The following is a 533,370-nucleotide window of genomic DNA, read 5'->3' on the forward strand; positions in this document are numbered from 1 at the left end:
GCACCCGCTCGTCAAAGGTGCGCTGCTAGCCTACTGGGGGGCGAGCACCGGGGACCCTGTGATAGTCGTGAGAGCTCCGTGTGGCAAGTGCCTTTCCCAGGGGTGCCCTGCCTGGTGACCCTGGAACCTCCCAGTGGAACTGGGTTGGGGATGAAAGAGCACAGTGGAAGAGACGTGAGGGGGCGTACCCTTGGGCTGTGGGCTCAGGTATGCCGGGTGTGGGTGGGAGACGTCCAGACCACGCGTCACCAGAACGCGAAGGGTTCTCGATGTTCTGCTGTTGCCAGGAAGCCTGATGCGGACGGTAGAGCAGGCTTTCCGCCTTTTGCCCACTACTGTATGCCAGGCACCCCGGCCAAGGCTTGCACACCGCAGGAACCTGCTGCAGAATTCGGGCGGTAGGGGAGGGAAGATGGGTTTTCTACTTCCCGACTAGGCGGCTCCTAGGTGCGTACCACCCCAGCAGCCAAGGACAGACGTAAGCAGTTGTGTCTGTACCCGACTTCACAAGCAATACAGGGAGAACTGTAAGAGGTGAAGGGGACAGGGGCCGGCTCTGGGCTACAGATGCAAACCTAGCGAGGGATTCAGGAAGATAGGAAGGTCGGGTGAGAAGACCGGGGGCTGAGGTGCATGGCTAAGAGGGTCAGCAAGAACATGAAGAGCAAACCGGTTCCTCCCAGCAACAGGCCTGCCTTAGCTGGGCTACTGCTCCTCCTGGCTTGGGCGCCGTCTTCAGAACTGGTCTCGTACCTAGGGGTGACTATTAGGTTAGATTTTAGTGGAACTCCACAGAGCCAAGAGCCAAGCATGCTGTGGGCTTGGCTTGACCTCTGTAGTTGCACAGCCCCTTCTGCTATGCTAATTTCACCTGAATCAACTAAGGACACATATTCAAAAACGATGCTACTTAGTAGCAGGTGCATACAATGTAGTTAGGCACAGGATGGATTTCTGTGAGCAGAATGAGAACAGGCGGTCCACCCCACCCCACCCACCATTCCCTGAAGACTACAGTGTAGCAATGATGACTTTCACAGTGTATTGAGTGTTATTTAAACCAGTCTAAAATGCACCGGAAGATGTGTATGTAGGGTCGTGCAAATACAATAAGTCTTTAGAAAAATTTTTTTATTTTAAAAAAAACTTTAAATACATCTTTTAAAATTTTTTTTTATTTTTTATTTTTTCTAAGGATTGGAGCATCCCTGAGGGATCCTGGAAATGACCCCCAGCAGAGACTGGCAGGCAGCTGTGTGAGCCTCATGGCATAGAGCAGGAAGTCAGGGCTCTACAGTTAGCAACCCAGTAAACCTGGCCAGCCTTTGGGTGCTAGATCGATCTTGCCTTGACCCAGGTGTGCCTTGGCCCAGGTGTGCCGCTCCATACCAGGTGTTGGCCTCCAAAGCCCTCTCTTGTCTGACTCTGTGTGTTGCTGCCTCCCAGTGCCGTTAATGAGAATCCTGGAACAGGGGCTCTGTGAGATGCTGGATTAGTTTTTATGTGGCTCATTCTTGGCCACACCTTCCCCCTCAGATGTCGGCTGGATTTGCTTCATCAGTAGAAGATAGTGGCAAATGGCCATGTCCAGAAACTGTTGAAACCGGGATGACAAATGCTTTGTGACTTCCGCCTGGGCCTCTTGGAAAGCCTGGCTTTGGAAGCCCCAAGCCAACGCTAAGACCACCACCCCAGAGTGTGGGAGAGAGCCCCGAGGAACAGTCAGAGTCTGTGGGGGAGAGATGCCTTCCCAGTCCCAGCTCCTCCCAACAACACACACAGCCTTTGGAATCATGGGCCCCAACATGAAGAGGTCCCCGCTGAGGCCTTGACAAAAGGATGTATTGCTGTGGTTTCCAGTCACTGAGCTTTGCTGTTCTGGGTGACTCGATGGCAGGTAACTGGAGCAGGGGCTGAGGGTAGACAAGGGCCAGGACACAGACAGTGACCATGCTGCCCACTCCTAGCTCCACTCAGCCTCAGCCCATTGAGCCGAAGCCCCAGGGAGCTAGTCCTGTGTGGCACTGGAACCTGGTGTGTTCCAGAACAATCCAAGTTCACTGGGGGGCCCCCATCCCAGGTGCCCCGCAGCAGCCTGCCATGTTAACACCTGTTATGTCACCAGCTCTGTTTTAGACTTCGGTTGTCAGCCTTGGCTCTGTGCCCCAGTGTGCACCAGTGAACATGCTGGTTCACTGACCCTTGCTTGCCACTGCCTGGGCCTGGGTTGGGGTCCTGCTGCAGTCTGGGGTGCCATTTCCTTCCCCCAGCTAGAAAGCGTGGGAAGCTTGGCTGCCTGAGGATGTGGCACATTCAGAGGGTTCTTGTTTGGATGGAAATCCCACCCCCAGCCCTGACACTAAAAGCTGCTGGCTCAAGGCTGCTGGGGGTCTCTGCCCCCTGCAGCCCTGCGCTACTAATCCTGTACTTCACTGGGATGTCTTCCTGTCCCTGCGCCAGTAGCAGAGCAACAGGCCTTGGGACATGGAGAGAGGGGCCGGACTGCTTGATGAACGGGTCGGAGTGGGGCTGTTTCCCAGCTGGGAAGCACTTGCAGCTCAGCTGCCCTTAGCACACCTTCATTTCCCCTTGAGGTCAGCCATTTGGTGGGCAGCTTCCCCTTTAAGAATTAGGCCAACCCAAACAAAAATCTCCTGCTCAACCAAACAAAAACCTCCTGCTCGGTTCCTCACAGCACTGGTGACCAGATGAGCATTTTTTTTTTTTAAGATTTATTTGCTTTAATTGAAAAGTTAGATATATAGCGAGGAGGAAAGACACAGAGAGAAAGATCTTCTATCCATTGATTCACTCCCCAAGTGGCCACAATGGCCAGAGCTATGGCAATCCAAAGCCAGGAGCCTGGAGTCTCTTCCGGGTCTCCCACACAGGTGCAGGGTCCCAAGATTTTGGGCCATCTTCAACTACTTTCCCAGGTCACAAGCAGAGAGCTGGATGGGATTAAAACTGGCACCAATATGGGATCCTGGTGCATGCAAGGCACTAACTTTAGCTGCTAGGTTACTGCGCCGGGCCTAAGACTAGCTTTATAAAAAAAATGGACTGCACAATAAGGATAAAAAGGAACTGATTATAGGGAAAGAACATGTCTTTTTGAAATGTGCATGTGCTCAAAATAGCAGTCTGTGGTCCCACAGCCATTTCTGTGTTATCATTGAGGCTAGCACAGGACCTGTTGTCTTTTGTTCAATTCTATCTCCTTGTTTTTAGGACAGCTCCTGTAAGGGAACCCAAAGCCACAAAACTCTGCTTTTATTTTTTTGTTTTTTTTTTTTGTCTTTATTGACAAGGCAGATTTACAGAGGAGAGACAAAGATCTTTTTTTTTTAAAGATTTATTTTTATTATTATTTTTTTAAAGATTTATTTTTATTTTTTTTATTGGAAAGGCGGATATACAGAGAGGAGAGACAGAGAGGAAGATCTTCCGTCCAATGATTCACTCCCCAAGTGAGCGCAACGGCCGATACTATGCCGATCTGAAGCCAGGAGCCTCTTCCGGGTCTCCCATGCGGCTGCAGGGTCCCAAAGCTTTGGGCCGTCCTCAACTGCTTTCCCGGGCCACAGGCAGGGAGCTGGAAGGGAAGCAGGGCTGCTGGGGATAGAACCGGCGCCTATATGGGATCCCGGGCGTGCAAGGTGAGGACCTTAACCACTGCGCCACCGCGCAGGGCCCGAGACAAAGATCTTTTGCTCACTGGTTCACTCCCCAAGTGGCCACCGCCAGAACTGAGTTGATCCAAAGCTAAGAGCCAGGGTTTTCTACATGGGTGGAGGGTCCCAAGGCTATTGGCCATCCTTGACTGGTTTCCCAGGCTACACGCAGGGAGCTGGATGGGAAGTGGAGCAGCTGGGACATGAACTGGTGCAGGCAAGATGAGGATTTAGCCACTGAGCCATAGCGCTGGGCCCAAAATTCTGTTCTAAGTATCTCCATGCCTGTTGGAAATCATTCCTCCCTCTGATCATAGATATGCCACCCTCCCCCGTACACACATATACAAACACAACTTTCATGGGGTTTTTTTAGATTCATTTATTTTTATTGGAAAGACAGATACACAGAGAGGAGAAACAGAGGAAGCTCTTTATCTGTTGGTTCACTCCCCAAGCAGCCGCAACTGCTGGAGCTGAGCCAATCCGAAGTTAGGAGCCAGGAGCTTCTTCCAGGTCTCCCACACAGGTGCAGGGTCCCAAGCCTTTGGGCCATCCTCAACTGCTTTCCCAGGCCACAGGCAGGGAGCTGGATGGGAAGTGGGGCTGCAGGGATCAGAACTGACACCCATATGGGATCCAGGAGCATAAGCGGCAAGGACTTCAGCTGCTAGGCTACTGCGCTGGGCCCTCATGGTTAATTTAATTACCATAGAATTAGCTGATCCTACAGATAAGACTCCACCCTCTGTGTGGAGGGAGTGGCCGTGCCAGGCAGGTGTACAGGCTAATGACCGCTAACACCAGCTGGAGAGTCAGAGACATGGGGAGGGTTACTGTTTGGAGTCAGATGCCCTGACAGGGAGGTTTCCTGGTCCATTCTCTCTCTGGAAAATTTGAGTGCTTTATCTAAGAGGAGCAAGTCTGCCGTGGAAGGAATGATGGTGCCTGTTGGTGCCTGTTTACCTGTTAAAATGTCAAGGTCAATCCTAAGCCTAACCTTGGCGAAGATGCCTTATAAGCAATCCGTGTTCCACGAGGCTGGCCTTAGGTCACCACCCGGCCCCAACTCCTGACTCCAGCTTCCTGCTTCTACAGACACTGAGAGGCAGTGCTGATGGCTCAGGAGACTGAGTTCCTACCACCAGACATGGGAGCCCTGCATTGAATTCCTCACTCACAGCTTTGGCAGGGCCCAGTTCCAACCACCATGTAGGCACTTAGGGCATGAGCCAGCAGAGGCAAACTCTGTCTCTAACTTGCTCACTGTCTTTTAAAAAATTATTAAATATATATATTTGGACCTGGCACCATAGCCTAGCAGCTGAAGTCCTCGCCTTGAATATGCTGCCAGGATCCGATATGGGCGCCGGTTCTAATTCTGGCGGCCCTACTTCCCATCCAGCTCCCTGCCTGTGGCCTGGGAAAATAGTTGAGGATGGTCCAAAACCTTGGGACCCAGCACCCGTGTGGGAGACCCGGAAGAGCTCCTGGCTCCTGGCTTTGGGTCGGCACAGCACCGGCTGGTGTGGTCACTTGGGGAGTGAATCATCAGACAGAAGATATTTCATTTCCATCCTGTGAGCCAGGGCTAGCACAAAGGAACAGGAGGGCTCTTTGGGCCTACCTTAAATTTTGAACGTTGACCTCAACAAGTGGATCATCATACATGTGGTCACTGTACACTCTTGTTTTTTAAGAGACACTGAGAGAGATTAGGATAGCCAATCAGACAAACACAGAGAGTGATCCCGGTTAAGAGGGAGAGTGTTAAGAGGAAAAGACAGTACCTCCATCTTCTAGTTCATTCCCCCACAGGGCCACAACAGCTAGGGTCAGGCCAGGCTCAAGCTCGGAGCCTGGAACCCCAGCTGGGTCTTCCACGTTGGTTGTAAGGGCCCAAGCACCTGGGCCATCCTCCACTGCCTTCCCGGGCACATTGGCAGGGAGCTGGTTCAGAAGCTGAGCAGCTGGGACAGGAGCTGGTGCGCAGGGAATACCTGTGCCTGTGCATTTTCTGTGACCTAAGAAGCAGGGTAGCACAAGCTGGGACCCAGGAGCTCCTGCCTTTCCTCTTGTCTGGGCCGGCTCTGGGACTGTAATCACATGCTCATCCAACAAGGCAGAAAAGCTACAGGTCTTAATGCAAGCCATCCTCCTTGGAAACGCTGTGTCCTAACCCAATATGGTTTGGCGTTCTCACTGGCAACCTCCAAGTGGCTGAGCCAAGCAGGTATAGTATGGTTGGCCTGAGAAAGCCTCTGGTGGACAAAATTATCTCCTATAACTACATCTTCAATGAATTTGGGATCATTTGCATGTTAGTGCCTGGCAACCTGGCCCTTATGTGAACTCATTTGGCCCAAAGTCTAACTTGGAGGAGAGTTGATAGAAACAACAACAAAAACAGGCTGGATACTGTTAGAAGAGATCAAAATGTTGTATGATCTGGAACTGGTGTGGTTTATCCCTCTCATCTCCAGCTGCTGCCCCCACACCCTGTGTTTTGGGGTGATGAGCCTGCTTCCTACTTCATTTCCTCCTTGCTGTGCCCACCACTCTCTTCCCCTCACCCCTTGCTACTTCAACACTGTGTCCATGAGGCAGGGCATTTACACCACTTGGAGCTTGTTAACAATAGAGAGGCTTAGCCCCTCCGGGTCCAACTGCACCAAAATTTACAGTTGAACAGGAACAGCCTGTGACCCACAGGCATAGTAATTATGGGAAACTGCTGGCCAGCCCTCATCCCTCCCCACTGCGTCACAGTCCTACACTCCTAGCCCTCTTTCAGTGGGCTCACATTTGGCCTCTGCACCTGACAGCTGGCTCCCAAGTGCTCCCAGTGCACTTGAACTTAAAAAAAAAAAAAAAAAAGCATGACCTTGGCCTCCTGCATACAAGTTCAGGGTCCCTAGTCTGCATTCCGTTCTTGTTGTCTCTAGACATGATTCATGGGTCCTGGAACATTCAGGCTTGATCTTTGGGCAATAGGGCCTGCCCCTGTGGGTGGGAGACTCAGTCATGTTCCGTCTTCCCACAGTCTGTGATGTCAGAGAAATGTAGCTACAACAAAGCCACCTGCCAACTCAGGAAACCTCACCACCAAGGGGGAAGAGAAACAAGTCTGTGATCAAGTTCTAAAAAGAAAAGACAGACAAACCCTGAACCACATTTTCTAAATGTGCTGCCTATCTCTGAAAATCTGCTAAACAGACTGCAGGAACAGAGGTGTTTTCTGTCTGCAGACAGACTCAAGCCATTGCAAACATGCTCTGCAAGAAGAAGACTCCAGGGCACTGCACGTGCGCGCGTATGCTGCAAAGTTCATCCTAAATCTCTTGGTAACTGGGCTGGCCATCGGTGTTAGCTAACTGCCTTTGTCCCACAGGAAATTGAAAGTTCTTCTTAGGACAGGAATTTGGTCTGTAATTTGGAGGTAGGCACCTGCCAAGTTAGCTTGTTTACTGGGGAGGGAGAGCTGTCTGTCCTTCTGGATGGCTGCTTCTCCGGTTCCAGCTCTCAGGGCCTGGGGAGAGCCATGCCCGGGTTGCAAAAGGAGTGAGAGGCGTTCTAAAGATGGACAGATACCTTAAGAGGGTTCTGAAAGGATTTACAACTAGGAGTAAGCCCTGTAAGTCAAGGCAGAGAGGGAGAATCAGCGGCTGCCATTGCTATTGCTTCTGGACTTGCCCTTAACCTTCCAATGACCATCCCTTTACCTCATTTCTGGCCATTGCCTTGTGGTTTGCCCAGCCTGCCACCCCGCAGCACATCACAGAGCCATGCGTTCCAAGCTAGCCCTCTGACCCCTGCATGCATTAAGCAGTGTTGGAGGCATGAATGAAATCCAAGGCAAGGCCCAGGAGGTGAAATTGGGAGAAAATCCGAAACAGACACAGCAGGTCACGGCAGGGAAGCCGGGCTGGTAACCCACCTGCCCCTGCCTGCCTCTGCCTGCCTACTTGGCTTTGACAACGTTCAGCTGCTAATCATGTCCTCTTTCAAAAAGCAGGCACAGCTGCCAGTAGATAATGAATTAACTAATTTAAATAAGATGTAAAAATGGGTGCAACTATAATGCCAATTATAGAAATCCTCTGAACAAAGCTGAGGTCCTTGCCAACAAGTTATGTGTATTTAGAAATAAGCCATCCTTTTTGTGATAAAGAAATGGCAGCGATAACAAAAATATATAATTACAGGTGAGGGATGGTCCCTTATGCAAGTAAATTCAGAGTGTGGTGGGGGATAGGGGAACACAGTAATCTTCATATAAAAATAATAAAATAGTAATTATAGGCAGAAATAGAAGAAGAACTAATGGTGTTATCATTATCAGCATTGGATCCCTTTTTCTTGACATTTCCCAAATTTATCTTTTTTTTTTTTTAAGATATACTTATTTTATTGGAAAGGCGGATTTACAGAGAGAAGGAGAGACAGAAAGACCTTCCTTCTGTCTTACTCTCCAAATGGCTGCAACAGCCTGAACCGAGCCAATCCAGGTTCCCAAGGCTTTGGGCCGTCCTCTGCTGCTTTCCCAGGCCATAAGCACGGAGCTGGATGGGAAGTGGAGCTGCCGGGATTAGAACCGGCACCCATATGGGATCCCAATGTGTTCAAGCTAAGGATTTAGCCATTGAACCATTGCACCAGCTCCCGAATTTATCTTAACTAAGAGATTTGTTAAAATTCCCTCAAAGGACATTGTAAAACTAACTGCCTGAACGGGGCATTTGTCATAGTGATTAAGGTAAGACCTGGGAGGCCCACATCTTGTATCAATGCTTGAGTTTGAGACCCACTTCCAGTTTCAGCTTCCAGGTAGTACATGACTTAAGAGACAGTGGTCAATGACTCAAGTCCTGAGTCGCTGACGCCCACATGGGAGACATGGTTGGAATTCCTGCCTCCTGGCTTTGGCCTGGCCGAGTTTTTGGCCATAACGGGCATTTGGGAAGCGAAACCAGTGGAAGGGAGCTCTGTTTCTCAAATAAGTAAGTTAGTAATTTTAATAAAAGAGAAGAAACAGTCATACATGCAGGAGCAATTGTAGGAAAAAATCTGACCAGAGGGGCCCAGTGCAATGGTATAGTGGCTCAATACTCACCTTGCAAACACCTGGATCCCATGTGGGCAATGGTTCATGTCCTGGCTGCTCCACTTCTCATCTGGCTCCCTAGTTGTGGCTTAGAAGGCAGTTGAGGATGGCACAAGGCCTTGGGACCCTGCACCTGCATGGGAACCTGGAAGAAGCTCCTGGCTCCTGGCTTTGGATTGGCTCAGCTCTGTCTGTTGCGGCCACTTAGGGAATAAGCCAGCAGATGGAAAATCTCTCTTCCTCTCTGTAAAATCTGCCTTTCCAATAAAAATAATCTTAAACAAAATTCCAAAAGAGTGCTTTTGTGTAAACCCTGTGAGAACAAGGTTTATAATAGGTAGGTCGTTGTTCATGGTAGCTACTCCAAAAATGTTGATTGCCAGTTTCATTCATTGATCTGACTGATCCATATGGAGAACGAGGATGTCTGACTGCCCTATGACCTATCCTTACTTCCCAGCTTCTCTAGCATCTGCCTTCTTCCTCTGTGCGAAACAATTCTGATGGATGTGAGAGAATGGATGGGTGGGATGTGAGTGGGCCACTCTTCCATTAGGACGGCCTTGACCTGTAGAGTATGCTCTGACCAGCTGAGGTTGGGATGCGGGGTGCGGAGGGGTCCTGCTCTTGGTGGATGGGTTTGTGATGGGAAGATAGGACACACCAGTTGGTTAAGAAGTTCACGCCACTCAGGGAACTGCCAACGAAGAACTGGGCTGGGGGCAGGTACTCCATAGAGAAAAGTGAGCAAGAGAGCCTTCAGGAACCATGAAGACAGCGCTCATCTGCTATAGGCCGGGAGGTCCTTGTCTGGCTGTGCCATTTGTACTTGAATCCTAGCTCCATCGCCTGGTAGCTATTATGTCCTTAGGCAAATTGCTTATCCTCTGTGTCTTGGTTTCTTCATGTTCACAATGGGAAGAAAAATAGTTTTCACCATGGAGAGCTGTTGAAGGATGAAATGAGGTGAGGATACAAAGCACTGTGGAAGTTCTCGGGTAGTGTTAGTATTATCCCAGATTATGCAGAACAGAACAGTGCCGTGACTGCCATGTTGGTCATCTGCTGAAAGCCTGATGGTGTTATGGAAGGCAGCTCTGGGAGGTGACTGAGTCAGGATGGTGACAAAGATGAGGATCCCATTACGAGAAGCCCCAGACCCCTCGCCTCCTCCAGGTGTGAAAGTCCAGCTAGATGGTCCGCCTGCGAACTGGAGAGTGGTCCTCAGCAGACACTGGATCTGCTGACAGCTTAATCTTGGACTTTCCAGAGCAATCAATTTCCAATTTTTAAAATAGGCACGCTTGATCTTTCTTCCTTCCTTTCTTTATCTTTTTCTTTTTGTTAAAGATTAAGTAATTAATTGAAAAGGCAGAGTTGCAGAAAGAGGTAACCACAGTGGTCAGAGCTGAGTCCTACCAAACAGGAAGCTTGGAGCTTCATCATGTTTTCCCACATGGAACACAGAGGACCAAGCACTTGGGTCACTTTTCACTGCATTTTCTAGGCCAGTAGCAGGGAGCTGGATCAGAAGTGGAGTAACTGGGACATGAACCAGTACCCACATGGGATGCCAACATTGTAGGCAGTAGCTTTACCAACTTTGCTACAATGCCAGCCCCTGGAAACATTTATAAATGTAACTCACAGCTATCTCTCCTTGCTAAGATTGATGAGGGGGTAAAAAGAGCATAGGAGAAGCCGGTGCTATAGGTCAGGGCCAGAGGGAGACAGTTTCTGTATTTTACTTCCTTTACAGCAATCTCAGAGGCAGGATTATTATTCTATTCTGCATTTTCTTTTTTTTTTTCCTTTCAAATAAATGTATGTTTGTTTTTAATGATTACATGGTTGATCAGAGTGGGAAGGATCAAGGTTTAGGGAAAATTGGGTGAACTCGTTGTTTCCAAATTTGCTATTTCTTCTTCTTGTTCCTGGGGGAAGGGGAGAGACAAAGGGGGAAGCCACTCACGATGTCCCAGTACCCAGGGATGAGGAACCGCCACCTCACATCAACCCAGAGTCTCAATGTGTACATATCCTGTGGGTTCTGTCCAAGTAGCTTGGATAGTTCTAAAATGCTGCCAATTTCACCAATCTGAGGATGATGTTACCCTCCCAATGTCCATTGGCTCCATTCACTGAGATTTTTTGCCATCATTGTTTGTTTGGGGCAGTTGTCCAGTTAGTTCTGTTCTTCTGCTATAGTACCAATGTGTTGCCATATTCTCCTTTTACAATAGGGCCTATGTCCACTGCTCCACCTTTTTCAGTAAGTAGGGCATGTTCTTGCAAGTGAGTCCTAGTACCTGGACTATGTGTCCCAAGCCCTGCCATATCCCCCACCCCTGGGGCTCATGAAACCAACACCCACCTAGAAGGCAGGCCCCAAGATCTGGGCCAATCGACCCACATCCCACCAGTTCCCCTGTCCTCAGGGCTCAGGAACCAATCACTCATCAGACAAGTGGGCCCTATAACCTGAGCCAAGCTACCCGAACCTTGTCAGATCCCCTGTCCCTGGAACTCACATACCCGGGCCCAGGCTGGCATGACTCACCTTACCTCAACATTTGCAGTCTTGCTGCACAGCCTGGCCTAGTCTAGTCTGTTCCCTGTTCCAGCTCCTGTTGGTGGGTGTTGTAGCCTATCCCAGCCCACCCTTGTGGGTCAAAAAACCTAACCTTCAGTATGGTCTAGGTGGTCCTGGAGGCCTGTCAAGTTTCACTCCCCCAAGGATCCAGTTATATGTACCTGTACCCAGTTTGAAAATCCTACATTTTCTTAAAAGTAAGGAAATATCAGAGAGATTAACTAACTTGCTTGGGATCATGTTATTCTATGTAACCAGCAGAGAGGTTTTCTAAAGATGAATAAATTTACGCAACTGGCTTTTCCATGGGAATATGCCAGCCATGAGAAATCATGTATATATTCAAGATGGAGGCAAAAGAAAGTTGAGATTAAAAAAAAAAGATTTTATTTATTTAAAAAGTAGAATTAGAGAGGAAATGAAAAAGGTCTTCCACCCCTACTTTTAATCCCCGAATAGCTACAAGGGCCAGGGCTGAGCTAGAACAAAGCCAGGAGGAGGAGCTTTTCTGGATCTCCCACTGGCATTCAGGGGCCCAAGCACTTGGGTCATCTTCCAGGTAGGTAGATAGGTAGAGTTCTCCCATCCGCTAGTTTAGTCTCCAGTGCTGACAATAGCCACTGTGGGTCCAGGCTAAAATGAGAGCCCAGGAAGTTATTGGATTTTTCATGTGAGTTGCAGGGACTCAACTACTTGAACAATTGCCGCTGCCTTCCCAGGGCGCACATGAACAGAAAGCCAGAATCAATAGCAGAGGCAGGATTGAGCCCCAGCCACACTGATATGGGATGTGTTCCTGTCCTGAGTGGTGTTGCCACAGCTGCGTCACACATGTGTTGTCTTCATGGATGAAGACAGTGAGGCACAGGGAGGTTAGATCACTTTCTCCAGGTGAACACCTGCTGGGTAGTAGAGGCAGGAGTCCCAGCCAGGCAATTCTGTGCCTCTGCCATGCTTTTACCACTCTTCCTTCTGTAAATGCTGACAGCCAAACAATGGGATAACCACTTTAAAATCTGTGCATATCTGAGGTGGCTTGGGGTAGATTAAAGAGTGGCTTAATTAGTTGCCCCAAAGCAACAGAATCCTGTTAGGCCAGCTGCTCAGGTCTAAGTCACTTGATAATTATCACAAGACTTTAAAGGAAAGTAATGGAAACAGACCTTAAATGATTCATCTAGGTTCCTTCACTTCTTATAATCACAATGTCTTTGGTCTTTGACCAAGTCTAGAACTTTTTCATATTATAGTTATTTTGTGTAGTGAGAGTTTCAATGACAGTGTGTGAAAAACATAAGTTAGAAACTGCAGCAGCTTGGTTGAGTGCACATTCATGAAAAGTTGGTTATGGATGGTAAGAAAACATTGAGGGTCTGAAGGACTCAGGGCTAAATTTAGTCCTTCAAGATGTCTGTCCTGTCCTGGTCCATAGATTAGCAGTATCTCAGAGGCTAATGGCCACTTTTTCTACAGGCAACTCCACGAATTGGAGTCCATGACCAATTTGGTATGTGTCCTCCAAGTCCATAGAAATTAAACATTAAGTCATCGTAGAGCTGCTTGCAGGTGCAGGATGGTCCGAATGCCTGGGTCCTCCACCCAAGTCACATGCTATAATCCAAAGGTTATGGGATTAGGAGGCAGGACCTTTGGGAAGTGCTAAGGTCATAGAGGAGGAGCCCTTATGAACACAATTAGCATCCTTGTAGAGGCCTGAGAGAGACCCTTTAGTTTTTTCACCACAGGAACACACAACACAAAGTGCCCATATGGCTAGAAGACAGGGTCCAATCAGAGGAGAAATCTACCTTGATCTTGGACTTCCCAGTCTTCTGAATAGTGAGAAATTTATGTTGTTTATAAGACCTCCAGTTTATGGTATTTTATCTAATATCCCAAATACATTATGACACATGGTAAAAACTGGGAATGGTGGTACTTCCTTGCTTTTCTGATGCCTTAGATCCAATGGTCAAGTCAATCATCTCAAATATGTTTGGTGATTGAAAGGATTCATCATAAATTATGTTGGCAAATACTATGGAAAGTATGGAAAAGGTGTTCTTGCCTGTTCCCTTGCCCAGTACCCACTGAACCTGAACTTTACCCCAGGTTACTGGATTTGTATTTGGCACTGGACCCATCTGAACCAGATCCCTCAGGGACTCTATGCATTGATTGGCAAGATCTGGGTGGCTGTCCATGCATTTGGAATAGAGTTGGTGTGGCTGGTTTCTACTCACCAGACTCAGTTCTTAGAGCTATATCCAGCCCTTCTCTCAAAATCAGCAACTGTTACTTTACAGGGAAAGAATAATACCAAATCACCGAAGCAGCATTTCTAGTGTTCACTAAAAATGCCAAATGTTTGATATTTAACGGAAGGCAGACTAAGAAGAGAGCTATAGTTGAGACAAAAGTGGGGGGTATAATCCTTCTAACTAGGGAAGAGTTGGAACTCCAAAGACAACAGTGAAGACTCATAATCAAAGACTTTTTTGTCAACATAAGTAGAATTAACAAGACAATTATTTGGAAATGATGAGGATAAAGTAGAATCATATGACTAGAGAGAAGAGAGGGTAGGAAGTAATGCAAAATACATGGAAGACCAGACTGAAGGGCTTTGAATGCCAGCCTGAGGAGTTTGGATTTATTCTTTGTATCAGGGGAAGCCATGGAAGGTTCTAAAGAAGCCATGGAAATATTGGGTCTCTGTCTTTTAAGACTCTAAATATTCTCTGTATCAGAGCAGACCCAAATCGGCCTGAGTATCTCCAGATGACCTTGGGTGAGGCCAGTACTTCCAAGATTGATTCAGTCTCCAGGGACTAGGGAAGACGAGGTCCTCTCACTGAAATACTCACTGTTGAATATTTCACATTCCATTTTTACTGTATCAAGGTAATTTCCTTCTATCCCTGGTTTGTTGATTTTTTTTTTTTTTTTTTTTTTTGGTCACGGGAAGGTGATGAGTTTTGTGCAATGTGTCTGCTTCAGTTGAGATGATCATGTGACTTTTGCCTCTTCCTCCTATTGGTGTATTTATTGCATTACACTACTCATACCTGGCTCTTGTAATCCTTTTTATTTCTGTGGAATTGGTACTTGCTATGATTTGAACATACTTTGACACATGAGCTCACAAAAATGTTTCAATCCCAAGGTCAAAGTTAATGGAACTAAGAGGGTAGAAATTGAACCAGAATATGATGTTTGGAAGGTGGACCCAGTGAGGGGTCCTTACATCATTGGGAGCATGCCCTCAGAAGACAGCACATGCAAGAAGGCAGACCTAACAGTGTGAAATGGACTGACTTCTCTACTTCCTGGCTGGTCATGTGATCCTCCCTCCACTCATGCTCAGTGCCCCTCCATGGACATCTTTTTTTTTTTTAAGATTTATTTTTATTGTTTTTTCATTGGAAAGGCGGATATACAGAGAGGAGAGACAGAGAGGAAGATCTTCCGTCCGATGATTCACTCCCCAAGTGAGCGCAACGGCCGACACCATGCCGATCCGAAGCCAGGAGTCAGGAGCCTCTTTCATGGGTCTCCCACGCGGGTGCAGGGTCCCAAAGCCCTGGGCCGTCCTCAACTGCTTTCCCAGGCCACAGGCAGGGAGCTGGATGGGAAGCAGGGCTGCCGGGATAGAACCGGTGCCTATATGGGATCCCGGGCGTGCAAGGTGAGGACCTTAACCACTGCGCCACCGCGCCGGGCCCCCTCCATGGCCATCTTGCTGAGAGATGAAACCAACAAGGCCAACCAAGCTCGGACACAAATGTCTGACCTGTAAGTTAAACGCATCTTTTTGTCTTCATCAAGTTATTTTTGTTTTCAAAGATTTTGTTGTTGTGATGAAGATCTAATACAACAATCATTTCTTTTTGTTCCTGTCTGATGTTACTAGTTTGAGTACTCTTTTTAAATCTTATTGTCCACCTAACAAAAGTTTTGTCAATTGTGTTGACCTTTTGGAAGGACCAACTTATACTCTTTACAAATTTTAATCTATCTCTCTTCTATTTCATCTATTTCTTCTTTAGTCTTTACTATTTTCTTCCTTAGCTAGTTTTAACTTTGGTTTCTCTCTATATATATCTATATGTATATTTCTTAATATACATATATTTAGTTTCTTAAATTGTAAAGTTAAGTTGTTGAGATCTTTCTTGTTTTTAAATGTAACAAAGATCTTTCTTATTTTTAAATGTGAAATCTTACTGTAAGAGGTAAGTCTGAGCAGCAGCACGGGTGTCTGGGTCCCATAGTCATGTGGCTGTGGCTGGGGCCACCCCTGCCAGGCCAGGCTTCCTGCTGGGGATCCTAGCTCCCCATCCACTGCCGCTAGGCGGGGTAGGGTTCTGGGCTTGTGAGAGGCCAGAGCACCAACCAGTGCCGGGCTCTGGGGTCTTGAGGGTATGGAATTACTGCCTCAGGGCATCCATGGTTAAGGCCACTGTACATGTAGGTGAGGAATAAATCCTGTCGGACACCCAGTGACAGGGCCACTGTACTTGTAGGTAAGTGAGGGGACTGAGACCTGGTGGTTTAGAGGGGAAAGACCTGAAGATCTTTTTGGGTCAGACTGATGCATCAGCCCACGTGGAAATCCTGTTAGCATGGAACATTGCTGACCACCAAACACCAGTGCACATACAAGCTATGACTGGGGGCTTGTCTGGCAGGGCTAAATCCCAATATCTGACAGTGAGTGTTAGATCAGGGGATGGGTCATACTAGAATGGACAATGATACCAACCAGCATGCAAGACAACCAGGTATAGGGGTGGATTCTGTGGGGGATTTGTGTGCCCAACCCTATGGAACTACAGGTCCTGCTAGTTAGCTTATGAGTTGGGATAGTGATGGGCTGAGCTAGGTGAGACCATGGAACTTAGTGATGCTCACAGGTGCTAGAGCTGGGAACAAGTGGGGCAGTTCAAGTTTGCAGCACCTGCATGAGCACCCTAAAACAGGATATGGGGCTGGCTGGACTGCACCAACTTGCACAAAGGCTGGGACAGATGGGGCAAGCCATGTCAGGAAAGGGCCAAGCACCTGCTGACATATGGGAGACCTGGGTCTAGGAGTGGGTCCAAGTGAGGGAACCTGGGAAACTCCTCTAGTGGGTCATAGCTCCCACCGATGAGCATGTTGTCCAGGCCTAGTTGTTGGGCATACTGGGTAGGGTAGCTCCATCCATTAGTAAGTGTGTGAGTTGGCTTTGGAGCGGGGAGCACTGGGCAGAGCCAAGCAAACCATAGCTCACTGGCAAGTGCAAAAACCAGCATGGAGTGCAAGTCATGCCAGGCTAGGCTGCCACACCTACTGGTTTGCAAGAGCCAGGGATGAGAGCAGACTGAGCAAGGCCAGATTCCAGCACCTGCCAGTGAGAGTTGGGACAGGGGGCTGGCTGGGCCAGGCTGCAGCATCCAAAGCAAAGGCCAAGACAGGGGAGGAGCTATGCTGAACTGGGTCAGAGCAACTACTGGCATGTGTGAGATATGTGGCTGGGATCAGGCCTGGTTGGGGAGCTAAAGGGTCACCCTGGCTGAATTGTGGATCCCACTGGTGAGCATGGGAGCCAGAGTGGGGGATACGGTTTGGTCTGGATATGGATGTAGTCTCCCTAGGCATGGGTGTGAACTGGGTCTGGGGCATGCAAGGCTGGGCTAGACTCCAGCAGGCATTGGAGCTCATAAGAACCAGGATAGGTATAGGATGGGCTGGGCTGTGTGTCTGCCCCTGCTAAGCCATGCATGAGCTGTGTCTGGGTATGGACAGGCTTGGCTGGGGTGTAGCACCCAACAGTAAAAACCAGAATGGGTGAAAGCTGGTCAGGACAGGCCACTGTTCCTGCTAAGACAGATGGTAGACTAAGTGGGACTGGCCCACGGACCCACCAGTGTACATTAGATCTGGCATTGGGAGAGGTTCTCATAGAGGAGCTTGGCAACTCCTTTGTTGGGACACAGTCCCTGCAGGTGAGTTCAAGAACCAAGAAAGAGAGAAGCCCAAACCAGGCCAGATAATGGTACCCATGGGCTTACCTTTGGCTCAGGTTGGGGCAAATCAACCAGGGCCAGTTCATATCACCTGCTGGCAAATCTGAAAGCCAGAATGCTGTGTGGGTCATGCCAGGTCAGGCTGCAATACCAGCCAGTTTACATTAGGGCCAGGACTAGAGGCTGGGCTGCGCTGGCTAGGCTGTAGTCCCAACGAGTGTGAGCTGGACCTGGCGGTGGGCCAGGCCGGGCAAGGCTACAGCACCCACTGGCAAATGCTGAGGTGAGACAGGCCATACCAGACTGGGCTGCAGCACCCAATCAGCACATGTGAGACCCCAGGGGAGAGTGAGTAACCTCGATAGGGGGCGCTGCAGGGAGATCCTCTGCTGGGACACTAATCCCACAGGTGAGTGTGAGAGCTGGGATGGGGGCAGACCAGTTCAGGAAGGGCTACAACACCTGTAGGCCTGCATGTGAGCTAATTGGGGTCAATCCAGGATGGGTGGACTGTACCTACTGGTACATGCACAAGCCAGAGTGGGTGTGGATTGGTTGAATTCTGCTGCAGCATCAGCTGACAGATGCTGGCACTGGGGCCAATTTTGTCAAGTTAATCTGCAGTACCATCTGGGGAGTGCAAGATCCAGGAGTGGGAGTGGGCCCAGTAGAAAAACAGTGGGTACCTCCCTCTTGGGTTGCCACTCTGACCAGCAAGCATGACAACCAGGACTGGGACAGACATGGCTAGACAGAGTAGCCTGCTGGTAGGTGTGTCAGCTGCATAGTAGGGATGGTTGGGTTTAACTAGGTTTCAATGGCCATTGACATGTATGAGAGCTGAATAAGGATGTGGGACAGACTACATTGGTCTGCTGTACATGCTGGCAAGCTGGGGAACCAAGGCAGGGGGTGGGCCTGGTGGGAGTTATTGCAGGTTGCTCCGACAAGGTTACAACTTTCACTGGTTTGTGTGAGGGGTGAGTGTGAAGTGGGCAGGATCAGGCTGGACTGCAACACCCATTTTAATTTGTCTAGAAGGCAGGGCTGGAGAACTGACCCAACAATTGCAATTAAGAGTGTGTACATGGGCCTTGCGCAGTGGCGCAAGTCCTCGCCTTGAACGCCTGGGATCCCATATGGGCGCCGGTTCTATCCTGGCAGCCCCGCTTCCCTTCCAGCTCCCTGCCTGTGGCCCGGGAAAGCAGTTGAGGACGGCCCAAAGCTTTGGGATCCTGCACCCGCGTGGGAGACCCGGAAGAGGCTCCTGGCTTCGGATTGGCATAGCATTGGCCATTGCGCTCACTTGGGGAGTGAATCATCGGACGGAAGATCTTCCTCTCTGTCTCTCCTCTCTGTATATCTGCTTTTCCAATAAAAAATAATAATAAAAATAAATCTTTAAAAAAAAAAGAGTGTGTGCATAAGCTGATTTATCAGGGTTATGAACGGTTCCAGACCCAGTACTGGCATGCACACACAAGAATCAAATCTGGGATCACCACACACAAAATTTCTTTGGGAGTCCCCCCAAGTGAATTGCTGGACTCCAACCATGGTGGAAATTGCAAGTTCCATGGTCTGAATGTAGAATGCATGTCAGAGCTGAGCCTCCTCAGTGGCTTAGATGGAGCAGTGGACAACATGTGCAGGTGCACAAGGAGGATATGGCAGTACACCGGAGCCTGCAGAGGACACCTGGTACCATAACAGAGGACAGAGGACAGAACAAATCGATCAAATACCACAGCCAAGTTCTGGCAGTGAATATCTGGGCAAGCAGAGTCTGTGAGATGGACTATGTCAGCCAGTGGAGTCTGGAGAGATTTCATCATGCTTGGAGTGGCAAGATCGGCAGCAATACAGGACTGTTGAACTATCAATACCACTTGAGCAGGACCCTCGGAGCATGCCCCACCCGGGGACCCTGGGATGGCTGGGAGGTTGGGTGTGACTTCTCCCCTTATCTCTCCCCCTCCCCCAGATACAGGAAGGAAAAAAGAGAATATCGAAGCAATGGTCTCATCCACTTTCCTGAAGTCTTTGCCCCTCCACACCCTAATCAAATATGTAAAAAGTATCAAAAATAAAATGTATACAATAAAAAGAAAAAAGAATTTACAGTAAGTTTCAGCACTGCTTTTGCTGTGTCCCGTAAGCTTTGGTTTTCATGTCTTTATTCTAATTTGTCTCCAGTTATTTTCTCATTTCTCTTGTGTTTTTTTTTTTTGTTGTTGTTGTTTTTGTTCCAAGTCTAAGATGTATCTTTTTTATTTTTCACAAATTTGTGAATTTTCTAGTTTTCTTTGTGTTATTGTTCCCTAACTTGACACTTTTATGGTCAGAGATGCTTCGTGTCTTTCACATCATGAAGACTTAATTTATGGCTTAATATATGATCTACCCTGGAGATTGTCCCAAGTACACTTAAAAACACGAATATTCTATTGTTGGGTACGGTGTTCTGTGCGTATCTTTTAGACCTGGTTGGCTAATTGTTAAAGTCTTCTGTTTACTTAACACACGTTCTTCTTGACTGTCCTGTCCATTATGGAAAGGAGGTGATGAGATCTCCACTCACTGCTGCAGAACTCCAGGAGCTTTTGCTTTATATATTTTGATGACTTGTCAGTAGATTATAAATGTGTATAAGCATTATATGTCTTCGTGCATTGAACATTATGCTGACATTTAGTGTTCTTTGTGTCTTCTACATTTTTTTTGACTTAGTTCATTTTGGTTCATATTGTACACCACTGCTCTCTTGATTATTTATTTCCATGGAATATCCTTCTCCATTTTTCACTTTCAATTTGCTTGCATTTTTGCTTTAAAGTGAGTCTCTTGACAATAGCCAAAAGTTGGATCTTTTTTCATATCAATTCTGTCAATCTCTGCTTTGATTGGCGAATTTAGTTCCTCTATCCCATTTGTACTTTTTTTTAAGATTTATTTATTTTTATTGGAAAGGTAGATAGACAGATAGAAGAAGAGACAGAGAGGAAGTTCTTCCGTCTGGTGATTCACTCCCCAAGAGACTGCAATGATTGGAGCTGCACTAGTCTGAAGTCAGGAGCCAGGAGTGTCTTCTGGGTTTCCCATGTGGGTACAGGGTCCCAAGGCTTTGGGCCATTCACATCTGCTTTCCCAGGCCACAAGCAGGAAGCTATATCAGAAACTGGATGCCAGGATTAGTACCGATGCCCATATGGGATCCTGGCAAATGCAAGGCAAGGACTTTAGCTGCTAGGCTACAGCTCTGGGCCCCAAACTATATTTCTTATGTGGCTTTTTAAACTCAATGGCATTGCTTCATTTTGAATTGCATCACTCCCTTTAGCATTTCTAGCAGAACAGGTCTAGTGGTAATGGAGCACCTCAGATTCTGTTTACCTGGAAATGTCTTAATTTCAGTCTAATATTTGAAACATAAACTTGCTAGATTTAGAAGTCTTAATTCAGTTTAAACTTTTGCCACTTTGGGAGCCTTTGGCTTCACACTTTCTGATGAGAAATCTGCTGACAATCTTAGTGAGTATTCATTACAGATGGTGAGACTGATTTACTGTTTTTAAAGTTCTCTTTGTGTTTGTCTCTTAGCTTGCTTGTGGGTCTCTGAGCTCATCCTATTTGGAATTCGTTGAGAGTCTTTAATGATATCTCTGGTAGAATTTAAGAAGTATCAGACTTTATTTATTTGAATAACATTTCTGTTCTTTCTCCTTCAAGAACCTCCTCAACAAGTATGTTTGTCTGATTAATGAAATCCATAGGTCTTGCAGCCTCTGTCAACTTCAGGCTATTTCTGTTTCCCAGGCCAGCTCATTCCCATTGTGTTATCTTGAAATTTCCTGATTTTTTATTTTGCCTGCTTAGTTTCAGACCATTTCTGAACATCTATTTTTTTTTTAAAGATTTATTTTATTTCTATTGGAAAGGCAGATATACAGAGAGCAGAGACAGAGAGGAAGATCTTCCGTCCAATGATTCACTCCCCATGTGGCTGCAACGGTCGATACTATGCCAATCCGAAGCCAGGAGCCTCTTCTGGGTCTCCCACACGGGTGCAGGGTCCTAAAGCTTTGGGCTGTCCTTGACTGCTTTCCCAGGCCATAGGCAGGGAGCTGGTTGGGAAGCAGGGCTGCTGGGATTAGAACCGGCGCCCATATGGGATCCCAGGCGTTCAAGGCGAGGACCTTAACCACTTGCGCCATTGCGCCGGGCCCTGCACATCTATTTTTTTTATTCTTTTCAGTGTTTTCATTTCCTTATTGATACTTCAATTTTGTTCCTACACTATTTTTCCTCTTTTTTTTTTTTAGGATTTATTTATTTATTGAAAAAGTTACAGAGAGAAGGAGAGAGAGAGATCTTCTATTTACTGATTCACTGCCCAACCGGCCACAATGGACAGGGCTAGTGCAGGCTGAAGCCAAGAACCAGGAGCTCCATAGGGTTACCCACATCAGTGGCAGGGGCCCAAGTACTTGGGCCATCTGCTGCAGTTGTTCCGGGCACAAAAGCAGAGTGCTGCATCAAAACTGAAACAGCCAGACCTTGAATTGGCACCCACAGAAGCTGCTCCTATGTTAATAACAGAGTAAGACACAGAACAAAGCTATAAAACCAGGGAATACTTCTGAGCCAATAGGCTTTGAATGATGTGTACCTAATATTTGTGTCATCATCTAATATGGTAGTCACTAGCACCATATAGATAATGTGAGTTTGAAATGTGACTGCTCCCAGGCCACACCTTTAGCACACCACTGCGCTTGTCTTAGAGCAGCAGGCTAGGGTTCTGATGGGTTCTAGATGGTGACACCCATGTGCACCACTGCACCAGGCCAGGGGCCTGAAGCTCGGTCTTATTTACAACCTTTGGCACTGCCAAGGAACTCTGGCTTTCTTGTCCAGTTGGTCTCAGATGTGACAGGATCCCAGGGACCAGAGACCAGGCTGTGTGTCTTGGCATTGGAGCACACGGTTCATGTTGTGCCACCTCCCGTACTGACTTCTGTGCAAGGGAGAGGATCGTGCCCAGGTGCACGTGGAGGATGAATCAGCCTGCTCTGTGAACCAGTCAAGGACTTTGAATGCTGCTTCAAATGACAAAATAAGACCAGTGACTCCTCAAAAGCAGTGATGACAATACAGGGGAAGCAGCCATTGACGCTGGCTGGAATTTCTTCAGACTGATTAGATGAGATACGAAGAGATTCCTGAACCTACTTGCAGGGCATATTCCTCTAATCAGAAGTAACAAGCTAAAGAAGATGTGATGAAGCTACAACCTTCAACAACTCTAGAGAATAAGGAAATCGGGACTAGTGTAGTAGCCTAGTGGACAAAGTCCTCACCTTGCATGCACCAAGATCCTATATGGGTGCAGGTTCTAATCCCAGCAGTCCCACTTCCCATCCAGCTCCCTGCCTGTAGCCTAGGAAAGCAGTCAAGGATGGCCAAAAGCCTTGGGGCCCTTCACCCACTTGGGAGACCTGGAAGAAGGTCCAGGCTCCTGGCTTCATAATATATATGGTGTGTCTATTTTATTTTAAAAAGAAATCGCTGAGGGATAAAACTGTGAATGACTTGCCCAGCCTTATTAAATAGTGAGCTGTGACTTAAGCTGCAGGAGATCTTAGCTACTGAATTACATTGACTTTCTGCATCAGTTTATGAGTCAACACTTCTTTGCATGAATCAAGTGTGAATTTCTGGGTAATGATGAGATTACCCCACTAACTGTTTTCATGAGCTTGGATAATTGTCTTAATCTCCTGGTGTTATTAGACATGAGCCTAGTAAGCCAGTGATAGATCATTTTTTTATTTGAATCATTTCTTTGGCGTCACAACCTGTGCAAACAAAGATTCAGCTAAACTTACACATTTCTTGAGCATCACTATGTACAGTTGTCAAGATCTTCAAGCATTATCAAGTATGTTTATTCCTGAGACAAACTTAATTATGTTTGTAGTAACACCAGAATTGATGAACAAATACAGTTTAAATCTTTACTTCTTCAATGAAAATAGCAACCTTCACAAAGCTTAATGAATGACCATTGATATGGTTTTAAATTAATATTCATCATACAAGGAACCCTAGACACAATTATTTCTCAAGTATTTTTTGAAGGGCTCTTATAAGCTCTTACACATTCTTCCAGAAGTTGAATTATTTTGGACTAAAAAGATTATACTGACTCTAAAAATAAAATCCAAGAGAGTAAAATCTAGTGCCTTGGTTAAATATTTCTCCCTATTATTTCTATTTAGGGAGGAGTTGGGAGGATTAAAAAGGAGTTAGGAAAGGCTTCTGGGGGAATAAGAAAACGTGTGTGTGTGTGTGTTTAAAGGTTTATTTATTTTTATTGGAAAGGCAGATCAGATTTACAGAGAGAAGGAGAAACAGAAATATCTTCCATCTAATGGTTCACTCCCCAAATGGCTGCAGTGGCCAGAGCTGAGCTGATCTGAATCCAGAAGTCAGAAATCCAAATCTCCAGGTCTCTCACGCAGGTGGAGGATCCCAAGACTTTGGGCCATCTCTTACTGCTTTCTCAGGTCACAGACAGGGAGCTGGATGGTCGGTGAAGCAGTCGGGACATGAACTAATGTCCGTATGGGATCCAGGCACTTGCAAGATGAGGTTTTAGCCATTGAGCCATCACACCGGGTCTTTAAGGAATTGGGTGTTTGTAGGGGATGTATCATCCACTGATTAAACACAAGACATTGCCTCAAGAAAATGAAAAGATTGTGTCTATTTTCATTTTTATATTTAGCAGCTTATAGTATTCAACCATGATTTTTACTGAACTTTGCAAATTTTAGTACCCTATAACTATTTTAAGGTGTATAGCAGCCAGTTGTGTACAAACTAAAATTGAAATGTCAATGAAGTAGTCACAGGATGTGGTTAAGAACTTGCATTTTCTAACATTGGTCTCTCAATACCATGTCAATTAACTTCATGATGTTGTAAGTTGTTGTTGAAGTTGTGTAGTGGCTTTTCATTGGAGGAGATGATATTCTTCCAGCTCTACTTTCAGACCAGGGATGGTCTCCCAATGAAACTGTTGAATTTATCAGAACAATAAGATGCTGGACTCTGCATGGTCCACACCCTCAATGAAGGAATCATGACTGGATATGAACTGTACTACTGTAACAATATGAAGGAACTCAACATGGGGGGAGGGCTTTTGGAGAGGCTGGGGGAATCCCAGAGCCTGTGAAACTGTGTCATAACATGAAATTAAAAAAAAAAAAAAGAAAGATAAAGAAAAGATTGATAGCTATGGACTACAATGGCAATGAACCTACAAGTAGGTTCTGGCTTGATCGTATCAGAGCATACCACAAAGCAGCATGTCCGTGCTGAGCAACTGGTCATGGAGGTCTAACCTGCCTTCAGTGGTCAGTGGACAGTGATTCTCAACTCTCCGTTCTGATCGTTCACATCTGAATCCTCACTCATCACAAAATCATGAGGCTGGAATCCTCTTCAAACTAGCTCATGTGAGATTCCCCTGGGACTCTAACAACACTCTTGCTTTATCTGGTACCTGTCGCCAGTTTGGCTCCTTGATTCCGTTCGACGATGAACCCTCCTTTGCCAGAGGTTACAACCCGAACCTTCTGCCTTTCCCCAGGCAGGCCCACCGCGCTGCGGGGCTCGGGCCGTGCGGGGCGGGCGCCTGGGCAGCCCAGGGACTGGACGAGGCAAGTCCGGGCCGCTCCCTGCGCTCCGGTCTCCCAGCGACGGGAGCCAAGGCGGCACAGACACCGGAGCCGGTGACTCCGCGGCGGAGCGCAGGCGGCCGGGGCCATGAGCTGCAGGTCCGGGTAAGCGCCCTGGGCCTGGTCTGGGGCACCACACCGGGGCCGTGCTGGGGCGTCCGGATCTCGCGCTTTGCCGGAGCTGGAAGCAGAGTGTCGTGCGGTGGAGAGATGATAAGGAATGTGCTCCGGGAGCCTAGCGAGTGTCCTGTAATCACCGGTCCTCTGTGCTCCTCGCATCCCGTGGGTACAGATAGGAAGGTCCCAGTTCCACAGGTGAAGCGGCCGGCCAAGTCCTCCGCCAGGTGCTCTGGGTCGCCAGGTACCCTGTGTCCGCCTGCCATCAGACACCTGCGGCACCAGCTGGCTGGGGAAGGACAACAGGTACCAATGCCCCCTGTCGTTCAGAGGCTTAACAACCCTCCAGCCTGCGGGGATCCAGCTGGCTGGGAGGCAGCGGCTCCTGTTGGTGTGAATTCTACAGTCTAGAGTCCGGAATTCTTGAGTTGAAGTTAGTGGTTCCTTCTGGGCGCACTTTTCTTTACTATGGGGAGAGTGAGAGGCATCCATTATGGGGTTACCGTGAGGACGAATGGGGATAGCATGGAGGCACTTGGCACGACCGGTAGTAGACACTGTCTACGTGTTGAGACTCTTACCCTCACGTACAACTTGAAATAACTGTAGATGGGGAAGGAATTGCAAACAGTCCAGAGGTCTCGCTTAAGGTTCTGTCAGTTGTTCCCCACAGTGCCTCTGACATCACCACAGTTCATGACCAAACTGAGAGATGGCGCAGTGTGTGCAGAGTCCTTCCGGTGTAGACCTTCCTTGGGTTTCCTTAGTTCTTGCTGCACGTGAGTGTGTGTGTGTGTATAGAATGTTGAGATATGCATAGGTCAAGATACAAAACTATTCCTCCTTCTCCAGCCCTTGGCTGTAACTCATCTATTCTCTGTTTCTCGTCTCTTGTTCCTTAGAGAGTGTGAACTAGCATGGCACGGTGGCTGACATTTTGAGACTGGTGGTTTTTCACTCATCCTGAAGCATCGCGATCCATCCATGTTGTGTGTGTCAGGTGTCCGGTTTGTTTGTATTACTGAGTCTGTTGCATGCAGCGGTGGTCCAGTGTTTCCCAGCCTTTGCCCATCACCTACAAGGTTGCTGGGAACGCTTGTGCATAGGTCTTTGTGAGAACCTAAGTTTTCCATCCTTTAGGACACATATCCAGTACTACACTCTTAAGGAAGGCTTTCTCCACCATGTGTGAGTGTCTGTGAAGACAGTAGACATTCAGAAATATGTTTTCTGCTTCCTTTTGTGGATCGAACAAGATTTTTGCTGAACGTCAGGAAGCGTGGGAGGTAGGCAGATTAGCAAAGGTCTCCCTTGGGACTGGCTGTCTTGATTCCCCGTTGGATCATTGGTTCCAGGTGAGGAAGGGGGTGCTAGCTGTTGTGTGTGGTGGGTGCCAGCTCAATGTTCCACAAGATGTGCGCTTGTTTCTGTCACGTTTCACCATCCTCGTCATGGGCTGTTTTGACTGTGCTTAGTGAAAGCTACGTCGGGACCAACTGTGGCATTGCAGGTTAAACTCTTCACACACACATGTTAGAATCTGGTGGCCTCTCCTATGGAGTCCTGTTTAAGTCCCAGCTTCTCCTCTTCTGCTCAAGCTCCCTGCTAATATGCCTGGGAAAGCAGCAGAAGATGGCCCAAGTCCTTGGGCCTCTGCCACCCATGTGGGAGACCTGGATGAAGCTCCTTCAGCCTGGCCCAAACTCAGCTATTGCAGCCATTTGAGGACAAAGCTAGCAGACAGAAGATCTCTGCCTCTGTAACTCAGTGTTGCAAAGAAATAAAATAAATATTAAAAAAAAGAAGAAGAAAACCTGTGAGCTATAAGATTTAACTTTCTGACGTTCTTGGTGTTCGTGTTGCAAATGAGCAGAAGACCAACTCTGTGATGATACTGTGGAGTCATACGGGCAGTTACTTACTCATAGGTCATGCCAAATGGGTCAGCTGTCTCTAGATTTCGACACCTTTCTGTCATTTAGCTGTGCATGAGTGAGAATAGTTTTTAGTTGACATGTTGTTTCACTTCTGTTTTCATGATCTAGCTGAGCTAGCCTTTATAACACACACACACACAGAGCAAGTAATAAATATCTAGGTCCCATTAGAGATCAAGCTTCTAAATGCTTTTGCCTCTGGGTGCAGAAAAGATTAAATTTGGTGCAAAACAAGCCTTGAGGAAGAAGCAGCTTCAGGGAAAGACCCCAGTGTTCTTGAATGATCTGCTTCTGGAACAGTGGTGAATTCTGTTTGCATGAGGATTCATGGATAAGTACCTGAAATATAGTGTTTGGCAAATAAGAGAGAATAATTGCCTTGATGTAAATTAGGAACACATGCACACAGAATGACTTTTCAGTGATTTCATGGCCACCTTCAAATTGTCGCAGAGTACAGGAGAGACACAAGTATAGGATGTTAGGCATCTTTAGAGAGCAACTCCTGCTACACTCCAGGAGCCACTGCACCCTCACAGCCCCAGCTGGATTTTTAAGCTCTCACCCTCTAATCAACTTGAGAGTCAAGCAGCACAAAGTTTCTAGTGAAGTACAAAACATTAAATTAATTGTGTGGCAGAGGGTAGGAAAGGAACTGCTGGAGCCCCAAGTTTCCTTGTTGTTAATTACCCTGAAGTAGTACAGTAAGAGGCCGGAGGCAATATTTCCTATTCATCACAATGATGTTTTGCCTGTGCAAGGAAGGGTAGTGAGAGTGGGCTGGGGGCATAAATTAGAATAAAGAAAATTAGGAAATGTGAAAACTTTAGCTCCTTCCTTGCCGATTCTCCTCCCAGTCCTTCCATAAAGCACAGTACAGCCTCCTGGTACTGCCAGGCTTGAAATGAGCGTGCTTTGCAAGATCTGGGCACATTGTCTTGTAGGTGCAAAGAGAAGCTACCTTTCAGGCACAAGACAGGGCTGGAGCGCCCCAACTTCCTGAATGGCCAGCGCTGGGTATTCCTGAGACCAGGTCCCAAGGGCAGCTTTCCGCCTGGGAGTCATCGCAAAGTCCCAGGGGCTCTGAAGGCACAGCCTGGAGAGGTGAAGGCCAGCCTGACCCCACACCCCTTGGCTCTCTACCCGGATCTCAGAGGAACCATGCCTGCAGAGGTGCTATGTCTCAGGGCTTGTGGAAGAACAGCTTCCCTGGGGTCCTGCAAGTTGGTGTCTTCCCCGGGGGCAGGAAGGGGGCAGTCCCAGGAGCCCCTGTGCACCAGCACTCACACAGTCATACAGCTGAAGTTTGCTCCAGAAATGCCTTTTTGCCAAGATAAAGCCAATAACGTGGTCATTCCCACCTTCATGGCTTAAGGGCTCAGCCTCTTGCCTGCCTCTCCCCTCCGCTCTGAGCTCCTGCTGTTCAGTACAAGCTTGTCTAATTCAGGTCTCTGTTCTTGTGCCTCCAGCACCAGCTCCCAGGTGGCTTGGCTGTGTCACATGTGTCCTTCCCTGCCCCTTAGCCATGCCCTCTTCCTCATCCCAGAACTAGCCACCCCTGGGCTCCTCAGCAGTGGTTCCAGCACCATTCAGTTGGTCTCTGGTGAGGATCCTTGGGCACAGGTGCACCTGGAGGGCCAAAGAGGAAGTAGGGTGCCAGCCCTTTCTTTCCTAACAGCTCAAATGTGGAGGTAAGCAAGTACAACCCATGGAGCTGTCTATACCTCCTCTGAGGGCAGCACCCCAATGACCAATCACTAGACCCTGGCTCCAAGGAGGTGCACCTCTTCCACACAACCCCCCCCCTCTGGGGAGCCAGGCAACCAACACACAGACAGGTGGGCTGCAAGCCACATCCAAACCTTGGCCTCCTCTCAGGCTATCTTCTGTCTGTAGCTCTTTGTACAGGTGCTGGAAGTACTGGATCCTGAGAGGAAGCTTGGGGACATGTGGGCTTCTTGTGAGGACACCAGCAAAAGAGCAGAGGAACCCAGAAAACTTCTAAAGAAACGCTGCACCAAAGTCCACCCAGGAGCGTGAGTATCTTTCTTGTAACCCCTGGTGCATGGCTGTCACTCGGTGGAACATTCCAGGAGTGACTTCTCGAAGGGACTCCTTGTTAGTCACTTTCTTAAGTTTCTGAGAAGGGGCCAGGCAAGTCCTGGGTTCTACATTGAGCAGCACTTTCATCTGAAAATGGGCTGATTCATTTAGCAGCTGCACACTCATGGGTGCTGTGTGACTTTTATTCAGCAAGGGGAGAATGACCAAGAACCTGATCAATTGGTCTTCATGGCTCCTTGAATGATCTATAGCAAAAGCTATTTTTTTTCAACATGATTTTGAGGCTACTAATGGGTTGAATTAAAAAAGAAAAAAAATGAAAGGAAGGCTAGAAGATTAATACAGGGACGTGGGAATTATAAGAGAATACACTGAATCCTGGCAACACTTGATTTTAAGCATCACTGTATATTTACTTGTTGGTCTTTGGAACTGAGAATTTGGTTTGAAATTCCCACTCACCTTTCTTGCCAAAACATATCAGAAATCGATTTTCCCAAAACATTTTAGTTCAGTAGGGATAGCTTTCTTTTGAGTCACATTCTTGCTTATGATGAACTTCTGTGTGAATGCCATGGTCAGTATACTTGACGAGAGATGTTTTGAGGTGCACATCAGACTTTTAAAATCCAGTGGTCTCCTTGTGGGTACTGCTGAATGAGATGCACCAAGCAAGCAGAAGCTGGTGTTGTGATGTAGCCGCTGCTTGCAGTGCTGGCGCCCCACATGCCCTTCTGATCCAGAGCTCAGCTGATGCACCTGGGAAAGCAGTAGAGCTTAGCCCAAGTATCTGGGCCCCTACATCCACGTGGGAGACCCATGTGGGAGACCCAGATGGAATTCCTCAATTCTGGCTTCAGCCTGGCCTACTCCTGGTCACTGAGATTTAGAGAACAAAACAGGAAATGAAAGATCTGCTCTCTTCTGAATAAGTCTTTTTTTAAAAAAAAATGAGGGGAGGACAGGGACTGGTGTGATAGCTTAATTGGCTAGTCCTCCACCTGTAAGTACAGGCATCCCATATCAGCATCTGTTCATATCCTGGCTGCTCCACTTCCAATCCTGCTCCTTATTTATGGCCTGGCAAAGCAGTGGAGGATGGCTCAGAGCCTTGGGACCCTGTATTCATATGGGAAACCTGGGGGAGTTTCCTAGCTTTGGATCAGTTCAGCTCTTACCATTGTGGCCATTTGGGGGAGTGAACCAGCAGGTGGAAGATTTTTCCCTCTCTCTCCTTCTCTCTGTAAATCTGTCTTTCCAATAAAAATAAATCTTTAGGGGAAAAAAAGAAGATGGTAAAAATATAAATGGAATTCACTGTACCTCTATGTTAATAAGTTTATCATTAGTGTGTGTGATTATGTGCCAGTTGAGTTTTCCTATCAGCAGATGTGCACCTAGTTTCCTGTGGTTTCCATGACAGTTGAGCACTCATTTGGTGGCTGAAAACATCAGGAATTCATTTCTTCCAGCTGTGGAAGCCAGGCATATGCCAGCAGGGCCCCTATGCTGGGTCCACAGTTTGCAGGGCCTCGCTCTTACCAGAGGTGCTGGGCAGATCCCTTCCTTGCCTCCTCCAGCTGTTGGGACGGTTGCCATCACTGGCCTGTGGTCACCTAAGCCCACCCTCTCAGCATCCTTAAACCTCTGCATTGTCTGCTTCATGTGATCTGATCTTCCTCTCTCTTCTCAGGTCATGTGTGAGGGCATTGGAGGCCCATCCAGATACCCTATCTCAGGTTCCCCGACTTAGTCACACTCACAGAGATTCTTTTCAGATGTTGGGGCGTTTCTGGGTCTCCTGGATTAGCACTGGTCTCCTCGCTGCCTATGTTATGTACCACAGCAGGTGGAGCTACCTCCCGTTTTGTACACCACACCCCTTACCTAGGCAGCCTCTGCTCTCCTTTGGGGCGGAACTCCTGGAGAGAGGTACTCATGCTCCCTGCTTCCTTTTTCCTTCTCTTGAACTCACAGGAGTCGGTCCCTCCAACATTCCATCAAACCTGCTCTCGATCAAGGGTACCGCTGCTCTCCAAGTTACTCAACACTTCTCAGTGACCACTGCACGTGATGTGTCAGTAGCCATCGATACAACTGGTGGTGGGAACTGGATTGAGTTCCAGGCATCAGGCTTTGGTCAGGCCCAGCCCCAGCTGTTGTGGGTATTTGGGGAGAGACCCAGCAGAGGGAAAATCCCTCTCTGTCTCTTTCTGTCTTTTTCTCTACTTCCAAATAAAATGAAAATAGTTGTTTGAAAAAAAGGATTTTACATAAAAAAAAGACTGTGTGATATTTCCGTAAACTTTAAGCTCAGTAATTTGGGTTTTTACCTGGCACATATTTTAATAAATGGTACTTAGGATTTTAAATATCAACTTACAATGGTAAAATGCTATACAAGTTTTGTTATAATTAATCATAATACATTTCTCTCTATGATATTGATGTTGATTGTAGGAATGTACTCTTTGAAAGATCAAAATGTAATTTCTGTAGCTTGCAATGAACTGTTAGAAATCTATTGTTCCTTCATTCCTTTGTTTTTTGTACACTTGTTTATTTTTATTTGAAAGATAGAATTACAGAGAGTGTAGGAGAGACAAATAGAGAGATCTTCCATCTACCGGTTCACACCCCAAATGGCTGTAACAGCTGGAGCTGGGCCAGGTCAAAGTAAGGAGACTGGAGGTTCTTCTGGGACTCCCACATGGATGTAGGGGCCCAATGACTTGGGCCGTCTTCTTCCCAGGTGCCTTAATAGGGAGCTGTACTGGAAGTGGAGCAGCCAGAACTCAAACCAGAGCCCATATGGGATGCTGATACCACAGATGAAAGTTTGACCTATACTACACATTGGCCTGCCTTCCTGCTCTCCTTCCTCCTCTCCTCTCCTCTCCACTCCTCTCCTCTCCTCTCCTCTCCTCTCCTCTCCTCTCCTCTCCTCTCCTCTCCTCTCCTCTCCTCTCCTCTCCTCTCCTCTCCTCTCCTCTCCTCTCCTCTCCTCTCCTCATCACTTCCAAAATGTATTTATTTAAAAGGTAAACTAACACAGAGACAAAGAGAAACAGAGAGCTCTTCCATTTGTTGGTTCACTTCCCAAGACTGTGCCAGGCTGAGAGAAGGAGCCTGGAACTCCTCTGGATCTTCCCTGTAGTAGCAGGGGCCCAAGCATTTGGGCATTCACTGCCTCCTAGATGGATTAGCAGGGGGCCAAGTCAGAAATAGAACCTCTGGGGCTTAAATCAGCACTGTTATGGGCTGCCAGGCCTGTAGGCAGCAGCTTAATTAGCTATTCCACAATGCCAGTCCCAGAACTATTGCTGGATGCTCTGCTTTCCCCACAATGCTGTTTGCAATCTACTTGGATTCACTGCACCTCATACAGTCACACTTGGATGATCTCATTATCCCCAGTCCCAAGAAGACTCCTGCATCACATTCAGGTCAGTGGTTCCCTGAAGAAAAATCAAGTGAGATGGAGACACTCCATGATGACAGACCTCTTCTTCAGGAAAGCGCCCGCCAAGCGGTCAGTGACTTCTGCAACTGGCTTGCTACTTTGGTAAGTTAGCAGCAATACCCTCCCCACCCTGATGTTTTTTTAAAAATGTATACATTTATTTACTTGAAAACTATGGAGAGAGAGAGAGAGAATATCTTCCGTTTATTGGTTCACTCCCCAAATGACTGCAACAGCTGGAGCAGTGCCAAGCTGAAGCCACGAGGTTGGACCTCTATCCAGGTTTCCCATGTGGGTGGCAGGGGCCCAAGCATCTGGGCCATCTTGTGTTGCTTTCCCAAGTATATTAGCAAGGAGCTGGATTAGAAGTACAGCTAGACCTGGCACTCATATAGGATGCCAACATCATAGTCTGTGACTCAACCTGCTTTTGTAAAATACTGGCCCCTTGGCCCTACATTTCAGAGTCATGTTCAAATTACTTTTATTAAAAATAGATTTGGAGTGGACGTTCACTCAAGTGGTTGTGCCAATGACTGGGGATGCCTCTAGGACCTGCGTTCCTTGAACGCTGGTGTTTTTAGTGTCTTAGTCAATATATCACTTAGGATTGTTTAGTTAGCAAGTGCCTGGAGTATAAGAGGGAAAAGAGAGTCATCCATAAATACTGGGTGCTTTGGGCACAGCTGGATCTAGTTGCTGGATTTTTAGGTGCTGTCTTGTCTCTTGCCTACTCTCCTGCATCTGACTTTATTTTTAGGCAGTCTTTCTCTGAGAGGCCAACAATACACACTTAATTCTCAAGCTTACATCCTTCCAGTATGAAATCTTAGCAGGAAGAGTGTAATTTTTTTCCAGTAGGAAAAAGACAGGACTATTCTCACTGGACTAATGTGGGTCATGTGTGTGTACCTGAATTAACAACTTTGATCAAGGAGGTAGAGTATGCCCATGATCTAATCTTAAAGCCCAGAGATGAGGATGTCCAGGAACAAGCTGATGAAGGGGAAGGGAGGAGGATCCCCAGTGGGCACTTGGAGGGAGCACCTGCTGGACAGGGCAGGTGGTACCTCCTGGACCTGTTGTCTGAACCACTGCTGGATTATCTTCCGGCTGCGTTGGGTGTCCCTGATTCCCAGCCCTTCTGAGTCTCCGTCCACATTCTGAAATTTCTGCCGCTACTAATCCGCTGCCCCATGGCTGACCTTATTTTCAGTCCCTCATGGCCGAGATCTTGTCTTTATCTCCATTCCACAGCCTCAATCCCTATCACACCACCCTGTGAGATGTTCATAACACTGGCTTCTCCTTTTCTTTCCATGCTATTGATTTACTTTTTTTTTAAAAAAACTTTTTCCATTTTTTATTATGTTTTTGACAATCTTTACATAGTTAATTAGGGTAAAAATGTTCAAGGGCTACAGGAAAGTGGGTAAGACTATCATTTCCATATTGTTTTGTTCATGTATCTGAGGTAAAGGGAGATATTGAGGGTGAAGCCCCACTGAGTCTCCCACCCACCCCAGGTCCTGGATGTGGAGCATGCACCGAGGGTTTTGCTCAAGTGGTTTTGATAGTTCGCCAGCCATGAATTGCTGCCATTCTCACCACTCCAAGCACAATAAGGTCGTTGAAGAATCTACTGATTGACACAGTCCATCATAGAGTCTCCATTTGCCCAGCTCTTCATTGCCAACATATAGCTGAGGTGGCTATATGACTGATTGACAACAAGCTGATTGACTTGTTCCGTCCTCTGTTTTTTCATGGTTAGGGTTCTGAGTCCGGCAGTTTGATTGGGGAGATCCCCAAAGAAACTTTGTCTGAGGTGTTCCCAGACCAGATTCTTGTATGTACTAGCAAGTACAGGGCCCGGCACAGTTCATTGCCCCAATCAGCTGGTGGTTGCAATTGCTGGGTTGGTTCTGTTTTCAGCCCTGACTTCCACTGGAACCAATGGGTGTTGCAGTCCAACCTGGTTCTGCCCAGCACATACTCGGCCCTCGCATAAACCAGTGGGAGCTGCAGCCTAGTCAGAGCAACCCACAATTACCTCCACCAGACCCGCCCCCTACCCTGGTTTACCAGTATGTGTACAGCAGACTAGTCCAGTCTGCCCACATCCCATTCTGCTCTCATACAGGTCAATGGGTATTGAAGCTTAGATCCATCTAACCAGCTCAACAATCAAGCCCTCATGGGTGTTGTTGAGTGCCTCTCTGTCTAGCCACCCCTGCCCCTGTCCTAGTTTTTGTGCCCTCAAATGGTAGTGGTAAACCAAGAGGGAGGAGCTCGCTATTTCCCTCCTAGGCCTCTCCCACTCCCGGAATATGCACTCTCTAGGTGGTTCTGTGGTTTGACTTGAGAGAATTAGCCCCTAGTGCCAGCTTCTGCCAGCTGATGCTGTGGCTAAGCCCAAACAACCCTCACCCACTCTAATTTTGTTTGCACAGGTTGAAATAATCAGCCCAGCCTGGCTTTTCTCTGATCTAGTTCATATGAGGCACACAGGTGTTATAGCCAGGCTTAGTCTGGTCCGCCCCAATCCCAGCTCACGCTCTCCAGTGGGAGTAGCTGTCCAGCAAAGGAACCCTCCCTTATTCCCCTGCCAGCTCCGCCCCTCCCTTCCTGGTTCTCACGCATGCTGGTTGTGCGCTGTGGTCACATTGATACAGGCAACCTCACCTTGGCATTCTGTATTGTGCACTGGTTTTTGTCATGACCAAACCTGGCTCGACCCATACTCTGTTCCAGTGCTCAGATTTGCCAGTGGATGACGTGAATTGATTCAGCCTGGTTTGCCCCCAACCCATGCCAAATGTATGCCAGTGGGAAACTTTCTATGGCCTGTTCTGGGCTGTTTCCTATCATGCTTCTTGTGCTTACCTGCAGGGTCTGTGCCCTGCCAGAGCAGCTGCCCAGGCTCCTCCATCAGAACCTCTCCCAGTGCCATATTTTGCACACACCAGTGGGTCCATGAGCCAGCCCTACTCAATTCACTTCCTGTCCTAGCAGGAACAATGATTTACTTTTTATGTCATTCATTCTGCTGGCTCTGTGTTTGCGTCCTTATTCTTTCAGCTTAGCTTTGACCCTGCTTGACCCCTTTATGCCCAGACTCTAATTCATGACTCTCCTCTATAAATCTCCCTCTGACTTCAGCTCCAGCTGACTGCATGTTTTTCTCTGTGTTCCTCAATTTCTAATGTTCCAAGTTAAGAGTCTGTCGAGTCCAATTTATCTTTTGCTGTTAAAATCATATCACAGGGCAACTGGCAGCCTATAAGAGTGGCCACAGTTAATGTGCCCAGCTCCACTCCACCCACCTGTGGCTGGGCGAGGAAGTGAGTTCACCAAAAGTGCTACCACCAACTTGAGCCCTAGCTAAGGTGGCTTTGCTTGAAGGACTGTGAGTAGAGCAAATGCCAACACGTCTAGCTGTGTCAGGAAATTACCCCTGGGTATGTCATTGCTATGAAGCACTGGTAAAGTTTGTTTTGATCAGACTGGTTTTCCCACAGGGACTCCCGACTTCCCGCAAGTCCTAACCTGTCTTTTAGCATACTGACTTGTCCCTGTGGACCCCAAAGCCTTCCTGCCTCCAGTGGATGCTGACTAAACATTTTCTACCCTTTGCTGCAAACAAGCCTTCCAGCAATGGTCCGTATCTCCCTTAGAGGAGAGAAGAAAGCAAGCAGCCTTTCACCATTTGTCCTTGATTCACATAATGGGTATTTTTCCAGGGAAATCTGAACATTGATGAAGAGTTTATCCTGAAACAGTTTGACGTTGACATTCTGAGCAGGCCAAATTCAGATGTCCTCCGTGTGATGAGTCCAAGCCAGGTTCCCCCGGAGCTGTGGTGTCGTGTCAGCTTGAGGAAGGGGCCACAGCCAGAACTCTTTCAGAAGCCAAATGAGAAGAGGAAACCCCCAAAGGCCCAGGTGATTATAGAAGAGGATTAGACTATCAAAGAAAACTAAAATGAAATAATGTCTTAAATGCTCTTATATTCTGGTTTCAGGGAGCACTGGCTTTTTAAGGTACAATTCTTGAGTTTTTTTTTTTTTTTCATTTGTTCAGTGAATGAATGTTTAAGACATAGGCCAAATTCAGCTATGCAAGCGAGTCAATGTCATTCAGATTTACTATGAGTGTCAGTCATTTCTTAGAGACCATCTTTTTATATGTTTCTTATGTTGAAACTAGCAGCTAGTGGAAATATACATGAATGCTTATGACTCATGAACAAGAGTAAAATTAATTAATTAATACAATAATTGAAAATGCTGCTGATTTTATGTCCAAAGAATTGCTAGCCTTGTTGACCATACGCAATTATTCCTGACCACATGACTTGCCTAACTGTTAACAAATTGCTCTGTTTCCTCGTGTGGGGTTGCTGTGAAGATAGCAAGACAAGGGAACAGAAAGGTAGCTCAGCTTGCTGGTTCCCAAGGGCAGCCGAGTGGTCTCCAAAGTGCTTCTGAATGATGCTGCGTCCGTGCATGTGTAAATATATGTTTGTAGACACACAGACTGCGGCGATCAGTAACACACTTTAGCACCCAAGTTAGGGGCAGAAAGGGGAATTCCTTTCTCTTTGGGAGCAAACCGCTGTATGATTTCTAATTATTATCCTCTGCCACTTGTATGTTATCTTTGATATTATGTTTCTAGTATTCTAGACACAGTCCATTTTGTCCTCTACAGCTGAACTCAGTTGACTGATCCATGTCCCCAAATGTTCTGCTCTCACTCTTGACTTGCTGTAGCAGGCTTGCGAAACTATGCCTCCCATCACTAGCACCGACATTTTGTTTTTTTCCAGTTGCCTTTCATCTTTGTAAGAAGTAAAAGTGCCAAACGACACTGGGCAGGCAATTATGTCCACCGTTCCTGAGGCCTAAACTCTTGCTTGTCCTGACGCTGAGTTAAGGCACATTGCTCAATTCTCTAGACTCACCAAGCGTTGCACAAATGCTGCTTTGTGAACCATAGTGGTTATTTCCAAAACTGAACTTCTGACTGGCAGGTGGAGGGTCACTGTGCAAAAGTTCAAACTGTAGCTCAACATGGTGATGTCTTCTGGTTGCACATCTCTCCAGCGTGGACTTGCTGGTGATGAAGTCCTCCAGCTCTTGTATGGCTGGAATCATCCTTAGTCCGCCTTCATCTTGGAAAGGTATTTAGGGATATTGCATTCTGGGTTTTTTGTACTCCAAGGATGTCTTCCACAGTCTTCTTGATTGTATTGTGTCTGATGAGACATCTTAGGTCATTACTAACTTTGTTTTTATGTTTTTTGGAGGAGTCCTGGATAATTTCAGCTGTTCTCTTAGCCACTGATTTTGAACAGCTTGATTATGAAACACTTTTGTGTATTCCTCATGTTGCTTATGCTTGGGATGAGCCTGTTTAACTGGTAGGCTTATACTTCTCACCAAACTGAAAACACTTTGATCATAATTTCTTCATAAATTTAGTTTTCCTTTCAGCCCCTTGCCAGGATTCAAATTACAGTGTAACTGGGCTGCCTAATGTTTTGTTACAACTCAGTTCAGTTCTGTAATAAATTTTTCTACACTATAGATTCTATTGTTAATCCCCCTTAGTTTGTGTATTAATCTCATACTTAATAATTTTCACTTCTAGAAATTTGATGTGGGTCTATATCTTGTGTCTCTACTTAATCTTTTGAACATAAAAAATATAGTTACAGTAATTGCTTTGATGCTCTCATCCGATAATCCTGTCAGTTTCCATTATTGGTTTATCTCATTGATGTAGATCATGTTTATCTGCATACAAGTGTGTGTGATGATCTTTGAGTGGATAGTAGGCATTGTGAATTTTACCTTACTGGTGTTGGGTATTTTCATATTCCTGTAAATACTCTTGAAATTACTTCTGGGATGAAATTGAGTTATTTGGAAAAGCTTGATCATTGGGGACCTTCCTAAAATTTGCTAGGAAGGACTAGAGTAATATACAGTGTAGGAGTGAAACTTCCATGTTTTCTTCTTAATGCCTTGTGAATATTTAGGTTTTCCAGGAGGAAGAAGGCACTGTTCCTGGCCCTGTGTGTGTCCAGACACATTTTCTTCTACTCTTTTGGTTTATTTTTTGTCTGACTTTGGATAATCTTCCTCTGCTCCCCAGACAGAGGCAACCCTCCATAAACCCCTGGAGTTCTCTCCCTGAGCAGTTGTTTCCTTGCTGTTACTTGGTGTATCAAACTCCTCTGTCTTGGCCTCCCTGGACTCTTAGTTCTGTCTTCTCATATTAGAGCCCAAGGCTCCTAGGTTCCTCCTCTTTGGATGTGACCTGGAAACTCAAGGCAGTAAGCTGGCACAGTTACGGAGCAAATCAACGACAATGGAAGACTCTTTCATATTTAAGGAGCTTACAGTGTGGCAGGAACAACTAAGTGGATAATTAACTATAGTAAGATGATGTTGTATTGTGTACAAAGTGTAGGAAGAAATATCAATTCTACCAGGCCTAAGTGGGGACAGTTCGTTATAGCCATCACAAAGGAGAGTTTGTTTGTACTGGATCTTGAAAGATGACTAGGAAAATGGAATGTTCTAGGACTCGACTTTTTCAGCGTGGCTTGGTGTGGACTCTATTCCTCCCTCCCAGTGCCTTTCCCTTCTGTTTCTTTTCTCCCTTCCTTTAATTCAGTGGTTCGCAACTGAGGATGATTTCATTCCCTCTTTCACAATGGGGGATATTTGGCAACATCTGGTGATGACGTCTAGTATTTAGAGGCCAGCGATGCTGCCAAAGATTCTACAACATGCAGGCCAACTACCCCTTTGCCCCCAAGAAAGTGTTACCACTCACTAATGTCAATGGTGCCAACATTATGTTAAGAAATATTTGTTGAACACCTATTAAGTGCTAAGAATTGTTCTAGATACAGGGAGATGTACCCAGGGGAAAAAAAATCTGTAATGCTTAACAATTTAAAGAATGGAAAGAGACAGAAAAACAAGCAGAAAACATACAGCAGATTAAATGGCAATAAGTGATGTTAAGAGAGTTAGGGCAAGAAGACAAAAAGTATTGTGAGGGAGTTACAATTTCTGTATCAGATGGTGGGGAAAGATACTACTGAAAAGATGATATACATTAAGAGAGGGGATTGAGCTGTGTGCAAGTCCTGGGAGAAGTGTTACAGCAAGGGGAACAATGGGTCAAAGGCCCTGGGGCAGAGGTGTGACAGGTGGCTCTGGAAATAGCAAGGGGGTCGGTGTGTTTGGCATAGAGGAACTGAACCAAGGCCTTGGAGGAACTTGCTCCTGTTCTGCTTTCTCTGTGGTCATTGGGCATCTGTGGCCTGAATCCAGAGTGTCCACGCATTCCGCTGCTTAGTTTAAACATTGAGTGAGGGGAGAAAGGGGCAGAATCGTTGTGAGTTCGTGTTTGTTTGTCCCACTCCATGATTAGATTACATTTTGTGATGAGACAGAGTTTAGATGTTGCGTCAGGTATGAACCAAAAAGAGGTTCTCTTTACATTCTTGATGCACTGCTGAGGAATGGGAGAAAGAAAGGAATGGGATCTGTTTCTTCCTTCCTCTTTCTGTCTTCCAATTAAAGAGACTGAGATTGTTTAATAATTTTAAAAAGTAGTGTAGCATTTATGAGGCTGAGTATCATATGGGGCCCTTACCATTTCACAAATGAGCATTTTAAGTAGCCTGCCCATTGGCTCACGACTGTAAAGGAAGAGAGAAGGCTGTGTTTGAACCAAGATCTGTCTGAATCCAAAGGCCATGTTCCTAATTATCTCCTCAACCATGAACAGTTCATGTTTCCTTTGTAGAAGTGAAGTATGATGAAGTCTCATAAAATACTTTGGTAAAAACCAACCACAAACTCACAGTAATGATACTTGTTTCTTTCCAAAGCTAAACCTTAGATTTATTGAGCTAAAGCAATGACTCTAGAAACTCTGTTGCTTTATGCAGAATCCTTGTAAGCTGAAGAGAGTGAAGATGAGGTATGGGGCATGGTACCTCAACACCAAGTTGTGGAAAAAGCATAAAGCAGATGAACCTTTGCTTGATCCCAAGGTCTCACAGCAAGCTCCAGATGAGAACCCGGAAAGGAAGCTGCAAGAGCAGGTATATGTAACAGCTGAGATCACCTGAATTCAAGATGATGCTATGCACCTGCCAGCCCATGCAAGTGCTAGAGTCCCTGGAGTAGTACAGAGGTTCCTGTAGGTACTTACACCATGGAGTCAGCAATGAGAAAGCCACATTTTGAGCTAGCTCTTGGCTTCAGGGTAGAGATCATGTTTCTAAGTGGGGCAGTGGTACTCCTCCCATGTGGATGCCAATTCAAGTCTTGGTTCTCCCACTCCTGATCCACTTGCCTATTAATGAGTCTGGGAAAGCAGCATAAGAAGGCCAAAGTGGTTGGGCCGCTATATGGGAGACCTCTCCCTCCTCAAACAGTTGTCTTTTGATGTGGTCCACCCTGGATGTTGCAGCCATCTGGGAAGTTATCCAGCAGATGGAAGATCTCTTTCTCTTTCCATCTCTCTATAAATCTGCCTTTCAAATAAATAAAACAAATCTTCTTTAAAAAGTAACCATGGTTCCTACACCTGGTATAGTAAAACCTGGTTATCAGAGGTTTTAGGCACAGGAAGGATCCACAACAGGGAATTGCTTGGTAGTGGTTTTGGATCCAGGTAGTGGTTATCACTTGGTGAATGGCTCCCCCTATGCGCAGCAGGTGGAACCTGGGGCCCTGGACCCCCAAGCAGTGAGCAAGGCACTGGTTCAAGGGGAGGCTGATAAGGCACAGACACTACAGTAACACTGCTTTCTTGCTGGGAACGTTCAAGCATTGACTCTTCTCGATTGACTTCATTTCGACTGTAAATAGTCTTAGAGTATTGAATTTCTTTTCTTTTTAAAAAAAGATGTATTTTATTTTTATTGGAAAGGCAGATTTCCAGAGAGGAGTAGATATAGAGAAAAAGATCTTCCCTCTCTAGTTCATTCCCCAAGTGACCGCAATGTTTGAAACCAAACCTATCTGAAACCAGAAGCCAGGAACTTCTTTGGGGTCTCCCATGCAGCCACTGGGTCCTAAGGCTTTGGGCCGTCCTCTACTGCTATCCCAGGCCACAAGCAGGAAGCTGGATGGGAACTGCAGGAGTGGGATATGAACCAGTGCCCATATGGGATCCTACTGTGTGCAAGGTGAATACTCAGCCACTGAGCCAGCGCATGGGGTCTAATATTGAATTTCAATTACAGAAATCGGGACCATATGGTGTTCAAACTGTTGCATCTCCAAAGGATGCATGAACAATGAGAAGATGTGATAAGATTAAGTCTTTTTTGACTGTCATGCCTCCTTCTGAGGTTAAGATTTGTAAATTGGCGGTGCGTTTTTAACCTGAAATAGCTCACCTTCCAGACATCCGTGCCAACAATTCATTAGCTGCTAAAATATGTTTCTTGTCCTTGATGCGAGGGTGAGAAAAAGGGGTAAAGGAGGGAGAGAAGGTTGGGCGTTTTAGGAAGCCATCCTATTCATCAATTTATGAGCAATATTTATGCACATCTTCCAAAGTGAGACGGAGGTGGTTTGAAATGAGGCGCTGTATAAAGGGCTAAATTGTTGGGTGGGTGTGAGTCCCACCTCCCGATGGCTGACCAGTTTCCCTGACTTCCTGTAGGAAGAGCGGCTTGCAGAGCTCCAGGGTACAGCTGCATTCCGGGACTTCATTCTCCGCCGGGGTTACAGGATGCCGAGCGTGAGTACAGGGTCGCTTCCGAAGCCAAGCCGGTTTGAGCGCCGCCTTAGTCTAATGCCCCGACAGGTGCACTACTCCTGCAGACTCGGGCCCTGGCAAGGAGGGGCATGTTTCTCCCCAGCAGAAGAGAGAGGATGTGGTTTTGCCCTTTCTTCTACCTTTTTAGTCTCTGCTGCTCTCAAAGGGCCATCTCCCCCCACCCCCAGGGACCCGCCCTTGGGCATGAACCGAAAGAGTGTGTGTCTTCAGCCCTTGACTAGGACTCTCAGGCAGGATTCCCTAGGAAATTCTTGTCCTTTACCTCCATGGCCAAGGACAAAGAGCACAAGGTGTAGACGGAGAATTAAAGGTCGCCATTAGAGAACTTGGATACAAGGAGACCTCCAAGTTTTGAACAATAGGCTCACTAGAGATACTTAATACATGCATAATAGCTGCCTGATTCTTATAGTGTATTTATATACAATATGCTACATAGGATTGCATAGTATAGTTTTATATTTTATATGCTTAATACGTAGCATATACTTACATGTTTTATGTTAATACATAGTTATATATATTACTCTGTTTTATATTATTGTGTGTTATGTGCGTATGTATGAGTTGTTCAAAAAATTTATGGAAAGGTATGTCATGAAAAAACTGTGCACAGATTTTAAAAATGTTTTTGTCTCCAACTAAGCTTACATTTTAATTGCATTTTTCCACAATCTTTCAAAGTGCTTTCATCCGTAGATAACAGGTCTGTTTACACGTGAAGATATTATGATCCTCTTCACATTTTGAGTGGCAGCGCATTTTTGTTATTCATTTTGGGTTGTTTCTTGTTGTTTGAGTTCAGTCTGTCTATGGACACATCATCGAGTTTTGGGCTGGAGGAAGCAAGCCAAACACCTTGGTGAGCCTGATGTTAGCTGTGTCCACTAGAGAGAGAGAACCCCTGGCCACAGCCAACTCCCCTGGGAGAGCTGTCACTTGAGACCTGCCAATGTATTGTCCCTGTATTCTTAGCTCCTGTCACCTCTGTTTTATCAATAAGATTTCAACTCAGAGAGAGGAATCCTCTATTGCGGTGAAATGCATATGCATACGCACACCTGCTCACAGTCATGACTTACGTGTAGCTGTGCATAGTCATTCTCTCTCTTAAAACCCCTGATGTAGGTGTGACTGTGCCTACCCGTGGGCAGACGTTCCATGAGATGTCCCACTTGGTCATCCACCCATGGCTTCCCTCCCCCTGCTCCTTGTGTGGGTCCCAGGCCGTCAGCCACAGTCATGATCAGGCTACACTGGGCTGCACAGGGTGGAGTTTGGGCACAAAGCAAGTGTGATTTCAACCTGAGTATTTCTGATCATTAGGATGTGCATGCCTCATGGCCAGCTCATCCACATAATTTTTGTGTTGTTGTACGAGGACGTGTGTCAAAGAGTGAAATTTTGAATCTGGGTACAGTGGTGATTTTTTTACAAGGACTGAACAATGTTTGCTTGTGTTTTTCAGTTCCTTGCGAAGATATATGCTGGGAAGAAAGGTAACTGTGGGACTCCCATAAAACCCAGTCAAGGCTAGAAGATTCTGAGCAAAATGATTAGGGCAAGTTTATTGACTGTGTACTTGAAGAGTGCTTTTGCTTGATTGAAAATGTAAATAGAATTTAGGATAAATGTCCTATTGTGGAGGGACAATGTTGATTTGGCGACATCTGTAAATGCAATAATATCTAATACTTAAAATAATTCCACATGGCTTTCTGTCTCATGTAATCAATATTTTATGTTTTTAGTAGCTAGAAAGTCAATATTTACATGTAACTGTGCATTTACATGTAACCTTGCATATCAATTTAAATATTACATAAGTATCAATTGCTTATAAAAATCAAATAAAAATTAAATCAAAGCAGTTACCTTATTCTGCTTCTCCGGACTGTTATTTTCACTGGTTTTGAGCGAGTACTGCTCTTCCTCTTTCTTTACAGTATCATATTCTTCCATTTCGAATTAAACTTACAGAGGTATTTTCTTCTTTGGGAGGGGCATGTCAATTTTAGTAATAAATGTGTACCTACGACATAAAGCCATAGGTTAGAAAGTTTAGTGAAGTCTCAAGATGACACACACTTATATATTACAGTATAAAGCTTTTTTGTTATTAAAAAGTGTTATATGTCACACATATAGTGATATATTATATTTATATATTTATATACAATATAGAGGGTTTTGTTATTAAAATGTGTTGTAATATATTTAAATGCATTTATATTATACTATATTATGATATAAAGTTTTTTATTATTAAAAAGTGTTGATGATCATGTTAGAAAAGTCACAAAATGTAGACTGGCAAAAGGAGTGTAGAAAATTCCAATAATTGGAGTCAGCAGTAATCACTCACGAGAATGAATCCTTCTGGGTCATTCTCTATATAAAGGACACTCCAGACAATATAATCTAAAGGAATTTATTATAGGGATATTGGGTCCCACACATTATCTTTATGGATGAAGGACCTGATTGGAGTTACCTTACCAAGAATAGTACTCAAACTCATGCCTCTTAACTGAGCTGGCACAAGCGTCTCCAGAGACAGCCTAGGCATGCACATGGTAACCACCATGGCAAGTGGTAGCCACTGGATGCTGGCTGCCGCCTCCCAGAGCCACTCCCTCTGCAGCCTCTGAAAGCAGGTGCAGCTGGGGGACCCAGGCTTGTGCTTGAGAGAAGGAGGCAGAGAACAGTGGTACATGGTGTTCTCAGCTTCTGTAGAATGATGAGCTCTTTGAATGCGCAAGGTCAATATAAATCATTTTAAATAAAATACACCCACACCCACAAAAAGACCTTTTCTGCAAGGAATGCCACTATTCCTCCTATTGTAGAAGGCACAATCATTTCAAAAGGACCCAGTTCAAAGGAATGGAGTCCATTGTTAGGCATGACTTCAAATACCAAATCTATAGAGGATGATCATTTTTCTTGGTCTGTCCTGATCCCATCTCAATCTTTTGTATGCTGAACTGGGTCCATTGTAATGTACTTAGTGGTAGTCCTGACCAGCCAGGATGTTGTTGGTCAATGCATGCACCTGGAGGGGGCGGCCCCAAGGGATCTCCTGGTTTCCAAGGCTCTGTTGTAGACCAGTTTTCACCTGTTAGTGATGATTTGTCACCCCCGTACCATATTGCTCTCTTGCTTTGGGATTCTTCAAGTGCCATGAGGAGTGACAAGGCAACAGTCTTAACTTCCAACTAAGTAAAACTACTACTGTTTCTATACTAGTCAAAGCTTTAAATTATCAGAGCCCAGTTATGGAGTTAAGAAGTAACCATTTTGGCCTGGCACAGTAGCCTAGCAGCTCAAAGTCCTCACCTTATATGCACCCAGATCCCATATGGGTGATGGTTCTAATCCCAGCTTCCCAGCTTCCCAGATCCCTGCTTGTGGCCTGGGAGAGCAGTCAAAGACAACCCAAAGCCTTGGGACCCCGCACCGAGTGGGAGACCCGAGAGAAGCTCCAAGCTCTTGGTTGTGGATCAGCTCAGCTCTGGCTGTTGGGGAGTGAATCATCGGATGGAAGATCTTCCTCTCTGTTTTTCCTCCTCTTTGTATATCTTACTTTCTAAAAAAAAAAAAAAAAAAAAAAAAGATCTTTTAAAAAAAGAAGTAACCATTTCTGGGGCCAGTATTGTGGTTGGTGTAATGAGTTAAGCTGCCATCCCCTAAGTCATCCCATATAGGCACACCAGTATCCCATATAGGCATTGGTTTGAGTCCCAGTTTTTTCATTTCCAATCCAGATCCCTGCTAATGCATGTGGGGAAGCGGCGGAGGACAGCCCAAATTCTTGGGCACCTGCATCCAAGTAGAGACCCAGAAGATGTTCCTGGCTGCTGCTTTGGCTGACCAAGCCCTGGTTGTCGTGTCCACCTAAGGAGTGAACCCTTGGATGAAATATCTGTTTCTCCCTATTTCCCTCTCTTCCTCTCCCTTTCAAATAAATAAAAATAAATATTTCTTTAATTAAATTTTTAAAGAAAAGAAGTAATATTTATGCAAGTGATTCTTTTTTTAAATTTATTTCATTTTGTGACACAGTTTCATAGGTTCTGGGATTCCCCCAGTCCCACCCCATGCCCACCTGCCATGTTGGATTCCTCCACATTGCTGCAGTTGTACAGTTCATATCCAGTCATGATTCCCTCATTGCGAGCATGTACCATGCATAGAGTCCAGCATCTTATTGTCCAGACAAGTTCAACAGTTTTCATTGGGAGACCATTCCTGGTCTGAAAATAGAACTGGCAGAATACCATCCCCTGCAATGAAAACTCACAAAACAACATCAACAACAATTTACAACATTATGGAGTTAATTGGTATGGCATTGAATGACTAATATGTTAGAAAATTATGCAAGTGATTCTTATAGAGCTGCCCCTCCCAGTGCTGTTGCCTGGTTCTTGACCCAAGTGTTCTGGCTCTGGGGGAAGAACATACATAGCTTGCTTGCTGACTCAGAGTAAACACTGCATATTGAAGGTCTTCAGTGTCAGTCAGCTTTTCATTACTATGACTACAGACCTGAGACAAGCTACCGTTGGAGGAAGGAATTTTAATTGGTGGACAATTTTGGAGATTCACAGCCCAACTGATACTATTGCCCAAGACCTGGCAATAGTGTCAGTTGAACATCTAAGGAGGGTTGCTAATGCTTGCTTGAGTACAGGGGAAGGATGAGAAGGGAAGCCAGGTGGCAGAGAGGGCAACTGAACCCAACTCAGGCCTCTTCTAAGAACCACTTTTCCAGATCACAGTGATCCAGCAGACCTTCCATGAAGCCCCAATCCTAAACTCCATAATTGGTTCAAGTTTCTAGCTTCCTGTACTACCCTTAACTCATGACTTGGGGGATTAAATGTTCACAGGAGTTGGGGACCACATTCTCTACAACTATTGTATCTCCCATGTGGTGTTATAAATAAAGCTTTCTGCACCTCCTATTAGGCCACTTTGGGGTAAATGGACACGGCAGAGTGTCAACTCATTGTCTCACCACTTTGGCTGTAAAATTCACTTTTAGAACTACAGCACCTGTGTTAGGCTGTGATTTTGTGGCCGGTGCTGTTGTAGTGTGTTGATTTTTCAATCAATTGGACTGGGGAAACATCCCATAAGGTCAGAGGTGTAGGCAAGGGAACCAATGGTACTACAAGGGCCAGTGCAGGGGCTCAGTAGACTCAATTTCTACCAGCAAATTCCAGCAACCCATATGGGCACCAGTTTGTGTCTTGATTGCTTCACTTTCCATCCAGCTCCCTGCTTATGGCCTAGGAAAGCAAGGCTTTGGGACCCTGCACCCATGTGGAAGATCCAGAAGAGGCTCCTGGCTTAAGATGGCTCAGCTCCATCCCTTCTGGCCACTTGAGGAATAAACCAGTGGGTGAAAGATCTTTCTTTCTGTTTCTCATTGTCTCTGTAAATCTGTCTTTTCAATAAAAATAATCAAATCTTTAAAAGAAAGAAAGGTGGTATGGTACAAATGGGTGTACCACAAATTCTGAGTATCTATTTGCTCATGTCGACTTCTATACAGACAACTGCCTCTTCATTGGAGGACACTGTACAACTGGGCAACTAGATGTGTTCTTTGGAGCCACAGAAACTGAGTTCTAGCCAAGTTCTGCCATGTATTAGCTATATGGTCATGGGCAAATGACTTATCCTGTGTCTGCTTCAGTCTTCTCGTCTGACATAGAGATGATGGCAAGAACAATAGTAGAATCTCTCAGAAATTCTATGTGAGGATAAAGGGAAATGTACAGGCAGAGTGTTTAGCATGGAGCCTCGCACACACAACTAAAGTCAGCTGACTTGGTAGCTTGGTGGATCAGATAACACCCGGTTACAGGCACTGGTCACATGGTTACCTAATGCCCCATGATCAGGCTGCTGCATTTACCGATGCCCAGCAACAAGCCGGAATGTGTTCATGGAGTTCACAGCTCAGCTGCGAAACCCCTGGGGCTGGTGCCAGGAGTCTCCTGTGTGCATGTGCCGTTCAGCAATGCTGGCTGCTGCAGGTGCTTCAAGCACTTGGAGCCAGTCACGGGGTAGGGCTTCCTGGATCAGCTAGAAAGCCTTCTCCTGCTTCTTGTTACACTCTAGCCTGGCAACCACTCATGTTGCTAAAGAAATGAGCTGAGACAGCATATTTAAAAGTGGCTGTGTAATCACTTCTCAGCCCTTTGGTTAAGATCGAGTGTAAGTCTGTCCCCTGAAATCCAACAAGAAGTGCATGCAGTACACCATTATATAGTGCCTCCAACAACCACAGGTAACAGATGCAAGTAACCTGAGAGACCAGATAATAATATAGTATTAGTTCTTACTTTTAGAATTTTTGTTAATATAAAGAGATGGGCCCAGTGCAGTAGCTTAGCAGCTGAAGTTCTTGCCTTGCATATGCTGGGATCCCATATGGGTACCAATTCGTGTCCTGGCAGCCCCACTTCCCATTCCAGCTCCTTGCCTGTGGCCTGGGAAAGCAGTCCAGGATGATCCAAAGCCTTGGAACCCTGCACCTGCATGGGAGACCTGGAAGAGATTCCTGGCTCCTGGCTTTGGATTGGCGCAGCTCTGGCCATTGCAGCCACTTGGAGAGTAAATCAAAGAACGAAAGATGTTTCTCTGTCTCTCCTCCTCTCTGTGTATCTGACTTTCCAATAAAAATGAATGAACTGTAAAAAAAAAAAAAAGTAACATGGAAAAAAGGAGGAGGATAAGAAGTAAGGTAGAAGACTCCCCACACCTGGCCCTCCTTGTGGTTTTACTTAGGCCTATCCTGGCCAATCTGGCTTATGCTCTCCAAGACTGTAGCTTCAAGCTCATAAACAAGAAAGGAAACCAAGAGTCTCTGGGCACGTCCCTGCTGCAGTTTTGGTCCTATATCCAGGGACATCATCACTCCTGAGTCATTAGGTTACTCACCTATTTATTCATAACTATGCATTTTGAAGCTACGCTGTGCTCGGCTCTGGGGCAGTTGGTAAGACACTCTCTCAGGAGCTTCTGTGTTAGGGGAGGGTGCGTGGCAGTAGTCACGGGCAATAACATGCTGAATGGGCTGCAAGTGCAGCGGATAACGGACCCGCTGGGAGCGGAAGCGAGAGCATGGTTGGGCTAGGGAGGATAATTCTGATCCCCTTCCCTCCAGGAACAGCGTGTCCCACATGGGAACGCTGCACTTGCCACCTCTAATACAGCGACTGGAATGGTCTCTCCTTCTGTGCAAGGTTGGCATGCTGGGGAGGGCCTGGCCTGACTTGGTCACAGTCGGTGTGTCAGGCAGTGTCTGCTAGCTCCCTGCCCTGGATGTTTCCCAACACTGCTCTAAAGTGACTCCTGCTTCTCCTCCCCTATCCCCCTGCATGTCCCTCCTTCCACTTTAAAGCTTAGTCCCCCTCAGAACCAATGACAACCTGCTTGGAAGTCAAAACTCTGGGCCCCGCTCCAGATCTACTCACTACTTCATTCTTCTTTCCTTTACCACTCATTCATTCATCTCCTCTTTATTCCTATTCCTATTTCTAGCCCGTTGTCTGTCAAAAATACTCCCTTTAATGTGTGGATATTTTGTAAGCTCAAGTAACTCCAAAGTCTATGCTAACTCAGCATTGGTATTCATTAGATGCAGTTCTTCACTAGCCTGAGATTTTTCTGGGTTTGGCACAACATGTGATTTTCATTGGGACATTTGGGGCAATATGCTATGAGAGACTGATTTTATTTAAGTTTTAAAAATATATTTATTTACTCATTTGAAAGGCCAAATGGTAGAGAGAAAGAGAGAGATCTTCAATCCCCAAGAGATGTTTCACTCCTCAAGTGACAGCAAGGGTCAGGGCTGGGTCAGACTCAAGCCAGGGGTCAGGAATTTCTTCTGGGTCTCCCACATGGGTGTAGGAGCCATTTTCTGCTGTTTTCTCAGGCACATTATTAGTTGGGAGCTGGATCAGAAGCAGAGCAGCTGAGGCATGAACCCATATGGGATGCCAGTGTGGCAGGTGTTGAATTAACCCAGTGTATCACGACAACTATACCTCTTTTTTCCCTTGGATTTGTTTATTTTTATTGGATACGCAGATATACAGAGTGAAGAAGCCACAGAGAGAAAGATCTTTCGTCTGCTGGTTCACTCCCCAAGCCGATCCTAAGATAGGAGCCAGGAGCTTCCTGCACATCTCCCACATGGGTGCAGGGTCCCGAGGCTTTGGGTAATCCTTGACTGCTTTCCCAGGTCACAAGCAGGAAGCTGGATGGGAAGCAGGGCCACTAGGATTAGAACCAGTGCCTATATGGGATCCTGGTGCATGCAAGGTGAGGACTTTAGACACTAGGCTACTGTGCTGGGTCCAAGGATTGTTCTTAAATATCCATGTTTCTTTGAAGACATAGTAGTGTTGTTCTGAGTGTGTACAGAATGATAGTTTACAAAAATGTTATTGTAGTATGCATTTTTTCTTTGTATCCACCATTATGTTTAAGGTTCAGTCACATTGCTGTGTGCATACCTGGCTCATTGTAAGCATGCCATCCCCCACAGTTTGCTTAGCTATTTCTCTACCATGGACAGTCAGGTGGCCTTGAACTTGCCATTTGTCCCAATAACCCTTCAGAGTTTTGTTCAGGGAAGTGGGATTGCTTGCCTCATAAAGCACATAAATTCTTCATTTCACCAAATTCTTTTGGATTATGCCTGTTCTTTCTCTCAATCATCATACCATCTTTACGTTCTGATAATCACTTCTATGGAGAACATAAAATGGAACATTACTGTTTGAAGGTGCAGTTGTCTGGTGACCAAGTGAGTTGCAACATTTCTGTATCCACTTGATTCAGCCAAAGGTTGCTGTGAGAGCCTGCTGTGTCCCTGGCATTACTCCAGTCACCAAAGAGAGAGCCTGCCTGGAACACTTTGATTTTCGGATCTAATGTCACTTTCTTGTTACTTTGTAAGACTTTGTTGCATAGCTAGATATTAGACCCATGGCACTTGTAGACAACATGGACGTTCTCCTGTCCCTTTGTGGTCCGGTCCTGCCTGGGAACACTGGGCACAGTCCCCTCCCTGGGTGACTTCTTATTAAAATAACCCTATTTTGATGAAATCAAACCCACTTCTTGCTCACAGTGTTAGACACTGCCACGGTGGTAATTCATTGAATTTTGTTTTGCTAGCACTGCAGCTTTTTTTCACATTTAGGATGTAGAGTCTGTCTGCAAACCACCTCTTATGTGATGCAAAACTGTAATATAACCTTATTTGTTTTTTTCTATATGATGAATTCATCTTTCCAATGCAGACTTTTCTAAAAGTTTCATCATTTAGCAAAACAGATGTCAGCTTGGAGTCTATTCTGGAACCAGGATGAGTCAGAGGTTTGCAAATAGTTGCAGTCAGAAAATGTCTCTGTGAAACCAGACCCAGGGCAGTTCCAATGTCACCACTCTACACAGTGCCAGAGCTGACGACTGGTTAATGCCATGAGGTGACCCAGGAACAGCAGCTGATGGCAATGGACAGGTGCTGGTGGCTAGCAGGACCTGGCCCCAGCAGGACGAATTACAAATTACAAATCAAGAGTATTCTGAAATTCACAGTAAATCTTGGAACTCTCTTGCAAGCACTCTCTAATAGTTGCACAATTTTAGAAAATTTAGCAAACACAAATTCAGAATGTATGCACTCTAAATTTTGCACAAATAGGCTTCAGTGTAGCTAAGCTGTCAGGGCATGGCTTATGGGATCGGGATTTGGAGTTCAAAGCGCAGCTCGGTCACTCAGTAGCTGCCTGACCTTGGGCAGATTACTTCTCTCAAAAAACACATACAGGAGATAATCCCACCAAACGCTCATCCTGGAGCGTTGGTACTCAACAAACACAAACAATGAAAAGAAGGCTAGCTAGATGACAGACTTGGTGTTCTGAGGAACACAGAGAGTGAACAAGCTCTGACTCTCAAAGGGAGGATGAAAATAATCACAGTGTAAGAGATAACCTTGATTTTCGTCTCTAAGAATGTCACATTATATATCCAGAGTTTAAAGGGAAGGATAGCCTGACAACCCAAGAAATGGGAGTTGGGGCATGGGGCAGGAAGTGGGATTGCAGAATGAGGACAAGTTTCATGGGATGAAGTGGCTTTAGGGAACATTTTGAAAAATAATGAAAGCTCTGGCAGGAAAATTCCACTTTAGCTGGAGTGCAGTGAACTGGTGTATTAGTCTGCTTTTGGCTATTATAACAAAATACCGAAGGCCAGGAAGCTTTATAAAGAAAAGAGGTTTGTCTTGGCTCCTGGTTGGGGAGTTGTGAGATCAAGGGGCCACATCTGGTTTTCTTGTTGACAGAGTTCCAGAGCTTCTGAAATCCAGATCCTGCACAACTGCCTCTTCCATGCTAACCTCACCATCAACTCAAAGCTGTGTAGAATCAGAAGTGAAAGATCCCTGGGTGTGTGATTGGCATCTCAAGGTGGGTAGTCTTGTGGAACGCAGCCCTTTAACTTGTAGGAACTGACCCTAACTCCAGGTCAACAACATCAGCACTGGCCTAAACTAAAGGACAACCAGACAAGGTCTGTGGAGAACTGTTGTGGAAACATTGCAGAGTTTCTCAAATCAGAGCATGCTCACCTGGTAAGCCAATTCTAGCAAGCCAGTCACAAACATCAGGCTTGTAAAGAGAGAGGGGTGAATGGAGATGAGACAAGAGTTGAACTTGCAATCATATGGAATTTATTCATGGAATAAGTTCGCAGTGGTGGCTAACTGCCGGCAAGCACACTGAGCAAGCAGGTGACAGAGAGCCCAGCCCTCCAGCAGGTTGGGTCTTAGGTAGCTTCAGGTAGTCCTGGGGATCCAGGAGGGAGAGCAGTGGGCAGAGCTGATCTGGTTTGCACAAGCTTTTTGCAGGCGGACCTTTCTCTCTGCATGCTAGAAAAGAAACCAGAGGGTGGGGTGTGGGAAGAATACAAGGTGTGGGACTGAATTTGTGGAGAAAGAATTCAGGGACTCAGGAGTCCCTAGGGGTTTGGGGTCTGCTCTCAGGCAAGGGGTCCAAATAGCTCTGAAGCTCCTGGCCTTGCTCTGTTGGGGCTGGTAGAAGAAAGTATGTTTTTATTGTGAAGTTCAGAGCCAAGAGCCAAGCAACATTGTTGACTGCATTAGGACAAAGATATTTATAGGTTGGAGATGGTTTTGAGAAGTACATGTTGAGGTCACATGAGGGTCTCAGGTTGGTCTGTGGTGCTTGTGGCCCTGCCTGGAGTGGTCCACATTAGCACATTGTGTTTTAGGAATTTTGATGATGACAAAGTGGGTGTTTGTCAGTCAGGTGGGAGATGCTTCTTGGCCAGGTTCTGGACCTCCAGGAGACACACTCAAAATAAGAACAAATGCTGAGCTGTTCTCTAAGGGGGAGGCCAATGCTGCACCATGCCCTCAGTGCAATGAGTAGCTCTTAGGAGAAGGTTGATTTGCAATCTCAGAAGTAGAGTAGGAAGCAAAGCTAAAGGAGGAAGCAAGGAGGGGGGCTATTAGGACTTGCTGGAGTCTAGTGTCCATATCAAAAGGCACCGTGGAAGGTTTTAAAACCTGCCCCTCTACAGATTTCAGTGGGCAGAAGTGGCATATTGAGAATAGCAACCCAAGTGCCTCTTGTCCCTTTCCTGGTCAGCCCGGAGCTCTGTGGCCTCATCTACCTGTGTCCAGATGCTTACAGCTGCTGCCACTTCACCTGGGCATCTCCACCTACAACCAGCCCAAAAACACAGCCTTGAATGGGGCAGCTCCTCTGTCTGCCAGGTTAAATTCAACCCTCAGCCATCAAAGTCTTCAGGACTGAATCCTAACTGTGAAGTATTAAGAGGGTGGAAATGTACCCTGGCTGTAGCGTTGAGGGGTATACTCACACGGTCAGAATAAGTCCACACCTCTAAAATCCATCTGCCAGGAGCATACGATTCTGGCGTATAAACAACCCTACAAGTGTAGGGACCCAAACCCTGCTGAATCCACAATAATGACAGTCTTTGGCTAAGTCATTCAGGTGAAGTCCCCATGACGGAATCCTGACAGTTTCAATGTAGACCCAGCAGTGGGAGAGACACACAGGCCGACACGTACACTCCCTGACTCTTGCCATGTGATGCCCTGGGCTGACCTGGGTCTCTGAGAGGAGGAAGCTATCAGCAGAGTCTCTGCCCAGTGCAGCTCCAGAATCATGAGCCCAGGTACACTTTGCTTTGTAAAATAAAACCTGTCGGGGCCCAGCACTATGGCTCAGTGGCTAAATCTTTGCATGTGCCGGCATCCCATATGGGCATCGGTTTGTGTCCCAGCTGCTCAATTTCCCATCCAAATCCTTGTTTATGGCCTAAGAAAGCAGTGGAGGACAGCCCAAAGCCTTAGGACTGAGTATCTGCATTGGGAGACCTGGAAGAAACTCCTGGCTTCAGATCTGCTCAGCTCTGGCCATTGTGGTCACTTGGGGAGTGAACCAGTGTACAGAAGCTCTTTATTTGTCTCTTCTCTGTACATCTGCCTCTTTAATTAAAGAAATATACATTTAAAATAAATAAATAAAAGCAATAGAAGATGGCCCAAGTGCTTGGGCCCCTGGAGTCCTGTGGGAGACACAGAAGAAGCTCCTAGCTTCAGCCTGGTCCAGCCCTGACCGGTGTGGCCATTTGGGGAGTGAACCAGTGGAGGACGGCCCAAGGCCTTGAGTCCCTACACCCACACAGGAACTCAGGAGAACCTCCAGGCTCCTGGCTTTGGACTGGCGCAGTTTCAGTCATTGGGGCCTTTAGGGAATGATCCAACAGATAAAAGTTCTCTCTTTTAGCCTCTCCTTTCATTCTGTAACTCTTTCAAATACAATATCTATAATAAATTTTGTAAAAGTAAAATAATTTTTTTTTACGATTTAAGCCCATCCTATGACCTCAAGTTTTACTGTGACAAAATAGAATAAAATTTTCATAGAATTCTGTTAAACATAAGATCTAAAAGTTTACTATTTAAGAAACAGTGGGTATTACAGTCTATAAGATAATGTTTCATAAGGTTATATGACTTTTTTAAAAGCATAGGTTTACTATCATTTCCATCCTTTCATTCAATCTGGATCTTCACTCTGTTGATATCAGGAGTTGGGGACATGAATTTGTGCTCACTCAGGGAGTAAAGGACAGCGGTCCTGGGTCTCAACAGCCTAATCTGCCACCCTGTGGAACAGACATATCATATGGGCACCAGTTTATGCCCTGGTTCCTCCACATCCAGCTCCCTGCTTGTGGCCTGGAAGGACAGTAGAGGACGGCCCAAGGCTTTGGGTCCCTGCACCCATGTGGGAGACCTGGAAGAAGCTCCTGGCTCTGGATTGACTAGCTCTGGCCAATGCGACCATTTGGGGAGTGAACCAATTCATGAAGGGTTTTCCTCTCTCTGCTTCTCTCTGTAAATCTGCCTTTCTAAATGAATGAATGAATGAATCAATCAATCAATTCTGTGCCAAGAGCTGCAGAGCAGAGGTGCCTGCATCAAGGAAGCTGACCTGCGGTAGGTGGGGAGCTGGAGATGGCATCCGAGAGGTGGCGAAGGTGGGTCCCACAGGGTGGGGAGAGTTTGGGCTGGGAGCCGTAGAGCAGCGGGCAGGCCTTGAGCACGGAGGCCCGTCGCAGCACTGGACTGTTGCTGTCAAGCTCGCTCTGGCTGCTGCTCTCAAGGCAGCCTGCAAGTACTCATTGTGTTTGGAGCAGCCAGAAAGATACACTCGCTGTTTCCTGAGCTGGGAAAGCCCAATAGCTAACAGGTTTAAGCACTGTAGGAGCCTCTCTGCCTTGAGACTGTAGGAGTTGCCACTTGCCTCCCACGCACAAGCCAGACCTCTCAGTAATCCACAGACCCAGCCATGCACCTTGCCAGGGGCCTCTGTCACCCTCCATTTCCAGCAAGGGACACACTGGGATGATTTATCCCACCAGAGGGAGACCTGTTGAAGATGACCCCAAGGTGTTTTTTGTTGTTGTTTTTGTTTTTTTGCCGAGGGGTGGCGTTTCGCAGTTGGATGTGGCGGGCGGATGGGCAGTCACGCTCCTGTTTTAGGGCTGGTCTGAAGGGGGACGATCACCTGCTAGGTTGAGGTGTGTGCTAACGAGGTATTCTAGGAAACCCAATCAGGAGTCAGCAATGCTTGACCATAGGGCGTTCAGTACAGAGCGTGATCCACCAGGTCCATGGCTGACAGGAGGTTGGGTTTACCACCTGGTCTTTTGGCTCTTCCTCGGGGCTCCAGAAGGGTTCCTTCCTGCACTTCCTTCCCGCTCTGTGGTCCCCGGGAGTATTTATTTATCAACACTGTTTTTATTCATCCCCTTCCTTGGAGCTTGAACCGGGTTATCAGCCCACTCAGCTCTCTGGGCGCAGGTGTATCAACATCCAAGAGGGCGAGGACAAGGAAGACCTGGATGGCCTCGGCCGGGTGCTTTGCAGCAGGTGGAAGCTGGGGAGGCCAGGCGCGGATGGGGATCACCCGCAGCCCGTGCCCCCAGGGCGGTGGCGGGGCGGGGCAGGGGCGGGACAGGGCTGCGTGCGTCCGCCCAGGAGCGGGCTGGGCGCGGGGCGGCTCCTCGCGGGCCGTAAAAGGCCCGGGCTGCCCGGGGAGGTGTGGCCCTTCCCGCGGGAGTCCCGCGCCGCCGCCCGCAGTCGTCTCCCACAGCCGCGGCCTCTCAGCAATGGGCGCCGTCTGGTCGGCCCTGCTGGTCGGAGGGAGTCTGGCCGGGGCCCTTTTCGTGTGGTTACTGCGGGGCGGCCCCGGGGACGCGGGGATCAGCAAGGGCGCGGAGCCGGATAAGGAGGCCCCTGCTAGGGAGGCTGCGACTCCCGGAGGCCGTCCGGGAGGCGGCGACGACAGCGGCGGCCTGAGCCCTGGCCCTGGCAAGCGGGAGCTGGACAGTAAAGCAGGTATTTCCCGGGTCTGCAGGGGTCCTTGAACTTTCCCGGGGAAGACGGGGTGGGGGTAGGAGAACGGGGAGGGAAAATAGGGGCGGACGAGGGAAGAGGACGGAGAGGAAGAACTGCACCTGGAGCTTTCCTGGCGACCCATCCCCGCGGGACCCTCTCCAAACCTCTGGTTGTTCCTGCAGCTGGCTGGGCTCAAGGCTTCCCAATGGGGTGCTTGGAGCGGGTGGGACGCATGGCTGATCCCCCTCCCCGCTGGCGCCATGCCACGCTGGCCTCTGCCTCCCTGGCCCTCCTGCCTCTCCTCTTGGAGGCGCTGGGCACAATGAGAGGGCCTCATCCCCTGCCTTGGGAAAGACAGGTTCAGCAGGATTATAAGGAGCCCCTACCCTCTTCAGCCTCCACCCAAGCGGAGACCTTTTCTCAGTCCCAGTCCTTCATCCTGGAGACCTCACCCCCACACCCCCGCACCCCTACGGGAGCAGCTGAGTCGGTGGCGGGGGTTGGGGGTGGGGGGTGGGACGACCGAGCTGTGTGCGTCCTGCTTGTCTGGGACAGACGAGAGTCAGGGTGGACTTTGGCTCTGGGTTGTTTCCGGGTGTCCCCTTCAGGAACCAGGGTACACTTGCAGCGCAGCCCCTCACCGAACCCAACCTTTAATGGCGCGCTGGGATTCTGTTCAGTAGAATTGACATTCATGGTGACACATGCATTTTGGAAGACTGCAGGGCAGGCCCGGAGGGATTCTTGGCAGGAAGCCTTGCCTGCCAACATGCTCCCTGGCCAGCTGCCCAGCCTTCCGGGGCGCTGGGCCTGCAGCCTCCTGGGGAAGTGACACCTGTGAGCTTCTTTCAGCCGGCTCGTGTGTCTCGCTCCCACGGTGGGGATGAAGAGACTTGATGTTATCTTTTCTGAAGGTGGCAGATTTGGGAATTCGGAGTTGCATTTGCTCACTTGTCACTTCCAGCCCCACCACTGAAGAGGGAGGAAATAAAAGAGGCCACCCTCTCCCTCTTCCTGATTGAGTGATTTGAGAGATTGCAACCTTGCAGGGAGCTCTTGGGACTGTGGATTCGGTGGCTGGAGGGAGCTGACTGTGTCCTGTTGAGAACATGGGCACTGTGTGCAATGGGAGGGGATGCACAAACTCCTAGGATGCACTGCTCGGGCACCAGATCTTACTGATCCGCCCTGGGTCTATGTGTGCCCACCCCTGCCCTGCCCACCTTGAAAAGAGCAGCTTCTTATCTTGAGAGGAGAGAGTGCTTGCATACCCTGGGTCACTCTCTAAATGCCCACAAGTCCCAGTGAGGGTGAGTAAAGCCGGGAAGGTGGAAACTCCATTCAGGCCTCCCTTATAGTGGCAAAGGACCCACACTGCCTGCTTCACAGTTTCTGTGAGGAAGCTGCTAGCCAGGGGTGTGAGCTGAGACTGACAAGAGAGGTAGGCGTCTTAACTGCGTGCCCAACACTTGCCTCTAGGTGATGTGTTTCAATGGTAGCAGCCAAGTAGTCTGACTTGGCCACTCACCCTCGTGGTCCTGACCATGGGAGACTGAGGACTGTGGCAGGCTGTGCCTTTACAGCTTGCCACTCTATTGATACTTTTGCACTGGTATGCTGACATCCCTGGCTGTGCACGTTAACAGTGCTTGTACATATGTATTCTTGGAGCAAAGAGTATACAAGGGCTTTAAGTTCTGCATATTAGTAGGGGGAAAACTGCCGGGAGCAGCAACGCCTTGGGCAACATGTCATCTCTGCCTGACTATATGTAAGCTGTTGCCTAATCCTGTTATATTTTGTTTGTTTCTTAGAGCAATATCAAGAAAGCAACGGAAGGTTGATTTCTGAAACCAAAGACCTTGGCCACCTGCAGGAGGCAGCATGGCGACAGCAGAACGCTAAAGGAGGTGTCCGCACTGGCTCCCGGGAGCCTGTTCCTTCTGCGAATGGCAGCTCCGGGAGCCATTCGGGAAGTCAAAGTCTGGAATCTCCTAGAGGAGAATGGCGATTTCAGCATGAACGAGAGGTGCTGGCTAAAGCCGGGCAGCAGCTGCCTTCTAGCAAGACACCTGTGGACAGCACAGAAGTGGGTGTTGCCCAGCTGGACAGTCAGGGTGCTGCTGACCAGGATTGGGAAATGGTGTCCAGGCACTCATCTTGGGGGGACATTGGTTTGGGAGGTAACCTAGAGCAGGGAACAGAGGGTGGCTGGAACTTTGTGGAAGCAGGAGGTCGAGAAACAGATGTGAAACCAGGCAGAGTGGTGGCCACATCAGCAGAGGCCCAGCAAGTTAGCATCAGGTTCCAGGTGCATTATGTGACGGGCACTGATGTCGAGTTCATTGCGGTGACTGGAGACCATGAGCATCTCGGCAGGTGGAACACTTACATCCCGCTCCGCTGTAACAAGGATGGCCTCTGGTCTCACTCTGTTCTCCTGCCGGCAGATACCGTGGTGCAGTGGAAGTTTGTGTTGGTGGAGAATGGGGGAGTCACTCGCTGGGAAGAATGCAGCAATAGGGTCCTAAAGACTGGCCGTGGGGATCAAGTGGTTCACGGGTGGTGGGGAATTCCCTGATGGAGTCTGCTGAGTGTGAGACACTTCAGCTGCTGCAGCTGGAGGTAAAGTTAAGACAGTGGACTGGGTAGCACACTGAAGATCCTAAAAGTGGCATGACTCCAGACTTAGCCAATGGAGCTGTTTCAGACTTGCTAGTGACTTGAGTCTAATGTTGTGGTGGTGGTGATGATGCTTCCGGTGAAGCTGGACTTTTCCCCAATGACAATGATGGATTTGTGCTGATCCATCATTACTTTGGGCCTTGATCCTATTTGGGGAGTGACCCCTTAAGCTTCTTGAACTGTGGAGCACAAAACCTGACCCATGGCAGAGTTCCAGTTTCGGCCGTAAGTGATTCTCAGACCACAGAGCCAAAGAATCACAGTCAGAAATAGCTGCCTTTCTATTGGTCCGACTGAGCAAGTGCTCCTTATGATGGGCACATTTCAGGTATAGTTACCGCCCCACTGTTAGCAGGACCAGGAGACATGACTAGGGAGGGGACAGGTGTGGCTGGGATGTACCCAGCTTTTCTGTTTGATTGTGCCGGGGCAGTTTTAATGACAGCGAGTGGGTCCTTAACTTACTGGTCTGTTGATGGCCTGGAGACGACAGTTACATCCATCATGGGAGCAGCCCACAGGAATGGGGACTTGAACGGGGTTAGGACATGGGCTGAGCAGATGGGGGTAGGCTAAGGGCCAGGTTATTGCAAGGAAGGCCTTACAAGACAGCCTCTGTCCACTGTGCCTCTCTCCCCCAAGGCCCTCCAGCAACTGTTTCACCAGTCACCGCCCTCCCTCTCCTTTTATAGCAGTAGTTATCTTAGCTAGTGCATTGATACAGGACAGAAATACAACCTGGCCTGGAGAAGAAATAAGCATATTTAAATTATTGTAAGTGAATAAATAATAAAGCCCAAGTTTAATATCTTTATTAAATGTCTTAATTATCTGTCTGAATCTTAGTAACACAAAGGCCTAAATGTAAAATATTTTCCTGCGTTTACAACAGACATGTAGAGAAAGGTAAACAACAAAAAGCATAGAAGACATGAAAGATGTATTTTTCTCTTCCCTTTGGAGAAAAAGTTTAGAATACTTAAATGTTTCCTTTACTTGGAAGGAAACTGAGCATGCTTGATTTCTTTTTATAATTTACTTGAAAGGCAAATTGACAGAGAATGGGAGTGAGAAACAGAGAGAAATCTTGCATCTGCTGGTTCACTCCCCAGATGGCCTCCATGGCTAGTTCTGGGATAGGCTGACACCAGGAGCTGAGTTCCATCCTAGACTCCAGTGTGTGCTTGAAGAGGCCCAGGCACTTGGCCATCTTGCACTGCTGGAGTGCATTAGCACCGAGCTAGATTAGAAGCAGAGTAAATCGGACTCAAACCTGGCACTCCAATAGGGATGCTGGAGTCATAGGTAGCAGCTTAACCCACTAAGCCACATTTTTTTTCTCTTTGAGTAAGAGAAAGAACACAGGAGGAGGTGGGGGCTAAGTGCTCCTATCTGCTGGCTAATATCCCAAATATTTCCAAAGGCCAGGAGCTGGCAGGAACCCAACATGAGCCACCATCACTGCCTCCTGGGGTCTACATTAGCAGGAAGCTAGAAGCCAAAGGTCAGCATCAGGCACAGACATTGGTACTGAATGCGGGTGTCTGATGCAGCATCTCAAGATGCTGGCCAGATGCTTGCCCTGCAGCAGATTCTAACATGTCAAAATAGCATTCAAATAACATCTGTTGGCAAAACAGTATTTATTCCTGATGAAAAGAATGATATGAAAAACAGCATTACAAAGTAAAAGAACTATGTCACCACCAGCCATTTTCTCACCTATATTTCAGTAAAGCAAACATGATTAAGATGTACTCTTAGCTTTATATTTTTAAAAATCATTACTCAGAATTTGTTGTGCTTGGAGTGCAGATTGACAGCATGCTGAGAGCGAGCCCATGAGGACTGCCTGGTGGGAGCACACACACCCTGGGGCTAGAAGTCTGCTTGCTTAGGCTCCAGCTGGCTGCACACACCATCTGGGCACCAGAGGCTGGCTTCTTATTCATGGGTCAGCACTGAATCTCCTTAGAGGAGGGCAGCTTTCATAAGTCCCTGTTCCCTTCTGCCCCCAAGGACCCTCTTGGCTTCCGTACCTAGAGCATGGAAGAGGAAATGGCAAAATCACAAATGTATATTAGCATGTGTGGCTGGAACTGGGCGTGACGTGCTCTGTCTACATCCTGCCAGTGGGAGCTGAGCAGATGGCCACACCCGGAGCTGTGGGGTGAGGTTGGGGCACAGTATCCAGATGGGCAACTGTTTATCAGTGATAATTCTGTGCTCATCTTTGGGAGGGGGATAGGTGGAGGGCAGGCAGACTTCTACATTATCACTAATATCTTGGCACCATTGAAACGTATTTGTACCTATTCTCGTCTCACCGTATTTGAGTCACATAATAAAACCTGCTAATTTATTTGAATCTGGCTGGTAGGAAGGATACTGGCTGGGATGCCTGCACCTCATACTGGAGTGCCTCAGTTCCAGTCTTGGCTCCAATCTTCATTCCAGCTTCCTGCTAACGTGACTCAGGGAGGCAGCAGGTGAAGGCTCAGGCGGCTGAGTCTCTGCCACCTCATGGGAGACCAGATTGTCAGGTTGTCCAGGCATTGTCAGTATTTGCAGTAAATCAGCAAATGGAACATCTCTGCCTGTCTTTGTGTCTCTCTGTGCTTTTCAAATTAATAAAAACTTTAGGAAAATCAAATGAAGATAACCAAGTCAATGTAGAAGTTACCTATTTGCTAAAGAGCAACAAGATTTTTTTCTTTATTAACCTAGACATCGAGAAACTTGGACGAGGTTTGAGTGGGAGCCCCATTGCTCAGTTGTCTGAGTGCCTCCAGTGATGTTGACAGAGCAAACAGCGAGTTCATGGTCACAGAGGAGTCATCGTTGTCATGCTGGAGTTTGCCCTCGTGTCCTAGGCATTATACCACAACTCTCTTGCCCCTCTGAAAGTAGTTTTCCTGCCAAGAATTTCTTTTTCTAAGGCAGAAAAAAATAGCTCTATTGTCTCAGGACCAGTAAACATAAGAAAACACACAATTATTTCATTCCACAGGAATAAACACAAATGAATGAATACCTTACAGTGTTTGAATACTTGCAAATCTAGCATTATTTGAAGTTTTGCTGTAACAGCATTCAAGAATGTTTTATTTCAGAATAGTTTACAGGACAGGATATCTTTTATTAAATTTTCACATAAAAAGCAAAAAAGTACATGGGTCACTAATTATAAACAACACCACAATTAATCAGGCATCATCCCTCCATAAAGAATAGGCAAGCAATGTGTCATTTTAGTAGCATTTTTTCCTGGTCTTTTACTTTTTGTATCCTCTTTTCTTGATTTCTGATCATTGAAGACATTGCTGAAAATATTGATAAAACAAAGTTAGAACAGTAAATTTACACAGGCTCTAGATTCTAAACTGTGTTCCTTAAAGGACTGGCATGGTAGTGATATAGGAGAGAGAAATTCTGGACTCCAGAAAGTCCTAACAACCGTAGAGGAGCATTGCTGCTTGGAACAGAAAGAATTCTACTCTCCTGGTTGTTTCAAATGAGTAGTATGGAAGACATACTAATTGTCAGAGGGGGGCCAAGAGATGAAGATCAGCCTGTCTACCCTCAGTCTGCTGCTGTGCCGCCCCCTCGTAGGGCACCCCTGAAAACTGGTGAATATCAGGGTACTTCAGAAAAGCCCACAGAAGATGGAATCAAAGATACTTTGTTCTGGGGCAAGCAATCTGAAGTTCATGTGTACAAAGTGTTCAGAAAGCTTATGGAAGGGACACGCATCTGGCCCAGGGACTCGGACCCTGCTTGGGATTACCCGCATCCCCAGCTGGAGTGCCTTGACTGGAGTACCAGTTTGACTCCCAATTCCAGTTTCCCACTCAGCTAGATGAATCCCTACAATGGGAAGACTAACTGAGTTCCAGGCTTCTGGCTTCATCCCAGCTGTGCTCTGGCTACCGAGGGTATCTGTGGAGTGAACCAGCAGATGGAGGATTTCTTCTTGTCTCTTCACCACTCATCTCTGTCTCTCTTACTTTCAGATAAGTAAACTTGAAAATTTTTAAATGTGCACTATGAAAAACTACACAGTTTTCACTATTTGCTCATATCTTGTAGTTCCATTTCTAGAATTTTGTGACTTTCTCCTCTATCTGCACACACATGCATTCCTCTTTTTATATGATAGGCGATATGCACATCTTGTAGTTTTCACTGAACAGTATCCCAACCTGCTTCTAGTTCAGCTCACATTTTGTTATGGCTGCATAGCACTTCATTATACAGAGGTAACAAAATGTCAGTAATTAAAGTGGCTTCCTTACTTTTCTTCATATAGAATGTTGGATGGATCAATACTTGTGACACAGACTTCTGTGCATCAGTGCAGTCATTTCTTGTAGAACAAATTGCTAATCTTGGTCAAAGGAATATGCACTTCAAATTAGGTAAATTCTTCCATAATTCTTTCCCAAAATACTTTTTTTCAATTAGCAATAATCACACCTCAACCGAACCTAATTAGCCACAATACTGTCAGTGTGCAAAGGTCCAAAAATAATTGTTTCATAATTTCCAAGGGACATTGTATACAATAAATGTCTTAATTTTCAAATAAAACAACACATCTTCCATTAAACAAAATAAAATCTTATAATAAATGCAAGACATTTTTTCCTGTTGCTTATATATACATAGGAGTCTGAATTACTCAAGGGATCTGGAATGTTCTTTTAAGGACAACCTGAAACAGCCTTGGCATAGTAAGACATATGAGGACTCTGGAGTCAGCAACTACTAAGATGGCATCTCAGCTCCACAGCAACTTCCTGTAGGGGCTGGTCCTGTCGCACAGCAGGTTGGGTTGTGGCCTGTAATACCAACTCCATTCTAACGGCCTGAGCAAGCAGCAGAAGATGGCCTACGTGTTTGGGCCCCTGTTCTCCATGTGGGGAACCTGGATAAAGCCCCTGGCCCCTGGCTTCAGATTGTCCCAGTCCTGGCTGTTGCAGCCATTTGGGAAGTGAAGCACTGGACTGAAGATCTCTCTCTCAAGAAGTGGATTTAAGATCTTTTTCTCTCTTTCTGTGACCCTGTAACTGTCTGTTTCTCAAATAAGTACATAAATCTTAGAAAACAAACTAGAAAAAAAAACTCACAATAAATTGCCTGGGGTTGTCGTTAAAAAAGAAAGAAAGAAAAAAGAAAAAGAAAGTCGCTATGTGACCCATAAGCGATGTGTGTGACCCAGCCAGTGACTGGCTCTGCTTTTGTGTTTCGTTTCCTTGTTTTCAAATGATGCCCATTCCCAGTGCTGGGATCACATCAAGAAACTGTTAAGGGCAGCACTAGCACATAGCTGGAATTGCCCAATAAATGCTAACAGCAATTGGTAGTATGTTTAAATTTCACAGATTTGTTTTTGGAAAAATTCTCTATCTTCCTTGATATAGCACTTGTATTTTCTAGGGATGGAAACAGAATAACAGATGCACTCCAACATGAATCTCTCGCCTGGATTCAGGAAGTTGTGTCACAAACGCAGATACCAAGGGCGACCCCACTGGCTCACGTTCTCTGGTCCTCCTCTGTCTGTGGTAGCTCTCATTCAAACAGCGCTTGTATTTTTAGAAGTGGCTTATCTTTTTATCTGGCATTTCACTGTGTGGCCAAGTCATTTACAGCACTACACTAATTTAAAGTCTAGGTAAACTAGATACCACTGTTGTTTTCTGGCTGTGGATGGAGATCGCACCCTGGTTACCAGGGGAAACATACAAAGGCTTGTCCACAGAATTAATGGGGACAAAGAAGAGTATGTGGGAAGCCTCAGGTGCAAAGCCCCTTGCAACAAGTGTGCTGCTAGCAGCTGGGCAGCAAGACTGTCACTTGTACTAGTGAAGGGGAGAGCAGGGCTAAGGTGACCCACTCCAGGTCACAGGATTAATCCAGGGCTTAGTCATGGTCAGAACCCTCATATTTTCACTAAAGGTTCTAAATTGCTAACGCCATCCCCATGGGGTGAGTCCATGGAGAGGGGGCTGAACTTGAAAACAAGAGAAAGCCTCTCCAGAAATGTGCACCATACCTTGGTTCTTGAGCTGTAAGTCTTCTACCAGTGTCTGCAAGCTTTCCAGTCTGTTCTGAAGCTTCCTGCACGTTTTTCCTGTTGTTTCTAATGGCGGAGACTGTGGATCTGTTAGAAAATTGCTTAGATGTGATATTAAAAGTGAATTAAATATTCATTTCTAGAAGCCTTCCAATTACAAATTAAACATTTCCCCCTTTGTAATAAAGGAATACACAAACATTTTTTTAAAATTTTTATTTGAAAGGCAGATTTACAAAGAGAAGGAAAGACAGAGAAAGATCTTCCATCCTCTGGTTTACTTTCCAAGAGGCTCCAGTGGCCAGAGCTGAGCCAATCCCAAGCCAGGAGACAGGAGCTTCTTTCAGGTCTCCCAGGTGGGTGCAGTGTCCCAAGGCATTGGGCCGTCCTTGACTGCTTTCCCAGGCCACAAGCAAGGAGCTGGATGGGAAATGGAGCAGCCAAGACACCAACTGGTATCCACATAGGATTCCAATGCTTACAAGACAAGGATTGAGCCACTGAACCATCACACCAGGGTCCAATAAAGGAAAATTTAAAGAACTATTTTAAAAACAAAAAAGGTTCTTACCTAAATGTTGCGATAGTAGGGCTTGTTTCTTGTTTCAAACTTATTTTATTTACTACTATGCAACTACATCATATTAAATCCTACCAGTGAGAAGAATACTTCCAGCATATGTAGCATCTTGTTGTACTAAATACAGCAATTCCATTAACTTAAGGCTTGGGGGAGCAAGACCTAGTTGGGACCATGGCTCCACTTCAGGATGTATGTAAGGCCAATGCCCACGTTAGCTGCTGCCATCCGAGTGGGGACGTGGAGGGCTGTGGATGTTGACAGGGCTGAGGCGTCTACAGCAGGTGCGGTGGCCGCAATGGCAGCAGTAGAACCGAAGAGGACCTCGAGCGTGTGAGCTGTTCTCTTCTAGGTGTGCTCAGTTCCCTTCTGACAGCACCTGATGGACAATCTGCAGATTTTAATTTTGATCTTGTTCCCTCACTAGCTGTATAACCTTTAGAGTATTTTCCTAGCAAGAAAACATTACACCTAGAAATGCACACAGGAGAGACTTTGAAAAAACTAAGGACTGATTCATCAGTGATATAATACTTACCCTGTAGTATTCCTGATCAAAGAGAATGGTGCTGGATGGCTGCTGTGGCAAGCAAGTTAAACTGCTGCTCAGGATGCCCAGATCCTGCATCAGAGCACCCACTTTGAGTCCAGCTCTCCTACATTTCAGATCCAGGTTCCTGCTCACACACCTGGGAGGAATGGATGGCGGCCTAGTGCTGGGCATCCCCAGCCGCGCGGGAGACCTGGATGGAGTTGTTTGTTTCTGGCTTTGCCTTGGCCCAAAGCTGGCTGCTGTGTCCATATGAGCAGAGACCCAGCAGATGGGACATTGTGTCTGTGTGTGTGTTTGAGTGTCTGTGTCTTTGTTACATGGTCTTTTAAATAAATCACTATACCTTTAAAAATGATGAGAGAGAACAACGCCATGAAGAAGCATGGCGGTCCTGGTCAGGGTCATACTAAGATGAGAATCATTCCAAACACAATTCAGCAACCTCCTCATTGTCAGGCATTTATTCTATATCAGAACACTTTTGTCATTGTCTTACCAAGTAAAAAACTAACTTAAAATCTAAAGAATGATACTGTTTTGACAACTTTGTATTATAGACCCTTGAACTTACAGAGACTTGAAGAGCCAAGATTTTAAAGAAGAGTTGCTGATAACATTTCAAAGACCCAATTTCTTACATAGAAGAGAGGAGAATTTCATCATTCATGGCAGAGAAAAAGAAAATATTTCTACACAATGTACATTTACTCAAGCTTGTGTGTATGTAATAGCTATGTGATTTAAATAAGATCATTGAAATTAGACAGTTATAGTGAGAGCTTGCATAATACTAATATTAGTTACTAATATTAACATTAGTAATATTATTAGTTCTGGCTGTTAAAAAGAATTTGCAAGTCCTAATAGTAAGAAAACAATCAGCTGCTTCGTTGGATTAGGTCAGCCTTACCTTTAACAGAATCAGGGGAGTGAATGGCTTTGGTGGGTCTGAATTGGGGCGTGGAGCTCACTGACTCTTCCGCTGAGCTTGTTAGCAGTGAGTGTACCGGGGACTTCTTTGGAGAAGAATTGAATGAACGGGAAGCTGAATTTTTCACAGATGGACTTACTAAAAGTTTGCAAAAACAAATGCAAAAAGAATGATTTTAAAATACTAAGTATTAATTTTATTATAATTATATATTATTATAACTTTTATTTACCAAATATCAATTAAAGTAATTTAAGCAAACATTAAATTACTTTAAAAGTTGGCACCTGTGCTGTGGCATAGCAAGTTGATTAGGTGCCTGTGATGCCAGCCTCCCATATGGGTACTGGTTTATGTCCTAGGTGATCCACTTTAAAAAAAAATACTTTTTTGGGGGCCAGCAGTGTGGCCTAGTGGCTAAAGTCCTCGCCTTGAACACGCTGGGATCCCATATGGGCTCTGGTTCTAATCCCGGCAGCTCCACTTCCCATCCAGCTCCCTGCTTGTGGCCTGGGAAAGCAGTCGAGGACGGCCCAAAGCCTTGGGACCCTGCACCCGTGTAGGATATCCGGAAGAAATTCCTGGATCCTGGCTTCAGATCGGCATACATCAGCCGTTGTGCTCACTTGGGTAGTGAATCATCGGATGGAAGATCTTCCTCTCTGTCTCTCCTCCTCTCTGTACATCTGACTTTCCAATAAATAAATGAATCATTTTTTAAAAATTACTTTTTTATTGAAAAGGCAGATTTACAAAGAAAAAGAGAGACAGAAAGTAGTATTTATCCTCTGGTTCACTCCCCAAATGACCACAATGACCAGAGCTGAACCAACCCAAAGCCAGGAGCCAGGAGCTTCTTCTGGGTCTCCCACATGGGTGCAGGGTTCCAAGGCTTTGGGCCATCCTCTACTGTTTTTCTAGGCCACAAGCAGGGAGTTGGATGGGAAGTGGAGTGTCCAGGACATGAACTGGCACCTATATGGAATCCCGGTGCATGCAAAGCAAGGATTTAGCCACTGAGCCATCATTTTGGACCCTAGATGATCAACTTTGAATTCAGTTCCTTGCTAATGGCCAGGGAAAAGCAGGCCCAAGCATCTGAGCCCTGCCACCCACATGGGAGACACAGATGAAGCTTCTAGCTTTAGCCTGGCTTGGCCCAGGCCATCACAGCGATCTGGAGCAAGGATCTCTCTTTTTCTCTGTCTCTCCTCTGTCACTCTGACACTCAAATAAAAAAAGTGAGCTTAAAATAGTACACCAAACCTCTGAAAAAGTCACACACTCATGAAAAAAACATTCCCCATGATGCAGCAAAAGGAATGGAGTATTCTGGCAAATACCCAATGCCTTATGTGAGAACAAAGGGCACACCCTGAAAAGACCTGTGCCTTGGGACTAAATGACTGGGAACTAGGCTTGCTATGGAGCAGCCGGGAGGCTACCAGCTTCACTCCTGATCTGATCCCTTCACCTGGGGCTGCCGATGCCCTTGGCTGTCTGCCAAATGCAGCAGGAATATTGTCTGGGGGAAGATAATCTCATTCTAGGCCTCATGTTACCTGTACAAGTTTTCATATAAAGAAGCAATAAAAATACAAGTATATGAGGATACAAAATAACACGCAAAAAATTATGAGAAAAAAAAAATTCTTGTTGATCTAGATCCACAGATACTATAAAGCACAGATTCAAGCAGCAGTGCCCCATCCCCAAATGTGTTCTTAAATAATAAAACCATCCTTGGACATGTTAATAAGAACTGAGAAAACAAAGACAGAAACAATCCTAGCATTACCAAAAGCAGGAAAAAGGCATACTACAATTAAATGAACTACTATTAAACCAAAGGCCAGCTTCTTAGTCAAATTAATGGAAGCCACAAACAATGGATTGATGTATTCAAAGGGAAGGAAAACATCTACTTAGGATTCCAGGCTCCACACAAATGTTCTCCAAAAACAATAACGGAAGAATTTTTCAGGAAACCAGAGACTCTATCACTATGAGACTTACATTAAATAAAACATCAAAGGCATAAGAAAAATCATAGAAGGCAAAGTGTAAATGTACAGGTTTCTCCAAATGAAGATCAACTCTGAAACAATGCAAGTAGTTCAGTGTAGTGTCCACATTTGCTTTATTTTTTAAATATATGACAACAATTTTCTGAGAGTTGCACGGATGGTGAATGGAGTAAAGTATGTGTCAGCTGGTTTGTCTTTTCAATCCGAATCTAAATATCCTTTTGTGTCATTTTATCTACAGCTATAATTTCAGTCAAGCCTATTATATTTTTTTTCACTTTTTAAGGCTTTTCATGTCTTTTTCTTTTCCATGTCTAATTTTTCTAATTCCATGCCAGTTTTCTTTTCGACAGAGTCCTTCTCTTCCTGCGTGACTCACTTTTACAGCGATCATCTAGTGAAGAGCTGCTTAGGAACCTCATGGAGCGCCTGCCGTGCCACGTCTCTCCAGCTCACTCAGTGGACACTGTTGGCTGCGTCACTGTGGCCGGGCATGAAAAGGCCCGAATGTGGGAGCCAGCTGGCGGGCCCAAGGAGAGTTGGAGGCTGCTGTGGCCAAATGCAGGAGGGAGTGGTAGGGAAAGAGGTTGTGGAGCTAATGGGGCTTACAGGCTGCTGTGACTTTGGCTTTACTCTCCTGTAAATGGGGAGCCACTGCAGGATTTGAGGTGGGCCCCATTTCTGTGCATTCACTGAAAACTCACCTGTGGAAGGGAAAGTGAAGCAACTAGAGGGGTCCTCCAGGTCACCTGCGTGCAAAGCGACCGGTTCCCTGGAAACGCAAGAACGGTCACACAAGTGTTAGGTTTAAACACAGCACTAAGATTTATGGTTGCAAGCAATCAAACACAGGCCAACATGAAGGTTAAAATACCAAGGCAAGCCTAGTCCTGACCGCAGAACCCTTAAAGAGGGAGAGTCAACACTGCATGGCTTTGCTTGCTCCCACTACCCACACTCATTTTGCAGACTGAAAGTAATATATAATGTCATTACTAGAAAATTGATTTTTCTGTAATAATAACTTCAAAACTGAAGTCACTTTTCTTACAGGTTCTCAGATGCAATTTTAATGACTCATTTAAGGGAGAAGAAATCCAGGACTAAAATGACAAAAAAAAACACCCTGTTAGCATTTGTAGTGTCTGTTTCCACACAGTCAGGCTGTGCGTCAGTCAGCGGGAATACTGCACACGGGTTCCCTGGGGCCACGTGTCCAGGGAGGAGTATCATGGCAGCAGTTCTTGAGGTGGTTCCTTTCCAAGTGCTTGTGAGGGCAAAACTATTTCACTATGAAACTAAAAGATTATTTGCTTCCTAACACTTAGTCTCATAGTATAGAGTAGAATTCCCCAGAGGTCATGCGAGCACTTAAAGCAAAACAGACAAAACACAGATAGGAAATCCGCCAGTCATTACACAGTAAGGCAAGGTCTTCTCAATGATTCTCCTGGAGAATACAGTCCTTTCCTTAAAATTTTATCTATTTGAAAGAGAAACTGACAGAGACGGAAAGAGATCTTGCATACTGGGGTCCCTCCCGAAACACCCAGGGCTTGGGCCATCTCTGCTGCTTTCCCGTGTGCATTAGCAGGAAGCAAGATGGGAAGAGGAACACCTGTAACTTGAACCTGCACTCCAGTATTACTGGCAAGATCTTAGCTCCCTGAGCCACCACCTTTCCACAGTCAGATGTACTGCCCTGGGAACTGCATTGCCAAGGTGAGCAGCGCTTTCTAGGCCTGCAGAAGCCCATGGCAGACTTTGGCCAGCTCCTCTCGGCGCCCTGCCTGGCCTTCGTCCCTGGCAGCTCGGTCTGGGTCCTCAGAGGCAGTTCCCAGTGGGGACCTACATGCCTGAGCTCAGGAGCCAGATGGACGCAAATTCACATCTGAGCTCTGCTGTACACAACTGTGCGAGGGTGACCAGCTGCTCACATAAGCAGAGTCCACATTTCATACATGAAAACAGGATGCCTACTTCATGCCTTTCAGTACCTTAGGCTAAAGGTGATAAGCTAAACCAATCAGAACACAGTAAGAATTCAAAACTATGTAGTAGGGTCAGGACTAGAGGTTAAGATGCCTGCATTCCATCTTAGAGTACAAGCAACCTGAAGGTGGTGCCCTTACCTGTCTGTCTTGATTACCATTGTGCCCAAGCACAGCATGTGACACATTATGGGCTGTTATTGGCAGAAGGGCCAAGGCTAGCATTTCTCACCTGCTAAGTGTTTCACTTGACTTGCTGCCTTCAGTGGAGTCCCTTAATGAATTGTTGCTTCTGTTGGCAGAGGAATGAGAGAAGTTAAAGTCTATATAATGTTTTTTTACTCATCAGTTTAATGAAAGTGTAGAGTAAAATGATCACATCTGATTATCTAAGAGCTAGTAAGCTGCATCAAAAGCATTAACAACACAAAATGTTTCCTCTGAATATTATTTAATCTAATTTAAAAAAATTATTTGAGGAACACATACATGAAGAGAGCGAGGGAGGGAGAGCAAGCCAGAGAGCCCCCATGCCCTGGTTTTACCACACAAAGTCTGGGCGAAACAGTGTGAAGAAAAGCTCCAAGACCAAAAGGGCTTGGGGAATCAGGATTAATGAGGTGTGATTATAGCACAGGACAAGTACCAGCCGACTGGTGACAGGTCAGATTCTTCACAGCCACACTGAGGGACACACTGATGGCAGTGGAGTGAGGAGCTGCCAGATGCTCTAGCTGTGGCCTCTGTGTCCCACAGGCGCACACGCTAACACTAGCCTCTCTCCTCTTTGGCTAAAGTCAGTTCTTGGAAGTTGTCCTCATTGAGATTCTTATTTGGCATTCAGACCTCACTTCTTGATACTTTTTATTTCACTGAGAAAATTTAACAATTCTATTAGTGGTAAAATGGAATTACTTTCAGTGAAGTCTGACCAAGCTGTTGTAAGGTTACTATACCTGGTCTCTGGAACACTCTGGAACACTCTTTCTCCACACACACATATATTCTTGTAAATAAGAGGGTACTTCCAAAGGTACATAGGAAAGTGGGATTAAAAGGTACATTTGCTTTGGTGAAAAGATTTTGGAAACCTGTGCACTTTTTTCACACTGGGCATCTACAGGAACTTTTTGAAGATCCTGCCCATGTGTAAATGTAAAAAGGATCTTGCAGTTTGAGTATGGCAAAGTTCTAAACTTTCATGTGGCTAAATATCAGTAAATGAGTACACAAAAGTGTACTACTATGATACCTGGCAAATATAGATATATATGTAAAAGATTTATTTATTTTTCTTGCAAAGTCAGATTTACAGAGAGAGAGACAGAGAGGAAGATCTTCCATCTGTTGATTCACTCCCCAAGCAGCTGCAACAGCTGGAGCTGCGCCTATCTGAAGCCAGGAGCTTCTTCCAGGTCTCCCACGCGAGTGCAGGGTCCCAAGGCTTTGGGCCATCCTCTACTGCTTTCCCAGGCCACAAGCAGGGAGTTGGATGGCAAGTGGGGCCGCCAGACATGAACTGGCACCCATATGGGATCCCGGGCGTTCAAGGCAAGGATTTTAGCCACTAGGCTACTGTGCCTAGTTCACATCACTGATGCTTTTTAGAGTCACATCATTTAAACTAAGCAGCTTTTCTTGAGTGAACTCAGTGTGCCCATTGAGTCCTATGTAAACTGTCCAAATAGACTTTCTCAAGTATCAGGCCACATAGAACTTTTTTCCTTTTTAATTGAAACAAATTGGACAGCTTATTTGAAATTAATTCCATTTCAATGCATTCTAAAATGATATACTAATTTGAACAATTTTAACCAACTATGGCTAATACATACAGTTTGGATAATTAATCCAGAATTTCACATTCTTCTTACCGATGGCATACGTCAATCCTCAGGCCTGACTCGGAGACACAGTCTCGCATTCTGCCACTTTCTCTGTTGAGACAATACAATTCTCAGTTACTTATATAAAGAATAATTTCCAGGTTCTGTATTTTTTAGAATATTCTTTGCTGATATGTAGTTTTCTGTAAGCAACACTGTACATTTTAGGTCTACAAACAGATTTTGCAAAGGGCTATTTCTGGAAGTCATCATTGAAAAAGTGCTTTCCCTCCACTTACCCTTACAAGCTTTCAGCTGAGTTTGGGCTTTAGCAACAAGGTTATTTGTAGGATCACAGCAAGCTAATGTAAGCTCTCTAAAATTAGGGACCAAATACATCCATGTTTGATATCGCCCAGTGTAGCTTATGTAATCATTTGTGGCAGGAGGGATGGAAATCTCATCAGGAAAGCCATGGAGTTCCTGGGGGATGAGTGCTACGGGGAGCCAGGGGCGCCGAGTTTCACTTGCAGCTTAGCCTTCTGGCTTTATGCAAGAAGACAATCATTCTGTACCTGAATTTACTCCTAGTAAACTAGTGTAATAATACTTCCCTAGCTTTTAAGTCATAAGACAGTTGTAGCAAGAATAAAAGTGCTCTGACAAATGAAAATGTCTTTGATGAAGTGAGCATGGGACAGTTCTGGCAATGTGTTACTCCAATAACTCAACATGATATTAGGTAACTGGGCTGGCACTAGTATTTTACTATTATTATTCATAACAGTGAGATAAATCCTGCTCATATTTTGGTACCTCTTGTTAATATATGCTAAATGAAAATCTTAAGGAACTGAAGGCTGACTATATATAGTATTATAAGAGATAGTACTGCTTTTAGATATTTGACAAATAATCAAAAAAGGAATATTATAACACTGGGCTACTATAATATTAAACTAAACATATATACATACATGTAATTTATATACATATACACATATTTGATATAAACATGTATATATTAAATATATACATATATAAATGCCATATAAAATGGTAACACACAAAATCTAAAAGTAGTGCTTGAAGAGAACATGAGAATATGCAAGTATGTACATGGCAGGCAGGGCTCACACTTTTTTGGATCTTTTTATTAATCTACTGTACCGCTGGCACGAATACCGCTTTTCAGTATTGCTGGAATATCAAGCTGTTCTCATGGATTCCAGTTGTAGTTTCATCACTAACCCATGTGCTGCACCAAAGTCAATCTCTTGACATTCTGTTTTTTTTTCATTTGTAAAATGGCATAAATGAACCCCACCTGCCTTGTCTCAGATGGTTCTTGTGACATTCAAGTAAACTTATGAACGTGAATCAGTTGGGAATTATAAATTACTTTATATTAATGCAACTTTGGGCACCAACTTGTACTGACTACCTTCTGAAGAGAGTGACTATTTTCTCTTGGTGGCAAGTTGTTTTATTTTTGCTTAGTGGCTCCACGTCCATATGGTTTTCCCTGGTGAGTAAAGCGTGGACACTCAGTGGTAGGCCGCTCCCGAGAGGGGCCTTCCCTCTGAGGGCCACAGTCTTACACAGCCATGCCCAGAGGGCCCAGGGATGGCGTCGGCGTTCCCACATCCTCCTCAGTCTTGCTCAGGGGCACGGCCGGCTCCTCGTTGATCACACTGCGCAGCTCTTGCAGAAGCTGCTTCAGGTCCCTGGTCGGGTCTTCCTTCAGTGCATTGGCTTTCAGAGAGTGCTGAGTGAAAAAACATACAAAACTAAGACATTGTGAGGGTTTTTGTGCTGGAAAATTAATGCAACTGGAAAATAGAAATGATGTGGCATCAACAGAGTATCACAGAAGGCATTCCACATTTCTCGATTTTTGCATCCCTGAATTCCCTTGAATACAAAATGTTGAGAAAACATAATCTCAGGGCGTTCCAAAAAGTAAAACTTGGGCTTTCTGTATGTTGAGCACCATGCTGAATCTCTGGGGCAAGGTGATGTGGAGGCATAGCCAGCTGCGGCCTCCGCCGCCTCACAGGTGCTCCCAGCCGGCACGGAGCACGTCTCACTCGGCTCTTGTTCAGATACCGTGTAGTTAGGCCTCCCATGCTTGTATCTGAACTGTACAAGTACAGACCTTCTTCTTATCATTAGTCCTTAATACAGTGTAACAATTTATTTGTATAACATTTACATTGTAGTAGGTATTAAAAGTAATAAAGAAATGACTTAAAGTATATTGGAAGATGGGCATAGGCTATCTGCAGATAAATAAGGGAGTTGAGCATCCATGGATTTTGCTACCCGGAAAGAATCTTGCGACAAATATCCTGAGAATACAGATGTACAAGTGTATATCTAATTTATATGTATATACATATATAATAAATACATAGACACCTGGAAGTGTTTTTAAAAGTTATAAGAATGGAATTGAAATATATTTATTTTCATGCAAAATTCTTGAGATCCATGTGTAGTTTTCGCCATAACATATACTTTCCATGAACTTTGTGAAGACCCCTTGTATACAGGATCAAACTAAGTTTATTTTTAAACTTTTTTAACTTTAACAGTGTATCGTAAACATCCCCATCATCATCATTTAATACTGGGTTACACAAAAGAAATGTGTCTGAGTGTGCACATGTCCTTGAGGTTAAAGGAGAGCTGCATTTCTTGCTCTGCAGCAGAAGTTTACAGATGACAAACACGTTGTATAAACAAGGACTGCAATTGAGGAATTCTTTTTCCAGTAAATGGCAAACCAACCCTTCCATTCAGAATTCATTAGAAAGTATGACACATTTATAGATACATATTCTATATATCCGTGTGCGTGTATGAATAAAGGTCTGCTTGACAGGAGAGCTACCAAAGCAGTGAAGATGTATTAATGCATCTAGAACAACGAAAAAAAAACCCAGAGCAATTATGTATTTGGGTCCACTTCACTCCAGAAGTTTTTGTCAACTCCAGAAGCAGCCAGCTAGCAGACTGAAAAAGTAAGATGAGCTTCTGGTAGCATAAAAATACTGAAAAGAGAAAAACTGGAAATCCACTAAAAAGCTGAAAGGTAACTGGCTAAGCGCTACGTCTTAGGAATAGAGTCTTAATTCAAATCACTTCAATCCGTGAGTGCAGTGAGGAAATGTGAGATTATTACAGTGCTCTTGGCTTAGCTGCCAGCCAGAAGAATATTCAAGTTTTTTTTTGAAGGAAAAAATGTTTGAAACCACAAATCAATCTATAAATCTTGTCTTATATACAATGTTCAGAACTCAACTATTTAAAAAACAGCAAGGCAAATGTTGGGTGCTAAGGTTAAGATGGTGCTTGAGGGGCCTGGTGCAGTAGCCTAGCAGCTAAAGTCCACACTCTGAACGCAACAGGATTCTATATGGATGTTGTTTTTTTTTAAGATTTATTTATATGACAGGCACAGCGTGAGATAAGGAGAGTGAGAATGAGGGACAGAGAAAGCCAGAGATCCCTGCTTCTGATGTCAGCTTCCAGCTAACACACACCCAGGGGGTGGTAAGTGATGCCTCAAAGGCTGGGATCCCTGCCACCCCTGCAGGGGCCAGGCCTGAGCACTCACTCTGGGCTCCTGACAGAAGAGAGGATCTCCAGACTGAAGCACAGAGAGGGAACGGAAGGGGCGGGAGGAAAGAGGGTACAGACACACAGCAGGCACATGGGACGTGAGTCCTAACAAAGGAAAACACACGGGGAAGAAAGAGAAGTAAGATTTCATAAAAGTGCTGACGATACTAATCCACACACTCAGCATAGCAGTGAAGCCAAGAAAACTAGACGTAAAGAAGACCACAGCTCGGCACACTGTAGGCTAACTGCCCTAAGCCCACACGGAAAGGAAACTTTCAACGCAGTCAGAGGGAAGAACAGTGAGACTTGTAATGGCCTTATTAGCAGACACAATAAAAACCTGAAGGCAGTGCTCTACAACAAACTGAGTAATCCATTAGACAAGTAGTTACTACACTTACTATATGTGAGAATTTCCTAGCTACTTACAGGACACACTGTGAACAAAACAAATAATGTGTAGTACTTTCATTGTGCAAACTATATATAATAAAATCACAGACTATTTGGAATATATTATTAATATCTTCTGTTAGAATGATTATTTAAAAACTTCCATGGATACATGACTGGTAGTTTTTTTAAGATGTTAATGAGACTCTCTTTATAGTCAAGTTCAATCTAGACATTAAACAGGGGCAAAATCTACCAGGCTATTTTTTGATATACGAAAAATTATGGAATTTCTAGATGACCTTAGAGTTCATCTCATTCCGATTCCTCGTTAGAGATCTAGGAGTAACCCTCAATATACTTAACTGACGCACCCAGGGTCACAAAAGAAATTACAAACACATTTAAGATCTCAGTGACTTCTTGTTGGATATTTTCCATTGTTGGTTGTCTCTTTTAATTTTGAGGGGTTAATTTAATTTTTGACAATATAATGTATATACTTTTAGGGTGCAATGATTTTATTATAAATAAAAATGAGCAGTTTCTGCTCATCTCTGAATTACAATGCATACAGAGAAACATTCCCAACATATTATTATTATCCTGTTGCTTGGCAGAATAGCCTATTCTTTGTTGTATGACAGCTTATTTTTTAAGTTTATTTTTTATTGGAAAGGCAGTTTAACAGAGAGAAGGAGAGTCAGAGGGAAAGATCTTCCATCTGCTGGTCATTCCCCAAGTGGACACAATGGCCAGAGTTGAGCTTATCTGAAGCCAGGAGCCTCTTCGGAGTATCTTATGCAGGTGTCCCAAGCCTGTGGGTCACCCTCTACTACTTTCCCAGATCACAAGCAGGAGAACTGGATGGAAAGTGAAGCAGCCAGGACATGGACCAGTGCCCATATGGGATGCTGGTGTTTGCAGACATGGGGTTAGCCAACTGGGCCACTGTGCTGGCCCCCACAGCTCATTTTTTTGTTCATACATCTTAAGTGTACAAGGATAGTCTTTTTCAACTGTTAGTCATTTAAAAAGTACATAATTTTCATTTTAAAAATAGGGGAGAAATAGTGGATTACTAATGATCTTGCTGTCATACCTAAGATAGGGCAGTTATCTGATGTAATAGATTTCAGAGTTTGATTTATGGGGAAAAAATGACTTCTTTAGTGTCAGAGCTGAACACTGAACTGCAAAGGATCACTGGCTCTATAAATATCTTTTTCCAGTAACAGCAAATCAATAGTCCTTCCCAGAATTCCTGACAAGAGTTTTACAAAGTGCTTTTTAAAAAGCTTTCTGACAGCACTGCAGAATAACCAAGGCAGTGAAGACTTATGGAGACAAAGTTCAGAATAAAGAAAACAAGGCAAATGAGGTATTTATGGCCAAATAACTCTTTAAAGGGGAAAAATCCTGAATTTTACAATGCACACACTTTTTTCCTGTGCTTAAAAGTATAAGATGTTAAAGTAAAAAATTTTAAATTGTGAACATTTTAATTAAAGGGAAGAAGATATTTTATGATTAATAAAAAATTTAAAATTCTTTTTGTTCACTTGAATTATACAGGGAGAAAGACCAACAACAAAAGAAAAACCTCCCATTTGGGGATTCACAACCCACATGGCTACGACAACCAGGAACTGGCCAGGCTGAACCCAGGAGCTTCATGTGGTCTCCATGTGGATACAGGGGCCCGAGCTCCCGGGCCATCCTCTGCTGCTGTCTGAAGTGCTTTAGCAGGGAGCTGGACCAAAAGAGGAGTAGTCAGGGCTTGAAACCACAATCATACAAGATGCTGGTGTCACAGGCAGTGGCTTCACCCTGTATCACAAAGGCAGCCCTGATTAAAACAATTTTTATGACTATAACCCAGTTTCCCAAGCAAATAATATACAACAGAAAACCACCAACTTGCTTTTTAACATTTGAAGTGATGCTTACTCAGCTATCTCAACATTCGCCTTGTGTTCCAGAAATACTTATGATGGAAATAACCGAAGAAGTGAATCTAAGGCTGTTAAAGAGCTCACTCTAATGATTACTGGTCACATTAATCCCATCAATATGCCTGTTCCTTTTCCCTAGATAAAATAACAAAAGTGAAGAAAAATATTTTCATTATCTGGGACACCACTGGCTATGAAGGAAAATGTATAAATGTAAAACCTAGTACTTGAAAATTCTGAAAGACACAATTTTTTGTGTGAAATTCCTCCCAATTTAAAATCACACATTGTATCATTTGCATCACGGATTGTGCAAGACAGGCTACTTACATGAGACAGGAAGCTGACCGTGGACTGTGAAGATGGAATGTTAGAATGGGAGCGGGTCACAGGTGATGGCTGCAGCCGTGGTTTCACGTTAGAATTTGAAGCGAATCCAGGGCCCTGGAGTTCCTGGAAAACAATATGGACGTGAGCAACTGCCAGTCCACAACCACAGAGAACAGGCAAATCAAACTGCATTTGCATTCACAAACAAAATTACCACTGAGAGTCTAAGGATGTCTGCAACTATAAAGCATACTTCTGAAAACAGATTGTATATGCACGTGTATAATACAAAGATATGTAAGTACTTCAGTGTAAAATATATTGTTTTTTAAAATGTGCTTTCTATTGTAGAACTTCCATTGCTTTTGCTACTCCTCAAACACATCCACATTTTCTTAGCACTCAATTTCCCTTTTTTATTTCCTAGTAGGAACTTAGGATACTGGTTTGTGTCTCACTTGTTGCCAACTAACAATAAAGCGTGGTGTTTCAAACTGCTACACCATGTAGGAGAGTGATTGGGATAGCATGTCATTGCATTTGTGCCAATTTATAATTGCTAGTATCAGACAATGTTGAAGCGACAGTAGCATGTAACAAGGGCACGAGGCTTTACACCTCTCCTGAGCAAGGAAAACGCCCTCACCTTTACATCCAGTGTGTGCTGCAGTTTGAGGCGCACAGATTCCTGCTCCTGCCGCTGGATTATGTCTTGACATTCTGCAAACTGCAAAGAGGCCTACAATCAAGCGACCACACTTGAGTTAGCCTTCATTCTTCACTCACGCTCCTTAACTCATAAATGCAAAGCTGCCGTGTTTTCAAGGAAGCATTCCCCAATCGCAGCACGCCAGGCTACTGCCATCTACTCAGTGAGCAGAACCCAAGGCTGCTGTCTCCACCCTCTGCGTCTCACTATACATGCGCAGGGCATTGGAAACAATGCGTGGTCAGAGGACGGAATGAGACCAGAGTTTCAGCACAGAATAAAGATGGATATAACAACAACACAAGTCAAAATACTGAGTCAATGCTGCATGTTCAGCAGACAAACGCGGTGTAGCATGGGCTGGCTTCCTGGGAAATGAGAACAGGCATGGTGGCTTCGGGTTCCAGGAAGTCTCATCCCTGGGTGTTGGATGGCACTCCCACCGGCAGAGCCGGCCCTGAGCCCTCTTGTCCTCTAAGCTGGGTTTGCCACCTGCACTTTCTGGACCCCACAGAGCACCAGGGAACCTGTTCATTTTACCGAGGCTGCCAAGAGACTCTTGTAAGTGGTTCCCCAGTCATTCTAGCACAGTAAGGGAAGTGCCTGCGCAGGCATCTGTACTCCTACAGGCCACTGGGGACAGCACAAGTATTGTAAGCCTGTATTGCACTGCTCCTCTGCTTATGCTGGCTTGAAAAATAACTCGGCAAAAGTTTGCATCGTAAGTGTTTTTAACAATCTGAACGTTCTGCCAGAGGTTTGCTCTGAGTGAAGTGGATGAGATACAACGCAAAGTGACAGAGTCCAGTTCCTGACATGCAGAGCTCTCCTTCAGAACCATCCCACCGGGGAGCAAGCATTTAGCTGATGATTCCTTTCTGGGTTTGGTTAGTGACTACCTTGTCTAGGGCCACTTCCATATTGGCCACCTTTTCCTTCAGCCGGCGCTCCTGAGACCTCAGAACTTCCAGCTCCCCCGCCATCTTGTTTTTTTCGGTCGCGACAGTGTTCAGCTCCTGGCTGAGCTTACTCTTTTCTTCCTTCAAGAAATGCTTCTCCTACAATTAGAGGAGGAAAACAGAAAAACAACCTGCTGATGCAGATGCTGAGAAATGGTGAAAAGCTAAACCTGTATGTAAGACTGCTGAACCAGATAACAGCAATTCTGCACTGGAGCTGCGAGTAGTCAGAACTGTCACTATTTACTCTATCTGGTTCCCGTCACTTCTTGTACTATTACTTCTTTCTAGGCTTAACATATCTTTGATGGAATCTGTAAAATTGAAATAACTGTGTTTGTGCTCCTAGAAGGTACCACGCTATGCAAAATTCTGGGTCACACTGTATATATATATGATATGTGTGTGTATATACATATGATTTATTTACCTTACTTGAAAGAACTACAGACAGAGAGAGATGAAGAGACACAAAGATAGATCTTCTATCTGCTGCTTCAATCCCAAACAGCTGTTATGGCCAGAACTAGGCTAGTCTGAAGTCAGGAGCCAGGAGTTTCTTCTGGGTCTCTCACATGGGTGCAGAGGCCCAAGGATTTCCCACACCATTAGCAGGGAGCTGAATCAGAAGTGGAACACGCAGGACCATATGGGTGCAGGTGCCAAAGGCAGAGGATTAGTGTGCCATGCCACTGCGCTGGCCCCTAAGTTACAACTGATTAAAATCCTGCTCATATGTCCTTCATGAACTCATCCTCATTCCCTCAGTAAGAAACAAACGCTCCTTAGTCTCCATTGCTCTGTGAATTTCTGCTTGGCGTGACTGTTACCAGGGAGCGTGTTGGTTCCCCGACTCTGAGGACAAACTCACCTTATTTGCGTTTGTCATAGCCTCTTCCAGAAACTGTATCTTGCTCTGCAGGGCGTCTATCTGACCTCTTTTGGCTGTGATTTGCTTTTGCATTCCCATGGCCACTTTCATAGCTGGGAAAAAAGGAATTAAAGAATTTTTTTTAAAAAATAGATAATTTTATGCATTTGTTTGTTTGACAGAGTTACAGAGACAGGGAAAGTCACAAAGAAATTCACTGGTTACTTCCCAAAGGGCCATAACAGGTGCGTTGGCAGAGCGCTGGATCAGACGTAGCATAGTCAGGTAGCCCTGAGGTAGCACAGCGATGCCTATGGGGATGCTGGCATCATCTGCACCATGATACCAACCAATGCTCTTGCTTTTAAAGTTCATAAATTCTGAGAAGCTACTGAAATTTGATGGTTAAACTTTTTGAGAAGGTGACAATTATAACACTCCAAGGTGGGGCTGGCATGGTGGTACAGTAGGCTCATCATCAGCCTGTGGCATTAGTATCTTATACGGGCAATGATATCCCACATGGGCACTGGCCTGTATCCCAGCTTCTGCACTTGCAGTTCAGTTCCCTGCTTATGGCCTGACAAAGCAGCAGAGGATGACTCAAGTCACTGGGTTCCTGTTCCCATGTAGGAGACCCAGAAGAATCTTTTTATATATAAAAAGATTTCCCAAGGCACCTGGCAGTTTTCAAAGGCAAGATAAAAAAAAAATCTTAAGATATCTCCAAGTTGGGATATAATAATTTCTAGCAACTATTCAGAGGTTTTGAGTTTGGCAATACAAATGAAGTCTCATGGTTGTTTTGCCACTGACCATGACATTGTGTCACATTTCCCATAGAAACAATATTAGAAAATTGGGCCTGGCCTGGTAGTCTAATGGCTAAAGTCCTCGCCTTGCATGAGCAAGGATCCCATATGGATGCCGGTTCTAACCCTGGCATCCCTGCTTTCCATCCAACTCCCTGCTTGTGGCCTGGGAAAGCAGATGAGGATGGCCCAAAGCCCTGGGGCCCTGCACCCACATGGGAGATCCAGAAGAGGCTCCTGGCTCCTGGCTTTGGATCAGCTCAGCTCCAGCCATTGTGGCCGCTTGGGGAATGAATCAACAGATGGAAGATCTTCCTCTTTGTCTCTCCTCCTCTCTGTATATCTGACTTTCAAATGAAAATAAAATAAGCCTTTTTTTAAAAAAGAAAATCATCTTCCAATTTTGTCAAATTCATACTTATATGAGAAATATGTACACTAAAATATAGTCACATAAAGAACAATGTATAGTATAATTTTACTAAGTTAATTTCAGAAATTAATGTAGAATAGCATATAAGACATCAACAATCAATGGGTTTTTTTTTAAGATTTATTTTTATTATTTTTTCATTGGAAAGGCGGATATACAGAGAGGAGAGACAGAGAGGAAGATCTTCCGTCCGATGATTCACTCCCCATGCAAGTGAGCGCAACAGGCCGATACTATGCCGATCCGAAGCCAGGAGCCTCTTTCATGGGTCTCCCACGCGGGTGCAGGTTCCCAAAGCTTTGGGCCGTCCTCGACTGCTTTCCCAGGCCACAGGCAGGGAGCTGGAAGGGAAGCGGGGCTGCCGGGATTAGAACCGGCGCCCATATGGGATCCTGGGCGTGCAAGGCGAGGACCTTTAACCACTTGCGCCATCGCGCCGGGCCCAATGGGTTTTTTTTTTTTTTTTAATTCTAGGTCCCAGCGCAGTAGCCTAGCAGCTAAAGTCGTTGCCTTGAACACGCTGGGATCCCATATGGGCACCAGCTCTAATCCTGGCAGCCCCGCTTCCATCCAACTCCATGCTTGTGGCCTGGGAAGGCAGTTGAGGATGGCCCAGTGCTTTGGGACTCTGCACTTACATGGAAGACCAGGAAGAAACTCCTGGCTCCTGACTTCAGATTGGCTCAGCTCCAGCCATTGTGGTCACTTGGGTAGTGAATCAACAGGCAGAAGAGCCTCATCTCTGTCTCTTCTCTTCTCTGTATATCTGACTTTGCAATAAAAATGAATAAATCTTTTTTAAAAATTCTGGTTGTATTGCAAACTAAACAATTTTCATTCTCATGATTAAATGTTTGGAACTCAGTATTGTTTCAGCAGCCAAACTGTTCAGCATAAGCATATATATATGATGATTTTAAACTAGTGATAGGATTAGAATGTTCCAGGTGAGCAGAAAGCACTGAATACTGAAGACATGGCAGGTCACTGTAAAAACATGATGGTTATCTTGCTTGGAAACTCAAAGTTAGAAGACGCTCTGATTTTTCTTAAATCAACTAAGACAGTTTGAAAATGCTACTGCTCTGAGTCAGGTCTGACAACTACCTAGAGGTTATGATGAAAACAGAAAGTGCAGCATTAGTTACAGATCAACTCCTAGAGGTGTGTGTCTGGCTCAGCAGTGAAGAGGCTGCTTGGGATGTCCATGGCCCATGGCCCAGACACTGTGCTTTGAGTGTGCTCTGCTTCTGACCGAGCGAATCCTAGCAAGAGCAGATTATGGCTTACGTAGCTGATCTCTGTTATCTCTATTAGACTTGAGCTCTGGGCTCCAAGTTTCAGCCCACCCCGGGCTTGGCTGTTGTGGCACCTAGGGAGCAAATTAGAAGATGGAAGATTTGTTTCACCTGCTCTCCTCCTCTCTCTCAACTTTCACATAAATACATTAAGGAACATCCTAAAAAAATTACAGAGAATAAAAGGTTTGATTTCTTACTAACAAGTTTAGTTCTTAACTTTTCCTTTTTATAATGATTTATTTATTCATTTTAAAGGCAAAGTTATATAGAGAGAGGGAAAAAGAGAAAGTGATCTTCCATCTGCTGGTTCACTTCCCAGATGGCTGAAATGACCGAAGCTGGGCTGGTCTGAAGCCAGGGGCTTCTTTCCGGTCTCCCACATGGCTGTGGGAGTCCAGGCACTTGGGTCTTCTTCTGCTGCTCTCCCACATTAGCAAGGAGCTGCACTGGAAGTGGAGTAGCCATGACAGGAACTGGCACCCACATAGAATGCAGGCCACCGGCAGGTGGTAGTTTAATTTACTATACCTCAGTACTGGCGCCCAAGGTATAATTCTTATATATAAAATGAAAATAAAGATCCTGATACATTAGGGATAGTATTAAGCACATGGCAATTCCCTTTTTTAAAAAAACTGAGAACTACTGTTACATTAAAACCCATCATTAACACTTGCTGCTGTACATTTCTCACACTATCTGGCACTGTGAAGAGAGGGTAGACAATGCATCTGGGTTTGTGTTTTAAAAATTCACATCAAATACGCATCACAAGGGTTGAGAACAGAATTCTACAAAGGTGTGACAGAGCATACCATGGCCATCGGACCCTTCCATAGTCTTCAGGGTATTCCGTGTTTGTTCAAGTTCAGACTGTGCAGATTTCAATTGCATTTTAAGTTTATTTGTAGTCGTTTCCATTTCTTCACTTTTGTTTCGAAAATTCCTTTTTAAGACTTCATAGTCCTCTACACAGATGATAAGAACAGATGGTTATTTTTTTCTATTCTATTGATATGATATCTACTTGATTTGTAAATAGTGATCAGAGGATTTCAGAGCTAGAAGAGAACCTAGTTACACCTCCATTTATTACACAAACTAGATTTTACACACATTTCCAGGGAGCTTGCAATCTGAGTGTAACTTCTTTCTTTATCTATTCATTATTCATTATCTTTCCCTAAACATTGTAATTGGTGCATGTCTGTGCCACCTTAAGCTTACTCCTCGGCTGCCCATATTCACTATTCTGTATTTCACTATCATCTGCAGGCCAACTTCTTTTCCCTCTTATAAATCTAGAACCCATGTCATTTCCTATAGGAGACTAATTCTCCATCCTTTGGTATCTGTACCAAGAAGACACACGGTATTCACCCTCTGTACTGTGACCCACTCCTTTTAATTTTTAAATATGTATTTTTATTGGAAAGGCAGATTTACAGAGAGAAGGAAAGGCATCTTCCATCTGCTGCTTAATTCCTGAAATGGTCTCAACAACTGTAGCCAACCTGATTTGAAGCCAGGAACCAGGAGCCTCTTCTCGGTCTCCCACATTCCAACAACTTGAGCCAGCCTGACTGCTTTCCCAGGCCATAGGCAGAGAGCTGGATGGGAACTGGAGCAGTCAGGACATGAACCAGTACCCATATGGGGTACTGATGCTTGCAGGCAGAGGATTAGCCTGTTGAGCCACTGCATTGGTGCCCTCTCACCCAATTCTAAGTGTGACTGCTTCTCCACTAGACTGTTGCTTCACTGTGGTGTCTCTAGGGCCTCTCCTGATATTTGGCATAATAATTGCTCAGCAATCACTGACAGTATATGTAAGGGGGATATTATATACTCATGGACATGTGTACATGGGAAGTATATAACATTGTATTACATCAGTCATGAGCCAGGGTGTTTCATATTGTACCGTAAGGACATACTATACTATCAGAATTTTCCCTTTCAATATTTTGTTAAGTCAATTTATATGTGATGCTTTACTATGCAACTTTTAATGAAGCTATGACTTAAAGGACTCCAGGTTTCAACTGTCATAAAAACACATGCTTTAGGGCCTGGTACAGTAGCCTAGTGGCTGAGGTCCTCGCCTTGTACACCCAGGATCCCATATGGCCACCACTTCTAATCCCAGCAGCCCCACTTTCCATCCAGCTCCTTGCTTCTGGTCTGGGAAAGCAGTCAGGAACAGCCCAAAGCCTTGGGACCCTTAACCCGCATGGGAGATCCAGAAGAAGCTCCTGGCTCTGAATTGGCTCATCTCTGGCTGTTGTGGCCATTTGGAGAATCAATCAATGGAGTTAATCCCCCTCTTTGCCTCTCCTTCTCTCTGTATATCTGACTTTCCAATAAAAAAAATAATAAATTTTAAAAACAAAACAAAGCAAAAAAAAAAAACACCATGATTTATGCTGAACACCTACTATCCTTCTGGGAACCTGGGATCTGGATAGCCTACCTTTCTGTTGGTAACTCAGTTTAAGATCTCCCAGGCTCTGAGGATTGGCTGATGCTCTCTGGGAGCCCATGCTAAAGTCACAGAGGAGGAGGAGGAGGATTTCAGACCCTGAGTCGCTGCTCCGGGCAGCCCAACTGTGTGTCCTTGCATGGCACACACAACACCTTTTGTAACTGCTAGAATCCACCCCGGACTTCACGGACAGCAAGTGCAATGGAGTAGACCCTGAACTGAAGCCACACACCTGAAAGGTTGTTTAACTCGCTCCTGCTGGTCTTCACTTCATTTAACAGCTGGTCTCGCTCCTGCTTGATGTCCTTCACGGCACGGAGCCGCTCCGAGCCTGCGTTCACCAGCTTCACCTTCTCCAGTTCCAGGTCACTCACTCTGGCCTCAAGCTCCCGGATCTTCGCATCTTTTTTATCTTTTAAAATCTAAGCACAGAGAAATACAAAAGACAGAGAAAGAAGGAAAAGATACAGACGTGTACTAGTTACAATTGCTCTATCAGTATTATAGAGACAATCTTATTATTTCTCAGGACACTAAATTTATATTTTATCATAAGGCAAACATACTAAATGGGGAGGGAAAAGGGAGTGTTTTTAGTATTTTTTTAATCTTGGGAGTCCCAGTATCATTTGCCACAACTCTTCTTTGTTCCTATTCTTCACTCACTCATTCATAACCTGCACATTGAGCATTGCTCTTGTGGAAGGCACAATAAGGACAGAGGTGCAGAGCTAGGACCAGGGCAGAGCCAGCAGGGACTAAGCTGAGCATCAGCAACCTCAGCACCACGCTTGCCTGACCCTGGATCCCAGTGCTTTTATCCTTATGTCTTCTAGGAATAGGAGACAGACAACAAACAGTTAATCTCTCGGATGAGAGAAGAGATGAGGAGTTAAAAACAGACAAAGAAAGTGAGCCTGCTTGCTACTTGAGATAAGCTGGTGTGCTGAAGGAAAGAGCTAACTTGAGTTTTTTAAGCTTTTCCCACCATGCTGGTCTTGGCTGGTCTCTGGGAACTTGGATCTTAGGAGCGCTCCCATCATAGTGAAGAGTGGCTCACTGTGCCACAAATGTTAGCATGAGCATGTGGTTTGCACCTGCTTTCTCCTGGCTGACTCTAAGCCAGGCAGAGGATGCCTACGTGTCCACCCCTCAGTGTAAGCACCCTGGGTATGTCGTCTTTAGTGTCTGGTTGGCAGCACTGGACAGGAGGCAGCATGGCTCCCTGCAAGGGGAATGAAGCGTGGCCTGAGCAGCTCTGCTGGGAGAGGACTCCTGAAAACTTGCGCCAGCTTGCTCGGGACAGTACTCCATGCGCTTTTTCTTTTGCCGATTTTGCCTCCTATCTGTTCACTGTGATGCATCACAGACACAAGTACAACTGCTGAGTCCTGGAGAGTCATCCACCTGGGTTGTCAGAAAAACCCTTCTGATGAGACTGCATTTGAGAAGAAACCTAACAAGGTGAAGAACAAGGCACAAGGAAAGCTGGAGGATGGGCAGGCTTCTGGAACAGGCCTCTGCGGGAGAACAGTGAGGCGGTAGGGAGGGCTGGGGCAGTGAGCTTGGGAAGCAATGGAAGATGGACTCAGAGAGGGAGCCACGGGGTCAAGCTGGGCTCAAGCTGGGCTCAAGATGTGAGGATGTGAGCGTTCACGCTGAACGGAACCGGGAATTAGTACTGCGTCAATGATTAAACATCCCAAATCAGAGTGATGGTTTGAGTCCCAGCTGTTGCGCTTCCAATCTTAGCTCCCTGCTTACGTGCTTGGAAAAGCCACAGAAGATGATCTAAGTGCTTGGGCCCCTATCACCCACACGGAACCTAGAGTTCCCGCTCCTGCCTTTGGCCCAGCTTCAGCTGTTGCAGCTATTTGGAGAGTGAACAAGCAGATAGAAGACCTCTTTCTCTGTCTCCTCTCACTGGCGCTCTGCCTTCCAAATAAATAGAACACATCTTTAAAAAGACAAATTTATAAAGGAAGTTACTGAACAGTTGTGATTATGGGAATGGTATAATAAAATGTTCTAAAAATATAGCCCTGACTCCTGCATGAAGAGTAAGTGGTGTGTGTAGGCACGAGTGCTGGTGAGCGTACACTGAGGTGCAGAATGGGGACAGAGATCCCTAGTGTGGCCTCTTTAGACTGGGGTGGTTCGCGGAGGCCAGGTTGGTCTGCTGGAAAGAGCAGGGCATATATGTGAATGCGGTCAATTCTAATTGGCATGCTTCTGCAGATTCACGGAGCAGCACCCCTCCCCGCTCCTTCTGCCCGGAGGCCTTTTGCCGCAGAGTTCTCCTGACCCTCCTTCTGTGACAGGCCCTGCTGTGTTGCCAGGCTCTCCCCAGCTCATTTCAGCCGGGCCTCACTGAGCCCCAGCCGGCCTCCCTTCCCAGCAGGATGATAGTTCTCCCTCTGCTGGATGCTCTTCTGGAAGGAGCCCTCTCTTCCCAGGGTCTGGATCTGCCTTGTCTAATACAGTAGCCTAGTGACTGCTGGGCACTTCCAATGGTGGCTAACCTTTTTTTTAAAAAAAAAAAAAAAGATTTATTTTTATTGCAAAGTCAGATATACAGAGAGGAGGAGAGACAGAGAGGAAGATCTTCCATCCATTGGTTCACTCCCCAAGTGACCACAACAGCCAGAGCTGAGCCAATCTGAAGCCAGGAACCGGAGCCTCTTCCAGATCTCACACGTGGGTGCAGGGTCCCAAGGCTTTGGACTGTCCTCAACTGTTTCCCAGGTCACAAGCAAGGAGCTGGATGAGAAGCAGGGATGGCAGGATTAGAACCAGCGCGATATGAGATCCTTGCGCATTCAAGGCAAGGACTTCAGCTGCTACGCTACTGCACTGGGACCCAGTCGCTAATCTTAACTGAGACATGCTATCAGTGTAAAATACCTGCCAGATTCCAAAGACTAAATAAAACAAGAATGTACACAATCTCTACAATTTGCTATATTGAGTATAATATAAAAAGCATATTTTAGTTATATTGAGTTCCACATATTAAAATTGTTTTTATATATAAGAAACATGAAAATGTGTCTACTAAAAAGATTAAAATTAAATAAGTGGCTCAAATCATACTTTTAGTGGACAGAACAGAACTAGATCCTTCCAACTAAATGCTATGTGGAAAGAAATTGGCTTTCTTTGGTCATCAGATCGCCCCCTCCAAATTAAGGCCTACTGACCTTAAATATAAAACCATCCAGCGCAATCTGACTCTTAGCAGTGATAAACACCTAACAAGCTTGTGGCTCATCAGCTGGGCCCCCAGGCTTGTCTCAGTACTATGATGGGCTTGGACATAGCAGGCCCTCAGCAACACTCTGGGCCCCGCTGAGCCCCTCCAGAACAGCCATGCTAACGGCTGCCAGCCTCAAGGCTGAGGAGCACAAGCACTCCCCTCGCCTCAGCCAGACATGTCACAGGCTTCGAGGCTGCCACAAAAAAGCTCCAGCAGCTTTAGACTCACCTTTGTTGTGGCTGTGAGGAACTAAAAAATGATGTTTTCCTTCTCTCGGCTCCTTTAATGTACTGATGCTAGACCATCTGCCTGCCGCACGGCCGGTCCCATGTTCCCTGTCTCACGACCCCGTCTCTAGGCTGGACTACGGACTGAGTTTCTGCCCCTTGTCGGGAGCCCTTCCTTTCCTCCTCTTTGCCCACACTGTGCCCATTTCTTTCCTTTTTTAAAATTAATATATTTTTATTGAAAAGGCAGATTTACAGAGAGAAGGAGAGATGGAGAAAATGATCTTCCATCCAGTGATTCACTCCCCAAGTGGTTGCAATGGTCAGAGCTAAGCCGATCCAAAGCCAGGAGCCAGAAACTTCCTCTGGGTCTGCCATGCAGGTGCAGGCCACAAACTGCACAAACAGGGAGCTGAATGGGGAGTGGAGCAGCTGGGACACAAAGAGGCATTCATATAAGATCCTGGTAAATACAAGGCGAAGATCTAACCAATAGGCTATTGTGCTGGCCCCTACTGCACCCGTTTCAAGCCCTCAGTAATCTCAGAAGCCTATGTCGGCCTCCCATCATGGGGACCCACACCCTGTGGCACTCTGACCCAGAACTTAATGTGCCATCTATGGGGATACAGGACCCATATCATCAGGGCACTTGTTAGAAGCCTCACTGTGGCCCTACTGAATGAGAAAACCTGGGGGTGGGGCTCAGCGGGATGTGCTTGACAAGCTTTCAGGTGATGTGGTTCTCTCTGGGAGCCACTGCATGGCCATAGCTGCTCACAGACTTCCAGGGCAAAACCCAGGCACTGCTGCTCGCAGGCAATTACACAGCCTCTGCTTTCCTTTTCTCATCTGTAAAAACCAAGATACACTACATATCTTATTTCGGCCAGGAATGAGATTAAGTCCTTGATAAATATGGTGTAAACCTAACAGTAACCCAACAAGGTTGTGAGGGGTTTAATTTAATTGTTCAGCAGATACACAAACAGAAAAGCCAAGTTCCAGGGAATATGCCAAAGCTCTACAGCTCCTGAGTGCTGAGAGCTGAGGTTCAAGCAGCAGCCTCTCAGGAAGGGAGGCAGTGCTGCCAACCAGGAGACCAGCAAGGCCATCTTGAAGCTGCATTTTCTTTTCTTTTACTTGTGATTGTGAACCATTTTTAGGCCATCCTTCTTTTTGGAATCTGGCCTGGGGTCCCTCACCTCAAAACACAAATATAAACAAAGACAAAAATAGCTTCAAATGCCATAGGGCTCACAGGCATTTCTAGTACATTAGGTCAGATTTGTTTATGGAAAAATAAATATTTCAGAAGCTTAACTACTGCAAAATTCTCCTGACCTTAAATTCCTGTAGCTCCAACCTACGGTCATTAATCTCTTTCTCCAGCTGAGCCTTTTCGACTTGCATCGCGCCGGCAGTCCGTCCGTGCTGGCCCACCAGCTGTGTCATGTTTTCAATCTGCTGTCGCAAGATCTCAATCACCTTGTCCTTCTCGGTCATCTGCAGCTTGAGGGCCTCACACTCCGTCTGCACGTTTCGGAGGTGATCCCCTTCATTCTTCAGGTGCTGCAGCTCCTGCAGCTTGAGGTCGACCCGGGAGCGGAGCTTGGTGATCTCGGCGTTGGTGGCCTCGATGGCCCGCTCCTTCTCCTGGAGGGACGTGGTCAGGTCCGACACGGTCCTCTCGGAGCTCTCCAGCGTCATCTTCTTGGCGGTCAGCTCCTCCACCACCTTGCGTAGCATCTCCTTGGTGGACTCCAGCTGTGCGGTCAAGGAGGACACTTTTTCTAGACTTTCGTTCTTCCCCTGAATGGCTGCCATCTGATTGTCAAAGGAAACAGAATTCATGGATTTCGGAGGGTAAATATAGTCAACCTTAAGAGTTGTATCAAGCTAACTCAAAAGTGTGAAGTCACAAATGGCATCACATCTAGCTGGAATAGCTCTAATTCTTTTTTAAAATAAAAAGATTGATTGATTTGGAAGACAGATTAACACCCAGAGTGGGAAAGACAAGGGTGGGGAGAGAGAGCATTTATCTGCTGGTTTACTCCCCAAGCAGCCACAACAGCCGGGCTGGCCAGGAGGAAGCCAGGGGCCTGGAACTCTATACTGTTCTCCTGCATGGATGGCACAGGTCCAGATACTTGTGCCTTTATGGGTGCATTAGTAAGGAGCCAGAGCAGGAGTGGAGACCCTGGGTTCAGACCTGCACTCTGATAAGGGATGCCTGTGTTGCAACTAGAGGCTTAACCTGCTGTAACACACCACCAGCACCTCAAATAGTCTGACTGCAGAATTCTACAGCAACATCATGTATAAGGCAGACAAATATTAACTGGGCCAAGGTGGCAGAGTCCTAAATAATGCTGCTCCATGATGGCTTCTAAGAGTCGGGCACTGGGGATATTTTTTCTGCGGATGTCTTCTCTGCTGCTTAAGACAAAGATAACTGTGGTAATGGAGGGAAACAGCCCTAGGAATCAAGATAACTGCTTTTACTTTCTGCTTCCCTCCTGCCTCTTCCTGAATTCCATCCTAGGATAAAATTAACAGTGGCTTTTCCCAACCCACATTCCTGCTCAATTGTGTTGCCTTAGCAGCAAGATTCAAACTTCTAGTTGGCTCCTTTCATTGTGTTTCCTTCATCTTGCTCAAATTAGACCAGCTAATAGGTTTTGCCTTGGGCAAAACCAAGACTGGTCCCTCTGATTTACTTTCACATTTGGGGTAACTTACAGTTATGTGGGATGCTTTTTGTTTCAGTGCTTGCATTCCATATCAGAGTGCCTCCTTCCAATTCAGCTTCATGATGATTTGTACCCTGGGAGGCAGCAGTGATGGCCCAAGTACTTGAGTCCCGGCCACCCACGTAGATGCAGTCCCTGCTTCAGCCTGGACTACCCTTAGCTATTGTGGACAATTGGTAAATGAACAAACAGATGCAAGATCTCTCTCTATTCTCTGTCAAGTAAACTTTAAAAAGAAGAAGAAAGCAGTCCATATTTGTCTTTTGATGCACTGGAACAGAGCACTCAATTTCTATCATCAAGGAGGGAAAGGGGGAAAGGTCTCCTTAGGAGGGAAAAGCAACACATTTAGAACCCTTCAACTGTACTGCCCATAGATTTCCTGATGTTGGAGACTTCTGCAGCAGAAACAAGCAATGATTATGTTACCAATTTCTAGATGAAGATGAAAAGTCATTGGATGGGAGTTAGTTTTTGGACACTACACAAATAAGACCTAGCATGCTTAGTTTCATGAATGGTCAAAAACATATGAAGAAAAACCATGTTTTTCACCAGTTGCTTACAGTCTGTAGCTCTAATTAGACCCCGTAAGTGTGTGGACTCTGACCTGGCGCTCCATCTGGCCCTGGCACTCGCTCTTCATGGCCTTGAGCAAGGCTTCCAGCCGCTGCACCTCCATGTTGCGGTCGTCCAGCTCCCGCCGCAGGTGGTCAATGGTGATGCTGTTGCCCGTGTCCCGGTCCCACAGGCGCTTGTTCTGCTCCTTCTCCAGACTCAGCTCCTTCTCTCTCTTGTGCAGATCTGCCTGAAAGAGGCCAAGAACGCTTTGTGCCCCTAGAGCTACATAACTATTGTAAAATTCTTGTTTTCCTTCTATCATCTTTGGATTTTTACATGATTGGAGAAGCCTTTGCATTTAGAAATTAAGTCCTTTATTAATGGTAGACTAACAGTGATTATTTCCTAGAAAAATAAGTTAACAGCCTGCATACTTAATATTCTGAGCATTATAAGTTAATCTCAAGGGACTAGACCTCAAATAATAAAGAGGGAAAAGGAAGATACAGCAGATGGTAGATACAAGGCCATCCTATTTTTGGACATTTTGTTTCACTTAAAATGTGCTTCTGCAATAAGGAAATGCTGAAAACTCTAAGTAAGTACAGGAATTCAATCTATGCTTCAAAAATAGCACAACAGTGGCCAGTGCTGGGACTGGAGTAGCAGTCGGCTTATGAAGAAAACTATTTCACAGTGAGGGTTCACTATGAGCCAAACTGCACAGTCTCAGGGTGGGACAAAGACACACTACCCTCCAAAGGACTTCTCAGGGCCAGAAGACACAGACCTGACACTGCAAGGGGCTTTTATTAGAGGAACAACTCTAAGGCAGAGCAGAGAGTCCAAGTTGAGGTATCAAAATGCCTCTGGAACGTGGAGATGCAGAGGTGAGGAAGGGACAGGCGTGGTCTGCTTGGGGCAGTGGGAAAGAAAGGGCTGGGAAGGAAAGCAGAAGCTAACTTGGGGGTCAGTCTTGAGGGGGAGGCAGTAGGGCTTGAGAGGGCAGGTCACTGGCGAGTAAGGGAAATTCTCGGTACTAGGTTTCGGAACGTTGAATGTAGCAGAGTTTATGGGCAGGACCAGGGAGAGGAGAAACTGGGAGTGCAGAACTAGGACGGAGAGGACATCCTGCTTCAGCGCAGCACGGGATGTCAGACACGCTCACCTTCAGCTTTCAGCATGCAGAGGCTGCTTCAGGAGCAGCCGTACATGCTTAATCTGAAAATCCTAAGTATTCCAAGAGCTGAACATTTTTAATCCTTTACTTGATACTTACAAGTGGAAAGCTCTACAACTGGCCTCATGTGATGTGTAAAAGCACCTTTAGCTATGTGAAGAAGGTATGTTGGCATCATCCAAGAATTTTGTGTTTACACTTGGATTTTCCCACTGTGGTAGCACATTATGTATATGCAATATTCTGGAACTTGAAACAATCCAAAGTCCAAGACTCTTCTGGCCCCAAGTTGTGGATAAGGAAAATGCTCAGCCTGTGTCACAATGCCATCCCCTAATCTTCCAATCCAATCCAATGTCCACATACACAATTTGCATGTGTTCTGAATGTGTCCTGGCTTTGCAATGACCATGTGACATGACTTCAGCACCTAACTGAAGCCATGTGGCAGTCTGAACAGCCCCTTCTTAAGCCTAACACCACAAAGGCACTGCTGAGACAAACGATGGAGTACACAGAACATCTTTATGTGCAAAACTTGGACAGTGGCTAGGACAGTCTGTTGTGTAATGCACAAATACTTTGTAAAGTCTGCCCTTTTGTAAATGAAACTACTTTTGTGAAAAGCTTCCCAGAATCAAGCTAGTCCGTTATCTCAGAGTGTAGTCTTACCAGCAGCTTTTGAAGTTGATCGTCCAGGTTTCCGGACTCCTGGCTAAACTGGTCGCGCTCGCTGCGTGCTTCAGTCAGCTCCGAGCTGGCGAGGACTAGCTGTTTCTCCAGCTCTTCTATCTAGAGGGGAAACACAGAGCAGCAGTGAGAGGAGGCCTGGCAGCACAGCAGACAGAATCTTTGTGAGACAACCGGCATTATTTGGGAACACAAGCTTAATGTGCTGTGTTTCACAAAGTACTCTAAAATTAAGATCTACATAGATTTTAGCCAGGGAAATTAGTCTAAATACTCAGTACTACTGAATTTGGACACTGTCTATACACAGCTCTTTCTTATTTTCACACTATTCAAGATTTATTTTCTGTGAACAAACGTGCTCAGATAATGTTTGATGGTCAGGGAATCTTGCCATAGCAAAAATAGCATGCTATTGAACTGCTCAGATGAACTGTATCAGACTATATTCAGATGAACTATATTGATTGTGAATATCATAAGGTTGATGATAAAAGGCAATGGTGTAAAAGAATAAAGGGTAAAAACAGTGGTAATTAACTATAATCCCTTTCATAGCCACTATATTTTGTGACACACACACCTGTGATTTTGCACAATATACATACCTGTACGATTTATTTTACAATCCTTATTTTCCTCAACTACAAAATAGGGATAATAGTTCCAATGTTAAAGAACCGTCTTATAAGTATATTTTTCGGGCCCGGCATGGTGGCTCAATGGTTAAGCTCCTCACCTTGCACACCCCAGGATCCCATATGGCCACCTGCTGTTATCCTGGCTGCCCTGCTTTCCATTCAGCTTCCTGCTTGTGGCCTGGACAGCAGTTAAGGACAGCCCAAATCCTTGGGACCCAGCACCTGCATGGGAGACCCAGAAGAGCTCCTGGCTCCTGGCTTTGGATTGGCTCAACTCCAGCGGTTGCACTCACTTGGGGAGTGAACCATTGGAAGGAGGATCTTCCTCTCTGTTTCTCCTCCTCTATGTATATCTGCCTTTCCAATAAAAATAAATTTTTTTAAAAAGTGTATTTTTCTCTCACAGACAGAAGCTGTTCAATTTGAGTGAGGAGAGAAACAATTTTTCTGCACCCACAGTGGCACCCAAGGGGACCCACACCTTTCCCTTGCTCCATGTCCCAAGCTGCAGAAGCCCCAGCAGTAGACAGGCTCTCACTGCTGCTGGTCATCCAGCCCTCACCCTCTAGGGACAAGCTGGATCTCACGGACAGCTGGGGCTGGGTTTTACCTGAGTCACATAATCGCACAACTCAGATAGTGAGGTACTGCAAGAAAGAGGACGTACTAGCAATTTATGTTATATGGTGACTGCTGATCTTTAACTGTGGTGTCAATAATACCCTATACTAAGAAATCTGCCATATCTGTATTAATGTAACACATTCGCTCTCACATCTAAGGCATTTGCTCAATAAGATTTTAAATCTATGTCAAAAACACAACTTGATTTAGATAATAAACTATGATTAACTATTTTAAACTAGAAATAGATAACCAAGACAAATGTTTTCTTCATGACTTTCCATTTTATTTTTAACTGAACTTTCCTTTAGGATTTTCATTATTATTTCAACACATATTCAGTAGCACTGTTAAAGAGTAGTTCAGGGCCCGGCGGCATGGCCTAGCATCTAAAGTCCTCGCCTTGAACATGCCAGGATCCCATATGGGTGCCGGTTTTAATCCCAGCAGCTCCACTTCCCATCCTGCCTGTAGCCTGGAAAAGCAGTCACGGACAGCCCAAAGCCTTGGGACTCTGCACCCGTGTGGGAGAGCTGGAGGAGGTTCCTGGTTCCTGACTTCGGATTGGCGCAGCACCAGCCGCTGTGGTCACTTGGGGAGTAAATCATTGGATGAAAGATCTTACACTCTGTCTCTCCTTCTCTCTGTATATCTGATTTTGTAATAAAAATAAATAAATATTAACAAAAAAAAACAGTAGTTCAAAAAGATAATGAATGATGGAATTAAAGTAAGTTTATTTTGGTGAAAAGAAAAGAATGAAATTCATGTATGGTATTTTCCATAACATGTATTTTCCAACTTTTTAAATCTCCTATATATACATATACACATATATACCCAACTATCTTTTTGATAAATAAATATATAATTGAACTACACACATATGTGACTTAGGAAAGTACTAATATAGCATTATCAGTTTTATGTTTACATGGTGTCATGACCTACAGGGATAATAAGAATAGACTACTGTCTATAGGAATATATTTTTAAACTGACTTTGTATTTCACTATGTGCTATACAAATAAAAAGTACTTTATAGAATTTAGATACATATAATATATGAGGTTACTAACAAAAATGTGTTCCTACAAAGAAAACATTAAAAATTCAGCCTTTGCAATGTAAATTACATCCTGAGGAAAATGAATAAATGATTCTGGTTGACATAGGCTCTTCCGTACTATTATTATCAGGAAAGACGAAGTCGATACACACTTAGTAAAGACATCACTAATACTTCAGGAAAGAACTAAGCTTCTACTGTTTGCCTTTACAGTGTCTGCCTGGCAAAGCAGAAGATAAATGGTGTCAGGGGGCAGAATGGTCAGGCCTAAAGAGTCGAGCACTTTAGGTTCCAGGCCAGGTTCTGTCACACAACCTGCTACTCTCAAAGTTTTTCATAAATCATATGCAATGAGTACCTCATGTGATTGTTCATATTCCTTTCAATTGTATGCAAAAAGAGCAATGTTGGTAAAACTTAAAATCTATATTTTCTATCACCTTTTGAGTTACAACTTTCACAGGGATACTTTCAACCTGAGTTAATCATTTAACATTTCCTAATAAACCAAAATATTTTCTATTCATGGCCTGGCGTAAGCTGTTTCTATCCTTAGGCATATATTTATATGTGTGCTATAAAAGCTTTTTTTGTGTGTGCCATAAAAGTTTAAAAAATGCTATTTTATGTCTGTTTTCACTTTTTAAAAAGTCTGCGCTAAGGAGAGAGTGGAGAGAAAGTGTAGATAGGAGAAATACGATTTGCTATTTCACTGCACAGTGGGTGACCATAAACACTAAAAATGTACTAATGTGTTTTTAAAAAGCTAAAAGAAGGGATTTAAAATATTTTAGTAACAGATGGTAAATGCTGGGTGAGACAGATATGCTTCTCTTAATGAAAACATTACACAATGAAGATACACGTACCCAAATATCCCAGAATACTCCTTAAAAAGTGGTAGGATCTAGAGCAATTCAAAGAGAGAGAGAGAGAGAAAGCAGAAGACAAGAGCCGCATCTTAGCTGTGCACGTGTTTATTAGGCCTCAGAAGCTCCTCCAGTCCCCATGGGAACACTGTTTGGCAGTTGTCAGTACTGACTCAGCTGCTATAGCTCTGCTTTTACCTTTCACTTTTTACAGGAAAAACATCTTTGTTAATCAATCAAAAAGATAGATGGAGAGTGAAAGGGAAAACCATTGCAGGAGCAGCTGAGCTGATACAAACAGATGTAATGAACACCATAAGGAAAAGCCTTTTTACAAGTCCAGAATAAATACTGACATCTGAGATGAAGTCAGGTTTTCTTTTTCTTTTTAGATAGCAGCACTGGTTTTCCCTTTCACCATCTATGAATCCACTTTTTGGTTTGGCTCGTTGGACAAGTGCGTACTGGGATCGCATTCTAATTTCACATTGATTTTAGAGATATCATCCATCACACCAAATCATGGAGTGTCAGGTGATTTGTTTTTGGTGGTGGTGTGTTTTGTTTTTTCTGTGCTCAGAAGGACACAGATGTGGGGTAATGAGGGGTGCTGCAGGTCAGAGAGGAGCAGTGGCAGAACCATGCAGAGCTTTGCACAGAATCTTCCAGCACCATATATGGCTCCAGCCAGTGCTATTAAGTCTTCACTTTTTTGAGTTTGAAGTTCAGCTCCAACTGCTCTTAAAGGAGAGTAAATAAACTCAGAATCAAAACTGTGAGATATTTTTGTTGTCAAAAAGCGAAAGTTAAGAGTAAAGCCAAATCTACAGAGCCAATAGTGACAGCTTCTACTGGTCCAAATTCGTAAAGGGGAATTCTGGAGGTTCTCCTAAAATAAAAGAGAAGAATAGAAAACAGCATTACAGGAAAACACTCTTGTCAATGACAAAAAGCTATATTTATAACTTTCTTTTAATAATTTCAACTTTCACCAATATGAAAATACTTCTGATAATGTGAGTAAATATTTCCCTCCTAACAAGCTTTCTCTTAATTTATTCATTCTAGTGGGAGAAGTTTCCTGCAGTTCTGTGGGACCATCAATGTTGAAATAAGCAGTTTTTCAAAGAAAGAATCCAACCTCTAGTGAAAATATTACTACTGTCCTTCATGAAACATGTTGACAGGTGGTATCAACACATCCTTTAAGCTTCTTTTCATGCAAATCTCACTTTTAATCATTTTAATAATGTATTATTTTGATACTTCCCCCCAATTATTATTTGGACAGTTTATGTCAATTTGTGCACTGAAGCATTGGGGAAAATAGATTTTAAGGTTTTAAAAATTAGGAATATAAACTCAAAGTATGTGAAAAGGGAAAAATTAAGGATTTCAATTCCTTAAAAACTTAAGACAATAGAATTCTTCATGACCATAAAATAAAATTCTTCCTGTTAATTTGTTTTATCTTCCCTGCTTGATTATGAAATATATTAATGCCCTTTTAAGCCCCGTGTGATCAAGGCATCTCCCAGTGTTTCCTGGATGGAGTTAACCATCAACTAGGAGTCAATTCTGTTAGGTTCGCTCTGCTGTAACATAAACCCCAGTGACCGAGATTCATTTCTATTAACTCTTTACCACTCAAGCTGTTAAAGTTTTAGGTGATCCACTTTTTAGATTAAAGTAAAATAAGAAAATGAGTTTAATATGTTTGTGTTTATATGACTCCAAAGCATTCACACAAAAACTTGTAGTCATTCACTGGGAGGCTTGTGCAGTTACAATGCCGAAGAGATAAATATTTATGAAAATTCAAAAAGTAGCTTTGTTTTTGCTACAGGAAATTTCAGTATATTTTCTACCATGCCCAAACAGAGCTGACAAGCATGATACTATCAGAACAAACACAAATCAGAAAACATTGGGTGAAATTTAAGAAGGGAGAATTTTTCCAAGCAGTAGAGTGGGATGTTACAATGACAAATCATCTAAGAAAGCACAGGTGCACTGAGCTTTAATTGGTGCTTTTTTCAATGGTTTGTCAGTAAACAATATATTCATGCTATTTAGTCTTTTCAAAGTGTCTGAATGGCTAGTCACGAACAATCGCTCTTATGTTAAACTATTACAGCTCTCCTATTTCACTGTCAGACTATACTCTCACATCTGGCAAAATGTATCCCCCTCCACTAAGCCCAAGAAATAAGGCATCCTCTCCTGCCGGGAAACCCTAATCACCTTGAGGATAAAGTCTTGACATTTCCTGTAGGCTTGCTCTGCCCAGACTGCAGCAACATTCCTGCTAAGGAATCGTCAGGGCAACAGTTCAGGCTGACGGAAGAAACTAGAACACAAAAAGGCAGGCCTCGGGCAGGAGAAAGCACATGACCTCCCCGGGCAGGAGAAAGCACACGTCCTCCTTGGGCTTGTGTTGAAGCAATCCAAGGCCCCACAGGGCTTCTTGGAGGAGGCTGTGGCCAAAAGGGTCTTGCTGCAAGGATTTAGGCTGGGAGCCCTCCCAGGAGGTGTACAGTGGAGGCAGAGTTATTGCAGCTGCAACCCACTGGTCAGTCTCGCCATCAATACAGTAAGCTTCCAATCAGCACCAGAAGACAACAAAACAGAGTCAAAATCATATGTGACAAGGTAAAAACAGTTTTGTGAAACTTGACTCCATTGCATGTGTGTCCTGGATTGTAAGGAGACCTTTACATGCTTCATACTATGGATAGTAATCAAAATGAAAGTCCCTGACAGAGAACTCAGCTCTAGTATTGAGGTGATAGCTTCATGTGATTCTCTACTGCTTACATGTTAACAAAGTCATGTATAAATTTCACAGCCTCACGTTAAAGGGGGAAAGGTAGAAGTCTAGTTTCTGTGATTGAAATGAAGACAGACAGCCCCCTCCTGTGGCAGCACCAAAATGTGGCAAATGTGAGTTACCAAAAGGATGGCAAGTGTCCAAGAATTCATGCTAAGAAATCGTGTTTCCCACAGAAAGCTATTTTGTTCCTTGTACTCTTTCCCAGTAAGAGTAATTTCACTTTATAAAGGGAATATTTCACTTTATAAAGGGAATATTCATATTTCACTTTTTATAAAGGGAATTGATTTCATTTTATACCTACAGATTCAATACAGCCAAGGTAGGAGAAACTGACTCCAAGTGGTGATCCGAACTGCCCCTAACTTCACTCTGCTTGAAAGGAAACATTCACGAAACAGGACACTGGGGCAGATGGAAACTAACACACACCCCAGATGAACAGAGAACAATGGGCACCCTTCTCCTGGGCAGCAGACACAAGCTCCCTGGAGCGACATCTCTATTCTTTGGAGTCTCTACTATTTTTTAAACAGTTAAAATTAGTAAAATCTAAGCTACATTTATCTACAGTAACTGGTATTGAGTGGTTTTTCTTTAGCTACTGGAAGTAAAAGAAGGAAAACAACAGGATGATAAATATCAGATCTGATATGAAGAGTACTCACATGCTGACAAATGAAGACTTATTTTCCTAAACAATTTTTTAAAAAAAGTATTTAGCTAATCTTAAAATTTCTTCAATTTGCTAGGCACATAATTATTAAAGATTAGGAGCTGGTGTAAAAGAGAAAGCAGGTTTCAGAAACGTGGTTGTGGGGAGAAGAGTTTCACTGATATGTAAGTATCTGTCACAACTAAATCTTACACAATTCACATGTCCCATTTTTGTTTTCAGCTTTTAGAACTTCAAGATGCAATTATGTCTTTTAAGAATGAATTAGTCTGACCACACAATTTAAACAAAAATTCTCTACCCACAATTTAGATAATTTAGTGTCTTCTTACTCTAGCTTATTAACTTTTTAAAATTTGAAATTATTGCTTTGATTCCTCTTTTCAAGGAGGTTGCTAAGAAATAAGATGCATTCGCATCCACAGCCTGTGGTAGGAGAGTGGAATCTATGAACGCACCTTATCTTCATACATCCTTTTGGCTTCCCTCAGCTCTGAACGCAGCTGAGACACTGTGGATTCCAGGTCACTGAGCTGACGCATGTACATGGAATTCTGGTTTCTTGCTTGTTCTCTAAGAAGGATTCAGAAGGGGAATCAAACACAAAGCAAACTAAGAATAAACGTGAAAACTAAAGGTACTCTAGTTTTTAGACACTAGCTATTTTATATGGCACTCCAAGGTTAACAGTCTTATTTTCAAAAACTGCTTCCCAACAACTTCAGCTCAAATACAATTAACTGTCAAATCTGATTGTTAGGTATTTAGGAATTCAATTACACATCAATTCAAATTATAAAACTTTTTACATGCACATTTTATTTTATTTATACATATATATATACATATTAGAGTATCTTAAGCTCATGAAATTAAAAGGTAAGTTTATTTTGATGGCAAAAAAAACAGAACCCATGCAGTTTTTCATAATAAATATTTTCCATGAACTTCATGAAAACTGTTCATATTATAGTGTTAGAGGCAACCAAGATGTTAAAAGGTCTATGTTAGAAGTGGGTTGAGTAAGTCAAAAGCAACTTGAATTTAAAGTAAAAAGAAGTTTCTACAAATAACTTGGGCCACACTCCCAGGCTTAGGCTATAAGGGTCAGTGGGTCTTTTGCAGACAAGAGCCCACTGTCCACCGCACCCAGGCTCAGGATGTAAGTAAGGGTCAGTGGCCCTGATAAGGGTAAAATAGCCCCATGGTCTGTATTTCATAGATATGTTACCTATTGCTTTGCATCTGTAACCCCTTAGCTTAGAATAGTTTTGTCTTGTCATGATGAATAGAGACTTGAGGCATTTCGCGGGCCTTTAGCTGATTGGAGTGTTTCATATTTGCTTTGAAATGATTGGAGTGTTTTTCCCTGGGCGCGGGCTTTGCTGTAACGGCCTAACTGGCCTATAAGAATCTGGCTTGTCCCTAGCTCGGGGTCTTGCTTCATCCACCGGTGCTGCATGTCCGTGTGAGGAGCTTGACCCTGGCTAGCCAGCTCAATAAACTCTGCTTGCTGATTGCATCCACGTCTGGTTCTTTGCTATTCAACGGAGAGGCGATTTTGGACCCTAACAATAGATGCAGCCTGTCACTTGAAATATGAATAACATTTAAAAGAGCCAATCCCAGAAGGTCTAGATACTTGCAACAACAGTTTCAATGTGGTTAGGAATATTAGCTACTATCTTTCAAAAGCAATAGTTTTTCTATTCATCTTAGTATCAGAAAAATTTTAGTTTCATTTATAGATTCTAAGATATTAGAACAGGAACTTAATTAAAATGATGTCTAAGATAAATGACTACCAATTTCAAACCACCAAGATGCACATACTGAATGATTTCCAGCTGGCTTTGGATACTATTGGCTTGGCTTCGAGCACTGCTAGCTTTCTCAGTAAGTCCTGTTATTTCAACTTCATGTTCACTTATTAGCTGCTCAATCCTACAAAAGGAATGTACTGTTTGTTACTTAGTAGGGAAGATATTACCTGACTATAAATTATTTTTAAAAATTACTAATTTACAACATTCTTAAATTTAGTATTTTGCTTTGGCAAATAAATCTAAACTACTATTTTTATAATAATTGTCTGCAAGTCCAGAATCTTTTATCTAAATTCTTTCAACACCTAGGTTTTAGATTCACAATTTTAAGATGTTTACAATAGTAATAAATTGCAAGTATTATATATTATATGATACATCCACTGAGATCTTGGAAAGTATCTATATGCCAAGTACATATGAAATAATGCAACAACAAATTTATAAATATCCCAAAACAAGACTTACAAAGATTTACACTAGCTTTTGCCATCAGCTCAGTGACAAGCAGTCTCCCCCACCCCTACTTTAGCCAGGTTTTACTTTGAACCAGCCTCTGTAGTCAGCTTCAGCCTGGCCTAGTCTTACCAAGAATCCTGCCAAACCAGTTTAGAAAGAATCCTCCCATCTTTGATATCTCATCAGATTCAACACCAGGATATCTAAGTCCTTAATTCTGCAAGAATCCTTCTATCCTTGAAGTCTCTTAGTAATTTTCCATACACTGATTCCTCTCAACCTGCACTTGACTAAAAATTCCCATTTGTCCTTAGTGTATTGGGAGCTAAGTTTAATCTCTCTATCCTGTTAACTCTCTGGAAAGACACGTGAGTAAAGTCTTCCTTACCACTTTAACAAGTGTCAGAAAACTTATTTTTCTTTAACATATGTTTTGAAGTGGTAAAAAAAAAATGTGTGCTTCAAAGGTCTTGAAATTGAGGCTGAGAGACTACAAATAATATATATGAGTTAGTGGACCTCAGTCAAAAACTTATTGTTACAGTTTGAACATAACTTAATCACCCAAACACAGACACTGTGGCCCAGACCAGTGGCACAAGTGGTTAAGGTCCTCGCCTTGCATGCCCGGGATCCCATATGGGTACCAGTTCTAATCCCAGCAGCCCCGCTTCCCATCCAGCTCCCTGCTTGTGGCCTGGGAAAGCAGTCGAGGATGGCCCAAGGCTTTGGGACCCTGCACCCGCGTGGGAGACCCATGAAAGAGGCTCCTGGCTTTGGATCTACATAGCATTGGCCATTGCGCTCACTTGGGGAGTGAATCCTCGGACGAAGATCTTCCTCTCTGTCTCTCCTCTCTGTATATCCGCCTTTCCAATAAAAATAAAAAATAAATCTTTAAAAAAAAAATAAACCCCAAAGTCATGGTAAAGACTAATGAGGCAGGAGATGTTGCACAGAGGATTAAGCCATGGTTTGTAGTATTAGCATCTCATATAAGCACCAGTTGGAGCCTGGACTACTCCACTTCTGATTCTACTAATGCTTCTGGGAAACGAGTGGAAGATGGTCCAAGTCCTGGGGCCCCTACCACTCACCTAGGAGACCCAGAGGAAGCTCCTGACTCCTGTCTTTGGCCTAACCCAGCCCTGGTTGTTTGAACCATTGGGGGAGTGAACCGGTGAGTGGAAAATCTGTCCATGTCTCTGCAACTCTGCCTATCAAATAAATTAACAGACCTTTAAAAAAAAAAGAGATGAATGATAATGATCAATGAACTAAAGATGGAGACTTAACCTAATGATGGCCCTTATGAAGTGGGCCCAGTGGGAAGTCTTTAGGTCTTGGGTTGGGAAGCTTGCCCTGGGGGATGAGGTTCTTAAGAAAGGTGTGGCTAGACAGGAAGGCAGTGCTCCCTGTGTAGGTTTCCTGGCTCACCACATGACTCCTTCTGCATGTTATTCTGTCCTCAGATGCCAGACTAATGGGGTTATCTAGTCTTGCAATGAGACACTCCAAAAAGTTAAGCCAAAATAAACCTCCTATCTTTCTAAGAAGCTCTGCCTGGGTTCTTTAGTTACAGTGATGAAAAGATGAATGAAACACTCACCTATCTTGATGTTGTTGAAGTAGTAGTTCTATTTTGTTCTGTGATTCAGATTTCAATGCTTCAAGCTGCTCCTCTACCTGGATTTTAAAGAGTTATTGATTTATATACTGGCAAATTTAAAGCTTGGAAATTTTCAACTTAAGAAATTCTTTTGAGAGATGCAAATGGACATAGTATAATCAAATAAGTTCTATCGATATGTTTTCTTAGCCCTTTTACTTTGAACATACACTCAATGAAGTTATGTAAGTGAATCCAGTTAGTAGTTATTGGGAGAGACTATTATGGAAGTAATTTCTATTACTTCAGAGAACAAAAGCAAGAGCTTGGCTTACTTTCAAGAACTTTAAAATTATATCCCTAATGGTAACCTTAATACTTTCTAAACACTTATTTATTTGAGACAGGCAGTGGAAGAGTGATAGGGAGAAAACAGAAAGGCAGGGGAGACACTGCAAGAGTAGGACAGGAAAGAAAAAGAGAAAGGGAGGAATGGAGGAGAGATGCACGACCACGATGGCTGGGACAACGCGGGGACTAGGAATTCTATCCAGGGTTCCCATGTGGGTGACAGGAATCCAACTACTTCAAACATCACCCAACTACTTGAGCAGGAAGCTAGAATCAGGAGTGAGACAGGAATTGAACACAGCTATTGTGATGTAGGACATTGGTATCCTAACCAGGCTAAACAACCACCCATCTTAACATGTTAATATAAAATTGGTGTTCTCACCACTTACTGGAAATATCCTCCCTTTAAGATAAGAAATCTCTGTGTCTAAATCTCTTAGGATTTTGCTAATAGTTGAGCCCAAGTTGCGGAAGTGTATGGTAGACAGGCTCTCATGTTCATGCAGTTTCTTGCCTGAGGCTTCTTCAAAGTCAACTAGGATGGATCGGATTTCTTGAAGCACTCCCTCATGACTAAGCATCATTTTTCTCAGCTGCTCTATCTGTGTGTTGCTGTCTTTTAGCATGTCATCCTTGAGGCATTTGGCAGCTTCAAGTTCATGAACTGTATTTTGAAGCTGATTTCTTAAATCCTCCTGGGATTGACTCTCCCTTCGCCTAAGAAATAAATGAAAAAAAGAAAGAAAGAACACTGATAAAGTTCACATTCACAAAGTAATTCAACCATAAACTGTAAAGTCTTAAAATAATTTTAGATAACAAATGCAAACCTGATGTCAGCCACTGCGTCTCTCTCCATCTGCATCTCTTGAAGTTTTGTTTGTAAGTCAATAACTGACTGTCTTAAATAAAACTTTTGTTTCTCATGCAGTTCATTACTCTTTAAAACAAAACAAAACAAAAAAAGACCATGCAAGTTAATCTTCATTGGAACAACACATTTCCTTATAGGTAATAAATTCCAGAAGGTTATTTGTTATTCGTTTAGTTTTATGTATATACCACTTCCTTCTTCTGCCACTGTAATTCAGAACCCAAGTAATCATTTATTTATTTATTTATTTGAAAGAGTTACAGAGAGAGAGAGAGAGACCATGCCACTCTACAGATGGCCACAGTGGCCAGGGCTTGGCCAGCCATCATGCCCGCAATGATGGACATATGACTGTGTATGAAGAACTATATGTCAGTAATGATATAGAGGAACTAGGTGGTTAAGGGAATAAGAAGAAAGGGGGTAGAAATGAACTCATGGTGGGGCAAAAAAAAAAAAAAAAAAGACTCCATGGGACAAGAAAGAACAAAGAACAAAGACCTCCCTGAGCTAGCCACAAATGCAGCCAGCTTCTGGCTCAGAGCCACCACCTTACCATGTCAGGGTAGGAAGAAATTGCTACATGCCCCATTGATCACCGTTTTATATTACAGGGAATTCTACTGACTTTCACTTTGGCCTAGAAAACTGACTGGGATCTGAACAGCTGCTGGACTCAGTAGAGAAACCCCCCCACTCCCTCACCACAGATTGCCACACTGTACAGTAAAAAGGCATGCAGTGTGCCTTCATTCCTCAGTGTCGCAGTCAGGGTCAAGGCAACGTGTGCAGTGGAGGACAGATGCCATGCAGCTTAAAACTGTGGGGGTTTTTGGACATTAGCCCCAGATACATGTTCTTTGAGCCAGGGGGCTCACCTTAGTTTCTGAGGACTAAAATGAGAAACAGACCATGAAATAATCTGCCCCCACACTGAGAAATCTGAGTTATAACACCCCCTGTTCCCTGCTACACCAGTCCTGTAGCAATTAGTTCAACAATCTCTGCTGTAATCAGCCAAGTGGATTTAGGGAAGACCCTACCTGCACTCCATCCCTATAGGCTCATACCCTCCAGAATAAAATCTGTAGGCCTTAATCAAAGTTCAGTTCACATCTTCTACTCCTAGGACTGTTGGTAGTATAATCCACATTACCAGTTAGACTGTCACAGCTAAGCCTAAGGAAGGATCCACCCATAATATTATATGGTCCTAAAGCAAATGTAGTCAGTGCCACAAGCTCCAACATCATTCAGGTTTACCAGTAGGACAAGGGGACACCACCCATTTCTCCCTCAATACCAAGTCTATACCACTTTAAAAAAAAAAAAAAAAAGATTTATTTGTTTTTATTGGAAGGGCAGATGTACAGAGGGAGGAAAGGCAGAAAGGAAGATCTTCCATCCGATGGTTCACTCCCCAGGTTGCTGCAATGGCTGAAGCTGAGCCAATCTGGAACTAGGTGCCAGGGGTTTCTTCCAGGTTTCCCACATGGGTGCAGGGTCCCAAGGCCTTGCTTGGGCTGTCCTCAACTGCTTTCCCAGGCCACAAGCAAGGAGCTGGATGGGAGGCAGTGCCGTCGGGATTAGAACTGGCGTCCATATGTGATCACGGCTCATGCAAGGCGAGGACTTTAACCACTACGCTATCATGCCGGGCCCCAATACCAAGTTTCTATCACTTTATCCAGCAAGACTGACACTGCACCAAAGATACACACCCAGGGAAATCTTTATTCATCTCCAAGCTGCATGTGTATCCCTACAAACCATAGCAGAGTAGACCAGTGAAACATACGAGCAGCAAAAATAAACAATTCCATTTAAGAAATAGAAAAAGGATGTTGACAGGCATTTTTCAAAGGATGAAAGTCAAATGGCTGATAAAAATATGAAAAAATTCTCAGATTCTCTAACTTTCAAGGAAATGCAAAAAAACAGCCAAACAAAAATCACAGTGAGGTTCCAGCTCACCCAATGAGAATGGCTGTCTTATTGAAATCGTACAACAAGAAATGCTAGTAAGAATATCGGAAAAAAAATATACTCTAACTCAATGCTGTGGACACCTAAGCTAATGCAACCATTACAGAATAGAGTATAGAGAGTTCTCAAATTTCTCAGAAAATGGATCTGCATGTGACCCAGCCATTCTACTCCTGGGAATATATCTAGACAAAATGAACTCTGCCATGAGGAAGTTTTCTCTACCTCCATGTTTAATAGCAGTGCAAACCACTAGAGCTAAAATGTGGAACCAGCTCAGATGCCTATCAGATGGTGATTGGATAAAGAATATGTGATAGTTATACATTTTGGAATGCTACTCAGTCATAAGAAGGAACAGAATCTTGTCTTCTGCAACAAAATGGTTCTACCTGGAAATCACTATGCTTAATTAAATAATCCAGTTCCAAAAATACAGATGTAATGGGCACATCATGATGGCTCAATTGGCTAAATCCTCCCCTTGCCAGTGCCAGCATCCCATAAGGGTTCATGTTCCGGATGCTACACTTCCTATCTAGTAGCTCCCTGATTGTTGCCTGGGGAAGCAGCAAAGGATGGGCCAAGGCCTTGGGACCCTGCACGCACATGGGAGGCCTGGAAGCAGCTCCTGGCTTGCTTTGGATTGACTCATCTCTGCTCTTTGTGGCCATTTGGGAAGTGAACCAACAGAGGGAATATCTTTGTTTCTCCGTCTTTCTACAGGTCTGTCTTTTCAGTGAGAATAAATAAATCTTTTTCTAAATAAACAAAGGCAAATATAAGTTATCTCTGATCTGCAACAACTAATACACAGAACACAAATGTAATGTTTGTGAGATTAACATAGTGGGAATTAACAGACGTTCATAACCTTTGTGCTCCAAAATAACAGTAAGATTTCGACATTTTTCTTTTTTTTTTTTTTAGTTTGATATGTCATGACATCTTTACATGTTGGAATGTTAAGTGTATTACTGTGAAGTAAATGAATTTGTAGCAAGTTGGAGGAAAAAAACAAACGAGTGGATATGAGGAATCTCCTAAATCCATTTTATACAAAATGTGAAATCTACAAATTTTATACAAATAAAAAAGATTGAACAACAGCAACAAAAAGATTTATTTATTTATTTGAAAGAGTTACAGAGAGAGAGAGACCATGCCACTCCTCAGATGGCCAAGGTGGCCAGGGCTTGGCCAGCCCAAAGCCAGTAGCTTCATTTGGGTACCCACACTGGGGGACAGGAACCAAGTTGGGCCATCTACAACTGCTTTTCCCAAGCCATAAGCAGGGAGCTCTATTAGGAGTGGAGCAGCTGAGCATTGAGCCGTCACGCGTATGGGATTCCACTGGGTCACGTGGCAGTTTCACCATTACCCTATAATGCCAGCCCCCCTCCAACTAATAATCTCTCACTAGGTTACTAGGATACACTATTAGTTTTCTTGTCTCAAGTCAGGCTCTTATTTTAATCCATTTCTGTATTTTACAACAAATATAAAATAATAAATCTATCTTCTGGGTCAAAATAAAAACTGCATAAATTTCATTCCTGGGGGCCGGCACGGTGGTGTAATGGTTAAAGTCCTCGCCTTGCATGCTCCAGGATCCCATATGGTCACTGGTTCTAATCCTGGCGGCCCTGCTTCCCATCCGGCTTCCTGCTTGTAGCCTGGGAAAGCAGTCAAGGATTACCCAAAGCCTTGGGACCCTGCACCCATGTAGGATATCCGGAAGAAATTCCTGGATCCTGGCTTCGGATTGGCATACATCGGCCGTTGTGCTCACTTGGGGAGTGAACCATCGAATGAAAGATCTTCCTCTCTGTCTCTCCTCCTCTCTGTATATCCGTCTTTCCATTAAAAATAAATAAATCAGGCCCAGTGGCGTGGTCTAGTGGCTAAAGTCCTCGCCTTGAATGCACTGGGATCCCATATGGGCACCGGTTCTAATCCCGGCTGTTCCACTTCCCATCCAATTCCCTGCTTGTGGCCTGGGAAAGCAGTACAGGACGCCCCAAAGCTTTAGGACCCTGCATTTGCATGGGAGACCTGGAGGAAGTTCCTGGCTCCTGGCTTCGGATCAGCACAGCACTGGCCATTGCACCCACTTGAGGAGTAAATCATCAGACGGAAGATCTTCCTCTCTATTTCTCCTCCTCACTGTATATCTGACTTTCCAATAAAAATAAAATTTTTTTAAAAAGATAGAAACATAAATTACATTGGCATAAATTTGGCAGTAGAAGCCACATGAACCTCAATGACTTTCTATAGAGGGTCTTCAATACAACAGCAGATTGAGAAAGAATCTCCAAAGTCAACACAGACAAACGTTATTCTAAGGACTTAATAAATTTGTAGAATTTTTCCTCTAAATGTCATTTAAAGTCTGAGGCAGTAGAAGTATGTGTTACTGAGTACAATACAATCTTCTAGTACAGAAGGCACGCTCAAATGGCAATGTCTGATGGGGAATACTTCTAACACTGTCTACATGAAATAATTCAGAAAAGAAAATGCTTGAAGTGAACTGTAATGGACAGGAAGTTTGTCAGGCACAGTGGGCAGAAAAGAGGAATTGGCTAGGAATGGCATGAAGGTCTAGATAAGCAAGGTACAATCAGGAAAGAGCAAGTGACTTGATATTGTTGGACCAGCAGGCTCATTTGGAGAACAGACTGCAGATGAGGCTACATGCGTCTAAGTTACACACATCCAAGTGACGTGCATCTATAGGCTATGTGCATTTAGATAACATGTATCAAGGCAGGTTAGATCTTGGAGCTCCTTACATTTGATGGTACAATATGTGAATTTTACAAAGAAGACTGGGATCCAATATGCAGTTGTAAAGCTAGTCTGGATCTAAATAACATTCACTTAAAATTTTTAGTAAATAACTTCTATATACTATTTAGCCCCCATGTATACACATATCTCTAAAAACTTATCCTACACCCTTATTTTTAAAAAAAGAAATCTGGTATCAAGATAGCAGAACTGAAGCAATTAATTATAGCTACAGATAAACATGTTTAATTATAACTTTTGAGCTACTGAAATTTCATTAAAATTGTAATAATTAAATCAAAGCACCATAAATAACTATTAAATGAAAACAAATCTTTAGACTTTTCATTAGCTTAATTTTAAATACCAAAATATGAGGTATATATCAAAGTAATAGATTTAACCAACAAATATACTGTTAATTTCTTCATCCAGGAGGTTTACTCTATTCCAAGACAATGTGCATCACACCATCAAAATGACATGGCAGGAGAGCCAAGAAGAAAAGAACACAACTCACTTCATTTAGTCTTTTCTGTAAATCTTTGACTTGATGTGAATATTCTTCCAAAACACGTTCAATGTGCTCTTTTCCAGGATAAGGAATGACTTTTCTACGAGAATCCAGTTCTGCTTCATATTTTGGAAAAAATGGAATTTGTGTCAAAGTCCCAGGTGAAGATGTGTTTTCAATTATTGTACCACGAAGAGAAGACACAAAAAACGAACTTGAAGGACCTAAATGTTAAATAGTTTATTAGTGAACATATTTGTAAAATAATTTGTCCCAAGAATTACACTAGGTGATTTCCTTATCAATTCTGGAGGAGCTTGAGGTCTCATGGGGAGAACGGGCCAGGGAAGAATAGTGAGAGCTCTGGGAGGGATGAGCCAAAGCATCAAAGAGCAAGCAACGGACAGGGAGGGTGAGGGAGCTCCAACTATTCTTGGCCTGAATGAGTAAGAATTAACCAGTCGGGCCCAGCACAATAGGCTAGTGGCTAAAGTCCTTGCCTTGAATGCGCCAGGATCCCATATGGACGCCAGTTCTAATCCCGACAGCCCCACTTCCCATCCAGCTCCCTGCTTGTGGCCTGGGAGGGCGTCAAGGATGACCCAAAGCCTTGGGACCCTGTACCCACGTGGGATGCCTGGATGCAGCTCTAGATTCCTGGCTTTAGATTGCCTCAGCTCCAGCCATTGTGGCCACTTGGGGAGTGAACCATTGGTGGAGGGTCTTCTTCACTGTCTCTCCTCTCTGTGTATCTGCCTTTCCAATAAAAATAAATAAAGCTAAAAAAAAAAATAATTAACCAGTCTGGAGATATGAGAAGGAGGACAACCAGGATTTGTGAGACAATCATTACAGGTGAGGGGACTTGAGGTAGCCTGGGGTATTCTGGTGGGAAGGAAAGTAGCAATCAGAATGAGAATGAAAACAAAGATCAAGCAGCCCCTTTGTGGTCATGCCAAGGAGTCCAGATTCTGTCTGAAGAGCCCTGGAGAATCATTAAAGGGCTTCAAAACAAGTTTGTTTTTCAAAAAGGCTTCTCTGACTTCAGTGCACAGAAATGACTAAAACTGAAGGCTTTCAACACCGTAAGCAAGAGATGGCAGCAGTCTGCCCTAACACAGAGGCAACTGTGGGAACAAAGCAAGGCACTGATTTAAGAAGTATACGGGGTAAGTAAGAGAGAGGGAGGCATCAAGGGGGGTTGGGGTTCTGCTTCAAAAATATCCATGTAGAGCTGATGGGTTTGTTATTAACATATTTTGGCTCAAAAAAGGATTTGGAAATTGTGGCATATGACTTCTAGTGTGTATCTGAAGTCAATGGGATGATCTTAGAACAGAGGAAGTAAAATTCAGTAGGAGTCAAAGGAAACCCAAACAGATTTTAGAGAACTGCATTTGCGAAACATTGCTGAGAGACAGACAATATGCTATAAATGGAGGTTTTGAACCTACAAAATTCCATTAGCAGGCTCAGCTAAAAAAACATGCTATTCCGCTCAGTTTGAAATATGCTCTTGTTATCCAAAAGGAAGGGTGACTCAAAATCAAATGTGAGTCCTAATGTGGCGTTCCTAATGGAGTGCTGCTTGAATCCTAGCTACTCCACTCCAATCTGTCTTCCTGCTAATGTGCCTTGGTAGCCACCCATAAGGAAGACCTCATTGGAGTTCCTGGTTCCTGGATTCAGCCTGACTTACCCAGGCTATTGCAGCCATTTAAGGAGTGAACTCCTTTCTCTCTTTCTCTCTCTCTCTCCCCCACCCGCTCCTCTGTTGTGCTATCTTTCAAATAAATAAATCATTCAAAGGAAAAAGTAAGAATAAATGGGGGAGTTCAGAGAACAAAAGCAAGAACTATGGAGAATTATTCCTGGGTTTTGAGTCAATCAAGGAACAGTCTACTTGTGTCCACTGTATTTCAGTATTGCAATGGTCTCAGGAGCTCATGTTAGCTCCTACTTGACTAGGAGCAGTGCTAGTGGCACTAGTGCTTATTCCTCCAGAATGAAAGGGCCTCTAATCAAGCAACCACATTTCATTACAGGGAAGGCCTTCATCCACACCTGAACTTCATTTACATGAAGCAGTTTGGGCCTTGAGCTAATTCTGTAATGGGACCAAACTCTTGGGAGCCTTCTCAGAAGAGTATTATGTATGTTAGAAATTTAAATAATTTGTGACTAGAGAGCACCTGGTAGTTTCAAGATATATCTAACAATTCTTGAATATTTCTCCATTTAGTTGGCAGAAGTTAATTCTCCTCTTCTTTGTAAGAAACAAGAGATAAGACTTTATGCATAAGTATATATCAACGAGCGCATTTCTGTACATAGTATTTTGCTAAATTGTAAAAAAAAAAGAATGAATCAGAAACTTGTGAAAACAGCTATCTATGGGGTACAGGGATAGCTGAAAATAGTAGAAAAGATATGGATGGGGCAGTAAGATTTTATCAAGTACACTGTGCTATAAAGTTTTTGGTTTTGAGTCATGTAAATATTGGAAAATTTTAATAACAAAACAAACATGAATAGCAAATGGATCATCTCACAGAGAAAATTGCAGTTCCTTCAAATAACTTGAGAACACTGTATCCTGCTTCTAGTCTTATGTTACCCAGTGGGAAACTTGTTAATTATGGTAGTGTTGGTACAATTATGAAACTATTTCACGTGTATTGTAAGAGAGAGAAAATCAACAATGCATTAAGCTTTTTGGATATTGGGATTTTTGCTGTAGGGGACATAAATTTGGACTGGAGAAGATGAGGAAGGACATTATGGTACTGGATTTAAATTCGAGTTACCAGTGTAAACCTACGATAAAAAGATCCATTTGCTAGGCTTTGCCACTAAGGATCGTAGCCGCAACGGCACCAGGAACATTATTCATGCAAGATTCTGATTTCTAAAACAATTCCTCCCTGCAAGGAACCAGGGCTTGTTAATAAAATGGCTGGCTTCAGGCCTACTGGAACAAGCTAAGTATGACGTGAGCCTGGAACATTTTGATATGTCAAAAAGCAATGAAGTAAAGCTCATGGATTTAAAAAAAATAAAGAAAGAATCATGTATTTAAAAAGGCACAGGAGCCAACACAATTCAGTATCAAAAAGAGTGACAGCATTGTATTACAGAATTTTGAATTTAAAACAATCTGTTATAATTAAGAATGCTTGTTGCCCAGGACTCCTCTGGGGTCTTCCACGTGGGTGGCAGGGCGCAAGCAGCTAGGCCATCCTCTGCTGCTTTCCCAGGAGCGTTCACAGGAAGTTGGATCAGAAGCTGAGTAGCTGGGTTTCAGACCAGTACTCTGACACAGGATGTCAGTGTCACAGGCTTAGCGTGCTATGTCACTTCACTAGCACCAATTGTAGGCAGTTTTGCTTTTGAAGAGCTAGGGAAGGGCAGAAGGCAGAGGACGGGAGAAGCCTAGGCCGTGCCTTCCCTCCCTCTGCCTCAATGGGCTTCTGACCACACCTCCCAGGCGGCTTCACTGCAGTTCCAGCTCCTGCCTCTAAGCCTTACCCAGCTCCCCTTCTCACTGTCTGGCTAAGGCCAAGGAGTGATTGCAACTTTCTACATTTGTCAGTCTGATTGTTTCATCCCTATAGCTCTTCTCATTCGATGAAACCTTTCCCCTGTATTACGAGCTACCTGTTCGCTCAAGCTGTGTTCATTTCCCCAAAGGCTGACTCAGAAAAATTTGAATCAAAAACAATGGCCTGAGCCAAAACAGAGGCTAAAATTGTGTTACAGAAACATTTTTCAGGGTGTGAGGAGATGATCTGGGGCCTGACTGGCTGCGGGAGTAGACGAATGAAAAGGAGTCAAAATATTGAAGAATCTGACACAGGGCAGACCAAGATCAATAGAAGGAAGAGAAGAACTTAGGGAAACACAGTGCAATACACTGAGGGTAAAGTACCTCAACACAGAAACAGTTTTAAACTAAAGAGGTAACATAAACATAGGCTAAGACATAGACATGCCCGCTGAAGACTGAGCAATTTCTCCCTCAAGAAAGGGAATTATAACCAACATGGCTCACACCCTCAGGGCAGGCTCTGTGCCTTGCACAACTGAAACATACTAAAAAACCCAGCAGCTTGAATGAGTATTATGCAGAGTGCTTAATTCTAATTCCTTCTCTACTGGTTTACTAAAGGGTACATACCTCCATTGGATGTGATGCCACTACTTGATAAAAGATCTTCACTGGCTGATTCACAAGCTTTTTGTTCCATGTTAACTGTTGCTACCTCTTCTGAAGAGATCTTGAAATATGGTTGCCTCCTTGTTTGATTCTTTAGTTCTTGTCTATGAAAAACAGGGATTTCATCTTTAGTAATAGGTACTTTATGAAAAAAGTCCACAGATGAACAGAAACTGTTAACAAATAAACTAGCAATAATTTTTCCTTCAGACCAGTCATTGCACAGAGGTATTTTATTACTACATAAGTTAATAAGTGAAAGAATCTTATTGTGAAAGATTACTGGTTTTAACAAGCATGTGAGTTATTAAAAATAATTATTGAAAAATAGGGAACTAGTGCAGTAGTGTACCACCAGCATCCTATATGGGCACTGGTTTGAGTCCTGGCTATTTCACTTTCAGTCCAGGTCTGGGCTGGTTGCCTGGAAAGGCAGCAGAGAATGGCCCAACACCTTGGGCTCCTGCACCCATGTGGGAGAAGGAGGAAGCTTCCTGGTAGTGATTTGAGCTTGTAGTGATTTGAGGAGTGAGTCAGTGGATGAAAGATCTTACTCTTTCTCTCCCTCTGTGTGTAACTTTTTTTAGTAAAATAAATAAATCTTTAAAGAAATCCATGAAGAAAATGGTAACAATAAAAGCAAAAAACAAGACAAAATAGAAAAAGAATAGATCAAGCTAATAAATTGAAATCCTGGTTGTTCAAAAAATAAAAAACTAAAAACAGATATAGCAAAAACTATCCAAGTGAAAAACATAGAAAGATCTTCCTATCCAAGAAAGATCACATATTACATACTTATTATTTTTTGTATTAATTAATCATTATAAGCATAGTGTTAAAAAAAAATCAAACACCAACCTGTGTGTTAAGTCTTTTTTAACAGACAAAATTCCGTTCTCTTCACTCAGAGTTTCCTCCTTTTGATTACGGAAGCGCCATCCGTCAAAACTATAATTAAAGTCAAATTCTACCTGAATATATTTCATGCCATCATCTTTAGGAAATAAGGAGTAGGTAGGGAGACGTTCCATGGAGAATTATAGCAAATGGAATTTTAGTCAAGATTGCTAGGCAATGTAAACATTCCAAACAGAGAAGACTGGCACTTGGTGGGGAACGGGGTGTACAATCTTACTTGAACAAATTTACCATGGATGTTCTTATATAATTTTACTTACACTTTAAAGTAGTGTGTTTAGAGGTTCTTTAGGAAGATGAATGACTCTTAGACAACTCAAATTACTGGGTAATGTTATTGTTAACTACAGACAGATCAAAACCATGAGGCATGAGCAGGGCCTGTAGAACAAAGTCCAATACTGGGAAGTGGTAAATTAGTCCACTCTGCTTGGAACCAGAATCTTTAGTACCAAGCAGTAAACAGGACCAAAGAACAGGTTAAGGAAAACAAACCAGAAGTTGGAGAAGAGAGATTAAAGGAGAAGGCCTGAGTTACTTGGTGGAAAAACCAGGCTTGGTTACTCTGACATATGATAGTAAACACAATATACTCATGAATTCAGTACCACTGATTAATAATAGCCCATTAGAAAGCAGCAGTCCTTTGGTGGGGACTTTTTTTCTTAAAAATTAGTAATTTAGAGGCCAGTATGGTGGCTCAACACGCTAATCCACCGCCAAACACCAGCATCCCAAATGGGCATGTGCTCCTGTTCCAGCTGTTTCACTTCTGATCCAGTGCCCTACTTATGGCTTTGAAAAATAGTGGAGGGTGGCTCAGGGCCTTAGGACCCTAGACTCATGTGGAAAACATGGAAGAGCCCCTGGCTTCGGATTGGCTCATCTTCAGCTATTGCAGCCACTTGGCAAGTGAACCAGAGAATGAAAGATTTTTCTGTCTCTTTCTTTCTGTAAATCTGATCTCCACTGGCTTACTCCCCAAATGGCAACGGTCAGAGCTGAGCTGATCTGAAGCTAGGACCTTCTTTTGGGTCTCCCACGTGGGTGCAGGGTTCTGAGGCTTTGGGTGTCCTTGACTGCTTTCCCAGGTCATAAGCAGGGAGCTGGACAGGAAGTAAAGCAGTGGTGACATGAACTGGCAGCCATATGGAATCCTGGAGCTTGCAAGATAAGGATTTAGTCATTGAGCCATTGCATTGGGCCTCCCTTGAAAATTTTTAAATGACCGCTTATTTGCAAAAAATGTGCATTTATTCCTTTATCTGCCAACACTAACTGTTATTTTACATGACTTAGAATAATAAAATCTGCATTTACAAAATATTTGTAATTCAGATTTTTCACTATTTTAGATTGACCATGTTCTCAGTTTAGTTAAGACACTCATTGGGCCCGGCGCGGTGGCGCAAGTGGTTAAGGTCCTCGCCTTGTACGCCCGGGATCCCATATGGGCGCCGGTTCTAATCCCGGCAGCCCCGCTTCCCTTCCAGCTCCCTGCCTGTGGCCTGGGAAAGCAGTCGAGGACGGCCCAAAGCTTTGGGACCCTGCACCCGCGTGGGAGACCCGGAAGAGGCTCCTGGCTTCGGGTCGGCACAGTATCGGCCCGTTGCGCTCACTTGGGGAGTGAATCATCGGATGGAAGATCTTCCTCTCTGTCTCTCCTCTCTGTATAGCCGCCTTTCCAATGAAAAAATAATAAAAATAAATCTTAAAAAAAAAAAAGACACTCATTGACATTGTAAGAATTATAGTATTATCCCTAGGGCCATGATTGTGGCATAATGAGTTGAGCTTCCACCTACAATTCTAATATCCCACGCAAGTAGTGGTTTAAGTCCTGACTACACCACTTCTGATCCAGCTTTCTGTTAACATGCCTGGGAAGTCAGTGGAAAATGGTCCAAGTACTTGGATCCCTGCCACCCACCTAAGAGAACTGACTGCTGTTCCAAGTTTCTGGGGTCAGCATGGCCCAGTCCTGACACTTGCAGCTATTTGGGGAGCCAACCATTGGACGGAAGATGTTTCCCTCTCTTCTCTGTTTCTCTGTCACTCCCTATCTCTCCTTAACTCTGCCTTTTAAATATAAAAAGAAAACTTTTTAAATATATTATTTGTATTATTAAGCACAAAGGTTAGGGAATTATTATTGATTTCTGAAAAAGAAGGGTGTTTGCCTTAATAAATCACAAAAACATTAAACTCTGCAGTTGGTTGATTTGGGGATAACACAAACTTACCTGTGTTTGCTTTAAATCTCAGAAAAACACAGGAAACTGTGTTGTGCCATCCATTACAGCAGGTGCCAAACTTTTCTTACCCTCAAGCCTCAATTTCCACCTTTATGAGCTTACATTTATAATTTTCAATCATTTGTGTATTTATTTAAAGATTTATTTATTTTTATTTGAAAGGCATATTTTATAGGGAGAGCAGGAAAGATATAAAGGATCTTCCATTCACTGGTTCACTCTTCCTCTCTGTCTTTCCTTCTTTCTGTATATCTAACTTTGCAATAAAAAATAAATTAAAAAAAAAAAAGGCAAGTTGCCTCTTGTCTCTGCCCTGCTCCATGTGGTTACCAGCTCTTCTGTTTTCCCATCGTGTTGCGATGCAGCATGAGGTCCCCACCAGATCAGCCACCCAATCTTGGACTTCCCGGTCTCCAGAATCACAGAGTAATAAATCTCTCTATTTCAAATGTAGTTACTCTAAGGGACTCTGTTAGAGCAATAGCAAATGGACTAAGACAGAGACCCGCTGGGGAAGTCCTGCCTAGGACTCAACCCAACTCTAAAACAGGCCAGTGACAGAAAGGGGATTTGCACTGCTGTGGGAAAAGGAATGAACTGCAAGTAGTTATAGAGGATCTTTTTTAGATGATGGAAATGTGCTAAAATTGAATTGCATAACTAATGTACTAACAATTACTGGATTGCACACTTAAAAGCAGGTGATTTTTACGGTATGTAAATTGTACCTAAGGAAAAAATGTCAAAAGAAGCAGACTGGGTGAGTATGGGAAGTATAACTCAGCTGCCTTAACCCTACAAGGCAATGAATTCAACCTGAACACAGCTCTCTCCTGCACTTTGAGAACTCCAGTGTCTCTGCATCCCAGGCAGCCACAGGATGCTGGCAACAAGATTTTGCCAAACCTTGAAAGGAAGCAGTTTTAGATTTCCTCTTCAACACAGATTTGGCCCTCCATCACCAATGGTCTGCTACTTTTATTTGATATACAAGCAGTAGATGCCAATCAAGGTTTAGCTAAGGGGCCAAGCCCAAGATTCCTTTTTACCAGGAATCTTGAACCAGGACAGAGTGATACATTACTGGGAATATTTTAAGTGCTTTTAAAAATTGTTTTAAGTGTTAAACTCCTTCCTTAAACACCACTTAGTTTCTTTTGTACAAATTTCCCCTTCAAATCCTTTCCTTGGTGAGATTTAAGGAAACATACAGTGAAAAAAGAACCAACCCAGCAATTGCAACCACCAGCTGATCAGGACGGTGGACTGTGCTGGGTCCTGTACTTGCTAGAACACACAAGAATCTGGTCTGGGAACACCACAAAGTTTCTTTGGGGATCTCCCCAACCGAACTGCCTGACTCAGAACCCTAACCAAGAAAAGACAGAAGACAGAACAAGTCAAGCAACCACCTCAACTATATGTTGGCAGTGAAATACTGGGCAAACGGAGACTCTATGATGGACTATGACAGTCAGTGGATTCTTCAAGGACCTCATCATGCTCAGAGTGGCGAGACTGGCAGCAATTCATGGCTGGTAAACTATCAAAACCACTTGAGCAAGAATCTCAGAGCATGCCCCACAATTGGGACCTGGAGTGGGTAGGAAACTGGGTGGGGCTTCTCCCTCAATATCCCCCCTTTACCTCAGATACATGAAGGAAACAGTATGGAAATGATAGTCTTACCCACTTTCCTGTAGCCCTTGAACCTTTTTACCCTAATTAACTATGTAAAGATTGTCAAAATAAAAAAAATTTTTAAAGAAAGGTAAAAATAAACAAATAAATTAAAAAAAGAAAACATACAGTGATCTCCACTGGTATACCAACTATTGCCCCAGCTATTAGTATTAGTTTCCTATAGTTGCCAGATCAAATAACAACAGGCTTGGCCTAAAACAGATATTTACTCCCTCCCAGCCCAAAGGTAGCTCACAGAGCTGAAATCAAGATGTTGATGCAGCTGAGCTCCCTCCGGAAGCTCCACAAGAGAAAAGCTCCTCTTTTGGCTGTCAGCTGAACAGTCACATGAATTCAGTTTCTGCTTCTATGGACACGCTGCCTTCTCTTCTGGGCCCATCATATCTGCACCTTGCCCTTAAAATCCCTGTGCTTGGGCCCTGTGTGATGGATGGCACAGTGGCTAAAGTCCTTGCCTTGCAGCCAGGTTCCCATATGGGCACTGGTTTGTGCCCCAGCTGTCCACTTCCCATCCAGCTCCCTGCTTGTGGCCTGAGAAAACAGCAGAGGATGGCCCAAAGCTCTGGGACCCTGCACCTGCATGGGAGACCCGAAAGAAGCCCTGGCTTGCCGTTGTGGCCACTTGGGGAGTTAACCAGCGGGTGGAAGCTCTTTCTGTCTCTCTTTCTCTGTAAATCTGCCTTTCAAAAAACAAACAAACAAAAAGAACCTTTAAGAAAAAAAAGAAAGAAAAGAAAATGTGTCTCCCAACAAACCAGAGGGCATTGGTGCTCCTTGGAAAAGCACAATAATAGTGGGGTTATTGACGCATTATCTTTCACACAAGATACTGATGTCATTCAAATTAGTACCTTCTGCAGGTAACTTGATGACCTGACTTAAGAAAAACTTTTTTTTAGCCTATCAAGAACATAACAGGTAATTTATAGACAGCAGACTCGAATCAGCAGACTCGAATCAGCATTAAACAATAGTAAAACTACAAAGACAGACAGGGGGAATCAAGAGCGATCCTGACAACTTCTTAACAGGAGTTCATATACACAGAGCAGGGGAGCGGACCCCAGAATGGAGCAGGTGGACAGGAGGAGGCTTGTATCCCAACCCTGGAGACTCCTGGATCCTCACAAAGGACTATCAGTAAGGGCACCAAGGACTACGTCCCAACCGCCAAGGAGACCAAGAGGGATTGGAGTGCCTTCGGAGGCCAAGAACTCTGAGGTCATCCACTCCCGTTTGGATCTCCCACATGAGATGGAAGAAGCCCAAATCCTTCCTTGCAGGATCAAATGTCATCGGAACAACAGTCAGGAGCTATGAGTGGTCTGCAGAAACAGAAGAACAGTAAACTTCCTTTGGGACTAGGGAGAGGAGTTTTCTCTGGTCCTTACTTAGTTCCAACTTTGGATCCCCACCCTCTCCTGCAATGTCCATCAGGGTAGCTCCGGTGCCCCCGCCCCCCCCCCCCCGCCAAAAGCAAAACAAAACAAAACAAAACAAAAAAAATAGAATAGATAAGCAGAGAACAACAAGGAAAGTTTAGAACCAGATGGAAAACCTTCAGCGTGGACTCACATATACCTTACTGGTAAGACACGAAAATAAGTTACTCCTCATTGGGGTATTGAAGATTTCTCTGCACACCCCTCCTAAAACTGTTCTGCACCTCAACTGTTGACATATGCCTTGTTAGAGTTATAAGCCAGTTTGGACTACCCTAAAATCCGCCAAGTTCAGTAAAAATTATGCTTCAACACTATAAACTGCTAAATAAAAAATGAAAAGACATGAGACAGCTGAATAGTACCCTATAGCCATTTTAAGGTGTATAGCAGCCAGTTGTGTATAAACTAAAATAGAAATGTCAGTGAGTAGTCACAGAACGTGATTAAGAACTTGCATTTTTTAACATATTGGTCACTCAATACCATGTCAATTAACTCCATAGTGTTGTAAACTGTTGTTGATGTTGTTATGGCTTTTAATTGGTCAGGATGATATTTTGCCAGCTTTGCCTTCAGATCAGAGATGGTCTCCCCAAGAAACTGTTGAATTTATCTGGACAATAAGATGCAGGACACTATGCAAAATACATGCTTGCAATGAAATAATTATGATTGGATTTGAACTGTAATACTGCAACAAGGTGGAGGAATCCACCATAAGAGGAGGGTATGGGGAGTGGTTGGAGGAATCCCAGAGCCTATGAAACGGTATCATAGAATGAAATGTAACAGCAACAAAAAAAGATTTATTTATTTTTATCCCTGCTGCCCCACTTTCCCACCCAGATCCCTGCTTGTGGCCTGGAAAGGCAGTCGAGGATGGCCTAAAGCCTTGGAACCCTGCAGCCGCGTGGGAGACCCGGAGAAGCTCTTGGCTCCTGGCTTCAGCTTGGCTCAGCTCCAGCCTTGCAGCCGCTTGGGGAATGAACCAGGAGAATCTTCCTCTGTCTCTCCTTTCTATATCCGCCTTTCCAATAAAAATAAATCAGAAAAAAAAAACCCTGCATTAATACTACCTGCTGGATCTGGATTTATCCCCCTTCCCCCCAAATCAGGGACTAGTTCTGGTTGTAAGGAATTATTAGAATATCCCACCCTGGACCCGGTGCCATTTCCTCTTCCTCACAGCTCTGGTCTAGCCATCTACCAATCAGGTGTAACCCGGCATTCTGCCTGAGAATCCCACCCTCAATCTTTCAGCCCCTTCCCCAATCCTGCCCACTCACCAATCATCCCCAGGCATTCACCTGCAGGCAGCAATCCCCTGGGTCCTGCCCTCAAACCCTCCCAATCCCGCCTCCCCACCTCCCCACCTCCCCACCTCCCCCCACACACACCTTGCAGACAAAAAGGCGCCCAGGTGCGGCTCTGTCTCTCCTCCTTCCGGCCTCTCTTTCCCCCTCCCCTTTTCCTCCTCGCCTCTCCTCCACTCCCACCCCCAATCCCTAAGATGCCTTGTTGTGTCTGGCGTTTTCAGCTCACAGTAAAGAACCAGGTTGCGGGAATTAGCTGCGCGTTAAATAACTAACACTGGTAACTACAAAAGCTCTCCCCCAGTTAGCTTCCCCTGGCCATTTATTTAGCTGGTGACTTTTAACCCCTTACTGCTTTCATTCCATATTTTGCTCTTAAAACTTCGCAACTATTGCCTGCCAATATCCTACATAAATCCTATTTCTATCAAAGGAATGGTGCCCCAGTCCTTTGAGATGACAGCCTTCCTGCCACTTAAGGATCCCAAAGCCGCTATTAACTTCTCAAAATTCTCCACATGTAAGGGTTGGCACAGTAACCCAGCAAAGTTAGCTTTGCACATGCAACATCAGGTTGCACGCGGGGATACAACGCTGCTGACGGTTCTTCCCTCAACTACATTACATCTGCACAACAACCACAGGAACAACAAATGGGAAATCTAAGTCTTTCTTTTGACAACAAATGTGAGCTTCGCTGGAAGCGAAGCCTCAAAAAATTGGATAAAGACTCAGATTTGTTCCTCTCCACGGAAATCTTTAGTAAAAGGCGAAAGATTTATACGATCTGAAGAGAAACCAGAGTATGATTACAAGGTGAGGTATCCACGCACCTGAAGAGCGATCATCCTTACACGCTTAGGGTGACTGACCGCTTCACTGAATGCACGTTATCCCCGTGGTATTTACTCATTCAACCATTTCTAACGCTGCAACGCCCTACAGTAGTGTAGAGGCACCCTCGGGCGTGGAAATTAAGTTTCGTGGAGCTGTCTTCCCCGAGGTGCAGTATGAATATGCAGATCGCAGCCGCGGGAGGCGAGGCGGGGACACCTCTAAGCCTCCGCCCCGCGCTCCGGTCCTCCCTACGGTTCCGCGCCCCGCCTGCCTTTTGGGCAGAACTGAATGATTCAGCCGGGCTTGCGGGTGTTTGGGGTTTGATCTCACTGTTAACCGGCAGCCTTGGCAGACTGTGACCCAAAGGGAGAATTTGGGGGCAGGTGGTTACTAGTTTACACTCCTGGATGCCCCTTCAATTTCAGCTTCCTGCTGGCTCAAGAAATTGGCTTCCTGACTTGACTGAGTTCCTGGCTCCTGCTTCGGCAGGCAACCCAGCTGCAGAGCAGTGTGGGCATTTGGGGAGTGAACCAGCAGCGGGCAGGCTTGCTCACCAGCACTCTGTCTTTCCTTCTTTTTGCCAAGCCAATAAACAAATAATAGTATTTATGTATCTAAATACAAGGCTGAGATGTTATGATGGAGGGAAATGGTGCATGCATGCCTGATCACAAAAAGATGGCTGTGACGAGAACCTTACACAAAAGCCACCGCCACGTCACCAACAGCACCTCTGCAAGGACACCTGGCTGCCTATGGTCTGCTCAGCCTGAGACAAGAACTATCCTTTCAAATTACATCATCTTCATCATTCTCATTTCGCCTTTGAAATTGTCCCCTTGGGGGTGCTTGCTGTGGTACATCTGGTTAAGCTGCAGCTTACCACAGCCACAATCCCCTATCAACAAGACATCCTATATTGGAGGGCTGGTTGAGTCCCTGCCCCTATGCCTCCAACACAGCTTCCTGCCGATGCATGCTGGGAAGCAGCGAACGACAGGTGGCTTTAAGTGCTTGGGCCCTGCCACCCACAGGGCAGACCCAGAGGGAGCTCCCAGCTTTGGCCTGGTCCAGCCCTGGCTGTAGCAGGTATCGGGAGTGAACTAGTGTATGGAAGATCTCTTTCTTTTCCTTGTTCTGTCTGTCAAGTTGAAGAAAATTAAGTTAATAAACATTTAAAATCCTCTCCTGGCAGTAACCTCTCTCAATACACTCATAGTTTGCTATGGTTTATGTATTCCTATTGCACCGTTCCATCCCCAAATGTATGTCATTATTCTTTGGAGACTTTCTGTGTTACTTAAGTTGGTAACAGTAAGGGCTTTGCATACAAACTGAATAAGTCATTGGCAACTACTGTGCTCAGTTTACTTCTGAAGTATAACATCTCCATGGCATGAAAACCACCTCACTCACAACCTGAATAGATAACTCTATGTAGACTAAACACAGAGGACAGGTGCACTGCCCGGGACCCCAGCGTCCCATATGAGCCCAGGCTGGAGTTCTGTTCCATTTCTGATCTGTGGTGATGCACTTGGGACGGCAGTGGAAGGTGGCCAGAGTACAAGGGTCCCTGCCACCCACACGGAGAGCTGCAAGTGGAGCGCCATGCATTTGCTGCAGGCACCTGGAGAGTGAACCAACCAATGCGAGATCTGATTCTCCCTCTCAAAATCTTCAACAATAAACGGGAGGCAAGCGGCACAGGTCGGAGAGCCAGAGTTCTCCACCCATTCCCTTACCCAGAACTTGTCACGCTGGCTGGGCTTTGGGACCCTAGATGCCCAGGCCCTTTCCTGCTGGATCTGCTGGTGACGACTGGCAGTCACAACTCCTGGCAATTAATCTGATGTTACAGCACTCTTACTCCGCCCTGGCCTTAAAGTGCACAGGGATACACTCACTAACTGTATAACAGCGGGACAGGGGCTTGCTGCAGACTTTGGCAGAAAAGGATGGGGACTTTCAAGCACGTATGATGTTTTTTGGTTGAGAGATGTAGGGCAAGGTTAGGTCCTGGTGTGCTGTCAGAACCTGCCGATGGGGATGCTGGCTGGACCCTCCCCTTCTCTGGCCCGGATCTGAGCTTGTTCCCGGCCCAGCATTAACCGCACAGGCCCCGAGGTCTTAGAAATCCGGGTTCAAGGCCACGGTCGTAGGGGTCGAAAGATCCCCGAAAGCAACAGCAGCCCGTTCCGTAAACAGCGTCCGGCGCATCCACAGTGCGCAAAACACACACGGGAGCTGGAACCTTCCAGAAATGAACGCGAATCGCTCCCAGCCCTGCGAAGAACGACCCTCCCGGCTGTCGTCTCCCTCCTCCAAGGTACCTGCTACTAACACCTCATCCTAAGACACCGGCCGCATCTTCGCGGGAGCGCCGGCCGCACCTGTGCGACCGGGCGGCGGGGGAACCGGCCGCTCCCCACTCTCCCCGCCCCGAGCCCCGCGGCCGTGGCGGGAGCGGCTCTGCGTGCCGGCGGCGGCGGGGGCGGAGGTTCCGGACGCTGGCCCCGTGCCCACTGCGCGCCCGCCTCACGGCGGTCAGCGTCGGAAGCCATCCGCTGGCCGCGCGCCGCCGGGCGACCGTTAGGAGGCGCCACGAGGGCTTCCGGGATGGGGCGGACGGCCCCGCCCCTGGAGCGAAGTCCCGCCCAAGTCCCCGGCCTCGTTCCACCCCTCCTAGAAACTCCGGCCTCGCCCCGCCCCTGGCGCAAGGCCCCGCCCCTGCCTCGCCCCGTCCGGTCCCGCCTCCAGAGTCCGGCCGCGCCCCGGTCCCGCCCCCTAAGTGTTCCGGCCGGGCTCCCGCGGCCCGCAGCCTTTGCTCCCTACTTGGTACAGCTAGAGGTCCGTGGGTACCTGTGCTGTCTCTAGGAACGCTGTGGTCCTTCAAGGCCTCACACTTTTTCTACTCTCTCCCAAGTACGTTCCTAGATACAAATCTGCGCCAGCCCTCTCGACTGCTTGGACTCCTGAATGAAGAGTCCTGACCTATGTGTGGAGTTGTCTGCTGTGTTCCTTACTGGTTTCAGCTCTGGACCAGACGTTGTGGCACTGTGGGGACACAGAGATGTTCCAGTTCTATCCTTCCATAGCTCGTCTGGGATAACGGCAGCTGGCCCTTCTGAAGAGATGGACATGATGGACCTTTCAGGATGGGCTAGGAGTAAGGAATAGGTTTAGTCTGCACTTAGGCGCTAGCTTAAGGTCAGCTACGTGACCTTTGGAAATGTTAATACTTTCATCTGCAAAATACGGGGTGTAGAAATTTCTGGAGTGCACAGCGAGTGGCACTATAGGGCAGTTGATTAAGTTCACAACCTACCTGTAAGTCAGTCCCAACTACTCTAATCCAACTCCCAGCTAATGCACTTGAGGAAGCAGCTAAGGTGACTCAAGCGCCTGGACCCAACTGTCCGTGTAGGAGCTCCAGGCTCTTGGCTTTGGTTTGACTCACGCTAGATCAAATTGGCAGATGGAAGTCTCTTTCTGTCTCTCTCTGGAACTCGACATTTCAAATAAATGAACACTTTTATTTTTATTTATTTTTTTTATTGGAAAGGCAAATATACATAAAGAAGGAGATACAAAGAGCAAGCGCTTCCTTCTGCTGATTCACTCCCTGAGCAGGCACAATGGCCAGAGCTAAGCCAATCTGAAGCCAGGAGCCAGGAGCTTCTTCTGGGTCTCCCATGTGAGTGCAGAATCCCAAGGCTCTGGGCCCTCCTCGTCTGCGTTCCCAGGCCACAAGCAGGGATCTGGGTGGGAAAGTGGAGCAGCTGGGATATGAACCAGTGACCATATGGGATCCTGGCGGCTGCAAAGCAAGGACTTAAGCCACTATGCTACCATACCTTGCCTGGCAGTTTGTTTCTTTAAAAAAAAAAATTATTTATTTGATAAAGTTACACAGAGAAGGGTAGAGGCAAAGAGAAAGAGCGAGAGAGATTCTCCATCCACTAGCTTTCTCCCCAGATGACTCCAATGGCTAGGGCTAGAGCAGGCTAAGCCAGAAGCTGCTTTAGGTCTCCCAAGTGGGTGGTGTTGTGGTCCTAAGGAACTAGTTCAGGGTGAGAAGCTTGAAAGTTACACCTCCCCTGCCTCTGTGGTCCTTCCTGCCCACCTGTGACACTTACCTATCCTCACCTGGAACCCGAGAGGAGATGGTATTGCTTTGTTGCGTAACCACTCCCCTAACGAACCGGTAAAAAGGCCCATTGGAGGGAGGGGCTGGCTGTCTTGGTCACCTGCTTTTGTTGCTCCGGCACTCTGACTCGCGGCCTCCCCAGGAGCTGCTTGCTGTCTGGCATCTTGCTGACCGACTCCGAGAACAAGTAATCCCTGGACCTGGCTCACGTATCTCTGTATTCCTCACCCTCTGTTCACTGCTTGCGTGAGTCAGTAAAGATATTAACGCTAAAATGCTTTTTGTATTTCTAATTTGTGTACTTTTGGGAGTTCCAGGTATGGTAAGGCCTGGCAGTAATGGAATGTGAGCAGAGAAGCCAGGAAAAAGTGAATGTCTGCAGCTTTGTAAGTGTGCCCAGGTTGTTCGCTGTACGTGTCTTAGGATAACTTAGATTGCTGGGGAAGCTGGGACACAGGTCTTCAGTTTAATGGAAAGACTTCAGGGTAGTGTTCCTCTCAGGATTTCAATTCAGATTGGATTGTCACTGAACTTGTTATTTGCTAATTTCTAGTGGGCCCTGCTATTCCCAAGCTTGGTTAATAAAGACTCCTTAATGTATCCTAGACTAGCCTGGCTTGATCTCTGTAGCACCCAGAAATGGTGGCAGGGACCCAGCCCTGAGCCGCCCTCTGCTGCCTTTCTAGCAGGGAGCTGGCTCAGAAGTGGAGCATCTAGAGTTAGAACAGAGGCTTCATCACACTGCCACCCCCGGGTTTTGTTTTTGTTTTGATGATAAACAAGTTATATTATAGATGCATGATTAAAAAAAAAAGGACAGAAGCCAACCAGTTCATAAAATAGAAGTAAGGATGTGTACTATGTTTGCAGTTGAGTTAAGCCATAGCTCAGGATACCTGCACTCGGCACAGAATGCCAGCTCCAGTTTTGGCTACTCTGTTTCCAACCCAACTTCCTGCATATATGTCTGCCAGCCAGCTGATGATGGCATAAGTCCTTGGGTTCCTGCCATCATGTGGAAGAGCCTGGTGGAGTTCTGGGCTCCTGGCTTAGCATGGCCCAGCCCTGGTTGTTGGAGCCATGTGGGGAATGAACCAGCAGATGGAAACCATCAGCATAAGGAGCAGTGGTATTTACATATTCACGTTGTTGTGCAACCATTGCTACCACCCATCTCTGCAAGGTTCAAACTCAAACTCTACAACCACCAAATAACCTTTGTTCCTTCTTCCCTCAACCCCTGAAACCACCATTCTGCTTCCTGTTCCTATGAATATTAATGACTCAGTGTTATTACACATAGAGTAGAACCATGCACTATTTGTTTTTTTGTGACTAGCTTATTTCACCTCCTGTGTTCAAGGTTTATTCATGTTACAGCGTATGTCAGAATTTCATTCTTTTTTTAAGGCTGAACAATATTATGTGGATGTACTGAATGTTGGTCATCTAGTCTTCTGTCACTGGAATCTGGAGTATTTTAAAAGCTGACTTTATTGAGACAGATCTTCCATTCAATAAAATGCGTGAATCATTTGGTGAGTTTAGACAGATACAAACACCTATCAACTGTTGCTGCAGTCAAGACATAAAACATTGTGATCAGGCTCAAAGGATCTGAATTGATTGTGTTTTGACAGTTTTGTGGCACTGCTCTACCACTTGGTGACACAATTTACAAGTGCTGTAAATTGCTACCTGGCATCCATGTCATCCTCTTCCTTTCTCACAGAACCCAGTTTAGGGGAAGTGTTCTGTGCCACATTCACAGGGCTCTGTGCTGCAGGGCAAGCCCCAATGGGAACTAGGGAAAGACTCACTGGGAAAGTGCTTCTTAATCTTTTTTTTTTTTTTTTTTTTTTGCAAAGCAAGATTTATTCAAGAGAAAGAGAGAGGTCTAAAGGAGGGAAGACCCCCAATGCTTCTCTATCTTAAGAGGGAGACACGTGATTCTTTTTTGCCACTGAAAGGTTGTTTAGAGAAGTTGTAAAAAAAAATCAAACTTTAAAAAGATTGCTACTTGACTGTGATGGTTCAGTATTCTAAGAAAAGCTTGATAATCTTGCCTACAGTAACTTTAATGATTCCTTCATGAGCCAGAAAAGCCACTAGGTGTCACTGTGGCTTTATTTTCAGAGGTTATCTAGTGCTTCAAAATCTCAGAAGTATCCGAGGGCATTAAGTGTTAATTTTAGAAGCATCCCAAAAAGTCTGGTTAAGTTGGAGATCCCATTTTAGAAAATGCTAGGATAAATAAATAAATAAATAAATAAATAGCAGGAAAAAACCATTAGGGGAATTTATAACACTTAAAATCAAGAAATGAGAAATTTTGAAACACTTTATCCTTAATACTACGGGCACCTGCTAGGAGCCCACGACCGCCCCTGTGTTACAGTTCAGTGGCAGCTTGGCTGCTAGTTGCAGAAGCGGCAAGCCGCCACAGCGGGGACAACTAGCCACGCAGCTGGGACGTGTCCCGGTTCTGCTGGGAGCAGTGTCAGCCACTGTTAAAGTGTCACAGCTCCGTTTGCAGCTTGGCAGCAGGCCTGGTAATGGCTCAGCCCAGGTTCGGCAACAGGCTCTGGTCTCTGAGCCTCGGGTCTTCCCCAAATGAACTAGCTGGAGTCGAACTTCCATGCAAGTGTACAAGGGCGGTTTATTCAAACTCAAGTTTGGGCCTCCAATTGTCACCGACGCAGTGGTCCTTGGTTGAGAGAGCCCCAAGTTATAAAATCACAGGATTCTTACACAGTTTAGGGGGATTCCACAGTCATACTTAGGATTGGTTAACTATATTTCAGCCAGTCAGGATTGTAACTATCAATCCTTTGATTACATAGTCTTATCTCTTCAGGGAGACCTTGCCTTAAGGTCACCTAGGCTGAGCAGATGGAGTCTCTTAATTGGATTCTAAGGTCTTTCATTGTTTTTCAGGTGCAATTTAAAACTGTATTTATTTTGGCGCATAAAGTAATTTCATGACTTCTAATATTACATATTGGTTCTGTAAAATTCAATTTATATTTTTTGCAAAGTATTCTAAGTGCCAAGCAGAGGAGTCACAGAAAATTATTTTTACAGAATAAAACTGTTAATTTATTTACACATTTTAATTCAAAGCTATTTATGTACTTTGAATAATGAGATGAAAGAGAAGCAGATGCTTTTCTTTATTATTTTTAAATTAAACTGAAACCATAGTAAAAAAAAAAAAAGTAAACTGCCTGGATCAGTCAATTTTTACTACATACTTTTCTTTGACACATATTTTTATAAAAATACTAACATTATGCAAATATGAAATCTTGCTTTGAAAAAAGATTTATTCATTTTTTAAAGATTTATTTTATTTTTATTGCAAAGTCAGATATACAGAGAAGAGGAGAGACAAAGAAGAAGATCTTTCATCCGATGATTCACTCCCCAAGTGACCACAATGGCCGGTGCTATGCCAGTCTGAAGCCAGGAGCCAGGAACCTCCTCCAGGTCTCCCACATGGGTGCAGGGTCCCAAGGCTTTGGCCATCCTTGACTGCTTTCCCAGACCACAAATAGGGAGCTGGATGGAAAATGGAGCAGTTGGGATTAGAACCAGCATCCATATGGGATCCTGGTGTGGTCAAGGTGAGGACTCTAGCCATTAGGCTACTGTGCCAGGTCCAAAATCTTGCTTTTTTGCTCTCTAGCCCTTCAAATGAAGTTACTACTGAAAATCAAATTGCATATGGCATATATATACATATACTCACACATACACTTGTGATATATACAAAATATTAAAATATTATTTGATAATTATATCTTTTCTGTACATAAACCTTTCATTAGGTACAAGTGCAAATACCAAAATCAAATTATTTTCAAATCCTGTAGTAGTTTCAAACTTCATTTTTCACACAATTCACTTTAATCACATACTTCTAAACAGGGAAAGTCTTGCAGGCATTCTGTGTGGGCACCAGTTGGATTCCTGGCTGTTCCACTTGTGGTCCAGCTCCCTGGTAATGTGCCTGGCAAAGGAGTGGAAGATGGATCAGGTCCTTGGATCCCGGCGCCCACATGGGAAAACTGGAAAAAAGCTCCTGCTTCGTGGCTTCCACCTGGCTCCGCGCAACTCTGACTTTCACATAAATAAATACCTTTAGGATAAAGAAAAAAAGTTTGGGTAAACATTTCTTGGGAGTTGATTCTAATTTGTTCCACTAACTTTACAATTGAGGCTTTACTGCAGAAACCGTGAATTACAAATAGTCGTGTTAGATTTTCTGTAATCTCATCACAATCTGACATTGATAGCCTGAAATGAGAACAGCCCTACTACTTTCAAGACTTTTGATTAGGAGACTGGATCACAATCTGGCAGTAGGAAAGACCGAGAACGTAGAAAGGAGAAAGGCTATCCTGGGTTTGCGTGGAGCCGAGTAAGCAGGAAATGGATTGGCGAGTCCTGCAAGCCAATAGTAAACTTGATCTTAGCGTCTAGGGAACCACGGGCCGCCCGGTGCCTCGACCTGGACACGTCCCTGTTAGCCCAAAGAGCGCAGGCGCGGCTTCTGAAACTCGGCTGTTGTAGTACCGCCTCCAGGTTTTTTTTTTTTTTTTTTTTTTTAATAACAATGCCCGTGTCTCCTTCCAGGCAGCTCCCCTTTAATTGCTATAAGGCGGGGTTATTCTAGCAGCCTTGTTCCAGGCCTTGATAATTAGCCACGTGTCTGTTAGTTTGAACTTTCTGCGTTTTACCTCAGCTCTAAGTCTGTTTTTAATTATTAGGTTGCTGTAATGAGCTAAATTGTGTCTAGCAAGGCTTAAGGTTGCGTTTCCTTCCCTTTCTCTCTTCTCATCCCAGAAAATATCAAAGAAAAATCCTGACCTGCCATCTAGATGGTTCCCCCGTCCCCCATTGAGGATTAGTATTTTTTTCATTTTCGCTATATTCTGCACCTCTCTCCTCCTCCTCCCCCGCTCCCACTAAACAAGCTGTGAACTTAACTCCTGGGGGAAAGAGAGAGAGAGAGAAGGAAAAGAAAACAGAAAAGAAAAGAAAAAATAGAAAGAAAAAGAAAAGAAAAAGAAAACCGGACCAAGTCGCAGAGCAGCGCCAGCCTCTTTGGGACAAGTTAGGGAATGCGACCTCAGGCTGAAGTCTGATGCTGGCTGGTTTAGAAAGCCGGGTTTGGGGAGGGAAGCGGCTATTGTAATGGTAAATTTTGCTCTGGGAGGAAGAAAGGTTGCTCATCAATCAAAAAGGAAAAAAAAAAAAAAAAAGGAGGTGTGCCTGGGAGTTGTCGCAGTTTTTTTTTCAACCTTCCTCAGCGGCGAGCGGCATTCCCCTTTCTCTGGAACTTACACAGAAACCTCTTTGACGTGTGCGTTCGTGAAACCGGAGCCGTGGTCGCGTCCGAGTGGCTGTGCGGGCGGCTGTAGCCCGCGGAGCGGAGAGCTGCAGACCCTCGGGGGCTGTGACGCGAACCCGGCATTCCTTCGGGAAGATCTCCCCAGTCAGAAGAGCGCCAGACGGAGACCCCCAGTTCCCCGCTTCCAGAAGCAGCCGCGGCGAAGCGCCGCGCGTCTGGGGCGTCCTTGTCCTGGGCCGGCGTGCCCCGCGCCAAGCATGGGGTAACCGGTGCTGGGGGCTGCGCCTGCCGAGCGTGCCCCGCGCACTTCTCCTTGCCGCCGGCCGGACCATGGTTTTGGCGTGATGAGGACCCCTGAGCACGTCGAGGAGGCCGGCGCCACGCTGGGCCGGGACCTGGCGCCCCAGGGAAGGTACATTTACCTGGAAGCCTTCCTGGAAGGAGGGGCTCCGTGGGGTTTCACGCTGAAAGGTGGCCTGGAGCACGGAGAGCCCCTGATCATCTCCAAGGTAGGTTTTTGGGCCCACTACCCACGTCACTCAGACTTTAAAGGGGAAACTTCTGTCATGTTCGTCAATAATAGAAAATATCGCCGAGTGTGGCTTGAATAGGACTGAATGTGATATTTTCCACCACTCTGTTTGCTGGAAATATTTGGGATAGCTTGATATTTGAGAAGAAAAATTGGTCTACCTCCTTTATGCTGTGAAATCCTCCCCGGGGGTTTGGGGCGGGATGTGCTCATTTGATGGATGTTCTTACGGATGAAACTGTGCTACTACAGCAATTTTTTGGTTACAAGTCAGATTAAAGATTAACTACAGGGTTAAAATAGTGGCATACTTATACCTGTGTGTCTAGAAAAATGCCTGCTCTTCCTTCCACTCACAAATATTTTAATGTTTGTATAATTGTCTAATTAATTGTGTAACTATCTTTTGTTGCTTTTAAATTCTCAGGATTAAGTCAGTCTTAAGTGCCATTCAAGAGCATCGCTGTACATTTTCTGTGTATTTCTATTCCTTTTTGAGGGCTTTGGCCATCCTGTCGTGTGCCTCAATTCATCTGTGTGACTGAATCCGGTTTGCGCGTTGGTCTTTCATATTTCTGCTTCCCAGTGTGTTACAGAGATAAACAGCATTTGTTAAAATATTTCTTTTGAAAATTTCAGAATATTAACAGCCTGGCACAGTGGGATATATGAGTGCTTTGCCCATACACCCCTTCCTCAGTGGACCCCTTTAATTGAAGGAGAAAAGTCCTTTCATTTGAGGATGGGGAAAGAAAAACATTTGCACTGCATTGGAGGTCTGTCTTCTGCTGGGATTATGTTTCACATCCTCCCCCCCCCCCCCCGTGTGTGTGTGTGTGTGTGTGTGTGTGTGTGTGTGAGTGAGTGAGAGAGAGAGAGCGAGCCTGTGAGAGTTGGGGTTTGTAGCAGTCAGTCAAGATTGTACAAGATTCCCCTGTAAGCTGCGTGACTTTCCCTTAGCTTTCTGAGGAGCTAGATGTGGATGTCTGTACATCAGCCAGTCCGCCTTAGAGTGGCCCTAAGTAACTAAGTAACTTCCAGTTTGGTCTTCTCCTAGTACAGGACCCTGAAGCTGCGTTAACCAGGAAAAGAGTAGCAGTTTGGTATTGTCAGGAAGGAGCCCACTTCCCTGTCTCTCATTCTTACGACACTGGCTTTTGTGTTCATGGCTGAATAACAGATGCCACATGTCCAGCATTGCATCTTCATTCCGAGCAGGGTTTTGGCTTCTGGTTTCTCCATCAGACTTTTGCTTACATCTCATTGATCAGAACTGTGCCACCTGCCTACCATTAGACCAATCACCGATGAAGGGGTTGGAATGGCCACGGTTTAGGATTTCTCTCATGGGTTCCACAATGGAGATTTACCTTTTCTGAATTCAAGGGATCTTTGCCAGTCTGGAGACAAGTTGAGGTTCATTTTCCAGGAAGAAAGGTTGGGAGGATGGCTGCTGGCAAGAATATGGGACCATCTGTGACCAATTTCTCTGAGTTTTAAACTTTAGCTGTGCAGGGCCTGGTGCAGTGGCCTAGCGGTTAAGGTCCTCGCCTTGAACATGCCAGGATCCCATGTGGGCACCAGTTCTAGTCCCGACAGCTCCACTTCCCATCCAGCTCCCTGCTTGGGGCCTAGGAAGGCAGTCGAGGATGGCCCAAAGTCTTGGGACCCTGCACCCGCCTGGGAGACCTGGAAGAAGTTCCTGGCTCCTGGCTTCAGACCGGCATAGCACCGGCCGTTGTGGTCACTTGGGGAGTGAATCATCGGATGAAAGATCTTCCTCTTTGTCTCTCCTCCTCTCTGTATATCTGCCTTTCCAATAAAAATAAATCTTAAAAAAAAAAAGATCAGATCAGGTTGCTGCTTTTTATTCTTCTAGGAGACAGGCTTTGTTGGCATACAAAATGTCCCAAACAACAAGAGTATAGGCAGTATGGGAATGCACATACCTGCAGTGCCGTGTGGTGTCAGAGCTGCCAACAATGGCTGTCAGGTGTTTAGGTCCGTGATATCCACCGGGAGACTCGGCTTGAGTCTCTTGCTTCAGCCTGGCCCAGGCCTGGCTGTTGCTGGCATTTGGAGAGTAAACTTGCACATGGGAGATCTGTCTTTCTGTCTTTCTGTCTTAAATAAACATGAACATGCAGGGATGACATGGCAGGACGATGGGCTCGTCATCTGTCCTGTGGCACTGGCATCCCATACAGGCACTGGCTCATGTCCCGGCTGTTCATGTCCATGGCCCCAAACCTTGGAACCCTGCATTCATGTTGGAGACCTGGAGGAAGCTACTGGTTCTTGTCTTTGAGTCAGCTGAGCTCTGGCTATCACAGCTGTTTGGGGAATGAACCAGTGAATGGAAGATCTTCTCCATCTGCCTTTCAAACAAAAATAAGTATTTTTTAAAAAAGTGAAAACGTGTATATATGTACACAAAGACAATACAAAGAGATGAGCAGTGAAGTGGGGAGGCTCAGGCTGCTGGCCAGGTGTTCAGAAATGGGAGGTGGGCTCAGATAAACCAGAAAGCAGTAGTTGGCAAGGACTCACATTCACTAACACACATTCTGAAGGTTCTGTGTTGACACATAGCTCACTGGGCTCACCTGAAATTGTCTGCAGGACTGTCTTCCACATTGGAAGCTCCTTGGGAGAGTCGATCTCCTTACCGTCTAGCTTCTAGAATCTTCCCAGGCTGAGTCCTCACATTGCATCCCTCCAAGTTCTGCCTCACTTCCCGTCTTCTACTTTTAAGGATATTTGTGATTTGGGCCTGCCAGAATAATCCAGAATAATCTTCCTATTTGAAAATCCGCTGATTATTTACCTTAATTCCATTTACAATCTTAGTTTCCTCTTTGTTGTATTAAACTAGGGTTTGTTTTTAAAGATTTGTTTTTATTGGAAAGGCAGATTTACAGAGAGAAGGAGAGACAAAGATCTTCTATCTGATGGTCCACTCCCCAAGTGGCCGCAGTGGCCAGCGCTGAACTGATCTGAAGCCAGTAGCCACTTCCAGGTATCCCACATGGGTGGAAGGTCTCAAGGCTTTGGGCCATTCTTGACTGCTCTCCCAAGCCACAAGCAGAAAGCTGGATGAGAAGTGGGGCTGTTGCGATACGAATTGGCACTCATAAGAGATCCCGGCACATGCGAGATGAGGACTTTAGCTGCAGGGCAACCACGCCAGGCCTAACCTAGTATTTTACAATGTTGTTGGGGGAGAGGACATTATTTTGTCTGTCACCAGGTATTTGAGCATTGGTGAAAGTCCATTTTATTGAGGCATACTTAGAACTGAGACTAAAATGAAATTTAATGACAAATCATGTACAAACTAGATCTTTAAAAACAAGTGCACGTTAGCTCATACAAAATGTCTATAATTTCTCCAAGGTGTGGTGACCCTGTTCATTTTAAAGGAAGACGCAAAACACAATAAGTCCTATGTAGATAGGGCGTGCTCACGTTATCCAGGGGGTTTATAAACTGCAGTTGGAGTGGCAGTTTAATGAACTATCGTCTTTCTTTAGGTGCAAATGAAGCAGGAGTATGAATGAAGAAAAGGAATTATAAAGGGAGTGGCAATAAAATAAATCATTTTCAAATCACCTTCTTTGGGGATTTCAAAGTTCCTGAAAAGGAAAGGCGGGGTTGAGGAAAGGGTCTATGGATTTCAGAAAGAAAGGGTCATGTTTTCGAGTGATTCTAAGTGGATGCTTGGGTAATTCAATCGTTCAGGAAGTTGGCAGCATGATTTTATTGTGACTCACTCTGCATTGTGGCTGGGAAAGCAGGTACACCTGCTGTGGGGATGCACCTGCTCGCAAGGGTTCACAAATGAAGCAGCAGCAATAACAACAGTCAACACAAACTTGTGGGACTGCTGGCTTGTGCTGGCTGCTGCTGCCCATGTTCTGGGCTCTACCCCCAGAGGACTACCTGTGTTAATTGATTAATTTCCCCAACCCTATAAGGAAGATGATACTGGTTCTTGTGGTGGGTAAGTGAGGCAGTTTGAAGCAGTGCCTGAGGCTCTCACAGCTGGTTCAAGGGAGAGTCAGTAATTCAACCCAGGCATTCTAGTTCCAGAGCCTGTGCATGTAACATGCTATGCCAAACAGCTGGCCCTGTCTAGCTCCTAGAACTGCTGTCTGGATGAAATCGGGGATTGACCTTCTGCTACACAGGTTTTTAAACCTATTAGAGGAAAACTTTTTTGTTTCCAAAATTCTTCATCCTGTACCATAGATGTGACTGCTCTTCAAGCACCCCATTAAATAGTTCAAGATGAACAATTGGATGACCATTTACTGTTCTGTGGAACTTATTTTCATGGTGTCTCCACCTAAACAGTACTTTTATGTGCTCTTTAAATGTAGGTTTTAGAATTTAAGGGAAATCCACTGCCCTGAGGGAAAAAAAATTTATATGAATTGTATATTATGTCATGGTTATAAGTATACAAAATTATAATAAATCAAACATATAATGTCTTATGCTAATAACCTCTTACACAATATGTTCTATAATATATAATTTTTATGGCATAATTATCTGTATTTATGATATACTATGTACAAATTATGGATTAAATATTAACTTTCAATATATATATTTATTTAAAAGGCACACAGAGAGAAAAAGGAATAGAAACACACACACATTTTCCAGCTACTGAATCATTCCCCAAATAATTCTGAAAGCTAGGCCTGGGCCACGCTGCAGCCAGGAGCCAGGAACTCCATCCAGGTCTCCCACCTGGGCAGCAGGGACTCAACTGCTTGAGCTGCCTCCCAGGACACAGGGTTGTCAGCAGGCTGGAGTTGAAAGTGGAGCTGGGATTGTCACACAGGCCCTCGGATGTGAGATGCAGGGTCAGTCTGTACACCAAGCAACTGTTCCCATGCTGTCTTCTAATGAGAAAGTTGCTTGCATTTAGCATCAACCTGTCAGTCAACCGTAACCTCTTTAAAACCAAATGGATTTTGCTTGCCTTGTTTCATATGTCTTAGAAGAGTATATCTCATTTCATGTACAACACTCTCGTAAGAATTAAGTGACTTGCTCAATTTTGAAGCTGAAAGGGAACTGAGCAACTATGTAACCCCACTTCATTAATACACAGAGGACAGAGGTCCAGAGTCTGGGAATCTTAACAGAACTTTGTACTCAGATACATTCAAACCATAATCACTAAAGGAAGAGGGAGATGATAATGAAGACACCTCACACCTTCCCAGGCATGCTGTGTCAGTCCGCAGACTCAGCAGAAAGTCTGCTTCTGCTACATTCTCAGTCTGCCCAGAACGTCTGAGATTCAGGTCCCTTGGGCATCTGGTGGTCTGGTTGGGGGGTAGATCTTCACAATTAATAAATCTCCACACTGGAGAACTCCTTTGTTTGCCAAGATGACTTCTGCCTTCAGAAACGTTCTCTCTCTCTCTCTCTCTCTCTCTCTCTCTCTCTCTCTGTCCCTCTCTCTGTAGGATAGCCAGTAGTAGCTTAATTGTTTTCCACTCACTTTAGTCTCTCATAAGAAACCTAATTCCTTTGTTAGATTATTAACGTCTAGAAGCTAAAAGGCCTTCCTTCCTAACTCCATTCTCTTTCTTTCTTCTGCCTTCTATTCCACCTTCTCATCTTATCGACAGTTTTCTCATGTAAGAATGAAGAAAATGGAAATAAGTTCATGAGTAGAGAGGGTCTTATTAAAATATCTTTGCTACAAGGCCATCTAGGGTAGTATACAGACAGGCTGCTAGAACAACTTATTTTGAAACTTTAGCAAGCAGGCTAAATTTCTCTCTCATTTTAATGGTGTCTTCAACTTGGAAAAAGTTACTTACACTTTGATTGAGGTGTTTTTAGCCAAGACTGAGCTGGTGGTCCTATCAGTGTTGTTTATTCAATCACATTTATTCAAGCGACAGGCTGCTGTGGTGTCCAAGGAAATCTTAGCATCCATAAGGATTATTCTTTTTTTTAATGCAAATGGGTTCCCAAGCCTCCTGCACATGCACATAGTTAATCCAAAAGCCAGGCACTTCGTTTTAGTGAACCGACTGTGCGATTGGCGACCCATAGTGAGCAGCTTTCTATCAATCTTGGAGGCAAACAAAACCTCAGAGGACATCCTGTATCTTCACTCTTGCACGGGCGGATTCTCCCACATCTCTCCTTTTTGATGTGGTTCCAGGCCATGAAGCTTGGATCCAAGAAGCTGCAAAACCCTTGCTCTTCTGCTCACTGCATCCCAGGAGTCCGCCCATCCATCTCCTGTGCTTGCAAGTCCCTGGGGGCTTCTCAGTGGAAACCACGCCAGGCTGAGCTGCTCCCACTGGATCTCAGCCCAGCCTCTTGGCCCTCCTAATAGCTTCCCCCCACTAAAGCTGTCCTGAGGACTGGCGGTCTGAGGGCCAGGAGTGAAAGATCCTCCCTGCTTTGTCTTCAGAGCACACTTTCCTGAGTGGGAAGCTGATACTCAGCACAAAACAGTCCTGGATGGCTGTTCCTCTTTGCTCTTACGTCACCTGCATTTCTCATTCTTCTGTATCTATTTGCAATATCCTTTTCTGTGTTGAACTGCATTTTTTGGTTGGAAATTTTTATGTGATTTTAGCAAATCTTGGGGAAAGATTTGTTTGTTTTTATTTAAAAGGCAGATTTACAGTAAAAGGGAGATACAGAGAAAAAGGTCTTGGGGGAAAGAGAGAATCTTCTATTAGCTTATTCACACCCTAACTGGCTTACATAGCTGGAGCTGAGCTGACCCAAGCTAGGAGCCAGGAGCTTCTTCCAGGTCTCCATGTGGGTGCCAACGCCCAAGAATTTACTTGGCTATCCTCCATTGCTTTCCCTGGCCATGAGAGGGAGCTGGACCAGAGATAGAGCAGCCAGGACACGAGTGACATTCATATGGAATGCTGGTGCTGCAGGCAGAGGCTTTGTCCAGTCTACCACGATGGTTGTCTGGGACATTTTTTTTCTAAGAAAGCTTACTTATTGTTTATCTATTTGAAAGGCAGAGAGATCTTCCTTCTGTTGATTCACCCCTAAAATGCATGCCACAGCCAGGGCTAGATCAGACCAAAGTCTGGATCCAGGACCTTCTTCCTGGTCACCCATGTGAATGGCAGGGACACACCTGCTGCATACCAGGGTGTGCAGCGGCAGGAAGCTGGATTGGAAGGGGGACTTGATCCTACACACTGTCATATGGGATGCGGGTGTTCTAAGTGACAGCATAACTCACTGCACCGTGGTTTCTGACCCGTTAAATGAAACATTCTCATCTATCGAAGTTGTTAGAATATCCAGTGGGCTAAGCTATACAGCAGTACTTTGAGATGAATCCAGATGTTATTTGTGATGCGACAGTGTGAACTGGAAGTGGAAGTGTAAGGATTGGGGGGTATGGGCCCGGCGCGGTGGCCTAGTGGTTAAGGTCCTCACCTTGAACACGCCGGGATCCCATATGGGCGCCGGTTCTATCCCGGCAGCCCAACTTCCCTTCCAGCTCCCTGCCTGTGGCCCGGGAGAGCAGTCGAGGACGGCCCAAAGCTTTGGGACCCTGCACCCGCGTGGGAGACCCGGAAGAGGCTCCTGGCTTCGGATCAGCATAGCATCGGCCATTGCGCTCACTTGGGGAGTGAATCATCAGACGGAAGATCTTCCTCTCTGTCTCTCCTCTCTGTATATCCGCCTTTCCAGTAAAAAAAAAAAAATAAAAATAAATCTTTAAAAAAAAAAGATATGGGGGTAACCAGCCACTCCTATAGCCAAGTTGATGCTTGCAGATTTTCTACATCACCATCAGCAGTGGTGGTTACGTCACTCTGAAACAATGAACGAAAGAGTCCTCTGCTCCTGAGGAGCTTATGTTCTGGAAGGAAGATTAGCCATCAACAGGTGTGTGACAATTTAGTTTCAGGGTGTGTTAAGTACTATTAAGGACCAAAAAAAAAAAAAAACCAGAAAAGCAGAAACACCTTGATATGATAAGTACCTGTCAGGTAGGAGCCGGGGAAGAGAGCTAACATCCATGAGGGCGATCATGAAAGAAGCTTCAGAGCCGATAACATCTGAGCTGAGACCTGATGGTGAGAAGGAAGAGATCGGACAGGTGAACAAATTTGTAAGTTGGGCCAAGGCAAGGTCTTGGCAATGAAAGTCATTGGCACGAGGAAGAGCTGGTTAAGACATCACGGAGTCAGGGGTCAGCTTACACGGAGTCTCGCAGGCTGTGGTGAGATGCAAGGGACGGGGTTATGTCGCTCCAGCTCTCCCTGCTCCTGCTGTGTACTCAAATTCTAGATTTTTAGTGTGGCTCTTAAAGCTGCCTTCTTCCACCCTAAACCTCCACTCTCCAATCCCCCGGCCCAAGTCATTGGCATTTTTGAGGCAGTTCCTGGGTCTATAATAGGACAAAGGTCTCCAAAAACCAATTGTGAACGTTCCTGGTAGTTGTTGGAATAAATAAAACATAATCTGTAAATATCCTTTTTTAAAAAATGACTGGGGAGAAAATATATGGCTTGACTCTCACTCTATCACTGTTCATTTGTTGGGTTATTTTCTACTCCAAGCAAACTCCAGGTAGCTTGTTTTTTTTTTTTTCCTTAAGGATTTAGTTAGTTGTTTGGAAGGTGGAGTTACAGAGAGTCAGAGCCAGCTCTGCCATACTCGATTCACTTCCCAAACAGCCACAATGGCTGGGACTGGACCAGGATGAGTCCAGGAGCCTGGTATTCCATCCTGATCTACCACATGGATTCAGGAGCCAAGGACTTACCCTCTGCCACTTTCTCAGGTGCATCAACAGGAAGCTGCACTGGAAGTGGAACAACCAGGACTCTATCTGAGATTCAAATGGTATGTTAGCATAGCAGGCGGTGGCTCAACCCACTGAACCACAACGATGTTCCAAGTTTTTGCTGCAACTGTCTGATTAGGTTTGTGGAGATTATGTTCTATAGCAGGCACACCAGCTCATGGAAACATCACAAAATGGGAACTCCTTCTATTATTTCCATTTTATAGAAACTTGGTAAAGGCCAGAAAACTCAGATGTAGTAAAGGCAGATCTAGGACTTTTTAAAATTTGAATCTGAAAAATATTGACAACTGGGTAAACATCTGGACTAGTAGCTATGGCACCCGTGTTCTTGAACCAGAAATCCAGTGTTGCATATCCAGCATATCCAGCATATCCAGCTCCTAATTCCACTTTCTATAATACAGACCCTGGGAAGCAGCAGTGATAGCACAGGTGGCTGGGTTCCTGCCACCCAAGAGAGAGAGTTAAACTGGGTTTCAAGCCCTGGCTACTGCAGGTGTCTGAAGGGTGAGCAAGTAGATGAGAATTCTCCCCATCTCTCTAATAATGATTTAAAAATTAAGTGAATAAAATTATTGAGAACTGTATGATCATTTTGTTGTTCCAAAGAGCTCTTCTATCTACAGTACCCCCGTGTCACCATCAGTTCAAAGAGCAGCATACCGTGTGAAGCAGGTGAAGCAATGCATGCGTAAGGTCTCCTGTGTGAAGAAACGGGGGTGGCTTTTCCTGTCATAAGGATTGAATCGGAGGGGCAGACACTGTGGTAAGCAGGCTAAGTCACTGCTTGCAAGGCTGACATTACACACCAGAGGGCTGGTTTGAGTCCTGCCTGCTCCTCTTCTGAGCTCCTTGCTAATGTGCTTGGTAAAACTGTAGAAGATGGATCAAGTACTCCTTGAAACTCAGATATGGCTGTTGCTGCCACTTGGAAAGTGAACCAGCAAATGGCTGATTTCTCATATTTCTCCCCCCTTCTCTTCCTTCCCTCTTGTGCCTTCAAATAATAAATCCTTACCCCACCCCCTACCAAAAAAATAATAAATAATAATAAGAGGAATTTGACTCCATATCCTTCTAGAACTTATTTTTCTGCTACTTTTTACTTTGGCTAGGTTCTAACTTTGGATTGGACTCATTCCATCACCTGCAAAGGCCAGGACAAAACCTTCATCCCCCAAATCAGACCTGGCAACCAAGGAGAAACCCTAAATGAGAAATAAACAGTTCTTAAACAGTTTTTTTTTTAAGTTTTTCTTTTTATTGGAAAGTCAGATATACAGAGAGGAAGATCTTCTGTCCAGTGATTCACTCCCCAAGTGAGCGCAATGGCCGATGCTAGGCTGATCCGAAGCCAGGATCCAGGAACTTCTTCTGGGTATCCCACATGGGTGTGGGCTCCCAAGGCTTTGGGCTATCCTCGACTACTTTCCCAGGCTACAGGCAGGGAGCTGGATGGGAAGTGGAGCTGCCAGGATTAGAATCGGTGCCCATATGGGATCCCGGGCGTGTTCAAGGCGAGGACCTTAACCACTAGGCCACACCACCGGGCCCTGAAATAAACAGTTCTAAGCCAACAAGGGACTAAATCCAGAGAATGTAGGAAGTCAGACACAAGGTGTGAACTGGTAGAGCCCTGACCAATGGTTCAGTGGATGTGTATGCTCAGAATCATGCCCACTGCTTGGTGAAGAGACCTGGTTATGAGACGGGCACCACAGTCTTTCATGGGAGTATTCATGATACCAAACCTTATCTCACTTTGTGTGTTCCTTCCTAGCCCTTACCTCATCACAGTGGAGTGCACCTGCTTTGTTCTTCAGCTGGCTCTGCTGCTCCATTGACTACCTTTCCACTCATTTGCATTCTACTCATTGGCATTCGCCTTCCCTGTAAGGTGCGCTTGTCTGGCTTTCCCAAGCAGACACTTGGCGTGATCTTGGGAACTCCACACCCAATGGGTACATCCTCAGCGCGTTTGCTGCTTGCTGAATCCTGGCTAGCTTGGACCCATCCCTCTCTTTTTGGTTCCTGGAAACCTGCTTAAGACAGATCCTGAGATTCTGAAGAAGATGTCAAAATCTAAAATGAACTGTGGTGTGAATTTGATATAAAAGCAGTCAAGTTAGTGCAAGGAAACATCCTTCAGATTAATCTAAGCACTTATCACTTATTCAGTTATATGCTGTAGCTACACATTTGCTAGGAGATAAGAAGAAAGAGCTTCTAGAATAAGCTGTCTTTCCATTTTCCTTTGAAAAGATGGACATTGGAGGAGTTGGGTGCATGTAATTGAAGGCTTTTATCATCTTATGTGTATCCTCTGAGAATTTCGCAGAGTGTAAGCCTTGTCTCATGGAAACTGGGAATTCAACTGCTGGAATTCAGACTGAGGGTCTGGCGGGGTTCCAGAAATAAGTACACATGTTGGGGGCTGAGACAAACAATGACAAGAAGAAGAGAGAAACTCACTCATGAGATGGGAAAGCAGAAAACAGCTGACACTTTCCTCTTAGGCCTTGCTTCTTTGTGTATGTTTTTCATATGTTGATCTTTGTTCATGGATAATAGGCCAAAAACAAGGCAGCCATTGACCTAAGGGTAAGACAGCAGCAGGAGGACGGTTAAAAAAATTTGTGTGATTCTTCAGGATTGCATTCACAGTTGCGTGGTGGGACTGTTGGCTCAAAGTCTATGATTCAGTGGCTGTTGGCACTCTCATGAAAGTTATCCCAACATATGTAAGTCCATGGATTTGAACTTGAAGGACAGTCTGTGAGGACTCCTTCCAGAGGGCCAAAATGTATGCAAAATACAAAACAAAACAAAAATCTCTGAACCCAGGTGCTGCGAAGTACTTCTACCACCTTGCTTATTTCATAGATAAGACAAAATGAGTAAGAAAGGATTGCATAATAGAAAAAGGGAAATTACTATATAATAACATTATTTATACTTACTGTCTTTGCTATGGGTCAGATACTATGCTAGCTTCTTTTGTTTATTATTTTGTTAGGATAAGTTTGAATTTTTTTTTAGATTTATTACTATTATTACTTTTTTTAATTGCAAAGTCAGATACACAGAGAGGAGGAGAGACAAAGAAGAAGATCTTCAGTCCAATGATTCACTCTCCAAGTGGTCACAATGGCCGGTGCTGTGCTGATCTGAATCCAGAAGCCAGGAGCCAGGAGCCAGGAACTTCCTCCAGTTTTCCCACATGGGTGCAGAATTTCAAGGCTTTGGGCTGTCCTCAGCTGCTTTCCCAGGTTCCAAGCCGGGAACTGAGTGGGAAGCAGGGCTGCCGGGATTAGCACTGGCACCTATATGGAATCCCAGCGCTTTCAAGGTGAGAACTTTAGCCACTAGGCTACCGTACTGGGCCCAAGTTTGATTTTTATTAAGAGGAAGAGATGTTGGGTTCAGTGCAGTAGCCTAGTGGCTAAAATCCTTGCCTTGCGCATGCCAGGATCCCATATGGGTGCTGATTTAAGTCCTGGCCACTCCACTTCCCATCCAGCTCCCTGCTTGTGGCCTGGAAAAGCAGTGGAGGACGGGCCAAACCCCTGGAACCCTGCACTTGAGTGAGAGACCCAGAAGAAACTCCTGGCTCTTGGCTTCAGATTAGCTCAGCTCTGGTCATTGCAGCCACTTAGGGAATGAACCAGTAGAGGGAAGATCTTTCTCTCTGTATATCTACCTTTCCAATAATAAATAAATAAATAAATAAATAAATAAATAAGGATTAGGTTTCTGATTCCAATGAGGGGGAATTTTCCTTTTCTCTTTCTCTCCAGTTGAAGCTGACCCGGCTGCTGCCATACTCACCCCTTCACTTCTCTGTACGTTAGCTCAACTTTCAACCATCCTAGCATTTACTCTACTTTGTTTCAGAGTTTACTCTTACCTCTCTTTGCCGCTAGGATTAATAACACCAGGACCAACTCTGCACCCAGTACTGACTACAAATCGTAGCAGGTCTACAAAGGGCCCAGTTCCCATTTCCCTGGGATGGGACCCGCCGAAGCTGTATGTGTTCCCCTAGCTCCCGGAGTTTTGCCTGTGGAGCTGTGCTTCTGTTGACTACAGTTGTATCCAGCTTGATTACAAGTGGGAGTTTTCAAAAGTTGATGGGAAAATTAGTAGCCAAAGTATGTATTTTGGGACACAGCAAATTCCACATGCAATGCTTGCATCCCATGTTGAAATGTTGACCAAGTCTTGCCTCTGCAAGTTCAGTTCAGCTTCCGGCTGTTGCACATGGTAGGAGGCAAAGGATGGCCCAAGTACTTGGGTTCCTGCCACCAAGGGAGAGAACTGGATGGAGTTCCTGGCTTCTGGCTCTAGCCTGACTCGGATCAGTATTTGTGATCATTTGGGAGTGCAACAGTAGATGAAAGATCTTTCCTTCTGTCTCTCTCTTTTATTCTACATTTCCAATGAATGCACAAATAAATCTTCAAAAAACAACAAAGAGATACATTTATTTTGGTAGTTACAATTTTGAAAACCCTGTATGTTTGTATGTTCTTGTTGACTGCCTTCTCTTCTTTACCTCATTTGCCTGCTTCCTTGCCAGCTATCTTTATTTGCAGATAAGCACTTTGCATTTGAAACGCATTAGCCAAAGTCTAGTGTAGATCTCTTTCCAAAGTTTCAGGCATTTGCAGGCAGAAGGAACTTCATTGGATCTTAGTCCCGATACTTTCTTTGGTGTTAAGAAAAATATAGCTTTATCCCCATCTATGGGAATCCCAAGTCCTCATTTAGCATCTTACAAGATGAGCTTGTTCTGTTTTCATCTACTGGATTGACTGATGAGCCCCATGTGGCTTGTACCATTACTTCATTTCAAGCCCCAAGATATTCTTCTTTGTCCCCTCTGAAAGTAGGATCCAGACTGTCTTTTATTCTAGGGGATGGCGCTTATGGAAGATGTGTTTCTCTAAGAAAAACAGAGAGAGAAAATTACCAATTTCTTGGCTGGAGTGGGGATTGGTGCTCTTCAAGGATAGTTTCTAGAATTGTCTATTTATGTTGCTTCCCACTCAATTCATACAACAAACCTAGCTCATAAAAGAAAGTAGAAAAAAATAAAGTAGACAGCAGACTGTTTTCCAGTCCAGAATATCTGATGGTGTCAGCCAGCAGTGGAGTGATGCATCCTACCTAAGTAGACCACAGAATAGAAAATAATTTCCAACCCATCCCAACCTTGAAATAACAAAATAATTTTAATCACGAAAATGCATTTTGCTTGAATAAGTGGGCCATTGCCAAGTACCATACAGAGCTTCTTTTCTTTGGGGGTTAGTGCCCCACAATATGAATATTTTCTGACTCACTATGATGTCCATTTCCAATTTCCTTGAGTGTTGGTTGAATTTGCTGAGGATGGACAAACAGTAGCTTCCCAGTCTGTGTTAAGCCTCAACTTGATCTTGAATGTGCAGAGAGATGAATAGATTGTGTGTCAACAATTCATGTTGTCAGTTATTTTAAATTGGCTGTTCATGAAAAGCATGCCTCCAGTTCTATATTTTCTGACTTTGTTATTTGAATATAATAATGGAAGAGGCATCATTCTTTCCTTCAGTTAAAGCGTGTCTGTAACAGTCTGAAGTCAGAGTAATAAAGCAGTGAGTAAATGTTCCATTTAAAACCAGAGAGAGTGATGAATGCTTGGTTCTTTGTATTCACCAGGACACAACAACTGTGTTTAAAATTTAGCTTTGTGAATGTGTTTGCGCACAGGGAGGGGTATTTCATCATAATGAGGGAGGTCTTGGCATGGGTTACTGAGCGTTTCGTGCCAAGAACTCTAGCTCTAGGGAGCTGTGTAGTTAGAATTTAGAGATTCAGAAAGTAGAAAGAGGAAATGCGTCTCCCATCCTGTATCTCCAGCCTGGGAGAAGCCACACGCTTCCTTGTCAAAATCCTTACTTCATTCCGTTTACGCTGCTGCTTTATGGAGGTGAGAATGTACCTTCCCATGTGTTACAGGCGGGAATCGTGGCATGATGCAGCCACACTGGGAAAACAGAAGGTGGCTTCTTAAAATGTTAAACAGGGACTGGCTACATCAGCCAGCCATTCTCCTCCCAACTATTGTATGCCCAGGAGAAATAAAAACACATGTCTATACAAAGACTTACATTCACGTCTTCAGAGCCTCATTATTTACATTGGCCATGAAGCAGAAAAAGACTCAAATGTCCATTAAACGAAATGTGAATAGTCACATAATGGAGTATTATTTGGCAATAAAAAGGAACTGAGTGCTGCTGCTGTATATGCTACAACATGGACGGACCTCAAATACATGCTCAGTGAAAGAAGAGTGGAAGAAACCAGGCCGAAGGGCACACCTGTTGAGTGGCCCTGTGTACAGTCCAGCAAAGGCAAATCCAAAGAAACAGAAAGTAGATTAATGGTTGTGTAAAGCTAGGGTAGCAATGGAGAATGAGTATAAATGGTGTTTGTTTTTGAAGTGATGGAGATTTTAATAAAAAATGGGTTGTGGCGATTATGTCCAATCTGGCAGACATATTAAAAATCAAGGAATTAGCCCCAGGAGTGGAGTTCTGGTGGGGCCCAGGTTGCCTTGCCAGGGTCCTTGGGCCCGCCTGCGTGGGGGGTGAGCCCCAGGTGGAGAGGGTGTGGCAGTTCCTGGGTCACCTGGCCCAGGCCCTTGGGTCTGCCTGTGAGAACTGGTTCTCAGTGGAAAAGATGGAACAGTGGATGAAAAGCCCTGATGCATATGGAGGATAAGGCAGCCGATTGGGGTCTATAGAGGACGTCTGGTACCACAGCAGCAAATGGAGAACAGAACAACTTGGACAACTACTTCAGCCAAACTATGACTGCAACTACATAGCAGTGATGTCTCGTCTCAGAATGTAGTGAATGAGGAAAGAAAGATGTTAGTTTCAATCAATGAGGGCCAAAAGGAATTTTTAAAAATAATACTAAGAGCAGGATATAGAAAACTGAATCTGTTTCATTCCTGAAACCAGAAGGAAACTGCATGAATGAGATTTGGACACGAAGATGAAGGAGTAGGTTTTTATTTTAAGGTTTATTTTATTTTTATTGGAAAGGCAGATTTACAAAGAACAGGAGAGACAGAGAGAAAGATCTTCCATCTGCGGATTCAATGCCCAAGTGGCCGCAATGGCTGGAACTGAGCCTATCCGAAGCCAGGAGCCAAGAGCCTCCTCCAGGTCTCCCATGTGGGTGCAGGGTCCCAAGAATTTAGGCCATCTTTGACTGCATTCCCAGGCCACAGCAGGGAGCTGGATGGGAAGTGGAACAGCTGAGATAGGAACCAGTACTCATATGTAATCCCAACACATGCAAAGTGAGGACTTTAGCCACTCGGCTATTGCGCTGGGCCCAAGGAGTAGATGCTTGTTGATAGTCGTTAAGATGCTGCTTGGGACGTGCACATCTCATCGCATGGGCTGGGCTTGAATTTGCCTCTGCTTCCTGTTGGCTTGCACCCTGGGAGGCAGCAGGTGAGGGCTCAAGGCCTGGCTCCCTGCCACCCTCGCAGGAAACCCAGAATCAGTCCCTGCCTCCTGGTTTTGGCCTAACCCAGGCTTGGCAGTTACAAGCATTTGGGAAGCAAAATGGTTGAAAGATTTCTCTCTGTGTCTGTGAGGTCTGTCACTCTGCCTTTCAAATAAGTAAGAAATTAAAAAAAAAAAGTGAAATAAGTTTCCTATGTTTTTGTATTGTTTGAATTCTTTTGTAGCAAATGCACTTTAAATAAAATTATGGCAAAATATCTAACATGAAATTTACCATTTGAACCATCTTCAAGTGCGCAGCTTCGAGGCACTAAGTTCATTCTCATTGTGCAGCTGTCACCACCATCTGTCTCTAGAATGTTTATGTTTTCCCAAAGTGAAAGCCTGTACCCTTTAAGGCCAACTCCCCTTTCCTCGAGCCCCTGCCCCCTACTCCCAACCCCGGGTAGTCACCATTGTACTGTCTTTGCAAATCAGACTACTCCTCTAAATATCAGCATATAGTTTTTGTGTACTTAGTATACTGTTTTCAAGGTTTGTCCACACCGCAGCAGGTGCCAGAATAGACCACTGTAGGCAGGTATCCCATTTGTTTGGGTCCCTGCTTTCAAACGTTTTGTATATTTACCCAGAAGCAGCATTACCAGCTCACGTGCAAGTTATATGTCTAGTTTTTGAGGGAGGGCCGTACTGTTTTCTCCAATGGCTGTACCATTTTACATTCCCACCAGCAATGCACAAGCGCTCCAGCTTCTCCGGATCCCTGCCAAGACTTGCTATTGTCTGTTGTTAAGTTTCTTTAATGGCATTCCTAATGGATATGCAGTAGAATCTGTGATTTGCATTCCCCTGATGATTAGTGGTGTTAAATATCTTTTCATATGCTTAGTGGCCATTTGTGTATTCTTTTTGAAAATATCTGTTCCAGCCTTTCATTTTTGTTTAATTGGAGTATTTGTTTTTGTGATTGAAGTGTTTTTCCTTTTATAGTCTGGGTGATTCCTTAGCAGATAAATGATTTGCAAATATTTTCTCTCACGCTGTATGTTACTTTCTTATCCTGTTGATAACGTCTTTTGATACTTGAAAGTTTAAAAATTTTAAAAGGCTTTTAAAATTTATATTTGAAAAGCAGATTTATATATAGAGAGAAGGAGAGCCAGAGAGAGATCTTCCATCTTCTGGTTCACTCGCTATGTGGTGACCACAGCCAAAGCTGGACCTTCAGAAGCCTGGAACCCGGAGCTTCATCTAGGTCTCCCACATGGATTCAAGGGCACAGGACTTTGGCCATCTTTTCCCAGGCACAATAACAGGTAGCTGAATCAGAAGTGTAGTGGCCAGGAAGCTAGCCAGTGCAGTGCTAATATGGGATCATGGCACCTCAGGCAGAAAATTAAGCTACTGTGCCACTACATTGGCCCTGCGCTTTTGGTATTGTTTACAAAAAATTTATTGCCAAATCCAAAAATGTTACAAGCTTCTGTGTTTTCCTAAGAGTTTCCTAAGAGTTTTATGTTTAGCTCCTATATTACAGACCATTCATCTATTTTGAGTTGATTTTTGTATGTAGTGTACTGTAAGGGGCTAAATTCATAAATTCATTATTTAGTATGAGCATATCCAGTGTTCACAATTTCTATTGGTAAAAGATGTTACGCCATTGTAATAATCAACTTGATCATATATGCAATGATTGATTTGTCATCTCTGTATTCTGTTCCAGTAGTCCATATGCCTATTGTTATTACCAGCACATTGTTTTGGTTATTGTAGCTCTGTAAGATGTTTTCAAAACAGGAAATATGAAACCTCAATTTTTTGTTTGTAAAGTTTTTTTGTTGTTGTTGTTATTTGGGATGAATTTCTGCTATTTCTGCAATAAGTTTGTTTGGAATTTTGGTAGAAATTATATTGAGTATGTGTTGTTTTGATGTATTAAGAATATTAAGCCTTCTAATCTGAATGTGCAATGTCTTCCATTTATGTGTGTCCTTTTTTCTTTGTTTCAGTAACGTTTTGTAGTTTCCAGTTAGTCATTTGCCTCCCTGATCAAGTTTATCCCCAAGTTTTTTTGGTCATGAATCTTAAAAGGAAATATTTTCTGAATTTCATTTTTAGGCTCTTCATTGTTGGTGTGTGGAAGTACAGTTAATATTTGTATCCTTGTTGAATATGTTAAACCTTGTCAAATATATTAGTTCTAATAAGTGTATATATGCATGTGTGTTAGATATTGTAGTCTGCAAACTGTAATCTAGCTTCAAATTAGCTCAGCTCCTGTTTTGGCCATTTGGGGAGTGAACCAGCTTATGGAAGATCTTTCTCTCTGTCTCTCCTTCTCTCTGTAAATTTACTTGTCCAGTAAAAATAAATAAATGTTTAAAGAATTTAAAATAAAAGGAGCTCCTACTTATAAATTAGGAAAAATGCATGCACAAAATAAAATTGGTAGAGGATATGCACAAACATTTTATCAAAAGGATTAGTGAGGGATCATAGAATAGGCCAAGTTTATACTCCTAGAAATTAAACAAATAAAAATGAAATTAGAATTGCTAATTCTACAAAACTGTCAAAGATGGGTGCAGTGGATGAATCAGGCTGTGTAATGCCAGCGTCCCCTATCAGCACCGATTGGATTCCTGGCTGCTCCTCTTATACCCAGCTCCCTGCTAATGCACCCGGGAGAGCAGCAGAAAATAGCCCAAGTATATGGGCTCCTGCCACCCACCTGGGAGACCCAGATGGAGTTTCTGGCTCCTAGCATTGGCTTGGTCTGACTTTGCCTATCATAGCCATTTGTGGATGTAGCTAGACGATCTCTCTCTTTCTTCTGCTCTTTCTCTGTTGCTTTATCAAAGAAGACTCTTGGGCCTAAGATGAAGGCTCAGTTGGTTAATACTCCACCTGTAAGCACTGGAATCCCAGTCCTGGCTGTTCTACTTTCTCGCTGTCTCTCCTCCTCTCCATAAATCTGCCTTTTCAGTAAGAATTTTAAAAATCTTTAAAAAAATGATCATACCAGCAATTGTGTGATGAATCTAAAAATTTCATAGATAATGTGTGTTTTGAAAGTGTGTGTGAGTTTCAGACTTCTTTTTTTAAAGAGAACAAGCTTCTTTTTCATTGAAGATTTATTTGAAAGGCAGAGTCACAGAAAAAAGAGGAAGGGATAGAGAAAGGTATTTTCCATCTGCTGGCTTACTTCCCAATTGGCCAGAACAGCTAGGGTTGAACCATGCTGAAGCTAGGTGCCTAGAACTTCATCCAGGACGCCCATGCGCATGTAGTGGCCCAAGGACTCCCTCCACTCCTGGGTGCAACGGCAGGGAACTGGACTGGAAATGGAGCAGCCATGGTTTGAACTGGTGTACATATGGGATGCCCATGTTGTAGGTGGTGGCTTAACTTGCTGTACCACAATGCCATTATGTCAAACTTGGTTTTTTTACCCAAGTAGACCTATCTTTTAATTCTATTTCTTCAGAAAGTTTCTAAGTATTCTCAAATACCTCTAGACTTATCACAACTAAATGATCATGCAAGTTGAAGTTGGGCTAGGCTGCACCAGGAACTCCATCTAAGTCTGCGTTGTGGGTTGTAGGACCCAAGTATTTGAGCCTCTACCTGCTGCCTCTCATGGTGTATCTCCACAGGAAGTTGGAATCAGAAGTGGAGCTGGAACTGAAATTCAAGCTTTCTTTTATGGAATGTGTGTGTCCTACGTGGAGTTTTAATTACTAGACTAAAGCCTACTCCAATTTTTCATACATTTTGGGTAAAATAGTTTGTTAAGTAATTTGTGTAGTACAATCCAGGTTTTATTTCTTTACATATTTAAATGTATATTTTTGTCAGAATTTGGCTGAATATGTGTGTGTATACACACACACAAATATTAAAAGTATTAAAATACTAAGTTAAAATTTAATATTAAAAGTGACTGATGGGCCTGGTGTGGTAACCTGGCGGCTAAGGTCCTCGCCTTGCACGTGCCGGGATCCCATATTGGTGCCAGTTCTAGTCCTGGTGGCCCTACTTCCCATCCAGCTCCTGCTTGTGGCTTGGGAAGGCAGTCAAGGACGGCCTAAGGCCTTGGTACCCTGCACCCGTGTGGGAGACCTGGAGGAGGCTCCTGGTGTTGGATCAGCTCGGCTCCAGCCATTGGGGCCACTTGGGGAGTGAATCATCGGATGGATGCTCTTCCTCTCTGTCAAATAATGTATTTTTCTATGTTATATTTTTCTCAAGTTTCAATAATAAATATGCAATCATGAAGTAATATTTTTTAAAAGATTTATTCTATTTTTATTGGAAAGGCAGATTTACAAACAACAGGAGAGACAGAGAGAAAGATCTTCCTGTCCATTGATTCACTTCCCAAGTGGCCACAATGGCCAGAGCTGCGCCGATCCAGAGCCAGGAGATTGGAGCCTCTTCTAGGTCTCCCACATGGGTGCAGGGTCCCAAGGCTTTAGGCTGTCCTTGACTGTTTTCCCTTGCCACAGCAGGGAGCTGGATGGGAATCAGGGCTGCCAGGATTACAACTGGCACCCATATGGGATCTCAGCATGCAAGGTGAGGACTTTAGCCACTAGGCTATCATGCTGGGCCCAGTAATAATTTTTGCTACTGAAATACTGGTGACTCTTGTGGTAATATTTACACCAGATAATTTTTATAATTTAAAAAAAGGATTTATTTCTTTCTATTGGAAAGGCAGATTTACAGAGAGAAGGAGAGACAAAGAGAAAGATCTTTCATCTTCTAGCTCAAATCCCAAATGGCTGCAATGGCAGGAGCTGAGTTGACCCAAGGCCAAGAACTAGGAGTGTCTTCCAAGTCTCCCACATGGGTTCAAGGTCCCAAGGCCTTGAGCCATCCTTCACTGCCCTCCCAGACCAGAAGCAGGGAGCTGGATGGGAAACTGACCAGCTGAGACATGAACTGGCATCCATATGTAATTCTGGCACATGCAAGTAGAGGATCAACCATTTGAGCCAGCTGCAGTTTTTATCCTTTTTACCATATAAAGTGTGCAATCCCTCAGCATCAAGTAGGTTGTTGGTTCAGCCATCACCATTGTCCATCTCCAGAACTTTTTCATCTTCCCAGTCTGAAACTCCCTTTCTGAAGCAATAACTTCTCATTACCACCAGCCCCTTTAAAATAAAAATCAGGAAAATTGGGCCCACCATTGTGGTACTGCAGGCTATGTTTTGCTTCTAAATCAGCTCCCTGCTAATGCAGTTTTGCAAGCCATGGAAGAGGCAAGTGCTTCGATCTCTACCACCCACTTGTGTGGGAGACCAGGACGGAAATCATGGCTGCCACGTTCAGCAAGACCCAGGCATCTGGGGGGTGGACTAGGACATGGAAGATCTTTCTCTTTCAGTCTCTCTGTCACTTTCTCTCATTGTCATTCTGCTGTTCAAATAAATACACCTTTGACATAAAACCACAACAATTTTACATTCAGTGGTCTTCATCTGTTGTTCATCCTTCCGAAATACACATATACTTTAAAAAAAATAACAGCGGCGTTCTGTGTGATCCATAATCTCTATGCCTTACTGCTCTTTCTTCACACATGCGCATTCCAGTGTTTGTGGTCTCACTCTGTTTCATGAGCAGCATTTTTCCGAGGTCCAAAGTAAAGTGTTGGGGGGAGGGGTGTGGGGCAAATGCTGTTCATTCTATGGTGAGAAAGCCCGGCAGGATCTTTGCATTTTGTCTACCTAAAATACCACATCTGGAAGGAGCTTTGCCTGATTTCCTAGATTGTTCAGGGTTGATTTTAGGTCCAGCTCCCTGTGAACGCTTGAGCTAAGCTCCTGAGCAGGAATCCATGAATAGGTCACCCGCGGGAGGGCAGAGGGCTGTGAGGGCTGGCGGCGGCTGTGGTGCCCTAGGTAGTCCCTTTTATGCTGTATTTCTGTAACCGCCTTTAGAAGTCACAAAGCACAGGGAATATTTTCTCGGACACGTTTTGTTGTAATAGCAGGCCAGGATCTCTTTGAACATGACCGGTAAAGCAAAGAAGCATCGGGGGCCATCAAATTGGGGAAAATAGTACCTAATCTCTAATGTCTTGCTCGAATCCCATTAATTCTAACTGTGTGGAACACACAGTGAGAAGCACTGGGGGCTTTTAATACTGGGGTTTTCAAAGCCCACATTCCTCATTAGACCTTCCCCATTAAGGCATGCTTGAGTGATGCTCCACAGCCGAATAGTTGGGATTTTTTCCTCCTCCTGTCATCATCTGAAGACAAAGGATTCTTCCGCTTGCCCAAGTTCCTGGGAGCCTAGGTTGAAAGGCTGTGACAGCGCTTCAGCAGGGAGCTTTTTGTTCAGTCTTCCATTTTGCCATCAGCCTCATTCACTAAACAGGATCAAGTTGAAGCGGGACACAGAGGAGAACCAAAAAAAAAATATATATATATATGAAGGAAAATCCTTGGCTGGTGCCAAGAACCCACTCCATCCTTTGGTGGGTGCTGGGTCACAGGGTACCACACACTTGAATCCTCCTTCTGCCGTTGTCTGGCCGCTGACCATGTTGGATCCTTTCTCTAAAAAGCTTTTCATCAGAACTGAGGTCTAAACTTTGTGTTACAAAGCCACACCACAAATGCTGGCCTCCGTACTGCAAGCTTGCTTGACCTCTGGGAGGAGCAGCCAGAGCCGGGAGCTGTTAGTTTTTAGATGCCCTTAAGTTCTTACGCGCAGCTAATTTCCCACAGCCAAGTCCTCTTTTCACGATAAGTTTACCGCAAGCCAAAATGCCAGTTGCAGCAAGGTGCTTAGTAGGTCCTTTATTCCAGCTGGATAGGAACAGGAGCGGGGTTGGGGTGGTTGGGGAGGTGGAGAGACCAAGAAGGGAAATGCTCCTGCCACGGTGGTTGGATGGAGGTTGCCAAGGCAGGGGAAGGGGGCAGGTAAAGGAGGACAGGGAAGAGCCAGGTAAAGAGGGAAGGGGGCACACGTGGAGGCTCATTTTATCCAACCCAGGTGAGCCTGGAAGGGGGGTGCGGCGTGGGGAATTGGTTGGCAGGGGTTGTGGGCAGGCCCCAGGCCTCAACCATTATCCACCAGTGAGATGTAACCTCATGGCGTCTTACCCAAGAACCCCACCCATCAATCCCTCTTAGTCCCTCTCCCTAATCCCTGCCCACCTACCAATCACCTGTGGCTCAGATAATCTCGGTCACCAATCCCTGTTTGCATCGTTTTTTCACAAAACTCTTTTTCCATGAAGCTTTGGAAGACTACTCATTCCTGCTCCTTTTCGCTGGATTCTTGTTAACTTGGACTAAGATGTTTATTACATTGTCAGGGTGTGATTCTGGATACTTTTTAAATTTGCATTTAGAAGTTGCACATATGTTAATTGCTTTTGGGTTGTATGTGCATGGACTTCAGCTATTACCAAAAGACTTGATTTTTAGATACTACTTTCCCAAGGAGGGAATGTGCAATTTTAAAAGTGACTTTAACATAGATAAAAAATAGAAGTCACTCTCTTTCTTCCCCTTCAATTCAGTAAAAACGAAACATTTGTGAGAGGATAATGCTATGGTTTGAATGAATGTGTCTGCCAAAAATTCTTATGCTGGAACCCAAGGCTGGTGGGGACTTAGGAGGTGGTTCAGCTATGGGGGTATGTTATGGGCTAGGTTGAGGCTAATATTTTTTTTTCATAGGTTCTTGCTTCCTACTTTAAAAACGTTCTACAGGCACAAGTATGGCTTACAAAGTGATACTGTTTATTTTTTAAAAGATTTATTTATTTTTATTATTACAAAGTCAGATATACACAGAGGAAGACCTTCCATCCGTTGATTCACTCCCCAAGCAGCCACAAAGGCTGGAGCCGTGCCGATCCAAAGCCAGAGGCCTGGAGCTTCATCAGGGTCTCCCATGTGGGTGCAGGGTTCCAAGACTTTGGGCCATCCTCGACTACTTTCCCAGGCCACAAGCAGGGAGCTGGATGGGAAGTGGAGCTGCCGGAATTAGAACCGGTGCCCATATGGGATCCCAGCATGTTCAAGGCGAGGACTTGTAGTTGCTAGGCTATTGCTCTGGGCCCCAAAATGATACTGTTTATTTTAAAAGTGAGGAAATCCCAGACATATGTGAACCATGTTCAGGGATAGAGTAGGCTGGGAAGGGAAGGGGAAGGGAGCCCCTCCTCATCACCAGGCTTATGAACTTGGAAAGTGGAGTAGTTACATGGTACCACTACCACCCGCCAAATTCCAGGTGGGGCAAGTACATCCTGGAGATGGGGTCATTTGAGTGACAGGTGAGCGGATAGGATCACGTGGGCTGGAGGATGTGTGGCTGACGACTTACCTATCCCGTATGAAGATCACTCTCTGTAACGGGATTAGCACCCTTGTAAGAGGACTCAGCAGAAGCAGCCGGGACCTTTTGTCCTTCCTCTGGGTGAGTCGCCAAACATGCCGAAGAGCCTTCACAGGACACTGAATCTCCCAACACCTTGAGTTTGGACTTCCTGATATAAGTTGTGAGAAACAAATTTCAGTCCTTATAAATTACCCAGTTTCAGCAACATAAGTGGACTGAGTCAGGTAAGTCTGAGGTCATCCCTTGCTTTTATGTAAAATTTAGTGTCCCACAGTGATAAAAAAGCATGCATTCTAGAACTCGGTCACTCCCTAGCAGTGTGCCTGAGGCAAGTTAGGTAACCTCTCTGCTCCTCTCTTTCCCCCTGTGTGAAACTGGGAAAATGTAATTCGTTAAGATCCTTGAGTGATATGTGGTATTATTGGCATCATACAGTTCATGGCAAGAAAGTTTAAGGGAAGGAAGGAGAAAAAGAGTCAAATTAAAAAGTAAAGCAGAAACTAGACAGTATCCTGAGAAGTAGAAAGCAGGGAATGCTGGGAGCCGGACAGACAGATGGAGCAGTGTGCCCCAGCAGACACGAGACGAGGCATCACCACCCTCTCTTGTGACCCTTATGTATCTGACTACTCAAGGCTTCTGATGACATGTCACATTTTTACATCATAGGCTAGGTGCTAGCTTTTTAGGGCTGGCATGACGAAACCACAGACTGGGTGGCTTAGACAAGATTTTTTTTCCCTCACAATTCTTGCCACTAAATTTCAACATCAAGGTGTCCACAGGTTGGGTTTCTCCCAAGTTCTCTCCTGGACTTGCAGATGAACACCTTATTGCTGTGTCCTCACATGGGCTTCGTGCAAACATTCCTGGAATCTCCCTGTGTCCACATTTCCTCCCTTCATAAGCTCACTAGTTGCACTGAGTTAGGTAGGGTCTACCCTGGTGACCTCACTTTAACTTCATCCCTTATTTATTTATTCATTCATTTATTTATTTCTATTTGGAAGGCAGACATACAGAGAGGAGGAGAGACAGAGAGGAAGATCTCCCATTGGCTGATATACTCCCCAAGCGGCCGCAATGGCCAGAGCTGAGCTGATCCAAAGCCAAAAGGCTGAAGCCTTTTCTGGGTCTCCCATGCAGGTGCAGGGTCCCAAGGTTTTGGACCATCCTCCATTCCCTTCCCAGGCCACAAGCAGGGAGCTGGAAGGGAAGTGGAACAGCTGGGACATGAACTGGTGTCCTTATGGGATCCTGGTGCTTGCAAAGTGAGGATTTAGCCACTGAGCCATCACGTGGGGTCTTTCATCTCTGTTTTGAAGGTTCAATTTTCAAATTTAGTCACATTGTGAGGTCCTGGAAGGTAGGGCTCCATAGTCCCTAACAGGCTTTGATAAATGCTTTCTGCATCATAGATAATGTGAAACCCAGCAGATTCATCATTGACTCTACTATGCACAGGAGTCCAAGGCAATGTGGGGATCCCATATGGGCACCGGTTCTAATCCCGGCAGCTCCACTTCCCATCCAACTCCTTGGTTGAGGCCTGGGAAAGCAGTCGATGATGGGACCCTGCACCCACATGGGAGTCCCAGAAGAAGTTCGTGGCTCCTGGCTTCTGATCAGCTCAGCACCTGCTGTAGTGGTCACTTGAGGTGTGAATCATCAGATGGAAAATCTTTCTCTTTGTCTCTACTCCTCTGTGTATATCTGACTTTGCAATGAAAATAAATAAATCTTTAAAAATTTGCTTGAGTCTCTCATGGACCACTTATATAGTTACATAAAAGGAGTTTGATTTCCTTTTATAGAGAAATTCAGTCTCATGGAAAATCATACACATTTGGTAATCATTTCTGGTTTAATCTACAAAGGATCCCAGACAGTACAGTGTGGGATTGTATCATGAGCAAAACAGAATCCACACAAGTTATCTTGGAACAGAATTTAATATAGGAATTATGTCTCAAGATATTCAGCATTTCAGCTCATCATATGTAAGCTAGTCTGATAGCATAAATGAAATGGGAACATGGAATGTCAAGGTGATCAAGGTCTGAGTACTGGAATATTCAACACTGAGGTTTGGTCATTAGTAAGAATATTGAATGTCCCCTAAAGGCCCCATATGGTTAAGATTTGGTCCCCAGTATCTTATTTCAATAGTGCTATGCAGGTGTGAATTTAATCCAATAAATAAAGACATATTCCAATCCAATAAAGACATATAGAGGTGTGGTCTATGGGAGGTAATTGGGTTGGGAATTCTGGTGACTTGCTAAGAGGCAGATCCAAGGACTTCCCCTTGCCATGTGATGCTCCCTCCGAGCCAGCTGGTAATTTTGCCAGTGGAAAAGCAGTCACCAGAGGTCAAAACAATGAAGTTAGTTCAGTCTTATACATAAACCTTTACACTTGTGAGCAAAAATAAAACTTTATCCTTCATAAGTACTTGTGCAGGAATTTCTTAGCAGTGAGGGAAGTTTGATGAATACAGAGAGCAAATGGCTGAAGTGGGCCCCAGGCAAGACTGAAGATGGAGTGTAGTACAATCAAAAGATGATGGTGAGCCTTGAGAATTTTTTGATGGATCTCCCCTCCACACCACCCTGTGTGGTTAGTCACTGTGTGCCATATGCCAGATGCTTGTGTGGATTTGCTCAACTTAGCACATCTAGAACAGGAGTTGGAGTTTGTTTTGCCTGGTTAAGCCAATAATAACCCATAATCATTACCCAAGATGAATTTGTCTTTCATACAAACCAAGCAGGCAAGAGAAGTGATGGTGGTTTAAGAATCAGCCCACTAGGGCCCGGCGCCATGGCATAGTGGTTAAGGTCCTTGCCTTGTATGCCCGGGATCCCATATGGGCGCTGGTTCTAATCCCAGCAGCCCCGCTTCCCATCCAGCTCCCTGCCTGTAGCCCGGGAAATCAGTCAAGGACGGCCCAAGGCTTTGGGACCCTGCACCCGTGTGGGAGACCCGGAAGAGGCTCCTGGCTTCGGATTGGCTCAGCTCCAGCCGTTGCAGCCACCTGGGGAGTGAATCATCGGACGGAAGATCTTCCTCTCTGTCTCTCCTCTCTGTATATTTGCCTTTCCAATAAAAATAAAAAATAAATCTTTAAAAAAAAAAAAAGAATCAGCCCACCTGCATCTCTTAAGGCATTGGTGGTGGCCTCACCCTTGACAATTCTCTCAACGCTGTGGGAAAATTGTTTTTAGTTTCGTATTTGGCGGGAATGGGAATTGCATTCCCATTTCGTGCATTCCCAATTCGTGGTGGGAATTGCAAGGGTTTCCATTTGTCTTTCTTACAAAGTTAGCCCCTTTTCTACATCCCATTGTGGAGACAGCCCCATTTTCAAGCACACCTGTTTCAATGAAATGTCGACAAACTCAGAAAATAACCTTAGGAGTGGACCTGAGCACCATGAGTATTTCCTATAACTATTGATTTCCAGTGGTTTGGGTCTGAGAATTAGCATCCATTCAGAATCAATACCTAATGTTCCTCAAAAATTTGTAGAAGCTTTAGTTTCTCCCAGTGAGCAGGTCAAGACTTCGTTTGAATCTTACTAGGAAAGTGGATCCATTGTCTGTTTAGCCAAAGAGCTAGTATGTGAGTATAAGTAGCTATGTATGTCCAAAAAATGACAAAGTAGCCACGTGATCTAAGAAGTTGTAAAAACCAAGGGATCCCACTTCTAATACCTTCCTTCAAGCAAAATTGCTACGAGGAAGAGAATTATCAGGCTGCCTCTGGGGACCTACTTTTGGACTTCTGCAGCATGAAGGTCAGGGCCAGGCTCCTGCATGCTGTGAATTGCTAAACACGGCTGGGTATAAAAACTAGACTGTCCTGTCTGATCCACGCTACAGTAGGGAGTCTGTGCTTATGGTTTCCCATCAGCCTGGGGGAGGCTTTCTCAGGCTCACACTGCTGGCTGAAGCACCTGCTTGGTCTTTCTTCACCTTTCTTGCTGGTGTAGGATCTGCACTGTGACTGAGAAGATTCCTCCTCGTCCTGATCCCCTGTCTTTTACCCTCTACACGTGCCTCCCCTGGTATGTTCCTTGCACTTCTATGTCCACCTTGGCATATATCTCACAGGGAACTGGAGCTGACAGAAATCAATCAATGGTGTAAAAAAGCTCAAAGCTCTTTGTTAAGGATGAGATCTATGTTTAGGAGAGCAGAGTTTTATTTATTTATTTTTTTCTAGAAACTGGAAATAGTTTTTGGAAAAGTAATTAATTATGCCAGGTCTAAGAGGTTTGAATGAAGTCGGTGGTTTCCCCTGGAGAAAATCTCTGTGCCCCATGTGGGAGGGCATTCTTTGGAATAGAAAATTGTAGAGGGGTACCCAGAGAAAAGGTCACATTCCGGGGACTGGGAGCAGGTGCCAGGAAACTGGACATCATTGGCATTTGGTGGCCTCCATTTCCTCTATCTTACTCTCTCTGATTTTGAGTTTATATCATAATGCACTGAAAATGGAACATGTGGCCTTCGTGGATACTCCTAACAAGTTTCTTGAAAATCTGTTGTTTTTTTTTTCCCCCCCTTCTTTCAAGCGTTAGCTAAATTTGTTTTTTGCATTGTTTGCTGTTTGTCACCCAGGCATTGAGGTCAGACACTTGTCTGACCTAAGGGAGGCAATGATGGACAGTTCTGTAGAGGGCATTATCACAGCTTAATCAGATAAACAGAAAGAAAAAAAAAGTTTTTTTTCTTCTCCATAGCATTGTCTCCTTCATTTATTATTATTATTGCTTTTATTGTTCTCTTCTAACTTGCCCTGTGAATTTGCAAGGCATGATGGCATTTAGCATTGTTGCTGAGATAGATTTTATACAACATGAACTAAGCATGGTATCTGTAAGACAGGTCTTCATACTTTTATGCCTAAAGCAGAAAGAGGGGCCCTGATGTTTCCTGGATGCTGTAGTCTTTTGTTCCATAAGATCAATGCCTTTGGTCATGGAAGAATCTGAAACTTTCACTTTGAAATGGTAGCCATATGTCCAAGCCCCACATCAGCAGGCATCTTGCAAAAATACTCAAAGTCAACAAAACTGGTAACAACAGTGATGAAGGTCAGAAAGTGAGTATTTTTGTTTGTTTGTTTCTTTAATTTTACATCTTACCAGTAATAAGAGACAAAAAAGGACAAGGCTGGTGCTCAGCGTAGGACATGCCACATTGAGTGTCTGAGTTTGTGTTCCAGCCCTACTCCCAATTCCAGCTTTCTATTAATGCACATCCTGGGAGGCAGCAGATGCTAGCAGGGAGGAGGAGACAGAGAGGAAGATCTTCCATCTGCTAGTTTACTCCCTAAGTGGCTGTAACAGGCCAGAACTGAGCCGATCTAAACCAGGAGCCAGGGCCTCTCTCGTGGGTACAGGGCCAAAGCTTTGAGTCGTCCTCTTCTGTTTTCCCAGGCCACAAGCAGGGAATTGGATGAGAAGTAGAGCAGCTGGGACATGAACCAGCACCCAAATGGGATCTCAATGCATTCAAGGTGAGGATTTAGTCACTGAGTCATGGTGCTGGGTCTGCTATCTGGTATCTTAAATGAGATTGAAGGGCTCAGACTGGATTTGAGTGAGTGGGTGAGTGCCCATGACTTGGACCATCCATTGCTGCATTGCCAAGAGCACTAGCAGGGAGCTGGGTTGAACGTGGAGCAGGCAGGTCTTCAGGCAATGCCCATATGGGATGCAGGCACCACAGGGCAGAAGATAAATCTGTTATGCCACACCAACTCCTGACCCATTCTTTTTTTTTAAGTTTATTATAATTTATAAAAGCCATTTAAAAATATATTAGTCCATTGGGCCATTTAGAAATGAGTATGTAAGGACCTGGCCTGGCAGCCTAGTGGCTAAAGTCCTCGCCTTGCATGCACTGGGATCCCATATGGGCGCCGGTTCTAATCTTGCAGGCCCCGCTTCCCATCCAGCCCTTTGTTTGTGACCTGGGAAAGTAGTTGAAGACGGCCCAAAGCCTTGGGACCCTAGACGCATGTGGGAGATCCAGAAGAGGCTCCGGGCTTCTGGCTTTGGATTGGTTCAGCTCCAAACGTTTTGCAGCTACTTGGGGGAGTGAATCAATGTACAGAAGATGATCTTTTCTGTATATCTGCCTTTCCAATAAAAATAAATAAATGTTTAAATAAAAAAAGAAATGAGTAGGTAAAAAGTCTGCAAAATGAAACATGCTTTAAGCACATTGAAGTAAATCAGTTTATCTGGAATTCCCAGTTGCTCAGTCCCTTCATTATTACGTTATGCCAGCAGGCAGTGTTTAACCTCAGTTGGAGTGAGCCTCCTACATCCAGCTTAACTTCAGTTTCTAACTTCGTATTACCTTCTATCATTTGTCCTTCAAAGCTCCGCTTTGGGGTTGAGATGGCTACACAAATGGTCTCTTCAAGCTGTAGATCTTCATTATATCTTTTTTTGTTTGTTTGTTTGTTTTCAAATTTATTTTTTTAAAATAATCTTACTTAGTTGATTAGGGTACAAAGGGTCAAGGGCTACAGGGTGAAAGTGGATAATACCATTGTTTCCACACTAATATTATCATTTTTTCCCCTGTATCTGGGGTCAGGGGAGAAACAAAGGGAGAAGCCCCACCCAGCCTCCCACCCATCCCAGATCCCCAACATGAGGCACTCTTCGAGGGTCCTGCTCAAGCAGTTTTGATAGTTCAATAGTTCTGGATTGCTGCCAATCTTGCCATTCCAATCGCAATGAAACCTCTTCAGAGTCCACTGGCTGACATAGTCTCTTCATGGTTGGGGTTCTGAGATCAGCAGTTTAGTTGGAGGGATCTCCAAACAAACTTCATCTGAGATGCTCCTAGACCTGATTCTTGCGTGAGTTTGCTAGTACAGGGTCCAACACTGTCTGATGCACCAATCAGTTTTTGCACATGCTGGTCGTTGCTATTGCTAGGTCAGTTCTGTTTCCAGCCCTGTCTTCCTCATGAACCAACGGGTGTTGTAGTCCAGTTTGATCCTATCCACTTCATACTCGGTCCCTATGCAAACCAGTGGGAGCTGCAGCCTAGTTGGGGCGACTCCCCATATCATTATATCTTTTATTTATCTTTTCTGTCTTCTCTGAAGGTTAGTTCCCCCATTCTCAGATTTCTTTTCCCACTGCTGTGCCTTTCCCAATGGAATAAACTCCAGATGGATCTAATTGAAATAAACATGGTCATTTCTCATTCTGGCCAGACTGAAGTCAAGAAACTGGTAATGGGTCTGGCATTGTGGTGTACAAGGGTAGAGGCCTGGGAAAGCAGTGGGAAGTGGGCCAAGGCTAGCGGCCCATGCTGCCATGTGGGAGATCCAGAGAAGACTCCAGACTCCTGGTTCCAGGCTGGACAAACTCTGGCTGTTGCAGCTATTGGGCAGTGAACCAGCTGATGGATGATCTCTCTCTCTCTAACTCTACCTTTCAAATAAAAATAAGTAAATCTTTGAAAATTTATAGTTAGCTTTTAATCTGTATTTGCTAGATGCCCAAATTTAATCCTTTCTATGCATTAACATGTTATTGGTGGCATCTCTATGAAGTAGGTCTTATTCTAATCCCTGTTTTACAGTTAAGGAGAGGTTTAAAGACAATGCAATATGACCCCATGCTCCTAGCTTCGTATTATACTATGTTTCACGATTTGCTCCTTAGGATTTCTGGGAAAATCAACCCAGCTTTGGTTTGGGAAAGGTTAAGCACAAAGTTCTAGACACTTCAAAGCCACTTTCCAAGTCACAGAAATGGTTACTTTCTTTTGCCTGAGAAACAACCCTTCAAGTGTGGTCCTTGGAAAGCAAAACGGAAGTAGAAAGCTAAGTCAAATAAACCTTCAGATGAGAGGAACATTTTTGGATGGCCAAATAAATGCAAAGGGGGAAAAAAGATAATAAATAGAAATATCACAAAAAAGGCAAAAAACAAAACGAAGACACCCAATCAACATGTGAGACTAATTGTAATTTTAAACAAGGGCATGTACCTTCAGCTGCTAATGAAGCCCTTGGAAAATATGTCCCCACTCAACAAATGAGGCTGGAGGGAGCCTTGTGCCAAGGAAGCATTCTGTTGAGCTATGCTGGGTCATTATTTTGCCAGAGACGAGCCACCAAGCCAATCACGGGCAATTTAGCTTGCCACATTTGAAGCAGAGTTTCATTCACGTTCTATGCTCACTTTGGTGTGGTGTGACTGAGACAGACACCCCACAACAGGTGACAGCAGTCAGCAATCCCATTAGTCGAAGGTGTTAATATCCCTGGTGAATTCTTGAGCACAACCATGGTTAAAAAAAAAAAAAAGTTTCCAACAATTTGCCAGGGAGGTGAGGATATCCACTCCCTATCAGATGCTAGGACTGTGCCTGAGTCAGGAGAAGATATAAGAGGTGAGTGTGTGTGTGTGTGTGTGTGAGAGAGAGACAGAGAAAGCGAGATTGTAAGAGAATGACAATAGAAAATGGTGAAATAGTCTGATTGCTTTATAACACTGAGTTCTACTTTTGGTATGAACCATCACTTATTTTTTAAAAATACTTATTTATTTTTATTGGAAAGTCAGATATACAGAGAGGAGGAGAGACAGAGAGGAACTTATTCCTTCCGATGATTTACATTCTGAGTGATCGCAACAGCTGGTGCTGCACTGATCCGAAGCCAGGAATCTGGAGCTTCTTCTGGGTTTTCCATGTGGGTGCAGGGTCCCAAGGCTTTGGGCCGTCCTTTACTGCTTTCCTAGCCCACAAGCAGGGAGCAGGATGGGAAGTTGGGCTGCCAGGATTAGAACGGGCGTGTGCAAAGCAAGGACCTGAGCTGCTAGGCTACTGTGCTGGGTACAAACCATTATTTATTTATTTATTTATTTATTTATCAGCACACTTTTTTATAAGTACCCTTATTTTTATCAATAAATTTTTCTTTTTTTTTGAGAGACAGAGCAAGGTAGTGTAGTGGCTAAAGTCCTTGCCTTGAACACACTGGGATGCCATATGGGCACCGGTTCTAATCCCGGCAGCCCTGCTTTCCGTCCAGCTCCCTGCTTGTGGCCTGGGAAAGCAGTCAAGGACAGCCCAAGGTGTTGGGACCCTGCACCCATGTGGGAGATCTGGAAGAAGCTCCTGGCTTCTGGCTTTGGATTGGCTCAGCTTTGGCCGAAGCGGTCACTTGGGGATTGAATCATCGGAAGGAAGAAGTTCCTCTCTGTCTCTGTCTCTTCTCCTCTCCAATAAAAATAAATAAATCTTTTAAAAAAGACAGAGAGAGCAACGAACAGAGCGAGACAAATACAGAGTTCCTATCTGTTTGATTTTCCTGGGCCAGTGAGATGGAAACTGGCAGCGCTCATCCATGGAGGTGTCCCTGGCCGGTGGCCAGGACCCGATTGTTTGAGCTATCACCTGGGCCTTCCAGGGGCCATGTTAGCAACAACCTGGAGTCAGGAGTCAAACCCACGTACTCTGAGGTGTGATACTGGCATCTTAGACTAAAGACCTGCCTCCTCCCTTATTTTCCACACCCTAAAGAGCTGGTAAAAGGAATGACAAAGCTAGCGCCTCTGAGTGACTCTTGGTGTGCGTTATGTGTCTGTATCTTTGTGTGGAATCATACAGCTCTTAGGGTTCCAAGTTTTACCTGTTTCTCAGGGAAGAACTGATTCTTCCTTTCTTTAAAGACACATGCTTTCCATTATGTCTCAAATTTCAAAGCAGGGTGGTGGGCTGTTAGCCACAGTACAAGGGATCCTACTGGGTCCTAATACCCGAGGAGCCACATGAATCTGTCAATATGCACCATGTAACAAGAGGAAAGGTGCCATGTAATAAACACCATTTACCCCAGGGACTCCTTGCAGCCGCTGTGCATCCGAAGGAGCATCAGAGAGACCGCAGGGATGAAGTGAGCATCCCTTTTCCTACACAGATGCCAGAGCAGCTCTTGCTTACTTGGACTGTCATAGTTCCATGGGCAGAGTTGGCAGTGGGGGTGCCTCATGCAAAATCTGGAGTCAGCTGCCTGGTTGTTCATCCAAATTCTGCCAGCTGTTAGCCTCAGGGCTTCTGTTTGTAGAAATAACAGGAAGTGGGGTGGGGTGGGGTGGGGTGGGATGAAAACAGACCTTTCTTACTAATGTGGATTGTAAAGATTGACCAATAGAATGCCTTGATAGCATTTCAGGTGTGTGTTAAATGTACAATAAATAAGTCTTAGCCATTTTATGACTAATACTATTTTCCTTCTACCTAGAGGGAATTGTTAATTAACGAAAATGTGCTGTATAGCTTAAATGAATTGGAATACAACCAACAAAAACAGATTGATAAATGAAGCTTTATGAAAACAAAATTTACTTATGATGATTTATTTATTTGAATTTACTTAAAATGCAGAGCAACAGAAAGAGAGGGAGAGATCTTCCATTTATTGGTTCACTCCCCAAGTGACTACAACAAGCAATACTGGGCCAGGCCAAAGCCAGGAGCCAGGAATTCCATCCTGATCTCCCGTATAGGTGGCTGGGGCCACATCAGTAGGAGGCGTATTGGATCAGAAGCAGAGCAACTGAGACTCAAACACTGTGGTTCCAGATGCTGTTGTTGTAAGCAGCAGCTTAATGTGCTATGTCACACTGCTGGCCCCTGTGCAAAAGTTTAAATCTTTATACAAATTAAGCATTTAAAGAAATTTCTATTAGAAAATTATTTACTTTTCATTAAAAAAATTCATTCAAGATTATTAACCGCTTGAGCCCAAAGATATGATTTGCGACTTGACTTCCGGAACCACTGGCCTGGAGCAGGCACTTGGTAGAGTAGTTAAGATGCTGTACCACTAGCATCCCTTACTAATATGCTTGGCTTGAGTCCTGGCTCCACTCCTGATTGTGGCTGCCTGCTAAGGCAAACTTTAGGAGATGATGGGTGATGGTTCAGGTAGCTGGGACCCTGCCACACATGTGGGAGACTTGAAAGAAGTTCCTGGCTCCTGACTTTGGCCTGGCACTACTCTTAGCTGTCATTAGCACTTGGGGGAGTGAACCCATAGACAGAAGAGCTGTGTCTCTCTGTCTGCCTGTCCCTCATAGCCTTTGAAACCAACCAATCCCAGGCTTGCATGGAGATGAGGGGGTGCTGTGATTGGGAGGGAGTGAGGATACCACAAGGTGCCTTCTTGGGATGAGCAAGACTGTATCAGGATCTGATTATGGCTCCATAGTAACTGAGTTGATGAGTTACACATTTATATACGATGTACTTTTTGTTGTATGTTATTTCCACAATAAAAAAAAATTTATCTGTTCTATCCCAAGTTTTAAAAATGTCATACAATATTCTTTTTTTTATTATTATTTTTATTGGAAAGGCGGATATACAGAGAGGAGAGACAGAGAGGAAGATCTTCCATCTGATGATTCACTCCCTAAGTGACCGCAACAGCTGATGCTATGCCGATCTGAAGCCAGGAGCCTCTTCCGGGTCTCCCACGCGGGTGCAGGGTCCCAAAGCTTTGGGCCATCCTTGATTGCTTTCCCGGGCTACAGGCAGGGAGCTGGAAGGGAAGCGGGGCTGCCGGGATCCGGCGCCTATATGGGATCCTGGGCATGCAAGGTGAGGACCTTAACCACTTGCGCCACCACGGTGGGCCCCATGCAATATTCTTGAATAGATTTTGGAGACTATTTCTTTGAGGTGGCACCAAAATCCTAAGCAACCAGCAGAAGCTCATAAGATTAATTTAGCCATTCCATGCTGTACACGTATTTCCAAACAACAGATGGTGCAAGATAAATGTATGTAAGTTTAATTTGCCAAAAGCAAACTCACTTGTAACCAATTGAAAAAGTACACAAATAAGACTTTATTGAAATTAAAACTTGTATTTCAAAGGACACTATTGAAAAAACAAAAGCACGCCTCACAGAATGGGAGGAAATATTTGCAAAGTATGTACCCGCCAATGGTTTAGTATTTATAAAATAAAAAGAATTATTGCAACTCAACAATGAAAGGACAGCCCCATTTTAAAACAAGCAAAAAGTCTGAATAGACATTTCTTTCAAAAAAACAAAAAGCTAAATAGACAATAAGCATATGAAAATATGTTTTACATTGTTACTCACAAGAGAAATGCAAATTTGATCCACAGTGGAGTCCAGCTTCATCTGCTGTACAGTGATATGATCAAATGATGAAAAAGATAATCAAAAATGCTGGGCAGGCCCAGTAAAATAGCTTAACGGGCTAATCCTCTGCCTTCAAGTGCCAGGCTCCTATATGGGCGTCTGTTTGTGTTCCAGCTGCCCCATTTCCCATGCACCTCCCTGCTTCTGGCCTAGAAAAGCAATGGAGAATGTCCCAAAGCCTTGTGACCCTGTACCCATGAGGGAGACTTGGAAGAAGCTCCTGGCTCCTGGCTTTGGAGTGGCTCAGCTCTGGCCATTGCGGTCACTTGGGGAGTGAACCAGCAAATGAAAGATTTTTCTCCCTGTCTCTCCTCTCTGTATATCTGCCTTTCCAATAAAATTTCATAAATGGCTGGAATAGACTGTTTGACATGAGTAGATTAGTGCTTGTTGGGGACTGAAGAGAGTGGGAAGTAACCACCAAAAATTACAGGGTTTATTTTTGCTGTGATTAAAAAACACTGTGAGATGGATTGTGGGAGAAATGAGTGAATGGAAGATCTCACTCTTTTCGCTCTAACTTCCTTTCAAATAAATGAAAATAAATAGCCTTAAATGTGGAGCTGGCACAGTGATTTATCAGGTTAAGCTTCTGTCTGTGACACCAGCATCCCAGAAGGTATGGTTTGAGTCCCAGCTGCTGCACTTTCTGTCCAGCCAGCCCCCTGCTTGTAGGTGGTGAAGGCAATGGAGGATGGCTCAAGTCCTTCGGACCCTGTACTGAAAAGAAGAGGGAGACCTGAAAGAAACTCCTGGCTTCTGGCTTCAGATTGGCTCAGCTCCGTCTGTTGTGGCCACTTAGGAATGAACCAGCAAGTGGAAAATCTCCTCTGTCTCTCCTACTCTATAAATCTGCCTTTCCAATGAAATATTACCCACGTCTTTGGGTCTCTGCACCAATGCAGGAGACCTGGGAAAAGTACCTGGCTCCTGACTGGCCCATCCCTGACTATTGTCATTTGGGAAGTGAATCCATGAATGGAAGATCTCTCCATCTCTCCCCTTCTCTCTCTCTACTTTGCCTTTTAAATACATAAAATAAATCCTTTTTTAGAAGTTGCAGATAAAATTTGAAAGTGAGATTTTGATCAGGTACACTAGTGTGTATTCCTGATTTAGAGAACTGGAAACAGAAAACATTATTATATTATATATCACATGCTATGCTATTGTATCGGTCCACATCCCATCAAGAAGGACACTCCTGAGGGTACTTTAGGAAATTTGTAGGGCTGGTGTGGTGGCATAGCAGCCCAACCCTATGCTTGCGGCAGCAACATCTTGTATGAGTGCCAATTCATGTCCTGGTTGCTCCACTTTTGATCTAACATTCTAGCAACCTCTAGTATTTTCTACAGTAGTCTCTGCGCTATAAAACCAATGCTAACAAGCATGTCCTACAAAGTGTTTCTAGAACTCCCCTGGCTAGAGCCTGCCTGTGGCCTCCATCGTGTGTTTATTTTATTTAAACCTGATGAACCACAGGAGCACGCAGGGCAGTGGGGCCGGTTGAGCATTCCTATGAGCTGTGCATTAGCAAGGGTGGTGGGAGGAGACTTGGCATTTGAATTTGGAGGCAGTGAGATTTTTAGAGGAATTTGAATACCCTTTGTTTTGAAGGAGTGAGGTTGCCTAATTAGCTTCAAAAAGCGTGTGTGTTCCCTACCCAGGGAGAGATGATCTGTGCAGTTTTCCTGGTCTCTCAAAGCCATGTGTTTCATGATCCGACCTCCTCTGAAGGCCCCTGCTCAGCACTAGGGGACATTTTCTATAGTCTTCTAAATGCAGATCCATCCATTATTAAGAGGCTTGGCCTGTAGGCATCAGATTACTGCTTTCTTGTAAACCGGCTTAGGGGCAACAAAATCCAATTCTTCTCTAGACATTGAGCATTTTTTTTAACTCAGCCCTTCTGTTTTTGTGTTTCTTGGTTAAAGCAGAGCTGCACATAGCTAACTCCGTGGACCTTTTAATGATCAATTTTGCTTTCTGTCAAGTGAACGGACCATGTACTCTTTCTTTTGCTCTGTATCAGATATGTACAATTGTATTATTTTATTTTATTTTTGTTTACTGTAATCTCTTCTTTTTTTTTCCTAAACAGAAAGAGCAGGAGATTAAGCATCAGGATATGTAGCCTCTCTTTTCATCTCTTAATCCTCCATGTATAACCTCTTGCATTAAGATAATGCTTCTGGGACTGTGCCATGGGTTTCCATGATGTGTGGTCCAGCTGGTGAGCTGCGGTGGGCTCGGCTACAGTTTCCTTGAGTCTGGGGCTCCCGTGAGTTTGGAGAAATAAGGAAGGATTCAAGATGTAAGAAAATATTCACGATCCCTATCTTAATGAGTTCTTCTGGTTGGCATAAGACAGACAGACTGGAAGCATTTCCTAAATGGATTAGGATCCGGTTTAACATGATACGTGATATGAAGTAAGAGGAAGAAAACAGCCCTCCCTGGGAACCTTGGGCTGCTCGGGGTCCCTGGCTTCAGGACAACTTGCAGACAGTTCTCGTGCAGTTTGTGTCTGAATTTCCGAGATGCTCAGAGCCAGCCTTTGTGTTCAGTTACTGTGACTGAATTCGTGTAAAAATTTTTTAAGTTAGGATTTTTTATTCTTTCTACCTTTTCATATAGATGTTGTTATGGTTTCTAACATAGGTATTACGTGTGTAGGTAAAAATAACATGTGTGAGTGTGTGTATTTGTGGATGAGGTCCTGTAAAAAAACTCATGGGAAGTGAAACGAAATGGTAAGTTTATTTTGACGCGAGAAAGTTAGAAATCCTCACGTGGTTTTCTCAAAATACAGCTTTTTCCATGGATTTCTTGAAGATCCCTGTAAATCAACTATTTTTATGTTTTTTCATGCCAAAATAAACTTGCCTTTTGATTTCATTTTGGGGAGCTTTTTGAAGTATCCTTTGTTTATGTCTGGGTGATGTACACATACATAAAGTTTTTCTTCGCTATAGAATGATCATAGTTTTTGAAAAGCAGTGACAAGCAAGTGCACAGTGAGGAACACAGCTGTGTGTTCACCACAGGTCCTGTTGTATCTGCAACTCCTAGACAGCATTTTCTATTCTGAAGAAGCAACAGTTGAAACTGGTTACAAAACTGGAAACATACCAGGCAGTGCAAACAAAAAGCAAGTCAAGCAGTGGGTTTCGAGGGTTGATTCCAGTCCTGCAGAAAGAGCCATTCAACTTCCCTGCTTTCCTAATAGGGATTTGACCCAGGTTGCAGGCGTGCGGGTGGATGAGCATAGGAGACCCAGACAGACCCTCTCCCAACCCCCTCCCTGCCTGCATTGGTCGACCTGACACTGGAGAAAACAGACAGGGTCAGTGGGCCCTTTTGTCTCCCTCTGCCCTCCTCCAGCTCTCTCCTCTCCCCACTGCTCCACAGCCACCCTGAAGGGCCCAAGCTCTGCTTGCACAGCCAGCCCCATCAACTGGAGAATGCACCAGTGCTGTGTAACCTTTCTGTTTACCTACCCAGCGAAATAACCCTTCTTTGGTGTTCCATCAGCAGGTGTGATAACCAAATGGATACTCATTGTCAGATGATAGAAGGACTCATTGACTGTTGTCAGATCTCATGGGAGGCACTCTGGAGACGTCTTCTGGTCCTGTCTCGGGGTCTTGGGTTTTCTCAACACTGAAGGGTTGTGCCATGTTGTGCATTCTGCCTGCCTCCTACCCCCACCAGCCTTAGGTCCCTCTCCTTCCTGTCTCTGACACCTGCCACCTGGCCACAGGGTTCTGGGTGTTCCATGGAAGAATTTAGAGCTACTTTGTGGCTACAGTTGGTAGAATGATGGAAAGTAGGTAAGTTCTCAGTGTTTTACCCTCTATGTTGAGGGTACATTGAGGAAACATTGGTGAGAGGAGTTCTGTGTTTGCTTGCCCAGGTATTTTTTGTTTCAGTAGCAGATATTTGAGGAAATAGCTGTGCATTGGTGTCTTCGTGGAATTGGTTCCTAAAGATGTGTGTTCTTTTCTCATGTTCCAGTGGCTTTGGCGTTTGGACATAAAGAAGGACCTGGAAGTGAGCTCCATCTGGGTCCTTGGAGTTGGCTTTGGCCAAGCACTCCCTTCCTATCAGACTGCAAAGGACAGGGTGTTAACAGAGTGTGGCCTTGTCTGTGATGAATGCTGGGCTCTGCACTCCGACAAGGCTATGTGCTGTATCCTTTTGTCCTTCCCCAAGTCAGCTGAAAATAGGTAGATAAGAATCAGGGCATCTGGCTGGTGTGGTAGCATAGGGGTTAAATCCTTACCTTGCACACTCTGGGATCCCATATGGGTGTCAGTTGTGTTCTGGCTGCTCCACTTTCCATCCAGCTTCTTGCTTATGGTCTGGGAAAGCAGTCAAGGATGGCCCAAACCTTGGGACCCTGCACCATCATGGGAGACCTGGAGGTGGCTCCTGGCTTTGGGTTGGCTCAGCTCTAGCCGTTGTGGACACTTGGGGAGTGAACCAGTGGATGGAGGATCTTTCTCTCTGTCTTTCCTTCACTCTGTAAATCTGACTTTCCAATAAAAATATATATATATAAAAAATCAGGGGTTAATGATTTGGCTTGCTTCCACAGGACAGCAGACCTGGGAGTGTTTCATTAATTGTTATGCCTCATCTGAAATGTACCGTAATTAAGCAGGACAGTGGTATTGCAAGCAAATCTTCCATCTGCAGTGCTGGTATCCCACACGGGTAACAGTTCCTGTCCCTGCTGCTCCAATTCTGATCCAACTCCCTGCTTTTGGCCTGGAAAAGCAGCAAAGGGTGGCCCAAAGCCTATTACCCCTGCACCCACATGTGAGACCCAGAAGAAGCCTGTGGCTCCCAGCTTTGGCCTGGTTCATCTCTGGCTGTGGCAGCCATTTGGGGCTTAAACCACAGATGGATGATCTCTGTGTCTCTCCCTCTGTGTCTCTGTAACTCTGACTTTCAAAGAAAAAAAAAATCTTAAAGCTGAATAGAATAAATGGTTTGGGGGAATTAGTCCTACATGGTCTTTTAATCAATTCTCTTTGATCCTAAATAGTCACAGTTTTGTCATTTTCACTTTTTTTTTCTATTTCCTCCTCCTGCAACAAGCACAAATGAAATTTTATGCACTCTCTCTTGCCTTTTGAAATCTGGAATAGGATTAGAGTCTTCCCATCTTCTCTGAGGTACAGAAGACGATGTGTATGGAGCCATTTGCTTAAATAAAGTTCAGCAGCTTCCATCTGCAGGAATTGGAATGGAAATGAACTCCAACATGTTGGGTCAGTCAGCACAGGGATTTGCATTGCTAACTACACCTGTTTCAGAAAGTCCAGAAGGTTGCCCAAGGACTCACAGAAAGTTCACAGGAAATGTATATTATGAACAATGCTACATGGATTTCAAAAGAAATTTTGCCACAGAATAAACTAATCTTTTAACTCCATTTTGTTCACACACTCCTTGAAATACCCTCATACAGTTAGATAGCTGTTAGATATGGATGGCAGTAAATATGTTTTGAAAAGAACATTTCAAGAGTATTTGCTTATAGGCAAGGTTGTCTGTTTATAGCCCTGTGATGGATTGAGCCTGTTGATAGACAAATATTTGCAAAAAGGGTCAAGGTGTTGGGTTGGTCATGGAGCTTAACCTTGCATATCCTCCTGAGTGCTAGCAATGCCTGTTAAGAATAAGTTTCTGCTTACCATTCCACTGGCATCTATTCAGTAATTCTTGTGTGTGTGTGTGAGCGAGCAAGTGAGTCTGTGGGTAGTGGTGGGAGGTGTTGGCAGGGATGCACGGGAGAAGTCACATGCAGGTGCCTCCATGGTAGCCGGCGGCTGTCCTGTGTGGCTGTGCAGGCTCTGCAGGCTCTGCACAGCTCTCAGGGTCACCAAAAACAATGACGTCCCCAACAGCATGCCGCATCTCAGCCCCGGTGGTGATGATGTAGTTGGCATGCCTTGTGAAGGACAGAAGTCTACTGTGTGTTTTATTAACCCTGTGCTGTGGGCGCTGCCTACGAAATGTCTGTTTAGTGGAGAAATGACAAAAAAGCAGCTTTGATAGGATGCTTCATTGAGATAATTCACATCCCATAAAATCCACCTGTTATGCAACTCATGGAATTAGTAATACAACCGTCACCAGCGTTGACTTTAAAACATTTTATTTCTTCTCTCCACCAAAACCCACCACTGCTTCTCAAGTCAGTCTCCTCTCGTCCCAGATCCCAGTTTACTGCTCATCCATCTGCCTTTTCTGGACATTCCATATGAATGGAACCATACAATGTGTGGTCTTTTGTGAATGCCTCCTGTCACTTGTGACAGTGACCTTCAAAGGCAATACACGTTGAAGCAGTATGTATCAGCATTTCATATCTTTTTATTGGCAAATTATGTCCCACCAGATGGATATACCACTTTAGATGTGCCTGTTCTCCAGTTAAGGGATATTTGGGATGTTCTCACTTTCTGACTGCTATGGATAATATTGCTGCGACTTATCATGTAGATGTAGTGTATGTGGACATATGCTTACAATTCTTTTCGCTACAAATGAGGACAACTTTGAATTTAGAAACTTCTAGACTGGTAGCTTGTGCATTAAAAGTCACCTTTAATGGTGTGTGTCTGGCTTGGCTGGTACGACTTAGTCCTGTGCCAACCTTCTCCCACCGCTCCAACCCATATTATGAACCAGTAAGTGAAGCACAGAAAATTGGATTGTACTAAATGTTTAGATTCTTTAAATAGGGTGTTACTTACATTGGAGTTGCTCTGATTTATTATTTTACCACTGCTCTGGGGACACAGGCAGCATTCACCAAGAACTGTAACTATAGACTGCAAACAGAGGTCCCCTATTTTCATTCGCCAACTCTCAATGGAGCGAGAGTGCCAGTGGAGGTTATTCTCGGGCCCTCTTCTCTTTGTTTCTTGCCATCCTTCTTTCTTTCAGCTTTTTTGCTTTTCGTTGGTGCCACTGAGCTAAGAGAACACAGATAATTCACCCCAAATGTCTGTTATTGTCTTTGGTGAGAAGTGCTTTGAATAGGTGTGTCATCTTGGTTTTGATGTCCCTTGTACATTGCATTATTTATCCTGAAACTATGAAAAAATTGTGGTCTGTTTCTTTTGATCTGATCTTAGCTTTCAATATTATGACTTTAGAGTTCTTATGAAGGACTCTAATAAGAAGAGTTTACAACATTGGAAGCAAATTTCTTAAGTTCAGAAGAGATAACATTTAGTTCCTTAGAAAGAAGATCATTAAGGAAAAATAAGGGCCACTATTAAAAGGTTTTTTTTTTTGAATGTAGGCCATGTTTGTATGATTGTCATTTCATAAATGGCCACTAGAGTTATGCCATTGTGAAGTTATGTTGGTGTCCTAGGATTGATGGGCTTGTCAAATGTCTGATTTTTAACGAGCTATTTAAACTGCACACACTGCCAGTGTTCTTTTTGGCACATCCACATGAGTAGGACATGATAGAGTAGACAGTGAGGGAGATGCTTGTTGATTCTTAAGGGGAACATATTGTTTCATTGGCCAGGAATAAAATATGGACTCCCCTTGAATCAAAGCTCTTTGCATCCCTATTGGCTACATCTGAACGGCCCATACAGCATTAGCCCCACTGCTTTCCAGCAGTGCCCATTTAATTCTGCTCAGACCCTTTTCCACAGAGTGAAATGCAGTGATTCATAGGCTGGCCTGCATTTTGAATAGAAAGCTCTGGGGTAATGCTTAGGAAGTGTTCCAGTGTTCCATCAAGACTGTTGACAGGTGGCCAAGCCCAGAAAAAAGAATATTCGTGACTACAACGGCTTGCTCTTGCATAGCCTTAAAAACACTAGGCTCAGTGTGGCCATGTGGGATGCCCACTACCGTCCTGTCAAGTTCCCTGGTTTTTGTCCTTTATCCAGATGAAAAGACCCAGGCATAAGCAGGCTAAAGAACTGGTTCAAGGTCAAACAGCGACAATACAAACTGTGGTGATGCAGTTGCAGCCAGCAGTCCTGACCCCTGAGTGTGGAGGCTGGAAGCCCTGATCTTGAAGGGAAGGCTGGGAGGGCAGGTCTGGGCTCCTAGCCGAAACTTTGCCCTAAGGACTGGTGAATTGAGACATTGTTCTGGCCGTTCACTGGCTGGGTGATTTCAGAGGGCAATAGAAGTCTTCCTTAAGTGGCATTCCTTTGTGACCAGAGGCTATTGGCAGGCACAGGCTTAGAGCATTTTTTGGTAATTTATATAATTTCTTTATTATTATTTTCCATGATACAGTTTTGTAAGTATAGGCATCCCTTCCTCACCTACCCTTTCCTCCTTTCCCATTTCCCCTGCTGCCTTTTCCCCCTATATTATCACAGTAGTACAGTCCTTTAGTAATAGTTACAGGTTTAACATTCTGCTTTTTAAGTGCGTGGCATTATAGATATAAGCAAAGGTTAAAAAATGTAGTATCATACTGTCAAGGTATATTTAACTATTTCATTGGAAGTTCTTCTTTAATTCAGGAGTAGAAGCATGTGATGCAGTGTATCTTCATTTCCTGAGATACTTGTCTCCATTATGCAGTTCATCTATGACAATATATGTAAATATTTGGTTAAATATATATCATTCTTGTACTACATGAATATTGTCTTATATCAAAGAGAACATATTATGATTTGTCCTTTGAGGACTGGCTTTTTTCACTCAGCATAATGATCTCCAGTTGGGATCATTTTGCTACAAATGGTAGGATTTTATTCTTGTTTATGGCTATGTAGTATCCCTTAGAGTATCTCCAGGTCATCTTTAAGATATCTGTTTTGCTTTTAGCAAAGAATGAATCCTCAAAGATACAGTGTTGGCCTTAATTTTGGCTGATTCACCAACTCTGGCCAGGAAGTCAAATGAAGAGCAGTCAAATCTTGAAGCTCGAAGAGCTACATCACACAGGCGCAGCCAAGTGAGAAGGATGCAGCTTGCGCATCTGTTTAATTCAGGGTGTGACTTTTGATACCTGGTGTGAGGCACAGTGAAGCAAAGATCCACATGATCTTTTAGGTCACGCACACATCCCATGGTGGGGAGTGGACACTCAGAGCTGGAATGGAGACTTGAGTCTGGTTCCGTGGCCTCAGAACAGCCAAAGTTCTCCCCGATGACCAGAGGACCCCTCCAGGCTTCAAGGAAGCATTCTTGAAGAGTAAGCACAACCAAACTCGGTGATGCAGCAGGCATTCTCCGCAGTTGAGTAGAGAAAGCCAAAGGATTGTGGAACAATTATTTATTTACCTCAGAAGCAAAGAGAATGAGATCTTCAGTCTGTTGGTTCACTTCCTATATGCCTGTAATGGCTAATAATGGGCCAGGACAAGGACAGCCAGGAGCTGGGAACTCAATGCGGATTACCTGTGTAGGTGGCAGGACCAAACTACTTGAGCCATCGTCTGCTACCTCCCAGGGTTTGCATGAGCAGGAAGCTGGAATTGTAAGTGGAGCTGGGACTCCAACCCAGGAACTCTGGCATAGGATGCAAGTGTTTCAAGCAGTGTGTTCCCCACTAGGTCAAATGCCCTCTCCAGGATTAGTTTATAAAATGATCACAAGCGGTGGATCAAGGGTATTTTCAGCCAGTGGAATACTTAGATTTTATTGCAGTAATTGAAATAAGCTTATCCAGGGCAGACACTGGGTGCATATCATGTACCCATATATCCCAATATTTATAGTAGAGTGTCTAGTACTTGATAATAAAACAAAACCAGCAATTCCACGTACTGACACCTTGTATGCCTTGTGTGATTATTATCACCTTTATGTTAAGGATGAAGAAACCACATCCTGGAAAGCTCATTCATGAACCAGATATCATACAAGTCCTCTAACTATAACACTCTCTTGCTTAAACAGCAGCCCATTGTGATGAATGTTGAAGATTAATAGAAAGTTCTGGAAGAGGAGTTTTCTGAACAAGAAGTATATGAAGAAGTGATGTTGGGATGGAGGGAAGAATGGATTGGCAGCTTTAGGTCCTTGGAAGTTCTTGAGTCTGGCCATGAAGTGGTAAGAGACTGAATTAATATATGAGGTGAGGGGCTAAGCTTGTGGCATTGCACTTTAAGCAGCCACCTGTGATACTGGCATCCCATATGGATATCAGTTTGAGTCCTGGCTGTTCCAGCTCCCTGCTAATGCACCTAGGAAAAGCAGCGGAAGATGGACCAAGTGCTTGGGCCCTTGCATTATGTGGGGGACCCAGATGAATTTTCTGGTGCCTGGCTTTGGTTTGGCCCAGATCTGACCATGTGGGCTATTTAGAGGGTGAACCAGTAGATGGAAAATCTCTGTCTCTCCTTCTCTTTCTGTAATTCTGCCTTTACAATAAAAATAAATAAATATTTTAAAATTCATTTAATTATTTATTTGAAGGAGTTTTGAAAGGAGAGGGGAAGAGAGAGACAGAGAAAGAGCAAGATCTTTCATCTGCTGATTCACATTCCAAATGGCAGCAACGTCAGGGCTGAACCAGCCAAAGCCAAGAGCTCCATTCACATCTCCCATGTGGTGGTAAATGCTTCCCCACTCGAGCCATCTTCACTGCTTTCCCAGGCTATTAGCACAGAACCTGATCAGACGTGACGCAGAGGGACATGAGCCAGAATCCACATATGATGCTAGCATCCTAAGCCAGTCCGCCACGGCACTGGCATCTTCACACAAGCCATTTTTAGATGGGCATTCCTCCACAGGCAGCCATAGCACCTAAGCTGATACTAATTTTTTTTTTTTAAGATTTATTTTATTTTCATTGGAAAGGCGGATATACAGAGAGGAGAGACAGAGAGGAAGATCTTCCGTCCGATAATTCACTCCCCAAGTGAGCACAATGGCTGATGCTATGCTGATCCGAAGCCAGGAGCCTCTTCCGGGTCTCCCACGCGGGTGCAGGGTCCCAAAGCTTTGGGCCGTCCTCGACTGCCTTCCCGGGCCACAGGCAGGGAGCTGGAAGGGAAGCAGGGGCTGCCGGGATTAGAACTGGTGCCCACATGGGATCCTGGGCGTGCAAGGCGAGGACCTTAACCACTGCGCCACCACGGCGGGCCCAGCTGATACTAATTTTATGCAGGTTTCAAATTGCCTTGATCCAAACCTGGCTATATTTTCTCTCTAGCTTGTAAATTTTGGAAAAGCACCACAGAAATCTCCAAATCAGGAATTCCCATTCAGTATGGAGGTGGGGGCAGGAACATGTGTTTTGTATGCTAGTGCTACCAAATGGGGACCTTTGATTGCAGAAAGCTTTCAGAGGTCAGACAACTTGGTCCAGAGCTTCTATGCTATCTGCTGCTAGGAGAGAGCCATAGGTTGGGTATGAGTATTGCAATCTGCTTCTCAGATGACACCATAATGCAGGAGGCATTTTCCTCTTTGCGAATTCAGGCTGCTCTTTTCCCTTGCTTTCTCCCACCTTGCCTGCATTGGCTGGTGTCTGCTGCGGGCAGGAAAGCACATTCAGCTTAATGATGGATGTCCCCTAATGAGAACCCATCTGCTTCATGGAGCATTTGAACTGGACCAAGGATGCTGCTCAGAATGTCTGTACGGCAGCTGAATTGAGAAGGGATTGATGGAAAGTTGCAAACCAAGACTCAGAAGGGGCATTACAAATTTGATAGCATGAAAGCCCACATTCGGGCCAGGTACAATAGTGTAGTGATTAAAATCCTCACCTTGAACGCATTGGGATCCCATATGAGCACCAGTTCTAATCCCAGAGGTTCCTCTTCCCATCCAGCTCCCTGCCTGTGGCCTGGGAAAGCAGTCAAGGGTGGTCCAAAGCTTTGGGACCTGGCACCTGCGTGGGAGACCCAGAAGAAGTTCCCGGCTCCTGGCTTCGGATTGGCTCAACTCTGGCCGTTACGGCTGTTAGGGGAGTGAACCATCAGACGGAATATCTTCTCTGCCTCTCCTCCTGTCTGTAGATCTGCCTTTCTAATAAAAATAAATAAATCTTTAAAAAAAATTTCAGCAGGAAAAATAGATGCACTTCATATTTTGAAAGGAAGAAAGAAAGAAAGAAAGAAAGAAGAAAGAAAAAGAAAGCCCACATTCTGTTTTGCTCTTTTCGTTGGACTCCTAGTCTAATTGTTTTACATTTATAAAGTTGTTTTTTTTTTTAAGATTTATTTTTTATTTTTATTGCAAAGTCAAATATACAGAGAAGAGGAGAGACATAGAGGAAGATCTTCCTTCCAATGATTCACTCCCCAAGTGAACGGTCAGGGATGAGCCAATCCGAAGCCAGGAACGTCTTCAGTGTCTCCCACATGAGTGCAGAATCCCAAGGCTTTGTGCCGTCCTCGACTGTTTTCCCAGGCCACAAGCAGGGAGCCGGATGGGAAGTGGAGCTGCCAGGGTCAGAGTCGGTGCTCATATGGGATCCTGGCACGTTCAAGGCAAGGACTTTAGCCGCTAGGCCACTGCACTGGGCCCGTTTTTAACGTTGTTTTAGGATTTAATATTGAATTCACTGCCTGGTGCCTAAGCTCTGTGTATGATATATGAAATTTGTCAAAAGACAATTCCTGGGAGAGAGGGAAAAAAGAAAACAAGTCCAAAGCATGCTCTACTAGATTCTATCCCTGACTCTGCACTGGTGGCTGCTTAACTTTTGCAAACTTTCAAGTTTTCCAGTGACATGGTTGGATTAAGCTGTGTGTAGGATCTGGTCCATAGCATTGCTGCACTAAGACACAGGTTCCTGTGTTCTCCATGGAGCTGGGTTTCAATGAGGTCTCCCCTGCCTTCCTCTCTCAGAGAAACCTCCTGCGAACAGATGAGCAGACCAGCAAGCCTCTTGCTAGAGGGAAAAAATTAAAGCATTCGGGTCAGAGAAAAGACAGGGCACCTCATTTAATTTTAATTGCAGAGAAACAAAAGTTGCTATTTTTAGTGTAGGCATCTCAAAAATGTTGCATGAGAATGCCAAAAAATGAAAACATTGAAATTCAAGTAGTTTGACGGGGGGATTGATTTAAGGTGATGGCAGTGGCCCAGGTGCTCAAGATGGAGTCCATGAGGACCCCCAAGGAGTTGGCAGTTTTGTTGATGTGCTGGCTGGGAAGGAGCCCAGGAGATTCCACAGACGACACAGGAAGTGAAAAGATTGAAATGAGAAACCTGGGCGAAAATCCAGTGTGGCAGCCTAGTGCCTGAATCCTCACCTTGCATGCACCGGAATCCCATATGGGCATCAGTTCATGTCTCAGCTGCTCTGTTTCCCTTCCAGCTCCTTGAATGTGGCCTGAGAAAGCAGTGGAGGATGACCCAGAGCTTGGGAACCCCATAGTGCTTGTGGCAGACCTGCAAGAAGCTCCTGGTTTCTGGCTTTGGATCAGCTCAATCCCAAATGCTGTGGTTACTTGAGGAGTGGGACCAGTAGATGGAAGATCTTTCTTTCTGTATCTCCTTCACTCTGTAAATCTGCCTTTCCAATAAAAACAGATCAATAAAATAAAAACAGATAATAAAAAAATCTTTATTGATCTGTTTTTATTGGAAAGGCAGATTTACAGAGTGAAGCCAGTCTCCAAATGGCTGCAATGGTCAGAGCTGAGCTGCTGTGAAGCCAGGAGCCAGAAGTTTCTTCCAGGTCTGTCTCCCACATGAATGCAGCAGTCCAAGGACCTTAGCCATCTTTTGCTGCCTTCCCACGCTGTAAGCAGGGAGTTGGTCTGAAAGTGGAACAGATGGGACACGAACCCACACCCATGTGGGATGCTGATGTTTAGTCAGAGGACCAGCTGGCTATGCCAGCATGCAGGTCCTGCTGCTGATTTTGAAATATATGGCTTGACCTTGATTTATTTTTCACACATTCTGAGTTTACCATGCTGCTCCCTCATTAAAATATGTGCCCCATGGATTAGCGATTACTCAATAGAAAAGTAATTGCTAAATTCTTTAAATCTTTTCCCAATTTTGGTGCCTCCCCTCCCCTTCTTATTGTAAAGTGATATATACAGAGAGGAGGAGGAGAGACAGAGAGGAAGATATTCTGTCTGTTGACCCACTCCCCAAGTGACTACAACTTCTGGAGCTGAGCCAATCCGAAGCCAGGAGCCAGGAACTTCTTCCGAGTCTCCCACACTGGTGTAGGGTCCCAAGGCCTTGGACCATCCTCGACAGCTTTCCCAGGCCACAAGCAGGGAGCTGGATGGGAAGAGGGGCCACCAAGATTGGAACCAGCACCTATATGAGATCCTGGCACATGCAAGGCAAGGACTTTAGCCACTAGGCTACCATGCCAGGCCCTCCCAGGTTGTATGAATGCTCGTCCTTCAGCCATTGATACCCTCTTCACCTGTGTTACATGTGTTGAGGAGGTCCTGGAAGGTCTCAGTCTGCACCACACACAGCGGGGCAGCTGCACCTGTGGCCTGAACCCTGGTCTTGAGCTGCCAATGGCACTCATTTGGAACATGATCAACACTGCGCCACTGCATGTGTTCTTGTTTGTCCAACAGAAGCATTTAACACCTCGGGATTGGGTAACAGCTGTGCTTTCCCAGGAAGTGAGGAGAGTGCCGAGTTTGAGAAATCCAGGAGGCCTCTCCCAGAGGGTACACATTGCAGGGCACAAGGTGCTTCAGTGAGAAGTGGCAGGAACCATGACCAGGAGATGACGATGCACACGTGACCTGAGGACTTGCTGAGGCAGCGGCCGGAGGAGTAGGGCTGGCCCTCTCCCAATGTGGGGGATTTGGGAGCAACCACGACCCCTGGCTCTTTAGGGTGAAGAGAAGGAAAGGTGTGGTGTTTTCATGGCCCTTCTGTTGTAGTCCTTGATGCCCAATTAGTGAGATACCAAATTTGGGCAACATCAGTCAAGGGCACTTGTTTGTGTTTGTGTTTTTGTTTTCATGACACAGTTCCCTAGGCACAAGGATTTCCCCTTCACATTTCCTTCCCCTTCACTGTTTTCCCCCATATTGTTACAATAGCATAGTCCTTCAACAGCAGTCATAACTCCAACATTATTCTATTTAAGTGTGTCATGACATTGTAGGTATCGACGATGGTAAAATCCAGCATCCTGTTGTCAAAATATATTTAACAGTTTCAGTGGGCGTCCTCTTTTATTCAGGAGAGATGAATATGTGTATATATCTATTGATCTTGTGTTTTGCATGAAGATTGCCTTATATCAGCGAGAACATCTGATAATTGTCTTTTTGGGATTGGCTTATTTCTCTGAGCATGATGGTCTCCAATTGAGACCATTTAGCTGCCAATGGTAGAACTTTTTAATGGCTGAGTAGTATTCCACAGAGTAGATGTACCACAGTTTCTTTATCTATTCCTCTTTTGATGGGCATCTGGGTTGTTTCCATTTCTTCAGTATTGTAGATTGTGCTGTGGTAAATATAGAATCACAGGTCGCTCTCTCATATTCAGATTTCACTTCCTTTGGATATATTCCCAAGGAATGGGACATCTGGGTCACACAGTAAGATCAACTTTCAGTTGCCCTCGTACTCTCCCTACTGACTTCCATTGTCAAGGCCAGTTTTAAAGGGTCTGTCCATGTGCCACTTGTGCCATCTGATTCTTGCCTCCCTGGCTTAAATTCCTGCAGCCAGAACCATGGCATCATCCTGAACAGCTTGGGAAGGCAGTGAGACCATGCTGCCTGGGAGCAGGTGGCTACAGGGCAGGGAGGTGAGCACCCCTGGGAGGGTTCAGGCTGGGTGAGGAGTGGTGCTTGGGTGGGGAGAGGAAGGTGAAGGTGTGGGCTTGGATGCCATCAGAGCTGTTGGTGGTGACACACCCAGGTCCAGCTAATGTCCCCAATCCAGTGCTGCCACGGGATGCCCAGCTTCACCGCTGTCGCCAGAAGGAGCAGAAAATACCTGGAGGCATCCACTCACTCTCCTCCTCTCAGGGTGGCTGAGAGCCAATGGCTGATGGATTTGAGAGTCTACAAGGCTGGCCGGCTGGCCTCTCAGTGGACACCTGTGCATCCTCCATGCTCCAGGGATCCTGCGGGATCAGGCTGGGAGAATCCGCAGCCTTCCCTGCAGCTAGAGCCTCAGCTTGACCTCCGTGCCCCACGCTGTCCTCTACAGGCTCCTCCCCAGGGCATCCCTCAGCAGCTCACTCCCAGGACTCCAGGTCCGCCTGCAAGCACAGGAGGAAGGCGCAGGAAGAGCAGAGCTGGCCCGGGTGCCAGGGCCCATGTTTTGTGATAGGGGAAGAAAGAACATAGGCAGGGTGCTGGGGTGGATGAGTGTTTGATGTGAAGGGTGTGGTACCCACTCAGCAGCATGGGAGCTGAGGGTGATTGTCAACTTAGGCAAGAGGCTGTGATGTTTTCGTGGTGCCTTTCTGTATTATGGAGTCATTTTCTCCAGTACACAGCAGCCTGGAGCAGAAACGTACAGGAGTAGGAGCCAACGCTGTGGCCAGCGCCAGGGCCTAGTCGGTTAAGCTGCCACCTATAAGCTGCGTCCCATATAGGTGCAGTTAGAGTCCTGGTTGCTCCACTTGCATTCCAACTCCCTGCTTGTAGCCTGGGAAAGCAGCAGAGGATGGTCTAAAGCTTACAACATATGGGAGACCTGAAAGAAGCTCGTGGCTTTAGCCTGGCCCTGCCCTTTCTGTGATGTCATTTGGGCCTTGGCAGCAGATGGAAGATCTCTCTCTCTCTTCTTGTAACTCTGCCTTTCAAATAAAGTAAAGGAAGAAAAAGAGAAACACAGCATTGTAGATAATCCAAGGTTGTAGTTCCCTCAGACAGGAACTAGGAACTAAGAGGTCAAGGATCATGTCATGATACAAGGACTTGAAGGAAGGAAAGGATGTGGATTTGGTGGGGTTGGGAATGGAGGTGTCAGTGAACCAAGTTGAAAAGATCACGAACTGGGCCCTGTGCCATAGCCTAGTGGCTAAAGTTCTTACCTTACATGTACTAGGATTCCATATGGGTGTCAGTTCAAGTCTTGGCTGCTCTACTTCCATCCAGCTTTTTGTTTGTGGTCTGGGAAGGCAGTCAAGAATGGGCCAAAGCCTTGGGACCCTGCACCTATGTGGGAGGCCAGGAGGAAGCTCCTAGCTCCTGGCTTCAGATCAGCTCAGCACTGGCCATTGTGGCCACATGGGGAGTGAACCAGTGGATGGAAGATCTTTGTATCTCCTTCTCTCTGTATATCTTCCTTTCTGATAAAAATAAATTACTCTTGGGCCTGACACAGTGGCCTAGTGGCTAAAGCTCTTTCCTTGAACATGCCAGTATCCCATATGGGCACCGGTTCTAATCCCGGCAGCTCTACTTCCCATCCAGCTCCCTGCTTGTGACCTGGGAAGGCAGTTGAGGACGGCCCAAAGCCTTGGGACCCTGCACCCGAGTCGGACCCATGAAAGAGGCTCCTGGCTTCAGATTGGCACAGCACCGGCCATTGCGGTCATTTGGGGAGTGAGTTATCGGATGGAAGATCTTCCTCTCTGTCTCTCCTCCTTTCTGGAAATCTGACTTTGCAACAAAAATAAATAAATCTTTTAAAAATTAAATAAGTAAATCTTTAAAAAGAGAGAGAGAAAAGAAAAAGAAATGATTACGAATCCTCTGTGGTGAGCCTGGTCTAGGGAACACGTGGCAAGGCGAGGAGGCGAGGAGGGCAGGTGTCAGGGTAGAGCTCATGTCTGTGTGATGACAGGTGTAGGATGTGCTGTGGGCACAGGTGCCTGAATCACGTGTAAGGGAAGTTTCTGGGGGTGGGAAGACCGCCATGCCCTGTGTGAAGGAATCAGGCAGGCCATCCTCATGCGCACTGACCGAGCAGTGTTGATAACTTGAGACATCATCCCTGAACTTGCAGCTCTTGTCAGCTGCGAGCCACCAAGGGGCCATCACTTCCTGTGTCGGAGACTGCGCAGTAGGGGTCCCGGTGAAGGCAGTGGGCCCCAAGGTCAGTGACTGGAGGGCCATAATTCCCAAATGAGATCCTTTTACTTGGTGGTTTAGCACCCAAGCCATGTGTTCAGTGCTGGACTGTGCACCTCTCTGAGTTTGTGGTGTCATGGGATCTATTAGCCAAGTTGAGCTTGCTGTTGAGTCGCCCCTAAGCTCCGAGGCGTGCTGGGGCAACTGCAGCTCCAGGCCATGTGTTCTGCTCTGCACAGCGAACTGGAAGAGAGGCCCTGGCAGGCGCCAATGACACAATCACAGAAATGCCAGTTATCCGATATTATCAGCTGACACTGTATGTGTGTGGGGAAATATTACACTGAACCCCATAAAAATATGCAGTTATTACATACTAACTTAATTTTTTAAACATGTAGTTTATTCATTTGAAATGCAGAGTTACACACAATTTGTCTTCATCTGCTGGCTCACTCTTCAAGTAGTTGCTAGAGCTGGGACTGGGTCAGGCTGAAGCCAGGAGCCAGAAGCTTCTTGTGGGTGTTCCATGTGAGTGGCAGAGGCCCAAGTGCTTGAGCCATCCTCCCCTGCTTTTCCCAGGGACGTTAACAGGGTGCTGGATTGGAAGCAGAGCAGCTGGGACTCACATGGCTTCCTAAATGGAACACTGGTACTGCAGTCAGAGGCTTAGCCCTCTATGCCATATTGCCAGCCTCATAAAAATCTTGTTTTTTTAAAAAAATATTTATTTATTTATTTTTATTGGAAAGGCAGATCTACAAAGGGAAGGAGTTACAGAGAGAAAGGTTTGTCTGCTGGTCCACTCCCCAAGTGGCCACAATGTCTGGAGCTGAGCTGATCTGAAGCCAGGAGCCAGAAGCTTCCCCCAGGCTCTAGGCTGTCCTCTGCTACTTTGCCAGGCCATAAGTAGGGAGCTGGACGGGAAGTGGAGCAACCAGGACATAAACTGGCACCCTTATGGGATGCCAGTGCATACAAGATCAGGGTTTAACCATAGGCTATCATGCCATGGCCCCGTTTGTTTTGTTTTGTTTTGTTTTTTAATTAAAAAAATCCCTGTACGTGGGCCCGGCGGTGTGGCCTAGCGGCTAAAGTCCTCACCTTGAATGTACCAGGATCCCATAGGAGCACCAATTCTAGTCCCAGCAGCTCCACTTCCCATCCAGCTCCCTGCTTGTGGCCTGGGAAAGCAGTCAAGGATGACCCAAAGCCTTGGGACCCTGCATCCGTGTGGGAGACCCGGAAGAAGTTCCTGGATCCTGGCTTCTGATTGGCATAGCATCGGCCATTGCTCTCACTTGGAGAGTGAATCATCGGACAGAAGATCTTCCTCTCTGTCTCTCCTCCTCTCTGTATGTCTGACTTTCCAATACGAAAAAATAAAATAAATCTTTAAAAAAAATCTCTGTATGGAGGTCACCCTGATTGGATCTCACTCCGTCTCCCCTGCCTCTCCTAGGCCTTGACATGATGGACGAGAAGCACCTGGAGACTCCTGCGAAGCGGCCTGAGGGAGTGGAAAGGGCCTGTTCCCTCCTCATTCAGGTCGCTCCAACTCATCCTGGGACTTGGCCTCCATGTCTCTTCTGTTCTCCCCAGACCATTCCAGATCCTTCTACCCCCATCACAATCTCTCAAAGCACTGTGTTCCCTTTCCTGGCCCTTGTCACAGCTTTTGTGACTCCACAAACAAAACATGAGGTAACGCATTGCTTCAGGCCCGCCTCACCTGGTGGAATGTGACCTCTGCAAGGACAAGGACCGCCTCGCTGTCCCGGCTGCTCGCCCGGCAGGAGGAATGCACTCGGTAAATATTTGCAGGACAAATAAATGAGCGCAGCATGGCCTGCTGGACCAGGAGTCCACTGCGATTTCTAGGTCTGTTCCTGCTTAGCTGAGTGACCTTGGGCAAGTCACTTCTGCTCTCTGAGCAAAATGAATTAATATTCCTTTTAGGATGGTGGACTGATTTCAGCCAAGCAACTTAACAAACAGCTCTAACTCTGAAAAGATGTGTGAATCATTCCCCATATGGCCACAATGGCTGGAGCTGAACTGGTCTGAAGCCAGGAGCCTGGAATTTCTTCTAGGTCTGCCACATGGGTGCAGGGGCCCAAGGACTTGGGCTGTCTTCCTCTGCTTTCCTAGGCCAGAAGCAGGAAGCTGAATTGGAAGTAGAATGGCCAGGACTTGAACCAGAGCCCATATGGGATGCCAATACTGTGGGTAGAGGCTTAAGCCACTATGCCGAGGCACTGGCTCCTTAAAAGTCATCTGTTTCCCTATATTTCTACTCTCTAACAAACTATGCTCACATGGAGTGTCTTGAACAGTACTTTTATCTCAAAGGAAACAGGGGAATGGTAATGATGGGGATCCTTGGAAATTAAACAGACAGAAACCAAGAAAGAGGCAGTGAACCATGCTGGGCTGGAGGGAAGAGGGGAAGCTAGTCCTGGGGCGGACCTGCCTGATGCTCACCACACAGCAAAAACATCCGAGACAGGACTGGACAGTTGGGTCCACCTGGACCATTGGCTGGCATGAAGACGTTGGCTTAGGCTGAGCGTGCGGGGGACAACTGGCGTTATGGGCGTGGGGCATTTGAATTCTCTAATCCTTCCCTTCTCTGTGAATTCCAGTTTGTTCTTTAACTTCTGCTTACACAGAAATATGTTTGCCTTGGTAGTGAGAGAAAAGAATCTAAGAATCTAATTTGATGTCACCAAAATATCTAGTTTGCTTTGGGGGGAAGTTTGTTTGTTTGTTTTTTAATTTCCTATTTGTTGAGTCAGAGTTTGTGCTTTGGGTTCCTGAGCACACAGAGACGGGTGGCTGCTTTCATTTTCCATGCTGTGCACTTTTGATCTGTGAGTCGGACTGAGTCTCCGATGGATAGCTCAACTAAGGCAGGCTGGGTGAACGGACAGGTCATCAGAAAAGCCCAGTGGGCTCTTTCTTCAGCTTAATATGGAAATAAAAGCCGGGAACCGGTTGCAGACAGACAAGTTTAATTGTAAAGGGACCGGGTGAGCAGGGAAAGTCCCTTCTGAGAGAAAGCCGGGAGGTGGGGCGCCTTGCAAAAGGAGAGGGAGAGACATCCGAGGAATTTTTGGAAGGGTCTTGGGGTTTGAAGCTTTCTCTGACCTCGAGCCTACAGGTAAGATGTTCCCCGCTGGTAGTTTCCTAACCAGTTAGGAAATGGGTGGGCAGTGCTTGTGCCGCCCACCTGAAGGTGATGGGTGATAAGGAAGGAGAGGAAGAGAGGGAGAGGTTTTCCTCTTCCAGATGGCGTTGAAGAGGACTAGTTGACTTTTTCTTTCTTCATGAATCACAAATGCAGAGTTCAGAATGTGTGTGCTTTATAGCGCTAGCCTCACTCACAAAATCTTCAAAGATGTCCTGGTGTAAGAACAAGAAGTCCTGCTTCTCTCCCTGATGCAGCGGGCAGAGCTGGTGCATCCTGTGTGGGTGAGAGGCAAGCTGGCTCCATAGCGAGAATGGGAAGCAAAACCTCCTTTCTCTCTTTCTTCCCCGAACATTTCGCAATTCCCAGATCTTTGCTTTCATGCTCCAGTTTTATGCAAACACCCATTACATTCTTGTTGACTTCAGTTGAAGCGCTGAAACGGAAGCAGAAGAAACGTGAGATCCAGGGAAGACAGTTTCAACAGACCCGCCTCTTGGATTCATGTGTTGGAAGCAGAAAACACCTGTGTTTTCTACCCAACCTGCCCAGGAAGATGTGTCCCTGGCAATAACCGGCACAGGCACGCGATAGGAACAGCCAAAGCTTCTCCTTTAAAATCCTGTCTTTTAGAACCAGAGGTGACCTAGGAAGAGGTCATCCAAGCCTGCGCCTGCTCACAAGAAAAAAGCAGTCAAGCTCAGAGGCACTTCCTCACACCGCCACCTGCTGACTGTGCGAAGTCACGTGGTCTAAAGAAGTGACACAGGCTCTGCGGAGGCCCGCTTAGTACTCACAGCTCTGCCACTCACCAGCTGCTGTGGTCCTGGGCTAATGACATCGTCTCTTCGAGCCTGCCTTCCCTCCTCGGTCTCTATAGGGTGAATTGGTTATCAGAATCACATGGCACAAAGTAGAAATCCCAGATGTAGAGTAGCTGCTCAAAAGTTATGAGACCTAATGCATTAGCCTAGTGGCTAAAGTCCTCATCTTGAATGTGCCTGGATCCCATATGGGCACCGGTTTGTGTCCTGGCTGCTCCACTTCCCTTCCAGCTCCCTGCTTGTGGCCTGGGAAAGCAATAGGGGAAAGCCTTGGGACCCTGCACCCACATGGGAGAACTAGAAAAAGCTCCAGGCTCCTGGCTTCAAATTGGCTCGGCTCCGGCCATTGTGGCCGCTTGGGGAGTGAATCAGCAGACAGAAATCTCTGTCTCTCCTTCTCTCTGTAGATCTGCCTTTCCAATCAAAATAAATAAATCTTTAAATAGATAGATAGATAGGCAGATAGAGGTCATGGCTGCAGAGTGTCCTATATTCCCAAACTGTTCTCCACATATCCTTCAGCCTGCACCTGTCTCAGTGAAGAATGGACGTTGGGAAGTTGTGGAATAACCATTCTAATCTTCCCACCTGCTTTCTGAGACCCCGCCAGATAGTTCTGCACAGCGCCGAGCACCAACTCCTGTTCCTGCTGACGGCAAGCCAGAGTCCCCGTGCTCCACCACGACCAGTTCTTGCTGCTTTCTGTCGTGTTCATTGTAGCCATCCTAGAGGGTATAGAATGGTATCTCATTTGCAGTTTCTTACTTGCAAGGAGTTTGGGCATTTTTTCTTGTGTTTATTGGCCATTTGGATGTCTCCCTTGGTGAAATATACCAGTGTTTTGTTCATTTTGAAATTGGATTGTCTCATTGTTCTGTGGAAGTTATTGGTTCATTGTGGGTGAAGTTCTTTGTCCTGGGTCTCCAAGGACATAATGTCAGAACTGATGGGATTATAGAGCTGCCAGCTGTGTCTGCTGGAAAATCCGCTGAGGAATTGCTTAGTATGTGGGAAACATCCCCCACGCCTCGAGTCTCTTAGGGACTGAGAGAGAGTAGAGTAGCAAAAATCTTAGACTAGCCTTACATTACTTTTAATGGTTTGCTAACAGGTTTGTCTGTTGATTTATTATCACAGGGATGTGTTCCTATCCACACCTTCATTCTCAAGGCTTTGGGGCAGGCATTTGCTGCACCTCTTGAGCCTCCACCTGGAATGTCTCCCTCCTGTAGCAGAGTGCTTGGCTTCAAATCCTACTTCCGCTTCTGATTCCAACTTCCTTCTAGTTCACACCTGGAGACTGTGGCTCAGGCAGCTGGATCCCTGACATACCGCAGACCACAGCTGCTGGCTTTGCCTGGACTCAGTCCATGCTGCTGTGGACATTTAGGGAGTGAACTCATGGGTGGGAAAATTCTATGTCCGCTTTCCGGTAAATGAATAAATTATGTTGAAAAAATACATTATGCCCTTTATGAACAGAGAAAACTTATAAAATAAATATAGATTTTATGATCTAACTTTTATTATTTTTAAAAGATTTATTTGTTCTTATTGAAAGGCAGATTTACAAAGAGAAGGAAAGACAGAGAGAAAGATCTTCCATCTGCTGGTTCACTCCCCAAATGGTCACAATGGCTGGAGTTGAGCTGATCCGAAGCCAGGAGCCAGAAGCTTCTTCCAGGTCTCCCACGTGCATGTAGGTTCCCGAGGCTTTGGGCTTTCCCAGTCATAAGCAGGGAGCTGGATGGGAAGCGGAACAGCTGGAACACAAACCTGTACCATATGGGATCCTGGCGCTTGTAAGAGGAGGATTAGCCAGTTAAGCCATTGTGCTGGGTCCATAACTTTTACATTTGAATCTGAATTCATCTGGAAAATTTTTATGTGTGGTGGGAGATTAAACTCATATGTTAAACTAGTGGATCATGCTGTTGGTTTTATTGCAATGTTCCATTCTTCATAAAATGTGAGGTTTCTCTTGGACCCTGTAGATAGTCTGTCTGCACAAGTGATCAGGTTAGCTATCTTTGTGCCAATATTGCACACTCTTGATTACTATAGCTTTTTAATGAGTCTTGGGTCTGCAAGTAGAAGTCTTTCAGCTTTGCTGTTTTTCATCTTTATGACTCATTTTTGTTTTCTTGGTTCTTTGCAATTTTGTATGTCTCTTAGACACAGATTGTCAATTTTACAGAAGCAAAGTGCTTAGATTTAATGGAGGTTGCAGTGAATCTATAGATTAATTCGTGGAAGAAGAGTTCAGGATTGCTGAGTCTTCCAATCCATGAACATGATATATCTTTTCAGTTATTTAAGGTTCTCTTTCATTTTTCCCAATAATATTCACAGTTACTGGTATAAATATTTACACTGTTATATTTGATTTATTCTTAGGTGTTTGACTTATTGTAGTAAATAGTGCTTTTACTTTAAAAAGTCTTCCATTTTTCTTTTAAAGGTATTAATTAATTACAAAAACCTCGCATTCACTGGCTCAACTTTCAGGTGTCCACAACAGCCAGGGCTGACCAGACTGAAGGCAGAAGCCAGCACTCTCATACACTTGGCAGAAAGCCAGTACTCGAGCCACCACCTGCTAATTCCCAGGGCACATGCCGACAGCAGGCTGGACTCGAGCAGAGCTGGAGTTCAAACCCAGGCCCTTGGCTAAAGGGTCAGGCATCCCAAGTGGAGTCTTCACAGCTGGGCCAAAGCTCCCCCTCTATTTTCTAGTTGTTTTTGCTTTTGGATAGAGAAGTAATTGATTTTTTTTTTTTAATATTGACCCTTTGCCCTTCGATCTTGCTAAGTACGTGATCAAATGTTAAGGATGATATTTGGAAAAGAAGTTTTGGGTAGATATCCTCTGTTAGTTTCAGAAAGTTCCCTGTGGGGAGGATGTTGTAGGAGAGTGGGTGGAGACATCTACAGCAGAGTCTACCATGACTCTGCCACTTCTGATCGCGCTCCCTGCTGATGTACCTGAGAAAGTAGCAGAAGATGACCAAAGCACTTGGTCTGTCACCCATGTGAGAGACCTGGGTGAAATCCCTGACTCTTGGCTCTGGGTGGGTCCTACTCTGGCTGTTGTGGCCACTTGGGGCAGTGAACCCCTACATGTAACATCTCTTATGTGCTCGCTCTCCCCTTCTGCCTTTCAAATAAACCTTCAAAAATGACTCCTTTGGGGACTGGCAAGTAGTTAGACGGCCACCCGTGACCCTGGCATCCCTTTGCATGCCTGTTCAAATCCCAGCTATTCCACTTCCATTCCAGCTCATTGCTGTTGCCTGGGAAAGCCATGGGAGATGACCCCAGTGTCTGAGTCTTGGCCACCCACACGGGAGACCCAGATAGAGTTCTAGGGTCCTGGCTTCGGGCTGACTGAGCTCCACTGACGTGGCCACTGGGGAGTAAATCAGCACATGGAAGATCTCTACTTTTCTTTCTCTTTCTCTCTCTCTCTCTCCCCTCTCACCCAACTCCTTAAAACTCTGTCTTTCAAATAAATAAATCATTACAAAAAAAGAGTTCCCTCCTATTGTTAATTTCCTAATATTTTGCTTAAAATAATGAATGGCTGCTAACTTTTATCGAATGCCTTTCTGCATCTCTTAAGATGTTCAGGTCTGTTGACTCAGCTCTGGGTCCCAACACCTCGGCCAGTTTCCTGGGGCTCACTCCATTTCCATAGTTGGAAAAAACTTATGGGGAAAAAAAATCTGGACAGACCAAGACTAGTGGTCAGTGAACACAGATCGGAGGGGAGACATGTGGAGACCTTGATGTTGTGTGATACATGTGTTTTTCACAATGTCAGTTGGATGGAAATGGGATCAAAGCAGAGTTCTCAGTAAACATTAACATCCCCCCTCATACCTTTGTTTACTCTCTGTATTATGGGAACAATACATTATTTACCAAGTATAAGATTTAATCTTCATTAAGCTGTTTTTTCAAATATGTGCTTTTCAAAAATATGCTATTTTCTGATCACACAATTTGATATATTCTCCCTAAAAGCCCCCTTCCCCCACCGCCCTGTTCTTGTTAAAAATGGTTGACAGAGCATCCATGTGGCCCCATTCTTGGTGAATGGGTGGAGAGCATGGCCGTAAGCGGGGTCTCTGGCACTGGGTGGGTGTGGTAGACTCACATGAAGACGATAAATGGCACTGAGATTTAATCCTCGAGAGGAGTGGAGTCGGTCAGCTCTGACTCAAGTCATAGGCAGGCTCTGTAGAATGCACGTTCAGTGTTTCCAGTCTTAACTGATAATTTATGCAGTTTGGTCTGGCACAATTACTGCAGCTTTTGGATCCTGGGCTTGAATTTCAGGAATCCTCGCGCCCTCTTGTGGACATGAAAGAAGGTACAAAGAATGTAGCATATTCTTTCCATTCTAAGGACTATTTGGTGGTGTATTTGTCTCTTTAAGCTAAGGTGACCCAGATGTGGAAAGACCTCGGATTGTGCAGCCAGGCATAGCATTACCACCTAAAAGCCCTGTGAACTATAATTACTCTTTACATAACATGCATGTGGTGAGAAAAGTATGCATAAATTTAAAAAATGTTTACACCAAATAAACTTGTCTTTAAATTCCATTTTCTAGGAACTTATTTTTTAAGCTTTGTTTATTTTTTTTTTATTAGAAAGTCAGTTACACAAAGAGGAGGAGAGAGAGAGGAAGCTCTTTCATCCACTGAATCACTCCCCAAGTGGCCACAATGGCTGGAATTGAGTAGATCCAGACCCAGGAGCCAGGAGATTCTTCTATGTCTCCCACATAGGCGCAGGGTCCCAAGGCTTTGGGCTGTCCTCGACTGCCTTCCCAGGACACAAGCAGGGAGCTGGGTGGGAAGTGGAGCTGCCAGGATTAGAACTGGTGCCCATATGGGATCCTGGCAATTGCAAAGTGAGGATTTTAGCCACTAGGCCACTGTGCCGGGCCTGATAATTTTATTTTAAAAAATGGTCTATTTATTTGAAAGGAGGCAAGACAGAGATTTTCCATCCTACTGGTTCACTCTACAAATCATCACAACAGCCAGGTCTAGGCCAAGCCAGAGCCAGGAGCCAGGAGCTCCACTGGGTCTCCCACGGAGCTGGCAGGCCCCAAGTGCTTGAGCCTGCATGAGCTACATTATACACGGTATTCATAGGGAGCTGGATCAGAAGGCTCAAACCTGTCCGCTGGCATGGGATGCCGGTGTCTCAAGCTGTGGCTTAGCCTCTGTGTCACAGTGCTTGCTGCTTGCTTGCAAACTCCAAAACGTTGTTCACAATGGTAAGGATAGATCAAACACTTAGCTGCTGTGGCAGTGTTATGATGGCAATGCAAAATTTGCGAGGTTTTCAACTTCAGCAAAATGCAGATAATGAAAACAACCAGGTGTGGATTCCAAACTTTCTGCACCCGAATCAACTGACCTTTCAGTTGCATTTATGTGAACCCTTTGAAGACTCTGTGTTAGAATGGGAGGTGACATTCTTCCCTTCTGTTGGATCCACCAGCAGTGACTGCTCTTGGTCTGGGTGAAATGGGGCAGGCTTTGTGCCTCAAAGTCACCTGCGATACAGAAGCAGCTGCTAAGATTCCAGCAGCCCAGTCCATTAGCTCGACCAGACTGGTGTTCGCTCTTCCCAAGTGGACTATATCGTCTCTGTTCGTGGTGTTGGACAGATCTCTGAACGGCTGGCTCCATCCTTGCTGTGTTTTAAACCACTGTCGAGATCCCTGGATGGTCTGCAATGGGTCCGGAGGGTGCCCTGAGGCCTTCTTAACAACACGGGGTTGGGAGAGTATGTGCTTTGAGGAATCTGACTCAGGAGAGCTGAGGTAAGAGCCAAGAGTGTGCATTTTGGCAATTCTGCGGGTCACTTTGACTCCACGGGTCTCAGGACTCCGGGGGCCCCAGGTGGTATGTTAGATTAGTGCAAGGGAGCCAAGGAAGGGGAAGTGGTGGGAAGCAGGCAGCGAAGGCAGCAAGTACGTGGGCCCTTCTGGTGAAATGATGCTAGCAGGTGTAGCTGGGGTGAAGAGTGGTGACCGGGTTATGAGCACAGATGTGCTGTATGGACTCAAGTATGAATTTATTCTTGACCAAATACAGCTGTGCAGCATGGGGCAAGTTAAGTTCTCAAAGTCACTGTTACTGCCTCATGGGGTGATTGGAAGAATTGAGATCTATATACCAAGTGCTTGATAGCACACCTCAGTCACAGCCTGTGCTGTGTCGTATAAGGTGATACAGTGCTTGGTTACCTGGGACATGCCTCGATTTGGATTGGGACCTGTCTTGTCGGTTACTTTGGTGGGCTTAGTTGATGACAACATTACTTTCTCCTCCTGACACTAGGGGGCAGCAGAAGACAAAGCTCTTGGCAGCCAACCGCTAAAAAGATTATATTAGAGATTGTCTTACAAAAGAACAGATTCCAGGAGATTAAGACTGCTTCCCACTCTTGATGGTTTCTAAAAGGCCACGATTTCATGTCCCTAGCATGATGCTGATAACACTTTGATCAGGATATTCCTAGTCTTACCATCTAGCCTGCTTTTCCCCTGAGAGCTTTTCCATCTCCATTCCTATGTCTTTAAAAAAATCCCTGGCTAGCTTTTGTCTGTGACAAGCTCAAACTCGGACGAGGAGGGCAGGGTAGCAGTTTTGTGTGTCACATACAAGGGGAAGACAATGTCTTTCTTCCAGGATCCGAGAGGAGAGTAACGCTCCCCGAAGGACATCAAATTCAGATGGGTATGCCCATGTGGGGCCAGTCCATTTAAGTGTGTTCCTGCTGTAGACAATGGTGGGACTCCTTGAAGGTGTGTGGTTGTATGGGCCAGGTCAGGCCGATGCTGGGCCAGGGCTGGTGAGTCCTGGCCAGGTGGGCTGGGAAGGCATGAAGGAAGGCAGTATAGGAATTGTCAGCCACTGAGGAGGGGGCTTTTAAGAGACCCTTGAAGACAGAGCCTGACCCTGACTGGGGTGCAGGTCAGCTGACTCTGCTCAAATTCAACCCGAATTTTGAAGGGTGTCAGTATGAGGCCTAAATGGGAAGATGCTCCTTCCCCAGAGACCTTGGGGACTTCCAGGCAGAAGGCGCCCAAGGGGTGGGGATGTGGGTGAGGGGGGCAAGTAGAGGCGGAAGGGGCTGGTTACAAAAGGAGGCTCAAGCATCACGTATCGAGTTGAAGGGTTGGCATGTAGACTAGAAGGAAGTTGACACATAATCCCCAGGGAGAAGTTGTTTAATGGCTTCAACGAACGCCTTGTGACATGAGCAATTTCAGCCTGACCTTGTAACCCTCCTCGATGGCATTTGGCTCATTTTCTGAGATGCCGATGTGAAGTAGAACCCGAGCAAGTAGGGCAAGAGGAGCAAAAGGAGCGCAAACCCCGAGCTCCATCTTGATGCTCAAAGAATATCCTTGTTTCTGTGCTGGGAGTGAGGGCAGAAAATAATCATGGAATGCAGCAACGGGAAGGTGCACCTAAAACCAAGGCCATTTTCTCTAAAATCCCTCACTCTCCCACGATGCCAGGGTGCTTGGCGATTGAGGGACAAAGAGGGGAAATGCTTACCCTTTGAATTTGGTGGACTTTTTGGGTAGTTACCACTCAAATTACCCCCAAAATGAGGAAGGGGTTTGGGAAGAAGATGCCCAAGCTAGCCACACACAGTGAGGAGGTAGCCGTGGGTGGCAGGGGATGGGGGGGTCTGTTATGGCAATGAACCTGACAGCTTGGGAAGGTGCCCAGGCTGGCATTTGAAGCAGCAGAGAAGTCACCACTTGGGACATGCATATCCCACATTGGGGTGCCCAGTTCCTGTTCTGGTTCCACTTCTTTTGCTGTTGTTGTTTACAGTTTTTTATTATTATCATTTTATGATACAGTTCCATAGGCCTTGGGATTTCCTTTACCTTTTTGTTTTGTTCTTGTTTACAATTTTTTTTATTATTTTTTTTTAAAGATTTATTTTTATTATTTTTTTCATTGGAAAGGTGGATATACAGAGAGGAGAGACAGAGAGGAAGATCTTCCATCCGATGATTCACTCCCCAAGTGAGCGCAACGGGCCGATACTATGCCGATCCGAAGCCAGGAGCCTCTTCCGGGTCTCCCACGCGGGTGCAGGTTCCCAAAGCTTTGGGCCGTCCTCGACTGCCTTCCCAGGCCACAGGCAGGGAGCTGGAAGGGAAGCGGGGCTGCCGGGATTAGAACCGGCGCCCATATGGGATCCTGGGCGTGCAAGGCGAGGACTTAACCACTTGTGCCACCGCCCCGGGCCCAATTTTTTTTTATTATTATCTGATTTCACCTTCCTGCAAATGCACCCTGTGGGATGGCTGCAGCAACGGCTCAAGTATTCCCATGGGAGACCCAAACTGAATGTCAGACTCCGATTTTGGTCTGCCACAGCTTGGCTGTTGGAGTCATTTTGGGGAGTGTACTGGTAGCTGAATAGTCTCTCCAATTAAAATGCAATGAAAATAAATTCTTTTAAAAAATGCATGAGCTGTCCTGTGAAGATACATGGTTTTAAAAAAAAACAAAATCAGTAAAGGCCTTATGCCAAAGCTGTCTGACCAGTCTCGGGAGAGAGGTCTGTGGGAGAGCCCAGGTGGAATAGAGCCGGTTAATGCTTTACTGAAAAATGGGGAAGAGAGTAGGTGGATTCAATACCTGACTTCCTTGGTCATGCCACAAAGGTACCCGAACTGTGGTTTGCACCCACGTCTGTGACAAAAAGTCCCATAAAATGCTTTTATGCTTGGAGTGTCCTGCCCATCTCAGACCTGCAGGGCTGTTGCCCCACCCGAGCCCAGGCTGGCCTCCCAGCTGCCAGCCAGATCAGTGGGTCCTTCTCTGTCCAAAGAGCCCATGCCCGTCCCGGCCCCTCCTCTGCTGTGTGTGACTCCCTGGCAACTTAGGCAACTGTGCTTTTTGACTCAGAGACTAGGAGTTCTGGCACAACTGTTCAGGCTGACTGGAGGATGAGGGGAGAAGGGTCCCTGAGTCTAATTCTCCTGTTTGGAAAGGAAATCATATTCCTATCTTGTTGATGCAATTTGCAGGTAGTCTGCCTCCAGAGGAAATAAGAGCTGGCTAATTGCTGAAGAAAAGGCTTTCATAGGAAAATAAGTTCATTGTCATGACGTAACACCCACAGAGATGAAATCTGTGTCCTTGCTGGGCAGGCACAGTGACAGTTCCCGGGATAATGGGGAAAATCCGCAAGACTTGGGACCTTGACTGTTCATATCTGGGTTGGGTGTCAATTTTTAAAACATCACATACACTGTATATTCATTAAGTAATTGTTTACAACAGCTCGCTGTTAGAGTTGCTGGTGTCAACTCGGAACCTGGAGTTTAATGGAGATTAATGCATGGTTTGCACTACAAATCAATTAATGGGAAACAAGAAACAACTTAGTTGACTTTTTTTTTTCCCCCAAGAAGTTATCCACTTCTTGGCTGAATATTGATGTGAAAAGTATAGAAGACTCCACAATAGCTAACTTTAGACAACAGTTTGAAAAGTCTTCAAAAAGCTAAAATACGGTTCTCTAAGCCCAGAATTCCTCTCCTAGCTGGATACACACATCTGAGGGAAATGTAGCATCCGTCCATCCGTCCCCGTGTCCACATGCATTTCACAGCAGCACTTACTCATCAGAATGAAAAGGCATGGGGAACCTGGATTTCTGTCAGCTGATCCTAGGGAGTTACACGTGGTGTATCCAGGTGATGGAGTGTTATCCAGCCATGAAGGAACAGGGTACTAATCGACATGACAGCCTGGAGCCGCCTGGAGAACACGGTCCTCATGAAGAACATGAAACATTCCATTTGTATGTGACACCCAGAATGGGCAAATCCATAGAGATGAGAAGTCTGTCAGTGGTTGTCGGGGATTAGGTGTTGGTGAGGGAGAGTGCCTGCTGTGAATGCGGGCTCTCTTTGGAATGATGAAATTATTCTGAAATTAAGTAGTGGTGACAGTTGTACAACGCCGAGGACATACTAAAAATCACTAAAAAAAAGTGCAACAAAAAATAGCGAGTTTATGTGAATGATACCTTGCCTCCATAAAATCTGTCATTGTCCAGCAGTGAAGGTGCTGCTTGGTACACCTGCATCCATAGAGGAGTGCCTACTTTTCCATCTCCGCTTCCAGTTCCAGTTTCCTGCTGGTATGCACTGTGTGTACTGTGGAGGCAACAGGTGTTGACTAAGCACTGTGGGTCCCTGTCAAACTCAAGGACTGAGTTCAGGTTCCTGGTTTTGGGTTGCCTCAGGCCTGGCTGTTGCAGGCGTTTGGGAACTAAACCAGTACATAGAAAATTCTCTCTCTCTGTCTTTCAAATAAATATAAACAAATATATATATATAAATAGGAAAATTTAAAACAGAAGTCTCTTAAGCACTTAAAATATAATGCAATTAGAATTGTAAGTGAAGTGTGGGAAAGAAGAAAGACAACCAGGCAAGATGGACAAGAAAACATATGGCACAGAGAGCAGATGAGGACCAACGAAGTGGAAGGGTGGGCCTGATGCATGACTCTTTACATAAGACTGTCATTTTTTCTGAGATTACCCAAGGCTGTGCTCTATTACTGTCTGTTGAACTTCTGATTAACATCTTGACCACTGTTTCCAGGTCTTTTTTCTCTTTAGGTTCATTTATTTCTCTCCTCCACCCCTCTTTTTCATGTTCGCTTTCTTTTAACATTTCCTTATGGTGTTGACAAGTTGGGATTTTTAAAAATTTATGTATGCATTTGAAAGGGAGACCAAGAGTGACAGAAAAACTTCCATGTCCTGGCCAACTCTCTAAATGCCTGCAAAGGCCAGCGCCAGGCTAGGCTGAGAAGCCCGAAGGTCCATTCCGTGGTTCCATGTGTGTAGAAGAAACCCAAGCACTTAGGCCATCTTCTGCTCCCTTCCGCGGAATATTAGCAGGAATCTAGATTGGAAGCAGAACAGGCAGCACTTAAACCTGAAATCCAATAGAGGATGTTGATGGTGATGTATTGTACCATAAAACTGGCCCCAGTTTTCATATTTTCTAATTGCCCTTTTCCTTAAATTGCTGAGTGGTTTAGAGTCAATGACCTGAGTTTGTGCAATATTTTTTTTTATCTATAATGTCAGACGGGGATCACCGTTGGATCTGCGCCTCTAAACCACATAAACTCCAAGTGAAACATGACTCAGTACAGTTCCCCCATTGCCAGACTCTGCCATTATCGAAAGTCATATTGAGAAGCCCGGGATAAACCTAACACTCCCATTCAACTCAATAATTTCAGGAGGCAAATAGTGAATTTGAGGTCTTGACTATGAGCTGGTCTTGACCTATTTTCTAGATGGCTAGAAAGCTCCTCTTGCTGGAGGCCTAAGTCCTGGCATGGAGTATGATTATGTGATAAGCTTCTTCTAATCATAAGAAATAATCGTTAGAATGAATGGGTATTAAATGGCAGTTAATGAATGGGTATTATGTGGCAATTAAGGGGATGGTTCTGATGCCTTGCATTCCACACTGCAGAGCTTGGATTGAAGCCCTGGCTCCAGCACGCCTGGCTCCAGCTTCCTGCTCCTGCGGATCCTGGGAGGCAGTGCGATGCGTTCCTGCCACCCATGTGGGAAGCCTGCGTTGATGTCCTTGTCCCCTGCTTCAGGCTTGGCCCAGCCCAGGCTGTCAGAGGCACTTGGATAATGAATTAGTGGCTGCGAGATTGCTCTGCCTTGCTCACATGCTTCTCTCTTTCTCTCGGTTTAAAAAAGAAGACATGGTAAACACCTCCTTAAAAAAAAAGAGTGACAGTGCTGAGCCCAGCGTGATGGCTAACTGGCTGGATCCTCACCTTGCAAGCACTGAGATTCCACATGGACTCTGATTTGTGTCCCAGCTGCTTCACTTCTCCAGCTCCCTGTTTGTGGCCTGGGAAAGCAGTTGAGGATGGCCTAAAGCCTTGGGACCCTGTACCCATGTGGGAGACCTGGAGGAGACTTCTGGCTCCTGGCTTCAGATTGACTCAGCTCCGATCATTGTGGCTACTTGGGGAGTGAACCAGTTAATGGTGGACCTTTCTCTCTGTCTTTTCTTCTCTCTGTAAAATCTGTCTTGCCAAAATAATAATGATAATGATGATAATAAACCTTTAAAGAATAAAAAAGTGACAATGCCTATCAAAACAAAAATAATGAGAGAGGCAGGGAAAGAGTCAGCATGAACCCAGTGCAGTGGCCTAGTAGCTAAAGCCCTTGCCTTGAATGTGCCAGGATCCCATATGGGTGTCGGTTCTAATCCTGGCTGTTCCACTTCCCATCTGGCTCCCTGCTTGTGGCCTGGGAAAGCAGTCCAGGATGGCCCAAGGCCTTGGGACCCTGCACCCGTGTGGGAGACCCAGAAAAAGCTCCTGGCTCCTGGCTTCTGATCGGTGCAGCACCAGCCATTGCAGTCACTTGGGGAGTGAATCATCAGACAGAAGATCTTCCTCTCTTTCTGCTTCTCTCTGTGTATCTGCCCTTGCAATAAAAGTAAATAAATCTTTAAAAAAAAAAAGAGCATGGTGTAACATTATAGAAACTAGCAGTAGACTAAGAGAGAACGTGGCTGCAGCTCTTTTTCAAAGTCACCATACTCTTCTTTCACCTGTCGCTGTTCAGACCCCAAGGCTGCTGATGCTCCATCCTCCTCTTGCTCAGATACGCAGCCAGTCCCCAGCCTCCTCCCAGCCTCCTTCATCTCTCACCTGGCCTGTTGCAATCACTTCCTACCAAATTTTTCAGATTCTAAATCTGCCCCTTCCTAAAAACCAATTCTTCAAACTGTGAAATGTTGTTACTTCTCTGTTGGGAACGGGAGGAAATGTAGGCAGAGGTGCCTATGGCACCAAGGGCTGGGCTCGCTTATAAGGACTCATGTAACCAGTCCCCATCCTGGAGCCCAGGGCAATGCCTACATCAGTTGATGTGCCACAGAAACAGCACTTTTCTTACAAAATATGATAAAAAGCAGGGTTTTAAAAACCGTTAGTGGCTATATCCTCACCTTGCACGTGCCAGAATCCCATATGGGACTGATTTGTGTTCCAGCTGCTCCACTTCCCATCCAGCTCCCTGCTTGTGGCCTGGGGAAGCAGTGGAGGATGGTCCGGAGCCTTGGTACCCTGTATCTGCTTGGGAGGCCTAGCTCCTGTCTTCAGATCAGCTGGATTGTGGCTGTTATGGCCACTTGGGGCGGGAACCAGCAGATGGAAGATCTTTCTCTTTGTCTTTCCTACTCTCTGTAAATCTGCCTTTCCAACAAAAATAACAAATTAATCTTTTTAAAAAAAAAATCATTGTCCAACAGCTTCATTCAGATGTTATTTTTATTTATTTATTATTTTTTGAATATTTATTTTATTTTTATTGCAAAGTCAGATATACAGAGAGGAGGAGAAACAGAGAGGAAGATCTTCCATCCGATGATTCACTCCCCAAGTGACTGCAATGGCTGGTGTGGGGCCAGGCTGACGGGATTAGAACCGGTACCCATACGGGATCCCGGCGCATTCAAGGCGAGGACTTTAGCCACTAGGCCACCGCACAGGGCCCCATTTATCTATTTTTGAGAGGCAGAAAGGGAGATAATTATACCATCTAGTGATTTGTTCCCCAAATGCCTTCCTGGATGAGTCTGGGACTGGCTGAAGTAAGGAGCCAGGTACTCAATTCCTGCCTCCCGCATGAGGACCCTCACAGTTTCCTAGGTAATCGCTGCTGGGGTCTGCATTAACAGGACGCTGGAGTCAGGTGGAGCTGAACATTGACTTCTGACACTCCAGTAAGGGACATGGGTGTCTTCACTGCCGTATTAACTGCTAAGCTAAAGGTTCACCCTGACGCATTTAAAAAATTGATATTTGAAAAAGAGAAACCCAAACCAGTAGCTAACAAATACAAGGCACTGGGCGCATTGAAGCAGCAGTCCACAGCCCCGGTGTCCCCAGCCAGCGCCTGATCGTGGGGAAAGCCCAGGACACCTGAGCTGTGTGTTGTGACTTTCTGATGTCCTGATCCTGAGTCCTTTATTGAGTTGCAGCTGTTCCTGCCAACTCCAGCCCTGAGGCCATGAGGAGAAATTTGCAGAAAGTGTACAATGTCTGCCCCAAGTGAGCCAGTGTGGAAAGTCTAGTTTGCAGTCAAACTCCTATCAGATCAGAACTCACGAGTTCTGTTCTCACTCAAGCCAAGTCCTTCCTCTTCTTTGGACTTTTATCCCCTGCATCATCACAACAATTGTCTTCAAATAGGTCTCCTAGGGAGACACAACTGACTGGGTGGCTTTCTCATGGTCCCGTCTTACAGTAGGACTAAGTACGTAGTGCCCAAGGGCCAAAGGCCATAGTGCCTTCCAAAAGTTCATAGAAAAAATGAACTCAAAAGTAAGTTGATTTCAGTGCAATTTTGAAACCCTTGCATAGTTTTTTCCCCTTGGTATGTGCATTTTCCATGAATTGTTTGAACATCCTTGATATAGATGCATCTCAAAAAAATTTTTTTTTGCACTGAAAACAGTTCATCTCTTAATTCCATTTTTCCATGAACTTTTTCAAGTAGACCCTTCAAGCAATAAAGGTTCTTCTAACAGATCATCTCTTAGTCTCTGCTGTGAAATGAGCTTTGATTAATCAAAAATGCCAGAGGTGGGCATGGGTGGAGAAGAATCGTGCATTTGCCACCCCTCCAGCTGTGTGTGATCCCCAGGAAGTGATGTCACCTGAATCGGGGCAGACAGGTTACCCAGACTGTGAAGGACAGAGTGCCCCAAGGATCCCACTCCCACCCTCCACCCAGGCAGTAAAACTCATCCCAATACAGAACGTTCCTCATTGTGTACGCCCGACAGCTCCACTGCTCTAATCCCTGACTGGGTAGTTTCTCAAGATTCCTGTCTGGCTAACTTGTAATTTCCTTGGATGATGGGCTAGACAGATAAGATTGAAGATTCTTGTCCATGCCAATGAAACCTAAAGAATGTCCCTTGTTTGAGTCACTGCTATAGAATTCTTAGGGGGAGGTTTTAGGCATAGAATGTGCAGTCCCATGGCTGCTGCTGGTCTCGGAGATCATCAGAAACATCAAGAATATGCTGATTCCCGAATCTGTGGGGGCCAAGGTGTGCTAGGAGGAAGCAAGCAGGTGTTTGCCGTGTGCGAGCTTGGGTGAGAATTGTAACCTGGGACCACTGTATGAACCAAAGATTTTCAGCCACTCCCTGGATAAGGTGAGGGCGACTGAGAGGTGGACATGGGCTGGACTTACTGGGAAAGTGACACAAGCTCTCTTTTCTTTCTAAAGTAAGCACTGGGAATTGATTGCATTCAATTTCCTTGGTGAGATTTTTTTTTAATCTAGCATTTAAAATGTCAGATTTATGTAAGTAAGAATGAAAGGGCTACTTAATGCTCAGGAATCCGAAGATAATCATGTTAGCGCTCTCTCTCTCTCTCTCTCTCTCTCTCTCTCTGTGTGTGTGTGTGTGTGTGTGTGTGTGTGTGTACTGGTAATGAGTGCAAGTAGGCCTAAGCGCCAAATGATCCTAGTCTCTGATAAACTGGGAAAAGGTAAATGCAGTCTTTAAGAAGTCAGAAGTCATTAGATGTCGAGCTTCCTGTTGGCAGAAACGACATTTATTAGTATGATCAATCTCCTCCACCTCATATTATTATCTGGTCCTGAATATGTGTCCAAAAGATGTTTACTGTGGTAGAGTAAGAGAGCCTTTGAAAGATAGACACACAAAGCAGAATGAGTTATCAAGGTCCGTGTTTTCTTTCACTTCTCCTTTTCCTTTGTGTGCTGAATCTGAGTGATTGGGAAGACTTAAAAACAGCTCTCCATGGGCTGGTGTGAAGCTCAGTGGCTACAGTTTTTGCCTTGCATGTGTCGGGATCCTATATGAGCACTGGTTTGTGTCCCAGCTGCTCCCCTTCCTATCCAGCTCCCTGCTTGTGGCCTGGGAAAGCAGTTGAGGATGGCCCAAAGCCTTGGGACCCTGCACCCATGCGGGAAACCTGGAAGAAGCTCCTGGCTCCTGGTTGTTGCAGCCACTTGGGAATGAATCATCAGACAAGATATTTCTCTCTGTCTCTCCTTCTCTCTGTAAATCTGCTGTTATAAATAAATAAATAAATAGTTTAAAAAATAAATGGAAAAAAACCCAGCTCTCTACATTGTCTAGGGTTTGGTGGGACCTGCCTGCAAGGGAACACTTGTTTTTCCAAACATGGGCTGTAAGGAGGATGGGCCCTGGCATCCCAGCCTGGGTAGCATGCTCTCTCACCTGCCAGAGAGAACACCAGAATTGGTACTGGTTGGGGAATCAATTCCTGAGGGCAGAATTAAAATTCTTTCTATTATCATTGTGTAAATGCAATGCAGCAAAAGGAAGGTGTCTGTTGGTTCATCCCAGGAAGGGCAGAGGCATCAAGATTTGGGTCCCTGGAGATTACTGAAACCTGCTCCAGAATGGAGTCAGGAACCTTCCCACCATCTACCCACGCATCCTCCCTTGCTTGATGTCTGCCTTCAGGCTGTGGCCTGGGCTGTGCCTGTGCAGGGGACCTGCTGGATGCAGCATGGTATTGCCCTGTGAAAATCTGTCTGGTACAAGGGCAGGTGTTTCTAGGTGGAGGCTCTGATTGATCTGCATGGGTCCTGCACCCACTTGTGGCCAGTGAAGTGCTACATTAGTGGCACTAGACAAGTCCAAGATGGGGTGGCTCCGTTGACCTTGGCTTCTGGTGAGGATGACAGTGGCAGAACAGGTGTAGAGGAAGGCTCTCATCGTGAGCCAGGAAGGAGAGTGTGAGGGACTGGACCTAACTCAGCCTTTTGAGAGCAACACAGAGGGCATACCCCCAGTGGCCTAGGAAACCCCTATAAGAACCATCTGCCAGAGGCTTCCCTGCCTCTCAGTAGTGCCACCCCCTGAATCAAGCCTTCACCACATCGGTCCTTGGGAAACAACCAAACTGATATCCAAATCCTAACAAGAAGATGCCTCTTGCAGAAGAACCGAGGCTTCTGGGTAAGCACAGCACGTCTCAAGTGCCACTACTAGACAGTGGGGACTGCTCTCCATGGTTGGCTTCCACATACGTGGAAATAAACACAATAGAAGAAATAAACACAATAGAAGAAATAAACACAATAGAAAAGTATCAGCAGGGCAGCCTCGTGCTACACTCATAGAACATGCAGCCTGAGGATCAGCGACAACTGGTCTCAGTTCCTCATAGGACAAAGACCTGTTCCTGCTGGTAAGTGTTGTTTGAACACACACACACACACACACACACACAGTTTTCCACTTAAATTCTAGCCAATCCCTTTATCAGTGCTGACTTGGAAAAGCGGGGGCTGTATAGACACTGGAGGGAATGGACCTGCAGGTGCCTCCATAGGAGACTCCTCTGGGAGGTTTTGGCTTGGTGTGATTTTTTTTTAAAGATTTATTTTTATTTGAAAGACAGATTTACAAAGAGAAGGAAAGAGAGGGAGATCTTCCATTTGCTGGTTCATTCCCCAGACGGCCACAATGGCCAAAGCTGAGCCAATCCAAAGCCAGGAGCCAAGAGTTTCTTCCAGGTCTCCCACATGGTTGCAGGGGCCCAAGGACTTGAGCCATCCTCTGCTGCTTTTGCAATCTATAAGCAGGGAACTGAGTCAGAAGTGAAGGACCCATGACATGAACCAGCGCCAATATAGGATACCAGTGTTGCAGGTGGAGAATTCATGTTGATATTCCACTGCACTGGTCCAGTTGACTTGGTGTGGTGTTTGCCCCATATGCTGAAGGATTTTAAAGTGTAATGCTCCCCCTGCCACCCCAAGGATGAGATGTTTCTGATACTGATTAGTATATCCTTCCAAATGATACATTCTGAATCCATTTCCTGTTTGTGGATATTGGGTGTAAGTAGGAAGGATGACTATTGAGTAGAGTGTGAAGTGTAAGGACATTGTAACACAAAAGTTTTTATTTTGAATTTTATATATTTGAAAATGAGAGAGAGAGAGCCTTCATCAAGTTTCACTCCCTAAAAGCATGCTACAGCCAGGGCTGGGCCAAGACCGAAGCCAGAGCAAGAACACAATGCAGCTGCCCCACACGGGTGGCAGGAAGCCAGTGACCTGCGCCATCACCATGACTCCCCAGGGCCTGCCTCAGCAGCAGCTGATGAGGGAGATGGAGTCAGGACTGAAACCCAGACACTCTGCAGGATGTCTTAGCCTGCTAGGGCACATGCGTGCCGCTGAGCTTCTCATATTTGACCCACTCCCTAAAATTCTAGTTAATGCTCTTATTGATGTCCCTTGTCGTAGTCTAGTTTCTTTTTGGTCATCACGTTCAATGTCCAGCTGTTTCTTAAATCCCAGAGGGGCATCCAGAGTGGGAAGGACTCTTCCTGTAATCTGGGACACCTCCCATTCAAAATGAGCCTTTGATCTTCAGATAACTTTGACCATGAAAACGACACATTCCCTATACATCAAGCTCGAATCTAAATTCCTGTAATTCAGACGCTTTGCTATTGTATCTGCTTCCAGTCAGATAGAAATCGGCTCATTGCTCTGCCTCTGGGCAGTGTTTCAGGACTTTGAAGAGACGAGGCAGGTTCCCACAGGTCTTTTTTATTTTTTCTGTTTCCCTACTTCGTTTTCACCAGCTGCTCCCAAAACTGATAGTGATAACATTCATATTAACGACCAACCCTATTGGGAATGCATGATGTGCCAGGTGTCGCTCTACACATCAAACGTGTCTATGCATGCTCCTAAACCTCCTAACCTGTGAAAGCTAAGTCGCATCTCCATGTCACGGGGCAGGAGAGCAAGATCCAGAAAGGTCGAGTGTGTGCTCGTGGTTGCCTGACAGATCACAGAGCTTTGAGGCCAAGACGGTTGGCTCCTGAGTCCTTTCTCTTCCTTGGAGAATGATTCGGTGCCCCATTTCTCTTTCCATTGCGTGGAGGACTGAAGAAGGTTCTCAAGAATTGCATTTTTCTAGTAGGCTGTTCACACTGCCTGTGTGTCTCTGTGTGCATATGTAAAAGATAAATAGAAACTTTTCAGAAATGGCTCTCTGACGTTGCTGTTACAAACGTTTTAGCTGGAAATTGGCCTAAATTACTTACACCTAAATAAGATATGTTGGATATAAACTATGACATTTAAGTCAGTAAGACACCAATTTGCTTTCTTTTCAGACATTCCCTATAACCATCCTGCTAAGCATGATTAGAAATTTCGAAGTTCCCCATGGAGTTTTGTATGTCAGTAACTCTGGTGGCATAGTGGTTTCACATTTTTCATTCGTGATACTTACACAGTAGAAGAAAGGGTGGTAAAGTTACTGGGTCCCAGTGATGCCCAAGGGAGTGTGTGGGTATTGTGGTCATTGCTTGGGATACCTTATCCCACATCTGAGTCCTGATTTGAATCCCGATTCCTCCTCTTCCAATCCAGCTTCCTGCCACTCCATCCTTGAAAGCAGTAGATTTTGGCCATAGTTCATAGTTCTCCCACTCAACAGGGAGACTCAAGTTGAGTTTATTTTTATTGGAAACACAGATATACAGAAAAGAGATACAGAAAGATCTATCCACTGGTTCACTCGCCAAGCAGCCGCACCAGCCAGAGCTGAGCTGATCCAAAGCCAGGAGCTTCTTGTAAGTCTCCCACACAGGTACAAGTCCCAAGGATTTGGGCTGTCCTTGACTGCTTTTCCCAGGCCACAAACAGGGAGCTGGATGGGAAATGGAGCTGCCAGGATTAGAACTGACACCCATATGGGATTCTGGCTGATGCAAGTTGAGGACTTTAGCTACTAGGCTACCATGTTGGGCCCTGTTGTAGCCTTTTAGAGAGTTGAACCAGCACCTCTTTCCTATCTCTTTCTCTCTGTCCCTCTCTCTGTGTCTTTCTTTTTTTTAAAGGAAGAAAATGTTCTTAATAGCCAAAATTAAAATTTCTACATCACCAAAGATGTTAGGGTTTAATAAGTTGCATATGTTGCCAAATTTGCCAATATTTGATTTCAGTAGAAACCACTGCATTTCATAAGTCTCTCGTTTCCTATTTGGGGACTGGCACTTGCAGCTTTCCATTCTTGCCTTCTGTAGTCACATGAACCATCCTCTTTTTGTCTGTGTCCCAACTGCCCTCCATAAAGGCACTGGTTCCTTGGTTAGGGCCTACCCAAACACTTCAGCCATCTTCAGCTGCTTTTCCCAGGCCATTAGCAGGGAGCTGGACGGCAAGTGGAGTATCCAGGACATGAACCGGTGTCCACGTGGGATGCCAGTATTGCAGGCAGTGGCTTGACTCACTCAACATACTACAACTCTAGCTCCAATATCATGCCTTTTAATTGCTGAGAAACAGTATTCTGTTACATGGATTGACAGCATGCAAGCCAACTCTCCATCTGAGGCACATTTTTTTATTTATTATTTTTTAAATTGATTACAATGCATTATGTGACACAGTTTTATAGGTACTGGGATTTCCGCCACCCCTACCCAAACTCTCCCCCCATGGTGGATTCCTCCACCTTGCTGCATTACCACAGTTCAAGTTCAGTTGAGATTCTTTCATCGCAAGCATATACCAAGCATAGAGTCCAGCATCTAATTGTCCAGATAAGTTCAACGGCTTCTTGGGGAGACCATCTCTGATCTGAAGGTAGAGCTGACAGAATATCATCCTGATCAATTAAAAGCCACATTTTGTTTACTTTCAGTTTGGGGCTATTATAAATAAAGGCTGTAACATTTTATATTCAATTATCAGCAGATCAAGTTTCTTCATTTCTTTTTTTCCTAAAATTTATTTATTTTTATTGGAAAGGCAGATATACAGAGAGGAGGAGAAACAAAGAGAAAGATCTTTTGTCCAATGAGTCACTCCCCAACGGACCACAATGACCGGTGCTGTGCTGATCCAAAGCCAGGAGCCAGGAGCCTCCTCCAGGTCTCCCACACAGGTACAGGGTCCAAAGAATTTGGGCTGTCCTCAACTGCTTTCCCAGGCCACAAGCAGGGAGCTGGATGGGAAGTGGAGCTGCCGGGACTAGAACTGACGACCATATGGGATCCTAGCATGTTCAAGGAGAGCTTTAACCACTAGGCCATGGTGCCAGGCCCAGTTTCTTCATATCTTACCAGCAATTGGAATGACTACTGTTTTCCTATTTTCATTATTCTAACAGATGTGTAATGGCATCATTGTTAAAAAGAGCTGAGAGGCAAGAAGAGAAGAGTATAGAGAGGGAAGAAGAGAGGGGGGAGAAAAGAAAAGGGGAGGCGAAGAGGGAGCCAGAATCTGGAAATACAATCCAGGTCTCCGTGTGATAGGATTCAACTCTATGAGTCATTACCACTACTTCCCAGGGTCTGCACTGGCAGGAAGCTGGAATCAGAAGCCAGAAGCACGAATTGGACCCAGGTGTTCTGATGTGAGGCATGAGTGTCCTAAACGCTAGGCTAATCCTCAGCTCCCTAAGGCAGCTTGATTTGCATTTTTCTGGTCAGGATTAGGTTTAAGCTGGTCATGCTGAGAGCATCTTTTCTTAGTCTTCTCTCTCTGTTATTGTATAACCTCTTAGATTGAGTGTTTCCTTATGTCTTTGGTCCATTTCCTTTCTTTTAAAAAAAAAATGCTCATGTATGTATTTTCCCCTACTTGAAAGGTAGATAGAATGACAGAGAAAGATAGAGATGGAGACAAAGAGATTTTCCATTTGCTGATTCACTCCCCAAATGCTTGCAATAGCCAAGTCCAAGTCAGGAGCCTGGCACTTTTTCCATGACTCCCATGTGGACACCAAAGACCAAGCACTTGGGCCAACACCTGCTGTCTCCGGGGAGCTAGAATGGAAGGGGAGAACCCAAAACTCCCTGATATTCCGACTAACTCCTGCTCCTTTGGCTCATTTTCTAGGTGGATTGTTTGGTTTTCCAGTGTAGAGTTTAAGAGTTCTTCCAATGAAGTCTTTTTTTTTAAATTATTTTTTAATAATCTTACTTAGTTGATTAGGGTACAAAGGGTCGAGGGTTACAGGGTGAAAGTGGATAATACCATTGTTTTCACACTAATATCATTTTTTCCCTGTATCTGGGGTCAGGGGAGAAACAAAGGGAAAAGCCCCACCCAGCCTCCCACTCATCCCAGGTGCCTGATGTGAGGCACACTCCAAGGGTCCTGCTCAAGCAGTTTTGATAGTTCTGGATTGCTGCCAATCTTGCCATTCTAATCGCAATGAAACCTATTCAGAGTCCACTGGCTGACATAGTCTCTTCATGGTTGGGGTTCTGAGATCAGCAGTTTAGTTGGAGGGATCTCCAAACAAACTTCATCTGAGATGTTCCCAGATCTGATTCTTGCGTGAGTTTGCTAGTACAGGGTCTGGCACACCGTCTGTTGTGCTAATCAGCTTTTGCACATGTTGGTCATTGATATTGCTGGGTCAGTTCTGTTTCCAGCCCTGTCTTCCTCGTGAATCAATGGGTGCTGTAGTCCAGCCCGATCCTATCCACTTCATTCTCGGTCCTCATGCAAACCAGTGGGAGCTGCAGCCTAGTTGGCGACTCCCCGTAACCCACACCAGGCCTGCTCTCTACCCTGGTTCCCTTCCATGCCAGTATGTACCGCAGGCTTGTCCAGTCTGTCCCACTTCCCATTTAGCTCTCCTACATGTTGATGGGCATTGAAGCCTAGTTCAACCCAACCAGCTCTACTATCCAGCCCACACACTTACTGGCAGGTGCCTTTCTGTCTAGCCATGCCTGCCCTTGTCCTGGTTTTCATGCTCTCCAGTGAGAGTGGTAACCCTGAGGGAGCTGCCCACTATCTCCCTACTAGGCCACTCCCACTCCCACTCCCAGATTAGGTACTCTCCAGGTCGTTCTGGCATTTGACTTGACAGAATTAGCTCCCAGTGCCAGTCTCTTCCAGCTGATGCTGCGGCTAAGCCCAACCAACCTTCACCCACTCTAACTTTTGCTTACACTGGTTGGGATAGTCAGCCCACTGTCTTCCAATGAAGTTTTAAGGGCTACTAAAAATTATTCTTCCAAGCACAGAATCCACTGTGATTTGGCTCTGATTAGATGAGGTGTTAACTCTAAACTTGTCCTTGCTCCAGCATGGATGCAAAAAGTCAATCCTTTATTATTCCATCTGGACAATTGTCTCCAATCACCTCTGAAATTAGACCACTCCTTCTTCCTCACCTTCCTAGCCAGTCCCTGAACTTTAATCCTGTGCCCAAGACCACAGTGTGGACTCTTGCCTCTAGACTTCCTCCTGGCCCACTGTCTGCTCTGGAAGATGTGATGGCAGTGTTCAATGCTTCTCAAGTCCTGTGGCCTGGTTCACTGTGGTCTGGCAGTTTAATCCCAAAAGGTAAACGGAATAAATTAAAAAGAGAGTAGAAACTTGGGAATGTTTCCCCATAAGGACAGCAGTCCCCTTCGAACAGCCCCACTTTGTAGCCATCGGGGAAGAAATGGAAGAATGTAGCAGGGAGGGCTTCAGGGAGGGATCCAGTGCCTCTTGTGGCCCCCTGCCTCCCACCCTAGGGGCTGACATCCTTCGTTGACACACTTAGGGTTCCTGGTAGGTTATTTTAACTGCCACATTTAAGTCAATATTTGCCCTTCTGGTCCACTGCCTTGCTCTAAACTCTGGGCTGGGCGTTCACCTGCAGAGTCTGAGACTAGTATGAACGGGAGAGAACCCAGGCGAATGAAATATGATCATCATTGGGCAGCCAGCGCTGGTATCCGTGACAGATCAGATGGTCTACCTGCGTAATTGCATAGTGACCACTGCCTGTGGCCCTGGTCATGAGTTGTTGGTGGAATTCATGGAATGGATTGTTCTCTCCAAGTCACCCAATATCCCCAAACAATGAGGCACACATTCTTGGTTTCATATGAGCTAATAAGGAATGTTCTGTCCACCTGATCAGAAGTAGGGAGCCGACACTTGCCTGCCTGTGTTTTTTTTCTTTCTCTTTCTCCTTTTCCCTGTCCTCCACCCCCAGCTCCTTAAAGAAGAGGAGGACAAAGAGAAGAAAGAGTGTGCGTTATGCAGATAGAGGTCCCTGGAAGAGTGACCCCATGACTGGAGGGAAGAACAGATATGATAGATGGAAAATGAAGGATACAATGGATTTTTCACATGCTAGAATTTGCTCTAGCTGCTGTTGGCTTTCCTCAGGGAACGTCTTTCTAGAAAACAGATGCTGACGGATAAGCCGGTGATTGTGAGGCATTATCTCTTTGATATTTGGGAACTGAGAAAATTTCTTCCTCGCCAAATGTGGCATTTCAGGGTTTGGGGGGGTTACATGTAATATAAAACCTAGCTTAAATACATAAAGTAGTGAAAGAGAGACAGTCACCTCCAAAAAGCTCAGAGGCAGTGATTTTGGTGTTAGTTTGATTTCATGATCTGCTGGATATTTTTTTTGACCTTTTGTAGTGTCAGTTTCAGGCTAAGGCTGGTTCCCTCTCTCAGTGCTTGTGGCCGGGTGTTCTGCACCACAACTCAGGAGCAGAACCACCCAGCCCTGTGGCAGATGGAGGTCTGGGGGATTGTCTGCTGCCGACTGGCTGAGCCCTGACTTGCCTGCAATCCCAGCTGTAGCTGTGATGGGATTTAGATACCAACAGGGCTGGTTCAAGGGTGAATGAATATGGAGCCACAGCCACAATGCTCACCACAGCATCGTTTCAAAACTTGACCTCATTTCCCACACCGATGATGAAGACTCCTTAAAGAGGGCATCAAACCTCTCATTCAGAGACTTGAGATAAAGTTGAAATAATAAGTCAATTAAACGACACTGTGAAATGGTTTGCAGGAGTAAATTTTTATACTTCACAAATGCTGGATGAGTTAAATCATTTTGCTTCTCTATAATTAAATTGGCAATAAGCCCCAACTTGTACCTGATGATAGAAAACCATATCTAATCCAAGATACATTCAACTACATCTTTTAAAAATTTTTTAAAGAGCTATTTGTTTTTATTGGAAAGCCAGATTTATATATAGAGAGAGGAAGATATTTCATCCATCCATTGGTTCACTTCCCAAATGGCTGCAGCAACCAAATTGAACTGATCCAAAGCCAGGAGCTTCTTCCAGGTCTCCAACGCTGGTACAGTCACAAGCTTTAAGCCATTCTGCACTGCTTTGTCAGGCTATAAGAAGGGAACTGGATTAGCAATGGAACATCTGGGACACAAACCGGCACCCATATGGGATGCTGGCATTGCAAGGCAGAGGATTAGCCAGGTGAGCCATCGTGGCACCACTCCCCCCACCCCTGCCCCACTTTTTTGAAAAATTAAACAACTGTTCATACTTCCGTAATGATTGATTTTTGAAAATATTATTTATTTGTAAAGCAGAGAGAGAAAGAGAGATCATCCAGGGCTGGGCCAGGCCAAAGCCAGGAGCCAGAGACTTTACCTGGGTCTCCCACATGATGGCAAAGGCTGAATCATGGGCCATCCTCTGCTGCTTTCCCGGGTGCATTAGCAGGGAGCTGGATTGAAAGCAGAGCAGCCAGGACTTGAACTGGCACTCTGATATGGGTTGCTGGCATTCCAAGTGGTTGCTTAACCTGCTACATCACAATCCAACCTCCTTAATTACTTCTTGTTTAGGCTTTATTCTTCTTAAAAAAAAAAAAAAAACTCTGGGCCAATTTTGTAAGATTTTTCTCCTCTTCACTCTTTAAAAAAAATTCTCCCCAAGGATAACCTTTATTCTAGGAATCTTTAATACTGATCCTGCCATTGAAGCAATAGGCAGCTGTGAGGGTCCTGCTAGTGAGGACGGTTTAGGCTCTGGGTTTCTGCCTCACTGCTACCCATAGCTGTTGTGCACAGTCTAACATTGCCCCCTCGGCTTCTGGGTCCACACAACCATCATGATGTTTCCAGGCCATTGCCTTTCTTCCAGTCAAACTCTAGCTGGAGCTTCTGGGAACGACGTGGGGCAACCACAGCCAACTTCAGCTGCTCTTCTGTACAGCCATGATGCTGCGAGAAGCCCAGAGGAGGGATGGGAGAGCAGCAGCGAATGCTTTCTCTGCCTGCACCTGCCTCATGGCCATTGCTATCCGGGGAGTCACTCATGCAGGTGTAGGGCTCCTCTGAGAATACTTGCTTGTGGGATCTCAGAAGGGGAGCAGAGGCTCGAATCCTTCTCTTCTGAGAGTCCCAAACCTACCTGAGGTGTCTGTACCTCTACCCACTCCAAGGTGTCTACACCCCTTCCTCAGGCTTTGCAATTTCCAGTGCCACTCTGACTTATTCTCTGCTCTTTCCAAATTCTCTTGCTTTCTTTCTAGTCCAAAAAACATATTGAAATGCACCCTGGGACCTGGCACAGTAGCCTAGTAGCTAAGGTCTTCGCATTGCACATGTTGGGATCCCATATGGGTATCACTTTGTCTCCCAGTGGCCCCTGTTCCCATCCAGTTCCCTGCTTGTGCCCTGAGAAAGCAGTCAAGGATGATCCAAAGCCTTGGGACCCTGCACCTGCATGGGAGAATTGGAAGAAATACCCAACTGCTGGCTTCGGATTGGTTTAGCTCTGGCCATTGTGGCCACTTGGGGAATGAATCACTGGACGGAAGATCTTCCTGTCTCTTTTCTCTGCTCTGTATATTTGACTTTAAAATTTTAAAAAATCTTTTAAAAAGTCTTCTGTTCAGACCAGAGAGGGACTTACCTAGCTTTGGCATTTTTCACATTTCATTTTTTAAAAGATTTATTTTATTTGTATTTGAAAAGCAAAGTTATGGACAAAAGAAATAGAAATAGAAGGTGAAATAGAGAGATCTTCCACCTGCTAATTCATTCCCCACAATGGCCACAATGGCCAGAACTGGGCCTGTCTGAAGCAGGGAACCTGGAGCTTGTTCCAGGTCTCCCACTAGGGTACAGGGGCCCAAGGACTTGGGTCATCCTAGGCTGCTTTCCTAGGCACATTAGCAGGGGGCTGGATCTGAAGTGGAGCAACTGAGACTTGAACTGATGCACATAAGGAATATTGACACCACAGACAGAAACTTAACTTACTGTGCCATAGTGCCAGCCAAGACTTCTCATTTTAAACTTTGAAAAAATATATGATGTTGTCTGAAAAGGCACCATGTTGCTTGCAAGGCAAATGGGAAGGTGCTGAGGGATGAGGATTGCTCCTTTTGTCTCTAACATGAGCTGCTTTTATGTGTGAGAGCTGAAAGATTCATGGGAAAGGTGCATTGCTTAAAAAACCATGCATGGCGGGCCCGGCGCGGTGGCGCAGTGGTTAAGGTCTTTGCCTTGCACGCCCGGGATCCCATATGGGCGCCGGTTCTATCCCAGCTCCCTGCCTGTGGCCCAGGAAAGCAGCAGAGGACGGTCCAAAGCTTTGGGACCCTGCACCCGTGCGGGAGACCTGGAAGAGGCTCCTGGCTTCGGATCAGCATAGCATCGGCCGTTGTGCTCACCTGGGGAGTGAATCATCGGATGGAAGATCTTCCTCTCTGTCTCTCCTCTCTGTATATCCGCCTTTCCAATAAAAAAAATAATAAAAATAAATCTTTAAAAAAAATTAAAAAAAAAACCATGCATGGGTTTCAAATTTTTTTTTTTGTGCCAAAATAAGCTCATGCCAATGTCTTATAACATACCTGGACAGGATCTAGTTGGAGGCTGTACAAAGGACAAGCTTTCAAGTGGAGTAGATGGGACATGAACTGGTACCCACATAATGGGATCCTGGTACTTGGAGGTGGAGGATTAGCAAATTGAACCATCATGTTGGGCTCCAGGTGGAAGTTCTTGATCTCTCACTCTCCTTTAGTCTTTCTATCTCTCTCTCTGCTTCCTCATCCCCTTTGTCACTGTGTCAAATAAATAAGTGAATCTTTTATCAAAAAGATGGTTAACGACTGGAAAGTGAGCATGTGGCACTTTAATCAAGATGCCCCACTTCCAGTCCAGCTCCCTGCTAAGGCATCTGGGCAAAGCTACAGAAAGTGCTTGGGCCCCTGTACCCGCATGGGAAACCTGGAAGAAGCTCTGGGTTTCTGGCTTCTGCCTGGCACAGCCCTGGGCACCATGCCTGTCTGGGGAGTGAATCAACAGATGAAATATCTCTATTTCTGTTCTCGCCTTCTCTCTGTTTCTGTCACTCTGCCTTTGAAATAAATAAATAAATCTTTATTAAATGTTGTAAAATGCCACTTGCAACACTTGCATCCCATATAGAATACCTAAGTTTGAATCCTACCTGTAATTCCAGTTCCAGCTTTCTGCTAATGCGCACCCTGAAACTTAAGCATTTAAGTCCCTGCTACCCATGTGGGACACCCAGATGGAGTGGCTCGGGGATTGGGCCTGGACCTGTTCAGGCTGTTGTGGACATTTTGAAACTGAACCAGAGGATGAAGAACTCTCTTTATCTCCTTCTGTCTTGTCTCTCTGCCTTTCAAATAAATGAAACTAAATAATAACAATAAAGTAAAAGAGACTCAAAAGGAGCCACTGTCACAATGACATTAATTCTGTTATAATTGGAACAAGACCGAATATCAAACTTATCATGAAGCTTGGATGGAAGAAGGGTGAAAATATTGATGTCTTACAAAAAATTTATGAGGAAATAGCCCAAAGACAGAAGCAGTTTAAAAATGGATAGCTCATTTTAAGAGATGAGAGGTAAGCATTTTGACCTAGCTGTTAAGCCACTGATTGGGATGCCCAAATCCTAAATTAGAATATCTACGGTCAAGTTCCAGCTCCTCTCCTGGTTTTAGCTTCCTGATAACTCAAGTACTCAGGTCCCTGCCACCTAATAAGTAAATTTAGTCCCCAGATGGCAACTTCGCCCTGGCCTACCCTGGCCACTGTGACCACTGGAGGAATAAACCAGCAGATAGGAACATACGTACTATCTCCCCCTCTTCTGTATTTCCCTGTCAAGTAAATATTTTTTTTAAAAAAATTAAAGAAAGGGGCCTGGCCTTGAACATGCCGGGATCCCAAATGGGTGCAAGTTCTAATCTTGGCAGCCCCATCCAGCTCCCTGTTAGTGGCCTGGGAAAGCAGTCGATGATGGCCCGAGGCCTTGGGACCCTGCACCCATGTGGGAGACACAGAGGAGGTTCCTGGATCCTGGCTTCTAATCGGCACAGCACTGGCTGTTGTGGTCACTTGGGGAATGAATCATCAGACGGAAAATATTTCTCTCTGTCTCTCCTCCTCTCTGTATATCTGACTTTGCAATAAAAATAAGTAAATCTTTAAAAATAAAAAGATTGCGGTCACATGGTTAATTGACCCTTCTCACTTATAAAAGTGTCTTGAACTTCATGTAGCTTAGTTGAGAAATTTGCTATCTCATATTTCTGTCACTTAATTCCATTTTTCATGAACATTAAAAAGATCATATAATATGGCATGGATTAAGAAGGTATTATGTAAACATTGAGTCAGGTTTGGCTGTATCCTTGGAGTGTGTAATACTGCAAATTCATGTCCGTATCACCTTCGCTGTGCGGAGTCTGCCTCATGAGGTGGCACCTACAAGTTCAGGGCTAAAAGAACAAGGGACAGCTGCTGTAAGGGCCATCTCTCACAGCTTGAGTTGTCCTTGTTTGAGTCTTGTTAAGAGACACACAGTTTTCAGTTCCTTCCTTGCTTAACTGAGAGCAATTCCAACGAAAAGGCTTGGGGGAGAGGCGGGTGGCGTTTACCTAAGATCAAAATATTACAGTGCTTGGGTTTAAGTCCAGGCCTCACTCCCTTTCCAGCTCCTTCTTATTACACACCCTGGGGAGTGGGGGGTGGGGCAGCAAGCAGGTCAGGATTCGGGTAGTTGGATCCCTGCCCTTACCTGGGAGGCTGAGTTGCTGGTTCGTGACTTCAGCCTGGTCTAGCCCTGCTACCTGCTTTCATGAGCATTTGGGAAATGAACCAGTGGAGGGAAGATTCTTTCTCCCCCTCCCCTCCTCCCCCTATTTATTTATTTTCTTTCTTTCTTTCTTTCAAGATTTGTTTCTTTTTATTAAAAGGTCAGATATAGAGAGAGGAGGAGGAGAGACAGAGGAAGATTTTCTGTCCCTAAGTGGCTGCAACAGCCTGAGCTGAGCCAATCTGAAGCCAGGAGCTTCTTCTGAGTCTTCCACCCAGGTGCAGGCTTCCAAAGCTTTGGGACGCACTCAACTGCTCTCCCATGCCACAATCAGGGAACTGGATGGGAAATGGAACATCTGGGATACTAACTGGCACCCACCCATATGGGATCCCAGTGGTTGCAAGGTGAGGACTTTAGCCACAAGGCTACCATGCTGGACCCTCAGGTTTTCTCTTAAAACATCAGTCAGATGGTGACCCTGAAAGCATTGAGCATTGAAAATCACTCTAATGGGATGATGCAGCGAAGGGTCTGTCCTGTGTTCCAGGATCAGCATGGTCGAGGGACTCAGCTATATTCATTCCCCAAATGAAAGTGAATAAAACTGATCCTGCTGAGAGATTTGTAAAAAATTTAACATCACAGAACCAGTGTACTGGTACCCACAGTGGGAAGAGCACAACTTTCGTAGGCATAGTCGTGGGTCTACATCTCACATTGGCTCTTTTCTGAATCCCAGCAGGATACACCTGCATCTGCCGTCTATCGTGGCATGAGTGTTCACGCACGTGCTGAGAGATTGGTGCCACATTGTGAAATAGACTGGAAGCATGGCCGTCAGCTCAGTATCCTTGTCTAGCGATCATGGGGTCATTGTTAGGATTACATGTGGGTCTTGCAGAGTTCTCTGTGTCTAGCAGTTTATAAGCAATTACCAAATGTGAGCATGTCCTGTGCACATAGTCCTTGGCCAGCATCTAGTATAACCAGCGTGTGGGGAATGTCTGAGAGCTAGTTACCCCCTACTCCAGCACACCAAGAGAATCCTGAAAGCCATGAGCAAGACCATCAGACAAGGCGTTCCTTTCCAGAAAGGCCACCGCATCCTAGACTTAATATGATGATGGGCTTTGGAACCACTTTCTCTCGGCCTACCAACTTGCTCTTGAAGGTTCCCTTCTTTTACAGTAAGTAGCTGGAAAATTAGGATTTCCTTCAGTCCCCTGTTCCCACTGGGAATAAAATTGTTTCCTCAAATACACTGTGGTTCATTTCCAGTGGACAAGAAGGATGTGGGCCAGTAGTGTTTTCCTTGTCAAGTAGGTCTGGACAAGCCATTGTTTTCTTTTGTTTGCAGCTGCCCTCACCATAGTGTATTTCCATTTTCTGGGCTTACAGTGGGGAAACATATTGTAGGGTCAGGGAGTTAACAAGGTAATCTGGGAAAGGCGGAGACCGGATGAAATTGAAATGGACATTTACACAACTTAAGGGTGGGGTGTTGACTTCCCAGGGGAACTCAATGGAGGCTGTTGCTAGAATTACCATGGAGGATGCTGTGATGGGAGAGCCAAGGCAGAGCTCCCAAAAGATGCAGAAACTTTAAAAGCAACTTGCAAATGAAAAGGTTTTGTATTTAAAAGAAAAATAAGCGTATAAAATACCACCTTCTCTCCTCAACCAACTCAGCTGTTTGTATTGGAAAAATAATAACTGGGGCAGACATGTGCGGTAGTAGTTAAGATAAAACTTGGAACACCCGCACCCTAAATCAGAACGCCTGTGTTAGATCCAGTTCTACTTCTGAGTCCAGCTTTCTTTCAGTGTGTACCCTGGGAGGTAGCAGATGATGGCTCAAATAGTGGGGTCCCTGTCACTCACTCAGGAGGAGACTCAGATTGGGTTCTGAGTTCCTGGCTTTGTCTGGGCCTAGCCCCAACTGTTAGGGGTTTTGGGGGATGGTCAGGGGGTAAAAGATCTCTCTCTGTTTTTTTCTCCCTTTTTCTTTCTAGTAAGTAAAATAAATAAGTCAACCATAACAGCCAGTATCACATGCACCCAAATCTTTGAAAGGAATTTGCACACCATCTGGTGTAGAAGCCTGAGATGCTTTACTTGAGCCAAGCTCTTCATCTGTGCCTGTAGAGCACATGCTTAAGCCTCGGGTGGCATATTTAACCACCAAGACAGGAATCTGGAGACCTGGCTTCCAGGGCCTGCTTTGCCACTGTGCAACTCTCTGGCCCTAACCAGGATAAAACATCTTAGTGCATCGTTTTCCACATGTCATTTTTTAAATTTATTTTTTTATTTTTAAAAGATTTATTTTATTTTTTATTGGAAAGTCAGATATACAGAGAGGAGGAGAGACAGAGAGAAAGATCTTCCATCTGATGATTTACTCTTCAAGTGATCACAACGGCTGGTGCTATGCCAATCCAAAGCCAGGATCCAGGAACTTCTTCCAGGTCTCCCACACGAGTGCAGAGTTCCAAGGCTTTGGGCTGTCCTCTACTGCTTTCCCAAGCCACAAGCAAGGAGCTGGATGGGAAGTGGGGCTGCCGGGATTAGAACCTGCACCCGTATGGGATCCCGGCACTTTCAAGGCGAGGACTTTAGGCACTAGGCCATGCCGCCGGGCCCCACATGTCGTATTATTACTTATGCACTAGCATCCCTTATGGGCACCCAGGTCTCCCACGCAGGTTCAGGGTCCCAAGGCTTTGGGCCATCCTCAACTGCTTTCCCAGGCCACAAGTAGAGAGCTGGATGGGAAGTGGAGCTGCAGGGATTAGAACTGGAGCCCATATGGGATCCTGGTGGTTGCAAGGTGAGGACTTTAGGCACTAGGCCACTGCACTGGGCCCATAAAGTAAAATCTTAAAAAAAAAAAAATATATATATATATATATATATATATACAGACCCTGGGAACTTATCCTGCCTGCAACATTTATTACTACTATTAATTACATGGCTAGAAAGAAGTGGCATTTTGTTTTTAAATCTCATCATGTCTCAATATCTTTGTTGATAGAATGTGAATACTAGTGACTATCGCTTAGTGTTACATGAAGATTAGCTAATATAATGGATGTAAAGAATTGATTGGAGTGCCTAGCTCATGGCAAGTACTTCAAAAATATAGCTGCTGTTCTGATTGTTGTTGCTTAAACAGTGGGGAAGTATAGGTGTTCAGTTTCTGACACTGTACCTGGCACCTGGTAGGGGCTAAATGGACTTGTTGACTTGACAAGTTACAGATTCAATGAATGAGTGAAAGAGATTACCAAGCAGAAGTTGAGAAGTCAGAAGATGGGTATTCCAGGCGTTAGACAAGTGACGGCTGAAAACATCATAAATCTGGTTAGTTTCTATATGTGTGTCGATAGCCTGTGAGTTTGATTCATGTGAGCCTTCCTTGTAAATACACCAATAGCCAACATAACTACATCAGCATCCTGATTTCCATGATAGAATTGTCTCCTTCCCTCTCTTAACCACTCTTCAAGTCAGTAAAAAATATTTAAGGATGATAATTCCAAGTGGGAGATTGGGATAATTAGTTTGGTAGATTTAACAAACAAAATACAAGTTCAATGTGAATTTCAGATTAACAACAAATAATGTCTAGACATTATGACTACTGCTTTTTGGCATTTCTTTCTGTTTTTCTCCCCTTTTTAAATTTTGAATTTCAAAAGCATACAGCCAACTAGGCAGCCAGAGATTTTCCATCCACTAGTTCACTGCCCAAATACCTGCACCTGACAGTGCTGGACCTGGAAAAGGCCAGGAGCTGGGAACTCCTGGGTCTCTTTCAAGGGTGGCAGGGCCTGGGCAGTGAGTCCTCATCTGCTGCCTCCCAGGGCACACATCAGCAGGAAGCCAGATCGGAAGCAGAGGAGCCAGGTCTAGGATATGAGATGTGTGCATCTCAAGTAGCAGTTAACTCCTGCACTGAATGCCTGCCCCAAGACCGTGTGCAGCCTGCGTGCAATGCACACACGAGCCGTGACACTTCGGGATTTTCCTTCCATTGTTCTTGTTTTAATTTCTTCTTTGGAGACTTGGAAAAGATGACTCTGTGAGTCAATTTCACAGCAAATGGCCTAAGGGATTTCTAGGTGTGGATCAATACCCCTTTCATCCCAGTCCTGCCTGGCCTCAGTGGTTATTCTCTGGTCTGAATATGCAGCAGTTCCAGCTTTCAACTCGTATTTGAAACTTGGAGAGTGCTCTCTTACAGTGCTATTGATTTGTTTTTTATCTTTTGTTTTCAACTTGAATTTAAGAAAGTCAAGTTTATTATCTAAATGCTTTTGTATCTTTTGGCTCCAGTACAATGGCAAGTGCTCAAAACATCAGCTTTTTCTTCCTCTTCTGCTTATAATTCTTTTTAAAAGATTTTGTTTGAAAATCAGCATTACCTAGAAAGGGAGAGATATTCCCTGGTTGGTTCACTCTCTAGGTAACTACAAAGGCCAGGACTAAGCCAAAGCCAAGAGACAGAAGCTTCATCTGGGTCTTCCATGTGGGTGAAGGAACCCAAGGTCTTGGGCCATCTTCTACTACTCTCCCAGATGCAAAAGCAGGGAGCTGGACTGGAAGAGGAGCAGCTGGGACTTGAACCAGTAGCCGAATAAGATGCTGGCATTGCAGGCGGCAGCCCAACCTATTACAACATAGTGCTAGCCCCCAAACATCAGCTTTTTATATTGGTACTTATAAAGGAAAAAATTCACATTCCCATTGGATGCCGTCAGCCACGGGGAAGTATATTACTCAATGGGGCTTTGGAATGTATCAGAGTCTGCATTTCAGTTTCTTCGTCATATTTGATATTTGCCTTTGGCAAGTTCTTCACTTTCCTTTTTGTCAACTGAGAGCAATAAATCACATTTATTAACTTAAGACCGATTAAGATCTGGGAAATATTTCTAGCCAAAAGGTCTGTTTATACTTGCAACAAGTGATAAATCCCAGGGGTTGCTCTATAATTTCCCAGCCATCATTTCATCACAAACTACACATTTTACATTAGCTGTTTTATTGATTTGACATAATGCTTATAGAAAAATCAGTGCACCCTGGAAAACAATCCCTTTCTGGTGTTATTTAATGAATCACAACCCATCTGAGCTTATGCCAGTGACACGGTTGTCACTATTGCCCCACCACTGTCTGCCTGGGATGTTGACTGATTGAAGAAGGTCTGGGCAAGGATTCCCAACAAGGAAAAGCAAATACATATGTCAAGAGGTCAGAAGAAAAGAATGGGCCAGACAAGGGGGAAGAAATGCCAAACTGATAATTGGAAGATAATGGATGCGAGGGTGGGGTACAGCAGCATAAATAGGGATGGGCAGATACCCTGAGGTTTCTCAGGCATCTGTGAAAGGACTGGGGTTCCAATTCATCTGAAAAAGAAGATGTATGGGACATGGACTTCAAAATATCTGGGCCACCCGGTGTGGAATTTTGAGAAACAGCACCATTGAGTAAAGCCATTGACAAATGACTTTCCTCTCATTGTCTTCCTTGTCATGACCTTCTGTTTATGCCTCCTCAGTAGCCAATGGAGGAAGTGAATCTGCTGACAAGTGTCTGTGTGCAGGGCCACCTGGTGGAATTTTTATTATGCACAAATGGCCCTGGATGATAAGGTGAGACACCACCAGGCATCCTTGGAATCTAATTACCCTTCAGTTAAATACATAAGGGTTTCACTTTAGGATACAGCTAAGGTGAAAAACTTAAAAAAAAAAAAGCCATATGGATTATGATGACAAATATTTGAATTTTGTCAGCATTCATTCCCACCATGCTCTAATCTAAACAGGAAGCTGACAATCTACTGTAACACCCCAAGAATACATGTAGTTAGTAGGTAGGTGTTTATTGGACATTCAGCTGCTGCACGTACCTCTGATCAGAGATTTATTTGAAATTATGATTTTAATATCTCTTAGGTTCCTGTTATGACTTCTGTGAAATGGGTATGATCATCCTCCTCCCATAGGTTATGAGAATTAAGACACTTAGAAAGCCAACTTTGTCTCTCTCTAGTCCAATCTTCCCCCAGCTGGACCATGGTAATTGTCTGTGGTCATTTTCTACGTGTCATTGGAATATAAGGCAGGTGACATAAAGGCTAAAGACATATTAAACAGGAGAATTGAAGGAGAGAGAGTGAGCTATATGGCTCCTGGAAAAAGGTGTTCCCACCAAATAGCCCACCAAATACAAAAATCATATCAGACGTGTACTTGGAGAGTTCAAAGACTTTCAGGGAAGGTAGGGTAGCTACCAAAGGGAGAGTGGTAGAAGAATTAAATCACCTCTTGGTGCCTGCATCCCATGTCACAGTGTCCAGTTGCTCCACTTCCTGTCCAGCTAATGTACTAGGAAGATGGCAGGTGACCCCTGCCCAAGTACTTGGGTCACTGCCACCAGTGTAGAAGACCTAGCGGAGTTCTGGCTTCTGTCTTCAGCTTGGTCCAGCACTTGCTGTTTGGGATATTTGGAGAAGGACTAGTAGGTATTTCAGTTCTCTTTTCTCTTTTCTGTCTCTGCCACCACTGTGCCTTTCAGATAAGTAAATGAACATTTAAATGCATGTCCACATACAAAGTGCTACACAGATGTTCGCTGCAGTATTATTCGTAACAGAACCAAAGCAAAAAGAGTTCACACATCCATTGACTGGGGCATGGGTACATCAAATATGACATAGCTGTGGAATAGAACATTATTGGCAATGAAACGGAATAATATTCTGAGACATGCTGCAAATTGCATGAACTTAAAAACATTATGCTAAACCAAAGAAGCCAGTCAGAAAAGACCATGTGTTATGTGAAATGGAATCTTTGGAATGGATTCATTTAAATATACAGGAAACTGGTTTCTTAACCAGGGATGGAAGCAATATAAGGATTAACAGGATGGTAATAAAGACTGATAGATATGGTATTGGGGTGGGTAAAATGTTCTCAATTTAATTGTGGTCCTGGTGGTATAACTCTGGACATAGGCCAACAGCCGTTGAACTGTATACCTTAAAAGTATAACCTTTATGGTATATAAGTGCTATCTCAAGAAGTCAATTTCCAAGAATAAAATTAAAAAGGAAGTGGTAGTCAGATGGGGCTGCCTTGCAGCAAGATCTTGGTAACTGTCCTTAGTGGACACCAGACTGGCCAGAAGGAGCAGGACAGAAAGACCATCAGAGGAACAGAGCAGTGTCTGTGAGGTTATGTCACCAGGAATAGGGGAAGGAGGTATGTTGCTCAGAAGTCTAACAGTAAGGGGGCTAGGATGGAATCTTAGGGACTGAGGGTTAGCCAGCAAGCACAGCAAATGGGAATCTGATAGCAGGAGGTTCAAAGCTGGCTTGGGGCTCATGAGAATGTTTTAGAATTTGAGTATTTGTATATGCTTAAAAAATATCCTTAAGTGCTATGGCTCTACTGTGCTCATGAATGTCTTCCCACAGTGTGTGTGTATGCTTTTCTGGCACAATGAGTTACTTGTGTGACTGCATGCACAGCGTGGTACACTAGAGCTGATTTCAGTGACCAGGGCATCCCAGCTGCAGATGAGTAATGCCCTGTCAACAAGTTCTCCAGGACCTGTTGCCCACCGATTCCTTTGTAGAGACAGGGAGTGGAGGGCTACCGTGATTACTGCGTAGCCTTTCCTTGGCCATTGAAGTCATCTTGGCTGTGTTGTTGAGTCACACTAGCACAGCATGCGGCTTGACCTGTTTTGAAGGGGTAATGTGCTACCTGTGTTAGAACTGGCCATAAGAAGGGATGCTGGGCCTTTGTCTTCTGACAGATCTGGGTTTGAGTTTTGCCTCTGTCATTTCTAACTTTGCAATCTTAGGCAGCTTATTAATCTTGCTGATCTCAGTTTTAACAAAACACCTGGAGTACACATGAGCTGATTAAACACAGTATCTGTGTTAAGCTCCTAATCGGTAGTAGGCACGACCAGAAATGTTAATTCTTTTTCCTTCTTTGTTCTGTTTCTTTACCTTTGCACTGATGTTACCTCTGCTGCTGTATTTCTATTTTCTAGCCTTTTCACGGTCTGGTTTCCAATCAGAAGCCTCTTCCCTCGATGGCTGAAGCAATCACACTGACTTCTTGGTTGCTTAGCATCAGCACTAATCATTTACTTTAATGTACCAGATAATACCTTTCAAAGTGTTTTATAAAATTTCTCTAATCTTTCTTTTAAGATAATTTTTTTGTTTTTATTGGAAAGTCAGATATACAGAGAGGAGAGATAAAGATCTTCCGTCTGCTGATTCATTCCTTAAGTGGCTGCAATGGCCCAGACCTGGCCCAATCTGAAGCCAGGAGCCTCTTCTTAGGTCTCCCACATGGGTGCAGGGACCCAAGGCTGTCCTCCACTGCTTGCCCAGGCCACAAGCAGGGAGCTGGATGGAAATCAGGGCAGTCGATATTAGAACTGGGAACCATATGGGATCCCAGCGCATTCAAAGCGAGGACTTCAGCTTCTAAGATACCACGTCAGGCCCTAAAGTTTCTCTAATCTTACCTTTAGAATATCACCGTGAAGTATTTGAAAGTAATGGGAGGGGTCCGGCGCAAGTGGTTAAGGTCCTCCCCTTGCACGCCCAGGATCCCATATGGGCGCAGGTTCTATCCCGGCAGCCCCGCTTCCCTTCCAGCTCCCTGCCTGTGGCCCGGGAAAGCAGCAGAGGACGGCCCAAAGCTTTGGGACCCTGCACCCGCGTGGGAGACCCGGAAGAGGCTCCTGGCTTTGGATCAGCATAGCATCGGCCGTTGTGCTCACTTAGGGAGTGAATCATTGGACGGAAGATCTTCCTCTCTGTCTCTCCTCTCTGTATATCTGCCTTTCCAATAAATAAATAAATAAATAAATAAATCTTTTAAAAAAAAAAAGCAAGTAATGGGAGTAGGGAGGGCCACCGTAGTGTAGTAAATTAAGCCTCCGCCTACAGTACCAGTATTTCATATGGGTGCCAGTTCAACTTTCAGCTGCTGTACTTCTGATCTAGCTCATTGCTAATGTGTCTTTCAAAAAAATCTCTTTAAAATGTATTGGTGTTGCTAATTTTTGAAAAAGAACATAAGCCACTGAAAGTAACATTTAATGGGCATTTTTCTGAATACCTTGCATGCTTTAATTCATTTGTTCTTTATCACAACACTGTGAAGTAGGCATTATTAACATTATCTCCCAAGAAGAGAAACAGGCATAGAGAGGTCAAATAACTTGGCTAGGTCATAGAACTTCTGAGCAGGATTTGAACCCAGGCAGCCAGGCTGCAAAGTCTAACTACTTAATGGCCTCTGATGTGAGATAAGTAAACAAATCTTTGTTTGGCCTCTTGAGTGAAGAAATCTTCTCTGGCAGGTCACTGCTCAGGTGTCCTTCTGGCCTCTGGAATGTCATGCAGCTTGAAAATGTTGGTAGTTCACCATGGTGAGCAATAGAACCCTATTGTCCTCTGTAACAAGAGGACAGCCTCCCATACCACCTACCTGAGGTTTTATTACTCTCTTAGGTCAGCTGCTTCTGGGCATTCTTCTGTAAACACAGAGTCAGTCCCTCTGAGATCATAGCAGTGCTGGCTACCCCACTGTGTTACAGCGCTGCGTGAGCCAAGCCAAGTTCCAGTATTAGCATTGAAACCAATGCTACCGAACCACTAACTGTATCAATGCTACCATTCTAAAATCATAGGGGATATGATGAGAAACCAATAGTCCATGAAGGTCAACTCAGTCTCATAGTGGTGCTTCGGTTTAAGTGGACCTTCCTGAGGGACAGCAACACTGGGCATTCATGCAACTCTGTGAACAGAACTATTGATTTGTTAAGGGTTTATTTTTTTTCAATTTTTTTTTTCTTCTTGTATCTGGGGGAAGGAAGGAGAGAAAGAGAGAGGGCCACTCCCAGCAGCCTAATCACATCAGCACCTGAGGATCGGGATGACCACTCAGTGTCATCCTTGGGTCCCTGATATGGAGTATGTTCCAAGGGTGCTGCTCAAGTGGTTTCAATAGTTCTAAGATATTGTTGATTTCATTGCTTCAAAGTTGAAGAAATCCTTCCAAAATCCATTGGCTGATTTAATCCACCTTAGAGTCTCCGCTTGGCACTAGTATATTATATACAAGAGTGACTCCAAAAGTTCATATAAAATGAAATTAAAAGATAGGCTTTGTTTGCCACATACACACACACAAAAGAAATTCCTGCACTGGTTTTTACCATACACTTTCTACAAAGTTTTTGAAGATCCCTCATGTGCATGAATTTTCAAAGTTTTTTACTAGTATAAACTTAGTTTCCAATTATATTTTCATGCACTTTAAAAAATGTTTGTTGGGCCCAGCGCCATGGCCTGGTTCTAATCCCAGCAGCCCCACTTCCCATCCAGCTCCCTGCTTGTGGCCTGGGAAAGCAGTCGAGGATGGCCCAAAGCCTTGGGTTCCTGCACCCACATGGGAGACCTGGAGGAAGTTCCTGGCTCCTGGTGCAGCACTGGCCATTGCAATCACTTGGGGAGTGAATCATCGGATGGAATATCTTCCTCTCTGTCTCTCCTCCTCTCTCTGTATATCTGACTTTCCAATAAAAATAAATGAATCTTAAAAAAAAATGTTTGTTATGTTTGGAAGAGTTACATAGAAAGGAGCTAGGGTAGAGAGAGATTGAATCCCACCCTCCATTTGCTGGTTCGCTCCCCATATGATCACAAGAGCTTGAACTGGCCCAATCTGAAGTTAAGAGCCAGGAGCTTCTTCCGAATCTTCTGTGTGAGACCAGGGCCCCAGCACTTGGCCATCTTTTGTTGCTTTCCCAAGAGCATTAGCAGGAAGCTGGATTGGAAGTGGAGCAACTGGGATTTGAACTGGTGCCTCTATGGGATGCCAGTGCTACAGGAAGTAGCTTTACCTGCTACTCCACAGTGCCAGCCCCTTCATGAACTTTTTGAAGCATCCTCATATTGTATTTCCATGAATAAAGTAGTAGAATTTCTCTCAAAAAAAAAACCAAAAAGCATCATGACTTATGTATAAACAAATTTGGATAGTTCAAAAATATTTCTTAGGAATACAAAATAAACATGTCAATAAGACACTTGCAATTAAACTTTTTTACAAGTGCTTGCCTTATAGTCTTTGATCTAAGCGGAAGGAAAAGAGGGGACCTTAGTGCCTTGCTCAAGGACTAATCTCTTTTTCTTTTTAAATTTATTTTTATTGGAAAGGCAGATATACAGAGAGAAGGAGAGGCAGAGAGAAAGCTCTTCTGTCCAATGGTTCACTCCCCAAGCAGCCATAACAGTCAGAGTTGAGCCAATCCAAAGCCAGGAGCTAGGAGCTTCTTCTGGTCTCCCATGCCGGTGCACGGTTCCAAGGCTTTGGGCTGAAGGACTTATTTCTTATTTATCCTGTGTCCCTTGGGTGTCCCAAGGGCAGCAGCTCAGTTTTCTTACTCAGGAATGGTCACCATCTCCAGTCTTGGGCCCGGAAGCTCAGGGGCGGCTGGGGATGGATGCAACATGGGGTTGCTTCCGGAAGCAGTTTCCCTCTTCTGCAAAGGTCCTCCCTCTCCAAGAAGGATTTCCTCTTGCTTTTAACAAAAGTCACAGATGCTTGTTGAGCAGCATTAATCATCATCAGCTGTTCAGTGGGCACACAACACCTGACACTGTGTAAGCCAAACACAAAGCCATTTGCACAGACTCCTCTCTACCTTAGGCTTCTTACTAGCCCCAAGGGCACTAAGTCTCGTGCAGTAGGCTTCTGAACTATCCTCTCTGGTGTTCCTCAGTAACTTCCTTTTGTTGTGTGTGTCTGTGACTTTCCCTAATAACTTTGTTTCCTTTTTCCCATCAAAGAGCTCGGACCCAAACTTTCATTGCAGGACAGTCCAGAAAGGAGCCCTTACAATCTGCAAACAACTGGCTTCAGAAAGTCTAAGAGAAACCACTATAATAGGAATCCACTACAGAAAATCCATTATAGACTATGAACTATGACTTTTAATTATATGGAGTTGAAGATTCGAACAAATCACTATGGAAACATGCTTATCTACCCTTCTTTTGAAAAATTTAAGTGATCATTGTGAGCACTTGTGATTTGTGGAATGAGGAGTTCATCACATTGATTCTTTGGTTCAAATTTGTTTAGAAAATCTTAACATAGTTCAATGTCTTTTTCATTATATGTTTCCCCCTTTGAAAGATAGCTAGCTATGCAATCAAATTTCCTTCCTTCCTTCCTTCCTCCCTCCCTCCCTCCCTCCTTCTCTCTTTCTTCCTTCCTTCCTTCCTTTCTCTCTTTCTTCCTTCCTTTTTCTTTCTTTCTTTCTTTTTCTTTCTTTCTTTCTTCCTTCCTTCCTTCCTTCCTTCCTTCCTTTCTTTCTTTCTTTCTTTCTTTCTTTCTTTCTTTCTTTCTTTCTTTCTTTCTTTCTTTCCTTCCTTCCTTCCTTTCTCTCTCTCTCTCTCTTTTTTTCTCTCTCCCTTTCTCTTTCTTTCTTTTTCTTTTTTGCTTGCTGTATTTGGTTGTTTGCAATTCCACATCCACACAGGCTGCAGACAGTGATCAGCTAGAACTTTGGAGCTGGCGCTGACCTGACAGTTCTGAAGTATTGACGGGTTCTTATTTTAGGGTTCATCTCTTCACCAGTGAGGATTTTTGAGTTACAAAGATCCAGATTCCCCATGACACCTTGTAATGGTGGAGACCTGGCAAAGCAACACCAGCCAGATAGTGACAGTGCCTGAATGTGAAATGAACCTCTCACAGTTCATCTTGTCCTTGGCTTCTAGTTTCATGACGTCTTCTTTTTTTGCTCAGATGTCTTCAACTCTCTCCAGCTTCCCTTTGTCTGTTTTAAGGAGTTGCCTCAAACCTTTTGTAACATGAGGCAAGGGGTGAGTAAGTAAACAGAAATAAATCCAGACTACTCAGGTTTTTAGTTACCCTTCCAATTTTTTTTTTTTTCTTTTAGAATCAGCCACTCTGGGAAGGTGAGATCTGTGATCCTTTCTCAAGGCAGTGAAGACAGATGAGCCGCTGAGGTTGCATCATTGAACCTTGACATTTACCTCTGTGACCAGTTGCTTCCTCCTCAGGGGCTATAAATTAAGAGCCGAGAGGTGGGGACATGACTTGGTTTTCCGGGACTCATTTGGATGGTCCATGGTTGTCCTGGGGTGACTTTCTTTCTTGGGACTTTTCTCTGAAACAAAAACTTCCACTGGAGGGAGAGATTGTCTCCTGTTTCATTGATAAATCAACCCAACTCTGGTTTCATGACTGTAAGAAAACACTCTACTTCCTCTTCCCAGCCAATGTCTTCCCCTCGGTCTGCGCAGTTGGTCAGCCATGCATTCTTCTAGTGGAAATAGAGAAGCAATAAACTGGTTCAATAAAACCAGAAGATCCTCAAATTTGTGAACCACATCTTTATGGAGCTCTTGCTGTGTCTATGGGGTGCCCAGAGGGTTGGTCATCTAAGCCTCACCCTGGTCGTATGTGGTTAATTTTATTGTTCTCACATTTAAGCTAAGTAAACAGGTGCTCGGGGATGTATGTCTTGCCCAATATCACCTGGGACTGGGATTGGGATTGTGCTCCTGGTTTTTAAACACCGTGATGCCCTATCTCTTTTTTCATGCTGCTATCTAGGCTATGAGACTTGAAAGAGAACAATACAGCTCTTATCCAAAATAACCAGGAGGGGATTTACATAATTTGTAATACTAAGTGTGGCCTTTGTACAGTAGTGGAGATAACACTTTGCAGTTTTTCCCCATGGGCCTCTTGAGCATGAGAAGCACTTTTCTGTTGGTAAGGCACTGACTCATCGTAAGGCAGTGCCAGTGACCCCATCCAGAGTCCCTCAGATAAAAAGTTATCAGAGTACAACACGGGATTCCTAGCTCATGCTCCTTCCTCTGAGGCACCATGTACTGTCCTATGGTTCCAAACAGGGATTTTTCAGCATGGCCAACTCACTGATTTGAGGTGAGATGAGGCCCATGAGTTGATGAGCAGTTAAAATGATACCCTCGTGTCACTCAACATGAGTCATGAAAATGTTTCTTTGTCTTGTAAGCAACAGTTGATTTGGGGTTCTTAAAATACTGAGTAAGGTTCTAGAACTTGAAAACTAGATACTAGGTCTTGAGGGAGGTGGAATTTTATTGCTTTATTTTACTCTCCATATTATCTCCACTTTATGTTCCAATAAAATTGTGGCCTAGAGGCTAAAGTCCTCGCCTTGAAAGCACCAGGATCCCATTGGGTGCCAGTTCTAATCCCGGCAGCTTCACTTCCTATCCAGCTCCCTACTTGTGGCCTTGGAAAGCAGATGAGGATGGCCCAAAGCCTTGGGAACCTGCACCCGCGTGGGAGACCCGGAAGGAATTTCCTGGCTGCTAGCTTCGGATCAGCACAGCATCGGCCGTTGTGATCACTTGGAGAGTGAGTCATTGGATGGAAGATATTTCTCTCTGTTTCTCCTCCCCTCTGTATATCTGACTTTGCAATAAAAATAAATGAATCTTAAAAGAAAAAAGATTACAATGCTTTATTTGAGAGACAGAGCACTCCCATCCACTGAGTCACTTTCCAGATGTCAGCAATAGCTGAAGCAGGCCTGAGCCAGGGACCTATCCAGCTTTCATGAGGGTATCAGGGACTCAAGTCAGTCAGCACCTTTTGCCTCCCTGAATTCACAGTGGCAGGAAGCTGGAATTAGAAGCTGAGCTGGGCCTTGATGCTAGGCACTGATGAAGGGATACAAGTGTCACAGCTGGCAGCTTAAGGCATTTCTTCATGCATTTCTCTGTCTACATACCTTCTTATCTGTCTATATTTCATTTATTGTTTTAATACAGTCTTTATGTTTAACAGTATGCTTTCTCCTCAAATTACCATTTGCACAAAACAAGTGTATGAGTTGTCTGTAGTGTCACCTTTACTGGGGGTCCTTGACGTGCTTTTCCGGTCCCTTGTTCCTGCTTTTGTCTTCTGTAAGAAGAGAAGTTGTCAGGAAAGGGCCATACATCAAGAATTCAGACATAAAAAACAGGTGAAATTCAAGCATAGGAGTCCTGGACAGGAAGAGTATAGTTTTCAGAAAAACTCCAGGTGGGAACTGCAAGTAAAAGGAAGTTGTCTGTGCTTAGGCTCCCATAGGGAGGCCACGTGTGCTGGACCCAGGGCAAGCCAGCTTGCTCTCCGTGTGTCAGCTTCAAATCATGTAGAACCCTCAGCCCCAGCAAAGGTTGTGAGGATGTCTGAAAGAGAAGGATGGGGACCCAAAAGGGATAGGTGTCAAATGTCACAGGCACTTGAAGGATTAGGCAGCCAAGGGAAGAAGCACTGGTCTGGGAACAAAGATCTGGGGAATTCTCAAGGCAGTGGCCTAGACCATGTACGCCTTGAAGCAAGGTCTTGACTTCCACTTGCTCTGCAACTTAGCACTCTAATTTGTATACTTAAAAAAAAAAGTGGCTAGAATGTCGGAATAGAGTCTTTTGTGAGGATGAAGATGATACAGTGGCATTGTTGGACTAGGAGCCACTCAACCAGTGCAAGAAGTGATAATGAAGTGTTGTTCATTTGCCCCTTCATTGCTGAGCACCACTCTGTGCCTCTTACTGTACTTAGGGCACGATGGATACACAGCACAGTAAACAAGACAGACACAGGTCCCTGGTCTTCTGGAGCTGACGTCCTGGTGGGGGACAGGGAAGCCACCAAATCAAAGCCATAGGTCATAAATTAAGATGGTGAGCAAGAAACAAAGACAGCACTGAGGGCTAGGAGAATTAGCTCCTATGGAAATCTGGAGAGGTAGCCCAGAAAGGTGATTTTCAGAAGTTGCATTTACACGAAGATCTGGAAGGTAAAGGAAAGGACCAGTGGTTGCTTGGAGGACAAGCATTGCAGGCTAGGACACGGAAACATATGTAACAGGAAGAGACCAGAAGCACACCAGACAGCAGAAAGAGAGGGAGGGAGAGTCGTGAAAATGCAGTCATGTCTGCAGGATAGAGGGAGGATCTGAGTGGGACAGGAACATGATCTGACCGAGCAAAGCAGTAACAGATTCACTTGGTTGCTGTGCCATCTGCAAAGAATGCTCATGGTCATGACCATGATGCTGGAAGCTAACAGATCCGTCAAGGAGAGATGGAGATCTTCCCTGGAGAGGCCAACAGTCAATGGCATTTGGATCTGGCGAGTGGAAACTGCAAAAGCACAACATTGGGATGGCTTTACCTCGGTTGTTTAGGTTGGATTGCAAAGATTGAGAAATGAAAAATGATGAACTTGGCGACATTCCTTCCAAATACCTCATCCAGCAGCCGACATGGCACACACAGCTGTGGACCATGCCCGCCCCTGTATTTCAAATATACTTCTATCAGAGCATTTGTCACCTTGTGTCATGTTTGTGTCTTTCAAGTTGTTTTCTCCCTATTTGTTCAATAAGTGTTTGTGGATTGCTTATTACATGCAGAAACTATGTTAGGTGATAAATACCTTAGCAACCACCAGGACCCCATTTGGGCACCAATTCATGTCCTAGATGCTCCACTTCCCATCCAGCTCCCTGCTTGTGGCCCTGCAAAGCAATTGAGGATGGCCCAAAGTTTTAGGACCCTGCACCTATGTGGGAGACCCAGAAAAAGTTCCTGGCTCCTGGCTCCGGAACGGCTCAGCTCTGGCCATTATGGTCACTTGGGGAGTGAATCATCAGATGGAAGATCTTCCTCTTTGTCTCTTCTCCTCTCTGTATATCTTTCTTTCCAATAAAAATAAATGGATCGGGTCCAGCGGTGTGGCCTAACGGCTAAAGTCCTCACTTTGAATGTACTGGGATCCCATATGGCACCAGTTCTAATCCCGGCAGCTCCAATTCCCATCCAGCTCCCTGCTTGTGGCCTGGGAAAGCAGTCGAGGACGGCCCAAAGCTTTGGGACCCTGCATCTGTGTGGGAGACATGGAAGAGGTTCCTGGTTCCTGGCTTTGGATCAGCATGGCACCAGCTGTTGCGCTCACTTGGGGAGTGAATCATCAGATGGAAGATCTTCCTCTCTGTCTCTCCTCCTCTCTGTATATCTGACTTCGTAATAAAAATAAATGAATCTTTAAAAATAAATAAATAAATGGATCTTTTTTTAAAAAAAGTCACAATACCAACTTGAGAGAAACCCTGTGAACTATTGACATAAACAAGATCTATGCATTCGGTTAACCCCAGTACATTAAAATCAAGACTGGTGTTACCACCGTATTATCAAAGGCACTTCAGTGTCTGAATTTATCATTTGTAGTGATAAGTGAATACAGCAACATAGATTGAGGTATATCCATTTTGTTCTACTCATCACTTAAAGTTCTTGGCAACCAGGCTCATTACTACAGTGACAAACAGCACATCTCTGCCCATGAGGTTGCCATACAGACAGGTAATGATCTCACTGCCTTGCTGATTTACACTTCCCAGGTTATCAGTGATACTGAGCATTTTCCCAAGTACCACTGGTTCATATTTGTATGTCTTCCTTTGAGAGATATCTGTTTTAGGTCTACATCCAATTTTTGAAATTGTAATTTTTTGGCTATTGAGTTTTTTTGAAATGCATTATTTTTATTTATTTTGAATACAGAGAAGAGAGACTGATCTTCCATCCACTAGTTTACTCCTCAAATCCCTGTAACCAAAGCTGAGCCAGACCAGTGCCAGAAGCCTAGAACTCAATCCCGGCCCCTTAAGTGGGTGGCGGGAACCCCAGGACTTGAGCCATCACTTGCTGTGTCTTAGGGTACATGTTAGAAGGAATCTGGAATTGGGAGTGGAACTGGGACTCGAACCGAGGCACTCTGATTTAGGAGGCAAACATCTGGATCACTGTATCAAATGCCCTCCCCCACTGTTGAAATTTTTGAATTTCTGACATATTCTAGTAATCAACCCCTTGTCGGATGTACGGTTTGTAAATATTTTCATCTCAATATCAGTAATCATCAAGAAAAGAAATCAAAATCACAATGAAATACCATCTTACTCTAGCTATATCTGCTACTACCAAAAGAGAGAGAGAAAAAAAAAAACCCTAATAGGTGTTGGCAAAGTTATGGAGAAAAGGAAACTCCTGTGAACTTTTGGTAGGTTATAAATTAGTAGAGTCATTGTGGAAAACACTGTAGAGGTTCCTCAAAAAACTAAAACAGAGCTACTACGTGACTTCAAAGTCCCACCTCTGGGCATGTATCCAAAGGAAATTAAATCTGTCTGCTAAAGAGACATCTGCACTCCCAAGCGTATTGGCAGCTCTATTCACATGAGCCAAGAAATGGAAAGAACCTAAGCGTGCACCCATTGATGAATGGATAAAGAAACTGTGGTAAATACCCACAGTGGCATGCTATCCAGGCATAAGAAAGAATTAAGACTTGACATGCACAACAGCATGGATGATAATTGAAGTCAGCATAGTAAATGAAATAAATCAGAAAGATAAGTGTCATGCAATCTCACTTATATGTGGGGTCTATGAAAGAGCTGATCTCATAAAAGTTAAAAGTATAGTAGTGGTTTCAGATGCTAGGGAGTAAAGGGGCTGGCAGGCTTCGGGGAATGGAGGATGATGGCAGAAATGGGAAGGAAAGCATGGGGAAAGGTTAGCAGGCACTAAATTATAGCTAGGAAAGTATAAGTTTAGGTGTTTCAATTGCACAGTAGAGTTATATTGCTAATGTACCATATATTTCCCTCTCTGATTTTCAGCAACCATGAAGACAGGATGCTGAACATTTTCACAATGAAGAAATGTTAAACACTTGAGGAGATAATTTATTTACCCTGATTTGGGCCCTATACAATGCATATATGAGTTGAACATTGCATGGTATCTCATATGTAATTTTTTTTGTCTTAAAATTTGAGGGCCTGGCATGGTGGCCTAGTGACTAAAGTCCTCACCTTGAACATGCCAGAATCCCATATGGGCGCTGGTTCCAATCCTGGAGGCCCCAAGTTCCATCCAGCTCCCTGCTTGTGGCCTGGGAAAGCAGTCGAGGACGGCCCAAAGCCTTGGGACCCTGCACCCGCTTGGGAGACCCAGAAGAATTTCCTGGCTTCTGGCTTTGGATTGGCACAGCTCTGGCCGTTGTGGTCACTTGGGGAGTGAATCATCGGACGGAAGATCTTCCTCTCTGTCCCTCTTCCTCTCTGTGTATCTGACTTTGCAATAAAAACAAAATAAGTCTTTAAAAATGAATTTATTTGAAAAAGGAAGGCAATGAAGGGAACAACAGCAGCTGAGGGGGAAGGGCACACAGGCATCCTACGTGACTCCCAGTGATCACAGCAGCCTTTACTCCACTAGTTGGAACAAGGTTAATGAAACGTCTACACTTCTCAGCAACTGGCTCAATCCAAGACCTCACATGAGCCTAGGGGTCTCCAACTTTCAGAGGGCAGTGCCTGGCTGAGTGCCAGCCCTCAGCACCTGCTCAGGCCTCCTCTGAGCCCCCGGAAAGCAGCCGACCTTCCATGGGAGTTGGTTTCTCTGTCTTTGGTTTGTGCACTTTGGAGAGGTGTAAGAATTCTACCCTGTTTTTAGCACTGTCTACCCATTCATGTGGTTCATCTTGCGATCCTTTCTGCAAGTCACTCCTTTAATTTTATTATAAGCCAGGAGGCTGAGGCTTAGAAGGAGTAGGTGACTTCCTTTAACTTAGCCATCTGACTCCTCAAACTCTTAATCCCTGTACTTGGGGGAGGGGGAATGATTTAGTCCTTTGAAGGGCAGAGATACACAAAGTGACTGGGGAGACAGAGAGACGGGGACAAAGATCTCACATCCACTGGTTTACTCTCCAAATACTAATAGCAGCTAGGACCAGGCTAGACTGAAGCCAGGCCCTCTCCCACATGGGCAGCAGGGTGCCACTGTAGGAAACATAATCTTCTGCCTACAGGAAGCCAAAGTCAGGAGCAAAACCAGGACCCCAATAACAGACCAAATGCCAGCGCCCACCTTCTTGCTTTTCTGCTAAGTGCCAGGACACACTCATGGAAGTGTATGGGTGCAGTGCTTTTGTGCAAAGAAACCTATGTCTAAATAAGTAATAAATAGATGAATAAAATACTGGTTTTGATATGTGTTACTTAATACTTAAAGTTAGGCTATAACACTTTTATTTCTAAAATAAGAGCTATTTTATATACATTATATGTGTATATTTAAATCTATGTTATGTTTCTTTAGCTCTGTTGAAAGTTTTTGAACATGTGGGCAGTTCTGCAGAATAATTGTAGAGAAAAGGAAAAATAGGCATCAGGCTTTGCTAATTCATTTGTTTTAGTTTTTTTTTCTTTCTTTTTTCCTTTTTACTGGTATTGACCTCCCACCACAACCCACTGGCACTTGGCACCCTGGCACCTGATGAAATATTATTGTCCTCAATTGGTTCCCAAAGCACCAGGCCAACTTGCACCTGCTACATCATATGTTGATTTATTATGTTAACTGTGTGCTTTGTTCTGCCCATCAACTTCAGCAGTAGAATAGCAAAGATTTCAGTCTGTTTTTTCCACCGTTATAACCTAAGTTCTTGGAACAGCTTCTGGCATAAATCAGGGGTTGAATAACTTTGCTAAACAAATAATAATGTCTTTTGAAAATGTATTTCATTTACTGATAAGTCAGGGACAGAGAACTCTCATGTGCTGGTTCATTCCTCGAAGGCTCACAGTAGCAAAGGTGGGCCATGCTGAAGCCAGGAGCAGAAAGCTTAATGCAGTGGGTGACAGGGGCCTACTGGCTGGAGTTATCCTCTAGTACATGTAGGGTATACGCTATCATGAAGCTGGAATAAAGAGTGGAGTTGTTATCAGGAATCCAGTACTGGTTGCTTGGGGTTCTTTTCTTTCTGGAAAAAAGAATTCAGATGTGACTCAGTAAGTGGTGGGGAGCAAGCTAGCTAGGTTGAATGGGGATAAATAAGGTCCAGAGTGTATCTGAAAGACCAGGTGGGCATCTCAGTCCAGACCTGAGAGCCCCATTTGCTTTCGGACTAGAATTTTTATGGATGTCGAATGTGCGCCCTTTCACCTCCCCCTCTACCATCTGCAATTGCTGGCTGGAGAGCTGCTTCTGGCTGGAGCGTTTCTCCCACAACTTCTTAACAGCCACCTTGCTAGAGGGCAGATGAGAATCTCTTAAACTACCCCAGGGAGAGGGCTGCATCTCACCCAACCATAATAGGGGAAAGTGGATGAGACAATTGTTTCCAATTTTTTTCTTTCTTCCTCTGTCTAGGGGAGGAAGGATAGAAGGAAAGAGGGCCACTCTCAACAGCCTAAACGCATCAATACTTGGGGATGGGGGAAAGCTATTGGATGTTATCCCAGGGTCCCCGATGTGGAGCATATTCTGATGGTACTGCTTAAGTGTTTTGTTTTGTTTTGTTTTGTTTGTACTTCTGTTTATTATTATCATTTTATGATACAGTTTCATAGTCGCTGGGATTTCCCTTATCTCCGCCCCAATTCCCGCCCCCCACACTTATTGAGTTCCCCTGTATCATTACTATACTATAGTTCTTCATACACAGATATATGTCCATCATTGCAAGCGTGGACAATGTCATAGAGTCCAGCATCCTATTGTCAAGATATAGTAAACAGTTTCGTTGGGAGTCCATCTTTGTCTGGAAGTAGAGATGCATACTGCATTGTATCCTCACATCTGGATATGATAGTCTCCATTGAACAGTTACTATACATTCCCTTAAATGAAAAGCCACAATACAAAATCAACAACAAAAAGAAATTAACAACACCATGAAGTTAAATAACATGCTACTGAATGACTAATGTGGTTTTAATAGTTCTGAAACACTGTTGCTTTTGTTGCTCCAATGTTGAGGAAATCCCTTCAATGTCTGGTGGCTGACATAGTCTGCCTTAGAGTCTCCATTTGCAGATATTGGCTGTCAAAGCTTGGCCGGCAGAATTGTCCAATTTGTTCTACCCTCCATGGTACTAGATGTTCTCTGCAGGTTCAGTGAACTGGTTGTCATGTCCCCCATGTGCATCTGGGCATGCTGTACACCACACAGGCTTCAGTAACTGAGGAAGCCCAGTTCTGATGCACACACTTCATGATCAGAACATATATCCTGTGATTTTTTTCTGTGGTCTGAGTTTTGAGTCCAGGGGTCCAGTTGGGAGGGTCCTCAAAATCACCCTGTCTGATGTGACCCCAGGCCCTGCTCCTGTGTGTGCCAGCTTGTATTGGATCTGGTTCAGTCCATCTCCTGCATCAGAGGCTAGCTTTCTTGTTCCATTATACACGCATTGGCTCATACAGCTACCCTGGCAGAGCTAGAAGTTGAATCAAGGCACTCTAACCTGGGGGAAGCCAGTGTCTTAAGTGCTAGGCCAATAGCCTACCCTGGACTTTATTTCTAGAGTTGTTTTTAGATTCATGATAAGAGTATGTGGAAAGAACAGAAATTTCCCCGGTACCCTCTGTACCATAAATACACAGCCTACCTACTCCATCAAAATCCTGTACCAGAGTAGCACATTGGTTACTACTGAGGAACTGCATTCAAACCTCAACATCATTCCAAGTCATAGATGACATTGTGACATCTTGTTGGGCTAATATGTAGTTAGAATCGCATCCCTGTTGGGGTGAGAAAAAGTGAAATCTCTTTCGAAGTATAAAAAACCCTTGCTTTTGCTCAGAAGGTGTTATTAGATAAAAGTGCCTTTTTCCCTTCTGAGTTTCTAGTTGCCATAGCCTTCTTGTTTTATCTTGAGCAAGCTAGACAGAGTTACCACTCTGGCTTCTGATGGGTTTTATCCCAGTGGCAACTTGTGCTTAAAAGACACCACATGCATCATTTTTCTTGGCTTTTCCTGTCTTGGAGCCCCCTCCTGAGAGCTGTGGCAAAGTTTCTGTGCTCTTTACTCACTCCACTGTGCATGGAAATCCTTCTTTCACGCAAGACAGAAGCAAGGTTGTCTCTGTCATTTGTGCCATTTCCCTGGAACAACATTAGGGCTCACTCTCGCTGGTATTGTTGATGCTGTGGATTCTGACGGATGCTCAATGACACGTGTCCAGCCTTGAGCATCATGTACAATACTGAGTGTGACCTAAAGTCTGTGCTCCATCTTTGATTTCTGTTACTCCTTTAATCTTTGGGAACCAGTGATCTTTTCACTGTCGCTGTCATTTTCCAGAATGTTTATATTTGCAATCATGCAGTAGGCAGTCTTTTCAGATTGGGTCATCTTATTTATCATTATGCACTTAAGGCTTTTTCATGTTCTTTCATAGCTCCGTGGCCCAGTTTTTATTTATTCTTTTTTAGTATCGAATAATACTTCATTGTTGGAATGTACTTCTTTGCTTATTCAAAGAATTAGAATTTTAAACAACAACAACAAAAAATGAATTAAATATGTTGCTTCTAAAGAAACGGAACAGTTGGCTCTGGGAAACTTTGGGGATTAAAGATTTAAGGGATGGCAACCAGGGATGGGATCGAATAGGTGCTCATCCTCCTATTCAGCAATGTGTCCTGGGCCTTCTGGGCCAACAGGTGTGTGTGTTGGGGGGATGCTGCTGGAGGCAAGTGGGCGTGGTCTCAGCCTGTCTTTCAAGCCCTTCAGGAATCCAGGGGAAGCTCACCAAGGCTCTCTCCTCTCTTCTCTGCAGATCGAAGAGGGGGGCAAAGCCGACTCTCCCAGTTCGAGGCTGCGGGCTGGCGACGAGGTGGTGCACATCAATGAGGTGGCGCTGAGTAGCTCCCGAAGAGAGGCTGTGTCCCTGGTGAAAGGCTCCTTCAAGACCCTGAGGCTGGTGGTGCGCAGGTAGGCTCCACCTGTTCCTCTAACCCCCTCTCCTTCCCCTTCTTTTCCACCTAGCTGGGCCTGGGTGCTCCACGTGTGGGTCCTTACGTCTCTTTTAGGTGTGCCTTTGTATTCTTTGTCCGTCTTATGGGATGTAAGGAGGAGGCTGGGTGAATGTATCTGACACTGTTTCCCTCGCTGGAATTGGCATTCCATGGTTGGGCCTCAAGCACTTTCTTGATTTCTAGGCTTGGTATCTGTGGTTGGGAAAAGCTGCTGTTGCCCAGGGCCAGGGATCCCTTGGGAAACATTTGAGGAACAAATGCAGTATGGTGTGGTGGGTGAGCTACCACTTAAAGGATGGGGCTGGCTAGGGGTTTAACGGATGACTCCCGCAGTCCCAACTGACTGGGACATTCACAATTACTGTAGTGTTAGTTGAAATGTGAGGAAGCCACAGCCTGATTCATGGAGAAAGCTCAATAACTTACAGAAAGTATGGGCCCAGGCCTTCCGCAGGTCAAGGCAATGATGCTCAGGTGATGTGATGAAATGCCACCTGGAAATCTAGACTGTTCTGGCTTTTCTACTTATCAGCCCAGCTATCTTCAGCAAATTACTTAACCTCTTGCTTAAAAAACGTGGGTAGTAATAGGTACCTCCCAGGATTCCTGGGCAGATAAAATGAGCTAACATGTCACCCAGTACTTGGTTGCCATAGGGAGCCAAAAAAATAATTCAGTTCCCATTCTCCTTTGCATACCTAGTTCTTTTGACTAAGAGATGGTTCCTGGGAATGGAGAGGTTCTTTGTTTTCGGGCATTAAGACTATTCACAACCTAAATTTTTTTTCAAAAGAGGAACCACCTAAATTATTGAGACCAGAAAGCAAACAGAATGTGCTCTAAAGTTCCAAGCCCAGTGCTGGCTGAGAGCCTACGAATGGAGTTCTCAGAGCTCTCGTGCGTTCTGGCACTGTGCACCAGTGCCTTTCCGCAGTTGCCTCTTCAGGGTCAACAAGCAGAAGTTGCTGCCCTGGCAGTCAGTGGGCACAGAGTGGCTCTCAGTCAACATTCCAGGATCAGAACAGGCCTGGGTCTGATTTCTGTGGCTGCTCTTTCCAGCTGTATGACCTTGGGCAAATGACTTAAGTTCACCCAAGATTCCATTGCTACAACTTAACTATGGATTCAGATGCTTACTTTTTGCCAGTGGAAATAACCTAGGTCAGGGGCTGAAGAAAGAAGATCAGAAGGAAGAAAATGTCACCAACGGATACAGTGCGGGTAAACCTGGAGGGTCTAAGTGGAAAAAATCAAGGTCAGAAAGACAAACACTGGGTCATCTTCCCTGCATGTGAGATGCTAAGAAAAATGTAAGCTCAATGCAGCAGAAGGAAGAACATGGTTGCCTTGTGGTGGGTTGGAAGAATGGGGAGATGTTGGCAAAGGATCTAAAATTTCAGTTATGATAATTCTATGAATCTAATGGTGTTGGATGGTTTACTTGAAATTTGCAAGAAGAAAAGATATTAAGTGTCCTCACCACCCCCAACACACAGGGATAGCCAGGTGGTATATGTGTTGATTAATTTTGTTATGGTGATACATGATGCGTAGACTTATGCATTACACATCCCAAATCATCCTTTGAATTTGTATATGCAATTTTTATTTAATTATGCCTCAGTAGCCTTCTCTATATAGTGATAGAAGCAAGCAGAATATTCTACACAGTAGCAAGAGATACTGTGGCTATTGTTTATGTTATTGTTGGCCAGCTCTAGGCATTAGTCAGTTCCCTATGGATAAAAACTTGATGAAAGCAAATAATCATTACATATATGTATGGTAGCTGAGTTTTTAACCAGATATAGAGAAGAGTGGAACCACAGGCTTGTTCCTTGTGTCTGAAGAAGTGTTGAAAGTTTTGAATTCACCTTGGCATTAGAACCCAAGGGCCAATCTGAGAACACCAGCACTTATCTGTTGAGGATTTACAGTAGAATCTGTACTGCTGTGTTTTGGTTGGGCCTTGGCAATAGGCTAACCTTAGAGAGGCGGCCCTATTGTCTGTTAGGAATAGAGCTCTGTTGGGCTCTGGTTATGCCTTCTTGTCAGTGTTGATATAAAGTTTACATTATCTGTAGCAGAACTGTTAGAAACACAGTCCTAGGGTTGAAATCAGAGCTTGTCATTTTGGTAACTGTGTTACCATGAAGCTTTGTTGGCCTCAGTTCCTCCTTAGTGCCATGAATATATAATGAATACAGTGTGAGCACATTTGAACATGATGTGCAATATTTGATCATGATTATTATGGGTCAGATTAGAGAGAAGTAGGTGGTAATATGGACAAGGCTGGTCATCCCCCAAACACAATTACTGCCTTGGTAAGTTTACCCCTGTTGAGAGGCTGGTCCGCAGCTCTATAAATCTAACAGGGATGGTGATTATTCCAGAATTCATGGAATTTAAAAATGATCAGTCACGTTAGTTAGGCAAACTCACAGTAAACTGAAAGTTATATACCAGAATGCTGATGGATGCAGTCCCAATTGGACCAAGAATCATTGAACTTGATCGCTACAGAAAAGCACTTCATATTTCCAAAAAAGAACACACACACATACAGAAGTCTAATTATGTTCAATGGGCTGCCTGGTAATCTCTAACTCAATGCACGCCTTTCTTAAAGCCAGATGGCTCATCTGCCCACTAGGGACAGACATTCTCAATGGCCAAAGTCCCTTCCCCCAGGTCCCCAGGGAATCTTGCTTCTAAGGGGCGCCTCTCTGAAGTAAAGGTCTTCTTTGCTTGTTAACATCAAATCCTCTTTCTGACGGACACATTCTTTCTTTAGATATGCTAATGACACCGGCCAGAGTATCTAGCAGCTCTTGCACTCTCTGCTTCTGGTGTGGGAAGCCTTTTCAATATGCCTTACCTCCCCTATTATACATTAATTTTTATATTGCAAGCTTAGTAAAGCAGATGGCAGGAGGATGGCTGCCTTAGAGTGGGTCAGAAAAATGGGGAAGTGTTGGCAAAGGGTATAAAATTTCTATGAATTTAATAGTGTTGGATGGTTTACTTGAAATTTGCAATAAGAGAAAATATTAAGTGTCGTCGCTGCCCCCCACACACATGGTTAGCCATGGTGGTAGATGTGTTGATTAATTTTGTTGTGGTGATACATGGCTTATACACTTTCTAAATCATCATATTTTATCCTTTGAATTTGAGTACATTCAATTTTATTTAATTGTGTCTCACTAACCTTCTCTTTAAGGTGATAGAAGTACTATTGTTTATGTTATTGCTGGCCAGCTCTAGGCATTGGCCAGTTCCCTGTGGATCTGCAGAAGGAGGCTGTCCTCATGGCTCACACAGACTCAAGGCTGGGGGTCACATCTCGGGAACTGCGGGCCGCCATTTCTCTCCTACCTTTCCTGGAACCCAGGAGTTGCCCTTTTTGCTCTGGCTTGGGGCTTTGTGTTGACTAGCTGTCACTTCCTGGAGAAATTTTGCTTTATACCTCATCAGCAGTCCTCGACTGCTTTCCCGGGCCACAGGCAGGGAGCTGGAAGGGAAGCGGGGCTGCCGGGATTAAAACTGGCGCCCATATGGGATCCCGGGCGTGCAAGGCGAGGACCTTAACCACTGCGCCACCACGCCGGGCCCCACCTGCCTCTTTTTTTCTCTCCAAGTTATTTTGGATGAAAGAGATAGAGATAGACAGAGAGAGAGCAAACAACTCCATCCATCACAAAAATGCCTAGAAAGCAGAGAATGGAGTGGTATCTGTGTGAGATCTGGGGGAATCTTCCCCAGTGGCTTAAAAGCAATCTGGAGCAGAAACACCTTCTAGAAAGGCTACAGTGACCAGGGAAATGCAGAGTCACGTGTGTTGTGGACCAAAGGCCTTTGAGGCTGTGCTGACCCATGAAGAAGACAGGGCTTAGCTGGAAGGTGAGTGCTGCCAGAGCAGAGGTCATGTCCACGGCACCCTCCGCACTCAGGAAAACAGAGTGAGAATCTACAGGCAATGGTGGACACATTGGAGGGAGAAATGACAGAATGAGGAAGCCAGGGAAAAGACCTTCAGGAAGGAAAACAAACATTGCCTGGCTGAAGAAAAACCTTTGTGGAATGCAAGGACAATACAAAGGACACTAACTAGGAAACAGGTAAGGACGCAAAAAAGAGGGAACAGTGTAAGCGTTCCCTGAGATACCTAGGGTTAGTCCTTTCATGCACCTAAGCTCTCTTCGGAATGGAAGAAGTTTGCTGCAATAAGACTGAAATACCAGCTGCAATGAGGCACATAGGAGGTCTTTTATTCCAGCTGGATAGGGATGGAAGCAGAGGCAGAGGGAGAGAGAAGAAAGGGGAATCTCTACTGTAGAGGCAGGATGGCTGCAAGGGCAGGGGAAGGGGCGGGGAACAGGGAAAGGGCAGCACACAAAGCGGAACACGCCTGTGGCAAGGGGCAGGCATCACAAGGCCACAAGGGATTGCTGGATAGGATTGTTGGAGCCGCAGGGGATTGGTAGGTGTGGCATGGCAGTGGGTGAGGACCAGGGGAAGGGACCACGAGGGGTTGGTGGAGAGGGCTGTCAGGTATGACACTATGAGGTTACAGCGGATTGGTGGGAATAGGGTTACCAAGTTACACAGCAACAAAATTTGAACCTGAAGGGCAGGCAAATGTTAAGGTTGCTGATCTAGGGGAAGCAGATATTTAAAATAGTACCAAGTCCGAAATGGTGGTGGACCTTCAGGGCCAATGTTGGAGTCACTGCTTACATTCCTCCCTTTTGTTATATAGAAAGGAAAAGGTGCGTCGTTCTCCTCCATAGCTTCTTCCAAGTTGAGTTTGGGCAGTGTTCTCGAGGCACAAGGTCTCAACGTGGTTAGGAGTAGTGGGAGATAGGGAGAGACTTGTAGCCCTGCAAAAGAAGCTTGTTAAAACTTTGGATAGAAAATTTGTTTGCATTTGAGTGTGGATGACATAGGAGTGGAGGGAAGGGTTACTTATCAGAAGTCCTTTTGAAAAAGTAGCTTGAGGTCTTCCTGAGGCTCGCAAGAATATGTAGTCTCTGAGAATTGGCCTTATTGAGGAGCTTCTCGGAGGTGCCTTCTGTGCAGACTCAGCTTTCCAACCATTCTTGGATGGGAGTGTTTGCTTGGCTTTGGCAGGTACTGGGGTAACTTCTGTTCAGCCCCAATGCCTAGAGTCTGGGTGACAGTGTAAAATACTTGTGTGAGGATCAAGGAGCACAGGGACTGAGTTCCTGCCACCCATGAGGAGTTTTAGGTTCCTGACTTTGGCCCAGCTCACTCCTGGCTATTGAGTGTTTGTGAGGTGGATCAGCAGTTGGAAATATCTTTTCCCTCTTTCAAACAAAGAAAAATACGTTTTAAAACATTTAAAGAGAAGGTTGCATTTCCCCCATCACTCTGAAGAGATTGCTGGGGTTAATTGTTATATATTATTTAAATGTGTATTTTACCCTGAGTTCAGATTCAGAATTCTCTCCTGACTCCAGTCATCAGAAAGGCATTGTGACCAACAAATCCTTAATCCTGCTTCTGATTTCTCCCCCAGTTTCTTTGGAAAATGCACTCTCCTAATTTCCTAAATTAATGTGTTATTTTGACTATGACTAAATACTGCCTCTAAAGCTTGGCATCAGTGAATTTTTTGTTTATTTGTTTATAATTAGCAAAGAAACTTCTTTTCCAAAAGAATTATTATATTCACTTTGAAAGGTAGAGTTTTGTGGGGAAGGAGAGGGAGAGGAAGAGAAATTTTCCATCTACTGGTTCACTCCCCAAATGGTAGCCATGGCCAGAACTGGGCTGCATTAAAGCAAGGAGCCAGGAGCTTCATGCAGGTCTAGGTGCAGGGACACAAGGACTTGGGCCTTCCTCCATTGCTTTCCCACGCCTTTAATAGTAGAGCTGCTGGACTTGAATTGGTACCCATACAGGGCACTGGCAATGCAGGTGGCAGTTTAAGCTCTGATGCTATGGCACCAGCCATGCAAGGAAACATTTTAATGCATTTCCTTGCATGTGATTGTGCCTTTGTACAAGGCTCATGCACACCATGCACAAGTCAGGAAAGACAGACAGTGTGAAGGTCTGGGACTGCAGTGGTTTGAAGTATTTTGGCATCAGATCCATCAGCACCAGGGCTTCAACCAGTCATTTAATCTGTCTGACATAATCACTTGAGGAGGAAAGCAACCTAATGTGGATGTAGTCTTCAGTAGGGAGATTAAAAGTAAATGATTGGGGGAGTGGGGACCTCTGCAGGTTTGTTATGTAAATCAGCTCTGAGATGGTTTACCTTAACTTCTGGAACGTTGGGTGAGTAAGGGGTTCTGGCTAGCCAGAGGACTGTGGTAGGGAAATGCTGTTTCTGGATATAGGAAAGAGCTGGTGGGCTCAGCAGAGGGTGGGGAAGGCTGCCAGACTCACGACTTTCAGCCCTCCATCCATCTGCAGATAGATGTGCATCCAGGGACATGTCAAGGCCTGACCAGAGTCAGGTGCTGGTCACCAAGTACAAACTCCCTGGCCCTGAAGTCTTGCGACATCCACGAACTGTAAGCAGTGAGCTAATACCTCTTATTCCACCATCTCCTTCCTTTTAGACACATTCATGGGGCTGAAAAAGACAAGAGAAAAAAAAATCAAACTGATTTTTTAGAAAAAAAGTATTTATTTTTATTGGAAAGTCAAATTTTACAGAGAGGAGAGACAAAAAGATCTTCTGTCTGCTAGCTCACTCCTCAAGTGACTGCAACAGCTGGAGCTGAGCCTATCTGAAGCCAGAAGCCAGGAGACTTTTCCGGGTCTCGCACTTGGGTGCAGGATCCTCAACTGCTTTCCCAGGCTATACAAAAGGGGAGATGATGGGAAGTGGAGCAGCTGGGACACAAACCAGTGCATTTATGAGATCCCGGCGCATGCAAGGTGAGGCCTTCAGCCACTAGGCTATTGTGCTGGGCCTAAATAAACTGATTTTGAATTCATCTAGGAAATCTTGAAATGATGGGATGATTTCCCCTGACCCTGAACCTCTTGGGGTACGGGGGGGCGAGGAGGAGAAATTCCTAGATAATGCACCTCTGTGATTTGACAGCCCAGCTGACTCAAGTTTCTGCATCAGCTTCTGCAAATAAAAGCATGCCTTGCTTTAGCAACTGTGGCCTTCCCTCCTAATCAAGGGGGTGATGCCACGGAGCTCACCAGACCCCTGGGGCCTCCCACTCCCCAGAATTAGCCACCCCACATTGCTGAGCGTTAGCAGGATGGTTTCTTTTTCTAAACCCATGAGGTAACTTGATTGGAATGGAATGGCTGGCTCACACACGTGCTCCCCTTGTGTCAGATTTCTGTGACCTTTGATTTGCAGCTTGAGTTGTGAAATTGCAACTTGGCCAGGATTTGCAAGTCAATGATCTTGAAAGAAATACCTTGTAATAAACCCTGGACTGTTCAAGGCCCTCTTAAAGGATATAAAATTAACTCTATTAACTATTACTTTTTTAAAAATGGGTTATGCAAATCAGTTCCTTGTAATGTGGGTGTGGATGTTCTAATCTCTATTCCAAGTTTTAGTCTCCCACAAAGACAGGAATTCTTCTTTTTTTTTTCCTTGCTGAGGATTTTTTAAATTATTATTATTAATTACATTGCATTATGTGACACAGTTTCATAGGCTCTGGGATTCCCCTAATCCCTCTCTATGCCCTCCCCCCATGGTGGATTCCTCCACCTTGTTGCAGTATTACAGTTCAAATTCAGTCAAGATTCTTTCATTGCAAGCATATACCAAGCATAGAATCCAGCATCTTATTGTCCAGATAAATTCAACAGTTTCTTGGGGAGACCATCTCTGATCTGAAGGCAGAGCTGGCAGAATATCGTCCCAATCAATTAAAAGCCTCAACATAACATCAACAGCAATTTACAACATTATGGGATTATTTGACATGGTATTTAGTAACCAATATGTTAAAAAATGCAAGTTCTGGGCCCGGTGCAGTGGCACAAGTGGTTAAAGGTCCTCGCCTTGCACGCCCGGGATCCCATATGGGCGCCGGTTCTAATCCCGGCAGCCCCGCTTCCCTTCCAGCTCCCTGCCTGTGGCCTGGGAAAGCAGTCGAGGACAGCCCAAAGCTTTGGGAACCTGCACCCGCGTGGGAGAGGCTCCTGGCTTCGGATCGGCATAGTATCAACCCGTTGCGCTCACTTGGGGAGTGAATCATCGGATGGAAGATCTTCCTCTCTGTCTCTCCTCTCTGTATATCCGCCTTTCCAATAAAAATTAAATAAATCTTTAAAAAAAATGCAAGTTCTTAACCGCATCCTGTGACTACTTCATTGACATTTCAATTTAGTTTATATACAACCAGCTTCTATACACCTTAAAGTTGCTATAGGGTACTATTCAGCTGGCTCGTGTCTATTTTCATTTTAGTATTTAGCAGTTTATAGTGTTGAAGCATAATTTTTACTGAACTTGGCATATTTTAGGATAGTCTAAACTGGCTAATAACTCTAACAAGGCATGTGTCAACAGCTAAGGTGCAGACCAGTTTTAGGAGGGGTGTGCAGAGAATTTTTCAATTCCTTAGTGAGGAGTAACTAATCTTTGTGTCCTACCTAGTAAGGTACGTGAGAGTTCACACTGACCGTTTCCTGAAAGACAGGAATTCTAATTGAGTCGCGAATAAAGGTACACAAAGTGAAAGCAAGATTCATTTAGAAGGTGAGAAAGTGAATGCACGTGCATGTGTGAGTATGACGAGTCCCACCTAGAGGAATACCCTTCACAAGTGGGTCAGAGGACTGCCCAAGGTTTGGGGGGTGCGTGGTTTTACATGTTTCAGTCCACCTGGGGATTTGATGATGCTGCTGTAAATTCCACGTGGCGCTTAATTTTCATGTTCTCTTCTAAGTCCTGGATCAAAACAAGGTGTTTTCTGGGAAAAGGAGCATTTTGATTGACAAGTAAAGGACGAGCATCACACAGTTGGGCTGGCAGGGCCTTGCAGCTCCTATCTGCCTATTTCCTCCATATCGCTTTTCCCACTGTTGGTTGCCATTTATGAAGGAAAGCCATTTTCTGGCCTGTCACCACTACCCCCGTTCCATGACCTTCCCACTGTTTTGCCTTTTACCCTACTCTTGAAAAAATAGTGTATACTCTTATCCTTTTATTTATTTTAGGCTTCTTCATTTATTTGAAAGGGTACAGAGAGAGGAGAGGCAGAGAGATTTTTTTTTTTCATCTGCTGGTTCACCCACAAATGACTACAGTGGCCAGGATTGGGCAAGGCCAAAGCCTGGAGTCTAGAATTCCATCTAGCTCTTCCACACAGGTGCAAGGGACCAGGTAATTGGGCCATCTTTGGCTGCTTTCCCAGGTGCATTAGCAGGGAGCTGGATGGGATGCTGAGCAGTCTGGGACTTGAATCAGCACTCAGTGGGATGCAATTTGCAGGTAGCAGCTTAACCTGCTACATTACAATGCTAACCCCTAGATTCATGTTCTCTCTCTCTCTCTCTTTGGTTATAGACAGACCAAGTAGAAAGAAGAGGGAAGGGGAAAGCACCTCTGTACCTCCTAGGAGAGAGTCAGGAGGTCGGGTACCTCTTGAAAGAGGAAGAGATGCCCTATCCTCTGGTTCTTAAAACAACTCATTATCTTCTTGATGTCTAACTATTATAAAGTAGTTTAAAGAAACAATTCATTGAAAGCTTTAAAAGCAAATTGATCAACACTTCCCAAATTGAAAAAAAAAATTATTTTTTTTTGAAAGGCAGAATTACAGAGAAAAAGAGAGAGATCTTCCATCTGCTTATTCATTCCACAAATGGCTGCATCAGCCCCAGCTGGGCTGATCCAAAGCTGGGAGCCAGGAGCTTCTTCTGGATCTTCCATGTGGATTCAGGGACCTAAGAACTTGAGCCATTCTCCACTACTTTTCTGGGCCATAAGCAGAGAGCTGGATGGGAAGCGGAGCAGCCAGCGTGGGAACTGGTACCCACATGGGATGCTGGCACCGCAGGTACAAGCTAGCTTCCTATACCACAGTACCAGCCTAAACACTCTCCACTTTTTAAAAAAAGATTTATTTTATTTTTATTGCAAAATTAGATATACAGAGAAGAGGAGAAATAGAGAGGAAGATCTTCTGTCTGATGACTCACTTCCCAAATCACTGCAATGACCGGAGCTGTGCCAATCTGAAGGCAGGAGGTTCTTCCAGGTCTCCCACATGGGTGCAGGGTTCCAAGGCTGTGGGCCATCCTTGACTGCTTTCCCACGCCACAAGTAGAGAGCTGGATGGGAAGCAGAGCCGCTGGGGTTAGAACCAGCACCCATATGGGATCCTGGCGCGTTCAAGGCGACAGGTAGCCGATAGTAACAAAATTGAAGTAACAAAATTTGAATAGAGAGTTGAAAGCTTTCTGGACCATAAAAAGCTTTATTTGTTTATTTATTGTAAGTTGACAATATGCAAGGCAGAATGTGCAGTAGAAAGATGCCAGTTCTCAGACATGAGACTATGAACCACAGGAGAAAGATATAGATTGGATTTCCTTTTCATCTCAGCTGTGTTCTGGCCATGATTCCATGGGCACAGCTCAATCTCTGAAATGGTTTCTTCTCTAAGCAAGAACAGTGATCCTCTCCTTTACAGTGTGTCACTGTGAGGATGAAATGAGAGACTAGGTATGAATATACATCACTGTAATAAAATGTGACACCATGATTTCTTGCAGAGCTTTTATTATGTAGTCCTGGCTCATGAAAATTTATGGGACTGCATTCTTAGGATGGTTCTACTTCAAAGACTTTTTTCTCCCCAATTTGATTTAGAGACAGACAGAGAAGAGGGTATGGAAAGCAAGAGGGAGAGAGTAAGAGTGAATCAGGAAGAGCCAATCTATTGGTCCTCTCTCCGAATATTTCTAATGACCAGGGCAGGACCAAAGCCAGTGCCAGAAACATGATCCAGGTCTCATGTGGGTTGCAGGATCGTGTCACTGGAGCCATCACCACTGCTCCGGGGGTCCGCATTAGCCGGAAGCTGGAGTCAGGAGCCAGAGGTGGGAATCGAACCCAGGCACTCTGATGTGGGGTGTTCTAACCTCCAGCACAAATGCCAACCCCTGATTGTTGTATTTAATGGCCCTGGTTTACCTCATTTGGCCAAATGAGTATATAAAGTTTTAGAATATCTGATTATAACTATTTAGCTAACAGGAAAGGCATCTCAAAGAGAAAACATGCCCAAGTTCAGAATGAGGACTTTGGGGGAGCGGGGGACAAAATCTGAAACAGAAAACTGTAAGATCATATTCTCTGGAGAGTATGAATTGAAGCAAGCAGCTCTGGTTAAGGAGTTTCACTGTATATGCAAGTAGAGCCTCTTTTTTCTATAAAGATTTTATTTTTATTTATTTGAAAGGCAGAGTTAGAGAGAAGGAGAAACAGAAAGAAAGAAAGATCTCCCATCCCCCGGTTTCCTCCCCAAATGGCTGCAACAGCCTGGGCTGGGCCAGGCCAAAGAGGAGCCTGGAGCTTCTTCCAGATCTCCCATGTGAGTACAGGGACCCAAGCACTTAGGCCAACCTTCACTGCTTTCCCAGGCCACCAGCAGGAAGCTGGGTCAGAAATGGAGCATCCATGATTCAAAACAACAGCCATGCGGGATGCTGGCAGAGCAAAAGGTGGCCTAAACCAGCCAAGTGGAGTCTTGTGGATACAGAAATCAAAAGAAAAATCTTTTTGCTCTGTGTAAGTTCCAGCTCTTATGCCGCAAAGCTGCCCGTGCTGTACTTCATGGTTCAGTGCCCTGTGGAGGTGTGGGAAGAGGCATGCCATTCCCCAGTGCCCTCCTAGGACAACGCTGGAGCTGCAGGGGCAGCTGCTAGGGCCGTTGTGTCGAGAGCTTTCTGTGCTGTGTGTTTCTGGCACCTGCCCTAGCTCCCTCCCACGCTCTCCCTCGCCTTGGTGATGACTTTGCTCTGCCTTCCACCCTCTGAAGTTCCTAGTCCAGGGATGGGGCTGACAGACAGTGAAACAGGAGGACAAATCCCAACCTGTGATTCAGGCTGTGTCCCGTCCTAGAGTCCAGGCCCTGGCTTCCCCAGAGGGGAAAGCAGCAGACCTGACAACTATGCTAACTTAGCCTCTGAACTTTATTTTTCCCACTTGAGCAAGTGGTTGCCAGAAAGGGAAGAAGGCAGCTGCAGTGACCTCTGACCCGCAGGCAAGTTTCCAGCAGGCTGGCATCATGGGAATCTGTGCAACGTGCAACTGGGCGGTATTTCAATCCTGCCGAGGCCGCACCCACCCGCCCTGCCAGCTCTCGGCTGCCCTGGAACTCCAGGCTTGAATATCACTGTACAGCAGTATAGTATTTTCTTTCCTAACCAGTTGCTCCTTCCCATGGAAAATTTCATGTAACACATGATTAAGTTTCCCAAGAGGTATGCAACCAGCCTCCCTCCCTGTAGTGAGCAAAGCCACATTCTCCCCTACATTCTTCAGTGAGAACTGCCAAGCTTATGGGTTACAGGTGCACCCAGGCTGTGCCCTGGGCACCAGTCACACACAAGGAACGGCCCTGCTGTCTCCCAAAGGAAGGAAGGGCGGGGATCAAAGGTCTGACTTAATTCCTGGGATAACTGGCTTGACTCCAGACAAATGTGTTCCCAACAGCAGACACGATGCCACGCCCGGCCATTCAAGCCTGGCACTCAACTGTTCCTCTGAGCCTTGAAGTGAGGGTGGAATTCTTCGCTCAGCTCTAAATGTGGACACATGACCAGAGGTGATATTGGATTATTCTGATTTAGGATATGATTCAAGCATTTGGAATCTGCATCCTTGAATCAGAATGGCTCAGAGCCACTCCTTGTACATACACAGGGCTACAGGAGTTATCCTTGTGGTGCAGCAAGTTAAACCACTGCTGACCAGATTGGCATCCCACATATACATATTGGAATGCTTGTTGTTCTGCAAAGGCAACAGAAAATGGATCAAGTGCTTAGGGTCTTGCCATTCACGTGGGAGACCTGGTTGGAGTTCTAAACTCCTCACTTCCATGTGACCCAACCTTCGGCTTTGCAGCCAACTGGGGAGTAAACCAGCATATGAAGGATCTCTCTCTCTCTCTCCATCTTTCCCTCCTCTGTTTGTCACTCTGCTTATCAAATAAAAAAGCAAATCTATACAAATCAAACCTGGTGCCTAGAGATTCAAATTGAGTTGATACACATGTGAACTGCTATTGGAGCTTTTATCTTATTATTTTTTTAAGATTTATTTATTCATTTGAGACTTATACTTACAAAAAGATTGACAGAAAAATAGCAGTTCCAATTACTGTTTCACTCTTAAGTGGCCACAACAGCTAGGGTTGAGCTGGGTTAAAGCCAAGAGTTTAATTCAGATTTCCCACATGGATAGCAGAGGCCCAAATGTATGCACCATCTTTTGCTGCTTTCCTAGATGCATAGACAGGCAACTAGAGAAGAAGTGGAAGAGCCAGAACTCAAACTGATGCTCATTTGGGATGCTGGCCTCATAGACAGTGGCTTTATCCACTATGCCACAATGCCAACCCCACAAATTTCACACGTGTAAACTTCTGTGGAACATCTTCTTTCCCTCTCATCTCTTCCCCCCAATCGCTCTATCCTTCAGCTTTTGTGTTTTTGCTTTGTTAACTTCTTTTTTCTTTAAATTTTATTTATTTATTTATTTTAAAGGCATAGTTGCAGAGACAGGGAGAGATGTAGAGTGAAAAGAATCTTCTATCATACCAACTCCCCAAAAAGGTGATAATGACTAGATCTGGGCCAGGCCACAATCAGGAGCTTGGAATTCTGGGTTTCCCATATGAGTGGCAAAAACTCCAGCATCTTCCTCTGTTTTCCCGGATACATTAGCAGGGAGCTGGATTAGAAGTGGAGCAGCTGGGCCCGGCACGATAGTATAGTGGTTAAAGTCCTCGCCTTGCATGTGCCAGGATCCCATGTTGGCACCGGTTCTAATCCCGCTTCCCATCCAGCTCCCTGCTTGTGGCCTGGGAAAGCAATCAAGACCCAGCCCTGGGTTTGGTACACTGTTTACTGTTAAGACTATGAACAATCTCCAACAGTTCCTGAGCAAATTCTGCCACTATTTGGGTACTTGGAGCACAGTAGTCTCTCAGGAATTAGTTCCAGGAGCAAACAGATGCCAAAATCCATGGATGCTCCATTTCCTGAAATAAATTGGCACGGTATCTGCAGAGCCCACGCACATCCTCCTGTGAATGCTACACCATCCATAGCTTACTTATGATACATCACTTAGGAGGACTGGTGAGAACAAAAGCCCACCCACATGCAGAACAGACTAACATAGCACCCCTTCTCCCCTTCCGAGCCATCGAAGGTGTGTGCAGAGCCCGTGGGGACAGGGCAAGCTGGACTTGGAGCCCTGAAGGCATTACCACTCTTCCTAATCCAAAGCCAGGAGCCGGGAGCTTCTTCTGGGTCTCCCATGCAGGTGCAGGATCTCAAGGCTTGGGTCATCCTCTACTGACTTCCCAGCAAGGAGCTGGATGGAAGTGGAGCAGCTGGGATATGAAGCAGTGGTGATGTGGGACCCTGGCGCATGCAAAGCGAGGATTTTAGCCACTAGTCCACTGTGTCAGGCCCAGTTGCTTAAAACAACAACAACAGCAAAACCCACTTCATATATCATTGACATCTTTCCATGTTATTAACAAAAGCCTGTATCCTGGGCCCAGCGCAGTAGCATAGTGGATAAAGTCCTCGCCTTGCATGTGCCAGGATTCCATATGGGAACTGGTGGGTATTCCGGCTGCTTCACATCCCTTCCAGCTCCTTGCTTGTGGCCTGGGAAAGCAGTCAAGGATGGCCCAAAGCCTTGAGACACTGCATCCACATGGAAAACCTGGAAGAAGCTCCTGGCTCCTGGCTTCAGATCAGCTCAGCTCTTGCCTTGGTGGCCACCTGGGGAGTGAACCAGTAGACAGAAGATATTTCTCTATCTCTCCTTCTCTCTGTGAATAAAAAGAATAATAAAAAGAAACAAATCTTTTTTAAAAAAAAAAAATTCTGCATCCTTTTTAGTTTCTGATTTGCTTTGGACCTAACGTGTGATTGCGCCTGAATTTCTGAAGTAGAGAGATACCTAAACTTCTTTCTGCTCTTTTTGCACGTAACAGCGTAAGAAGGATCCAAATTGAGCTCAGCATGTTTTACCTGGTGATTCCTCCTCTTGGGCATTTTTCCTATAGGCTATGTGGATCTCGGGTAACTTGCACGGAAACCAACCTTGACGCTTGTTTAACAAGCAAATCCTTTGTGCCCAGCCCTATACTGGACTCTGAGCATTCTGAACAGACTCCCTATGGAATTCTAACTCCCACTCCAGCCCCCTGGGACACAAGGAGGTGTAAGGCTCCCAAGAATTGTATGAAGTCCACAAATTCATGTGGTCTGTCTCGGTCATGGTCAAGGCAACTACAGGTGAGACTTGAAACTCAGTATATATGCTACACACTGGTTTTTAAGGTGATCACTTTTGTGTGGTTCACAATAGATGCTCTGAAGAGCCAAATAATCCTGCGCAGAAGGAAGTTTCCCCATGTGTATGAGATGCAGCTAGGCCTTGCTCTGGCTTGAGGAAGTTCCTGCTGTGGATTTTTCCTTGTTTCATCAGCCCACATAATACTCAAATGAGCCGCTGTGCGATGGTGCTAGAAATGAAGTCTTTGGCATCATGCCCGCTCGTAGCCTGGCGTCACAAATGAACTGACAAATTCCAGGTTGCAGCTTCAGAGTGTGCCACTGCTTCTTATTTTCCCCGTGTTCTCTTTCACAAACATTTTAGAACGTGGCTGGGACAAACAGACCTGCCTTCTTTCCAGGAGCAGAACAGCCTGCAGCCATTTCTAAAAATAGAACTTGCTACTAGGGCCAGGTGGATAAACTAGACTGGCCTGCTTCTCCCGATATTTACCCAGTTTTGTGTTTGACACCTTCCTCTGGGGTGAGGCGTGAGGGCCCCCCAATCAGCAGGCGGGAGGCTGAGGCTGTGGCTGGGGAGCATTCTGCAGCCCCCAGCCCAAAGCTGCCATTGTTTGGATTTGGGGCTCTTTCAACCTTTGCTCCCAGATTCTGACCCCTTTCCATCATTGTCTCAATGTCAGGGGCAGAGGTCAAAAACTCCAGTTCACTGCCGGAGTTACTCATAGCCAGCAGACCCTGCTGGTCAGGAATTTAAGGCCCTGGGTGTTTGACTTTGTTTTGTTTAATTTATCTTGCTGTTTCTCCTCTTTGCAAGCTAATGGGCTTTCAAGGCACCATTTGCAAATTGAACCCCAGCATCCCAGTTACTGCAGTCTTTGGATGCAGTTCTCTGCTTACGCAACCCAACCAGGAGGTGGTAGTGTCAGGCTCAAGCACTTGGGACACTGCCATCCGCTTGGGAGACCCAGAGGGAGTTCCTGGCTGCTGACTGGGATAAAAATACGGTGTTTAACTGAACAACTGGATATGTGCATCCTTGGGATTCATTGTCGGTTCTTTTAAAAAAAAAGATTTATTTATCTGTCTAGTTATTTAGTTATTCAAAAGACAGATTTACAGAGACAGAAGGAGAGACCTACTGCAGAGAGAGAGAAGCCATCTGTCTGATGGTTCATTCCCCACATGGCTGCCGCAATCAGAGCGGGGCTTATTTGAAGCCAGCGGCATGGAGCTGCTTTCAGATCTCTCACACGCACGCAGGCCAAGAACTTGTGCTGCATTCCTAGGCACATTAGCAGGGAGCCAAATCAGACTCACAGCAACTGGGACTCAAACTGGCACCACAGGCTGAGGCATGATGCACTAAGCTATAGCACTGGCTTCCATCAAAGGGTCTTCAACAACAGATTTGATTTGGGTCTCTTAAAAGAGAGCAGTTCTTAGTGGAAATCAATTTGGTTTTTCGCACTAAGCTACCATCTTTAAGTAAATATTTCTTGTATGTTCTCAAAAATGCTCTAAGCATTTTCAGCCTTTAATTTTCACAACTCTGGAAACAGATACACTTTTTTTTTTTTTGAGAGGGAATCCTGCCTGGACAAGGGGACACATGTAGGCAGTGTGGAGTTTAGCTCCTGTGTGCCTGACGCGAAGCTGAAGTGTGCCCAGCAGCCAGAGGCTGGTTTTGCTGCTGGGTGTGATTGCGTAGGCAACCCCACCCCAGGCCTTCAGCACCTGACAGCCACTGGGCGGGCTGTGCCTTTGCAAGTACATGCACTTCACTCACTCATTTCATTCACATGCCAATGAGAATAGAAATGGGGGAGACCCTGTGGGTTATCCAGTTAAGAATGCCAGGCTTGGCCATCTCTAGTCCCCTTCCCCATACCCAAGCCAAACCTGACCCCACGGCGTGACCCCAATCACAATTTGCTCTGTAACTTTAGAAGTGGCTCAAATCCTTCATTAATATTGAGATGTTGGATCAGTGTTTTGTAAGGGACTTCAGGAGAGTTGCAAGTAGAGATGCTGTTCTTGCTGCCCCCAGTATTTAGATAAATGTCGGCTGAGGCCCAAGTCTATTTTTTTTTAATAAATTTTTTTATTTGAAAAATTTTAGATAGTTGATTATGTCAGAAAGGGTCAAGGGCTACAGAAAGTGGGTAAGGCCATTGTTTCCACATTATTATTATTATTTTTCTGTATCTGGGGTGAAGAGGGGAGATAAAGGGAGAAGCCCCATCCAGCCTCCATCCATCCCATATCCCTAGCATGGGGCCTGCTCTGAGGGTCCTGCTCAAGTGGTTTTGATAGTTCAACAGTTCTGAATTGCTGCCAATCTTGCAATTCCAAGCACAATGAAATCTCCAGAATCCACTGGCTGACATAGTTCACTTTAGAGTCTTCATTTGCCCATATTTTCACTGCCAACACATGGCTGGGGTAGTTAATTGATTTGTTCTGTCCTCCATCCTCTGTTGTGGTACCAAGTGTCCCCTGCAGGTTCTGATGGACTGCCATATCCTACATGTGCACCTGGATATGCTGTCCACTGCTCCTTTGGAACCTCTGAGGAGGCTCAGCTTTGACACTTGCACTCCACGGTCAGACCGTGGAACTTGCACTTCTCTTCATGGTTGGGGTTCTGAGATCAGCAGTTCACTTGGAGGGATCCCCAAAGAAACATCATCTGAGGTTATCTATCCCAGACCTGATTCTTGTGTGTGCATGCCAGTACCGGGTCTGGCATAGTCCATTGCCCCAATCAACTTATGCATATGCTGGTAGCTGCAATTGCTAGGTCAGTTCTGTCTCCAGCCCTGTCTTCTACATGAACCACTGGGTGTTACAGTCCAGCCTGATTCTGCCCAGCACACACTCGGCTCTCACACAAACCAGCGGGAGCTGCAGCCTAGTTGGAGTGACCCACAATAACCCCCATCAGGTCCACCGCCTGCCCTAGTTCCCGTGCTTGCCAGTATGAACAGTAGACTTGGCCAGTCTGTCCACATCCCATTCAGCTCTCCTACATGTTGATGGGCATTGAAGCCTAGTTCAACCCAACCAGCCCTACTATCCAGCCCACTTACATGCTGCGGGCACCATTCTGTCTAGCCACCATTGCCCCAGTCCTTGTTTTCATGCTCTCCAGTCAGAATGGCAACCCAAAAGGGAGGTACCGACTATTTCCCTACTAGGCCACTCCCAATCCCAGATTATGCACTCTTCAGGTGGTTCTGGAGTTTAACTAGACTTAATTAGCCTCCTGTGCCAGAATCTGCCAGCTTGTTGCTGCTGTGGCAAAGCCCAATCAACTCTCACCTACTCTGATTTATGCTTGCACCAGTAGAAACCGTCAGCCCAGACTGGCTTTTCTCTGATCTAGCTCACATGAGGCCCACAGGTGTTGTAGCCCTGCCTGGTCTGGTCTGCCCCCATCCCAACTCACGCTCTCCAGTTGGAATGGTGGTCCAGCAGGGGAGTTCTCCCCCATTTTCCCTACTGGCTTTGTCCCCTCCCCCACCTGGTTCTCACGCGTACTGGTTGGGTGCTGCAGCCAAGTCTGGCATGGCCCCCCTCACCTCGGTTGAGGCCCCAGTCTTACCAGCACCAACACATAGCCTGCTGCAGGGGTCCACCTCAACCAGCTTCCAGGAGCTGGGTTTGGTCTCCATCTCCATTTCTTTCTTTTCTTCTTCTTTTAAATATTTATTTTTATTGGAAAGGCAGATTTTATAGAGCGAAGTAGAGACAAAGATTTTCCATTCATTGGTTCATTCCCTAAATGGTTGCAATGGCTGAAGCTGAGCCCCTTTGAAACCAGGAGCCAGGGCTTCTGGGTTTCCCACATGGATGTAGGATCCCAAGGCTTTGGGCCATCCTCGGGGCCAAGACATTGTGGCCATTTCCCAGGCCACAAGCAGGGAGCGGGATCGTAAGTGGAGCAGTTGGGATTAGAACCTGCACCCAGTGGGGTCCAGGAATTTGCAGGGGGAGAATCAGTTAACTGAGACATTGAGCCAGGTTCCTCCACCTCCATTTCTAACAGCATGGAGTGAAGCCCCTGCCTCTCCCCATTTTCTCTCTATATCCCCCCGAAATCTCCCCTCACATCTGTCTGTTTCCTCATCTCCCATCCAAACTTGTCTGAGCATTTCAGACTCAAGTTATTTGAGCATAACACAATCTTAGGCTCACTTAGAATGAAGCTACTATTTAATTTCCAAAAGTCAACTTTGCAGGCCACAGGAGTGGGTTCTTGAGAGTGTAACCTCAGTGACAGATTGACCGGCATTATTTGTATCTGGATAGGGGCATGCTGTCATTAGAAACCTTCAGGTCAGGGGCAAAAGGTGACCTCAAAGGCTGATCTTGGCCTTATCAGAAGGTATATTCTGGAATGTCCTGAGTTCACAGAGTGATCCATCTTAACCCCTGGGATTCCTCCCAGGGCGGTCTGTTGGGAGCCTCAATGGCCCCTGACAGTGACCGTGGAAGGCAGGGAGAGGGAATAAAATAGATCTCTCACAGTACCATGAAAAGGCATTGGCAGCTCAGGAAATCACTTCAGAGGAATATTGTAAAGAGTCAATGTAACTGCGTGCATCTTCAGTATACTGGAGTGCATGCAGTGGGCATGTTTCATGCCTAGCTGTCAGTGCACTGTTGGTGTATGGCTCTGTCCCTTTGTGCACTGCCCACAGGCAGGGTTCAGCTGGCTGTACAGCTGTGTCTGAAAACCAGAGGCAACCTTGGGGTTCAGATCTGTCAGTTGCTATCATGTGATGCAATAATGAGACTGTGTTGTGATTGACGTGTATGTTGAAATAGGAAGGGATGAAGGCACACTTGGGTAACCTGAATACTGCAGGTACACGCATGCACACACACATAAGTTTTCTGTGCTAAGAGATTGCCAGACTTGCCCAACAGGAATTCCAAACACCCTGTGAAATTGAACTTCAGATCATGAATAATTTTTTTAAATAAAAATATAGCTCTGATTTTATCTAGTACTATAACCAACAGCTTAGATGTACAAAAAAAGAAATGTGGAACTCTTTATTTGTCTAAACATAATCTTGTCTTTTACAAACCCACCAGCCTCTCCTTCACTCCCCAGATTCTCTGTGAGGAACTGGAAGGGCTGGGCTTGATTTTCACCTTGTCTTCCTCTGCCTTCTGACTTTCTCCCACAGTGGCAAGTCTTCTGGCTTTGCACTTCGGGGAGAATGAGAAGATTAGCATCCTCTAGGCCTCACCCTGGGTGGGAAACAGTGGTTTCTCAGATGTGTGATCGTGAGGGCCTGCATTGTAGCTCAGTGGGGTAAGCTGTTGCTTACAACAGCAGCATCCCATCCAGTGCTGGTGTCAAGCCCTGGCTGCTCCACTTCAGACCCAGCTCCCTGCTAATGTGCTTGGGGAAATGGCAGATGATGATCCAAGGGCTTGGGTCCCTGCCACCAATGTGGAAAATATGGATGGAACTCCAGGCTCCTGGCTTCGATCTGGCTCAGTCCTGGCCATTGTGGCCTTTTAGGGCAATGTATCAACAGATGAAAGATCTCTCTTGGTTCTTATGTTTCACTCTCTCTCCATTACTCTGCCTTTCAAATGAATAAGAGAAATCTTATGACCAGGAGCTTCAGTGCAATGCAGATTTTTCAGGCCTGTCTTTGCATGTACTTAATCAGGAACTCTGGATTTTGGGCCAACAATCTGTGGTTTGAGAATTGTTCTCCATTCTGATGCAGCCATAGAAGCAGGACACTACAGAGTCCGCTCTTGTGGTTTTCAAGCCTACAGAAATTCAACAGACTGGAAGCATCTTCATATTACAGTTGATTGATTAACTTGTTAGATAAACTAAAAAGACTTAAAAAAAAAAAAATGAATAGGGCCCAGCACGATAGCATAGCAGTTAAAGTCCTTGCCTTGCATGCGCCGGGATCCCAATGAGTGCCAGTTCTAATCCCAGCAGCCCCGCTTCCCATCTAGCTCCTGGCTCAGCTCCAGCTGATGCGGCCGCTGGCGGGGAGTGAAACATTGGAGGAAAAATCTTCTCTGGCTCTCTTTCTCACTGTATATCTGACTTTACAATAAAATAAATAAATCTTTAAAAAAAAATCTGATTTGCTATAGGAACGTTATATAAATTTTTTTTTAAGATTCATTTTTCTTGGAAAGGCAGATATACAGAGAGGAGAAGACACAGAGAAATATCTTCCATCCGATGATTCACTCCCCAAATGACTGCAGTGGCTGGTGCTGTGCCTTTCCGAAGCCAGGAGCCAGGAGCCTCCTGCAGGTCTCCCACGTGGGTACAGGTTCCCAAGGCTTTGGGCCATCCTCAACTGCTTTCCCAGGCCACAAGCAGGGAGCTGGATGGGAAGTGGAGCAGCCAGGATTAAAACCGGTGTCCATATGGGATACTGGCGTGTTCAAGGCGAGGACTTTAACTGCTAGGGCATGGCGTTGGGCCCAAATCAGATTTTCATAATCTTTTTTTAAAGTAAGGATTTACTTATTTTTGTTTTTTGTTTTTTTGTTGTTGTTGTTTATTGAAAGGCAGATGTACAGAGAGGAGGAGAGACAGAGAGAAAGATCTTCCATCCGATGATTCACTCCCCAAGCAACCACAACAACCAGAGCTAAGCTGATCCAAAGCCAGGAACCTGGAGCCTCCTCCAGTAGCACCGGCCATTGCGCTCACTTGGGGAGTGAATCATCGGACGGAAGATCTTCCTCTCTGTCTCTCCTCCTCTCTGTACTTTGTAATAAAAATAAATAAATCTTTAAAAAAAAGAAATAAAATCTTTATTTAAAAAATTAGATTTTTTTTAAAGGTTTATTGATTTTGAATGGAAATGCACATTTACAGAGAGAGAGAGATCTTCAAACCACTAATTTATTCTTCAAATGGTCACAATGGCTAGAGCTGAGCTAATCCTAAGACAGATCCAGGAGCTTCTTCAAGATCTCCTGTATGTTTGCCCTTGTTTGCTGCCTTCTGGCCAGCAACACTGTCATGAAGAAACTTGGATTTCCCTTTAGAGGGGAGAGAAGGGGAGGAGAAGGTAAAAGGACAAGGGTGCTAAGCTAGCTCTGGGCCAGCCAGCCAGGGCAGAGTGACACGGAAAAGCAGGTGGATTTCATCAATATAATCAACAATAAGAAAACACCATGCCTTCTGAGTTCTGTGTCCTGAAGGCTCGATGCCTTGAAGTTCCTACCCAGGAATGGTGTTGTGGGATGATACACGGACTTAACCAGGATCTTAATGATGGTGCAAGTAAGCTTAATTTCCTCACCTTGTTAATACCAGGATGCCGTCAAACTGCGATGAAAACTGTGGGTGTTGCTCACTCACTGCCCAGTATCTACTCCCTTAGAGGTCCCCAAAGTTCTGACGCCTGTATTCATGCTCCCAGCTTTCCAACAAAGGCAAGTCCCCCCGAAATGAGCCAAAAGTGGGCCAAACCAGAGAGCCTGACATTTTTTCTCAGCTCCCTGCTGAGTTATCTAGTAGCCTGGAAGCTGCATGTGGGGATTGACACACTTAGCTGAACTCAACCTGAATCCCATAAGAGTTTATTCACGAACAGTTTTTCTCACCTTACTCATCCCAGTTGCCTTGATTGTTGTTATTGTCTGCACGCTGCTTCCTCTAGAGATTGTTGTTCATAAGAAGACACCATCAGGGTCCCAGTGCTTCCTGAATCTTTCACATGATGTGAAAAATGTATACTTTAAGTGTCTAATATATACCATACCAGCCTTTGCTGCAAGTTCTGAGGGCTCAGCCATGATAAAAAACAAGCCTGTTTGTTTTCTGTGGAGCTGACATGTTTGTAAGCAGAGGCAATACCAACGCCCACACTGTGCTTGTCAGTTTTATGGTGTGTTGGGTAGCACCATAGTGCATTATACAGTTGCTATACAGCTATGCACTGCCTTATGCAGTTAGTGCATTAGAAGTTAGCCAGCTCTTAAGGAGAAGAAAGCCAACCAGAGGCCAAGAGGCTGTTTCTGTCTCCCTCATTCAGAAAATTCTTGAAATTCCTCCCGGGAGTATTAAGGACAAACTTGTAATTTGTACAAACCTCCTCCATGTGAGTCCTTTGAGCTTTGGAAATGAATGATGAAGGTATAAAGGCTGACAAGTCAGTGACCTACAGGCATCTAAATCCACCTTACATGGGAGCTGTGTTACCAGAGACACGGACACAAAGGTGGAAACGGGGTGAAGCTTTGTTCTTTTGTACAATTTCCACCCAAGACCTTCGTCCTCCCATCCTCCGCAATGGCCCCCTCCCCCAGTGCATGTGCAAATCATTAAGGAAAAATGCCTACGGAAATGTGCTCTGAAATCAAGCCTGTCCACCTCGGTCTGCAACATAAACCCCTGCTGCCTGCGGGTTTGTGTCGTGAAAGGCTAGCAGAGGACAGCGTGAGTCATGAGTATTTGAGTCTCTGAGTTTCAGGACAAATGGGGATCACGGGTCTTTGAAAACTGCGATATATTCCCTCTCCCTGCCCCCTCACCACACATGTCAGGACTGGGAGGAAAGCCTGTGTTGCCTGTGCCAGGGTCGTCTTGCAAGCATGAGGCAACAGAGCCCCAAAGACAAGAGACTCCTTCAAAGTTCCTTGGCCCATCAGTGGTAGACCCAGGTGGGAAGCCACACCCTGCTCTTCTGATCCGTAGGTCTGGCAGACAAATGTGGGGCAGATATTTGGTGCAATGGTTAAGTTGCCACTAATGGCCTGGGAAAAGCAGTGGAAGATGGTCCAAGTGCTTGGACCCCCGCCACCCATGTGAGAGAACCAAATGAAGCTCCTGGCTCTTGGCTTCAGCCTGACCCGGGCCAAACTAATGCAGTCATCTAGGGAGTGAGCCAGTGGTTGGAAGATTGCTCTTTCTTCCCCTTTCTCTGTAGCAAACTTTCCAATAAAGAAATAATTTTAGAACCCAGCACAATAGGTTAGTGGCTGAAGTCCTCACCTTGCATGCTCCAGGATCCCATGTGGGCACCGGTTCTAATCCTGGTGGCCCCGCTTCCCATCCAGCTACCTGCTTGTGGCCTGGGAAAGGAGTCGACAATGGGCCAAAGCCTTGGGACTCTGCACCCACATGGGAGAGCTGGAAGAAGTTCCTGGCTCCTGGCTTCGGATTGGCTCAGCTCTGGCCGTTGTGGTCAGTTGGGGAATGAACCACTGGACAGAAGATCTTCCTCTCTGTCTCTTCTACTCTCTCTGTATGTCTGTGTTTCCAGTAAAAATAAATAAATTAGTTAATTAAAATTTTGCCTGCCTAGTTTAGCTTTGCTAATAAACCCCATAGAGAGGGCCCAGCACAGAAGCCTAGTGGCTAAATCCTTGCCCTTGCATCCAAGCATGGAAATCTTATATGTGCTCCAGGTCCTGTCCCAGCTGCTCCGCTTTCCATCCAGCTCCCTGCTTGTGGCCTGGGAAAGCAGTGGAGGATGACCTAAGACAGAGCCTTGAGACCCTGCACCCTTGTGGGAGACTGGAAAGAAGTGCCTGGCTCCTGGCTTCGGAAAGGCTCAGCTATAATCGTTGTGGCCACTTGGGAAGTGAACCCATGGGTGGAAGATCTTTCTGTCTGTCTTTTTCATCTCTCTGTATATCTGCCTTTCCAATTAAAAAATAAAATCAATTAAATTTTTTAAAAAAAAAAGGACCACACAGAGATTTTTTTCCATCTAAATGGCATCCTGGAGGAATAGGTAATTTACACAGCTCCTAGCACCAACAAGCTGTGTGGCTGATAACAGACACCTGGACTGTAAGGAAATGGGGGAAACGAATTCCTGTGAGTGTGCTGCTGGCTGGAGGAAGGGTGGTCCCATCCCAGATGGCTGCAGGTGATAAACAAACCTGTCAGACCCATCGTCTGTCATCCTGCACGAGGTGGAGGCGGACCACTGGCTCTGCAGCACGAGGTCCTTAAGTTTGACACATTCGGCTTGAATTGTGTGTGGCTGCTCTTGAACTCTGGCCCGCTGGGAGTAGTCTTGTTTGACTCAAAGGAAATGCAGCTCAGTGGTGGTGTGGGGGAGGTGCAGAGGGAGGGACCCGGAGCTGATAACTCAGATAAGAACTCTGCCTCCGCTGGCTTTGGCTTTGGAAAGCTTGCTTCTACTGAGCAGGACGCGGTAGGAGATTCCGTGCTCCCAGCGCGTGGCTGTCTCCGTCTGATTTCCTTGAATCTCACATCAGGGATATCAATAGCTCTGGAATTCAAGGAGCGCATTCTACTAAGACAGACTTTCTTAAGTTGGTCTCACCTTTGAAGTCAATGTAACGCCAACAGCGGGGCGTTTTGGGGAGGGGGACCTTTCTGGGTATATGGATTACTATGGAAGGCAGAATATAATATCACCACCCTGGGATTTCAGAGTGCTCTTATGTGTTGGTGTGTGTATGAGAGAGAGAGAGAGAGAGAGAGAGAGAGAGAGAGAGAGAGAGAGAGAGAGACTCTGGGTTTTCTCTGCTTTCTTCCCCAGATAAGCAGCAAGTCTGGTTAAGATCTTTGCGGCAGAAGGTGTGCAAGTCAGCTGTGAGGTACCTATTTCCCACACAGCAGCTGCAGACTAATGAAAATGCCTTTGCGCCAGCCAGGGTCGCAGACACACTCGGGGACCCCTCTGCTTTTCCGTGTGCACTATCCCGTTTCTCTGTGTGTCTGTGGTTACCGTTAAGCTGACCCCTACAGTCTGGGGCAAATACCAAGCGTGAATTGGGCCCTCCTCATCCATACAGCTGCAAAGGATGGTGGAGCAGGCTCGGATGACGGAGCCAAGCAAACGCTCTTGGGCTGATTGCAATTTCGGGAATGTGTTAAGATTCCATCCACTGCGCACTTTCTCTTGCAGAGTGCCGGCTTTTGCGGCTGTTCTTTTAATTTTCACGAAGTAGCATCGAAAAGGTTTCCAATATTGTGCTGCACGGTTGGAAACAATCCCTGTCATAAGATCTTTCTTTTATTTACTTCTTCCTCTCTTCTTACAGAAACTAGGGAGTTTCTGTAAAAACCTGTTGCTGGCACACACACACACACACACACACACACACACACACACACACACAAATCCTCAGCGAATTAAAAATCGATCTGAATCCGCTGCAACAAAGTCTCAGCTCAGACTCCCTGCAGGGGCGGGGCTAGTGCCGTTCCAAGGGCCCCCCAGGGTAACTGAAGCTGGGAAGGGCAGGAAAAGGATCACCCCCAAAGCCCTAGCTTTCCCCAGAGCAGGGCGGGCAGCCCGACCCACCCGGCGCCCCTGAGTTTGGAAACCGGCTCCCTGCCGACTGCCCCTTCCGACAGGGGCCCGCTGCTGTCGGCCGGCCTGCGGCGATTGGCTGCCGACCCGGCTGTCCTTGGGACTGGCTTTGGCAGGCGGCAGCTAATCCGGGGCGGCGCAGGTTGCGGCTGAGGTCCTGACCGACACCTGCGCCTCAGCTCCGGCCCGGCTCCGGGGATCCTTCTGCGCGTCGACCCCGTCCCGCACCTATGAACCCACGCGTGGTGAGCGGCCCCTTGCGTGGCCCGGTGTCCTGCCGGCCGGCAGCGTGCGGCAGTTAGCTGAGGATATACTGGGAACGTCGGGGCTGTGGCTCCTGTAGAGATAAGTCCCTTTTACATCAGTTTCTCCTTCTGGATTGATGTCCTGTCTGCACCGATGTGGCCAGAAATGCCGGCCTTGGGAAGGTCAACTGAAAAGAGGCAGAGAGCTTGCCCAGTCCAAGCCTTGCTGAAGGAGGGTTGAGCATTCGTGCCTGTCAGCTGCGCGGGCAGAGAAATTAGCAAAGGAATCGAGAAAGCTGTAGGTGGGCAGGGCAAAGCTGACAAACTACTGGGGTTTGGCAGTGCCCTCTGGGTTTGCAGTTGACAAACTACGCCTGGCGCTTTGGCAGTGTTGCTTTTCATCAAGACGGGCACACACAGTGTGCTCTGCTGTACCCCACCAGGAAGTGGGGCTCCCTCCCACCACCCAGCTCCTCTCCACCCTCCCACCACCCAGGTGGGATCTGAAGGACAAGTAATTCCTAAAACCCTCTGACTTCTTGTGTGCTGTGAAAGTGACCATGTTCATGTGTTCAACAAAGGCAAAGAGTGCCTTCCGCCGGAGCGCAAGGATTTGGCTGGGCTGCTAGGCTCACTGCTCATCCTTACTGCGGGATTGAGCAGTGATAACCCACACTGCCCCCGCGCAGAAGCTGAGGATTGTAAAACCACCTTTCTGATTCGGCTTAAACCCTCCTCTGCTTTCTTATTGCTTGTCGGTCTTCCTTCGCGTGTTGTTTGTCGGTATCCTGCTCGTTTGAGAACTTAGAAATCAAAGATTGCCCGAAAGGCTGGTTGCTTGGAACTCGGGTTCTCTCCCTGCCGGCTTTATCGTGATGAGGTATTTTACCCATGGGTTTTTATGTTGGTCATGAATACATTGTGTCAGTGAGTGCAGGTGCCTTTATAAACCCAAACACCATCTGAGACTACTTCTCTACCTTGTGGGCTTCGAGGAGCTTCACTGCTTCCTTGAAGGAAGGGTGTTTCCCAGCTCCCGGTGATCCTGTCCAGGTGGTGGACAGGCCAGACGGGGTGGTGGAAAACTCCCACTATATGCCAAAAAAAAAGTCATTCCTTCAAAACCTTGAAAGACGCCTTTCTCTTTCAAGTTCATGGCCTGTTGGAATCTTCCCACTTGCTCAACTGTTAGCTGGAGTGTATTTAAGATTTTTTTTTTTCTGTAGGGCCAACACATTAGCTAAATACAAACACTGACCATGACTGCCACAATGCATTTCACTATTGGGGAGAGGTGACCATCACCCAAGTCCACTGGCAGTCATGACAAACATAGCGTGTGCAAAAACACTGTCAATGGTGATTCGAAGCGGCAGGCGGTTAGGTATGGATTCGATTTGTAAATGTAACACAGTCCAAGGAGTTGGAGAAACGATCTCGGGGTACTATGGCGATACAGACTATTTGCCACTGACTGATATTTCAAAATTGTGTTTGCAGTTAAGGGTTATAGCCTAGCAAATATAGAACTCAAAAGTGATTTCCTGGGGGAAAAGGATAAGGCCATTTTGGGCATAACAAGGGATAAATACCATCTCGGCCTCAATTACTATTCCTTTTTAAAAATCCCTATCTATAAATCCCCCATGTCCTAAGAAATGGAGAGTGAGTTGAAGGTTTTTCTCTACTGAAAAAGTAAATAACATCGCAGAAATGCCACATGTCAAGAAACTCCAAAGCCTTTGTGCCAGTGTGCAAGGGCGTGAGGGGAACCCCAGCTGTGTACCTGAGCACAGCCATCAAGAGCTGAGATAGATAGATAGGGAGATGATTTCATGCCAGGAACAACAGCCTAGAGTTAGGTTGGAGGACAGCGAAAGTAAGGCTCGTCAATTTCTCGTTGCTGTACTACTTTTCGAAGCCTTCTTCCCTTCTAGCCAGGCTGCCTTGACTGCTGCATGGTGTGTGAGCGTCCCTCCCGGTGCTACAGACACAATAGCTTACAATAGAGCTGCCCAGCTGCCCCCATCCCCAGCAGGCACACTATGTACCCCTTGGCTGTACTTGAAGGACTGAGCTGAGCAGACAGCAGGCTGTCTAAGTCTCTCTTGGTGTGTCTCTCCCCACCCTGACCTCAACCTTGGCTCCTGACCTTTTTTGTTTGTTTTTTAATTTAGTTGAAAGGCAGATAGAGACAGAGATGTTCCACCTGCTGATTGACTGCGTAAATGCTCAGGACAGGAGGGCCGGGTGGGGAAGTCAACCCAGGTCTCCCCATGAGTACCTGAGCCATCACCTGCTGGTCCCAGGGTGCAGGTCGTAAACCAAAGGGGGAACAGAAGAGGCCATGCAGAAGCTGGAACTGTAGACAGCTGGGACTTGAACCCAGGCACTCCGTTGCCGTGTCTTCACCACTGAGCCAAACTCCTTCTCCGGCCCCTGACTTTTCTGAGCGAAGGTTGGGGAGAGGTTTGTGAGTTCAGAGGAGTGTGCATGCTTCTAGGGAGAAAGGTTCACTAAAGTGTCACCAGTGAACTGGCAGAGGTTATTAGGTTCAACCTCTAGAAGGCATTTTTTTTTTCAATGAAACACCTCCACCTCACCCCTACCCCCAGCAGTACCAATGATCACATTTTGGTGACACATGGTGAGCTTGGGATAAATGACTGACTTTGGAAGTTAGAGACCCCAGCAGCCTCAAGTCATTTGGCTCTTAAAGTTGGACGAATCAGATTCAAAATTACAAATCACCTTTTACAGGCAGAGTCATCTGGTCCCATTGAGAGAAAAGCTCACCAAGAACAGGGTGTGAACCGAAACTGGGGGGATGGCCCTGCTGTGCCCTGCAGGGTCAGGTGCACCTGGCCAAAGGAGGCCTTTGCCTGTGTGTTCCGGGCCTGGTTGGAAAGCTGAAACTCTGGTCCTGGAATGTGAGAGCCCCGCCCTGAGAAGCTGCCAGAATCCCTCTCTCTCCTTTTTTTCCCCAGTATCCAGGCTCCAGAGGGTGCAGTCCCCAGTAGACCCTCCTCACCCCAGCCTGTGGCTAGCATTCCAGACCTGCCCCCTCGGGGGCCATGGGCCAGCTATTAGGCTCCCAGGGGAGCCCAAGCTCCACGTTCCTTCCTTATCTTTTCCCTCTGCGTCAGTGGCAGTAGGGTCTTAGTGATCTAGATATTTATGCCATGATTTCTCAGTTGCTTATTAATCACAGCTCACTAATTCCTTCAGGTGATGCCGTGTCATTTTCCTGGTTTGGAGGAGAGACTGCTTGAATGAAAGTGTCCAGAGGCACTAAAGAGTTAGAAATTCAAAACAAAGCCTGTCTTTATCGCTATCCTGGCTAAAGGGATTTTAGCAATCCTTTCAGTTGTGCCCCCCAGCCATTCTCTCTGGGCACCAAGAATGCCTCAGGCCTACACTATGCTGGCTTTCTTCACTGGATCATTCTGTGCCTTGAAGGGAGTCATAGGCTTAAGGACAGTGAAATGTACAGATGAGGAGTGTGGCATGTATGTATGGCAGGTGCACACGCTTGCGTGTCCCTGCTGCTCACCTGTTCAGTTTGCAGCCAAGCCCAGGGGCTAGTTTTGGTAACATTTACCTGGAGCCTAAGCTGGGAGAGACAGCGCCTGTCCCGTGGCCTTTTCCTAGAGAAGCCTGAACTTTTTTCATTTATAGCAAACTTCAGCCTAGGCCCCCTGGCCAGAGAGGCCAGCCAAAGAGCCTGTGGGTGAGCTGCTGTGAAGGTGGCTGGCCCAGACTGCCTCTGAAGGCATTCCAGGAATGCGGCTGGTATGCCTGCCGAGGAGGGCTGCATGCTCGTGGGTTCAGCCTCCAGCCCTCCTGGGACATCTGTTGTTGTACCCTGGGAGTTACATAGCAACGGGGGTCTCAGGAATGGTATTTTTTTTTAAATTAAAATTAACTAACACTAAACTGCAAACTGCTCCACTGCTCAAGAAGAATCAGGACTGCACTCAGAGGCTTTCTGTAAAGCGGTAAGCTTTTTAAGGAAGCAAATGCACGCATCCTTCATTCCTGTTCTTTAAATGAGCAATTTGTACTTGGTGGTGAAGTCTTCCTTGTCTCTCCCTGAGGGAAAAAAATGTTTGTTACTTTTTTTTTTTAAGGATTGGAGTTGAAAATGAATTTCCAAAGCTATGAAGATGCCAATTGACAAAAATTTGACTACAGATGGTGAGATTTTTCTGGCATTTGTTGCAGTTTTATTTTTGTCTCTATAATAATGTGAGCTTTTTTTTAAGATTTTTTTTTAATTTTTATTGAAAAGTCAGATATACAGACAGGAGAGAGGGGAGGAAGATCCTCTGTCCAGTGATTCACCCCCCAAGTGCCCACAATGCAGCAGCTAGAGCTGAGCCAATCTGAAGCCAGGAACCAGGAACCTCCTCCGGGTCTCCCACATAGGTGCAGGGTCCCAAGGCTTTGGGCCATCCTCCACTGCTTTCCCAGGCCACAAGCAGGGAGCTGGATGGGAAGCGGGGCTGCCAGGCTTAGAACCTATGCCCATTTGGGATCTCAGTGCATGTGAAGTTTGGACCTCAGTGGCTGGGCTACTGCTCCATACCTATATAATGTGAGCTTTATAAACCTGCCTAATGTGAAACTGAAGTGAACTTCAGACAGACAATAATGTGACAGGATAGGCAGGTACCTCTACTTTGCGGAAAAATTAAATTCAAAGATCGTAAGTTCATTTTAGTACAAAGGTTTTTGAAATCCATGTGCAGTTTCTTCATAGTGTTTGCTTTCTATGAGCTTCTTGAAGGTTCCTGTATGTATGGATTTCAAAATCTTGTACCAAAATGACCTTATTATTTTTTCCATGATTTTATTTGAGAGGCACAGCGATGGAGGAACTCTCATCCCACTGGCCCCCTCCCCACATTGCCAGCCAGTCTGAGACGGATCCAGAGCCAGGCGCCAGCATCTTCCATGTGGGCTCCAGGAACCCTGTTACTTGAGCAATTGCTGGCTGCTTCTTAGGATGAACTTTGGCAGGAAACAAGTCACAAGCCAGAGTGGGGCCTTGAACCCTGGTACTCCCTTGTGGAGTATGAGCCTTTTCATCACCAGGCCAAACGTCCCCTCCTCAACTTGCCTTCCATTCCATCTTCCACAGACTTCTTGAATTACCTTCTTCGATGCTCTAGTATGAATCCCTTGAATCTGTGTACCAAGAGACCTCAGCCAGAGAAGAAGAGGAAGTGATTGAATTGGAGACATTTTCTATTTGTAAGTGAATGAGGCCTTGAGTTAACCACTCACAAATGAAGTTGTTCCTCAACTTTAGTTGAATCCTGGACAGGATCCCCAGCTGGAGACGACAGTGTCATATTAGTAGTACATGCACATTCCACCCGTCCTGCACTGCGCAAGGGCCGGCGCACCTGCTGGTTGGATTTCTGCCTTTTGCAAGCAGGTGACCTGGGAAAGGTTGGCGTCTCTGAAGGCCTCTGTAAAGAAGGGTGTGTTGTGTGCTGTAAAGGAAGGTCCTGTGCTGTGCAACCCAGCCCTGGGTGAATGTTGCCATGATGACTTTTATTTCTCCTTCATATTTTGTGGCTTGGCATACTGCCCTAAAGTCTTGGGAAATAAAATTCCCCAGTAGAGTCACAAAACAGCCCAAATGATTTTGCCAGTATAGACGATGGCATCTTTCAAGAATTTCTTGGAACATGGAATGAAAAGATAGTTTGAGTTTGGTACAGAAAGTCTTGAAATCTATGCATTTTTTTTCATCATAGGCATTTTCTTTTTTTATTAATTATATTTATTTTTTGATGATAGTTGATTAGGGTGATGAGGGTCCAGGGCTACAGGAAGGTGGGTGAGATCACCATTTCCACATTCTCTTTTTTTCTTCCTGTATCTGGGGGTAAAAGGAAAACAGGCATTGTCAAGAAAGCATATCAATGAAATTTCCTTTCAAGACTCCCGTAGATGCATGGTTTTCAAAAACTTTTTGGCGCCAAAATTAACATGTCTTTGAAATCCTCCCCCATTTTTAAGGGCCCTGAAGTAATTCCTGATTCTAGTGCACATTTGGAATACATGTTCTTGATCGCCATGTGTCTCATTGCTCCTGTGTTACTGTGGTCACAGAAGAAAGGGATTTGTACTCTGAGTTTGTTTTCTGAAACTTAGGTTTCTGATGGGCTGTTTCTGAAAAACAAGCATGATCAGTTCTCTGTGCCTTTCCTATAAAACTCAACCAACAAATACTTAGAGTGCTTGCCATGTGCCAGCTTGTGTTTCTAGGTGCTGGATTTAGATCTGTAAGCAAAAATGGACCCAAGATGCTAGTGAAGATGCATGCATGACAAACAAAAAGATACCAAAGTGCTTTTTTTTTAAAAAAAAAAAAAAAGGGGAAATAGAACTAATGAATAAGTTTGGGTATAAGAGTTTGAAATTTGTGCATGGTTTGCACATGGTTTAAAATGCATTTTCTTTTGTTTTTTTTTTATTGTTTTTAAAGATTTATTTGTTTTTATTGCAAAGTCAGATATATAGAGAGGAGGAGAGACCGAGGAAGATTCTTCATCCGATGATTCACTCCCCAAGTGACAATGACCAGTGCTGCGCCAATCTGAAGCCAGGAGTGAGGAGCTCCTCCAGGTCTCCCATCCAGCTCTCTGCTTGTGGCCTGGGAATGCAGCCAAAGACGACCCAAGGCCTTGGGACTCTGCATCTACATGGGAGAACTGAAAGAGCTCCCGGCTCCTGGCTTCGGATTGGCGCAGCACTGGCCATTGTGGTCACTTGGGATATGAATCATTGGACGGAAGATCTTCCTCTCTGTCTATCCTTCTCCTCTCTATATATATCTGACTTTGCAATAAAAATAAATAAATCTTTTAAAAATTATTTTTATTGGCAAGGCTGCTGATTTATAGAGAGAAGGAGATACAGAAAGATCTTCTGTTCACTGGTTCACTCCCCAGGAGCTGAAGCAATCTGAAACCAGAAGCCAATAGCTTCTTTTGGGTCTCCCACTTGGGTCAGGGAAAGGAGTTCCCAAGACTTTGGTACAGCCTCTGTTGCTTTCCCACGCCAGGAACAAGGAGCTGGAAGGGAAGCGGGGCAGCAGGGGCATAAACCAGTGCCTATATAGGGTCCCGGCGCATGTAAGGCTAGAATTTAGCCAGAGCCATCTCCTGCTTATTACATGCTAAGTGACCGGCAAGAATCCTAACTCTCATAGCAACCTTAGGACAGACCCACGATGTTGCAGATTAAACAGCTGAGGTGCCAGACAAGTCAGTGGCCCAAGGTCACACAGTAGCAGAGCTGGGATTTGAACCCAGGCTCTCTGCCAGCAGGGTCCCTGCTCTTAACAGCTATATTGTTTAGGCTTGTGTGTGCTCTGTATTTGTGGCGACTATTGGTTTAGAGGGAAATGTCAAATGGTATATCTGTATCTTTTATTGCACTGTGTGTGGGCAGAGAATGTACTCTGGGGATACCCAGTGCCTCGTGTAGTGCCTACTGCATACAGATACTCAAATATTTGTTAAATAAGCCAAGGACTGAGGGTGTGACGTGAATAAACAGTACCAAGGCCATGCACATGCCTTTATAATCTCAAGAATCATGGAGACAGATGCAATTGCAGGATACCACTTAAGCATTTTTTGTAAAAGTTAAAAAACAGGAAAGGATCAGAGGCAAGGAACTAAGAGGACAATTATTTGAACCAACCAGTGTCAACGCTTCATTGCGTGTTAGGTGCTCACTGGCATTTTAAAGAATAAATTCCATCATCTGCAAGTAGTGTCTCCAAAGGACCCTGATGTCAAACTAACTCCTATCACGTGACAAGCTGTGGTAGAAGCAAAGCGGGAAAACAGGGCTGTGCCATGAATCCCACCAAACCCAGGATTGGACTTGGGTTCGATGTGTTTTACAACTGAACATCGGGACTTGGAGCTTTGCTAGAGGGTAGAGAGAGAGTCCTTGCCCTGGCCAGTGCCAGTGTGTCAGGGAACATTCGGGGGCAGTGAGCACAAACCTACCAAATTAGTGCTAATCAAACAGGGAGCGGAGTTCCTGGAAAATGTGTGAGTGATGTTTTTGAAATCTATCCAGCCCTAAAAAGCCAGGAAGCTTTCCAAGTGCACCTGGCTGGGAAGGACTCTGGAGTCAGAAAGCCTGCACGTGAGCACCAACCTTGGCATTGCAGAATTTTTTTTTTAAGATTTATTTTATTTTTATTGCAAAGTCAGATATACAGAGAGGAAGAGGGACAGAGAGAAAGATCTTCCGTCTGATGATTCACTCCCTAAGTGAGCGTAACAGCCGATCCGAAAACCAGGATCTAGGAATTTCTTCCAGGTCTCCCAAGCGGGTGCAGAGTCCCAAGGCTTTGGGCCATCCTCCACTGCTTTCCCAGGCCACAAGCAGGGAGCTGGATGGGAAGTGGAGCTGCCAGGATTAGAACCAGCATCTATATGGGATCCCGGGTGTGTTCAAAGCGAAGACTTTAGCTGCTAGGCCACGCTGCCAGGCATGGCATTGCAGAATTTGAGGCTTCAGATACATTTCTTCCTTTCTTTTTTTTTTTTCCTTCATTTTTTGCTGTATCTTTGACAATCTTCACATAGGCAACCAGGGCAAAAAGGTTCAAGGACTATAGGAAAGTGGGTAAGACTATCACTTCCATATTATTTCCCTCATACATCTGAGGCAAAGCGGGGTATTGAGGGAGAAGCCCCACCCAGTTTCTCACCCACCTCAGGTCCTGGATGTAGGGCATGCTCCGAGATTCTTGCCCAAGTGGTTTCGATAGTTCACCAGTTATGAATCGCTGCCAATCTTGCCACTCCAAGTGTGATGAGGTCGTCGAAGAATCCGCTGATTGACATAGTGGATTATAGAGTCTCCATTTGCCCAGAATTTCGCTGCCAACATATAGCTGAGGTGGTTGATCGACTTGCTCCATCCAGATACATTTCTGACTCTCCACCTCTTTGAAAGCATAAGGAGTAAGTCAAAGTGTCCACCTGACAAAGCTGTTGTGTAGATTCAATGAGACGATCTGCAGAGAGCCCTGCCTGGTACCAGGGAGAGCCCAAGAACCGTTCACCTTTGCTGTTATCTTTTCAGAAGTAGGCATCATTCATTCTCCTTTTGGATTGTGTGAACGCTTGGTTCAGTTGACTTTGAATATCGGCTCCATTGCCTTCCCTGAAGTCTGGCTTCCTGAAACACATGGAGGCAGGTGTCATTTCATGCCACAGTGATGTCCTTCAAGCTTTAGGCTTATTTATGTCTATTTCCATCTTATCATCCTTACCACAGTGCTTTTCATCCTCACATTTGCTCTTCAAGGTTACAGGATGGCCGCTGTGGCTCCAGGCATTGTGTCTGAGAAAGGGAAAGAGTGTGGTTTATTAAAGGGATATGTGTTTTATTAAAAATAAGAAACGATGTTTCTAAACCCCCCCTCCCAATTTTACTTTGGGTCAGCTCTCATTAGCTGGGGTGGGGTCCTAGCCCCTTGCCTACCCTAGAAACCAGTAGGGAGTCAGATTATCATGACTGGGGTACATTTGAAATGATTCATCTTTTGTGACTGTACTTCTTGCATCTGCTTTCTAGAGTGCACAGCTATCCAGCACTTTAATAGAAACCAAATACTTGTAAGGTTGAAGTGGGCAATGGCCATTTAATAAAAAGTTGTAAGGTTCTCTTTCACTCTGTCTCCCTAGCAACAATCTGAATGGTTCTGTTCACGTCTGGGAAGAAGTGGTTCGGCCTCGCCCCTTCAGCGGGGCTTGTTTGGGACCATGTGCCACCACTGGTGTGTGAGCAGGAAGACAATACCCTCTGTCTCTGAGGAGCAAACAACATCTGCCCTGCCTTTCTAAAGTGGCTGTGCAGGAGGCCACTCCATTGAAAGTCCATTTTTCATCTGCAAAATCACTTGATTCCAGATGCACAAGTGCTTTCGACAAGGAGTTAACAGTAGGCAACTCTACTACCTTCACCTTGGCTTAAGAGAATTCTAGATTAGGATCAGTGGGGAATTAGTGAAGAATCTGAGGAGGGAGTGACTGAAATAAGTGAATTCGGGGGCAGGCCAATTGGACTAATGAGACTAATGAGGAAAATCCCTCAGGAAGCAGAAATATGTCAAATCTGTGGCTCAGAAAGTATGAATAGCTCTTTTTTTTTTTTAAAGAAACTCTCATTTTTACTTTTTCGTAATGACAATGTCCCAACATTTGTGAGAGCACCACAAATTCCCATGCCCTCCCCATCCAGCTGGCTGACTGAAACTGAGCCAGACTGGCGGGAGGAGATGAAAGCAGGAGGGAGCAGGTCCCATGAGAAACAAAATACTCCGTGACAGGTGTATTAGTGAACTTGTCAGGAGGGCACAGGAAGTTGAAATCCAAGATGTTTGTTCTTCTTAATGATAGGTTAATGAAATAATTGCTAAATGAGATCTGGCTCCCCTCTCTGAATAGGGATTATGTAATTTGAGGAAGCAGACTTCATGACTTAATCTCCAAATTGCTGGGGGTGGGAGCACTGTAACCTCTTCCTTCTCCCTCCTGCCATCTTCCATGTTGACGACAAGCCTCTGCCACTCTGTAGCCATCAATCTCCATATCTCCCAGGCACTGTGCTGGGCCCCGCTGGCATGCAGAGCTGCACAACAGGCTCCTGGCTTTCAGAGAATGCACCTGCTCTAATGATGCTTCTGTGGTACTGAAGAAAAGGGGAGAGTGTCTTCCAGGCAGTGATTGTCTTCATTTTGAGGAGGATGAGCAGGAATTGGGGAGCTTGTGTTAGTGAGAGAAGGCATTGTAGACAAGCAAGCAGCTGATTCAAATGCAGAGTAGTGCAGGGGGAACTGCAGAAGCCAGGCCACTGGCACATGGATGACCTGCTCAATGACAGGGTATGGAGAGTACTGGCCAAGAAGTAAGGAGGAGGAGCGAATATCCATCCCTAGGACAGGTGCATCCACCTGCAGAGCAGAGTCCACTTTCCTAATTCACACAGGAGGTCATGCAGGCCTGCAGAGTTAGGAAAGAATTGGAAGAGTCAAGTGGGGACAAACATCAGAGTTGGGCTTGAGAAAGGCCATCCTGGCTGCATCTGCAAAGGTGTTCTGAAGATGGCAAGTCTACAGGAAAAGAAGCTTGTTGGTGAAGCCCAGTCTAAATGAGAAAGAGTAAGGGCTCCTCCTCACTCTGTGGGGAGGGAAGGAAAGGCAGGGGGCAGTTGATGTCCAGAAGTGGGACTGGTGGACAGGGTGGCAAGTTTTTCTCCTTAGGGTAGTGGCCAGGGTGATGACCAAGTGTGTGGCTTCAGGACCTCAGAGGAAAGTTATCACCTTCCAGCAAAGATTGATAAACCCCAAGATTGACTCAGTGTGTGGTCAGATGTTTATTGTGGAATAGTAACAGCCAAGAGGCTCCTCATATAAGCTCTGTGGTTAAAGATGACAAAGAAGGCTTCAAATAGAGCTTTTGAGGCCAAGGAGAGACATGCGGATGCAAAGCTGTGGCCCTTCAGAGAATGACCCATTGACGTGGAAGGAAACCACAGCTGTCTGTCTTTCTGTGATAGCCCTTTCAACATGGCAAAAGTCCCTGCAGAGAATAATGAAGTCATTCATGCTGGGGCATGAAGTAATGCCCTGGACAGACAGCAAGTGTGTCCCATGTGTCCTTTATGTCTGGAGTATGATTACGCAGACCTGTTCTCCATGCTTCCTGGAGAGAGCACTTTTTGTTTTGCTTCATTTTGGAGGGTGGATGTGCCAGCAGCATTCTCTTCTCCCCGTGTTTGCTGTCATTGTACCGGCTTTGCAGTTGAATGCTCCTGGGATTGAATTCCAAGTTCATCACCTTGTATCCCTTCGGGCAAGCTACTTACCTATGTGAACCTTGTCTGTAAAATAGGGTACAATTAAAGCCCACCTCCTAGAGCTGTAGTGAGGGTTATGAAGGATAATGAAAGCCAAGTGCTTGGCTGAGGGCCTGGTAGGTGGCACTCTGGCCATAAGGATGATGATAGAGGTGGCCATTGCTGTTGTTACTATTATTAATGTCAGTTTCAGATATCAGGAAAGAACACAGGCGTGGGTGTTTGGCATTTCAGACACCTGTGCGTCATGTCGGAGCTCCTGGGCTCCATCCCCAACGCCGGCTCCTGACTCCAGCTTCCTGCTGACACAGCAGGTACTGACTCTAGCAGCTGGCTTCTTCTACCCACGTAGGAGACCTGGATAGAGTCTCTGACTTCTGGATTTGCACAAACATAGTCTCAACCATTGCAAGTAACTGAGGAGTGAGCCAATGGTTGGAAGCTCTGGCTGTCTGGCTGACCGTCTACCATAAATTAATAAAAATTTTTGTAAAGAAAGACTGATTTTCATTTGTAGCCTTTGATTATTCCTTGGGCCTGCATCTGAAAGGTGATGACTGGATATCATGCTGACTTCTTTATGATTGGCCAGCAGAGAGAGAAGGAGTTGCACATTTCACTTGTTCCTTTAGACCATAGAGAAGACTGAAAGAAAGAAGGCAGAAAACTGTGTGTTTCTTGGTTTTCCTAGAATTGTTTTCCTGCAGTAGAACACAGGCTACAGTTGATGTATTTTTTTTCAATGGATTTTTAAAAAAAGATTTATTTATTTTTATTGCAAAGTCAGATATACATAGAGGAGGAGAGACAGAGGAAGATCTTCCGTTCGATGATTCACTCCCCAAGTGAGTGCAACGGCTGGTGCTGTGCCAATCCAAAACCAGGAGCCAGGAACCTCCTGCAGGTCTCCCACGCAGGTGCAGGGTCCCAAGGCCTTGGGCCATCCTCAACTGCTTTCCCAGGCCACAAGCAGGGAGCTGGATGGGAAGTGGCACTGCCAGGATTAGATCCCATATGGGATCCTGGCATGTTCAGGGAGAGGACTTTAGCTGCTAGATCATACTACCGGGCCCATTTGATGTATTTTTAAAACTTATAATTCAACAAGGAATACAGGAACCCACCTTCCTGTAGCATCAGTAACTCATAAGAGTCAAAGAAAACGAACTTCAACTTCCTTATCTGGAAACGGTTGTGATAAGACACTGGTGACTGTGACTTTGGTCACTGCTCTGGAATGTCCCCGATAGCCCTGCCAGGTTTTATTGCCCAAAGGTGTGATGTGGAATTTTTATAAATTCTCTCCTTCTATGATTTCATGAATTAAAAATGTTTTTATGTTGCATGTAGCTGAGAAACTACTGTGCAGATGTCTCAACCTGTAAAAAAAAAAGGTGGGGGGAGCTTTGGGAATTTGGGCTCAGTATTGTTTAAGTACCTGGAATAAGACACACATGCTTTAGTGTTTTATTTTTTTAAAGATTTATTTATCTATTTTTATTTGAAAGGTGGAGTTACAGAGACAGAATGAAGACAGAGGAGAGAGATCTATCTCCTGGTCCACTCCCCAAATGGCCACAATGGCCAGAGCTAGACCAGTTTGAAGCCAGGTACCTCATCCAAGTTTCCCACTCTTCGGGGTTTCCTGAGCAGCAGACCCCGAAACCACCAAGGGGGTGAGTCAACGCTGTTCAGTAGCACAAACCATGAGAGACAGTCTGGTTGGGCATGTCCATTTATTGTCATGCAAGCACAAGCTTATCTAGACTAAGGGGAAGGCAGTGGGGCATCTCCCAACAGTCCTCCCACTCAACAATGGCAAGGTTATTTGGCTAGAAGGCATGTCTCTCTAGACCCTCCAACCATGTCATAGGTCATGTATTATGCTAACAGCTGGCAGGAAGGCTGTGGGTCACATCTACCAGGTAAGCTGGTGAATAACGTGGGCTGCACCTGACTTCTCAGAGTTGCTTATCAAGGAAGTCCAAGCACAGCTCATCCAAGCACAGAGAGGAGAGACTGGGTGCAATCCACCACTCTCACCTATATGACCAGTGATCAGGCCAGGTTGAGGTCTTAGTTACCTGAAAACATTGTGAAGGGGTTCCCCCGAGGACACGGTGTGCTGTGTGTCTGTGACCTCCACTTAGGCTAAGCAGGCAGAAATCCAGGGGTGATCTCCCACATCTCACAGGAGTGCAAGGACGCAAATACTTGGGCCATCTTCTGCTTTCCCAGGCGCATTATCAGGGAGCTGCAGTGGATGTGGAATAGCTGGGACTCGAACTGGTGCCCATAAGGGATGCTGGTACTGGAGACAGCAGCTTAGCCTACTATGCCACAGCACTAACCTCAAGTATTATTATTTCATCATTTTTAAAAAAATGATTTTTAAAAGATTTATTTATTTAGTTAGTTAGTTATTTTTATTGCAAAGTCAGAGGGGAGAAGAGACAAAGAGGAAGATCTTCCATCCGATTATTCACTCCCCAAGTGACCGCAATGGCCGGAGCTGAGCCGATCTGAAGCCAGGAGCCAGGAGCCTCTTCCAGGTCTCCCATGTGGGTGCACGGTCCCAAGGTTTTGGGTCGTCCTCGAATGCTTTCCTGGGCCATAAGCAGTGAGCACTGAGTTGGATGGGAAGCGAGGCCGCCAGGATTAGAACCAGCACCCTTATGGGATCCAGCACATCAAGGTGAGGACTTTAGCTGCTATGCCACTGAGCTGGACCCAAGTAATATTATTTTAAATTGTCACTGAATCCTTTAAAAAAAAAATGAAAAACCCCAAGAGAAGCAAGCAGAATCAATGACTAGGAAAAGTAGAGAACGTGCATTTTACACCGCTCTAAAATCAGTTTTGCCTTTGAGAAGGAAAAAAAAAGTTGACAAGGAGTTTAATTAGCCATGCATAATTAACTCACTATGAAGGACAAATTGAGGGCCCTGTGTGGTGGCCTAATGGCTAAAGTTCTCGCCTCTAATGCAACAGGATCCCATATGGGCACTGGTTCTAATCCCGGCAGCTGCACTTCCCATCCAGTTCCCTGCTTGTGGCCTGGGAAAGCAGTCGAGGATGGCCCAAGGCCTTGGGACCCTGCACCCACGTGGGAGACCTGGAAGAGGCTCCTGGTTTCGGATCAGCTCAGCTCCGGCCACTGCAGTCACTTGGGGAGTGAACCATCGGATGGAAGATCTTCCTCTCTGTCTCTCCTCTCTGTATATCTGCCTTTCCAATAAAAAAATAATAAAAATGAATCTTTAAAAAATAATAATAAAATAAATCTTAAAGAAAAATAAAAGACAAATAGAAACTTCAGTGACAGTTAAAAGTTCCTGAAAGCCGTAGTTCATTATTGGAGATGATTTTTCTCCCAGCAGACCCTTAACAAGGTCTGGAGACCCTTTTTGTTTTCACAAGTCTGAGTATGAGTGTGGTCATTGCTAACGGATGGAGACTTGGGATGCTGTTCTACCTCCTTACCCACAGGAGAGGCCTCCCAAAACAGAAAATGACCTGGCTCATGGTATGGAATTGAGGATCCAACGCATTAAGTTGCCATGACAATGGCATCATCCCATAGCAGAGTGCTGGTCTGGGGCCTGGCTGCCCCACTTCTGATGCAGCAACCTGCTCATGCACCTGGGAAAGCAGCAAGTGATGCTCCAAATAGCTGGGCTCCTTCCAGCCATGTGGGAGACATGGATGGGGTTTGTGGCTGCTGGCCTTGTCTGTCCTAGCCCTGATGGCTGTAACCCTGGGGATGAACCAGTAGATAGATCTACCTTTGTCTCTCTCTACCTTTCAAGGAAACAAATTAATATCAAACAAACAAAGCAACTGGAGGAAGTGGTGGGGTGAAGGAATGCCTTCACATTTCAATACTCTCAAGGAAGGGAAAGCTAACTTTTTAAAGAGTTACCAAGTGTGAGGCATAGCAAGTTAAGCTTCTGCCTACAGCACCAACATCCCTTCTGGGCACCAGTTTAAGTCATGGCTACTTAACTTCTGATCAGTCCCTGCTAATGGCCTGGGGAAGTAGCCAAAGATGGCCCAAGTACATAGCCTCCTAAACCTATGTGGGAGACCTGAAAGAAGCTCCTGGCTGTTACAGCCATGTGGGAAGTGAACTAGCAAATGGAACGTCTCTCTCTCCCATCCTTCCTTCCTTCCTCCCTCCCTCTCTCTCCCTCTCCAGCTCTGCCTTTCAAATAACAATAAATAAATCTTTTTTAAAAAATTAAATTCATACTGAATAACAGCTACAGTAGCCTGTTAGTTTTCTTTCTTTCCTTCCTTTTTTTCCCTCCTTTTTTCTTTCTCTAAATTTATGTTGAGAATTAATGAGGGAGGAAATTGAGAGAAAGAATCCGTCTCCTGAGCTTCAGGGCTGAGGCCAAATCTGGAAGCTCAGAAGTCAGTCAAGGTCTCCCAGGTGGTTGGCAGAGACCCAGTTATGGCATGGCTGCTGCCTCCAAGGGCTACGTTAGCGGTCAGGAGCTAGAGTCAGGAATCCAGTCCAGACTGCAGTGACCTAAGACAGCGGCATCTTGCCCAACTCAACATGTTCGTCTTTCTGACTTTGTCCTCTGTGGGAAGGGTTTGCTTTCTTTGAAAGATTACCCAGCTCTGAGAGTTACAGTAAAAATAGATTTAATTACAGTAAATATAATCTTCAGAAATGTAGTAAAGGTCTTTGTATTCAAATATAGGAAATGATTTTTCATTTGAATCCTTCTTGTGTAAGCTGTAGGAGAGTAGGTTATTGCTTTTATTACCCTAAATGTTGATGCATCTTTAGGCTTTTCAGCAGGACTCCCTGAGCTTATGTGGTGTGGGAGTTAAGAGGGTAAATTTTGGAGCCAGACTGTCGGGATTCAACTCCTGACCCTACTGCTGCCTCTCTTTGACACTGCAACCTTGGGCAGACCAGTTTTTTCTAGTAATGCAATCTCCTTGTCTTTAAAACAGGGTCAACAGCCCTAGTATTTTTCTGAGGGTGACGTCAAGGATTAAATTGGCTGTGGAGCCTAGTTAGCTCATTGTGTGTTATTTTTATTGTTGGCATCAATACTGTTGCCTGGTAATTTTATTATTCCATAATTGTACTCAGCAGTGGACTGACAGATGCGCCAAGCCCAGGTGACACAAAGGCACCTGCTAGGATTGCCTGGTATTCCTTGAGAAGTTATCTTTTGGAAATAACAGGATGGAGATGTACTGATTTGTGACCAAACACTCCGATTTTTGATTCAGCATGGCCAGTGCCTTGGATTCCTGGAACATTCTGATCTTCAGGTAGTGGGTTGTCCTAGGAGCCAACACTTTCAGCTCTAGCCTGTGGTCTTTCTATGTGGTATTGGACGACTGTGTGCTAAAGGGTGCTGATATCCAATATAGTCTGGCTGTAGTTATGCCAAGTGGCTGATATGTTGTATTTCCTACCTCTAAAGCAGGACAGATCAAGTGCTATGCACAAATAGGAGAGGATGGTTTTACAACTTTGGTGTTTTTGTTTTGTTTAAAAAATTTATTTATTGGGCCCGGCGCTGTGGCGCAGTGGATAAGGTCCTCGCCTTGCATGTCCAGGATCCCATGTGGGCGCCGGTTCTATTCCTGGCAGCCCCGCTTCCCTTCCAGCTCCCTGCCTGTGGCCTGGGAAAGCAGTCGAGGACAGCCCAAAGCTTTGGGACCCTGCACCGCGTGAAATGCCCGGAAGAGGCTCCTGGCTTCGGATCGGCATAGTATTGGCTGTTGCACTCACCTGGGGAGTGAATCATCGGAGGGAAGATCTTCCTCTCTGTCTTTCCTCTCTGTATATCCGCCTTTCCAATAAAAATAAAAATAAATCTTAAAAAAAATGTATTATTTTTTTTTGCAAAGTCAGATTTATAGAAAGAGAGAAAGATCTTCCATCTACTGGTTCACTCTCCATATGGTCACAACAGCCAGAGCTGAGCCGATCTGAAACCAGGAGCTAGGAAGTTCTTCTGGGTCTCACATGTGGTGCAGGTCCGAAGGCTTTGGGCCATCCTCTACTGCTTTTCCACAAGCAGGGAACTGGAAGGGAAGTGGAGCAGCTGCAATACAAACTGGCACCCATATGGAATCCTGGTGGATGCAAGGCGAGGACTTTAGCCACTAGGTTATCATGCTGGGGTCACAACTTTGGTTTTTAAAATTTACTCCCTAGAAAAAAGATCTCTTTTGCTCTCCCAGGTCAAGATGCATGATTACTTTTGAGCTTACCTACATTTAGCTTGCCATATAAGTTGCTTGTGTGTTATTCCAGTAAATAAGCTGCTGGTTCAAAAAGATCTCTTGCAAGTTTCCATGTCCTTGTTCAGATGAGAACCATCCATCTAAAGAATGCTTGGAAAAGATTGGATAGTGTTGTTTGCAAACACTGTGTTGGTAATTGTTAGACAAGCTCTGGAACTTGAAATCTAACTACCCAAAGCAGTATAGGAAAGGACAAAAGCAATGCTGTAGAAACAGTAACATTGGAAGGTATGTTTTTCTTGTTTTAGAGATTTATTTATTTGAAAGGCAGGGTTACTGAGAGAGAGAGAGAGAGAGAAAGAGGCACACAGAGAGAGACCTCCTCTCCACTGCATCACTCCCCAGAGCTGGGTGGGTCCAAAGCCAGGAGCCAGGAACTATTTCTGGGTTGCCTGCATTGATACAGAAACCCAAGTAGTTGAGTCATCCTTTGCTGCTTTCCCAGGCCATTAGCAGGGAGCTGGATCAGAACTGGAACAGCCTGGATACCAACCAGTGTCCTTATGGTCTGTGGGATGCTGGTGCCACGGGCAGCCTAAACCACTATATCATAATGCTGGCTCCCAAACTGGAAGTTTTGTAAGACAAAAACATGACATTCTCTCAAAATAAAAGGTCTGGGAATTATGGGTTATTGATTTTAAAAAATTAATAACCAGTTATCTGAATATGGAAGTTTAAAAATTTATAGACAAAAATGTGAATTCATTGATACATACAGTTCATTTTTTGTCTAAATGTCAGTGTCAACAAAAAGTGTTTTTCTGGATTGAATCCCTCAAGGCTCAAAGCACATCTGCCTGAGTTGTGAACACACTAATAATTACACTGATCTGGATTCAGACGCCCCTTGCATGGCTCCCATGTGGACCCTGTCCTGTCCCTGAGGTGACACAAATGTCCCCAGCAGGGTGTGAGTGGGGGTTTTGTTGGGGGAGGCTCCTTCAGCCCTCTTTCTGGATGACGTCAGTGATATGTTTGCCGCAGCGGAGACAGTGGCCTTGATGATGTCATTAGGGCAAACTTTGGTTCAAACCTTCAGTGAAGAAACCAAGAGCTGAGATTTGCCCAGGAGGCAACTAAATCACCCCTGGTTCAAAAGAGAGATTGGCAAGCACCTGGCAGTGGGAAAAGTTGGGAAAATCATGAAGACTGTAAGGTTTGAATTGGACAGACACTTGTAGCCCCCCCCGCAATTCTGAAGCCTTTTAAACATAAAGCAAGTAGGCATTACAACTTGAGTAAGCAGGCATTGTAGTAATCTATTTAAGATGTGCATTGTAGGACTGGCATCCTATATGGGTGCTGGTTCAAATCCTCACTGCTTCACTTCCAGTCCAGCTCTCTGCTAATGCTCTAGGAACAGCAGCCAAAGAATGCCCAAGCGCTTGGGTTCCTGACACCTGGAGGAATTAATCAGCTAATGGAAGATGTATTCCCCCCCAACACCCTCTCTTGATAACGCTGGCATTCTAAATTAATAAATCTTAAACATAAAAAAAAAGAAAGATGTAAATCATAAAAAGAGGGAAGAGTAAGAAGTACTCAGCCAGGATAAATTGTTGAGAACCACGCTGCTCAGTGTGGCAGCAGGGCGGGAACACCTGCTGCTGAACAGGGGACGTGTCGTTTTGGTAGAATAAATCTCAAAGAAGTTGTAAGGACAAGAGGTGGGCTTTTCCGTGTAGGAAACTCCTTGTTTTCTGATAGTTGTCTTTTTAATATCTTCTCTTTCCAGTAATAACATTTTAGATGCGTAATCACTCCTGTTCATTGCAGATTGTTACAACTGTGTTAAAGTTACAATAATAAATGTACATTTTAATTTTAAAATGTTTATATATTGATTTATTTGAAAGCAGTGATAGTGAGAGAAGAACGGGGAGACAGAGACTGATCTTCCAGCTGCTGGTTCACTCCTCAAATGGCTACAACAAGCAGGGTTGAGTCAGGTGAAAACCAGGAGTTAGCAACTCCAACCTGGTCTCCCTGTTAGGTGGCTGGCTGGGTTCAAGTGCTTAGGCCATCACCCGCTGCCTTCCCGGGTGCATTAGAGAGGACCTGGAGCAGAAGCCAAACAGCTAGGAGTCTCACATGAGATGTGGTGTTCCAAGCTGAGGTGTAATCTGATGCACCACAATACAGACCCCACTACATCCACTTTTAACAAAGAGATACCTTTAAGTGCTATGTTTACTAATGGTCTGCTGTTTTCTAGTGTGCTACCAGTTGACTGCTCTCAATCTCAGTTTTTATAGTTATAAAATGGGGATAAAAACTTCACCCTGCAGAGTTACAGGGAGAATTCGTTACTTACATCTGCAAGAAGTCATGGGTACAGAATTGGTGTTTGGACTAGCAGTGAAGGTGCTGGTTTGGACGTGGGGCTCCTGGATAAAGTCTGCCTTGGTTCAACTCTGGCTCTGGAGTCCAACTTCCTGCTAATGTGCATGCTGGGAGGCAATAATGACAGCTGGTGTAGTTGGATTCCTGCGACCACATGGGAGATCTGAATAGGGCTCCAAGCTTCATGGGCATTTGGGGAATAAATCAGCAGATGGGATTTCTCTGTTTCTCAGATATACATATGTGTAATTGTATGCATAGTATTATACTAGGTAGGTAGGGGTCCAGTGAGTGCTGTGAGGGTCGTGTGGGCAGTGGTCTTGATCTGTTCCACTCTGCTCTGGACTTTGACACAGTTTGCTCTTTCATCGGTTTCTTGAGTCTCAGAATCTACAATTTCAGCATCTGCAAAAAATGGTGGGAAAACTGACACATGTGTGTAGTGTGTGTGTGTGTATTTTAGCATTTATAGGCATAGAGATTGTGTGTCTAAGTATGTGTGGATGCATAAACCTTTGATAAGATTTGCAATGCACTCGTGAATATCAAACATCTTGGAAGAAAAGACACACTCAAATGTGAATGAGTTTAAAACACCAGGTGGTGATATCTCCCAATCTTACCTGCTTATGCGGAATTACGGCTTGATTCAGCACATGTTTTTGTGGTCTGAGTCTAGGAGAGGAACAGGCTCAACGGGAACTAGAGCCAGGAATCTGGGGCGTGAGGGTAGAGACCCATTCACTCCCTCTCCCTAAGGAAGTTGTGACCAATAAGTCATTCCCTAACGAGCTCAGGACAGAACCTTGCTTCTTCCCTTAATGAATTTGACAGATATTCATTTAAATTGAAAAAAAAAACACTTCAGGCTTGGGAGGACCCAGGCAGTCCTCAGTTACTTCTGCATCTTTTTCTTTTTAAAGATTTGATTGATTGATCGATTGATTGATTGGAAAGTCAGATATACAGAGAGGAGGAGAGACAGAGAGGAAGATCTTCTATCTAATGATTCACTCCCCCAGTGGCCAAAACAGCTGGACCTGTGCTGATCCAAAGCCAGGGGCCAGGAGCCTCTTCCGGGTCTCGCATGTGGGTGTAGAGGTCCCTAGGCTTTGGGCCGTCCTCTATTGCTTTCTCAGGCTACAAGCAGGGAGCTGAATTGGAAGTCGGGTGACCAGGACATGAACTGGCACACTCAAGCACAACCCCATGCCCCGGGTTGCAGGAGGGAAGACTGTACACCTGGGGTTCCACGAGGTGTAAGTTTCTTCTCCCTCCCTCAGACAGCTTCACACTACAACAAGTCAGGTTGATGAATCCACCAAGCTATGAATTGTTTTTATCCTTGTTCCTAAAAGCATCATGGCTATTTCATACTCCTGGAAATGAGTACTCAGAAGGCCATATATCCTCCCCAAGGTTCTTTTTTTTCCCGTCAATGTTTGAATTTTGTGGTTTTACTTGAAAGACAGAATGATAGAGAGGGGAAGAATGGCAATGGCATCTTCCACCCTCTGGTTCTCTCTGACTTTACATAAATAAACAAAAATTTTTTAAATTTTACTTTTTTTATTATTTTAATTTTATGATACAGTTCCATAGATTGTGGGATTTCCCTTATCCCTTCCCCGATTCCCTCGCCCCTCAGTGAGTTCCTCTATATCATTACTATAGTGTAGTTCTTTTTTTTTTTTTAAAGATTTATTTATTTTATTGGAAAGGCAGATGTACAGAGAGGAGGAGAGACAGAGAGGAAGATCCGTCCGAAGATTCACTCCCCAAGTGAGTACAATGGCTGGTGCTGTGCCGATCTGGAGCCAGGATCCAGGAACCTCTTCTGGGTCTCCCACACGGGTGCAGGGTCCCAAAGCTTTGGGCCATCCTCGACTGCTTTCCCAGGCCATAAGCAGGGAGCTGGATGGGAAGTGGAGCTGCTGGATGGGAAGTGGAACGCCCATATGGGATCCTGAGGCGTTCAAGGTGAGGACTTTAGCCACTAGGCCACACCGCTGGGCCCTATGGTGTAGTTCTTCATACACAGTCATATGTCCATCATTGCGGACATGGACAATGGCAGAGAGTCCAGCATCCTGTTGTCAAGGTATAGTAAACAGTTTCATTTGGAGTCCATCTTTGTCTGGAAGTAGAGATGCATACTGCATCGTATCCTTACATCTGGATATGATAATCTCCATTGCACAGTTACTATACATACCCTTAAATGAAAAGCCACAATACAAAATCAACAACAGGAAGAAAAACAGAGATTTACAATGCCATAAAGTTAAATAAAATTTAACATTTAAAATAACATTTTAAAATTTAAATTAAAAAATGTAAAATTGAGTGAGGCTGGCAGTTGGCCTTTTAAATCCTTTTTAAGTGTACGAATGCATAACCAGCATTGATTGTATTCACACTGCTGAGCACCCTTACCATTGTTCAGCTAAAGCAGGTTAAGATGATTTTTTTTAAGGGCCTGGTGTGATGGCTCAGTAGCTAAATCCTCACCTTGCACATGCCAGGATCCCATATGGGCACTGGTTCTAATCCTGAATGCTCTACTTTCTGTCCACTTCCCTGCATGTGACCTGGAAAAGCAGTTGAGGATGGCCCAAGGCCTTGGGACCCTGTACCCACGTGGGAGACCTGAATGAAGCTCCTGGCTTCAGATTGGCTCAGCTCCAACTGTTATGACCACTTGGAGAGTGAACCAGTGGACGGAAGATGTTGCTCTGTGTCTCCTTCTCTCTGTAAAGCTGAACTACCTTTCTAATAAAAATGAAATAAATAAATGTTTAAGAAAGATGTTTATTGGAAAGTCAGATATACAGAGAGGAGAAGAGACAGAGAGGAAGATCTGCTGTCCACTGATTCACTTTTCAAATGGCCGCAACAACCATTTGAAGGCAGGAGCGAGGAGCTTCCTCTGAGTCTCCCACATGTGTTCAGGGTCTCAAGGCGTTGTGCTGTCCTTGACTGCTTTCCCAAGCCACAAGCAGGGAGCTGGATGGAAGTAGGGCTGCCAGGATTAGAATCAGTGCTCATATGGGATCCTGGTGTGTGTAACGTGAGGACTTTAACCACGAGGCTACCATGCCAGGCCCAATACATTTTTTTTTAAAAGACGACTTTTTAAAATCACTTCTTGCCTCAGTTCCCAAATTCCAGCTGTCTCACACATGCTCTTTTTCCTCTCCGCCCCCGCCCCCAACACCAAGGTCTGTGTGGCTGTTCTGCTTATTTAACTTAGAGAGTGGGAAGGGTTTTTTTTTTTTTTCTCCCACTGAATGATGAATTGGCCTCTTGGAATTCAGAGGAGCTGCTTGTTTGGGTTATTTCTTATCAAGAATGCTGATTTTTTTTTTTCCCAGCAGTGATGGCAGAGGTGAAAGGGCAAAAGGAATCTGTCTCCTTTCCAGGCAATTTAGTAACAGAGGGACCTGGGGAGCTAGGAAGTCCTGCTGGGAATCTACTGTGGGAACTCCAGGGGCATCTTGGATGAATGCAGACCGCCCCCAGGTTTACCCAGTGGGGCTGCACTTTGGGGCCAGCTCCCACGCATTTTCTTTTGTTTTCCAGTGGTAACAGCTTCAGGTTATAATGCCCTTGGGTTTCCATTAGGCTGGGCGCAAGGAAGTCCTTTCATTGTACATAGTGTTCATGCCATCCAGAACCTCTGCAAAGGATGCATGGGGTTTGTCCAGCCTCAAGCTGCACCTGCCAAGGAGAAGCTTCCAGAAGACACTCCCTCAGCTGGTTTCACCTTCCAGAATTGCAAGGATTGGAACCTTTCCCTAGGGTCTGGATTATTGGCTCTGCCAATGTGTTAAGACAGCACAGACTGGTTAAGTCCTATATTGAACAAGATACATTTTCCTTTTTTGGAGTATTTTTGGAACGGGGTAAGCATTTACCTTAAGGAGAGACATGCTCAGGCCAAGCACCTTGCTCTTGACTGTGGCCCCCAATGTTGGAACTGCCTAGTTGTCTACGCCCACCCCTTTCCCAGGATCTTTTCATGTTTTAAGTGGTGTGGTTCTCTTTCCACACTGGGTAGTGTTCTATTATATTACAAATGAAGTAACAGCATTTTTAATCTATGAGCAGTGACATGCAGACCTTGCTTCTGTGAAAGCAAGCTTTTTCTAGTTAAATCTCTGGCTCATTAAGAAGATAATACTACATGAAGAACTAATTCATTTAGTTCAGCAAGAAGTTATGAAATGCTTACCGCTGGGTGAAGATCATCTGAAGATACAGTTATGTGTTAGCCCATGGGTTAGTTTTTAAAGAATGTTTTGTTTATACTTTTTAAGAAATTTATTTTATTTGAGTCATGGGGAGAGAGAGAGAGAGAGATTTTCTATTGGTTGATTAACTGCCCAAATGACCATAATGGTCAGAACTGGGCTGGTCCACAGCCAAGAGCTTCCTCCAGGTCTCCTCTGTGGGTGCAGAGGCCCAGGTGGGGCGTGGTAAAGTACAGTGGAGGGCTCAAGCCCCATCTGAAGGAGGAAGCTCTGTCACAGGCCAAATGTTTCTTACTATTAAGGAGCACAGACTCTGTTGGCAGAAGTGTGGATTTTTATGGAAATAATTTCAAATGATGAGGTTTTCAAATTCAAAGTGCCACGTGAGCTAGCCTAGTGTGAGCCATCCAAAACCAGCCTGTGAGCCCGAATCTGTGTGCTGGCCACAAGTCGGTGGATGTGTTGTATCTTGAGTAAGGGGCTGAAAGATAGCACCATGACAGGTCAGGTCGTCCTCTTCAGTTGGCCTTCACCAAGCCCTGTCACTTTCCCTGGGGAAAAACTGAGCTACACTGGGTGCCACCTCCGAGGAGAATGCCCCTTGGCCTTTGCGAGTCAGCTGACCTCATTAAAAAGCTAGGAGGAAGCTGGCTGAGCGTGGGAGTGCAGGGGGTGGGATGCACGGGAGATCCCAGGAGACCAATCCCATTTGAAGACATGTCTGCAAGCTCCAGCTGCCATAAACTTGGAATTTTTTTTTTCCCTTTCCAAAAATACATCCATGCCTTGATACCTGGCATAAATACTGCTTTCCACAGAAAATGTAGCTGATAGATTCGGAGTCAACACTGACAAGTCTGTTTTGCTCATCATGTTGATTGACTTCACCTTCTCCAGGGGGTCAGATGGGAGAATGCTGGGGAATTTCAGGCCTTGATTTATGTGTGTGCAGGCCATCTGCTGGGAGGACCTGCCTATGGGGGAATGTGACTTTGGTGCTTTCCCCATGTCTTGCCATGTTAACAGATCATGTTTGAAACAGAAAGAAAATCATTGTGCTGCCACGGAGCAGCTGTTTTACAGCTAAGACTTTGAGAAGAGACTGAGCCCACTGAGTCACGTGAAGGAGCAGAGGAAAAGGAGCTGGGACAGAGACATCCGGGGTGCTTCTGTTACTGACCTGGGAAGGGGCGGAAGGTCGAGTGCCCTAGGAGGGAAGCAGCTCTCTTTTGGGTAACAGTTTTCCTAGTCGGATGGCATCGTTTCATACAATGTGGAGGTGTTTACTGTTGATATTCACTAGCACTGGGAGTTTTGATCAGAAGATCTGACCAAAGAACAGTCTGCCCCCTCCCTCATTGTCAGATGTGAGTATAAAATGTTGATAGATGGAGTGATAGGGTAGGCTTCCGCCTGTGGTGCCAGTATCCCATAGAGGTGCTGGCTCAGGTCCCAGCTGCTCCACTTCCGATCTATCTCCCTGTTGATGCCTAGGAAAGCAGTGGAAGATGGCCCAAATCCTTGGATCCCTTTACCCATGTAGTAGGCCCAGAGGAGGCTCCAGGCTCCTGGCTCTGAACCCACCCAGTTCTGGCTGTTGCAGATATTTGGGACGGAAACCAGCAGAGGGAAGATTCTCTTTCTCTGTCTCTTCTTTCTGTAAAATCTGCCTTCCAACTAAGAATAAACGCATCTTTGAAAAAATGTTGATCAAGTGGAAAGGTCAAAGTCTTTGCTCCCTGGAACCTCACACTAATTGAACTCTCATGTAACATCCATTCGTGTTGTCTTCAAGTGAGGAAGATGCCCACAGCTTCTCTCTGCCTTTCAGCTCTGCAAAAGACCGTTGTGGTAAGCAAGAACAGACTCCAGAGGGTGGGACTGTGCCCAGTGAGTGAAAGATAAGGGGAGGCAGGCCTCAGAGGGGGCATTTGGAAGCCATTCCTTTTTTCTTTTTTTTAATTGGAAAGGCAGATATACAGAGAGGAGGAGAGACAGAGAGGAAGATCTTCCATACGGTGGTTCATTCCCCAAGTGAGCTCAACAGCTGGAGCTGAGCCAATCTAAAGCCAATCCAAACCCAGGAGCTTCTTCCAGGTCTCCCACGTGGGTGCAGGGTCCCAAGGCCTTGGGTCATCCTCGACTGCTTTCCCAGGCCACAAACAGGGAGCTGGATGGGAAACAGGGCTGCCAGGATTAGAACCAGCACCCATATGGGATCCTGGCACATGCAAGGTGAGGACTTTAACCACTATGCTATTGCATCAGGCCCTGGAAGACATTTCCAACAATTAGACTGTAAGAAAATAAAAGAGAGTGAGGATCAGGGTTGAATAGCACCTTGGTGGCATATATTCTAAAAGAGATTCAAGGGGCCAGTGCCATGGCATAGTAGGCTAATCCTCCACCTGTGTTGCTAGAATCCCATATGGGCACCAGTTCAAACCCCAGCTAATCCACTTGTGATCCACCTTCCTGCTTTTGGCCTGGGAAAGTGGCAGAGGATGGCTCGAGTGCATGGGCCTTTTCATCCACGTGGGAGAGCCAGAGGAACCTCCTGGCACTCAGCTTCCGAGCAGCCCAGCTCCTGCCATTGCAGCCATTTGGGAGAGAATCCACAGATGGAAGATTTTTGTCTATCCTCTCTCTGTAACTCTGCTTTTTAAATAAACGGAAATAAATATTTTTTTTTAAAAAAAAAAAGAGGGAGAGAGATTCAAGTATCATTAGGACTTAGAAGATGAAGTGCTTGCTCTTATCTAACCTTGATATTCCAGGATTTTTATGATCTAGCATGGAATCTCAAAAGGGCCAATCCTCCCATATGTTCTACTTCCTGGATTAGGAAGACTGTGTTTAAAAATAATCACGGGGAATAAATTATTGAATTAATAATTCAATTTATCCACTCCAGTTTATAGATAAATTATTGACAATAGTCAAAAGTGGAAGCTAAGTGTCTGCTGACGGACAGTTGGACAAATGAAATGAAGAAACGTACTTTTTATGACATGTAAAATTCAGCCTTAAAGAAGGAAGGGAAAAATAAAATTATAACAACAAAAAAAGACCAAATCAAAAAAAGGGGGGGTGATGTTACATTGTGTTGGCACATTCCACAATGCAGATGAACCCTGAGTATGTTAAGCTACATGAAATAGGCTGGTCAAAGAAAGATAGTATAGGATTCCAAATCTGTGAGCTAGTGTGCTGGTGGCTGCAGAGGCTGGGGACAGGGGTCATGGGGAGCTGCTGTTTTATGGGCACAATGTGTTAGTTTTGCAAGATGGAAAGAGTTCTATGAATGGACAGTGGTGATAGAACAGATGATATGTCTTTAACATTACAGAATCCTATCATTGAAAATGATTTGGACAATGCATTTTCTTGTGGTATGTGTTTTGCCACAATTGTTTAGAGATTCCCAAAAGAGTGAACTGGCTTCCTTGTCTCCCGGTTGGGCTTTCCTCGTATGGAAGTTATCACAGAGCAAATAGCGAAGCTAAGCAGCTAACACAAAGGATAGGAGATGTGGGGCACCCTCAGAAGTCCAAGTGAAGCGATTATGTGCTTGAAAACCAGTTTCTGTTTGGAAGCTGAGTCATGTGGTTTTTATTTGGTCTAAATGAGTGGGGTTATGAGGTCAAGCTCTGGTGTCAGCCCCTTGGGGCCCAGTCCTGGCTCCATCTTCCACTAGAGTTTGGGCACATGACTTACCTGCCATGGGTCTCTGTTTTACCAGCTGTACAAAGGAGCTCATAAAAATACCTAGAATTTGTGAGATGAGTTAGAGGATCAGGGATGAATACAACATTTCAAGCATGGCCTGTGGTTCTAGAACAACCCTGGCTGTGGTGTCTCTTGTACTGCATAAGGCAGGGCTGTGTTGACAGACCTGACCTGCTTAACTGCATCCAACTTGTTCCTAATGAATTTAAATCCAAATAATAGCCATGATGGTGGTGAGTGGTATAGAGGTGTCATAACTGGATGTTTTTCCATCCAAGTTAATGACACTCAAAAGACTGCAAGACCTTCGATATAAGCAAGTCTTCCTATTCCATGGAAATAATTTTGGCCATAGCCAGCTGGTTCCCAGGCTAAGCCCTATACACATATGCCAGTTTTTATGACCACTTTGCTGAGTTACAGAAATAGAGTTTAATCATGTAATATTTGTTATTTAAAACATTAATTCTCTACTGGTCTGCAGGAGCCAGGGACACAAAGCCACAGTGTCTAAGGCAGAGGTCGGGACAGGTGAGGAGCTGTGCTAAGCTGAGTCAGAGCAACCACTGGCATGCGAGTGATCTATCGCTGGGAACAGACCCGGTTGGGGAGCAAAGGGGACAACCCTAGCTGGGCTGAGGTTCCCACAAAGAGGCGCGTGGCCTGGAAGGGGGGCTGCGTTCTGATCTGGATACAGTTGTAGTCTCCCTTGGCACAAGTGTGGACTGGGATTGGATGCACCGAACCGGGCTGGACCCCGACTCCCCCTGGTGTTCTGGAGGACCAGGGCAGATGTGTGATAGACTAGGCAAGGTCTCAAACCCCTACTGAGCCATGTGTGAGCCATACGTAGGTATGGACAAGCCATGGCTGGGCTGGAACATCCAACAGCAAGAACCAGATTGGGTGGAAGGCCAGTCAGGAAAAGCCACAGTTCCTGCTATGACAGGAGGTGGACTGAGTAGGATTGGCTCATGGACCCACTGGTAAGCGTGTAACCTGGCATTGGGAGAGGTTCTGATGGAGGAGCCTGGGCAACTCCTCTGGCAGGACACAGACCCGGCAGGTCAGCGCAAGAAACATGATAGGAAACAGCCCAGAACAGGCCATGGAAAGCTACCCACTGGCATACACTTGGCAGACGTAGGGGCAAGACCAGGCTGAATCTGTCCACGTCATCCACTGGCAAATCCAGGCACCAGTGTGGGTCGACCTAGGTTCGGTTGCAACAAAGACTAGTGCACAATATGGAATGCCGAGGTGAGGTTGCCTGTACCGGAGGGGACCGCAGCGCCCAACCAGCCTGAGAACAAGAAAGGAAGTAGGCAGAGCCAGCAGGGGAATAAGGGAGGGTTCCTTTGCTGGACAGCTACTCCCGCAGGAGAGCATAGGCTGGGATGGAGGCAGACCAGACTAGGCAGAGCTACCACACCTGTGCGCCTCATGTGGACTAGATCAGGGAAAAGCCAGGCTGGGCAGATTATCCCTACTGGTGCAAACAGAATTAAAGTGGGCGAGGGTTGTTTTGGGCAGCTGGAATCTGGGAGTGGGAGAGGCCTGGGAGGGTAATAGTGGGCTCATCCCTCTTGGGTTACCACTTCCACGGGAGGACATAAAACTAAACAGTGGCTGGGGTGGAATGGGGTGTGGGGCAGACTGGATTACTGCTACACTTACTGGCAAACCAGGGTAGGGGCGGTCCTGGTGGGGGTTATTGTGGGTCGCTCCAACTAGGCTGCAGCTCCCACTGGTTTAGGTGAGGGCCAAATATGTGCGGGGCAGAACCAGGCTGGACTGCAACACCCATTGGTTCCAGTGGAAGTCGGGAGTGAAAACAGAACCAACCCAGCAATTACAACCACCAGCTGATTGGAGCGATGGACGGTGCCTGGCCCTGTACTTGTTAGCACATACAAGAAGTTTCTTTGGAGATCTTCCTAATCTAAATGCTGGACTCAGAACCCTAACGAAGAAAAGAGAGAAGACAGAACAGGTCAACCAACCATCTCAGCTATGATGGACTATGTCAATCAGTGGATTTTTCAAAGACCTCATAGTGCTTGGAGTGGCGAGATTGACAGCGATTCATAACTGTTGCAACATCAAAACCACTCGAGCAAGAACCTCAGAGCATGCCCTACACCCGGGACTTGGGGAGGGTGGGAAATTGGGTTGGCCTTCTCCCTTAATACCCCCCTTTTAAACATGAAGGTAACAATATGGAAAAAAAAAAAAAAAAAAAAAAAAAAAAAAAAAAACATTAATTCTCCAAGTTTAGCCCAAGTTTGTCATTTATCTATCCAGGTATATATAAATTTTTTATTTATTTTGAAAGATGAAATTACAGAAAGGGAAGGAGACACACACACACACACACACGAGAAGAGACATCTTCCGTCATCTGGTTCACAGCTCACATGACAACAGTGGCCGGAAGTGGGCAAGTAGGAAGCTGGGAGTCAGGAGCTTCTTCCAGACCTCCCATGATGTTGCAGGGGCCAAGGATTTGGGGTACCCGCTGCTGCTTTCCCAGGTGAATTAACAGCAGGGAACTGGATTAGAAGTGGGACAGCCAGGACTTAAACCGTTCCCCATATGGTAAGTGTCATCTCAGGCAGAGGCTTAGCTGCTATGCCATGGAGCTGATGCCTAAAATACTTTTTTAACCCTTCTAAATCACTGAACAGTCACTTTTATCCCAGTAACAGATAAAAGAGCAAAGGACCACTTTTGCTTGGGTCAGCCAGATAACACCTATTGCACCATTAAGTGATCTCAAGGTACTAGAGTGACCCAAATGAAAACCCCAAGGATGCTGCCCCCAGGAGCAGTTGTGAAAACCCAGAGTAACTCGTTGTCATGCAAGGAGTGCCCAAAAGTGAAGCTGACTTCAGTTGGATTGTTGTGGGCTTTTTCATTTCCATTTCGCAAAACCTCTCATTTGCACACAAAATGTTTCTTTGGGGCCACTGCAAGGGCCAGCATCAGTCCATGGAATCACTATGGGGCCTCGTGCTGGACCGACATTGGTCCCAGGACGGTACTGAGCCACAGTTCAGGGGATCCTCTGACTATTGCAGAATCCCTGACTCACTGAGTGAAGTTGCTCAAGGATGCTTAGCTCTCATTGCCTGAGGGTGCCTTCAGAGAAACTGGACTGATTGACACAACACAAAGTCCCAAACCACCACTTTGCACCAAAGCCAACTTGGGCCATGGAGCCTTGATTTTATCTCCTTACGCAGTGGCTTGAGAGGCCTTTATTTTCTATCTCCCATTCTTTCCTTTTCCTTCTGTCTTAGTGGATGTGTGTTCCATTCACCTACAAACTGCAATTCCAGTGTTTTCTGTCATACTGATATACTTGATTTCTTCTTCCATTCTTTATATTCTGGTTTGTTTTGGGCAACTGAGGAAGTGGCCCTGAGGACTTTTCATAGGGACCCTCCTATACTTAATGCCAAGTTATGCTTATGTTTTCTCTAAGCATTCAACTTCTATGTGAATTTGTTATCAAAAGAATAGCTACAGCTCATCTATATGAACTCATCTACCACATTGTTTTGAGGATGGTAGACCCTGTCTATACACCTACCTTCTTTTCCTGGAGCCAAAGCTTTCACTTGAGTGTCAACAAAATGGCATCACTCAGCAAGGGAGCATTCTTGATTCCTGAGGCAGGGGAGGGAACCAGGTCCCTGTATGTTTTCATACGAACATGTTCTGAAGTTGTAAATATTTCACCATTTGCTGCAATAGTCCTAACAAGGCTTTATATTTGGTCTTTAGTTCATTTCTCACTGGCAGTTTCCAGAACCCCTTTCAAGCAAGTGTAGATCATATTGGGGGCAGTTGGGGAGGCCCACTTTTTCTTTTGGTTGAGGAAAGAGAGCTGCAGAGAGCTATGCTCATCAGCAGAGAATCGTGGGTGGTGTGGTATATCTTAATGATGGCCGTGAATATTTTTATTGCTCCTTCTGTTGTCTTTGTTTACATGGTGGGTGGTGATGGCTGAAAGCAAAGGGCCCTCATTGTCAGAGGGGCAGGTGGAGGGACATCAGGGACTAAAGCTACTGTCTAAGTCCGGTGATCTTATCTCCTTAATGGTCATGACTCCAGGCAGCCCTCCACCCACGGCTGAGCTGTCTGGTGTCTGGAGTCCATTTCCCAGGGGCTGTACTCTTCCGGAAGGCTCCAGGAGCACCTTAGACAGCAGGTCTCAAGACTGACAGCTCCCCTCTATTGTTTTAGTGACATACTTGTTTATTTTAGCATCTTCATGGCTTCATAGGTCAGCCTTAAGGTTAGGATATTTTGCCTTAAGAGGTGTATTTTGCGCTTGCATCTTTTCTTTTTCTCTTGCTGCCTGCCTTCCCTGTGCCGTGCTTCTCCCACTGTGCAAGTTCAGAGACAAGACAAGGTATCAACCACAGTCTTACCACCTAAGCTGATCACACCATGCACTACTTCCAGGAATGGCTGATGGCACTCGGGCCACAAATGGTTTTTAAGGTCAAAAGACCACGATCCTGAGTCAAATTGGTACATAACCTTGCAGAGCCAGTCCGTCTGCCTGGTTACTTCACAGTTCGTAAGCCTTGACTCTTAACCACAAAGATAATTCCCAGAGGCTCAGGGGAAAATGCTGCCCTTTTATTCTCCCTGCACTGCTAGCCAGAACACTGACATGGCCCTGTGCAAGCAGGTAGCAAGAGCATCCCCTGGTTTCCTCATGCAATTTACACAAATAGATGTTTTAAGAAAAACGACTTTGTCTTCCTCTCTGTCTCTCCTCTTCTCTGTACATCTGCCTTTCCAATAAAATTTTAAAAAATAAATCTTTAAGAAAAAAAAAAAAAGGCCCGGCACAATAGTGTAATGGTTAAGGTTCTTGCCTTGATTGTGCCAGGATCCCATATGGGTGCCGGTTCTAATCCCGGCAGCTCCACTTCCCATCCAGCTCCCTGCTTGTGGCCTGGGAAAGCAGTTGGGGACGGCCCAAAGCCTTGGGGCACTGCACCTGTGTGGGAGACCTGAAAGAAAGAGGTTCCTGGCTCCTGGCTTCGGATCGGCGCAGCACCGGCCATTGCAACCACTTGGGGAGTGAACCATCAGATGGAAGATCTTCCTCTCTGTCTCTCCTCCTCTCTGTACATCTGCCTTTCCAATAAAATAAATAAATCCTTATAAAAAAAAGAAAAATGACTTTGTTTTACATTCTTACTCAATTGAAAAATCCTACATAAAGCATTTCTTTTTTTGGTTTTGTTTTGTTTTTTTCCAATAACTTACACATGGTCCCCTATAAGGGTCTTCAAAAAGCTTGTGGAAATCACATTACAACATGGGTTTATTTTGTTGCAAAACTTTTTGAAAATTGATGCATAAAGTTTTCAAAATATGTTTTTTTCTTTGAACATTTTTAATATTCCTCAAGTTTTTCTTTGAAGATTTTTGTGCCTTAAAAATCATTTTCTGGGCCTGGTGTGGTAACCTAGTGGCTAAAGTCCTTGTCTTGCATGTGCCAGGATTCCATATGGGCACTGGTTCATGTCCTGGCAGCCCCACTTCCCACCCAGCTCCCTACTTGTGGCCTGGTTTCCCAGTCGAAGATGGCCCAAGGCCTTGGGACCCTGCACCCGTGTGGGAGACCTGGAAGGAGCTCCTGGCTCCTGGTTTCAAATGGGCTCAGCTCTAGCCATTGCAGTCACTTGGTCTTCCTCTCTATCTGCCTTTCCAATAAAAATAAATAAGTCCTTTAAAAATTGTGTTCTGTTTAGCTGTGGGTTTGCATGAAATAGCAGCATGTGCTGAGCCTGTGGACTTGAACTAACCCCCTTGGAATGTGAAATCAGATCCTGGGGGTAGAACATGGGGCACATCTATCCCTCATATACTCTCAAATGTGCTGCAACTGAGGATTCAGTATTTATCTCCCCCCTAACGTATGCAGGGAGAGTGTTTTATTGTCCAGTTCTGAAAAAATATTGCAATTGTTGCTCCTATCTTTCCATATGTTAATAGCTGTAATTCACTGACACGGACTTGAAAATTAGCTGATTTCCATTTTCCTAATCAAATGTTTTTCACATACTGATTTAGGTCAGAGAGAAAATGGACATTATAAAAAGGGTCCTACACTGTGCCCTAGCCCTTTGGTGCAGATCACTGTTAAAGAGTCATCCAGGGTTTTTAACACACAAATAAAATGGTTGTAAAACCTCCCCGTTTCCCTGTTATTTCTCATTAAAATGCCAGCGTGAGAAGCAAGTCCAGCCTGCTGCACCCCTTTCCCCGTCTTGTAGGGGGGCCACCGGCCTGTGATCAGTGTCTTGTGCCTGCTGACAGAAGTTGGTTCTTGTGGCTTTGACACACTGAGGCACTGTTGTCTGCTCAGGACGGGGCTCGCTCGGTTGGCTGCTTGGCTCCCGTCACTTCATTCCTGGGAAGTTTCTGGGTTTCCTGGGAGATGAAGTGCAAGCGCCACGTCTGCAGCCTGAGTCATTCCAGAAGGCCTGCTTGTTATTCAGGATTCTCGGGGTGGGTGAGGGGCATGGGAATTCCCAGCAGGGGCAACCACCGCGACACAGCAAAAACTGGGGCCTGGCACCTTGTCTCGCTCCTTTGTCACGTTTTTCTAAAGAGTCAAGGATGGCGGTGCTTTCCGCACTGAGGCACGCTTCAGCATCCACATGGACAAGATGAAGAAATGTCTGCAGAGACGTGGAGAGCCTGCAGACATTCGAGCAAAGGGTGACTGAGAGAGGAGAGTTGTCCAACTCACTGCTACCTTAGATCCTTTTTAGATTTACCCATTTTGAATGCCGCAAAGGTTGTTTCAATGAAAGTCAGATAACATTTGCCATGTTTGTAAAAACCTTTGACGTGAGCTGCCACCGATTTTAATCTTTTCCCTAGTTGAAAGGAATAAGCTTAGGATGTGTAACTTTTGCCTTTATGACCTATTGTTTTCTCAGTCTCATTCCAAGGATACTGTTGTTCTAAATGATCAGATTCCTATATGAGCCTTGCTTGGTAATGGGGATTCTCTTGAATTGCAAGATCAGAAATGCTGTACATTTACTTGTTTATGAGACAGAGAAGCAGCATGAGAAAGACAGACAGAGCTCACTTCTGCTGGCATGTTCTCCCAGTGCCCGCAGCGGATACAGCTAGGCTGTTCCAAAGCCAGGAGCCGGGGAATTGATCCAGGTCTCCTACATGATCAGCAGGGACCTAGTGACTGGAGCCACCCCTGCCGTCCAGGGCATTCAGCAGCAGGAAGCTGGAGCCAGGACGAGGTTTTCTGCTACTGAGGGTGAACATCCTCTCTACTAGGTTGGCTGCCTGCCCTGGGAGAGCAGCAGTAGTGAATGTCACACTCCAAAGTAATCCTGCAGTCTAGGAGTATCCCATTCTTACCTTAGATTGGCCAGCTCTCTGCCCAGGGCTCCACTATACATTCACAGTTATCATAGCAGCACAGTTTGGCTCTCAGCCAACTTTAATAGCATCTTTAATGTTATCAGACAAAGTTTAAACTTTTCTGAAGAGATACTACAGGCCTTAAAACATTTGTTGCAAATGATTTTTTTAAAAAAAAAGATTTATATATTTTTATTGCAAAGTCAGATATACAGAGAGGAGGAGAGACAGAGAAGATCTTCCATCCGATGGTTCACTCCCCAAGTGACCGCAGTGGCCAGTGCTGTACTGATCTGAATCCAGGAACCAGGAATCTCCTCCAGGTCTCCCATGTGGGTGCAGGGACCCAAGGCTTTGGGCCATCCTTGACTGCTTTCCCAGTCCACAAGCAGGGAGCTGAATGGGAAGAGGGACCATCATGCATCAGAATCGGTGCCCATATGGGATACTGGCGCTTTTAAGGTGAGAACTTTAGCCACTAGGCCACGCTGCCAGGCCCTCAAATGTTTGAAAGTTCTTTTTTTTGTTAGTGTTTGAAAGGCAGCGTTACAGGGAAAGAGAAAGAAAGATAGAGAGAAATCTATCTACTGGTTCACTCCTAAATGGCTGCAGTGTCCAGAACTGGGCAGGTCTGAAGTCAAGGGCCAGGAGCCTCTTTCAGGTCTCCCAAGTGGTTGCAGGTCTCCCACGTGGGTGCAGATGCCCAAGGACTTGGACCATCCTCTCCTGCTCTCCCAGGGCATTAGTAGGGAGCTAAATTGGAAGAGGAGCAGCCAGAACTTGAACTGGTACCCTTATGGGATGCTAGTGCCACAGGCAGAGACTTATCCTACTCAACTGCAGTTCTGTCCCGCTTTCAAATTTTCGTTCGACTCCCCGTTAGCTAGCTACTTGGTTTAATAAAAACTATATGAAAAAATATATAAAAGGACATTCTTTTTTGAGAAGATGAGACAAAATTTTTCCATTTTTAATAATAATCTATTCTCTCCTACGTTCCCTCCTTCCATTACTCCACCCCCTCCTCTCCTCTACCTCCTTCTTCCTCAGCTGTCTCCTGCGTCACCCAAAACCCTCATCACACCACAGCTTAAGGCAAAGTCAAGATCTGTGTGCAGGATGTAAAATCGTTCTCTCCAGCTACACACTGAACCATGGCCTTCTATTCATGCTTTGTAGTCCAGTCATTCGGAACCACTTTGTGTCTGTACTTCCTCCCTGCTTCTGCCTGAATGTGTGCTACCTGGCTTATCAAATGCCCACCCCGGGCATGGTGCATTGGCTCAAGGGCTAAATTGTCACTTTGCATGTGATGGGATCCCATATGAGCGCCCATTCATGTCCTGGCTATTCTACTTTCCCAATCTTGCTCCCTGCTCATGGCCTGGAGAAGAGTTCCCACATGGGAGACCTGGAGGAAGCTTCTGGCTTCAGATCGGCTCAGCTGTAGCTGTTGTGTCTACTTGGAAAGTGAATCAGCGGATGGAGGACCTATCTCAGTCTCTCCTCTTCATAAATCTGATCTGCCTTTCCAATAAAAATAAATAAATCTTTAAAAGGCCATATAAATAAATCTTAAAAGAAGAAGAAGAAGAGGGCCCGGAGTGGTGGCCTAGTGGCTAAAGTCCTCACCTTGAATGCACCAGGATCCCATATGGGTGCTGGTTCTAATCCCAGCAGCTCCACTTTCCATCCAGTTCCCTGCTTGTGGCCTGGGAAAGCAATCAAGACAGCCTAAAGCCTTGGGACCCTACACCCATGTAGGAGACCTGGAAGAGGATCTGGGCTCCTTGCTTTGGATTGGTTCAGCTCTGGCTGTTGGCGGTCACTTCAGATAGATAATATTTCTGTCTCTCTGTGTATCTGACTTTGCAATAAAAATAAGCAAATCTTTAAAAAAGAAGAAGAATGCCCCCTCTCCTTCCTAAAAATAGATGAACACTCCCATCTCTTGGTTTACCCCTGCAAGCAGCCACATCACACTGTAGACTTTCCTCCTTCCCTGTTGTAGAAACAGCTTGTAAGCAGGGCACGTTTCCTTCCCCAGCATACCCCTTTGAGTCCACACAGAGCCTGACACGGTGTAAGTTTAGAATATGTTTTTCTTGAAGGGTGCAACTGAATCTCGTTGTCGCTCAGCTTGCTTTCCATTCAGAGAACTCTCTTGATCCTAGGGCCTCTGGCTGGAGTGAGTAGAGCACAGGAGCAGAATGTAGCCTGGGGTTTTTGCTAACTGCAGGAATCAGCTCTTGATGGCTTGTGGTAAAGATGTCATTATACAGATTTAAGACTGAAGCACCAATGAGTTGTGAGGGTTCCCCATCACAGGCCAGCATATCAGAAAGAAGAAAACTAACCTCCTCCCCATGATAAAAATGATGCCAGGCTTTCCATCTGTAGGTGGACACTGCGTTAGAGGTTGCCTTTATCTTTTGTGATATGTAGAAAGGATTGCATGCATGCACTATTAGTTCTATTTGCCTAAATATGCATTGCTGGTATTTGAGTTTCACAAATGTGGATTGCTGCTGTATTTCCATACACACAAAAAAGGTGATTTAAATCTATTCTTCTTAAACTATTTCCTCTGGGCCTTGTACAGTAGCCTAGTGGCCAGAATTCTCGCCTTGCATGAGCTGGGATCCCATATGGGCGTCAGTTCATACCCCAATTGCTCCACTTCCCTTCCAATTCCTTGCTTGTGGTCTAGGAAAGCAGTCATGGATGACCCAAAGCCTTTGCCCCTGCGCCCTCATGGGAGACCCAGAAGAAGCTCCTGGCTTCGAATCAGTGCAGTACTGGATGTTGTGGTCACTTGGGGAATGATTCATCAGATGGAAGATCTTTCTCTATGTCTCTCTTCCTCTCTGTATATCTGACTTTGCAATAAAAATAAATAAATCTTAAAAAAAGAAAATAAATTATTGGGATTCTAAAATATAAGTTTAGTGTATGTAACATGGGCCGATTGGCCTACTGTGGCAACCACTTATTCAGAATCAATGCCAGGCATCTCATTTCCATCTCATCACTGGACAACACTGGTAGGTGACCAGTTCACAGAGGGAGGCATAGAGACTCAAGTGAAAAAGCTTGATCAAAAGCGCTTAGTAAGTTAGCAAGTCTGAGATTTGTCACTTGGACTGAGTGCCCCAAATCTCTGTTTATTTATTTATTTTTTAATCTTATTTAATTGATTAGGGTACAGAGGCTCAAGGGCTACAGGAAAATGGCTAATACCATTGTTTCCACACTAATATCATCATTTTTCCCCTGTATATGAGGTCAGGGGAGAAACAAAGGGAGAAGCCCCACCCAGCCTCCCACCCATCCCAGGTCCCTGATCTGAGGCACACTCCGAGGGTCCTGCTCAAGCAGTTTTGATAGTTTAACAGTTCTGAATTGCTGCCCAAAGCCTTGGGACCCTGCACCTGTGTGGGAGACCTGGAAGAGCTCCTGGTTCCTGGCTTCAGATTGGCTCAGCTCCAGCCGTTGCGGTCCCTTGGGGAGTGAACCATCGGATGGAAGATCTTTGTCTCTCCTCCTCTCTGTATATCCACCTTTCCAATAAAAATAAATAAATCTTTAAAAAATTTATTTAATTTATTTGAAAGTGTTTCATAGAGAGAAAGAATCAAAGGGGAATTGGGGAGAAAGAGAGAGAGAAAGAGAGAGAGCTTTGTTTGCTGATTTCTCTCCTCAAGTGTTCTAACAGTTGGAACTAGGCCAGGCTGAAGCCAAGAACTAGGACCTTCATCGGGGTTTCTCCAAAACCAATGGTTTAGTATAATTTGTTAGAATCTCCCTCTGATGATTCCTCCTCTTTTTATATTGGATTGCCATAAAGGCTTTTTGAAAATATATACCTTGCTTTATGATAGTTGCATAGACTAACAAATCGCAATGAAAAGGCATAGAAAATATGGATATGACTTCTTCACATGTAGACAGGCTTTCTAAAATTTGTTTTAGAAAGTTAGAAATTGGGACTGGCATGGTGGCATAGCGGCTACCTTGAATGCACTTGAGGAGTGATTCATTAGATGGAAGATCTTTCTCTCTGTCTCTCCTCCTCTCTGTATATCTGCCTTTCCAATAAAAAGAAATAAATAAAAAGAAAGAAAAGTAGAAATTAAAAAAATAAAATTAAGGAATTAATAAGAAAATAGTCCAGAAAGGGATTTCAAATCTTAGAATTTGTATGTGGCTACTTCTTTTTAAAACTGTATTTACTTCAAGTTTTCAATATTGGTTACCTAGTTGAGAGGGACACACACTCACGTGGGCCTCTGATTAGGATGGGGTAGTTCAAGGATGTGGCTATTTCTTCAAAAACAATTGATTATGGGTCACTGGATTTGTCCTTGTTTCTGAAATCCATGGTTCTGTAGGGAAATTATGGTTTGTTATTTGTGCCATGTGGTTCAGACTCAAATGTTAATACTAGGGTAAGATCTACCAAGAGGAAATTTGAATGGTGCTCAGTGAAGCTTAAATTACAATGTTTTTCCATGAAGGAGACACAGTAGGAACACAACCATTGGGATACTCTCTTAAAAATGTATTTATTCTGAAAGGCAGAGAGCTTGATCTTCTATCTGCTGGCTGATGCCTCAGATGTGCGCATAGACAGGGCTGGAGCAAGTGGAAATGAGAGCCAGAAACCCCATTTAGCTCTCTCAGTTGGGTGGTGAGGACTGGACTGCTTGAGCCACCACCTGCTACCTCCCAGGACCATCTTTAGCAGGAATCTGGAGTCAGGAACAGGGCTAGGGCTTAAACACAAGCACTTTTATATAGAATGTAGGCCTCCCAAGTGGCAATTTAAGCACTATGTCAAATGCCCAACCCTTAAATACTCTTAACCTTTAGTGATATTTGTTCTTTTTGTTAATTCAACAAATATTTATAGAGTGTCATTTTGTGCTGGCACGAATCATAGAAAAATCCCTGCCTTTGTTGAGATTATACTGAGAGCAGCGATCTAGATAATGAACACCAAGCACAGTACAGGAGTGGATGCTCATGTGGAGGTTAAGCCAGTGCTTGGGATGCCCACGTCCCACATCACAGTGCCTAGGTCTGAGTCCTGGTCCTCCTCCTGATTCTAGCTTCCTAGTCATGTGCAGCCTGGGAGATAGCAGGGATGGATCAAGTTGTCGGGTCCCCGTCTCCCATGCAGGATACTCAGACTGAGTTTTTGGCTTTTGGTTTTGGTGCTGGCCTGGGTATTGTTGTGCATTTGGTGGGGAGGAAGAGTGAACCAGCAGATAATGATGGTTAAATATGGAATGCAGATGTCTTCTCTACATTCCAAATGAACAAATTTCAAAAAAAGAAAAGTAACAACAAATACGTTATAAAGAATATCCGCAGATTAGGAGCCTAAGGGAAAATGGATCAGACAATCAGGAATTTTTGGAATAGGGATGAGGGGACAGGTTTTAATTTTAAATAGGGAGGTGACCGTATGATTCTATACAATTGTGGTATTGGGAAGAAATGGGGAGAGAGTTATGGAGATACCATAAAAAAGTAAAGTGGTGAAGCCTTAAGGCCAGAATAATCCTAGAGTGTTTGAAAAAGAGTTGAGATCACTGGTAGCTGGGGCCAAATGGGTGTTGGTGGGAAGAATGGCAGCTCAGATCCACGAGGGGAGGAGGGAGGAAGGGGTCACATGGGGCCTTGAGGGTCCATTGAAAGGACTAGCTTTTATTTTGAATGTAATATGGAAATGGCATAGGATTTGCAGTGCTTCTGGTGAGGAGGCAGTGGCAGTAACAGCCCACTAGAGAGGTGATGGCAGCTCGGCCTCACTGCTGTACAAGCAGTGAGGTGCCGCTGGGCTCTGGATGGATGCTGAAGCCTGAAGCAAAGGGCTCTGATGGAATATTACATGGCAAGTTGGGGAAGAGAAGAACTGAGGTTTTAGATTCTGGGCACCAAGTGAGATGAAAGAAGCAACACATGGGAGAGGTAAGAGGTTTCAAACATTTAAAATCAGACATTAACTCTTAGCATCAGATGAAGATGTAGATGAGGCAGCTGGTGTATGACTGACTGCAGTGGTTAGGAATGAGAAGTGGACTAGAGATTGAATTGGGGCACCTTTAGCTTGTCTATGAACTGTGAATATCCCATGGGAAGTTGTTAATTCCTGAAAGTCTCCTCTCCTAGAGCTGTGGCCAGCAACATGGGACTCCATCTAAGCCTCCTGCCAAGTGCACTCTGCTTTCTATTGTCTTTTATTTTTATTTTTAAATATGCATTTATTTGAAAATCACAGAGGGAGAAAAACACACACAGAGGAAGACCACTAGAGGAAGATCTACTAGTTCACTTCCAAGATGCTGCATCAGCCAAGTCCAAAGTCAGGGGCTTCAACCAGGTCTCCCACATATGTGGTAGAAGCTCAAACACTTGAGCCATTGTCTACTGCCTTCCCAGGCCATTAGCAGAGAGCTGAATCAGAAGCGCACAGGCAAGACACCAGCTGATACCTTTTCTATTGACTTTATTTTTTAAAAGATTTATTTATTTTTATTGGAAAGTTATAGATAGATAGATAGATAGATAGATAGATAGATAGATAGATAGATAGATGAGGAGAGACAGAGGAAGATCTACCATCCAATGATTCACTCCCCAAGTGACTGCAATGACCAGTGCTGCGCCGGTCCGAAGAAAGGAGCCAGGAACCAGGAGCCAGGAGCTCTTCCAGGTCTTCCATGCAGGTACAGGGCCCCAAGGCCGTCCTTGACTGCTTTCCCAGGCCACAAGCAAGAAGCTGGCTGGGAAGTGGGGCCACCAGGATTAGGACCAGCACCCATATGGGATCCTGGATATTTAAGGCGAGGACTTTAACCACTAGGCCACCATGCTGGGCCTCTCTTCTGATTTTTAACAATGGCAGGATGGTGGCAATCCTAAGTAGCAGCTTTGATTAGTTCAGTTGCTTTGCATTTTCTGGCTTCAGCATGTTTCACCTCCTGAGATCTTTTCATTTTATAGATAAACTAGACTCAAATGTGTTCAAAATTATACTACCTGTTTAGTGCAGAGCCAGAAGCAGACTTGCCTTGCACATCAAGAGCACCTGCTACCTTTATCAGATGATGTGGAAGAGACAACTAGAGAGAGGTAAAAATCAAAGAACATTGCTGCACTGCTTGTTTCCTCTCAAACAAAAAGCTGGGCAATGGAACACTCTGCGCTGATCATGATGCTTGCTCCCTGTATTGTAAAAAGTTTAGCAGACCTGAGCTCAGAGGAAGAATTGCTCAGAGGCCTGGTTTTGGATAAACTGAGGAGCGATCATCGGGTGAGTGGGAGGGACCTGGATCAGAGAGGAATCATTTCTGTTATTCAACCAGTCACAGGACAATGATAATTTTTCTTAAAGTTAGGAAACTAGAGGACAGTCAGCAGCTTGATCATGAATTGGAAAAGGCTAAAAGAACCTAGAATTACATATCATTTTTACTGACCAGTCAGACATAGACTCCAATTGGTTCATCCCTGGTTTGTTAGCTATTGGTGAATTATTTGGATTGACTATTGAATTCCAATGGGCCATTATGTGTAATTTGCAAACTGCCATTATGCATTGAGGTAATTAGCTCATTCAACAGACACTTCTGGACTATCCACTACATGCCAGTCGTGGGAAAGGCAGAGAGTGGTAAACAAGATAAGTGAGGCATTTGTTTTCATGAGACTCACATTTTCACAGGAGACATACAGCAAGCAAGCAGATGACCAATACATAAGCAATCAATGAAGATGTTAGTTTTGGCTAGCAGTAGGTGCTATGCGGAGAACAGAACAGAGCTATGAGATGGTGAATGCGTGAGCTACTTCTGCAGGGTTGGATAAAGAAAGCTGACTTTTTAACTAGAACCTCACTCATTAGAAGCTGGAGCCACATGGAGGTGTAGGGTATTCCTGGCAGAGGCCCTAGACATGAGAACAATCTTATGGTGTTGCAAACTGTTTAAGGAAAGGGAGGGAGAGCTTTAGAGAGCCAAGACCCTGGAACCTGGAGTTTTATGCTATGACGTAGCAGGTTAAGCCATCAGCTATCATACCGATATCATACTTGGACTCCAGTTTGTGTCCTGTCTACTCTTTTCTTTTTTTTTTTTTTTAAGATTTATTTATTTTTATTGCAAAGTCAGAGATAGAGAGAGGAAGATCTTCCGTCTGATTCACTCTCCAAGTAACCACAACAACCAGAGTTGCACTAATCCAAATCCAAGAGCCAGGAGCCCCTTCCAGGTTTCCCACATGGGTGCAAGGTCCCAAAGCTTTTGGCCATCCTCAGCTGCTTTCCCAGGCCACAAGCAGGGAACTGGCTAGGAAGTGGGGCTGCCGGGGTTAGAACTGGTGCCCATATGGGATCCTGGAGTATTCAAGGCAAGGACTTCATCCACTAGGCCACCGCACTGGAACCCCATGCCTTCTCTCTTTGTAACTCTGCCTTTCAAATAGATCCAATAAATCTTTGAAGGAAAAGAATAAACTCATGATATTACTCTAAGCAGATGATGGTGTCTTGCTCTGTGATGATATCAGGAAAGATGCTGAAGGGATGAGCTTTGGGATTGATAGAACAACTGACCTGCAAATAGGTTGAACAAAAGAACTCAAGGGTTTCATTTGCTTATTGTTGATAGCCTTTATCAACATTCCTGCTGAACTCTGGTCTTTTGAATTTCTACTTGTTGAAATCTTTATTCAGTGAAGCTTTAAGCCTTTAACTATAATGTAAATGAAAAATATGTTGTCTCAAAATTTTTTTTAGAAAAAAGAGAGAAAGGGGAAAGAAGGAAGGAAGTATCATATTTTTAGAATTTTATCTACAAACTATATGAAATCTGTTCTTGAATTAAAAGAAATATTTTTTTTTTTAGAAAATATTCAGGGCAAGAATAATGAAGGCATCCGATGGATTACGATGGGAAAACTACATAGTGGCAAGTTTGGACGATGAAGTTGTGGTGCGGGGTTAGTTGTTGGGGTACAAGTTGAAGAGGTGGGTTATTGGCACAGGAGAAGTAAGAGTTCAAGTTTAGACATCTTACTACGTCTGCTGTAGTAGTCAGATATTTGAGCAGGTGGCTGAATGCGAGAGCTTGGACTCCAAGGGAGAGACAGAGCTAGAAGATATAAAGTTGACAGTCAACAACACACAAATGGTAAAATCAGAAGACTGGAATCAGTTGTTTGGGGCGACGGCATGAAGAGGACCTCAGGGGCTCACCTGCATTGGAAAGGTGGACCCAGGAGAAAGCAGAGAAGTTTGGTAGGAAGTGGAGATGGGCAAGTCAAGATATACAGTGTTTTAGGCAAGAGCAAATGGTCAGCTGTGACCGACATGACCTTGGCAGGAGAGCACAGCTGGCAACTCGGAAAACATCAGTTATGTGGGGAGTGGGTAGGGTAGACCAGGCGAAAGCTGAGCTATAGTGCTTTCAAAGAGAATGGCACGCGCCAGGACCCCATATGACGCCGGTTCATGTCCCAGTTACTCCACTTCCCATCCACGTCCCTACTGGTGGCCGGGCAAAACAGTACAAGATGACCCAAAGCCTTGGGCCTCTGCACCCGCATGGGAGACCAGAAAAAGTTGGGCTTTGAATCGGCTCAGTTCCTGTCATTGTGGCCACTTAGGTTGTAAAACAGCAGATAGAAGATATTTATGTCTCTCCTTCTCTTTGTATATCTGCTTTTCCAATAAAAAATAAAATAAATCTTAAGAGATTTTTTTTAAGAGGCCCTCCCTATGTAGGCAGTTTTTCCCAAACAACACCAGAGTAAATTAGAGCTAATGCACATGCTTGGGAAGTGGAGTCTTTGTGTCCTTGCAAGGATCAAGTCTTCCTGTATCCCTGGCTGTTTATACAGAGGGTTCCAACCATTCCTTGTCCTGAGCTTCCCGAGTGTGATTCCTGCCTGTCTCCCCAACAAACAGAACCAAAAGCCCGGATTCCATGGTGCGTTGAGCACACTGTGTCAAGGTGTTCCCACTCTTCTCACTTCCTGAGAAGTCAGTGCTCTTCAGGGTAGTGTCTTCCTGCTGCTTCAGTCCGATTCCAGGGGATTCGTGTAGTAAAGCTGCCTTTCAAATAGATAAACCAAAACAAACACAGACCAGGCTTTTGAACACACCTGGCACTACAGGGAGTGCCTGTTTTTAGCAAAGCATCTTTGTTTCCCTTCCCTTCTCCCTGAAATACCAAGTGCCACATGTGGATGGCAATATTGGGGTTAGAACCCCAAAACCATCTAGGAGCACCAGACCTCCGCCACCCTTGGATTCCAAGGAGATGCCAGAAAGAGAGAGGTGGATATATCTGATGTTGGTTACAAAATTGCATAGAAGTTATAATGCATTGAGCTAGAAATGAAGATTCTGGAAGCATCTTCTTGGTGCTGTTTTTTCAAGGATCTGTACACCAACAGAACCTGCTGCAGAGGTACTAATCCTGTACATGGTTCTTTCCTTTCTCTCTTCCTCCATCCTTCCTTCCTTTTGTTTTATTTTAAAAAAAAAAAAGAAAGAAAAAAGAGATGTTATTAAATATAAAAAAAAAATGGCATTACACACACACACACAGAGGGAGAGGTCCCTCATCCACTATCCCACTCTGCAAATAGCCACAATGACCAGAGCTGGGCTGGTCCGAAGCCAGGAACCTGGAGCTTCTTGTGAGTCACTCACGTGGGTGGGGGAGTCCAAGTGATTTGGCCATCGTCAATGGCTTCCCTAGGCACATTAGCTGGGAGCTGGTTCAGAAGTGGAACAACCCGACCTCGAACCAGGATCCATATGCGATGCTGGCACTACAGGCAGCGAATTTACCTTGTAAGCCATAGCACTTCCTTTTGCTCTCCCCCACCCTTTTCTTCTTATCACCCTGTCAACAAGGAATGTCCATTTGTGTTCTGTTGATGAATCACCCTTCAACATGGAAATAAAAATGTCATGTAAAAATGTCACTTTCCTTCTGGAAAGCTTTCTGGTATTTTTCTACCTAAGAGCTGGCAAAGTTGCTGGCGGATTGGTTACTCTGAGTATCCTGAAGACTGCCCGTGCCTCTGGGTGTGATGCAAGGGAGAAAACAAAGAACATGTCCCCAGGTCCAGAGCAGCAGCTCTTGGCCTTGACATTCGAAAGGCCCCAGCAGTCATTGGTGCTTAGGAAGTGCCCTGACTGGAATTGTTTTTGTTGTTCTCATCTGAAAATGACAACATAGAACATGGCCAAGGGCATGCAGCCCTCTGCTCTGGGTGATGTGGCCTTAATTGGCATGGAGAGGGCATGCCTGTGGAGTTAGTCCTCTGCGCATCGGCCAATCAGATCACTTTCAACATGTCTCAATGTTTAGTTTCATCTTATAATTAAGTAACAACGATCATTTCCTGGCAGCTAATGACCAGCTAGAGGAGTTAGAAGCCTCATTAGGTGTGTAATTTATCAAAATCTATGCTCTTCACTGCAATATTGCCAAAAGAGAAAGCACCCTCTGATTGCAAAATGAATCAAGACAATCCCCAGCCGTACTTCACGGGCTGTAAGTTTACAGGCTGATTTCATTTTTCACATGTTAGAAACTGTTATCGGAGAAGCAAGGGGAGGAATGTTTATAGGACTTTGCAAGAGAGATGCACTGTAGTTTTGTTTTGTTTTTAAAAAGGTTGTGTTCGCTTCGGCAGCACATACACTAAAATTGTTTTTAAAAAGGTAGCATGGGTAGGCAGTCTTTTTGAATCATGACAGTTCCACACCCTTTCCTAGCAGCAAGTCTGACTGCCCATCAGTACTAGCAACAGCTTTGTTCTATTTACTTCACAGTTACAGAGCACTGACTCTGCATCAGGCATTATTGCCAAAAGTTGAGGCTCCAACAGGAATGAGAGAACAAAAACCCTCTCTCCTTATTGAGCTGAATTTCTTTTCTTTTCTTTTTTTAAGATTTATTTATTTTTATTGGAAAGGCAGATAAACATAAATAAGGAGATACAGAAAGAAAAGATCTTCCATCCGCTTATTCACTCCCCACATGGCCACAACAGCCAGAGCTAAGATAATCCAAAGCCAGGAGCTTCTTTTGGGTCTTCCATGCGGGTGCAGGATCCCAAGGCTTTGGGTCAACCTCTACCTCTTTGCCAGACCACAAGCAGGAAGCTGGATGGGAAGGAGTGACTGGGACAAGAACTGGTACCCATATGTGCCTTGGTGCATGCAAAGTAAGGACTTTAGCCACTAGGCTACCGTGTTGGGCCAGAGCTGAATTTCTAATCCTAAAATTTGTCTGTAATGTTACATTGCAACTAGATGTGTCCAATGTGGCTGTTCCACAGGTCAAAGATAGTCCCCATGGTACTGCTTGGGCCACCTCAGACTGTCCCATCCCCACTGTGGCCCACCTTGGCACCAGCGTTTCTGCACTTGAAGGATCACTCTCTGGTCAGCCATGTTTGGGTGGTGGGGTTATCATCTTCCCTTTAGTCGGGGAGTGTGGACTCTGCTCCTGGGGAACCTCCCTCTATCTCCTTCCGCTGAGCCCTGTCAGCAGCAGATTATAAAGAAAGCAGGGGTTCAAATCTTTTGAGGAAGACACTGCTTTCGACAGCTGAACGCCGCGGTGGCAGGACCCACTGTCTGGGCCCTGGAATTCTGTAAACATGAAACTCAGGAGACAGTGACTCTTCCCAAAGAATTCCATCCTGCCTGTATCTAGACAAAAAGATCCCAAGAAGCATAATGTCATCCTTCTCTGGGGCCTCATTCTTGGACTTCAATCAGAGATGCTCCTGGGAACCCCCAGCGACCTGTTCCCTGGGACAGGTGTGTCGCTCCATGGTTAAGATGCCTGGGTCCTGCCTTGATATGCCTGGGTTCAATACCCAGCTCCGGCTCCTGCCCCTCATTCCTGCTAATGCAAACACTGGGAGGTCATGGTGATGGTTCAGTAGTCAAATTCCTGCCACACACATGGCAGATTTCAACATGTTCTTCTTCCTTTTTTTTTAAGATTTATTTTTATTGAACAGTCAGATATACAGAGAGGAGAGACAGAGAGGAAGATCTTTTGTTCGATGATTCACTCTCAACCTGCCGCAACAACTGGAACTGAGCCAGTCTGAAGCCAGGAGCCCAGAGCTTCTTCTGGATCTCCCATGAGGATGCACGGTCCCAAAGCTTTGGGCTGTTCTCTACTGCTTTCCCAGGCCATGAGCAAGGAGTTGGATGGAAAGTGAGGCCTCCAGTATTAGAACTGGTACTCATATGGGATCCTGGCGCATGCAAGGCAAGGACTTTTGTCACTAGGATATCACACCAGTCCCTCAACATATTCTTCAAAGCTTTGTTTTGTCATATTGAGAAAACCACTCAGCTATTTAAACATTTTTGGACTGTCTTCACAACACAAAACCTAGGCATGTTTCCACCCATTCAGTAAATAGTTCAGTCATCAGGGCTCCATGGATAGACAAATGGCTCATTAGTTAATGGACATCCTGCGTAGGCACGCTCATGTGAAGTCCACACAGCCAGGGACTCAGTTCAGCCATGAAAGTATTACTCCAGGTAATTTCAAAATCACTTTTCCTAGTGTGACTAGCAAACCCATTCACCCATAACTGCAAGTGAGAGCCTTTCATTCTTTTCTGGGTGGAAGTTAGCTTAATTCTTTTTTTTAAAGAGTTACTTATTTTTATTGGAAAGGAAGATTTACAGAGAAAAAGAGAGAGAGAGAGAATGATCTTCCATCTGCTGATCCACTTGCCGCAAGTGGCAACAATGACCAGAGCTAAGCTAATCCAGAGGCAAGAGCCAGGAGTTTCCCCCGGTCTCCCATGAGGGTTCAGAGTCCCAAGGCCCTGGGCCGTCTTCTACTGTTTTCCCAGGCCACAAGCAGGGAGTTGGATTGGGAAGTGGAGCAGCCAGGACACAAACCAGCACCCATTTGGGATCATGGCGTGTGCAACGCAAGGACTTTGGCCAATAGGCTACCATGCTGGCCCCATTCTTGAGGTCTTTGGTGAGCAACAGCAACCTCATAACTCTAGGCTGGTTCCACTGGGGGAGGGAAGACTCCTAGAGGAGGAACAACCTCTGAAGGTAGAAAATTCCACCAAGCAGGACAAAGTCATGTACTCTGAAGATGAATCTCACACTGGGAGGTGTGGCAATGTCTTCATTCCCAACTTTGCAGTTGCTTGCATTGGAGAAGCACCTTCCTCACTAGGTGCAGGGACTATGAACCAAAGGCTTGTTGAGTATGAGTGAGTATGCTGAGAGGGCCCGGGCCTGGGACTTTGCCCTCCCAGGTCACAAGGTCAGGTCTGGCAGGACAGAATGACTCCAACTCTCTGCAATGAGTGGCATCTGGTAGTGCAGGGGAAATAGGCGACACTGCCCAGACTCCCTGCCCTGCATTGGGATGAGAGACTGGGTGGGGCAACAGTGAGCTGGACAACTAACAGGTTGTTTTCCGGGGAAGTCAAAGAAAGCTTTTGCTAAGCCTGTTAGGTGAGTCAGTAGATGCAGAATTTAATTTCTGGTTTCTATCCATCTTCTTCTTCTTCTTTTTTAAAATAGAGTACCCAATGCATAGACGATCCAAAAAATGAGCTAGCCTTTTGGCACAGTAGGTTAAGCTGCTACTTAGAATGTGAATATCACATATCAGAACATTGGTTCAACTCTCTCCTAATAGGCATGGGAAGGCAACAGAAGATGGCCCAAGTAGTTTTGTGCCTGTCGCCTTTGTGGGAGACCCGGACAGCGTTCCAGGTTCCTGTTTTCAAACTGGCTCAGTCCCCGGGAGTGAACCAACACATGAAATATCTCTTTTGTTCTGTTTATCTCTCTCTCTGCCTTTCAAATAAATAAATAAAATCTGCTGCAAAAATCTAGAAATGAATTATCTTATTGTGTATTTATATCTACAAGAACACTTAGATGGTTGGTTGACGGTTGATTATTTCCAATACATCCGTTGTCTTACTACTCTGGGCATAAATATTAAATTAAAAAAAGATTAAGTCAAAATGTGTTTTGGAATGGGCCTTCAGCCTTGCAGGCACAGGGCCCGAGTTCACGCTCCCACTGCAGCCCCTGACTCCAGCTCCCTGCTCCTGTACCCCCTGGCAGCCAGCCGCCCTGGCTCAGGTGACTGGGTTCCTGCCACCCACAGGGGACCCCTGGCTTGAGTTCTCAGCTCACAGCTTCGGCACCAGCCCAGCCCAGCCCCAACTGCTGCAGGCATCTGAAGAGTAAGCCAGTGCATGGTACTTTGCTCTGTGTCTCTCTCTCTCTCAAATGAATAAATAAAAATTGTTTTTCAGAAGGATATAATTATTCATTTTCTGATATACAAAAATTAAGTAAATTCAGAATTTTTAACACTGTGATTTTTCCCCTTCTTATTTTCCCCCAATTCTTCGTGTATGAAACTCTAAATGGACTTTAAAACTAAGATTATACAGCTATGAGAGTGGGGAAGTGGGGCAAACTTAAGAGCAAGAAATATACTATTATATAATCAGAAATAAAATGATACTTTCTTTTAAAAAATTATTGATTTGAAGGGCAATTACGGAGAAGAAGAGCGACGTTCCATCTGCTGGTTCACTTTCCAAATGGCAACAGTAGTCAGAGGTAGCCCAGGGTGAATCCAGGAGCTTCACCTGAGTCTCCCATGTAGGTGGCAGAGGCACAAATTCTCGCCCCATCCTCTGCTGTTTTCCCAAGTGCATTAGCAGGAAGCCAAATTGGAAATGGTAGCAGCTAGACCCTGAAATAGTTGGTGCTCCAATGGGACATTGACGTTGCAGGTGGCAGCTTAAACTGCTGTGCCACAGTGCCAACCCCAGAACACTGTCTAATCTGCATTCTCCCCTCCAGTGTGACTATAAGGGAAGGAGTCCTGTCATGGGCTCACATGAAGAGAGACTGTTGGAATTTTACTTCTGAGCCCTCCAAAGCTTTGGCCAACCCTAAATCTCTGAAGGAAACAGGCTCCCTCCATCATGCATGGAACCCAGCCCACCTCCTGTGGTTCTGCAGACCATGCCTATGTACACACCAAAGCGAGCATCAGGGCGAGAGAGCATCACTTGGAAGGCAGAGCCCATAAAACAGCTAGATCTTGGATGGGTTGCACACCTGCCTTCACCATGCAATACATAATTCTACTTACAGTAGGACATCAGAAATTGCCCCAAACACAGCAGCCCCTAGCCATACACCCAGTCTCTTGTGAATCCCTGGGACTCAGTCTTCCAGTCTTGAGCAAAGAGCTCCTGATAGCAGGAAGCCCACCTCGAAGTGAGTTGTTCCAGGGGCATGCCAGTGTCTCTGTGTAGGGGGTGGTCTCTGGCTTGCCTTCTGCCTGCTGATCATGTCCGTAGCCCAGCCCTCTTCCCTTTCCTAGCCATAGCAGGGCCCATTACTGCCAATTGGTGATGAGGCAAGGCGGCTGGGAGGGGCCCCAAGCTGGGGGAGTTGTGTTTGTGTAACCGGGGCCAGCCCTGAGCGGATGATGAGTAAGAGCCTTTGCCTCTTCACTCTGGGCTGCCCGTCTCTCTGCACCTCTCCTGTGACAGGCTGGCCTCCTCCCAAAATGGTGGTGAGCAAGAACGGTTGCCTGGCTCTGATGCTTCCCAGATTTGGGACCCAAAACTCAAGAAAGCAACGGAAGGCGTAAGTGAGGGCTGCCCGGGCCTGTGTCTCCTAAGAGCCGGGATTCCTACATGAGGGTGTCTGGGAGAAGCAGTGGGTGGTATGACAGCATCCACTCCCCTTGCTTTCTCTGCTGGGTCCGTGGAAAGTGCTCGGTGGACACACAGAGGCAGGAGGTTGCGCTGTGGATCTTTCAGCCACCACTGGGGCTGAGTCAGACAGGTTCTTCTCTGGGGAATCTTCTTTCTGTAAGCTGCTCAAAAGGAGCAATGGTGTGTGCTTGTGTGTTGTTGGCATCACCGTGGTTCATACAGAATCCCTCGTAGATTTTGCTGGTGTTCCATCCTGCTGGGGAGCATGGTGTGTGCTTTGGATTTTAGCGGCTCTTTGTGATCCCACTCGCATGTGTGTCAGCTGGCCAGCTGATTGCCAGCAGTTGCAGGAGTTGCCTTCTGGGGGCACCTCCATGGTTTCTGCTCCAAATGTTTACTTGATAATTCATAGTGTCCGTGTGTGTGGTATTTTTGGTAGCTGCACACTGCAAAACTTTCTGCATCTTTAAACATACAGATCGATTTCTCATTTTTTCACACGAGTCTTTTTAAAATTGTGGCTTCAGGGACCCCAGCTTTGAGTGGCACCGGAGCAATTGCTCTCCTGCTGTAGCAGAGCAGCTCTGAAGCCAGGTGCTCGTTGTGCTCACCTGCTGGCAGTACCTGGCGCGCAGCCAGCAGCCCCCAGGGCATCCGGCCTTTGCCAACCCCTTTCTAAATACAGAGTCAGAGCCTGAGAAGACGAGTCATGCTAATGATTCTGCCCTCCTCCTCCTCCTCCTCAGAAAGAATGTGCCAAAATCCCAGGGGCAGCAAAGCCAGAAACGGTCTGAGGCTCCCTGTTGAGGGTCCCTACTGTCAGAATGTCATCGCAGACTGGTGTTTTGTTCCTGGCCCCAGCCCCCATCCTTTCCAGCTAGGAGCTCACCAGCTTGTATGGCCATAGCCAGCTCACATCATGGCTGATCCACAGATGGAGAATGGGAAATGCAGGCGCGCAGGCCACATGGTCCCAGTCTCAAGTGAGCTGGCAGGACCTGGAGCCAGCTCTCCTGACATCTCCAGTTCCTTGCTGCCCAAGAAAATGTGGCTTAGCATGGGAGAGTGGCAGCCTAAGTCCAAATGGTTTGGGTTGCTTGACACCAGTCTGAGCTGAGATGGCCATTCAGAGGTGGTGGGGCAAACCCTGGGGGTGTCTCACTACATCAGCGGACAGCACTGGAGGTTAAAAACAAGGTACTTGGAGACCTAAGTCGGTAAGTTTAGGGAACATGCTAAATATATATATAATTAATATGTAATATACGTAATATATGATATATATGATTCTAACATATATATTAGAATTATTTATTTTTATTGGAAAGGCAGATATATACAGAGAGGAGGAGAGACAGAGAGGAAGATCCTCCATATGATGGTTCACTCTCCAGATGGCCGCAACAGCCAGAGCTGCGCCCATCCGAAGCCAGGAGTTTCTTCCAGGTCTCCCACGCGGGTGCAGGATTCCAAGGCTTTGGGCCGTCCTAGACTGCTTTCCCAGGCTGCAAGCAGGGAGCTGGATAGGAAGTAGGACTGCCGGGATTAGAACTGGTGGCCCTATGGAATCCCAGCATGTTCAAGGCAAGGACTCCAACAGCTAGGCTATTGCGCTGGGCTATATATATACATATATTTAACGCAGGCAATGATATCTCTTGGAATGTGGACTGATATATACCAGATAATAGATAATATCTGTCCTACAAAAGGCAGCATGGCCTCCATGGGACATGGTCATCAATGGAAAGCTAAGGTGTAAGTTTGAATCATCAGCTGAATAAACAGCGTCTCCCATGGGCCAGATTCTGTGATTTTGTGATATCTGTCTTGGTCTGCTTGCTGCCTATCACATGGCAGATAGGCTGCGTGTGTTGATGGGTGGAGGAGCGTACGTGGTCCAGGAGGTTTTAAGAACTCCTCTCCCCTACCCCATTTTTCTCCCAGCTCTTCTTCAGCAGGGCAGTCCTTTCAGTCCAACTGAGACACCTGCCTCACTCCTCCCAGAACCACCCACACACAGGAAGGAGAATTTCCTTAATGAAAGGCAAGTAAACACTGGCCTGTGTGCCCATAGGGAGGAAACCTTTATGCACTTTTACCCAGATTGAATCAGGGAAAACCAAGTCAGGAAGAAGGACACGCCTCGGACAACTCATGGGAGTAACAGTTGAGTGTCACTGGCTTCCCCCGAGCAAGCCAGCACACGAGGTGTGTCATCTCCTGTCTGGGCGATCAGAAGATTCACCTCTTTTGGTCCTCAGAGCACCTTCCTTTATTCATCCTGCCCACTAAGCTCAGCTTCGTCTCCAACGTCAGCAATCGGGATGTGGAGAAGGCACATCGGAGAGAATTATTTATTGAATGCCCTCAATGCATTGGCCTCAAACCAAGTGCAGAGTTAGATTACTGTACCTGACCAGTTGGTTCACATTTTAAACAAACAAACACGCAGATAGAGGTGAACTAAGCAGAAAGGAAGGTGGAAATCTACTCCAGGGAGAGGCTAGTGCTGGGGAGGGGAATCCAGTCTGAGCCTGAAATTTTGAGGGTGTAAAGAGGACGAGATGTTAAACATATTCCTGATCTGGCTCTGTATTTTTGACCAGCCAAAGGAAGGGCAAATCTGGTTGGGAGATGGAGGAAGGAATCACCTATTCTTGTTTTTTAAAGATTTAATTTTTTTTATTGGAAAGGCAGATATACAGAGAGGAGGAGTGACAGAGAGAAAGATCTTCCGTCCGATGGTTCACTTCCCAAGTGGCCAGAACGCTGGAGCCAATCCGAAACCAAGAGCCAAGAGCTTCTTCCAGGTCTCCCACATGGGTGCAGGGTCCCAAAGCTTTGGGCCATCTTCGACTGCTTTCCCAGGTTACAGGCAGGGAGCTGGATGGGAAGTGAGGCCACCGGGATTAGAACCAGCACCCATATGGGATCCTGGTGTGTTTAAGGTAAAGACTAACCACTATGCTATTGTGCCGGGCCCAGAATCACCTACTTTTTATAATATTTATTTTTATTGGAAAGGCAGATTTGCAGAGAGGAGGAGAAACACAGAGAAAGATCCTCCATCAACTGGTTCATTCCCCAAATCACCATAATAGCCAGAGTTGAGCCAATCCGAAACCGAGGGCTTCTTCCAGGTCTCCCTTGCAGCTTCAGGGTCCCAAGGCTTTGGGCAGTCCTTGACTGCTTTCCCAGACCATAAGCAGGAAACTAGAAGGGAAGTGGGGCCCAGGACACGAACTGGTGCCCATAAGGGATCCCAGCACATTGTCCTCAATGTTATTCCTTTGTGATTAGTTGCATCTTGGGCCAGTGGGTGTCTAGTACATGGTGCATCAGTGGTGGCCTACAAGTGTATGTTTGCATCCAGCTCTTCTAACAACCCCAGATCCCAGGGAGGGCAAGAACTTTACATCTTTTACCTCTGACTTCTCAAAGCATGATGAAGAAATGTGTGGTAATTTTACAAACAATACTGTCTCACCTCTAACACTACAGAATAGGATAAAGACATTTGAGAGCTAAGACCACGATGTGAGATGTTCTAGGAATTCATAATAGCAGTATCTGTGAGTTTTAACAGTCAGACAGCTTTCTTTCTTTTCTAGGATTTATTTGATGTATTTGAAAGGCACAGTTACACAGAGAGGAAGAGACAGAGACACAGAGAGATCTCCCATCTGCTGATTCACTGCCTAAATGGCCACAAATGGCTGGGGCCGGGCCAGTCTGAAGCCAGGAGCCTAGAACTCTATCCATGTCTTCCACATGGGTGCAGGAACCCAAGTGCTCAGGCCGTCTTCCACTGCTTTCCCAGGTGCATTAACAGGGAGCTGGATTGAAAGTGGAGCAGCCAGGACTCGACCTGGTGCTCATATGAGATGCTGGTGTGGCAAGTGGCAGCTTAACCTGCTGCGTCGCAATAGTGGCCCCTGACAGCTTTCTTAAACACAATTTGCTGCTGGGGGATCTTGAGCTGATAGAACTGAGACCAGCAGGTGGCCAGTGGTAGCAGACTCAGAGCTGGGGGTACGCTGTGGTTCTTGGAGAGCAGTAAGAACAGGGAGGGGGCTGGTGTTTGAAATCCTGTGTCATATATGAGGAAGATAGGATGAGGCCGAGCTGTAAAAGGGCAAAGATGTTTGAAATGAACACTTTTGGCAAAAAGAAACCGTGGACGCCCTTTATGCCATGCTATAAAGAGATTAAAGGAGAGCTGTTTCCAGCAGTGCCAGGCAAAATGGGCTGGGGAATGAGATGCCAGAGGCAAGGAGGCTATGAAGGAATGTGGAGCACTGACCCATGACTCATGGGATCCCCCTCTGTTGTAGGCAGGATGTGGCAGGCAGGGACTTCAAGATTCTGGAGTGTTCTGCAGAGAGAGCTGGGCGATAACCATGTCATTTATAGCCACCATTTTTTTTTCTCTGGGGGGAAAAATAATCATAGCTAAACTGTCTGTTAAGTGTCTGCTACATGCCAGCCACTGTTGTAAGCATTTTGCATTTCATATCTTGATTCATCTACACAGCAGCCTTTTGAAGTACTGTTATTAGTCCCATTTGACAGATATATCAACTGAGGCTCAGAGGGATTAAATCACTTGCCCAGGGTGATACAGTTAGCAAGGTGTAGAGCCGGGATTCCAGCCAGGTTAGCAGGCCCACAGGTGCAAGTCTTAACCGCCAATAGCCACTTCCACAGGTTACTGGGAGGAGTTATGGTGTGATGAAAGAGTTTGAAAAGTGATGAGTGTTATCACTTTACAAGGAGGCCAGAGAAGCATTTCCTGCCTCGGCTTATGATCATCATTAATTACCCCCTGCAGTTGAAAGAGATTCATACAGCCACATTTCCAAGTCTGGAATAATATAATAGCCTTTTTCCTTTTGCTTACTTGAAACATTGATCTTCCTAATTTAAAAGTATTGTTCATCCTAAAAACTTAAATCTTACTGAACTGAAAGATGCAGAATGTCAGTGTCTTCTGGAATCCTAAAGACCCCTGGGTGTTACCCACGGATGCTCTTTGGTGGGAGGAGATGGGTTGTGCTTTATGTTAACAAGGATTCTTGTTCCCAAAGGTGAGCATGTTGTTGTGTCACGTGCCTTTTCAGTTGATAAACTAGGACATCCTTCCACGTCAGGACCTACCGTTTCATTTCATTTCCTTTAACAGTGGGATGAGATCCCTTTCACTTTCAGTGTTACCCAGACTAGAGTCACGTTCTCTTCCAGTCAGCTGAGCCTGGGTCTGAGGTAGCCTAGATTCTTCCCTCAAAGCCACTTTTGTTCCTTCTGTGTCTTCGATTGGACTCAAGGAGCAGCAGGCTCGGCTGGGACTCAGCTTTCTGTTTCTGCGAAAATAATAGAGGCGACCCTTGTCTGACGTATTTGGAGGCAGCAACTGTTTCCAGCGCAATGGGCACACCAGGAGACTGGAGTGCAGACAGGTTGCACAGCGAGCTTGCTCAGGATGATGCGGTCAGGAATGAGAACAGAAGAACTTTGGGCTGCCACGCCTGCACATGCAGCAGCGTCACACCATGCCCTAGACTGATGAAGTGGAGTGGGTTCCATGGCATCACGTGGAGGCCAACTATAGAGAAGTCAGTGAGGATGAGTCCTGTACTTCTGTGGGTGCGCGCATCACCAGGGCTGGCCCTGAGGACAGCTGCGTGAAGCAACGCTGTGCTTCCTGCGGCTGCCTTTGCTTATTCCTGCTCTGCTCCGTGGGTCGCCAGTTCACTTGAAGTTAGACCCACTGCCTCTCTTCTCCCCCAGAGGATGCCTCCCACCACCCAAGCCCCAATTAATATTGCTACAGCTGATGGGGGCTATCAATCAAGAGATCTAGAAGATTCCTTTAGGGAAGTGGTATCTTTCATATGGCAAAAGGGTAACAGGATGAGCACAGAAGGGCTTTATCTCTCCATCTGTCCTGTTTATACCAAGAGCTTACGTCTATAGATAAGCAGAGATAAGCAATCTTGGAAGAACATCCTTAACAGGTGACATGAAGGGAATGAGACATGCTAACATAAGGCCTCTTTTCCTGCTTATATAAATCTCTCCTGAGACTAAGGGTGCTAGGACCTCTGTCCAGGAGACTAGGAGCAAAGACCTCATATATCTCTCATTTGTAACACAGTATCAGATTCCTCTAGGTATGTGACATGAAGTTCTATTTTCATTGGGCTATTTTCAAGGTCATGAGGGAACTGAAGTTTTAGGAAGATCAGTTCCTTATGTCCCATGTAGTTTATAGCACTATGGCCAGATAACTTCTGTTTGACCATGAAACAGAATAAACTTACAAAAGTAGACTATCTCAATATTTTTTTTAAAAAGATTTATTTAGTTTTTTAACTGGAAAGTCAGATTTACAGAGAGAAGGAGAGACAGAGAGAAACATCCTCTATTCGCTAGTTCACTCTCCAAGTGGCCACAACACGTGGAGCTGAAGCAATCTGAAGCTAGGAGCCACGAGCCTCTTTCTGGTCTCCCATGTGGGCACAGGGCCCCAAGGCTTTGGAACTTTCCTCGACTGCTTTCCCAAGCCACAAGCAGGGAGCTAAATTGGAAGCAGGGCCGCCAGGACACGAACTGGCACCTATATGGGATCCCAGCACATGTTAGCCATTAGGTTACCATGCTGGGCTTTATCTCATTGTTTTTTTGTTTTGTTTTGTTTTTATATTTTATTTGCTGGAAAGACAGAGTTACAGAGAAGGAGAGAGACAAGAATCCTCCAACACTTGTTCATTCCCCAAATGGCCTCAACAACCTAGGCTGGCTGATGCCAAAACCAGGAGCCTAGAGACTTTTCCAGGTTTCTCACAAGCATAGAGGGCCCAGGCTTTTGGGCCTTTATCTGCTGCTTTCCCAAGCTCATTTGCAGGGAGCCATATGGGAAGTGGAGCAGCTAGGACATAAACTAGTACTCGCATGGGATGTCAGCATCACAGGTAGAAGCTTAACATACTACACCCCAATGCCAGCCCCAATTATCTCATTTTTATAGCATTTTGATGTACAACAATGTCCTTATTTATTTTAATTCTGTCACCTACTGTCCAAAAGCTTTAATCCTTTCCTCCCTCTGGAGCCAAATAGAAAACCTCAATTAGTGTTTTCACTGTTAGACTTTCCAGCCTTTTAAAATTGGTCATCATTGGCCCACCAAACCCCGTTTCTAGATTGAGGTCTTCTGTCCCTTCACTTGCTGGCCTTAGATCAGGTCTAGTGTTCTGGGTGGCTGAGGTCTCTTTTCTAAGTCGTTCATGTTGCTGTCAGACTGGGACATTGAACACAGAACAGAACGTCTCTGGGGAGACCTGGTAAGAACGACCCCAGGCCTTGTTCTTCACAGTCCCCTCTATGGGACACTCCAACCCAAGAAGAAGTCAAGGAATTTTCGTCTGGAAGGTTTATAATGGTATCCTAACAATGCCAATTTATTGGTACTATGCCATACCAACACTGATGCCAACCTATTTGATTTTGTTACTACCAATTTATATTTTTTCAAGTAATAACACAAGAAAAAGAAAACAATGAACCTCTGGGCCCGGCGCAGTAGCCTAGTGGCTAAAGTCCTCGCCTTGCATGTGCTGGGATCCCATATGGGCGCCAGCTCTAATCCCGGTGACCCCACTTCCCATCCAGCTCCCTGCTTGTGGCTTGGGAAAGCAGTCGAGGACGGCCCAAAGCCTTGGGACCCTGCACCCACTTGGGAGACCTGGAGGAAGAGGCTCCTGGCTCCTGGTTTTAAATGGGCACTGTGGTCACTTGGGGAGTCAATCCGTGGACAGAAGATCTTCCTCTCTGTCTTTCTTCCTCTCTGTATATCTGACTTTGCAATAAAAATGAAATAAATCTTTTTTTTTTAAAAAAAAGCAACGAACCTCACTTTTTCATTTGGTGTATTAACCATCTTTGTTACTTGCCTTTTTTTCCCCGGTAATACTTCTGCATAGTCCCATCTATAAGAGAGGGATTGTGTAAAAATAGCAATACTTAACATTTCATAAATGTCTGAGTAATGATCCTGGAGATACCGAGTTCCAGGAAATCTTGGAAGCAAAAGAGATGCAAGAATGTGAAGTCTCTTTAAGATAGAGGTTCTTTGAAATGGACACAAAGGCCCTGGGCCTTTCCCTCCTCTTTGATGGTTTCCCATTCTGTGACCTTGTCTAGTTGGCCTTGGAAGAGCTCACTACTTCCCTTTATCACAGCAGGATTTAGCCAGGTCCCCTTCCACCAGATTATTAGCATCAGATTATTAAAGACAATAAAATCGCAGAGGAACTTTCTGGTTAGAGACTGAGATGCTGTTTGCAGCATAACTATATGCTTAGAAATCACTTCTCTGGAAAATTCCTATTGGGATACATAAAGCCACCTTTGGGGGAAGACACATGAGGTGGATAAGCACATCAGATGCCCTTGTATCATTTTCTAAAAAGCCAATGATTAGGGGAACTCTACAGGAGCGCATCCTCCAAAACTCTTAGACATCAGGAAGTCACAGTCAGAATTAACTGGGCCTCTCGGCCATTGGTTAAATTAAATAAATGAATAAAGAAATAAAATAAAGGAGGACAAAATGTTTAAGACCAATGGATTTTACATAAAGGCCAACTAATTACAGCAAGGAATGTGTTGGAGATGGGTAGGTATTTATAATTATATAGTAATTAAGTCAGGAAAGTAGTCTCATGCCAGCAGCTTGCTACTTAAACATCTTGCTGTGGGAGTTCCCACCCCCCAGCAGTCATCTGCTTCTGATCTCCAAACCCACGTTGGCTTTGTGAAATGTGTGTGATATGATTTCTCCTTAGTAAGCTGACCTTTCTCCTGGCCAATTAAAAGATGCGGCTTTGAGGCTACTGGAAGCCGTGCTCAAAGGGATAAAAGAAAATGGAAACTTCTATTAAAAATAGCTAATGATGCCTGGAGCAGTTGGGATTTTATTTTTTTTTTTTAAGAGAACAAAGTCAGTTTTACAAAGATTCCCCAAATCAAAGAGTGCTTCTCTCCTCAAATCCTGAGAGAGATAAAAATGATTTTTAATGAAAATGGGGGCGGGCAGTCAGCCTTCAGCCTGGGTCCTGGGGCTTTAGTCAAATCCAGTGGGAAGTTTTTTTGAACTTTTTGGAAGAACTATGTTATGTAAATTAGAGATGATGTCCAAATGATAAATGCCTTTTTCTCCTGAGTTAGAGAAAATTACCCAGAAAGACATGGAAATGCCAGCAATTAAAAAAAATATGTGTGTGTGGGCCTGGCGTGGTGGCCTAGTGGCTAAAGCTCTTGCCTCATATGCCTGGGATCCCATATGGTTGCTGGTTCTAGTCCCAGCTGCTCTGCTTCCCATCCAGCTCCCTGTTTGTGGCCTGGGAGGGCATTGGAAGATGGCCCGAAGCCTTAGATCCCTGTACTGAGGAGACCCAGAAGAAGCTCCTGGCTTCAAATCGGCTCAGCTCCCAGCCGTTGTGGCCACTTCGGGAGTGAACCAGCAGATGGAAGATCTTTCTGTTTATATATCTGCTTTTCCAGTAAAAATTAAAAATCTTTAAAAAAAAAAAGAACTTGTGTCGTGATTTTGGTATGTCTAGGCAGCCTCCTTTGCCATGAGTTTCATTCCCAAACAGTGAGACTGGATGTTCAGACATGAAGATGAATGGTTCAGTAGATAAACATATGTTATAGATCCTGCAGAATGGATGGTACCAGGATATCCCAGAAAAGTGGGTCAGCCTGACGCGTAGGCCATTGGTTCCTGTGACCTGCGCAATGTCAGGTGGTCAATAAAACTCACCTGGCAGCTGAGAAGGTTGACTCTCCACATTTCCCTCTGGCCCTGGGGAACCCAAGCTCAAGCAGAGTTAGAGATTTTTGATACCCCTTTCTGTGTGAAAAAAAAAAATTTAAAGATTTATTTATTTTTATTGCAAAGTCAGATATACAGAGAGGAGGAGAGACAGACAAGAAGATCTTCCATCTGATGATTTACTATCTAAGTCGCCGCAATGGCCGGAGCTGCACCGATCCAAAGCCAGGAACTTCTGGCTCTCCCACATGGGTGCAGGGTACCAAGGCCTTCAGCCATCCTCTGCTGCTCTCCCAAGCCACAAGCAGGGAGCTGGATGGGAAGCAGGGCCACTGGAATTAAAACTGGTGCCCATATGAGATCCCGGTATGTTCAAGGCGAGGACCTTAGCCACTAGGCCACTATGCTGGGCTCTTTTGTAAAAATTTTAATTATTGATTTGAACGGCAGAGTTACAGAAAGAAAGAGATGAAGAGACCATCTGCTGATTCACTTCCCAAAAGGTCGTAACAGCTGGAGCTCAGCTAGGCAGGAGCCAGGTTCTTCTTCCAGGTCCCCCACTTGGGTGTAGTTATCCCAAGGGATTTAGGCCATCCTCTGCTGCTTTTCCAAGGCCTGTTAGCAGGCAGCTAAATCAGAAACAGAGCAGCTAGGACTCAAACTGATGCCCATACGGAATGCTGGTGCTTTTAACTGCTGTAGCACAAGACCAGCCCCAATGCATGTTTTTAAACCCAGCAATATCCACTGAGAGCCTGTATATGCGTGTTGTCCCATATGGTACAGGCATGCTAGCTTCCTGCTAAAGGATGCTAGCTTGGAGTTGAGACATTGAACTTGTGTTTGGTGAGGTGCTGGGAAGAAGACGACACATCATACATCATTGATAAGAGTAGGAATTTTGCTTTGCTTGAAGTATGATTTTAAAAGTAAAACTTGGGGCTGATAGGGTGGCATAGTGAGTAAAGTCACTGCCTGCAACATTGGTACCGTATATGGGCGCTGATTCGAGTTCTGCCTGCTCTACTTCCAATCTAGTCCCTGCTAGTGCACTTGGGAAAGCAGCAGAGGATGGCTCAAGTCCTTGGGTCCCTGGGCCCATGTCAGAAATCTAGAAGAAGCTCCTGACTCCTGACTTCACACTGGTCCAGCTCTGATCTTTGCAGCCCTTTGGGGAGTGAATCAGCAGATACAAGATTTGTCTCTGTCCCCTCCTCTCTTCTATAACTCTTCCCCTAGAGAAATAAATAAATAGTTTTTTTTTTGTTTCATTTTGTTTAGTTTTTAAAGAAGACAGTCTTTTCTGGGAAATGAGCTAACATTGTATGGAATTGAGCTTCCAAAATTCAAAATAGTGTGCTATTGCATGACTTCTGTTGAGGATGAAAGTCATTTCTAAGCTAAGCTGCGAGGGACAGAGATTGGCTGTGTGTCAGAGTCTGTTCTAGTCCAGGAACTTCTTCTTCTTTTTTTTTTTTTTGGTTAGTTGATTAGGGTACAAAGGGTCAAGGGCTACAGGAAAGTGGGTAAGACCATTGTTTCCATACTCATATCATCATTTTCCCCCCTGTATATAGGGTCAGAGGAGAAACAAAGGGAAAAGCCCCACCCAGCCTCCCACCCATCCCAGGTCCCCGATGTGGGGCACGCTCCGAGGGTCCTGCTCAAATAGTTTTGATAGTTCAACGGTTCTGAATTGCTACCAATCTTGCCATTCCAATCGCAATGAAATCTATTCAGAATCCACTGGCTGACATAGTCTCTTTATGGTTGGGGTTCTGAGAACTGCAGTTCAATTGGAGGAATCTTCAAAGAAACTTCGTCTGAGGTGATCCCAGACCTGATTCTTGTGTGTGCTTGCCAGTACAGGGTCCAGCACTGTCCATCACCGGTTGTTGCAATTGCTGGGTCAGTTCTGTTTCCAGCCCTGTCTTCCATGCGAACCGATGGGTGTTGTAGTCCAGCCTGATTCTGCCACTTCATACTCGGCTCTCACACAAACTAGTGGGAACTGCAGCCTAGTTGGGGTGACTCCCCTTAACCCCCACCAGGCCTTCCCCTATCCTGGTTCCCATGCTTACCAATATGTACCTCACACTTGTTCAGTCTGTGCCACATCCCGTTTAGCTCTTGTACATGTCAATGGGCATTGAAGCCTAGTTCAACCCAACCAACTATACTATCCAGCCCACACACATACTGGCAGGTGCCTTTCTGTCTAGCCACCCCTGCCCCCGTCCTAGTCCAGGATTTTCAATGTGGACACCATGAACATATTGATTTGCTGGTGGGCAGCTGTTCTTACTATTATAAGAAGGTTTGTGATACCTCTGGCGTCCCCCTGCTGGATTCTGAAAGCATTCCTCTGCATTCTGTTACAACCCAAGCATTTTCAGACAATGAGTGTTGCCTGGGAGCAAGGTTGTCCTTGGTTGGGAACTGCCATTCTAGACCCTTGTTTGCCATGGGTGTGTGTGGTAGGCAGAAAGCTTGAACTTGATTTCATTTCTTCCTGTTGTTTCTTAAGCCATTCCCACGTGCACTGAACTGTACTGGGTGAGGCAGATACAAGGATGAGGGAAAAAGATGTAGTTTTGTGCCTTTAGGAGAGTCAAGGAAGAAAACCTCACTGGTAAGTCAGTTGCCAATCAAGGCATACAACGCAATGAGGCAGACACCGGTAACGTGACAGTTGGAGGCAGAGTGCTCTGACCCAGGTGGGGAGTAAGCATCTAAGAAGGCCTTCCTGATTGCTGCCTGTGAGCCAAATCCTACAGTCATTTGGAGTCAGATGGGGGAGGAGGTGAGAGCACTGGCAGCAGAGATAAGACTGAGACATAAGGCCCTGGAGGAAGAAAGGTGGGGTGTGTTGAGTGTTGGGGGTGGGGAGTGTGGCAAATCTGGAAGGGTACTTGCACTTGATCCCAGGAAGGGATAGAGCAGCCACTGAAGGGTGTCAAGTGAGAGAGTGACATGTTTTTGCTGGACCGGATTACTTGGGTTGGTATGTGGGGAATGAATGAAAGGGGGAGAATGGATGTAAGGAAGGGTGCAGAGCAAAAGCAGGGAGATAAAGGGGCCTGTGCCTGGACAAAGGAAGTGAGGAGGAGATGTGAGAAATGACTTAATGACTCCACTGATAGAGCAGTTGAGGAGGAGGAGGGAGGGTGTCAGGATGAATGACTGTCACCAAGTGCTTCTCTTGTTACCGAGCTTGTAGGAAACACCCAGTGAGAGTAACCACGGTGTGATGCCATTGTATTAACGACCCACTATCCCCATTTTACCAAAGGGAACATTGAAGCTCAGGGATTGCAATCTGTTTGCCTGCCTGCACTCCAGCCTCTCGCACTATAGCACTTTGGCTCAGTGTGCATTAAATGGCTGAAATTGGGGCAGGTGTTTGGGACAGAGACATGAGATGCTGTTTGGAGCACTTGCATCTGTTATGCTCCCTGGGTTCACACCATGGCTCAGCCTCCAATTCTGGTTTCCTTCTACTGCACACACTGAGAGTCAAGAGGGGATGGATGGCTTGGGCACTTGGGTTCCTGGCCACCTCCCCTCCCCCCCGTGTGGGAGACCCAGATTTAGTTCCAGGTTTTTCGCTTCGCCTTGTCTAGTCTTTGTTATTGCAGATGGAAGGTAGCGTTCTCTCTTTCTGGCTAATCCTCTCTCTTTAAGTGCTCGGATCCTATATGGGTGCTGATTCATGTCCTGCTGCTCCACTTCCCATCCAGCTCCCTTGCCTGGAAGAGCAGTGGTTATAGCCCAAGGCCTATGGAACCTGTACCCATGTAGGAGACCAGGGGAGGCTCCTGGTTCCTGGCTTCAGATCAGCTCAGCTCCAGCTGTTGCATCCATTTGGGGAGTGAAACAGAGGATGGAAGTTCATTCTTTGTGTTATCTATTTCTCTTTCTCTTTATAAATCTGTTTTTTCAGTAAAAAATATATATATATTTAAAAAAGCAGTAAAATGGTAGGCATTGTGCCACGGTGGGTTAAGCCTGTCTCTGTCATGCTGCCTTTCAAGTGCATTTTAAAATTCTTTCAAAAATAAAACAAAAGTACTGAAAATCAATTCATTCAGAAAGATGTAGATTTAGTTACTTTTGTCTTTCATGCCTGGTGGATGCTTAGTATTTATTAGAGGAAGGAATAATTTTAATGAAAGTTATATAAACATGTTTACATATTATTTACATGCATTTGGAATGCATAAATAAGAAAAATTAGCTTACTAAGGATGGCATGCAAATATCCCCCACCTGAGCTATGGCACCAGCCTCTTCTCAGGTTCCTGAACCTGCAGGCAGTCTCCACAGTCCGTGATTCTCCCCTTGGTTTCAGTGTTTGCTTCAGACACAAAGCCAAAAGTAAAGGTATAGCAATGATTCAGCAGTTAATATTATTATTTTTTTAGCATCATTATGAAATTCTGGGCCAATAAAAGAACTATCAATCCTATTCTTATTTTGACCAAAAAAATATGAAATGTAACCAAGGTCAGGAAGTACTGTTGAGCAGGAAAAAAGGGGAAGAAAATTTCAGGTGGAAATGTGTAGATGTTGTTTAGGTAAATGTGAAGAAAATCCTCGTTGCTTCTCTCTGGGGTTGCTCTTTCATCTTGTCTTCTCCAAGCTTCCAGAGAAACCAAGATACAGAGTTGGATTAGGTGCTCAACTTACACTTGTTTTAAGAAAGTGTCCCCCAAAGCCAGTGAAGCCTGTCTGACAGCAGTGACCAGTCTCATGGACAGAAAAACTCAGCAATAGTGGCTGGTGACCTGTGGCAGCTCTGAGGGCCTGTGGGGAATGCTGAGGAACGCCACCGACTTTTCAGGACCTCTTCCCCCTCACTGCTGAGGGGGACTGGGTAGCAGGAGAGTCACAGCACGCCTGCTCCCTGGGCTGCTGGCTTCTTGGGTCTGTGTGTTGTGTGTGTGAGAAAGAGCATACAAAGTTTTGTAGTCATAAAATGGAGTCACCACACATCACTTTCCAGCAGCCTGTTTGTACCCTGTAGGATAGGGGTTCCTTGGTCATAGATCAGACAGAGGAAGTGTGCCAGGGGAGCTGGTAGGGGTCCTCCTTCCTTATTCCTGCATGGGTTTCAACTGCAAGGGAAGTCCTGGGAAATATTTCTCATGTGCCATTCCCAAGACGATGTGTTTGGAGATCAATGTCATGTGACTTTCATCTTGGCATGTGCAGGGTTGCCTTCATTCATTGGGCAGGGAGGAAGCCATTGCTCTGGCATCCCTACAGACTGTTGAGTGCATTTGCCAGGATACGTCACTGCTTCTGGACACCTCCCACATTGACAAAATTAAACGATGGCAATACCTGCTTTGTAGCTCACAGGGTCCCCTTCTCTTTTTCTCTTTTAACATGTTCATTTATTTTTGTTTGAAAGGCAGACTTACAAAGACAGAGAGATCTCTTATCACTTGTTCACTTCCCAAATGGCTATAATGGCTGGATCTGAGCCAGTCTGAAGCCAGGAGCCAGGAGCTTCTTTTGGTTTTCCCACATGAGTTCCAGGGCCCAACTACACAGGCCTTCTTCTGCTGTTTTGTCACATGCATTAGCAGGGATCAAAAGTGGACAGCTGGGACTTGAACCAGCACCCATAGTAGGTTAAGCCTCTATTGTACTAGCCCCATCTTTCTTTTTTTTCAAGCTTATTTTTTTATTTATTTTGGAATATAGACAATCAGTGAGAAGGAGAGACAGAGACAGAAAGAGATCTTCCATCAACTGGTTTACTCCCCAAGTAACTACAACAGCCAGGACTGGGCCATACTGGCTGCCTTTCCAGGCACATTGGCAGGGAGCTGGATCATAGGTGGGACAGTTGGGATTTGAACTGATGCTCATGTGGGATGCTTGCGTTGCAGGCAGCAGCTTAACACTGTGCCACAATGCTCCCTTTCCCCTACCTCCCCACCATGCATTTCTTCATGAATTTCTGTGATCCCACGATAGTTGTTGAGAAAATTAGAAAAGCACAGATCAGATCTGCTCAGTACTAACCAGACCACGAGGATAGAAAGCTGAGCTCCAAATGACAGGTTTTCAAATGTCACTCCTTTGTGACTGCTACAGTCTGGCCATTAGTTCAGATGTTGAATATCCCCTAGAGGCCAATGTGTTAAAGACTTGGTCACCAGAATGAGCCATTGGGTGGAGGTAGAATCACCTGTAGCAGGTGAGGCTTTGGGGAAGTCCATTGGTCATGGGGCGTGTGCTCTGCGAAGGCTCATTTCTTGAGAGGGTTGTTAGGAAAGCCCATGTTGGGATCCAGGCTGTCTCCCAGCTTCCCGATTCACTGCAGGGTCCTTGCTTCCCACAAGCTCCAGCACCGCCCCCCACTCCCCACTTCCCTACCCACAGCTCTAGATGAGGAGCTGCCCAATGTTGAACCTCTCACATGAGGTTAGCTGCCTTGTGTATTTCATTGTAGTGCTGAAAACATGACTAATTTGGTGCTCGTTTCTTAGTTGGAATTAACTAAGTATTATGGAAATGCCAGCTTGATTTCTGGAAGAAGCCCGAGGAGATGTACTAAAGATAGAAGATCAAAGGAAAGGCTATGTGGCTGGATAAGAAACTGCGTGATGAGCGACTGTCTTTAAGCAGAGGAAGACTTGCAGCGTCCATTTCCATCTCCAAAAAGAACATAACAGGAAATAGCAATACTAAAAATACTTTTAGAAAATGTTTTCTCCTATGTTTCTGGAACTTTGTGAAGCAGTAAGAATGAAGGATAAACAAGATAAACTATTTCATAACCTTGAGAATCTCATTGTCCAGTGAGGGGTTTAGAGCAGGAACAATGAACTATAATAGTATGGTAAGAATTACGTCAGGGCCAGCATTGTGGTGCAACAGATTAAGCCACGTCTTGCAATGTTGGCATCCCATATGGGCAGCAGTTCACATCCTGGCAGTTCCACTTCCGATCCAGCTCTCTGCTGATGCATCTGAAAAAGCAGCATAGAATGGACCAAGTCCTTGGGCTTCTGTACCTATGGGTGAGACCTGGTAGAAGCTCCTGGCTTTGTCCTGGCCCAACCCTGGGTGTTACAGGCATTTGAGAGTAAACCAGTGGAGGAAGATCTCTCTTTCTACCTTTTCCTCCCTCCACCTTGTTGCAACTCTGCCATTCAAATAAACGAGGTATTTTTTTTAAGAGTTACATCATCAAGGGGCCAGCATGTTGGCACAGCTGGTTAAGCTACTGTCTGCAATGGCCCATGTCCCATGTTAGAGCACAAATTCAAGTCCCAGCTTCACCTTTTCTGAACTTGCTCCTTGATAATACACCTGAGAAAACTGTGGAGGATGGTCCAAGTACTCAGACCTTTGCCAACTACATAGGAGGCCCAGATGAAGTTCTGGGCTCCTGACTTCAGCCTGGTTCAGCCTCAGGTATTGCAATCATTTGCAGAGTATATAGTGGACGGAAGATCTGACTCTTCTGTCACTCTGCCTTTTAAAAAATTTAAAAAAAAAAAGCAAGTATGATAAGCATTCCTGCCTTATGTCATGAGAACACCTGTCCAACCGTACCTCCCATGTGTGTGTGAGCACATGTGCATTTTGGGGTCCAGCCAGTAGCTATCATAGATACCTTTGCATGGAAAAACAAAGTACTAGTCTCAGTTCAACACAAAGCCAAAATCTCAAAAATTTCTCAATGTCAGTACCAAGTAGAAAGCAAAACTGACACGTCAGATTCCTGACACATCCAAAAATAAAACCCAAGGAGTTCATTACACTTTGAATCATTTCATAGTAAATCTCTTTTTGGAAACAATTAGAGAATTTGTAAGTAATTGGTAATGCCTATAGCCAAGCCCTTACTGACTCATTGGCAAAGCTTTTTCAAATCATGATGATTAAACAAACCAAAAAAGTAAGAAGAAGAAAGAAAGAAAAAAGTGGCTCATGACTCATCCAACTGATATTCTGATTCAGATTCCGCGCTTCTCGGTTGGCCATCCAACAGGAAGGTGTGGTCCCAGGGCTCCCTCTTACTAAGTTGTATCATCATAGCTCTCACTGGAATTACTCAAGGCCTGTCTTTCTGCCCCTCTCTCCTCTCGGTGGCACCAGCTTCCCAGTTGAGCTTCCTTACTCTCCCTCACTGGAGGGAGACATCAACTCCCTCAGCTGGAGGGGCTGAGACATCATTCACCACCACGTGCAGGTGAGATAAAAGCCAATGGCTGACACCTTGCCAGCTCATGGTCAGCATCACTGTGAGGTCTTTACTCCTCCCACTCTCAAGGCATTTGGGCTCCTTGGGAAAAGTGGAGAACCCATATGGTAAGTCTCCTTCTGAACATGGCCGTTTTCATTTAGAGCTGCAGGTCAGACAAAATAAAAAGATGGGACCCTATGGTTGTTGGCTCTGACTAGAAGGAGAGACAGAGCATGGGGGAATATGTCTGAGGAATCCAGGAAAGTTTCTCAGAATAGATGACTTTATTTGAGCTGAGGCAAATAACCCAAATTCCAGCAAATTTCTCAGGGTGTAAATGTTAAAGAAACCAAGAAATGAATCACATGGTTTCCCTGTGTCCTGGCTTCCTGTGGCGCTCTCCCTGCTTCCTGTGGTCTTTCAGCCGGTCCAAGTCTCCCCATCCCTCACTAATGTCTCAGATCACAGATGCCACCTGGGTCTGCACCCCAGAGCTGCTCTTCTTAGAAATTTCACATGCCATTAACATCTTCATCATGCTTTTATCATTTGAGATGCAGGCATAAACTAGGCCCATTGCAACATCTGCAGAAGGGTTCAGTTAAGTGTGTGGGTATGATTTGTGGGTAGCCTTAGAGGTCTTGCTGTCCAAAAATCTTGCACCCAGAGAGTTAGGGCCCTGTGTGCCCTGTTAGGTGGGGCTCATCCCTTCGAGCTAATTCATATCTCTTTTCAAGTGTATACCTCTAGGAAAACGTCATCAACACTGATGGCTGGCTTGTCACACACAGTGTTGAATAATCTTTTGACTTTGCTTTAAAATATATTTTGTGAGGGACAATTTATAAACAGAAATGTGTATAGATTTTATTTAGTGTTTCAGTTCTCTGGGTCTTGACAGCTGTGTGCACCTGTGTAATTACAGCCCCATCAGGTTCCCTTTGGCATCCCAGTCCACTCCCCTCCAACTTGTCACCCCAGTCCACTCCCCTCCAACCTGGCATCCCAGTCCACTCCCCTCCAACCTGCCATCCACTGTTATATATTTCTCCATAGCTTTGCCTTTCCTAGAAGTGAAATAGCAACCTCCAAGCTCTTTTCCATTCAACACATTGTTTTTGGAGCTTCATGTTACTGCTTGTGTTTCTGGTTTGCTGTTTATCCATTCCCTTGTTTATTGATGTTTGGGTTGTGCCCCATTTGGAGCTATTGTAAGCACACTGTTGTGGATATTAGTGCATGTGTTTATTTTTCCACAGACATGTGTTTACATTTCTCTTGGATAAATACCTAGAATTGAAGGGCTGGGCCACAGGGTAGAGGTCCTTATATGTTTGACTTTGTAAGAAACTTTCAAACCCTTTTCCAAATGCATTTGTATTATTATCCAGCCTCAAGTCTCCCACAACCTTTCAACATGGGGTGTTGACACTGCTGTTGGCTTTCCCCTGCTGTAACCAGGGTTGTAAACCAGGACCACTAATGTGGCCTCTGCCATGTAGCGACACGTAGTTATTACATGGTTTCTGGTGTTCTCTGCTGGGATCTCACAAGGCTCAAGTCAAGGGGGTAGATGGAGCTGGACTCCTGTCCAGGGAAGAATCTGCTTCCACACTAAGCCAGATTGCTGGCTGAACTTGCTTCCAGTTCTGGCTGTTGCCCATGGGCACTCTCTGCTCTGAGAATCAGCCCAAGCTCTGTCTTGCGTGGATGTCTTTGTCTTCAACATTCTGCGAGTTGCTAAATGTCCTTGTACTGTCTCGTGAACATCCCCCCTCTGTTGTCACCCAGAACATCATAAACTTAACATAAACTTAACAAACATAAACTTAAAAAGGCACACCTGATTGGATGAATTTACTGCCTAAATCTTCATGTTTAAAGATGCTTTGAGTTGAGACTTTAATTTTAACTTCACAATAAGACCTCAGTGGTTTATTAAAAACCATGGGACAGGAATCTTGGGGTTCTCTTTGGCATTTTGTCTGTCACACAGGCCAGGGTGAGATCTGAAAGCCAGCATCACTTCCCATTACACACTTGTTTTCAAGGTTAAAAGGCTCAGGGTTAGGTTGAGTATCACCTGTCTCAAATGTTTGGGACCTGAAGTGTTTCCAATTTTGGATTTTCTCAAGCTTTTTTTAAAAAAAAGATTTATTTATTTTCATTGGAAAGTCAGATTTATAGAGAAGAGAGACAGAGAGAAAGATCTTCCATCTGCTGGTTTAGTTCCCCTAGCAGCCACAATGGCTGCAGCTGAGTCATTCTGAGGCTAGGAGTCAGGAGCTTCCTTCGGGTCTCTCCCATGAGTGCAAGGTCCCTAGGCTTTGACTCATCCTCTACTCGTTTCCCAGGCAACAAGTAGGAAGCTGGAAGGGAAGTGGAGCAGTTGGGATTAGAACTGGCACCCATATAGGATCCCAGCGCATGGAAAGCGAGGACTTCAGCCACTAGGCTACCATGCTGGGCCCTCTCAAACTTGTATACAAAACGAGACATTTGGAGGTTGGGACCTACATAAGTCTAAACATGAAATTCTTTTATGTTTCATAGATGCCATATTTGCAATCTGAAGGCAATTTTAAGCAATATTTCTTGTTTTGACTGTAACTTGTCATGTGAGGTCAGATGTGAATTTTTTTCTCTTGTGGAATGCTGTTGGTGCTCAACACCATTCAGAATTGGGGAGGGGATACATTTGGGACTTCCGATTAGGAATGCTCAGCCTGTCAATTTTCCTTCTTAAAGAATCATTCCTAGTGTAGTTTGTACAGACTTTCCTCACTACTTGTGTTCTTCACATTTCTCTAATTCACTGCTATCGTTTCTTGGTCTTTTGGCTAAGATCAAGTGTGCTGCCCTGACACTGAGTTTAGCAATTCCGTGCAACATGATCAAATGACCTATTCACAATATTAAGACTGGAGAGCTTAAACATGGGAAAGTAATTTCATCAATTTGATTTTTGTCATTCTCTGATGCCTCTCATAATTGATTATAGAATTAAAAAGTAATATTTTAATTTTGTAGCTGGAATGAACATTACATTGCAAGGAGCATTAGCAGATACTATGTGTCTGAAAGTGAATCAGCCAGGACTGGAATTGGTGCCTGTATGGGATGCAGCTTAACCCACTGTACCACAGTACTAGCTCTAAGAACTTGAGAATTTAAAGTTCAAAAGAGTCCAAGATCCTTATAGTACAAGTAAGGAGCAGACTATTAATTCAAAGAACTGCGTAGAATCAGAGATGAGCTTACAGCGCTGTCCGCAGATTCATGGCCCAAGACGCTGTTGGTCCAAGACGCTGTCTACTACGCTCTCATATATTCTTCCACATGTGTGAGAGTGGACAGCTGGACAGGTGTCTGGTCCAGCAAGCTGATGGACCTTGTTGATTTGTACTCACCCCACAAATCTGTCTAGAAAACATTTTTGTCAATCATTTGTAGATGATAATGTATTCCTTAGTTACAAACTAGACATTTTTAAGCTAGCTAAACCCATTCCTCGGAAGGCTATTATTTTGTCAAACTTTAAACCAACTGGGGAGTAAAAGAACCCACTCAGTCTGAGGAGCTTATGCTACCATGTCATAAACTTGGAGTCTCTACTCCTTGGCTGATGACTGGGCTTGAGCTCTCCCTGGACTTGGAAATCCAGTCTTTCCTCCTAAGTCAGAATGGAGGAATCACAGACCCGACCTGCAGGACCCCTTAGTTTTCAAGGTGAGTCCGAGAAGGTGATTGTGCTGTCACTCAGCTAGTCAAGTCAACTCATTTCTAGGCTCTGGCTTATTCCCATAGAGCACTACTAATAGTGCTAATAGCTGGCAACAAACCAGTCCCTTTTCTCCTGAAATTGTACCTTCTTTCCCCCCCCGAAATTATAGATTTTTTTTCATTGGATGCATTTCCAGTGTTTACAAGCTGGAAAATGTCCCAAACAAACCCAGGTGCCCAGCTTATCCTTGAGAAGTTGGAGTACCCCCTGCTTCCCACAAGCAGCAGCAAGGTTGGAGTGGTCGTGCCCCTGGGCCACAGGTCCTTCGGGCAGTCTCAGTCCCACCAGGGTCCCCGTCCTCCTTTACCTTTTCAGCCTCTGTTGGAATTTGAGCCATGCCACCTGCCTTCCCCCTACCAGCTGCAGTTTTGAGACATGCTGTCTGAGTGTTCAAACAATTTCTTATCTGGCCCATACACACCATGTATGTTTGGCTCTCGTTTCCTGGCAGTTGAAGATAATAAGCCCGAGTTGCAAAGTAGGTGAACTGCTTCCTGCTGGGAAACCTGGTCCTCTGAAAGGACAATTTCATTGGAGGCCCCCGGTCAGTCACGCAGCATTCACGTCACCCCCTTCTCCTCATGGGTTTGTTTATGCATTAAGCAATTCTGATTTTTTTGTTTTTGTTTTAAGATTTATTCAATTTTATTGGAAAGGAAGATGTATAGAGAGGATGAGAGACAGAGAAGATCTTGCATCTGATGATTCACTCCCCAAGTGACTACATTGTCTGCAGCTGAGCTGATCTGAAGCTAGGAGCCAGGAGCTTCTTCCGGGTCCCCCACACAGGTGCAGGGTACCAAGGCCTTGGGACTTCCTCAACTGCTTTCCCAGGCTACAAGCAAGGAGCTGGATGGGAAGTAGGGCCGCCAGGATTAATAATGGTACCTATATGGGATCCTGGCGTGTTCAAGTTGAAGACTTCAGGCCACCACCCCGGGCCCAACAATTCTGACTTTTAACAAGAAAATTCATCTGATGCTTGTCAAGTCAAGAGTTATTGAGAAAAGGCCCTCTTTCCTCTGGACTGCAACTAAACCTTAATTTGGGGGGAATAAAGCTTTGTGCAAAGGATCTGATTGTGTGGCCAGAACTCATGTAGTTGGCTGACACTTGTGGTTCTCTCTTTCTCTTGAATGCACATGAGGATAAACTGAGGCCCTTATGAAAATGGTGATGCTTCAGGCTGACATTGTGGAACACTGGGTTAAGCTACCACCTGCAATGTTGCCATCCCATGATGATGCCAGATAGAGTGCCGGCTGCTCTACTTCCCATCCAGAGTCCTGCTAATGTGCCTGAGAAAGCAGTGGAAGATGGCCAAAGTGCATGGGTACCTGTTACCCATGTGGAAGACCCAGAATGAGCTCCTGGTTCCCGGTTTGACCTGGCACACCCCAGCCTTTGTGATCATTTGGGGAATAAGCCAGCAGATGGAAGATCTCTATCTCTCAGCTTCTCTCTCTCTCTCACTCTCTTTCTCTCTAACTTTATGTTCAAATAAATGAATCTTTTTTTTTTAATTATTCTGGTACTATAATTAAAACCATACTACCTATGGTTATGTCTGGGATCCACCCACAGGAATCCTGAGTCCGTCGGGGTGATCCTGGGCTTGTGAGGTTTTTGGTTTGTGTTGTTTGGTCTTGTCATGCTAAAAGACTTCAAATATTAGATTTACCATCTGTATCAACTTCCTCAAGTGGACAGTACAATGATATTAGTTATGTTCCTGTTGCTGTGTGGTGGATCTCCAGAATTTTCTCCATTAAAAGTCACTCCCTTCTTTTGGTTCCTGCAGCCTCTGGCTAGCCTTGAGCTGAAGATTCCCCAGGTGATGGAGATAAGCTCTAAACACCGAGAAACGTGGGCCTCCCCACCCCAAAAGGATGCTAAGGTTATTACAATTCTAGTCTGGGCTTCCATACTGCCCAGAGCATCCAGATAGGTGGAGTGTACTTACTGCCTGCAGAATTGCATCAGGCCTTCTAACAGCCCGAAGCAACATTATTCTCTGTCTTGGGTCTCCAGTGGTGCAGCAACCTGCACTTGGCTGCAGCTCCGCCTTGGAGGTGCTTACTTAGGCAGGGTGGCCTGGCTCAGAGCCACAGACTTTCGAACACCTATTTCCCTGCCATTGATATCCTGTGTTTAACTTCTTCACCCGCCCTCCATACCAGTGGCAGGTGGGGCACGTGGGAAGGCAAGCCAGGAAGCAGGGCATTCCCGGATCACTCAGGCCCTTGGACTTGGACTTTAGGGTAGGGCATGCGGCACAGAGAAGGTGCTTTGAAGGCCAGATTCTTAGGGTTTGCTTGCCCGAAGGGGTGAGGGGCAAGGCCTTGCCTTAAATGCTGGACTAGTAACTGGGCCTGGCTGGTTTGGGCCACATTTGCTGAAACCATTCAAATGGTGTTTCTTGATGTTTCTGGCTCCCTCAGCTTTCTGATTTTATCAGCTTCATTCCTGGCACATCCATCAGTCACCTGAGCCTGACAAGGACAACGTGGCCCTGTGGCCCCGAGCTGGTATTTTCCATGAGCTGCTTGCTTTGTCCATCTGCAGAGGGCAGCAGTTTCTTTTAAGAAACAAACAAGATAAAGCTGATAGAGCTTAGCCCCTGCTCCCATCCTTTCTTTTGTAGTACAAAATTCAAAGCCTCTTTTCCCGGCTAGTGTGTGTCTAATCTCTCTCTCCCTCTCTGCCATCGAGTGTGACATCCTGACCCCATGTCATAACTTTATTCCCTGATAAGTGCAGTCCTGGTAAATTCCACCACATCAGCCCTGACCTGCCTGACCTGGCCGACTCCAGAAAACTCTTTAAGTGCATTGGGAAGCTCCAGATGAATGCTTTTTATCACAAAACCAAATAAAAATGGGTCACCTTCAGGGCCCAGGGATTACTGGGAAAAGAATTTTCTGAGTATATCTTTGGACTTAAAAGTAGTCAGTGATTTATAGTGATATCTCCAGAGTTCTCTTGGGGGGGGGGTGGGCAGAGAGGAGTAATTTTAGGCAGGGGAAGTCTAGAGTTTAAGAAAAGCCCTGTGATACCTGGCATCTCTTACAGCTGGAGAAGTTTCTGGCGTCACTTGGAGCAGGTGCGGTTTCAATCTTGCGCCAGTCAGGTGAAAGCACCTGCTTCTCCCACTCCCACATGTCACGGATTAATGCTTGCCTGAGTTTGAAGTATGAAAAAATTCTTTCAACCTTTGTTCTTTTTTTTTTTTTTAACTGTCTCAGAAGGAACTGTTGAGCAAGCAAGGGACTCAGAGCTTTTGCCAGCTGTGTTCGCGGTAGCATTTCTCAAAACAGCCAAAAGGTGAATGCAACCTAGGGGTCCGTTGGCTGATGAATGCAGAACCATTCACCAAGAGCCTATCGGTGAAGCTCAGGAGGGAATGAAATTCTGTTGCAAGCCACACAAGGAGTGACCCTTGACATGATGCCTAGTAAGTAAGCCAAGCACAGAAGGACAAGTTGCTGTATGATTTCATATGTACAAAGTATCTAGTGTGGTCAGATCCATAGAAACAGAAAGTGAATGGAGGTTGGCAGGAAATAGGATGTGGAAGAGAATTAGAGAAATGGAGTGTAATGAGTAGAGTTTCTGTTTTGCTGGTTGACAAGTTCTGTGGATGAAGGTGCCATGACAACCGTGGGATGTATTTAACATCACTGAGCCGTACACCTACAAGGGCTTAAGGTGGTCTGTTGGTGGTGTGTACTTTACCACATTTTTAAAGGAAATGCTGAGAAATAATAAGGTGTAACAATTGTCATAGCAACCCAAATGAGTATTTCGTATCATGTGTTAAATGGATTGCTTCTTTGGTGCCATTTATGTAGACAAGAGCTAAAAAATCACTGAAAAATTGCTTGTGTGTTTAAAAAATACATAAATCTTTGGACATTTATCAGAAAGACAGAAGCTGGGAGAGAGATACTGAGATTTTGGTTTTTTTCCGTCTGCTGGTTCACTCCCCAAATGTCCACAATAGCCAGGGTGGGGCCTCTCCAGTGTCAGGAACCAGACACTCGTTGGGGTTGTCCACATGGGCGGCAGGAACCCAAGGTGAGCATTAGCAGGAAGCCAGAAGGTAGGCATATCCCTTCACCATCGCTTTTCTCATTACTTCCTACATATCACCAGCATCAACAAGGACTCTGTCCTCTCCGACTTTAACCTGAATGTGCAAAGCATCATTATTCCTAACAGACAAAAATGCAGGGATAATCCCCAGATCTATCGATTGGTAAATGAACAAATACAAGATTGTATATGCATACAATGGAATACTTTTCAACAATAAAAAGGAATGAACTATTGAAACCTGCTTCAGCGTTGATGAACCACAAAAACATTAAGCTAAGTATATAAAAAAAACCAGATAGTAAATATTAACTATTATTTGGTTATATTTATTAGAGAAATCTGGAAAAGGTGAATGTGTTGAGACTAAAAACAGATCGCTGATGACTTGGAGCTGGTCAGTGTAGGGAAAGGGCATGAAAATGTCCTAAAACTGGAATATGGTGATGTTTTCAAAACTCCATATGTTGGGCCCGGCGGCATGGCCTAGAGGCTAAAGTCTTTGCCTTCAATGTGCCAGGATCGCATATGGCACCGGTTCTAATCCCAGCAACCCCACTTCCCATCCAGCTCTCTGCTTGTGGACTGGGAAAGCAGTCGAGGACGGCCCAAATCCTTGGGATCCTGCACCCACGTGGGAGACCTGGAGGACGCTCCTGGCTCCTGGCTTCAGATCGGCACAGCACTGGCTGTTGCAGTCATTTGGGGAGTGAATCATCAGATGTAAGATCATCTGTCTTTCCTCCTCTCTGTATATATGACTTTGCAATTAAAAAAAAAAATCTTTAAAAAAAAGCTTCATAGGTTTACTAAGAATAATTAAGTTTTATATTTTAAGACATTTTGTTTGGGAACTACCTTAGGTATGCATTATCCCTGTCACAATACCCTTCAAAAAATAAATACAGAAGTATATCCTGAAAGAAATTAAACTGATCGATTTTCAGAGAGAAAGACAGAAGTAAATTCATTCATGTTATTGAAACTAAAGATATTGTTTCAGCAGGCCTATATCCTAGATGTGTCGATCAAGTTTTAATTTTAGTATATATTTTAAATTTTTGAAGACTTATTTATTTGACAGTAATAAAAAGGGAGAGAGAAAGAAAGAGATCTTTCATCTGCCAATTCACTCCCCAGTGGGCCCAGAGCTCCTGCAGGGTCTCTAATGTGGGTGGCAAGGGCCTAAGCCCCGGGGCTCAGGTGCGTTAGCAAGGAGCCAGATAGGAAGTGGAGTAGCTAGCACTCTAACTGGTGCTCATATGGGATTCTGGCATCACAGGTGGCAATGTAGGCACAACACTTGTCCCACTATAAATCATTCTGCAAAGTTAGGAACAAAAAAATATTTCTAGCTCTTGTTGGTATGCACGGAAGGCTCAGACTATGAGGCAAGCTTCCAGTTTAAATCTTTAATGCCCAAAGAAAACTTGCTTTTATTTCATCATCTTTTTCAGCACAAATGAGCTTCAGTTTGGTGAGAAAATAGCTTTTGTCAAAGATTCTGCCTCATTACCCCTTTAAAAGAATCTCCTCTGCTCCCACTTTGCAGAACTAAAGGAAGAATAAATTAAAACAACATTTGCTGTTTGTCACTTTGATCAACACACACCCATCTTTGAAAGAGACAAGTGCAAACTACGAGGACTAGAGCTTTTAAAAGACCCTCCCCCAAATTAAATCAGTCAATATAAGCAGCCTAGTCTGTGCCCCTAAATGGAAAGAGAAGACCGATGGGGTGGGAGGAATGTGTGCTGGGAGAAGAATCAGGAGCGAGCCGACGTAGGTTTCTTCATGTTCTCATTTTGCCTGCTGGCGTGACTGGTCAACTGTGAGCCCAGTAGCTCTGTGGCTGCGACTTCCGAGTTGGAATCAGCTAGTAGGGACTTCGTGGATTGAGTTATTTAGGGAGGGTGGTGGGGTCAGAAACTACTGGTTCTTCTATCTATTTAATTTTTAACATATCCTGTTCACCAATGCATAAGAAAAAAAAGTCCTTCAAAGAAGACCCATGGCTCTCCTCTCCGACCCCTGTACACGCGTTCACGTCTCTTCTCTTTGACGTGCAATTTGGGGGTAACGATTTACCAGGGCCCCAAATGAAAAGCAGGTATAAGAGAATGTGGTAGAGTTTGAATAGTGGTATATTGTCTCTTTAAAATTATTTATTTTTCTTGTTCCTTATCATTGCTTTTTTTAATTTTTAAAATTTTCAATTTGAGATAATAAAGCTTACCATCTTCACCATTATCAAGTGTGTTGTTCAGTGGTGTTACAGACTTCCACATTGGGGCCCAGCGTGATAGCCTAGTGGCTGCCTTGCACTCATCAAGATCCCATATGGGCACCGGTTCTAATCCTGACAGCTCCACTTCCCATCCAGCTCCCTGCTTGTGGCCTGGGAAAGCAGTCTAGGATGGCCCAAATCCTTGGTACCCTGCACCCATGTGGGAGACCTGGAAGAGGCTCCCGGCTCCTGGCTCCTGGCTTCGGATTGGCTCAGTTCTGGCCATTGTGGCCACTTGGGAAGTGAATCAACAGAGGGAAGATCTTCTTCTCTGTCTCTCCTCCTCTCTGTATATCTGACTTTGCAATAAAAATAAATCTTTAAAAAACAGAAATACCACAGATCTCCTGAATGTGATACAGCTTGCAGAACCAAAGTCCGATATCCATACAAGGACTCCCATTTCCTCACTTTACTACTGCTTTAACATTAGGATTAAAAGACGGACTCCTGTGAAGTGTCCTCTTCACCTCATCTTTCAACAAGTCATAAATTTGATGCGTTTCTGTGAAAGATAAATTTCCCACCGGCAGTGATTAGTTGCCTCTATTTCTCTAGGTTTTTTTTCCTGTTCCAGTTTTTAAAAGATTTATTTTTAAATATTTATTTATTTTTATTGGAAAGGCACATATACAGAGAAGAAGAGAGACAGAGAGGAAGATCTTCCATCTGATGGTTCACTCCCCAAGCAGCCGCAGTGGCTGGAGCCACGCTGATCTGGAGCCAGGAGCCAGGAGCTTCTTCCAGGTCTCCCATGCAGGGGCAGGGTCCCAAAGCTTTGGGCCGTCCTCAACTGCATTCCCAGGCCACAAGCAGGGAGCTGGATGGGAAATGGGGCTGCCGGGTTTAGAACCTGCGCCCATGTGGGATCCTGGCACGTTCAAGGTGAGGACTGTAACTGCTACTCTATCGCACCAGGCCCTAAAAAGATTTATTTGTTCCAGAGGCAGGCAGAATTACAGAAAGAGAGGGTGACAGAGAGGAGAGGAGAGGTTGATGGAGGAGAGGAGGAGAGGGCAGTGGAGCATGGCCCAAAGCCTTGGGACCCAGCACCTGCTTGGGAGACCCAGAGGTAGCTCCTGGCTGCTGGCTTTGGATCGCTCAGTTCTAACAATTGCAGCCATTTGAGGAGTAAACCAGTGGATGGTTTCATTTTTCCTGTAAACCTCATCTGCATTCCCAACAAAATAAATAAATCTTAAAAAAAAAAAAGATAGATGAGGGAAGAAATCATTGCTCTTTGGCCTTCAGTAGCCCCCGCGACCCTCCCCTGTAACAGGCGGGTATGGGTGAGTTGTCCTGTAACTGCATGGAGCAGATCCACTGTCCACACCTGGAGAGCACGTGACATTCTAAGCATCAGGCCCTGGTGTCCTCTATTGGCAGTGACCGTGCCATGCTGCTCTCTGCTCTTTGAGCTCACACTGGCTGCCCAAGGCCCCATTTGGGCTGGCTCCAGCTTCCTGCATTCTGGTAGTCAGTTAATAAGAAAACCAAATAGGTATACGTGGGCTCAGGCAGTTGTCTCTAGGAAAACATGTAAGTGTTATCAGGTCTTCCCATTCCTACACATGGGGAAGAAACCAGAACTCCTTGGGTTCACACGAGTATGAAGAGAGCCCAGAGATTAAGGATAAGTTGAGGTGTGGACAGAAAAAGAGCTAGAAGCTTGAAGGCACATGCTTACATGGCCGAGATATAGCTATTTTGAGAACACGCTGGATTTCTTTCTTTTTTTTTTTTAAAGAGTTTTTTTTTTTTACTAAAGACTTATTTTTATTATTTTTTTATTGGAAAGACGGATATACAGAGAGGAGAGACAGAGAGGAAGATCTTCCCTCCGATGATTCACTCCCCAAGTGAGCGCAACAGCCAGTGCTATGCTGATCTGAAGCCAGGAGCCTCTTCCGGGTCTCCCACGCGGGTGCAGGGACCCAAAGCTTTGGGCCGTCCTCCACTGCTTTCCTGGGCCACAGGCGGGGAGCTGGAAGGGAAGCGGGGCTGCCAGAGATAGAACCGGCGCCCATATGGGGTCCCCGGGTGTGCAAGGCTAGGACCTTAACCACTTGCACCACTGCGCCGGGCCCCACACGCTGGATTTCTTTTAGAGCAGAATTCTTTTTTTAAAAAAAAAATCTACTTACTTTAACATTTATTACCAAGGAGAGAGTGTTTACCCTTGTGGGTCTCCAGTTCTGGTTAGGATAGAGAGGGTTGAAGGCAGGCGCAGGGGAGGGGGAAGGTGGGTGAGGCTAGGGGTGGTGGGGTAGAGGGGAGAGGCGGGGTGGGGGGGAAGTTCACAGCTCCTTGCTGTCACAGGAGGTGGAGACTATCATTTGAGACCCCATGTGGGGAGGAATGTTGCAAGGGTGTTACTGAGTGATCTTAATTGTTCTGAAAGGCTGTCTGCTTTGTTACACCAGAGGTGTGAAATTCTAAGGCCTGTTGACTGTCCTTGTCTACCTTGGTGTGGGCACAGACCCAGGTGTCTGCTGTGGAGCCTGTGGCCCGGGAGTGTTGTTCCACCTGATCTTTCCACCTTTTGATGAGGTACTCAACGTCTTCACTTGGCTGAGATGAGCTGGCTGTCTTGGCTTTTGTGTTCCTCTGGGCATGCTCTCCCTTCTTGTGCAAGGGTCAGCAATTGAGATAGCCCAGTCCTGCAACATGTGCCCCAGGGACCACATGTCTGTGATATCCTGTGAGGTCAGGGATTGGCCACAGTGGTTCAGTTGGGGAGCCCCTGAGACACCTCACCAGGGAAGTCTCAGACCTTGCACAGCAGAATCTTTACCATGTAAGCCCCCATCCAATCAGTGAGATGGCATCACCACTGGTTCTGGTATACACAGCATTCAAAATGTTTTTTTTTTTTTTTTTTGCACTAAAATCGACTCACTGGGTTTCTGAAGCTCTTTGTAAATCATGAATATTAGCCCCCTATCAGATAGTTGTATAGTATGCAAAGATTTTTCTCCCATTCTGTTGGTTGCTTTTTCATTTTCCACAAACTTCTTGAAGACTCTTTCTGCATATGGATTTCAAACATTTTTTGCACCAAAATAAACATCTTTTAATTCCATTTTTGGTGAACTGCTTAGCTATCTTGTATTAATTCTTCCATCCAGAATGGAAGCCAGCAGCCTGCTACAGCCTGCTAACATCCTGCCTTTGGCTCACACAGGCACCTTTAGGACACGTCCCCAATGCGCTAAGGACAAGAACTTCAAAAATAAATTTTCTCTACCATCTTATCTTCTGGTTCCTGGCAGGAGCCCTTAAAGTATGCGGAACTACATTGACATCCGGCTGGGAGTAGAACAATTTCCTGAACCCTCCCAGGAGAAAGTTGTGCATGAAAACGTGAGCTGTAAAGTAAAGAAAGATGTTGTGTTGCTCGAGTCTACCTGTGAAAGACTAAAATAGAACTTGGGATTCAAGGCAGATGAAAGAGGTCTCAGAAAAAATGATCTGTTCTGAAAAGCTTGCGTCTATTTTAGTAGTTCATTGTTTGTGCAGTTTTAAAGAACAGAGGAGGTGACCTGGCTTAAGGCAGCAGTTACAGCGAGAGTGCCAAAGGAGTATATAGGAGGCACATTGAATTTCCCTGTTTTTCTTTTGCAAGCCGGAGAAGCTGGTATTGCAAGATCAATGAAGTAGCCAATTAGGTAGTGGAAAGTTTTATTTTCAAACATAAACGTTAAGGTTTAACAAATGTAGATAAGATTTATTTTTTAAACTTAGGGCAACAAATCAGATCTGTCTTTTGAAAAATATATAGGCATGCAATAGCATATCATCTGTATGTCAGTAGCAATAATTCATCAAAGTCATCTGCAACTTTTTTTTTATCTCTCTCAGCAACACTTCTGTGTTGTTCTTAAAACGGTGCATGGAAACAGTGATCACATTTAAATAGCTTAAAGATCTGGATGTTAAAAAGAATTAATATACCAAGATCTTAGAAAGAAAACCTAGTCAGTATATAGTAGGTACCTTGATGTTAAAAATATAAGTGATACATTTTGAAAGTTTAAACTGCTAACATAAGCTAAGAAATGATATGCCAAATCAATAAATTTTTTTTTATAAAGAAAAAGAATATTTTGGTTTGGTAGTTGATGTTTTGTATTGTTAGGAAGAGATCATTGTTGAGCACCTTGATGAATTCCCAATCAGGGAAGGGAAGCAGCTCTTTACAATAAATGAGTCACAGATGTGTCAGCAGAGGGAAAACACGATACTTCAGTCGTTTAAACAGATCTCTGTGCGTCATTGGTTCAACTTGTGTGCCAGTTTATGAATGTTCTGTCTCCATTTCCACCTCTGCTGTCTCCCTGTTTATCACCTAAGACTCAGTTCAGACACCCCCACCTGCCCTGCAGGCAAGCTGGGCTTTTCCACACCTCCCTTTCTCTTGGCCCAGCCTGCCTGCCTTTTTCTTCCTCCATCTCTTCCACCTCTTCTCCCTACCCAGTTCTCAGGAAGGTTGGCAGGCTGGGGAGAGGGTCCAGGGAGACCAGGCCCATTTTACTCTCTGCAGCTGGAAAGGAGTGAGGTCTGCCAAGGTTGTGTCTGGACTGGTCAGGCACACAGACTTTTTTCTTGTCATTCCCTATACAACATAACAATGATTTGTGTGCCACTTATGTCATAGCGGGATTTAGGTATCATCTAGAGATGACTCAATGTATTTAAGAGGTCTGTGTAGGTGACGTGCAAATACTACACCATATTATACAAATAACTTGAGCACCTCCTGGCTTTGGGTAACTGTGAAGGTCAAGGAACACCCCCCATGGATGCCAAGGGGTGATTGTATTTGTTAAAATAAGAATTGCAAGCCAAAGATTGGAATTGCACTAGTGTATCTTTAAATCTGTTAAGCTTCTCTTTCCTTATCTATCCCTCACCTCTACATCTTGATTTTCATGTAGGTCTTCAGAAACAGGAATTTCCTCAAAGAAAAAAAATCGAAAGAATAAGAAGTTTATAGCTTCCATTTGCAGCATTATGTTCTAGACAAAAAGCCTCTTATCTTACACTTCTTAGAGGTCATCAGTCAGGTGGCCTTGGTGGAAAATGGCATTCCTCTTCACCCCCAGGCACAGGTTAGGTGGGTTTGTTCTGTCTGACTTGGTCCTGCCTGCCTTCGAACACATTCTCCCCCATGACAAGGACATACTGTGAGTTGAATGCACTCTTGTTGAACTCATGCTATCAAGGACCTGTCACTTGCTGGGTTTTACCTCTCAGAATTCTGGGCCCTCAGGACTCATTGTCACCTAGGTCACGTGTCTTCTTTCAAACCGTCGAAAGCCCTCCACCTGCTTAGTACACTCCAGCTTCCTCCAGCCAGTGCCTGCCTCCGCTGGGTGGTGGCAGCTCCTCCTAGTTCACGTAACCCTCTTCAGGGTTTCAAGGTTGAAAGAGGAAATAAACCAAAAAACGTTCTTCAGCACAAACGACCAGCAGTAGTTCGAAGCAGCAAGGTTTAGCCATTCGAGCTTCACCTGTGCCCTTTACAAAACAATTTACAAACAGAATTTTCTTCCCTTAAATTTTGTTTGATGACCAAAATGTAAATGAACACCATGAATCAAACTCCTGGCCCTGCTTCTCTGATAGGATCATCTTGCTCTCCCAAAATGCATTGGGATGTGAAGTGCTGTTCAGTGAGAGCCTAAATTCAGTGGATACTTCCTTGATGGCCACTAGTATTCTAAGTTCAGTGCAGGCTATATGACATCTACAATGGCAATAACCTTTTCAGATTTAGTGCTCCACTAGCATTTTACAAATAAGGAATGTACTTTCTGGAGCAGTTAAGTGAGCAGTTCAAGGTCGCCTAAGAAGCGCCATGACCAGGACTCAAGTCTGCCCTTTCTGGCTGCAGAGACTGCACAATTAACTAGGATGAATTGCTGGCCCCAGGGGCATGGGTTCCACCTTAGTGACAAAGGCATTAGTATAAAAATCTGTGAGCCCAAGCCCTCCTCTACAACCGATCCCCTTTCATGCCATCCTTGGGACTTCTTGACCCTGAAGCTCCTGGCCATGCCCCTGGTGGTATAGTTTGATTTCCCTTTGCCTAAGAGACATCATCTAAATCCTGAAGATGGCCTACAAGACCAGCAGCCTACAAGTCTCTCTTCCAGTTGCATTGACTGCCACCTGCCCATGTCCTGGGATGTTCCTTAAGACTGTCCCCTTTTGAACCGAGCTGTCTAATGCTTCAGGACCTAAGCCACCCCTCTCCTCCTCTTGCCCCAGTGAGCTCACCCCTCTCAAACATCTCCTATGCACCCTCCCCTGACCTCAATATCCCCTCCTCTGATCCACCTCAGGCACAGGGTTGTGTTGGACAAATGCTGAGTGACGGGCACAGTAATGACAGAAATGCAACTAGTTCTTCTTAAAGAAAACTCTGATCATAATTTCAATTTTTAGACTTCCTCAAGCCAGGAGACAGACACTATCGGCTATGAAAGGGTCTTTTCTAGGCTTGGAAGCTGTGAGAGGCCTGGGCAGCGTGTGTGCGCATGCGGGGACGTTGGAAGAGGGCCCTGTGAGGCTGCACTGGAGCAGTGTCCCCATGCTGCTAACTGCTCCCTGTCTGGTGGCCAGCTGCCCTGCTGTTGTCTGCAGCCTCCTCCTCACATGCATCAGGAATCTGCACCCTCTTGCTTTTCCCAGAAACATCCTGCTTCTCCAGTCGGGACCATGGGTGGAACACAGAGGCTTTTCTGGAGCTACCAAGTCCCATCCCCTTCCCGCCCCCTCTGGCTATCCCTTTTTTCTTTTTTTCCTAGAAAGCTGGAATATCCGTTGGAGAGAACTGGCTCTGGACTGAGTAATCCTATATTCTTCACCTTAAGTCTCATGCCTGGATCCTTTGTTCTAAGAGTTCTGATGAGTCAGTGAAAGGGACCAACTGGGAGGAAGGAAGAAGGCTTTGGGGAGAGTCAGTGGAGTGCACAGGAGCAGTTAATATCTAACTATTTCCCCTCTCCCAGATGCAGACACGATCATCCCACATACTCTCTGTATGAGCTTTCTGGGGTCGCTGTAATTATCATTTTTTTACAGAGCAAAACTGAAGCTCAGTGAGGTCATTTTACCTTGTCCACGGCTGCCAAACCCCGAATGTACTTCATGCTCTTAACCCATTACACACCACTATCCTTATCACATGTGATCCACATTTCTTTAGTGAAACAATTTCTTCAGGTACCTGAGTTTCTCATTGCACTGTGCATCTCTTGTAGTTAAGGCCGACACTGCATCCCTAGTAGATATCCCCAACGCCTGGTGCTCTGTAGGTAGAGGTTAAATTGACATGGGTCAAGCAGAGAGAAAGATAAGAGAGGAAAGGAAAAGATGAATGAGTCTTTTCCTGCTGTGCCTGTCACCCACTTAACTCCAGCATCCAAGAAAGCTTCGTGGAGGGTGCTGACAATGTGGAATAGCAGATAGGGCTGCCACTTGGGACTCTGCCATCCTGTATTGGGATGTCCAGCTGCTCCATTCCCCATCCAGCTTCTTGCTGATGTATTGATGAAGGTGGTAGAAGATGGCTTGAATACATATGCCTCTGCCTTCCCCATGAGAGATCTGGATGGAGTTCCTGGCTCCTGGCTTTTGCCTGGCTCAATGCAGCCATTTGAGGAGTGAACCAGTAGAAGGAAGAATCAACACTTTAAATGAAAGAAAAATCAATAGCAGGTTTTAGATGGGCAGGCCATGCACTGTTACCGAATGCAGGCTGCGTCCTCTTTCCCTGCCTTTTACGTCCTCACACAATACTGCAGCATTTCAAATGCTTTATTTCCTGACCCATCTGTTTATTTCATTTTAATGAGCGCTTTGGATTCTCAGATAATGTGTCATTCATGAAAGCATCTCTCATACAGGAAGTGTCACACGGTACACTTTACCAAGGAGGTCTTCAATCGCTTGGGACTCAGGCGGGCACCTGTGTAGTAGTTTATGCTCTCCGAGAAGAGCTGGCCTGTCCTGCAGCCCTGAGGTGCTGGCGAGTGAGCTCGCCTCCAGCCCATGCAGAGGACTCTCATAATGTAAGCAAGGCTTTCTTTGTGGTCATGTGTCTCACCTCGGTCCCCAGGGGACAGGTGACTTTCTATCTGTCCAGACGGAACAGCTGACACCTTTCAAGTGCAGATACAAAAGCCGTCTTCCGGAATCTATGCTCTTATGCAAACCCAGGGAGCTTTGGTCAGAGTGATGGATTCCGTTGGTCGGGTGTGTGGGAGGTGAGAGGTGTGCTGGGCACGGTGCTTTAATCACCACTACTTCACTAGGGGAATGGTGGCATCTGGTCCTCCCTCCGGAGATTGCCCCTGACCTTGAACACTCAGGAAACCAGATAAAGCAGCAGCGGGAGGGTGAGGCCTTTTCTGAGCTACCGGCTGGGCGCTCCTGCAGATATGGAGCACCCTACCAGGATATTTTAAATGCTGTGAGCTTGGACTTCAAAGACGTTACTGCTTCCCCCCTCCCCCCACCCACCACTACCAGATTCACTCGAATTCACTCAGAAAAGATAGGACACAGGCAACTTGAACCTGTTTTCCAATGCCGAGGGCAAGGTGTGTGGGGATCCAATCCCTGCTTGACACGTATGTCTCACCTTTGTGAATATCTCTGCAAGTTTCCGGGGAGGGGGGATCCCATCCAGAGAGGGGAGGGCCAACCGGCGCGTGAAGACTTAACTAGGGAGGTTAACGGGCGGTTTCTGCAATAGCTAATGTCGCCAGCTCATTCAGAATGCCACTGCGCGCACTGCCCCTGGAAGAGACACCCAAAGGCTCCGCTGCACAGTTCCGGTTCCTCTGGGTGTGTTTATCACCTTAAATACAGAACCTGGAAATGCAGACAGTTGGGAGTTCTGCCTGAGCGCGAAGAAAGCCCGTCTGCAGATCTCCTGGTAGTTGCTTTTAACTCGCAGGAGAGGAAAGACATGTGGAAACAATTACAAGGGAGGGGGGAAAGAAACCTCACCTCTCCTAAGAGGGGCTGCGGGGAACCTCTGAGAAAGACCAAGCAAGCCCTCTCCCATCCGAACAAGGCACCCGAATCCTAAATGCAAAGTACACGACGTCTCAACACTCACTTCTCTCCCCTTCCCTCAAGTCTGCAACTCCCGAGTGGAGGATCTCCTGCCGATTATTGTCCCGACGACTGAAATAATCACCTCTCCAGGGTCAGTCTGCAAGGCTGAGCCTGGAGACCAGGGCCAGGGCTGGGAGGCCGCGGTGGCGGTCGCCCACGCCTACACCCCGAGTCGGACCTTTTTGTTGTTGTTTTTTACACCGTGAATTTTATTTTTTACCTTATTTGATTCATGCTTTCTTTGATCAGTGACTAACTGTACGGTCCTTGGAGAGTGAGCGCGAACTCTTGAGTGCTGGTCTTTTGCTTTAGGATCCCTATCCCTTTCTGGAAGGGGTGGGGGTTACGTTAAAGACACCTTCCTGAGCCTGGGAGTGCGACGGTCCCCTTAAAAACTCCGCGACTCTTCCGTCTCGGGATCCGGTTTCAAACCTTAGGGAGCCTGCTTTGCCATTGAAATGCAAATCCGCCCTGCGCGCCCGGACCAATCCCGAAGGCTTCCTGTGGGATTACCTGCGAGCGCGCACCCAACGAGAGCGGCCCCTGCGGGAGCGGACGCGGTGGGCGCGGGGCTCGTGTGCGGCCCCCAACCCCGGGGCCGGGAGGCGTGGTGGCCCAAGACTCGCACCCTGGGCGCCCCCCGCACGGGGCTGGATCAGCCCCCTCGGAGGCCGCGGAAGCCCGGGTGCGGTGGCGCAGGGCGCGGCCGAGCCGCCCATTGTTGAGCGCGGCTGAGCTCCGCCGGCGATGCCCGGGGCCGCCGCCTCCACCACCTCTTCGGAACCGCGGCGAGGTTTGAACTTGGCGTCTGCGCCCGCTGGGAGCCCAGCGCTGTTCGGGGGCGGCGGCGGCCAGGAGAGCGGCGATGGTGAGTGTGGGGTACGAGTTCGCTTCCGGGCCTCCAGCGCCCGGCGCGGCTCGGGGACGCGAGGCGCGCTGCCTCCCTGGGAGCTGGCCGGGAGAGAGAGTCGGCTTGTATCTTTGCGGGGCGGCGGCCGGGGAAACCCTATCCCAAGCGTGGCTTTCTGGAGCGGCAGCCGGCCCGATGCGGGGGGCAGGGCAGGTGGCGCGCTCCGAAGGGTCCCCTGACACTCGCAAACCTTGCCTTTTTTTCATTAAAAGAGGGAGGCAGCAGCCGCCACTCGGAGAGAAAGAGGATTGTTGATTATTGACAGCATGCAAACTTTTCAGAAGAAATGATCTGTGAAATATTTTAATTTTGATGAATTGCTTCTCACGAGGGTCCCTATTGAGTCTAGGCATTTGTTTCTGTTGGACAGAAACAACCGAAGTCCCAGATGGGACTTTGAAGGGGCCTTCCCCGCCCCCCACCTCCACCTCTACCCCGGCCAATCTCCAAGCAGTTACTTGAGAAGTGAGCTTTGCTGTCAGGTAGCAGAAAACTCAGGTCTTTGTGTGTGTGTGTGTGTGTGTGTGTGTGTGTGTGTCTTGGAAGTGTTTCCCCCCTTTTCTGGTGTGTTTTAACATGATGACCTCGCCCCCACCCCTTCTAAATCACTGTGGTGCCGCAGAGCGTTGGGGTGCGCCCAGGCTTTTGGGCAGGGAACTCCCACTTGCAAACGATCTCCGTGGAGAGGGGACTACTGTGAGACAGACGGGTTGTGTAGCCGAGACTTTCAAGGAAAGCCATGTGCATTTTTGGTTTCCATTTTTTTTTTTTTTTCCTTTTAGCCTAGTTAAATGAACATTTCCCATCCAAAGCATTGAGGTCAGAGAGAGCTCACCAAAGTTGATTTTACACTTTCACGCACTTGGATGGTTATTTTTGTCTCTTTTCAAGCTTTCCCCCTCCTTCAGGCATTTGAAAGTAAGGCTTGACCATTGCAGACAAGGTAAAATACACACAGCAGAAAAAGACTTGCAGGGTACAGATACGGCGATAACAGAATGCACTGTTGGCTGAGACCTGGTTTTCCCTGAAGCCCAATCGTTTTGAAAATTTGACAGCTGTGGGTGTTGTGGTTTTCACCACGAAACTGGGTTTAGGAACCAAAACTGGGAATGGAGGAGGAAGTACATTTACTTTTCAAACAATGTTATAAACCACAGTAACTATTTGGTGCTCTGCCTGGGTTAGGAGCAGAATTTATTGTGGCAATTTCTCTTGAATCAACTTCCCACATCTGCTCCTGGCAAATGGTATCTGTTTGGATAGCCTGTTGTGTAAATACATCCCTCTACCATGAATAGGCCTGGTGCCAAGCTCATAGCCCTCTCCAGTGCCGGGTAGCGTGGCTCAGAGAGTTCTTTTTTTTTTTTTTTTTGCTTTGCACATCGGACCTGCCTCTCCAAACACTTGATAAAACCCTGGAGAAGGTTACCAAGGGATGTTGCAGAGAATTTACTTCCCTGGAGATGCAGCAGGGGATAAACATGTATCTGCGTAGCTGGCTTCAGGGCGGGTTTTCTGAATAAAGAAAGGTTGGGTCACCTCCCGGAATGCAGGGATTCCAAACAGCATCCCTCCCGGGTGGCTTGGGACCAGAGGAGGATGGAGATTGTCCCAGCTAGCCAGGTCTCATGTCATGGGAACCCCCTGGCTTGACTTATATAAATCCAAAGTATTCCTCTGGGAAGAAAGATTCTGATTTCATTCTTGGGAATAAAATCAGTCCTTTTTACATTATGGTCACAAAACTCAGCAACAATGTCATTGCTTTCTGGAAAGTCCTAGGTTGAATGCATAGCAATACTATGATTTAAAGTAGCTGGGTTGATCCACAGAAATGAAAAACTTGAAAGAGGAAAGGGTGAGTTTACGTAATAAACCTGTGTCCTAAAGATGATGGGCCCAAGCGCTTTCTCCACGTTTAACCCATTGGTCTTCCTGGCATTCTATCCTGTGTGATGCAGTTGGTTTTATATATATAATTTTTTTCTTAAGGCATCAGCATTTTACTTTTCGTGGAAGTTTATTCTTAGGTTCCATGTTCTTGTAGAACCCAACAAGCATTTGGAGCCAAACCAAGGACAGGCGCCTGTCACTGTTGGAGGGTACTTCCTTGGGCTCTTCTGGACTTTGCTGATGGCTTCCAGAAGGGCCGGGGTTTTGTGGCTTGCTTCTTCCTCTGCCCTCCTGTCTGACAGAAGAGTCCTGGGCAGTGACTCCTTCTCTGTCGCTAGCATCGCTCAAACAGGAGTGGTAATTTCTGTTTTCTCATGTGGAATTCTTCAGGGGTCACCTTCTAGGAGATGACATTTCAGAATCTTGGGAGGCCTGGGCTTCTCGGCTGGGCAGCGCTGCACCTTGTTGGAATGGGTAGGGCCTCCACTGCATGCCCTCAGCTTGTGTTGCTGGAAGGAACGGGAGCATGAACACTGGGCATTCCTTTATTTAGCAAACATTTACTGTGTGGGAGGCAGCCCAGGAATTGGGTGATGGGTTCCCTGCCCTCAGGAAACTCATCATTTAAGAGGAAAAAAAATAAAGCACGTTAATAAGTTAGTGCCATTCTGTAGAACGTACTGGGATTACGAACTTCAGTTTGTTGTAAAGTTAAATATATACCAACTTATGACCCAACATTTCCACGCCTAGGTATTTACCCAAGATAGACAGAAAACAAATGTCCACAAAGAAAAACTTGGCTAGAATGTGTATAGCAACTTTACTCGTGATTGTCAAAACAGGAGACAAATCCTCCATCTATCTAGAAGAAAATGGGTGAGCAAACTGTGACATAGGCATGCGATGGAAAGTTGCTCAGCAAGAATGACTGCTTGATACTGGCAAAAACCTGAACAAACCTTTGATGTATTGGATTAACTGAAAGAAGCAAGGCACAAAAGAATCCATAAGCAATTCTATATTAGGAACCAGAACAGGCAAAACCAATGTATGGGAAATGAAGCCATTGGTTGTCTCTAGGGCTTGGAGATAGGTTGGAGGTAAGGGATTTTTCTGTAATGATAGACATGTTGGGTTTTCAGTGATGGTTAGTAGATGTATGCCTGAGAACTATGCATTTTATCATATGTTGAACATGACCCTGATTAGAAGAAAAAAACTAGGGCCTGGTGCGGTGACCTAGCAGCTAAAGTCCTCACCTTGAATGCGCCAGGATCTCATATGGGTGCCGGGCAGCCATCCGGGCAGCCCAGCTTCCCATCCAGCTCCCTGCTTGTGGCCTGGAAAAGCAGCTGAGGATGGCCCAAAGCCTTGGGACCCTGCACCAATGTGGGAGACCCAGAAGAGGCTCCTGGTTCCTGGCTTCAGATCAGCAAAGCTCCAGCTCTTGCAGCTGCTTGGGAGAGTGAATCAACGGACAAAAAATCTTCCTCTGTCTCTCCTCCTTTCTGTATATCTTAAAAAAAAAAAAAAAGAAGAAGAAGAAGAAGAAGACAAAGAAAAATCTAGATTTTTAGAGTTAGACAAAAAGTAGTATCTCAGTTTTACCCTTAGGCATGTATTACAAAGGGCCAGTTAATAAATGCCTTTGACCCTTAAAACACTGGACAGCATGAATCATCTCCTTTGTAGCATTGTGGTAAGAGTTGAGGTAGTGATTGAAAGTATTGAGTTTGGAAGGAGCCTGATGGTCAGCTGTTTCCATGCATTGTGATAAATGTGAAAGTGCCACCTGCTACACGGTTATCAAGAATCCTGATAGCTGATGGCCTTAGCATTACAAATGCTTTCCATTCTTATAAAAATGCTTGCTTAGTTCAAAATACCCATAGGGCTTGGTTTTGTCAGCAAAATAAACCCAAAAGAGAAGAGGTTCCCACTGGGCAAACCCTTCCCTTGAAGGACTGATCTATTGGCTTAATCAAAGCTGAGCTCATATAGCTGCTTTTGGCTAAGGTCAGTGAAAAGTTAAACTCACGAGGCTCATGGCAATGTTTGCGTCATACATCCTGTTTGTAAATTATTCAGGAGCAAAAAAAAAAAAATCTCTTGATCTCTGGGCTGTATTAATTTTGTCAACAAAAGGACTAATTGTGTAAGTTGAATTTTCAGTAAAATATTTTGGACAGGGTGGCAATATAGCAATAGTTGCTATAAAGTTTTAATTATTTTAAGTTTGGCCAAGTGTTTGGGAAACATGTTGTATACCTTGCCAACTCCAAGGGAGGCGTTTTATTGTTGGTTTGGTTTCGCACATCCAGTAAATTTTGTTAAATACCCAGTAGAATTTACTCTGTGGGAGTTCAGTGTTAAAGAATAAAATAATGTACCTGCAAGGATTCATTTATACGGGCATCGCAAGTGTGAATGTCATATATATAATTGAAGTTTTCTTTTCCCAACCTGGTAATTCAATCTTATGCTAATCTTGTGTTTGTGGTTTTTTTTTTTTTTTTCATGTTTCTGTTTGTTTCCCAAAGCCTTCCTTAAAGTGGAGATGTAAATTCCTGGATATTTTCTGTTAGTGTTGTTGTTGTTGTTATTTTTTTAGTATGTTTATTTGTATGGGAAAGAAGAGAGTACTGCGATTGGCTGGTTCACTATCCACAATAGCTGGAACTGGGTAGGGGCCAAAGCTGGGGACAGAAGTGCAGGCCAGTTACCCTCCCTGCTGCCTCCCATGCATTCCACAGAAGCTGGGGTCAGGATCTAAAGCACTCCTGTGTGATCCCTGGGCAACTTAACTACTTAGAGTAGAGCTTCATACTAAGGTGTTTTCTGTCATTCCTTGCTAAAAAATAATAGCAACAAAATGGTCTTCCCCAAGGTGTTGAGTGCAACGGAGCCAGAGAGTCCCAGGTTTGGGTTGGAGCTATGGTATCCGTGGGACGCCCTGGAGCCTGCTTGGCATTTGTAGAATAGTGATAAAAATACCTTGAGAGAGGTGTTAATTCTTACCAGATTATGGCTGTTACCGGGACTGAATGACAAAGTACCTGTAAACACAGCAAGCCTAGCACCTGATAGGTGTCATTTCCTAGCATTTATCAAATATTCACTAGGTCAAGCATTGTCTGAAATTTTCCTCTTAATTGACTGGATCTTCCTAACACTCCTGGGAGGTTGGTTCAAACCCTGAGAAATGAACTAACCCGAGGCGTGATCGCCATGCCATCTTGTACTGTAAATGATATGGGGCATTGCGGATATTCCTCATCTTTCCGTCTTAGGTGAAAGTATCTTGGTAACTTCGTTGTGAGCAACATCTGTAAGTTTGTTCTAATGCCCCTGTGATGGTCTATGGGCAAATGAATGCTGGCAGAGAACTGGTTGACCCCCCCAGAAGTTGTTCTGCTACCTTATTGCCAGGGGCCCTTGTGAGAAAGAGACCAGTGAACATGTCAGTCTCTCCCTTGTCTGTCTCTTAAGACTGTCCTTCCTCTTTAACTCCAGTGACTCCAATGAGAAAATGAGTCACCCAGGGCCAGTATTGTGGCACAGCACATTAAACCACTACCTACAACACTGACATGCCCTGTAAGAGCTGGCCCAAGTGCTGGGATCCTGGCACACACGTGGGAGAGAGACCCAGCTGAGATGCCTGGCTGCTGACCTGCCTCCCTACTCCTAGCTGTGGTGTGGGCATCTGAGGGAGCAAAGCAGTGGATGGGAAAGCTCATCCTCTCCTCTCTGTGCAACTCTGCCTTTCAAATTGATCAACAAATCTTAGAAAGGGAAGATAGCATCTAATTTGTGAACAAAAAGAGTGGAGCAACAAGGCTGCCTGTTGGGATCAGGCTTTGTAAAGTTTGTGCAAAGACTGACACGGGTGCAGTATTTTCTCAGTGTCTAACAGGAAGGCAGGGCAAGACATGTACTCCTGAACACTGTACACTGTGATAGGAGAAGAAGCGAGTTACCATGGACTGGGGTAGTTTGCCATGCCTGTTGCCAGTGGCGTTTCCTGAGAACCCGGAGCTACAATAAATCCCAAATGATAGGTTGAGAATCTGGCTGACTTAAGGAAAGCTTGCAACATAACCCTGTCCAATTTATTGAAATAATGTGTAGCTACCTGGGAGAAAGGTGTTGATTAAATATGAGTGTTGTTACCTGTTTAGATAGACGCTTTTTCAGCTAATCAGCCCCACCCCCCAAATCCTGCAAGATAATCTGCAGTATTCATCTGCAACCAGCCACCCCCCCCCCCGCCCCTTTGCAGTGTGGAGTGAATGAGACTGCCAGAACCGCACAGCTACTCCCTGCGCACCCCCCCCCCCAGTATGTGCCAGGTATGTTGACAGGCCCAGCAGCTCACCTCCTGACATGCATGGTCCATTGGGGTGTAGGGAGAAACCCCTGGCAAAGTGCTGCCTGTATTGCTGTAATTGAAGACACTCCACCATGGACCACTTCTGTTCACCGGCATGGAGCTGTGTTCCCTCAGAGCCAAATGACTGGCAGGTGAAATGATAGGGGCTCTGCTCTCTGGAGGAGAGGAAGATGAAGTCTGGGAGAGGCCCTCGTCGGTCCTAGTTGCCAGGTTGCTTTGTTCTGTGCCGGCTCTACTTTTTTTTTTTTTTTTTCCAGTGTAGCAGTCTGAATCGCGTTGGATGAGCTTGGCACAAGTTAGGAGAGTTGCGGGCCTGTCTCTTGAAGCTCTTCTCAGCCTCTTCTCCATCGTCCCAGCCTCTTTTCCTCTAGTGTTAAGCCCTTTGTGTGGGTTCCCATGGTTACCTCTTTGCTGCTGGCAGCTGGAATGTGATCGTGAGGGGAGGCCGCCTCCCCTGCTGAGCCAGGTCTGGCCTGGGCGGAGGCCATTCAGCTGCAGCTGGATTTGTGCAATGGGGTCACAGTCCAGTACCTTCTTTTTTTGTCATATGTTCTGTACCTTTCCCAGGCTTGACCTGTCAGGATTGCCATGGGTGGGTGGGTGGGTGGGGGGAACATAGGAGCTGATGAGATATTTCCTGCCCTGGACTGGCTTGGTCTGGCTGCCTTGTGACCTGCCACACTCCTGCCTGAGGCTTTTGCTTTCTGGTCTGTTCCCGCCAATGAGAACTGACAGAGGGTCTGCCTCACCCACCCTCTGAGGTGGAAATGGCCACTCACTTTCTGGCCTGCTTTTCTATTGGCTTCTGTTCCCAACACCATCTGTTGAGAGCTAGTCAACATGAAGAAGGTCAGGCTCTGGTTTGGAGAGTGTTGGTGTGCAGGTACAGCCTGGCAGGCTGGGCAGGTACTGCCACCTGGGGGGAAGGCAAGGGGACTTGAGGTTTCAGATGAGGACAAAAGTAACTGGGGCTTGGAGCTGTCTCCTGCTATGGTGTTCAAAGGCCTTTCCAGTTCCTTCTGTTTTGGAGTCTAGTTGGCCCGAGAGTTGAGACAGGATTGGTAATGGCAGATGGCAGTCGGGCAGCCCAGTGAAAGGAGAAGCGATGCCAGGAGAGGCCACCCAGACTCATCCCTTCTGAGGAACGTGGGACTGGCAAAGCGGCTGAGCTCTTCCTGGGCTCAGGCAGCTCTGCTTTTTAGAATTCACCCAGTTACCCAGAAACCTGAGATCCCCCTGGGTGATAGGATGGTATAGACAGTAGCCATGGGCCTACCTGGGACCTTATAGAGTGCTAGATCCTAATGTTATCGCTTTCTTTGTGATCTTGAGTCATAGATTTCAATGATCTGTGTTCAGTCTCCTTCTCTGGAAACTTGGGTGGCTGTGGAGGATAAGTTTGTAGAGGAAAAGCCTAGCAACTCATGTTTTTTAAAGGATATTGGGAGAATTCCCTGCTACACCAAAAACATGGATTTTTTTTCCCCCTCACAGGCTAAATGTATCTTATCTGAAATGCTTGGCATCAACAGTTTCTGATTTTAGAATTTTTTTATGGACTTGGGTTGAGCATCTGTAATCTATAAATCATTCCAAAACCTGACTTTTAAAAAAAAATTTATCTTATTTTTAAGCATCATGTCAGTGCTCATGAAGTTTTGGATTTTGGATTCCTTGGGATGGGGGTTATTTCTGCAATAGGGATATTTATCCTGTGTGTGTCACTGGGCTTGACATTCCCCAGAGAGGACAGAATAAGATAGCTTGGGGTTTGAATAGGAACACATAGGATGAAAGAAGGAAAAATAACCACCTGCACTCTACCACCCTCTTATAACCAAAGAGAAGACAAAATGGTAGGGATAAATGGAAACCCCCCTTGAACCATGGTCATGACCACCTTGAAAACGCTTACTGTGAACTGAAGACAATTCCTTTTCCACGTATTCGCTGCATTTGGTCCCTTGCCTTCCACAGAAAACGGTATCTGTAGAGAAAATAACAACTGGGGGAAAGCCTGAGAGACTCTGTCCACTTTGGGTGATGGCACAGGTTGCAAACATTTAGGTTTGCGGTTTGGAGACACTGAAATAGCATGGAATGTCTATTGTCAACCCTAAAAAGCAGAAAGAATCCTGGATATTCTGGACACAAATGCAATTGGCACAAGCATTTAAAACACATGTGAGCTTCTTTCTAAGACCCAGTAATCTCTTGGGCAAAGTAAGGATTAGGCTCTACTCACAAACAAGGCGGTGAGGTCTTTTTTTTTTTTTTTCTTTTTTTTTCTTTTTTATGAAGATTCCTCAGCTGATGCCAAATTCAGCAAGGGACCCGTTTTCTCCCCCAATGAATGACCATCTCCATTTGTATTCTTAAAATCCACCTGTCTAAGTAGATCTAGCACTGGAGCTTATTTCCATATAGATGGACAAGAAAAGGGCTGGCTCCTATGGACGCCGTGGGGATGCCAGCGACAGACTGAGGGGCTGCAAAAAGACCTAGACCCAACCTCATCATGTTTTGTAAGAGATCCATGAAGGAGTCCAATGAGATGGCTCAAAGGTCAAATCTTCACCTTGCAAGCACCAGGGTCCCATATTGCTGGTTTGTGTCCTGGCTGCTCCACTTTTCTCCTAGCTCCCTGCTTGTGGCCTGGCAAAGCATTTGGGGATGGCCCAAAGCCTTGGGACCCTGCACCCATATGGGAGACCCAGAAGAAGTTCCTAGCTCCTGGCTTTTGAGTGGCTCAACTCTGGCCATTGCGGCCATTTGAGGAGTACACCAGTGGATGGAAGATCTTTCTGTCTCTTTTTCTCTCCATAAATCAGATTTGCCTTCCCAATAAAAGTAAAATCTTTAAAAAAAGAAAAAAGCCATGAAGATGCATTTGCAAGACAGGCCATCCATCCCAGTCTATTGGCCTGAGTCTCCCTCTGCTAAGCAGAGACCCCCAGACCAACTCCTATAGCTTAATTCTGGCATCCTTGACCTCAAAGGACTACTTCTTACTGATCACTGGGTTTTCTGCACTGGTCTATTTCATTAGGGGCTCAGGTATTTTTTGTTTCTGTCTGGAATATATGGATCCCTCCCCAAAGCTTGGGGCATTTGCAGTTGCCTTTTCCAAGGAAGTAAAGAGCTCATCACTGGCACCACAAGCCTGTCTCACTGCTGGGTGACTTTGTACCATTATCTCTCCCGGGGACAGCACACCTGACTGAATGATTATAGCTTCCATCTTGGAGTGGCTGTCATGCTACAAGGCAGGTAAATATTCGGTCTCTTCGCACAGATAAAGCTCACTGTCTGAGCATGGACTGGAGCCCAGGTCTGTCTGGTCCCACAGGTTGTGTGTGACTCTTCAGTGAGACAGGAGGTCAGGAACCGTCCCCTTTTTTGTTCCACACCCATTGCAACTGGGAGCATGTATGTGGAAAGTGCCCATCACATGTTGCTCTCAAGCTTACGTTTTCTCAGGAATTGCCATTCGTGCCCTTTTGTTCACCGAGGGTCATAACGATTTGTGTGAATAAGGTGGCAAAGGTTGGCAGATGGACTTTCCTCTCTGGTTCCCTGCTGTTGCTGTTTATTCTTCTCTCTCTCTCTCTCTCTCTCTCTCTCTCTCTCTCTCTCTCTCTGCTTTCACCAGCACTAGGGTCTTTCCAAAATGCTTTCCTAGTGCTCATCAATGCGGCTGCAGCAGGTAGCCTGGTCCAGGAGAAGCCACAGCACAGTTTGGATGGCATCTGGTTTCTTTGGGTCCCCTCCGCCTTAGCCTTTTGTGACAGTCCCACATTGTGGACCGTCAGCCTGGTCAAGTACAGGTCTGGGTACATTGACTCAGTACTGGTCTTTTCACTGCCTTCCCCCACTCTGCCACCACGGCTCCATGATTTCCTGGTTCAGGCAGAAAAGCAAGATGACCTCGCTCTGGGAGGACAGTGATCCGCATCCAGCAGGACAGGACAGACAGCTGTAGGGAGCCCACCAGGAGCCTGCTATTTGCTCAGAACATGGATTGACTAAACCAGTATTTATCAGGCGCCATCCCTGGGGAGTGGACCCTGTCCAGTCCAAGGAAGGAGAGAAAAAGCCGAGTAAGATTGAAACCTAGGGGTCTGGTTCACACTGTTTTTCCACCTGAGCTTATGCAACTTCCCTCTGTCCTCTGAGTCAGAGTTTCCTTATTTGTAAAGTAGGAGTGAAGTAGCACAAAGGCACCTGCCCGCCTATCTTGGAGGTTGATGGTGAAACTCGACAGAGCTGTGTTCTCCATGAAGTAACTGCATCCTTTGAGACCACAGTTTCGCTACCCCCATGGGCTCCGTGAGGCCTGTGGCAGAGACAGAAGAGGGAGGCAGGTTTACAGACAGTGTCAGAGAGTGATTGAACGGGGGAGGGGGCCAACACAGTGGTGTGACGGGCTTGCTCCCCACCTGTAGCACCAGTTCATATCCTGACTGCTCTAGTTCCAACCCAACTCCCTGCTAATGACTTGGGAAAGCAGCCAGAGGATGGCTTAACACCTTGGGCCCTGTATGTACGTAGGAGACCTGGAGGAAGCTCCTGGCTCCCAGCTTTGGAAGGGCCCAGCTCTGGCCACTGCAGCCATTTGGGGAGTAAACCAACAGATAGGGGATCTTTCTCTTCTCTGTCTCTCCTTCTCTCTGTAGTTCTGTCTTTCAAGTAAAATTAAATTTTAAAAAAAGGAAGGAAAGAAGGAAGGAAGGAGAGAAAAGAAGGAAGAAAGAAAAAGAAGAAGGAAGGAAGAAGGAAAAAGAAAGAGAAAGAAAGAAAGGAAGGAAGAAAGAAAGGAAGAAAAGGAGAGGCAGAGGGCGGGAGTCTCACACCACAGTTGCCTCTGAGGACACTGACATCCCGTGCCGGGGTACCTGGTAGCATGCCTCAGCCCTCTTCCCATACCAGCTGCCTGCTGAATGAGCACTTGGGTTCTGGCTCCTGACCTCAGCCTGACTCAGCCCTGGCTGCTGTGGGCATTTGAAGAATGATGAAGTTAACAAAAGAGATCTTTACCCCTCTTTTCCCTTCCATCCTACTTTTCTGTCTTTAAAATGAATAACAAGATTTCTTTTTAAAGGGAAGGTAGACAGCATGTGAACTGCTCTCTCATTGTCCCATGGACTCTACTTTCTTAGCACATTGTGGTCTGCACGATGATTTTGTCTTCCTTCCCATTAACTTACAACTTCATAGATGGGGAACAGTCACGATTGCCAATTCAGGGCTTACTCTACTGTGCGTTGCTGGCTGACAGTGTGATTATTGATTGAATGGATGATTACACTGGGTATAGAGGTGACAGGTTCAGGCCCCCTGGCAAGAACCAGGTTTCCTCCTGTGTCCTGCCTCGTGTCAACACTGGAGCTGGTGCTGGGGACGTCTCCTAAGGGCAGGAATGCAGTTTGCATGCCAGGCGTAGGGGTAAGGGTTCTCCAAATGCTAGCTTCCTCATTCCCTTAGATCTGGGGATATTTGGGCATGAGACAGGGGGTTCCCATAAGAATTTTAATAACATTTCCCTGCCTTCTTTTGAAACTTGCTCTTTAGAGAAGCTTTTAGTGTTAAATGTGGCCCACCGGTGTCAATGGACTTTAGGGTGGTAGAATCAAAAAGCAATTAAAAAAGAAAAGAAAAAAAAATTAATGAATATAAAATCTGGATCTAGAATCTGGTTGTGTAGCTGACAAATTCTGATCTCAAGCAAAGTGTCCCTCTGTGTGACTGTCTACACCTGCTAAATGGAGATAAATAATCCGTACCCTCCTTGGGATAGATGAGGGCTGAAGGGAATAATGTATGGAAGATACTTCAAGCGTGTGTAGATCAGGGATTATGGCTTTCTGCTGCAGAGACTGGTACCAGCCTGTTCCCTTGCCATAATGAGAGAGTAGGGATAAAAGGCCAGAGAGTGTTTTCTCAGGGGACATCCATCTGCTTTCTCCCTCTCTCTCAGATCTATTTACTTGTTTGAAAGAACTACAGAGAGAGACAAAGAGAGAGAGAGGTCTTTTCGTCCCCTGGTTCACCCCTCACGTCACCTCAAAAATCATTGCTGGGTTAGGCTGAAGCCAGGAGCCAGGAGCTTCATCCAGGTAAGAGGTAGTTAAACTTACAGGTTGGAAAGAATTAGAAATATGCAGAATACCAGCGGTAGCGATTGTATGCATGGATCCATTGGGAACTTTTGGAGGGGTGGGGAATCAAATGAGAAAAAAACAGCAGCAGAGCAGGTGCAGAAGGGCACAGGCACGAGATGGACAAAGCACTTCTGTGTGTGGCTCCAGGGTGGAGCGTGCCCGCTGGGCAGGCACACAGAAGAGGTCGGTAAGGAGTGGTCAGGGGCAGGCTGTGATGGAAGGCCTAGATAGGATACAGGCCTGAGGCGATGCAGAAGAAACTTCTAGATGGTAACAAATGATTAGAAAAGCAGAAAAAGGAGGGTAGTGCAGAGACAGTGACCTGGGAGGTGACGGGCTGCCCCTGTAGGTGGCAGGGGTCAGGAGCAGGAACAAGGGACCTTTATAGGAAGGGCAGTGTGTGCCGAATGTCCGCGCGACTTTTGGTGGAGGGTGATGAAGAATGTCAGTGTTTGCCCAGAATAGAAGCCTGTGCCCCAGGGTTCTTTAAGAATCGGTTCTTTAAGAATCCCCCTCCCTCTGACAGCACCTGCAGCTCGGGCCTCGCTTTGGTGTTCAGCAATGATATTAGAGACCTGATAACTCAAGAGGAAGGAGGTGAGGCTGCTGTGGTGGGGCATCTGCTGAAGCTGCTGCCTGCAATGCTGGCGTTCTCTATGGGTGCTGGCATGCAGTCCCAGGTGCTCTGCCTGTGTTCCAGCCAGCTCCCTGCCAACACCCTGGGGAAAGCAGTAGAAGATCCCTGCACCTATATGGGCGACCCAGGTGAAGCTCCTGACTCCTGCCTTTGGCCTGCCCAGCTTTCTGACCATTGCTGTGATCTGAGGAGTGAACCAGCAGATGGAAACACACCCCCACCCTTCTGATTTTGACTTTCCAAATAATCTGAAGAGAGAGAATGAGAATATGACTGGATAGATAAGAATAAGACCAGCTTCATACACGACACTGAATGAAGCAGAATAGAAGCTTGGAAAAACCAAGAGCATGGCGTGAGATAAGGCAGATTGTCATGAAAATGAGGCCATACGTGACTTATTTTGTCTCTTTTTGAAATAACTTGGCCCCACAGGACACAGTAAGTTCTTCATTGCAGAGAGTATCTGCTCCCTCCAACCTGCAAAAGGCAACAAAACAGAGTGGAGCCAGGCCAGGGCTTTGGCCACAGCCCACCAACACTGGTCCTGTCCATTCTGAGAAAACTTGCTGCTGATGACCTGACTCAAACATTAGGACCAAGTTCTGTTTTCACAAAGAAATTGACTCATGGCCTCATCTGAAAGGGACTGGAAATAAGAAGGACCTCTCTCACCCCCATGCTCCCAAATCATGAACTGTGAATAATTTAATACCGCCAAGAGTTTAAGAGCATAGAACTGGGGTTGGCACTGTAGCACTGTGGATTAAGCTGCTGTCTGCAGCACCATTATCCCTTTTGAGCACAGAATTGAGTACTGTCTATTCCACTTCCAATCCAGCTCCCTCCTAAAGCACTTGGGAAAGAGACTCAGATAGAGTTCCAGGCTTCTTGCTCCAGCCTGCCCCAGCCCCAGGCATCATGGCTCTGTTGGGGGGAATAAAGCAACAGATGGCAGACATCTTCCTTGCCCTCACTTTCATTGTAACTCTGCCCTTAAAATGATTTTTGTTTAAGGGTGGGGCATAGCACTCTGGGGTGTATTGCACGGGGCATCCCTTTGTAACCTCCTGTGATTTAATCCATGACTGCTGAGTCCCACTCTGCAATACCTGGGGTATACGGTGGTTCAAAGAACAAAGTGGAAGGCAAGCCAGGTCTGGATCTTGACCTGGATAAGCAGACAGCACGCAGGTGAACAATCACAGTGGTAAGTGCAGTGAAGGGAGAGATTGGGTGTCTGACTCCTTCTCCTCCGGTCAGAAGGAGGATCTTTGTGGTCTCTGAGGAGATGATGTTTGCCCTGAATTGCAGCCTCCTCCCATGGTGCCAGCATTCTGTAGGGGCGCCAATTCAAGTCCCAGTTGCTCCCCTTCTGATCTGGCTCCCTGCCTGTCTAAGGCCTAGGAAGGCAGCAGAGGTTGGCCCCAAAGCCTTAGGCCCCTGCACCCACGTGGGAGACCCAGAAGAAACAACTGGAGCACAGCAAAGAAGCAACCAACTCAGACAGCCCAGGCATGCCTTATTCGTTCTTCCCATGAGGAGTTGGGGTGAACATGGGTTATGCATCCACTAAGCACTGAAAAATATAAGGAGACTTCTTTTTTTTTTAAAATTAATTTTATTGCATTATGTGACACAATGTTAAAGGCACTGGGACTCCCCCCACCCCTCCCCGAACCCTCTCCCCATGGTGGACCTCTCCGCCTTGCTGTATCACCACAGTTCAAATTCAGTTGAGGTTCTTTCAATGGGAGTATTTACCAAGCATAAAGTCCAGCGTCTTATTATCCTAGTTTGTTCAACAATTTCTTGATGAGACCATCTCTGGTCTGAAGGTAAAGCCAGCTAAGTATCATCCCAATCAATTAGAAGCTCTGACATAACATCAACAACCATTTACAACCTTATGGCATTAATTGACTTGGTATTGATTAACAATATGTTAATAAGAAAATGCGGGTTCCTAACTACATCCTGTGACTTCTTCATAGACATTTCAATTTTTAGTTTGTATTCAACCGGATTCCATACACTATGAGGAGGCTTCTAAATGTTCATGGGAAATGCAATGAAAACAGAAGTTTCTCTGGGTGCTCAGAACTTTTAAAATCTGTGCTGAGTTGTTTTCATAAGTCCCAATTTTTTGGAGACTTTCTGAGGACCCCCATGATCATTACTCCTTCTGTGAACAGTGACTGAGTAGATCCCTGTTCTAGACACCAAGCCGGGGCCCCGCTGGTCTTTGGGCAGTATTGGAAGAAGGACCAACACCTGAACAGGCAGCCAGGAAGACCGTGGGAGTTGTGTTTTGATAGTGTGCATGTGTGGCTGTTGTGTTGCTCTGTGACCACTCAGTGGACTGCCTCACCTCAACGAAGGCTGTCCCCAGAGGAAATAGTGTCCACACCAAGACCAAAAGGATTGACCAGGGACAAGCCAGAAGCAATGATGCTGTGTGGGATTTTGTTAGAGAGCTACGCCATTATCTGGTGCCTTTCATTTGATAGCTGTTTGACTCCAGTTCTTCCGCAGTGGATAATGGAGTTTTAAAAATTTCTTGAAAACTCTGTTATAAAAAAAAACACAAACAAACCTGGGGTATGAATTGCAAATTTCTTTTGAAGCCATATAAACCTAACTTGTAATTCCAGGCTTCCGCTGACTTCTCAAAGTACCCAGGTATCTTTGGGTGTCTGTAAGTGAAGCAATACACGTGCCTTGGAGTATCTTTCAAGTAAAAACCAGCTCCCTTGGTGATAGTTTCACTAAACGGCCCCGTTATCATGACTGTCCAGTGCACCTGGGTAATGCAAGGACTTACAGAATTTCTGGCAGACGCTGAATGTATTGGGTCCAGCTTATCTCAAAGGACCAAGAGTGAGTGGTGGGCAGGCAGTGTGGTCTGAAGCAAGATGGACAACCTGTTTGTATCTCAGTGTCATTAAATTCATAATCAGCTTATCCTCAACCCAGTTTCTGCACTGCAAGTCGAGAATTATAGTGTGTCCATCTAGAATGCGTACGGCTTAAAAAAAAAGCCCTCTCTGTTTCTCCTTCTCTCTGTATATCTGATTTTCCAATAAAAATAAGTGAATCTTTTTTTGAAGCTCCTTATTTATACTCTCCTTCAAAAATAAGGCATGCAATAACTCCAGGAAACAAATATTCCTTTTTTTAAGGTAGATGTCTGTGGGAGGCTTGTGGTACCACTAGGCACCAGCAGGGGGAGTCAGCCCTCTAGGGGGCAGTTGGCATAGTGACCTGAGGTGGGGTGACATGACCTCAATGCACAAATGAACTGGTCTATGTGTAGATGAGGCAGGGGCAGGGAAATAGGGTGACAATCCCAGGGCTCTAGGATGACATTCCCCAACACTCATTCTAAGACTGTCCTCCACTCACATCTTCTAGGAGACTTCATTTCCTTAGAACTCTGAGTGTAAGAATGTGGATTAGTTGTCCACATTGTTCTGGAAGAGTGGAAGGCAGCACAGGTGTGTCCTGGGTCTCCAGCTGGAGAATCCAGCTCCTTCAAACTAGGGGCTACCTCGGCCAGGCCAGGAGCTGGGGAGGGGCTGTGCTGTGATTTACTCTGGGGGTCTTCTGGGAGGGACAAGTGGCAGGACAGCGTGGCTTGGGAAGACAGAGCTGCTGCACTGGTCTCTTTTCTTCCTCAACAGAAATTGGGTTGTATTTCTTGGAATTTTGGGAATTGTTTTTCAAAGATTTTATTTTCATTTGAAAGGTAGACTTACAGAAAGAGAGCTCTTCCATCTACTAGTTCACTCCCCAAATGGCCACAACACCTAGAGCTGAGCTGGTCCAAAGCCAGGAGACTGGAACCTCTTCCAGGTCTCCTAGGTGGGTACTGATACCTGAGGATATGGGCCGTCGTTCCACTACTTTCCCAGGTGCATTAGCAGGGGGCTAGATCAGAAGTGGAGCAGCTGGGACTAGAACCAGTGACATTGCAGGCAGAGGCAGTGTACGCTGACACCAGCCCCTCCCCTGCCCCTGAAGTGTCAAAGGAGTCATGGCAATTCTGGAAGGCATGCAACATTCTCCATTCCCTGTGCTCCATTTCACGCTGGCCTGCTCTTGCCTCTCGCCCTGTGTCTCTGGGTGCCTTGCAGGAACCAGCTGGGGAGAGACAGTTCAATCTCGGAGCTCACTCCATTGTGCAGAAAGCTTGGGCCAGCAGTTGTGGTTTAGGCAGAAAAGGAGGAAGGAAGTCCTTGGCTGCCACAAAGGTTCCATGAAAGCTCAGGGCTGTTTTTTTTGTTTGTTTGTTTTGTTTTGTTTTTTCCCTCCCAGGAGACGTCAGGGTCCTGGGGAGACCTGAAGGGAAATAGCCCTTGCTAGCTTTGGGGTGTGCTGTACGTGTCCTTGGAATCCTTCTGTTCAGATGTGTGATGACAAGATGCACCCATTTCACAGATGTGAGAACTGAGGTGCTGAGAGGACAATTGCAGAGCCAGGACTCACCCTCCAGAGCAGCCACGTGTGCTGCCTCTTTCTGGCTCAGAGTTGGCATGCCCCATGTCCCCAAATTCATAAGTGACAGAACTTTAACAGATCTCCAGACTTCACACGCCCAGAATTGCATTGAATACTTCCAGAGATGGCGAGTTCCCGCCTGGGGAGAAAAGTACAAGGAGGTGGGGCTTGGGTACAAGTGAGGCAAGGACAAGAACTTGGGCCTAGAGATGCAGGCTCCCGCTAACCTCCTGGTCAATATCTCAGCCGAGCCTGAAAATAAACAGAAATTCTTTGACTTGGCTTTGGGATTTAAAGGAACAGGCTCTTTCACTTTCCTTACATGTTCTGGGAAATACAGCACCAGATGGACTGGGCTGCTTTGTAACAGCTGTCCACTAATCCTGTCCCATCCTTGGCCAAGGCTTGCCAGGGGCACGGCCACGTTTGTGCCTCTTACAGATTTTGTTCAGGAGCCCACCAGTTGGGTTTTGGCAGCTTAGATCCCTGATGATGGAAACTGAGAACCCACCAGTGCTACCCAGCAAGCTGGGGTGACGGTAAAGGCTGCCTGGCAGCCTGATGACAGGGTGGCACTAAGACTGCTTGGGGCGTGGGTTTGGAGATTAGGCATCTGGGAGAAGAAACGTGCCTGTTCCTGTGGCGGAACACATTGGCCATGTGGGGCTTAACATTTTTCTCTGACTCCCTGGGAGTAAGGAGGGAAGGAGTTATGGGAATGGTGAAGGGGAGTGGATTTAAATGGACATACAAAAGGCTTGCCTCCCAGCATGGTGGAATTCAAATAATCTGAAACAGTGCTAGCCCAGGAGCTGGCATGAGCTACTGCCCGTGGGACAGAGCCGGGGCTGTTCCCCTTGGCATTGCTGTCATTGCAGAGGCATTAGGGAGAGAGAGAAGGGTGGCAGGGTGCGCCGTGTGGCAGGGCGCACTGTGAGCTAGGGAGCCAGCTTGTGGATGGTTTGCTTCCAGGAACCCCGTGGTAAACTCATTTCCCAGCTCTGAATTACAGCACATTGCATTTCATCCAGGTCAACACTCGTCTTTTCTTTGCTCAGGCAACTTTGGTTTTCCAAGTTGAGGAAATGTGCTTTTCTCATTTTCTCTTCTCCCAGAAGCATGCAACAGGGGAGGAAGAAGAGGCTGGGTGGTGGGTTCACTTTCTCTAGGGACAAGAATGGGGTTAGACAGGTGCAGGCCTAGGACACTGCGTTGGGCTGTGCTCCAGGCTTGCTCTTAGGCGTGTTTCTTGTGCCACCTGTTTGTGCTCATGCCATGTTGAGTGCCACCCCACTGAGCTCCTTGTTTTTCTATTTTCTGCAGAGATGTGTGTGCAGACCCAGGCCATGCAGATACTGGTGTGCCTAACGCCCTCAGCCCAGAGCCCCACACCTCTGAACTGCAGCACAAGAAGGCAGCATGGTCAGGAGGGGTTAAACTTCGGCTGAAGCACAGGTAAGAGAGGCTGCTGACACAGAGTAGGACAGAAGTGAGGTGGAGAGAGTCAAGTTGTAGGCTAGGGGGAAGGTGGGAGGGGCAGAGCAAGGAGGGCAGAGAAAAACCCAGTGTTCAAACAGTGAAGGATTTTTGTAAATTAATACATTTTCTTTATTAGCTAGATACCTCCAATCTGTTGGTTCACCTCCCAAATGCTCTCAGTAGCCAGGGCTGGGCCAGATCAAAGCTGGGACTCAATCTGGAGCTCCTGTATAGGTGACAGGGACTAAAGTACATGAGCTGTCACTTGCTGTCTCCCAGGATGTTTTAATAAGAAGCTGGACCGGAAGCAGAGCATGGACTTGCACTGAACACTCTGATATGGAATATGGATGTCATACTCACTATACCAAACACCCACACCAGGATGAAGATCTTAATAGCAGTTTCCTAAATAGCAGAATTCTATAGTTCCTAGAAGATCTCTCAAATCACGTGGTTCAAATACCATCATAAAAACACCAAGGTACTGGGGCTGGTGCCATGTGACAACAAAGCTGAGCCTCCATCTGTGGTCCTGGCATCCCATACAGGCACGGGTTCCTAGCCTGTCTGCCCCACCTGCTGGTAACCTGGCATAGCAGCTGAAGATGGTCTAAGTCCTTGGGCCAGTGGGCCTACATGGGGAATCTGGAGGAGGCTCCTGGATTCTGGCTTCAGATCGACCTAGCTCCATTTGGAGACTGGACCAAATATGCAGATGGAAGAGCTTGCACACCCTCTGTCTCTCCCTCTCTCCCTCTAGCTGCCTTTCAGATAAAAGTCAGTAAATCCATATATAAAAAACCTGGATACTGAAAGTATGTGAAAAGATGGAATTAAAAAATAATTTTAATACAAAAATTTTTGAAAAATTTTTAAAAGATTTATTTGTTTTTATTGGAAAGTCAGAATTGCAGAAAGGAAGAGAGAGAGAGGAAGATCTTCAGTCCAGTGATTCACTCCTCAAGTGGAACTGAGCCGATGTGAAGCCAGGAGCTTCTTCCCCTCTCCCACACGGGTGCAGGGTCCCAAGGCTTTGGGCTGTCCTCGACTGCTTTCCCATACCACAAGCAGGAGGAAGCTGGATGGAAAGTGGAGTAGCCATGACACAAACCAGTGCCCACAGGGGATCCCAGCGTGTGCAAGGCAAGGATTTAACCACTGGGTTACTCCGTGTGGCCCCGATATTTGAAATTCACGCATAGTTCTTTTTCATTGCAGGCCTTTCCCATAAACTTTTTTGAAGATCACTCATATGCATGAATATCAAAATCTTTGTGCCAAAATCAACAGTTTAATTCCATTTTGCACAAACTTTTTGAAGCATAACATTTGTTCATGTTGATGCTCAGGGACTTTTTGTTTTCTTTGTCTGTCTGTTTTGACTTACTTATTTTTATTGGAAAGGCAGATTTACAGAGAAAAAGATCTTTTACCTACTGGTTTGCTCCTCAAGTAGCTGTGATGGCCACAGCTGAGCCAATCTGAAGCCAGGGCCCAGAGCTTCTGGGTCTCCTACATGGGTGCAAGGTTCCAAGGCTTTGGGCTATCCTCCACTGTTTTCTCAGACCACAAACAGGGAGCTGGATGGGACATGGAGCAGCCAGGACACACACCGGCACCCATATGAGATCCCAGTGCTTACAGAGGGAAGATGAGCCAACTGAGCCGAAGAACTGGAACCGATGCTTAGCGTTTTTAACTTACAGGGGTTTTTTTTGTTTTGTTTTGTTTTTAAGATTTAGTTACTTTATTTATTTATTTATTGAAAGGCAGAGTTAGGGGGAGAGATGGAAATCCTTAGCTGGCTCACTCCTCAAACAGCCACAACAGTCAGGGTTGGGCCAGTTCAAAACCAGGAATCAGGGCCTTCTTCTACCCTGGTGAGTGCAGGGTCCAAGAACTTGGGTCAACTTCTACTGTTCTCCCAGGGGCCACGTTAAACATGTTAAGCTGTGCAGTGAGCGCAAGTCATCTTTCAACTGATCATCCCTGAAACTTCTCATGTCTTTTTTTTTTTTAACTTATTTTTTGAAATATTTTTGAGCTAGCCTATTTTGAATTTACATTACGGTCAAGGCTTTATGCAAGGAATGTTCTAAGGTTGCAGTGAGAATGTGGCCAAGATGAGCAACTCTATGCTGTGCCAGTGAGCGAGCCGGAGAGCTTTCTGAGCAGTAGGTGATGTCCTGGCCATTTAGTGAAACATTCACACTGCAGGGCTGGTGTTTGGCACGGCGGTTAGGTTGCTCCTTGGGATACTTCATCGCCTACCCGAGTCCTGGGTTTGATGCCTGGCGTGGTACCAGTTCCTGTTTCCTGCTGATGCACAGTGATGGGCGACGTAGCCGAGCTGTTGTCACCTATATGGAAGACTCCTATTATAAGCCGGATTCCCAGCTTTAGCTCAGCCCATTCTCTACCCTTGCAGGCAATCTCTCCCTACCTCTCTAACTGTCAAGACAAAATAATAAGCAGTATCAGTACATATTCCAACTCTGTGAGGCTGGAATTCACGGGAGCCGGCAGTCTGAGCGAGCTCTCAGCCCTTGTTCTCGGTTGCCTCAGCATCAGCATGCCCCTGCTCACAGTGCCTTGTGCTCTCCAGAACACTTCAGATGCAGCTCTCTCCCAGGGAAAGAGAGATGAAGCTCAGGTGCTGGCTTAAGTCTGTGGTAGTTCTCATTAACATCATCCTCTTCCCGATTAGCACAGACATCGGGTGCTGGCTTAAGTACAGAGAATATGGTGGGTCCGTGCAGTCAGGGGCCCTAAAACTCAGACTGCCATTATTCTCCTTACTTGTAATGATAACTATTTACAGTTTGTCTGCTTCCAATGTGTAATGTAGGTTTATCAACTGATCTACCTCCTGCAGTTGCTAAAAGGATTTAAAGAGCTAATCACATAAAACACTTGGGGCTCTGCCCAACCGTGAATGGGTTCAAGGAATAGGTTATTCCTGTTATTAGTTATCCTGATTATGGGGTCGGCACTGTGGTGCACTGGATTAAGCTGCCACCTGCAATGTGTGCATTCTCATATCTGAGCAGTGATTGGAGTGCCAGCTGCTCTGTCTCTTATCCAGCTCGCTGTTGATGCACCTGGAAAAGCAGCAGCAGATGGCCCAAGTGCTTGGGCCCCTGACACCTCTGTGGGAGACCTGATGGAGTTCCAGACTCCTGGCTTCATCTGAGCCTCGCCTCAACTACTGTGGCCATGTGGGGAGTGAACCAAAGGATGAAACACATCTCTTTTTCTCTCTTAACTCTGCCTTTCAAATAAATAAATAAATAAATACATCATTTTGAGAATTATCGTGATTTTAGTTTGGGGGTGCTTTCCTATAGCTATGTCTACTTTCATGATCAATATTAACAGTATAAATTTGGATTTGTACTATCCCAAATTTGCATTATCATGTTTCTAGATATGCAAATATGCATGAAGGAATTTGTTGTGTCCTACATAGTAAAACAACTCTGGTTATCTACACAACGTTCTTGGTAAGACTGCGTTTCAACATATGAGTAAAATAAAGTGGGAATGGGCCAGAGGTCCAGAGGAGCCCACTGTCAGGGATGAAGGCCGCGTCCTAGTTTTGGGATGTGTGGAGAGAACGGAGCGGCAGGGTCAGCCCCAGGGGCAGCCTGAAGAAGCAGGAGCTCTGAGGATGTCAGACCCTTCTCCTGCAAGGAGTCCTTGGGGCTTCGTGGTGAGTCACTCTAGTGTCCTGGTAAAGCCGACAGAAGCTGAAAGTCATGCTGACAAAGTTACTGCTCTAGCCTTTGAGGCGCTCGGTCAAGGCCTGGCCCAGCTTGTGGTGGCAGCACACAGATAAGACAGATCTGACATCAGCTTAAGAGGCACAGCCTGCAGCCAGTGAGGGTGGGAGAAAGAAGGAAAAACTGAGGGAGCGACTACTGGGGGGCACCTGGGGTTGGGGCAGGGCCGTTAGCCAGGATGGGCAAGGCAAGAAGATGAGGATGCAGAGCCTGAGCACTAGGCCTGGATTTGACCTTGGGACAACTGAACCCCCTCATACAGCAATCCCTAAAAGCTGAGGACAGCCAATGGACTTCAGTGTATTATTTGGTCTAACCACAAAGATGGGGTTCTTTTAAAAAGCCAATGTCCTCATCAACACATTTGCGTGTGACCAATATAGCTCAATGACTATGGAGGCTAGATGTGAGGAAGCAGGTGGATGGGCAATTTCTTTTTTTTCTTTTTTCCTGTAAAGGTTTATTCATTTATTTGCAAGGTAGAGATACAGAGAGAGGAAGAGATCTTCCATCTGTTACCTCACTTCCCAAATGGTTGTAGTGGTCAGTTGGGCCAGTCCAAGACCAGGTGCCAGGAGCTTCTCTCAGTTCTCCCCTGTGGATGCAGGGACCCTAGAACTTGGGCCATCTTTCACCAGTTACCCAAGCATATGAGCAGGGAGCTGGATTGGAAGTCAAGCGGTTAGGATGCAAATCTGTGCCTTTATGGCACTCACCATAATAGTTGCCTCTTAAGAATGTCACAGGATGCAGGTTGTATATGGCACTCTTGCTCAGGATCCTGCTGGCTGGGATTTTTACTTGTTTTATACAGTGAACATGTTATGTCCATATGTCTTGATTCCACAGCTATGCCAGCCCAGCATGAAGTTTCACTCCATATCACTTCTCTGTTCCCCAAAGCCTTTCCATGCCTCAAATTGTTACCTTGGCAACCCTGAATTTGGAAACTGGATGGGTCTCATAAAGTTAGAGTCAAGTCCTATTTGAATTTTTTTTTTTTTGTAAACTTTTTATTTGGCAATCTTTTTAGATTCCTAGAAAAGTTATAAAAAATAACACAATAGTGCTTTCTCATACAGCTGTCCCACAGCTTTCCCTAATGCTGACAAGTTTTATAACCACAGTACAAATACCAAACAAAGAAACAGCATTGGCAGCTGGGACTGTTGCAGACTTTGTAAACAATAGGCTTACTTGGTTTTCATCTGACTGATGTTGCTCTGTTCCAAGGCCCTGCGTGGGGCTTCACTGGCCCATTTGCTTGACCTCCTCTGATCTGTGATGCTCCTCGGACTTTTTTTTGGTTTCGGGATCTTGCCACTTTGAAGAGGCCTGGCCACTTTTTTTTGTGGAATGCCTTCTTGTTAAGAACCTCTGACAACTTCTTTTGGTTTGGTTGAAACTGCAGTTTTTTGGGGCAGGAATGTCACAGGGACATGTTGACTCCTTCTTAGTGTCTCCTGTCGTGTTGCAGGTTGATGCTAACCTTGACTGCCTGATTACTGCGCACTCTGCTGGGTCCCCTTGCGGGCAGGGCACTGTTAGTGCCTTTGTAATGGATAAATATCTTGGGGGAGAGAACTGTGTGCCAAGTTTCCTGTGTCTTCTCAGACTTTCTCCACTGATTCTTTTTCAAGATTTATTTATCTTTATCTTACTTGAAAGACTGAGTTACAGAGATAGAAAGAGAAGACACACACACATGCACAGATTTTCATCTGCTGGTTCACTCCCCAGATGACTGCAGTGGCCAGGACTGAGTCAAGCAGCAGCCAAGAGCTTCATCTGAGTCTCCCACATGGGTGACACGGGCCCAAGAACCAAGGTCTTCTTTTGTGGCCATCCCAGGCACAGAAGTGGAGCAGCTAGGACCTAAATTGGCACCCATATGGAAGACCTGTGTCACAGGTGGTGGCTTAAACCTCTTTGCCATGACACCAGCCCCATCTCCACTGGTATTTAAAGATTGATTCATTTGGGCCCAGCGGCGGAGCCTAGCGGCTAAAGTCCTCGCCTTGAATGCCCCAGGATCCCATATGGGTGCAGGTTCTAATCCCGGCAGCTCCACTTCCCATCCAGCTCCCTGCTTGTGGCCCGGGAAAGCAGTCGAGGATGGCCCAAAGCTTTGGGACCCTGCACCTGTGTGGGATACCTGGAAGAAGTTCCTGGTTCCTGGCTTTGGACCAGCATAGCATCGGCTGTTGCGGTCACTTGGAGAGTGAATCATCGGACAGAAGATCTTCCTCTCTGTCTCTCCTCCTCTCTGTATATCTGACTTTCCAATAAATAAATCAATCTTTAAAAAAAAAGATTGATTCATTTATTCATTTAAAAGACAGAATGACAGCAATAGCCAGGGCTGTGCCAGTCTGGCACCAGGAACGTGGAATTCCTTCTTGGTTCCTATATAGATGACAGGGACATTAGCAGGAAACTGGATCATAAGTGTAGGAACCGGGTCATGTGGTGCTGGCATTCATATATGGATGTGGTGACGTAATTGCTGTGCTACAACGCACACCCCTCTTCACTCCTTTTAAGCATCTGTTGATGATGCCTGTGACAGCATTACTGTGATGTTCAGAAAATGGAATCTGTATTCACTTTATTCCTTCTGTATTTGTTCAATGGAGTTCTATGAAGAAAACCTCTCCCTTCTCCATCCATCATTTACCCAAACCACCCATTTTTCTCAGTAGGAACTCCTTCATTCTCTTGGACACAGTCTGATGGTGTCGGGGTCTCCTGTGTTGCTCAGCTTGTTCTGGCTCCGACACGTGGGAGCCCTTCCAAACTCATCTGCTCCGAATCCTTTTGGAAACACAGGGCGGGGCGAGGTGCTGATGCCCTGTTCTAATATAGGGAGGAGGCAAACTGTGATGGGCTTGTCATCTTCCCAGGCATTGAGGTGGGATGTTGGGAATGGAGTGATAGCTTGAACAGCCTGTGGGCTGATCCCTGGAAATGGGAAGGACTGGGGTCATCTCTGGAAGCAAACCGAGGCGCTGAGTCACACTACCTCAGAATAGCTAGAAAGGGTTTTCTCACTTGCTGATAAGAAAAGGGAAGAAAAAGCCCCCTTTCCAGATGTTGACCAATGGCCAGAGACAGACATACAGCTAAATATTCTGAATCATCCATCCCATCTTTCCTGTCCTTGAATTCTAATGTATGACTAGAAATCCTCATGAGCTGTCTTACTGTGTGGGCACGGGCTTCTCCACACCATATGTCGAGCCTCAGGTTAGAGTAGTTCATCAGTGAGCTGGCTAAGGGGACAGAATGTTCTGGCTTAAATCTGTGGATCTTCCAAGCCAGTGCTTCCTCACCTACCACTGGTCACCGCCATCATCAGCTCCTTGCCCTGTGACTAAGCATTTACCCAGACACTGGGGTGTGGCTTTGCTTGTAGAGGCAGCAAGATGAGTGGATGCTGAAGACCCAGTGTTTCACTCCTAATTCCCTCTCGGTTGAGCAGCCGGGTTACCTCTGCTGGGCCTCTGCACCTTGCCAGGTGGGGAGTTCTGCCCCAACCCCCACTGCCTCCCAGGGGCTGATGCTGTGTTCTCTAGCTGTATGCCTTAAGGCAGCTCCGGGAGGTGTTCTTACAAAACCCTTGCTTCAGTCTCGTGCCTCTGGCTGGGGAAGTGGAAAGCATTTCGCTTGCTTTTACCCAGTGGCATTTTTGCCTGTGGAGGAGGAGCAAGGGTTAGCAGAGTTGGTTCCAGATGACTTCCTGGTTGCAGTTTGCTGTGGTTTAGAAAAAGAAGATTCCCTTACCACCCTCCTCCTCCTCCTGCCCACGAGATGCAATTCTGGCATTTCTGAGCCTTGTGCTCTTGTCCACACTGCTGGATCTCCTTGGGGAAGCGTACTGAGGCTCACTTCCTCTTCTCCTGGCCTACTGAGCAGGAATTGAGTTCTGACTGGCCGGGCTATGGGGGTCCCTTTGCCCTGAGCTTGGAGAGGGGGTTTAGCTGGAGGCTCGTGGAATTGCTGGGTGGGGAGTAAGGGGTTGCTCCTGCACCCCAGCAGGAGCAGGCGAGATGGCTCTTTATTCCACGGTGGAATGTGACGTCGGGTGGGCCAGAGGGTTGTTCTCCAGGCTCTTGCTGTTTGCAACAAGGTAAGTCCAGACCGTTCTAGGACTGGTTTCGGAATCTCCCCCTGTGGGATTCCAAACTGTGAAGCCTGTTAGCAGATTTTTTTGATGTGCTTGTTTTAGCTCTTTAAAATGAAACATAACCATCTATAGGTTAAGTTTAAGTGTCTCTTAATTTGCCACGGCATGTTTCATTATTTGAGCACTTCCCATGATTTGGAAATTTGTCACTCCCTCTGTCTCCTGAACTTCGGTGCAGTCTCCAGCTTTTTCATCTCATCCGCATGATACAGCACTGTGGGTTGTGTACTTCTTGGGTTGGCTTTCCCTGTTCCCCGGGGACCTTCCAGGGTAACCGTTGCTGCTTCTCACAGCTCACACTTGTGCACCTGCACCCAACTGCTTCTACCTGTGTGACCGACAGCTTGAGAAAAGCAGGCGTGGATTTATTTTCTCTCATTTTTGCCCTGATGCTTTTCCGTTGTATGCATTCCAGGGTCCGCCTTGTGTCATTGTCCTTCTCTCTAAAGAACTTTTTTGACATTTCTTAGAATGTGAGCTTGTTCGCAACAAATTCTCTCCCTTTCGTATTCTGAGGTTTTCTCTCTCTCTTCACTCTCAAAGGCTATTTTACTGGGTCCGTAAACCTAGCTTAGCTTTGGGTTTTTTATTTGTTTTTTTCTCAACACCTTCAATATTTCACTCCTCCCTCTTGCTTGTGTGGCTTTTAAGGAGAGGTCAGGTGTCATTCTTATCTTTCCTCCTCCTTTGCTGTTCTTCCCTCTGGCTACTCTTCATCCCTGATTTTCTTTAAGTTTGGAAGTGATACCCCTAGGTAGAGTTTTCCTGGAATGTCCCCTGTTGACCGTTCTCTGAGCTTCCTGGAGCTGTGGTTTGGGGTCTGACATGAGTTTTGGGAAAACTCTTAGTCATAACTGTTCCAAATAGTTCTTCTGGTTGAGACTGCCCAGTGTATATTACTTCACTCCAGTGCAATTGCAGGTTTACACATTCGTTATCTTCCCCTTCTTATTCACAGTCATTTGAATTCAGCTTTTATCCTTACATAACCTTGATTGGAAATGTTGGTTCAGAGTTAGGCTTCATGCCAGTACGCACTTCTAGGGTACTTTTACTTAAAAAAAGAACCCAATATGGAAAGAGCTGGTGGACACAACCAGGCAATATTCTAGGTGTCAAGCTGGCTTGGATGTTTGTTTTATTGGTATGGGCATTTTATTAATTCATGTAAAAAGAACTATATATGAACAGCTTATTTTGCAAAATACATGTGTAGGGGTCACAAGGCTGGTTTTTCAAGTTTTCTTTGGCATTCTATCATCTGAGAGTGAACAGGAGAACATTCTTCTGAGCTTTCTTACCGTCTCCCCCAGTCTCGTGTTCAGTGTGAGCGGAGGTGGCGGCCAGGCTCTCCTCCATGTTATAAGAATTTGTTATAGAAATGCCAGCAGGCCTTGAGGAGTTGTGCAACAGGTGTTCCTAAGGCTTTCAGCGTCTTCCAGTGCTCTGCCTTTAAATCCTCACTGTTACCCAGGTCCCGATCCTTGGAAACTATTGCAGTCAGTGCTGTCTTTCCCATCATAATTTAAAAACAGATTTTTCTTTTGATCATTACTTAAGGTTTTTTTTAAGATTTATTTATTTTTTATCGGAAAGTCAGACTTTACAGAGAGAACACGAGACAGAGAGAATGATCTTCCCTCCGCTGGTTCACTCCATGTGGCTGTAACGGCCAGAACTGAACCAATCCATAGCCAGGAGCTTCTTATGAGTTTCCCACGCGGGTGCAGGGTCCCAAGGCTTTGGGACATCCTGCTGCTTTCCTAGGCCACAAGCAGGGAGCTGGAAGAGAAATGGAGCAGCTGGGACTAGAACTGGTTCCCATATAGGATCCTGGCACATGCAAGGTGAGATTAGGTTACTAGGCTAATGTGCTGGGCCCTAATTAAGAGTTTTAACTAAACGTAACTTTCTGCACTTTCTTATTTGTAGCCTTAAATGAAGGATACAAGCATTGAAAAGCAGAGATGAGAAAAATTCATCACAATGCTTCAGGCTTGTTTTTAAGGAAAATTCAGTTTCATTTGTGTTAGGAAGCTGGCAGCGCATTTGTTTATTTACTTACTTTTTAAGATTTATTTGTTTTTATTGGAAAGTCAGATATACAAAGATGGGGAGAGACAGAGAGGAAGATCGCCCGTCCAGTGATTCACTCCCCAAGTGACCACACGGCCAGAGCTCCCACGAATTCGAATCCAGGAGCCAGCAACTTTCTTCAGGTCTCCCACATGGATGGGTGCAGGGTCCCATGGCTTTGGACTGTCCTTGACTACCTTCCCAGGCCACAGGCAGGGAGCTGGATGGGACGCGGGGCCACCGGGATTAGAACCAGTGCCCATATGGGATCCTGGCGCGTTCAAGACGAGGATTTTAGCCGCTAGGCCACTGAGCCAGGCCCTGTTTTTGTTTTAATGGAATGATAACTTAGAAAAAATCAGTACTCAAAGGCATGGCTTCTGACACACACACACACACACGCGAGTGCGTGCTCCAGTAACTTTCTTCATCTGTCTGGATAAGCACAATTTACTTTATTCCTTGAAATTACATTAAAAATGAATGCATGTGGAAATGTTTGAGATGGTATTGGACTCCTGTGAGCTCTAGAAGGATGGTCTCCTGTGGATGTCCTGGGGGAGGGGTCCCAGTGTGGTGGGTGAGGAGCCTTCTCACAGTCTGCACGCACCCCACCCTGCAGTGGGGAGGGGAAGAAGCCACACACCTTTGCACTGTTTCCTCTGAGCTGTTTGCCCTCCCGTTGGTGACCAACAAGCTCCCCTGGGGAAGCCCCACGAAACTCTCCCACAAATGCAGGAGCAGTCCACCGGCACACCTCAAAAACCCTATTCTCTCTACCTGTCTAAGCGTTGGATGTCTGTGGAGGACAGCCACTCAGCTCCCAGCCCTCGGCCCTTAGCCCCAGCCCCCCAGCCCTCAGCTCCAGCCCCCCAGCCCTCAGCCCCAGGCCCCAGCCCCCCAACCCTCAGCCCCAGTCCCCCAGTCCTCAGCCCCAGGCCCCAGCCTCAGCCCCCCCAGCCCCAGCCCCCCAACCCTCAGCCCCAGTCCCCCAGTCCTCAGCCCCAGCCCCAGCCCTCAGCCCTAGCCCCCAGCCCCAGCCCTCAGCCCCAACCCCCAGCCCCAGCCCTCAGCTCCAACCCCCAGCCCCCAGCCCCAGCCCTTAGCCCCAGCCCCCCTGCCCTCAGCTCCAGCCCTCAACCCCCAGCCTCAGCTCTCAGCCCTGAGCTCTCAGCCCTCAGCCCCAGCCCCCTAGCCTTCAGCCCCAACCCCCAGCCCCCAGCCCCAGCCCCCCTGCCCTCAGCTCTCAGGCCTCAGCCCCCAGCCCTCAGCCCTCAGCCTCAGCCCCAGCCCTAGCCCTCAGCCCCAGCAGCACATTCTGAGACAGGAACAGAAGGGGAGTAAAAGAACAAAATTCTATGGTTGAAAGAATCAGCAGAAACCATTCCCTCACCACCCCCCAGCCCTCTCAAGTGGATAAAAATGCCTGGTTATGAACTGAGCTTTGACACAGAAGTTATTCATGCAATTCTATTTATGCTGGACTTTTATGAATTTGAAACTCAGTGAATGAGGGTGGATGTTTGGCTCGGAGTTAAGATTCCCACTTGGAATGCCACACCCCATAATTGGAGTGTCTGGGCACTCCTGCCAGCTGAGCTCTGGTTCCAGCTACTTACTAATGATCAGTCTAGGAGGTGGCAGGTGATGGCTCAAGTACTCGGGTTTCTGAAATCCACACAGGAGGCCTGGATTCCTGTCATGGCTCCTGGCTTCCACCTAGCCCAGTCTTGGCTGCTGTGGGTATTTGCGGTGTAGTGAACAAGCAAATGAATGATCTTTCTGTATTTATCTTTCTGCCTTTTAAACACAAATATTTAAAAAATAATAAACACACATGCAGAATTTTTAAGTCATGCTCGGTGCTTGTACAGATCACAGGTATTTAAATGTTTGCATCAAATTTTGCCATGAGTGATGTGCAAGTGTTGGCACCTGGAAAGGAAGGGTCGTGATCTGATTCCTTGTTGTGTCAGAGTGAGGGGGAGGGACAGAGAGGGAGCGTGTCAGTACCATGGCCCACTAAAGCCCTAGGGAAAAACACCCACAGCCATTGCTGGTCCCTGTCTTTGATATTTTGGGTGGTAATCTGTACAATTTAATCTTTGAAGATGAAGAGAGGATAGACTAGTAATAAGAGTGATAATAGTATGGAGGAGTTGGTAAAATTTGTGGATCTCTTGCACCAGTTTTATTTGAGTCTTATGGTTCCATTTGAGCAGACCTGGCTCTTGCTGTGACTCAGTTACTCCTTAAAAGGCTCCAGGGCTTAGTATTAGAATGTGGCATTTAAAAAGAAAGTCTCATTCCAGAAGGGACTGTGTGTTGCCTAAGGCATGCCTGTCTACCCCTGAGCTGCTTTTCTTTTTCTTTAAGAAGAAGTCATTAGGCCTGTAGGAACACCTTGGGAAAGGTGCTTGTCCCACAAAGCCTGAGGAGAGCCTGGCAGAGCCCTAAGGCAGTAATGAGGACTCTGCCACCAGCTGGGGTGTGCTACCCAAGTGGGGCTGTTCACATTTCTGATAAGGCCTTTAGGCACCACTTAGGAGACACTCAGGTCCCATATGAGTGTGTTGTGGTTCAAGTCCCCCGTTCCGCTTGCAGTGCAGCTTCCTACACACTGGGAGGCAGCCTGTGGTGGCTCAAGTTCCTGCTACCCATGTGGGAGACCAGCAGGAGTTGCTGACTATGGTTCTGCATGGCCCAGCCTCAGCCGCTGTGGACATTTAGGGAGCAAATTAAAGATGAGTGATTTTTTCCTCCCTCCTTGTCTCTGTCTGCCTTTCAAATAAGTAAAATGTAAGAGTCTCATGAAATTAAAAATGAGACATGCACACGGTGGAATACATGGCAGCTGAAAAGACAGCTGTGTGAGAAAGCTCTGTGAGCAGTGGTATAGAGTGACACAGGTAAGGCCAAGTGCAAAAGTCAAAGGTAGAATCTCACACTCATTCTCCTGGGAAAGTGATGAATGAGATTACATGTTCACGTTTGCTTGTGTTTGCTTGTTCAACTCTATCTAAGGAACACAAGGAAGGAACTTCAGAGGAGCTAGAGACCAAATGTATGTGCACCGAGTATTATTAATGAGTTAATTATGACTTAAGAGATGGCCTGAAGTAAATATGGGGAAAATGTTCAGATCTGATCAATTTTGGTGGCTGATAAATGGGTAGTCTTTATATTGATCTGAATGTGGTTTTTTTTTTAAATATATGTTTGAAGTACTTTGTAATTTCAAAATGATTTAAAATGATTTAAATGATTTTATTTATTTTTATTGGAAAGTCAGAATTACGAGAAGAGAAACAGAAAGATCTTCTGTCTACTAATTCACTCTCCAAGTGGCTGCAACAGCCGGTGCTGAGCCCATCAAAAGTCAGGAGCTGGGAGCTTCTTCTAGGCCTCCCATGCAGGTGCATGGTCTCCAGGCTCTGGGCAGTCCTCGACTACTTTCCCAGGCCACAAGCAGGGAGCTGGATAGGAAGTGGAGCAGCTAGGATGCAAACCAGTGCCCAAATAAGATCCTGGCGTATGCAAGGCGAGGACTTTGGCCACTAGGCTACTGTACCAGGCCTGGTTTTAAATAATTTTTTTAAAAACAGATGGAGCTAGATAGCAGTGACAAAGAAAGAAGCTTAGGAGGGCTGGGCATGATAGCATAGCAGCTACAGTCCTCGCCTTGAACATGCTGGGAGCCCATATGGGCACTGGTTCACATCCTGGCAGCTCCACATCCCATCCAGCTCCCTGCTTGTGGCCTGGGAAAGCAGTCGAGGACGGGCCAAAGCCATGGGACCCGGCACCTGAGTGGGAGACCTGGAAGAAGCTCTTGGCTCCTGATTTCAGATTGGCTCAGCTCCAGCCATTGAGGCCGCTTGGGGAGTGAACCATCAGACAGAAGGGCTTCCTCTCTGTCTCTCCTCCTCTCTGTATATGTGCCTTTCCAATAAAACTAAATAAATCTTTAAGAGAGAGAGTGAGAGAGAGAGCGCTTAAGAAACTGTGTTAGGGCCCGGCATGGTAGCCTAGTGGCTAAAGTCCTTGCCTTAAACACGCTGGGATCCCATATGGACACTGGTTTGTGTCCAGCAGCTCTGCTTCCCATCCAGCTCCCTGCTTGTGGCCTAGGAAAGCAGTTGAAGACTGCCCAAAGCCTTGGTACCCTGCACCCATGTGGGAGACCTGGAAAAGGCTCCTAGCTCCTAGCTTTGGATCAACTCAGCTCTGGCCGTTGTGGCCACTTGGGGAGTGAGTCAACAGCTGGATGCTCTTTCTGTCTCTCCTCTTTATATCTGACTTTCCAATAAAAATATATAAATCTTTAAAAAAAAAAAACAGAAAGAAACGATGTTTTAGCACATCTGTCATAAAGGTTTCAACCCCAGCCTAATAAATGTTTACTCCAGTTGACTTAATTTACAAAATGTACTGACATGCTATGCTTTACTTCTTTGGGTTTGTTTGTTTTTGTTTTGTTTTGGGTGGGGGAGCATATTTATATTTATTGTAAAGGCAGATTTACAGAGAGGAGAAAAAGAGCTTCCATCTACTGGTTCACTCCCCAAGTGTCCACAATACCCAGAACAGAGCCAATCTAAAGCCAGGAGCTTCATTTGGTGCTCCCATGCCGGTACAGGGTCCCAAGCCTTTGGGCCATCCACTACTGCTTTCCCAGGCCACAAGCAGGGAGCTGGATAAGAAGCTGGAGCAGCTGGGACACGAACTGGCACTCAGGGAAAGTTGATGCTGCAAAGTGGAGGATTAGCCAGTTGAGCCATTGTACCAGCCCTTGTGGTCATTTTTAGTTTGTGATACTGATCGGCTTGGGTGTATTTTAATTCCTTTTTTGAGCTTAATATTTTATTATTTTTTGGCATTTTAAATTTCCATCTTGGGCCCAGACCAGTGGCACAAGTGGTTAAGGTCCTCGCCTAGCACGCCCGGGATCCCATATGGGTGCCGGTTCTAATCCCGGTAGCCCCGCTTCCCTTCCAGCTCCCTGCCTGTGGCCCGGGAAGGCAGTCGAGGACGGCCCAAAGCTTTGGGACCCTGCACCGCGTGGGAGACCCGGAAGAGGCTCCTGGCTTCGGATTGCGCTCACTTGGGGAGTGAATCATCGGACGGAAGATCTTCCTCTCTGTCTCTCCTCTCTGTATATCTGCCTTTCCAATAAAAAAAAATAATAATAAAAATAAATCTTAAAAAAAAAATTTCCATCTTACTCACAGGCTTATTGGCTGTAGTAAATAAAGAGCTCAACAGATAGAAAGACTGAATAGGCAAGGGCAATAAAAGTTAATCAAATGGAAATATGTTCAACCTCATTCATATAAATTGTATTAACATTTTTTTTAAAGATCTAGTTGAGAGAGAATTTTTTCCATCCGCTGGTTTACTTGCAAGATTGCTGCAGTGCCCAAGATTGGACCAGTCCAAGAGCCTGGAGCTTCAGCCAGGTCTCGCACATGGGTGCCAGGGGCCCGGGTGTGTGGGCCATCATCTTTCCCAGGTGCATTACGGAGGGCTGAATCAGAAATCAAAATCAGCAAGTTGAACAGGAACCAGTACCCATATGGGTCAGTGGTGACAGCTCTACTCGCTATACCAGAAAGCTGGCCCCAAAGTAAAATTTTTAAAAAAACATTAAAAGTTTTTTATAGTTTTGGACATTTGATTCATGTTTGGGTGATTACTGGCCTGGCTTCACAACAGTAGTGCCTGGGCAAAGTCTATCGTGGCAACAGCTCACGAAAGAACGCCAATGGACGGATGTGACTCTAGCTCTCAGAATGTTCTAAGTTAGAACATTTATCCAAAGAATGCCAATCCTACAAGGGTCTTTGAAGTTCTACTCTTAAGGTTTTTGGCTAACCTCAGACCCTATTCAGTGACCAAAATGCCCCAAAAGACTGGAGGCCCAGTATGCTCTATTAACTCACAAGCCTCTGGCCATATTGGGTTGTATTCTTTGAAAACCCCAAATTCATTCCTGCCTCAAGCACTTGGCAGTCATGTTCCTTCTATGCTGTTCCCACAGCTCTCTGCATGGTTGACTCTCATTGCATCTTGCTATGAATGTCCATCTCGCAAACAGGCTGTACGTGCCCGAAGCAGGAACATCCAACCATCCAGGAAAACAACCCGCTCAAGCGTGTCCTCCTCTGCCCGTCCCCGCTCACCACGTGGCTCTGCAGGTCGCTGCCTGAGTAGAAGCATCACCTCTCTTGCTCTCTGCCTTTATGACTGGGCAGGTTGAGACATTCTCCTTTTCCTCACTCACACCAGGCAGATCGTGGAAAGTTTAAGTGACAAGGTGCTCAGGTGCCTAGAAGGGTGCGTGGCACTCACCAAGCATTCACTTTTACTTTTTCAGTGACGGAGCAACACTCTGATTTTGTTTAGTATTTTCTATTTCATCAAGATTATGAACCACTTGAAGCCATCCCCGAGCTGGTGAGAGACTTACAGTAGGTGACCAGCAGACACTGCTCGAAACCCCTGAATTGCTTGTTGATTTTTCTCAGAAATATGCTTTGCATTCCTGGCCCTCTCTGGGTGAGGGCAAGGTCCTTGGAAAAGGACATCGTGTCACTTGCTAATTCCAGTTTCATCAGCCGGTCCATCCCACGCAGCCAAGCTTCCTTGTTTGTGGTTAGGAATGCAACAAAAGGGCTTTGTCTGATTTGCACCCATACACACATAACTAAGTTTGCTGAATTTTAAAATTCAGTCATCTGACTCTTAACTCATTGCTTCATGATGTAATATACCCCAGGAAAACATTTCTTCATCTTTTAAGATGGGAGTGGTCCCAAAATGTGTAAATAGGCTGTGTTCTTTAGGAATGCTGATGGAATTGCATGCCCCACTGAAAAAGTCTATAAACTGATGTTTCTGGTTATCTCAACGTACAGTTGAGATGGGAGGCTATTTTTAAAATACTTTGCTTTTTAGTAAGAAATACATGGACATGGTACAAAATTCAAAAGCTACAAAACAAAGTACAGTGAAGATCAATTTCTTCCATAGCAGTCTTTGTTGCTAGATTCTAAAGGACCTTCAGAAGTACTGTTTAGTGTATGTGGTGATGCACGCTTGCTCCCACTACCTAGCACATAGTTTCTACCTCACCATTGTCAATGAACAGTATCATCATTCCATAATTCCATATGGAGAACAACTCCGTTCTTGATATCCACCTAGTGTTCCATTAGATGGATGTACTGCATGGCTTAAGGAAGATTGTTTTTGCCTTTTTTTCTTTTTAAAAGACATTTAATAGTGTGTTTGTGTGTGTGTGCTTCAACAGCACCCTGTCCTTAAGCTTGTTAAACCTGTGTTAGACCCTGATATCCCACCCAGGGTAGGTAAACACACAGGGTCCGCAAACAGGTACCTTGTGAAAAGTATGCGTGGCCTTTGAAATTTGGTGTACCAAAATCAACTTGTCTCCTCATTCTGTTTTTCCATGGATTTTTGAAGTGTCCTCGTGCACAGCTGTATATCCATGTGGTCACTTGCGCGACAATTCTGCCCCTCAGTAGCCTGAAGATCAGGCATCTTGTCAAGTTCACCGCCACTGTCTTGGTGCCAGACCCATATCAGTACAGTGACCTCCAAGTCTTGTTTCTCTCCAACGTATTCTCTGTGTTACTGGCAATGTCTTCCCACTCCTCCCACTGGAGCAGGCTTCTCCCTGGCTAAAGTTCTGGGGTTTCGGGGCCACTGGCCCCTGTCTAGACCCCTCGTGTGGCACCGAGCGAGGCATTTTACCACCTGGCCCCTCTTGTCCTGCCTGCACATCTGCCACTCTTGCTGTGGTCACATTCTCCTTTCTGGAGGTCTACAAGACTTCTTCTGTCCTCTTCACCCTAAGTCCCCTGGCTTTCCCACAGTTTCTCTTCCGCCATGCCATCCTTTTCCCATCTGGGGAGATCTTTCCTGGTTCAGTAAACCCTGAAGCCACCTCGACTCACTCCTGCCCTGTTGTGAGGTGCCCCTCCTCCGTGTGCACCGAGCACCTGTGCCAGGGCTCTGGTAGGGGACTGACAGTCTAGTAGAGTGTTTTGCCCAGCTGGCAGCACTGTGAATTATTCAGGTCTTGTGATACTTTATTCTTGTTGGATTCCTGATGCTAGCACAGCAGCTGGCATATAGCAAGTCTATAAATGACTGAAGGGGAAGGAAGACTGAGGAAAGTTCTAGAAAGCTTACACTTAAATGGAAGTCTTACTGTCATGTTTAAAGCACAGAGACATTTTTTTTTTGTGATTGACCTGGGTGAAGCAGCTCCATTTGTCTTCTCTCCCTTCAAAAGGGCATTGTGCCAGCAGCGGGCTGTATTGCCCTTCAGGATACCTCTGAAGTTACCAGAAGGTCATCTCCCGCCTCAACAACCCATGTCATGGGGGAGGTGGAACGCTGGACAGCTACCCTGATGCCACCACAGCGCTGCCCCGATGCCACTCTTCAGTGGTATCCACGGCTCCTCGGGGAGTTCCAGAGCTAACATCTGACTACCAAGAGGAGACCTTGCTCCCTAATAGAGGGTCGAACCATCACGGTCTGTTCTTTGTCCTTATGTATCTTGAGCCATTGGAGGCCCAAGTGGTGAGTGCGTGAAATGCTTCCAGGTACCTCATGCAGGAGAGACCTTATTTCTTCATGTCCCATGTGACTGGGCTCCCAGCCTGACTCCCAGGCTGTGTGACTGCCGTCAGCCCCGAGGGGCAAAGGCGAGGGTGGAGGAACAGCAGGAAGGATTTCCAGCCTCTGCACGGAACTGGGGAGTGGGCCAGGCATCTGAGTCAGCGAGGAAGCCGTGTTAGGTGGAGGCAGCTGGGCTTCGGGGACACGGTCGAGAGGCACAGCCTAGTGCCTGGAGCTGGAATTCCGCAGTCACAGAGGGAGCAGCAGCAGGAAGGAGGCTGAATGGCTGAGATGCCGAGGCCTTGGGCTCTGTCCTGCCTGCTCTGAGAGAAGGGTTGACTCAGCTTTGGGGCAGTGCGCAGTCTAATGGGGTTTGTCTGGAACCCAAAACTCCTGGGACAAATAAGCAGCTAAATAGTGCCACAGCCTGGCCCCTGTTGTTTATCTCCAGACACCATGCTCTTCCTTCCTATAGGGTTTGTTTTTGTTGTTGTTTTGTTTGTTTTTGTTTGTTTTGTTGTTGTTCTTTAGATTTATTTTTATTTGAAAGGCAGAATTACAGAGAGGCGCAACAAAGAGCTTCCACCTGCTGGCTCTCTCCCCAGATGGACACAATGGCAACTCTCTGCCATGGACACACCAGGCTCTTAGAGGCTGTGACCATGGTGGCTTCTCTGTTCTCATTACTCATGCTTTCCCAAGATCTCAGAGTTGGGTGCAAAGTTCCTGGCCCCTCCTCCTCCTCCAGCTGCTTTCCTCCTGACCTTCCCTTTGTCCTACATACAGTGGATGGGCTGGTCTTTAGCTCTCTATCAACTCATTAATGAGGAATGATGATAATGATGCTTAACATTTCCTGCTCTTGTTTTTGGTGCCAGGTACATGATCCAGCTTTTTAATCCTACGGAAGCCCTGTGAATAGGTTCTATTATAATCTGCCTTTCATACAGGGGGAAGTTCACGTGGTTAAGAAACTTAACTAAAGGGCCTGGCATTGTAGCCTAGTGGATAAAGTCCTTGCCTTGCATGCACTGGAATCCCATATGAGTGCCAGTTCATGTCCTGGCTGCTCCACTTCTTTCCAGCTCCCTGCTTGTGGCCTGGGAAAACAGTAGAGGATGGCCCAAGGCCTTGGGACCCTTGTGTGGGAAACCCAGAAGAAGCTCCTGGCTCCTGACTTCACATTGGCTTAGCTCTGACCATTATGGCCGCTTAGGGAGTGAAACAGCAGATGAAGATCTTTCTCTCTGTCTCTCCTTCTCTCTGTAAATATTTCATTAACAATAAAATGAGTATTTAAAAGAAAAAAAAAGAAAATTAACTAAAATCCAATGGGGGGGGAAAAACCTCTGTGACATCAATGTACAGAATGCCTCTAGGCCCAAATTTGCCTGATCTCAGAGCTGAGCACCTTAATCCACACCCCAGTCTCCCCATCTCAGGGAACATCTGAATTTTTCTCACTTTTCCAAACAGTTGGTTCACCTGACTCCTGGCTCCTCTGCCTCAGTATTTATTGACTGCATAAAAACCTCCTGCAGCTTTTTCTCTTGCCAAACATGAGACCATTTTCCTTTTACCATAATCACTTTGCTGACAGTTGAAAAATATAGAATCTTCAAAGAGTTCGTGGAAAGTGCAACAGATGTTTAAGATTCTGCATAAGAACAGGTTTCGAAATTTTCTGCACACACACACACACACCCCTCTTAATCTTTTTCTAGGAACTATTTGTAATTAGGCATTTTTTTTTTTTTTTTGGAAATTGTCCTCTATTGGGAAGCCTTAGTGTCTCTCCTATTTATTTAAAGTCATTCCTGATTAAAATGAAGCCAGCCTGTTTGATTAATCTCATCACTGTTTAGATTTGAATTTATTAATTTATTTGAAACAGACAAGGATTGACAGGGATTTATCTGCTGGGTCACTCCCCAGGTGCCTGTAAGGTTGGGCCAGCCCACAGCTGGCAGCTGGGGCTTCAGCTGAGCTCCCCCATGTGGGTGGCTTGGCTCCCACCGGAGCCATCTGCGGCTGCCTCCCAGGGTGCATTGTAGCAGCAGATTGGAATCGGGAGCAGAGCCAGCTCAGACACCGATACGGGATACAGCTGTCCCCAGTGGCGCCTTGGCCACCGCACCAATCACCCACCCCCTCCACTTTCTCAGATGAGCCAACACAGGGAGGGAAAGTGACTCATACTCACAGTCACATACAGCAATAAAAAGATGAGGGCAAGAACTCCAGGCTCCTGGCCCCTTGCCTTGTATTGTTCCAATATGTTTAACAAATAAAATTTGATTGGCCAATTTTTCATTTATATGATGAAAGGTTTTTTTTTTTTCCTCCTCAACAGAAAAGGGATGTGTGGGTTTTTAGCCCCAATGCCAAGTACAATGAGTTAGGTAACTTACTGCTACTGCCTTCATCATTTCAGAGTGGCTTCCTGGATCCCATAAAAGTATTTCTAAACTATCCCCTCTGGTCTCCCATTCATGGCTCTGTATCATGAGAGGCCCAATAGCTCATCTCCCTCTTTGGCCAAAAATGAATCTGCCTTGCCGTCTGAAGGACACCCACGTTTTCTCTTTGGCTTCATCAGTTCTTTGTATTTTGAGGGCCGGATGCTAAAAGTTGAAGTCAGCGTCTTGCAAAATAAGAAACTCTTTTAGGGAGCATCTTGTTCTTTAGATGGTGTGGGCCCAAGGGCTGTTAGCACCAAGGTGCCTGCTCACTCGGACGTGGTTTCTTAAGATCTCTTTTATTTATTTGAAAAGTGGAGCTGCATGGAGAGACAGGGAGAGGTACATATATAAAGATCTTCCATCCACTGATTCACTCCCCAAGCGGGGCCCAAGCCAAAGTCAGGGATCAGGAGCTTCATCTGGGTCTCCATTATGGGTGTAGGGTCCATCTACCTCATTTTCCAAGGCACACCAGCAGGGAGCTGGATCGGAAGTGGAATAGTCAGGACATGAACTGGCACCCATACAAGATGCCTGCATAGCTTAACATGCTATGCCACAATGCTGGCCCCTTGCTGTGCGCTTTATGAAGAATGTCCAGAAACCAAGAACACTCCACGCATTTTAAGTATGAGAAAACATAAAATGTTGATGTGTCAGAAGTCTAGGCGAGGGTTACGCAGGAGTCTTTATATGACTGCACATTTCTATGAAAGTGTGGGATTATGTTAGCCTAAGAAGTGAAATACTAATAGGGCAGAGAATAGTCGTGATGAGTGAGAGAACGAGGCAGCAGAATCTTCTGTCTTGTGTTTATGTAACTGCTTTTTGGTCTCAGGGCATGTGGCAGTCTGGACTCCCAAGTCCACCAGCACCGTCAGAGGAGAGACTGAGCTGTGGGTCATGCTAATGCCAGGGACCTCCCTTTCCTGTGTTTCTGCAGGCGCAGCGAACCTGCAGGCCGACCCCACTCGTGGCACATGACCAAATCTGGGGAGACCCTCGCCGATGCCAGCATGATGCAGGTATCTCAGGGCACGATCGGCACTCCTTGGCATCAAAGCTACCATTCCAGGTGAGTTGCTGGAGTAGTCTTTGTTTCGGGAACACTGGCTTACATTTATCCCAAGTCTCAGAGTGCTCCATGCTGCTTTGGTCATCCTCTGAAAAGGCATCCTGTTGCAGGCTGGTCGACGTGAAGGGGCACCGGGGTGATTCTGAATGCTGTGGTCGTTATGGGTATCTGTGGGCTCTGCCAGTTCTCCAGCATCTCCTGGTTACACATGATGCCACTGCGTTAGGAAGGCAAACAGGCTTCTTCCCTGGGTGCTTAAACGTGCCTTCTCTTTAGTCAGAATAGCATCTGGTTTTTATCAGAATAGTCTAATTTAAGCATCTGAACTCTCCACTTGATTTTCCAGCTTAGTTCCAGCCCCAAACAGCAGAGACTTCTCAGCATGTACACTATGTTCTGTCATCTTTCACACATGCATCTCTAAGACCCCACTTTATAGAACAGGAAATTCGAGACAAGGATGAGTTTGCTTAAAGTCAGATGACTGACTGGGGCCCGAGTGGAGACAAAGTCAGGCTGGGTTTCAAAAACTGTTGCATGGAACCACTAGGCTGTTCTTCCTCTGCTTTTTTTTTTTTTAAGATTTATTTTATTTTTATTGGAAAGTCATATATACACAGAGAGGAAGAGCTTCCATCTGTTGATTCACTCCCCAGGCGGCCACAATGGCTGAAGCTGAGCTGATCTGGAGCCAGGAGCCAGGAGCCTCTTTGGGGTCTCCCACACGGATGCAGGGTCCCAAGGCTTTGGGCTGTCCTCCACTGCTTTCCCAGGCTACATGCAGGGAGCTGGATGGGAAGCGGGACTGCTGGGATACAAACCGGCACCAATATGGGATCCTGGAGCATGCAAGGCAAGGACTTTAGCCACTAGACTACCACGCGGGACCCCTTCCTCTGCTTTTGCAGTCGCTGTTACGGGAGCCAAAGTTTGGTTAGGAAGAAAGCTGTGGTGGGTGTGATGGAACAAGGGATTGATCACAGGTTGAGGCCTGAGACAATGAAGCTAGAAAAAAGAAGTGTTTCGGTGCAGTGGCTCCCCCTCACTGTAGCCCGAGGGAACCAGACGCTGTGGCTTTTCAGCTGGGGGGGGGGGGGAATGCTTGTTTAAATGCTTGTGTAACGGTATCCGAACGGACTTGAGAAGGCAAGAGGGCATCATCTCAAACTCCCGCAGACGGCTGAGATGCAAGTGCAAGTGTGTGCATGTGCACCAGGGTGCGGGTGGGGGTGGCTTCTAGAAAGATTACAGATGATGTCTGTGTACTGGCAAAGCCAAAACTCAGCTCTGAGTACTCCTGTCTGGTCAAGTCACAGACCAAATTCCAGGCCTCTCACAGGGGAGGTCTTAGGGAATTGAGCAGATAAAACTCCCAACACATCAAGGTTGGCCTGGGGCCACAGGAAGAGAACATTTCCTGCTTGTCCTCCAGGTTGTAGTTGATCTTCCTCTTTACCCGCAACCTCCCTGGAAGGGTTAGTTCTCACCCTCTGCAGAAAGCGGGTCTGAAGGCACTGTACTGTTGCTTCCTGGGATGGAGGTGTTAGGGTCTTAGAAGGCCAGATGTGGGGAACCTAAGGGTTTGGCAAAAGGCTGGCCCAGTGGAAGGTCTCTTGCTTCAGGGTTTTTGGCTGAACCGGCACACTTTGTGAACTTGAGCAAATCATTGAGCCTCTTTGGTCTTGGCCTCTTTTTCTATAAAATGAAGTTAGTAGCTCCTATGCTGTTGGATCATTTAAGGAATTAAAATATGTGATTCCTGGTATATAAGAAGCACTCAGTTGATGGTTGCCACAGTAACTGTGGAGGAGGGCAGAGCCTGCTTCCAGCCTGGTCTCAGGCTACAACCAGGAAGGACGGAATTCTGGCACACCCCTCCAGCAATGGGGTTACTTGGATACAAACCAATAGTCCTCACTAAGTAACAGCTGGAGCAGCCCTGTTTCAGCTTCCATGTTGGGGAGGTGGAGCTTAAAACCCCCTCTTACCCCTCTTCCTGGCTCTTCTTCCTCTGTAGCTCTCTCCTCACATCTTTCTGCTATATGGGGAAGGGAAGCCCGTGACCCACAGTTCCCTGGAATAAAGGCCATCTAAGGTCTTTTCTATGTACGGCTGATGTGTTCCTTCCTGGTGATTGGTGAATCTAACCTCGGTAAATCACAACTAATTATGGTAATCAGCCTAAAGACAAAGAGGCATGATGAAACTCTGTAAGGAACTTGAAGGTTTACGGCATGGATGAGCACATACTTAGAACATACATAGCACATACTTAGAAATACAAGTGTGTTAACAGTTCACCCTGAGCAATACTGTCCATTGGAGCCTCCTACCCTCTAACCTTCTTACAGAACCCTCCATCTGAAGTCATACTGGGTCTTTAAAAAATGCACTGCCCTACGGAGGAAGACTAGTTTGACCCTGCCACCCCCGTCAGGGCTTAGAATGTTTACTTCCAGGGCAGCAGTGGAATTGGAACCCAAATAAAATATCTCAAGACTCCATTTCCCCCACCTCTTCTTCCTCCCCCTGGCAGCTTCCAGGGAGGCTGAGGCTGGTGATGTGGCCCTGGCTGTTTCTGTGTTCTGCCAGTCTCCTCCCGTCGGTGCAAGGGCAGTGCATGGGAAGAAAGGAGGAGGAGAAAGCTCAGCTTACCTGCGGCGGCCCTCCCCGCAGCTCATGTGTGTTCACTCCTGCCCAGCACGCAGCGCCTAAGCTGTGGAGCTTGCAGCTCTGGCAGGGGCTTCGCCTCAACTTGAAAGTCCTCCCCCTGGGTTTGCTCTGTTGGCCTCTGCCCCTGGAGAGGCAGCCCCGGGGTATTCTCAGGAGCACAGTGGCATATGTGCCCGACTCATCAGCTGGTACCTCTCGGACAGCCTTAGTTTAGCTCAGGAGATCCAGTCTTTGTCTTGAATCTTGAGGAACTGTCAGGAAGAAGCAGGGGCATGAGGGAACAGGAGCAGTGGAGAGGGATGGAATGACGTGAGGAGGACAGACAAGGAGAGAGAGGCGAGGATGTGAATTTCAAGTGTCTGCAAGCGGGGCTGCAATTGGGAGTTCCATAGAAACCTCATTTCAGCTGCTTCCTCTCAGACCCTGTCCGTCTTTCCCTGGCCTACAGAAATCTTACAGAATGGTACTAAGCTATCTTTTACCTTCAAATTTTAAGAACATTTGAAAGGGAGAGAGAGAATCACTCATTTGCTGGTTAACTCCCCAGATGCCTCCCAACAGTCCAGGCTGATCCATGAAGCCAGGCATCCACAACTCCAGGAGTCTTTCCCATGGATGGCGAGAGGCCAGGTGCCTGAGCCAGGGTACGCACCAGCTGGATGCTGGAATCTGGAGCTCATCCATGGTTCTGGCACAAGCACTGTGATCCTGGATGTTGGCATCCCAAGAGGTGTCTTACCTGCTGTGCCAAACATCTACCTCTCCAGTACTTTAGTAGAGACCTTGAAAAATCATGTAGCCCAGTCCCATCAGGAGGCTGAAATAAAGTATAACATCCCAAAGGGCTCACTCTTTTAGTGTCTGCCTCTCTCTCTGGCTCTCCAATAAATACATTAAAAAAAAAAAAAAGGAAAAGAAATTGGGGGAGTTGGCATCATGTTGTTGCATGTTGAGCCACTACATGCAACGTGCTGGCATCCATATGGTCACCAGTTTGACTCCCAGCTGCTTCATTTCCAGTCCAGCTCTCTGCTAAAGCACCTGAGAGAGTTTAGCAGAAGATAGCCCCCGTACATGGATCCCCACTACCAGTGTGGGAAACCAGGAAGCAGCTCCTCGCTCTGGCCTGGCTAGCCTTGTCCATTGAAGACACGTGAGTAACTGGCAGATGTAGGATCTCTTTCCGTGTACCTCCCTCTTTCAAAGAAGTAAAGAGAGCTTTTTTAAAAAATTACAGCAAAGTACTTTATTGAAAATAAAAAATTTAAAATGGGCTTTTACCCTGGAAGTTAAACGCTTGCATCCCAATTAGAATCACTGGGTCAGCTACCCAGCTGTGGCTCCAGCTTGCTGCTAATGCTGATGCAGACCCTGAGGGCCAACACGTGATGGCTCAAGCCACTGGATTCCTACCACCCCTGAGGAAGGCAGAAATTAGTTCCCTGGCCTCTGGCCTAGGCCACCCGTGGTCGCTGAGGTCATTAGGGAAGTGAACCAGCAGATGAGAGCGGTCTCTGAAATAGATTTTTTTTTAAGAGAAAATATTTAAATGCTAGCTCTTACTCATCTTCAATTATTCATTCACTTAATAAACATGTATGAGTATCCACTGTGTCTCATGATTTCTGATTATGGGGAATACAGTGGTGAACCAGATATTAAAAAAACCTTAGCCTAATGAGAAACAAGTATATATTTGACACTCCTTGGAAGAAGTTTCTAGTTTTTTTTTTTGAATTAGAAAGGCAGATACACAGAAGGAGAGACAGAGAGGAAGAGCTTCCATCGGACGGTTCACTCCCCAAGCGGCTGCAACGGCTGGAGCTGAGCCGATCCGAAGCCAGGAGCCAGGAGCTCTTCTGGGTCTCCCATACGGTGTAGGGTCCCAAGGCTTTGGGCTGTCATCGACTGCTTTCCCAGGCCACAAGCAGGAGCTGGATGGGAAGCAGGGCCCGTATGAGATCCGGGGGCATGCAAGGCGAGGACCTTAACCACTACGTTATCGTGCCGGGCCTGAAGTTTCTACGTTTAAAAAAGTTTAGAAAGCATGCTTAGTATAGTTCTCATTTAGAACAGCACATGAACAAGTTTATTTTCATAGTCTTGTAGTTAAGTAAAATTGTTTGACTTTTGACTTATTTTAGCGCAGCATTTTCCAAATGTATTTGACTATCCGAGGAATTACCATTTTGTGACTATAAGAAATATATTGAATATTTATTATACTCTATGGTATGTTATAGGTATTTAAATCTACTTTGTACATACAACTAATGATAAGAGTAGATTGTGTCTACCACTGGATGAACATTTTGTAATGGGCACATCCGTCCTTCATAGGAAGCCTCCTTCCTGAGACCAAAGGGAGATAATACAGCATCACGTGGTGCTAAGAGCTGTGAGAAAAGTAGATGAGGAAGTAAGGAAAGCCGAGATGCTATTTAGTTCATCCCAGAAGAGCTCTTAGACACAGAGATTGGAATAAAGGAAAGGAGTGAGTCGGGGAACCGCATTCCAGTAGCAGGAACTGCAGGTAAGAGGCCATCAGGCCCTGAGGTGGGCAGTTTGAGTGCCAGTGAGTAAGCCATCCTGCCGGAGTGCAGAGAGCCAGCAGGATGAGAGAAGAGGCAGACAGGAACGTAGCAAGGCCAAGGTAAGAGCACTGCCCGCAGGCATGGTAAGGCTGTTCTTTTGGGGTTTGGACCCTTCACAGGATTGCAAACCCTCGTCCCAGGCTGCTCCTGTTCATCTTTGCAGGAGCCATCCTGGAAGCAGGAATGGTGGAGGCCATTCAAATGAGTGTGTCCAGATAGAGATGTCAAGGGTGACTGCAGGGCCCATGTTCCCCTGGCAGCTTGGGAATGGGTGCTGCAAGGGGCACAGCCTCTGCCTGACCAGGAAGGTGGGCACCACACATAGGCCTCACATATTTTCTAGCTGAAGTTTGCTACAGGAAGGAACTTGCTAGAACCCTGCTGGCTGGACATACGTGATAATTGTATCTACTTCTAGGTTCATCTATATTTTGAGATATGTTTGTGATAGCATTTTGCCACTCCATAGAGAGGCTATAGGTTACTCATCAGCTTTTACTCACTTTGCTGGTTCTCTGTGTGTTCCTCAGTTAGGCTTTAATTACCTTTTCAAAAAGAGACTGTTGAAATTCTCAACATTTGGGAGGATTAAACAGTGTCTGTTACCAACACTGCCCTTACAGGATCAACGGCATTCATTGCCTTTGGAAGTCCTGGCTCTGACTCTCCTGTTAAAGGGGACCAAAGGAAGCAATGGGGTAATCCGTAATTATCCTCAACCAGGCTACTCCATGCTTTCCTAACACAGGCTTCTCCAGTTAGAGGGGATCTGGGTATTGGGGTTTGTGGCAAGGATGGGAAAGTCTAGCCATTATATATGCATCGGTATTGAGTCTCCATCCACTTTCCTTTTAGTTATGCCTTTCCCTCCCAAAGCATGATGGCTCCTGCTGGTAAGCTAACTTCTTCTGCTTGAGGACATTTATATTGTGGAGGTGAGCTGCTACAGATGTGGCCCTTTCCCTAAATTCCAGGACTAGTTTTGACTTGGGAATCTGGCCCTTCTAGTCTCTTGACAGGAGACAGTTCATCCATATGTATCCAACAGGGTATCACATTTACTTACATGAGACCTAGAAACATCCTAACTGCATCAAGTGAGTACTGCTTAAATGCCTATCCAGTTAAAAATGGAAAATCTTAGGTAAGAACTCTTAGTAATCTACCCTCTTTAGAGAAAAGTGAGTCATAAACATTTGATATATGTAGTTTCCTGTTTAATTTTTGAACCACTTATTCCTCCCAATATAGCTTCCCCATAACAAAGTGCTTCATTGATGGAATTAAAATATAAGTTTATTTTGGGGCAAAAATTATGTGGAGATCCATAAATGGTTTGTTCTCTAATATACACTTTCCATGAACTTTCTGAAGTATCTTAATATGCCCATACACATACACACATTTTTTTTCCCCTAAGGCCTTATGTTTTACAGCAGTTTTAAGTTCTCAATAAAACTGAAAGGAAGGTCGACTTCCCACAAACGTCCTGTGCCCCACACACTTGTATTCCGCCATCACCCTAAAAGCAGGTCATGACTGATGAACGGTGTTGACACAGCATTTGCACAGGGTTCACTGTTGGGGTTGTAGGCTGTGGGATTGGGAAATTTTATAATGACTTATCCACCATTGTCATCTTCATAATAACAGTTTCCCTGTGTCTTCCCACCCCTCAAATCTCTACCACCATGTCATCTCTCCCTGATCTTCTGTCTCCATTGTTTGGCCTTTTCTATTATATCATACGGCTTTATTCAAGTAAGCTCCTTCCACTTAGTAACATGCATTTCTGAGTTTGCTCCATGACTTCTCACGGCCTCATAGCATTCTTTAATGTGATGACTATTTCATTGTTTGGATATACTGTAGTTTACCCATTCGGCTCCGGAAGAACATCCCGAGTGCTTCCAAGTTCTGGCAGTTATGAATAAAACTGCTGTAAACATCCATGTATGTGTGGGCCTAAGTTTTCAGTTCCTTTGGCCAGTGATCACTGGATTGTATGGTAAGAGTTTGGATGTTCCACAGTGGCTGTGCTACTTTGCCTGTCCACCAACAAGGAACGAGAGTTCCCACGACTCCACATGCTCACCATCCTTCAGTATCGTCAATGCTGTGAGTTGTGGCCATTCTAATAGGGTGTATGGTGGCATATTTTTATTGGAAAGGCAGATTTACAGAGAGAAGGAGAGACAGAAAGATATTCCACCCACTGGTTCACTCTCCTAATGGCTGCAATGGCCGGAGCTGAGTCCATCCAGAGCCAGGAGCCAGAAGCTTCTTGTAGGTTTTCCCATGTGGATGAAGGATCCTAAGGACTTGGGCTAGCTTCCACTGCTTCCCCGTGCCTTAAGCAGGGAGCTGGATTGGAAGTGGAGCAGCTGAACACAAACCAGTGCCTATATGGATGCTGGTACCAGAGGCAGAGAATTAGCCTGTTATACCACTGTGCCAGCTCCATATCATTATTATTGCAAATGATGCCGAGTATGTTTTGTTGTCCTCATTTTATATCTGTGTATCTTTGGTAATGAAGTGTCTGTTGAGGTCTTTGACTTTTTTTTTAAAACCAGGCTGATTGCTTAATTGTTGAGTTTTTAAATGATAATTTGTTTGAAAGGCAGTAAGTTAGAGAGAGAAAGAAGACAGACAAAGATTATCTTTCATCCGTTAGTATACTTCCCCAATGGAAGGGGGTGGACCAGGCGGAAGCCAGGAGCTTCATCCTGGTCTCCTCCATGAGTAGCAGGGGCCCAAGCACTTAAGCCATTTTCTTCTTCTTTCCCAGGTACATTAGCAGGGAAGTGGGTTGGAAGTGGAACAACTGAAACTTGAACTGTTGCCCACATGGGCAGCAGTTTAAATGTGCTGTGATATAATGCCGGCCCCCAATGTTGAGATTTTAAGAGTTCTTTGCTGAAGTATATTTTGGATTAATGGTTAAAACTAACAGTAAATCATTTTGTTTTGAGGCACCTTTCTGGAGTATGCCACACCAGGATCGAGAATATTCTTTATCCCACCTGCTGCACCACCTGCCCCTGCAGGCTCTGGAATCTGCTCAGAGGAGCTCGTTACTGAGGTCCCACCCTTCTCCATGTACAAAGAGGCTTGAGACTTTGGGAAGTTGTCCAGGGGTGATGAACTCCCAGGCCCCTACGAGCCGCCTCTAATTAAGACTGCTTCCAAGGCTGCCCCCATCCCTGCCTCTCACTTGTCCTAAATCTCATTTCTCTTATCATTCAGCTTTGTGTTTAGCTTCCTCGCCACAAACAAATTGTCTCCAGTACAGTGGAGATTCCAGGAGGCCTGCCAGAGGGTAGCCTTCTATTCCATAAAAAGGAAAGATATTAACTAAAAACGTATCCATGCGCACAGTCTCCCTCATCCATCGCGTGCCTCTTCTCTTACTAAGCCCTTCTCCTCCTCTGCATAGATAGCCCAGTTGACACAAACATCACTCTTTCCCCTTGTCCCCTCTTTCTTCCCTCTCCCACCACTCTCATTCCTGCAGAATGTCAGGCCCAGCGCATAGCACGTCACACTGCTATGCCTGTTGCCAGTGGTCACATGGCCTCCTCCATGCTCCTGGTCCCTTGCTTGGCAGGCCTGGGTGATTAATTAGAGGCACGCTTCGGCTGTAGTGTCAGGAAGTTACTCCTAGCAATGACACACTGGGAAGCTGAGCAAGGCCCAAATATGGCCCTTTTTACCCACCCTTCCCAAACCCAAACATCATTCTGAGAGTGCATTTATAAGCTGGTCCTGTGCCTGGAAGCCTGCTCACACGATCCACTCCAGCGGTGCTGACTGCCTTGTCTTGCTTTCTTCCAGCTCCTCGACAAGCGACCTCTCCACCTACGAGCATGCATATCTGAGGCGGAGCCCTGACCAGTGCAGCTCCCAGGGCAGCATGGAGAGCCTGGAGCCTAGTGCCAGCTACCCAGCCTGCCATCTCCTCTCCCCGGCCAAGTCCACCAGCAGCATTGATCAGCTTGGCCACCTGCACAGCAAGAGAGACTCTGCTTACAGCTCCTTCTCCACCAGCTCCAGCATCCTGGAGTACCCGCCCCCTGGCATCTCTGGCCGGGAGCGTTCCAGCTCCATGGACATGACCTCTGCACGAGCCGGCCTGCTGGAAGGGATGAAGCAGGCAGACATTCGCTACGTCAAGACCGTCTATGACACCCGGCGGGGAGTCTCCGCCGAGTACGAGGTGAACTCTTCGGCCCTGCTGCACCCGGGTCGGCAGACCGTGGATAGCCAGGGCTATGAGAAATGGCACAGTGCTCCTCGGGGCAAGGGAGCGCCTCTTCCATCCTGGAGCCAGCAGTGTCCCAGCTCCCTGGAGACTGCTGCCTCCGTAGACAACCTGCCTCTGAAAACAGGGGCACCTCTGCCGCCCACCCGGAGCGACAGCTATGCGGCCTTTCGGCAGCGCGAACGGCCAGGCTCCTGGTCCAGCCTGGAGCAGAAGCGTTTCTGCCGGCCTCAGCCTGGCTTGGGCTCCCTGAAGGAGGCATTGGGAGAGGACCAGCTGCACACAGTGCTGGAGAAAAGTCCCGAGAACAGTCCCCCCGTGGTGCCCAGGCACCATTATGGCCAGAAGGCCCAGCCCGGCCAGCCACTGCTACCCAGCAGCATCTACCCGGTACCTTCCTTGGAGCCACACTTCGCTCAGGTGCCCCAGCCTCCTGCCAGCAGCAACGGCGTGCTCTACCCTGTGCTGGCCAAGGAGACAGCACACCCAGCATCCCAGGGTGGGGGCGGCAGGGTGGCCTCCTTTGATGAGAACGGGAACCAAAACGGGGCCAACAGGCCCACAGTGACCTTCTACCAGGCCACCGAACATGATCTGCCCTCTTCCATGGAGAGGAAATCTGAAACCACAGCCAAAGCTGTCCCCTACAGAGTCCATTTCTCCTCAGTACCTGAAAACGCCGAGGACACCTCCTGGAAGAGACATCTCACCCCTTACCAAGGCAACAGCGAGAGAAAGGGTCCCTACAGCCTCCAGTGCCCCGTGGCTCCAGTACAGCCAGTGAGTGAGGACAGGCCACCGTCCAGACCCTCAGAGCCCTGGGAAGGCGACTTCCAGGAGGATCACAATGCCAACTTCCGGCACAGGCCAGATAGAGAAAACCTAGGCCAGGGCCTGACGACCAACTTTGGCAAAACCAAGTCAGCCTTCTCATCTCTCCAGAACATTCCTGACAGTCTCAGAAAGCAAAGCAGCCTGGATCTCGCAGGGGGAGCCCAGGGAGGAACCCAGGGGGGCAGGCTCACCTGTGGTGGCAATGCCCTGGTGGAAGACTCTGGAAAGAGGGCCACTCCTGAGCACAGGGGCCCCCTGGACAGGTCGGTGTGCTACCCACGGCCCGAGGGGAGAACCAGCGCCGCCTCCTCCTTCCACAGTTCAGACCTCACACTGGAAGAGCTGCGGAGCCCACCGTACCAGGAAGCATCTGGCCTGGGCCGCAGGCGGCTCAGCTCCAGCAGTGCCTCGGCCTTGCAGGGCCTTCAGTACGGGAGGCCCCACTGCTCAGTGCTGGAAAAAGTGTCTAAGATCGAGCAGCGAGAGCTGGGCATTCAGAGAGCCCCGAGTGTGACCAATTCCGGCCAGCACTACTGGCCCAACAAGACGGTGCCAGGGACTTGTGCGAACGATCCAGAGGAACCAAAACCCGATGTCCGCTTCTCCGAGTCGGCCGAGGCGCTGCGTAACGGAGAGCTACGCTTCGGAAATGGGGACCCCAGGCTGGAAGAGGGCTCCTGGCCACCGGGCAGCCAGCAGCCGAGGAGGGGCAGTGCGGGTGGCCGAGGGCTTACCCTGCGAGCACCAGAACCCTCTAGGCCGGACGCCAGGCTGCTCCGCAGCCAGAGCTCCTATCAGCTCTTCAGCGAGGAGGAAGAGGAGGCTGGCTGGCGGGAGGCGCGGCCCAGCACGCCCGAGTCGCCACCGCCGGATGCCCCTTTCACCCGCGCCTACCGCAACAGCATCAAGGACGCACAGTCTCGCGTCTTGGGAGCCACTTCCTTCCGGCGCCGTGACCTCGAGCCCGGGGCCCCGGGAGCATCCAGGCCCTGGCGGCCACGGCCGGCCTCGGCCCATGTGGGCCTGAAGAGCCCCGAGGCGCCAGCGCCCTCCGCCACTGCGCCCGCCTCTTCCCCGCACACGCCACGCGAGCGCCACAGCGTGAGCCCGGCTGAGGGCGCTGATGCATCCCGGGCCGTGCCCACCGCTGCTGCAGCCTCAAGGAGAGCGGGCCGCCGGCGCCTCACCCCCGAGCAAAAGAAGCGCTCCTACTCGGAGCCGGAGAAGATGAACGAGGTGGGCGTCTGTGAGGAGCCCGAGCCAGCGCCCATGGGCCCTCCCAGGCAGGAGCCGCGCTTCCCTGAGAGCACCGTGGCCGACCGGCGCCGTGTCTTTGAGCGCGACGGCAGGGCCTGCTCGACGCTCAGCCTGTCGGGGCCCGAGCTCAAACAGTTCCAGCAGAGCGCCCTGGCCGATTACATCCAGCGCAAGACCGGCCGGAGGCCCTCCTCGGCCGCGGCCGGCGGCCCCCAGGAGCCCACGCCGCTGCGGGAGCGCGCCCAGAGCACCTACCTCGCGCCGGGGCCTGCTGCGCACGACAGTCCGGGGCTGGGCTCGGCCACCAGCCTGAGCTCGCTGCGGGAACCCGCCCCGCATCCCCGCAGGGAGGTCTCCGAGCTGCCACAGGGCCCGCGAGATCGCAGCAGCTCCTTCGCAGGCGGTCGTCTCCTCGTGGAACGGCGACGCGTGGAACCCCCAACCCCGAGGGAGCTGCTGAGTGGAGCTCGTGGTGCACCGAGGGGCGCCCAGTGGTTGGACGAGACCCCTGGGGGACCTTCTTCCTGGGGAGCCATGGCCAGCAGGGCCGGGAAGTCGGTGTCAGCTGAGGATCTGCTAGAGCGCTCCGATGTCCTGGCCGCCCCGGTCCACATGAGGTCCCGGTCGTCTCCCACCGCAGACCACAAACGCCAGGTATGTGCTGCTGCAGGTCCTGCCCTAGCACTGCCCTGGAAGCCCGTTCTTTCCCCTTTTCATTTAAATCCAGGAAAATTGCGTTTATTTTCATTAGGTGATTTCCTTCCCAGTCAGGGAAAGTTAGAGGGATTAACCACCACGATGCATCTTTATTTTTCTTTTTGGCACAGAGATTGCATATTTTTTTTTAAGATTTATTTTTATTATTTTTTCATTGGAAAGGCGGATATACAGAGAGAAGAGACAGAGAGGAAGATCTTCTGTCCGATGATTCGCTCCCCAAGTGAGCGTAACGGGCCGTGCAGGGTCCCAAAGCTTTGGGTCGTCCTCGACTGCTTTCCCAGGCCACAGGCAGGGAGCTGGAAGGGAAGTGGGGCTGCCGGGATTAGAACCGGCGCCCATATGGGATCCCGGGCGTGCAAGGCGAGGACCTTTAACCACTTGCGCCACTGCGCCGGGCCCCAGAGATTGCATATTTTAAAGAGTCCAGCTTTGTACCCTCTGATCTGCAAACTAGCTGGAACTGTTGGCATGGGTAGTCACTGGCTGTTGAGTTCCTGGCCTTCACTCACCCTGCAGTGTACACCTGGCCCCTTGCAGCCAGGCACGTTATCCATGTCTAAACCTCATCTCCAGGCTCCTCGTGTGCACCATCCTGCCGAGGCAGGATCGTCAGACTTTCAAAATCCTACATCAATTTTCTGATTAAAAATTCAAACTCCGATCATGATGAAGTGCTGTGCCCCCAGGAGCCTGGTGACTTCCCCAGTTCTTAGGTCACCCACAGCCTGCCTGGTGGCTCTCTTCCTGCCAGTGAAGATGCTAGAAGCGTAGAGTTAGCACAAGGGAGCAAGAACAGTTGCTGGCGTCCTGTGGCCCTGGGCGGGTTCTGTGGTTTCCCGTGCAGAGGCGGCTTGTGAAAATCGTGGGGCTAACGGGTGAAGGAAACTCAAGGGGAGCGGCCAGGGTGCTGCTTCTCTGGGATCCACAGGTGAGCTCCCTCCGCTGCAGCTGGGCGTGCTGGGGAGGTGGTGAGACAGCCTGCCAGGGGAGGAGAAGCAGTTTGTTGGAAGCTTTTATCAGATGTGCTCATAAGGCGGTGGGATTTGAAGCTGCCAGGAGAAGGGCAGGATGCTGCGGGGAATAGGGGGTTTGGGGGAGAGGGGAAGCCCTTGTCTGACGGAAACCAGGCCAGTTCAGCAGTCACACGTCCCTGCAGTTTTCTCAGCTGCTTGAAATGGTGTCTCTTTAGAATAAACCCACAGAAGGAAATCTGTGGAGCCAATTGCCTCAGTCTCCCGGAGCCATTTCCCCCTCTGCAGAACGCTTACCCTACCGTCCAAATCGCCCACCTAAAATCCATACGTCCAGCACGTGTTTTCAGTCTGATGAATGCCCATAACTTCCTATGTAAAAATCCAAGCACTGTTGCCTTTTCTCTCCTCTGCCCTAAAGAAAAGTGAAGTGTTGCCACGACACGGAAGCTGAGCTGTCTCCCCATTAGATGACATTACACTGTCTTGGGGAATTGGTTGGAAGAGCATGAACGTTGCCTTCTGCCACAGAATATTCCTCAGGCCAGGCCAACTGGGAACTAGAGCTAAAACGCAGATACTATAGAGAAGTGAAGAGAGTCTTCGAAATCCCAGTGAGTGCTTTGTATTGTTTTAAAGGTATATTTATTTACCTAAAAAAACATTAGAGAGATTGGTTTTCTGTCTATTCCCCGACTGGCCCCACAGCCAAGTGTGGGCCAGCAACTGCAGCTGGGTCCTCATCCATCTTCACTACTTTCCCAGGTGCATACAGGGAGTTGGACTGGACGCAGAGCAGCTGGGACTCAAACTTGTGCTCTTAGTGTTGCCGGTGTGGTGAGGCACCACAATGCCAGCCCTTAATACTTTATTTTTATTATTATTATTTAGATTTATTTATATTGGAAAGGCAGATATATAGAGAGGAGAGACAGAGAGAAAGATCTTCCATCCACTGTTCACTCCCCAAGCAGCTACAACAGCTGGAGTTGGGCTAATCCAAAGCCAGGAGCCTTGAGCTTCCTTCCTCCAGGTCTCCCATAGGAGCGGGGTCCCAAGGCTTTGGGCCATCCTTCACTGCTTTCCCAGGCCACAAGCAGGGAGCTGGATGGAAGTAGAGCAGCCAGGACATGAACTGGCACCCACATGAGATCCTGGTACATGCAAGGACTTTACTAGTTCATAGTTTTAAAAACGTTTTAGAAAGGCAACTGAATATAGAACAATACTTAGGCACCCCTTTAATAAAGGGAGTAATACCGTGTTTAAGCCTTAGTTAATTTAGGCATGATGAAGTTCCAAGGGGGAGATATTTCAAATTGAAAGTTGATTCTTTTCAACAGATGAAAGTGATTTGCTTCCAATAAGTTCTACAAATTGCTCCTCAGCTCAAGCCGGGACCGTGGTCCTGAGCTTCCCCCTGCTGCCCAGCACTCAGACCCAGCTTGACTGCAGAGATGGCTAAGAGAGCCAGGTGTTATGGGGACCCTTACTGCCTCCGAAAGCGAGATGTCCCTGGCAGTGGGTTCCTCTGCGTATGCAGTTCGTCCTCCAGCCTGATACAGTGACTGCAGAAGGCTGCCATGTAGAGTGAGCGGAGCTGCAGACCTGCTCAGTCAGCAGAACGGGGTCTCCGCAAAACACACAGCCTGCCGTGTTCTCTCCTTAAATCCCTGGGAAAGATCCCGTGGGGTGACAGTAGATGTTTGACAGCTCTTGCCTGCTCCCACGCGTTTTTGTGAGTCCTTGGAAAACCTAGAAGAAGGTGAGCCATCAGAAACATACCCAGACATGTCTGCCCTTTTCATTGTACAGTGGTACTTCAGAAAAGCTCAGGGTCAGGGCATTAAGAGAGAAGTTTATTCAGGTTATTTATTTATTTAATAATTCACGTCCTTCACAAACTTTTCAAGACCCTTTGTAAATCTAATAAGAACGCCCGTTAGAGAAATGAAAGTCTTGGTGGAATTTCCTTCTTCCAGGGCTGAGTCACAGGTGTTCCTGGTTCTCTTGAGTGTTAGGGACCCTCGTTTCTGATGTGTGGCACACTGGCCGTGTGACGGGGACCAGTGCGCACTCTAGGCAGAGGCAGTTCTGTTGCACCGTGCATGCAGCTGTCATGTTGGAATAGGCTTTATTCCGCGGGATGCAGCTTCTATGTGGTTCTGAGCCACTTACAACAAATACCCCGCTCAAGTTTAAGCAAAAATGAGGGAATCAACTTTCAGAAAATGGGAAGTAATAGTAGCCAGCAACAACCACATATTTCCCGTAGGGCAGTCATTGTTCCAAGAGTTTCACAAGAATAGAGTGAGTCCTCACATCTGGCAGTATTTCTGCAGTACACAAGAGGGAACCAAATTTACCCAAGCAGCGGGGAGCTCTGTTGAGGCAGGGAGGGAGGGAGGCCAGGGGTAAATGTGTTAGATTTGCAAATACAGCCAACCAACTGACCTCAGTTTAATGTTTGTTGCTTGCTTTTACTTTCATTTAAACCACCTAAGATTTAATGGATTTGTAATTACTTTCACTGGATAGAGTGTTGTCTTTTTCTTTGGTTACAACGATATTAGGTTTTCTTAACTCAGAACCCAAGCCATGGGGATTGGAAACTTCAGGTTTACAATTTTAAACATGCTAAGAACTTTTGTGTTTCTGAGTCAGTTCTGAGGTATTTTAACAAAAATTAATACTGACCGAATTGGTATAATTCTGAGCCTGGTGTTTCTCCCTTAGCCACTGCTGCTTCTCCAGTTGTGGTAAGTGCTTTATACTTCGTAACAGTTGGTGCAAAGTCAAGTCCTTGGCAATGAAGTCAAGGGTACTTAAGAAAGTTTCGTGGAATAAAATGAAATAAAGATTTATTTTGGTGCAAAAACTTTGAAATATATGAATACAAAGGATCTTCAGAAAGTTAAAGGAGATGAATTTTTGAAAAAATTATGCATGCCCAAATCCAAATAGGAAAATGCAGGCATTTAGATAAATTCTCTTTGGGATCCTGTTAGGTTGAAAGGCATTTTCTTTCTATGCCAATGGTAATTTGATTGACAGGAGATTTAGAGAATTCCCTCAATAGCCTATTAGTGGATCTACCTTCCTTTGCTTTAAGCACATTCACACAAATATATCAATTTAACCTTGGCATTCCAGGGGCCAAAATGTCTGAATATGGGAGTTAGATTGCTTCTCACAGTGGAGTGCAAAGGATGTAATGTAATAGGACCTGAAAATATATTTAGACTTTATTGCATTAGCTGCTCAAATGGGGCTTGCGCTTTTCCAATTAATGATAGTGAAATGGCCCATTCATGTGAACTGGAGGCAGGGGTGGTGGGGAAAGACTCAAAGGACCATAATGTTTTGTGGAGTGCAGGAATTCGTGTTCACTGTGGGGTGACGCTGCAGTGAGTCAGGACACAAGATTCATTTTCCTCACAGCATATCCAAGTTTGGTTGCTCCCTGTGCCTCCACCAGGCAGTGCACTGACATGCATGGGACTATCTCAGGCCTCAAAGAGATTGGATCTCAACTCCTGTAGCTTCTGCACTTATTTAGTGGTGGGCAAGAGTTTCACCTCTGTGAACTGCGATTGTTACCCCCATGCCCTTGTTACAGAGGTTCGGTGACAGAAAAAAAAAAAATCAAGTTCCTTACATTTCAGGCACATGATTTGTGGGTTGTGAGGTATCTGGCGCAGTGTTGGCACCCCTTGAAGACCCTGCTGGGGCTGCTGCAGTTATAAATGGTATTCAGGAATCTGCTGTCTTCTGCCCACTGCTGATCCAAGACTCCCAAATGGTCAGATGGAGCTCTTCCATCTTGTTCGCTCTCCAGGCGCCCACAACCAGCAGAACTCAGCCAGGTTGAAATCAGGAGCCCAGACAAGCTCATTCTGTCTTACATGTGGATGCCAGTTAGCTTTGGGGTAGGGTACATAGTAAATTATTAAATTAAGGTTAGAGATTGGACAGGTTTGTGGATTTATTTCTGTTTTCTGCCTGTCTCCTGGCAATGAATTATGGAGAGTTGACTGTGTTGTCAATATCTCATTAACAGCATCCTGGAGCTGATTATCTGGGCCAAATGTGACACCCCAAAACACCGACTGCAGCCTGCTAAGGACACGAGCATTTACCCTTATTTAAAACAAAAACCAAAAGCTATGTTGTGAAAAGTGTACCCAGAGTTGGTTAACTCACATTTGATAAGATTTTTCCCAGAGAGATTTTACTCCAATCTGATCACCAGCCAGATTCATGTCTTTGCGAATTGGAACTTAAACCTTTTGAAATTTTTCACAAACTCGATAGGCTGTCCTCTCTTATCATCTCCCCTATTTCCCTCCTGCCTTTTCACACTCTTGGGGACTGGAATTCGCTGTTCTTCCTCTGTCATATTTGGGATACCTCAGTTGTTTTGAACTCGGCATGATTGCCCTTGGACTTGTTTTGTTCAGGAAACATCCTTGTTAGAGGATACACCTGATGAGACAGACTGGGGTTTAAACTCAGCCAGCCACTGTGGACCTTGGTGCGGAAGTTTATGCACCTTGCTGCCCTGGTGCCTGGTGATGGGTCATAGTCAATACATGTTCCACCTCCCTGACTCCACCCCGTGGTAATTCAAGCATGTGTTCGTGGGTAATAATGCCCTGCCTTTCTTTCTGTTTTAAGGATGTGCTTCTGGGGGAAGATGGTAGCTTCAGTGTGGGGAAGGACCCCCGTCCCCTGGCTGGTGCTGGGCCCAGGTACGTGTGCATGTGTTTGCCCCTGAGAGCTGCTCAGCCGCTCCTGCTGCATGCCCGGAAGTGAGGCGTGACGAGGGAGTGTCGTGTACTGCCTTTGCGTTCATTCCTTTGTCATCCACAAACTCCTCTAACAGTGATTATCGTTCATGATGGGTTCCACGTGTGTGTGCTGTTGGAGGGAGGGTTGGCTTCAGCATATTTAAAACTGCCGTGTTGGACGTTTGTTCCTGGGCTGTTTCCTGGGATGCCTACAGCCCATACCAGATCAGAGGTCTGGTTCAGGTCCTAGCCCTTCCACTTAGAGCCAATTCCCTGCTAGCACACACCCAGGAGGCAGCAGATCGTTGCCCTGCTAATGTGTAACTGAGTAGCATCCATGAGAGCTGAAGTTTTGGGTTCTTTCTCAACTGGCCCCCAACTCTTCCACCTGCCTGTGTATTTGAGACCTGAATTGGGATCTTGGCTCCTGACTCGGTCCTGGCTCAGCCCTCACCGTTGTGGGCATTTGCTGAGTGAACCAGAGGATGGGAATTCATTCTAAGTCCCGCTTCCTGCCATCTCTGCCTCTCTTTGGAAGTGGAAGGGTGTCTTGTCATATGATAATTACAACACAGTTAAACCTTGAGAACATCCTCCTAAATTAAACGAACCAGGCACAAAAAGAAAAAAGCTACACGAATCTGCTGAGTCCTGAAATTCACAGAAGCAGAGGTAGAGTGGTGCGACCTGGCATCGGGGCATGGGAGTTGTCATTTATTGGGTGTAATTTTCTGATCAACAGAGTGGAGTTGTTCTGGAGATCCTGCTCACAAGGTGAACATAAGCACTGCTGAGCTGCGTATTTAAAAATGACTAAGAAAAACATTTTAAATGTGTATGTTTGAAAGTCAGAGAGAAATTGATGTTGCTTTGCTGATTCACTCCCGTCAAAAGGCTGCAGGCCTGGGCTTGGGCCAGGTAGAAGCCAGGATGCAGGAACTCCATCTGGGCGATCCAAGTGGGATCAGGAACCCAAGTGCTTGGACATCTGCTGCTCTTTCCCAGGCACATTAACAAGGAGCTGGGTCAGAAGTAGAGCAGCCAGGACTAACCTGCACTCCTGTGAGATAATAGTGCTGGCATTGGCTGTACCACACCTCCGGCTCTGAAAATTTTTACACTTGTTGCTTTTGTTTTGTTTTGCAGCAATTTTTAAAAACCTTAAAGGTGAAAGTGTTGGCTGTGCAAATGAGGGACAATGGGGAGCCCCTCATGCCCTCTTATAAAAAGGGCCTAAGGAAAATGTGTTGTTGTTTCAGAAAGCACAGTCACGATTTACAGACTTATTTTTTAACTCAAAAGAAGCAATTTTTGTGTCGTCCATCCAAACCAAGGGCAAACACCAGCATTTAGTGGGCCCATCTCAAGGGACAAGTGTGCTGTTACTGTGTGCCTTAGTGACACTCATTTTTTTAAATTAGCTTCATTTTATTTGAAAGGCAGAGGGTCAGGTGAGGGATTGAGAGAGAGAAAAAGAGATTTCCAGTTAGCTGTTTCACTCTCCAAATGCCTGAACAAGCCAGGGCTTATCTGGACCAAAGCAAGGAATCTAGAATTGGGTTCAGGTCTCCTGTGTGGATGGCAGGGATCCGGCTCCTTGAGCCACCACCAGCCACCACCCACTACCTCCTGGCAGGTACATTAACGGGAAGCTGGGATGGAGAGCAGGACCAGGACTCCAACCCAGGTACCCTGATAAAGATTCAAGAGTCCCAAGTGTTTCCTTGACCCCTGAGCCCACCATCCACTCTCGCCTCCGCTTCACAAAGCCACTCCATGTAAACCTCCCCCTTATTAAGTCATTACACACCCGATTCCAGTTGACTTGGTGCCCAGCTAGAGGGTGCTCAGCTTAAATAGCTCCTGTCTTACAGCCAGAGGAGACATGGGCTGTTCTGTGCTTGGCTGCCTAGCCACTTTGTGCCTGCCAGGTGCTGGGGATCCTAAAATGAGGAAGGCGGGGCAGTAGAGTGCACCCCGCTCCCAAAGACACGCTGCATCTGGGCAACCTGTGGGCCCTAGGGACCAAGCCATGAGGAGAGGTGATCGCTAGGGAGACGGTGTGCGTGGATCTGCTGGGAAGGCAACGCAGGCCCGGCGCGCACTCCTCCCAAGGCAGAAGGCGATTGGGTCAGCACGGGGTTTTCCCTTGCTGGTGCCATCTCATCCTCCTTGCCTGTGCCAAGACTCTAAATGTGGCTCTGAGGCAGGACCAGTCAGCTGCCTGCAAGAGTGAGATCTATGGAATGAAAAGTGCCACATGCCCCAGGTGGACTGGGAAATTGGCAGGGGGGGGGTGCTGGGGTCGTGTCCTCAAGTCAACACACCTAGATGGTGGGAGTGCCGCTGGCACTTGCTGAGCTCTGTTCTCCTCTGTGTCCTGTGCAGACAGGAACAGCCACACGCAGTCCGTGCTCAGACACAAGCACAGCGCTGGGTTTTCCTTGCAGCCTGACCCACCGTCTGGGAGCTACACATCCTGTTTGGCTTGGCCCTGTCCTTTTCTTCTCCAGGGGGAACTTACTGCTGATTAGTTCCTTCTGAGACCCCCTCTTAGTTTTCATATCAATGAACTGAAAACACAGGAGGCCCAACCTTAAAGTGCCCAGGGAGGGGGTGACCAGACAGCCCAGGTCTCTCTTCTGCCCAGCTGCTGTCCGCTGTAGGATGTAGGAGAAAGCTGTGGGTAAGACCCAGCATCAGGTACACACATTTTCCCAACAGAACCAGCCAGTGGGCAGCAGAAGGCTGGATCTCTTCCCCAGGGCCAGGGCTGCGTGCTTGGCTGCCCCAGCACTGAGAGCAGGCACCCCACAGAAGGCAGTGTAGACCTCCTGCACCTCGGTCCTTCCTCCCTTTCGCTGCCTGCCTGTGTAACAAACCCTGGCTGCCAGGTTGACCCTCTCGGCTCTTTGCTTTTCCAGGTCACTTGATTGTACCAGCAGAGCTGGAGAAGATAGGTCATCGCGCATCCATCAGCTTACTCCACGCTGGACTGAACCAGGCTGCAAAGCCAACATTCTTTCCGTTGGGCCCAGTGAATGTCCTGCAGCCAGAGACCAGCAGAGGCAGGGTGGCAGAGGCCCCTGCCCCAGGCCACCCCCCTCAGCTGTGCCCGGGCCCCTTCTCGACCCCCGGGAGAACCCACCAATGCTACATGGCTCCCCTCAGCCTGCCCCGCTGCCTTTGACTTGCTGCTCCCAATTTGCCCCTGACCAGCAGGCTGGAAGGGACGGGCAAGCAGGACGACAGCCCTTTCCAGTTAGCAGCTCTGCTGTGACAGCCCTCAGGGGTGATGGGGAGACCGTGAGCCGGCCTCCGAGCCCCAGGGGCCCTGCACCCAGCAGCCCAGAGCCTGGGGAGGAAGAGGGCCTAAGGAAGAGGGTGTCACAGGCCCAGCGACCCCTGGCAGCTCGGGGGCGGTGGGTGTCCACAGGCCTGGAGGACAGCCTTCCCGGAGGGTCCTGCACCCCTGAGAATGTGGACCCGAAGCCCTGTTGGAAGCAGTGGGCTCCCCCAAGCTCCTGCAGCACTTCCGAGCCAGCCTCGCCACCCGGGGTGCCCAACTTCCCTGGGAGGGTCTCTCTGCGGATCTCAGAGTCCACGTTGCAGGCATCCCCGCCGCCCCAGGACAATGACAACGATGACGTGTTTGTAAAGGACTCGCACCCCAAGGCCACGTCCAGCCCCATGTTTGAAGATCTGCCTCCACCCCCACCTCCTCCACCGAGCCAGGAAGGCCCTGCCGACAGCATGGAGGACTTCCCTCTACCTCCTCCACCACCGCCGCCGCAGGCTGCCCCCCCAGCGCCCCTGGAAAGCAAGGATGGCAACAGCGAGGGGTCCCACCCTGGGTGAGTGGCAGCTGCCTGGCTGCACAGCCCAAATCCCCCAGACTCATTCCCGTCCCTGAAGGTGGGAGGGCGAGGGGAAAGAAAGGACCGTCCCTCTTGCTGAGCCGAGTGAAGAAGCAAGACGAAGGAAGGGAGCAGAGGGAAGACGAAAAAGACCGTCTTGTTGTAGATGGAGCTGATCTTGGAAAATGCAGCTTCCGTCTGAATGTGGCGTGAGCGCCCCGCCACTGAGTCCCCAAATTAAGATTTACATACCCAGATACAGCTCATGTTAGTCATGCTTATACACACGTGCACACGGGTGTGCAGCCCGGAGCCAACTGTGCTGTCAGAGAACAGGCTGGGCTGGGAATGGCCAGTGTCTGTAGGGAGAAATACAGTAGTGTGAGAGTCTGGCGCTGTTAGGGAAGCCGGGGGACTGGGGCAGAAGCACTGACCAGATGGGTCCCTAGGACAGCTGAGCTCGCCCAGCATGTAAGAAGCTTCTCCTGCCTCCACCATTGGGGTTAGCTTTCTGTCAACAGTTAACAACCATCACCTCTGCCCTCTGTCTACCCAGACGGTTCAGAAAGCTCCTGGCAGCGCCCACTGCACCAAGCCCCTGCTTGGTGCTGCCCAGGGAGGGGACGGCCTCCCAAGAGCAGCTGCTGGCTTTGGGAGGGCCACTCCTCCCCTCCTGTGGCGTCTGCACCTGCCTTCCCTTCCTACTGTCATCACCTCTCACCTGCTTCTCACCTGTGTCCCGCCAGCTCCAGAAAACTGTCCAGGGTGACAGCAGCGAGGGAACGGCACGTGCTTGGTGCAACCCGTCTTGCCGAGAGTCAGCGACTAGACTGCAGACCCTTCACTGCCCCTGCCAGGGACTCGGGGCCGCCGTCCACTGTGGGTGGCCAGCAGCCAGGCCCTGGACAGCCACCTCCACCCTGGGCTCCAGGCCTCCCCACCGAGGCAGCCAGCGGAACCCAGGCTCCCGCAGCACAAGTGGGTGCTGAGCCCCAAAAGACCTCGGAAGACATCCGAACAGAGGCTCTGGCCAAGGAAATCGTTCACCAGGACAGATCGTTGGCGGATATTTTGGACCCAGACTCCCGCATGAAGACCACCATGGACCTCATGGCAGGCCTCTTTCCCCGACGAGCTCACTCGCCGAAGGACAGCAGTGCAAGGGCCAAGGTGGCATCCAGGACCCACAGCTGCCTGGGCCCTGAAGACAGGAGGTGAGCCCCCAGCTTTTATCCCCACCACAGCTCAGGCCCGTGCCCCATGCGTGAGCCACGGTGTGCATCCCAACCCCAGACTGGCACTCTCGCTCGGGGTTCAGGGATGGCTGGGGAGCCAGATAAGGGGCAGATGGCCAGCAACGGAGCAGCCAAGGACAAGGGGTGGCTGTGATCATGTGGTTCATGTTGGGGGGTGGCGAGCGTTGTGTTTCTTACTTCATGTATACATCATCTCGCCCGATGGTCACCAGACCTTTCTGTGCTGGCTGTCGAGGCCCGTGACGTCACATGAGTGATGTCACAGGGTCTGACGCCGGGCCCAGGACTGCACTTGCTCCTGCCTTAGCAGTTACCCAGTACCACTCGCTCAGCAGTCATGCCCTTAGAGCCCCATCCCTGCAGCCCCTATTGAGGGGCACCCAGAGCTCAACAAGGAGCAAGTAGAACCCCACCCAGCCAAGGCCTCCCCAAGGCCCTGACAGGTGCAGACCATGTGGAAAAGGACATGCTGGTGGGCTTCCTTAGCACACCTGTGAGGCAGGAAGGGGGGCTCGGTTCAGAGGCTGGATGTTAGGAGAGCCCCGGAACCTCGGGCCCCGACAGGCCCGTCCTGCGGCGCGGGGGCCCAGTGCCCAGCTGCACAGCCCCAGCATGCTGGCTGCCTCACTTCCCGTCGCTCTCAGTCTGTCACAGTACAAGGCCTCTTCCCAAAGTCCTCAAACACACGGAGTATGGAAAAGCCATGCTGGAATTTCCCACCCGCTTTTTTTTCTCCTCCTCCTCCCCCAGGAGGCTCTTTGAAGTCACCCTCTGCTTTCTTGTGTGTTTCATTTCTTTAAAGGACTGCCGTGGGAAAAAATTTAAGCTTTGATGTTTTCCTTTTGAATTTTCAGTGAAAACCCTGGGAATGGACAGACAGCTTCCAGACTGAGCACTGAGACGTCCTCAAAATCTGGGGTGTGGTTTAGCAATTTCCAAGTGGCCATGGCTCAGTTACCCACAGGGGAGCAGGAAGGCCAGAGCGTGCCCCGTCACTGGAGAAGCAGTTAACGCTGCCAGCAGGGGCTCTCCTTGTCGGGGCCCTGGCCCCCTGGGCTGTGTGCTTAGTTTAGCAATCGTCCACCGAGTTCCTACAGTCAGCCTGCTGAGTCCCGCAGTGGTCCCGAAGAGGAGTTGGAGGTGTGCCAGGCAGTTCCTAATGGGTGTCCGTGCTGTGGTTGTTAGGTGCTCTGACCACATGCCCTCCACAGACCACCCTTAGATGGGTGTTGTGATGCAATGGGGTTAAGCCATCACATGTGGTGCCAGCATCCCATCACCAGAGCACCAGTTCAAGTCGCAACTGCTCTACTGCTCCAGTTCCCTGCAAACTGCCCTGGAAAGGCAGTGGGTAATGGCCCGGGTACTTGGGCCCCTGTATCACATGGGATGCCTGGGTAGTTTCTCACTTCAGCCTGATGAAACCCTGCTTGTTGAGGCTATCTGGGGAGTAAAGCAACAGATGGTGTATCTGTCACCCTGCCTTTTAGATGAATGAAGCCTTTAAAAGTAGATAAGTAAAATGCATCACTAGAAAACTACTTCATGGCATGGTGGTTGAGAGCCTGAGTTTGCCCAGTCAGTCCAGATGGGGTGTGGTCCGTTAGCCTGCAGCACTAAGTCCATCCCAAGTATTTCAAAGGGATGCGTGCGCCATCTGCTGGTGGACAGAAGCATTGTCCTAGCATGGGGGCTGGCTTCTGGCTCAGCTCCAGTAGCTGTTTGATGCCAGCCTGCTTGGACTGCGGTGGATATGTCGGGAGCAGGGGAGGGAGAAGGATTTGAAAGACAGACCTACAGAAAGAAGAAGAAACATGGAGAAGGAGATCCATTGGTTCACTACTGGAAATGGGCACGACAGCCAGGGCTGGGGCTGGGCAACATTAGGGGTCTTACCCATGGGATACAGCAGCCCAAAGATGTGAACCATCTGCTGTTGCTCTTCCAGGAGCATGAATAAGCAGCCAGGACTTGAGCTGGCTCTCGTATGGGACGCCTGCATTGCAGGGGGTGACTTAGCCTTCGTCACCACAGTACCAGCCCCCCCTTTCCTGTCTAACTCGGCTGGATTAAATAAAGTTATGTTTGCTGTGGTTCTGAATTCCACAGGAAGAAGGTGGGCCGGATGCTAAGTAATAAGGTTTAGTGGTTAAGATTCCCTGTTTGCCGGTGGAGTGTCATTTATTCAGCGGGTGGGACCCAAGCCACAGGCTGAGAAGCAGCTGGTTGAGGCCACGCATGCCGGATACCAGGTTTCCCCACGTCTAGTTCTTCCCTCCAGCCTCGAATCCTTTTTTGTAAAAATGGATGATTCCACATCTCCCACTAGCTCACTGTGGACCAGAAAACCTGAGAGTTCTTGGGCTTTGTTGGGTGTGCTGGTCTCACTCGAGAAGGAGCAGGTGTGAGTGTGCAAGCAGCCACATAGCGGGGTCCGAAAGACTGTGGGTAACCAAGGGAGAGTAGGGAAAAAACCAGAAACCTGGGGTTTGCATGGCACTTTGAAATGCTGCCATGCCTAGTGGTGGCTCCACACTGCGTGAGAAGAGCAATTGCCAGCACCCTCCTGTCCACCCTAAAAGGAGACTCGTGTGAGAGGCCTCTGGGCTGCCCAGTGTGGGCTGACAGGGCTTCAGTCCTGACCCAGCCACTGTGCCCGTCCCAGCCCCCATCCATCCCTACCTGTCCTGTAGGGGGACACACGTGGATGTCCACGCCAACTCCTCCATTCTAACCTGGGAGGAGACTCGCCTCGCCCATGGTAGGGTCTCCCACCCATGCTTCTGTGGGCTGACGCTCTGGTCCCACAGCAGGCAGCTGAGCTGCGTGTGTGTTCTCTCTGGCCCAGGAGTGATGACCAGGAGGTGGCCAGTATGCTAGCCGCCTGCCCCGCTGCCTACTACAGTGTGTCCGCGCCCAAGGCTGAGCTTCTGAACAAAATCAAAGACATGCCGGAGGAGGTGACCGAGGCGGAAGAGCAGGTGGATGTTAACGAGAAAAAGGTATCAGATGGAGCCAGGGGTCGGCAGAGGCTGCTTAGGGTGGGAGGGGCAGGGGCTCGTCCTGTCCCAGACCCCGCCAGGCCTGTCCTTGGGGCCTGACCCTGTGTGGCATCACGTGATACTGTCCCGCAGGTGGACAGGGCAGGCGAGCTGTTGCTGTCTTCATCTTTCCACATGGAGGAGTCCATGACCTCCCAGAATCCTCGCTGCTGCTGCGAGCAGCGATGGGCCAGTGACAACAGCTGGCCTGGCTGTGGTCCGGAGCCTGCCTGTGGGCAGACAGTCGTGAGCAGAGGCCTCATTCACCTCCACGTGTTCCCAAGCTCACTGCCATCCTCAGCAGAGCACGTGGGGCTAGGGCCTCACGCTCAGCAGAGCTGCCCCTGGAGGAGTGTTACCTGCCAGACATTTTCAAAGTGACCATGAACCTGCCACTGTCTTCCCATAGACCCAGGAGCTCTGGGCAGGGCTGTGCACAGCGAAGGTTCCAGTTGCCTCCCTGGCCCTGAAGTCCTAGAGGGCAGCCTCATGCTGTGTCCTGAGCCATGGATAGCCAGGACTCTGATCCCTCTTGCTGTCAGTGTTGGCTCTTAGGGGAAACCTTCCATTTTTTTCTCCCATGTGCGTCCCAGGCCTTCCCAGCTCTCCAGGAGCCAGGAAGAATGACACATGGAGGACTTTCCTGTGCATTCTCTCGCCATCCCTGCCCTCTGTTCCTCTGCCAGGGACCAAGGGCACTTTGCTCTGGGTTGTGTAGACACCACCATGCTGGGTGTCTTCAGCCAGGCCATCCTGGGTGCACCACAACAACTCCTCTCCCCTCCCCTCCCCTCCCCTCCTCTCTTCCCCTCCCCTCCCCTCCCCTTCCCTTCCTCCCCTTTCCTCTTCCCCTCTTCTCCTCCCCTCCTCCCCTCCTCTCCTCTCCCCTCCCTTCCCTCCCCTCCTCTCTTCCCCTCTCCTCCCCTCCCCTCTCCTCCTCCCCTCTCCTCCTCCCCTCACTTCCTCTCCCCTCCTCCCCTCCCCTCCTCCCCTCCCCTCCCCTCTCCTCCCTGAACTTCATTCTTTGTTTTCCCCTCGTGGTAGGAGGCAGGGCTCTGGCTGTGCCCTCTGTGGCTGGTCCCCTGACCCTGTATTGCTGCATCTTGTACGCAAGTCCCCTGGTAGCAAACACTGCTCTGCTCCTGGGAAATGAGCGAGGAAGGTGACTTCCTGGGACGCACGGACCACAGGGGGTCCACCTTGCACCTGAGTCACCTACTTCCTGGGAACAGCCGTGTTTCCTACCAGCAGATGTCAATGAGGTTGACAGCATGGGATTTCTCGCATGCTGGATGGCCCTGAGTGATGGCTCTGCAGGTGGCAGATGCAACGACCATCCCCTTCGCCCCGAGTGGGTCCCCTCATTCCTCTGGCTGCTCTGTTTGCCCTCCACACCCACTTACTTGTGGTGTGTTGCAAGAAAAGCAGTGAGAGTAGTTAGCAGACTCTGGGGAAGAAGCCAAGGCTGGCCACAGCAGCCTGCCGCAACTGGAAACCATTGTGAGGCGATGTGCGGCAGGTAGAGTGGACGCTCGGGGAGAGGAGAGGAGAGGATTCCCTCACGTGGGCCGGGGGCGCCCACACAGAGCAGGGAGCGAAGCCAGCCTAGAGAAGGAGAAGCCGCAGCTGGGAGAAGCGCAGCCTTCCACCACCAGCTGCGGGCTGACGCTGGCTGTCTGTGCCTCATGCCGTTCCAGGCGGAGCTCATCAGCAGCCTCACCCACAAGCTGGAGACGCTGCAGGAAGCCAAGGGGAGCCTGCTCATGGACATCAAGCTCAACAACGCCTTAGGAGAGGAAGTGGAGGCGTGGATCAGCCAGCTGTGCAAGCCCAACGAGTTTGACAAGTACAAGATGTTCATAGGGGACCTGGACAAGGTGGTGAACTTGCTACTGTCACTCTCGGGGCGCCTGGCCCGCGTCGAGAACGTCCTCAGTGGCCTTGGAGAGGATGCCAGTAACGAGGAACGGGTAGGTGGCTGTGGCCCAGTCCCACAGGCTCCCCTTCCCATGTGCTCGGTCCCTTCTTTTAGAATATGAGGGTTTCTTTGAAGCTGGGTGGGGGTGAGGACCGTAGAGAAGGTGCCATCTTCCACACTCAGGTGTACCACTGACACCTAAGGCTTAGGGAGGGCGGGGAAGCGAAGAAACAGCCGCCAGAATGCCTTCCCTCCCACCCCTGTTGCTTCCTTTCTCAGACATGAGGGCATGACGGGGTGGTGGGATGGACGAGGGAAGAGGAAGTGGGCAGGACAGGAGCTCAAGGCTCCTGGCGCTCTGCATGCAGGGCTGGGCAGCCTTTGGGTGCCCTGACAGCAGGGCCTGCCTGCTGTGCTTGCAATCTTGTGGACTCCTGTGAGTCATGGAGCTGGGCCTGGAGGAGCCCTCCTTCGGCCCCCGGGAGACATGCCGCTACAGCCCTGTGGCCCAGCACAAGGAGCTTGTGGGTAGCAAGTCACCATCTCCAGGGGATGGAACTCCTCTCGTCATGGGCTCAGAGGCTCCAGGCAGCAGGCCAGGGCAGTGGTCATTGGTGTCCTCCGAGAGGGGGAGAGGGTGGGCCTGTCGGCAGCATCCAGGCCTGAGTTGCCGTCAGAGTGCCTGCAGGTAGCAGACCCTGGTAGTGTGGTGCTGGTGAGTGCCAGCTCTCTCCCTCCTTTGGGGACTCCTCGCTGCCCTGGAGCAGCTGGCTTCCCTTTCCGCTGCTACGCTGAGCCCCTTGCTGATGTGTGCCTTTTGCCCCGGCAGAGCTCTCTGCACCAGAAGAGGAAGATCCTGGCCGGGCAGCACGAGGATGCGCGGGAGCTCAAGGAGAACCTGGACCGCCGGGAACGTGTGGTGCTGGACATCCTGGCCAACTACCTGTCAGAGGAGCAGCTGCAGGACTACCAGCACTTCGTGAAGATGAAGTCCATGCTACTCATCGAGCAGCGCAAGCTGGACGACAAGATCAAGCTGGGCCAGGAGCAGGTCAAGTGCCTGCTGGAGAGCCTGCCCTCTGACTTCCTCCCCAAGGCTGGGGCCCTGGCCCTGCCCCCAGACCTGGCTAACGAGCCACCCCCAGCGGGTGGCGGCTTCCCACCAGCAGCCTCTTCCAGAATGCCCAACCAAAAGAGCACCTCTCTCAGCACCGTTTAATACGAGAAGACATTTTGGTACAAGCTTTCTCGGGATCTTGTGGGAAGGAAGGCTATGCCCCAGAAGAAGCCTGTGTTCTCCCCAGCCCTTCGTGATCGGCTTTCTGGGGGCGGGCATGCCACTGGGACCTCGGCCGCCCTCTGGTCACTCTGTGGTGGACACAACGCTGAGACGCAGGGCGAGGGTGGGCTGATCCTTTAGTGTTGAACAAGCCGTGGCAACACAGCCCAGGATGTGTGTGTGTGTGTGTGTGTGTGTGTGTGTGTGTGTGTGTGTGTGTGTGTGTGTGCGTGCTGCCCTCAGGAGTGTACCCACAGTGGCCTGCCTGGCCTGGGGGCAGGTGGTGGAGGCAGTGAGTCCCCACAACAGCGTGCAGGGTCTGCCACAGTGAGCCTTAGGAAGATGCACACCCAGCAGGAGACCATGATCCGGCCCGCCATTATTTATATTGTTAAAGACGTCAAAGATAGCTCTGTGTGTGTGTGTGTGTGTTAACCACTTCCTTACACCATCCTGTGGGGAACCCAGTGACATTTCAGCTTTGTGTTTTGTGAAAACCTTAATGAAGAATTCCAAAGATAGTCGCACACCTAGTGCAGAGGCTGTCTTCTTTCTTTCGCTCCCGACCTCTCCTACCTCACCTGTTACACATTGAAGGGCGTGAGGGCAGAGGCAGTCGCAGTGTCCACTGCTGCCCGCTCCGTCCCCACAGCCTGCGGCAAGGCTCTGGAATTCCCTGGTTCTTCTGGGAGGTGGCAGCACTGTTGGCAGTAAAAACCCACACATGTCATACAGCAGAAACCTGTCGACCTCATGAGCATTTTTGTTTGTTTGTTTGTTTGATACTCGACTCCTGAAGACTGATTTTGTACCATCTTGTCGGGTGACAGCATCTTTCGGAAGGCGTCCACAGCCCACACTTTGGAAGGACGAGGCAGGTGGGGGCCAGGAGAGGTGGCCAGAGCCTTGGACTTGTCAGGTATATCCCAGGCCATACTTTACGTCCACCTGCCTTTTCCCCCCATGTTTCCCTACCCTGGGCTGTCATCTCTTACTTGAACTTGGAAGCACCTCCGCAGCCGGAGAGAAAGCCAAGAGTAAAGCTTGGAGGGCAGCAGGAGGAGGAGCCTCTACAGTGCCATGCATTTCCTTGGGCTGTTTCAGTTCCCTGGCAAGGTTTTATCTCCCTGTTAAGATGATCCACACTCCAGTCTCTGGGCCCTTCATCCTCTGATTACATAGGAACAAGCGACCACTCAGAAGTGTCTTCGGAGCCGCCAACCAGCGCTGCCACCAAGTGCTGTGTGGCTTCCACGCTCTGCTCCAAGGCTCCACTGACAAGTTAGATGGAACCTAGGGTTCCTCTGAATGTTTCCAAAAGTTTCTCCCTCCCATTCAGAGCTCTCCCATCTTCAAGCACCTGGGGAGACCAGCAGCCATTTGCAGGGTCACCCAAACGCCATGTCCCCAACAGGCATTCCTACATGCTGCAGGTGGCACAGGAGCCTGCCATCCCCTCCCCTCCCCTGGGACAGGAACCCCTGTGTAGCCTGCTGACACCAGCAGGGTCCCACGGTCTGGCTGGGGTGACTGCTCCTGGCAGGTGCCCTTAGCAAAGGTCCATGGAGAAGCTCCAGCCTGCCCACCACCAGCCCGCCTCCACACTGGCCTGGGGATTGAAGCACACATTGGGCCTTTCTCTAGGACTTGGCTGATTCTCACCTGTCCATTAGCCACGTCACAGCCAAGTAACTGGCCCTCACCGCTGAGCATCCCACTGGCCTTCCAAGGGCCATACCCACTCACGGAAGCATTGAGGGAGGGTCCAGGTGCAACCTGAGGTCACTCCAGCAGGACTTGACCTCTGTGCTGTGAAGGACTCACTCGCCCACTTGTTGAAGTTTACTTTTAAATGCCACTAGCCAGAAGAGAGGCCTATGTATTTATCCCTTTTCTATTTTGCAATCTCCCTAATTTGAAGTTGTTGCCCCACCATCCTCCCTGTCCACGGCATCCTCTGCTTGGATGATGATGCAGTGTGCAGTTGACCAGGTTCAGGAGGCACAGGGTGGCCCTGGGAGCACTTGCTCCTCCGACGTGCTATGACCGTGATCCTTTGCGAGGCATGCTCCCCCATCACCAGTTACAGTAATCTTGGAACCTTTGCAAGGAGAGCCATTCAGAAACCCAGGATGTCCCCGGAAGGGACGACGACCACGTCCTGGGGCACAAACAGGAGACCCCATTACCCAGCGCACTGCAGAGGAGCCTGGGCGGGCTGCTCTGCGTCGGCTTCCTCGTGCCTGCAGCCTGCTCAGCCGTACGCCACACAAGGACCAGACGCCATCCAAGCCAGGCGGGGTGTCCTTTACTCCAGAGGTCCAGCCTGTGGGTTTCCGTTTGTGCACACGTGACTTGCAGCTTGGAAGATGAGCGACTTTAGATCAGCCCTGGGAACTAATGGCACCTGCAGAGGTGAGGAACTGGGGCTTGATGGAAACCGCACGTGGAGGTAGAAGGAACTGCCTGGTGCATCCTTGCTGTTAATACTCTCTTCACTTCTGATCAGAGTCACTTAGCGCCTTAAAAATGGATCTGGTGCTTTAAAATTGCATTTCATTTGTTAAGATGCTGGTTTGGGTTTTTTTTTTTTTTCCTAGAGGCCTAAGAAAATGGAGGTTTTCAAGATATATGTATATATATTTATATAGAGGAAAGTTGTAGATTTGCTTCTCTGTGGTATAGTTGGCTGTAAGACTGCTTGAGTTTGTTAGGTTGAAATCATTTTTCTATATTATGTAGGAATTATTTAAGAACATGAGTTTTATTGGGCTTACTGGAAGGAAAAAGGAGCTTGGGTCAGACTCTCCAAGGTCTACAGTGATCACAGGGGCCATGCTACACAGAGCAGACGATGTAGGACTGAGTATTTATTGCTGCCTAAACCCTTGGAGATGAAGCATGGGATAAAATGACAAAGACCATTTTAAAACACAGGAACAGTTCTCTTATTTCTAAGTCAAACAACGTTTTAATAAAAATTGTTGAAATTCAAGATCACTGAAGTCCCAGGTGCTGTCCCACTGCGCTCTGGCTGCCTGGCGTGCGTGAGTTCCACACTGACAGAACCGCCGGGGTGGGGGTACAGATTCTGCCCCCTTGCTCACACTGCCTTAAGTTCACACGGGAGCACACCGAGCACGGCCCAGGCTCGGCTGCTGCACTCACCCTGTGTCCTCCGAAGGCGTCACCTGAGCCGTGGTCGGTAAGTCCAAGTTCTGCTCTGCTCTGAGAGGCAGCACAGGCAGCCAGCTCCCCAGGCCTGAGGCAGATGTCTCACTCCCTGTCAAGGCTCAAGCCACACACTTAGAGTCTCTCCGAGGTGGGACTGGATGATCCAGCTAATGGTTTCCTTTGAGGAGGGACAGGAACCATCACCTAATTTCCATACCCTGAAATTGAAATCGGGCAAGAAAAAAGTCACGAGTGAAGAGACTGGCTCCATTTTGTAAATTCCTCCCTCGTCTTCTGTAAGTGAAGAGGCGGCTAGCTGCAGGCTTGCTAAAACATCGGTGCTGCTGCTGCTGTACGAGAACGTTTAGCATGAAGAATTATCCAGCTCTGTCCGATCAACGCATAGCTACAAGATATAAGGAATTTCTACGTGTGACTTAGATCGAAGGGAAAGGGGCTCCTTTCCAGGGGTTCAGAACTCCACAGAGAAGGAACTCGGCCCATTCAGCCAGCACGTCAGCTGGCATGTGCCATCCCTGGGCAAGAGGCATGAACAGTGCATGAATGGGTGGCACACAGCCTGTGGGGGCCGAGAGATGTGCTGGTCACTCAGTGGGAATTGCTGGCAAGCAGGGATCTGTCGGGTTTGGGTTTGTAAGGAGAAAGCAACAGCCTGGCGTTGCAGGGTGGCTCCAGCACTGCACATTCTAGGCACGTGGTGGGTGCAGAACTCCCCCCGACAGGCTCACATGCGCACACCTGACACATCAGGTAGGGGCTACAAAAGGCAAGATTACAACTGGCCCCAGTGGTGCAAAAGTGTGTTCATGCAACCATTCTGTTCTTCACTCTCAAGTATTCATTAAGTTACACACAGTACTCAACATGCCACTGTGGAATAGACCTTCCATTGTGCGACTGTCCCCAGCCACAGGCCACTCTCGATGTTCTGAGCACATTTAAGGTGAGCTAGGCCAAGCTCCAGTGTATTCACTCTAAGCAAGAGTATTGATTTAAATTCATGATATTTTCAGCTTACAATGAATTTATTGGAGTGTAAGTCCTTCATAAGTGAATGGGCGTCTGTCCTTCCTGCCCTGCAGCTGCTTTTACTGAAAAGCAGGGGTCATGCTCCCTGGACGAGGAGACTTGACGAGATCCTGCCCATAAGGGTGTCACGTGGAAACGTAGGTTTGAAACTGAGGGGCGATGAACAATAACTAGGACAGCAATGTTCTTCTGGGATATTCGAGCGTTATCTACAGTATCATGGGGAGTTTATAGTTGTTTTCTGTAAGAACTGTTTCTCAGAAAATAAGCAATCTGTATCATTTGGACAACAATCTAAGAAGGGGTCAGAAGAAGGCATCTTTCATTCATGCTCTCTTAGCTGGGCCCCATACATTTCTCAGGGAACCTCCCTCAGATTTAGAATGAGGCCTATGTTAGAACACCTACAGATGTGTCTCAACTTTTAATGGGGTGTGTCCCAACAAACCCACTGTAGATCAAAAATACTGAAAGTTAAAATTGTAATTTATATCCTAATAAACCCCTTGTAGAGCCAAAAAGTATCCAAGGGTGAGCCATTGTAAGTCAAAGAACATCTAGTCCATCTCTGGCTCTCTCTGCTGTCACCCCAAGCACGTATCCCCGGATCCGAGTCCATCTCTGGCTCTCTCTGTTGCCCCACGGGCGTGTCTCTGATTCCGCGTCCATCTCTGGCTCTCCCTGCCATCACCCCACGGGCGTGTCTCTGATTCCGAGTCCATCACTGGCTCTCCGTCGCCCCACGGGCGTGTCTCTGATTCCGAGTCCATCACTGGCTCTCTCTGCCATCACCCCACAGGCATGTCTCTGATTCCGAGTCCATCTCTGGCTCTCTCCATCACCCCACGGGCGTGTCTCTGATTCCGAGTCCATCTCTGGCTCTCTCCGTCGCCCCACGGGTCTGTCCTAGGATGCATTTGCACTCCCAGTTTCTCCAGTGCACAGTCTTCTTGCTCTTTCATTTTCAAAATGATTCCACTTTTCTTCTTCTTTTTTTTTTAAATATCAATTTTATTGGAAAGTCAGATATACAGAGAGGAGGAGAGAGAGAGGAAGATCTTCCATCCTATGATTCACTCCCCAAGTGAGCGCAACGGCCAATGCTATGCCGATCCGAAGCCAGGAACCAGGAACTTCTTCTGGGTCTCCCACGCGGGTGCAGGGTCCCAAAGCTTTGGGCCGTCCTCGACTGCCTTCTCAGGCCACAGGCAGGGAGCTGGATGGGAAGTGAGGCTGCCGGGATTAGAACCGGCGCCCATATGGGATCCCGGGCATTCAAGGTGAGGACTTTAGCCGCTAGGCCACGCCGCCGGGCCCTCCACTTCTCTTCTTGCACAGGATAAAATGGGGACGAGTTTGCACACACTGCAGTGTCTTGATGGGCTCATCCCTGTGTCACTCTATAATTACTTCCTTTGTTTCTATAACCTAAAGTCAGTATTGTCTGAAATACTCTGCTTTCTGTTTCCATTGTCATTTTCCTTCCCTTTACTTTTAAACTAAGACAGTTCCTTGCAACTGAGGTAAAATCCTTGCAAATAATATCAACATCAGAGCACCTAACTACATAGATATTAAGAGATCTGAAGGGAGAGAGACCACGACGCAGGAGTGTAAGGGCTCGCAATACTCCACTTTCAACATTTCGCAGATCATCCAATCAGTAAGGTAGAAGTTTGAAATTCAATGAACACATGACTATTCAAAGCATATTCATACAGGGAACATGTCACTCACTAACAGAATGCACCTTCCTGTCAAGTGTACATGGAACATGCGCCAGGGTAGGTCAGACATCTATTAAGTTACAAAACAAAGTTTAAATTTAAGGAACCTGAAATCATACGAAGTGCCTTTTATGACCACAATGGTATGAAACTAGAACTTACTAACAGAGAAAAGTAGCAAGCGCTTAGAAATCCACATGTTCTTAAACTACTAGGTGAAAGAAGAAACTAGATGGGAAATACAAAATATCTTGGTACAAGCAAACAAGAGAACACAACACACCAAAGCTTACGAAATGCAGCCACAGCAGTTCTCAGAGGGGAGTTTATAACAAGTGTCTACGTTATTAAAGAAAGGCCTTCCGTAAACCAGCTGATGATATCCCTTCAGGGAACAGCCCACAGTCAGCAGCGGGAGGAGCTAAAACATCGGGGCAGAAATAAAACAGAGGCTAGAAAAGCAATAGGAAAGATTGGTAAGCTGAAGCAAGATGTGAATTTGCTGCTCATGACGTCAGGAGTGAGCGGACGTGCAGGGGTGGCGGGACTGTAGGGAGCCGGAAGCTCCTGATCTTCCCACCTGCTACGGTTTCACCCTCAGCTGCAGTGAATTATCACACACAAGAGGAAAGACAGACAAGCAGCAGGCAGGCAGGTTCCTCATCGGGATGCACATTCCACGCTACATAGATCACTCCAAGTCCATTGACAAACACGTAGGCCTATGGCTACACTTGTTATCTCCTGAGACCACGAAACTCAAGTAAAGCTCAGTGGAAAGCTCCACTTATAGTGAGGTAATGCTGTAACAAACGAATTCTCATAAACTATAAACTGGGGAAAGATAAAATTGAACAACAAACTACATGGGGCCCATGTTTTGTCATAGCAGGTTAAGCTGCCACCTGCTACACTAGCAGCCCATGCGGGTGTTGGTATAGTTTCCTGTTGCTCTGCTTCTGATCCCTTTGTGATCAGCTCCCCGCTTGCGGCCTGGCAAAGCAGCAGAGGATGGCCCAAGTCCTTGGGTCCCTGCACCCACACGAGAGACCTGGAAGAAGCTCCTGGCTCCTGACTTCAGCATGGCCCAGCCTTGACCATTGTGGCCATTTACACAATGAACCAGTGGATGAACGATATCTGTCTTCCTCTCCCATCCTCATCTCTCCATAACCCTTCCTTTAAAATAAAAATCTATCTAGGGATCAGCACTTCTGTATTGTGGATGAAGTTGCTGCCAGCAGTGCCAGCACCCCATATAGTAACTAGTTTGCGTTCCAGCTGCTCCATCTCCCACCGGTGTCTAAGGCCTACCCTGATCTGGTGTACCGGCTTGCAGGGACGGACTACCCAGTTGTAGAGGCTTTGCCAATGCTCCCTGAACAACGCACTGAGGAGTTAGGACAGACCTGCGATAGGAGCGCCCTCTAGGGCTGCAACAGAGACAACACACCAGGGGCCAACAGGCGGCAAATCTTGACTCTAGGTCTCCATCTAGTGCCGAAATAGCGGAAGTGTCTGTGGGTTCAGAGAAATTTCAGGAAGAAATAAAATATGACCAGGGTCAGGAGTCAGGGGCTCTGCCCTAGTCTCCCACATGGGTAGCAGAACCCAAACCTTAGAGCCGTCTTCTTTTGCCTTTCTATTTCCAGGAAACTTGATTAAAAGCAGAGCAGCCATGGGCTCGGCATGGTGGCCTAGTGGCTTAAGCCCTTGCCTATAACGCGTCAGGATCCCATATGGGTACCGGTTCTAATCCCGGCAGCCCCACTTCCCATCCAGCTCCCTGCTTGTGACCTGGGAAAGCAGTCGAGGACGGCCCAAAGTCTTGGGACCCTGTACCTGTATGGGAGACCCAGAAGAGGCTTCTGGCTTTGGATCAGCACAACTCTGGCTGCTGTGGCTGCTTGGGGAGTAAACCATCAGACAGAAGATCTTCCTCTCTGTCTCTCTTTCTTTTTGTATATCGGACTTTCCAATAAAAATAAAATAAATCTTAAAACAAAAAGAGCAGAGCAGCCAGGACTCCGGTTACCCTCTGATACTGTATGCTGGCATTGCAAATGGTGGCTTCACCCACAATGACCGCCCTGTTAGTTGGTCTTACCTCCTTTTCTCCTTGCTTGTTCCTTTGCCTGTCTTTATAATTGATACGAAATTGCTAGGATCTTCAAAATAGCCCAATTGAGCCAAAGGAAAAATTTTCGTAAGCCTTGTGGTAACTGCAAAGCTAAAATCGAATCAAAACACATTATTTGAGAAAACCAACTTAGCCATAAAGTAAGAGAAGATGAAAAAGGCAAAACTACAATACAGAGAGCTAGAAAGAAGCAAACTGCCAGTCATGAATGCTTTCCCATCAAAACATCACCTTATAGATAAATGGATTAAGCTCTCCAGCCTGAAAAAAAAGCTAGCTGTCATTGAGTGCAGTGCTGGAAGTCCTTCAGCCAGGCAAGTTGGGCAAGAAATAAACAAAAGGCATCTAAACCGGAAACGAGGAGCATATTCTAGTGCTTGCAGATGACATCATCTTATATATAGAAAACTGAAGACTCAACCACAGAGCAATCGCAACCGATAAAGGAAGCGCCAAGTCACGGGGCGCTAAGCCAACATGCAACAGTGAGTGGAATTATTAAACAGCACCCGCAGTTACCTGAAGAAAAAAAGTCGAAAAAGTAAGCTGATTTTCACAACTACCAGAAGCATGAAATAAGACACTTAAGAATAAAGAGATGAAATATTTCACAATGAAAATGATGAAACCAATGAAAGCAATCAAAGATGTACTATCGAAAGGACAGCTATGTTATGTTCAGTGACTGGAAGAATCAATATGATGAAAGCATTACCCAAAGGGATTCACACAGTCAAAGCAAGCCCTACCAAGGCACCATGACATTTTCCACAGAAGTCGGGAAAAGAATCCTAAAGTTACACACACACACACACACACACACACACACACACACACGAGAGCTAAATGGCCAAAGCTCATGAGCACTACACACAAAGCAGGAGACATCACTTTGATTTTAAAATATACTATAAAGTTATAAAAATTAAAAGCATTGACATAAAATAGGCACATAGACCAGTGGAGCAGGGTAGAATGCCTAGTAATAAACTCACACATTTATAATTGATATTTCCCCCAAATGCTCGGAAGATGTTTCCGAAAAAGGACAGTCTTTCCTCCCAGTGTACGAGTTCACTATCCACATGCAGAAGGATAAAGCTGGACCACGCGCAAAAGTAAACTCGAATGAATCTGAAAAATCTGCATGTGAGACTTGAACCTATCTAACAACAGAAAACAATAAACAAAAGAAATTATGGGGGAAACACTTCAGGGCTTTGGAATGAATAAGGAATGTTTGGATAAGACCTCAAATCACCGGAAATGACAGCAAACACAGACAAATAGGATGATATCAAATTAAAAAGCGCCTGCAAAGCAAACAGAATGAAGAGACCACCCAAAGACGGATAGAAAACGTGTGCAAACTTCGCACGTGCCAAGGGGTCACGAGGCAGCATTTGGAAGGCACGGTCGATCTGAATAGACACGTTTCAAGGTCAGACATGCAAATAGCCAATAAGCAAATGAGAAAGTGCTCCACATCTCTACGCGTCAGGGCTACGCAAACCCACAGCACGACGGGCTGTCCCCTCACCCCAGCTAAGTTTGCTATTATCACAACGCAGATGGCACATACTGGTGAGAACGTGGTGAAACGCGCAACTTGGCCCACTGAGAATGGAAATTGGAAAACCAGTGCGATGTTTCTTCCTAGGCACTAAAAATAGGATCCAGCCGTGCCAGCACGGGATGTCTGCCCCACGGAGACAACATCCGTGTGTCAGTAAGACACCTGAGCTCTCCCGCTTGCTCCGACACCATTCACAGCATCCCTGAGCTGGAACCAGCGCCATGCTCATCAGTTGGTGGATCACTACAGCAAGCATGCTACACAGCAGGCGGGCACACAGGAAGACATCCTATCACAGGCAACAACAGGTGTGAAGTGAAATCAACCAGGCACGGAAAGCACTACCACACAATCTCATTCACATGTAGAGTCTTAAACATTGACGTCAGAAACCCCAGACCGTGGGTGACCAGAGGTAGGAGAGAGAAGGGCAAGGGGGGATTAATATGTGGTAAGTTATAGTGAGATACGAGAGAGAAAGATAGCATACGGTTGCTTTTAAAAATTTATTATTTATCTTTACTAGAAAGATGGGTTTACAGAATCAAGGAAAGACAAAGGTCGTCTCTCTGCTGGTTCACTCTCGAAGTGGCTTCCAAAGCCAGAGCTGAGCCAATCCGAAGCCAGGAGCCAGGAGCTTCTTCTGAATCTCCCACATGCGTGCAGGGTCCCAAGGCTTTGAGCCGTCCTCGACTGCCTTCCCAGGCCACAAGCAGGGAGTTGGATGGGAAGTAGAGCAGCCAGGACACGAATCGATGCCAATAAGGGATCCCAGTGCACAAAAATTTTGTTACTAGGCTATCGCACCAGGCCCCACACTATATATTTTAAAATAAGTAAGACAATTCTTAATGAAAAGATTTCCCATGTTCATGCATACCAAGAACACCTGCTGGTACAATGTCCATTCCTCCTAAAACCATTTACAAATTTAATGCCATCCCTATCAAAATACCAACGGCATTCTCCACAGAGATGAACGCTGCCCAGACGGGTATGGCACCACCAAACACGTCAGCTAGCCAAGGCATTCCTCGGCAAACCTCGCAAAGCAGGAGGGATCTCAACGCCCGATTCCAAACATAACTCAAAGTAGCAGAGCCACAAACTGCGGTAACTGAAACCATGTGTGCCAATCCACCGAAGTCACGTGAGACTGTTATAAAAGCAAACACACAGGTCGATGACACGAACAGAAATTTTAAAGCGAATCCAGGTCCTTGCAGCCGGCTGATTTCGTCAAAGGGGCCGAGGTCATCAGCGCAGGGACGGTCATGGGAATAAAGGGTGTTAGGAACAAGCGAGTGTCCGCCTGCTTAAAAATGAAACCAGATACCGCTGTCACATACAAATTTCAAATCAGAACGGGTCACAGCCTTGCACGGGAGGCCTGAGACTAGCAGTCCGCGAGAGAAAACAGGAGCGGAGTGATTCTGGACATGGATCCGGGCCAAGATATTTTTGGTTATGGCTCCAAAAATCCAGACAATGTGAGAAAAAGTTGGCAAATAGAATTTGCCTAAACCGGAAAGCCTCTGCACAGCAAAGGAAATAATAAAAGTGAAGAAGCAATTCACAGAATGAGAAAAGAAATATTTCCAGTTCGTTCATTTAATGAAGAAGTCCTCCACAGAATATACAAGGAGTTCAAACAACTCTACAGTGAGCAAATATTTTAAAATGAGCAAATGGTCTAAACGTACTTTTTTTTTTTTAAAGGAGAGTTACAAATGCTCAACAATTATATGAAAAGTGTTCAGCACCACCAGTCAGAGACACATCAAGCCATACAGAGGGGGCCACTGTTGTGGCATAGAAGGCTAAGCGTCTGCCTGTGGTGCCAGCATCCCATACGGGCACTGGGTCATGTGCAAGCTGCTCCACTTCTTATTTAGCTTCCTGCTTGGGAAAGCAGTGGAGGATAGCTCACATCCTTGGGCCCCTGCTTTCATGTATCAGATCTAGAGGAAGCTTCTAGATTCAGATCGGCCCAGTTCCAGACACTGGGGAGTGAACCAACAGGAAAATCTTTCTCTCTCTTTCTCCCTCCTCTCTCTCCTCTCTTTGTCTCTAACTCTGCCTTTTGAATAATAATAAATAAGTCTCTTAAAATATAGATAAACAGGGCCCAGCACGGCAGCCCATTGGGTAAAGTCCTTGCTTTGCATGCGCCATGATCCCCTATGGCTGTTCCCACTTCCCATCCAGCTCCCTGCTTGTGGCCTGGGAAAGCAGTTGAGGATGACCCAAAACCTTGGGATCCTGCACCTGTGTGGGAGACCCAGAAGAGGCTCCTGGCTCCTGGCTTTGAATTGGCTCAGCTTCAGCTGTTGCGGCCCTTTGGGGAGTGATCTAGTGGATGGAAGCTCTTTCTCTCTGCCTCTTCTTCTCTCTGTTAATCTGCCTTTCCATTAAAAATAATGAATCTTAAAAAAAAAAAAAAGTGGAGCAATCAGGATTTGAACAGGTGCTCATGTGGGAGGCTGGTGCCGTAGGCAGCAGCTTTACTTGCTATGCCACAGCATCAGCCCCAGTGCATGTGCTGCTAAGATGTACACACATTCCATGTCATGTTGAATGCTAGCTAATGACAGGCAGGATGAACAGATGGAAATCCCAGTGATGAAACAGAAACAATGTCATGCTTTTGGCAGAACCCAGGAAACAGGCGACATCTGTCTGGCCAGTTGGTTCAGTTGGTTAGAGCATGGTGCTATTGCAAAATTCTTTTGATGTATTTTGAAGAGATTTTCAAAATAAACTATGAGGGAAGGTGCTAGGGCAGATAAAAGGGCTGCCTATGGATAAACAACAAATAAACATAGGAATAAAGTAATAAACCTGGCCAGTACTTGGTGGTGATTGACGTGGCCCGTTCTCTCCCGCTCTGCTTCCTCACGAGTTAAATCTCATCCTTAGAGAGTTACTCTTTCATCTTAAATTTTTAAAATATTGTTGATGTCTACCATTGTGCATACCTACAGTGTCATGACGCTCATGGTACAAGTAGCAGAATGATGGGCTTGTTGTTGAAGGACTGTGTTACTGTAATAATATAGAGGGAAAGAGAGGGAGGGGAAGGCCCAGTGCAGTGGATTGATTGGCTGATCCTCCACTCTGACAGCGTTGGGATCCATGTGGGTGCTGGTTCATGTCCCGGCTGCTCCACTTTCTATGCAGCTCCCTGCCTGTGGCCTGGGAAAGCAGTAGAAGATGGTCCAAAGTCATGGGACCTTGCACCCTCCTGTGGGAGACCCAGGGGGAGCTGTGGCTGTTGTGGCCATTTGGGGAGTGAGCCAGCCTATGGAAGATCTTCCTGTCTCTTCTTCTCTATATAAACCTGCCTTTCCAATAAAAAGAAATAATCTTTTAAAAGGAAAACAGTAGGAGGGAAGGGGATTGAAGAAGGCGGAACAGGAAATCCCTGAGCCTATGAAACTGTATCATGAAAAATAAAAATAAAAAAAAATACAAATATTATTGAGAGATATACAGAAACATATGGGCACAGGCAGACAGATGAAGAGAGAAGGCACTTCCAAGTGCTTGTTCACCCGCCCCCACCCCTGCCCTGGATGCCTGCTGGGCCCAGGCTAAAGCCGGAGCCAAGAACTTACTGTAAGCCTCCAATGTGGGTGACAGGAACTGAATTACATGAGCCACTGCTGCCTGCATGTCTTCCTAATTGCTAAGCTAAACACATAGCCCTAACTTAAACTTTGACCTTTGTTAAAATTCAACTAATTTGCCAGTTCTTGATTGTCTCTGTCATCTGTGCTCCTCTGTCCTCTGCCTACGTGCCCACCTTCAAGCCAAGACGCTCACGTCTCATTGGCGTCTTGCTCCCAGACCTGGCACCGACTCTCAAAGCTGTGCTCACACTCACAGCTCCTCCCAACTCTACCCCTGCCACTTCAACCAGTGCTCTCAAACCACGTCATTCTTCACTACCTCTTCCTACTCCATTTTGCTTTGTTTTAAGTTTGACAGATTCCATCTGCTAGTTCATATCCACACCCCAAAAAATCCACCAGGGTCAAGGACTGCAGTCAAGTGCTAAAGCTGGGAGCCAGAACAGTGTCCAGGTCTTCCATGTGGGTGGCAGGAACAGCTGTGTACATTATCAGGAAACTGGTGGTAGGTGCCATAGCTGGTCTTGAACCTAGGTACTCAGATGCAGAACATGGTGTCTTAGCGGCTGGGCCAATCATCTGCCACCATCTCCATTTCTGTTATGAGCACTACTGGTCTTCCTGGGGTGTGGATTTATTTCACAGATGCACGCATGCATTTATTCAATAAGCAGTGACTGGGTTTGATTTGGAAAGGCCCCTTCTAGAAGGTGCTGAACCAAGTGCACAGCAGAGCTTCCTCTGCTCTGGTCCCTTCTCCTTTTTCCTTCCCATGCTGAAGAACTCGATGGACAGTATTTCAATAACATTGATGGATTCCCAGCCCACTCCCATCCCCAGTCTCAGCTCCAAGCTGTGCCTGGGTCCTACGGACTTGGATAGTGCTAGGATCAGTGGAGGGTCCAGGGCCCATCAGTTCATCTGCATGGAGGTTGCCTCTGGCCATCCACAAGTTGGTCCCATATGTGTGGCCTCTTGGGTTCTGGAGGCTGTGTCCCCGGGGCTCTGCTTAGGTTATCCAAGGGAGGCTCGCTCTGCCCTGTGTCTCTTTTCCTAGGCAGTCCTGGTTTATGCTCACTACCCCCTGTACCTTCCACTGCTGCTGAATGGATCCTGGTTTGGCCAATATACACTGTGACCCCTTGCTCCTAAACCACACAGAGCTGATTCTAGTGGGAGCACTAATTAGTGCTAAAAAATATTTATTTGAAAGACAAAATCACTTAGAGAGGCGGAGAGAGCTCTTCCACCTGTTGATTCATTCCCCAGATGGCTGCAACACCTAGGGCTGGGATTTAGACCTTAAGTCAGGAACCAGGGTCTGCATCCAGCTTTCCTGCATGCCTGGCAGGAATCCAGGCTCTAGAGCCACATCTTCCACTCCCTTCCCAGCCACTTTAGCAGGGAGCTTGGACTAGAAGCAGAGCAGCCAGACTTCAAACAGGCACTGGACATGACAGGCCAGTTTTTGCAAGTGGTGGCTTGACCTACTGCTCCACAATGCCCACCCTCACTTACTACTGTTTCGCTCATAGCACTGGCCAGGAGAGCGCCTATGTCCAGGAACGCTATCAGCTGAGGGGTTAGGAAGCCAGGACACTGCCCCCATCTAGCTCCCCTTGCTTAGCTACACATCCCTTGCCTTAGATGGAGAAGGAAAAGCACAGACACAAGACTTGACTTGTGAGCGCAGATAAGCGCAGCTTAGAACCCAGTGCTGAATCTGGGCTTAGGAATCAAGGCCTTACAGGTAGACACATTAGGTATTTGTTTTAGACAGAATTGTTGGTACCCAATTGCACTTTAGTATGAGTGAGTTACACCTTTTTTTTCTATGTAGGTTTTAGAAAAGCGAGCAGTTGTCTAGAGCCTGGGAACACTGACACAGGAAAATGTCCACCCAGACAGTACCTGGCCCCACCTCTTGGCTTTGCCACAGACTATAATTCTGCACAAAGATGTTCAAACCCGACTTTGCCCTGCAGTTCACTTGTCCCCTGTGTGTGCCAGCAGCAGTGCCTGAGACGCTTGCTCAGAATCTAGACAGGCAATCAGGCCTGCACCTGCTGAATGGGGTGAAGTTCCCACAGCGCTCCACTCCCAGCTGCCCCAGGACAAACATGTGGAACAGCAGATACTCCTATTATCTCCTGCTTCTCCACCGACACCCTCTGGGGGCTGTCCCACTTCTGAGTCCTGAGTGAAATATTCCCTCCATTTCTGAAGGCTTAACACTTCCCTTGCAAGTCTACTTCTGTTTCATTTAAACCTGGTATTTATTTATTTATTTTTCATTTTTGATGATGTTTACGTAGTTAAGAAGGGTGCATGCTCATGTGGATCACTGATGAGGGTGGGAAGGGTCAAGGATTAGGGGAAAGTAGATGAGATTATTGTTTCCAAGTTTCTTTTTCTACTTCCTGTATCTGGGGGGAGCGGGGCAGAGAAGGGGAAAAGCCGGACCCAGCATCCTAACCATATCAGTACTCGGGGATGGGAAATGGCCACCCAGTGTCACCCCAGGGTCCCTGGTGTGGAGCATGCTCTGAGGGTTCTGCTCCAGTGGTTTCGATAGCTCTGAAATGCTGTCAATCTCACCAATCCAAAGATGAGGACATCCTTCCAAGGTCCACTGGCCGGCACAGTCCACCTTTGAGTTTCCACGCACCCAGATATTTGCTGTCAAAGCTTGGCTGGGGTGGTTGTTCAACTTGTTCTGCCTCTGCTATCGTACTAGATATCTTTTGCATGCCCCAATGGACTGCCATATCCTCCACACACTGGTAGTTATAATTGCTGGATCAGTGTGGTCCACAGCCCCTTCTCATACACAAGCCAATGGATGCTACGGCTCAGCCCAACCCTGCCCATCACACAATGGACACTCAGTTATACCAGTGGGAACTGAAGCCTAATTAGAGCAACCCCCCAAAATTCCCACCAGGGATGACCCCAGACATGGTCCCTGAGCATGCAGCAGACTGGTCTGGTCTGTCTTGCATCCCATTCAGCTTTTGTACACACCAATGGGTGCTGTAGCCTAGCTCAGCCCAACTCACCCCACTATCCAGCCCACACTTATGCTGGCAGGTACCACTGCCTGTCCAGCCAGGTCCATCCCCAGCCCTGGTTCTTATGCTCACTGGTGGGAGCTGCAGCCCATCAGAGAAGTACCCACAGTTTCCCAACAAGGCCTATTCCCAGTTCCGGATCTTGCACTTTCCAGGTGGTTCTGCAGTCCAGCTTGACAGGACTTAGCCATCCTTAGCACTTTACCAGCTGATGCTGCGGCAAAGCCTGAACAGCCTGGTTCATGCATGTACCAGTGGATACAGTTAGCCCAGCTTGGCTCTTGCCTAAACTTGCTCACATGCCAGCCAGTGGGTATTATAGCCCTGCCTAGCCTGACCTGCCTCTGGGCCCAGTGCTCATGCTCATCAACTACAGCAGTGGCCTGGCAGGGGAGTCCTCGCTGCACCCTGCCAGGCTCCACCACCACTCCCCATCAGGTCTTACATGTGCTGGTGGATGCTGCAGCCCAGCCTGGTCAGGTCTCCCTCACCTTGGCATCTGCCAGAAAGAGGTGTAGCCTGGCCTGGTCTGGCCCAGTCTGCCCCTAGTTCCAGCTCATGTTAGTGGACACTACAGCCTAGGCCAGGCAGATTGCTCCCAGTCCCAGCCTAATGTGAACTGGCTGGTGTTGTGGCCCAACCCAGCCTGTCCTGCACCCCGTCCTGGTTCTCAGATCTGCTGGTGGGTGTTATGAAGTGACCTAGCCCAGACCTGAGCCTGAGGTGCATCTATTTTATGATACAGTGATTGAAAGCTCAGGTTTCCCAGCCAGCCGGCCAGCCAGCCTCCATTCAATCCCAGGCCTTAGCTTGGTGCCCGGTCAAGGGGGCTATTCTCTTAGGATGACATGAGGAGCCCATGACCTCACACTGGTGACATGCATGGTGGTGCAGCCTGAGCCCGAGCCCAGTGGGCACACCTGTGCAGTGTTTACCAAGGTTCATGCCAGGAATGTTAGAGCGAGCAGCCAACCAGCCATGGCCAGACCCTACCCTGCTCCAGCCAATCATAGCAACTCTGAGCTACTGTAACAAGGAGCCTTCAACTCTGCAACAGCCCACACAGGTCCCTGGGCCCTGAGCACCCCTGAGGTGAAGTCTAGATTGTCTGACTCAATATCTATCTGTCTGCTCTGACTTCTTTCACATAGCCCAGGGCTGTGGGGCCAGTGGCATGGCTCAACAGGCTAATGTTCTACCTGCAAACATCATATTTGGGTGCCAGTTCAAGCCCTGGCTGCTCTGCTTCCCATCCAGTTCCCTGCTTATGGCCTAGGAAAGCAGCAGAGGATGGTTCTCATCCTTAGGACCTGCCACCACGCAGGAGAACCTAGAAGAAGCTCCTGGCTTTGGATAGGCTCAGCTCTGGCTGTTGTGAACATTTGAAGGAGAGAATCAGTAGATAGAAGACCACTCTTTCTGTCTCTCCTCTCTGTGAAATCTGCCTGGCTTAATCAAAATAGATAAATCTTTAAAAACTAACAATAATACAAAAGCCCTGGGCCCGACCGCGTAGCCTAGCGGCTAAAGTCCTCGTCTTGAACGCACCAGGATCCCATACGGACACAGGTGCTAATCCTGGCAGCCCCACTTCCCATCCAGCTCCATGTTTGTGGCTTGGGAAAGCAGCCGAGGACGGTCCAAAGCCTTGGGACCCTGTACCTGTATAGGAGACCTGGAAGAGCTCCTGGCTTCTGATTAACATAGCTCCAGCCGTTGTGGTCACTTGGGGAGTGAATCATCGGATGGAAGATCTTCCTCTCTCTCTCTTTCCTCTTCTCTCTATGTATCTGACTGCAATAAAAATAAATAAATCTTAAAAAAAAATTACAAAAGCCCAGCCCGGCCCACCGGGCTCTGAGAGCCCATGATGTCCTTGGCGGTAGGGACAGGATGAGGGGCCCGACTGGCCTCAGGCGTGGTCAGCGCTATCTGCAGGCCTCCCCCTCCTTGCTGGATCTCAGTTTGGCAGCCCATGGGGTGGGAGGGTGCTGTCTTGTGGCCTTTTGGGCCCCCCTCCGCCCCTCTCTTCCTAGTAAACTCTCAGGAACCCCAGCTGCTGGTTAGGTCCCAGCCTCATTTTTCTGAGTAGCCTGCCCTCAGCCTCTGTTCTCACCACTTTCACAGAAATCCCAGGCCCTGTGTGGCCCCTGGCCCTGGGATCCTCCCAGCAGCCCATCCGCATGGCTCAAAGGGGAAACATGTGTCTTTAATTACAGCGTCTTTTCACCACAAGTGTGGAGGAGTCTGGGAACCCATTGCTGTGCGTGCCTGGGGCTGGAGGAGGAAGCTCCCAGGAGGCCCAGGGTGACAGCAACCCCCTGTGTGGTCTGCCCTGCTCTTCTGCGGAGCCCACACAGTCCACTGACCTTTAAGGGGGTCACTGTGAGAACAGAAAAACCAGAGCCCTGCCCTGCGGCATAGTGGGGATTAAGCCACTGCCGATGGCACCAGCATCCTATAGGAGTTCAGACGAGTCTACTTACGACCCAGCTCTCTACTAACACACCTGGGAAAGCAGCAGAGGATGGTCCAATTGCTTTGGTCCCTGTACCCAAGTGGGAGACTAACAAAATGCTCCCGGTTCCTGGCTTCCACCTGAGTCAGACCTGGCTAGTGCAGCCAGTTGAGGAGTAAATCAGCAGATGGAAGACCTCTCAGTCTTTCCTCTCTCTCTTTCATATAAATAAATCTAAACAAACCACCCAGAGGATGGAAAAGTCCTCTCTTTCTCTGTCTCTCCCTCTCTTTCTGTAACTCTACCTTTTAATTAAATACAAAACTAAAAACATAACCTGCCGAAGAGTCAGGCTGTCCTGGGGTGCAGTGTGGCTGTGTCACTATGTCCCTATTTCCTTATGCACCTGTAAACTACAGAATGCAGAGACGGGAGAACAAAGATAAAAATTGGAGGAAGAGGGATGGCGTGGGTCAGAAAGGCAGGAATGCATTACTTACTGCACCCCCGGGCAAGCGTCTGGCTTTGTGGTGAAGTGGCACCCCTGCTCGGGACAGGCGTCTTGTAGCCAAGTGCCTGGTTTCAGTTCCAGCTCTGCTTGCAATTCCAGCCTCCCACTCATGTGCAAGCGGGAGACCCTCCTAGGGTTCCTGGCTGCTGACTTGAACCTGCCCCAGCCTGGGCCGAGGCAAGCCTTTGGAGAGTGACCCAGCTAAAAGGAGATGCTGAGATCTCTGCCTTTCAAAACAATGAAAATAAAGAAGTATAAACAATCAGAAGAATAAAGAGTATAAATTAGAAATATATATATGTGTGTTTTTATACATATATAAATGTGTATATATGTGTATATATGTATATATGTGTTTATATATGTTTGTATATATAAACAATGTTATAAATATATATATAAATAAATATATATATATATGTTTTTTTTCCCCCAAATACACCTGGGGATGTTTCTTTCACCCCTATCCTCCTTAGGTCCTGATTTGGAATGCAGATCCTCACAGCAGGCAGTCGGCTCCTCCACAGCTGGTGGAGGCCAGCTCACGGCTCACCAACTCACCGCGTGTTCGGGACTTAGGGAGCCTTGGGATTGCATGTTTTCCCTTTGACAGCGGGAGGGGCGTGGCTTGCTCCATCAGCTTGTGAGGCTGCAAAAGCTCAATGCTGTTTTCTTCCCTACATGGCCGTGAGGGAGGAGGAGGAGAAAGCGGGTTCAGGCATTACTAAGCCCACTGCCTACCCTGAAATGATGCAAATGAATTAGGTGATGCAAATTGAAAAGAATTTGGGAATGCTGCTAATAATATCTGTGAGAGGGAAAAAACAACTGCGGCTCTAGATTTCTATGAAATGCATTTCCGGTTGTGGTTGCTGCCCTCCCTCTCGGTCTACCTCACACTGCCCAGGGAAATCGCTCCCTATATACCGCCTGCCCTCAGCAGGGAGCAGGGCGCTGCTGGAGCACTTAACCTGACCCAGCCAGGCTTTCTCTCTGCTTGCGTTCTGGGCCCTCTTACCCCATCACCTTCCCCCGCCCCCTGCCCTCCAGGCCACTGTTGTCACTCCCCCGTAGGGGCTAGTTAGGGCCCCCCTGTTAGAGGCACCGACTTACTCCACCCCCACCCCACCCAGTCCATCTGCCCTGTGCCGAGTGTTTGTCAGCCTCTGGGAAGGCATGCTGGTTGGGATTGTCTTGCCAGCTTTAAAAAAACTTAATGATCAGGACGCTGGCTTTTTGTGCAAAAGCATTTGGATGAAATGAACCCTAATTCCAGATTGTGTTTGGTGGGTGCCAAGAGAGTATGCTTCTCCCTCTTTGCAAAGGTGCTCTCGTTGCATCCATTCCATCTGGTCTCTCATCTTCCTCCTTCCCTCGCTGCCTCTCCCGCCATCTCACCCAACAAGTTCTCTATCTGCTCACCATTTTTGCTCTTCTCTTGAAAAATTCATGTGGACAGCAGAGGGAGAGAGAGAGAGATCTACCATCTGTTGGCTCATTTCCCAAATGCCCAAGACAGCCAGGGTTGCGCCAGGGCCAAAGGAGGGAGCAAGAGATGCAATTCCATGAAGGCACTCACGTCCAATCAGAAAGTGCCCAGTTTCCAACCTCAACTCAGCTTCCTGCTAAGGCATGCCATGGTGGCAGCAAGGCAGCAAGTGGTAACTCGAGTGCTTGGGTCCTTGCCACCAAGGGACACGTGGGCAATGTTCTGGACTGCCAGCTTCAGCTTGGCCCAGCCTCAGCTGTTGTAGGCACTTGGGGAGTGAACCAATACATGCAAGCTGTGTGTGTGTGTGTGTGTGTGTGTGTGTGTGTCTGCTTCACAAATGAATCGGCAAATAAATGCATTTTTTTTTTGGCAGATGGCAGCCAAATGTCTTGGTAAAATGAGCATGTCACAATTTTACAAATGATGAAAGAAAGTGTCATGAGGAAGGCAGCAGTAGTTTGTTATGGTAATGGCTCCAAGGAATCTCCCAGGGTCCACATTCTTGGTTAGCTACTGCTGTTTTGACTCTGAAGTTGGCTTCAGCCTTTGGGACATCTGCACTGATCAAAGCTGAAGTTTCTCAGACTTTCTGTTGGCTTCCACTACTAACAAAAGATGGCTGCCACTGAACTAGACCATGGTCTGGGCATCACACCCACATTCCCATGTTCCACAGGTCAGGGGTGAACTCCCAAGCAGGTGCGTGCATATCCTGCTTGGGAGTTCTTTTCCTCACACTGTTTTTCCCATGGGTCACTAAATTCTATCAAGCATGCAGCCAAAGTAGTAAGAAGAGGAGTGCTGGAGGGAATGCCAACCAGGGTTACTTCTATTTGACAAGAAAATTGTTTTTTATCAGTATTCTGCTGGGGTCCGTGCAGTGGGTGTGGAGGACGCAAAGGTGTGTGGAGAACTGTTTCATTGCAGGCTGGGCCACAAGGAATTTCCCCTGTGTGCAGGGCCCAGCGAATGTCTCTACAAGCCACCTGAAGGCAGTTCCACCTTCCTTTGCATGGACACCAGAAAACCCCACGGGAGAATTCTGTAATCCATTCGGGCATTGTTCCCTGCTGAGGAGTTGGTTTTCTATGATCAATGTGAGCTTGGAGGTTAATGTCGCTGATAATTGCAAAAGGGCCTTTTATTATTCATGCTGTCTCTACTGCCTTCATTTGACCATTCTTGATCTTTAGGTTCCCCCTTTTTTGTGATGCATTTCCTCCCTTAACTGATTCAAGACTGAGTTGTAGAATGACGATTGTAGTAGGAATGTGTTACTGATTGATATGCACTGTCTATTGAGAACTTCTATTGGGAGCTTTTAGGGGAAACAAACAATTATTCTTAGATACACCCACTTGACCATGATGTCAAAAGTCTGTGCCAGAGCTCGTGAGGACTTTTGTGTAAATAAAGGGGACAGCATTCTTGCATGGTCCATTATGATTCTGAGATTATAGTGGTCCATTTCTTTCCTCTTTACGCCTACTCCCCTCACCCTTCTCGAGTTCCAAACCAAGCTGGAGCTGGACTCCGGCAGTACTCCAGTGGATTTGCATTTGTATCTTGTTGATCGCATTGTTAGCTACAAGGGAGCCTGGAAAAAGGCCTTTGTAGCTTTTGAAATCCCTAATAAAACACGACAGAGAAATGGGCATTTGGGTGAGAATGCTGTGCTGGTTAATCACAGTGTCTTCTGAGGAACTTTCGATTACGGATCCCAAACACAGCTATTCTTGATACCACAAAGGTGCACAACATGGAGACTACAAGCGATTAAACAATGTGCATGTTCTAGCTTTTAAATCCCTGGGAAAACATTGCTATCCAAGCGACACTGATTTATTCTGCTGGGTTCTGACGTATCATCCTGATAGAGTGTCTTCTAAGGGGTCGAGCCTTCTCTTAGGCTAAGAGAGAAGGGATCAAGTTGACAACAATTTCCCATCACATTTAAACTTTCTGCTCGAATTCCTCTTTTAACTCCCATGCCCATCCCCCTTCGTGTATTGGTTACTTTACCTGCAGTCACAAACCATCCCAAATGTTCACAATCTCTCCTACCAGGATGCCAGCTTCTGCAGGTGATACAGCTGGAAGGTGCAGGGTGGACAGGTGGCATTCCTGAGTCAGTGCTTTGCTGTTTGAGTTTTCAGTCTCCAAAACCAGGGGCGACATAAACCTCTTTACCACTACCTAGCCTTAGGATAGTAATTTTTATTAATAGAAAATAGACTAAAACAGGACCTCTATAAAATTCACAATGCCTTTTAAAAATCAAGAGCAGTTAATTATCCAGGTCCAACTCTTAAAGAAGCAGCTGTCAAAATTTATGGACTAAGACTTGTTAGCTAAAAAAATATTTGACATAATTCAGAGCCCAGCATATTAGCCTAGTGGCTTAAGTCCTCACTTTGCATGTGCCAGAATCCCATATGGGCACTGGTTCATGTCCCAGTGGCCCTGCTTCCCATCCAGCTCTCTGCTTGTAGCCTGGGAAAGTAGTCAAGGACAGCCTAAGTCTTTGGGACCCTGCATCCCTGTGGGAAACCCAGAAAAACCTCCTGGCTTCTGCATTTGGATTGGTGTAGCTCTGGCCATTGTGGCCACTTGAGGGACGAATCAGCAGACAGAAGATCTTCCCTCTCTCTCTCCTTTTCTCTATATATCTCTGTATATCTGATTTTCCAATAAAAATAAATAAATCTGAAAAAATTATTTTATATAATCTGGTATACACACATTTCATAAACCAATACCTATCCTTATTATATGAGGCATTCTAATATTTTCTGTTGTATTTAAATTAACTTTTAATAGCATTATGAACCATTGAACTGATTTATCATTCATGAATTGATCATAACTTCTAGTTTGAAAAAGCACTGTCATAAACTGAGGTCAGAAACACCACTTCTTTTTTCAAGTTTTATTTTTAACTAACACATCATAATTGCATGAGAGTATTTCAACAAGCTTTTGGAAAATGAAATTAGAATATGTGTTCATGTTGGTACAGAAACTTCTGAAATCCATGCACTGTTTTTTCATAATGTGCATTTTCTATGAAGTTTTTGAAGACCCTGCATACACAAGGATTTCAAATTTTTTTCACCAACATGAATTTAGCTTTTAATTCCATTTTTCACAATTGTTTGAAGTGTCATTGTATATATTTATTGAGTACAGTGGGACATTTTGATATGTATATACACTGTGTAATAATCAAATCAATTTTTAACGCACCCATCACCTTAAACCAGAATCCCTTTTTTGTAGTGACACCATTTGGATTCCTCTGTTCTGATTATTCTGAAATACATACTGAAAGGCTGTTAGCTATATTCTCTTTGCCTTACTGTAAAACCCCAGAACTTACTCCTCTGAGCTAACTGTGACTTTGCTCCAGTTGACCAATCTCTCCTCATCTCATCTCACCTCCCTCCCTCAGCTCTAGTAACCAATAGTCTCATCTACTTCTCGACACCTGTTTTTATTATTATTATTATTATTATTATTATTAGATCCCTCAATTGAATGAGACTGTCCAGGATATGCCTTTCTGTGGCTGCTTTACTTCGCTATACACACAGCCCCCAGTTCATCCGTGTTGCGGTCATTTGTAACGTGGCCCAGTAGCAGACAGTCCGTGGTATAGAAGCCCCCCACATAATCCTGTATCCGTTCTTCTGGAAGACATCTCTTCCAGTCAGGTAGTTCTGTTCTGTTGCCAGAATACATGGGAGGACATTTCCAAAACCCAAGCAGAGTATCTTTTAGAATATGCATTTGTTTTCATGATTTTTCTTTTCTTTTCTTTTTTTATTGATTACATTGCATTATGTGACACAGTTTTATAGGCACTGGGATTCCCCCCTCACCTCCCCAAAACCCGGACCCGCCCCTTGGTGGATTCTTGTTGCATGTTTTCATGATTTTTTTTGAAGGCTCCTGATATGCATGAATTTAAATATGTCTCAGCACAAGAATAAACTTCTTTTCGCTGCACTTTTCCACACGCTTTCTGGAGTATCCTCCTATCTGTCAGCCACACTGCCCCGCTGGCAGTGCATCCCCCGGGGTTGCACATATCCAGGAATTTTAATTTTCTGGCTTGCAGCACTAAGGCTTGGAAGGAGTTTTGGCAACAGACTGAGCTGTTCCCAGCTTGGAAGGAAGTCTCCCCTCCCAGGGGGAGCTCCCACTCTGCTGTGGGGAGCGGCAGCCTGGTCTTCAGGTTGCAGGCTGGAAAGGAAGCCGGATGGGGGTAGCAGAGCAGATTTCCCAGGGTCTGGGACTCCTTCTTGGCCTGGTCCAGGATATGTACCCCAGCTGCCTTGCTTCATCTTTCCCCTCCACATCCCATCTTCCGCTCCACTCAGCCTCCCTCCCCCCTTCCCTTCTTCCTTCTTTCTTTGGACAACACCCAAGCCAGACAAAATTTGGAGTGGAAAACATCACTGTCTGGGAAGAGGAATTCAGGGAATAGGGGGGTGGGGGGAGGGAGGCCACTTCCCCTCAGCAGGAGACCCTGTGGGGTAGGGTGGTGGGGGACCGCCTGCACAGCCAGTGCCCCAGTTAACAGTTAACCCCCTCTCCCTACAGAGAGCATCCAGCTACACTGCTTTTATTTACTTTGTGGTTTCCAAACAGATGCTTTGAAAGCCTAAAGGGAAAGATACACTTAGGAACAGGCGAGGGAAGGAAGAGGCTGAGTGGAAAAGGGCAGGACCATGAGGTGAGTGAACAGGGCACCAGGGGCAGGGGCTCCAAGTTCCCATCAATCCCCCAGTCTACAACCTTGCCTCTGCCCTTCACCTCTCTGCGCTGGTTTCCTCCTCGGTAAAGTGGGCATGTTGGTAGCTGCTGCCCCAAGGCTGAGACCCCTACGAAACACTGATGACAGCTTGGATATTCCTGCAAAGGGGACACTGGAAGAGGAGCCGGCAGGTGCTCTCAAAGAAGGGAAACAGTAGCTGTTGAAGTGTTTCTGAAACAGGAGCTGCCAGCTTCAGATGCTGCCTCGTTGAAGCTTGCGTGGGATCCTGTTCAGGGGCTCTCACATCCCTCCTGATCAGAATCTTCAGGAATGCGGTAAGGGCCAAAGGCAAGCAGATGTGTTTACTCACATTTCACAGATGCAGAAACTGTGGGGGCCAGCAGGCATTTGGCCTGGCTGACCAGATGCTGGTGGCCGTAGACGTCAGAGCCTCTGCCTATGACGCCAGCATTCCTTGTGAGCGCTGACCCCGCTGAGTCCAGCTCCCCGCTGATGTGCCAGGGAAAGCAGTGGATGAAGGGCCTGCATGGCTCCCCTCCCCTGCCCCATGGGACACCTGGATGGAGTCCCTGGTTCCTGGCTTCAACTTGGCCCAGCCCTGGCTGTTGTGACTATCTGAGGAGTCAACAAGAGGATGGAAGATATCTGTCTTTGTTCTTTATGGCTCTCAAATTAATAAGTTTTCCTTTCTTTTCTCTTCTATTTTCTTTTCTTTTCTTTTTAAGATGTTGTCGGAGATAGCTGCATCCATTGGAGAGCCAGTGTTCAGGGCCTGGTCCCATCTTCCAATGCCAGCTTCTTGTTAATGTATTTCCAGCAGTGATCGTCCAAGCAGCTAGGTTTCTGCCACCCTGTGGAAGACCCAGATTGAAGTCCTACTTCTGGCTTTGGCCCAGCCCCAGCATCTTTCAGGGCGAAAGCCAGCACAAGGGAGCCTGCTGGGTTCCTCACTGGCTCTCTCTCTCCCCCGTGAATAAACAAACAATCCAGAAAAAATGCAGGCCTCGGAGTGATGAGACAACAAATGTGAAAGTATGTGCAGTGTTGCAGTAGAGTGTACCAGAAAGCATACCAGTTTGTATCTGGGGTTTTTCTTGTTGCTGTTGTCACACAAGGTGATAAGCAATGGGGCAGGGGCCAAACCCCAGCAGGCGCAACTGTTCAGTGTTTTCTCTGCAGAAGATCAAACATAATGAAAATGCGCACAACATGTAAAGAGAGACTCCAAGGTAGGCAGATGGGAGGAAGCCGCAGGTAGGAGCTTGATGATGCCTGTGAGTGCATCCTTGGGAAGGAGGGGGTTAGGTAGAAAAGGGCAAGGCCAAGTCAGTATCCTCCGAAGTCATGTGTGATGACCAGCCATAGGCACAGGAGAATTCAAAAAGGAGACAGCCATGCAAACACAGCCTGCAAACACAGCACATGAAGTCAAGGAGACCACCCCCAGCCTCCTACTGTTCTGCCCAAATGCCTCTTGGCTTTTGAAGGCAAGTCAAACCTAGAAACAGAGACACCATTCACCATAATATGAAATTAGGGGTTTGTGTTCTATAAGCCCCACAGCTCAAGGCTCTTAGCTCTTCCTTTCAAGCCCTGGAAATGATGGCTTGGGCTGAGCCAGGGAGACCGCATCACTGGGTCTGGAGCCCAGGGAACAATTGTGCAAATAAGCACCAAGAGAAGCACGCAGAGTGTGGGCTCCATGCTGAAAATAAACATAAGTCAGAGATATCAAACTTGCCACAGAGGATGCCAGAGCCTACGAGCTGAACATCTGGTCCTGTGTTTTTGTTGGAAGTTTCCTGAGCAATGCTTTTTTCTCGCTCTCTTTATCTGGTCTCCTGGTCATAGATCCTTTTGAATGTTCTTCAGATAAAATTAAAACTGATATTTCTTGGCCTGGCACAATAGCATAGTGGCTAGTGTAGTGGCTAAAGTCCTTGCTTGCACGTACTGGGATCCCATGTGGGTGCCAGTTCGTATCCCAGTGGCCTTGCTTGCCATCCAGCTCCCTGCTTGTGGCCTGGGAAAGACTTGGAAGAAGCTCCTGGCTTCTGGCTTCGGATTGGCTCAGCTCCAGCCATTGTGGCCGCTTGGGGAGTGAACCATCAGATGGAAGATCTTCCTCTCTGTCTCTCCTCCTCTCTGTAACTCTGCTTTTTCAATAAAATAAATAAATCTTTAAAAAGTTGATGTTTCCTTCAGGGGGGCTGGCTGTGTGGGTCAACTGTAAGTGATTTAACTCAGTGTATCCCCAGGGTGAGAAGGGACTCATTGTCTAGAGCCATCCCAGCCAAGTGTGTCCCCAGCCATGTGTCTGGTGTTCTCCGGGGCTCTGTCTTCTACCTAATGTTCTTTTCCTAGGCCAGAGTCTTATCAAGTGTGCGTCCTAAACCTTGCTCAAGTCTCCCGGGTCCCATCTAGAGCTGGACACTGTCTTGACACACCAGGATTTCTGGCTAAACAGTAGCCAGAAAGGTCCCACACCCCAGCTGCTAAGCCCTAGCCTGCCTGGACCCTGCCCCAGCCCAGGACTCAGAAAAATGCACACCACCTCCAGGATGTCTAAAACTCCACACCTATTTTATCCTCCTCTGCTGCTCCTCTCAGCTGTCCACTCCTCAAGCTCAGCACCCAAGGCCCTGAGCAGGGAATGCTGACAGCCAGTAAAGGAACAGGAGTTGAGCAGGTAGGCAAAGGTTATAGCTGGGACTCAACAAAGTGAGCAGGCAAGATGGCCCTGGCCATGTGCTCCCACTCTGCAGTCTGACTGCTTGCCTGCCCTGTGTATTGCCTTGTGTGTGTGTGTTCATGTGTGTGTAATAACATGTGTCACTTTAATCATGCTTAAGCACACAGCTCAGAGATACCAAATATGTCATATTGTTGTGTGACCATCACCATCGTCTGTCTCCTAGGAACATTTTCATCTTCTCAAGTCCCTTATCCAAAACACAATAACTCCACATTTTCTCCTCTCTCTATCTGTTGGTAGCCACATTCTACTTCTGATTTCTCTGGGAACTTGGCCACTCTAATACATTACATATATGTTAAACTGGTAAGTATATGTTCTTTGTGTATGACCTATTTTACTTAGCATAATGTCTTCAATATCCATCTATTTTGTAGCATTCACTTGCCTTATGTGTGTATACTTGCATATATATATATTCCTTTATTATACACATATATATGTATCTTCACAAACACACACACAGCTTGAGCATCTCTGACATAAAAATCTAAATCCAAAATGTTTCCATCACCTATATGATATCACAAGTGGGAAATTCCACACCTGATCTACCACAGTCAAAACACAAAAGCATTAAAAACACGTGCCAAGCTACCTTAAGACTATGTGTACATGAAACTTACATAAATTTCTCATTTAAACTTGAGTATCTTCCCAACATGTATTTATGCATGTGCAAATATTCTAAACATTAAAAGAAATTAAAACACTGCTGGTCCCATGTATTTTGCTTTTTTGTCCCCCCTGAAAGATTTTCTTTTAATTAAATTTGAAAGGCAGGAATGCAGAGGGAGAAGGAGAGAGAGATTCCATGTACTGATTCACTCCCCAAATGCACACATGACCAGGGCTGGGCAAAGCTAAGATAGGATCCTGGAACTCCATGTAAGTTTCCCCGATGGGTTGTAGAGGCCCACAAACATTCAGATCATCTTTTGCCATTTTCCTAGGCACATAAGCAGGGAGCTGGATTGGAACCAAATCAGGGTTAGTCAAATAAGTATATTCTTATGGAATATTGGCATTGCAGGTGGTGGTTTAACCTACTGCACCACAATGCCAGGCCCTGGTCTGCAGCATTTTGGAAAAAGATTACTTGGCCTCTACCACATTATGTTTATCCATTCATCCTTTGCTAGACCTTGGATTGTTTCCACTTTGGGAATAGTATGAATAGCATTGCTCTGAGCATTGGTTTCCAAGTGCCTATCTGGTCCCTTCTCTCACTAAGTACATCCACATTTGCTGTGCAGTGGTCCTAACCCACCATCTCTGGCGCTTACTTTCCATCCCAGATCAAAAACTTCATCCCCAACGAATATCCACTCTTGGGTGTATGTTCAGAAGAGAAAATTGCCTGGCTTTTGTGGTGAAACTGCCTTCAAACTTCCATTTTTAAAAAATGTGTATTTATTTATTTGAAAGGCAGAGTGATGAGAGAGGCAGAAGGAGAGGGCGAGCTCTTCCACTTCCTGGTTTACTCCCTTTATGACCACAGCAGCTAGGGCTGGGCAGGCTGGAGCCAGGAGCCCAGAGTTCCAGCAGGGTCTCGCATGGGCGCAGGGCCCTGGGACTTGAGTCACCTTCACTTGCCTTCCCAGGTGTATCAGCAGGGAGCTGGATTGGAAACAGAGGAGCCAGGACTGCAACCAATGCCCATATGGATTCCAGTGTCACAGTGAGTGGCTTAAAACAGCGCCCATCACACACCCGTCCCATCTTTTAACTTCTTATTCCACCCAAGAGCTCCAGGACTAGAATGTTTAGAGACAAGGGCCACCCATTGATGGCTCACTGGGATCCCATATGGGTACCAGTTTGTGTCCCATCTGCTCCACTTCCCATTCAGCTCCCTGCTTGTGGCCTGGGAAAGCAGTCAAGGACGGCTCAAAGCCTTGGGACCCTGTATCCATGTGGGAGACCCAGAAAAAAGCTCCTGGCTACTAGCTTCGGATCAGCTCAGCTTCAGCTGTTGGAGCCACTTGGGGAGTGAACCAGTGGATCGTTCTCCCGTCTCTCCTTCTCTCTCTGTAAATCTATCTTTCCAATAAAAATAAATGGATCTTTAAAATAAAAGAACTCTTAGAGACAAAACCTATGAATTTATTTGCTGAAAACTGCTTATAAATCCCAGCCAAAGCAAAACTGTTTACTATACTGAAAGGTAAGAAAAGAAATGAGAGAGAGAGGAGGAGGGACTCAGGCCCTCAGGACATTTGGATCCTGCTGACTTCACAAGGCTTTAATTAAGATCTTAGCAGATGACAGGCAGATGGAGAGCTCCAGGGGGAGGTCTCACTCCTGGGGTGAGGATTAGATGATTCAGAGCCGGAGCACCAGGTTCATGTTCAAGCTCCGGCCCTTTCAGGGTCCCCAACATGAAACTTAACATCTTTCTGCTAAATGAACTTAGACAAAGTAGGTAGCGCATAATATTGTTGCAAGACTTAAAAGAGCTAACACGTGCAGAACACTTAGAATAGTGCTTGGCACATGATTTGCACCAAATAAATAAATGCTAACATTATGAATAAAATCAGACTTAAGTCAATATCAGACTGAGAGTGTAAATTGACATTAGAATAACTAAAGGAAACATTGAATGTGTGTGTGAGGAAAGCAGGGGAGGGTCCCAGCTCAGCACACCTCACTGGGAAAGGACGCTGATCGTTTTAAAGCCCCTTCTGTGCATCAAGCCTCACTCACAGTTATCATTTTGTGTTGTCACTACAGATTACCTAGACACCAGGGTATGAAAGAGGAAAGGCGGAGCTGTTTGTTTCCTGGCCCAAGATCCTGTGCTATCGGGCGGCAGAGCCTAGGACACCACGAGAGATCCCCGCATCCCATCGGAGAGTGCCTGGCTTTGAATACCTTCAACGCCTGCTTCGTGCTCACGCACCCTGGAAACCAGTGAGGGTCCAAGTGCTTGAGCCCCTGCCACTCACACAGGAACCCTGGATTCAGTTCCTGGCACCCAGCTTCTGTTAGCCCTGCCTGGGTTGTTCTGGGCAACTTGGTAGAGAACCAGCAGGCAGGAGGGCTCTCTGTCTCTCAGTCTATCAAAATAAGTCATATATATATTTATATATGCACTATATATATATATTTAATGCTACTGAGGGTATAGAGAATAGGGACCTCTTATATAGTGTTGTTGGGAATGTAAATTACTATAGTCATTATGGAGATAACAAATTTTCCTCAAAAGACTAAAAATAGTTCTACCATATGGCACAGCAGTCTTTGTACTGGGAACACATATGAGGGAAAGAAACCAGAGCATCAGAAAGTTACCTGCACTCCTGTGTTTGTTGTAGCTCTATTTGCGATAACAAAGACACGGAATTCACCCGGACGCCTACCAACACATGAAAACACAAAAGACACTGTGCCATGTATATAAATGCCCCGGGATAACATTCAGTCATAGAAGAGAATAAAACTCCATCACATGCAACAAGACTGATGGAACCACCAAGTGAAATAAGCTGCACACAGAGAGACAAATACCACATGTATTCTCATATGTGGAAACTCAAAGCATTGATCTGAACACTGAGTAGCGACGGCTAGAAATTGGCAATGTACGGTGATTACTGGGCAGGGCATTGGGGCAGAAGCAGGATTGGGTAACAGACACCAAAACCCATTCAGCTAGGGAGAACAAGCGTGGCTTTCCACAGTGGCTGGCACAGTCCACAACAACTTACCGTGGGTCTTAGGAAGAACCAGAGAGAGGTACAGCAAGGCTCCAGATGCCGGGAAATGACAAGGGATGAAACACTGCCAAGGACTTGCCATGATCCACTATATATTATATACATGCACTAAGTTACCATACTGTGCACATCAACACATGAGTTATGCGTTTATTAAAAACAAACCAGATTTTTTAAAGATTTATTTTACTTGAAAATCAGAGAGAGAGGAAGAGAGGTTTACTCCTCAAATGGCTGCAATAGCTAGAACGGGGCTGATTTGAAGCTGGTCTCCTATGTGGGTTCAGGGGCTCCTGGACTTGAGCCATTCTCTGTTGCTTGCCCAGGCCGTAAGCAAGGAGCTGGATAAGTAGAGCTGAAAGGACACAAACTGGTGCTCATATGGGATGCTGGTGCTTCAGGCAGAAAATTAGTGTGCTAAGCCACTGTGTCAGCCCCCAAGAAACCAATTTTTCTTTTAAAGATTTACTTATTTTTATTACAAAGTCAGATATACAGAGAGGAGGAGAGACAGAGAGGAAGCTATTCCATCCAATGATTCACTCTTCAAGTGAAAGCAACAGCCGATGCTGCACCAATCCAAAGCTGGGAACCAGGAACTTCTTCCGGGTCTCCCACATGGGTGCAGGGTCCCAAAGCTTTGGGCTGTCCCCAACTGCTTTCCCAGGCCACAAGGAGGGAGCTGGATAGGAAGTGGAGCTGCCGGGATTAGAATCGACGCCCATTTGGGATCCCAGTGCATTCAAGGCGAGGACTTTAGCTGCTAGGTCACGGCACTGGGTCCTTGTTTTTTTTAGCCATTCTAAGAGATACATACTCTTATTATGTCTGTTTTCTAGACAAAGGAAATGTGGGGTGGCATTGTATAATCTCTGGCTGCTGCATGTCAGGTCTTGTTCCTGTTAATGAACCTGGGACAGCAGATGACGGTCTAAGCACTTGACTTCCTGCCACCCATGTGGGAGACAAGACCGGAGTTCTTGGCTCCTGGTTTTGGCCTGGCCCAGCACCTGCTTGTGGTGGCCATTTGGAGTGTGAGCCAGTAGGTGGCAGATTTGTGAGAGTGTATTTGTGTGTGTGTTTGTGCATGTGTGTCTCCTGACTGTGTCTTCTACCTTTCAAAACAGACAAGTAAATAGATCTTATGGGAAAAAAAAGAAGCAAAAACTTGGAGAGGCATCATGCTGGTTCCACAGGGAATTGACAGACCCCTGGGGCCCTGGTCAGCACCTCCCTGTTAGACACAAGTGCCACCCTCCACCTCTCTCTCTTTCTTTTTCTCTCTCTCTCTCCCCCCACCCCCCACAGCATTGCTAGTCCTATATCACACTTACTCATGCTCCTTGCTGTAAGCATTTATATAAATGTCCTTCTAAACTCAACATAAGGCATGGAGCACCAGGCTACCAGCTGCAGTGTTTTCAGTTTGGCAAGAAAACTGATATTTTCCCCAAGTGCTTTCTTTAAAACGTTAGCAACCCCTCCAAATGAAGCCATCTTCCAGCCCCAGGGCCCATCACCGACCTCACCCGCTCTGCAGCTCCCAGCCAGCTGCTAGGAAGTTAGAAAGGCAAAGGGCTTTGCCACCGGAAGCGGAACTAAAGTGTTTAGACAGATGCTGGGGAGCACAGAGGTATTTGGCGTGGATCCAGGACATTCCAAAGATCAGGGCAGCTGCCAGCAAAAGTCCTCAGCTTGTTGGGAGTCAGACAGGAAGCAATGAGAATTGCAACTGTGTGCTGAAGCCTGAATTTACCCTGAAACAAGGAGTGCGAATCTGAGAGAAATAACTGGAGACTTGGGGCAGGCATGATGGCTCAACCAACTAACTCCCTGTCTGCAAGTGCCAGCATCCCATATGGGTACCAGTTGGTGTCCTCGTTGCTCCACTTCCCATCCAGCTCCCTGCTTATGGAATGGGAAAGCAGTGGAGGATGACTCCCTGGGCCACTGCACCCACATGAGAAACCAAGAAGAAACTCTAGGCTCCTGACTCCCGGCTTCGGATCAGTGTTGAAGGTTAACTTGTTGGGCTAGATGCTTATGAAAAGGTGTGGGAGTTCAGGGCCCTGGCTCCTGGCAGCCTCTCTGGGCTTACTCCCAGGCTGTGTAATAGGGAGCCCCTCCCCAGCTTGGTGGGCAGATGCAACCCATAAACCAAGACAGGAACCCTAACAGGCTCTTCTTGTGAGTAGGTCCTGGGTTTCCTATGGGGCTATGGCCATTTGAAGGGAGGTGACAGTTTCACATAATGAATGTCAGCAGCACAGGTCACTGCTAACCTGGGCAAGGTGCTGACCCACTTCCCCAGGTACGCAGCACTTGGAAGCTCTGAGATGCCCCACACAGCCACAGGCCTCTCCCCTCACAATAAACATCCTTGTCTTTAAGAGAACAGAGCGCAGGCCCCTCCCTGCAGAGCACAGCAGCAAGCAAACTTATGTAAGCTACTGGCAGCACATGCTGAATTGAATCGAAGTGTTTGTTGACCTGCAGTGTAAACCCAGCCACAACTACAAAGGGCTGGGTGCCACTGAGTGGCACTTTGCAGGCTCAGCACCCCCCTCCCTCCCAGAGACAGAGTACTGACAGACGTCACGCAGTCTGGCTTTTTCCAAACAAAACCTGAAGCTCTGTGCTCTGGGTCTGTACCCGCCTCTCCCCAGCAAGCAGTTCCAGGAAGAACCACTCGGTCGCCCCTGCTCATCTGATAAGACTTGTTTGCTTCCTGGGGTTTTTTTCCTTGAGCCTAGAGTCTGCCCCTTGCTGGAGCTGTGTCCATCTATTCTCTCCTCATGGCAGAGCCAGTACCTCCTTCAGCCCCAGCTGTCAACACAGGGCAGCCTCACGCTGACAGGCATGTCCAGTCTAAAATGGTAGGCTCCACAGGAGCTCAGAGGAGGGGGGGATGCTCCCCAAATCCAGACGGAAAGAAGGAGAACTCCATCCCCTCAGCGTCTTGATTCTGACGAGCCTGGGATCAGTGTGGAAATCTACACGTTGAAAAGTAACCTGAGTGACATTGCCAGTCGCATGGATACATGGTCAGAGCTGAAGTTCTCTCTCACTCTTACCCTCCCATCACTTGGCCCATCACTCCAACCCAACATAAACCACCCGTCCCCACCCTCTACTCACTGTCCATGCTGATGTGATGGCCGCCTCTTCTCCACTCATTACACACAATCAGAAGCAATTCTAGTAGACATCATAGATGAACTTACGCTTCTCTTCGCAGTTGTGTTTGCTCCTGCCAGTCTTGTCCTTAATAGTGCCGACTCCTCTATCTCTTGATTTCTAATTCTTACGTGCTTTTCACATCTTCCCTAGAATCTAGCTTTATCTTCTCACACAACATGAATTTCTCTTCCCTCTAAACCTGGAAGTCCCACGTTTCCCCTATTTGTACCTAAAGCTATTCCGGTACACCATGTTCACAGATGGCAGAGGGCCATACATTGCATGGTTCAGACTGCCAGCATGACACACGTGTGATACAGCAGGTAAATCACTGTCCTACCTCCAGAACTTGGAGGCAAGCAGAATTAAGGTTCTCTCTCCAACAGACTCCTATTGGCTCAGTCTTCCAGGACTGTGCTGCCTTCAGCTGGCAACAGCATCACCACTTCACACCCACTCTCAACCCATCCACAACGATCAGATCTCGGGAAAGGTCATGTGACCAAGATCTGTACAATTCGCATATTCCACCTTTCTGAAGCCACAGATGGTTGAAGGATGGGCACTCGCGAAGTGACTGCAATGGCTAGGGCTGGGTAAAGCCAAAGTCAGGAGCTTCATCTGGATCTCCATGTAGGTATAAGAGCCCAGGAACCTGGGCCATATTCCACTGCTGTCCCAGAAGCATCAACAGGGAGCTGGATCAGAAGTGGAGCAGCCAATACTTGAACTGACACCCTTATGGGATGCTGGCACTGCAGGCAGCTGTTTTACTCCTATACCACAGCACTCATCCTAGACAAAGACTTTAACACAGGGGCCTTTCGTGAAAGCCCAAATACTGAAACCATATATCTATCAATGTCAAAGCTATGTAAAAGTGTGAGCTATCACTACAAAAAAAGTGATCTAATATTCTGGCTTTATACACTGGGCTTCAAAGGCTTGGTTAATTTGAGCTTTTTCCTTGTGGTATAAAGACAAAATCGGATGTCTGGTCTAGGAAACTAAGTCAGACCCCAGTTGATACTGAAATTCAAAGTCCTCTGTATCCAGAATTTTATTTGTTTTCACATATTTTAGCATTTATAATGTAATATTATCTCAGGGTTTTGGCCTGCCAGCCGGCTCCAAGGTCACCAAGGGTGAGGCAGTCGGTGGCCTTTGGCCACAAGAACCACCGGAGACAAACTGGTGAGGAATGTCCGCCTTATTACAACCAGGTTATAGGTTTTAAAGGGTAAGGAAGGGGAGGGCAGGAGGCAGCCTTCTGGCAGACCCCACGCCCACCAAATACACTGCAATTGACTGAGTGACATGTCTATCTCCCTAGATCTTCCAGTCATGTCAGAGGTCATATCCCAGGTATACTCCCCTTGACTTTGTAGCCATGTTGGAGGTCACACTCCGTGTGTAGGCCTGAAGGCTGTGCCTCAGGCCAGGGGGAAGGTTAAACTTAAGCCACACCCTCCAGAAAGAAGGGGCAGGGTGGCTGAGATCGTCCACAATATTACATGTGTATTTCTTATGGAAGCCAAAACCCTGAGACTAATCAGGAATGTGCAATCAAAGGGCAGGTAGATGGCATTCTACCAGATAATGCCCTGCTCCAGGGCCAGCCAGTCTTTGCATTGTCCTACCTCGGTCAGCAGTTTTGGGGAAGCACGCTCAATGTCAGAGGTGAGCTTTTGTGGGCAACTAGTGCAGCTCTAATGAGCACAGTTGATCTCAGAAGAGAACTTTCCAGGAATTTAAGGGATGCAGAATGTCTAGAAATTACAGTGGAACTATTGCTTCTCCTTACATAAACAGGATTCAGTAAAGCCCACGTGCTTAGGGATGGTGCCCAAGTCTTGACTGCTAATCAGTTCCATGATGAGCCTTGCTTTATAGGGATTTTGATTGTCTGACACAGACTAGAAGTAAGAGAAGCTGACCTTGAACAAAATCTTTGTGTGGAAGCACCTACCAGACCTGAGATCTAGAGCTTAGTTAAACTCCCAGAAGAAGCACGAGCTCTGTTGTGCCTGTTGGCAAATGAATGTTTGTCTAATAACTTCTGTGTGTGTGCGCGGCAGGATGTAGTCTGAAGCTTTTTGTCATCATAACTTGCTAGAGACGTTGTGGGGTGGCCGCTAGCCTTTATGTTCCCCAGCACTACTTTGGGATCTACCGTGTTCTACCAACAAGAACCTACCACTTGCTTGGCCTAACTGGTTCATTTCAATTCTTATCTCCAGGCTGTAATTTCCACTCCACACCTTGAGCACGACACCAGGTCTTGCATGCTCAAAGCTAATGTTTAGCACATAGGGAACTCTTAGCCCATATTGGTAGATGGGTTGGTGAGTAAATAATTGACTTAAATGAATGGATAGATAGAATTGGAAGTAGAATTGGAACCTAATCACTATTAGGTTGCTGAAAGCCTATTCTACTATTTTTTTTCATGAAACTTCCTCTTTTGATGTATTTACCATTATTTGTGAGCCAGTTGGTATTACCCTTTGGTAATACCCTTTGGAGTAAATCACATTAAATAGTAGGACATAAATTCCTCAAAGAGCAGAGAATACATATTTAAATATTCTACAAACAACAGCAGCATGCCAAATGCCAAACAGGCTGTGTCTCATAGACATATGGGTCTAATGTTGATAAGAATGCTGGCTTACCATATCAGGCGCATCGCTTTGTGTCAGATAAAATCCTGGAGCTTTACACGTAACTACGTCATTGAACCCCCAAGAAACCACTTTGGAAAAGGAATTCTATTGTTCACAAAGCAATTGTATTTTTTTTCCCCTAGGGTCACATGGCTCATACATTCCAGGGCAGGAACTTGAACTCTGATCGGTGCAAACCCAAGTGCCTGCTCTGACCAGTTGACTGTGCAGTGTCTAAGTACAAGCCTAGCTTTGAGATCAACTGCTATATTCTAACCACCCCCCCAAATTCACCAAAGTTCTTGAAATGCATGCCCATTTTGCTCCCTTCCTTGGAAAGCCCCCTGTTTCTCACGATGAGTAACATTCACAGACTGCTGGATGCCTTGCTCATGACCTCTAATGTTGAGCATTCAGGCAGCCCCCAGGACCTCCAGGGGCTGACTCAGTATTATCGTGCTGTTGATAACTGCTTGCTATCCTTGTCTCCCCCGGGAGCGCTAGGATCTGAGTTGGAAAACCAACAATATCATGCTTTCTGATAGGCACAACTTAGCAAAAATGATGTTCAAATTCAGCTCAGGGTCATGTTCTTTTGGGGTGGGTAATTTCTTTTTTCTTCTTTCTGCCTGAAGCTTTGGCACTCAGCTAGTGCTTTGGGGGGCTGAGTGCCAACAAGGCAGCTGAGAACAAGACACCTTCAGAGTGGGCATGGCAAGGAGACAAGCTCTGGCTTCATCAAGTGGCAGGAAGAGGCCCTTGGCAGAAGCCAGCCTTGGCCATCATCTGGTGTCATTGGCGGTCAGTCTTTGCTGTCCCTGTGCCCAGCTTTGTGCAGCATGGGAGTTGGCAACAGGCTGGCAGAGCCACTGCATCTGAGAGAGTGTAAGGCAAAGTAGATTCCAGGGGCCCGTGGAGGAAGGAAGACTGGAGTCAAGGAACTTCCAGGATTTCAGAGCCTAAAGTGGGAAACGATTTCTACTGAATTGAAAATCACAGAAGAAAAACTGCATTGTCTCCAACAGCTAGGTGACCCAGGAAGACCTCCTGTTCCCAGGAGTCATGTTTAGCTGCACCTGGGCCAACACAGGTAATGCTCCAACATTCCGCAAGGTCAACCTTTAAACTTTCAAAATCATGTGGCAAGTGGAAAAAATGCCGGGTGCCAGGAGGGTTGGGGCAAAGGGGAGTTTTACCAGGGCTTTTTGTTTTGTTTTGTTTTGTTTCATTTTGAAGTTGATTGATTTCCTAGGTTGAATTTAAACAAGCTACAGGTAGACTTTGGGACAGAGCTTAGGTACTTTTCAGCTGCAGCCTTTAGAAGCTTATTCCCCTAGACCAGGGAAAGCTCTAGTGTTACCCCAAAAATTTTCATCCTTTTTTCTTTGGGTTGCTAAGATTGTATATTGAAGTAATTATGAATTAAAGTATTCAGAAAAATCACACAAGATCTAAGAAATTATAAAAAGCTTACACCTACAGAGTATGAGGCCCAGATCTTTGCAAGATCTCATTTACCTTATAGAGACCTTGGTATTACAGAAGGAGAAATAGTGGTCAGAGGAAGTTGAGGGATTGGCTCAAATGTACACGGGTGATAGTGTAGGGGCTCAGCTTGAACCCCTAGCAGCTTGGCTCCAGGCTCCAGGCTTGTGCGTATTGCCCTGCATTTCTCATTATGCTTGTAATATTATTATCTTTCAAGAATTTCCCAGCTTCCTCAAAATTATCGTTTGTGTTATCATAATGCGTGGTTTGTAGCAACACTTCCTTTTTTTTCTCCTAATAGTGCCAGTTTGTGTACTATCTTCTTTCTACTTCAGTTTAATTAGAGCTTTGTCAGTTTCACTGAGCTGACAAATGGACCAGCTTTTGTTTGATTTTATTTTTAATTTTTGCACAACTTTTTAAAATGTATTCTTTTGTATTCTTTCCTACCTTTTGCTTGCTTGAGTTTTAATCATCTTGTGGCAGAATACTTAGATGTTGATCTTAGAATTTTCTTTCTTTTTTTAAATTTTTTTTTAAAATTGTGTTATGACTATTTAATAGGCACTGTTAAAATATAAGCTATCCTGAGAGACTCCCAAAGCTCCCTCTCTAGAATTTTGTTTCTTATAAAAGCAATTAAAGCTATAAAATTCCGCTAAGAACTGCTTAATTGAATTGTATAAGGATCTGATTTGTATAGTTTCAATGTTAATCAGCTGGAAATGTTTTCTAGCTTCATCATAATTTCTTTTTTAGTCTATGGATTGCTTAGATGCGTCATGCTTAATTTCCAAATACTGGGAGATTTCACAGATACATTTTTTTCTTATTTCCTTTGTATTATCACCAGAGTACCTACTCCTTTCAAATTCATTGAGGTTTATTATTCTTAAATACTTATTTTTAATTTTTATTGAAAGGCAGATTTACAGAGAGAAAGATATTATTTCATAGCCTACCGTGTTCTCTCTGGGTGAATATTCCGTATATACTGAGAAGAGTCTACATCCTGCTGCTGTGACGCAGTGCTGTGTCCATGCCAGTGACGTCATGCTGGTTGATAGCATTTCCCAGTTTTCCAACCATACTGGTTCTATCCACAAAAAATGTTTTTAAAGATTTATTTATTTTCATTGGAAAGGCTGATTTACAGAGAGAAGTAGAGACAGAAAGATCCTCCATCTGTGTGTTCACTTCCAAAGTGACCTCGAGGGCAGAAACTGAACCAATCCGTAGTCAGGAGCTAGGAGCCTCTTTTGGGTCTTTATGAAGTACTTCCACATATACAGACTAGTAAACCTGACATGTATTACAGACAAAACTGGAATCCTAACGCACATCTGCACATACTGGTTGAGAAACAGTCTTCTCTACTTAAGAATGCCCATGAGTACTTTGTACTAAAATTCTTTGAGGAGTATTTAGTCTTACATACGGAAATTTTCAACCATAGTTCTCTTTACAGAGAGTACCATAAAGAACCCTCACATGTGGATCACTTAAAACTATTATTTTTCAATCCTTGAATATGATTAATGCTTTTTTTGTTTGTGTATTCTCATTTTGTCTAAAGAGCAGAGACAGATCTTCCATCTGCTTGTTCACACCCCCAAAAGTCTACAGAAATCTGGATGCGGCCACATCAAGACTAGTGACCTGGTACTCCTAGCCATATGGGCACCTGTTCATGTCTTGGCTGCTCCACTTCCCATCCAGCTCCCTGCTTGTGGCCTGGGAAAGGCAGTAGAGTACAGCCCAAAGCCTTGGGACCCTGCACCTGCGTGGGAGACCCAGAAGAAACTCCTGGCTCCTGGCTTTGCATTGGCTCAGCCCTGGCTGTTGCGGCCATTAGGAAAGTAAACTGGTGGATGGAAGTTCTTTTCCTCTGTCTCTCCTTCTCTCTGACAGAGAGACAGAGGTGCTCCATCGTCAGTTAATTTCCCAGGCGCCCGCAATCAGCTGGAGCTGGGCCAGATTGAAGCCAGGGGCCAGGAACACCATCCAGGTCTCCCACATGGGTGGCAGGGACCCACTCACTGCAGCCATCGCCTGCTGTCTCCCAGAGCCTGCCATGCAGTGAGCAGGGCCACACCCAGGTGCTCGGATACGGGATGCAAACTTCCCAAGTGACTTGCTAGCTACTGTAGTTAATGCCCTTCCAAATATTCTTTTTTAAATGTACATTTGTATGTTTAAGTTAGTATTCTTTCTCCTTCACTGTCTGTCTTCCTTCCTCAAATTAGTTCTCAACAAAGTCTGGTTTTCCCATCAGTATGATGTCTTAAGGATTGCCACAAAAAAAAAAAAAAAAGACTAGAGAACACATTCTTTTTTCTTATGCACTTCCTTTATCAAAACATACATGATGCTATGTAGCCCATGCATGTGGTCCCCACTTGGAAAAAAGCAATAATTTTCATTTTGGCAGCAACGCAAGACGGCTGATGAGCCACAGCTCCTGGCAGAAGTAACATCAGCCACCTGTTTGGAACTAGACAGAGGCTTTGAGTCCTCTCTAATGCCATGCCAAGATTCACAAGAACTTCCCTGTTTTTTCAGCCTGCATCCAGACCTGTAAATTCAGGCATCAGGAAGCAGTCCCGATACAGCTCATGTTTCAATGAGCAGAGAGATTCTGGATACAGAACAGCACCAAAATCAAAGGCAAATGTGAAGAACATCCCAGTAAAACGACAACAGAAGACTAAATCGATAAACAACCCATTGCTAAAATGACAGGACCAAATTACCACCCACACATATTAACCCTGAATGTAAATGGCTTAAGCTCAATCAAATGTCATAGATTAGTAGACTGAATTAAGAAACAAAACCTACCTGTTGCCTACAGGAGATACATTTCACCAACAAAAATTAGTGGAAACTGTAGCTCATGGATTTTGAATTTTTTGTTAGTTTCATCTCTTCAAATCACTTCTGATTAAATTCTTCAATGACTCATAGATCATACAGCAGCATCATTTTCATCAAGAAGAATCTTCATTTTCTTTTTCCTTTCTTCAGTGTCACATTAGTCATTCAGTAGCATGTTATTTAACTTCATGATGTTGCTAATTTCTTTTTTCTTACTGTTGTTGATTTTGTTTTGTGGCTTTTCATTTAAGGGGATGTATAGTAGTTGTGTAATGGAGACTAACATATCCAGATGTGAGGATATAATGTAGTATGCATCTCTACTTCCAGACTAAAGATGGACTCCCAATGAAACTGTTAACTGTATGACAATAAAATAATGGACTTTGCTATTGTCCATGCCCACAATAATGGACATATGATTGTGTATGAAAAACTGTAGTTTAGTAATGATATAAGGGAACTCGGTGGGGGGGATTTTGGGGAGGGGATAAGGGAAATCCCAGGGGCCTATGGAATTCTATCGTAAAATAACAATAATAATAATAATAATAAAGATTAGAAAAAAAAGAACAGAGAGTCTCCTGACAGTCAAGAGTAGACTTGCACCAGAAACTGGTGTCCACAGAGTTAAGGAACAACAAAGGGGTGAGCATCTGGCTTCATGGTTGAGTTGTTGCTTGGTACCAACAAAAATTAGTGGATCCATATTGCATCCATATTGCAGTGCCTGAGTTCGAATCCCAGCCCTGCTCTCTTCTGAACTTGTTCATGTGCACCCAGGGTGACAGTGGTAGTAGTTCAAGCACTTGGGTCCCTGCACTGAAGCAGGACACCTTGATGAAGTTCCTGGCTCCTGGTTTCAGCCTGGCCCAACCCTGATTGTTGGGCATTTAGGGAGTGAACCAAGAGAAGGAAGATCTCCCTTTCTGCCCCTGCCTTTCAAATAATCAAAATGAAATTGAAAAAGAGACAAGGAAAGCCACAGTAACCTTGTCTGAATCATGGGGCTGGAGCATCTGTGTTTCAACACACACACACACACACCTATCATCTCTCTAGAGCCAGCCTCTCAAGGCTGGAAATTTTGTGTCTTCTTTTTACATTGATTTATTCAAAAGGTACAAACAAAATGCCTGACACATTGTAGGCCCTTGAAAATATTTGTTGAATGGTTTCCTTAAGTGGAAAGAAAAGGTTAAGAAAACTATAAACTCAGGCCCAGTGGCATGGCCTAGCGGCTAAAGACCTCACCTTGAATGCACCGGGATCCCATATGGCCACCAGTTCTAATGCTAGCAGCTCTACTACCCATCCAGCTCCCTGCTTGTGGCCTGGGAAAAGCAGTTGCAAGGCAAGGATTTAGCCACCAGGCTATTGCACTGGGACCTTTTAAATTTTTTTTACAGATTCATTTTTTTTTGTTATTTGAAAGGTACAGTCATAGAAAGAAGGAGAAACACACAGAGAGGTCTTTTATCTGCTGGTTCACGCCCCAAACGGCTGCAACAACCAGAGCTGGCCCAGTCCAAAACCAGGAGCCAGGAGCTTCTTTCAGGTCTCCCACAAGGGTGCAGGGTCCCAACACCTTGGGTCATCCTTTGCTGCTTTCCCAGGCCATCAGCAGGAAGATAGATTGAAGTGGAGTAGCTGGGACATGTACCCAGAGGGGATGTCAGCTTAGCCTATTCCACCTCAGCAGCAGCTCCAGACACATTTCTTTAAGAAACATTTTTCTTCTGCAAAAGGTAACACAGTCGCAGTAGCAACATCAGTCCTTGGCAAGGATACAGGCAGCAGGTGCTCTCAGAATTCAAAGGAGATGGTCTGGTGCGATAGCGTAGTGGCTAAAGTCCTCGCCTTGCACAGGCCAGGATCCCATATGGGCACCGGTTTTAATCCCAATGGCCTTGCTTCCCATCCAGCTCCCTGCCTGTGGCCTGGGAAAGTGGTCAAGGAGGGCGCAAAGCCTTGGGACCCTACACCCGCATAGGAGACCTGGAGGAGCTCCTGACTCTTGGCTTCAGATTGGCTCAGCTCCAGCCATTGTGGCCACTTGAGGAGTGAACCATCAGATGGAGGATCTTCCTCTCTGTCTCTCCTCTCTCTGCAATCCACCTTTCCAATAAAAATAAATAAAATCTTAAAAAAAAAAAAAAGAATTCAAAGGAGAGAGACACATTTCTGTCTTAGGTGGCTAGGAAAGGCCGGAGAGAGGCGGTAGATTTGGGGCCAGGTCTGGAGGATGGTACGTTTTAGGGCTGCCATCATAAAGTACCATCACCTCCAAGCCCAACTCCATCTTCACGTGGCCTTTTCCCTCTCTCTGTGCCCCGTAAGGACACAATTGCTGGTTTTAGAGCCTATCCTAGTTCAGCACGTTCCAATTTCTAGATGTCTTTTAAAGAATTACATCTGTCAAGACTTTACTTCCAAAGATGGTCACATCATATCCTGAGATTCTCTGACATGAGACCTAAAGACTTAATTTTTGTATGACACTGTTCACCATAATGCTCATGCCATAAATGGAGAGGACAGTGTTTGTGATAAAACCCAAAAGCAAAAACTCAAGGGGTATTTATGTGACACCAGCATTCCCCAAAACAAACATGCAGCTAAACTCCCCCGAAGCTTTCTGAAGCCACACAGGATAACCCCTGATGAACACAAAAGAAAACAGAAAACTTGACATTGTGGGGTCGCCACCACACACAGAACCATCCGAATGGAATTTCTACAAACTGAAAAGAAAACATGCATGGAATGCAGAAAATGAGAGATTTTATCTAAAAATCACATTGGAGCCCATTTGAACAAGCTGATGGTGCTTTGTTAAGGTGAAATGATGTCAAGAATGAAGTCCAGATTCAGAAGGTCTGAGAAATAGCCCTGGTTTCTTAGCTGCTGTGGGAGGCCTTACCCAGACCTCACTTCCCTCATCAGGAATGACAGCCATCTCCTACAGGGGGCACAAAGCCTCCAGGTGTCAGTGTGGACAGCGTGCTGCCTCCAGGACCAGCCCAGGACGTGTCCTTAGGTACTGGCAATAGGACAAAATGAATTGGCTGCAGGTACTAGAGAAGGTTAGGAGGCTAGTAACTGAGGGCCCAATGACTGTTCACAGTTAGTCAAGGAGAACTAACTCGTGTTTCCCAAGGAGAGATCTACATCCTGTGTAACTAGAGCAGATGCCTCAAGGCGTGCGGTGGACACATCTGGGAACCTCAGAACCTTCGACACAGTCATGGAGACTTTCTCATTCATTCTCTCATGGGCTGCTGTGGGGTCTCTCGGTGCTCCCTGCCTTGCAAGTGGCACTTGAGCCAACACAGAAGCAGGCGGGAGAATCCAGCTGTTTTTCGCTAGACCAGCCCTCTGACACATCAGCAAAAGAAGAATGTTAAACCATGACATTCCTGTTGCTAATTTTTAAAATTATGTTAACATTTATTGTTGTTACTTTAAAAATGAATGAGCAAATACAAATGTAAAAGACATCTTACCCATGTAACAAAAATGCCTTGGAGTTTTCAGTAATTTTTAATGGGAAAAGGGGTCCTGAAGCCAAAAAGGGAGAATTTCTGGCCTAGGGAAGCATAAAGCATGCCATAGACCAAATATCTTGGCAGCATTCCTGCTCAGTGTTGAATAGAACTGATGCTAAGTATACCTCAGAGGTTAGTACTCATCATAACTCATTTGGAAAATTTTTAAGGAGGGGTCAGTGCTGTGGTATCGTAGGCAAAACTTTTGCCTGTGGTGCCAGCATCCCGAATGGGTGCTGCTTCAAGTCCCCACTGCTTTACTTCTGATCTAGCTCCCTGCTCATGGACTGGGAAAATAGTGGAAGATGGCTCACGTTTTTGAGAGAGACCCAGAGGAAGCACATGGCTCCTGAGTTCAGACTGGCCCAGCTCCAGCCATTGCAAACATCTGGGTAGTGAAGCAGTGGATGGAAGATCTTTTTCTCTCTCCCACTATTTCTCCCCATTGTAATTCTAACATTCACATAAATAAAATAAATCTTTTTTTAAAAAAGGAAATCTATAAGGAAAGAATTACAGGATCAAAGATTCCGCAAAAAACAGTATGTCCATTTATTTGCTGCTATGATTTGAGTGTTTGCCTCCCCAGCGTAGCATGCCTAAATTGTGACTGCCAAGGTGCTGATATTAGCAGGTGAGGATGTGGGGATGTGACAGAGCCAGGCTCACTCATCACTTCCACCTGGAAAAGTCGGTGGAGGAGCACACTGACCATGAGGCAGAAAGTGGATGCACAGCAGTCTGAGTCAGCTGCCACCTTGCTCCCACTGTGAGCAACATAAGGCACCTAGACTGCAGCATTTGGTGACAGCAACCCCGACAGGCAAGGCCACCACTCTTCTCAGTGGTCATTTGGCGAATGGAGTGCCCCTGATTGCAAAACTCAGAGATCCACTCATGGCTCTAATAAAGACGAGCAGAGAGACTGTGGCTGGGGCCTGCACAGAGCGGTGAGCTGCCCCCTGCAACACTGCCATCCTCTATTGGAGAACCTGTTTGAGCTCTGCTTCCAACCCAGCTCCCTGCCTTTGTGCCTGGGAAGGTAGTAAAGATGGTACAAGGACCTGGGCCTCTGCTACCCACGTGGGAGATACAGACTGAGTTCCTGACTCCCGCCTTCAGTCTGGCCCAGTCCTGGCTGTTATAGCAATATGGAGTGTGAACCATCTCTCTTTCTCTCTCTCTCTCTCTGTCTGTGTGTGTCACTTTGCCTTTCAAATAACTTCTTTAAAAACAAAGGCTACCACTAGAAACTCAACTGTAATATGTGTTTGTGCTGTAAGATTTTATCTCATATTCCCCGTATTTTACATCCTTCGATGCGTCATACATATTGGAACTGCCAATTTCATTGGCAAGAAATTGAAAATCGCTCAAGCCTTTACTCAGAACTTAGATCAGGAGCAGGCATGTGGCTTGGCAGGTTGGACTATTGCTCGGGATGCCCACAGCCCACAGTAGAACTCCTGGGTCAAGTCACTGCTGTCCTGTTCTTCCAGGACAGCATCACTGCTAATGCATTTGGAAGGCAGCAAGTGATGCCTCAAGTACCTGAGTGCCTGCCACCCAGGTGGGAGGTTCAAATGGAGTTCCTGGCTCCTGGCTTGGGGCATTTGGGGCAAAATCAGTGGGTAGAAGAACTCTGTTTCTTTCTATGTGTGTGTCTCTCTGTGTTGTTCTGCCTATCAAATAAATAACCATTTAAAAACTTTAGGTCGTGTATTTGCTTTGTGATGTTGTTACTATGATTACAGAATCATTGACATCTCTTCCCATAAGCCTAATGATCACATTGCATTCCGTTGCACTTCATGTGACCCCGTCCTAACCGAGCACAACAGATTGACCTGAAACAGGGTAACTTAACCCAGGGGTAATAAGTCCATGACTGAGCTACAATGTGTGATTTGTTCTGGACTGATGGTGGTGTACCCATCCTTTTAAAAATGTATCTTTTATTTATGTGAAAGACAGAGTCGTAAATAGGGCTCTTCCATTTTCTAGTTCACTCCCTCTAATACCTGCTGGGCCAGGCTGGAGTCAGGACCTCAACCTGCTTCTCTTAAACTGCTGGCTAGGTCCCAGCTCCACGGGCCATCACCTGTTGACCCTCAGGATATGTATTAGCAGGAGAGTAGATTCAGGACATAAGCCCAGGCACCCCAATGTGGGGTGCAGGTGTTCCAAACAGGGTCCTCACTGCTGCACCCAAGGCCACACCCTGTTTTTAAAAACCATCCCAATTGTCACAGATGGGAAAAAAAAAATCATCCCAATAGGTGGGTCCCAGAGTGGCATGCTCCAGTTTGTCTGAATACACACACACAGCAGATTAAAGATGAGATCCCAAGGCCTCTGTTTTGGAGATGGATGCAGGCTTTGACAGTCTGAAGTAGCCGGCTTCCCAAGGCCCCAGGTGCAGACTCTCATCAGGGAGGTGTGGAAAACAAGGCTCCCCCAGGACATCCCAGGCCTGGTTACCTGCCACAGGGATGCTGCTGACCAAGGAGATCTGCTTCATTCCCCAGACAATTGAGACAACACTCCACTTTTGAGAATTAAGAAGCGATGCTTGCAGGGGATGAGGTCTGCGAGTCCCTACATGAGCAGGTGGAATTATTAGGAGACCCTTAGGGGGCAGGCTGGGAGCCGCATCTCCTTCCTTGACTCACAGTAGCTCCTCATCGGTTTTCAAGGCCAGCCAAATTGCAGGAGACAGCCATCCTAACAGGAGCACAGGGCAGAGAGAGGTGGGGGCAGTGTGTCTGGGGACACTTCCAACTGGATCACTGGACTCAGAACTCCAACTACGGTGAAAATCACAGGAATGTAGAGTGCCTGTGTCAGAACTGGGTCTCCTCGGTTACTGAGGCCTATGTGGTGGATGGCAGGCCCAGATGCACATGGGAGACAGACAACCAGTTCATTTAGGCCTGCAGAGGATGACTAGTATGAAGAGCAGAACAAATTGGACAACTCTCCTGGTCAAGTTTTGACAGTGAGTATCTGGGCGAATGGAGACTCTAAGGTGGACTATGTCAGCAAATGAACCTTGGAAGGATTTATTCAGTCTTGGAGTAATGAAACAAACAGCATCTCAGAATTACCAAAACTATTTAAGCAGTACCCTTAGAGCATATTCCACACTGGGAACCCTGGCATGACAGTGGGTGGTCTTCCCTCATTCCTGGGTACTACTGTGGTTGGATTGCTGGGAGAAGCCCTCTCTCTGCTTTAATTTTCCCCAGATACAAGAAACAAATATGAGTTTAGAGGCAGTTGTCTCATCTATTTTCCCCTATTCCTCAATCCTTCCCACCATAATCGGTGGTTCACATGGGCATGCATCCCTCTCAACTATGTAAACATCATCAAAAATAGAACAAATTTATTATTTTAAAAAAAACGCATTAAGGGTCTAAGAGCAAAACACTGTTTTAGGCCCAGAAAACAAAGCAGATAAAAATTACATCCTTACACGGATCGTACCTTCTAGTAGAGGAACAGAGAAAGCTAATCCATAGTTTAATATGTAATTTTCAAATTTTTTTTTGTTTATTTGAAAGGGAGAAGAAGGATGGAACAGTGAAAAGAAAGAAAGGGAGAGAGAGAGAGAGAATCCCCAGGTACACACAATAGTCAGGGCTAGGCCAGGCAGAAGCCAGGAACTAGGAGCTTAAGCCAGGTCTGCTGTGTGTATGGCAGGAACCAAGTACTTGAGCTATCACCTGCTCCTTCCCAAGGTGTGCATTAGCAGGAAGCTGAAGGGACCAGCCTTGTGATGCACTGCATTAAGCTGCCATCCAATGCTGGCATCCCATATGAGTGCTGGTTCCCTACCCAGCTGCTCTACTTCTGATCCGGCTCTCTGCTATTGAGCCTAGAAAACCAGCTGATGATGGCTTAAGACCTGAGAGCCTGGCAGCCACCTGGGAGAACGGGATATAGTTCTGGGCTCCAGGCTTTGGCCTGGCCCGATCTTGGCTATTGTGGCCATTTGGAAAGTAAACCAGTGAATGAAAGATTTTGCTCTGTGTGTGTGTAATGCTGCGTTTCAAGTAAGTAAATGTCTTTAAAAAAAAAGAATGAATGAATAAAAGGAAAGGAAGGGAAAGAGGAAGCAGGAATTGGAAATGGGGCCAGGCCTTGAGCCCAGGCTCTTGGCTATGAGGTGCACATGTCCCGAACAGCTGGTTAACTGCAATGCCAAAGGCCCACCACTCCCAACTTGTGATTTGATAGACAATGATGGACAGTGATTGATTGTTAGGGAGGAAAATACAGCTTGTCTGCTAGAGCTTGTGAGCCCAGACTCAAACACCAGTAGGCAGCACTAAGAGAAAGCAGCAATTAGAGGTCCCTTGTGAATGCCAACAGGTGCCCAAGAACACTCAACTTGTAGAAACAAACGCCTGTGGCTCTTCATCTGGCAGACCCACCTCGATTGAGTCCTTTCCCGGAAGAAGAGTTAGCAAAGTGCAACCAGCTCTTCTTGGAAAACAAGTGTCTTGAGGTCCTGGTAGTGGAGACATGTGCCTTGCTGAGAGCTGGCATCAGGATTTCAAGCTGGTGCGACACCAGAGCCTTTCCAGGACTGGGCAGGGTTGGGGTGTGAACTGATATTCTCTGCAAGACCAAGTCTAAATTGCAGCTTCCCAAGGTACTTGTGAGGCAACATAGTCAAGAGGGCTGCTGTTCCCTCAGGTTTTGGTCTTCCAGAACCAAAGTGTTGCTTGCCAAAGTGGGATCTGGCTTAGTTCATCCCCCAGATCAGTCTACAGTCACACACTGGTGGTTGCAATTGCTAGGTCAGTTCTGTCCACAGCCCCTTCTCATACACAAACCAATGGATGCCGCAGACCAGCCCAACCCTGCCCATCACACAATTAACCCTCACACACACCAGCAGGAACTAAAGCCTAGTCAGAGTATCATCCAATAATCCCTACCTGACCCCAGAGTAACATCCAATAATCCCTGGTTCCTGAACATGCTGGTATGTGCAGCAAACAGGTCCAATCTGTCCCACATCCCATTATTTACCTCGTTATTTACCTACAGGTGCAGAACCTGTTTAGTGCAGTCCCTCAGAAGACACTCCTCCCCTGTCATATTCTCCCTCAGCCATCCTCACTCCCACACATCTCCAGACCCACTTCCCTGAGCAATCCACAGCTCTCCATGCCCATGAGCACTCCCGTGCAGGTCCCCACACCCTGTCTGCTGACATGCTGGTGTGTGCCCCCAACATGTCTTTTAAAAAAAAAAAAGATAGAATAAGCAACCATGTTGGCACACTGGTATAGTTAACACCAACTTGACATTAACCAGGCCCAGGATGTGGCCTGCTGTTATCTGCTTTTCTCCCAGCAGTGTAACACTTGCTTAGGTGCAATGCAACCTAGGCAGTTGCCTACCGCTGGAGGATGAATATTCTTTTTATGGGATGAATGATGGGTTTTGTTTTTTTTCCTCTGAACAGTTGAGGAAGAGGAGGGTGTGGCTGGTGGCTGACTGATTCAAGCAGGTGGCTATGGGTTCCAAGGTTCAGTGTTAGTCAAAGGATATTACTTAAGGAAGCAAGAGATGACAGGGGCAAAGAGGCACTCCTTTTCCATTTAATTTACTTACTTACTTACTTAACAGGCAGAAAGAGATGGAAAGAGAGAAAGTTCTTCCATCTAATGGTCCACTTTCCAAGTGTCTGCCATAGTCAGGGCTGGACCCAGCCAAGGCCAGGAACCTGGAACTCCATCATGGCCTCCTACATGCCTGGTGAGGCCTCAGGTTCTTGAGCCTTGATCTGCTGCCTCTCATGGTACAGAAGAGCAGAAAACTGGACTCAGAAACAAAGGACTTGGGACTCAAACCCAATCACACCAATAGAGATGTGGGTGTCCCAAAGAGCAGCACACACCAGTCCCCAAAAACTCCCAATCGCAGATTAACCTAGAGAAGCTTGGGGCCCTCATCCCGGGTGACACATAAAGCATGAAGCCCAAAGGGGTCAGTGCGTAGGTTGAGGCTCCAAGGCCTGGAGTTGGAAGGGAGGTCAGAGAGAGAGCGGGGGGTGGAGGGACAGGAGAACCCGAGATTCCCACCCCTTACAGAGTTACATTCCCACCCCAATTCTGTTTCCTGCTATTTCTTTTTAAACTATTGTTTTTAATTTACAGTAAGGAAGAGCATGTTATTGTTGACATTAGAAAACCTGGCATGGAAATTTCTAAATTATAAGGAAATTCTGAGATGGTGTAGGCAAGTAACAAGTACCATTTTCCTCCTGCGTATTGTCATACAGCATGATCAATTCAATGCTATTGTGAGGCTGAATTTGAAATCTCTGAGTTTTTGTACCTATACTTCTTTTTTTTTTTATTACAAAGTCAGATATACAGAGAGGAGGAGAGATAGAAATATCTTCCGTCCTATGAATCATTCCCCAAGTGAGTGTAATGGCCAGTGCTGTGCCAATCCGAAGCCAGGAGCCAGGAGCCAGGAGCCAGGAACTTCCTCCAGGTCTCCCAGGTGCAGGATCCCAAAGCATTGGGCCATCCTTGACTGCTTTCCCAGGCCACAAGCAGGGAGCTGGATGGGAAGTGGAGCTGCCGGGATTAGAACTGGCGCCCACATGGGATCCTGGTACATTCAAGGTGAGGACTTTAGCTGCTAGGCCTTGCCGCCAGGCCTTGTACCTATATTTTACCTTTGAGTTGAAAAACTTAAAGAGTCACAGAAAGATTGCAAAAAAATTCTTTTTCTGTATATAAGATTCCCCAGATGTAAACTTTTTCCATGTTTCTCATTTTCTCATTTTTCTCCCTTTGTAGAATTAATGTCACATTGCCCCTAAGCTTTCCTGCATATACCTCCTAAAAACAAAACGAGTCTCTTACCAAATCACAGGATAACAATCGACACCTTGAAACACACATTGATCCTCTACCCAAATCACACTGGGCCAATTCTCCCAGTAATGTCCTTGTGAGCACTTTGTAAGCAGAGCTGCTCAGCAGTCCCTGCTGTGAGCAAGAACCACCCACCCAGCGTGCATTCCACAGTGGGTCCTGCAGCTGGAACTCTCCATCATCTTTGCTCCTCTCCCCTCAGCAGATGTGGATGGTGAATTTCTATAGTCATCGCAGGTAGCCTTCTCGTGGCCAAAGCAGAAAGGCCAGGGGGATCCTAGGAGTCCCTCCAGAACCCACCTGCATTGTTAAACCCGTGATGGCAACTCCTCCCTTTCAACGTCTCGGTATATAAGCCCCTTGATATTAAGTCAGGCTTTCTGTGATTTGTACTCAGAATTATTCCTAACTGACAAAATTGCCTAAAAATGGGAATGACAGATTTTTATACCTTCACACACGCACGCATACACACACACACACACACACACACACTGCTGTCAAGGAAAGCGCTACCAAATAAACTTTATAATACACAGTACACCTGTTTCCCTTGGCACTTTAATCACTTGGCAATATATTTCAATGATTTTAACAGGTCTAACACTTTCATTTAGCAACTATTTTCACAGGCTCATAGAAGGTTACAGTTGGAAGAAGCCTGAGAGATTATCTCATCTAAACTCCCTCACAGTTCATGTGATTTAAAGAATTGTGTTTACCAGTAAGAGAAGTCATGAGATGGAAGAGTGATGTAATAGCCGGAGGCAGAAGCCATTGACCCCAGGTGGAAGGAGATAAAGGATACTTCAGTGACCTTAAAACAGTCTGCATATTTTGTGTCCATGAAACGTTATTCTACCCTGCCCCTTAGTGTCAAAATCAGCGAAGACTCTTCAGCTTTTTAATTTTAATTAAGGTATTAGGAAGGCAAGAGATAGAGGGTGAAAGAAACAGCTCTACCCTCAACTGGTTTGCTCTTCAAACACCTGTAATTGCCTGAGCGGGGCCAGGCTGAAGCCAGATGCCAGGAGCCCAACCAAGCACGTTTCTGAGCATGTGCCTGAGCCGTTGCCTGTTCCTTCCCATGATGCAGATTAGCAGGAATCTGGATTCAGGACCCATGAGCCCCAAGCAACATATTAACAGCGAGGCCAACACAAGCCACTAAGCTCTTCCTTTGCTGTTAAAGGCAAAAGGATAGGAAAATCTTAAGGAACTTAACCTTGAACTTTTCTCTCATTGCTACTGCAGTGTGGTGGAAGGCAGAACATCCTCTGTGGCACTCAAAGCACTGGCCCTCTGCATAGTTTTTTTTTTCATCTTACACATTCTTTTTTTAAAGGTTTGTTTTATTTTTATTGTAAACTCAGATTTACAGAGAGAAGGCGATACAGAGAGAAAGATCTTCCATCTGCTGGTTCACTCCCCAAGTGGCCACAACAGCTGAAGCTGAGATGATCCAAAGGCAAGGAGCCAGGAACTTCTTCCGGATCACACTTGCAGGTGAGGCTTTGGGCCATCCTCAACTCTGTCCCAGGCCACAAGCAGGGAGCTGCATGGGAAGTGGAGTAGCCGGGATTCGAACTGGCAACTGTATGGGATCCGACGAAAGCAGCGAGGACTTTAGTCACTAGGCTATTATTTTACACATTCTTCCCAAACTTTTTGAGCACCGTTTATGTATACAGATTTCAAAACTTTTTAAAACCAAGAACAGCATCTTTCAATTCTATTTTCCATGAACTTTCGAAGCACCTTGCATTCTAATGATTAAAATTTATTATGCTGAGCTACATACATTGATTGTCTAAAAGAATGGATTTGAGGCACTTGGCTTCAAAGTGTCTACTGCAAGAGTGTAAGGGTTAATGAACTTCAGCTGTATCTTCCATGCAATCTAACTGGGGCTCCAGCAGCACGCCTTTCCATGGTTAGCAATAGGCTAGACCCCAGACCTTTGCACTTTATGGACCTTTGGACCTGATATTGCAATAAAAGAGGGTAGTTCATTTGGGAGGACTTTACTCATGTTGTCATGACAAGTGTCCCTTTTCCCAATCTTCCATCCACACCCTTCAGTGTGGAGTCATGATGCTTTAGTAGGTTTAAAAGGATACCAGCCAGCCCTGCCCCAAGCATCCAGAACACTGAAGCCAGAGCCCTGTTGCAGTCTCTGCAGATCCTTTCTTGGGAATTGAGAAAACGTTGCCACTCATGTGAACAGTACCACAAAGTCTATAAAACAGAGAGAAAATTTTGGAATCTGGTTGCCCATGTCTTTGGGACCGAGGCAGTGGTGTAACAAGTGTGTATGCTCAGCTGTGCTCTGTGTGTGTGTGTGTGTATAGGCAACAGAATCACAATCCAGCTACTCAAGGACCCAGAAAAGCTACCACACTCATCCTACTGCTAAAAAAAACACTAACTCTAAGGCATACTCAGCAAACAGGAACAAATCTAATAATGAAAGGGTTGTGACACGTACTTTGAGACCAGTGAATTACTGCCAATAGGGGCCAAGCTCTAAGGCTGACTCTGCATTGATTTGTGAGGTGTTGGTGCAACGATTCATTCTTTAGGTTGAAAGGAAACAAGTCATTGCGACCCTTGGAAACTTAGTGGTGGAGCTTTCTGAAAACTATTCCCGATCTGCTCTGTCAGGATAGTTCAATCTTGACTGCAGACCATGGTAAACTAAACAGGACTTTTCTGAAAGTCAAATAAATTCCTTGCTTATGTTTACTAGACTGGGGTTAATGATGCTCTTTTTTCTAAATAAAATCTAATTTTATCCTACAGTGAGGAATCCAATTACCATCTTTCTGCACTATTTCTAACAGTAATGCAGACAATGAAAACTGAGTTATGGCAAAAATGTTGTTGCTCCCCCTCCCTGGCTCTCAGGGAGACCCAATGGCATAACAGGCAAAGCACTCAGGAATCAATCCTGTGCCTATGAACCACGCGCAGGGTGCAAGAGACTATCACATCCCTGCTCCTTACCCCCAGTTCTTGATTCATCCTTCACTCCACCGCAGATGTAGACAAAGGAGCTTCCACGCTTCTTGGCAGTGTGGATGCCAGGGACAGAGTGAAGATTCTTGAGCAGCAGGACAAACGAAGCGATCACTGTCGGCACAATGGAAAATATTAAGATGGACACACATGTAGGGAGAAGTTAAACAGCTAGACGTGATCTCCGATACAACGTACAGGAACCTCCCACCTCCCTGATGTGGGTGGGACATGCACTGTCAGGTGTGTGATTTTTGGTGTGTGTGATTTGATCTTTGTAGTTCTCTGAGGAATGAATTCTTGTCTCTCTTTTTTTTTTATTTGCAAGCAGGGAGATAGAAGAATAATGATGTGGTTTGTGTCAAATCAAGTGATTAAGTGTCAAGAAAGGTGGAAAGGCACCCTGCTCCCTGCCAGGGTGCCTAGAAAAGCAGCAGCCAAAGCCTACGGTATTTGGACCCCTGTTGGCCCTGTAGGAGACCACGCTGGAATTCCTGAGGCCAGTGGGGGAGTATGTATCACTGATAAAAGATTATTCCTTCTTTCTGCTTTTTAAATAATGAATTCTCAAAAAAAAAGTTTTTGAAATCCATGCAGAGCCTTTTCATAATACTCATTTTGCATGAACTTTTTGAAGACTAATATATACTGAAAGATTGTGTATTTCATAATTTAGGATGTCCTTATTCCTTTTTATGATTGGAAGGTGCTTCACTGTGACTCTGTCTCTCTATCTATCTCTGTAAAATACATTTCCTGTAGTACCATTTCTTGGCCAAGGAGTTTCATAGGGGCCCAATTCTCAGATAAATCCAGGACCTCCAATAGACGGCTTGAGATACTTGTCCTTAGCCTCCTGGCTAGGACTGCAAGAGACCGGTAACAGTGCTTTGGGGCTGATGCGGTTTCAACTATAAACCTAACCTACCATCAATGGCATGTAACCTTAAGGGGCAAGCGTGGGCAGGGCATAGTGGTCTGGCACTTCCCACACAGAAAGGGATGAATTCAGTTGATGATCTTGGCTGTGACTTGAAGGCCTTCAAAACAAAAAAAAACCACCTGGCTAAGCTGTTCCTGGCTTTCAGAAATGGTGAGATAAAAATACACATTTGATTTTTTTTAATAATTACTCAGTTTTGGGTAACTTGTTACACACTGACAGATAACTAATAAATTACAGTATGACATTTATGATGTCTGACCACAAGACCCTTTAAAAGGTCTAATGACACAGTTCACTGGCAACAAAAAGCTACACAACTCAATGTAAGAGCTGTTCACACTCATTAGAATTGGCAAATAAATCGTAAAGTTCATTGTAGGCAGTGCTCTCAAGGAAGATAGCGATCTTTCAGCACAGTTAAATCTACTGAAGAATGAGCTTACAAAGGAGACAAAAGCTGAAAACTGCCTTTAAGAAAACAGCTAAGAAATGCAGCAGTCTCATGATTAATTTTACCGAAGTATTTACAGTGGTATCAGTTGCAAGAAATGATAGAACTGCCAAAGAGTGAGGGAATAGTTAAGAAAATGACCAGGTACTAATATCATGGCATCCTTTCTGGTAATTAAAATGTAAGGGAAGAAAATGCTTTTAAAATGAAATATGCTATTATAGAAAATTTTAGAAAGTAAAGGAAAATATGCATTCCAAAATTAGATGGGAATTTATGGAATTATGAACTTATTACTCTGTATATTTTGTTGAGTATGGTTGAATTGTTGAAGCAATTATTGAGAAATAAAACTAACATCAAGATACCACTTAAATAAAGGATCTGAATGACCTACATAATCAGATATATTTTAGATTCCTTTATTCCTTCTCCATCAAAATATTGAAAGATAAAGTAATTCTAAAATACCCTCCCTGTTAGGAATAATTAGGATGAAAACCACACCAAGGATACTGTTAGGTCTAGTCTATTGTTTATTATAATCAAGCATAAAAAATAGTCCCAAACATATCTAGCTCACCCCTTTCTCAACATCTCTGTGACAGAGCACTCATCTGCTGGTCTACTCCCTGAATGCCTGCCACAACCCAAAATCAGGGGCAGGGAGCCACACCCTGTGCTCCCACGTGGGCCATAGGTGTCCAGCTGGGACATTACTGCTGCCTCCCAGGGACTACATAAGCAGGAAAGTGGGGTCAGGATCCAGAGCTTGGAACCAAACCCAGCCAGGTACTCCAATTGGCCAAATGCCCAGCCCAGCAAGGAAATAGTCTTAGAACAGTTTAAAAACTAAGCTATTTAGCATCTACCCCATTGACTGCTAAAAGGTAGCAGTAAAGTGAAAGCCTGGCACACAGATCATTTCCTCATTGTCCACTTTTCTGCCATCTGAAAACCTAGCCTTTCTTTGTCTTGAACTCTACTACTCAGTTCAACTGAAAAAGTCACTGTGATATATCAGGCAATAAAGTGGGTTGGTAATTACTGTGTAAAGCATGGTATTGCTCCTATTATAAATTTCAAGCATAAAATAAATGCAAATTTATCAAACTCACCCTTTCATTTACCAACTTTAGTTCTAGACAATGAAAATGCCATGATAGTTAACAAACACACTGCACCTGAGGATCTTGCATCGCTTTTTGAAACACATACACTGCTTTTGGTCTACTTTTAGTGAAGTTTAAGAAGGCCCTATTAACTAGAGACATTTACAAATCAAAACAATCCATTTTCCAAATAATGGAAATATTATTGTGGTGCCATCACACATTACAAAATACTTCACTCCTCTCCTAGAATATTTCTGTTTTCTTTTAAGAATTTCCACAGCTCATGACTTCAAAGCCCTTTGCTGTCATAAGCCAGGATGTAAATTCTGTGGCTTTAAATGTGTAAGACACAGGGATTTTCCTTTCTTAACCCAGAAAATAAGTAAAGGCATAAGGAATTTTGAGCTTAAGGAAATACCACACAAAGACTTCCCAAATTCAATTGCGTCATAAGTGTACCACAGTAACAGAGAAAACATTAACCAGGGCAGGCAAAACTCCAGGCCTGCTTCCAGAATGGTGGAACTACCATGTAATTCTGCTGTGCCTGCCTGGCTCTTGGTTATCCATGTGGCCCTGAGGTTTCTAACAGGAAGCTATCTGGCCTTACAAGAGCTCAAAAAGGGGTAATGTAACCCACAAGGAAGAATGTAGGGCTATGGGCAGGTGGTGTCCGATGCAACTGCCAAAGGATGCCTATCTTTGCCCTGTGCAGAAAAGTAATGCTTTTCCCTCATCAAAGGATGTCCCAGGATCAGGAATTTGAGTGGTCTTGAAGTAAGCCACTGGCATGCAGACACTGTCTTTGCTAACAGAGAACTCGTCCATAAATGCACTGACTCCTACCTGTAGCAACCGATGCCCATGCACTGTGCTCACTGCTGCAGTACAGGTGAGGAGGAGCAGTGATATAGAACACCTGAAGTTTTAGAACAACTAAAACTTCAAGTCCAAATGCTGACTACTAGCAAAGAGTTTTAAATCTCAACCCTTTGTTAGTTCCTGACTACGTTCTACAATTGACCAGTAAGAGCAGATCAGAAAAAAAAAAAAATCTTTGAGAAACCATCCACATGGAATTCACTGCTGGGAATGTATATATCCCAGACTCAGCTTTCCCATGATGTTGTGCCAGGGAATGGGAAACCAGCCTGGGTAATTCAGAGCCATGTTTTGTGATCTGCCTGCAATGCACAGGCAGTCGGCTAATTGCTCATTACTACAAAACATTACTTTCTTCATATGCGCCTTGGGAATGGAGACTTTAAATCATTGTTGTGAGGGTATATGGCCTCAGGACAAGACAACAGCAACCTTCTGTTCTTGTTTTCCCTATTTTTCTGATTGGTAAGTAATGTGCCTTTTAACTCTGTCCTTATTGAAGATGGGAAGTGGACCTCATGCTGCCGATAATCCTCCAGTCCTCCTTTTTACCACTCTCCTGTCCTCACAAACTCAGTGCTCGCAGAGCTGGCCTACTTGGTGTGTTTACAGTTAGCATCTGACCAGGTAGAACAGTGAAAGTAAGAATGTGCAGGGAAGGCCCAGCACGATAGCCTAGCAGCTAAGCCCTTCCCTTGCATGTGCTGGTATCCCACATCAGCTCCAGTTTATATCCTGACTGCTTGCTCCACTTCCCATCCAGCTCCCTGCCTGTGACTTAGAAAAGCTGTTGAGGACAGCCCAAAGCCTTGGTACCCTTTACCTACATGGAAACCTAGAAGAAGCTTCTGGCTTCAAATCAGTTCAGCTCCAGTCATTGCAGCCACTTAGGGAGTAAACGAGCAGATTGAAGATATTTCTATCTTTAGATCTGCCTTCCCAATAAAATAAATAAATCCTAAAGAAAAAAAGGAAGGAAGGAAGGAAGGAAGGAAGGAAGGAAGGAAGGAAGGAAGGAAGAAAGAAAGAAAGAAAGAAAGAAAGAAAGAAAGAAAGAAAGAAAGAAAGAAAGAAAGAAAGAAAGAAAGAAAGAAAGAAAGAAAGAAAGAAAGAAAGAAAGAAAGAAAGAAAGAAAGAGACAACGTGCAGGCAACAGGCTGCACTGTAAAGGCGTGGTTATTCCTACCTCCCGTTCCAGAATGGTCACTGATACTCCCTCAAGACCATCAGTCCCAGCAGAGTGAAATCTGGTTCTGCTCACATTTTAGGATCCTTTCTGATCAGAAGCTTCCAATGCCTTGATCTATCAGAAATGTCCAATGTCTTGATCTAGCTGCCCTTATGTATGTTAGTAAGCCTTAAAAAGCTCTGAACTCTCAAAAGATGAAGGACAGGAGACTTTCTGACTCAATTCCCCAAGGTCACAGAATGAAATTCTTCTTTGGTTCCCACTTGCCTGGCCTAGTGTGTTAGGCCAATAGGCACAATTCTGTTTCAAAGTGCTTCTTCCTCTTTAATGCAAGTTTCAGAAGCAGAGCAGAGGAGTCAGCTGGTAGCCAGGGATTCAGGAATCCTGTTTTCACATCTTTAGAGGAGCTAGAGGTCATTAGGTTAGTAAGTTTCAACCCAGCTCAGCAAGATAGCATCTTGACCAAGTTAATTGAATTCTGATGGAAGTTTGTTGTAAAGTTGACTTTAGGTGGATTTTCTAAATGATTTGCATGATAATGGATTTACTCTCTCTGGATTGCGTGCACACTCACTTTGCTACCAGCCTCTCTTCTGGCCAGCACTGAGTTTCAGCTCCAGGCCACACCAAAGCTGCTAATTTGATGGGTATTAGTTTACCTGACTTCAATTAGATGTAATTCTATTTAATGACATAGCATAATCACAAATGATTGTTATACACTAGAGATAGCTGAATGGTCTTTTCATTTGAAATGAGAACCACAAGCAGCTTTTTATGAAGAAGCCTAAGGGTAAGGCAGAGTGTTTGCATTCATCAGTAAGTTTTGTTTTCATGGCACCTTCTCAATCAACTGGAGGATCTGTCTTGTGTGTGATGGAAATATAAGTGAGCTACAGGCTTCCTAATATGAACAACAAACAGATGTGGAGGATCTTCCAGCTGCCAAGCATCTTCTATGGGCTTTAATGCACTCAACCGTCTCCAAGAAAACCTCTCTTACAGTGCTATGAATATTGGTTCTATCTTACAAATGAGAAAACAGAGCTCCTTTAAGTCTTGTCTAAGCCAGGATGGGAGCCTGTGCCGCCTGGCTTCATTGCTGTGATCTGCAGTGCTTACACCATCCAGCCTCACACTAAATGCTTTGGGTTTGTCAGGACATGCTCAAAGCCAAGTACATGTGGCGGCACTGCTCGGACAAGCAGCTGGGACAGGGGTTGATTTTCCACACGTCCGTTCAGTGCCCCCATGGTGGGGGTGACCCCTGGCAGGGTCTTGTCTGTACAGGAGAAGGAGTTGCAGCTGGGTGATAGCACCCCATAGCAGTGGGTAGAACCGTCTCCACTTCCACAAAGTTTGGAGCATCTCTGCTTCTGTAAACATGCTAGCTGATTGACTTAAGGTGGGGTCTGAACCTAACTTGATTGGATGATTTGTATTGCACACCAACCAGAATGTGGTCCACTGATTGGATGATTTGAGGGAGAAAAAGCTGCCAGTCTGTTAAGTGCCAATGGGAGATTAAAAACTCCTGACTTCTGCCATGCCGCGTTTTGGATCCTAAAGTGCAGTGGCAAGTGTAGCTGCCCTCGCCAAGCTTTGCTAATAAAGATTACTCCTTATATCCTCCACCTGTGTCACATGATTTCTCTTGCTCTCAGTAGCAAATTCAAGAGGGGATGTGGAAAAAGATTAGCAGAAAAATAAGTTATTGCAAGCAAAACTACACACTCACAGAATATATGCAGGCAAGCTAGAGACAGCGTTGTTGGAAGACAGGCTTTGTGCTATCTGGAGGCATTGGGGTGGTGGCTGGGGCACACCTAGCTGAATATTCAAGGAGGTAGGGCTTGGGGTGCACTCTAGGTACCACTCATTTCCACAGCCTTTTATGGAGACCTCAGAAGTATTATACCATCAGCTATAATTTTATTATAATGACATAAAAGCCGACGGCAAGACACAGCCTGCAATCATTTTGGGTATTTCTAGCAGGTGTGAGTTCTGAGCATTGAATTCCATTTGGTGCAACCGAGCGTACTGCGCAGGTGCTGGTAATCCTCAGCTCCACTGTGCTGGCTGCTTTCCTACTCCACTACTGTGAGCTTCAGTGGCCTTCACTGCAAGGAAGGAGCTCGATTAACGATCCGGAACACCATAGAGGTGAGAGAAAATGGAGAGACCCTTTCCCATCTTACTTAATTCTTCCTGATTCAGCTCCTCTAAACCAAAATCTTCCTCCAAGTGTTTAATCTTATCACTCTATACAGCTCCTGGAGTCCCCATTCCTAAAAATTCCCAGTGTGAAATGAAGACAATATGATAGTTTATCCAGTCTTTGCTTTCAGTTTCTCTCCCTCATGGCAGCAAGTGGATTTGTTTCTCTCCAGCCTGTATGTCACCGTGGCCCCTGCACTGAACTGTCGATGGCTACCCATGCCTGCATCAGGGGTTTGCAGATTTATACAGAAATTTTGGTCGTGGTTGCAGAACTCTGGGAATACACTAAAACCTAGTGAGCTGTATCTTTTTAGTAGGTGAATGATTTGGCTTGTGAATTATATCTCCAAATGCTATGATTTATGAATTATATTTCTTAAAAAATTAACACAATTCGTAGAGGACTCAGATTCTTGTGATTGCCCCTTCCGTGTGTATTCCGTCTTCATCTCTTTCCACACACCTCTCTGCTGCCCAAACACAATCTGAGGCTCTGTTCACGTCTTCCCCTCACCTGGAATATTTTTCCAGCACTTTCTTCTTCTTCTTTCTACTTTTCAAATTTATTTACACAGTTTTAAGAGCATAATGATATTTTTTACTCTATTTCCCTCCCTCTTTCATTCCCAGCCTTCTGCTTCCATTTCTTATTTAGAATTTTACAATGAAAAAAAGATAATTTTACAATGACATACTTATAATTTATTTAATAATCACAAGCTTAACTTTCCACTACATAAAAAATTTTCAACTATAGTAGAAAAACCACTGTCCCTCAAGAGTATAAACAAGTGTTACCAACAAAAACCTGGGCCTGGCAAAGAGGCTTAATTGGCTAATCCTTCCCTTGTAAGCTCCAGCATCCCATATGGACACAGGTTTGGGTTCCGGCTACTCTGCTTCCCATCCAGCTTCCTGTTTGTGGCCTGGGAAAGCAGAGAAGGGTGGCCCAAAGCCTTGGGACCCTACAATCACATGGGAGACCCAGAAGAGGCTGCTGGCTTCAGAGTAGCTCAGCTCCAGCCATTGCAACCATTTGCGGAGTGAACCAGTGGATGGAAGATCTTTGTCTTGATCTTTCCTTTTTTCTGTAAACCTGATTTTCCAAAATTAAAAACAATCATAATAAAAACTTAATCTCAGGATCTCACTTTTGATCATACACATTACAAGTTTTTAGAGTTTTCTTTTTTGTGGGTTTTTTATTCGTTTTGTTTTGTGGAGATTTTTTGTTTTGTTTTTTGTTACATTCCATTTTGGTTTGGTTTGAGGGTTTGTTTTTTCCATCTTGCTATATAATAGCAAAAACTAGGAAAAGCCTATTTATCTTTTAAGGACAGGCTTATTTCACTATATGTAGTGATCTCCGGTTGCAACCATTTTGTTGCTAAAAAACAATTTTTTTATAATAGCTGCACAGTATTCTCTTGTATATGCATAACAATTTCTTTATGCACTCATCAGTTGATGGATATCTAAGTGATTCCATATCTTAGCTGTTGTGAGTTGAGCTGTGTCAAGCACGGGGGTACAGATAGATCATATGCTGATTCCATTTTCTTTGGGTAAATTTCCAAGAGTAGGATGGCAGGATCATATAGTAGACCTGTTTTCAGATCTCTGAGGAATCTATAAAGTTGTATTAGTTTATATACCCACCAGCAGTGTATTGGAGTATCCCCCGCCATTGCCTCACCTGCATTTTTCATTTTTTGATTTTTGGAGGATAGCCATTCTCAGGTGAGGTGAAACCCCATTGTGATTTTAATTTTAATTTCCCTGGTGGCTGGTAAGTGCATTTTTCATATATCTGTTGATCATCTGTATCTAATACTTTCACAAATGCCAGTTCATGTTCTTTGCCCAATTCTTAACCAGACTGCTTTGTTACGGTTGAGTTTCTTGAATTTTTTCTTGATTTCGGATATTGATCTTTCATCAGTTGTGTAATTTACAAAGGTATTCTTCCTTTCTACCTGTTGTCTTTCTTCAGGGAGTGATTTTGGCTCATTTATTAAAGATAGACAATTGTAAGTATGTGGATTAAATCCTGAGGTCTCTAATCTGTTCCATTAGTCAACATTAAAAAGGCAGAGAGAGGAGGAAGAAAAGTAGGGGGAGAATAAAGATTTTGCATCTGTTGATCCACTCTCCAAATGGCCACCACAGCCAAGGCTCAGCCAGGAGGAAGCTAGGAGCCTGGGATTCATCCTGGTCTCCCACAGGGGTGGCAAGGGTCCAAGGATATGGGCCACCTTCTCTTGCTTTCCCAGGCACAGTAACAAGGGAGTTAGGTTGGAAATGGAGCAGCTGAGACTCGAAGCAGTGTTCCCATGTAGAACAACACCAGCATCACAAGGGGCCACAATGCTAGTGCCCAGGACTTTCTTCTCTAGCTGGTCTTCCCAAGCCTAACTTCTTCTTTGTTTAAAATGTACTTCTTTATTTTCAAGCAGCCACAGCAGGGGAAGGCAGTATTGGAGAGAGACAGATCTTCCGTGCACTAGTTCACATTCCTCAGATGGCTGCATCAGCCAGGACTAGGCCAGGCCAAAGCCATGAGCTTCACCTTGTCTCCCTGTGTGGGTAGCGGGGCACAAACCTGGGCCATCCTCTGCTGCTTTTCTAGGCCATTAGCAGGCAGCCAGATCAGAAGCAGAAAAGCCAGGACTTGAATTGATGCACATGTAAGGATGGCAGCATTGTGGGTGGTAGCTTTACCTGCTACACCATAACATCAGCTCTCAACGAGTTTATTACCTCCTGATATCTTTAGCCCAGCAAAACACTATCAGAGCAGGAAGCTGCCTATTTTGTTCGATAGATAACCAATAAACACAGAGCTTGGCACATAGAAAATATGCCATGAATGTCTCTTTTTGTGTAGTCTCATAGTGCTGACTCTCACACTGACCCACTTACTCATTGTGCTGGACTCACTTTCATTTTCCCACTCTTAAATCACTTTTCCTCAATAAACGAGGAGCTCTGGAAAGCAGGAATTTTGTAGATTCTCTGTAAGTATCTGATAAATTTAGATGAATTGAAAATATATTTTCTAAGCTCCAGATGTTTGAAGTCTTCAGAATAATTAAAACACACAATTTCTTTAAATTCTTTACCAGTATTTCAAAAAGCTTATGGGGAAATGGAATTCAATTATAAGTTTATTTTACTAGCAATATATATATATGCATATTGCTATACATATATAACCGTATATATATAGAGATATAGATATGGTTTTTCCATAATATACATTTTTACAGGAACTTCTTGAAGACCTGGAGTAGTGTTTAAAATTGTTAAGCTGCAGTGTACATACTAGTATAAAGATTCTCATTATAAATCATCCCTGGGTGCACATTAGCAAGAGGTTGGACTCCAGAGTGGAGCCTGGACCCCAATCCAGCCACATGGATATGGGATACATTGGGCATCCTAAGCAACATCCTTAGCCTTTGAGCCCGATGCCAGCCCCTGCTATGAGGACTCTGAGAATGCAGTTTTGGGTGTGTTTGCCCTGAAGCACTCACCCAGGCTGTGACATTTCAGCTCTGCTTTGAGGAATTTGTACATTTATCAGGAATGCAGCAAAAGATAAAAAGTGAGAGATAGGGCCATGGGCCCCAGTGTATCTCATTTGGCATCCAGTGCAGAGCTGGTGATGGCAGGCTGTGGGCAGGCGAGCTAGGACAGTGTGCTGGGCCCAACAAAGCCTTCCAGGCCAGATTTCACATTATCAGCAGGAGGGCAGCAAGATCTGCTCTGTGTTTTGCTCTGCTCTAAGTGCCCTCCTCTCCCTTAACCCCTCCCCAGCACACTGCAGCCAGTCCTGGTGCAGGGTAAGTCACACACTGAAGCACAAGCCAAGAATGCAGTCTAACTCACAGAGCAGGTTTCTTGGGAAGGCCAGTATCACTCACATAAAGGTTCCTGGTTTCCATGAAGCCCTCCTGGATTTCCTCAGCCCAAAGTGATCTCTCCTCCAAGCCTTTCCACTGCAGTTATTCTCACACCCAGGACACCCTGAGCAGCTTTCCTTGCCTCACACTTGTCCTCAGCCCTGAAACCAACTTCTCCACGCCTCATTTTACAGGCTTTTATCTGAAGTCATGCAGATATCCTGGGAGCACAATAGGATGTAAAGCAATAAAGAATAAGTATTTTTAGATTTTAAATTTCAAAAGGGGACAAGTCGCATAGGCTCGCCTTGATAAATCTCACAGAACATAGGGAATGTATCAGTTGAATAGATGGAAACAGTGATAGCATTAGAGCAAAGTAAAAACAATTCATTGGGTTTCAAACAAGCTGACAGCTACATAGGTACTTCTCTTATATTTTTCAAATATTCATCTCTCCACATAGTGTCCGACCATCTGTTAGTGTGTCATTTTTTTTTTACTTGATTTGCCAAAATTTTCATCTCTTACATAGATCTTTTGGGGGGGGACAAAAAGTCCTTAATTTATTTATGATACCTATTTTTTGGTTTGTTTCTCAAAGGGATATATTTATTTCAGCACAAAGTAAAAATACAAAGAAACAAAAATATTTGACTCTGAGACACAATTTGGTGAAGAACATTAACAATAATCAACATACGTATAATAAATTATAAAGATCTATTGATCTTACAATGAGGAAAGATAATAAGAAACACAAAAATATTATAAAATTATAGCATCATACCACTGTCAATGAAAACATTGCCATAAAAATATTCACTATTTCCAGTTGAACATTTCATTTTTCAGCACTGTGTGAATGGACTTCCCATTTATAAACTAGACATTCTCTTACTGCAGGGTCACAGGATGACCAGTCGTGTCTCTGGGCAATTAAATAGAGCACTCACTTCCGGTTAGATACACAGTACTTCGCGGCTAATATTTAATTTTAATTGGCAATAAGCTTAGTGCAAATAAAGTTGTGTTTAGCAGCTTGGAAAGTCCTGGTGGGGAGGCAGTCTCTTCCTACTAGGAATGTTGGCCATTCAAACCCAGAGGAGGCTACAAATAGTAATTCTATTGCTTGCTATGTGGGGAGTCATTATACAAATGAGCCACATGGGTTTCACCTTTGGAAAATTTTCTTTGGATGGAGAGAGGAAATCAGGGTGTGGATGCCAATCCTTTCCCCCCAGAGTGGAGTAAGGTGGCAGGTGGATCTCATCCAATTGCTTCTCTCAGTAGGGGACACAGGGCCAGAGCTGAGGGGTCTCCTATATGAAATCCTACTCTCCAGTAAGAATTTTATTACACTGATTTGAATGCCAAAAATGGAAGGGGAGAATGGGCAGCCATCTGCACGCAAACCTGGTGTTCCCGAGTCTCAGCCAACATTTCTAGTCCAAATGAATGAAAGCCACAGGGCCGCTAGCCAGAGCAGCTTTGTGTCTGAGCTTCATTAACCCCTCATATTGCCACTGCACCAAACCAGGTGGCTTCCTGTGCCCAGATCTACAGTGCCAAGGGGAAAATGAGGCCATCTGTTGGGGTTCCAGCACCTGGCTCTCCACCTCTTGTGCAGATTTCAGTAACCCCAAGACTTCAACCTTTACCTTGCTAGGTGACCCTGGAGGTCCAGGAAGTGCTGACAAAACACCCAGGCAAGTCCATGCAAGGTGGGTGACCCCTCTCCTGCAGAACCTCTCAGCAGCTCTCTGTCTCCCCATCTCCCCTGCCCACCCCTCCCCGCCAAAGTTCCCTGAGTAGCTCGAGGAAGAGGCTGTGTCCATGGCACCTGAGAGCAGGGGCATCAGTCACTGTACTCTTCTCTTTCCCTGGCAGCTGGGAATTTCTCGTGATGGTTGGCCAACTTCCATTTGTTGTGCTGACTCTTGAGGAGCGCAGCCAAGGAGGTCTTGCGGGTGACATTCCTAGCCACGTCCCGGCTCTTGGTCTTCCGGGAAGGGGAAGAAATGTGCACCAAAGGAGACACGGGGAAAATGGGCTTGCCCCGAGGGGCTTCTAGAAGCTGCCAGATCTCCCCAGAGGTGTTACTGGTCAGGTACTGCCAGGGCTTCTTCCCACTGCAATCCCGCACATTTACCCGGGAAGCCAACCTTTGCACCAGCATCTTGATGACCCCGTGGTGGCCGTGAATGGCTGCCAGGTGCAGTGGGGTGTACCCACAATTGGACCTGACGTTGACATCCAGAGCAACCCCCGCTTTGTGTGCTTCTAAAAGCAACTTCTGCAGAGCCCACAGGGTGCCATGCTTGGCTATCCAGTGCAGGGCCGTGTAGCCGGTCAGGAAGTCCTTGTGCAAAGCCAGCTGTGGATCCTCCTGGAACAAAGCCAGTACATTGTCCCAAGAGCCGCAGGCTAGCATCACGATCCACTGGTGCTCCCGGGCTTCAAGGGGTACCAGGGACAGAGGCTTGTGCTCAGTTCTGTGGGGCACCCAGGATGCAGACCTCTGCACACTGTGCGCCTGGCCCTTCTCGACCACAGCTGGCCTGAGTTCTGCGAGTCTGAAGGTCAATGCAGTGTCCACCCGGGGGCTGGATGCCAGTCCTGCCCTGGAGGGCTTCCGGGCCCGAGGTGGGCGACGGCTCTTCGGCGGCCGCTCCTCCCCAGGGTACTCCTCATCCGAGGATGACAGGGTGGTTCTGCCTGCCCGAGAGTTCCTGCGGAGGGACCGCCTGAGCTTGGGCGCTGGCTGTTCTGCAAGGCCATTAGCCGGGGCAGTGGCAGGAACCTGCTGGGAGGAGTGACCTGCCTCTCTTTCGTAGAGGCCCTGTGGGCTGTGGCCCGGGCTGCCCGTGGCCTTGAAAGACCCAGTAAGGTGCTGGGCTGGATTCCTGGGCAGCCCCTCCTCGGAACCCCCCGGGGAGTCCTTGGGCACACTGCTGCTCTCCTCACTACCGTGACTGTCCTGGTCCACGAAATCATGCAAATCCTGGAGCGACAGCTGACAACGAATGCTGCGAAACACATTCAGCGGAGGAGGGTCCCCAAGCCGGGACTCGGAGGCCTCATCGGGAACTGCAGTCATGTGGCCAGGAGAGGAAAGCGAGGGATCTTTAGCCGACGGCGCAGAGCTGGACTCCGACGCCGGCTGCAGGAAGTCATCTGGCAGCACCGACCAAGCCCGCACGGGACCCGGAGCCCGCTCCTCTGGTCTCTGTGGGTGTTTGGCTACCCACTCGCGGGTGCGCCGCCGCTGCAGTTCCAAGGTCGAAAGATGCGGGGAGCCGGCGCTCAGCGGCTCGGGCGGTTCCACGGCGGCGTCCGGGCCCTGCTGTAGAACCGGCGGGGACGGCCGGCGGCCAGCAGCCCCGACGGGGGCGGCAGGCGAGCGCGGCGGCGCCGGAGGAGTCCCGCGCTGCTCCGGGACAGGCGACGTCCGCAGTGTCCCCGGGCTTGCGGTGGCGGGATCCGGCAGCGCGCCGGGCTGTGGCGGAGGCTCTCCCGGGAGCGCTCCCAGGCCGTTTTGGAGGCACTCCCAGCAGCAGCGGCCCTGCGTCTCGGCCGCGGCACACCTGACCGCGACCTGGGCAGCGGCCCCGGATCCCGGGCTGCCCCGCCGCCCTCCGCCGCTTTCCCCGGGCTCCTGCTGCCGGGTACCGCTGGCCGGGAGGCCATTGCACCCGGCGTCGGCCGCTCGGACTGCGGCACCTGCTGGCTCCGCCTCCGGCTCCCTCTCGCGCCGCCGCCGCTGTCGCCTCTTGGGCTGCGGCGGCCCCCGGGGCGCAGCTTCCCTTTCAGGGGTGGCGGCCGCAGGCGGCTCGCGGGGTCGTTGCAACCCCTCCTCGCCCAGAAGGTCCCGGTACCTCCTCTTGAGCACCACGCACTTGGTGCCGTCGGGGTCCACGCGCACTGCGGCGACCGAGTTGACGAAGCCCTTGAAGAGCTCGCGACGACGCTGGTGCTCGCTCGGGGGCGCGTCGGGGTCTCGGAGGAAGCTCTTGAAGTGGCTCAGCAAGGCGGCGTTGGTCACTCGGCCCCCAGCCTGGCACAGGAAGTCCAGCAGTGCCTCCTGGCTCAGCTCGCGGGCCATCGCAGCCCGGCTGTCCCCTCTCTCCACACTGTCGGCGTCTGGCTCCACCGGCGCTCTTTTCCGGCAGCGAAAGCCCTGGCCCAGAGAGGGTCACCTGCTCCCGGGGCGGCACCCCTAGAATCCATCAATCCACCGAGCCCAGCGCGCAGCCCGCAGCCCCCTTGAGCGGCGGGAGGGCCGTGAGTCCACGCGGGAGGCGATCCCAGGGCTGAGCTGCTGCGAGCCACCTGGGTGGGCAGAGGGCGGCTCCCGGGTCCGCCGCTGGGCGAGACGCGAGCCTCTGGCAGCCAGTCCCTGCGGCGAAAGTTCCCGGGATAGGTCGGAATCGGTTTCACCTGCGCCTTGGCGACGCCTCCTCCCTCTGGGCTATAGGGGGAAGGGCCTGGCCCGGCGGCCCGCCTCCTGCAGTCCCTCCGCCCTCCCAGGTTTCCCCCACCCCCACTCCCGCCATCCATCCCAGATGAGTCAGGCGGGTCGGAGCCCCAGGGAGTGCCGGTGGGTGAGGTCCGGAGCGAACCGGGAGTCGGCCAGTGAAGTCAGCCAGACAGGCAGGCAGGCAGGCAGGTAAGCGACTCGCTGGTCCTCCGAGGCTTTGCCACGCAGGAAAGAAGCCTTAAGACACTGGGCTCCTGTGCTCTCGCTGCGCCTCAAAGTTACGGCTTAGTGCACATGTGGGGGCGGGGAGGTGAGGGTCGGGGTGCCTGCAGGTGCTCTGCTACCCATCCCAAAGGTGCGCTGCACTGCCCCGCTCTCGCCCCGGTCGAGTGAGTTTTAGATTATCCCCGCGAAATTTGAACGCTCCAAACCAAATGTTCCCGGATGCGGAGAGGGCCAGCGGAACTTGCTCCCCTGGCTGGGCTCCCAGTTGTGCCGAAGTCACCCACCGATGTATGGGGGTTCATTGCCCCTGCGGTTGAAAGGAGCAAGAGTGGTGTGTGGTGGCACTCTTGGAGGCCCAGGATTAACTGTATTTACTCACGCATGGCTCGATATGGCTTAGTGATGAGATCTCGGGTTTGTAAGGTAGCGCTTATGTTTTCTGGCTTTTTTTTTTTTTTTTTGAGGGGAGGGGGAAAACTTCCTATCTGTTGGTCCTCTTCTCCACCCACGGACCCACACACAGCAGCCAAAACTAGGCCATACTGAAGCCAAATGCCCAAAACTCAATCCAGGTCGCCCATGTGGATGGCAGGGACCCAGCCTAAGTGAGCCAGCACCTACTGTCTCCCAAGGTGCACGCTGGCAGGGAGCTGGAGCTGGAAGGCAGGCCCTCAGGCATTCAAGGAATGTGTTAGCGTGTTAGCCCCTTCCTGAATGCATCTCACTGTGCTTGCTCAAGAGCCTTTGCTTGGTTTATCTGCAGCCTTCTTTCAGCCTTTTCTTTGGCTTTGCTTTCTTCTTTGTTTCCATAACATTTCACACTGTGTTCCCACCCTGGGCCCCAACCCTGCTGGTAATCAAGTCTGCAGCATTTCCTATTATAAAGTCTCTGTTTACTTCTTGCCTATCATTTGTCACTCCATTTTATTTTTGATGCTTTTTTGTTTGTTTTTGGAAAGGCAGATTTATAGAGAAAAGGAGAGACAGAGAGGAAGATCTTCCATCCACTGATTCACTCCCCAAGTGGCTGCAATGGCTGGAGCTGAGCTGATCTGAAGCCAGAAGCCAGGAGCCTCTTCTGGGTCTCCCATGAGGGTGCAGAGTCTCAAGGGCTTGGGCCATGCTCTACTACTTTCCCAGGTCACAAACAGAAAGCTGGATGGGAAGTGGGGCAGCTGGAATATGAACTGGCACCCATATGGGATGCCAGTAGTTGTAGGCGAAGGATTAACCAATTGAGTCATCACACTGACCCATGTCACTCCCATTTCTTGATCTAACTTCCTTTTTTCATTTTTTTTCTTCTGCATCACCATATCTGACTATTTATGAATCTTGACTCCTTCCTTCCTTTCTTTCTTTCTTTTTCTTTCTTTCTTTCTTTTTCTTTCTTTCTTTCTCTCTTCCTTTCTTTTCTTTTCTTTTCTTTTCTTTTCTTTTCTTTTCTTTTCTTTTCTTTTCTTTTCTTTTCTTTTCTTTTTTTTCCCAAGAGAGAAAATTGAAAGTATTTTGCCTGAGCAATTGTTTGTCAGCATCTTCTACCTTGCACCAAACTTTCTCTCTCTTACTTTCTATCTTTTTATTTTACTTTATTTTATTTTTGGGTAGCAGAAAGAATTTATTTTGAGACAGAGATCTATCATCTGCTGGTTTACTTTCCAAATGCCTATAACAGCTGGAGCTGGGCCAGAACTGATGCTGGGAGCCAGGAACTCAATCCTGACCTGCTACAGGATGACAGGAGCCTAACCCGGTGAGCTGGTACACTGCCGCCTGGGGTCAGCACTGGAGTCAGGGAACTGGAACTGAACCCAGGAACTTTAATGTGCCATGCAGGTATCTTGACTGCCAGGCTAAGAATTCAGAACCCCAATAAGGCAATCTTAGTGACTGCCACACAGACCTTACTAGCTGAACTTTATTTAAAACCTCCAAGAGGGGCCTGGCGCGGTGGCGCAAGTGGTTAAGTCCTCACCTTGCACGCCCAGGATCCCATATGGGCGCTGGTTCTAATCCTGGCAGCTTCCCTTCCAGCTCCCTGCCTGTGGCCCGGGAAAGCAGTCGAGGACGGCCCAAAGCTTTGGGACCCTGCACCTGCGTGGGAGACCCGGAAGAGGCTCCTGGCTTCAGATTGGCATAGTATCGGCAAAAAAAACCCCAAGAGAACACTGGACTAACTCTGAACTAACCAGAGTCCTTGGCTTTATCTAGGGCATGAAGAAGAATTGGAGATATTTTTATTTGTGTTTGACATTTTCTTTTTTGTTTTAAAGATTTATTTTATTTTTATTGGAAAAGCAGATATACAGAGAGGAAGATCTTCCGTCCAATGATTCACTCCCCAAGTGAGCCCAACGGCCGATGCTATGCTGATCCAGAGCCAGGAGCCTCTTCCGGGTTTCCCACGCGGTGTAGGGTCCCAAAGCTTTGGGCCGTCCTCAACTGCTTTCCCAGGCCACAGGCAGGGAGCTGGATGAGAAGTGGGGCCACCGGGATTAGAACCAGCGCCCATATGGGATCCCGGGCGTGCAAGGTGAGGACCTTAACCACTGCGCCATCGTGCCGGACCCTTGTGTTTGTCATTTTCTAGAATCTAAAGGCAACACTGAATTGAGGAGAGGAAGGCATAATGGCTTCCATGGTAACCTCTGCATGCCATCAAGTCTTCAGGAAATTTAAGGCATGCCTTGCTAGTGAGCTTCAGACCTTATGTTGCGTTCATTTACTGGTGTTGCACCATAGTGCCACTGAGAGTCTATACACATTTGGGGCAGAAAGAGCCCAGAGAGCTCGAGCTCACAGGGGCATTTCACAATGCCAAGTGCAAAGAATCCCTCTTTGGTATCCCTGGTGACAAAATACAGAACTTGTTGCAGAAGGGCGCAATGTTGTAGACTGAAGTTTGGACTTGTGCACTTGACATGAGAAAAAGGAAGGAAGGTCTGCAGGCTCTGGTTGTTGAAAGCAGATTATTTTTGACCAAAGAATGTAATGAGTAGATCAGGTCAACAGGAGCAAAAAGGAAGGGTGGGAAAAGAATATAAAATCCAACTGCTGGGCCTGGCAGTGGCTAAAGTCCTCACCTTAACGCACTGGGATCCCATATGGGCACCAGTTCTAATCCCATCCAGTTTCCCATCCAGCTCTCTGCATGTGGCCTGGGAAAGCAGTCAAGGGTGGCCCAAAGCCTTGCTCCCATGCGAGACCCGGAAGAAGCTCTAGGTTCTTGGCTTCAGATCAACTCCGCTCCAGCCACTGGGGAGGGAATCATTGGATGGAAGATGCTCCTCTCTGTCTCTTCTCCTCTCTGTGTATCTGACTTTCCAATAAAAATAAATAAATCTTTTTTTTTTTTTAAATATTTTTTATTTTAACAATCTTTACATGGTTAATTTGGGTAAAAAGGGTCAAGGGCTACAGGCAAGTGGATAAGACTATTATTTCCATACTGTTTCCTTCATATATCTGAGGTAGAGGGGGATATTGAGGGAGAAGCCCCACCTGATTTCCCACCCACCCCAAGTCCCGCATGTGGGGCATGCTCCGAGATACTCATTGAAGTGGTTTCAATAGGTCACCAGTTTTGGAATTGCTGCTAATCTTGCCTCTCCAAACACGATGAGGTTGTTGAAAAATCCATTAATTGACATTGTCCATCATAGCGTCTCTATTTGCCCGGTATTTTGTTGCTGAGGTGGTTGATTAACTTGTTCCATCTTCTGTCCCTTCATAGTTTGTGTTCTGAGTCTGGCATTTCAATTGGGCAGATCACCAAAGAAACTTCGTCTGAGGTGTTCCCAGGCCAGATACTCGTATGCACCAGCAAGCACAGGGCCCAGCACAGTCCATCACCCGGTCAGCTGGTAGTTGCAAGTGCTAGGTTGCTTCTGTTTTCAGCCCCGCCTTCTACTGGAACCAATGGGTGTTGCAGTCCAGCCTGGTTCTGCACAGAATAAATCTTTTTTAAATATCCAATTGCTTTTGCTTGAGTGCCTGGGTGCTTTGCAGGCAGACCTCTGTCTTCCTTGTTCTTTTTCTTTGGGGTGGATAACTGGAATGTGGTTCACATTCATTTCATTATTCCCCACAATAATTCCAGAGTAACTCCATTGCCATGGCACTGCTGGAAATGATATAAATAAGAAAGTGGGTTAAGCTGTCACTGGAGATGCCAGCATGCCATATTGGAGCACCCATATTGGAGTTCAGATCCCAGCTACTCCACTTCTGATCCAGCTACCTGCAATGGCATTTGGGAAAGCAGAGAATGAGAGCCCATTTGCTTGGGCCCCTGCCACCCATGTGGGAGACCTGGGTGAAGCTCCAGGCTCCTGGCTTTCACCTAGCTCAGGCCTGGCTGTTGTAGCCAGTGGGGGAATAAATCAGCAGATGGAAAATCTTTCTCCCTCTCTGCCATCCTGCCTTTCAAGTTAATGTAACTAATCAATCTAGTTGATTAACTAATTGATTAATCTGTAAGAAAGAAAGTCTGAAAACACCAAGCAAGAAAAATAGTGTGAGCCCATGGGGTAAGTGATTTAGCAGACAGGCACTAGAGAAACTGAGGGAGGTACATGAAAGAACTCAGGCTTAGCTAGGGCCGCAGAACATGCTAGCAAGAGGCACCTTGGAGCAGAAAAGTGCAGAAGGAAAACCTTTAGACCAGAAGCAGTTTCAGGACACATGCAGAGGGATCTGATTTGCAGAGCTGCCTGGGGGTCTGCAAGCAGGCCTGCTCAGCCTGTGTGGTTTGAAGGAAGAGGATGCGATTGATATGGTAGGACCTACTGAAGCAAGTGGAAGGAGGTAGGAGACCTTGCAGCGGGGCCCCTGGCAGGGAGAGGAGGGCCAGCCTTTGGAAGAAGTCCCTACAGTGTAGTCACCTAGCCACATTTGTCCTGTAGAAAGGTTTCCTGGAGATAAGGCTATTTGGAATCCAGACCTGATATGAGTGAACAATGACAGCCCGCTGTATTGAACCCAACCTAACTCTACTGATAGTAGGGCATGTTTTGATTTTAGTGTTGTTAAATGCAAAAAGTGCCACTTAAAAGATACAGCAAGTTTAGTAAGGTCCTGTTTTTAGGGGGGAAATGTGTGTATGGAGGTAATGTAGACTATAGAAGCACTATAGAGGAGTTGACAGTATAGGTCTGAGCATCCAAGTTTGGATACTGGCATGTGTATGAATGCTAGTTTGAGTCCAGCTGCTCTACTTGTGCTCCAGCTCCCTGCTCATGCACTGGGAAAGTTGCAAAAGATGGCCCAAGTATTGGGGCCCTGCCACCTTCATGGGAGACCTAGGAGAAACTCCTGGCTCCTGACTTCAGTCTGAGCTAGTTTTGGCAATTGTAGCCATTTGGAAAGTGAACCAGGGATGAATGAGTTCTCTCTGTAACTCTGCATTTAAAATAAATCAGTGTCGGAGTCCAGCTCCAGCTCCAGCTGAGTTCGGAACTCGCGAAGGGTGCGAAGGGTGCATGGATAAGGCGCAAAGAAAGAAAGAGACGAACCACTAGGAACTCTTGATCATCAGAATGGACTATGCACAAAAGCTGTCCGCTTTATTTATACAAAATCAGTCAAACTCTGGCTCAGACTTTTTACGTCATGGTCAAGTGGGTGTTTCTAAAGATAACGCTGCCATTTGTTTCACCTAAGGCTAGGATGTTAACCACCTGGTGCCTGGCACCTGACGCCTGGCTAGGAAAAAGTTCTCAATAGATGGTGCATATCAATCACTAACACATTCCTACCACAATTACTTTACAGCTTGGTCTTGAGACAGTCAAGGAAGGAAGGGACCTAAAAGATCAAAGAAAGAGGGAAAGAATAGATTCCCACTACACCTGAAGACAGAACACCCTTGATTAGCATAGGATCAAAAGGGGAGTTAGCACCCTTGATTAGCATATTGCCACAGGATGCAGCCATAACAGCAATAACAGCAATAACAGCTTTTTGGCTAAAAAAGAGCAACATCAGCTTCTAAGCTCCCATTGATATTAAACAGTAACTCCGCAGAGGCAGACAATGCCTAAATAGATTACAGAAATCTCAATGGGGTTGTCTGGTGTCCATGCAAAGAGAGGTAGAGCTGCATTCAGGTGTTGTGGAGACATCCACCGGGCCTTGCCACACAGCAGGACATTCCTTGCGGCCTTGCGTGCAAAGGAACGATACTCTTCACACCTTCCTGTCTTCCACATCCATCACACGGACCCCAGCAAATCAGTCTTTTTTGATTGATTAGAAAGAGACAGCAATGAAAAAGGACCGGGACAGCAGTAGAATCCACAGTCACCAAGAAGGAAGAAGAAAAGAAAACATCAACGTGACCTAGAAGTGACTGATGGGGTCGGTGCCAACTGGCAGGGAAGGGAATCACCGGAGCCGAAGGAGGGACAGCTTTCTCGAGAGGGTGCCAAGGTGGATAAGGAGTGAAACCAGACCACGCCTGTCAGGTAGCTGGGCCTGATCTGGAGCAGTTTCAGAGCAGCAATGCGAGTCACAGACTAGGGAGAGGAGGCAGAGATGGGGGCGAGAAAGACTTGACCATGACAGGAAGGAGGGAGAGAAGTTTAGGGGACAATCAAGCAGGGACCAAATCAGTTTTTTCCCTGGGAGATTTGATCAGGTCTCTGTACTGAGAGAGAAGAGCCAGGAAGGGAGAAGTTGGAGTCCTGAAGGAACAGTAAATAATTGATGCAGCAGAGCTGGTGCTGGGGCTACGGTCCAGAGTCCAGAGAGAGGCAGTCTCGGTAACAGGCCCAGCAGATCCACTGTTAAGAACAGGGAAAGGGAAGTGACTCTCGTATGGAGTAAGACAGGCCGAACAGGTGCAATGAATAAACCCTGGCTTATAGTGACGCAAACACAAGGAAGCCTTGTTTCACACTTGCGTCATTTTCTAGGGCACTCTGTACCCACACAGGCAGGCAGCTGTTCTCTGTGCGGTTATTTAAGGACCTGGCTGACAGCAGCTCTGCCGTTTGGAACACCTGGTTTCCACACCATCATCGCCCGGCTCTTGGGAGCAGGCATGGAGACACCATGCAGCCTTGCGGCTCATGCGCTGCTTATGGTGGTTTAGACCCGTGGTGACCACGGAGTGCAGGAGGAGGAAGCAGCTCAGGCCTGCTCCAGCTGTGGATGCGCATCTGTTTCATGTGCACCTTGGCAGGAAAGATAGCTTGGAGAGGCTGGACACAGAGACCTCCTGCTCCCTGCTTTTTTTCTGTGTTAAAATATTTAAAGAGACAAAGAAGCATGAATGAGCCTTTGCTTTTGTTGAGAGCAGCACAGACATATGCACTTGGGCAAAGGATGCAACTTACTTGGAAAGTGCACAGGGCTCCAAACCCCTTGGGTGTTTTTCTAGTGTGTATTACCCTGGGTGAGTGGAAACAGTGCTGGCAGGTTGGCCCTGGGCTGTCAGGATTGAAGGTTGGCGGATGGATTGAAGATCAAGGTGAAGGGAAAAAGGTGGCAGTGTGGATGGACAGTGAAGGAAGTCAGTTCAGAAAGGTAAAAAGTGACTGGGAGAGAAGGTATAGGGTTGCCTTGACAGGCTGGAAAAGCAGGTGCCATGGGAGTTAATATGTACAAAAGCTAGAAGGTTGGGATATTGTGTGCAGAACATCACATCTTAACTCTTGGACTTGAGGTTTCCAAGGCAGAGTAGATTCGGTGTGACAAGATTCAGACCATAGCAATGTGAATGGAGATGCTGACATGGTCTTAGGGAGCTGTTGGGGGACTGGGAGACGGTTTGCTAATCTGTTGTGGGAATATGTCTGTTGCTGAAACTGAAGCTGAAGGTTGATGGAGCTCACACTTGTGAGGCAGGAGGTCCAGGGCTGCAGGACGCTGTCTGGTAGTGGCCTCCTCTTGGTTGCCCAGATGCCAGGGTAGTGAGAGAATCCCAAGGGAAGACTGGTGAATGCAAGAGACAGAGCCCAGCTGCCTGTTACAAGAGACCCACTCTCAAGGTAAGCCACCAGTCAGTCACTCCGTGAACAGATTAACCCATTCATGAGGGCGCCCCCCCGGAGGCATTGAGCTTCAACACGGGTGGGGGTGGGGACATCCAAACCACAGACTTCATCTAGGATGGGGAAGATACCAAGAGTTACCTATGAATGTTCTTAAAGCTGTTGTTCTCCCAGGAATGTTTGCTCTACTCCTCTCCTCACATATGGTCACTCAGCAAACAGTGTCATGGAGCAGCAGGTCCCGTGATGGACAGAGCTGGGATCAGCCCCACCTTTGGACTCATGTTTTCTTTCAAAGACTGACCCCTGGTCTGCCTCCTCACCTTGGCCCCATTCATTGTGTTTGGCCTCCTTGGGGCCTGACTCCTGCTCCCTCTCCCGTTTGTTTTCCACCACCTCTGCTGGCTGTTTGCCTCCCTCACACAAACCAGGCAAAGCCAAAAAGGATTGTGTGCTGTGCTGTGCTGCCGCTCTGCACGTCCACACGCCCGTCACCATCACCCGGGGCCTTACCTCATCACACTGGGTGAAACAGCTTCCCACCTGCAGGCACTTTCAGGCCCTTGCACTCAGGGATGGTAAAGGCCAACCTGCTCTTAGATGTTCCATGGGGATGGCAAGTGGGCGGTCTGGGTGGGTCCATCAGCCACAACAAACATGGGTTTGACATGTGCCTTCCGATAACTGGAATGCATTCCCTCCACAGTGGAAGGCAAAGCGCTGGGAGGGCTCTCTCGCGCTCTCTCTCTCTCTCTCTCTCTCTCTCTCTGTCAATGATCCTCATTCCCTGCATTCCCTCCTGCAGCCTCCAGCAGCTTTCCGCATTCTTTAGCTTGCTTAGTTCAAGGCCACAGCCTGCCATCTCTAGCTCAGGCTACTTCCTCATCCTGCCTTCCCTGCTGTGTGTCTTTCTTCTTTTGTCCCTTAGGAGGGACGCTGGTCACTAGAGTTAGAGAAAGTGCTAGATGATCTCATCCTAAAACCCATAATTATGCCTACAGACCTTCACATCTCTGTAAGTAGAGGGCCACATATGGGCAGCAGGAATTTGGGCATGAGCATAACTTTTTAGGGGACAGTGATTCAACATGCTGCACAAGGAGACAGGAAGACATTCTGGGATGCCTTTCTCCAGTGCCTCCAGTTCTTCCTGTATTTCAGAATCAGCCTGGGGTGGGTGTTTGGCTTAGTGTTTGTTATGACACTTAGGACAATCCGTATTCTGTTCTTGGGTCTGGGTTTAGGTCCTGGCTCCGCTCTTGATTTGGGATTCCTGCTAATGCACACTCCAGGAGATAGCAAGTGATACTTCAAGTGCTTGAGTCCCAGGCACCAACAATCCAGGTAGACCCAAGACTATATTCCCAACTCCCAGTTCTGTCTTGGTTCAACTATAGCCATTGCGGGTATTTGGAGAACTGAAACAGCAAATGGCAGATCTTTGTCTCTCAAAAAAAAAAAAAAAAAAGAATTAGCTTGGGGCCTGGCATGGTGGTTGACATACAGGCTAATCTTCTGGCTGCAGCACTGACATCCCTTATGGTAGCTGATTTATGTCCCAGCTGCTCCACATCTGATCCAGCCTCCTCTTTATAGACTGGGGAAAATGGAGGATGGCCCAAGCTCTTGGTACTATGCATTCACATGGGAGACCTGCAAGATACTTCTGGTTCCTTGCTTTGGAGTACCTGAGCTCTGGTTGTTGTGGCCATATAGAGAGTGAACCAGCTGATGAAAGCTCTCTCTCTCTCTCTCTCTCTCTCTGTGTCCTTCTCTCTATATACCTGCTTTTCAGATAAAAATAAATAAACCTTAAAAAAAATCAGCAGGGCTAGTGTGAGAGCTCAACTGGCTAATCCTTTGCCTGACACACCAGCCTCCCATGTGGGCGCTGGTTCGTGTCCTAGCTGTTCCACTTCCCATCCAGCTCTTTGCTTGTGGCCTGGGAAAGCAGCAAAGGATGGACCAAAGCTTTGGGACCCTGCACTCACATTGGAGACCTGGAGAAAGCTCCTGACTCGTGGCTTCAGATCTGCTCAGCTCAGTTTCTGCTGTTGTAGCCATCTGGGGAGTAAACCAGCAGATGAAAGATGATAAGTCTGATTTGCCTTTCCATTAAAAATAAATACATTTAAAAAAATCAGCTTAACTATCCTTTTTGTAACAACAACAACAAAAAAGTTATGTATTTATTTGATGGGCAGAATTACAGAGAGAGGAAAATGACAACAATGACTGATTCAAAGCCAGGAGCCTGGAGCTTCATCCAGGTCTCCCACATGAGTTCAGGGACGGAAGCACTTAGGTCATCGTCCTGCTTTCCTGAGCACATTAGCAGGGAGCTGGATCAGAAATGGAGCAGCTGGCACTCAAACCAGTGCCCTTCTAGGATGCTGGCATAACATGCAGTGGTTTAACTTGCTATACCACAGCACTGGCCTCCACTACCAGTATATTCATGCAACAATCCAAGCTGTGCCAGCCTGGAACCACAAGCCTGGAACCCCATCGAGGCTTCCCTTATGGGTGGTAGAAACTGAACCACTTAAGCCATCACCTGCTTTCTCTCTCAGGGTAAGCTTTAGCAGGATATTGGAATTGGTACCAGAGCCAAGAATTGAGCCTAGGCAACTCGATATGGAATGTAGGTGTCAGAAGTGGTATCCTAGCTGCTATGCCCAATGTCCACTCCCAAAACTGTTGTAGGAGCTTTGTGCATATAAAATTAATGCTTATCACACTCTTAAGAGATACTAACATTTAGAAACCTAATTATGCTAACTCCCCAGTCTCAGATTTCTCCACCCAGTGCCACCAGACTGATTGTTCTTAGTCCCTGAGAAGCACACGCTGACAACCCAGGCTCTCTGAAAAGGCTAGAAGGTTGAATCAAGGGCTCAGCAAGAAGTGGGTTGGGAATCGGTTGGAGAGGATTTTGAGAACCAAATCACGACATTGGATTGTTTCTTTTGGGTCACTTGTGGCCAGAAAACTTTGAAAATGTTTTGAAGGATATATTTTATTTTATTTGAAAGGTGGAGAGATGGAGAACAATCTTCCTTTCCCTGGCTCCCCCTCAAATGGCTGCACCAGACAAGGTTGGGCCAGGGCAGTCAGGAGTGTGGAACTCAGGACAGTACTTCCATGTGCACGGCAGAAGCTCAAGGACTTGGGCCATGATAGCTGCTTCCCAGGATGTACACTTACAGGAAGGTGGGTTAGAAGCCAATTAGACAGGACTTCAACCAGGTGCTCCGGAATGGGGTGCAGTTATCCTGAGTGGCAACTTAAGCTGCTGTGCCAAATGTCCATCTCCAACTAAGTGTTTGTTTGTTTATTTTTATTTTTAGTGCAAAGTCAGATATACAGAGGAGGACAGACAGAGAAGAAGCTCTTCCATCCAATGATTCACTTCCCAAGTGAGCACAATGGCTGGTGCTGTGCCAATCCGAAGCCAGGAGCCAAGAGCTTCCTCCAGGTCTCCCACGCAGGTGCAGGGTCCCAGGGTTTTTGGCTGTCCTCAACTGCTTTCCCAGGCCACAGGCAAGGAGCTGGATGGGAAGCGGGGCTGCCAGGATTAGAACTGGCACCCATATGGGATCCCAGTGCATTCAAGGTGAGGACTTAAGCCACTAGTCCACCGCACTGGCACCAGGCCCTCCAACAAAAACTTAAAGCCAGGAGCCAGCCCTGTGGTGTTGCAGATAAAGCCATTACCTGGGCCTAGAGACATAGCCTAGTTGCTAAAGTCCTGGCTTTGCATGCTCTGGGATCCCATATGGGTGCCAGTTCATATATCCCAGCTGCTTCACTTCCCATCCAGCTCCATGCTTGTGACCTGGGAGAGTAGTGGAGGATGGTCCAAGGTCTTGGGACCCTGTACCCATGTTGGAGACTCAGAGGAGGCTCCTGGCTTTGGATTGCCTCAGCTCCAGCCTTTGCAGCTACTTGGGGATTGGGCCAACGGATGGAGGATCTTTCTCTTTGTCTCTCCTTCTCTTTGTAGATTGTAGATTTGCCTTTCCAATAAAAATAAATAAGTCTTTTAAAAAATGCCACCACCTGCAACACCAACATCCCATGTGGGAAACTAGTTTGAGTCCTGGCTGCTCCACTTCCCATCAAATTCCCTACTAAGTGCCTGGAGAAGCAGTAGAGAATGGTCCAAGAACTTGGGCCTCTGTGGCTGTGTGGGAGAGACAGATCAGATCAACTCCAGCCAATGCTGCCATTGGAAAGTGAAACAGTGAATGGAAGATTCTCTCCTGTTCTGTCTTTCAAATAAATAAATAAATAAATAAATATTTCTGTTTTTTCCCAGTTTTTAAAAATTTTATTTATTTTTATTACAAAGTCAGATATACAGAGAGGAGAGACAGAGAGGAAGATCTTCCGTCCGATGATTCACTCCCCAAGTGAGCACAACAGGGCCGATGCTGCGCTGATCCAGAGCCAGGAGCCAAGAATTTCTTCCAGGTTTCCAACATGGGTACAGGGTCCCAAGACTTTGGGCTGTCCTCTACTGTTTTCCCAGGCCACAAGCAGGGAGCTGGATGAGAAGTGGAGCTGGTGGGATTAGAACTGACACCCATATGGGATCCCGGGCGCGTTCAAGATGAGGACTTAAGCTACTAGGCCATGCTGCTGGGCCCTTTTCCCAGTTTTGAAAGTGATGTTTACATAGTTGACAAGGATGCATGCCCATATGGACCACTAATTAGAGTGGGAAGGGTAGAGGAATAGGATGAGACAATTGCTTCCAATTTTATTTTTCTTCTTCCTGTATCTTGGGAATGAGGATGAGAAGAGGAGAGGGCTACTCCCAGCAACCCAATCACACCTGTACTTGGGATTGGGAGACAGTCATCTCATCACCCCAGGGTCCTCAATGTGGACATATTCTGAGGGTGCTGCTTAAGTGGTTTTGGTATTTCTGAAATGCTATTCATTTAATTGCTCCAAGGATGAAGAAGTCCTCCCAAGGTCCATTGACTGACATAGTCCACTTAGAGTCTCCACTCAACCAGAAAAATGCTCTCGAAGCTTGGTGGGAGAGTTGTCCAATTTGTTCTTCCCTCCGTCCTCTGCCATGGTGCTTGATATCCTCTGCAGGACTCAATGAGCTGTCATATTTTCATGTGCCTCTATGCATGTCGTCCACTGCATAGGCTTAAGCAAGCAAGAAGTTCCAGTTAGGGAGGGGCCCCAAAGAAACCTTGCTGGAAGTGACTGACTCCTGTGTGTCAGCAGTGCAGGGTCCGGCTCAATCTGTTACCCGCATCAGCCTACACACACACAGGTGGTTGCAGTCACCTGGTCAGTTCTGTTGCCAGCCCAATTTCATACGCAAACCGATGGATGCTGCGGCCCAGCCTAACCCTGCCCACCACGCACTTACCTTCACACACACTGCAGGAACTACAGCCTGGTCAGAATGACTCCCAATAACCTCCACCAGGTCCAGCTCCAGCTGTAGCTCCTACACCTGCCGGTGTGTGCAGCAGACTGATCTAGTCTATCCCACAACCCATTTGGCTTTTGTACACATCTCTGGATCCTTCAGCCTGGCCTAGCCCAACATACCACACTATCCAGCCCACACTTATGTCAGTGGGTGCTACCTCCTGTCCAGCCAGGTCCACCCCCAGCTCACCAATGGGAACCACAGCCTATTAGAGGAGTACCCACCTTTTCCATGCTAGGCCCATTCACAGTTCCAGATCTGACAAAACTTGCACCCATTCCCAGCACTTGCCAGCTGATGATATCACAAAACCTAACCCAGCCTGGCTCATACTCTGCTTCACACATGCACCAGTGGAAATGGTCACTTAGCACAGCCTGGCTTTCCCCCTCACCCAGCTCATATGCAGGCCTACAGGGATTGTGGCCCTGCTCAGCCTGGTCTGTCCCCAGTCCCAGGTCTCACGCTCACCAGTGGGAGCAGTGGCCCCTGCAGTGGAACCCCATATAGCTCCCCTCCTAGGCTTACCCCTCATCCTGCCCCCAGACATGACCAGTAAGTGTGATCGCTTTGACCAGCATGATCCACATCCTATCCTGGCTCCTGTACATTCCAGTGTGCTACAATTTGGCCTGGCCCTCCCAGGCCTAGCCCCATCCCTCAGCGCACCCACACACCTGCCAACAAGTAGAGCAGCTCTGCTTGACCTGACCAACACCCAGTCCTGACCTAGCCATCTATGAAATAAGCCATTGGATGAAAGATTTCTTTCAAATTAAAAGATGGGGCCCGGCGCGGTGGCGCAAGTGGTTAAAGGTCCTCGCCTTGAACGCCCGGGATCCCATATGGGCGCCGGTTCTAATCCCGGCAGCCCTGCTTCCCTTCCAGCTCCCTGCCTGTGGCCTGGGAAAGCAGTCGAGGACGGCCCAAAGCTTTGGGACCCTGCACCCGCGTGGGAGACCCGGAAGAGGCTCCTGGCTTCGGATCGGCATAGTATCGACCCGTTGCGCTCACTTGGGGAGTGAATCATCGGACGGAAGATCTTCCTCTCTGTCTCTCCTCTCTGTATATCCGCCTTTCCAATGAAAAAAAAAAATAATAAAAAAAAAATTAAAAGATGTATTCTCGTGACTCAGAACAGTACTAGAGTTTCATAAGGAACCAGGGGAAAAGACAAAACATATATTGTTTCATAGCCAGTCATTCCAACTTATTGTGTGGCAGGGTGATGGGAGAAAGGGGAAGTAGAAAATGCATCCTCTCCCGTTGGGGCTGGTGTTCTGCTGCCATGCCAGCATCAGTCCAAATCCCAGATGCTCTGCTTCCAATCCAGCTCCCCACTGATATGCCTGGGAAGGCAGCAGGTGATGATGGCCAAAGTGCTTGGGTCCTTGCACCCATGTGGGAGACCTGGATGGAGTTCCAGGCTCCTGGCGTCAGCCTGCTCCATCCCTGGCTGATTCAGCCATTTGGGGAGTTACCCTGCAGATGGAAGATCTTTCTCTCTGCTTATCTCTCCTTTGATGAGAATGAGGGCCCACTGCATGAACAAACAAGACAATTGATGGATGCACCCCATGTATACACATGTCTTAGGTGTGCACAAACCTGCTCTATAATATTGAATTACTTTGTCCAGTCAAAGTACAAAATGGTATATGTAATCTTTCTCTCACTTTCAAAGTTGAAATTTTATTATCATGATAAATCTATGCATGTACACATAAATGTGAATGTATTATGTGTGTATATATCCTATATAAGTAAAAATAGAGTTATTATTAAGGTTAAATAATGTCACATAGGGATAGATGGCACTACTAGGAGACACACACCCCCTCTCTGGAGCCACCACTAATCAACTTTCTGTTTCTATGGATTTGCCTATTTGGCTCAATTCATATAAATGGAATCATACAATATATATGGCCATTTGTGATTGTCTTCCTTCACCTTTTGTCGTATTTTTCCATGTTTTTCATGTTTCATTCATTCTTTCAGGTTGACAGTATGCCGTTGGGTGGCTGTACCACATGTTTATACAAGCATCTCTCAGTGGACTGATGAGCTGCCCCAGTCTCTTCTGTAATGTTACAATGACCATTATTGTGTAGGTTCATGCATGAGTGTTTTTCATTGCATTGTGGGGAAAATCTTCATTTGTCTTGGATATATACCTAGGAGTAGTGTGGCTGGGTTGTATGAGATGAGAAAAAACTGCTCCTAAAAAGCCTGTATAGCACTCTAGAGAAACACCCACTGAAGCCTGTCCAATGAGTGTCTAGTCTAAGCTACTAGTCCTGTTTAGAAGGCTGATTCCTTGGCTGATGGGCAAACAGGATCTGTTTCCCTTAGCCATGAGGAGCAATATTGAACAATCCTTTATTCTTTTTTTTTAAGATTTATTTATTTTTATTACAAAGTCAAATATACAGAGAGGAGGAGAGACAGAGAGGAAAGATCTTCTGTCCAATGATTCACTCCCTAGTGAGCACAATGGCTGGTGCTTTGCCGATCCGGAGCCAGGAGCCAGGAACTTCTTTCAGGTCTCCCACACAGGTGCAGGGTCCCAAGGCTTTGGGCCATCCTCAACTGGGCTGCCGGGATTAGAACCAATGCCCATATGGGATCCCAGCATGTTCAAGGTGAGGACTTTAGTAACTAGGCCATGCCGCCAGGCTTAGCAATCCTTTATTCTTTATGTGCACACTCCTCAACTATTCTTGGAAGCAGTCTTCTAAAAATCAATCAATAGCCTCTATTCAGAGATGCCCACTTGTCTCTGAAGATGCTTATAACCAGACATATTCTAAAGAAAGTAATCTCTGATCTGTGAGAAATTCAGAGACTGTGTAACAAAGCAGGAGCACCATTTTGCATTCCCACGAGTAGAGACTCTCCAGCACCATTGAGGTTTTAAATCTCCACTCACTTCGTTCATTTTTTTCAAGCGAGGAAAAGATTTTATTCTGTCTAGCCTGGATCAGATGTTGACCTATTTTCCTATCATGGCAGCTAGAGAAGAAGGCCATCTAGCACATGGCTAAGGGTACGAATTATGAATACACAATGGTAGATGACTGCCACAGAAACCTAAAAGCTAAGAACAGTACCACTCCTTAAGCATAGCCGCACAGATGCATTTGGGCAGATGCAGTGTCTGGGAGGGTGTTCTCAGCATGTCAGTAGTATCTGGGGCCAGGACTGTAGAAAACCTAAAACAGACAACTTCATTCAGTAAAGACTTGACCTGTCCAAAAGGCCAACAATGCTCCAGCTGGTAAACCCAGCTTTTTTTTTGGGGGGGGGGGGAATACCATCGTTTCCACACTATTATAATTTTTTCCCCTGTATCTGGAGTTGGGGGAGAAACAAAGGAAAAAGCTTCACCCAGCCTCCCATCCATCCCAGATCCCCGATATGAGGCATGCTCTAAGGGTCCTGCTCAAGCAGTTTTGATAGTTCAACAGGTCTGAATTGCTGCCATAATCTTCAATCACAATAAAAACGCCGTTCCAATCACGATAAAACCTGTTCAGAATCCACTAGCTGACATAGTCTTCATGACTGGGGTTCTGAGATCAGCAGTTCAGTTGGAGGGATCTCCAAAGAAACTTCATCTGAGATGATCCCATACCTGATTCTTGTGTGAGTTTGCTAGTACAGGGTCTGGCACAGTCTGTCACCCCAATCAGTTTATGCACATTCTGGTCATTGCAATTGCTGGTTAAGTTCTGTTTCCAGCCCTGTCTTCTACTTGAACCAATGAGTGTTGTAGTCCAGCTCAATCCTACCCACTTCATACTCAGTCCTCACGCAAACCAGTGGGAGCTGCAGCCTAGTTGGGGCAACTCCCCATAACCCCCATCAGGCCTGTTCCCTTCCCTGGCTCCCATGCATGCCTGTATGTACCGCAGGCTTGTTCAGTCTGTCCCACATTCCCTTTAGCTCTTGTACTTGTCAATGGGCATTGAAGCCTAGTTCAACCCAACCAACCTACTATCCAGCCCACACACATACTGGCAGGTGCCTTTCTGTCTAGCCATGCCTGCCCCATCCTGGTTTTCATGCTCTCCAGTGGGAGTGGTTACCCACGAGGGAGGTGCCCACTATCTCCCTACTAGGCCACTCCAACTTTCAGATTGTGCACTCTCCAGGTGGTTCTGGCATTTAACTTAACAGAATTAGTCCCCAGTGCCAGTCTCTTCCAGCTGATACTGCGGCAAAGCGCAACCAACCATCACCCACTCTAATTTTTGCTTGCACCAGTCAGAACAATCAGCCCAAACTGGCCCTTCCCCAATCTAGCTCACATGAGGCCCACAGGTGTTGTAGCACTGCCTGGTCTGGTCTGCCCCCATCCCAACTCATGCTCTCCAGTGGGAGTGATTATCTAGCAGGGGAGCCCACATTTCCCTGCCGGCTTTGCCTCCTTCCCCTGGTTCTCATGTGTGCTCTTTGGGTGCTGCAACCACATCTGGTATGGATTACCTCACCTTGGCATTCCTTAATGTGTACTGGTATGTGTCGCAACTGAACCTGGCTTGACCCACACTCTATTCTGGTGTTCGGATTCACCAGCGGTTGATGCAAACGGGTTCAGCCTGGTCTGCCCCCACGTATGCCATGTGTGATGGTGGGTATCTTTCTCTGGACTGGTCTTGATACCTTTCTTTTAAATGACTTGTAGACAGAGAGAAGCGTTTAGCTGACCTCTGGCCCGGTTGCTTTTTTATCATGAGCAGATTGCCAGCGTCACAGAGAGGGACCCAGGTGGGCTCTCTGGACTGTTTTTTTATTATTATTATTGTTGATAACATTGTATTATGTGACACAGTTTTATAGGCACTGGGATTCCCCTCCTCTCCTATAACCCTCCCCCCATGGTGGATTCCTCCACCTTGTTGCGTAACCACAGTTCAAGTTCAGTTGAGATTCCTTCATTGCAAGTATATACCCAGCAGAGTCCAGCATCTTATTGCTCTAGACTGTTTTTACTTAAGCCTCTTCTCCAAGCATCCTGTCGGTATGTCCACAGGGACCGCTGTAGCCTCTTGATTCCCAGATGAAACCAATGAGACAAGTACCCTTATGTCTTTCTTGTTTTGAGATAGGCAAATTGAGGTTCAAAAATAATTTGCTCAAGCTCATACAGATTACAGTCACTCTAACTCCAGAACCTATCTCTAACTGTCCTGTCAAGGTACTAAAAAATTAGTTAAATCCAGGACAATTGATAATGATAAAAGAAAACTAACAGCAATTTACAATTAATAGGCAGGAACTGTAAGCAGAACCCCCCCACTACCTCAATGCATCAGGAACTTTGCATGATAAGAAAATGAACCTTTGAAATTGGGAGGAAATCCAACTATCTCCTTATATGCATCTGCTAAGGATTTCTCTAGGTGCCAGACTTCTCTGACGAGTGCTAAATTAGACTCGTTAGCATGCTTGAGAGATGTGCCAATTATAGGACAAATAATGGCTCTTAATAACTCACTTGGTAGAGTAATAATGAATAGACTTTACCTACATACAAAGAGGCAAATCTACATGTAATGAAGAACTGTGTATGTCCAAATTAATCTAAGCTGTCCAGAGAGCTTACAGACCATACTTTTGAGAATTGCTCTTATGAAACGCTGTATGTGAAATAAGCCATAATTGTCTGCTTCTATTTAGGACACTGAATATTCTAAGATAATTACATTCAGTCAATACTGACTGTATCCACTGACTCGGCGTGCATGTTGTTAGGGGAAAGTGATGAACAGGACTATTTCTCACTGGAAATTCACAATCCACTAGGGGAGACACTTGCAAGACAAGCAGAACCTAGGAGGATATTGTCCTATAGAAGTCTGGCCAGCGGGTGAGTGTCCAGTGTCAATGTCAGCATCCCATATGGCTGCCAGTTCATGCGCTTATGGCCTGAGAAAGCAGTGTAGAATGGCCCGCGTGCTTGGGTCCCTGAACCTGTATGAGAGATCCAGAAGAAACTCCTGGTTCCTGGCTTTAGCCTGGTCTGGTCCAAACAATCAAGGCCATTTGCGAACCAATAGACTCTCTCGCTCTCTTTCTCTCTCTCACTCCCCTTGCCACCTCCCCAATTCTTTGTAACTCTTTCTATCGAACAAATAAAATAACTATTTTTTTTTTTAAAGATTTATTTTTATTATTTTCTCATTGGAAAGGCGGATATACAGAGAGGAGAGACAGAGAGGAAGATCTTCCATCCGATGATTCACTCCCCAAGTGAGCGCAACGGGCCGATACTATGCCGATCCGAAGCCAGGAGCCTCTTCCGGGTCTCCCACGCAGGTGCAGGGTCCCAAAGCCTTGGGCCGTCCTCGACTGCTTTTCCCGGGCCACAGGCAGGGAGCTGGAAGGGAAGCGGGGCTGCCGGGATTAGAACCGGCGCCCATATGGGATCCCGGGCGTGCTAGGCGAGGACCTTAACCACTTGCGCCACCGCGCCGGGCCCAAAATAACTATTTTTTAAACAAATGGAGAAATAAAATCACTAAGCTACATATGCTTTTCTTTCACACACACGCACAAAAGGAATCTGTTCAGAAGGAAGAGGGGGGGAAGACTTGTGCCTCTGGATACTGGGGTGCCATAGTCCATGTTTTGTTGCCATAGTAACAAAGATGGCTCGCGTTATTTATCAGGAAGCATTTACTCGACTCCCAATCCTGGAGGCTGCAATGTCCAACCAACAGCGTGACACTAGCATGTGCTTGGTACCTGGTGAGGGGCTTCCTGCTGGGACACCGCATCACAGGACAAATGTCTTTGCTCAGATATCCCCTCCTATTAAACCACTAGTGCCTCAAGACCTTCTCTAATCTTGATCACCTCCCAAAGTTCCTACCTCCAAATATCACTAAAGATGAAGTCTCCTGTAGACAGGAAGTTCTGGTGGACACATTCAACCCTAGCATGAGGAGGATTTAAACAACCGTCAGGAAAGAAATGGGAGTGAAGGTGAAAGAGAAACCGGTACAAAACTGTAGAAAAGGTGTAACAAGCTCATGGAGTGACAAGTAGCCTAAGGCGATTTATTTATTTTTTTAAATGTATTTACTTTGTTTGAAAAGTCAGAGTTAGATGGAGAAGGAAATAGAGAAAGATCTTCATCCATTGGTTCATTCCCCAAGTGACCGCAAACAGCTGGAGCTGAGTTGATTCAAAGCCAGGAGCCAGGAGCTTCCTCTGGGTCTTTCATGTGGGTACAGGGTCCCAAGGCCCTCGACTGCTTTCCCAGGCCACAAGCAGGTTGCTGGATGGGAACTGGAGCCGTGGGATACAAATCGGCACTCATGGGATCCCAGTGTTGCAAGGCGAGGCACTTGGCTATCACGCTGGGCCCCCAATTTATTTTAAATCACATAGGCAAAAAGTATTATTTATTAACTTCTTTTAAAATATTTATTGATTTTTATTGGAAAGGACAATCAGATTAATGTAGAGAGATGGAGACAGAGAAAAAGATGTCCGTGTGCTGGTTCACTCCCCTAATGGCCTCTGTGGCCAGAGTTGAGCTGATCTAAAACCAGGAGCCATGAGCTTCCTCCAAGTCTTCCACGTAGAAGCAAGGGGCCCAAGGCTTTGGGTCATCCTCCCCTGCTTTCCCAGACCATAAGCAGGAATCCAGATCAGAAGTGGAGCAGCTGGGACTTGAACTGGTGCCCATGGGATGCTGGTACTGCAGGCAGATGATTGGCATGCTATGTCACTGTGTTGGACCCAGGAATATTTTTTATTCTTTATAACTAGTCATTTTTAACTCCATCTAAAGATGCATCAGTGTAGTGACTAAGGTTGGCCATGCCAAGAGGCCCAAACACCTGATTTAGGCAATTAGAGTTTTCAGCCCCAACCTTCCACCTCTGGAGATAGCATATGGACTTGAGATTAAGTCCTTCTCATAGTCAACCATGTGGTTTAGTCAGTCTCAGGAATGCAGTGAAATCTTGTTAAATACTCAAGCATAGGGCCATGTGTGATGGCCTAGCAGCTTAAGTCCTCGTCTTGAACACACTGGGATCCCGTATAGGCACCGGTTCTAATTCCAGCAGCTCCACTTCCCATCCAGCTCCTTGCCTGTGGCCTGGAAAAGCAGTCGAGGACGGCCCAAAGCTGTGGGACCCTGCACCCACGTGGGAGACCTGGAAGAAGTTCCTGGTTCCTGGCTTCAGATTGGCTCAGCTCCAGCTGTTGTGGCCATTTGGGGAATGAACCATTGGATGGAAGATCTTCCTCTGTCTCTCCTCCTCTCTGTATATCTACCTTTCCAATAAAAATAAATAAATCTTAAAAAAAAGCAAACATAAAATTAACTAACTAAAACACCTCAAGGATGCTGGGAGCAGTTCCTGCTAGGAACGCCAATGTGAGGGAGAACTAACAACCAGCTCCACTTTGTGGGACAGAGCTGCCAGCTCTCTCCTCTGCCGGACTTTGCCACACACATCTCTTTCTTGCTACTTTTTCAACATTGTATCTATCCTGCATTATAAAATGATACCGTTCAGTGTAGCGCTTTCTTGAGTTCAGTGAATCATTGTAGCCAGTTGTTGAATCTGGAGGAGAGCAGTGGCAAGCCCTGAATTTGTGGCCAAGCTGGATGGTAAGAAGTGTGAGTGACGCGCCCCCCCCCCCGTCCCAGATTGTGGCTGTCCTCTGAGATGGCTGCAGCTTTGTGGGTGCAAGCCTGCCTCTGGTAGTTTTGGCACTGACTCCAGGTGGTGAGAGTCAGAAGTGAGTGGAACTGTTGGACCCTTGGCTGGTGTTGGGGAACCACTGGCCTGTCCTGGGGAAGGTATCACTTGCTAAGTGGGACTTTATCTAACAAATTTGAGAACACTGTAGCAAGGGAGTCAATACAAAAGCTCTTGTGTGTGGATACTAAGTGGCAACTGTGCTACTTTGAGATACCTTTTCAAGTGACACAAAAAAGATCTTCTTGATCATCCAAACATGTACTAAGTATGCTTTTGAAAAGAGCCTTTTTAAAGATAACAAGGCCCAGTATCCAGAAGGATGTAGGGGTGGATCCGTCTGAAGGCTCTTCCTTAGCCACATGGCTATGTTTATTTTCTTCAAGAGAAAGTCTCCCTGGATCATAAAACAAATCACCTGTTGGCATCCCAGCAAACAGGAATGGTGGTGTGCATGTTGCACATTGTATTTCTTCCCAGATATTTTTTATTGCACTGGTTCTTTAGGGAGAGTTGATTATTTCCACACTTGCTTTGCACCCTTCTTCCTTTTTTTTTGGCTTCCTGCTTTTTTTTTTTTTTTTTAATTCTACATCCTCAGGGGCGAAAAGTATTTTTAGAATGCTATATACACAATGATAGGAATAGTCAACTTTAAGCAACAAGAAGCAGTCCAAGATGAAAAGAAAATGAGCAACACTTGAGAAGCTGGGAATTAATGGTGTTAATTACTTCCTGATCTATAGGGCAATGAGTAGGGAAAATAAGATCATATTATTAGACTTAGATAAGGATAAAACTTCAAAGCAAATTAAGTGACACACTAGACTAAAAGGGTTGTAAAATGAATATTAAAGCAAGATTTTGAACATAAACTGCAAAACAAAGAAAGAAAAAAGTCTATTGAGTACAGGGTCTTTCTTTGGAGGAATAATAAAATTATTGTGTGGTGACTTTGATTTTACTCACAATCCCTACATATGGCATTCATTAGCAAATTAATTTTTTTCTTTTTTTAAAGATTTGTTTTATTTTTATTGCAAAGTCAGATATACAGAGAGGAAGAGAGACAGAGAGGAAGATCTTCTGCCCAATGATTCACTCCCCAAGTGACCGCAACAGCTGGAGCTGAGCCAATCCAAAGCCAGGAACCAGGAGCTTCCTCCAGGTCTCCCACATGGGTGCAGGAACCCAAGCTTTGGGCCATCCTCGACTGCTTTCCCAGGCCACAGGCAGGGAGATGGATGGGATGTGGAGCTACCAGGATTAGAACCAGCACCCACATGGGTTCCCGGCACGTTCAAGGTGAGGACTTAAGCTGCTAGGCCACTGCACCGGGCCTGCAAATTAAATTTTTAATAAAAGACTTGCCTTGCTCCAGATGCATGCAATGGTTTTCATGCAATTTCACATACAAGTAGTTACTGAACTGCACTGATTTCATCCATCAAATCATGCTAAAATAAAGGGAGGGGCCAGTACAGCGGCATCGTAGATTAAGCTTTAGCCCTTGCTTGGCACCTGCATCCCATAGGGGTGTTAGTTGACGTACAAGTTGCTCCACTTCTGATCTAGTGTCCTGCATATGGCTGGGAAGGCAGCAGAGGCTGGTCTAAGTAAGAATAAAATAATGTTTTAAG

General features: G+C 46.2%; 5 protein-coding genes and 1 non-coding gene across 6 annotated transcripts; 3 read left to right on the forward strand and 3 right to left on the reverse strand.

Annotated features, from left to right (window-relative positions):
* The first annotated feature begins 24,687 nt into the window (after positions 1-24,687).
* On the forward strand, positions 24,688-44,410 carry FAM47E (family with sequence similarity 47 member E). The gene is made up of 9 exons (XM_040967143.1): positions 24,688-24,715; positions 24,904-25,474; positions 28,129-28,357; positions 29,081-29,220; positions 32,666-32,813; positions 36,455-36,655; positions 40,690-40,845; positions 42,420-42,497; positions 44,005-44,410. The coding sequence occupies exons 1-9, from the start codon at positions 24,688-24,690 to the stop codon at positions 44,071-44,073; spliced, it is 1,620 nt and encodes a 539-aa protein (XP_040823077.1). The 3' UTR covers positions 44,074-44,410.
* A 12,895-nt stretch (positions 44,411-57,305) lies between these two features.
* Positions 57,306-61,011, forward strand: STBD1 (starch binding domain 1). Its single transcript, XM_040967145.1, has 2 exons — positions 57,306-57,534; positions 59,349-61,011. Exons 1-2 carry the CDS (start codon positions 57,306-57,308, stop codon positions 60,113-60,115), a joined length of 996 nt encoding a protein of 331 aa, XP_040823079.1. The 3' UTR covers positions 60,116-61,011.
* Positions 61,012-63,345: 2,334 nt separating this feature from the next.
* Positions 63,346-119,084, reverse strand: CCDC158 (coiled-coil domain containing 158). Its single transcript, XM_040966800.1, has 24 exons — positions 118,963-119,084; positions 118,063-118,205; positions 113,892-114,109; positions 108,546-108,655; positions 108,105-108,432; positions 107,362-107,438; positions 105,301-105,411; positions 103,926-104,040; positions 96,737-96,856; positions 94,934-95,131; positions 92,912-93,394; positions 88,317-88,506; positions 86,415-86,567; positions 83,054-83,166; positions 82,123-82,281; positions 81,161-81,253; positions 80,515-80,637; positions 75,818-75,974; positions 74,255-74,315; positions 72,613-72,672; positions 71,094-71,161; positions 68,342-68,500; positions 66,278-66,385; positions 63,346-63,542 (listed from the first exon to the last, which is right to left on the reverse strand). The coding sequence occupies exons 2-24, from the start codon at positions 118,130-118,132 to the stop codon at positions 63,466-63,468; spliced, it is 3,351 nt and encodes a 1,116-aa protein (XP_040822734.1). The 5' UTR covers positions 118,133-118,205; positions 118,963-119,084; the 3' UTR covers positions 63,346-63,465.
* Positions 119,085-126,429: 7,345 nt separating this feature from the next.
* On the reverse strand, positions 126,430-126,546 carry LOC121147660. Its single transcript, XR_005882460.1, has one exon. It is a non-coding gene; the product is annotated as a U5 spliceosomal RNA (small nuclear RNA).
* Positions 126,547-136,426: 9,880 nt separating this feature from the next.
* Positions 136,427-438,327, forward strand: SHROOM3 (shroom family member 3). The gene is made up of 11 exons (XM_040966942.1): positions 136,427-136,591; positions 249,336-249,490; positions 386,506-386,637; positions 408,766-408,897; positions 418,002-421,173; positions 426,888-426,961; positions 429,925-430,854; positions 431,604-432,071; positions 434,962-435,115; positions 436,852-437,124; positions 437,902-438,327. The coding sequence occupies exons 1-11, from the start codon at positions 136,427-136,429 to the stop codon at positions 438,289-438,291; spliced, it is 6,045 nt and encodes a 2,014-aa protein (XP_040822876.1). The 3' UTR covers positions 438,292-438,327.
* A 68,312-nt stretch (positions 438,328-506,639) lies between these two features.
* Positions 506,640-508,943, reverse strand: SOWAHB (sosondowah ankyrin repeat domain family member B). The gene has a single exon (XM_040967144.1). The coding sequence runs from the start codon at positions 508,941-508,943 to the stop codon at positions 506,697-506,699; it is 2,247 nt and encodes a 748-aa protein (XP_040823078.1). The 3' UTR covers positions 506,640-506,696.
* Positions 508,944-533,370: the final 24,427 nt, after the last annotated feature.

Source organism: Ochotona curzoniae, unplaced genomic scaffold (assembly GCF_017591425.1).
Source record: "Ochotona curzoniae isolate NIBS_2020 unplaced genomic scaffold, NIBS_Ocur_1.0 scaffold_4506, whole genome shotgun sequence".
NCBI classification, from domain to species: domain Eukaryota; kingdom Metazoa; phylum Chordata; class Mammalia; order Lagomorpha; family Ochotonidae; genus Ochotona; species Ochotona curzoniae.

What these genes read in the sequence shown, in the direction of transcription:
- FAM47E (XM_040967143.1), top strand. Translation starts at nt 24,688, where the DNA reads ATGGACTACAATGGCAATGAACCTACAA. An exon ending in GAGGAACCATGCCTGCAGAG is followed by an intron (nt 28,358 to 29,080) that starts GTGCTATGTCTC and finishes TTCTGTCTGTAG; the next exon opens with CTCTTTGTACAGGTGCTGGA. An exon ending in GGGGTTACAGGATGCCGAGC is followed by an intron (nt 42,498 to 44,004) that starts GTGAGTACAGGG and finishes TGTGTTTTTCAG; the next exon opens with TTCCTTGCGAAGATATATGC.
- STBD1 (XM_040967145.1), top strand. Translation starts at nt 57,306, where the DNA reads ATGGGCGCCGTCTGGTCGGCCCTGCTGGTCGGAGGGAGTCTGGCCGGG. An exon ending in GGAGCTGGACAGTAAAGCAG is followed by an intron (nt 57,535 to 59,348) that starts GTATTTCCCGGG and finishes TTTGTTTCTTAG; the next exon opens with AGCAATATCAAGAAAGCAAC.
- CCDC158 (XM_040966800.1), bottom strand. Translation starts at nt 118,132, where the DNA reads ATGGAACAAAAAGCTTGTGAATCAGCCAGTGAAGATCTTTTATCAAGT. An exon ending in CGGTCAGCTTCCTGTCTCAT is followed by an intron (nt 75,975 to 80,514) that starts GTAAGTAGCCTG and finishes TTTTTCACTCAG; the next exon opens with CACTCTCTGAAAGCCAATGC. An exon ending in AGGATTGACGTATGCCATCG is followed by an intron (nt 72,673 to 74,254) that starts GTAAGAAGAATG and finishes CTCTGCCAACAG; the next exon opens with AAGCAACAATTCATTAAGGG.
- SHROOM3 (XM_040966942.1), top strand. Translation starts at nt 136,427, where the DNA reads ATGAGGACCCCTGAGCACGTCGAGGAGGCCGGCGCCACGCTGGGCCGG. An exon ending in TGGATGTTAACGAGAAAAAG is followed by an intron (nt 435,116 to 436,851) that starts GTATCAGATGGA and finishes ATGCCGTTCCAG; the next exon opens with GCGGAGCTCATCAGCAGCCT. An exon ending in ATGCCAGTAACGAGGAACGG is followed by an intron (nt 437,125 to 437,901) that starts GTAGGTGGCTGT and finishes TTGCCCCGGCAG; the next exon opens with AGCTCTCTGCACCAGAAGAG.
- SOWAHB (XM_040967144.1), bottom strand. Translation starts at nt 508,943, where the DNA reads ATGGCCCGCGAGCTGAGCCAGGAGGCACTGCTGGACTTCCTGTGCCAG.